Source organism: Miniopterus schreibersii (assembly GCF_964146895.1).
Source record: "Miniopterus schreibersii genome assembly, chromosome: 10".
Classification (NCBI taxonomy): Eukaryota; Metazoa; Chordata; class Mammalia; order Chiroptera; family Miniopteridae; genus Miniopterus; species Miniopterus schreibersii.
In genome coordinates, this window is record NC_138110.1 from 20,152,144 (window position 1) to 20,728,859 (window position 576,716).

Below are 576,716 nucleotides of genomic sequence, written 5' to 3' on the forward strand. Positions count from 1 at the left end.
TGACCTTAGGCAATATATGTAACTTCTCTGAGCCTCTGCTACTAGTTTATGCAATGAGGCTAACACATCCTGGGGTCATCTTGTGGACTAAAGTTGGAACTTGGATGTAAAGCCCTTAGCACAGTGCCCAGCAGGCAGTAAGCACCAATAAATCAAAGGTCACAAGTGAGCAGTTATTACAGCCCATATGTAACCAATGGAAATGTGGATGGTCCACACAGAAATTTTTTTTTAATTACTTAAACTGCCTACATTTAAAAATTGAGAACTTTTAGATAAATATCTGAATCTGAGGCTTCTCTTTAACAACTGGGCCTGCCTTCCCCAAGGGCAACCATGAGCTGGAACTTACTGAAGCCTCCCCCTCACACAGGACAAACTTTTTCCAGTTTTCATGTTGTCCCAGCCCACTTCCCTATGACATCACCCACCTGGTCATTGTGGACATGTGTGTTTGCAACCAACAATAATGATGATAATATGATTCATGTGTTTCTAATTGGCACTTAATAAACAGCCACTGTTCCGTTTTGGGTTGCTCTTATTAAAGTTTTGTGGCCACTAGAGGGCAATATAGATTCAATTTTTTAAAAACTTATTTTTAAAAACATTACACATGTTTAAAAATATGTGAATAGTTTCCATAACTACATATATTATGTGCACACACACACACAGAGAAGCTTTTTTAAAATGAGGACAATGCCAGTATATGACAGGGCATTTCTATTGTTAATGTCAAATATAAAGACTAGATGAGACACTGTCAGTCCTCAGGAGAGACCTGAGACCAGAGTAACTTAGACTCACCACCTACATTTAGAGAAAGAGCACAAAGAAATGGCTCCCTTCCCTATGCTTCCAACCTCCTAGATGTGAATTCGGCATTTACTCCTATACCACAGGGTATGCGTAAGGGTCAGCATTAAAATAAAAAGCAGAAATATGGGGGATACTACCCAAGTTCAAATCCCTACTGTGCAATGGTTGGCTGGTTATTTAGCCTTCCAGTGTGGTGCTTTCCACATCTTGTAAAAGGGGTGTTAAATGAATTAATATATGCAGGGCCAGCGTCATGGACATGTGACCAGTGCAGCCTCACAGACCCCCTTCCCCTTCCTCAGGAAGGCCTCATACTCCATCTCGAAATTCTTAATGAGCAATGAAGCATGTGCCAAGGACTTGGAGCTCCAGCGCACACTGGGTCTTGCCTCCCACTGCGCCCCAGGATGGATCCTCTGCCACCTGCTCCCAGGCACCTGTTCCCCCAGGGCAGTGACTAAGTGGGGTAAGCGGGGTAATCAGCCCAGTCTGGAGGGGATGGGGAGGCAGCCTCCACGCTGAATTCTGAACAGCCCACCGGGAGGTACAACATGATTGGAGACTGGAGAGAGAGAGGAGTCCTGGAAAATTAGGCCAGAGAGGAAAGCAGGGGTTGGCCTGGAACCAATCTAAGCTGGCCGTGGCTGTCCAAACTGTACTACTAACTCTGGGAAGGAAAACTGTGGACCCAGATGGAATTACAACAGGTTCAGCACATCCCTCATGATTTAGCATGTTTGTAGTTCATGGCTTCTTGTTGGATGCTTCCAGATGATCAAGTATCTGTGCTGTAAGAAATTACCTTTGATCTAACTACAAATGATCTCAAGGTAGCATGAACTGTATCAGTTCTTAGAGAAACAGAGATTTAAGAGAAATTCAAAATCAGATAAACATTTACAAGATAATAAAATTTCAGCTTTTTTTCATTAACATTTTAAAGGATTCATGAACTCGTATTGACTCAACTGAGAATTCTCCAACGCTTATAAACTCATGTTATTGTTGGTAGTATTATAATAAAGAAATCAGTAATAAGTTTATATAGTTTTAAAATGTTTTAAATATCTAAGCTGAACTGGGAAGGAAACCACCTTCCTCTGAATTTACATCAAGTATTAGTTTTCTACCAAATTCAATTGTAAATTATGAAAGCAATTTTTAAATTTCTTCCTTTTATGTTTTGTGATGGTAAATATTGTGAGATAACATTATGATTTTAGTTGTGTAGCTAAATCTAATATCCATGGCTTTTCATTTTATTTCTCAAAGTTCTATAGAACTTGAGCAAATAAATATCATCAAATGATAAAGTTATCGTGGAAGCATAAATTGAAAACCTTACCTAGAATTACAAAAAAGAAATTCAAAATGCTTCTTCCTACTCTTGCTGCTTTCACAGCCAAGTCTTTCTCGAACAACTATTTAAAAACTCCTTTTTTTTGGTATTACCTAACCAATGGCTGAGAAGTAAATCTCAAATTTAACTTAAAGAAAAGAAGAACTGTGCATATAGAAGTTCCAAAGCTAGAAAGAGATAACTGTTTTACAGACTTTTTGACATATAGTGGTGTTTATAAACTTTGGAAGCACCCCAAATGCCTAACAATAAACAACTAATTAAATAAATCATTATATTAGAAAGTATGCAGTTATTTAAATGATGTTGTGGAATAGTACTTAATGGCAGGAGAAAATGTGTGTGATTTATTAACTAAAAAGAACCAGTTATACATACATTGCACAAGACTATTGTTATAAATTTAACACTATATAGCTGGGAAGACAGAAGACTGGAAGAACGTGTCCCCACTCTTAACCGTGGTTACTTTTGGGGAGGGGGTGCATTTTCTAATGATTTTTCTTGTTTTGTTTTGTTTTTGTTTTTTTAATTGCTATGTGTAAGACTCTCCATGTGGTACATTAAACCATTTTATTTATTTATTTATTTATTTATTTATTTATTTATTTATTTATTTATTTATTTTAAATATATCTTTATTGATTTCAGAGAGAGGAAAGGAGAGGGGGAGAGAGAGAGACAGAAACATCAATGATGAGAGAGTCATTGATCTGCTGCCTCCTGCACTCCCCTGACCGGGGACTGGGCCGCAACCCGGGCATGTGCCCTGACCAGGAATCCAACCTCAATCGCCTGGATCCTAGGTTGACGCTCAACCACTGAGCCACGCCTGGCAGGGCCATTTTATTTATTTATTTATTTATTTATTTATTTATTTATTTATTTATTTTTAAATTTATCTTTATTGTTGAGAGTATTACAGGTGTCCCATTTTTCCCCCCAATTGACCCCCTCCACTTCCCTCCCACCCCCTCCTCAGGCCTTCACTCCATTATTAACTGTGTTCATGGGTTATGCATATACGCATATAACTTCTTTGGTTAATCTCTTCCCACCCTCCACCCCCCTTCCCTCTTTCCTCTGAAATATGATCGTCTGTTGCATGTGTTAATGCCTCTGGATCTATTTAGTTCGTCAGATTCTTTTGTTCATTAACTTCTTCTAAAAGAAGACCCTTCAACATTTCCTGTAGTGCTGGTCTGGTGGTGATGAACTCCTGTAGCTTTTTCTTATCTGAGAAGCTCTTTATCTGACCTTCAGTTCTAAATGATAGCTTTGCTGGGTAGAGTAATCTTGGTTGTAGTTCCAGGTTTTTCATCACTTTGAATATTTCTTGCCACTCCCTTATGGCCTGCAAAGTTTCTGTTGAGAAATCAGCCGACAGTCGTATGGGTGCCCCCTTGTAGGTAACTGATTGCTTTTCTCTTGCTGCTTTTAAGATTCTCTCTTTCTCTTTAACCTTTGGCATTTTAATTATGATGTGTCTTGCTGTGGGCCTCTTTGGGCTCCTCTTGTTTGGGACCCTCTGTGCTTCCTGGACTTGTAAGTCTATTTCTTTTCCCAGGTTGGGGAACTTTTCTGTAATTATTTTTTCAAATAGGTTTTCAATTTCTTGGTCTCTTTCTTCCCCTTCTGGCACCCCAATAATACGAATGGTGGGCCTCTTGAAGTTGTCCCAGAGGCTCCTTATGCTATCTTCATATTTCTGGATTCTTTTTTTCTTTTTGCTCTTCTGGTTGGGTGTTTTTTGTTTCCTCATGTTCCAAATTGCTGATTTGATTATCAGCGTCCTCTACTCTACTGTTGATTCCATGTAAATTATTCTTCATTTCAGTTTGTGTAGCCTTCATTTCAAATTGGTACTTTATTATGTTATCGATTTTCTCAGTTATTTCCCTAATAGTCTGCTTAAACATCCTTATAAACAAAATTCTGAACTCTCTATCTGTTAGCTTGCTTGGATCTATTTCATTTAGTTCCTCTTCTAGAGATTGCTTCTGTCCTTTCCTTTGTGACATGTTTCTTTGCCTCCACATTTTGGCTGCTTCCAGGTGTTTGTTTCTATGTATTAGGTAGAGCTGCTATGTCGCCTGGAATTGGTAGAGGGCTTTGTGTAGTAGGTGTCCTGTAGGGCCCAGCGGCTCAGCCTCCCCAGTCACCTGAGCTGGGCCTTCTAGGTGCTCCCCTGTGTGGGCTGTGTGCACTGTCCTATTATAGTTGAGCCTTGATTGCTGTTGGTGTCCCTGGGAGGAACTGACCCCCAGACCAATCAGCTGTGAGGACCAGCTACAGCTACAGCCAAAGAGCTACTGTGCTGGAGACACCCCTATGGAGCAGGATTTACTTCAGTGGGACTTTGGTGTTCACCAAGTGCTCCCCTTGGGTGTGTCACTCGTGGATGTGGTAGGGTTGTAATCCAGCATGGTCGAGTCTGACCACCAGGTGCAGTGTCTCTGGGGCCTCCTTGGAGGTGCAAAGTCAGCCTCTGCCAGTGCCTTGCCCAGGGCCACCCAGCATGAGCTACACAGCAAACTGTAGTTGGCTGCTACTTGTGCTGGCCTTGGAGGTGTCCAGGAGAGGCCCAGCTATGAGCCAGGCTGCCGCTAGTGCCAGGCCTGGGGCCATTTGTCAAGCTGTATGGGGCCTGCTGCTGCTTGTTTGAGAGATTTTAGGAAAGTCCTAAGCATGAGGCTCGAGAGGCCACTTGCATAGAAAAGCCCCTGGAAATGGCCTGGACGAGCTGCAGGTGGGGAGGGGCGGGGCCTCCGGGAATCACGGGGCGGGGCCAAAGGTGGGAGTCAGGTGCTGGCGACTCAAATACAGCGCCTGGCTGTGTGCGGGGAGGACTCGCCAAAGGAGCAGTGGCCTCTGCCAGCCCTTCTGCCTGGGAGGAAGCCGCCCTCCACCTCTCGCCCAGATTTCAGGCAGGTTAGTTCCTCCCCGAGGGTCCCGGGTCCTTTCAGGCTGCTGCCCGGCGCTGGGCTCAGGGGGAGCGTCCGAGTGAGTCCGTGCACGGGCCCTTAAGAGGAAAGCCTGGGGCTCCCGCAGCCTCCGCGACCCTCAGGTACAGTCCCCGCTGGTTTCACAGCCCAGAGTTCTGGGGGCGTCTCTTCCCAGCCCTGGAGCCCTGGGCTGGGGGCCTGCTGTGGGGCTGGAACCCCTCGCTCCTCCGGGAAACCTCCGCCGCTGAGATTCCCTCCCGGGTTTATCCGCGGCACCGGGTGTGGGCCCGCGGCCGCGTCTCTGGGATTCAGCCCCGATCCGCCCGCGTCTCCGCCCCTCCTACCGGTCTCGGTGCTTCTTCAGTTTCCTGGTTGTAGGGCTTCTGTTCAGGCAGATTTCAGGAGGTTCTGAGTGATGGTTGTTCTGTGTTTTAGTTGTAATTATGATGTGGTTGTGGGAGGTGGGGGGTGCAGCTGTTACCTACGTTGCCCTCTTGTTTCAATATGTGTCTTAAACCATTTTAGAAGTTGCATTTCTCAACTATAGATCATACCTGGACTCTTGGTTAACAATTTTCAAATAATTTATGATTTATCTTCTTAAAACATTAAAGCAGATTCATATTTATCCCTACAATGACTTTACTGTTCATTTTGCATTCTATATATTCTCTTAGGCAGGGGAGAAAAGAGCAGGTGTAGGATAGAGTTGAGGTTAGACATAACCCTGGATTTTTTCTGGGCATGTGCATACATGGGGATTTAGAGACTGCCCCTTCTGCTTGGATCCCCTCTACTCCTAATCACCCAGGCCCAGGCCTCGATCTCTCTTCCCCCAGGAAGCCTTCCTTGATCCCTTTACATTTATGTTAGGTGCTTCTGTGTGTCCCTACACACACATCAAAGCATACATTGCACAAGTATTTTTTATTTACTTAGCTGTAATCCCTCCTAGAATATAAACTTCATGGAAGCAAAAACTCATTTCTTTTTTTATATCACTAATCTCCAGCCCTTTACACAGTGTCTGCATCAAAGTAGATGCTCAATAAATACCTGTCAAGTGGATAAACAGATCTGTCTTGTCCATCAGAGTGGGAAAAAGATGGAGGTGTCTTCCACAGAAGCCACACCAGCCAAAAGGGACATGAGGGAGAATCTCTCAGGAGGCTAAAGGTTCAGACCACATGCAGCCAAGACAGGCTGAAAACAGGGTCAGGTTACAGGATGACACAAAGGATAGAGAGAATAAGTGATTCAGAGATGGCCTAACTAGGAGGTCCAATCAGGTAAGGAAGAAAAATTAGTAGCTAAGAACACTGGGGCAGTCACTTTCCATCCTTATAACCCACGTGATCCCTTATGGCTGGGGACAGACATTTCGCCATCTAAGATTATAGCCACCTAGAGGAGGTTCTGTCAACAACATATCATGAGATTTAACCCCTTATATCCAACCAAGGTTCCTGGGCCCAATCTCTTAATGTTGCAAACAAATATTTTAAAAACAAGAGGATTGCTTCTATCATTGTCTCTCTGCCCAGTGGCATACACAAGCCGAAGATCACATCTGACATGAATTCCCAGCCTGTGGGCTTAGAATACTGTTGTTGACTAAACTCCAAGGGGAGCTCTGGGCTCCAGAACCAGGAAATAGAGCAGGGAAAGTGGCCCGTAGTCTCTCCTGACTCAGAGCAGGTCAAGGAGGCAGAAAAAGCAAATGCCCTTCTCACTCCTTCCCCAAGACAGAAGTCAGCTCACACTCATAAATGGCAAAGGTGTTTGCGAGTACGAATCTCCAGATCCAACCCCACCTCTGAGGACAAACTCAGAATGGAAGAGAACCGCCCGCCTCCATGCCCTGGCCAGGCCGAAGCGCAGAGGCTTGGGCAGTCCAGCTTAGGGAACAAATGATTGTGGGACTTTTCATCGTCTCCAACTTGGAAAGGATTCTAGCTTATTAATACCAAAAGCTGCTTCTGATACACAAAGGAGCAGAGAAGAAAAAGCTGGCAGAGGTATTTTTCTCCATGGCTAGCTTTGACAATAAAAGTATAAACAGAAGCACCATTCCCTCAATATTCTTTCAACATGTGGAAACAGAATTAAGTCCATATATATCTCCTGCTGAAGAAAATCCTAAATTCAAAATACAAATGCCTAAAACAAATATATTAATGGACCCTCTAGAACACAGCAGGCACATGACATTTTTGATTACCAGTGATCCAGGGAGTTAAGGAGTAAATATCTATATTCTAAAAGAATACTTTGTTATTCTCATCAGAAAGGTCAAGAGATAGCTTCCTGCGTTCTGATCCCAGTAATGGAGGAGTAGCTTAAAATGGACTCCCCCACAGGTAACCATTATAAATAATATTAAAAATATTTTAATAACCAGCTATTTGAAGGTTTTGAAAAATGGCCAAAAACAGGGAGAACTGGAGGGAATATGCCTATGGAAAGAAGGAAATTGCACTGGGCAAGATCCACATTTAGACAGGTTTTTCTCTGAGGCATTCCTCAGCTATATGCAGGTAAACTAAAATTGCTTTTTTTAATGATTAAAACCAGAAAAGTAAAAAAAAGAGATTTTTTAAAATAAGAAACGAAGAACAAATGCAGCAAATAGGAAACAGTAACAACTATGGCAGATATTAATCCAAAGATATCAATAAACACTTCAATTATGAATTATCTAAATATGGACACCAATTAAAAGACTAACAGAGTGGATTAAAAAAAAAAAAGACCCAGCTATATCATGTCTACAAGAAAACCATTTTAAATATAAAGACACAGATATTAAAAGTAAAGGATGGAGAAAGATGTACCTTGCTAATATCAACCAAAACAAATCTGGGGTAGCTATATTAATTTCAGACAAAGCCAACTTCAGAACAAGGAAAAATGTCAGGGATAATGAAGGGTGTTAATGATTAAAAGGTCAGTTCTCCAAGAAGACATAACAATCCTTAACGAGTATGCACCTAATAACAGAGCATCAAAATGCGTGAGGCAAAAACTGATGGAACTGCGAGCAGAAATAGGCAAAGAGGCTATTATAGTTGGATACCTCAACCTCTTTATCAGTAATGGACAGATGCAGCAGGCAGAAAATCAGTAAGGACATCATTGAGCTGAACAGCACATCAGTCACCTGGATTTAATTGATACTTGTAGAATACTTCATCCAACAACAGCAGAATATATCCTTTGCAAGCTCACAAAGAATATTCACCAAGATAGACCACCTCCTGGGTTATAAATCACACCTTAGCAAATATGAAATAGAAATCATACAAAGTATGCTCTCCAACATGAACTTAAACTAAAAATTAATAATAGAAAGATAGCTGGAAAATCCCAAAATATTTGGAGGTTAAACAAAATAGGAGTTTCAAGAGAAATTTTTAATTTTTTTTTTTTAAATCTTCACCCTAGGATATTTTTTCTATTGCTTTTCAGAAAGTGGATGTGGGGAAAAGAGAGAGAGAGTGGGAGAGAGAGAAACATCGATGTGAGGGAGGCACATTGATTGGTTGCCTCCTGTACTTGCCCTGACCAGGGCCCAAGAATCCATCCTGCAACCAAGGTACGTGCTCTTGACCCAAATCAAACCCCGGACCCTTCAGTCCAGGAGCTGAAGCTTTAACCACTGAGCCAAAACGGCTAGGGCTAAAATGTTTTTAAGGAAGAAAAATGGAAATACAACCTATCAAAATGTGTGGGATGCAGTGAAAGCAGTGCTCAGAGGGAAATGTAAAATGGTACAGCCACTCTGGGAAGGAATTTGGCCATTTAAAGCAAACAACTAAACATGCAACTACCATAGGATCCAGCCATTGCACTCCTGGGAATTGCATTCCCAAATAAATGAAGATTTATATCCACACAAAAACCTGTATTCCATTGTTTAACTTATGACAGCCACAAACTGAAAAGGACATGGAAGTGCTTCAACAGGTGGAATAATTAATGTACTGATTGTACAGCCGTCCCATCCACACCACAGAATACTGCTCGACAATAAAAAGAGACCAACTGCTGATGTGTGCAACAACCTGGATGAATCTCCGAGAATTATGCTGAGTGAAAAATGCCCATCTCGAAAGATCACATACTGTATCATTCCATTTATAAAACATTCTCAAAATGATAACATTATAGAAATGGAGGACAGATGAGTGGCTGTCAGGGGCTGAGGAGGGGTGGGGGTGGGAGGGAAGTGGGTGTGACTATAAAAGGGCGAGATGAGGGATCTTTGCTGTGATGGAAATGCTTTGTATCTTGACTGTATCCTGGTTGTGATATTGAGGCAAAGGGTAAAGTATACAAGGGCTCTCTCTGCACTATTTCTTATAACTGCAGGTGGACCTATAATTATTTCAAAATTGAAAGTTTAAGAAAAAAATCAAAAAATGATAGGGGCGTGGGTCACATGGGTGTACACATTGATTTGTATCCTTAAGATCTGTGCATTTTGCTGCATGTAAATTTAACCTCAATATTTAAAAGATGACGTACCCTCTTACACACTCATTACTGCTTTTCTCTTTTTTAAATGTATTTTTATTGATTTCGGAGAGGGAGAGAGAGATAGAAACATCAATGATGAGAGTCATTGATTGGCTGCCTCCTACGCACCCCTCACTGGGGATTGAGCCCGCAACCTGGGCATGTGCCCTGACTGGGAACCAAACCATGATCTCCTGGATCACAGATCAATGCTCAACCACTTAGCCATGCCAGCCGGGCATCATTTACTGCTTTTCAATAAACCAGGGCAAAAGAGTGATCATAATTTGAGGTAAAATTTGCATATTACACCATAATTTCTCATTTTTGTGTGTGTGCTCCACAAGAGAGTATCTTGAGTCAGCCTAACTTTAACAGAGTTCAATTGATATTAAATTATTTCTTTCTAATCATATGTAGTCTTGGCTCCAATTTGAATAACATTGTTTGAAATATATCCAGGAAGATTCTTTAATATATTGCATAATCCTCTTTTTTAGTCACTTGTATTAGTATATATATTAGTAGATATGGAACAATGGTAATGGCTTACTAGGAGATGGGATGTTTCATAATCACTTAATATGAAACAAAACTGCAAGCTATCACACAAAGTTCTATTCAATGCACCACAGTAATTCATTTGATTAGGTATAACACTTATAAATTGTGAAACTTAAAACTGTATCTAATAAGCAAAATAAATTAGAAGACTAAAGATGTTGGCTGAAAAAAATTTTTTATAAATGGTTTAGTCCATGAAAGCTTCATTTTATTACTTAACTAGTAACAAATTTTAGTATTTCTTAAAACTTAATACTTTACAGATTCTTTGCTTAAAAGATGAGATTTCCACATAATTATCATTTTTTTTATATTTTTTTTATAATCCAGCAAGATAAAATATTCTTTCATTTCAACATGTTTCCTAGAATTAACTGGGAATATTAGAAGCACAGAATATTAAAACTAGAAGGTCCTGAGAGGAATTTTTGTTTAACCATCTCAATATATACAGGAGGAAAACCAGGCATGAAAAGGTGAAGTCACTCAAGGGCAAAAACTGTTTCAGTTAATGTGCATTTAATACTTAGCGCCCTCTACTGGAAAGCCCTGTTAGATAGGCCGAGGACACACCAGTGAATGAAAGCGGGAAGAAAAACTCCTAACCTTGGTAGTTTATGTTCTAGTGGGGGGAGAAAGACAAATAAATAGGTAAAATACATAAATCATCAGGTAGACAAATGTCCTGTGAAGGAAAATGAAGCAGAAAAGGGGATGTGCTGCAGAAGGGAATGGTAATTTTAAACATACAGTGGTCGGAGAAGGCATCTATGATCAAATGACATTTGAGCAGCTATACAGGAGGTAAGGGGAGGGTCACATGGGTAACAATGAGGAGCTCTCTCTGGGCAGAGACAATCACCAGCACTAAGGTCTGACCTAGACTCAGACCTGGCCTGTTTCAAAGCAGCATGGAGGCTGGAGTGGCTGAAGTAGAGGTGGGAAATGGTGTACGAGATAATATCAGAGTTGAGAAGGGACTCATGAAGGTCCTTGCAGGCCTTTGTAAGGACTCAGCTTTTGCTGTGTAAGAAATGGGGAGCTGTGGAAGGTTTTTGATTAGCAGAGTGACCTACCGTAACTTTGGTTCATGTGGAGAATAGACAGTAGGGCAAGAACAAAGAGACCACTTAAGAACCTATGAATTAATCCAGGGGAGAGAGGATAGTTTGGGAGCAGGGTGGTGGATATGGAGCTTGCGAGAAAGGATTAAATTTTTGAAGAACCAAGAGGGAGTAAATGACAGAGGTAAGTCTAGGACCCAGGTTTCTGATGCTTAAGTTTTCTTTTTCATACACCATGTTGCTGAATTATTTCTTAAAGTTCAAGAGTATTCCCAAGAAATAATTTGATTTCTGAGTTGCAACTAAGGACTAGAGTTGCAGTTTTTAGTATGCAGTTAAGCATAGCTCACATGCTTGGTGAGGCACTTCTTTCTCTGCTACGAGGATCAGCCTGCCCAGCAGATACACAGACATAGGTGATGGTTAACTTTACCTGTCAACCTGACGGGCCACAGCGTGCCCAGGTTAAACATTATTGCTGGATGTGTCCCTGAGGGTGTTTCCAGATGAGATTAGTATTTGAATCAGCAGACTCAGTAAACTGATTGCCCTCCCCAATGTAGAGGGGCCTCATCCAACACCCATCTAGGACCAGAGTAGAACAAAAGGTAGAGGAAGGAGAAATTTGCTTTTTTCCCTGCCTCAAAGTTTGAGCTACACCTCATCTCATCTCTGGCCTGGCTCCCCTGATTCTCAGGCCTTCAGACTCAGAGTGAATTACACCACCAGTTTTCCTGTTAGTTCTGTTTCTCTGGGGAACACTGACTAAAACATAGACAAAAGTCACCCAAGTGCAGAAGAAAAACACAGCTAAATTTTTACAACCAACCACCCATTTTTCATGACCACTATCAATCTGCTTACACATGTTTTATCATCTTTTTCATCTCAGTACTTTTATTACATGTTGATGTCTACAAACTGGTTTATGCTGAATGCACTTTAGGTAAGCTGTTTCCCAGTGACATAGGGGAAAGCAGAATAATCACATGGACAGGCTGTCTCCAAATCCAACTTTTGCCTATAGACTGAAATGCCATTAATGGAATTTAGACATTAATGGCCTTCAATTCCAAAGAACCTGAGTATCCTTGACCAATCTCCTTGACCTTTTTCTTCCATTATCACATCTGTACCTATCTGCAACATTGTTGCTAAACACAAAAAACAGACATGAACATTTTTTACATTTTTAGTTCCATTATATGCTTAGCACAGAGGCTCACAGGGTAGGTGGTTAAATATTTATTGAAAAGAAGTTTATTTTAAAATATATATGCTTTTTAAAAATATATGTTTTTATTAATTTTTTTTAGAGAGGTAGGGAGAGGGGGACAGAGAGAGAGAAAAACATTGATGTGAGAAAGAAACCTCAATCAGCTGCCTCCCAAATGTACCCCGACCCGGGATCAAGGCCAAAATCTGGGCATGTGCTCTGACTGGGAATCGAACCATGGAACCTTTGGTGCACAGGACGACGCTACAACCAAACGAGCCACACTGAACAGGGCTATATGCTTTATTTTAAGAAGTTCTATTTTTACAAGAAACAAGATAGATGATAAAAAAGCTTAATTATATATTTAAAAATTACATTTAAGGAAACTATAGGAATAGCCTCTATACCCTACTGTTGGCTGGTTCAAAAGCTCACAAGGGCCTCAGGTTATAACATATCGGGTGAGTCCTCCCCCTCGAACCTCTGACAGCCTCCGGCAGTGTCGTAAGATATTCAGTATAACATGAAACCTCTTGTCAAGTTTCAAAGCTGTGAATTCCTTTATGTCAGCTTCCACTACAAAATAATGACCTGAAAATAAAGATATCAGTGCTAATTTTCATAAAGACAACTTTCAAGGTGAGTCTTCAATGCATTACACTGTGACTATGAATGGCATTAATCATTTTTACTATGATTGTACAACCAAAGTGAGAAATGGTATTCTTGCTAAAATAATTATTCTTTCAACTGAACTTGCATAACGTTTACTATAGCATTTCAGTAATGTAGCCTTGCTTATTATATCACTAGCTGCCTGTTAATATCTTCTGAACAATTCACTTTTCAAGAAATAATATAGGATAGTGGAGAAGAGAATAAGATCCTCATAGCTCTATCACTTAACTGGCTGAACTTGGACAAGTAACTTAAGCTCTCTTTGCCTAGTCTGCAAAATGGGGTTAGTGATAGTCCGCACCTAAGGATGTTATGAAGACTAAAGCTCTCTCAGTACACCATATGGCACACAGAAAGTGCTATATAAGCATGAACAACTGTTATCGCTACTATTCTAATTCTGGAAACACTGGTTATAGTTCCATAATAAACTCTAAAGTAGTATTTTCCCAGCCTCAGAACTACAGACATTTGGGGTTAGATAATTCTTTTTTTGTGGGAGCGCTCTTGTGCATTGCAGGGTACTTTAGCAGCATCCCTGGTCTCTACCCACTAGATGCCAACCCAACCCCAGTTGTGACACCCAAAAATGTCTCCGGAGATGGCCAAATGTCCCGAGGTGGGAAAATTGCCCCTGGTGGAGAACTGCCTCTCTAAATTTAGAATTTTCTAAGATTACTTTTGTTTCTCATGATTTATTTACACACTCCACACAGCTAACATGTACACATATATGTATATGCTATCATTTTACCTTTGGTATCCTTTGTTTCTTCATCAATGAATCTGTGATAGAGATTTCTGGCCATAGAATTCAGAGTAGACTTTTTTGGTTGATGAAGGATCTTATATTTACTAACTACTGCCTTGTTGATTTCTTTGATAACATCATTAATTTGACAATAGGTTAAGCGGGATTTCATGTACCTGTAAATAAGTACATGATTAATGTTTTTAAAGACTCATTATACAAAATATTTTCTTTGAAAAATGTTTATGTTATACAGTAATCTTCTAATTTCCCTTATTCACTAAATAACCCCTTCGTTTAAAAATTAATGCTCTCCCATAACTATTTAATTTCCTTGTTTGATCTCTTCATGAAAGCACTTTCTAAAGACCCTTCTACTCCACAGTTCCTTAGACATTTGCTCTTCCCTGTAGTTCAGCCAATGAGCAACAATAACAACAATTTTAAAAACTGAAGAGCATCAAACAGAATTTTCATGAAAATAAAATTGTCAGTAGAGGAAAAGACTGAGTGACATCCCCACAAAGGTTAAAGGCACATCAGCCTCCTTACTCATCCCAGAATTATCAAACAGCCAGTATTTTTCAAGTGGCCAATAGGCACATAAAAAGATGTTCAACATCGCATGTCATTAGGAAACTGAAAATTAAAACCATCTGATAACACTACACACATATTAGAATTGCTAAAATAGAAAAAGCTGACAAAATTAAATGCAGATTAGGATATGAAGCAATGGGAACTCATTCATTGCTGGTGGGAATGTACAATGGCATAGCCACTCTGGAAGACAGTTTGGCAGTTTCTTATAAAGCTAAACATACTCCTACCATAGATCTAGCAACCTCACTCTTAGAAATAATGGTACAGCGAAATTTCTTTTAAGCAAGTCTATTTTGTAATTCCTCATTTCCTTGAGATAGACGCCTGGGAGGAAAATATCTGGGAAAAGGGGCATGATTATGTTACTTTCCTGAGAATTGTCTATACCAGTTGTTTTTCTGTAATAATCAGAAACAACCAATTATATATATGAAATGAGATAAAATCTATAAGGAAATACTCTATTTTATCTGAGTGGTAGAATTACAGAGGAGTTATTTTCTGTAAAGCACAAAGGGAACCTGCCTTTAGAGGGCATCCTGTGTTATTCACCCCTGAATTCTCCTCAGTGACCCAGGCCTGGAATAGAGCACAGACTCAAGCAAGTATGTGGCATAAGTTAAGGGACAAATGGGAAAAAACACAACACTCTCCATTCTAATCTCAAATCTATACAACACTCTTGCTTTAAAATTACAGCAAAACTGAGGATACTTCTAAAATGTAACTGGACAAATCTATATCACAAAATGGTCCTGGAGAGGACTCTGCAATAAGCTGATCTCTCTCTAGATCTCTCTCTAGATCTCTCTATGAAAAGAGATTTTACTTTTGAATAAAAAACATGATTTTAAGCATTTTCAACAAAATATTTCCTGCATTTCCACAGTACAATGTAAAGCTGTTTTAGAAAAGATCAGCATTTGAACACAGCATATTATGATGAATATAATCAAGCTTTATGATTTAACCAATCATGTATGTTGACTATTAAAGAACTGACCGTTAAAATTTATCTTAGATACTTACGCAGGAATGCCATTAAACTCCTCAGAAGTTATAAATGGCATTTCTTTAATATGTCTTTGCTCTTTAGGGGGCTTCTTTGTGGCTCCAGGTTCCTCAACTTTGACAGGTTCTTCAGGGTCAAGATCTGATACATTAACACTACAGAAAAGAGAGGCACAGACATATAGAATTGTGCCGCATATTAGAAAGTTTTCCCAACTGAAAATAATCAGTATCAAACACTTGATTTTTCTTGTTATAATTTTATAGCCAATATTTTTTTCTATCTCTTCCCCTATTGTTCATGAAGATCTGACTAGTGAGAACACTGAAAAATTAAGTCCCCTAAACTTCAGTAATATAATTGTATTTATACATCCCAAAACAGTCTATGTAGTACATATGCTAAACATCTTTGTCAGTTATCCCACTGGCTCCTCAAAGTTACTATGTGTAGTCAATTGTCCTATACTTCTATTTTCCTAATTTATCCCATTGGTTGCTAGCATCACTCCCTCCCTGTTAGTCATTTGAGCTGCCAGCAGCAAACATGGGTCACTTGTGGACTCAGTCCTGCCCAATTTTTGGAGTCAATGAGAAACCTAATTTATCCTACCCCACTAGCAGAGAAGTCTAGAAATAGACTAGCTTCTAGGTTAACTGCCAGGGAAGAAACAGACCCCTGTTGCCAGCAGCAAGTCAAACCATACTGACTTGACTGTTCCAAAAAAGAAATGGGATCTAACCCAGGAGCAAGTGAAGGGAACCCCAAAGAAGACAGGGAGGCAAGATCCCCAGAGGACAGCTGAGGGCAACTGGGCCTGACTCAGGAGATGGCCATGTTATAGGCTGTCAAGATGAAGATGCCCAATGCTATGGGACCAACATCCTTGAATGAATCCTAACACGAGACTCCATGGTGAGCCTGATTCCTACTTGCTTGTCTAGACCATGTGCTAAGGACACTCCTGATTTCTCCTTCATGCCCTACTGTGTGTCTCCTGAAAATAATCACTTCACCCTACAGAAAGGTTCAGCTTTGGCCTAGCCCTGAAAGCTAAAGCCAGGCCATAGAGAGTTTAGAAGAAGAAAATTCCTCCTATTCCTCAGGCCACATTCCTGCCGCACGTGTAATGTCAAGCCCACACTATAACCTTGGCAGACATGCTATGATGACCTGTTTCTAGCATTCATTCATGACTTTGCCCACTAATATTCTCTTCTTATAGGGAAATTACAAGGTACCCTAACATGCCAGGGACTCTGCTGAGCTTTTTTCCTTCTGGAGGCTCTCTACTATCAGCAGTAAGAAGGCTCTTTTCTTACATAGCAAGATTTGTGCCTTCCCCTCAGTTTTTAAAATTTAAGCAGTATTTTATTTATGGAAACACATGCAAAAGTGTGATTACCATAAATGCCAGGATGATTACGTTTGAAAGAGGGAGGGTCTACAACAAAAGTGCTTAAACTAAGGTAATGTCCTATTTCTTAATCTGTCTGGTAGATACACTGACATTTATTATTATACTTTAATTTGCACAAATAATACTTTGATCACTTTTCCGTATATATATTTTAAAAGTTAAAAAAAATAAAATTAGCCATGGAATGTTTTTACATACTCAAAGCACCCCCCTCTTTTTTTAAAATAAGTTTTTATTGATTTCAGAGAGAGGAAGGGGGAGGGAGAGAAAGATAGAAACATCAGTGACAAGAGTCACTCATCAGCTGCCTCTGCTGGGGATCGAGCCCAAGACCTGGGCATGTGCCCTGACCAGGAATCGAACCAGGGACCTCCTGGTTCATAGGTTGATGCTCAACCACTGAGCCACATCAGTCAGGCCTCAGAACCCCTTTTAGAAATATTTTGGTAGCAAAGGACTGAGAGATGAGAGTAGAGAAATACTGGAAAGACAAATCACAGGAGCTCCCAAATCATAAAGACAAAAGATGATGGAAGATCTTTCAGAAACAGGTGATAAAACTAGAAGGTAGGGCACCGCCGACAAAACCCCACCGAGGCAGAACGGACGGCTGAGGGCAATGAGAGGGCCATTTGGGTTGAAGATGCCAATTTCCCGACCAGGTGACAGGAGGATAATAGTGATAAGCAAAGATGGGTGGGCAACAAGGAAGCAGCGAGTTCAGCCTTAGGCGTGGGAAGCTGGAGAGAACAGCTCATTCATCAGACTGCCAGCAAGCAATTGAAACGGCAGAAGTAGATGTCATGTCAAGGCTGAAGCTGGACCTCTGAGGGCATTAACGGTGGTGTTAGGTTAGGGTGAGTAAAACAGAACTTTAGGGGGTACTTGTAATTTAAATGAGGTCTGAGGGAAAGGAGGCAGCTAAGTCAGAGATGTGAGATGACAACTAAGAAACCACAGTAGTGGCGCAGGTAACAGAATTTCAAAAACTAGAAAATGGACAACAAAATAAAACCTGACAATGCAGGGTGAAGAGGGATCCTGACCTCTTTACAATCTTCAACAATCAGTTTCATAAGGGTGGTAGTAATAACAACCAGAAGCCAGGTTCTAGATGCTCTGGGGAGAGGAGGTACAAACATATATCGGCAGTAAACAGGAGGCAGTAGTTTGAGGGGGAAGCAGAGCTGAGGTTTTGGGGTTTTTTTTTGTTCCTTTGGCTGTTTTTAAAATGGGAAGCTCATTATGGTTATTTTTACCCTAAGGCAGTGGTTCTCAAGGGTCAGGGGAGATTCTGCCCCCTACAGTACATATGGCAATGTCTGGAGACACTTTTCATGGTCACCACTGGGTGGGGATGGAGGTGTGAAGGGGATTTGAGGTGCTGACATCTAGTTGGTAGAGGGGATGCAACTAAACACCCTATTCTCACAACAAAGAATCGCCTGGCCTAAAATGACAAACTCTGCTCTAAAGGAAAGAAATGAGAAAAGGTGGAAAAAAAGATCCTAGGGAAGACTCACCCCTGGGAAAGAGGGGCGACATTTTCCTCAGAGAGAGCAGGATAAGAAAACTGGTCAAGACAGGGTGAATGTTATTTGTGGTGTAAGTGACAAACAAAATTAGACAATCACTTAACTGCAAGCACATAAAAAAGCAAAAAGATTTGAGGTGTTTGTTAGAATAGTTTTATAAATGCAGATGGCAAGAATAATTATAAATACACTTACGAGTTCTGGGTTACTGTTACTTGAGGCAAATGGGGAGGGATGTTCTCTTTGAGATGTTCCACATCTTTATAATCTTCTTCAAGAGATTTACAGAGTTCCTAAAATTTAAAAAATACTCACAAATAAGCATCTGCCCCGCCTGTGTGTGTATTAAGATGTTATAAAGAGCATGGAAGACTGTGATACACAATCACAATTATTGTGCGTGTTCAGAAAGCAGAAGGGGTGGAAAAGCACTGAATGCAGCAATATTTTTAAAAAAGAGCTGCCCTGACCAGTGTGGCTCAGTTGGTTGGGCATTGTCCTATGTACCAGGAGGTCCACAGTTCAATTCTGGGTTAAGGGCACATGCCTGGGTTGTGGGCTTGATCCCTAGTAGCGGGTGTGAAGGAGGCAGGCAAGCAATGTTTCCCTCTCACATCGATGTCTGTCTCTGTCTCTCCCTCCCTCCCTCCCTCTAAAAATCAATAAACAGTATTCTAAATAATTTTTTTTAATCTTCATCCAAGGATTGCTCCATTGCTTTTCATGGAGGAGGAAAGAGAGAAACTGATATGAAATCAACTGGTTGCCTCCCGTAGGTGCCCTGACTGGGGCCAGGGATCAAATCTGCAACCGAGGTACGTGCCTTTGGCCGGAATCAAACCTGGGACCCTTCAGTCAGCAGGCCGACGCACTAACCACTGAGCCAAACCGGCGAGGGCAATAAACTATTACTAAAAAAAACAACAACGAGCCCTTTGGTTTCTAGAGCTGCTTTTAAATGGAGATATAGTTCTCTCTACAGATTTTTTCAAAGAACAATTGTTATAATCACATTACAACAGGCAGGATGACCTTTAAGTCCTTCTAACATACTTTTTAACCTTCGGAAGCAACCAAATAGAAAATATACAAAAGATTTATGTTTGCCATTCTGGTAAATTGCTTTTGTTGACCTAACAAACGTTCCCGTGTCACCTGCACAACAGCACCACAGTAGCACTGCCTGCCTGGAATGCAAGTATGAGAGGCTGCTGACATGCGTATCTTCCAGCTTAATGAAAATTTCTACTTGATCATAACGGCTTGTTTTTGTTTTCAGTTGTTTTTATTTAACTGTCACCAGAACTTGAGGCAATGAACTCATGCAAATTTAATAGGAAAAATACTCTGCACCTTTGGATCCCTAACTTCTGAATCTCAATCATAATGTAAGCAAAAATTCCAAATAGCCTTCAGTTCTGAGTTGAACATTCTCTGGGCCCACACCTAACCCTGGGCATTCTTTGGCAGGTTAGAATTGAAAGCAATATTGGTTTCTGTTTTAAATTTATATGACACCTTTCTTTTAAAATGTTGAATGATGTTCACAGATACTAATTTCATTTCAACTAATAGTAGGATAGGCAAAATCAAGTCCATCCCTATAACTGAAAAATCTTTACAGACCTTAAGGATCATGAGGTTGAAAGAGATCTTAGAGGCCACCTTGTTCAGTCCCATTGAACATGTCAATGGCCCTAAGAGCAAGAGGCAATTATGGTACAGATGGAGTACTTTACCATCAGGAAGTACACAAACACTTTTTTAGCTGAAGTCAATTAGAAGGCTCATTTAGAACAAGACATGCATGTGAATAAAGTTTCTCTTTATTTAAGAATCCTTATATTACACTTTACAATTACACTTTACAATTACATATTACAATTTTTTAGAAATTGAGAAATGCAGACTAGAAGGGACTTAAGAAATAGTTCATGCCCTGGCCGGTGTGGCTCAGTTGGTTGGGTGTCTTCCCGTGCACTGAAAGGTTGCCAGTTTGATTCCCAGTCAGGGCAATCAAACCCGGGTTGTGGGCTTGATCCGTAGTAGAGGTTGTGCAGAAGGCAGCCAGTCAAAGTTTCTCTCTCTCTCCCTCTCCCTTCATCTCTCTAAAATCAATAAAAACATATAAATATATATATATAAATATATATATGTATATATTTTTAATTCATCATGACCCATTATTTTCCAAATGAGGACCCAGAGATCCCAAGAGGTAAAATGGCTTTCTTAGGGTGGCAGAGGATGCTAAGGGCAGCCATGGTAAGAATGACATCTCCTCTTCCCAGGGCAGGTATTCCTTTCAAAGCAGCCTACCAGGATATCATTTGTTTAAATTAAACCTACCAAGAATTATTTAGGAAACCTTCCTTTTTAGTCAAGTTCAGTTTCATTGGCTATGAACATGAAAAAAGAAATACCTGTGGAGCTCTGGAGTCCTTTATACGGGGAAAGTAAAATGCAAATAACAGTCTATACCATTGACAATAATTTACAAAGCTAAGAATATTATAAATTTACAAAACCCTTATGAATTCCTGGTGATTAGAAAATTTGTTCTTCTTGCTTTTTTATTTTGTTGCTCTGTTAGAAAAACATTACCTTGAGTGAATTGGTAGTTTGTTCTTGAAATTCAATTTCCAATTCCAATTTATTTAGAAGTTCATTTACTACCATGATCTCATCTCCTATTTTATTTAATACAATCTTCAAGTTAGGTTCTTGACCTATTAATAAACAAAGATAAAATGGAAAGTAAAGTGTATAGAAAAGCAATAATGTACATGTACCCAACCCAACTTCTGGAACAGAGCTTTAGAGACACTTGGGGGTGGAGAAAGAGTTAATTGTTTCAGGTCCTAGGACCTATCTCCATGGATAATCTTTAGATCTCATTTCTAAGTACTAGTATGGAAGGAAGGGAGAGGTAAGCACAAAGTGTCTCCTGAGTCTTTTGTTTCTGGCAAATTCTTCCACTATAAAAAGACAACTAGAAATGCTAGATAAAATAAACACCCTCTACATGCATAAATGAGCTTTTCTGAGAATAAGGTAAATGCCCAAGGGTCCCAACAGGAAGAGAGAACCATAAGCCAGGAAACCGCTGCTGCAGCAGTCCTAATCTGGGGGTGCAGAGGGGAGCTGGAGAGAGTTTGTCAGTCGCAGCAAGCTAATATATTTGGTTTTCATAGGGATCAAGCCAAAATTTTGGCATTTCAAAGCACAGAGTATTGGAAGTAAGAATCCCAAAGGAAGCCAGGACCCCTCTTCATGGGATATATTGTAAGTGAATGTATAAACCTAAAAATTTTAATCACTGGCCAGGGAGATACAAGCCTATGTTTTGGCCTGGCTTTCAGGTGTGTGGGGGAGGTTAGGGAGAGTTCTGCTTCAGAATTTGTAGTAAAAATTTGGGATTCATATTTACACTATCCACATGATTAATAATCCCTAAGTGGAGAACGTAATATAAAGAGTCACATGCTGGTGGTAGCCTGGGACGCCAGAGAGAAGCAACACCTGAGGTTATAAAGTAGCATGCTTTCTTACTCCTAACCCCACCTCTCTAGCTTCATAGATCTGAGAATGGGAAAATCAGTCTCCTCTTCTCTGGGAATGAAAGAAATAACAAAAACAGTTTTTTTCTCAAAATCAAATCTTTCCATCTTCACTTCTAAGAACCAAACAACATAAGTAAAAGCACAATTTGACTATATCTGTAAATTATGGAGGCAGTAGAGTGAAATGGCTAGAGCCCAGGCCTGAAGTCAGAGACATCGATACCTACCTCAAGATTTTTGCAAAGATAAGTGAAAAAGTACATATAACATGGGCTTAGCATTGTGTCTGGAACCTAGTAAAGAACTCAGTAAAAGCTAACTACTAGCCCTAGACAGACTGGCTCGGTGGTTAGAGCGTAGGCCCGCAGACGGAAGGGTCTCACATTCTATTCCTGGTCAAGGGCACTACCTTGCTTGGTTGCAGGCTTGATCCCATGGAGGCAACCAACTGAGACACACTGATGTTTTTCTCTCTCTCTCCCTGAAAAGCAATGGAAAAAATATCGAGTGAAGATTAAAAAAAACACAACTAACTATTATTCCTCATCATTATGAGAATCTCTATATTATTCTATCTAATAGAGCAATGCTACCTGCATTTGACACTAGGTTAATTACAACTAAGTCAAATTACTATAGTAAGTAAATGAGAGTATTAATGTCTTTACTGAGACTGATTTCAGCGGGTTAAATAACTAGCTGGATACACTGGTATTTCAAATAACTTTTAGTCACCTCAATTTCAGGGCCTTGTTTACTGATTTGTAGTAATGTTAACAGTTGAGCAAATTCACTACTTTTGATAGTAGTGATCTAGTAAATTACAGCAGCCAGAGTGCTTTTAAATCACCATTTGAAACCTGAAATCACCTTTGTAAGTTACATTCACTTAGGCTGGCATAAGATATCATTCAAAGTGGAATAATCAAAATGCACTGTGTATGGACAAAGTCAGTGGAATCTATTCTACTTACCACAGTTCCTTAATGACAGAGACTTTTTAATATTGCCAATCTTTTCATTAATATGAGAGCATATTTGGTCCAGATCTGAAGAGGCCATCCTTTAAGCCTCTGAAGAAAATACAAAACACAATTTCAAAAAACAAAAGCCAGACAAATTTCTGTTCACTTTCAAAATCCAAGAATGGTTACTATCCAGTAGATCACATCCCTCGAAAAGAAAGTATGAAAAGTCAACAGCAATTTCTTTCAATCCTACAAAATTCAGTTTCTAACCAAAGTCCAGTCCTGACTTGTCTTGGAGCCTTCCGTAGTCTATGCACCCCAAACCATGGTACAGAGAATAAGCCTGCACCATCTCTTTAAGGATTTAGGGGGACAAATACCCTATATTTAAAGACAACGTTGGTGTGGGGTTTTTTTTTCTTTAAAAACCCAAAATATGCACGAATTTTAAGAAAAACCACAACAAGTGCACAGAAACGGATGCACGAAAGCATTTCTCCCATACAGCGGGCTTTACAGCGCGGGGTAGGTAAGGAGAAAGGGGGAGGGGGAGGGGAGAGAGGGGGAGGGGAGGGGGGAGGGGAGGGGCCAGTTACTGTGCCTCCGAGGGCAGGTGAGAGCGTCTCAAGCACCCACCCAGGTAACCCAGCGCGCGGAGGATGTCCAGCCCGCCTCCTCCGCTCCAACCCGGCGCGATCCCGCACCCCACACCCCGCCCACGCAACGCCTTCTGCCTGCTTCGGATACCAGGATCCCCACCGTCGCACGGGTCGGGGAGCAAAGGCTCCCTCCACTCGCGAGCGAGCGGCGAGCAGCTCCAACGCCCGCCTCGGCCGGAAGCCAGGGGTCGCCAGGCGCAGCTCCCGGAGAGAAGTTCGAACTGCCCGCCTGGACCCGGCGCCGCGCAGGCGCACGTCGGCGCCGCCGGACCCCGCCCCTCCCCGGGACGCCCGGCGTCTCTGCGTCATCCAGGCCCGGAGCTGGGCGTCGGGAGGGCGCAGGGTTGGGGCGGGGGAAAGGGCGGGACCCTGTCGGCTTTGTCGCTAAAGGCTGCCAGGACCGTCGCTCCTCCTACGCCGTTTCGTCACCAGTGATAACGGTCGGTCAACTGATCCTGGTCGCGGTCCAGCCGGGAGCCGAGCGCTCCGGGGATCCAGGGGCGAGCTGGAACGGTAGGTCTCCAGTTAGAATCACCAGGGGCAGCTTTTGCAAATTCCAATGCCTAGGCCGCACCCCAAGTCAATGAAATCAGGCATTCTGGAGCCTTAATAGTTTTTAAAACACCCCAGATAATTCTAGAAAGCATCCAGGTTTGTGAGCCGAAAGACCTGTCTTGGTGGGAGTTCACAGCCTCTGTAGGGGCAAATGCACATTTACAATAAGAAAAGTTTAATTCTCGCGGTTGACAAAAGGGGAAAGCGTCCCAGAGCGGGTGTGGCACCTCCACGGGAAGTATCCAGGTTCCTTTCCTCTTTGGGCGCCACCGTTCAAAGCATCAGTGCCTTCCGGCCTTCAGGTTGCCGCTGGTGCAGATGACCGTGCCGGTCCTCAGGCGTTTGTCCCAGGCAGCAGAAAAGAGGGAGGCAAAGGTAAGAAGCTCTCCTGCCAGCTGAGCCAGTACTTTTAAAGAGTTTTCTTGGAAGCCACACCTAATGGCTTCTATCGGCTGCTCACTGGTCACTCACATCACTCACATCTACAGGGGAGACTGGAAAAAAAATCATTAAAAAAAAATTAATCTGAGCAGTTATATTGCATCCTCAACAGTATAGGGGTTCCGCTTGTAAAGGAAAATGAGGGCATAGATTCTGGGTAGGAAATGGCAGCCTGGGCCATTTCTACTTGTTACTTTTAAAAAATCTTTTATTATGGAAATCAAACATATGAAGTAGAATCGTATAATGAACCCCTCCATGCCCAACCCATCAGCCAGTTTCAACCATTATTAATTATTGCAAATCTTTCTTCATCTGTACTTCCTTTTCTTCCATTCCTTGCCTTCTGGAATATTTTGAAGCAAATCTCAAGTGTTGTATCTTTTTATCCAAAAATATTTACATACTTATCTCCTAGACATAGGCACTCTTTAAAATTACCATATTAGTATTTTTACAGGCAAATACTTCAACAGTTATTCCTGAATAACAAATATTCAGTGTTCAATTTCCCCTGATTGTATCAAAAAAGTGTTTCTTTTACTTTTTGTTATATATATATTGTTAATCTTCACCTGAGGATATTTTTTTCCATTGCTTTTCAGAGAGAGTGGGAGGGAGGGGAAGAGAGAGAGAGAGACATCGATGTGAGAGAGAGACAGCCTGCAGGTGCCCCAACCCAGAATCAAACCTGTAACCCTTTGGTGCACAGGCCAATGCTCTAACCATTGTGCACACCAGCCAGAGCAAAGAGCGTTTCTTTTAAAAACCACTGGTTTCCCCAGGCCAGTTTGGCTCAGGGGTTAGAACAGCAGCCTGAGAACTGAAGGGCCTCTGGTTTGGTTCCCAGTCAAGGGCCTTGCCTAAGTTGCAGGTTCCCCATCCCAGTTTGGAGCATGTACCCACCCCTTCCTCCCTCCCTTCCACTTGCTCTAGAAATCAGTGGGGAAAAATATCCTAGGGTGAGGGTTTTAAATAATTTTTTAGAAAACCATTGGATTGTTTGAATTAGAATCTAAACAAGATTTAAATTTTGTTATTTGGTTGATATATTTTTAAAATCTCTTAATCTCATCACATGTACTTATTTAAAGCTAAATTCAAGCCTTTATTGTAGGACTAAATGTAAGGCTTATAATGTCAATATTCTAGGAAAAATAATACAGTAACAGAAATTCACCATGCAGCATCAAGGACAAGCATTATAAGATTATTTCCCATGAGAAAACAAACAGGAAGAAGCATAAAGACACTAAGTACAATGTCACCCCAGTAAATTCAATAAAAAGTGTGAGGCAAAAACCGATACAAATGAAAGAAAAATAAATAAATCCAATATAACAGCTTGAGACTACAACCAAATCAAAGCTATGCCTAGAACACTTACTGTCTTCAAACTTGATAGATTTTTACTTTATTGAAATGCAGGTTGGAGGACTCCCTTGCTACCTGGCCACTAGATGGCAGGGCAGCACCATTCTTGAGAGCACCAGCAAAACAAATTGCAAATTCAGGGATATGTGGCCACAGGTAGGAAGTCCACCTATAAAAGTTTATGAAGCAAAATTTCACTATCTTCTTTTATAGCACTCGCTTTTTTATTATTATTAAAGGAGAACATATTTTTAATTGAAAACGTGAACAGCACAGACAAGTATAAAGAATAAAATGCAAACTCTCATTATTCCATCTGTCAAAAAGAAACACAGGGTCCAGGTCCTGCTTCTGAGAATAAAAATGGCTAAGTGTGGGCCATTCCCAAGCTTCTCTGTAAACACCCCCTGCTCAGGATTTTCTCTCCTCTCACTGAGTTTCACCCAAAGCCAACCTTAATCCCAACTCCAATCCTAACCCCAACTGAGAGCCCCCCCCTTTTAAATGTATAATAGCTGTATTTTGAAATTGGTTGTCACTGTGGGTGAAATGGTAAGTTTACCATACATCACTCACCATGAATACCAAATCTGTGACAAATGAAACAGCAGGTACTACCAATCTAAGTAAAATTATAAGCTCTGTCATTTTAAAATATAGGTACAACACTGACACCTGAGAGACATCACAGAGAAATTAGATTGTTTAAAGAAACAAAGCATGCCACCTTTGGTGGTCAGACATAGAAAGTTTACTTGTTTGGGGTTAAATTGTTAATTTATATATATTTTTCAATTAAAATACAGTAAAATTAACTTTTTACAGGTTGAACAAATGTATTGATTGTGTAAATACCATCATAAGTCAGGACCCAGAAGAGTTCCGTCATCTCAAAATTACTCCTCTGTCCCTTTATCATCACACATGAATGGCTAGTGATGTTGAGTATCTTTCATGAACTTACTGGTGAAATGTCTGTTCAAATCTATTCAAATCTATTGTCTATTTTTAAGATTGGGTTGTTTCACTTTCTTACTGTCGAGTTTTGAGAGTTCTGAATATAGTATACTAGATAGATGTCCTTTGCTGGGCATGTGGTTTTCAAACATGGGGTGGGCAAAAGTAGGTTTCAGTTGTTCATATGGAAAAAACATGCAGGTTATGATTATTACATTAACTTTACTAACTCAAAAGAATGTCAGTGCAACTATAAACCTTCTTTTGCCCACCCTGTATATTCTCCCAGCCTTTATCTTGTCTTTTCAGCCTCTGAACAGTGTCAGTCATAGAGCAAAAGTTTTTAATTTTAATGAAGTCTAGTTTATCAGTTTTTTCTTTAATGTATCATATTTCTGATGTGATGTCTAAAACTCATTGCTTGCCTCCAAATCATGAAGATTTTCTTCTATGTTTCTCCTATGTTTCCTTATAAAAGTTTTATAATTTTATCTTTTACATTTAAATGTATGGTCCATTTTTAGTAACTTTTTATGTATGTTATAAGGTTTGGGTTGAGGTTCACTTTTGTTTTTTGCATTTGGATGTCCAACTGTTCCAACATCATTTGTTGAAAAATACTGTCTTTTCTCCACTGAATTGCCTTTTTTATCTTTGCAAAAAATCAATTGGCCATATGTGAGTGAGTCTATTTCTGGACTTTCTATTCTTTTGCATTGATGGATATATCTATCCCTTCACTAATACCATACTGTCTTGCTTACTGTAGTTTTATGTCTTAAAATAAAGGCATGTAAATCCACCAGATTTCTCCTTTTAAAATTTATTTTTGCTATTCTAGTTTCTTTGTTTCCCTAAAATTTAAAAATCAACTGGAATATACATAGACGGACAATCCTGCTTTTATTTTGACTGGAACTGTGCTAAATCTGCAGCTTAACATGTGGATGATTGACATCTTAAATATATTGCATTGCCCAGTCCACGTACCTGACATGTCTCTCCATTTCATTAGATCTTCTTTGATTTTTCTCATTCGTATTTTGTAGATTTAAGCATGTAGATACAGCCCATATTTTGTAAGGTTTATGCCTACATATTTCAGTATTTTGGAGTTATTGTAAATGGTATTACTTAAACTTTTATTTCAAGTTGATATGATGTCCTTATGGACATATGATTAATTTTGTGTGTTGGCCCTTTATCCTGTGACATTACTAAACTGCTTGTAAGTTCTAGGATCTTTAAAAATATATATTCCTTTGGATTTTTCTCTGCAGAAAATCATGTTGTTTGAGAATAAAGGAAGTTTTATTTCATTCTTTCCAATTGGTATACCTTTTTTTTTCTTGGTCTCGTTTTACTGAATAGGACATAAGTATTATGTTGAACAGGAATGGTGAGAACAGATGTCAGATCAAGTGACACCTGTTGCCTAGGAACAACATTTCCAGGATGTCAAACCAATATATTGTTTGCAGATGTTGGGGCAGCCAAGAAAGACATGACTCACAGAGGCACTGGGTGGAACAATGTTTTGCTTATGTAGGGAAGAGACAGAGCAAGATCAGCTTTAGTAGTGAGTATCTGTCCCCCTGGCCAGTAGGGCCTGACCCAAAACCAACACAAGGAGATAGTCGACACACACCCTTCTTGGCTACAAGCAAAGGAACTCATTACCTCCCCTCCAGGAACAGATATAGCAGTGGGGCTGGCCAGGTGCCATATGACACACAGAGAACAAAGAAGTAAAAAGAAGTACACATTAAGCCTGGAACAGGAAAAGATATTCCCAAACAAAGAGATATGCCTAGCACAGGTGGTAAGGGCTCTTTATCTCTTTGCAAGGGAATGTTTCAGGTCCAAGGCCACTCTTCTGCAACTGTTCAAGGGACCAGAAGTTGCACATCACTACCTTTCCCAACATCAGACGTCTAGTCTTAAGGGGAAAGCATTTAGTCTTTCACTATCTAAGTGTGATGTTAGCTATAGATTTTTTTACAGATGATTTTTATCAGGTTAAAAAGTTGATCTTGTATCTTACAACTTTACTGAATTTGTTTAACTCTAGTAGTGTTTTTTTTTAATTCTTTGGAATTTTCTATATATAGTATCTTATCTTAGAGATAGTTTTACTTTTTTTTACATCAATTAAATTTTTTTTGGATTGACTTTAGAGAAGGAGAGAGAAAGAGAGAGAGAAACTTACTGAATGCTTATTTATGCATTCATTGGTTGTTTCTTGTATGTGCCCTGACTGGGAACCGGCAACACTACCGAGTGCTGGGATCAGGGTGATGCAGTACAGCAGCCACTACACCTGTGCCTTCCGTGACAGGTTGTTTATGCCCCATAATGAAGTGTGTGGACTGTCTGGTCCACTGCCTATTGTGCTCTTGTAGTTTTGCCCAGCTCCAAGTCCTGCACTCCCACCTGGGGTGAGCAAGGTGATTGTGGCAGGACTCAAGCCTTCCCTGACAAAAGTGCACTCATGGTTCCCAGCACTTTTCAAGTGCTCCTTGGCATGATGTCATAGTCCACCGTTGTCCTGGCTCCCACCCACCTCACCAGCCTAAGCAACCACCCCTCTTACCTGGCAAGTTAATTCCACAGCAGCAGAGCTGTTTGTGGCGGCTGCCGCGTCTGTGCGCCTGTCAGCCCCACCTGCCAGTGGGTGTGTGCTGTTCAGCACCTCTACTTCTTTGTTCCTGATGTTCTGTCTAGAATATCCTTCAGCTCACAAGCCCTTTTTGTCCTCTCTGAATAATTCCAAGTCAACGTTCAAAATGTAGCTCAGTAATTTCCTCTGCAGACAACTTTCCTTGATCCCTTCAGACAGTGTCAGATTTACGTGAAATTTGCATTCCTCTGTTATTTAACGGCACTTTTAAAATTACTGAGATTGTTTGATTTTATGTCTTCAACTACATCATGAGTTTCCCCAAAGGATGTAGTATTCACCAAAATCAATTTTCTGAGCGTCTCCACCTTTCTGTCCAAAGCTGAGAGTAGCTGGCAGTGGAGACTGGGGGCATGACCAAAGGTAAGAGGAAGACTGCACAGACTCAGCAATTCATCCCCAATAGGAAGTCGTGAGTCCTGGTGTCCTCAGTTCCCATGGTGACAGAGCCCACTTGATGTTCTCTTATCGGAAGGTATTCCTTGTGAGTGGGGTGGAAAAAATGTAAGGCCAACCTTTTGAGATCATGTAGTAGGAAGTGAAGGGCCCCACTCCCAATGTGGCAATCATGGGAAAACTTGGGAACTGGGAATGTGCAAGACGCTGAGATTTCTCAGTCAGTCCCCTCCCCAGGCCCAACCCAGGCCAACTGGACCACAGTCAGGGCTCCAGTTAAGAGCGGCGTGTGCTCCGGTATATCATAAGGAGATTTGACATGATTTCACCACCTGCCCTACCTCCAAGAAATTTCATCCACAAGTCAGCTTTAATGTATAAATTATGTCTCTGGAAAATCAGAACTGGGGTCTTGAAGACCCTTCGGTCTTCAAGACAGACACTGAAGAGGGCTGTCCCCTTACAGTAGAGTGTGTATGTCACAGGAGAGATACAGGGCTGGGAAGCAGGAGATCTGGGCTCTGAGCTGGCCATTAACCAGCTTGAGATATGGAACTAGTACTGCATCTCTTGGAGCACAGTCTGTGGACTGCGATGAAGCTGTGGGTGTCATGCCTGTCTCTCAGCCTTCTCCCAGGCTTCTATGACTGCTTTATGTGATCAGTTCAAACCTGAGAGCTACTTGGTCAAACTGACCCTGAAGACCTGGAAATTGGAGGGAGGATGGATGGCTGGGAAGATTGTTGTTATGAAGGAGACCAAGGGAATGCTGCTTGCCATAGAATGTTGACAGCTTCTGCATAATGCCACAGACTGTTGGCATAAGCACCCAAATTCCTTTGTTTCTGCCTCGCCAGTACAGCATGCCAGAAAACTCTCCATTTGCACTTAAGCAATTACAGAGATATTTTCCCCCCACAGGGGAAAGCGTGAACACAGTCCCCCACTACCACAAATTATGCAGTCGAGTTCCCCACATTTGCAGGAGTCAGCACACCTGGAGTGCAATGGGTAAGCCTTGCCCTGGGAAAACCGCCTTCACGATCATGGCACCCCTCCCCAGCCAGGTAAGTACACAATTACAGAGAGAGTGATTTAGCCCCGCAGTGTGTACAGCACGATGAAGCACCACATGGTCACAGTTATCCTGTGCAGTACTTGTGTGAATGTAAAGTGATGTAGCCACTTTGGAAAACAGGCTTCCAGTTGATCAAATAATTATACATAGAGTTGTTATTTGATCCAGCAATTCTATTCCTAGGTATGTAACCAAGAGCGATGAAAACATATATCCATGCAAAAACTTGCATACAAATGTTGGTATCAGCATTTTTCATAATTGCCATAAAAGTGGAAACAACGCAATGTCCATCAAGGAATGAGTGGATAAATAAAATGTGGTATATCTAAGCAATGGTTTGGCCATATAAAGGAGTGAAGTGTTGTTGTTTTTAAATCCTCACCCAAGGATATTTTTTCCATTGATTTTTTTTAGAGAGAGTGGAGGGAAGGGGGTGGGTGGAGAGAGAGAAACATTGATGTGAGAGACACATCAATTGGTTGCCTCCGGCACGCACCCAACTGGGATTGAGCCTGCAACCGAGGTGCATGCCCTTGACTGAGAAACCTGGGACCCTTTGGTCTGTGCTCTAACCACTGAGTCAAACTGGCCAGGGCAAGGAGTGAAGTATTAATATATGCTACCACATGGATGAGCCTTGAAATTATGCTAACAAATCCGTCACCAAAGAGTCTATGTTGTATGATTCCACTAATATGAAATGTCCAGTCTAAGCAAATCCATAGAAACAAAAAGATTTGTGATTACCCTGGGCTGGAAAGGTTGAGGGGAAATAAGGAATGATTGCTCATGGGTACAGTTTCTTTCTGGAGGTGATGAAAATGGTCTAAAATTGATTGTGGTAGTCTTTGCACAGCTCTGTGAAATCATTGAACTATGCACTTTAAATGGGTGAATTTTATGATGTGAATTATATTTCAATAAAGTTGCATTTTAAAAAATGAAATAAAATACATTGCTAGTAAAACAGATACTGGAAAAGTTTGGGAGTTTTAAAAAGTTAAACATACTCTTACCATATCACCCTGCAATTCCATTTAGGCACTTACTCAAGAAAAATGAAAAAACTTTTATAATATTCTTTTATTTGTTTTATCAATTGATTGATTTTAGAGAGAGAAAAACATCTATTTGTTGTTCAACTCATGCACTCATTGGTGGATTCTTGTATGTGCCCTGACCAGGAATTGAACCTACAACCTTGGCGTATAGGGACAAGAAAAATGAAAAAATACTTTTAAACAATTATTTATAGCAGCTTTATCCATAACCAACCCAAACAAGAAGCAACCAATAAATGCATATATAAGTAGAACAACAAATCTCTCCCCCACACCCCCTAGAATCAATTTAAAAAATAAGTTACTTTATAAGGTAGTAATCTTGAAATACTATAGTGGTAGAAGAAAATCAGGGGCTTCCCTCTTCTCACATTTTTGTTAGATTAAAGGAAAACATTTATTCAAATGAAAATAGTAACACTTATATTTGCCATACTTCTCTGTAGTATTACAAATGATTTCTCAAAAAATCCTTTATATGAGAACCAGGTGACATCTATCCCTGATAGGCCACACACTCCATCCTGCCAATGAGGCAGGTTTTCTCAGCCTCCTGCTCCCCGTGTGTCACCAATCCACTGAAGCCCACAATGCCCTCATGAGTTCTGTGAGGTCAGCCTCCTTCCCATCTGGGGACACTTCTCCTTCCACCTGTCACTGGACCTGAGCCAGCTGGGCCCAGCTGTAATCTGCCTCTTTCCACCTGGGGACAGAAGGTTGAGTCCTTGAGGGGAATGAGAGTGGTTTGGTTCTAGGTTCCTTATGCCACTATCTTATGACTTTGTTAAAATAACATTTGTTAAGTGGAGCCTAGGGTGCTGGATAGTGAGCAACCCTACTACCCCGCACTCCCCCCCCTTAATGACAGGCCACAAGAAAAACTGAATTAGAGAAGTTTGTCACTTATAGGGCCTGGAAGAAGGACCCTGCATTCCTCCAGGGGCCACACGGAGAGGTCAAGGCAGAGTGCAGACACACAGATGCAGGACTTGAGCCACCTGCCTTTATTAGGGACCCTGAGTGGAGTGCTTTGGGGTTACCTGGCTAGGGCTGGATGGGTCAATTCAAACCAAAAGAGTGGGGTTTTGGTAAGCCCCAAAAAGGTCTTCTCTAAGAGGTGTATAAGGCATACAGGCGCTGGGAGGCAGGGGAGACTGTTGATTACACGGGCTGGTGAAATCATATCAGGAATTTACATTTGCGTGTGACTGTGCCTATCTTGGGCATGCACTTGCATGAGGGGGCGAGTGTCAGTTTTAAGGCCCCTGCAAGCCACTTGGCCAAACAAACTTGGTGCGCAGTCAGCAAGACAAAGGAGCTGCGTAGCTAAACCCTCCATAGGCTGACGGGGTTCCGCGGCGAAGGTGAAGGGCTGCAGATCCCCCGCAGGGAAGGGCTCAGCCCAGCGGGATCCCGGGTGTTCGCTGAGAGCCACCCTCGCTGTGGGGTGCGCCTGAGTCGAGGCAGCTCCTGCTCCGGGCGCGGGCTGACCCCCAGGGTTGCGGCGTTTCTGTTATGGAAACCCATCCTCCGAGAAGCCGGTTCAGAGGCTGGACACAGCTCGGTGGGGCGGAGGAACCCACGCGGGACCTGGCTGTTGAGGGCTCTCCTGTGGGACGCCGAGCTCTCGGAGCGCCCAGGGTCTCCGGTTGGGCCTCCTCCTACCGACGCCGTAGGGAGGCGCGGGCCGCGCGGAGGGGACCCGGCGGGGCGGGGCTGCGCCTGCTGCGGGACCCGGGAGGGGGCTGGGGCAGCGTGGCCGCCGCCCAGGCTTCGGCCCTCTCTGGCCTGCTCCGACAGGGGCGCTCCTGCCCGCCCACCCTTATTTAAGCCAGCACAATAAACAGCGAAATAAGAAAAATCTTCCAGACGGGCTAAGAAAGCCCCAGTACGCACCCTTGGAACCCGAGACCTAACCAGACCTTTATGCCTATTACGAGGTTCAATTCGCTGTATAAACTGGGGTTGTATTTAGACCTCGCCTTTTCCAAGAGGAAAAACGTACTGGACTTGGAGCGCGCTCTGGGCAGACCCTGGAAAGCAGCCAGAGAGGGGGGCCTGGACGGAGGAGAGGACCCCGCGGGCTCAGCTGCTCCGCGCCCAGGAGAGTAGCTGGTTTCCGCGCGGCCCGTCCCCCGACGCCGCCGCCAGCTTCCCGCCCGGCGCGCGCAGCCCCGCGGCCCGCGGAGCGCGGGGCCCACGGCAACCGGACGCCGCCCGCGGCCGCCCTCGCGGGTCGCTGCCGTTAGTGGGAGGCTGGGCGACGCGGCCGCGGGTACCAGGAAATGTCAGGACTGCTTTCTGGCCTTGCGAGGCCGGAGTGAGAGGAAGGCTCCGCACTCCTCCCTTGGCCATCTTGGTAACAGTGGAGGGCTGGCGGGAGGGGGGCAGGGGGAAGACGGCGGTGACGCCCGGCCGGGACCCTCCACTTGGCCAGCCGCCCCGTCCCTCGGCCCAGCCTAGGACCCGCAGTCACGGCTCACGTTAAGAGGAAAGGGTGGCATCCCATGTCTGTGGATTGGAAAACAATATTGTCACCATGGTAGTACTCCCCGAAATCGATCTACAGATTCGACACAGCGCCTATCAAAGTCTCGGCAGATTTCTTTGCAAAATTAGACAGGTTGATCATAAAATGTGTATGGAAATCTAAGGAACAACTGAGAGTAGCCAAGACAATATTCAAAAAGAGTAACACAGTTGGAGGATTCACAATTCCTGACTTGAAAACTTACAGCAAAGCTACAGTGACTGCCCGGCTGGTGCGGCTCAGTGGTTGAGCGTTGACCTATGAACCAGGAGGTCACAGCTTCAATTCCCAGTCAGGGCACATGCTGGGGTTTCGCTCAATCCCCATTAGTGGGTGTGCCGGAGGCAACTGATCAATGACTCTCATCATTGATGTTTCTCTTTCCTTCTCCCTTCCTCTCTCTGAAATCAATAAAAACATTTTTTTTAAAAAAGCTACAGTGATCAAGAAATAGATATTTAGTACTGGCATAGGATAGACACGTCGATCAATGGACTAGAATTGAAAGTCCAGAAATGAACGCTCATATTTGTTGACAACTGATTTTTGACAAGAGTGCCATAACTATTCATAGTTGACAAATAGTGCTGGGAAAACTGAATGCATATATGCATAAAAATGAAGTTGGACCCCTGTTTCACTCCATATAGAAAACTCAGAATGGATCTTTTAACTTAGAATGAACCAAAGACCTAAATGTAAGAGCTTAAGCTATAAAACTCTTAGAAGAAAACATAGTTGTGCATCTGTGTCCTTGAATTTGGCAGTGGTTTCTTAGATATAACACTAAAAGCACAAGTGATAAAAGGAAAAGATAAACTGGACATCATCAAAATTAACGACTTTCATGTGTCTAAGAACACCATCAAGAAAATGAAGAGAAGATCCACAGAATGGGAGAAAATGTTTGCAAATCACATATCTGATAAGGGACGTATATCCAGAATATTTTTAGAAATATTACAAGTAAATAATAAGAACAAATAACACGTGAAAAGAATAGGCAAAGGATCTGATTGGATATTTCTTCAAAGAAGATATGAAAATGTCCAATAAACACATGGAAAGATGTGTGACATCATTACCCATCACGGAAATGCAAATCAAAACTACAATGAGCCCTGGCCAGTGTGGATCAGTGGTTGGAGCATCAGCCCAAGCACCGAAGGGTCGCAGGTTTGATTCCCCATCAAGGGCACATACCTGGGTTGCAGGTTTGATCCCAGGCCTCAGTTGGGGTGCTTGCGGGAAGCAACCAATCAATGCGTCTCACATGGATGTTTCTCTCTCTCTCTCGCACCCCTTCTTCCCTCCCTTTCACTCTCCCTAAAAAATCAATGGAAAAAAATATCCTCAGGTGAGGATAACAAAAAAGAAAAAAAAAACACCACAGTGAGATGCTGCTTCACAGCTAGCATGGCTGTAACACAAAAGACGGGTAATAAATGTTGGTGAGGATGTGGGAAAATTAGAACCCTCATACACTGCTGGTGGGAATGTAGAATGACAAACTCACTTTGAAAAACAGTCTGGAGATTTCTTCAAACATTAGGGGATACCATATAACCCAGTATTTCCGCTCTTAGTCACATACTCATCAGAAATGAAATGTGTCTATGCTTATGTGCCTTCTGAGCTATATGCACCCCTCTTGTGCTACAGGTGAAGGGCTCCATTCTTGGCAAGATATAGTTGGGCAGGTGCCTTATGATGCACATGCTTTAAGCAGAAAAAAGGAGCACTCATTGAGTCAGAAACAAGGAAATATAAGCATGGGTGACCAATGACCATTATTGAAGCTGATCTTGCATTGTCCCTTTTCTATGTAGGTAAAAGGTTGTTCCATCCAGGGCCTCTGTGAATCATATCTTTCTTGGTGACTCCAACACCTACAAACTAAAGAGTGTGTTGACATCCTGAGACTGCTACTCCTGGTGACAGGCATTGTTCAAATTGTGGGATTCAATGTGATACTTACAGGCTAGTTTTATGAGGGTTAGAAACTGACCAACTCAGGGGATGGACCAAAGGTTGGTTTTTAGGGCTTGTGTGGCAATCAACAGTAAGAGGAAAGGTCTACCACAAAAACAGAGGAGCAGGCCTTTGTGCTTTTATTTTATTTTTTCAATCCTCACCTGAGGCTATTTCTTCCATTGCTTTTCAGAGAAAGTGGAAGGGGGAGAGAGAGAGAGGGAGAGAAACATCAATGTGAGAGAGATACACTGATTCATTGCCTCCCGCAGGCACCCTGACTGGGGCCAGGGATTGAGCCTGCACCCGAAGTATGTGTCCTTGGCCAGAATCGAACCCAGGACCCTTCAGTCCAAGGGCTGACGCTCTAACCACTGAGCCAAACTGGCCAGGGCCAGGCCTTTGTGCCTTTAAAGGAAGTAAGTGGGAACTATCATGATCTGAGTTTTTCTGTATTTTGCATCTAGTATAACATTTATATAAGCTGTAAAAAGAGTATTAACAGTTCTCTGATCTACCTTCAACAATCATATACAAAGAAAAACCCAAAGAACAAGTATAACTATTATTATTACTAATATCATTAACAGACAGGTAAAGATTCTTAATCACCAAATACCAGAGCAAATGCCAGTGATTGCTTAACAGACATCGTAGGAATGGTGGCTCTTTCCAAGGCACAGACCTCTCTCTAGGGTCCCTCTCTCAGGGTGCACCCATTCCAGGGCATTCTGCCCTTCTCTGCGCTCCCACTGGCTTCTCTGGGATCCGCTGCTTTACCACACTGGATGCCCTGGGGTGCCTATCTCTGCCACTCCATATTCAGTGATCTGAAACAGTTATCGTCACCACATTGGCTATTTGGGTGGAGGGAGCCAATGTCCTTTCTTTTTTGGAGCTACAGAGAGTTCAGTCTCTTGGGCGCTTGCTGTGAAAGGAAGCAGATACCAACTTGGCATCTCTCATTTAACCAGCAAAGATTTTGTTCAGCCTCTCAGTCGGTGATCCAATTAGAAAGCCAACATTAAAAGCAGCCACACATTTTTTTCTTCTTTTCCTGTGCTCTTTCAACCGTTATCCACTTAGAGGACTTTCTAAGACCATCTCAAATAAAGTCAGGACCCACCACCTACAGCAGACAGGCTCAGAATCCTAAGACAAAACGCCCCCAAGTTCACCCAATGCGAAGCCGGGAGCTGGAGGGACACAATGGACCTTGCATCTATCACCAGGTCCAGGGCCACAGGGCTGTCCTGGGTGGGCTTCTTCGGAATCCTGCCAATTATGCCAAGTATATGTGAATGTAGGAAACATCCAAACTTGTTTTTTATGAGTTTATTTGAACCAACGTGATGATAATTGCCAGGAAGCAAGATCTCAAATGCTTTGGAGAATGACAATTTTGAAGTTTCTTTTATGCATTTAAAATTAAGAAGGGAATGTAAGGAAGACTACGTGAAAGCGGGAGAAAGCAAGGCGGGAATTATATTACAGGATAGTTAAGATTATGTTCACTCTTGAGAGTGGTCAAGCTTATTTCAGAGGTGTGTTAACCTAGATGCACAACAATGGACAGGGTTTGCTTAAGGCAAAGATAAATTTATATATATGTGTATATATAAATATTTTACATTTAAATATTTATATATATATTTTATTGATTTCAGAGAGAGGAAGGGAGAGGGAGAGAGAGAGATAGAAGCATCAAGGATGAGAGTCATTGATCGGCTGCCTCCTACATGCCCCCATACTGGAGACGGAGCCCAAAACCCGGGCATGTGCCCTGACCAGGAATCGAACTCTGATCGCCTGGATCCTAGGTCGACGCTCAACCGCTGAGCCACGCCCGGCCAGGCAAGACAAATTTTTTACTAAAGAAGTTATGTGGCCTGGCCAGAGTGGCTCAGTTGGTTGAGCAGCATCCCATGAACCGAATGGTTACCAGTTTGATTCCTGATCAGGGCACATGCCAAGGTTGCTGGCTCAATCCCCAGAATGGGGCATGAAGGAGGAGGCCGATTTATGTTTCTTTCTCTTTTTTTCCCTTTCTCTCTCTCAAATCAATAAAATAAACATATTTTTTTCAAAACAGAAGTTATATGCCTGAGGCCTGACTACCCACCATGACCTGACCTGTTAGTAATTTATGATCAAATCACCCTGTGAGGTTACTTTCTGTAGAACCCCCTTTCCATCCACAATGTCAATCAATTCCGACAATATTCAACAGTATTTAATTAACACTAATCTTTGTGTTATGGAAAATAAGTTCTCAAAGTGTTGTCTGTGGATACCTGAGATACTTTCAGGTGGGTTGCAGGATCAAACCTTTTCATAATAATATTAGGACTTTTTTTCTTTCTTACCACATTAATATTTGTACCAAAGGGGGTAAAAATAATGGTTGTTAAAACTGCAAGCACATTATCACAAATCTAGGCAGTTGCTCTAAAATACTAGTATTGATCATATTGCTCACCACAACATTCACATACATACACAAAAAAAATCAAGTCACACTTAAGAATATCTTTGATGAAGCAATAAAAATTACGAATTTTATTAAATCTCAACCCTTGAAAAGTCATCAATCATTTTAACATTATGTGTTATGAAATGGGAAGCATGAAACACTACTGCATATCACAGTGCAAGGATTGTCTTGAGGAAAAGCACTTGTATGACAGTTTGAGTTGTGAGGTAAAGTAGCCACTTTTTTCATAGAACACCATTTTTATCTGAAAGAACAACTATCGTTACATTTGTTACTTGGAAGACATTTTTTTGAAATTGAACCAAGTGAGACCATCACTTCGAATAAAACAATTGATATTTATTGCTAATGATAAAATTAGAGTTTTCACACGCACAATCATTGTCAACAATATCCGCAACTGCCCAGACTCAGCATGCGCAGTCAAGTGGTAAAAGCAGCGCCACGTTTGAGTCTCCCACCCACCCTGTGCTCTTATTTGCCACTGATAGCAAATAAGACAGTAGCCCAGTTTCCCAGAGGTATGTATGGGAAGGTAAAAGAGGACCTAGAGGGGCTAATAATATCCTTTGGGATCTTAGAGCCAGTTGGGGTCTTTTATTCCTCCAACCATGAGGATAAGCATTCTATCAAATTGGAGGTACGCTTCCTGGAACTGCCATATTACTACCTATCTTATTGTTACCGGACAGGATCCCAGCCTGGAGTGGGTATGTCTCAGGCCAGCCTATATAGTGTGTGGATTCTTGACTTTATGCAGGAAAGATTCCATAAGAGTTCAGGTGATTTTGAGAGTATGTTTATTAAAGCTGAGGACCGTGAAACTAGGAAGGGCTTAGGATAGAAGAAGCAACAGCAGAGCGCCTAGGCAGAGCTGCTTTGGCGCCCTAGAAAGTCAGAGAAAAGGGGCCTGTTGACAGGTTAAGGGAGTTAGCCTGGGACGTGCTACTGCTGCTCATTGTTGCCCTGGTTGCACGTCTTGTGGGGACCCTTAGAGTTTGAGAAGCACGCGTGAGAGGGAAGAACGGCATGGGCGTGCTCCCGAGAGCGTGCCGTGTCCTTCGTTTTAAGGGTCTGTTCCCTGCACCTGCTCAGGGTTTTAGAGGCTGGGAGTTTAGGGGAGGTCTTAGGGAACCATCTCAATAGAATATTCATTAACGTTATGCTGATGCGCCAAAATGAGATTTTTTTCCCCCCCTTAACTTCGTCTGTCCTTGGGTGTTTGGCACAAATGGCACTAATTGAATTTCTGCTATCTATCTCCCTGAGTAGGGTGATTTACTCTATCTACCCTCTGGTTGGGGAGGATAAGTGTAAACCATTTACTCTTTTTTTTAAAAAAAAAAATGTTTCTATTGATTTTAGAGAAACAGGAAGGGAGAGGGATAAAGAGACAGAAACATCGATGAGAGAAAAGCATTGATTCACTGCGCCCACAATCCAGGCATGTGCCCTGACAGGAATTGAACTGGTGACCTCTTGGTTCATAGGTGATGCTCAACCACTGAGCAACACCAGCCAGGCTAACCATTTACTCTTACGTGTCCTTGATTAGGGAAGATACAAGTTTGTGATTTACTAGACGGCTGCAAACTGCTTGGCCATTTACCTCTCTGTCTCAGTTTTCTATTCCGCTTGTCCTGGCTTATCTCGGTATTGTGTGCCTTATTGGAAGCTGAGTTTTGATTGTTCATGTATCTAGTTTGTCTTTTAAGAGTTAACTCCCCTCAAATCTCAATAACCTAGCTTTTCAACTAAAAATAAATAAAAGAAAAGCAAATTAAACCCAAAGCAGAAGGAACGTTATCCCATGCACCAAGAGGTCACTAGTTCCATTCCCCGTCTGGGCACAGGCCCCGGTTGCAGTTCTGTCCCCAGTAGGAGGCGTGCAGGAGGCAGCCAGTTGATGTGTTGCTCTCACATCGATGTTTCTCTCTCCCTTCCTGCCTCTAAAACATAAATTAAAATGCTGAGGAAAGGTGGGGCAGCAGAATCCTCGGTAGTAAATAAGTTGCTATGTCCAGAGCCAAGAAATCCAGGAAAACTGTCCCCCAAGGGTGAAAAATCCCATTTTTCCCAGACCCTTCTCCTGAACCCCAAATAAAGTCCGACTCTGAATGTGGACATTTACCATTTACTAGGACCAGGACTTCCGCATCTACTGTTTTTTTTGGGGGGGGGGGAGGTTAGGGCGGAGTGAGGAGTGGGGTGATAAGCCTTGCATGTAAAGTAACGCTGACATGTACCTCATTTAACCTCCATGGTAGCCCAGGTTAGAGCATTACCCTGAGGGGATGTCTAGCTCCCTGACCTGAACAGATTTTCTTTATTGTACATAATTTACATTTAAAAAGTTGCTCTTATTGTAGAGATTGTTGGATATGTATGAAATGAGAACCAAAGCGGGCATCACCGGGAACCAGGCAAATCTCCATTCCGGAGGGGCGGGGGTCCGGGGAGGGCTCGGTGAAGCCAGTTGTCAAAGTAGATTTCAGGTCTGCTTTGGTCCAGCCACTTTTCACCAGAGGTGGGGAGGCCACCATTGTTTACAGCCTTCCTGGCTGCTCTGGGCTAATTCTCGCAAAGGCCCGGAGGCTGAACCGTGCCAGGCCCGGCCGAGCAACTGCAAGGCATGAGAGCGGGAAAGAGTGGCGGGAAGCGAAGCGGGACAATCTGCCGAAACACCGTTAATATATGCGGAACGTAAAAGTGAAAAGTGATTAGAGAAATGAGTGCGATTTCACCCGGGTAGTGTTTCAGAAGCGGCCGCTTTCCCTGTGAACTTCTCTGCAGCACAAGCGACGGGCGTACGGAATCCACCACCAAGGCAGCCTCGTCCTTCTGGAAGCCGCGAACAGGACGCGGCCACGTGCAGTCTGTGAGCTTACCCATTTCGGCCATCCTACGGAATCAGATTCCAAGATGAGGGCATCTGGATCAAAGTCGCGCAGAAGGCGCGGCCATATTGCCTCTAACTTCGAGTCCGTACAAACGGTCACAGTACGGATTCCGCCGACAAGATGGCGGCGCCCACAGGAAGCAGCGGTCAGGCGCGGCCATGTTTCCTGCGAACTGTGGACTCGGCCGCCGTACGGCCCCGGTAGCCAAGATGGCGGCGCCTGAGAGAGAGTCGGGGATTTAGAAGGGCGACCACTTGCTTGTCGCGGAGTTGACGCGCTGGGCTTGCGCAATAGGAGTACGGTGCCCTGGAGGCGCGACAAGAAGCGGAAGTAGTTGTGAGTACCTTTGCAACCGCCGCGGACGCCGGGGGAGTTGTCTGCAGGTTCGCGGGTCGCTGGCGGGGGTTGCGAAGGGGTACTCCAGGAGTTGAGAGATGGTGAGTACCAGGTCCACGGAGAGCGTCGGCGGTAGGGGCTGGTGGGGGTTACTCATGGTGGGGTTGGTCGGCATGGGGGTCTGTGGTAAACCCGAACGGGAGTCTGTGGGCAAAATTGTGGGGGCCTGTGGGGAGCCTTAATAGGGCTCTGTGGGCAGAACGATGAGGGTTTGATGGTCCGGTTTTTTGCGATGTATGAACCATTTGGGAGTTCTGTGATGAGCCATTGTGGGAGTCTGTAACAGAAGTTTAGTGGGGAGCCCTGATAGTAGTTCCTTGGGGTCTGGATGAGGGATTCTTCGACCAGAGTAATGGGTTTGCGATGAGTCGCGTCGGGTAGCCTGTAGTGCCCGCGGTGACTTTCTATGGAGGGATCCGTGGGGGACCACGGTGGGACAGGGTATCTGTGGGGTTAGTAAGGGAGGTTCTGTGAGGAACTGTGATAGGAAGCCTGTGGATAAATTACGGGGTGTTTGTGAGAGCCTGTGATGGGGGTCTGTGAGGAGCCAGGACGGGGGCAACGTGGGGTGAGTGGTAGGTGTTTGTAATGAGCCTTTATGAATGTGTGGACAGACTGATGGGGTGTCAGCGGGGTAAGTATGGGAGGTCTGGGGCAGAGTGGTGGGGGAGTATAAGCAGAGTAATGTGGTGTCAGGGGTGAGTGATGGGGACCATACTGGAAATATTTATGAGGAGCCGTGATGGGAAGTCTTATTGGCAGAGTGTTAGGGTCTGTGGTGAGCCATGATGGGGGTTCTTGAAGGAGCCATAATGTGGGGGATCCCACAGGACGGGGATGGTTCAGACCCCGAGCCTCCAGATGCTGGGGAGGACAGCAAGTCGGAGAATGGGGAGAATGCACCCATCTACTGCATCTGCCGCAAACCAGACATCAATTGCTTCATGATGTGAGCCAGGGGAAAGGTGGGCGGGGCTGACACCTGTCAAGGTTGGGTGAGGCTGATGGGTCTGGCCCCTCACATCTCCACCACTCACCCCATCCTCTGCAGCGGGTGTGACAACTGCAATGAGTGGTTCCATGGGGACTGCATCCGGATCACTGAGAAGATGGCCAAGGCCATCCGGGAGTGGTACTGTCGGGAGTGCCGAGGTGAGGGGTGGAATGGACAGGGTAGGCAGGTGGGGCTTAGAGGGAGGGGGAGGAACCATAATGGGGGGCTGGGTCATGGGGAGTACTGGTATATTTCTGTGGGCAGAGTGGTTATTCTGTGGTGAGCCATAATAGAGGGTCCCACTAGAGGGGCCAGCTCTGTCCTGGAGTACTGGGGAGAGAGCAATTGGGTAGGACAGAAAAGGAGAGAAGAGCAAGAAAGAGTTCTGAAACAACCCAAATCCCCTGATGCCAACCCACCCTGGCCCCACCCTCTGCCCCACAGAGAAAGACCCCAAGCTGGAGATCCGCTATCGGCACAAGAAGTCACGGGAACGGGACAGCAATGAGCGAGACGGCAGTGAGCCCCGGGATGAGGGTGGAGGGCGCAAGAGGCCTGCCCCGGATCCAGACCTGCAGCGCCGGGCGGGGTCAGGGACAGGGGTTGGGGCCATGCTTGCTCGGGGCTCTGCTTCGCCCCACAAATCCTCTCCACAGCCCTTGGTGGCCACACCCAGCCAGGTGAGTGGCTGCAGTGGCTGGGATAGGTAAGGTGATTCTACCTCAGGCCCTACTTGGGTTGTTGATTTGTGTTCTGGGCTCCTTCCCTCAGCATCACCAGCAGCAGCAGCAGCAGCAGCAGCAGATCAAACGGTCAGCCCGAATGTGTGGCGAGTGTGAGGCCTGCCGGCGCACTGAGGACTGTGGCCACTGTGATTTCTGCCGGGACATGAAGAAGTTTGGGGGCCCCAACAAGATCCGGCAGAAATGCCGGCTGCGTCAGTGCCAGCTGCGGGCCCGGGTGAGCATGGGCAGAGCTGGGCAAGGTCAGGTTAATGGGCCATTGTTTTCAAGAAGAGGTGATTAAGGCTAAAATTGGTGGGCTAGGTAGAGTGGGGACTAATTGCATATAGCTAGTTGAAAGGAGCCTGGCCTATCCAGATGGATGGGGCATGACCAGGTGTGCTGGGCTAGCAGGGGAGCCCCTAACCCCAGGTGGGCACGGTAGGGCTAGGTGTTTCTAGGTAGTTAGGCATAGCAGGCAGGTAGGGCAGGGCTGAGCAGGTCCTGGCTATCAAAGATGGGGGTGCATGTGTGCCTGGGGAGGCAAGGTAGGGCTAGTTGGTGGGTCGAGCACTTGGAGGGGCTAGGGCCAAGCCAACCTCCATCCACCTGGGGCTGACCTGGGCCTTCCTCCTGCCGGCACAGGAATCGTACAAGTACTTCCCTTCCTCGGTGAGTCCAGCCTCCCAGGGCAGGGCGGGACATGCGGGCAGATTGTTCAGGGCCAGTCCTGAGATTCTGCCCTGCAGCTCTCGCCAGTGACATCCTCTGAGTCCCTGCCAAGGCCTCGTCGGCCGCTGCCCACCCAGCAGCAGTCACAGCCACAGAAGCTGGGACGCATCCGTGAGGACGAGGGGGCAATGGCATCATCAGTAGTCAAGGAGCCACCTGAGGCTACAGCCACACCTGAGCCACTGTCAGATGAGGACCTACCACTGGACCCTGACCTGTATCAGGATTTATGTGCAGGGGCCTTTGATGACCACGGCCTGGTGAGCAGGCAGAGCATCCCATGGTGGAAGGGTGGTTACAGAAGCAGAGTATCCATAATGAAAAGAGAGGAGGCAGAGGGTATGGAAGGCTGATTTGGGAACTGAGTAGGTGGTGGGGTAGTCATGAATGGGGCAAGGGGGTCAATGTATGCCTCACTTGCAGCCCTGGATGAGCGACACAGAGGAGTCCCCATTCCTGGACCCTGCGCTGCGGAAGAGGGCCGTGAAAGTGAAGCATGTTAAGCGTCGGGAAAAGAAGTCTGAGAAGAAGGTGATGGAGAGGGTGAAATGCATGTGGGAAGGCAGATGGCAGGGGCTGAACGGGGCGAGAGCCAGAAAGGGATGGGATGCAGGGGAGACAGGAGTATGGGGCTGACTTCAACTCTACCCTGTCCGGACCTGCCTGGTCCAATAGAAGGAGGAGAGATACAAGCGGCATCGACAGAAGCAGAAGCACAAGGACAAATGGAAACACCCAGAGCGCACCGATGTCAAGGATCCTGCATCACTACCGCAGTGCCTGGGGCCTGGCTGTGTGCGCGCTGCCCAGCCCAACTCCAAGTATTGCTCAGATGACTGTGGCATGAAGCTGGCAGCCAAGTGAGTTATTCTTGGAGGGTTCAAGGGAGTCAGGGAATATAGGATAGGGCTTGACAAGATCCCTCTGTATGTTTGCCAGTTACCTGTCTACCATTCAGTCAATCAAGCATGCACCTATCTGTCCACCCATCCATCCAAAATTCAGTCACTCACCTGCCAGTTCATGTACCATCCAGTCACCTGTTTACTTATCTTTCAACATTTAGTCACTCATCTATTCTGTCATCTTTGGCTCACCCCACTTATTCATCTTGTTGCTTGCCACCTTTCTACCTGCACTCCTCCCACTGCTCCCTGCAGCCGCATCTATGAGATCCTTCCCCAACGCATCCAGCAGTGGCAGCAGAGCCCCTGCATTGCTGAAGAACATGGCAAGAAGCTCCTTGAACGCATTCGCCGTGAGCAGCAGAGCGCCCGCACCCGCCTTCAGGAAATGGAGCGTCGATTCCATGAGCTTGAGGCCATCATAGCACGAGCCAAGCAGCAGGCTGTGCGGGAGGATGAGGAGGTGAGCGAGCATGGGCATAGCAGTCCAGGGTCCAGTACCTGGTCCTGCCCGGCCTCATCGTTCCTTCCATCCCATGCAGAGCAATGAGGGTGACAGTGACGACACAGACTTGCAGATCTTCTGCGTCTCCTGCGGGCACCCCATCAATCCACGTGTTGCCTTGCGCCACATGGAGCGCTGCTATGCCAAGGTCAGGGTGTCAGCCTGAGAGGCCAGTTGGTGTGGGAACAATAGCGGGTCTTTGGGGGACAGATGTGTTGTCTGAGTGCTGTACTGGGAGGGCATGCAGCACACATCCACAGTTCTTTCCATTTTTGCTCATCATTCCAGTATGAGAGCCAGACGTCCTTTGGGTCCATGTATCCCACACGCATTGAAGGGTGAGTGTGGGTGCTACGTGGAGTTAAAGCAAGGTTAATGCTGGGGTCAAAAGTAAAATGTTGGGCCAGGATGTCGTGATGGGCAATAGGTGGTTCCCCCTTCCTTCTCTCCTTTCACTACCCTCTTTCTACTCCAAACCCCCAGGGCCACACGACTCTTCTGTGATGTCTACAATCCTCAGAGCAAGACATACTGTAAGCGGCTCCAGGTGTTGTGCCCGGAGCACTCACGGGACCCCAAAGTAAGGTTTTCCCTCAATTTCTCACATTCTGTCACTCCTCCCTTCTTCACTGCCCTACATTCATCCCTTTCTTCCCCCCCTCCTCCTTCCTTTCCTACCTGACCACTTTCATGGCTCCCACATTCCCTGCTTTGTCACCCTTCATTTATCTCGTTTTTCCTGTCTCATCACCTCCTATCCCCCCCTTTCCCTGCGTCTTTACCCTCTGTTCCTCCCCTTTCCCACTCCTTTCCATTCTCCCCTAAACACCATTCTTTTCATCCTCCCTGCTTTCCTGACCCCTTCCCAGTCTACCCTCCTTTCTGCCTTACACCCCATTCACCCCATGCCATCTTCCTGCAGGTGCCAGCTGACGAGGTATGCGGGTGCCCCCTTGTACGTGATGTCTTTGAGCTCACAGGTGAATTCTGCCGCCTACCCAAGCGCCAGTGTAACCGCCATTACTGCTGGGAGAAGTTGCGGCGTGCTGAAGTGGACCTGGAGCGTGTGCGCGTGGTAGGTTTTGATGCTGGATGTGGTCAGGGTGAGGTGGGTCTTCCAGAGCTCCATGTCATGGCTCCTTCTGCTCCTCTGGCAGTGGTACAAGCTGGATGAGCTGTTTGAGCAGGAGCGCAATGTACGCACAGCCATGACAAACCGGGCAGGATTACTGGCCCTGATGCTACACCAAACCATCCAGCATGACCCACTCACTACCGACCTGCGCTCCAGTGCTGACCGTTGAGCCTCACTGGCTCATACATCCTCACAGCCTGCATTCCAGGCTGGGGAGCTGCCTGGAATCCCCCGTTTGTCTTTCCAGTGGTCCCTCAGTTTCTCCTTGTGCCCATCCACCATTTGACTGCCCATCTGCCCTTACCAGAGGGTCTTACAATTTCTTCCTGCCTTTGTCTATCTATCCTTCTGTTTCTTCATTCTTTGTGCCTGGGTGGAACCGTGCAGTCTGCTCACCCTTGCTTCGTTTCTCCCAGGTTTTGTTAATAAAATTTTGAAGAACCAAACTTTGGTCTCCAAACTTCACTCAGTTGCATCTGAATTCTCAAACTGTTGAAGTAGATGGGCCAGTACATGTGTATAGCCTGGGAGTATACACAGGTGGTACCCAGTAGGTACAGGTTCCCCCCTTGGGCTGTGGGCATATGACCTGCTGAGGGAGAGCCCAATGACCTACATTCACAGTCCCTCATTTTGAGATAGTGGGTATACAATCAGCACTCATTCAGTGTGTAGCTGATTTACCACTCCTGTGTGAGCATTAATATTCTCCAGACCAGCACTGGTCAGGTAGCTCAGTTGGTTAGAGTTGTACAAATACACCAAGGTTGTGGATTCAGTCCCCGATCAGGGCACATGCAAGAATCAACCAATGAGCCCTGGCCCATAGGCCTGTGCACCAAAGGGTCGCAGGTTCATTTGCAGGTTCAATTCCTGGTCAAGAGCATGTACCTAAGGATCCCGCCTGTGGGAGGCAACCAATCCGATGTTTTTTTTCTCCCTCCCTCCCTGCCTCCCACTCTCTAAAAATAAAAGGAAAAATATCTTCAGGTGAGGGTTAACAAAAAAAAAAAAAATCAACCACTGAATGCATAAATAAGTAGAACAACGAACAGATGTTTCTCTCTGTGTTACTCAAATCAATTTTAAAAAAAAGTTCTCCAGACCAGAAGTGTATTCAGCGATGGACACAAGGGCCTCTCTTTTCTCATAAACCCCTCTTTTGGAATATGCATGCAGCAGGATCCCACTAACTTTGTGCCAGGAACCCCATCTGGCCTCCCCTGGTGGTCCGGTCCAGTCGGCCCCACAGCTTGCCCTTTTAGGGATGGACGCGGTCTCACCGGTTGGCTGCACGACCTGGCCTGTTTACTTCTAGCGCGGCACCGCCCCCTTCTCCAGTTCCCGCGAAAGGAGCTGGGGCGGGCGCGACTGAACTGTCTGCGCGCGCTCCTGCAGCAGTTCCGCGGGGAGGAGGCAGCGGGACGCAATAGTGCCGGGGGCATTTTCGCGGGGACGGCAGAGCACAACACAGGCGTGACCTAGGCTAGTGGAGGGCTCAGGCACAGCCCCAGCCCTCGCCACCCCTCCCTCCCGGTTACTCCTTGTGGAGACCGCCTGGGCAACGGAGAGCGCAGGTCCAACCCCAACCCTCCACGCCCCCTTTGGTTGGGTCTGGAGGGCGCAGGCGCAAATGAGGTAGGCGGAGTAGGGAGAAGGCGCGGGTTGATGAAGCGAGAAGCTTTGGGACTGCTGGTTTCCCGAAGGGAAGCGAGCTTAATTGGACTTGGGTGCGCAAGCGCAGCAGGCCTGACAAGGGGCGCGCGCGGCTGTGGGACACAGCACGCAGGCGCGCGATCCTCCCTACTAAGGGCAAGTGCCAGCCGGGCAGTAGCGCGCAGGCGTCTCTCTGGTAGCGGAACCCTGGGGGCGGGCCCCGGATTTCCGGTTTCGAGCGCAACGAACGGCCGCGGCGGCGACAGCTACCGCTGAAGCGGCTGCACAGGAGGAAGAAGAGGAGCTGGGCAAGGCGGGAGTCACAGGCGGGAACCCTCGTCATGGGTCCGCGGACCTAGACCTGCGAAAGCTACCGGGCCGGTGCCGAGCTGGTGAGACAGTCGTAGGGGTGGAAGTGGAGAGCGATCAGGCGGAGGATGGGGCTCGGAACGCTGAGGGAGAGGGCCCTTGGGCCGACGAGTGGGAGGAATGGCGGCGTCGGAATATTGAAGGAACGGAATAGGGAGATTTAGGCTGAGGACGGAGAGGAATGGGGCTCAGAACACTGACAGTGGAGGTGTCGGGATTCTGGACGAGGACTTAAAGAATTGAAGGAGGACCCGAAAGCTGAGAGGAGATAGTGGGGCCTCTCAAGAAGAGAGAAATAGGTGTTCAGAACCCTGAGGGGGATTAGTGAGGACCTCTCAGGCAGATGACGGAGAGAAATGGGGGCGTTGGGATGCTTAAAGGGCGGGACGAGATCTCTTTTGTAGGATGAGGAGAAATAGGGTGTCAAAACGCTGACAGTTAGAGGTGGCATGTTCCTGGGACAAGAACAGAGAGGAATGGGGGTTCAGAATGCTGAGGGGAGAAATCAGGGCCTTTCGGGCGGATGAGAGGAATGGAGGATGGGGACGCTGAAGGGAAGGAGTGAGAGAGCTTTTTAGCTGCAGAAGAGGAATAGGGAGGTTCCAGGGCTGAGATTGGGGAGGAGTTGTGGTTCAGAACACTGACAGAGAGGGGAAAATAGGGGGAGGATTTCAGGCTGAGGAACAGGAGAAATGAGGGGCAGTTCAGGTTAGGGTTATGGAGGAGTTGGACTCTGGTAAAGAACACAGGGGAAATTGAGGCAGCACTGAGGTAGCAGGATAAGAGGACATCAGACAGGGAAGGAATGGGAGGATAAAGAGACTGAAAGAGAGAAATTGGGGACTTCTGGGTCAAGAGGGGAACAAATGGGAATCAGAACACTGGCATATAGTGCTGGGACCACAGTCTGAGGACAAGAGGAATGGGGGCCTCTGGAGCTGAGGATAGGGAGTATGGAGGTCTCAGGTGACAAAGGGGAGGAATAGGGGGGCAGTAGATTAAAGACAGAGAATAGCTCCTGGGCCAAGGACAGGGAGAAATGAGGAGGAAGAATGAAAGATCCCTAGGTTGGCAGTAGCCTGATGGGCTTTCAGGCTAAGGATGGGGGAAACAGGTGATCAGGACACTGAAAGTGAGGAATGAGTATCCCTGAGTTGGGAATGGGGCTACCAGATGAAGAGGATGAGGAATGTGAAGCTCCTGGGCCCAGGACGGGGAAGAAGTGGTGGGAATGGGGGTTTTCTCTTCCTTATATTGGCCAGTTGCCTGTGGCAAGTCCCAGGTTTTGGATAAATATTAGTAGATATCAGTGGTTTGTGTGGCCTGGGGCACAACATGTCCCCTTTTACAGCCTATTTCTCCCATTGCCCCCTCCATGTTGCAGGCCCCTGCTCCTTCCTGTAGCGCTCATGGCTGAGGAGTGGCTGGACTGCCCAGCCCTGGGCCCTGGCTGGAAGCGTCGTGAGGTTTTTCGCAAATCTGGTGCCACCTGTGGACGTTCAGACACCTATTACCAGAGGTACTGGTTGGGTTGTGAGCAGAGCCAGGGTAGGGCTTTGCCTGGTTAGGCAGAGTGAAATTGGGATGTGATTAAATTTATGGGTGGAGCTAAAATTATGCATATACATGTGATCATTATTTGCAGATTCCATATTTGCAAATTCGCCTGCTCACTAAAATTTGCACTTTCAGAGTCATTACTCAGCTGTGCTTTCATGGTCATTTGTGGACATGCACAGAGCAGCAAAAAATTTAAGTCACTTGATGCACATATTCCCAGGTTGAACAAAACCTTATTTCAGTACTTGTACTATAAACAAGTCCTTTTCATGGTCTACTTAGTACCATGTTTTTCAAATTTTTGTGCTGTTTGTAATGGTCCCCAAGCGTAGTGCTGAAGTGCTATCATCTAGTGTTCTAAGTGCAAAAAGTCTGTGATGTACCCTAGGAGAAAATACATGTTAAATAAACTTCGTTTAGGTGTGAGTTGCAGTGCTGTTGGCTGTGAGTCCTGTATCAGTGAATCAAAAGTGTATATCTAAGAAAAGAGGAGGAAGTTTGCCAATTTGTACGTGAGGCTGCTCCAGAAAGTGCTCAAGTAATATCTATAGTACATGATGGAGCTAAGGAAAAGGCAAAAAAGTTGTACATAAATTGGTAGATCCATGAGATGCTGACCAATAAAATAAAGTGTAGTGGACAGCATTATGAAGCTGAAAGCCAAGGACAATGACAGTCATGTTTCCCAGATTTAGGAAAATGTTAAACCTATTGCAGCTAGTGCTCGCTATCTCAGACGTTTTAAGAGGTTGATACATTGTGAAAAATGTTAAATTTGCATGCAAGGCAAGTTCTTAAGATTAGAAGTCTGTGGAAGATTTTTAAAAATACCTGCAAAGTGTTATGTGGGAAAACAGGTATGTAGGAGAGTAGATTTTCAATGCTGGTGAGACTGGCTTGTTTTACATGGACATTGGCAGAGAAACCTACATAATGCAGATGGACTCCGAAGCTCCTGGCTTTACATCGTTCAAAGACCAAAGACCACACAGTTAATTACTTGTAAGAAGAGTATATTAACTAGAGTGTCTTTAAACAGAAACACATGTAAAACAAGGTTACATAGAATCAGTTTACAAAAATACTATGACCAGAGGCTCGTAGGAACCTAACTTGTAGTTCCACTAGGAGCAGTGGTTCTATATTCACTAATTCAGTGTTCAAGGTGACTTGAACACAACTACCATGAATAATGAAATTAGACTGTAATACATAAACATACATGTTTATAAACAATTTACACTTAAGGATTTAAGATATATTAGTGATATACTAGTTACTATATTTTCTACCCTTTTCCTGAACTTTGTCTAAGTTGCTGTTTTCCTGGAGGAATATAATAAAATTACATTTATTTCTATTTAGTTGTGTATTCACATATTTATAACGTATAAAACTTTCAACATTTATAAATATAAGTGCAGTTATCAAGCATTATAAAGGATCAGAGATTTTACCCTAATTAGGTCAAGATAACAAGTGAGTATGTCACAGTTTTATGGATGCTGGTAGGAGATAAGAGATTCCTGGGTTGGAGATGAAAGAGTTTATTACTCATAGCAATAGCAGTATCCAGAATGACATAATTTTTGCGTGATTCCCTGAATGCCAGTTCCCACATGGTGAAATGAAGAGGGCTAACTGGCACGTGCACATGCACTGAGTTGTAGGAAAGGAACCCTGAGCTTAAGAAATCCAATTTTTTATAATGTTTAGGACAGTAAGAATGTTTTCCTTTTGCTCTAGAAGGAGACCCTTTGTCTTATCTTCCAAGGTTGGTTGTTGTACAAACATCCTTGAAAAGATAGTTAATAAGGACAGTTTGTGCCTTTCTTTCAAGACATGCAGAAATGCAAGAGACCTGTGGAGTATTGTGATCTAACATTAATTACTTTCACTTTATTTTTATGTAGTTGCATTTATTTGTTTACACATCTATTTGTATGTGTATTTGTATGTACATTTTTATATGTATATATATGTTTTATTAACTGATTGATTTTAGAGAGAGACATCAGTTTGTTGTTCCACTTATTTATGCATTCACTCATTGGTTGCTTCTCGTATATGCCCTCACCAGAGATTGAACCTGCAACCTTGGTACAATGCTCTAACCAACTGAGCTACCTGGCCAGCCCTATATATGTAGGTTTTAAAATGTTTGTTTCTTTTTTTTTTTTGATATGTTTTTATTAATTTCAGAGAGGAAGGGAGAGGGGGAGAGAGATAGAAACGTCAGTGATGAGAGAGAATCATCAATCAGCTGCCTCCGACATGCCTCCTACTGGGGATCAAGCCTGCAGTCCAGGCGTGTGCCCTGACTGGAAATCGAACCTTGACTTTTCTGGTTCATGGGTTAGTGCTCAACCACTGAGCCACACTGGCCAGACTAAACATTTGTTTCTTACATAAATTTGCTTGTTTATGTATTTAGTATGGAATGCTAACACATTTACATTATTTAATGTATTTGTGTTCCTATTTGTGTCTATATTCACTTACGTAGAATACTACTAGTAGTATATATTATAAATACATGTACATTCATTTGCATTTATGTTATTTGTTAATGTTTGTATACTTGCTGGTATTTATACACCTTTAATATTCTCGCTATTTAGAGTAAGTTGGGGTAGGGCCTGGTCAGGCAGATCCCAGGCTACCTACTGTATTCCACCAACCCTGCAGGCCTGTTCACTGCCCAGTGGGAGGGTTGTGTGGGTGGAGTGGCAATGGCTCCACCTGGGTACCAACCCTTCCTGGCCCACCTCCAGCCCTACAGGAGACAGGATCCGAAGCAAAGTTGAGCTGACCCGATACCTGGGCCCTTCGTGCGACCTCACCCTCTTCGACTTCAAACAAGGCATCCTTTGCTATCCAGCCCCCAAGGTACTACACAATGTGGGGTATCCAGACACAGGGGTGGCTGAGCCACCTAGCACCCACTCACTAACCTACATTCTTCCTGCCCTTGCTCTTATCTCTAGGCCCAATCCTTGGCTCTCCCCAGCAGGAAGCGGAAGAAGCCTTCGAAGCCAGTTAAAGCTCGGAAATGTCAGGTTGGATCCCAGAGGGTTGAGGTCAGAAAGGAGGCCCCAGGGGGTGAAACCAAGGCTGATGCTGACACAGCCCCTGCTTCTCTCCCTGGGCCTGGGTGAGTGTTAACCTAAAGTGAAATGAGTGGGTGAGGGTTGTGGTTGGGGGTGCACTAAGGGCTCCACACTCATGTTTCCTGTCTCAGGTACTGTGAGAACTGTGGGATCAGCTTCTCAGGGGATGGTACCGGAAGGCAGCGGCTCAAGACATTGTGCAAAGACTGCCGAGGTGAGTGGCTCCCTAGGACACTGGGAGATAGGGGCTAGAATAGGTCTGGTGTCAGGCTAGGACACCAGTGTCAGGCTAGAAGTTGAATGGTGAATGTCAGGGCAAAGGCATTGGATGAGGTCAGATATCTGATGCTCTCTTTCCACTTCTCTTAAATCGCCTTCCCCCCAGCGCAGAGAATTGCTTTCAACCGGGAGCAGAGGAAGTTTAAGGTAAGCACAACCTGTCTCATCACAAGTGTGTGGTGGGAGCAAGATGTGATAGGTGCTAGTGGAAGGTCTGAAGGAATGGTGATGGTTCCACAGGATGTCAGGGTTATTTTTTGGGAGCTAGCCATAGTCACCAGACTGTAATGGGAGTTAAAGGAGTGTTAGTAGACACAATGGTGGAGGTAGACATTGTGATGGCCTCGATGATGTTGGCTAATCAGTAATTATCAGTTATAGTAATGAAGCAAATGGGGGACCAGCAGACATGGTAATAGGAGCTAATATAGGGTCAGCAGACACTTGAGGGGCAGTTCTTCTGGAGTCACTCTGCTTGGGCCTGTGACCTTGCCCCACCCTTTCCTGGCAGCGTGTGGGCTGCGGAGAGTGTGCAGCCTGCCGGGTAACCGAAGACTGCGGGGCTTGTTCTACCTGCCTTCTGCAGCTGCCCCATGATGTGGCCTCGGGGCTGTTCTGCAAGTGTGAACAGAGACGGTGCCTCCGGATTGTGGAAAAGGTGAGTTGGGCAGGTGGGGTGGGCCCAAGGCTAACCCTAGCCCCTGGCCCTCATAGCCCTGGCCCCGTGCATCATGCCTCTGGCCCCCCAACAGAGCCGAGGGTGTGGAGTTTGCCGGGGCTGTCAGACCCGAGAGGACTGTGGCCGTTGCCGAGTCTGCCTTCGCCCTCCCCGCCCTGGTCTCAGGCGCCAGTGGAGGTGCGTCCAGCGGCGCTGCCTACGAGTGAGTCAGGCTGGAGGGGCCGGTGCTGGTGGGGCCAGGGCTGGGGCAGAGCTCATTCTGCTATTAAACTTGCTGCTGCTGCTGCTTTCTCCCAACCTGGCCTTGCCCACCTCATGTCTTCTTTTCTCCTTCACGCTACTGTCACCTCCCTGGCCCCACCTACCTGTCCCTGTCTGCCAGCATCTTGCCCACCGCCTGCGTCGCCACCATCAGCGATGTCAACGACGCCCTCCCCTAGCTGTGGCTCCCCCTGCTGTGAGTGCCCCATTCCACACACTACCTATCTGTCCCGTGCATGCTTTCTGCACTCCTTGGTGGGGAGGGTCCTGTGTCTGCCTGGTGCCACCAACCCTAAACTAAACTACTTTTTCGGCTTTCTCCTAGGGTAAGCGTAGCCGCCGCAGAGGAGGCTGCGACTCCAAGAAGGCTGCCAGGCGGCGCCCCCGAACCCAGCCACTGCCTCCGCTTCCCCCATCACGGCCTCCAGAGTCCCCAGAGCTGGTGAGGCCCTACAGGGCGGGGGAAGGCACAACCCTAATCTTACCCAGTATCTACCTTGACCCCACCCCATTTGCCTCTGCAGCACCCCAGAGCCCTGGGCCCCTCATCACCTGCCGAGTTCATCTATTACTGTATAGACGAGGACGAGCTAGTGAGTGGCCCCATCTTACCTGGACAAGCGTAGACTCTTCCAGGGCACTTGGTTAAGCCCAAAGAAGCACATGCTGCAGTGGGCTTAATAGGGGAATAGCAAGGCACAGTAATGGGTACTATTATGGGATGAGCAGACAATGGGGGAGGGACTAATATGAGATCAACAGCTGCAGTGCTAGTACCTAATGTCATATGAAGCAACATTCTGGTTGGGCTGAAAGAAGAAAAGCTGACATGGTGACCAGAGTTTACACTGTGAGTAGATGTAGCAGCTGTGGTGATAGGTGCTAATAGAGGGTCAGCAAAATCCTGTTGGAGGTGGGGAGGTCAAAGATGTTGTCTTGGTAGCTAGTAGGGGACTAGCAGATAGAGTAATGGATACTGTGTTGGAGCAGCCACAATGCTAATAGTATCGAGAGGTATTTGGTACAGTGATAGTGCCTGATGTCGGACCAGCAAATACTGACATGTGACTAGTGGGAGTCAGGCTAAGACTACTGTGCATCCAGTTCCCTCCCATGGGGCTAGTGGAGGAGCAACAGGAACAGTACTGTAATAGTCCTAGTGACAGCTCCCCTATTCCCTCTGTCTCCCAGCAACCTTACACAAACCGCCGGCAGAACCGAAAGTGTGGGGCCTGTGCAGCCTGCCTGCGGCGGATGGACTGTGGCCACTGTGACTTCTGCTGTGACAAGCCCAAATTCGGGGGCAGCAACCAGAAGCGCCAGAAGTGTCGTTGGCGCCAATGCCTGCAATTTGCCATGGTGGGTGGGGCAGGAAGGGTTAGGTGGACAGGATAGGTTGGGCCAGGTCCCCCAGTGCCTGGGAGTGGTGGACAGACCTGGTATGTGGGTGGGGCAGGCCAGATGGGTCTTGCAGCTTCAGAGGGGTGGGTGGGGCAGTGGGTTTGGTCAAGGAATAGCAGATACCATGCCAGGGTAAATGAGGAATCCAGGTGGCATTGGCAACGAGAGTAGCAGGCTCAGTGATAAGGGGCCTATATGAAAGCAGATTCTCTGCTGGTACTAATGGGATCAGCAGGCATGTTGTTGAGGGCAGGGTGGTATGGTCAGGTCACTGCATCAGGTGGCCATAACATCCTACCTTTCCTCACAGAAGCGCCTGCTGCCAAGTGTCTGGGCAGGTTCCGAGGATGGGGCAGGGTCGCCCCCACCTTACCCTCGTCGAAAGAGGCCTGGATCGACTCGACGGCCCCGTCTGGGCCATACCTTGAAGCCCCCCTTGGGCACACCCACAGCCCGACCAGACCATACCCAGACTCCAATGAAGCAGGAAACAGGCAGTGGCTTTGTGTTGCCCCCGCCTGGCACTGACCTTGTGTTCTTACGGGAGGGTGCAAGCAGTCCTGTGCAGGTGCCTGGCCCTTCACCAGCTTCTACAGAACCCCGGTTGCAGGTGAGGGCCCCACCTTACTGTGCCCTTCCCAACCCTATCCAGCCCCGTTCCAGGAAGCTGGGACCAAGTCTGCTGCAATCCTCCTTCACACAGGAGGCCCAGTGCCCTGGCCTGAGTTGGGTTGTGGTCTTACCCCAGGTGAAGCAAGAGAAGGCGGATGCCCAGGAAGACTGGACACCGGGTACAGCCATCCTGACTTCTGTATCGCCGCCTGGCTGCCCCAGCAAGGTGGGGGTCAGTGATGGGTGATCTGTGAGCAGAGTGATGGTGAGCCATGATGGTGGTTCTTTGAGCAGAGCAATAGGTGTGCTGATTGCAGCTTTTCCACAGAATTACCCTGCCTTCCCCAGGCAACTAGCTTTGCCTGCTTTGCTGCCCAGCTAACAAAAATGGAAATCTTTGAGGAATGGGAAAGGTTTGTAGACAGATGGTTTTTCTGTGCTGAAGTGTGATAGAAGTGGAATTTGTCAGCACAGTGACAGGTTGGCTGATAGAGACTCTTTCCTCAGGCCAACTGTGCCTTTCTGACTGTCGCCCGTTTCCCACCTCTCCCAGGCAGTAGACTCAGGCCTGCCACTTGTGAAGCAAGAACCACCTGACCCTGAGGAGGACAAGGAGAAGAGCAAGGATGACTCAGCCTCTGATTCGGCCCCAGAGGAGGAGGCAGGAGGGGCTGGCACGCCAGTGGTCAGTGCTGGGGAACACCACACCCTGCCCTGACCCAGCTTAAACCCCACCAGCTATGTTGACCCATGATATTAATTCTTCCCCAGATCACGGAGATTTTCAGCCTGGGTGGAACCCGCCTTCGGGACACAGCAGTCTGGTTGCCAAGGTGTGCCCCGTATAGTGAGGGGTGGGGATGGGTTGGGTTCTGGTCAGATGTGGGCCTTGAGTTTTGAAAGTGCAGCCAATATTTTGGCATGATGCAGTGGGAGGTAAAGGCCCCACACCACTGCATTGATCATGATCAATGAGGAGGTATATGTAGGCCCTTAGAGATTTCCAGAGGTGCAGGTCAGGTCTCATTGATGGGGTGGGTCAAGGGAGATGACTTGGTGCTCTATGATGACATTAGAAAGAAAAAGGAAAGGAAAGCGTGGTCCCTAAGAAAAACCAGCAGGAGTCAGACTTTAAATTTTACTCAGAGAATCATCATTTGGGGTCTTCAATGCCTTTAGAGTCTCCAAGAGATGACCAGGTGGGCAGGGTAGTGGTGGGTGGGCAGGAGATCAGGGTCCACACGCAACTGTGATCTTGGACTAGTCTTGCACCTCCTGGGGCATCCTCTGGAGGGGGTTAGGCTATGTTTCTTGAGCCTTTCCTGGGTCTGTTGAGGTTAACAGTTTCATCTGCTGTGCAGAACTGTCCTTGCAGGCCTGGCAACAGGATGAAGGATAGGTGCCTCTAAGGACTGGGATAGTGGGAACACAGGAAATGCTACTTCCTGCAGAATGTTGACAGGCTCCACACACAGCCCTAGACACAGGCAACATAAACTATTGGCCTCAGCACCTGGATACCTTTGTTCTTACAAACTAGTTCTGCAGGCCAAAAACCCTTCCATCTGCCCTTGGGCAATTACAGAACTACTGATTGAGTCCCTGCTGGATACACTTCAGTGCGAGAGATACAGCAGTAAGATACAATGACCGTGGAAGGCTTATCCTTCAGGAGACAGGATTCTAACCTTCAGGGAGCTTAAAATCTAACTGGGGAAACAGTTTCCCAGTGCATGAAATCATTACATAAAACAGAGAAGGTAATGATGTGTTATGTTTGTAATGGAAGATTTTAGAAGAGAGCAGAGAGAAAGACTAATTAAGGGGAAGTGGATGGCCAACACAGAATAGTAGGAAATGGTTTTGTGATGCTCCATTTTGTACATAGCAAACCTCATTCAACATACAGACCTGCTCCCTCTTCTCTAGGTCCAAGGACCTTAAAAAACCTGGAACTAGAAAGCAGTAGACTGGAGGCTTCTGCAGACTGTAGGATTCAAGGTGAAATTTACGGACCGGCTTTATGAGAGACAACACCATAAAGGTCCAGAGGCTGGACCATAAAGCGATTGCCAGGGCTTGTGTAGGAAAATCAGTGGGAACTGGAAAAACCTACCACCAAACCAGAGGAGCAGGCCTGTTCAGTCCTTTGTTATAGAGGAAGTAAGGAAGAAAGGAAGAGAAAGAGTAGAAAGTTGGTGCATCTGCTCCAAATGGTGCAAATCCCAGAAGGCTGAGCATGATAAGAAGTTTGAATATTAGGGGTGGAGGAGCTGGGTTTGGGGCTGGGGGGTAGAATTAGAGCCACCATAAAACAAGCTAAACAAGCCATCTTCATAAGTAATATTAAATGGCTTCTGGGTGAGACCTGGCAGTGTCTCTAAACATTTCCTCAGGGAGACAGCAATCGAAAATGTAATGTGAATAAATAAGGAAAGGAACTGCAATTTGGTGAGTTCTTCCTTATGGATCCAGTTCGTTTCTCAGAACAGTCTTTTTAGGAAGACATTGATTTTGCCCATTTTAACAGATGGAAAAACAGACTCAGAAATTAAATAACTTGTCAAACAGCTAGTATTGTTAGAACCTAGAATCAAACTAGGTTGTAAAATTTTGTTCTTTAAGCCACTAACCTGTAAACTGTAATCCTGAGTTCAATAATGTGTAATAATATAGTAACAAGTTTCCAGTGACTCTGAAAACAAGATAGATTAAGCATTGTAACAAATCCCTTACACTGCTGTCTCTGGCATGGTTTAGGGAGTGGCAAGGCAGTGTGGATGGGGTCACCTTGTTAGAGCATCTGTGCATCCAGAGACTGGATTCTTTCCAGATCACTGGTGTTGCATGGGATTCCTCAAACCCTAAAGGGTATCCTTCCCCACTGGCTCCTGTCCGTTTTGCTTATTTCCTTCACTCCTCCTCAGCCAAAGCAGTCTTTGGAAGTAGAGCTGCCAGCCTGGCTCATCTTTCTTAACAACTTGTGTCCCCTGCCCCTTGACATTTTTGCGTGGTTTCTGCTCTCAGCCCGTGTCTTCTAGTAATATGAGTTCCTGCTTTGAGTCCTGTCAAAGGGCCAGTCTTGGCTCAGCCCTGCCTCACTTTCCAATACTTTGCATAGTGCTAAAAGTGATTAGACATGAAGTTCATTACTCAGCCAGCTTTACAAGGCCAAGACTGAGTGTGCCCCCTTAAATTTTGTAGCTTATGTGCTTCCCTCGCCTTATTCTAGTCCTAGCCTGGCAACTTTAGATAATTCATATGTAGATTAGCTATTTCCTTGCTGTAATTCATGATACAGCCCTATGCCACCCTCCTATGCCCCTTTCTTTGCCTCATCCTACCTACTTCAGCCAGAGTCAACTGGATAATTTTCTGCTATTGTTTTGCTCCCCCCAGGATCTAACCACCCAACCGTAGTCTGATAGTTTTGACAATGATATCCTATGTGAAATTTATTTGATTGGTATTCTGACTGATGAAATAAGAATTTGGTTACCATGTGTATCAGGGTACAATCAGAAAAGCAGCACCACTAGTATAAAGATTTTATATATATGTATGTATGTATATTTATATATATGTATATATGTATATATATGTTTACTACTTTAAGGGATTTATTATAGGGATTTGACCATATGCAATTGTGGGAGCTGGTTAAACAGTCTCTGTAAGGCTGTTATCTTTGCATCTAATGCTGGAGCTTGAAGTCTGCAGGGCAGGCAATCGGGAAGGGAAGATGGATATAAAGTGTGGGAGACCGAGGACACATTGGCGCCCACAAGCACAAGCTGGACCCCCCGCAGATGGCCTGGAACCTATGTCATTCTCTCACCACCTCCAACTTCGATGATGTGGGTGTCCTGCAGAAGAAGCTGGTGCCCTTCATCACAGAGTTAAATATGCATCGGGCCTAGCAATTTGAGAAGCTGAAGGAAGATCCTGGGGAAGGTGGAGCAGCTGCAGACCTGGCTCCACACCTTGGAGGCCAGCCAGCAAATAAATGACAACATCTGAACTGCAACAGTGCCTGGTGCCCCTGCACCAACCTTCAAAGTGTAAAAACAATATGCTGCTGTTTCACTTCTGCCCTCCAGTTAGCACATAAAATGTTTCTTGTGGCCCATTCTAACCGGAAGCATATGGGGAAGGGAGTTCTGGGAAACCTAGACTAGTCAAGGTGACATATCACAAAGCCACCCTGTCATGAATCAGCTCCAAAGGGTCTCACTACTCACCTGAGGATAAGTTGATAAAGCTACATTGCTGGAAATGCAAAGCGGAGGAAGACCATGGGTTTCATGGTGACCCCAGCAATACAGAAATTGCGTCAAACCCACCCAGTAGAAATGTGGGTCTCGGCTCTTTGCTACAAGTATTGAGAACCTGGCCCGTGGTAGGCACTGAACTTAATACTGGGGTACAGGAATGAAAAAGACATGGTCCATGCAATTTTATTAAATACATCAATATGTATTGCAAATGGTGAATGGATTTCCAACTTTCATGGAATTTAATGGTGAAAATATAGAATTCAGAAAACTATCAAGAGGATAGCCCTTGTATGAACCTTGTTGGGGCACAATAGGAATTGGTAATAATATAGTTTCTGTCTCTAAACTGTTCTATTTTAAAATTATTTTTAAATATTTTTATTGTCCCATTTACTGATTCATATATTTAGTGTATCTCCTGGGAATGTCTTGATGATGGTAACAGTGTTGACTGTGGGACAGTGGGTGGCAAATCACTTCTCTTAGGCCTCCGTGGGGGTTTGGCTTTGGTTGGCTGAATGCCCAAGCTCACCGCGCCAGGCGCCAAGCCCAGCGCTTCCACTTGGAATAGACCCGCCAGGGGGCGCCGGGACCTCGGTCATCCCACCTGGGCTAGAGGAACTCAGCCCCTCACCACTGGTCTGGTCTGGGCGGGCCAGGGGCGTGGCATCTGCTTGCTGAAGGGAAATCGATTCCCCTGCCTCACATAGTGGTGAAACAGGCAAAACCCAACCGGAGTTAAATTACAGGGCTGCCTACGGTGAGCATGCAGCACGAACTCAGGATCAACGCTGGGGACATTCGAGGGCAGCCTGGTGTCGCCCAGGGGCAGCTTCCCCCAGTCGCCGAAACTCATTTAGATGGGGCCCTCCGGGCTTTACGACCTCGGGGGTGTCCTACAGGCGCCCCTGAATCTTCGCAGATTTTCCCAAATGCCTGCGCCTGGCCGAGAATGTTTTCATTCCCTCCCTCTCCAAGGGCATGGTTTCCGGAGATCAGCCGGTGGGCTAGGCACCTATGGGACTAGCTCGCGCCCTCAGGACTCGGTCCAGGGAACCGAGATGACCATCTAATTTATTTCTTTCTTTGTTTGTTTCAGGCTACATAAACTTAGCAGTAAATGAAAATGAGTATTTTACTGAACTGCAATTGAAAGAAGAAGCATTATAGGAGAGAAAAGACAAAATTATTTTAAAAGATTAATTTAAAAAGAAGAAACATTATTTTGTGGCTGAAAAGCTGAACCAGCAATTCAGGAAATGGAATCCAAATCTAGAAACATACCATATACAAAATCCGAAGTGGGTGGATTACAAATGATTAAGGAATGTTAATTTACAGTAAATTGTGGCCTTAAGATGGTATGCACAATAGTTGTGCTTTCGTTATTGTTACATGACAGTGACTGACTAGGCACTGATTTTTTTCTGTGCTCTATGTATTCTAGTGTTCTATGTTCGCCCCCACTTTAGAATGAGAGTAGCAAAGTGTAATTCTTAACTGGCTTTAAGATATTAACTACCACCTTGCTTTTGGCTGGAAATACAGTAGTGGTCTCCACCTGTGCAGAGGGCCCCTCCCAGCTTCCCTGGGATCCGGATTCTCAGGGCCTGATTACCTGCACTTCTGATCCACACATCCTGACTTTGGTCCAATGTGACCCTTGACTCAGACTCTTGGTTTTTATTGTGCCCAGCCATTCATATCATTGCACTGCCAGCCCAACTGGTCTGCACCCCCCCACCCCAGAGTACCCTAAGTCTAAAGCCTGGTTTCTGCCCAGTGCAATAAGATTTTATTAATAGGTTTATCATCACTGGTTGGGTAGGCTGACAAGGCAGGCTCTCTCAGCCTTGTCTTTACTGTAAAATGAGGACAATACCTGCTGTTCCATTAACCTATGAGATATTTGTGAGGCTCAAACATTTTACGTGTGAAAATACCTTGCAAATTACTGTAAAGAACTACAAAAATACAAAAGGTGGACTTGTGATGATTTACATTACCAAGATTAACCTAGGGGTGGCCACAAAATTTAATAACCTTCCCACAAAATGCCCACTAACCTTTCTCGTGCTTTTAGACTGATTACAGGATATAAATAGCCAAGGCCAAATGGAATGTTATTATATCTTCGACTTCACTTCGGGTAAAGGATGCTTTTTTCTGCTGTTCTGATGAACCCTAGAGGAAGAGGGCGAGGTCCGCAGGAGACCTGACCAGGGCGTGGTGAGGTCCGCGCAGACTCAGCTCCTCCGCTCCCAGAGGAAGTGTCGGGTGCCGGCGTCTTCGGTCACCATGGTGACGAGACCAACTTCCGTCCTACCCACCTGCCTGTTGCCCCGCGAGGCTCACCATGGCAACCAGACATCCGGGTCTGGGAAGCTGGTTCTGCAGGTCTCCACCGTTAGGGAAACGGGGCGGACGCCGCCCCCATCCTGAGGGGACTCGAAAATGTACAGCCAGAGGTTTGGCATCGTACAGCGGGAGGTTAAGGGCCCCACTCCCAAAGTGGTGATTGTGGTAAGCACGGGATGTGTGCGGGTCTCTACCGCTTTCTGCATCCTCGCGCACTCTAGCCTAGCTGAGCCCAACCTGGCCTCTAGCTGGGGCTCCCTCAAGGGGAACAGGTGCCGGATACGACGGGGTTGAATTTTGAAAGGAAGGATAATTTCTCTTCCGTATGCCGTCCCTTCCAACTCCCATACTCCCCCACCCCCACCCCCACCCCGCGTCAGTTACGATATTTAGATTCTGTATTTGGCGAATCACTAGTTGGGATCTTGAGGGTTTCCAGCCTCCAAGACACCAGAAGGAGGTTGTCCCTTGAAATGTGTGGAGTGTGTGTCACGGGAAGGGCGGTGGGCCAGGCAGCAGGAAATCAGGTCTAGGCTGGCGGTGATTTGGCTGTGTGATCTTGGTCTGGTCCTACACCCCTAGGAGAATTGTCTGTGGAAGGGGTGTTGGGCTGTGAGGGTTTGTGAGTGGTTATAGAGCCCTTCCTGTGTGAACTCAACTGTAACAGAAGTGTCCCTGCAGGCCCAAATGGAAATAGGACAGTTTGTTGCCTGGAAGGCTGGGGTGGTCATAGGAAGCTGGGGGAATGCTGCCTGCTGCAGAATTTGATGGCTGCTTCTCAGAACCCCAGGCACTTGGTGCATGCACTGGTATTTTAACAGGCTTGAAAACTTCCATGTGTAATTAGGCAGTTATAAGGATCCTGCTGCATGCACAGCACTGTGGGAGATACAGGTGTGAATACAATGACCCTGGGAGGTTTACCCTTCAATAGAAGTCTGATCCTTGCCTTCAAGTTGCTTATTACCTAATAGCAGAAACAACTTGCTCATTCATAAAATCATTAAAGGTTAACAGTAGATAATGATATGCTATAGTCTGTGATGACACTTTATGAAAGAAAGATCAGGGATAATGAATGATACAGTTTTATGTTCCATGGTGCACATAGCAATTATCAGTCAATTTATAGACCTGTTCCCTTTTTTCTAAGTCCAAGGACTATAGGATTTGGTCTGGAAGTCAGTACACTGAGTTTTTGCAGACTATAGGGTTCAAGGTAAATAATTACAGATACTTCATGAGGGACGGAAACTTACCTACTTTGGGTTTGATATCAGAACACGGAACTCAGGGCCTGGTGCCCATTGGTCATGTGCCATTACTTTTTCTGGGAACCAGTAAGGATTTCTGTTCCACCAAATTACCACCAAACCAAAGAAGCAAACATATTTAATGCTTTGAGCTTATAGAAAAATAAAAAGGAAATGATGAGAGTCGGTGCATCTCAGATGTCAGAGTGTGATAAGAAATGTGGATGTTAGAGGTTGCAGAGTTGTGGAGGGAGAAGAGTAAAAGCCATCAGAGCTGAGACTTGGATGCTAAACAACTCCACCAGAAAAAAGCAATAAGAGATGTAATGTCTGAAGTAATGGAAAAGCGAAATGAGCCACTATTTGGTGAGTGCCTCCTAGGAATCCAGTTATTTACTTCTCAAAATAGTTTTTTAGGAGGACATTTATTTTGATCACGGGTAGAGAGGTAGAGGCCAGAATCAAACCTAGGATATAAGACATTGTTCTTTAAGCTGTAAACTGTAATGCTAGAAACTATAATGTGAGATGTTACAGTAACAAAAGCCTTCAGTGACCTTGAAAATACAAGGTAGTTACAAAATTCTGTGTTCTCCTGCCTTTAGCATGGTTTAGAACCCAATGTGCACACATGGCTTTTGAACACTTGAAATATGCCTATAGTCACATGTTGAGATGATAATATTTTGGATATATTGGTTAAATAAAAATATACTATTAAAATTAATTTCCCTTGTTTCTTTTTACTTTTTACTTTTAATTTTATTTTTTCAATTATAGTTTACATTCAATATTATTTTGTATTAGTTTCAAGTGTCTTTTTACTTTTATAAAAAATCTTTTTTAAAAAAATATTTATTATTTATTTATTTGTTTTTATTTTTTTATTGATTTCAGAGAGAGGAAGGGAGAGGGAGAGAGATAGAAACATCAATGATGAGAGAGTCATTGATCGGCTGCTTCCTGCACGCCCCCTACTGGGGATTGAACCCTGATCTCCTGGTTCATGGGTTGACACCATTGAGCCACACTGGCTGGGCCTCTTTCTACTTTTTTAAATGCAGCTTGTATTTCTGTTAAACAGTGCCAGTTTTAACTAATGACAAGACTGTGCATGGATTGGCATCATCTTGTTAGAGAACTCCAGGTCATACCTTATTCACCCAGACAATAGGTCCTTCCTGACTCCAGAGTCCTGCATAGGATGCCCCAAGCCTTAAAGGACTTCCTGACCCCCTGGCTACTGCTCAGGCTTCTTCTCACCACCCTCTAACCCCATTCCCCTCTTCAGTCAAAATGTACCTCAGAGCCTGATTCTTGCCCGGATAACTCAAGACAATTGATTCCTGATGACCTTGGTGCTTGGTTCCTGTTCTTAGCCCGTATGTATGTCTTCTGGGAACTTGACTTCCTATGTGTATCCTGTCCAAGGTGCAGTCTTGACCCTGCTCTGTTTTGTTGTCACTGAATCTGCTTTTGCAAAATGCCTTATATATTAGGGAACAGTAATTTGTTAACTGGCTCCAGACTCTAAATAATTCTGATATGGATTAGCTACTTCCCGTGTTATAACCCCCCAGTATCATGTTCTGTCTCCAACTCATCTCAGCCCTGCCTTATCTTGTTCAGCTAAATCTAGGTAGCACCTTATGTGTACCCTGAACCCTTAATCTTTTCATCAAGCTGTCTCCAGATGTTGATTTTCTTCCTCCAGGAGACTCTTTTACCAAGACTCAACCCTATATTTTGGTAATTCTGACAATGATGTTCTAAGTGTAAATGATCAGGTTGACTCTGCCATATGAGTTAAGAGTTTTGTTACTGTGAATCAGCACCCCAGATTCTCATGATTCACATAAGGTTGATTTGATAAAACTGGCTGGAAATACAAAGCTCAAGACCATGGATTTAATGGTGGCCCTAGAAGGAGCGGAAATTGTTATCAAGCCTACCCAGAAACATTGTCTTTTCTTTCTGTCTTTCCTTCATATTGAGAACCTGAAAGCGGTAGGCATTATGTTCAATACTAGGAATACAGAATTGAAAAATATATAGTCCATGTGATTTTATTAAATGTATTAATATGTATTCAAAATGGTGCATGCATTTCCAGCTTTTTAGTGGATGTTTGTAAAGTGAACATATTTACAGAAATTCAAGTTACCCAAAATGTCAGGAGCACAGCCCTTGCATTAAACTTCTGGGCACAATAGAAATAGAAATAAAGTTCTACCACCAGTTTTGCTTTCCTGTTTTACTTTTCCTTCCTTTCCTCCTCTCTCCCTCCCTTTCTTCTTTTCTTCTTTTCTTCTTTCTCACAACTCATTTTATATACATCCTATATACAGTTGACCCTTGAACAACATGGATTTGAACTGTAGGTCCACTCATACATGGATTTTTTTTCAATAAATACCTGTACTATTTTTGATTCATATTGGGAGTCCAGAGATGCAAAGAGCTGACTGTATGCATTGATCTACCTTATTTTATATATATATATATTTTTAAATATATCTTTATTGATTTCAGAGAGAGGGAAGGAGAGGGAGAGAGAGAGCTAGAAACATCAATGATGAGAGAGTCATTGATTGGCTGCAGCCCGCAACCCGGGCATGTACCCTGACTGGGAATCGAACCCTGATCGCTTGGATCCTAGGTCAACGCTTAACTGCTGAGCCACGCCCGGCCGGGCTATTTTTTATATTTTTTATAGGGGACTAGCATTTAAAGATTTTGGTATGGGAGGGGTGGGTCCTGGAACCAATCCTCTGTGGATACCAAGGAACAATTTAAGTTTTGGGGGAGTCAAAAGTTATATGTGGATTTTTGACTGGGGGTGGGTGCCCCTAACTTGTTTTATTGAAGGGCCCACTGTACTTAGATAGTAGCCAGTACCCTCTTTTAATAAAATTTTAAAAATTGATTTTTGAGAGAGAGGAAGGGAGAGAGGGAAGGAGGGAAAGAGAATTGTTTCATTTATTTTTGCATTCTTTGGTTGCTATAGCTCCTGACTGGAGATCAAACCTGCAACCTCAGCATATTGGGATGTTGCTCTAACCATGAGGTACCTGGCCAGGGCTAGATAGTAGTCTCTTTTAATTGAAAGTATTTTGATGGTGGTAACTATATTGTCTGCTCCTGAAAAACAGTGGGATACTGAGTAGCAAGATCAAGGTCAGGAGTTGGAAGACTTCTAATTCTTGTTCTATCCAGGTCTGCTGTAACTATTTGAAGCACCTTGGGCAAATCACTTAATATCTCTGATGTGACTAGATAATCTCTAGAGTCCCATTCAAGTATTTTACTTTATAATTCCATGAACTTTTACTTAAACAGCACTTGAGAAATATTTGAGACTAATTTGATGACATCTTAGGTATAGGTTTAAAGAATCAAACAAATTACACCTTAGCCACTTAAACTTATATAGTACCAAGTTTTATTTAGTATGAGTATTGTTGGAGGTCATGATAACTGAAAATATGCTATTGATTTTGGATCTATCAAAAGTGATAGTTGTTATTTGTTTTCAGAGACCCAAGCCTCCCAAAGGCCAAAGGGCTGAGCAAAAACTGGAAAGAATCTTACGTGAACATCAGAAACATCATGCTATTTTGGATTCCATTAAGTCAATAGAGAGGGATCGCTTGAAAGCTGACTGGTACCAGCATAATGACCGCAAATTTGTGGATAGCCTTGTGAAAGCAAGAACCAAGGATGCCATGCAAGGGTTTATCACCAACACTGAAGAAAGACGAAATAAGTAAGGCTCACAAACCTGATGACCCAGACTGTGAAATAGTCCTAAAACGACAACCTGAGACTGACCAGTCAAAAAAATCAAGTGGATTTTATACTAAAAATCATGGTCAAGATATTCATATTCTTGCCAAATCAGTAACTATTGCTTATTTATATTTTTACTTGTAATTACCTACATTATCATGATTGCAAAAAAATAATTGTTTTGTATTTTACTTTAATTAAAATCTCATTTTTTCTTTTTTAAAAAAATGTCTTTATTGATTTCAGAGAGAGAAAGGGAGAAGGAAAGAGAGAGATAGAAACATCAATATCAATGAAAGTCATTGATCAGCTGCCTCCTTCAGCTGTGCCCTACTGGGTATCCAGACCGCAACCCAGGCATGTGCTCTGACTGGGAATCGAACCGAAATCTCCTGGATCATAGGTCGATGTTTGACCACTGAGCAACAGCGGTTGGGCTGCTCATTTGTTCTTTTGTGGAAGATATGCATTGCATATCTCATCTGTATGTGATCAAATAAAATATGGCACAGATCAGTCTCTTTATTGCTTTAAATGACAACTAGTTTTATTTTATGGAAGACTGCAATGATCTTTTCCTTTTTACCGTATTTATGGTTAAATATTTACTTCTGAAATAAAATTAAACAGAAATCAGTAAAATGGTGTGTGGGTTATCACAGTTTTAATTATTATTATTATTATTTTTTGTCATTTTGTTTCAGGCTCCGTGAACTTTTAGCATCAGAAGAAAATGAGTATTTTACTGAAATGCAATTGAAAGAAGAAACAGTTGAGGAAAAAAAAGATAGAATGAAAGATAAAACCCGATTATTAAAGGAGAAGAAAGAAAAAGAGAGACAGGATTTTGTGGCTGAAAAGCTAGACCAGCAATTCAGGTAATGATGTCAGAAAAACACACATGCAGAATCTGTGTATTAGAAAAGATTTAGGAAGGCTAATTTCCAGTGAAGTGTAGCCTTAGGGGAGTGTATAGACAGTAGTTTTGGTAACTGTATACACATCGTCGTATTATGCAGGCACTGACGGTTTTTTGTTTTGTTTTGTGTTAACATGGTTTATTCCCAACCAATTTCCAGTATACAATACAGTATTACTACCTGTAGTCACCATATGGTGCAGCAGATCCCAGAACTTACTCATTCATCTTATAACTGAAAGTTTGTGTTCTTTATCTCTCTCCATTTCCCTTACCCCCATCCCTGGGAACCAGCATTCTAATCTCTGTTTCTATATGATCAACTTAAAAAAAATTTTTTTTTAGATTCCACAGCTCAGTGAGATCATACAGTATTTGTTTTTCTCTGTCTGGTTTATTTCACTTAATATAATGTCCTCCAGGTTTATTCATGTTGTCTCAAATGGCAGGATTTCTTTCTTTTTTATGCTGATTAATAATCCATCATATAGCCCTTGCCAAGTAGCTCAGTTGTTTAGAGCATTGTCCCAATATGCTAAGGTTGCAGATCCAATCTCCAGTCACAACACAATACAAGAAGCAACCAATGAATGCATCAATAAGTGGAACAACAAATCGATGTTTCTCTCTCTTTCTCTCTCTCCCTTTCTCCCTCTCCCTCCCTGTCTTTCTAAAAATCAATCAATAAATTTTTTTTAAAGATTCCATGATACATATATATCCATTCATACATCAGTGGACACTTAGGTTATTTCCATATCTTGGTCATTGTGAATTATATTGCAGTAAACATGGGAGTGGAGATACTAATTTTTTTCCTTTGGATATATACCCAGAAGTGGAATTGCTGGATCATATGGTATTTTTATTTTTATTTTTGATATGTTTTCATTAATTTTTAGAAAGAGGGGAGGGGAGAAGGAGAGAGACAAAAGAAACATTGATGTGAGAGAGAAACATCGATTGGCTGCCTCCTGCATGTCCCCTACTGGGGACAGTGCTCACAACCTGGGCATGTGCCCTGACTGGGAATCAAACCCTCAGCCCTTTGGTGCATGGGACTATGCTCAACCAACTGAGCCACACCAGCCAGGGCTTATTTTTAATTTTTTGAAAAGCCTCCATACTGTTTTTCATAATGGTTGTTCCAAATTACATTCCCACCAACAGTGTATAAGTTTCCTTTTTTCTATTGCCAACATTTGTGATCCCTTGTCATTTTGATAACAGCCATCCTAACCAGTGTGAGGTGATATCTCATTGTGGTTTTGATTGGCATTTTTTAGGTGATTAGTGATGTTGAATACCTTTTCATCACTTGTTGGCTCTTTGTATGTCTTCTTGGAAAAAAAATTTCTATTCAGGACCTTTGTTCAATTTTTAATTGGATTATTTTGGGTTTTTTGCTATTCAGTTGTATAAATTCCTTATATACACGGGTGGGTAGGTTTACAGTTGTGGATACACGACTTTATTCTTGTATTATTTATTCTTATATATATTTTCATAAGAACTGTAAGCCTACTTTTGCCCATCCCTGTATTTTACATATTAACCCCTTATCTAATAGATGGTTTTTAAATATTTTCTCCCATTCTGTAGGTTGCCTTTTCATTTTGTTGATGGCTTCTTATGCTGTCCAGAAGCTTTTAAGTTTGTAGTCCCACTCATTTTTACTTTTGTTGCTTGTGCCTTTGGTGTCATATCCGAAAAAATCATTGTCAAGATCAACGTTAAGGAGCTTTTCTCCTATATTTTCTTCTATGTGTTTCACAGTTTCAGGTCTTATGTTTAAGTCTTTAATCCACTTTGAGTTAATTTTTTTAAATTGATTTTTAGAGAGAGGAAGGGAGAGGGAGAGAGAGAGAAAAAATTGATGTGGCTGCCTCCTGCACACCCCCTATTGGTGACTGAGTGTGAAACCTGGGTATGTACCCTGACTGAGATCAAACCAGTAGCCCTTTGTACAGGATGATGCCCAACCAACTGAGCCATACCAACACGGGCATTTTGAGTTAGTTTTTGTAAATGGTATATATAGGAGTCCAATTTCATTTTTTTGCATGTGGATATCCAGTTTTCCCAAGATTATTTATTGAAGAAACTGTCCTTTTCCCATTGTGTGTTTTTGGCCTTCTTGTAGACCATAAATGTGTGGGTGTATTTCTGGGCTTTCTATTCTGTTCCATTTATCTGTATTTAGTTTAGTACCATACTGTTTTGATTACTATAGCTTTGTTATATAGGGTTTTTTAAATTAAATTTTTAAAATTAAATTTATTGTATTATTAATAGGATCATTATAGGTTTCAGGTGTAGATTTCTATGATACAAGATCTGTATATTGTTCTGTTTGCCTACCACCCAAAGCCAAATCTTCTGTCACCATAAGCCTCCAGATTTCTTCTTTCTTAAGAGTGTTTTGATTATTTGGGGTCCTTTGAGGTTTCATCTGAATTTTAGGATTGTTTTTTTATTTCTTTGAAAAATGCCATTTTGATAAGGATTGCCTTGAATCTATAGATCACTTTGGGTAGTACAGATATTTTAACAATATTAAGTCTTTCAATCCAAGGATAAAGGCATATATTTCCATTTATTTGTATCTTCATTTTTTTCACCAGTGTCTTACAGTTTTCAGCGTACAGATCTTTAACCTTCAGTTAAATTTATTCCTAAGTATGTTATTATTTTAATGCTATTGCGAATGGGATTGTTTTATAAATTTATCTTTCAGATAGTTCGTTTTTAGTGTATAGAAATGCAGCTGATTTTTGTGTGTTGATTTCATATCCTGCAACTTAACTGAATCATTGATTACTTCTAACAGTTTTTGTTGTTGGAGTCTTTAGGATTTTCTATATATAAGATCATATCATCTGCAAACAGAAAATTTCTCTTCTTGCTTTCCATTTTGGATGCCTTTTATTTATTTTCCTTGCCTAATTGCTCTAGACAGAGCTTCCAGTACTACGTTGAAAATGTGGCAAGCATGGACATTCTTGTTCCTGATTTTAGAGGAAAAGCCTTCAACTTTCCACTGTTGAACATAATGTTCACTGTGGACCTGCCATATATGGCCTTGTTGTATTGAGCTACATTCCTTCTATGCCTAATTTGTTGAAAGTTTTTTTTATCATGAATGTGTCAAATGCCTTTTCTACATCTGTTTAGATGATCATATAATTTTATCCTTCAGTCTGTTAATGTGGTGATTCACATTTATTGATTTGCATATGTTGAATCATTCTTGAATCCCAGGGGTGAATCCCACTTGATCATGGTGTATGAGCCTTTTAATGTGCTATCAGTTTGCTAATAGTTTATTGAGAATTTTTGCATCTGTGTTTATCAGAGATACTGGCCTGTGGTTTTCTTTTTTTGTAGCGTCCATGTCTGGCTTTGGTGCCAGGGTAATGCTGGCCTTGTAAAATGAGTTAGGAAGTGTTCTCTCTTATTCAGTTTTTTTGGAAGTGTTTGAGAAGGATTGGTATTATTATTGATTGGCTTAACCAAAAATGAATGTCACTTAGGCTATCAGGCCACCAAGTATGAGTGGGACAGGTTGTATATTGTGTTACTCTAGATAGGAACAGATTGGTACAAGATAAAATAAAATGTAAACTCTGAGTTTAAAGTATGGTAGACTACAGAAGGAATACAAGAGTTCAATTTTCGCAGTGCAAGAAATTTGAATTGGTGAGAAATCCAAAGGTCAACAGATGTGAGAAAGGAGCAAAACCAAGCATGTGGAGGGATCAAGACATGGTTCAAAGACAAAGCTTTTGCCATGTCCTCTCTCTCTGCTATGAAGTTGCTATTAATCATACAGTCTGCCTTACATCTTCCTAGTAGAGGCCCAAAGGAGAAGTAAGCTATTGCAGTGAATAGTGCATACAAATTGCAGATACACCTGCTAACAAAGTAAATTAAACTGCTAAAACTCAAGAGAATGGGAAGTTTCAGGGCTTGGGATGCTGCTAAAGAAGGGTAGTGAAGAAAACCAGAGCAGTAAAGCATGTGACCGGAAGGGACTTGCCATTCCTCTTCTTGAAGGTGGGTAACTTGAGTTCCACAGATAATTTTACTAGGTTTTCAAGCTTGTAGTAACCAAGACAGTATTAGACTTGGATTTTCTGGCCTTTCTGAAGTTTAGCCTTACCACCTGTCCTCGGTAGGACTTGGACACTCCCTATTGGCTGCTGGAGGAGATGCTGTGAGGGACAAAGGGGACACTAGCAAATGAATTTCAATGAGCCATTCATATATTTCCCTAAAGGTTGGTGATGTTGAACAACTGTTCATGTGCTTATTTGGCATCTGTATATCATCCCCTTTGGTGAAATGTCTCTTCATATCTTTTGCCCATTTTCTAATTGGATTAGCTATTACGTTTTGAGAGTTCTTTATGTATTCTGGATGAGTCTTCTGTGTAGGATATGTGGTTTGGAAATACTTTTTCCTAGTCTGTAGCTTGTTTTTTCATTCTCTTAACAGGGTGTTTCATAGAGAAAAAAATTTTAATTTTGATGAAATCCAATTTATCAGTATTTCTTTTATGGAGCATGCTTTTGGTACATTGTGATTTTCTTTTTAAGTGCCCTATATTTATACACAATGAGTGATTGGACCCTAGATTAAGGTAGACAGTTTTGGCTTTGTTTTGTTCTGGGTTTGTTTTTGTTTTTTAAATGTTTTTATTTATTTCAGAGAGAGGAAGGGAGAAAGAGATAGAAACATCAATGATGAAAGAGAGTCATTGATCAGCTCCCTCTACTGGAGATTGAGCCTGAAACCTGGGCCTGGGCCCTGACCAGGAATCGAACCGTGACCTCCTGATTCATAGGTTGACGGTCAACCACTGAGCCACACTGGCCGGGCTTGTTTTGGGGTATTTTTGTTAAACAAATACCCTAGGGTGCATGGTCAGAACACTTGAGGGCAGTCTTGTCTCTGTCGATTACTGTCCAGGCATTGTTCTAAGCACTTTACATGTATGGACTCTTACAATGAGGTACCAAAGAACCTAAACTCCAGGGCCAGCCTGACAGGTTTTCACTCCCAGCAATACCACATATGAAATGTATGAGCTTACCTATGATGCTTAACTGCTCTGTACGTACTCTTTCTTATCTGTAAATTGGAGATAATAATAATGAAAATGAACTTGCAATAATGTTCACTGCAACATTGGTTGTTATGAAGATTATGAGTTCATACATTCAAAGTGCTTAGAACAATGCCTGGCAAATAAAAAGGTCAGTAAGTGTTGCTAATAATATTACTACTACTGGCTCTGTGGCTTGGGGAGACACTTAGGCTCCTGAGCTTCAATTGCTTTAACTCTAAAATGGGGATAATTCTTGCTGCTACATCTAAGTTATAAGATACTTGTCAGGATGAAGTAAGATTTTATGTGTGAAAGTACCATGTAAAGCACTCACAGACAGAAAGTTTTCCTTCTTATCAATGATTATTATCATTAAAATAGAGGCATTGACCACTTTTGCCATGAGAGTTTAGACTTCATTCTTTCTTTCAGTCTTAGCAATTAACATTTCATCCAAAGTTCTGTGTTGAGCCCATTTTCAAACTTCAGCTTCTTGGTGCTGAATTTGATTTAGAAACCAGGGCGATGATGTTTATAAACACTGCCTTCAGTCAGAGGTTCTCGCAACTTGGCTGTAGCCAGAACCTCCTGAGGTGCTCTGGAAAGCTGCAGAGGCCTGTGTCCTACCCGCAGATGTTCTGATGTAACTGGTCTGGTCCTGGAGTAGGGGAGGGAAGAAGGGAGGAATAGGATTTTTAAAATGTCCCTAACTAATTCTAAACTGTAGACATTGTTGAGTGTCACAGGCTCAGTGAAGAGCTTCTAAAGAAATTTGAATGACCAAGGCTGAAAGAAAGGGTGAGGCCTAAACACCTATGGAGAGAGCATCTCCTCTTGAGCGGTAATATCAGTCCAGGTTGCAAAGGCAGCTCTGGCCAGACCCCTTCAGTGGACAGGTGCCCTGCCAGGAGTCCAGGGGCAACAGGGAAGCTTCACCGTGATATGCTGACTCTGCCCTTGGGTCTTTCCTTGGATGTGCATGTGGGGTCTCTCCCTACCAAAGCCTAATCCACTTGTAATACTGCAGGGACCCACCTCTCCTCTATGTCCTCCACAGCAATAATCATAGTTACCATTTATTGAGCCCCTATTATTTGCAAGGCATTCACATCCATTATCTCTGATCCTTACCAAAACTGTAAAAGACATTTATTTTACAGATAAAAACAGGCTCAGAGAGGTCAAGTTTTTTTTTTTTTTTTTAAATACCCTTTTTAAAAAAAATATCTTTATTGATTTCAGAGAGAGGAAAGGAGAGAGAGAGAAATAGAAACATCAATGATGAGAGAGTCATTGATCATCTGCCTAGCCCGCAACCCTGGCATGTGCCCTGACCGGGAATCAAACCCCGATCTCCTGGATCCCAGGTCGACACTCAACCACTGAGCTATGCCCGGTCAGGCAGAGAGGTCAGGTTTTTGAAGGTCACACAGGAAATGTCAAAACTAGGATTCAAGCCTGGTCTGTCTGACCCAGTGCCTATATTTTGTCTGTGACATCATGGTGCCTGCCTCCCTGCTGCTCCCTCACATGTTTTCTCTGCTCATATGGCCTACATCCAGATCTTTTACTTTTTCTACTTTAGGATCTGACTGTACAGATATGTGTCTAAATAGAGCAGTGTTTCATGAAAGACATGGTTTTGTCTTTTTAAAATTCTCCCTTCAGGGAATGCTGTGAGGAGCTCCGTATTGAATTGTTTTCTACCCATCAGAAGAAGGTGTGCGAGGAGCGTAAAGCACAGATTGCATTTAATGAGGAGCTGAAAAGGCAAAAACTGGTAGAAGAGCAGATGTTCTCCAAGCTCTGGGAGGAAGACCGATTAGCCAAGGAAAAGCGAGAAGCAAAAGAGGCGAGCAGACAGAAAGAGCTCATGGAGAACACACGCCTGGGACTGAATGCCCAGATCACTGAAATCAAGGCGCAAAGGCAGGCAGCGCAGCAGCTGAAGGAAGAGGAGGCACGCTTTTTGGTGGGCCTTTTAAAATGCTTGTCATGGGATGATCAACTCAGTGGGTATAGGACACAGTTTGCAGACCTGTTACTGTATAGTTTGCCTAATGACCTGGGCTGGTTCACAGGACAACACGGTCAGAGCCTTGGATTTCAAGTCCCAGCTAATAGTGCCATCCCATTGCGTAGGGCAAGTTCACTACGGTGACTCAATTTCTTTATCTGAAAAATGAGGCAAAAGGCAGTGGTCTTTTTTGGGGGGATGAAATGGGATTATCTTTGGCAGTCCTGTGGAAGGCTAGTGACTATTTGGCAACATCCCCTGTTCTTTGATATGTAAATTGACAGTTTCTAAATCCTCTGAAGAAGTGCTATACAACAGCTACCATGGCCCTCTGGCCACCAACATCAATAATCTTGTTCCAGCAAGATTGCTGCCCCTACTGAAGCAATTTTCAACCAGTGTGCCACAAGAATTTTTAAAACATGCAACACCTGACTGTTTAGTCCGGGGCTGACTTCTTTTCCCTTAGATTGTCAAATAAAACAATGACAACAGCCAACACAATAGCCTCCGTTGTGAATGAATCAAAATTATACCATCATTGTCTAACTTATTTGATATTTAAATCAGAATCCAAATATAGTTGTTATAAGTCTCTTTTAGAAACAATGTATTATTCACTTGAGATTGAAAGGGGTGTGATAAATTCATTACATTGGCACAATAGGTGTAAGATTAGAACAATCCTAGCGAAACCAAAACATGGCAAACTACTTTTAGGTCTCTTAATCTTGAACAGTTTCCCCCCACCCCATCCCTTCCTATTTTATAGTCTGGATTTGGCTGATTACTCCCTTCTGATGTGGTCAAGCTTACTTTAAAAAAGTATGGCTTTCATCCTTGATACCCTTTGCTTTTCCTTAGATACTGCAGAGTATTTTCACTTATCAAATTTGACCCTTACAATTCATCTGGATTTACTGCTCATGGCATTAGTGGAAAAGTCTAATATATATAACTCCCCTCTTACAAACCAGTAATCACGGCTGTTATGAATCTCAGTTAAGTCAAATTGGGATTTGTATCCCATCCTCACTATTGCTGTGTCATCTTCTGTCACAGCTGGGCAAGTGCTTGTTTCTCCAGGAGAGTTCAGCTGCCTCTGGCAGGAGGACTAATGCCTCAGTTATACCGCACCCAAATTTTCTACCAAACCCGCAATGCCCAACTGCAGTGGTGCCCCAGTTAAAACAGCTTGATTGGCCAGGCAATCAAGCCAGCCTGATAGCTAAGAAAATGAGAGGAATGGGAGAATTTAAAGAACAAAATGCTTAAAATTTAGTTTTGTGCCCTAACTGGTTTGGCTCAGTGGTTAGAACTTCGGCCCTCTGACTAAAGGGTCCTGGGTTCGATTCTGGCCAAGGGCACGTACTTCTGTTGTGGGCTCGATCCCTGGCCCTGGTCAGGATTTGCATGTGGGAGGCAACCAATCAATGTGTCTCCCTCACATCGAGGTTTCTCTCCCCCTCTCTCTCTTTCTCCCTTCCACTCTCTCTGAAAAGCTGTGGCAAAAATATCCTTGGGTGAGGATTAAAAAAAAAAATTTAGTTTTGTGTATTAGCTGATGTGCACATTTCCATTTTTGGATTCCTATTGCTGTTTAATAATGTACCCAAATCTAGATGTGTAGATGTGCATAGAGGAGTAAAGTCTAGAAGGCCAGTACACTGAAATGTTGAGAGTGGTGCTGAGTGATGGGTACTAGGTTTAAAGATGATTGCTCTTTATATGTTTCTGCATTTTGAACTTGACAACTATTTATAAATACACGTAGAGCAATTTCACAAAACCTTACTGCTGACTCAGCAATAAAAAGGCGAGTTTTATTTCTTATAGTTCCTCTGAATCCAGGTGTATGTATGAAATGCATTAATTTGTTTTGTCCAACTGTACTGAGGCATTATCTTCATTATTCTTCTACCTTAGGAAGATGACAAAGCTCAGGTGAAACTTGAGAATGAGCGGGACAAGCTAAAGAAACAGAAGACAAAACAGGAAATGAGGACCACTTTGCAAAAAGCCCTCCAAGAGAAGATAGAACGCATTCAGCAGGAATACAGAGAAGAGCAGGACTTGAACATGAAGCTCGTGCAAAGGGCCCTGCAAGACTTAAAGGAAGAGGCTGATAAAAAGAAGCAAAGAAAAGTAAGACATGTATTCAGCGTCTAACATGCTAGATGAGATTCCATGTCGAGCTCTCAATCGTGCAGGAGTCAGCCACATGCAGAATGAATCATAACAGTGCTACTCTAAGTGTGGCAAAAGCATCAGCTGGGAGAATGTTAGAAATAAAAATTCACAGGCTCCAGAATCAGAATCTATAAATCCAGATCCTGGCAGGGGCAAGAAATCTGTGTTTTAACAAGTTCCCCCAGGTTATTCAGTTGGTCACTGAATTTTGAGAACTCCTAGTCTATCACATGGTGTTAGCAGTGTGATAGCAGGATGGGATCTCAGGAAGAGGAGGGATTAAGTATGCCTGGAAGTTGTTGGGGAGGACATCACTGCTAAAGTTTGAGTTGGACTTTGAAGAATATGTAAAGTTTTGTCAGGCAAGGGGAGTAGAGAAAAGCATTCCCAGTATTCATTTAGCTGTCTATTCCTTTGAAATCTGTATTGAACTCTTAAAGGTTTCATACTTTTCCTATAGTACTATTTTTTTGTAGACTATTTCTAAGAGCAGTTTAGGTTCACTACAAAATTGAGCAGAAGATACAGAAATTTTTCATAGCCTCCTTCCCCCACAAATACAAAGCCTCCCCCATTATCAGCATCCCTCCCCACCCCACAGGGTGGTACATTTGTTACAATTAACTAACCTACATTGATATCATTATCACCCAAAGTCCATAGTTTACATAAGTCCTCTCTTGGTGTTATACATTCTATGTGTTTGGACAAATGTATAATGACATGTATCCACCATGACAGTATCATACAGAGTAGTTTCACTGGGCTAAAACTATCTCCACAGTTTTGCCTTTTCCAGAATGTCATATAGTTGGAATCATAAAGAAGGTAGCCTTTTTATTGACTTTTTTCTTTTTTTTTTTTTTTTTTTAGAGAGAGAGAGAAAAACATCAATTTGTTGTTCCACTTATTTATGCATTCATTGGTTGTTTCTTTATGTGCCCTGACCGGGGATCAAACCTGCAACCTTGGTGTATTGGGACAATGCTCTAACCAACTGAGCTACCTGACCATGGCCACATAGCCTTCTTAGATTGGCTTAGTTCACTAACTAATATGCATTTAAATTTCCTCCATATCTTTCACCTGTGTCAAAAATCAATTGACAGTAAATGTGAGGGTTTATTTCTGGACTTTCAGTTCTATGCCATTAATCTATATGTCCATCCTTATGCTATGTCACATGTTTATATGTTGTCTTCACTGTAGCTTTGTAGTAAGTTTGAAATCAGGAAATGTGAATCCTATAACTGTTCTTTTTCAAATTGTTTTGACTATTCTGGCTCCCTTCCATTTCCATATGAATTTAGGATCAGTTTATTGATTTCTGCAAAGAAGACAATGGGATTTTGATGGAGATTGTTTAGAATCTCTAGCCCAATTTGAGGACAGTTGCCATTTTAACAATATTGTCTACTGATCCATGAACATAGGATGTCTTTTCATTATTTTAGGTCTTCTTTAATTTATTTCAATAACATTTCTTAGTTTTAAGAGTATAAGTTTTGCTCTTCTCTTGTTCAATTATTCCTAAGTAAGAATGAAACTATGTATACAAGCCCTTGTGATAGTGCAGCTACACCCTCACACTTTGCTAGTCCTACCTCAGATTATGATTTTCTCAAAAGAGATCAGATCAGAGATTGGATGGAACAGCACAAATATAAAACCATGAAATATGGAGAAGTAAACTGAAATGTCTTTGTTATAAAGCCCAGTACACAACCTTAGCTGTACATTAAAATCACCTAGAGAACTTAAAAACTATCCATTAGCCCAGCCAGTGTGGTTCAGTGGTTGAGTGTTGACCCATAAGCCAAGAGGTCACTGGATTGATTCCAGTCAGGGCACATGCCTGGGTTGTGGACTCTATACCCAGTAGGGGAACCGCAGGAGGCAACTGATCCATGTTTCTCTCTTGTCAATATTTCTATTTGTCTATCCCTCACCCTTCCTCTCTCTCTAAAATCAGTAAAAACACATTTAAAAACAAAATAAAACAAAACTATCCATTAGATAGAAATCTCTGGAGGTGAGAAACAGTCCTTAGTACTTTTTAAAGCTCCCCAGGTGGGCATGGCTTGGCAGCATGAGTGCCCTCTCTCTTCTCCCTTCTCCCTTCTCTCTTCCTTCTCCCCCCTCACCTGTGCTTTTCTCATCCCCTTTCCCCTCTGGCACATTTTCCTGGTCTCTCTCTTTCTCATAAGCTCCAAAACTCCAAGGGCCCTTCTTTTGCCTCTGTAACATGCTTCCTGTGCCCATTTCTTCTACGGCTAGCTTCTATCTCTGTGATTTTTCTTAGCCAGAACTCAAGTAAAGAAGGGAAGAAAAAAAAGAAAAGAAAGAAAAGAAAAAAGAAAAGAAAAGAAAAGGGGAGGGGAGGGGAGGGGAGGGGAGGGGAGGGGAGGGGAGGGGAGGGGAGGGGAGGGGAGGGGAGGGGAGGGGAGGGGAGGGGAGGGGAGGGGAGGGGAGAAGAAAAGCTCCTTAGGTTATTTCAAAGGGTAGCTAAGATTGAGAATTGCTGTTATAAAGTATCAGATGACTGACGCATCTTCTAGGCAGAGACAATGCTTAATATTAGTGACTTATTTTATTTACCAGGCTAAGATTTCATCTACCTAAATTAAAATAAGTGAAAATAAAGCTGTATAACAAATTATTTGGAAACTGCTTTAAGAAACACTTTTTGGTATAGTGTTGAATTAACTTATTCAACAATGTATTTTAAAACATTTCAAAGAGGTACAAAGAATAGCACAGAGAACCCCATGTGTCCCTTACCTAGCTTCAACAACCATCAGCTAGTGGCCAATCCTGTTTCATCTATGCCCCTACCCAATTCCCCCACACCCCTAAACATTTTGAAGTAAACCTTCAATATAACATTTCATCTATAAAATTTCAGTAGTAGTTCTAAAACATTGAAACTGTAGCTCTAAAAGATTGTTTTTAAATATCCTCAGTATCATCACACCTAATGTTTTAACAACATGCGGTAATTTTTATATTGTGTAGGAAGATATGGTAAGAGAACAGAAGATGTATTATCAGTATTTGGCACAGCGGCGTGAGGAGGAAAATGCTCAGGAGAAAGAACTGGACCGGCTATTAGAGGAAGAGAAGGCAAAGAAGATGGTGGAGAAGGAGAAGCAGCTGAGGCTTGAGAAGGAGGCAAGGAAACGCCTCGTGGACGAGGTCATGTGTACAAGAAAGCTTCAAGTTCAAGAAAAGCGTAAGGAAATGAATTTTAACTATATTTCAGTTGGGCCTTAATTCAGTGTAAGTAACAACCAGAATATTTAGTAAGTAGGTGTTATGTGTAAACTACGATGAGGAATATAGAAAGGATTAAGGCGAGATCCCTGCTTTGCAGACCTTAACTAATTGTGACCACATACAATATGAAGAGATGAAGAGCTTCATGTCCCACAGACTCTGAGCAGTCATAGGGGAGATATTCTCAAGGCTAAAGGAACAGCATGTCCTTTGAATGGCCTGTGTGCCTTAGTGATTATCAAGGAGAGTGAGAAGGCAGGGCAAAGACATGCACCCCCCCTTTACCTGTCCCTCTCTCTCCTTCAGGCGCCTTGGTGCCTCCCTACCTGCAAACCTTCGCTTGGGTAGTTTTCTCTGCCTATGATGCTTTTGATCTTGAGAAATTCTGGACATCCTTTAAGGCAGCTCAAATGTCTCACTCCTCGAGAGGCCCCCTGTGTCACCCTACCTACAGTAAACCCTCTTTCCGGGGCTCTCACTGCATCTCGCTCATGTCTTAGCCCACCATTGTGTTCCCTGAGCTTCAAACAGTGCTTGGTTACAACAGAAAGTATTTGTAGAGGGGTAGAACTGACACCTTCAGATTCACACCATTCCATGTCCAGCCCAGTGGACCGGAGAGGCAGTAGGTGGACAGACTCACTGTTAGGGTGCTGTTGGGCTTCACACTAGTTGTCTTTGCAAGAGAAAGCTCATTTTGGTTCCATCGATTAATTCTCTACTCCACATATTACAACAGCAGTTGAAAATTGTTGAGTTAGTATTAGATGGAGTTTTAGGAAAATGAGAAGAAAGCTTATAAACTAAAAATATTTCTGTATTCACCAATGATAAATGTTTCAGAATATATTGACAAAACATACAAAGTTTAAGTATTTGGGACCACTTATAGACAAGGGCGCAAAATCAGCCATAATTCCACCAACTCAGGAATAGCTACTAATCACAACTTCATGTCTTTCCCTCCAATATTTTTACTATGTATATAATTAACCCTCACAAGTAAGGGTCATGTTGTATGTATTGTATTATAGCCTGGATTTTCCACTTATTATAAACATTTTCCAGGTTATTTTTTCTTCAATTATAAGATTTGTAATGCTGCCTAGAAATCCATTATTAAAATGAACCATAATTTATTTGACCTTCAGATTGTTTTGAATCTTTTTACCACTACGTTAGCATTGCAGGTTACCATGATTAAGTGACAGATGATTGTATTACATTTGTCCTAAAAGCTCTGTAAATAGTTTTTTTTGGCTTATATATGATTGTTTAAGATAATTTCCTATAAGTGGATCTGGGAAGATATGTACATTTCAGGTATATATTGCCTGGTTGTATTTATTCTTATGTGAACTCTGTTTGTTTTCTTTGTCATTTTTTTTCTACAGGGATGCTTCAATTTATCTTATTTAATTTATAAAAGCTTTTAATTTATACTAAGACTTTTTTCAATATTTATTTTGTAATAAATAAAATCTCTCATTAACATAAAGGGTAATAGAACTATTTGTCCTCAAGAAGAGAACAGTGAGAACTGTTCTATGGTAATCTGGTTTGAAAAAGGCTGACCGTAGACTCTCAAAAAAAAATTTTAAGAGAAAACCTGTGTAGATCACAGCACTTATGAACCTAAACTCTGTTCTTTCCTTAGCAGAGATGACTTCTACCTTATTGATCTAAGATCTAGCCTAGTGATTCTGAGCTCTGCCTTTCTAAAAATAATATGGCATTGATTCCCAGAAAGATGTTAGCAAGTCTTGTCTGAGAAAAGTCAGCAAAAATTACTTTCATCTTTCATAGTGCAACGAAAAGCGAAAGAACAGGAAGAGCGGGCTCTGGAACAGGAACACATACACGAAGGCCTCAATGAGCTTAACCGACAGGAGAAGGAGAATTTTGCAAGGTATGATTTTGTTTTCTTTATTATTATTTACTACCTAAACAAAACAGCAACAAAAAAAGGAGATTTGGAACATAGAGGACCATGTGCCGTAATTCTTGCATTACTGACATTGACATCCATACAGTCATGTGCTATGTAGTGTTTCTGCCAACAACAGACTGCGTATGTGATGGTAGTCCCATGAGACTATAACAGCTGGAAGACTCCTATCACCTAGTGTTGTCAGAGCTCTCTTAATGGAGTAGCATAGCTCACTCAAATATTTGTGTGATGCAGGTGTAAATGGACTACTGAGCTGCCAATAGGAGAAACGTACTGTATTCCGTGTTTTTACTGTAACTTTTCTCTTTAGATATGTTTGGATACACAAACTCCAGGCTTATAGCCTAGGTGTATAATAGACTACACCACCACCTAGGTTTGTATAAATGCACTCTGTGATGTTCGCACAACAACTTCCAGGCATACTTAATCCCATATTAAAAATGTGGCTTATAGATTGTAAAACGGTGCAACCGCTATGGATAACAGTATGAAATTTCCTCAAAAAATTAATAATAGAACTGTCATATTATTGACATAAGAAATGTCCAAATCTGTAGAGAATTTAAGAGTTTATTTGAGCCCAAACTGAGACAGTTGCCGGAAGCAATATCTCAAATGCTCCAGAGAATGATAGTTTCACAGTTTCTTTCATGCATTTGGAATAAAGGAGAGAAGATAAGGAAGGTTACCTGAGGGTGAGAGACAGCAAGGATTACAGGATATTTAACAAGATTATGAGGGTGGTTACACTTACTTTCAAAAGTGTGTTTGACCTGTGTGCCTAGGCCTTGACTACCCACCATGACCTGCTCATTGAGGAATTTATGATCAGATCACTCCGTGTGGTTACTTTCCATAGAACTCCTTTTTTGTCCACATATGACCCAGCAATCTCACTTCTGGGTATATGTCCAAAACAATAAAAGCAAGGCCTTGAAGTGATATTTGCACGGCCATGTTCATAGCAGCACCATTCACAATAGCCAAGAGGTGGATACAATCCAAATGTCTGTTAGCAGATGAATAGATGAACAAAATGTGACATATGTATACAATGGAATATTATTATGCCTTAAAAAGGAAGGACATTCTGACACATGCTACTATAACATGGATGAACCTTGAGGACATTATGCTAAGTGAAATAAGCCAGTGACTAAAATATAAGCATGGTGTGATTCTACTTATATGAGATACCTAGAATAGTTAAATTCATAGAGACAGCAAATAGGATGGTGGTCACCAGGGGCTGGGGGGGAGGGAAAAAGGTGAGTTTTAGTTGTTTGATGGGTATAGAGTTTCAGATCTGCGAGATGAAAAAGTCCTGGAGATCTATTTCATAACAATGTGAATATACTTAACACTACTAAACTGTACACTGAAAAATGGTTAAGATGGTAAATTTTACGTTATGTGTTTTTTACCACAATAAAAAAATCACAGTATAAATTTAAAAAATTTTAAATCTCACCTGAGGATATGTTCTCACTGATTTTTAGAGAGAGAGAAAGGGAGGGAGAAACATCGATCAGTTGCCTCTTGTATGCACCCCGACCGGGGACCAGGTACTGAACCTGCAACTTGGGCATGCGCCCTGACCGGGAATTGAACCCGAGACCTTTTGGTATATGGGACAATGCTCCTACCAACTTAGCCACATTGGCCAGGGCTCACAGTATAAATTTTAAAATGTGGCTTATATATTTAAAATGTTGCTTGTCTATGGAAGAAATTGTCTAGTTAATACTGAACAGAATGAAGCAAACTTACCCACCTAGTCACCAGCAATATGATACCACTTCAGGCTTTCCCTGTAGGGACTTGGCCCTTTGATAGACAGCAGAGTGGGAAACTGGCAGACCAGCCTGTTTCCAGTTTTACCAGGCCTTGGAGAGGAGTGAGAGAGGATGGAAAGAGGCCAAGACTCTCTCCACTTGGCAGTAAATATTTTGATATTTTTCCTCCCTAAAATAAATATTTGTTCTAAAATTATCTTAATTATTATGTATTGAACACATTATTGAATTTGACATGTTTCTTCCCCACTCACCCCAATTTTAATGCAAATTTTAATTTGACTTCATCAATTACATTTTAATTGTAATGCCCTAAATAAATCCAAACGCTTACTTTTATAATTTTATACTTTGACATTTCTAATACTATAGATGCTCCAGTTTAGCCCAGGAACACCAGAAGCAACTTCAGATGCAAATATCCTACCAACAGCGGGCCCGGGAAGCACAGAAGGAAGAGGAACGCCAAGAGCTGGAAGCAGGGATAGCAGCAAACAAGATTCACCAGGACAAGATCCAGGAGCTCCTGTCCGCCCATCGAGTGCAGCTGCAAAATGTCCATCCCATGCGGAGAGCATGCCCTATTAAGCTTCCACCATAGTTCCATAAACATCAGTTTCTTTTTCAGTCTTTTAATATTTTTAACTACAATATGCTTATATGTTCCTTTGAATTCACAGATAAACTTCCTTTTTCTCTGAGTTTGCATAATGATACATAATTGTGTTCCTTTTTTAAATTTCACAGACTTACAAATCTGAATGATCTACTTCATATCAGTTATTTTCCTCACCTTGCTGACTTTATCCCATCTGCTGCCTAAAATGCTAACCCTGTTTTGTGGGGGATTTAGGCCTGGGAATCTTGGGCGTGCTGTAAAATATGTACATTTACTGGTTTTAAAAAAGGTAGAAGTGAACATGCTCATATTCCTAACATTCAACATTTTAATTATTTCCACTTTGAGTTTCCTTCCAGGGAACTCTCTCAGGGATGTTCATATGAAAACTCATTTTTGCATTGTAAACACTGCCATATTGCTTCACATATATTTCCAAAGTATAATAGCTACATAGCACTCTACTGAAGTGTAGTGTACTATAATTTATTAAACATTGGCCTTTGTTTCAAATTTGTTACTACTATAAATTACACTGTAACAACACTATTCATTTGAATTATTTCCTTAGGATCAATTAATTCCCTCGAGTGGGATTTCTGAGTCAAAAGGGATGAACATTTTTATACTTTGCTTTCAAGTGCCAATTTGCAAAAGCAGTTTTTAGAGATGTAGACTTTTTAGAGAAATGTTTTTGGGGTCAATTGGTATTCTCCCTGCAGATTTAAAATTTATTTAAGCAAATTGTCTGCTAGGCTCTCTGAGAGTTTTGGGTTTTAGTTTTTATTCTAATAATATGGTGTATTACATTAATTTATTTGCAGGTTCTAAACTAACTTTGCATATGTAGGATAAATGCCATTTGGTCATGCTTTATATTTTTTTATATGTTGCTGTATTTCATATATATATGTGTGTGTGTGTGTGTATATATGTGTGTGTATATATTATATATTATATATACACACATATATATATCTCCACTATGTTGATCTTGGTCTATTATATATCTTGGAACTAGGCCTATTGTGATGACTTTGTCTGGGTTTGATATCGGTATACTATTGGCCATATAAAGGTATTTCCTCCCCTTTTATTTTATAAGAGAGTTTGGGAAGGATTGATATTATTTCTTGCTTAAATGTTTGATAGAACTGATCAGGTATGCTACCTAGACTTTCTTTGTAGGAAGATTATTTTTTATTCCTAATTTAATATTTTTACCAATATAGGTCTATTCTGTTATAGTTCTTGAGTCAATTTTGGCAATTTGTGTTTTTCTAGAAATTTGTTCACTTCATCTAAGTTATCTAATTTAAACACATAAAGTAGTTCATAAAATTTTCTTATAATTATTTTAACTTCTAAGAGGTATAGCGTAATGTACCTCTTTCATTCTTTTTGTAAACTTGGGTTATTTTGGTGACTAGAAAATAACTGAAAAGTATGCCTGTCCAACCAATGTCCTTCCCTACCCCCAATTTAGTATAACTATACCAAAGAATGTGGTACTTGGAAGATTAAAGCAATTTTTAAAAAAGTAACAATAACAGTATTGTCAAATTATGCTGTTCATCTTTTTAAAAAATTTTTAAGTTTGTATTTATTCATTTTTTTAAAAAATATATCTTTATTGATTTCAGAGAGAGGAAAGGAAAGGGAGAGAGAGAGAGAGAGAAACATCAATGATGAGAGAATCATTGATCGGCTGCCTCCTGCATGCCCCCAACTGGGGATCGAGCCTGCAACCCGGGCATGTGCCCTGACCGGGAATCGAACCCCGATTGCCTGGATCCTAGGTCAGTGCTCAACCACTGAGCCACACCTGGCCAGGCTGTATTTATTTATTTTAGAGAGAGGAAGGAAGGAAGATTCTCTAACCAACTGAGCTACCCAACTTGGGCCTTTTTCTTTCTTTCTTTTTTTTTAAAAAATATGTTTTTATTGATTTCACAGAGAGGAATGGAGAGGGAGAGAGAGAGAGAGAGAAACATCAATGATGAGAGAGAAACATTGATTGGCTGCTTCCTGCACGCCTCCCACTGGAGATTGAGCCTGAAACCCAGGCATGTGTCCTGACCGGGAATCGAATCGTGATCTCTAGGTTCGTGGATCGATGCTCAATCACTGAGCCACACTGCTTGGGCCCAGGCCTTTTTCTTATTTTTGTATAAAGGAAAGTAGCCTTTCATCATATGATGCAAACATTTTTCCTTATTTTTCTGCCCTACTGATGGCAGAGCAGAAAGCTGTAAAGGGCTGGACTCCTCACATTTTATTTTCTGATAGGGCTGATTTTACTTCTTTGTTCTTTATAAAAATTTTTTCGTAGGTATCATATCATTTTTTTCCAGATCAATATTAGTATCATTTGGTATTAGTATCACTAGTATTTTTATTCATATTGCACTAGTTTTATTGATTAGTTCAGGGATGCGGTCATATTTATAATCTTTATTTTTCCTATCTATAAATCACAGTGTGGCACTATTCGTTGCCTACCCATTCTCCATTTCCTCTCCTCTCTCAAATTAACAAGACTTAGTCTTTGTTTTGCTTAATATGTGTGTGCATGCATACATGTGTGTATGAATGTGTGTGAGTTTCGCTGGGCATGCTGCTATGCAAATAAAGACTACTTTTCTGTTTTCCATTGACTGTTCCTTCCCAATACCTTGGAATTAACTTAAGCCCCTAAACTTTGGCACAACTTTAGGAGAAGGGGAACGAATCCCAAATTGACTGGGTTTTGTTCATGCTGGTGCTAGAAATAGAAAATAAATTAAACTCTAGAAAAATCCAGTTCTATTTCTTGTATGTGAGTCTTCCTGGGATGGTGGTGGACTGAGATTCCCACTTACATGCTTGCTTAGTGTTGGCAGTTCTTAAAAATTTTATTTTTCAATTATAGTTTACATTCAATATTACTTTGTATTAGTTTCAGGTGTACAGCATAGTGGTTAGACAATTATATGCTTTACAAAGTGTTCCACACCCTGGTATTTCCAGTACCCACCTGGCACCATACATAGTTATTACAATATTATTGACTATATTCCTTATGCTGTACTTTACATCTCTGGGACTGGTTTTGATTACCAATTTGTAGTTCTTAATCCCTTCACCTTTTCCACTCAGTCCCCCAATCCGGCTCCTCTCTGGCCAACAATCAGTCTGTTCTCTGTATCTATGAGTCTGTCTCAATTTTGTTTGTTCATTTATTTTGTTGTTTAGATTCCACATATAAGTGAAATCATATGGTATTTTCTCTGAGTTATTTCAGTAATACCCTCTAGGTCCACTCATACTGTTGCAAATGGTGAGATTTCATTCTTTCTTATGGTTGAGTATATTCCATTGTATATATGTCCACAACTTTTTTTTAAAGATTTAATGATATTTTTTAATAGGTTTTTATTGATTTTAGAGAGAGGAAGGGAGAGGGATAGAGAAAAACATTGATGAGAAAGGAGCATTGATTGGCTGCCTCCTGCACCCCCCCCCCACTGGGAATCAAGCCCACAACCTGGGCATGTGCCCTGACTGGGAATCAAAATGGTGACCTCTTGATTCTGGGTTGATGCTCAACCACTGAGCAACACCAGCCAGGCTGTCTATAACTTTTTTATCCACTTGTCTATTGATGGGCATTTGAGTTGCTTCCATATCTTGGCTATTATAAGTAATGCTGCAATGAAGACTACATTTCTTATGCTCCCTTGCAGACAGTGTTTGTCCAGGTGCCTAAATTCTGGCCGAAGAGATGTAAGTAAAAATGTTTTCTGGGTCTTCCAGGAAGCCTCCTTCAAGGAAGGGGAGGGAACTTTTGGAATGTCTGAGTAGGAGCTCTGCAAATCCTCTCCTCAAAATGCAATGGGCAATGATAATAACCCTAATAAATTCAATTAAAAAAAAAAAGGCAATGATAAAATGGGAAACATTGTCCAAAATAGCCATTTTGAGATTCTGGAAATTGACCAAAAGCCTGCAACAAATTGAGAAGCATTTATTCAAGAAAATCTACTAAGCCTTGGTGCCCGGTCGGGCGTGGCTCAGCGGTTGAGCGTCGACCTGGGATCCAAGCGATCAGGGTTCGATTCCCGGCCAGAGCACATGCCCGGGTTGCGGGCTCGATCAGTGACTCATCATTGATGTTTCTGTCTCTCTCTCTCCCTCTCCTTTCCTCTCCCTGAAATCAATAAAGATATATTTAAAAAAAAAAATCTACTAATCCTTGGTAAGAATGGTGGGTATCAATGGTATTTTGCTCCATATCTCCCTGAGCTGCATGGAGTAGTAGCTCTACCAAGGCAGGGCAGGTTGTGAGGAACTGCAGCCCCACTGCCAGAGGGGGCTGACTTGATTGGGAGCAGAAGTTGGAGAAAAACGATGGTTGGGGCATTGTCAAAATAATAGCGATCTTGGTGGCATTCAGGGAAGGCCAACATCACAGCTGTCCTGAGGTTGTGATACTGGTTGGGCCAAGCAACAGGCAGGTAAGCCCAAAAATTAACAGGAAGATTTGGGGAATATGACAACCATACTGGGCTTTGATAAGCTCCCACATATTCTTGGTGGTCTAAAGGATGCATAGGCATAAAGCTACATGCACGCTCTTGAGAGGCCTGCACTGGTCCTATCAATCTGCTGATCCTCGGCCCAATGCGAGGTCTTGCATGTGCAGAAAGTGAAAGCTGGGGCAGATTTGCAAATGGCCTAAACTTTGAATGTGTTCCCCAACCCTCACATAGCTCCATCGACAAAAGGTGGAAGCCTTACTAGATCAATCGCTGACTGACTTCTAAGCTACAGTAACTCCGGGAAACCCCTAGGAAGCCAAGCTTAAAAACAAAACATTTTAAAAATGAGCAGAGACATCAGTGATATTTTGCCAGGTTACATAAAGGGTCAAATGGAAGTTAAGTAATGATTTGTGTAAATGACTTAATCAACTATAAAATGTTCTCTTTTTTTTTACTGAATTTATTGGGGTGACATTGGTTAATAAAATTATATAGGTTTCAAGTGTACAATTCTATAGTACATCATCTGTATATTGTATTGTGTGTTCATCACCCAAAGCCAAGTCTCCTTCCATCCCCTTCACCCTCTCCTACCCCCCCCCCGCCCCCCTTTCCCTCTGGAAATCGCCATACTGTTGTCTGTGTCTATGAGGTGCTTTTTACCCTGTCCCCCAAGCCTCTCCCCTCTGACAGCTGTCAGTCTGTTCTCTATCTATTAGTCTGTTTCTATTTTGTTAGTTTATTTTGTTCGTTAGATTTCACATACAAGTGAAATCATATGGTATTTGTCTTTCTCTGGCTGGCTTAATTCATGTGGCATAATACTCTCCAGATCCATGGGTGCTGTCTCAAAAGGTAAGATTTCCTTCTATATTACAGCCAAGTACTATTCCATGGTGTAAATGTGCCACAGCTTTTTTATCCACTCATCTACTGAAGGGCACTTGGGCTGCTTCCAAATCTTGGCTATTGTATATATTTCTGCAACGAACATAGAGGTACAGACATTCTTTCAAGTCAGTGTTTCGGGTTTCTTCAGCTATATCCCCAGAAGTGGAATTGCTGGGTCATAAGGCAGCTCCATTGTTAACTTTTTGAGGAAACTCCATACTATTTTCCACAGTGGGTGCACCAATCTGCATCCCCACCAGCAGTGCATGAGGGTTCCCTTTTCTCCACACCCTCGCCAACACTGTTGTTTGTTGACTTGTTGATGGAGCCATTCTGACAGGTGTGAGGTGATATCTCATCGTGGTTTTAATTTGCATCTCTCTGATGATTAGTGATGTTGAGCATCTTTTCATATGTCTATTGGCCGTCATCCATATGTCCTCTCTGGAGAAGTGTCTATCCTGGTCCTTTGCCCATTTTTTAATTGGATTGTTTGTTTTTGTGTTGAGTTATATAAGTTCTTTATAAATTTTGGATATTAAACCCTTATCAGATATATCATTAGAGAATATGTTCTCCTATTGAGTGAGTTGTCTTTTTATTTTAAAGTGTTATAATATATGGGCATTATTACCTAGTCCACCCACCCAATGCAGGATTCTCTCCTCAGTATCCCTAATTTGTGTCCACCTATTCTTTCCTCGAACTCTTCCAGGGATGGGGAGATTTTTTGTGTCAGACGGCTATCTCCTTGAGAAGATGTTTGCAAAGCATATTCAACAAAGGAGTCATTTCTAGAATATGTGAACAACTGCTACAATCAGTAAGAAAAGGCAACCCAGTAGAAAAATGAACAAAAGACTTGTGTTGACACTTGACAAAAGAGAATAAGAAAATGGCCTATAAACAGACAAAGAGATGCTCAACATTGTTACTCATAGTGGAAATGAAATTAAAACTACTGTGCAGTAACTACATACTCAGTGAAGGTGTTAAATGAAAAAGACAGGCAAATACTGATGAGAATGTAGAGCAATTGAACTCTCATACACTCATGGTAAGAACATAAACGTAAACAATCACTATTAAGCAGTATCTTCTAAACCTGAAAACACATGTACCCTGTGATCCAAAAATTCTACTCTTAGGTTGGTTTTTTAAAATTTTGGTGAACATTTATTAAAGCTGGGGACAGTGAAACAAGGAAGGGCTGGAGAAATGAGCTGAGGCTAGTCTGCTTTGGCTCACTAAGAAGTCTAGAGAGCCCTAGCCGGGTTTTCTCAGTGGTTAGAGCGTCAGCCCTCAGACTGAATGCTCCCAGGTTCAATTCTGGCCAAAGGCACATACCTCGGTTGCCAGTTCGATCCCTGGCCCCAGTTGGGCACATGCAGGAGGCAACCAATCAATGTGTCTCTCTCACATCGATGTTGCTCTCTCTCTCCCCCCTTTCCACTCTATCTGAAAAGCAATGGAAAAAATATCCTCAGGTGAGGATTAAAATAAATAAAGTTGTCAGAGGAAAGGGGGCCTTGGGGACAGGCTCAGGGTGGTTAGCCCAGGATGAACTGCCACTGTCCATTGTTGCCCTGGTTGCAAGCCTCACGGGGCCCCTAGGAGATGCATGGCTGTGGGGAAAGAAGGGGGCATGGAGAGGCACGGGCCTGCTCTTGGGAAGGAGAGCACGCCCGCTCTTACTTAGGTATTTACCCAAGAAAAATGCGTCAAGTATAAGACTGTTTATAGTGGTCCAGTTCGTAATAGCCCCAAACTAGAAACAGTCCAAATGCCTGTCCAGAATAGAATGGAAAACAGTGTACACGACGAGAATGAATGAACTTTGCTGTGTGCAGCAGCCCAGATAATCCTCATAGGCATACGATGAGCAAAACAAGTCAGACGTAGAACATCAGGCCTTATGAGGCTCCGTTTATGAAAAACTTGAACACAGCAAAGCTAACTTTCGGTGTTAGAAATCAGGTGCCTACCCTTTTGGGGAGAGTGACTAGAAGGGGACTTCTGGGTATTAATGTTCTGTTTCTTGATTTGGGTGGTGTGTTCACCTTGAGAAAATTCTTCAAGCTGTACATTTAAGATTTATGCACTTTCCTGAATGTGTGCTGCACTTCCACTAAGAGATTTTTTTTTTTTTTTAAATCAACCTTCCTGAAATAGCTACCATTGGTCATGGTGCTGGTTTCTGGAGCTTTATAGACTAAATGTAATATTAGGAGGCTCTTATCACGTCTCTGCATTTATTCTTTAGGTACACTTCTAATTTGTCCCTCTACTCCAGACCATTCTTCATCACCTAGCCCTCTAGTGGTCACATCTCATTTTTCCAGGTTTGTATTAAAATAGGATGCTCAGAACTATACAAAAGCAGTCCAGAAGAGATCCACAGAGCAGAATCCAGTGTGACCATCACCTCCTTTAATTGGTGCATTATACTTCATTTAATGCAACCCACAGCTGAAAGCCTACCTTCCAGGCAAAATTGAAAAAATAAATGTAGGTACAATAGTCTTGTTCTTGGTGGGCCCTACCTGTCTGTTATAAATGAGACAATGAGAAGCTATGTTTAATATTCAACAGGACAAAGGATTTTCATTAACTTTATCACCTATTTGCTTATAAGTTACCAGTATGCTAATAACTGGTGACTGTACCTAGTTATCAATGAAAACCTGGCAAGGCCTCCATGTGGCAACACTTTGTTAACCGTTTATTTGAAACAGCACTATTTCCTGACTCACTGTGACTTTCCTCTATTTCAGATTGACCTTCCCCTCTAGCTTTCAGTTCTAATGAAAAAGATCAGTAATGACAACTATATTTGATATAGAGCTTACTAGGTAGTAGCTACCACCCTACCGCTTTTTACATGTGTTTACTCATTTAATCATAATTGAATCTTCTCTTTGAGGGAAGTGCTATTATTATCATACTCATTTCACAGCTGAGGACACTGAGGCATGGCAGGTTAATAAACTTTCCAAGGCCACAGTTAGTGTAGTACAATAAATATTTGGTCTTTGTTCTCAGTTCCTGACCCAAAGCCCCTGAAATCCATGGAATTTCCCAAGTGATAGGAGTGCCTTTTGCTCTTCATAAGAAGCCGCCTTTGACCACACCTAATTTTATGCTAACGAGGGGACTTAGGATGGGGCCCTTAGATAGCCTCAGGATAGAGCTGGTTCCCCCAAAGACCAAATGATTAGAGGATTAGGGAGAAGCTCCAGGAAGGGGTGATGCTAGAGACCGAGCTGTATAAAAACGCTTGAATAATGATGTTTGATGTTTGGAGAGCTCCAGTTGGTGAACAAGTGGGGGAGCTTGGAGGGTAATGTACCCAGAGACCCAAGTAAGCCGTTCTAGCAAATTACTGAACCTAATGTGGGTCATAGGAACTCCTGATTTATAGCCAGTTGGTCAGAAGTGCAGGTGGCCCAGGACTTGTGGCTGGCCCCTGAAGTGGGGGGTAGTCTTATGGAACCGAACCTTTAATCTGTGGGGTCTTTGCTAACTTTGAGTATCAGTATCAGAGCTGAATTAGCTGTTGAATGTTGGTGTCTGGAGAATCAGAGAATTGGTTCTTGGTGTTGGGAGACATCTCAGTAAGTGGCGGTGCTGGCATTCGAACCCAGTGTGACTATAGAGGCTTTGCTTTTAGTCTCTGCCTACTGCCTCTCACTACTGCCTCCCATAACACACAGGACAGGAAACATCAGTGAATTATAGAATTTTAGAGCTTAAAAACCCATCACGAATATTTTACTTAGTTTTCTTTATTTTGCAAATCAAGAAATAGAAGCCCAAAGAAATCTCCTGTGTCTTGGTTCAGCACTTTTTCCATCACATAACGTCATGATTTCTTACTCGAGTCCAATTTGTTATTGAAGCACTCTTAATCAACACTGTGCCCTTTAAGGCTTGCCGTTCAGGCACTAATAGCAAAAGGCCATTTCATTCTGTTTCCATCACTTTGTGGTCTCTAGCCAAACCTTCATGTTTGCTCACATAGCATTTTGGCACAAATCCATCAAACACACTTATGCATACACATTCCATAAATTACGCATGGGCATGAATATTTTTCCTTCTATAAACCACCCTTCTGATATTTTGATTACCTAAATAAACTGGACAAACAGCTTCTCAGAATACCAATGAGTGTTTCAGCTAATAAAAAGAATATCTTCCTATATAGAGAAGCCCCTGAGATAAGTGAAAAGGGTATTTTATCACACCCAGTGCAGGCCGCAATACAAGAATGTGATTCTGTTTATGTCTCCTGTGAAGCTGCTGCTGGACAGGGTCTCTGGGAGCCTAAATTGCCTCCAAATGTTCATTCTTTTCTATAAGGCTATGAGACATGTGTTTTGGACAGAGGCTGAGGATTATTAGCTTAGTGCTTCCAAGCATTGTGATATGGGACTTTTATTTGAAATGACTTTGTAGATATAGTTCTGGGAAAACTGACATAAGGTTCTTTCCCCATGTGCCATTAATCAGCTGAGTGAACTTGGGCAGGACTTTCTGGGATTCACTTTTCTTGTCTAGATGAGAAAGTGTTTTGGTTTGGTTACCCACAGGTATGTATTTCCTAAGGCAGAGGCTGGGGCATTTATCACCCCACTCCTGGCACCTTTGGTTGAGGGGTGGCCCCAGGGGCACTGACTCTCCACCAGGTAGGAGGCTGTGAGAAAGCCCCAGAGCCATACAGCAGAGTGACACATCCATGTGCCTGAGGTGGACCCTGGCTCCTTCAGGACTTTTTTTTTTGTTAACCCTCACCTGAGGATATTTTTTCCATTGCTTTTTCAGAGAGAGTGGAAGGGAGAGGAAGAGAGAGAGAGAAACATCGATGTGAGGGAGACACATTGATTGGTTGCCTCCTGCAAGTGCAACCATGGCATGTGCCCTTGACCAGAATCGAACCCAGGACCCTTCAGTCTGCAGGACAGTGCTCTAACCACTGAGCCAAATCGGCCAGGGCTCCCTCAGGACTTTTGAACCATTGCTGGAATCTGGTGGGCAGAGGGGAGTGGTGTGATATAGGACACTGCAAGGCCAAAGAAGTTATGAGGACTTATGATTTCACCTGCACACAACTAAAACTATGCACTTTTTTGGGGGGGGGGGCATATTTCAGTGTGTGTGCTTTCTCTCCAATTAGACACTGAGTTGTTTAAAGCAGAAACCAAGCCTTAGGCCACTCTGATGATCCCAAGCTTTTAGCACAAGGCTTTGCCCAGATCAAGTCCTTAGAAAATATTTCTTTTGTTCTGGGGGGAAAAAAGAAGGCTCAGTGGCCAGAGTGAAAGGTGACTGTAGAGCCTTTTTTTCCTGATTATCACCCAGATGTAAGAGGCTCAAGCACAGCTGCAGTGCGATAAGGCCAGGGCTGAGGGATGCAGGCCCCAGAGAACACCTGCAATGGCCAGCAGCAGCTGGAGCCTGGGGCAGAGAACCCTGACGATAGCGAGGCCATCACGATCCGAAGCAGGCAGGCAGGAGGGCCAGATGAGTCATTAGAGGTAATAACGGATATTTCTAAAGCTCCCAGCTCCAGTCAGCCACAGACAGTGTCCTAGAGCAGGTAAAGGGCTCCTGAAGGCAGCCTAGCATGTTTGCACTCTCTCCCCCTACTGGGGGAGCTAGAATTTTCAAAGACTCACATCTTGACTACACGCCCAAGGCTGGTGGCCATGGCACACATCTTTTGCTGTGCCTCTTGGTGCAGAGACCAAGTCTAGGGCTTTCGGGTGAGTGACTGACCACCCAGACCAGGAGCAGTTTGGCCAGGTGGACACAGAGAGGGGTTGAAGTGAAAGGCATTTTGACCCTTCATGTCTTCTAGTCACTGAGTTAAGGTCTCTGTGTTTTTTTTTCTTGTTTTTTTTAAAAGGTCCCTCTTTTGATGGCAGGTTTCCTTCTGCCTCTCTGCAGGCCTTTGGGGGATTTGGGGCTGATCAAGGAAAAAGTTATGACCACAAAGTGGCAGTAATGCACACAAGCTTCAGTTGGGCAATGCTTGGACAGTTTAGTCCCTCACAGCAAGACACTGTCCAGAAGGGCCACCATCCAGAAAGGGAGGAGCACAGGGAACTCCCAGGGGGGCGAGGGGATTAGGAGGGGGCTTGCATGTCTGGATGACATTGCTCAATACTGGTGGAAAGTCTCCGGGTCAGTCTCTGGGCCAGAACAGCCTTTCCTTCACAAAGGGGCCCTGACAGTTTGGGGCCTTATCAATTGGTAACAGCTGTTGGGTGACCTGTCATGGTATACAAAGCAGGCAGTCTCTACATGGCTAAAAGTTTGCATGTTTGGGCCATTTTAAAAATAATTAGGTGTGTACAATTTTGAGATTGGTGGGCTTTTGAATTAATAGGTCTCGGCTTGCAGTGACAGAATAAACAACCTAGGGGCCATGCACAGAGGCCACCATTGTCTCTTTCATGTAACACTCTCTGTGCACCACGAATCCAGCTACACTGAACTGACGGTCACTGTTTCCCAGACAGACACCCTCCCTCCTCCACACACCCACATTCCCCCACTCCCCCTGCTGTGCCTTTACTCAGAGAGTGGCTTTGGGATGTCAGCCTTCCCTCCCCCATGCCCTGGGAAACCCAGCCTTTCCTCCACTGACAGCTCAACTCCAATGCCATCTATTCTGCCAGCCTCCCTGGTGGCGCCCTGCCTCCCTGCTCACTTCCAGCCCTTTGCTTCTCTCTTCAATCACAGATGGCAGTTTAGCTGTGATCCGGCTTATGCCCACTACTAGACTGTGAGCTATCTGAGGGAAAGAGCCTGCTATGGACTGAGTTGTGGCCCCCCGTCCTTCACATGTTGAATGAAGCCTTAACCCCAAGGTGACTATATTTGGAGATAGGGCCTTTAGGGGGCTGACAAGGTTTAATGAGGTCTTAAGGGTGGGGTCCTAATCAGGGCTGGTGTCCTTATAAGAAGAGGAAAAGATGCCAGAGACCTCTCTCTCTGCATGCACAGAGGATAAGACAGGTGAGGCTGCAATGAGAAGGGGACCATCTCCAAGACGGAAAGGGAGTGAGTCCTCACCAGAAACCAACCTGTTGGCACCTTGATCTTCCAGCCTCCAGGACTGTAAGAAAATAAATGTCTGTTGTTTAAGCTCCCCAGCCGGTGGTTTGTTACGGCAGCCTGAGCCCACTAACACAGAGTCCTATCTTACTCCCCTTAAAGTTCCTCACAGTGCCTGGCACATAGACACGACCTCAGCAAACGTTTGGTGAACTGAACTGTAATCCCCAAATGAATTACTTGATGCTGGTGGTGCCCAGGGTCTGGAACCTCTGACGAGCCCAGTGGCCAGCCCTCCTCCAGCATACCTTAGAAGACAGACAGACCACCAGCCCTTATGTATAACTAGAAAACCCAGGAAGCCCTGAAGCCAGAAAGTTTAAACCTCATTTATCAGCAAAACCTGACCTGAACAAGTGTGACACTACTTAAAATGATCTATGTTTTACTATAGAATTATTAATGTTTTTTATTACTGGGCACGGCCCTAGCTCTGGCTGAGACTGTTACAAAACCAATGCCTTAGGCATCTACTCCCTTTTTTAAATCCCCAAAATTCAGACCTCCAAACACATCTGCCCTAAGGGTTTTGGGGAAAGGCTTGTGGACCTGTGGTACATAGGGGTTAATACCAACCCCACAGCTGCCGACTGGATGAAGATGATGGGACACTAATTATCCAGTGTGTACACAAACCGCAGTTGCTATTTGAACAGAATGAGCAATAACTTAATCCTAAATGGGGAGACGCGTGATTGGAATGAAAGCATGTTTATTGATATGCATGCCACAGATGTCAGTGTTGTTTTGAGCAGTTCATTTCATTGGCCTACCAAATGTGCTGAGTACACGTTTTAAGGATGTCATGAAAAAGTACAATATTACTTTGGGAAACAGCAGCACTGCAGTTTAAATTCCAATGGGTTTTTTATAAATTGTACTTAACAACTGGAGAAATCAATAAAAGTGCAATTATAACACCAACAATGATTCATTATGACTGTCAACACTAATACTATAAATAATATGAATAAAAATAGTTCTCTGAATTTGCCAAGCATAGTATGTTTTTAGCAGAGCATCTCAAAATCTTTAGTAACTAGTGCTCTCTTGTTTATGACCCTGTGGAGTGCACAAAATAAGACTGAGTAGTTTACAGCCTTGTTGAAGATCAAGACCTAGAAACAAGAAATAACTAAGAACAGTACTAGGCAACATATAATCAAGTGCTCTTTAAAATATAATCAAGTGCATAGAACAGACACCGTAGTGCCTTCTTTTTAAAGGCTCCAGAATATCTATGTAGCTCGATGTGAAGAGAGACACCTGGTTGGAACACAGGTACAGAGAGCATGTCTTGAAGCTGCCTTTGAAAAGCACTAAATGGTTTTTGTTTAGATTTTATGTTTATTTGGAGTAGCTTTGAGGAGGAGCTCTTGGTGACTTGGAGGAGGGTGGTACTATCCAAGCCACACCTTGGAGCCACACCACTGCTGCTCTGGAGTTCTGGAAAAGAGAGAGGTTTACTATAGGTGGGGCTATCAAGGAAGGCTTCTGGGGAAAGGTGCCACTTGAACTGGACTTTATAGGTCATGTGGACTGTAAATGGCCTAGACAAGGAAATTTGGAGGTCAGTCAGCTGGGGGGGGGGACGGCTGGTCCATAGAAGTGGACTCAATTGGAGAATCTATCTTGGGGCAGGAAGTCAGACCATTCTGGGGCAGACCAAAAAGTCCCATAATACAAATGAGAAAAGGGAAAATTTCCTAAATCCCACTAGATTTCAATACAAAGTAATTGCTTATAGAATTTCAGTCACTGCACACTCCATCTCAGGCATGCTGCATGACCAACCACCTTACCTCCTTTCTCACTAAGGGCATGGTCTTGATTGTGTGATGAACACTATTGGACATAATCATATGGATTATTAACACCAGCTGGAAGAAGGTGCACTGTTAGGTGACGGGCAACAGGGTGTCCGCAGAGCCTTAGTAGCTTTGAGAGTTGGGGCCTGGGCACTCGACTGACTTCCAAGGCCAACTGAGAGGTCAAAGAACTGAGGGCAACAGGGACACGCCCTCCCTTGGCTGTTAGGAAATTGAATGAGATGATACAAGCACAGGATGAGCTCTCAACAAATGCTAGGTGCTATAACTCAGCATCAGAAACAGGTCATAATATGTATCCTGCCCTTCCAGTGAAATCATGTAACTTCTCAGAAGTGCTCAGTTTCTATTCCTAGTCAGGTTACTTCTGGCCCAGAATAACAGTACAGCTTTTTTCCTAGGCTCTAACACCTTTCTAATACATTATTATTACTTAACAATAACCATTCAGAAGTGTGTGGTGTTTTACTAGCATGTCTAGTTTGACTTGGTCCTTGCTATGGCCATGGGCACTTGACAGGGATATTTTTTTTTCCTTTTTGTAATTGAGGTATAACACTCATACAGTAAAATGTGCACAGCATTGGGAACTTTTACATGTTTGCCCCTGTGTAATCCACCCGATCAACATGCAGATCATTTCCAGCATCCTGGGGGGTCTCTTGTGGCCCTTCTCTCAATGCCTCACAGAAATAACCACTATTCTGACTTCTACCACCATTCATTAGGTTTTCCTGATCCAGAACTTCATATAAATGGCATCGTACATAATGAAGTCTTCTGTGTCTGGTTTCTTTCACTCGACACATCCATATGATCATCCATGTTGATGTTCATTCTTTGTTATTGCTGGGTAGCACTTCATCGTATGAATATAGCAGAATTTATTTACCCGTTCTCTTTTACACAGGTATTATTAAACAAAGTTTACAGATGAAGAAACCCAGGGCCAGACTGACTTAGTCCCTTAGATCCCCAGGTCAGGCAGCTGAGAAAGTCAGCATCTGAACGAGTTATCTGGCTCCAAATCCAGTGCTTTCCCTCACTTTGAAGCAGTGCTTTCGGAAGTGTTTTCTTTTGAGTTACAGAATGTTGAACTACATAGTATCTTAAATCACTTGAAGAGAATAAGCAGTCTGATCAAAAACCAAAAGCATAGTATATTGGAAAAGTAGCAATAAATATGAATATATTTTATTCAAAACAGTGCACGAAAAAGCAGTTTATAAATATATAACTATTGATTAAAAATATGACTTAAGGAAAAAAAGCAAAAATAAAACCCTGTTTCGTTGGGAATCCTCATGTGAAAACATAGGTATGTACTCACCAGGCCCATGGTAGCCTTTGAATAAATGCCAGATAGTCCTGATTCATATGGAAGAGGTCTTAGAGTCATGGATTCGGTTCTTCAACTCTCTATGTAGAGGAATTGCTAGTCTGAGCAATTCTGGGGGAGAAGTACCATTGTGTCCCTACAGAGTGGTCTGCGGTTGGCTGGCTGGCCTGGTGTGTGTGTGTGTGTGTGTGAACTTAGCATGTTACTAATCATGTTGAAACTCCAAAGCCTTGCTGTGCATAGGGGTGTATGCCTCTCCCTGCATTGGAAACAGGCACATTGCTCCCCTCTGCAGGCCCCGTCTTTCAGGAACCAGCCGTGGCCACTCAAGCTCTTTTTCCAAAGGGCTGACTGCAGAGTTTCGCTGCAGCCCAGGAGGCAGCCAGGTCTGGCACCTGACAGGGGAGAAAAGCTGGAGGCAGCTCCGTGATTTGTAGAAAACTGGGGTGGGGAAAATAGAGCCAGATCAGGATTTAGGGTAATTACACCAAACAACAAATCATTTCATCGTAAATGCTGCAAATCAAAGTCCAAGAACCGGAGAAACTGATGTGCAGCAAAAACGCTCGGGAGGAAATCACTCAGATTGAATGTGCTTTCCCAACAATGCGCTAAAGGCAGGCACCCACTGTCAGGAAGCTGGGAGATTCTTCCATTACTTAGCAGGGAAGTTACGTTTCCTGCAAGAGGAGTCACCCAAGCCACCCGGATTACAAAGTAAAAAATAAAAAATGCAAGTTTTCTCTCTGGCAGTTCCCACGTCTGCCTTCAGATCCCCCCGCCCCCCGATGACATTCAGCTCTTGTCTCAGCTCAGCACCCCATGGGCAGGCCCCCCACTTTATAACCCTACTCCTGGGACACATCGCGCATGCCTTTTTCTTCCACAAGGACACATAGCTGTCCACCGTCCCCACATCTATAAGCCAGTACAGTATTGTCTTTTCTGACCCCAAACTCACCTGTCCTCAGTCCCATGTGCACAATGCCCTACCTTCACCTGAAAGTGTTCTGGCAAACTAATTTCGGAGACTGCTGTCCCTCAGGTTTGGAGGGCTGGCTCCAGGGACAAACCTCCTCAGGGCTTCGTGCCACCAAGAGACTCCTGTGGATGGACATTCAGATGGATTCCAGTCTTCTGTTATTTCAAATCACGCTGCAATGAATAAACTCATGAGTACATCAGGAAAGTCAGTCCCTACAGGGGAGTCCCTGGATCAAAGGGAGTGTGCATTTCGATTTCTGCTCCTAATTGCCAAGCAGCCAGCAATATCCCCCTCCATGCTCCAGGCTCAGTTACGAGAGGATGAACCTGACCTCTGCTGGTTTCTTCAACTTTTTTGTTATAAAGAAAGAGTGTATGTTTCAAGCCACACTGGAAATAGTAGAATATTTGCTGGCACATCTGAAAGTATCAAAAGACACAAAACTAGACAAGCCTGTGATGGTCACATCAAGGTCATTACTGCAGCAGCACAGTGTCTCCCGGGGTCTGTAAAAGCACGCAGGCCAGCACTCCGCACTTGATGTCCTGTCCATGGTAGAGGTCTCGATTGCACTGTCCACACTCCCAGCCTGGAACGTGCCAGCAACACTCTACCTCGTTTCTTACCTCTCAATCAGAGCAAACGGCATAGTGTTCATAGAAGTGTGTATCTTCAGTGGGAACAAAAATAATTTTATGTTGTTATCAGAATTTGGTGGCCCAATAGTGACGGTTCACAGTGCTGCCTCAGTGTGCCATGGGACACTGATTAAGAATCACTGACCCAAAAGCCAAGCAGATCCCCCAGGGGGCAACAGGAAGTCTGGGAGGATCCCAACAGTGGGTCACAGGAATCCTGACAGGTGAGTAATTAGAGCATCGGGAATGTGGAAGCAAGGTAGAGAGAGGCAGGCCCAAGCATCTGGGAGGGAATGCTGCAAAGAATGGGACAAAGTTATGAGATGTGGGCTTAAAACTGGTTGCAGCTCCGAGGCTGAGCCTGCCTATGGGTGGCGCAGAAGTATGAGGAGCGGGGAGCCAGGAACTGGACAGTTACTACTCTGACCGCTGGTGGACTAAACTTTAAGACCAGCTTGAGCAGGAAGGACAAGATGCTTGAGTCAAAAGATGACTTACATATGTGAGAATTTCACAGCCCAATTTATGGAGTAACATATGTTGAAATAGAAGGAGATCATGAACTTTAAGTAAAATCCTAAATGATATGCCTCCCCACACTCCAAAGCTGTTGAGGCTGAAGATGCAAATATTATCGGAGGTGCCAGCAGGCAGTTACTAATGGATGGCCCTGGAGAAGAGCCAGCTGACAGCGTGGACTTGCATAGGACTAGCCATGCTGCAGCATTGTCATAGATCCACGTAGTGAGAGAAGGCTTCATGGAGAAGGTGGAACATGGGGTTGGCCTAAAGCAGAGGTTCTGGATCTTGGCTCTGCTTTAGGATTACTGGGAAGTGTTTAAAGACCACACCCCAGAACAATTAAATTGGAGCTTCTAGGAGGAGACACATGGATCAGTCTTTTTGGAGTGATTCCCAGGTGATTCCAATGTGTAGCCAAGACTGAGAATCGTGTTTTTAAAGGATGGGTAGGATTTGGAAACGGAAAGCATGTCCCAGGCAGGTTTTATTAATTTACAGGGTTATTTAATTAATGCAACTCTGAGATCCATCCTTACGCCAACCTCTGGCTCTGATTCTCTCTCACTTTATCTCAGGACACAAGGAAGTCTCACCTGGAATCAGGTAGAAACTTGGGCCCCACAGCAAGACCTTGGTTCAATGGTTCAATTTTTGTTTATTAACGGGTGGTATGGGGTGAAGGGTACACTTTTTGAGCAAGCTGGGTGGGGAGAGATTGTGAGTGAAATTCTCTGCTACTCAAGCAGAGCCTGTGAACCGTAATCAACGACCTAGTTCTTCCCGGAAATGTTCAGGCCAAGTGCAGCTTGGCCACCAAGCAGCTCCGAGGCTTTGGGCAGGTCCTGCCCCCTCTCTGAGCCTCAGTTTTCTCATTTGTAAAATGAGATAGTTGGACATTGACCTCTTTGAAAGATCAGGGAATGATGAAATATTGAAAATGATAGAAATGGCAAAAATAAAACTAGCAGTTGGGAAAAGTGGCCAGAAGAGGGCACAAGATGCTTCGGATAAACTAGACTGTGGCTCCAGCCATCCTCTGGAAAGGGATCCTGCAGCCGATTACCTGAGAGCAAATGAGAATGAGGAGCCCGGTTATGGGAGGACTGGAGGCTGAGAGTTAATGTAGTGGGCATGTGCGGGCTGTGGGCATGCAGACTGTTACGGCTGCATTTACGCCGACCCATGCCATCTAATTTTTCTCCTCCCCAATAGACTTGTCATTGCAGTTACTTACACAACAGCCCTTGGCCTTGTGAACAGCTTCTGTGGACAGAGATTTTGGAGGCTCTGGGAAAGCATATAAACTCCACCCCTCTTCTTCTCCTCCCAGGAAAGAATCCAGTCCTTTTGCAGCAGAGTCGGAAGGCCCAGTAGGAACCAAAGCCTTTCATTCCATTTAGGATTAAAGTCAAGCTTTCAATGAAACCCTTTTAAAGTAAAGGGAACACAGGACTTACAGTCGCACTGAGTTGTAAAGAACTAAGAGCAAACCTTTCCAGGGAGCAAGCTTTGAGATGGGGGTTTTGTTCTCTGAGGTTACCATACAACATTGGTTACAACAGCTCTAAATTTGCTTTGGTGTCATGAGCCAGGGGTATGGAGGGCAGCCACCAGGGCACAACCCCTGACACCCTGCGGGGGTACATCCTACCCTCCCACCCAGGGGTAGAATCTGCACCATCCTTGATAGTGATGATCCAGCCTCTGTTTGACTCCTCCAGGAACAACAAGCTCCCTTCTCATGGGATGCCTGCTCCTCCCTTGACCAGTTTTTCTTATTAGAATTTGTATTTTCTCTCATGGTTGTCCAATGTCTATCACCCTGAAACTTCCTCCCCGTGGTCTGGGTCTGGCTTCCATTCAGCAGAACCAGCCTAATCTCTCTTTCACATGACAGATTTTCAAATACTTTAAAAAACAGTTATGACATTCCTGTCTCCCTTGTTGGGTACCTCAGCCCTCACCATTCCTCAGTCCGAACGTCCTGAGTAGGGCTGCTCTGAGGCTCAGACAAGATCACAGGAATAAAACACTTGGCAAGTTTCCTTGGCACCAAGTAAGTTTTTTTAAAAAAAAATATCTTTATTGATTTCAGAGAGAGGAAAGGAGAAAGAGAGAGAGAGAGAGAGAGAGAGAGACAGAAACATCAATGATGAGAGAGTCATTGATCGGTTGCCTCCTGCACGCCCCTGACTGGGGATAGCGCCCGCAACCCCAGGCATGTGCCCTGACCGGGAATCGAACCCCATCGCCTGGATCCTAGGTCGATGCTCAACTGTTGAGCCACGCGCAGCCGGGCCCAAGTAAGTTTTAAAATGTTTTTTATTATTATTCAAAGGAGGAAAACAGCGTATTTGATTGTGGGATTAGAAATTCACAAAGTTCTGGCCAGGACTAGTATTCTCCGTAGGGATGAGGTTCAGTTTAACCAGCATGAATTCAGCTTTTCATTGGCACCAGGTCCGATGGAAGCCAGAAAGTTGGAACTGAGTTGGGGGTGGGGAGAAAGGATGGGAGTGAATGAGTTTCAGGTTGGCCAGAGGCCCCAGTGGGATTGCTAGCACTGACCGTCTGGCAGGTGCAAAGGTGGGTCCGAATTAAGGTTAGAATTGGATTTGTGGTAAGCGGTGAAAGAGGGGGTGTGTATGAGGAGAAAGACGAGGTCTGGGAAATGGGCCACCGTTTTATTCAGGAACCGGGAGCAGAAAGCAGAGCTGGAAAGGGACTTGGACAAGGTGTGGTTAGAGAGGCTTAGAAAAAGGGAGAAAAGCAGAGGAAGTGGTTTAATGTCGGGGGAGAGGGCAATTTCAATAGGGTGGGGTTGAGAGAAACCGCCAAGGAAGGAATTAAAGCAGGGGCTCTTAACCTTGGCTGTCATCAGAACCACTTCACAGCTCTTAAGAATCCCTTTGCCCAGGCAGCATCCCAGACAGACTTTCTGGGAGTGGGAGCCAGGCATCTGTTTTAGTAAAAGTGATTCCCACATGTAGAAAGTGTTGAGAGCCAGCGAATTATGGAGGGCCTGGGCGTGAGTGAGACCAACCAGCTGGTGCAAGCTATTACTTCAAAAAGTTTAGCAGGAACGGAGAACTGCATTTGGTCACTGCATTTGTCCACCCTAGAAATACAATCCTTTAAAATTATAGGGGAGCTTAAAAAATTCAGATGCTCAGGTCCACTCTTGGCCAGTATATCAGAATTCCTGAAGGTGGAGGGCTTCCTTAGGGCCGTTAAAGCTCCCCAGGTGAATGAAATGGGGATCCTGCGCTCCAGGTGGGAAAGTCTTAAATAGGGTGAGTATAAAAATCCTTCCAGGGTGCGGGGCTCCAGAACAACTGCTCCTGCTGGTGCAGATGGGTCCTCTGGCTGAGAACCACCTTCGGAGGCTGTCCCTCATTCAGGTACAAATGCCACCTTCAGAGAGCCAGGGCCACCTCTCCTACATCTCCTGCTCTTTCTCCACGGACTCCTGCCAATTATCTTCCCTTCTGGCTGAAATGTCTGCTTTTTGCTGAAGTAGAAGAGGGAGTGAAGCTGCCATAGGCAGCCAGGTGCCACTGGCAGAGGAGACAAACTAAATGAGGTAGGGAGCGGGAGAGAGACTGAGAGCTGTTTGGGGAGAGGAGAGAAAATGTGCGACTTTCCAGAAAAGCAAACACTCCTCTGAGCGGGGTTGGGGGCCTAGTTGAAAGCTGCGGGGGGGGGGGGGGCAGGACGACGGCGAACAAAGTGGAAGGGGTACACAGTCCCCACCTTTCTGATCAGGATTTCAGCGCAGGGAGTTCAGCTTGGCGGAGACCACCTCTGGCATAGTGAAGCCACCTTAACAACAATCTAGTTAACTGAATCTTAATAATGCAAACACTGGCCGCAGCTCCGTCAAGGCCAGAGGGGGGTGCATGGCGCCTTTCAGCTGTACACACCTCCCTTTCTATTCCTCTTTGCCCCTCTCCGGTTACTTCTCTCCCTTTTCGCGTCTGCACCGCGTCCCCGCCCAGCCCCCCAGGCACAGCCGGCGCGCACCCGGAGAGGGGGCTGCAGGTGCGGCACCGGCGCGCACCTGTCCCGCGTACGCCCCGCTTCCAGCAGGGGGCGGCCGGCGCCCGCCCTCCCCTCCCCGCCCCGCCCCGGGCCCGGAGGACCCCGCGGAGACCCCGCGCGGGAGGGCGCGTCCAGCGCGGCCCCGCAGGGCGCCCCGGCGGCGGCAGCGCTCCGGCCCCGGCCGCGGCCCGGACGCGCGCCCGCCTCCGCCCTCCCGCGCTCGCACCGCCTCCAATACCTGAGCGGGGCGCGGCGCGGCGCGGCGCTGCCTCCTCCCCCGCGCGAGCAACTCCGGCCCGGCCGCCGCGACGCTGTCGCCCGGGAGTAAAGGTCGCGCGGGCCGGGAGAGAGCGGCGGCAGGTGGAGGAGAGGCGCGGGGAGCTCCAAACTCTCGGCAGCCCGGGAAGATGGCGCCAGGCGGGCGGGCCGCGGACTGAGCGCCGCGGGGCAGCGAGTGGCGCGGACCCGCCTCCGCCGGGGCACGGACGAGGGCCGTCCGCGGGGCACGGCGCCCCGCGCTCGGCCCGGCCCGCGGGGTCATGTCGGTCAGCGAGCTCTACAGCCAGGTGAGTGCGGGCCGCGCGCCCCGGCCGGGCGGGCACAGGTGCGGGCGGCGCGCCCCTGCCCACCGCTGCCCTCGGGAGCCTTCTCCCGCCGCAACGGGGGTCGGGGGGTGGCCGGAGACCTCTCTCAGCCGCCGCCTCGCCGTCTCCTCGGCGCCCTTAACTTCGGGTGGCGGAGAAAGTTTGCTGCTCCGTGAGCGCCCCGCACTGACCGGCCGCGGCTCTGTCCCTGGCCGGGACTGTCGCCCCCTCCCCGACGCCAGGCCGTCGCTTGCCGCGCCCGGGCTCCGCTCCGGCGGAGTTCCCCGAACCGTGGGGGCGCCCCCGCCAGCTCCGAGCTGGGAGCGGGGCAGCCCCCCTCGGTGTCGTCGGTCTCGGTCAGGACCCCACCCCAGGTGCTCTGCAGTGGGAGCTCCCAAGGGCGACCTCTTAGGTTTTCTAAGGCTCCCTTTCTTCCCACATACCAATGAGGGGGATCTCTGAACTTGGAGGGGTGCCTCCAGTTCGGGGTGGAGAGAGAAGGGGTCCCAAGCTGGTGTCAGAGGCCGGCGGCTGGGGGCGGGGTGTTGCTGAGCCCTGGGGAGAGCTCGGGGCGCTCCAAGGATCTGGAGCTGTGGGGAGCGCGTCCCTAATTCTCCAGGGAGCGCACCCTGGGGCGGCGCCTCGGGGTGGGCATCTGGAGGGCTTCAGCCAGGGCGGGGAGGGGGTCAGAGTAACGCTGAGCCGGAGCTGGAGGGGGGGTTCCAGGAGGCCTGGATGCCTGCAGGGTGGGGGGACGTGCCGGGCTCCATCCGTGGTGGGGAGCAGGTGTGGCGGGGCGGACACGCCCCTCTCCCCAGCAGTGCCTGGGGTTGAAGTTAGGGACCAGCCGCAGCCTCCCCGAGAGCCCGCCGCGCAGCAGCCGGGGCCCCTCGGGCCCCATTGGACTTCACCTTGGCGCTGGGGGCATGCACTGAAAGGCTCCTGCCCCCACTCTTAAATAAGTTTCGGATGTCCGGGCGCCTCGCCTGCTCAGTGGCGGGACACGTCTGACTGTGTCTTACGCGCACGTCTCGGTGCAGAGAGAGGGTGGGGGTGGGGTGGGGCGGGGGCGATTCCCAGGATCCCGGCCTGGCCGCCAGGTCTAGGCGCCGAGGACGAGCCATTTCCGCGCCTCCACCTGGCGGGTTCTTGCAGCTGCGCTGCGCGGGGGCGAGACCTCCTGCTGGGTGGGCTGGCTTCTCTCTCGGCGCACTTTCTAATTCCTCCTTCCTGGAGGTGGACAAGGCCGGACTGGGATGGCACGAGGTGACCACAGAGCGTGTAACCTGTGTGGGGTGGGGTCGCAGCAGCCTCGGACACCCGCCCCCCCCAACAGTGACCACTATGGGAGGGAGCTTCTGGGGGAGGGGGGCGTGTGGGGTTCCAGCCAGGGGCTGAAATCTCTGGCACTTCTGGCCGTGGAAAAGCACCCACCCCCTTGCCTGTGGGAGGAGCTCTCAGAGCTCAGGCTTTCAGTTCTTTCCTTGAGGCCCGATATCAGGAACTTGGACTGGAAGCTGGAAACTCGGGATGCAGGGGGAGATCTGCCCTGGAGTGTAAAGCGCTGAGCTTTGTTACCCCGAAGTGCACGAAAGTACCACCTGTACTCTCAAGTAATATGAGGGACACAAGGGAATTTACTTGCAGGGTATCATGAAGTCCTTTTATCAGGGAGTAATAAAATAATAATTGCTGCATTATAGGAAGCTAACGAACAGTTGAATAAGCCCTTAGCTTTTGGAGCCTTGATCTTGAAAAATAAGAATATTGGATTGCTTCCTGAGGAAAACACTCAATTTAAGTTTTAGTTAGAAATGAGTATATTGCATGCTGACTTAGGAGTGATGAATTAGTGGGCGTCTGAGCTGAACTTCTGGTGTACTATCGTGGGCTTAAGGAGATGGACAGAACTGTTTCACCAGGAAACGGTCCTGGGAGGACACACCAGACACTTAAAAAAAAAAAAAAAAAAAGTGGCTTCATTTTGTGTGAGGGTTTGACATAACCCAAAAATCGTTATTAGATAATTTCTCCCTAGGGCTCTCAGGGACTGTGCCTTGCTCTGTTAATGGGTTTCTAGTTCTTTCTCAATTTCAGATTTGTAAATCTAAAAATGATTTTGTCCTACGGCCAATGCATTAGCGTCCAGATTGTCTTTTGGGCAGTTGCTTTTCTTCCTGGTAGAGTGAAACACTTAGGCTTTACTGTGGGAAGCAGATGCATTGTTTTCTAACCACTATCATCTCACTTGCTAGGCTGGATTCTCAGGATGCGTATGAATCATAGAGCATACAGAGAAACTGTGCCTGCTGCTCTGATTCACTTTGTTTCTGGGGAGATGGTTTGCTCATTTTAGTGTATTACCAAAATAGCCAGTGTTTCCTTTTATTTTTAACCTGCTTGTAGGCTTTTCTAACATGGTGAACGCTGGATCCAGGCACGTACTTCAGTGTATTATGCATGATGGAAATAATTATCCGTTATATCTACAGCATTTATAAGTGGGATGGAAATTTTAAGGCCCTTTATTGATTATACCTGTTGCGTTAGTGACACAGTTGGAAGATATTATTGGAATGAGACAGATGTTGTTATTGGAATGAAACACTTATTTCAGTGTATAAATTAGCTGTAAGTATAAATAGTTCCAGGTAAAGACTTAATATATTAGCCTATTTCTACTTATCCAAGAAAAGACATTTTCCTTTTCCCTCCCTCCAAGTTGCTATTTTCTTGCTCTTGGCTAATCAGCTGTCTTCAACTGGCAGCTCATGTGTGTTATGAATATATCTTTTGGAGTTGATTTTAGTCATTGGCAAAGGGTACTTCCCATTAACAAAGGCACTCCTGTTTTGGAAGACCCAACACCTTGCCCTTTAGAAATAGCTTTCTTTGTATTGCGTTTTTTTCTGGGTGGGAAAAGAAAATCAGAGTGCATGCCACACACCTTGAGGGTGATGTCCAAGTGAGTCAGCCTCATCCACTCTTGCAGAAAGGTGGAGTTGGCGATGGGGCTTTCAATGCAAGCAGCATGTATGTTGCAAGTGTTAGTACTTTGTTTCCAACCCACAGGAAAAGATAGTATGGGCTAATTTGATTTGTTCAGGTCCCGGGAAGACGCTCAAACATGTGTAAGCATGGTGAGTATGATTTAATTATGATAATTGCAGAAAATAGTCTAATTTTTAAAGTATAAAATACATAACCTCTCCCTCAGGCTGAGTAATACAAATCTTCTCTATAGAAAGGTTATTCTGGATGAAATTGTAAATATTGCTTTTTCAAGTAATATGATTTTCAGCATGACTCTAACCAGCAGAGTGACTGGAAATCACCAGACTCAAACCACTACCTTTAAATAATCCTTTCCTGCTTGGATTTTAATTGATAGGTGCTGTCCGAGCAGTGGATTTTTGGGTGCTGCTGGGAGGTTACTTTACTGGTGGACACTCCCTGTGTATGTCAGGGGTGGCTTTGAGCACAAGGGCCTTTACTAAGGGCTCTGGTTTGGGGTCAGTCCTTTGGAAAGTAGAACTCTTGTGCTTTTGGGCTGGTGGCCTCTAACTGTCCCTTATGTATCAGGTAATGCCAGTCTCTCCTGAGTATCAGTCCTTTCCTATCCCCCTTTCTCAGGTGAGCCTACAAACCCAGTGGGCCCTTCTTGGGCCTGCTGATAACCATCAGAATTTCAAAGTTTGTGTACAAATTGTTACTCAGTTCACAGGGCCTGTTCTCTGCCTGCTTGTTACCTGTATGCACTGAACAAGATTACCTTGCCCCCTTGTTGATAGTTTTTGTTGTGTTACATCTCCCCAGTTAGGCTGAGGGTCTGGAGAGCAGAGGCTGTATTGAACACTTTGGGGAGCCTCCAGTGTGTATAGTGCTCTGCCTTAGTAGGTGCTTATTTGGGAGATTTTCCCCTAGGTGCCCTGAACCCTCCTTCCCCCAAGTCCTGCTGGAACTTCTTATAGCCATTTGCTGACACTAGGTCTCCCTACTTGGGCCTCTTGGAAAAACTTGCTTTTTAGCTGTAAGTTTCTTCTCATTTTCTTTTGTGTTAATGTGTTCCTAATATTGCATTTCATTAGCTGCAGGATAGTCACCCATCAGAAGGCTTTTTGACAGCTCCAGGTCAGGTTGAAATCTAAGTATATTATTGCACTTAATTTTGTTCAACAGAGATGGCATTCTCTTTCTGTCAGAGGACCAAGGCACCTCAGAGTGGTAACTAACTAGACATTCTAAATTCTGGCAAGATTAAAAAAATACTATCATTTTCTGTGGTAAGGTTCAGCTGTAAACTGTATTGTTTATAGAAGTCCAAATACTGCCTTTCCCATGTGATAGTGTATTTATCACCATACATACAGAATTGTCAAGGTAAACCTGTTTGGGTTTGAAGTAGTAGTTGTCCTGTTTTGTAATTCAGCAGGTTCCCAGAAAACACATTAAAAAGCAGCTCATGCCCGGCTGGTGTGGCTCAGTTGGTTGAGTGTTGTCCCATGTACCAGGTCACCAGTTCAAATCCTGGTCAGGGCACATGCCCAGGTTTCAGGCCCGATCCCAGTATGGGGCATGCAGGAGGCAGGTGATCAATGTTTCTTTCTCTCTCCCTCCCCCTTCTTCTCTGTCTCTAAAATCAATAAAAATATATTTTAAAAATAAAACTTTAAAATGGGCTACATTTAAGAAATTTTAAGTGCATGGAACGTGTGCTCTGATACCCTTGTCTCCACAAACACATTTTGCGTTGTCATTGGGCAACAAAACCTAAATATACAAGGTTAACTAACAATATAGCATCACCCATGTGAGAGGAGGGCCACACACTCAGAGTTACAGGCATTGTGGAGCATCGTCGGTCAGGTGGACTGCAGTAGTGGGGCAAGACTTCCTCTAGCGGCAGTGGGATGTGACTGGGCCTTGAAGAATGAATAGGATTTGAATACATGTGGACACTGGGAAGAAGTCACAATCAGGAGACAATAGGAAAGAGGTTAAGTATGGTGACAGGGATGAACTAGACCTTTTGGGGGGGACAGATAGTAACCATAATAATATTTTAAAACTATTTTGAAATAATTTTAGACTTACAGAAAAGTGGCAAAAATAGTACAGAGTTCTCATTGTTTTTTTCCAGACTCCCTTAATTTTAGTACCTCATATAAGCATAATACAATTATTGAAACCAGGAAATTATATTCATGAAATCCTATTAACTTATCTACAAGTCTTACTGGAATTTCACCAGTTTTTCCACTCATGACCTTTTCCTGTGCCAGGGTCCCATCTAGGGTTCCACATTGTGTTTGGCATCATCACGCCCTAGTCTCCTCCAAATGGTGACAGTTCCTCAGGTTTTATCTTTCTTGTCTTGGCCATGGCCCTGTAAGAGGATTGGTAAGTTGTGGCCCTTAATTTGGGTTTGCCTGATGTTTTCTCATGCTTCGACGGAGGTTATAAATTTTTGGTAAGAACACATCAGAAGTAATGTCTTTCTCAGTGCACCATCTCAGGAGACACACGATGTCAATGTTTCATTACTGATGGAGTCACTTGGATGCCTTGGTGAAGGTGATGCCTGTCATTTTTTTATATTGAAGAATGGTATTTAGAAATTAAGATCTGGGTGCTAGGTATGCATATTCTTTTTAGAATCAACAAATGTTTTGTTATATGGGAAAGGCAAGGGGAAGAGTCAGACATGACCTTGAAGTTTCCAACTTGAGGGTGGACAGAAAAAAGTTGGGATGGGGCAAGGATAGTGCTTGATTTTGACATGTTAAGTTTGGGGTGGAAATATCTCATTTACATTTGAAGCTATGAGAATGAGCTTGAAGGAGAAATGTTGGGATCCAGGTTTCTTACAAATAAAATGGCATTTGCTTTTCTCTGATGAGGAAATGCAACTGTCTTAAAGCACAATTTTAATAAAGATCAGATCAGGACCTTGGTATGGGCAGTCCTGGCCTCTGCAGTCATGATCTTGGTTGGACTGTCCTGGGTGTTGTGGTTAAACGCTCTCAGTGCTGACACCTTGGAGCAGATACTTTCTGAGCCTTGCCTTGTTTATCTGAAAAATTGGGATGGGATGGTACCTGCATCATAGAGTTATTGGAGGACTGTGATCTGAGATGCATAAAGTTTTGCCTGGCACAGTGTCTGGCACACTCTATGTGCTTAGCAGTTGCTCATCAGCTAGTTTCCACTTCAGTCCTGGTGCTCGGTGCTGTTCTTTTCTCCTGACCCTCCCCTGCCGTCTTGCAGGGGTATTTGCCGTTGGGGACTTGGTGAGAGAGGGAAGAATTGCTGCAAGTACTTAACTACCCAAACAGTAGACAACTAAGGCATGGGGGAAAAAGGTTCCCACTCCCCCCACCCCCTGGGGAAGGAACAAGAGCAGTTTAAAAGAAGTTTTAAATTTAAGCTGTGCTTTCTGTCTCCTATTATAGCTTTAAAGGAAATTAAAAACCATTTTTCACGATGTGCCCCCTTTTTCTGTTAATACAACTGATTATTGAAACAATTCATATAATGCAGGGAAGGCAAAGGCTCTGTAATCCCCCTCCCAGAAACAGCTACTGTTAACCACTTATGTGTGGTCTCTAGACCTGCTCTGTCCAGTAGGTGGTCACATGTGGCTGTCAAGCACTTGAGATGAGGCTGGCCCCAACAGGCATGAGCTGGACATGTGAAATACCAGACTTCCAAGACAGAATGCAAACATGAATGTAAAGTACCTCATTCATACTTTTTAAATATTGATTAACTGTTGCAGTGATGCCGTCCTGGCTATTTTGGGCTAAAATCTTTCCTTTGATTCACCTGTTTTTAACCTGGCTACTAGAAAATTTAAAATTTCATGTGGTTTGCCTTATTTCTGTTGGTCAGTTCTGCTTTAGACTTATGCAGGATACAACATGTACTTAAAAAATAAATGGAATCATGTTGTAATATTACTCTAGACTTAATCTACTTTGGTTTGTTTTTTCTGTAGCATATAAAGGTAATTTTACCATTTTAATAGCTGTATGATATGGCATTACATGGATGTACCATAATGTTTTTTAACTGTTCCCATTTTGATGGACATTTAATTGGTTCCAAATTAAATTAAGTATCAAAAATACTGTGAAAAATGCTGCAAAGAGTCTGGGAACCTCTTTTCATTATTTCATTAGGAAAAGCCCCTAGAGGTAGAATTGCTGGTATATGCATTTACAGTCTTTGTCAGCGTGACCAGTAGCCTCTAGAAAAGAACCCATCTGTCTCCTCACCCCTCTCACAGACTGGTCATTGTTCCTGTTTTTACACTTATGCTAAACGTTTTATTTTTTATTTAAAATTGATTTTCATTGGATGGTTGAACACCTTTGCATGTGTTTGATGTTTTCATTCGTAGTGTTTTTTTTGTATTTCCTGTATTAAAAAACATTCGTAGCCATTTTTTTGTTTCATTTTTCATTAAATGATTATATTTTTAGAGATAGTCATGGAAACCAGAATGTCCAGGAAAAATATACAAATATATTTTAAATAAGGCACCTTATCATGTATTTCTCCTTCCTTAGTTTGGAGCTTGTACCTCTCTGAGCTCTACAATTGGAAAAACACTGGTCACTATGATGGTGCTGCAATCCTCACAGGTAGTGAGGTAGGATCTCACCCCCAGGTGTCTGGCCAAGGGCCTGGTTGACTTCTCTGCTCTACTACCTTCACGAGGTCCTGTCCCCTGGCATTCCAGTGCTGCTTTAAATGTGCCCTGCCCTAGCTGGGTGGCTCAGTTGGTTGGAGCATCGTCCTGTACACCGAAAACATTGTGGCTTCTATTCCCGGTCAGGGCACATACCTAGGTTGTAGGTTTGATGGGAAGCAACCGATTGATGCTTCTCTCTCACATCAGTGTTTCTATCTTCTCTCTCTCTCTCTTTCTCTCTCTCTCTCTCTCTCTCTCTTTCTCTCTCTCTCTCTCTCTCTCTCTCTCTCTCTCTCTCTCTCCCCCCCTCTCCCTCTCCCCTCCTTCCCCCTCCCTCCTCCTCCTCCCTCCCCCTCACTCCCCACTCTCCCCCTTCCTTTTTCTCTCTTAAAAAAAAAAGTGTCCCAAATGTAGGTAAAACCTGTTTTTGGCTTTCCTGAGGCCATGTAGGACCCCAGAGAGGTTCACATCTTCAAAAAGGGCTAAATGTAATACGAGATGTACATGGAACTCAAGCAGTATACAAATATTTGATTGTAAGTTTATCTATCCTTTCACCCTAGGGCACTGCCTGCTTTCCAGGCTCTTGGCACACTCCATCTGCCCCTGAAAATCCCACAGTGAGGGCATTCTCTTTCCTACCATGCTTGCTGTCGAGTGGACATCTTGTTCCTTTCTAAGCTATGAGCAGAGAACCAGGTATGATATTCCTGGAAGCCCTCGCCCATCGGCCCATTTAGTCAGAGAGGTCTTCACCTTTATGGGTGTGCCCTGCTCACTGCCTGTTGGCCTGGCATGTGTCTGATGGAAAATGAGCTCACCATCCTTGCTCAGGTTGTCAGCATGGCTACCGTCCAAGTAGGGGGCATCTTAGATTGGGCATAAGGAGGAGCTCTTTGAGTTGTCTGGATCCTGGCATAGATGAGCACTGGTAATATCTTGCTAATTTGCTGTGGCAGTGATCAAGTTTATTTATCCGAGCACCAAGTAAATGGCCCATAATGTTCCTCTTAACATTTATTCACTGGCTTATAAATCATTACCCTTCTTGGAGCAATTCAAGTAGTGACATGGACCCAGTAGGCTTTTCTCTCCTTTTCTGAAGAGGCTCATCATGAAAAGTTACTGATTTTCCCCAGAGAGCTCTTGCCATTATAAAATTCAAATGCATTGTGACATGAAGTCCTAAAATTAATGAGAAAATCTAGATGCCTCTGTATGGAATTCAAAGACTCAGTTTATAATCTCTTCTGCACTAAGAAATTCGGGTCCCCTGGCTTAGAGACCAGCCTTTGTAAGAAAAAGGCTCTGGACACTGGAATGCCAGTTTCACTCGTACTGTGACCTGGATATTGTGCATCTCTGGGGAAGGATGAAAAGGTAAAATATTTGAACTGGAAAATTGTACTATATCCAACTATCAACTTTGTGTGCCCTGGTCATTCACTTTAGACTCTGGTTTAACTTATTTTTGCTGGCTGCCTGTCCAGACCCCAGTGCAGTCCCACCAATGATATGATGCATGCTCAGAACCTACTGCCTGACTATATGATGCCAGTGTCATTTAAGGTGCTTTGGAGGACGGTACATACAGAATGATACTATTTTTATGAATTTCCAAAATCAGCAAAATAAACAGTATTGCCTAAGGCTTTATACGTGAGAAAAGTATGAAGGAAAAACCAGGGAATAGCGAAAAGGAAACTAGAATAGTAGCTCCTGGAGGGGGTGAGAGGGGCAGGAGTGGAAACGGTGCTGTTGGCAGTCTGCTAGCGCCCATGGTGTGTGCACAGGCATTCATTTTATTACTGTGCTTCATCAGTTACTTAAATTTCCAAAAAAGGTGCTGCTGCTGAAAATAGGATGAGCTACAAGGCCAAATTTTAAAAAGCTTTTGAGACTTTCTGATTCTCCGTTTTCCTTTTTATGCGTGTGCAATCGATGGTTGAGCGTCTGTATTTGCAAAACTGCTCTTAGGAATCTTATGCTCCTACCCTTCCCAGTTCCCAAGGCAGTTTTGCATACTGTAGAAACTCAGTGAATGCCACTCAATTGGTTGAAAGTGCACCTGTGCTCTTCTGTTTCCGGGCCGTGGCACTTCAAGGAAAGGCGTTTTTTCCATCAAGGAGCTACCTTTACTATAATGTTACCTTTGCCTGTCCTTTTGGCTTAGAGTACCCGGTGGAAGGCCCATCTGTTCCCTCTGGCACTAGCCTAAATCTGTGGGATGTGGAGCCCCTGTCAGGAGATAATTAAATGTTTTTCTTTCTTATTTCTGTACCCAAAGGGTTAGCACAAGGTTTGAATGTGGGATAACAGCAAGGTATCATTTGTGGATGTGAAAGCTACTGTAACTACCTTCTCTTTGAATATCCTAAATTTACACATAATTTTGAGTACACATATGTATATTCTGCACTTACCTTCCTAAGGTTATCATTTATGTTAGAAGCGTAAGCTCCTGCCCTAACCAGTTTGGTTCAGTCGTTAGAGTGTCAGCCTGCGGACTGAAGGGTCCCAGGTTCGATTCTGGCCAAGGGCACGCACCTCGGTGGCACGCTCGCCCCAGTTGGGGCATGTGCGGGAGGCAGCCAGTCGATGTGTCTCTTTCACATCGATCTCTCTCTCTCTCTCTCTCTCTCCCTCTCTCTCTTTCTCCTTCCCCCTTCCACACTCTCTGAAAAAGCAATGGAAAAAATATCTTCTGGTGAGGATTATAAAAAAAAAAAGAAAAAAAGCATAAGCTCATTTAATTTTTCCCCAGTTAACTCACAAGATGTTATCATTATCAGCCATCTCATCAGGGCTCATGGATATTCGAGTGATTAGGTGGCAGCAAATGTGGATCTGTATCTTTCCCGTGAGATCAAACAAAGCAGGTGGGTTTCAAAAGAGACAACAATGAATCTGGGAAGAGAAAATAGATTTGTCCTCTCTCCCGCAGGGATGATAGTAATACTCCTCATCGTTTTCATCTTCAGATTCAGACCCTCTTTTATATTAATGACTCAGCCAACGAATGTGCAGGCACCTTCTCCCTGCACAGCCCATACCCGAGGCAGGGAGGAAGGGCCCATCTCTGCGGGGCAGTCTCTTGACCTTGAGGTCTTCCAGTTCAGTGGTCCATTTGTTGTATGAAAGAGCATTAAGGAGGTATTAGTACCTTAAAAGGAGATAAATGGCTTCATCTCATCTCATCAGATTTAATCATATTCTCAATTTGCCCCGTACTCACTAATGAGTGCTAATGTTCATTTGTAGAATAAGGAAAATGAATGTCTCTTCAGCCGGAAACTGTGTTTTTCTATCAAAGTGCTTGCTCTTTTTAATTGTCATGTTACTGGGCATGTGTGTGTGTAACTGTGTAACAAGCTGTGTGCACCAAAATGATGGGAATGCCCTTAAAATGTGATTAATTTTATAATGAGCATAACAGATCCTGTCCATCTGAATGTATGCTTTTCCCTTCAGGACGGCCTCTTTGGCGCTGGGTGAGGATATTGGAGTCTATCAGTACCTCTTCTGAAACTAGCTTCAAATCTGATGGTGTGTTCCTTGTTTCCTTTGTACAGTGGCAGGAACTATGCCTGGAATGTAGGTTCTTTCCTGGAAATAGCCAAAAGTTATTCAAAGAACTAAGCCGGCTGAGGATGGTAGGGATTCATGGACACATTTCTATTACAGACTAAGTGTTACTTCCAGGTACTGATCCCAGTTTTGTGGATCCTCCGTCTGTCATCCTCGGGGCGTTATCGCCAGGCTCCGAGTGCTCTCCGTGATCAATTAGTGTAGCCCTTTCGGGCTGTTGGGAACATACTCATCTGAATGTAGCAGTTCTGGTCTGTTTGCTTAAAGGCTCACAGAATTTTATAGTTAACACTGATTTACAGTCCCACTTAATTATATTAATACACACATATATTTGTCTCACTATATATGGGTATATAATTAAATTGCCTCAATGTTGTGACTAGTATAGAGCATTAATAAGTACCTATTGGTGGAGTAATCAGATGGAGAGCTTATTCCACCTGACTTCCTGAAGTGCTCTTTTGAAAGCAGGTGGAAGGATGCTCTTTGTATGTTCTTTCCTCCTGTAATGTTAGCCATTGAATAGAAGATGAGACAAGGTGAAATAACTTTATTCACGGTAGTCAAAAGTTGTAGAAGCTACCCAGTATCCTTCATGCATGAATGGGTAGCAAGATGTGGGCTATCCTTGCATTGGGCTGTTATTTAGCCTTAAAAAGAAAGAAATTCTGACACATGCTACATCACGGATGAACCTTGAGGACATTATGCTCAGTGAAAATAAACCAAAGGACAAATATTGTGTGATTTCACTTACGTGAGGTCTCTAGAGGAGTCAAATTCATAGAAACAGAAAGGAGAAGGGTGGTTGTGGGGACTGTCGTTTAATGGGTAGAGTTTTAGATTTGCAGGATGAAAAGTTCTGGAGATGAATGGTGGTGGTTGCACAACACTGTGAATGTGCTTAATGTCCCTGAACTCTGACCCTTAAAAATGGTTAAGATGGTAAATTTTATATTGTGCGTTGATAACACAGTTAAAAACCAACTCAATTCTGGGGGAAATGGGCCAAGGAGAATACAGAGGTTAAAAGCATAACCGTTAGACTGGATAGACCTGGGTTGTGAGTGCTGGTTTCCCCTTTGGTCAGCCATGTGACCTTAGGTAACCGCTTAACCTGTAGGCTTCGGTTATCTGCAGAATAGGGATAAGAAGCTTAGTATAACCCTTGGGCTTGCTGATGAGATAAAAGGAGAACTTGTGAGCTGTACTGTTGCTGCTAATCTTGTTGCTGGGAGAAGGTCTTGTCCTTGGGGAAGCCACTGGCCAGTCTAGGGCAGCGTGGGGGTGAGAGCCTGAAGGGCTGGGAAAAGTGCTCCGGGTGCTGATTCAGCGGCTGCAGCTTCTGTATGTGGGCGGCAGCCTTGGATTGGCTCTTCTACCTAGCAAAGCACCAGCATTCACGGAGAAGCTCCAGGGATATGCATGTGCTTTTCCTTTTTGAGGGGAGGAAAGGAACAAAAACCATATTCACCTATCATCCCAAATCGTCATCCTTAGAGCTTCAGACCTAACTGTCCTGTAGCTTACAATTGTGGGGCTACCCCCACTTTGTAATGAGAAGAGCATCCCACCTTGACACTACTAATGGCTGCCCATGTCTATCTTTAGCCCCTCCTGGCACTTGGTGTACTTGGCTATTTTGGTTGCAAGGGCATTTCAACATGTGGGCTCTATTCTAAGGATGCTCTCTCAGGAACCAGGCTTGGCTGGTCTGAACAATCTTTCTTAGCGGGCCAGCACAGTACTAGGGGACCAGAAAGATGCTCACAGCCTCTGAGACTTTAGGGACCAGGTTATCCTTTCAACAGCAGAGATGCATTTCTTCCCATGCTGATGGCCACCAACGTGATGCAGTTACTCTTGGCTCTGCTGTTTCCTGCCTTCTCACCAAGCCTTTCTATATCTCCAGTTCCAGTTTAGATAGACTGCATTCTCCATTGTTCCTGTGATTTCTCCATTGTTCCAGGAACAATGAGAAAAGCTCTAAAGCTTTGGTAGAGGGGCAGCCTCTTGATTGGCTGCTCCTGGGCATATACACCTGGTCCAGGTGGCTTTGCCACCTGGCCTCAAGGAACTTCCCAAGATGACTCCTTCCCTGAGAACTGTGCGTTTTCCTCAACAGAGGCTGTGGATGTTGCAGGCACGAGAGCCATGGTTTTCCCACATTGGGGTACATCAGAATGATCCAAGAGCTAGTGAAAATGTAGATGCTGCATTTCACCTGTTGAGTGGGATTTGGGAGGCTTTTGCTGGACCTGGTTTCACTTCTTTGCTAGATCCTGGTTATTTATGGTACTTGCATCCCTCTGCCTGAGTTTCTAATCTGTTTTTTAACTATTATCAATTCCTGCCTTGGATTCTGGTGATGGTTTGTTACCATGTCTAACTTGCTCTCACACCCTAAAAACGATGCTGGGATATGGGCCTTAATATCTCCTATTACACCTAACCCAATAATAACCTTTTTCTCCTTGGCTTTGTCCATCTGCTCTGCTGAAAGTGTTCTAGGTCCTCTTGTTTTTCTCTAGTTGCTTCTTCCACTTCCTCCCTCCCCCCACATTCCTTAACCTTCTGTAATCCAGCCTTAGTAAAGGCTCTAGGGATCGCCCACTGTTTAATATCCCTGCATCTGGCTGGCAGTGTGAAACCAAACCCCACTCAGCGAGCCGCAGGGGTTACACAACACTCAGCCACGTAGAGTTCTTATTGAATGGGACAGATGCTGAAGGTATCAGTCTGAACTGTGCTCACTTCGCAATGTGAACCATCTCAGAAATCAGAAACTGCCTAAGTGCTGGCCAAAGAGTAATGACGTGTCAGGAGCTGTAAATAACACCGGCAGCCCTGGAACAGTAGCCTATATCTAAAGCAGAGTAGCCAAGTGCAGCCAAATAGTTTAGGCTACAGCTGTTTTGCACTTGATCCTATTCAAATAAGTCAGCTCTTGCCTTAACACTGGGATTGAAAACCTCGCCTTAGGCTTCTGGTGCTTTGCCAGGGGGTCAGTGGTCGCACTTCCCTGCTGAGTTGTGCTTATGCATCTCAGGTTTTTTCTGTTAAGTTACTGTGCAAGGTGGACACCTTAAGAAGTCATCATTTAAAAAATAGATATATTTTTCTTTTTTTCACACTCCTTTTTTTTAATCCTTACTCGATATTTTTTTCCATTGATTTTTTTTTTTAGAGAGCGTGGAAGGAAGGAAGGAAGGGAGGCAGAGTGAGAGAGAGAAACACTGATGTGAAAGAGACACATTGATTGGTTGCCTTCTGCATGGGATTGAAGCCCCAACCCAGGTGGATGCCCTTGACCGGGAATTGAACCCACGACCCTTCTTCCTGAGCGCCGACACTCTAACTACTGAGCCACACCGGCCAGGGCAAGAATCATAATTTTTCACATACTTACTCACTGTGGCTAACAGTGGCTAGCCTAGGAGCTAATTCACGGCACTGAGGTGGGAGAGTTTGCTAGCTTTTAGTGGTACACTTTAGCAGGGTTACCCAGGTGGGAAGTAGCACCGATTCTACTTCGTGCCAGTTTGGGCTGTGAACTCTGCGGTGAGTCTGAAGCTGTCTTTTTGCTGAGAATTCCATCTTCAGCTGATGTGTGAGCCAGGACCGCCCTCACCCACAGTGGAGGTGACTTCCACTCCTGGTCTCGATGGGTTGTGTAACAGACGCAAATAGGTGACAATCTTCTTGATGGAGGCTAAGTGCTGGGCATGAAAGGTGCGTAAGAGTGGTGCTTGCTGAGGAGCTCACAGTTAATAGCCAGGGTGGTGCGTGCCATCCAGGGGAAGCGTGTCAGGGAGCTATTTGACCAAGGGGATGATAAGTGGTGCGCTGTGGCCCCGTCGAGTTGGTGAGGTCCTTTGGCTGTCCCGGCAGCTCTCAAGACAGTAGTTTGGGAGGAAGTCTCATCTTTCCCTCCTGTCAGTCCCTCGACATGCCCTTCTGTCTCCTGCTTGAGCGCGGAGGAGGGCAGTCTCCTGTCCAGTACCGCACTTCAGTGGGTGGTGACGAAGGTCAGAGTTTCATCACCAGGGGCCTCCAGCCTCCAGAGCTGTTTCCCGCTCCGAGCTCCCCACAAGAGCTCACTAGAATGGGAGCCCCATTGGTTCACCTGGGAAACTGCCTTTCCTCCTCCGGCCTCAGGGGCTGGAGACTGCCTGTGGGAGAGCGGGCGCGGGGGCAACAGGCTGATTGGATGGGGCAGGGTGGGGCCGAAGCTTTGCTTGCACAGCCCTTCAAGATGGAGAAAACATTACATAGTGATATCAAGGGATGATTCCCAGAAAACCCCATGCCATTTGGACAGGAGGGCAAAGATGGGAGCACATACAAATCCAAATAAAATGTTTACAAGCGGTTATAAGAGTTTATTGACCTTTCCTGTTTAAAGACGAGTTCATCTTAGAGCCTAAAAATACAATAATACCCAAGATGTGAAGAGTGTTTGCATGGATCTTTGCGGGGCTGCCGCATACACTGAGCCATGCCTTTCATCCTACTGTGGAGTCTTTTGTTGTAGCTTATTCTTGAGAACAAAGTTAATTTAGCAGCAACTGTTTTTTTGTTGTTTTTGTAAAATGGTCTTGTTTCCATAAAATGAGGATGATCTTGATTTATGTCATTGTTTTAGGTTTACTGTTTTGACATTGTTTTAAACGGTTTCATATCAGGTCCTTTCAAAGTCCGATGTTCATAATCTTGCTTATAAAATAGCATTTATTATTTTTTATTTTTTATTTTTGTTTAAAATATTACAGATGTCCCTTTTTCTCCCCAATGACCCATTCCACCCTGTCCCACCTCCCTCCCCAGTCCCTCTCCACATCATTGTCTGTGTCCTTGGGTTGTACACATATGCGTATAAATTCTTTGGTTAATCTTTCTCCCTCCACCCACCCGCCCTCCTCCGTCCCTCTGACATTCATCAGTCTGATCTATGCTTCCATGTCATTGAATCCATTCTGTTCATCAGTTTATTAAGTTCTTTAGATTCCACATATAAGTGAGATCATGTGATGTTTGCCTTTCTCTGCCTAGCTTATTTCGCTTAGCATAATATTCTCCAGGTCCTTCCATACTGTCCCAAATGGTATGAGATTCTTCTTCTTTACAGCTAAAATAGCATTTTTTAAAATCCTAAATGAATATGCCAACTATGGTTTGTCTGGTGCTGGTGCGCTAAGGTGACTTAAGGGGACTTCAAATGTAACCAGAAATACACAGGCAAGAAACCTGTGCCAGTAATTTTTTCACCTGGGATAATAAATGATGATCATAAGAGTGTGCAGTTGTCTTCTGGACAAAAAAAATTGTAGTTGCTTAAATTGTTTCCGGCTTTAGAAAAGGACAGTGATATCGATTTTATGTACTGTAGTAAGATTGCTATCACATTAACCTCCTTATGACCTCTTTTTTATCAAGACAACGATTTGCAAAAGTGAGACTTCAAAATGTAAGTTTTACAAAGTTCTTCAAGTGAACTGTGCTCAGTGATGGCTTTTTGTTTGGCCATAATAAAGTATTGGCCTGGATCGAGGACCAGCTGTGGAGGGGATGTTGAACTTGACCCAAAGAATACAGATGGCCTTCGAAGAGACCTAAGTAACAGTGGTGCTTCCTGCTGGCTCATGGATGCATTTAAATATCAGGAATGCAGCTATGTGTAGTAGGCAAAAGCAAACAATCCCCAAGAAACAAACCAACCAAAAAACAAGAAAATCATTTACCTTGCTTTAGAGACTGTGCCCTGGGGCGAAGGTGAGATGGAAGGAGGGAACCCATTCCTTAGGCAGTTCAGAGCCTCTCGAAGTGAGAGCATCACTGTGATGGACAACAGAAAGGATTTTCAAGGAGAATTTTGGTGCTACATGACTTCTGTGTTATTACTGGTGTTAGAATAGAACCCCCACCCCTCCCAAGATGTGACTCAACTCAACTATGTTCTGATGTTGACATTTAAGGGGATACTCGCATATGAGGAACAGCTGGGGGACCCAGGACGTAAAGTCTGGAGAAAAGGAGATATGATCCTGAAATTTCTGCAGGATGGTCACTTGGAATTCCTGTCTCTGAGTTCTTCCAAAGCTCAGAGTCATCCACGATGGGTACATATTGCAGGAGGTAGATTTACCTTGGGGTGCAGGAGCACCTGGCCAGTCAGACCCCCAGGTGGTGGACTGGGCTGCCTTGTGCAGAAGTGAGGGCTTCATCTTTGCAGGTGTCTGAGCAGGTGGGCACCATCCAGCAAGGATGCTGTAGGGAAGTGCCTTAGCATGGGAGTTTGACCCCTATGACCTTGAAACTTCTTTCCCACCTCAAAGGTGGCAACAAATGACTGTTGGGAAAGAAAAATATAAAATTAAGGTGGAAAGGAATTATTTCAAATAAACAGTAAAAGAAGGAAGAGCAAACCATTTTTTTCTTGAGCTTCTACTTATCTATAAAAGTAAACCTAAAGAAAGTGGTGCATAGTTTTTGGCTTTTGTTTCTTTAATCCTCAACAGAAAATTTTTTTTCCATTGCTTTTTAGAGAGTGTGGAATAGAGAGAGAGAGGGAGGGAGGGAGACGCATTGATTGGTTGCCCCCTGCATGCACCCTGACCAGGGCCCGGGATGAGCCTACAACCAAGGTAAGTGCCCTTGGCTCGAATCGAACCCAGGACCCTTCAGTCCATGGGTCGACGCTCTAACCATTGAGCCAAAGCAGCCAGGGCTGTGGTTCATAGTTTTTGTTTCTCTTGGAGAAACAGCCTTCCAACTCACTTGAATTTATTCTAAGAATGGGAATTACAAAGCTTTATTGTTTCAGTACAAAATAGTTTAAAACTCTCTAGTCCCATGTTTTGGCGGTGGTTATTTCATGGTGAAAGGACCATCGGTTACCTTTCTTATGGGATGAAGCCATAGATAGGTTGCAAGTTTGGGTGCAGACAGGAGAGGAATTGGAATGAAGGAGATTAGAGAGGAAGGGCACTCAAGGTGGAGGAGGGGCATGAAGTAAAAAGGTAGGCCCGCTCTGCCACCTGGCTGGGCTGGCACTCAGTGGGCTCCCCTGCACAGAGCTGCTCTGCTCAGAAGAAAGGCCGCTGTCATGAGGTGGGATCAGATCCCCTGAGGGGCTGGCTAGGACCTGATTTGCCTTCTTTTAGATTTCAGTTCCCTCTAACACCCTGGGAGCTGATGATTTAGCTTCAGCTTAAGCATCAATCAGTGATAGATCCAAGAGGTGCAATGTCCTGTCATGCTGGCTGTCCTCTAACTCCCCTGCCTCGCCATCTCTCTGCTTGTCACTTGATAGGAGTCCTGGCACGAGTGTGTCCTTCGAGGTGCAGGGCCTGGCCACTGAGGTCAGACCCTGTCTGAAGTTGCAGCCTGTCTGCGTCAGGCAAATCACTAGCACCCTCTGTGTGGCATTTGTACAATCAGATGAGAGAAATAAGTTGTTTTCATCTCCATGCCTGTTCATAGATGTCTAAGAGTGAGTTATTGCCCTGCCCCAGTCCCTAATTTTGGCCAGTTTGGAAGGGAGAAGTAGCCTTGAAGAAACCCACAGTGGGTTAGCTTCTTTTTTTTCCCCCCGTCAGAAAATATCAGCTCTTTTTTAAAATTAATCCTCACCTGAGAAGTGAGCATATTTTTCCTGTTGCTTTCTAGAGCTTGGAAGGGAGGGGGTAAGGGGTAGTGGGGGAGAGGAGAGTGGGGTGGAGGTGGGGGCAGGGATCAAACCTGCAACCCAGGTATGTGCCCTTGACTGGGAATCAAACCCTCGACCCTCTGGTGTGCAGGCTGGTGCTCTAATCACTGAGCCATGCTGGACAGGGCAGAAAGTATCAGCTCTTCATTCTTAAAGCAGTATCTTCTGTTTTTATATACGTACACTGTATGCTTTACAAGTTGTGCTTCCGTTTAGTTGTCATTTTTCATGTTCACAAGAGCCCTCTGGGGCAGGGAAGATAAAGCAGGAGCTGACATGAACTGTTAAGTGACATATTCGCACTTACTCTGAGGCAGCTTGGTGGTGTGCCCAATGAGGAACATGGGCTGACCGGAGTGGGGGGACGTCTCCTGAGTACTTGCTGCGGGTGTGTTTTCCTGGGTACTCAATAGCTAGTGTGTATCTAAAGGGTTTAAGTCCTATGCCACTAGTTGCATTATTGTTCATTTTTCCAGCTTCTAGCCTATTGGTCTGTTCAGGCTGTGCACCAGAAAGGAACGTTGATTTGCCACGTGTATCAACGTATAAGCAGCATAGAAATAGGATGGTGTAATGGAAAGGACACTGACCTCTCTGCTTGGGGGTTTGATTGTAATGTCATGTATGACACTAACTAATTTGACATTAACACAGTGATGCTTATGTGACGCTAACTGGGGCAAGTCATTGTATTGCTCTGGGCCTCAGTTTCCTCACTTGCCCAATACAGGAGTAGGACAGGATCTCCTAAGATTATGTGCAGTTGTCACTTAATGAGTCAGAATCAGTACATTTAAAAAATAACAGTACAGCTTCTTTTACATATTTTCCCGACTCGCTGTGGAGAGTAAAATGGTTCAATCTGAAAGTGGGTCCATTTCCAAAAGTCGCTGCCCCACAATGAAAGATGCTCAGAACCAAACTTGCCTGTTGCCATTCCTGTTTCTCCGCAGGTTTCCCCATTGCAATAAGTGGCATGATCCAGTTAATCTTCCACGCCTCAGATCCGGACATCTGCCCGCGATACCCAGTCTATCCTGCTGGCCTTCTAACCAGAGAACCTGCGTCCTCACTTCTCGCCCACTCACCACTCTGACCCATCCAACCTACCAATCTCCTAACTCGCTTTCCTACTTCTTCCCTTGTCCCTTCCAGTCTGTTCTCCACACAGTAGCCAGATCAGCCTGTCAAGTGTCAGTCAGATTCTGCCAGAGTTCACTATGAGAGGACCTCACTGTGTCAGGAATATATTGGGAATCACAGTTCCCTAGGCCAGGCCGTGAGTGTATTTTCTCTTCTGGGCCGTCCTCTCAGTGACGAAATGGTCTGGCCGATCTCTTTCCATCCGTTCATTCCCTCACGCCCTTACCTGTGAAGGACTGTCCCAGCACAGTTTTGCTTCAATGAAGACAGGCCACCGGTGGTCACTAAAATGAAAGCCTTTGTTGATTCTACACGCTGGTTAGATTCCATTTAAGAGCCCATTGGCATTTTCAATAGGCACAGGGAGGAGGTTCTGTCGCTGTATTTCCAAATCTGGTTCTGGATTTGGCTGTTAGATGGGGAGCCTCTGGCATTCCCCCTGTAATCTCCTGTCTCAGGTTTGTTCCAAGGGGTGAGATCTATGGACAGTGCTCAGCTCTTGCCAAGTGGAAATCATCTGGGGTGGGGCGCCCCATCCAGGCTCAGCCACACCCCCATTTTGACTTCATGACAGAAGTCTGATCTTGACAAAACCTTTCCCCTGTGCAGCTGTGTGTCTCAGGCTGACATAACACCAGAACTCACCAGAGCTCTGGACTTTGTGTCACATGACAGAGAAGTGTCCTTCTGGGGAAGGCAGTTTGAAGCTTTTCTTATAGCCAGGGCATCACGACTGATGACTGTCAGTCGATAACCACCTCGAAGGCTGGACCTTCCCCGTTGGCAGAATCAGTCCACTCATCTTCTGAATGTATTTTCAGCCCTTCCGCGCACATGCCATAGCTGCCTGGAATACTCTTTCCCTCCTCGTTTCTACGTTCATTCTCTCTCTCAAGACCAAGGTCAAACTTTAGCGTGTCCATAGACCCTTCCCGACTGAGCCTAAGGAAATCTATTCTCTGTACTCTGAAGCTGTTACTGTAAATAATGTCCGTCCATTCCTTGGTCTTGGCGTTTGCTCATATCCTCCGCTTACCGCCTCTGCTCTGTTGTTGGTCTGCACTGTTATTTATTTCTTGGGCGATTAACTTTTTGCATATTTGTCTTATCTCCTCAACTTATCCACGAGGGCAGAGACCAAGGCGTGGGCTGAGCACTGTACCTTATGTAACAGGCACTTGGTACTTGCTGATTTGAAGAGCAGGGCTGCACGAGGACAGTGGGCCAAGCATTTGAGATTCTGATATTTCTGAGGTTTTTTTGTGTTGTTTTTTTCCCCTCAAGAGTCTGGAAAATCCTAGCTGGGGGATGCTAGCTGAAGGAGAGAGTCTCGGAGGCAGGTGTGCTCACCCCGGGGAACAGTGGTGAGCAACTCTTTGCAACCGTGCTGAGCGGTTTTGCAGCGTTTCCCTTCTGGAGCAAATGCGAACAAGTAGAGAACGGTGGAGGAATGCTGCATTTTCTGCACATTCCATCTCCTAAGGATAGGTACAATGCGTGCATTTCCTCCCGCTTGCTATTTTCTGACCTTGTGTTCTAGCCATTTATAATAGTAGAATCTTCCAATCTTAAGAAAGCAAGGAAGAAAGTGTTATAAACTGACAGTGCTGTTTGTGGTATGCCATGGGATTGGGGCAAAGGAACACTGGAGTGGGCGTCAGGGCTCAGAGTTCTTCCATTCGTGCCATTTCCTTGCTGTGAAAACTTGGGCAAGGGGCTTAATCTCTCTTGACTTTGCTTTGTTAGGTATTACATAGAAGCAATCGGATTTACCTAAGTACTGTTGAGAATGAGAATGAAATGAAAATAATGATATGAAGGAAACTTCTAAGATTAAGGAAGGGTTACTTGCCCACTGTGAAGTTTTTATTTTTGTTTTTTGTATGCATTTCATTCATTGCTGATACTTGGACCAGCAATCAGAGTATAAAGTTGAAATTTATGTGTTATATAACCTTGAGTCATTAAAGTATTCATGAGTCATAGAAATGGAGGTTTAGTTAGAAGGTCATATAATTCACCTTGTTCCAGATACTGTGTCTATTAGGCTGCTTAGACGTATTAGCTTTTTGTAACCACTCTGAGTTCTGCTCATGAGGGTGGAGTATGTTGAAAGGGAGATACACTGTACATGGCATCCACGAAGCAGGGGTCCCAGGCCCTGGTTGAGCTAGGATGAAACTTACCCAGAGGATCGTCCGAGAACATCCTGAGCTTGGGAGATTAACAAGAAGCGGGTCAGGGTCAGGGAGAGAGCTGGAAGTTGAAGACCAGATCAGAGCTTCCTAATTGCGATACCTTTTCACCCAACATGAGATATTATAATAAGTTGGTCATGATTAGTATAATAAAATATAAATTGATGCCTAAGAAATAGAGTTGAATTATGAATGAAATAGCTGTTCACAGAAGTCCCCAGTTTATTGACAGGTTATATTCTAAAAGTTACTTTAAGGATAGTATCTTAGTCCATTTGGGCTGTGGTAATAAACTGCCGGAGACTGGGTGATTTCTCAACAGCAGTGATTTCTCACAGTTCTAGAGGTTGGAAGTCTGAGATCAGGGTGTGGCATGGCAAGGTTCTGGCAAGGACCCTCTTCCAGGTTGTAGATGGCTCTCTTCTGTTTGTAGCCTCACATGGCAGAAAGGGGGTGAGGAAACTCTGGGGTTTTGTTTATAAGGCACGTCATCCTCATGCCTTAACTACCTCCCAAGGGCCCACTCCCTGATGCCATCACTTTGGAGGTTAGAATTTCAACATATAAATTTGGAGGAGACGCAACCGTTCAGCCCATATCCTCTAGCATTTAGCACCTTTCTCCTAGAGACAGTGCTATAAGTGGTGATCCCACTGAAAGCAAGCATCTGAAAGCCAGTTGAACTCCTACTGTGTCCGCAGCAGGTGCTGCTGTGCACAGAGCAGTGTCTCTGGGGAAATGCCTCTGAAGGTGTCTCCTGTCCCTCTGTCATAACCTGGCCGTCAGAGTCCTACCTCTAACCCCATTCCCCCTCCCCCTCCTCAGCGTGGAGCTCATTGGATTTTTGGTGCAGATGGGCCTGCTATTGGTGTTTCTGGCCAGGCCGTGTTTTCTTTACTGCCCATTGCTGCCCAAACACATGTATCCCCTGCCTTGTCTCTGGAGCAGGTCATAGCTTTTCTGTCACTTTTTGATAGGTTTTCCAATTAGCAACAGTGGGAAATAGGAATGGCAGAGTCTTCTACCTATTTAATGTTAGTTATGGTTGCTTTGGTTGTATGAGTGGCAGAAAACCCTGCTGCATTGACTGGAACCATCGAGGGTTCATTTTCCTCCACGTCACAAGTGTTGAGGTGGGCAGTTCCACGGCCCTTATTACACTGCTCTGCTCTCCTTTCTCATCTCGGGGCTCCGACCTCATGCCAGCAGGCCTGTGTGCCAGGCAGAAAGAAGGTGGAAGGGTGTGGAGCAAAAGCTGTCTGTTTCTTTTTTTGATAAATTTTGTTGTGATTATTGTTTCATACTTACGGAAAAGTTGCAAGAATAATTCGGAATTCCCATATGCCTTAAATTGGGTTTCAGGTTTGATCAGTTGACCTAGTAACATGTTTCATAGTGAAGGATCGAGTCCAGGATTACACGTTACACCTGCTTGTCCTGTCTCGCTGCCTTCCTTCCATCTGGAACATTTCCTCGGTCTGGCCTTGACATCTTTTAAGAGTAAAGCCAAGGCACTGCTAGAAAGACTGTCCATTTGGGGTAGGTCTTTGGTCCCAGTGCTGTGATGGTCACTGCAGCCTCATGGGTGGGACACGCTGTCTGATTTGTCCTGTTACTGGTGGTGGTAACTTCGATCATGTGCTTCAGACAGTGCCTGTCAGGCTTCTCCTTAGTGAAGTTGCTTTTTTCTCCCCTTTGTAATAAATATTTTGTGGGGAGATACTTTGAGGTAATAGATGATATAAATTCATCTTCTCACCCTACTTTCATCTAATGTTAGCCTCCTTGATGTTTTTACCTGGATTTATTTTAATGTGGTGTTTGCCAAATGGTGATTTATTACCATCATTCCTTCCCTATCTGTTGGGTTCTAGTGTATACAGGTGATTTCTCTTTTTCCCCTGCATAGCCATTTATTCACTTAAATGTTTGGGCCCATGAGTTTGTATTTTGTTCAATGGATTATATATAATACGTGACTGTCACTTATTTTGATGTTCAGGGTGTCCCAGATCAGGTCAGTGGGCAGACCTTCAAACTGACTTCTGTGCCTTCTTGACATGATCTCATCATTTTCACCACAACACAGTATTCCAGGCTTATCTTGTGTTTCTCTGACTCATCCCAGAATTAGCTGCTTCTCTAAGGAGCCCTGGTTCTTTTTAGTGGAGAGTGGAACTTAGAAACCAATATCTGGGCATTAAGGTGGTAGTTGCATCTAGAGTGTTGCTGCCACCAGGCCCTTTGAGTGGACAGAGCTAGGGGATGATTGTGTATACACACATAATCCTCTGTGCACATATACACATATGGTTTTTAATATAAAGAAATATACATTCACCCCAATACCTTCAAATTCAGGCCAACCTCACTTTTCCATAATTGTGTTCCCCCTTCTCTGAGGGCCTGGCATTCATAGTCTCAACCCTCTGTGTGGGGCCAATCTCCCAACTTGGCTGGGTGGACTCCTACCCCACTTGTGTTTGGGCCCTGATTCCAGATCTCTTCTTGGGCCTCACCACACCTTCCCCCAGGCCACCTGCTTGTTTAGGCCTAGTGGCTAAGAAGAAATTAACTCTTTATTTTGAGATAATTGTAGATTCACATGCAATTGTAACAAATAATATGGAGTAATCCAAATCCAGTTACCTTTACTTAATTTTCCCCAGTGGCAACATCTTGTAAAACTAAGAGTAATGTCACACCCTAGCCAGCTTTGCTCAGTGGTTAGAGCGTCAGCCCATGGACCGAAGGGTCCCTGCCAACGGCAAATACCTTGGTTGCAGGCTCAATCCCCGGCCCTGGGAGGCAACCAATTGATGTGTTTTTCTCATATCTGTGTTTCTATCTATATCTTTCTCTCTCTCTCCCCCTTCCACTCTCTCTCTATTCCACTCTCTCTGATAAGCAATGGAAAAAATATCCTCAGGTGAGGATTTAAAAAAATGTCACAAGTAATGTATTGACATTCATACAGTCAAGGTTCAGAACGTTTCCATCACCACAAGGAACCCTCCTATTTCTTTTATGACCACACCCACCTCTATCTCCTCCTTAACCTCTGACAACCACTGATCAGCTTAACATTTCTGTAATTTTGTCAGAATATTATATATATGGAGTCATATAGTATGCAAACTTTTGGAATTGGCTTTTTTTCACTCAACAAAATTCTGTGGAGATTTATTTAGGTTGTGTGTATTAATAATTCATTCTTTTTTATTGCTGATTATTATATGGTATAAAATGATGTACCATAGTGTGTTCACCCACTGAAAGACATCTGGGTTGTTTCCAGTTTATGACTGTTATGAATAAAGCTGCTATAAACATTTATGTACAGGTTTTTGTGTGAATGTTAAGTTTTAATTTCTGAGATAAATCCCAGAAGTGCAGATGCTGGGTTTTATGGTTGCTCATGTTTAGTTTTTTTTTAAAGAAACTGCCACATGTCTGAGTGATCCAATTTTTCCACATCCTCATCAGCATTTTGTGTTCTCATTATTTTTTAAAATAAACTCTTAATTTTAGAAGTCTTATGTTTGCAGTTTTTCTGTAAATCTATTAGAGTTCCCACATACCCCATGCCCAGTCTTCCCTGTTAACATCTTACATTAGTATGGTACATTTATTACAATTAATAAACAAATATCAATACATTATTACTAAGGTCTATACTTTATTCATATTTCTTTAGTTTTTAGCTAGTTTCCCAGATGGCAGTGGTGTGGCTGAGGAGCCGGGAGTGGGGAAGCCCCAGGTTGTCTCGGGACTGCAGGGGACGGAGAATCAGATAAGGCCCCCAAGGGGGGCAGCTGTTCCCTTCCCACGTGAGAGACAAAGGGAGGTCAAGAGAGTCCAAGGAAGAGGCAGCCCATGTTCCAAAATGCCAGGTGTTAGAACTGTCCTTGTTTCCTGAGCCTTCTGTAAGGAACTCAGTAAATCACCTTGTCACCAGGTTTTTCACTTTATTTCCTTAGCTGTTTGACTTGTAAGGGTGAAGGCCCTTCTGCGTGCTTTGGCAGTGTGAGGGGAGGGAGGGGTCTGCCTCTGATGCTGTGAGAGGCAGTAATGGAGCCAAGAGGAGCATTCTGAGCTGGGTCTGTGCCTTAGGGTTAGTATCTTAATTAGCAATACATCAGTGTAGTGCTGAATAATTTAGAATTACCGAAAGGCCAGCCAAGGCCCCATGTGGTGCTTCATTTAAGTGCAATATAAATACCATAGAACCTTGCCCTACGTGAAATTTTACAACTTTCTCTAATGGCGGATTTTATTTCTGGGTTGTTGGTTTAACCTAGGCTGTGAGCCCTCAGGGCAGCAGTGGTCTTTATGCCGAATACATCCGTTTCTACAAATGATAACGGTGTCTTTGCTACACACATGGGGCCAGATGGCAGGTAGGCTGGGCTTTGTTTGTTTTGGAGACTGGAACATTCAAGCTGTATACAGGCAGACCTCGGAGATCCTGCAAGTTTAGTTCCAGACCACCACATAAAGCGAGTCATATGGGTTTTTTTTGGTTTCCCAGTGCATAAAAGTTATGTTTACAATATACTGTAGTCTATTAAGTGTGCAATAGCATGTCTGACAAAAACAATGTATATACATTAATTTAAAAATACTATCGCTAAAAAATGCTAACCATCATCTGAGCTTTTTGGAAAAATGTGCCAATAGACTTGCTCAATTCAGAGTCTGCCATAGACTTTCAATTTGTTAAATAACAACAACCTAATATCTGGGGAGTATAGTAAAGTGAAGCGCAATAAAATAAGGTGGTATTCCTGTATATTGCTTTAAAAAAACTGATGAAAGGAGCCCTAGGCATAGGACATAATGTCTTGACTATGGGTCATTGTCTGTCTCAGCTGGAGAAGCACGTGTGTGTGTCTTCATGGAGGGTGGTGGGGTCTTACACCAGATCTTCAAGAGCCAATAGGATTTGGGCCAGAGGACATTAAGGAGGGAAAGCATTTGCATGACCTTTTCATGGGGTGATCCAATTCTGATTTTCACAGCTATTTGCCTACTATGACTTTTTCTCATCTGCTGCAAATTAAGTCTCTGGAGGTTGGGACATTTGGTAAATAATCTCTAGAATGAAGGGGGAGGTGGAAGGGTTTGTTTTGTGTCAGAATGTGGAACCGAGAGAGGATGAATGAAGCAGATGCCAGAGGTCATTTATACCCATCACTGTGTGGCAAAAGCCTTCTCCTTTCAGGGGTCAGTAATAGAAAGCCTCATACCTTATACTAAAACCATCCTTGGTACCTGGAGGCATTGCACACCAGTGAAAGCACCTAACACATTGTTTCATATTCAAGAGGTGCTTGGCAATCGTCTTTGAAGTTTCAAACTGTAGATTTGCACAAGAAGGCAAAAGTAGAGGGAACCTTGGGCAATACACGGCAAGGGTTTTGTAAGGAAATATGGGAGATTCTTTGTTCAAAAGGCCCCCGCTGGGGTGTGCTTGCCAGGTTGCAGTCACCAAGAAGATCCTTAGGGGATTCAGTTAGCTTTGTAGGTCTTTAATATCATTTCCAGGGAGTTCGTCCTATAAAACATTCTTGGCATCTTTTACATTCACTTAAAAGATTGAAACCATTGATTCCATATATGGATTCAAGACTACAGTTCTTTCCAAATGAAATAAAAATTGATACCCAAGATTGTGACCTTCATAAAGTACAGTGTTGTGTACTTATACTTGCTTTCACTAAAGATGAAATGTAGCAGGTCTTAGCTGGGGGAAAAAGCCCTAGTTTCTCCCTTTCTCCCCACAAAGTCATGCACTGAGTTCCTACCAGTGGTGTTTTTATATGAGACATTTCACTAAGCCTAATTGCTGATAAGGAACCTTATGAAATCAAAGCTCTGAGCTCAGCCCTGGCTGGGTGGGTCAGCTGATTGGAGTGTCATTCTGTACACCAAAAGGTTGCAGGTTTGATTCCCAGTCAGGGCACATACCTAGGTTGTAGGTTCGATCCCCGGCGGCAATGGATCGTTGTTTCTCTCTCCCTCTTTCCTTCCCTCTCTCTAAATCAATAAAAAAGAGCAAAACAAAACATATCCTCAGGTGAGGATTAAAAAAGAAAAAGGCAAAACTTTGAGCTTATAAATGGTTTCTCTTGGTAGGTGGGGTGGGAAGTGAGAGTAAGGAGGGAAATTTTACTATTTTGTGTACAAAATATAAAATTATTTTTTTCAGTGAGCTTGTAACTATTGAAGCACTAATAAATTACAGAAAATGTTTTAAGGATTATTATAATAGCCTACAATCAAGATGCATCAGGTTAGTGTGTTTATAATTTGGGCTTCTGTTCTAATATTCAGGGTCTACAATGCTTAAGGTTTCAGATGGATTTTGGGGACAAGGTCAGGCAGAACAAAGTAACCTCAGTACGTGTGTAATGGCTGCGATCACTCATTGGCCAGGTGAACCCACCCTCAGGGGTCACTCAAAAGATGTGGCCAGTATGTCCTAAGGACAGTGTGTGTTCTCAGGAAGATAGCAGTGGCATGCTACCTGATACCTGGCCTAAGGTATAATAATTCCTCGGGAACAGATAAAAAGAGAGCAGGGACAAATTGAGTCTAACCATCACTTTGGGAGAGAATGTTTGATTGCTGATGAGCCATCAAACCTTGGGTGTGGGAGAGCCATCCACCAGCCTTGTGGCTTGAGGGAACCATCTATCTAACATCTTCCATTAGGTTGTCTTGTGATGAATGAACAGACCCCTGGGAAGGAGAATCTGATGTGCCTGGTTTCCCAAACAGGTTATTTTAAACATCAGTCAGTAAATGCATCTCTCTCCTGAGCTGGTCACCAGTTAGCTTTCCAGCATTTCTTGGTGACTGCAATCCTTGGAAGCCCACAACCAAGTCCTCGTTCTCTGGTGATTCCCCCTGCACGGCAGAGACACTGGAAAGACCTGCCAGATACTTGATGAGTCGAACACCCTCCTGATAGAAAGGGCTGGGGAGCCTCCACAAAGCAATTTATAGCTTATGATTATAAGTCCACACTGAATTGACTCCCAGTCTTAACATTTCTTAACCCAGCTTTAGCTCCAACAGGAAGGAACATTTTCCACTTGCCTCTTGATGGAGACTCAAATTAAAAAAAAAAATCATCTCAGTTTGAAAACCTTGTTGATTCTTATTAAACAGATCTCATTCCTTGGGAGGAGGCATTATGTATAATGTATGTGAATACCTCGCTAAAGGGCATTCAATGGAAGGACTGTTAAATGGGGGAGGGGAGCTCACAGTGGCAGTGTCCTGGTCTTCTCAGTGGACTCACTGATAGCAGGTGGGATGTGTTAGTAGCCACGGCAGTCGAGTTGCTGGCCAAGTTGGGATGTTATACTTCATTTGAAGAGAATGCCATCCATAGTTAGGTGTAACTTTAGGAGACACATTTAAGGCCTGAAATGGAGAAATCGTGAATTGAGACCTAAGTAACCAGTATATAAAGATCACTAAAGTACAAATAACAATGCAAAAGCTGCCCAGGGTCCAGTGGTGAGTCACCTGACAGCCTAAACTCAAGGTGGGTGTGGCTAGCTTCTGTGGTCAGGTCCTACATGAGGATCTACCTTGTCTAAAACCTAAAACCATCACTAAGAACCTCCTGTGGTTCAGGCAGAACAGAGACACTCATTTCCTCAAATTTTCCTTTGGAATGTTACATCTCCAATAGCTTGAACTAGTTTTCGATGCTATTTTTGTTAAAAATAGTAAGATTCTGTTCCTGCCTACATGGCTACAATATGAAATTCGTAGAATTTAGACATGGAAGGGATGTTGGAAGTCATCTAACTTGTCTTTTGGGACCTCAGAGCAAGTTAGAATGTGCATCATGATTTGTTGCTGAACCAAGCAAAGTGGTCACTTAGGGTCAAGGCTGGTGTGGGAGGACCAGCTCCATGGTTTCCTTGGTCCTGCGGCAGCTTGAACACTTCTGGTTTGTGAGAGGTACCTGGTCTCTGCTGTATGAAGCTGTTTTCTTGCCCAACTAGCTTTTATGGGATGCTGACTAGATCGGTGGCTCTGTTTTTTGTTAGGAAAGGTGCTCACAGTCCTATCAGAAATGCAATGTGGAAAGTTTCCCACAGTATCAGGCACCTGGGCTGCTGGCGATGCCTGAAGGTAATGAAATAAGAGGAGGAGAAACGAAGATTATGTGCCCCAGGAGAGCTGTGCTCTGTTTCTGCCCAGAGCTGCTGCCAGGGGTTCCCCTTCTCCCTTTAAAGTGACAGGTTGAAAATGTATAAGTCCCCAGGGCTGGGCTGACATTGCAGTGGAGGGGAAAACCAGAACATGAATGGGGCCCCTGTTTGCCAGCCTCCTGGGGGAGTGGAAGGCACCCAGAGGGAGCCACCACCCTGAAAGGAGTGGAGCCAGGCCCTCTTTCCACCCGCATCCAGGTGGATCAATTCCTATCCATGACTTTTCCTCTTCGGGAGAGTCATGAGGTGGGAGAGGGGAAAAAAGGAATAAGTGGGTGGGTTGGACTTCTCATTCCCTGGAGGTCTGTGTACACGAGGCCTTTAATCATCTTGTGTCTTGGAAAGCTGACAACCTTGGTAGCAGTTCATTTCAGAAGATCTGCTGATTGCACTGTGTTCCATGAAGTCATTTTTGTTATTAGCTGCAGTTGCATGAACACCAAACAAAACGTTGTTGAAATGTAAAACGGTTGCTTCAATTGGTTTGTAAAAGGAGGTCGCCACCGAGCGCACTTTGCTTTGCCCAAGGATGTTGCTCTTAGTACCTGGGCAGGTGAGAGGGAGATGCTGCCTTGACAGGGATAGAATGGATGGGTGGGGTCAGCTATGAGATGCTGTACAACCGAAAGGTGTCTTCCAATTACTTGGGCACTGCTAGTCTGACCTCTGGGTTGCAGGTGATGCCCCAGAAAGGTTGGCACAGTGCAGGACTTAGGAGACTGTGGACACTTCATAATCTGATCTGATGTCTTAGAATGTCAGCCCATGAGGGGGATGTGCTTAAGGAGCTAGTGTGATGTGGTCACAGACTCCGGGGTCCCAGGTTGGCTTCTAGAATATGTCACAGATTTCCTGGTCATCTCACATTCTGGTGTCTGCCTCCTCTCCTCAGTCTCACACGGCTGTGGCTGAGCAGTGTTGGCAGTTGTATAGAAAATACGCTCTTTAGTGGCAAAGTGTCCTTTGTGGGAAGGCTGATCTCCCTGATATAGTAGATCAGCACAGTCTTTCCAGATTGCCCAACCACGCAGTAGTCATTTTCTTGCTATCCTTAACTTGCGGTGTCAAAAACTGGGCACAGGGATTCCTATCTTGAGCCATAATGACATTTCAACCATATGCTAGCTTTTCGCAGGAGCTTGCTTGGGGCTGGGGAGGTAAGAGTGTTCTGAAGATTATTTTCCTCACTCTATTGCTGTTAGAGAATGTTAACACGCAGAAATAAATTTCAGAACCTAATTTCAAAGGAAGAGCTTGGGCCGAGCAGGACAGTTTTAGAAATGGCCCTTTTCCTGCAAGATCCAAGCTCAGAGGCGGCTGAGAATGCAGGGAAGCCTCTTGGCCAGCGGGGTCACTTCTCTGCCTCCTGCTGGGAAATCCTACCACTGAGAGGATGGCCACCAGCCATCTGCATTGCATGCAGGCTACATTCATGCATCATTTCCATAAACCAAAGGAAAAAAAAAAGATGCCAAACCAGTTTAGCAAAAAGCTGGCGGCCCTACCTTTGGCTGAGTTCCTCAGCCTTCCCAGCTTCCTGAATTGGGGCATCTTTGAATTCTAAAAACAAACAAACACCTCACACTATTTTTCCTCTAGAAACTTTCTCCGTCTGCCTTTGGGTGGCAGCAGGGAGGGGCTCCTTTCCTTGAGCTGTGTTTGACAGTGTCAGAACCCTGGAACGCTTGGCCTTTGCCTCCTGGTTGTCCCGTAATTGGGAATTCCATCTAGAACTTGATTCTCTCTAAGCACGCTTTCTAGGGGTTACTGATGTCCCTACTTCAAGGGCTGAGGGAAACTGAGGCACCTGGGCTATCACGGGTAGGGTCAGGGCTGTTTGCCCTGCAGTCTGATTTTTTTGAGGGGAGGTGGAATATTGTAAGAACAGTGAGAACAGTGACTCTTCTGCTCCTGGAAACACCAGTCCCTATTAACATCCCCTTCCTCTCAATCCCTTCGGTATCTATGGTCTAGTCATACAACTTAGTGTGTAGGTGTGTGCTTTTTGGGAGGAAAGGTTAGAGTGGGGTTCTTCTTTGTTCAATGTTTTGGGGATGTGCATTGGATCTGAACACTCTCCATGGAGTTCTCAGCTTTACCTGGAATCGAGAGTGGGGTGGATGGGACAGGGAGAGTTAGTGTTATTGAGGCTTTACACTTTGTTCTAGGTTCATAAGATTTGTTATTTCTCTCCCTATTACTCACAGCTATGATTCGTAGGTGAACATCTCAGGCAGAGAGATTCTAGCCCAGTTTAAGGACACAGCTTTCAGATGACTGGAATGGTCCACCCGGCTGCCCCATGACCTCCTGCTGCCGCTGGAGGTTTTCAGTTGGGCCCCCCTACGCTTGTCCCCAGGAATGCATTCAGTTAGGACCGTCCTTTTCTGAGGCAGTCCTTCCTTTTGGGGGTTTAAAATGTCTATTCTTTTGGAGAATGTTGGGGACGGTCTCTGAAATTAAGTAAATATTGACTGGTCCATAGAATCCACAAGTCCGGGAACCTGATTTCCGTCATCCTCATAGAGAACAGAGTGGTAATCCAAGCCGGTAACACCCCTTTCAACACTGAGGTCCTGTGGATGTGGCCTCTGAACAGGTAACTCTTGCCCTGTTTAGGTGACTGATAAACAGTTTAAAAAACCAAATAAACAGCAAAAAAATGCTACTCGTATGAAGTGGAATTACTAGGGAGCAGTTACCCTGGCTTAATCCTAAATTAGGGATGTGGCTTTACCCTCACAGACCACTTTACTGCCTCTGTTTCCTGCATATATTAGATATTCTTGCCTGGCATTCCACTTTAACTAGGAGGTGTTGACCTTGGCATATTGTGCTTGTTAGCATGTGGTCCCATGAACGTGAGGGGAGCCCTTCTCACCCCTGTCCTGCATCTGTGGCTGAGTGAATCCCGTTCACTTTGTGGCTCTCCAGAATCTAGCTTTATTACATTCATTTAGGTGTGTCTTGTGTGCTTGTCTTAGTTCAGCAAGGGCTGGTGAGGGTTGAGCAGAGTTCCTGCCATCTGAAGCTCCGTCTTGAGTAGCAGCAGCAGCAGCAGCAGCAGCAGCACAAACTGTACCAGAGAGCATGTGCAGCGGAAGGTGAGTGAGTGCTAAGGAGAGTGCAGGGCCTTGTGGCCACTATGGCTTGGAGTATTTTACACAGCGGGCTCGGAGACCTTGGAACACAGGCAGGGGGAGAAGGGAGATGGTTTAGGAGTGTAGAGCAACAAAAGCCATGGAGGGGGACAGCGAGGGGACTTCCCTTCTTGGAGTTGAAGATTCCTGTTGGAACAATTGGGAGATTCATCCGTGTAGGGAAGCTGGAGGGAGCCACTGAGCGTGAGAAGCCGGGTGATGTGATGGCGTGCGGGCTGAGAGAGCATCCAGCAGGTGGCTTTGGAAGCCACGTAACCTCTTTCAGCTTGAGTTTCCTGGGCTGTCAGTTTTTGCCAGGGTTGAAATGATTAGGCATCCGAGTCAGAATGAGGAGGAAAGCATCTTCTGTTCCACAGCATGGGGAAGGGGAGCATGTGTTGCACCGAACCCTTTGCCTGATTTCTTTCCCAAGCCGGTGAGGTCTGCCTGGGTTAGCTGTGGGTTCAGTTCACCTGACTTTGAGGCTGTTTATTTTCACAGGTGACTGACAGCTGTAGACAAACCTGTCTGACTTCTTTGGGAGTGTGCCTGGGTAACGAGTTTAAATCCATCTCCCACAGTTGTTAGTCTTCATGCATGAGAGGAGCTGTAGAGCCTACAGTGCTTTGTGCAGCCAGCTCTCCTTTGGAAACGTCCATGAGTAAACAGCAGATGCCATGTGGCAGCACTAGGACAGGTGCAGGTTGATGTTTAATCTGGAGACTTCACAGTGATTCTTCCACGTTATCATTGTTACCCAGGCTGCACATAGTCAACAAGCTTCTACATGTGCCAAGAGGTTGATAACCACAGCTCCTTCCTCAGAACACCCACTCCTTGGGGAGACAGTGGCCAGGCAGGCTTCAGAGTGGGAGCCGGGCAGCTGGCATTCCCATTCTAGTGCTCTCAGATGGACTCTGACTTTGGACAGATCATGTCACTTCTTTGTGCCTTGGGATTTTCCCTTGAAAATTGGGACTTTGGGTCAGATGATCTTGAGGGGTCTTCCCAGGTACTTTCCGTATTACAAATTCTAGGATTGTCTATGTACAAAGGCATTACATGATTAAGTTGTTAATACATGAACAGTACAGATAGTAAGAGTTAGGAATTCACAAAAGGAAAGATGTAATGGTGGGTCCTGATCGTCAGAAATGGCTTTGCCAAGGAGTTAGAAAGGGAGGTGAAAAGTCTAAATATCTGTATAAAAATAGGGACTGGAGGGAGGCTCACTGGCTTGCCTACCCACCTGAAGTGTTGGGTGTAGGAAAGGGCAGAATTGGTTTAGGATCCAGGAGTTCTTGGCAATATCCATGTTATGAGACCCAGGGATCTTTTCCCCTATCCTTTTTTTATGCCATAAATATTTGAGTACCTCTGATATGCCAGACACTATTTCTGCTTTAGACACGTGGCCCCAACAAGACCTTGTATCAAAACTAATACAACTTGCCTATTGATGACTTTGACCTCATGTCTTGCTGGTCCCTGTTACCAACTCATGTTCTCAGGGAAATGGCTTTGTGTTCTCCTTTCCACATTAGATATGTTCCTGCTATCTTTTTCCACCTATGAAAATATGAGCATTTAATTGTGGGAAGCTCTTTCATTATAAGCCTTCAAAGTTTTACTATAGAGTTCTAGTGAATTCAGATTGAGAGTTGGAAAAAAAACCCAAGTTCCATAATTGTTCAATCAGTTCTTTAATTCCACCATTATTTGTTTATACCAGGCACTGGATATACATTTGTAAACAAAACAGACACGGTTTCTGCCCTCAAATAGCTTCTGGTCTAATGGGAGGGACAAACACTAAGTACCTACACCGGTAAATGTAGCATCAATTGGATGGGCGCTGTAGTGACATTGAACAGATTGGCACAGGAATAATAGGGGCACCTATTGTAGATTTGTGGTCAGGGGTGACATCTTTGAGAAAGTGGAAGTTGAGAAGAAGCTAGTGAGGGGAAAGGGTTTAGTTGGAGTTGGGGAAGAAAAGTCTGTTTCAAGCACAGAGAAAACTCAGTGCAAAGGCCCAGAGGCAGGAAAGAGCTTGTAGTGTTGGCAGAACTGTAAGAAAGGTCAGAGGGGCAGGAGTGTTGTAAATGGTAGGGAAGGGGGCTTGAGATGAGGTTAGGGCCAGGGTCACAGAGGGACTTCTGGTGAGAACTTTGGTATATTCAAAGGAAATCAATAGTTGGATTTTAAAGAGAGGAGTGACACAGTTCAACGTACATAGATTTAATTAATTAATCATTCTGGCTACATTGTGGAGAATGGTTTGGAGGACAGAAATTGAGATGGAGGGATTACTGATCATTGTGGCTTAGGTGAAGATGACACAGGCTTGGACTTGGGTAGAAGTGACAGACTTGGTAGTGGCTGGGGTGGGGGAGGTGTCAAGCTTGATTCCTAGCTTTTTTTTTGGTTTTTATTGATTTCAGAGAGAGGAAGGGGGAGAGAGAGAGAGAGAGAGAGAGAGAGAGAGAGAAACATCAATGACAAGAGAGAATCGTCTATTGGCTGCCTGCCTCCTGCACACCTCCTACTAGGGATTGAGCCTGAAACCTGGTCTTGTGCCCCAACCAGGAATCGAATCATGATCTCCAGGTTCATGGGCTGATGCCCAACCACTGAACTGCACAGGCTGGGCAACTCCTACCTTTTGGCTCTCATCAAAATGGAAATGCTGTTTAGTGAGATGCACTGTTGAAACTCTTTCCTAGACTGTAGTGGGCTATTTTGATACTTTTCTATATCCAAGTATGTAGAGCTAGAGACAACTTTTTCTTTGAATGTGGGCCCTAGCCTTGTGAAACAGCAAATTTTACTCTTTCTCTTTCTCTTTCTCTTTCTTTTCCTTCCTTCCTTCCTTCCTTCCTTCCTTCCTTCCTTCCTTCCTTCCTTCCTTCCTTCCTTCCTTCCTTCCTTCCTTCCTCCCCTCCCCTCCCCTCCCCTCCCCTCCCCTCCCCTCCCCTCCCCTCCCCTCCCCTCCCCAATATACTCTTACCATAGTATCTAGCAATCGTACTGCTTAGTTGAAAACGTATGTCCATTACAAGCCTGCATGTGCATGTTTTATAGCAGCTTTATTTACAATTGCCCAAAGTTGGGAGCAGCCAAGTTGTCCTTCAGTAGGTGGATGGATAAACTGTGGAATATTATTCAGCACTAAAAAGAAATGAGCTATCAAGCCTTGAAAAGATATGGAGGAAACTTAAGTGCATATTACTAAGTGAAAGAAGGTGTTCTGAAAGGCTACATACTGTGTGATTATAACCATATGACATTCTGGAAATGCAAAACTATGGAGACAGTAAAAAGATCAGTGGCTGTTGGGGTTAGGAGGGAGGGAGGGATATATAGGAGGGGCATGAGATTTTTAGGGCAGTGACCTCTTCTGTATGACACCATGGTGGATACATGTCATCATACATTTTTCAAAGCCCATGAAATGTGAAACACCAAGAGGAAACTGTAACGTAAACTATGGACTTTGAGCAATGCTGTAATTGAGGAACCTACACTGACACATTATCAAATGTACCATTCTTGAATAGGATGTTGTTACTGGGGAAAGCTGTGCATATGTGGGGGCAGGGGGCACATGGGAACTCTGTATTATCTACTCAATTTATTTTTAATTTAATGTTTAATTTTATTATTTTTTCCAATTACAGTTGACATTCAATATTACATTAGTTTCAAGTGTGCAGCATAGCGGTTAGACACCTATATAATATACAGAGTGATACTCATTAAATCTAGTATCTATCTGGCTCTGCTTAATTTTGCTGTGAACCTAAAACTGCTCCAAAAATAAAGCATTTAAAAGGGAAGAAAAAGGCACTGGAGACTGTGCTGAGTGCATGCTGATACTAAATGTCCCCAGAAGTTGATTTTAAATACGAATGTGTTTTCTTTTTAATCTATATTTCTTCTGGAAGCCCAATCGACTGGTTCTGGGCAGTGGGTTCTGGTTAATTGATATTTTTTACTTTAAATTAGAACAATCTGAAGCCTCTGTCATACGCTGTGGCCCCAGAAAAGGCATGGGGACCTCACTGGAGCCTCACTATGCATGACCACAGCACATTTTTCCCCTGGTCCTAAAACGGGAAGAAGTTGAGAGCCCTTCTAGTTCACCCTCTTGACCTTTTTAAGGACTTGAACTTACCTTTGAAAAGACATTAAACTTAGTCGAAGTCCGCTTTGATTGCACTGCAGTCTTTCCTATTTCATAAAATGTTTTTGGATCTTAGTTTGTAGTAGTTTCTGACATTCTCTTTAGTGCTCAGACATTCCTAGTTCTCATAAACTCAGAGATTACTTTTGTGATTGGTGAGAAAAAAATTACCAACTCTTAGGCAAACACAATTAGCTTTTTCTTCTTCCCTTTTGCATCTGGTGTGGTACTGGAAGTGGAATGAAACAACTCATTGTGCTTATTAGGAGAACTGAGCAGAGCAACTTAATGACTGACGCTCCTGTGATTAATCTGGGAGCAGTCAGGTCCCTCATTAGCATGCGGAGAAATTGCTGGAAGGTGGTTAGAAGCAGTGATGGGTGTAGGAAGATCTTAAAGATCTCAAAACACGGAGCACGGTGAGATAAAAGGAATCTTCTACTCGGGGATTACCAAGGTATGTAGCTGGTTGAATATAAGCACTTGCAGTTCTTTTAAATCTTACCTAATATGGGTCGTATTTTAAAAGACAATGGTAAGAATACTGGTTAAAGTTGCATTAAGCTCTACAAACGAAAAGCTGTATTTTAGTTAAAGGCCCAATATAATGGAAAAGATAACTCTTAATTTACCCCACTTACATGAAATAAGGACTCGTTGTTTGTGCCACATGATTACTTCCTACCTGGAGTGATTGCAGCTACTATCTATGGAGCATCTCTCAGAAACTTGATATAGATTAATTCATGTACATTTGGAAAACACGTTTTTGGTTTTTTTTAAAACTTTTCAGGTTAGTCTGTGAGTTAAAACCGCTAGAAGAGTGGCAGTTGGGGTTAGGGTCTGTCTGCTCCACAGCAGAGCTTTTCTGTCTGTTCTGATACCTCCCTGTTATATTACAGGCAAAGCATCCAGAAGGCACGTAGACTTTTGAATGCTGGCCTTGTAAACCTAAGTCTGTAACATAGCAGCCAAAGTCAGGTGGGACTCTAGTAGAACTGCCTTGGACAGGTGAAGACCTACCTGGCTTTAAAGGGAGCTTCAGCACCCTCCCCTGACCACTCATTCCAGGCCTTAAACAGCTCTTGGTGTTGGTAAAGCCTTCTGACTAATTCCACTCTGCCTCAGCGTGGCCTGTCCCAATTAGAAGTACTTGTTGAGCAAGCTAGTGGATTATTACTCTGCATTTTTACTTGTTAAGCATATTGTATTAAATACCCTCATGGAGCTTCCAGATAATAGGTAACAAGTGTAAACTCAAGCTCATGTTTCTATAAACTAGAAACAAGGAACTGAGATGACTGAGGACTCTCCCAAGCTCTTTGGGCTCCAAGGGGACATTACCACTTAAACTCTACCTGCCCCTCCCCAGTATGCTGGTGGTCTTAGAATGACCTTCACCAGTCAGGGAGGTCATGGTGGAGTGTTAACTGTTTGAATTTTTAAAAATAAAGGAGCCACATTTAGTGTACTAAGAGGAGACTCTTGACCTCTGTGTTGTGTGGTCATGGGTTGCCAGATATTTCTTCTGGCTGACTTTGTTGGTAAGCTTTAAACAATTTCAGAGACTCAATATGATCTTGTAAAAATTCAAACAATGTAGAAATCTCTAGAATAAGAAGTGAAGGTCTCCATTCCCTTATCCCTCCTTTCTTTTATTTAAGTATAGTTGGCATACAATATTATATTAGTTTCAGGTGTACAATATAGTGATTGGATGCTTATATACCTTATGTGATCACTACACTGAGTTTAGTAACCACCTGTCACTGTGCAAAGTTATCCCTCCTTTCTTAACCTCTTTTCTTTCCTCGGATGTAGGTAGGTATAAACATACAAGTGTGGAGTTTTTTACATAAATAGGGAAGGCTTTGTGAGGCCACCACACACCTGTGGAGCCCCTGCCGTGACTCAGAGGGTCCTGTGTATCCAAAGAGCCGATGAGGTCTAACTGCCCATGTTGGGGTTCAGGCAGGGTCCTGGGCCTCATTGATGTCTCACTTTACCAGCTGATCAAGTGCATCCTGATGACGGGAAGTTATAGATGGTGGTGATGTGCTCCGAGGCCCCAGGGATTGGTGGGCAAGGACACTGCAGTCTTGGACACAGGCTTTACTCAAGTCTCCACTCACAGGCTGACCTGGTGCTATTTTTATAAAGAAAATGAAGTATTTCTTTCAGGTCATATGCTGCTGGGTTCATATACTCCATTTATTAGGAGTGTCATATTCTAAGTCCTGCATTACTGTGAAAATGACATCTCATTGTACACAGGATTCCTTCTACCTCGAGAATCACTATTTTGAAGTGAGTCCTTAGAACACTGTGTTCATGTTCCTTACACAAGACATCTTAATTTTAATCTTGCAAACATTCAGTGTGAGCATAACTCTTACTAAAATGAGTGTATAAAATGAGTGTGCTATCCTTTTGGGTAAGCTGAAATTTAGTCAGGTGACTAATTTGTGCCACAAGAAATTGATATTCTTGTGAAAGACCTAGCCAGGAACTCAAGTGACTTGCTTTGCAGCAACGACAATGAGAAAACCACTTTGAATCTGCATTAATATGCCACTAGTAGTAACTTTAGTTTGGTTTCCTGCATTTTTCATAAGGAAAATCAGCTCTCGTTGCTACTTGTCCATGGGTGGAGCCCAGAGTTTACCAGCGTGTAAAGAAGGGGCATGAGTTACTTTCCAGTGTTGTGTCTGATTCTGTTTCTTAGTTTCGCACAATACTTTTGATGAACACTAACTAGTATACAGTAGTAGTTTTATCACTCACTCTTGGTAGGTTTTTAAGAACCCCAATATCAGAACTTAGGAAATAGTTTAGCTTTTCAGAGTTTTAAAATCAAAATATAAATCAATCTCAAAAAAACATCATAGGTAGGTTTTTCTCAGTTATATGGGCCTGTGGGTGGTTTTGTGAACAGAACACCTGCGCTCTGTTGCAGTTCTCACCTGGGGAAGCTTGTGATGTTAAGACCCATGGGCTGTCAGTCTTGTAGAGTACGCTTTTTAAGCTCCCTTATGGCCTCAGTGCTTAGACGTTTTAGTAAATTCTGAACTAAAAATCACCAAGAAGTCCTTTGGAATCACCTCACTTACTAGAAAATCTGTCATCTTTCATCTGTCTTAATATAGGAGGGATGCTTTTAGTCTCTTATCCAAATTCACCCTCCCAGAATATTCTGCCCAGATTCCATCAGGGAGTGGCCTTGCTGTGGGTCAAGCCCTGAGACACCCAGGGAAGCCTCTGACATTCTGTAGAGCAGCTCATGCTGTCTGACTGGGCAGGTGGCTTCAATGAACTACCTGTACTGCACCCCCCCCCCCCCCCAAGCAGGAACTCTGGGGAGTTCAACAAGGATTGGGGATTGGCAGGCTGTGCTTTCCTTGAAGGCCTGAAAATCGAACTGCTGTATAAGGTATTGGTTTTCAGCTGAGGAATTGTCTGGAGAGGATTTCCTCCCTGTGATGACTCAGCACTCTTGCTTGCATAATGCTCCATTCCGATTTCCACTCTCACCAGGCCCCCAGCTGTCCTAGATCAGAGGCAAGGCAGGCTCTGAACTGGAGGGTTGGGGGTGTTCCCCTGGGCTGCAGGCGCTCGGGGTTGCTGGTTTTGTGCATCCCTGGAGCTGGAAGGTAGGTTGAAGAAGCTGGAACCTGAGGGTTGCTAGGATTTAGGGTAGACCCTTCCTTAAAGAAACTGGGCAGCCCTAGCTGGTTTGGCTCAGTGGTTAGGATGTCGGCCTGAGGACTAAGGGTCCTGGGTTCGATTCTGGCCAAGGGCACGTACCTTAGGTGCAGGCTCTATCCCCGGCTCCAGTTGTGGCATTCGGGAGGCAACCAATTGATGTGTCTCTCACATCGGTGTTTCTCTCTCTCTTTCCCCTCTCCCCTTATTCCCCCCTCTCTCCCCCACTCTCTCTAAAAAGCAATGGAAAAAAAATATCCTCAGGTGAGGATTTAAAAAAAAAAAAAAAAAGAAACTGGGCAGGTCACCGAGATGCCAAGCAACCAGGTCAGAGAGCTGATGATTTCCCTCCTATCCCTTGAAAATTACATACTCCAGATGCTTAAAACAGAGTTCTCTGATACAATGCAGTCCTAGATCTGCTCAGGCTTTTAACAAATCAAGGTTTTACATACATATATTGAATTTTTATGAGAACCAAGCATTTTTCCTGCATAGTCTTATTTAATTGGCATCACAATGTGTTGGAGGTTCTGAGTGTGGCTTGTGTCAATATCCAGGGAGGCTTGATAATAGGATTTTTAGGGTCGTATTCTTTGAATCATGATCCTTGGAATTTAAACCCTTTCACGAGAGGGCTGAGACCCAGAACAACTCAGTGGCTGCTTCACTGTGATACCTTCTCCTGGTTGGCCACAGAGCTGGGGAAGAAACCACTATCCCCAGGAGGAATTCATAGTGGTTCACAGTGTGATTAACGTTCTTTCTCCCTGGAATACCAGACTCACACGCTGTGTGAGGACGTTCTGGACTAAGACGCCTTGGCACGTTTATTTTTCGGAGCTGTTTGTCCCGGGTGTGGAGGTGCGGCGGGTGGGAGATGAGAGGGTTAGAAACAGCGATAAGGCAAAACCTAACTGAACCCTGGAGTGAAGAGGAAGCCAAGGTCTCTTTGAACCACATCCAGGGAAAGACCAGAGCTTGTTTCTAAGAGACAGCATAGCATCTAAGACAGGCATCCAGGGAGACAGAGGCAGGAGTCAAGAAAGCGGGACTTGAAAATGTCACCATAAAATCCAGTGCACGTGATTGCTAATGACAGTGAGCTTTTTACAAGCATAGGCCGGGCCTTGTGTGTTCAGCGTATCAGAAAGTGCCTGAAGGAGAGCGGTGTGGGGGCCAGTGGGTGTAGAGTTGTCAGTCTTTATCTTTGGTTCTGCCCCTTATTTCACACCTGTCAGTGCTGGTAACCGTTTCTGCCTCTTGTCAACCTCACAGGATCCTGGGACTTGGGACTTGGCAGCCTAGTTACTGAGCCCCTTAGGAAGCAGATTCCTTAATATTTTGTGTTTATGGATCAGTGACAGTCCAGGCACAGGAGAGATGTGGGAGGTAGAATAGAACCTTTTTACAAAGAAGTTTCTGATCCTGTGGGGGAAATGAAATCCAGAAATACAGACTGTGTGCAAAGTGCTGTGACAGAGGCGTGCGTAGAGATGCTGATGAAAGATATCTCGATGAAATCATGTGAGGGAGGGCTTCCTGGGGGAGGTGACACTTAAACAGAGACTTAGAGGATGAGGTAACTAGGCAGAACAGGGAAGGGCGTTCTGGGCACTGAGAGCAGTGTACGCAGAGCATAAGAGAGGAGTGTGCGTTCAGGGAACTGGCAACAATCCAAAATGTCAGGGGAGACGGGTGGGGGTGCAACATGTGGTAACAGTAGAGTGGGTGAGGTTGTTGGGATGGGCCAGGAAAGGCCTTGTGTGCTATTTTAAATGTCTGGATTCTACCTGAAGCAATTGGGAGCCGTGAATGAAACGTATTCTAGTGATGAAATAGAAATTGTGAGGTCTATGAGCATGGGGACAATGTCTGTTTGGCTGATAGCCGTATCCTCAGCACCAGAACAGCACCTGGCACATAGTAATTTCTCAGTGAAGACTGAGTGAACAGCCCTTGCTGCTTTGGCTCAGTGGTTAGAGCATTGTCTAGCAGACTGAAGGGTCCTGGGTTCGATTCCAGCTGACAGCACATACCCCAGTTGCAGGCTCAATCCCCCACCCCAGGGCTTGTGCAGGAGGCAACCAATCAATGTCTGTCTGTCTGTCTCTCTCTCTCTCATTCTCTCTCTCTCACCCTCTCTCACCTTCCACTGTCTCTGAAAAGCAATGGAAGAAAAAGTCCTCAGGTGAGGATTAACCCCCCCCCCAAAAAAAAGACTGAGGGAACAAATGAATGAACCGCATCCGCTTGGTGTATTAAATGGGCCCATGAGCCGTGTGGTGGGTGGATAGGAGGCTGGGGTACTAAGAAGCAGGGCTGCTAATCGGGAAGTCACCGTGGTCATGCAAGTGACTCAGGAGAGGGCAATAGTGGTGATTAGGGGAGAAACCTGCTTTGAGAGAGATTCTGGGAAGAGCTCCAGATGCACAGGGCGTGGTAGGTGAAGGGAAGGCACTGAGGATGACTCCCAGGATTCTGACTTGGACACTTTGCAGGGGGAACGCAGTGTCGGGAAGGAGAGGGAGGATCGTGAGTTGTGTTCGGGGCATGTTGGGTTGAAAGGTCTGGAGCAGCCTGTGATATCAACCTGTGAACCTTGGGACATAGAGTTCTAGAGCTGAAGAAGGCATTTCTGGCTGGAAATAGGGATTTAGGAGTTCATTAGGGTCAGGTAGAAATGGAAACTGTGTCTGTAAGCTGTCACTCCCCTCCTAGGGTGTAGGAGATACATGGTGGTCCCCAGCAGACCCTGTGAAATGATGCTCAAGGGACAGGGAGAGGAGTTGTGCAGGGGATTGAGGGAGGTAGTCAGACATGCTCTTGTTGGGGAAAAAAGACAGACTTGAATGAAGTAAAAAGTCTTCCCCTTCCCTTTCCCGCTGTTTTCTGGGCCTAAACAAGCCTAAATATGTATGCTCTGTATTTTCACCCAGATGGTTTGACTTTTATAACATCCCCTTCAATTCTGAGAGTCTATGATTCACACAGGAAAACATTTAAAGAGATCCCATAAAAATACAGGTTGAGTCTAATGGCTGAGTTAATTCAGATTTAACAGCCCTTGATGAAAGTACAGAATTTAAAAATGTTTATCCAAAACAGTCAGGGCTAGATGATTTATTGGTGTCTGTGCTTTTTCACTGAATGTGTGGGCGCAGGGTGGAGAGCGTAGCCCTGCGCCCTGCTCCCTCCCTGGTTCCTTCCTTCCTGCTGTTTGTGTTGCGATGCACGTTTCTTCACTGGCCCAATAAGACTCTGCCATGCCCTGGCTGTGTGACCTTGCACTGGTGTCTTCACCTCTCTGGGCTTCAGTTTTTCTGTCTCTAAAGTGAGGGGCTTGGACTAAGATCTCCAGGATCATGTCTGGCACAAATATTTCATGATACCTGGTTCATCTACCTGCTACGAGTTAGACTGAGTGAAGGTAGAACATGAACGTGAATTGAAAAAAAGAGTACATGCTATATAATTTGCCCTTAATAAATCATAAACTGAACTACTGTCTTATGCCACCTTTTCTACCTTCTAGGGATGTGGTATAGTAATTTGTGCATTGGAAGGGCTGTTTCTTTAATTTACAAAACAAAAAAGTTTTTTTAGAAATGAAGAGAACCCCTCCAAGTGTTTTGAAGTATATCAGTTTTTGGTAAATGGTTTCTTCCATCAATGTCACAGGCACCAGTGGAGGCCAATGTTGTGACAAGTTTGCAGATTTAATTAGAATGGCTTTCCAGTTTCCACTAGAACACCACCCTAGTGGAAAATCATCCATTTTTTTCCTGATTTGCCTCAAATGACATTTTCCCCTCATTTGCAGAAGTATTTTCTGGGACTGCCAGTGAGTGGTAAGTTGAATTCCAACCTCTCATGATTTTGGGTGAAGCTGGTTGGATAATCTTTTTAGAGATTATGCTGTCGTTAGAATACATTTTTTTAAGCTAATGGAAAAATACACTTCTGATGATGAATGAAATACATTTTTAAAGTTCTCATCAGCATTTTTTAAACACCTTACTTCGTGGGATGATCCTGAGGAGATTGCTGCTCTTATAACTTTTACAGACACCTGAAAGTAGGTTGCTTTGTCACCACCCTATTTTTTACAACCTGGCAGAAGCTTCAACTCCCCTCTGTGCTGAGAAAGACATGGAAATTCCAGGCAGAAACCTCCTCCTGAAGGGAGGTGCTGAATTGCTGCCCATGCTGGAGTTCCCTGTTTTTAGAGTGAATAACAGATCAGTTGAAAGTATGTATTGAGCCCTGATGTTTCCCCGTCTCCTCGGATTTGAAGGAGTGTGGGCATGAGTCCTGCCCAGAACTGTGCCTAGAACTTAGCCTAGCGCGGCCTGGGTATGTGCAGGAGAAAGGAGGTGGTCTTTACCGTCTGACGGGCCTGGTGGTGTGCGTGGGGTATGTTTAGATAACTGTGTGCATCTATTAGATACTATCTTCATTGAGGCAAAGGGCCTTAGGAATTTATAATCCCCATACTTCTTCCTGTAGACTCACTTAACGTTTCACTCGGTTAGGATGCCAGCACCTCCCTTCGTCCCAAGCAGTGCTTTATATCACCGAAGAGTGAATGTCGGTCTTCTGAGGTCTCTTGAGGGTTGTTTCTAGGTTTATTTGCCACTGTCCTGCACATATATAGCTCATGGAGAGCATTTTCTAGAAGCTTCTCTTCTATTTTCCACTTAGGTCGTATTTCTGGATAGGAAAGTGGAAGTGAATGTCACAAAGGCTTGAGTTCTCATTACAGCTGTGCTTTTCGCCAGCCTCCCCATTAGAAACCAAAGCCCTTGGAGAAGGTGATAATACTGTGTGGCCGGAGGGTGGTTTGAGTGCCTGCTGTGTGCTCAGCCCTAATTGAGACCCTCGTGGGAGCAGGAAAGGGAAGAATGTCCCATGTGAGTCAACAGAGGGATTGGTCGTACGTAGGAAATGGGGGGCGGGCAGGTCTGTACACAGAGTCCGAGTGGCACACTAAGTTCTGACCACACCTGTATCCTTCCCAGGGTTCCGATCAGAAGAGAGTCTTCCTGTCTGTGCTTACAGAAGACTTTCAGGGGTTTTCTGGATCTGGTGCTAAGGTTATAGAACTTTTTTTTATTCTACCTTATTCCCAAACTTCATGTATCCAGATAAATACTGATGCAATTAAAGTCAGCTAGAATCCTTAGCTCCACACAGGTCAGCCGCGCCAGGGCTGGTGTGGGCCAGGTCTCACTGGACACCTCCCGATGGCAGAAGGCAATGGAGCGCTTACATTGTTAGAAGGTGGTCCTGCTCTCAACCGGGGGCTTCCTCCTGGATCCCACCTGTTGACTCTACTTGACCCTCCAGAGTTCAGGAGAATGCCTACTGTGTTCTACCCGACAGCTTGTCTGATGTTTTAGGCAGATGACCCAACCTTCCTAAGGACCCCCTTTTTTTAAATCCTCACCTGAGGATATGCTTCCATTGATTTTTAGAGAGAGAGAGAGAGGGAGAGAAAGAACATCGATGCCAGAGAAACATCAGTTGGTTTCCCCCCTGTACATGCCTCAACCCGGGATCAAACCTGCAACCTAGGTATGTGCCCTGATTGGGAATCGAACCTGCAACATTTTAATATACTGGATGAAACTCCAACCAGCTGAGCCACCTGGCCAGGGTGGTCTGTAGACTTCTTTATCTTTTTTTTTTAAGCTTCCAGCTCATTATCACTGCCTTGCTCTTTCCCCTTTTTAAAGAGAGGTATTGTAGGGAAGGAGAGTGGGCTGGCCTCAACTCCAGGAGACGCACCTGATTTCTTGGCTCTGTGTTAACAGGTTAATGCTATATCTGAATTTATCCCTGGCACAGCCATTTACCTCCTGCATGTTAAAAAAAATTTAACCTTGTCCACAAAAAGGTCTGGCCTTTGTCATGAGCTAACAGTATGATTTAGGGTGGGGACTGGCCATTCCAGAAAGACCAACAATATGATTTTGGGTGGGAGCTGGCCACACCTTAGGGTGTGGTATAGCCATACCAGAAAGATTAACAATATGAGTTGGGGTGGGGACTCTGGGCCATGCGCAGAGGGTCTGGAGACTAAGATCAGCCATGTAGGCAGTTGTCTAGGAAACAGTTTTCCTTTATTTTCTCACTGCCACTACACTCATACTTTTGTAGCCTCCACCTCCCCCCACCCCACCCCCCCATGACCAATTCTCAGACACCAGCTGGGTGTCCTACAATTAAATCCAATTCTGACATTACCTGGAGTTAGCATCAGATCCCACAAGTTAGGGGCTCAGTCTCACAAGATCTACGCCCCCCCCCCCCCAATCACTTCAGACTCTAATCACAAGGGCAAGGTTGTGACCTGTACTTCTGACCACTAGCTATAAATTGGAGTTCCTGTGATCCCTCTCCTTGGGTTTGATAATCTGCGAGGACTCACAGAACTCAGGGAAAAGATTATGTTTATTGGTTTATTATACAGGATAACAGTCAACAGCCAGATGTGGAGATACATAGAGTGAGATCTGGAAGGGTCCTGAGTGCTGGAACTTCTGTCCTCAGAATTGGAGTGTGCTATACCCCCCCCCCCCACCTCCCAGGACATGGATGTGTTCATCGACCTGGGAACTCTTTGAAGCCTATGCTTTAGGGATTTTTAGGGAGGCTTCATCATGTTTGCATAACTCCGTTCCAGCCCCTCTCCCTTCTCCAGAGAATGGGGGATGGGGCTGAAATTTCTAAGTTTCTAATTATTATGGCTTGGTCTTTCTGTTTACCAGCTCCCACCCATCCAGGAGTCCACCAAGAGTTACCTCATTAGAACAAAGATGTTCCTATCACCCAGGAAATTCCCAGAGATTTAGGAGCTCTGTGTCAGACACTCCAATGGAAATTACAAGGGTTTTAGGAGCTCTGCGCCAGGAACCAGGGTCAAGGACCAAATATTAGGAACTGGTGGCAGAAACCAATATTTATCTTTATTTCACAGCAGTCAATCATGCCTACATAATGAGCCCCAATAAAAGCTCTGAACACCGAGGCTTGGGTGAACTTCCCTGGTTCTGTGTGATGGCAGGAATGCAATGCAGTTGGCACTTCTCTGAACTCACATGGATCTTCCTTCGCTGATTCCATCTGTGTCTTTTCTATGTAATAAACCGTAACAGTGAGGATAACAGCTTACAGTAAGTCCTTCTAGTGAATTATTGAACCTGGGGACTTCTGAACTGGCAATTGGCTTCAGAAGTGGGTGATTATTTGGACTGTGCCCTCTAACTGGACATTTGGCCCCAGTTCTCAGCTCCACACCCTCTGCTTCATGATTCTTCAGGAGTTCATTGGATCCTATTTTTACTTCTCTGCTGAATGGAAAGAATGGACTTTTATTCCTTTGGAGGCTGTCTGCTGCTTTGATTGTAAATCATAAAAAGGGAGGACTGGGCTTTTTTCTGTGGGTGTGGAGGAGTTCCATCTATAGTGGGCGTGAGAATGGACACATTGCTCTGGTTCTTGGGACTGTAGAACCACCAGCCCCAGATAGGAAAGAGTTTATCTCCATGTTGCCCAGCAGCCCCAATAACTGGAGCCGTCTCCCTTGTTCACTCACCCTGTGTGTACTGGGCATCGCTTCAGTTTTCTCCTCTGTTCACCCACTTAGCTTGTGTTTGGGAAGAGTTGCTACTTTTTTAGCTTTAAAAAGAAGATAACGTGTTGCTTTCCTTGTGCATTTTGCGCATAGCAAGCAAAAAGTCGCTCATTTTCCCAAATGGTCACCAATAAAGATAGCCTAGAGCAAGCAGCATAAAGTCATTTTAAATGCTATATCTAGGACCACACATGAAATTTTGGGGTCTCTGCCAATTATAGTGAGTTTTAAAGAGTGACCTAAATGTCACATAGCAAACGAAAGAAGGGTAAAATCAGACACCCAATACTCTTTGTTGATGCTTCTTTCTTAATACTTAAGCTGATTAGTATTTTAAGTGTTTGTTTTTTTTCTCCCTCGGGTGGTTACTATAGCTTTAAAAAATGGAACTTTGTCCTGGCTGGTGTGGTTTAGTGGTTGAACGTTGACCCGTGAACCAGGAGGTCACTGGTTCGATTCCCTGTCAGGGAGGTGCCCAAGTAGTGGGCTCACTCCCCAGAGGGGGGCATGCAGGAGGCAGCTCGTCAATGCAGTGTTTCTTTCTCATCGATGTTTCTATCTATCTCTCTCCCTTCCTCTCTCTCTAAAATAAAAAAATAAATAAAAAGGAACTTTGTAAATTATGCTTTTCTGATGAGAAGCTGAAGAATTCACTCCCATCAACTATGGTGTTTGTTTAATAAATTTATTAGATTGATTTTTATTAAGTTTGTATGATTTTTGTTGTTTTTTAAATGGTAAGTAGTTTAAGGAGCCATGAAGAGAATGGGCCAAGTTGCACATGGGGGTGAGTGGTGGAGGTAAGAGGAGCAGTGTTCATCTTACTTGGATCACCTACCGCTTGCCCTGGAGCTGCTGGGCTTCACCTCCTCAGGGAACAGTGAGGACACATGCGTGATGGGACTAGCATGGATCCTCACAGAAATCCAGGCCCTCTTTATTGATAGGACCTGTAGAATCACTTGCCAGCAGTGTCATTTTGGGAATGCTGGCACCACTGTCCTTTAAGGAGCTTCCTTCACTCACTTGCACCTTTTGCACTGACAGCTTACGACTCGATTCTACCTAGTTTATGAGCATAAAGAAAGCCAATTCTAAGAATGCCAGCATGTGAAAAGCCAGGACTTTTGATTAAGGATTTATTTAGAATTTCTTAGTTGTTGGAACAAAAGTAAAGTTGGAAATTATACAGTTTGATATTTATGGGTTACTTTTGGGGAATCCAGGGAAAGAGCCTGTGATCTGGTAGGGCTCAGACCAAGGGAATTTGTTGACCCCAAATGAGCATCCCTTTCTAGTGTGGTTGGATCACCTTAATGCACCACGCAAAGCTGGGTGAGGGTCCTGGCTGTAGCCCTATGGATCCCTCTACACTCTGCCCACCTTTACAGTGGGCTGTGTAAAGAATTAGAGGTCAGGAACACAGGGATTTTGAGAATAGACTTTCCAAAGGCCCATGGACCTAAATATCTCCTGTACTCTGTCCTGTCAAAAGTATTGCTGAGAATTCCTCAAAGGAATGAAACATTTTTATATTATTATAGGTAAGTTATTTGGGTAAGGTAACTCAGGGATTTATTAGCATGTGTTAACTTAGCTCGTTTACTGGTTGAGCATGGGATCCTGGGAAAATGGAAGTAAGAGGTATTTCTGAGGATGAGAGAAGTGTGGATCTGTCCGGGGCTGTCCCATTGACATGGGGTGGTGGCCCAGGGTCCCCTGCTCATGAGACCCTGGACCTTATTCCTCAGAACTGATATCCAGGCCTTTGAATGTCCCTCTCCCTGTGGGAGAATGGCTGGGCTCTGATGCTCAATAAATCAAGACAAATACAGGGAAACTTTTCCTCTGAACCACCGGGAAATAAGGTAATAGGTTCTTCTTTTTGCGATAGCTGAGGGTTTAACTACTTAGGCAGCAAAGTGCTCCATGAGTTTATTTGGGAGGATATATGGAATAGAGGCTACTGAGCAAAATTTCACTTTATTTTCTTGATGACTTAGGAGTCGCCAAAAATAGAACCACCAGTATTTCAGTGTGGTTAGCTATGAGATTCCTTCATAGGGTCTAATGAGGAGGGCTGAGCCTTTTATCCCTGTTCTAAGTGGAACCAGAGAGATTGAATCCTCTATTCATGTGCCTTCTTTGAATTTTGTCTTCTCAACTGTCCATTTCTTCCTACAGTCTCTGTTCCTGCTCCAAGCAGCATGACTCCCATTTCCTGCCTCCCCTCCCCACACTCAACATACTTCCTATGTTCCCTTTCTTTCTTAACTTTTTGCCATAAATAATTTGTTTCCTGGGTGGGAAAGATGGCAGAAAGGAATGCTGAATACTGACATTTTTTGTTCTAGGGATTGGAGTGACAGTTATTCAGCTTCATTACAGAAAACGTTTCTTTTAACATGTACAACTAAGTTACATTTAGAGATACACATTAATATTTTTAACACGTGTCTCCAGAGGCAATTTATTAATAGACTAATTGACAGAGCTACAATAGACCTTGGAGATAATCTGTCTAATTTTCTCATCTCCTGCTGAGAAAACTGAGGCCCGGATGGAGCTGGGCAGAACAGGACCTTATCTGTGCCTCTTGCTGTTTGTGCAAGTTTTAGCTGATGCAGCTCTATCATGCCGGGGCCTCTCTGCTGCTGGGTTCTATGTCTTACTCACCTTTGGGTCTCCCGGGGCCTTGCACAGTGCAGGCAGCCAGCAGGCCTTGAGATAATGTTTGTTGAAAATGTAACTGGAGTGTGGACTTTCCCTTGTGGTAGATAGGACTATGAATGCCCTGAAAGAATCAGGAGTGCATCAGGGGTATGTACACTTGCAAAACCTTTTGATTGTTAAATAAACTGCCCTGTGGCCTCCATTTTTCTTGCAATTGCTTGAAATTCATTTATCCTGAAAAAGCTCATTCCAACATATTAGAACCCCTCTGGTAAACAACATTTTACAAGAGGCTAAGAAAGGTAAGAATTAATTCGCCTTTCTCCCAGTGCTCCACCCCAACGTTTTTTAAAAAAAATCATTATTTGGGCATATAAACTTGACACTGGTTGCTATAACACACAAGTGCCTACAACGGGGCTTATAAATGTTTTGGCAATTGAAGATGGAGGGATTGCAGCAGAGTTGGGTAGTTAGGGGATACTTCATGAAGCTTAAGAGTAATTTACTGAACGCCTGCCTGTATGCCAGGCACTGTACTAGGGCCTTAAACCAGGATCTCCTTTGATCTTTGCTGTAATCTTCCAAGGTAGGAGATTGTCTTCTTGTTTGCATTTGAGAGACTTGAGACAAGAGGATATTACTTTTCCAAAGAGCAACAAAGTGGCAGGGTTAGAATTTGAACCCAGATGTCTGAGACTCCAAGGCCTGTGTTCTTTCCATCCAGTATCCTACCTACTTTGGTTAAACTCAGAACTGCACTGCGTGCACGCACGCACGCACACACGCACTGGCCTTGTGGAAGCCAGTTTTGAGCTCAACCTTGCAGTACGATTTTTGTTTGAATAGGTTATAAAGAATGGGTAAGGGCCTTCTGCATGAGGGGGATTCCAGCACAGGCTTTCTGTTTGTCAGCTATGTTTGTGTCTCACTTGCTAATATTACACTCACAACCTCATTTGATTCTTTCTTACTAATTTGCAAAGATATACCCTCCTCCCAAATATAAACTAGTTTATGTAGTCCTTTTGGAGTCTGAAGGCAGATAGATAGGAATATGGGTGTAAAACTTTCTTAGCCCCTAAATGGGGGTATTCTAGTTGAAATGGTTAGTCTAGTTAAATGGCAAGAACACAGGAAGTCTTCTCCACAGACATGCCGTGTGACCTTGAGAACATCCCTTGAGTTGTCAGTTTCATCTTCTGTGAAGCCCCTGACTTGGCTGATCTTGTAAGGTCACAGCTCTAAAGCTCTGTCCATGAGACGGTGTGTGGTGCCATGGAAAATTAATTTCCCCTGTGAGCTTTGAGGATCTACTGCATTGAAGCTATGCGACTCTGGGCAAGCTGCTTCACTTCTTGATTCCTCACCTGTCAAATGGGGTAATAATGAACACTACCCATCTCAGGGGGTTTTGTACAGGTGGTAAGAGATGACATGGAAAGCACTTTGTAAATTCTAGCATACTAAAAAACTGTTAGACCATTTACAAATAAAGGCGTGTGTTCTTAGCACTGTGCAGGATTTTCTCCCACATCCATGGACAAGGAATCCAAATGATATCATAGTTTCTAACAGTCGGACATGCTCTAGACATTTAATTTTGTTAATCTTCATCTGATGATATTTTTTCCACTGATTTTTAGAGAGTGGAAGGGAGGAAGGGAAGGTGCGGGGGAGAGAAAGAGAAACATCTGTGTGAAAGAGACACATGAATTGGTTTCCTCCTGCACATGCCCCAACTGGGGACGGACCAAACCTGCAACCCAGGTATGTGCCCTTGACCGGGAACTGAACCCGAGACCCTTTGGTGAGCAGGCCGCTGCTCTAACTACTGAGCCACACTGGCCCAGGGCCAGGCTTTAGACATTTAAAAGCCCACTTCTACAATAGTAGGACTAATAGTGTGCAAGGAATCTCAATTATTTTTAACATCCCCACTATGTTTAAGAAGTAAACAAAATTATCCAACTCAGCAATTCAATATATACACTTTCTACTCTCTGGAAATGATCAATCCAAATTGAGTTTTTAACACTGTCAGATGCAGAGAGGTGGCTTTGGGGTAGCATGGAATCCCTTTACATACTGGGTTCCCGTCTGTCCAGAGAAAGGTGTGTATGTATATACCAGTGGGAGTGAAGTAAGCTTTAAAGAGGATTTTTGACTCTGGAAAAGATAGATATGATCAACTCTTGGTTTATTGGATTATCCATTCTCCTTTCATCATTACACAATCGATCTCTTTGAGCATCTCCTATACTTTGTAGGTTGTCTTCTGGACCCTCCTATCAACTAGCATGCCTGAAAATCTCAGCAGGCTTCCTTGAAGGGACAAGAGAAATTGGAAGGAAATGTGGCCATTTTGAGCTCTCCGTGGAGTGGAGGGAATGAGAATCAGGAGATGGTTTCAGAACTATGAAGCGTAACGCAACCATATGAGGGCAGAGTTTTGCTGGAAACTTGGTCAGGAGGAATAAAGACTTGTTCTCTGAATTTTCCAGCTTGGCATGTGGATTTAAAGAGGAAAAGGGGGGAGGGTATTGTTGTCTTAGAGGAAGGTATATTTTATAATTCAAAGCAGCTTTTATAGCAGGGGCTGGGAACTTAGTCCCAAAGCTCAGGGTCTGTCTTCCAATGACTTATCTCAATGAAAGAGAGATCTGAGTCACTTGCTGTAGGCATAGATCGACTCCAGGCATCAAGGGAGATAATTAAGGTGGTTGAGGAGTAGTTTTTTCTTGCAAAGTTTATAGTTGACTTTGGAGACAAAATTCAGGAAGAGGACAGGGCGCTATTTCCCTTAGCAGGAGGTTGGACCGTCTCCACCTAGACTGCTGGAGCCCCTGCGGCAGCCCCAGGCATGGAAGAGGAAGGCCCTTGCCAAAACTGGTGGTGCCCGTGTGCGGGAAAGCCTGAACACCCTGGAACCAGCCCTCAAGACTGCTACTTTTTTTTAATTTTATCCCAAATCACTTATTTTACTTATTTTTGCTACTATTCTTGTCTCTTTAGCTCAAATCTTCTTTAAAGTTTAAATAACAAAATTTTATTAGATAATGTATTGACATAGTTCAAAATTCAAAAGCGATGAAAAGGAATGTGGTGATGTTTCCTTTTTACCTTTGTCCCTACATCTTCTTTCTCTGGAGGCAACCAGTGTGACCCATTTCTTGTGATTCTTTTTAGAGGTTGTATATATAGATAATATATATTGTATGTATATGTTATATATAATGTCTATTTATATATATTATACATAGGTAAAATGTGTATTATGTATCTAGATATCTATATGCATACAGTTGCATGTATATATCTCCCTTTCTCTGCCCTTTAAATTTTTTGTCTCCCTTTTTTGTGTTTTCCTCTTGCTTTGAGATATCATTGACACATAACATTGTTAGTTTAAGGTGTAAAAGTGGTGATTTGATACACTTAACGTATTGTGAAGTGATTTCCACAATGGAGCTAGTGGTAATCACCTCACACAATTGCCATTTCTTGTTTGTAGTGAGAATGTTTAAGATCTACTCTCTTAGCAACTTTCAAGGATGTAATAAAGTATTGTTTACTGTAGTCACCATGCTGTACATCAGCTCCCCAGAATTTACTCATCTTATAACTGGAAGCTTGTTCCCTTTCATCAGCATCTCCCTATCTACCCCAGCCCCTGGCAACCACCCACTCTGCTCTGTTTCTATGAGTTTGGCATTTTTAGATTCCACATATAAGTGACATAGTACTTGTCTTTCTTTGTCTGACCTATTTCACTTAGCATAATGCCATCAGGGTCCATCCATGTTATCACAAACGGCAGGATTTCTTTCTAATGGCTGAATAGTATTCCTGTGTGTGTGTGTGTGTGTGTGTGTGTGTGTGTGTGTATTTTACATCTTTAAAAATTTTTTTTAAAAATATGTCTTTATTGATTTTAGAAAGAGGAAGGAAAGTAGAGGGGGAGAGAGAAAAAAACATCAATGATGAAAAGTCATTGATCAGCTGCCTCCTGCTCGCCCCCTACTGGGGATTGAGCCAGCAACCTGGGCATGTGCTCAGACTGGGAATCAAGCGGCGATCCCTTGGATCATAGGTTGGCGCTCGGCTGCTGAGCCACGCCGGCCAGGCTTACATCTTTATCCATTCATTTCTCGGTGGACACTTAAGTTTGTTTGCATATCTTGGCAGTTGTGAATAATGCTGCAGTGAACATGGGAGTGGTGTCAGGCATTTACCGGCACCGAGCACTTTGCCCATCATTTTGGGGAACTAACTATTCTGTGTATATCGCAGTAGGCGGTGTTCCTCACACTGTTCCCTCCTGGCCTCCTGGCCTCCTGGCGGCCCTGGGGACACCTCTGTGTGCAGTGGGGCACAACCTGGTGTGGGGCGTGATGGAAGGCTGGTGCTTTTTGGTCATCATTGAGTGTTAGAGTTAGACAGGATCTCAGAAGTCATCTTGTTCTTCGAAGTTTCATTTTTCATTAAAGGAGTCTCCTCTCTAATATCTGATAGGCACGTGTTTAGATTTCTAAAGAGGCACACGATGAAAATCACAGACCATGGACAGGACTGTCTCTTCAGAATTTCACTTCCATAAACCTCCATAGGTTTCTGACACATTCTTTTCAGTGGCTCCTCAAAGCTACCTAATGGTGATGACTGTGATTCTGTGGCAGATTCTTTCAATATTGTGGACTAGAACACTGGTCTCACTTACGACAGTAAGCATTCTTGTGAACTCTCATCTTGGCCTGTAGTGTCTCCTTTGTGCCATTTTTACCTTTTCCAATTGAGGAGAGCCCCAAATAGAGAAGAAGGAAGGAAGACAGGGCTTCTGTCTGGCATGATGAACCTTTTTGCCAGGCTTATGGAGGTTCCTGTTGAAGTGCTTTTAAGGGGACATGAACAAAAGAATGACTGGAGACTCTCTCCTCCTTGCTGATATTTTTGCTCTTACAGGAAGGACACCATCAGCTCTTGAATTGGGCAACATAGGCTGGTCTTGGAGAGACATCTTCAAGGCTTATCAGAAAATAACTTTGAACAGTGCATCTCTAGAAATTAGTAGGAAACATTCCTCCTCCCCCAATTGATTTAGGTTAAGACTTTTAAATTTCATCATTTGCCTTTTTAGAAATGTAAATACTTGTCTATCAGATATTAGAGAGGAGATTCCTTTAATGAAAAATGAATCTTCAGGTGTATTTAAAAGTATTAACCTAAATCAGTTGGGGGAAGGGGAATGTTTTCTAAGTGGTACTGTGAGAAAGAGGTGCAAGAAAGAAATGTGAGTGATTTAAAGGGATAAAACAGTGTTTATGTATAGAATTTGCTTGCCTTTTATGTTTCAGTTGAGGTACTTAAAGTTCTTCTAGTTTTACATCCCTACTTACCTGTTTTTAAACATTGGAGCTTCAACCAGTGCCTGTTTCCCCTTGTCATTTGCGCAGTGACAACCACATCACCTGTTATTGGATAAATTCTGAGCAGGCAGCCCTAGTTTTAAGGAGAGAGATGGTAGAGAAGAAGAGGGGAACTTAGCAGAATTAAACATCTTACTGGGCATAGTGAAATGAGCATTTAATGCTCATTTTCTTCCCCAGCGTTTCGAAGACTGCTATTGCTCAGGCTCGTTAGCCCTAGAAAGATTTACTATTGTTAATTAGCATTATTAATTGACATTAAACCACAATGATGTAAATCATATCACAGTACCTGACATAAATTAATGTCATATTCAATCCTTACAACTGTGGAAGGAGGGACATTTCGACGATCTCTGTTTTACATCAGAGAAAACTGTGGCCAGAGAGGTTTAGTAACTTTGACAAGGTCACACATCTAGGAAGCAGCAGAACCAGCATTGGATCCTCTGATACATAACCACTACACTCAGCTCCCCCAAGCATGTCCTGAGGTTCACTGTCCTTAAGTTTCTGGAGGCTCCTCAAAGCACCACAGTGACACTGTTTCAAAGTGGAGAGAACATGGTGGTTTTCTGTCTTTGATTTTGTGGAAAAAATTTCAGTTTTTGATTTTCTTCTTAATGTGGAGAGAAGAGGTATTGGCATGTTGGGAAGGGGAGAAAACAAGAAATGTGGTATGTTTTGCCAGGGCCCACTGTCGAAGCAGGAGCCCCTTTCAATAAAGAATTCTACAAATTATTATTTGTTGGGGAAATGGTGTTGGTGGGGAAAACTGTGTGTACAGAAGCTAAAAATGTCCTCATCACAAAACGTTCAGGCACAGATCTGATTGTGGACCGTGGTTGGTTTGGTCTTCAGCCTGATGAATAATTAGAGTGATTCATAGTGCATGCAGAGAGTGTGTTTGGAGTTGGAAGTCCAGCATTGCTGCAAATAATAGAGAGTAGGTGGTTTCCCCTGCTGTTTTGAAACTTGTGAAAAGTCACATTATCACCTCCTGTCACGGTGACAAGCAGGCTTTTGCACTAATCTCAGTATCCAGCTAAATGCTTTCAAATTGCCTGTTGCCCCATAGGTTTTTGAGCTACAAATGCTTTTAAAGCACCACTTGGCTTACCTTGCTATCAAAGAATAGTAACAAGTATGATAATAATTTAGCTCCAGGGAGTGCAGAGCACTGTGCTAAGTGCCGCAGCAGTATTTAAGGGCTTGGGGCCAGTGTCAGGAAGGAGACTTGTTTAGTGGGCATTTATAGGAGGTGGCAGGCGGGCAGGGGGCTTACACCTACCACTTTTCTGTTAACTCTGATTTTGGATGTGGTTGGAGACCATTTCTGATAGGAGTTTGGCTGACTGTCTTATAGTCCTAATATGTTCTAAGGTTCATGGTACAAACTGCTTGAATGGAGAGAAATGTTTCTTTTTGGTAGCTAAAGTCTGGGAAGGATAGGGAGGAAGTTGGAGCTTGAAAATACTGATTTTTTAAAATGTGAATCTTTTGTGATTAGTTATGAGTAATCTTTCAGCTTTCAGGTAATTTCTTTCCAGTTATAGTTAATAGAGCAAAAAAAGTTTTTTTTTTTTTCTGTATGTGTGTAGGTGTATCTCAGATTTAGTGTGATCCCTTTCATATGTTCTTCATGTGCATTTCGTATGCTCTCTTGACAGAGAGTGGATGGAATAGTGTTAGAACCAGTAGCTGGGAATGGCCCCACCTCTGCCCATGGAGAGTGAACCTCACCTGGTGTTGACATGTCCCTGGAGGAAATCAGTCCAAGCATTGCTCCAAAGAAGCTGTTCAATCTTGTCTCTGACTCTGGGATGTAGTCAGTGGTAAATAGTCACATATGAGACTTTATTTTTGTCAGTAGACTGCAGTGGGAAGCAGAATGTGAGGGTAAAAGGACACTGGGGCTCTACCTTAAATTGATACCAAGGAAGAAAGCCAAGAGTCTTTCCCTTTCTCTTTAAAAAAAAAAAAATTTTTATTGATTTCAAAGAGAGGAAGGGGGAGGGGGAGAAGGAGAGGGAACGAGAGAGAGATAGAAACATCAGTGATGAGAGAGTCGTCATTGATCGGCTGCCTCCTGCATGCCCCCTGCTCGGGATCGAGCCCTCAACCCGAGCGTGTGCCCTGTCTTGGAATCAAATGGAGATCTCCCAGATCATAGATTGATGCTCAACTGCTGAGTCACGCTGGCCAGGGGTCTTTTCCCTTTTTCCATTAGGGCTGTCCGAGGCTACAGGGTGGGGAGTAGATGGGAGGAATCACTGGGGTTGAGACTCACTTAGGCCTCCTGACTAGAGTACCAGTCCTTGCCCAGCATTGCATGGAGGCTTTTAAAGAAAAAGGTCTTGGCTGTCAAGCTTACGTTTAGATGGGTAGATCAGGTGAACATGCCAGGCAGCTAGATGTAAGTAAATGCTGTTATTATTGAGCAGTGACTCAAAGTTGACCTGAAGGCACAGGGTAAGGGCCTGCTCTGTCAACAGGTTGGGGTTTCGGGGGTTTAGGCTTGTGGATTATTGAGTATGGGGTTTGGGATTATGTGTAGTGGGGAGTATGAGAGTAGTTTCACCTGCTGCTGCGAATGGGGGCAGTGCCTCCTGGAAATAGCTGTGGAGTTCGTTTGCCCTGAAGTCCAATAGCCAAGTGACTGAGAGTATCCATTGTCCTACTTGAGTTTTCAGAACAGAGTTACCCTTGACAGTTCAGGCTTTCTCAGCCAAGAGTAAAGTAGGAATTTGTGATGGAGACGAAGACAGGATGGAAATGAGGACCCAGTAGTACTGATTTGGGGGCTCTCATGGGGTGCTATGTGTCCATGGCATCTGTGTACATATCCCCACCACAGGGCCTGGAAATTTAGGGACCATAGAGGAGCCTGTCTGAGGGGGATTCAGTGAGATTTCCTGAGCTGGCAGCCAGCGATCCTCACCAAGGGACAACCTGCTACTGATTCTTAGAAGCACTTTCTTGTGAGAATTTACGAAAAAACAGTATGTGGCATAAACATATTGCTGACTGGAAAATTATTTGTAATTGGGCATATTAAGAGGAATCTAGAAAGAAACTTAAAAGATGAGAGTGGAAAACTTAAATTATAAATCTTTAAGCTGGAGCTAGAAAGAACCTTAACAGTTATCCCCCCCCCTCCCCCAAATACGGACACTGTAACTGGAGGAGAAGTGACTTGCCCAAAGTCACAGAGCTGGCTAAAGGCAGAGCTGAGACTGGAATCCAGGTTGACTCATGAGCTAGAGCTGTCTTTCATCTCTGTTGGGTCCTGAGCTCTTGTTCTGAATTCTTGTTCTCCTATCACTGGGAGTTGGGGAGCAATGAGGACCCAAGGGCATGCTCAGGCTCCTCTGGGGGCATGGAGGGAGGAGGCCATCCGCGCATCACAGGCTAGAGGAGCAGGTCAGCCACATCAGCATGACTGGAGCGGGGCCGGGGCCAGTGGCAGGCTGGGAGGGGATGACTCTGGGAATAATTCTCTTCATTCGAGCTGCTCTTTAATCCTGGTCTGGTGATTTCCTGTGGGGCAGTGTGGGAGGCAGGGCACCATTTCCCAGGCTGATAGTGGGTGTCATTTAGAAGAGAACCTAATCAGTTAGTTAATATTGACATTTAAATGGTTCGAGTATACTTTCGTATAATAATGATTTAAGGGAATATTTGTTATCTTATTGGGTGTCATTAAAAGGTAATGTTTTATTTCTTATAATTTTAAGTCAGCTTTTTATAGAAATACAACGTTGTATGCTTGTTCTGTCTGCCTTCTTATTGTGTGTCCCGGGCAACTACAGAGGGCCCAGTTTTTGCCTTTGATCCTTGGCATTGGTGACAATACACTCCTAGCATGCCTGTTACCCAGAGGGTACAGGGTCGGTTCTTTTTTTAAAAAAAAAACATTTATTATGTGATAATTAGTATGCACTATGTTAAATCTCTTTTTTTAATGTTCTTTATTGATTTTTAGAGAGAGAAGAAGGGAGAGGGATAGCTAGAACCCTCAATGTGAGTGAGACATCGTGACCACCTGTTAGGTCCTCCTGAGTTTTACTTATTAAGAGACTTTAACATTAGGACTCCCTTTCAGGTCTGCATTTTGATGGGTTCTGTTTTATGACTCAGTGCAAGTAATGACTAATTTGGGCCAGCATGGGGCTTTGATGTTTTTAAAGTGCCATGGCATATATCCTCTCATTCTATTCTCACACACAAAGCCCTGCAACCTGAGCAGAAGAACATGGTTCTCGTCCAGTATCTGTAAGAATTTGAGGTTGGAGGGGGAGCGGGCCCCACAGTATAGCTGGAACACAATAGGCCTGGGGTCAGGGCCCCATGCTCCTGATCACCAGGCCAGAGTTCTTCCTGTCCATGTAACTGCTCAGCTTGGGATAAATGATGCCTAGAGTTCAAAGGCACCAGAGAGGGCAGGCTGCAGAGGGCACTGGAAGTAGATGGGCTGGGGCCAAGGAGCCCAGTTAGGGTGCTAGAGCCCTAGGGTAGGGCAGATAAAAAAATGTCTGGGGAAGGGTTGGTGGCGTCCTATATAGAGGATCTTGTTGGGTCATCTGTACCACTCTTCTAGCTGGTTCACAGAGTACTTTCACCAGTGGGATGGGAGGGATGATATATTCTATGTGCTTCCCTAGGACAGGTAAGTCCTCCAGGGTGTTCATGATTAAAAAACAATGCACTGAGGGTGCCTTTGACTTCCTGATTTCTGGGTCAGTGCCTGTTAGTTGGGTGGACACTGCTCTTTTTCATTCTTGTCTCCTTTTGAAGGAGCTTTCCCAATGCCCAGTGAGACCTTCTCTGGCCACCACAAAAGTGAACTGTGTATGTGCCCTTATCAGGGTGACTTCCGGAAGCTATGGAGGTTGTCCAGACTGTCCTCTGGAAACACGAAGGGTGTTCTCAGGCATGAGCCATCTCTGTTGACGCTCATCCATCAAATTCTACAGGGCAGTGGGGGAGTTTTTCAAAAAGACTTAATTACAAGTCCAAGTTCCTTCTGCTGGCTAATCGTTAACCATCAAGGCTTTTTGCATTGTTGAATAAGTCTTGGAAAGAGTCACAGTAAGGCTTTTTGTTTTTGTTTTTTAGATGGGGCTGATGTGTTTTTAATTGTACTCCTAGCATTAACCAGTGTTTCTTAATCTGATCACTAGGTAGCTGACAGCTAATTCCAGCCCAGTCTCTCCGCAGCCTGCCTGGCTCTGTGCCTTGCTGGGGCTGCATGGGCGGTCCTGTTGTTGATGAACTAGTTCTGTGCAGGTGGCCCTGGACATGCTGAGTGTTCAGGTGTGCTGCTCTGTCTCCCGGGGGCCATGTGGGAGGGGTTTGACCGAGGGTAGGGGGCCACTGGAAAAAATCATTTAGGTTTGGTTCTTGTGCTGAAGGAAGCATATCACGTTTATGTTAGAATAGTCAGGAAAGTCAGACAAAACAAAGCCACTCCTCTGACCTTTCTTATTGGACAGAAGCTCCTGCACGTGGGGCTCCATTACTTGCCCTTTAGAGATGGAAGGTAGAGACTTTAGGCTGTACTTTGGCACTCTAACGGGCACAGATTTGGGAGCTAGACTCCTGCCTGGGTTTGAATCCCAGCTCCATTACTTACTAGTGACCCTGGGCAACTTAAGTCACCTCTCCATGCTTCAGTTTCCTCATCTGTGAAATGGAGATACTATCTCACAGGGCTGTGAGAATGAAAGGAGTTAACATGTGAAAGGCACTAGGAAACAGGACCTCACACATGGAAAGATCTAAGTGTAGCTGTTACGATCACGTCTCCAACGTTAACCTGCTCATGGCTCATTTGTCTGCTTCTCCTGTAGTTGAATGGAGAATAACTCCAGTTATTTGAGTTTTCTGCTTTATCGGAGTTGGACATTTCCTGTTTCCGGTCATGATCAGGAGTGGAGCTTTTATGGTGTCTTTGTGGCAGTGGTTGTGCACGACATAGTTCACACAGGGCAGAATCTTGCTCGTGATTGTTCCCTGGAGGGGTCGGGGATGCCCTGGGTTTGCAGTGAGTGTGCTGTTACCCACGGTGCTTGCCCCAGTCCATGGGTTTGTAACCAATGGGTGTGAAGCACCAGTCGCAGGAACTGTTTTACTTGCAGGTCCCTCCCTTCTCCAGGCTCCTGCTCTGGCTACACCTCCCATCTACCCATCCCAGCAGCCTCGACCTCCACCACCATAGGGCAGGACCTGGGGGTTTCCTTAAGCTTCACTCAGTGTTCCCTGCCACCTAACCATAGCTGAGCTGGCATCAGTGTGGAAGGCAAGGGTGTTTAGTAGTGATTCATCGCTGAGAGTTAGCAAGTTATTTTCTATGACTTTAATTACGCCCCACGGGTGTTTTATGGAAGTGCACTTCTGCAGGTTTTGTCAATAAACAGCCTGCTTTTCCAGTGGACTGAAGGCTGATTCAGGACAGAAATCACGCCAAGGCAGTTTCCACTGGCGCCTGCCTTCGCCCTGGGCCACTTCCTGCTTGAATGTTCTTTTACATTTCACATTTCATCCTCACAGCCTTCTCTGAGGTGAACAGCATGGTTGTTCTCCATTTCATGGATAGGGAAACTGAGGCCAGAGGGGTTAAGTGAGGGACTTAGGAAGTGTTAAATGATCTCAGATTCTTAGGCCCTGGCAGGTAGCCTTTTCTGTGGGCTGTTTGGCCTTTGTACCTGGGCAGGGTGTTGAACTTCTCCCTGAGCTATTAAGTCAAAGGGAATGTGAGATTCTTTTCTCAAAGGAGCAAGAGATTTCCCATCAGTGTGCCCCTGCACTGCAACCAACCAGCCTCCCTCCTTCCCTCCACCTCCCCAACACACGCCACTTGTCCCCTACCTGCACAAATACAGTGACCACCTTGCTCCAGCCATTTTTATTCTTATCTATGTAAGATTCCCTTTCCTAAAATTCTGCTTTTGTGTGATTTGCAAGATTACAGGCATCCTGTCTGTCTGTCTGCATGGAGGGTCACATTCAAAACCCACCAACTGTACTCAGGTTACCCCATTTACCTCCCACAATCCTCATTCCTTGGTTTGCCTTCTTTCCCCTTCAGAGCCTTCCTTATTCATTCATTGGCTCCTACCCTCTTGCCTCTTTTCATTTTGATTCTTAGACTTCTGGGAACTTTCTCTCCTTTCTTCTTTGCCAAGCTAATGGTAGTGTAGTAGTTTGGGTTCTCCAGAGAAACAGAGCCAATATGGAGTGTGTGTGTACAGATATGGAATTGCCTCATGTGATTACAGAGGCTGAGCAGGCCCATGATCTGCTGTGTGCAAGCTGAAGACCTAGGAGAGCTGATGGTCTGTTCCAGTCTGAGAACTGGGAGAGCTGGTGGTGTGAGTTCCAGTCCAAAAGCAGACTCAAGACCTGGGAAGAGATGATGTGATGTTTCAGTTTGAATCTGAAAACAGGTAAAAACAGAAGTCCTAGCCCAAAGGCAGTCAAGCAGATGACATTTTTATTTGGCCTTTTTGTTCAACTCAGGCTTTCAACTGATTGGATGAGGCCCACCCACATTAGGGAGAGCAATCTGTTTTACTCAGTCTACCAATTCAAATGTTCATCTCATCCAGAAGCAGCCTCACAGACATACCAGAATAATGTTTGACCAAATATCTGGTGACCCTGTGGCCTAGTCAGGTTAACTAACATTCTCACAGGTCGCAATCCCTAAAGTCCCATTTAAATCCCGCTTGCTCCACAATGTTTGTCCTGACTACATCAACTGATATGTGACTGGACCCAGCTGGATTCCTCTTACCTTGTTGGTTCCACCAGAGCTCAGCATTTAGTGGCACTCACCCCTGCATTGTTCTCTAATTATTTTTGCTAAGGTTTGAAGGACAGATACCATCATTTGTACCATTTTTATCTCCCTCATGGGGAAGCGTGTTAGATCCTGTGGGAGGTGCTCAATAAAGTCTTGTTATGTTAGCTTAGTTTCCCATTGAATGAAATGAAAGATACTGAATTTGGCCCCTCGGATTACAGACCAAGGTCTGGACAACCTGGGATCTTGCTTCCTACAGGCAGCCAGAGAAGGGGTAGCCAGTATTTGGTATATAGTAGGTGCTCAAATGTTCTTGAGATGCTTGGAATTTTCATCAAGTGCTTTTGGATTGTGCTGGTCTTATGGCATGATAGGGGGGAGCAGTGGACTCCAATCAGCTACATAATCTCAAGCAACTTGCTTTCTTTCTTCACCCCATTTCCTGTCTGTTCAGTAGACATGGTTGGTTCTGCCCCACTTGCCTTTGAGTCTTGTGAGGATGGGATAAGATAATGATGATAATAGCTAACGTTATTGCTATATATAGTAAACACTGTTCTTAACACACTTTTCGCATGGCAACTCATTTAATTTCATAACTCTGTGAAGATTTTCCCCCCATTTCGCAGCCAAGGAACTGAGGTCCAAAGAGATTTAATAACCTGCTTAAGGTTGCAAAACCAGAGAGCAGCTGTGTTGGGATTCCATCCCAGGAAGTCTGGTTCCGCAGTGCACAGTCTTAACCACCATAGCTGCTATAGGAGTGCGTGGAAGGCATTGGAGGCTTGGAGAGACCCATTTGAGCAGGTCCTGGAGATGATTAGTGCATAACTGCTGTCCACCTGGGAGTTGGCTAGGACCACGAATGAGCTGAGAGCAGGAATGTGTGCAGATGCTCTTGACTTGTTAAAGCCTTTGCTCACCAGAGTGACATGTTGGATTCACTAGAGACATTTCAGACAAGTCAGGATTCTTCTGCTTCCCAGACAGTCTCCCTTTCAATTGCCCTCTGATTTAACCTCTTAGCTCTGGTCTTCACCTTGTGGCTTGTGCCTCAGTTGTAATTAAATGATCATTGCTGTCTGTCTTCCTATTGGAGTATAGGTTCTGTCAGAACAGGGGCAGAGGCTGTTGTGTTTACTGCCGTGTTCCTAGTGCCCAGTGTGGTGTCTGGCCAGGGGATTCACATCTGGAAAATGAGCATTATAATAATGGACTTACTAGAGTTGTGTGTTTGGTGTTTTTTTTTTTAATTGTGGTAAAATACACATAAAATTCACCATCTTAACCATTTTTCAGTGTATAGATCTGTGGCATTAAGTACTTCACATTGTTGTGAAACCATCACCCACCACCATCCATCTCCAGAACTTTTTCATCTTCCCAAACTGAAACCCTGTGCCCATTAAACAGTAATTCCCCATTTCCCTTCCCCCCTCACACCTGGCAATCACCATTCTGCTTTTTCTCTATGAATTTTCCTATTCTAGCTAGGTCTCTCGTGTAAGTGGAATATATGACATTTGTCCTTTTGTGTCTGGTTTATTTCTCTTAGCATACTGTCTTCAAGGTTCATCCATGTTGTAGCAGGTGTCAGAATTTCTTTCCTTTTTAAGTTCGAATAATTTTCCATTGTATGTATAGACCAGTTGCTGTTTATCCATTTATCTGCCAATGGGCATTTGGATTGCTTCCACCTTTTGGCTATTGTGAATAGTGCTGGTATGAACATTGGTGTGCAAGTAAGTATCTGTTTGAAATGTGGCTTTCAGTTCTTTGAGTATATACTTAGATGCTGAAAAATCATGGGGTTGCTTACAAGATGAAATGACCCAGTAGTTGTAAAGCTCTTAAAACAGTTCCTGGCACATAGCACCACATATAAATATTTGCTGTATAAAAATAAAACTCTCAATGTCTTCACTTATCCAGCTGAATCCCTTGATTCAGAGTTTCTTTTCAGTGTTGATATTTAGAAGGGTGTACAGCATAGGACCCTTTGAGATACGAGAGCAGTAAAGATGGTTTTGTGCCCCCCACCTAGCCCCACCCAAATGGCTGGGCATCCCCGGTAACTGTCCCTACTGGGAAGAGCTCAGAAGGAACAGGTCTTTGGCAGGGCTCTGGGAGCAGCCAGCTGGGTGGTGGGAGGCTGGGGGATGGGGCGCTTGGTTTCTGATGGCTCCTGTTCCAGTTATTCATATCCGGTCCTTGATTTGAGCCTGGTTTCCAGGGCTACAGTTGCTTTGTTAATCTTTGTAGCGTTACCTCTGTCTTCTCTCAGTCTGAGGAAATTAAGGCATGCCTTCCTTATTCTTATTTGGATGTCTGCAGTTTATCAAGAAAGGTAGTACAACATTCTTGATGGAAGTTTACCTTAAAAAAAAAATACTATATATTCAAAATTATCAAGCAGCAGGAGAGATGTGCCAAAAGCAAATGATGATGTGGAGTTAGTGATTCGGGGGCATGAGAGTAAAGGTTTGACACTGCTCGTAGGTCTGTACACCTCATAGGCTGGAGATTTGCACAGGGATTCTCCACAGTTCATACATATAGTATCTTTCCTTCTGGTTCCAAAGCATTTTTTTGGTTCTGTAGTATTCCTATTTTGGAAAGAATTTTTTTCCTATTTAGTGTTCACTTGGAAACAGTTGTGAGGTAGAACAGTCACTTTTTCTAAGCCTTTTAAATAAAACAAAAGACAAAGCATGGTGATAGCTTCCATTGTGGAAATGCTACTATCCCATGACTTGAGGATGAAGGATGAGACCATGGGGCTTGGGACAAGGTGTGCCAGTCTCCCCTTTGGGAGTGAGTGTCTTCAACTAAAGAAGCCACGTTTTGATTAAAATGTTTTAGCATTGCGTGTCAGAAAACTTTTAAAAGGAGTCTCATGGTTTTTCAGAGCAGCTTGAGAAGAAAATTGGCAGTTGCTAGAACCTCTACAATCAAAACCCAGTTTAAATAAATAGTGTTATCAGAGGGTATGTCTGGTATTTGCACACAGAATACATGGAAATTTTGGGCTAATCCTTGTTCTAGTGTGGGTTTGCTGAATTTTTAGATGGCAGTTCAATAAAATTTACTAAGTAGGGGAAAAATCACAAGTAACACTCAATGGGAAGTGGTGTTATTTTTGCATATACATCATTTATGGGCCTATTAGCAGTCACTCAAATGACTGAGCTTTGAATGTAGAGGTATCATTCGTTCTTGTATTCTAACAGTGTTTAAGCTACTTTGGTAATTGATATGGGGGATGAAGAAATAATTGAGGCGTCAAGACGATTATAAATCTTAGAAGGGGGACAGATATGCAAACTATAAAATAAAGACCATGTAAGTACACTAGGGGTGCACACTGGGGGCTCACAGTGCTGCTGGGGGAGATCAGAGAAGGCTTCATGAAGGCTCCCAGAGGGAAGAAAAGGGAAAACTCTCAGGACAGATAGGCTTTGCAGAGGCATCTGAAAATATTTCAGGTATGGGGAGTGGTGTCTGCAGAGGCCCCCAAGGAGAGAAAGTGCAACAAAAATGCCAGTAAGTTGCTGGACTGGCTGGTTTGGAGCCACAGGGCAGGTTGGAGGTGGACAGAAGAGATCCTCAGTTGCTGAGTCTGGCCTGGAAGCTCCTGGAATATATGAAGGCTTTTAAACAGGACACGGGTAAGTTTTCTCCACCTGCCAGCTACCCAGGAAGTAGCAGTGCTCATCAATTACTCTGCTGAAGGTGGACCAGCCTTGAGGTATAAACTAGCAGGGTGGACTCCTCCAAGAGCAGAGGCAATCCCTTCTCCCTGCACAGATCATCTTCCAAACTCAGGCCAAGCAGGATTTGTCATCTGCTTTTCACATGAGAAGAAATGGAGGCTCAGCTGTGAAGTGACCTGCTCACGGTTGGCGGCTTACTTAGAGGAGGGGAGCTGGACTGGGAGTGCTGCCGGACCACACTGGGCAGATAGAACAGTGCTCCTGGCAGCTTGGACCCTCCACTTTCCAGGAGTGCTTCCTCAGGACGTGACCCGTGGGGACCTCACACGGGTTCTCTGGGTCCAAGCAACAGACTAGCACTCCCCTGAGAAGTGAGGTGTCTCCCTCATGACACCCCAACTTCTTTCATTTCACACCTTATGGAGTCAGGGAGGGATTTCAGGAAACAAACTCTAGAAACCTGGACAGGATCTTGCTTCTTGGTGGAGGGCAGAATGTTTCTGGGTTGGAGGCCGTGTGCCCTGGGGGCAGGGGCTCTGTAGAAGACCTGTCTCAAGGGGACCCAGTCCCACTTGAATCTCTCCCACATTTAGATTCAGTGTTCCCTGCAGAAGGAGAATGCTAACTGTAAAGGTTGGGAAGCTGACCAGTTTCAGACACTGTGCTGTGTCCCTCAAAGAAATAAAAATGAAAAGCACTGCTCCATGACCTTGTCTGTAGATCATACAAGTTGAAGTGGATTGCCGAAATTAAAGAAATTTGGCAAATGCATGCACATACAAAATGTTCTGTCTGTGGAGTCTGCAGTGGTGTGTTTCTTGTTTAATACCTTTCTGAATGCCCCACAAGGTAGATGCCAGATATTTTAAGAATTATGTTCTTGGCAAACCCAATATTCAACTTCAAAGCCATGAGAAGAAGGCTGTACCTCCCAACTTTGTACCTATTGGAAGAACCCAAAGCAAACTACAGTTTTCCTTTGTTGGGACGATCCCCCTCTACCTAATCCTATTTTCTTTTAGAATTTTCTAAGCAGCTTTGGGAGAAGTACTTGACTAAGAGCAGGAGTGGAACTCAGTGATAGGTTGCCTGATTTGAACAGCTTGGTTGATTGAACTTAGCAGGGCTTTCCCCCCTTTAATACCCCCTCCCTTGGGGTGAAAAGGGAGCCACATATAAATAGTTTCGCTGGAGATCAAGAGACCGATTCTTCCTACTCCCTGACTGGAACTTTGTGCAAGTCACTGCCTTTCTGAACCTTGCTCATTTTCAGAGTGAAGACTGTCCTTTCCACCTGAGTTTCTCTACGACCCTGTCATGGGAACTGGGCAGACCAGTGAGGAGAAAACATCTCCAGTCCTTGACATGACTCTGTCTGCAGTGACAGCAATCTCTGAATCCACAGACAGAAGGGAGATGGAATGCAGCTGTTGGTGTAATGAGTGAGGAGAGAAAATAGAATTTGTTGAAGATTTAAAAAAATATTAAGCTGAAAAATGTGAAAAGCCTGCAGCGTAACTGCTGCTCGGCTCTGTTCACAACTGATATAAACACTGTCCGAGGGCCCCTCATGGATTGGAGAACAGTGTCCCCTGAGCTGCAGAATCAGCATCACCCCAGGTAGGAGCCTGTTAGAATCCAGCTTCCTGGGTCCACTTCACATCTGTTGAATCAGAATAAGTGGGAGGAGCCCAAGAATCTGCCCTAACAGTGGTTCTTCTGCATGCTAGAGAAGCACTTTTCTGGAAGCCCGGCTTTTGAGGAGCGCTTAGGGGTCATTTACATGTTACAGGTAAAGAAGCAAGCCCGGAGAGGTCAGGGGCTTCCCAGGATGGTCCATAGGTGACTCCAGCTTTGTCAGTAACCTAATAGATGAGCGGTAGCCTAGGCCATTATATTACTGTACCTAGTGTGGTCTGTGACCAGCAACCTCAGTGGTACCTGGGAGTTTGTGAGAAATGCCGAGTGCATGGGTCCCCAGCCAGACGTATGGATCAGAGTCTCAGGGGGTCAGCAGACCCCCCAGGAGATTCTCAAATCCTGGGTTTCTGTGAACCACTAGCCTAGGCTCCCAGCTCTGAGTTGAGTGCCCCTCACACCAAGAGAGAGACTTATTTTAAGTTACTAAAGGCTGTGGTGACCCTTTCCTGAGACTGTTTTATTGGGATCCAAATTGGAAACATGTGGTCCTGTCTATAGATTTGTTTTCCTATAGCAGCAGACTAGCATCTGTTGTCCCAGGCAAACTGGGATAGTTGGTCACCCTAGCTGGCCTTAGGGTTAAAGAAAAAAAAAAAGAATAGTTGATCGTATCCTCCTGAGTTGGAATCATTTGACAAACATTTTCTTCATTGCACTGAGCGTGGGAGGCTGAGGCGGTAATAACAAGGCCGTTTTCCTTAAGCCTGGGGTAATGTATGGCTGTCATCTGCTGAGTCCATTATCTTTCTTCCGTTCACGTCCTCGTGAAACCTGGTGGTGCGGGAGCACGGTGGCGGGGAGGAGCCGGGACAGCCCCACACTAAGTTTTGCTCCTTTTGTACAGTAAGTGGTCACTGTACAGTGATGGATTTCGAGCCCCGTGGATGGGAGGCATGGTGTGCCACGTGGTGGGGACATTATATAAGCCAAGAGACCTGTTCTATGGGCTCACGCCTAAGGCAGGGAGGGGTCCAAAGGAGGAAAGGATGTTTTTAGTAACAATCATTTCCATTTAGGAGCTGAAGCTGGGAAGCCCTTTGAGCATTTGCCGAGTGTAGCTTTCCTTTCCCTCTTGCTCTGCTTGGTGGTGCCGGCGCCCACGGGCAGAATAATGGCCCTGTTTTCTTCATGCTCGTATTCTTTTCTGGGCTTTTCAGAGCATTTAAGGAGCAAGTAGGTATTGCTAGTTCTCCGGTTTTATAGATTATAGGCTGTGGTTCTAGAGAGGAAGAAAACCACACTCCCAGGGAGGAAGGGGCAGTGGTATGGTGTGTGGAACTATATAATCCAAAGTTATTTTTCACATTGCGCCACTGATGTCTTGTGGAGCTGTGTCTTAGACTGTGCTTAGGGATCATGGAAAGCTGCCCCTGATCTGTGAGTGGGCTGGAGGTACTGTCCCAGGCCTTTGGAGACTGGCTTTAGGCAAAGGTGTGGATGTTCGTTCTTCCTAGACGAGCTTTGAAGAAAAAGCCCAGACAGCTTACTATTCATGGGCAGGACTTTTTTTTTTTTTTTTTTTAATGGGAGTTTGAGATTTCCTCCTTAGACTTATTTGTAGAAATTTACTGCTCTTCCCTGCTTTTTATAGGAACTTAGTCATAATCATCCTCACCTAAGTTCCTTTTTTTTTCACTCCCAAATTGGGACCAAAGAATATATTCAGCCCGGCCAGGTGTGGCTCAGCGGTTGAGCATCGACCTAGGATCCAGGAGATTGGGGTTCAATTTCTGGTCAGGGCACATGCCTGGGTTTCGGGCTTGATCCCCAGTAGGAGCCGTGCAGGAGGCTGCTGATCAATGATGACTCATCATTGATGTTTCTATCTCTCTCTCCTCTCTCTCCTTTCCTTTTTCTGAAATCAATAAAGATATGTTTTAAATATATATATATTCAATCATATCTTGACAAAGGACATTTTTGAAATGAGTTACCAAATACAAATGAATATTCAGAGATGGTTTATTATTAAAGAGGACAGCCCTGATGTTAGCTTACTTCATAACAAAATGGCAATTGCTGAACTTACTTAATAGCACTTAATAAATGCTTATAGCAGTCAGATGTGTTGCCAAAAAGGTTGGGTAAGAGTGGCTTACAATGAAGCATGTTCGTATCTAAAGAATGTCATTGACGCTGAGGCTCTCCATTGTTGGCTTCTTGTGCTCTGTTTTTTGTACGTCAGTGGTTCTTAGATTTTGGTGGTTATCAGAATCTGCCAGAAAGCTTGTTAAACAGATTCCCAAGTCCCACCCATGGAGCTCCTGATTCAGCTCGTCTAGGATGGGGCCTGAAAATGTGCATTTCTAACAAGCTCCCAGGTGAAGTAGATGCTGCAGACCCAGGGACTGCACTTTGAGAACTGCTGTTCTAACCAGAGCAAGGGTTAAGCCCTTTGAGGTCAGGGACTCTTTTGCTTGCCTTTCTGTCTCCCCGCATATTAATTGAGCACTTTACACATTAGTGAACTCAGTAAATGCTGCAGGTCTTTTTTTGGAGTTAGAGCTGAAGCTGTCTCTTTCTACAGATTCCAGTTTGGATCAGTGAAATCAAACCTATGTCCTTGATTGGAAAAGCTGCTTCTTAACTCATGTTTGAGCTTTTCTCTTTTGGATTTGGGAAATAGCATTCTGTTCTCCATTTATTCATTGAGTGACAGCGTACTTCTAAAGACTGATTGTAGAGCATCTAGATGATGGCTGTTGACTAGAAAATAAATGACAAAGGCCACTCTGCTCCTGAAGTACTCCATTCGAAAGTGGAGAGAAGGCTTTAAAGGGGATGAATCTCTCCATATGTCATTGGGGGATTGAGAGTGATAGGAATCGTATGTCCAATAGCTGAGAACTTAAGTCTCTCAGGACCACAGGATGTGTGACATAATTATTCTTATGATTCTGTCCTGGACTTTCAATTTTTCTTAAATTCATTTGATTTATTTTGAATGTTCTAGGAAAACATTAGTCCACTTATTAGGAAAATCATTATATTTTAGTTCAATGTCTAAGTCCTGGAGAGATGAGGAAGCTGGGTAGGGACTGGGTAGGTGATGGAAGGAGTAATGATGTTGCATCATTTGTGTCTTTCTCTTGTCATCTGTTATTAGTTGAAGCTGGAAATATTCTAAGCCTGCTTTTTCAAAATGGAGGGGAAGCAGCTAACCACTATTTTTAAAAAGTAAACCCTCCCCAAGCCTCAGACAATGCCACCCCTTTATATATACACACAGAATCCTCACCAGAAAGTCTATTCACTGCTCCTAAAAATCCTTCAACACATTAAGAGCAGATAATCTGATAACAGGTATTTAAACATTGGAGTAGTCTATTTAGCGGTTCAAGAATGTTGTTCTGTAAGATTTGGAAGCCATGCTAATGATTAGACTCCCATCCTAAGTGGACTTAATGAGCTTCAGTAGTCCCCCCTCAGTTCTGTGAGGACAGGGACAATGCTTTCTCACCCCTGTCTTTCGGGAGCAGCGATTGTCAACTCTTTTAATCTCATGGCACACATAAACTAATTACTAAAATTCTGTGGCACAACAAAAAATATATTTTTTGCTGATCTGACCAAAAAATAGGAATAGTTTTGATTGACTCACACCAGACAGCTATTGTTGTGTTGGCTGTTGTCATTTTTTAATTTGACAACCTAAGGGAAACGAGGTCAGTGCCCCTGACTAAAGAGTCAGGTATTGCAGGTTTGGTCAGTGCCCCTGACTAAAGAGTCAGGTATTGTAGGTTTTAAAAGTTCTTGCAGAACACTGGTTGAAAATCACTGTTCTAGAGCCTGGCACAGGGCCTGGCCATGGTAGGTGCTCAATACATATTTGATGAATGGGGAGTGAACGATCTCTTTGAGGGGAATGGTTACATAACTATCAACCTCCCTTACATAAGGCTGAGTCTATCCTTTAGACTCAATTCCACAGACATTTTTTTGAAGATCAGCCAAGGGCCTGCCCCTGAGTATCTTGAGGAGTGTGGGGAAGAGGCCTGAGGGAGAGAGAGGATCCTGCAGTGCATGTGGGGAGCTGAGATGCAGTGAGAGAGAAAGCAGCTCAGGCTTGAATCAGGATCAGTGGAGAGCTATTGTCACTAATAGGATGGAGCAAAGGACAGAGGCAGATGTAAATGACAAGCCAGTGCAAACTGAGGGGCAGCCCCAATCGGGCCAGCAGATCATGGAGTCAGAAGGAGTCCTGACAGCTGTTTCAGCTTTGTTTCTCTTCTTTACTGGTGAGGAATCTGAAGCCCAGAGTAGGAAAGTAACTTGTCCAAGCTCAAACCCTATGTTAGTGGTAGGGTCCAGAGTAGAACTCTGGTCTTCTGGCTTCCCAGTACTTTCTCTGTTCTATCTGTGATTTGCAAAATGCTCTGTGGAGGGACCAGGAGCCTCTGGGGTGAGGAAAGGGGTCAGGCAGGTAACCATTTGTATCTTCTCCGAAGATAAGGCTCCTTTGAGGAGTTAGCCCAACCACGTGCTCCGCCTGTTGACTTAACGCCAGCATGGCTGGTCTTCCCAGCATCCTGTGGCCATTGCATGTTTGCTTCCAGGTGCAGTGGCACTGAACCCTCAGGTAGAGGGCTGAGCTCTCGTTTCCGCTCTGGTCCTTCAGCTCTTTGCCAAGTTCCCTCTAAGGTAGTGTGAGTTGAGGCTTCTGAAGGAGTCAGATGACACTTGAACATGGTTGCCCAGCTTGACAAATGTCTGAATTGGGCGTGGGTTATGTAACTTTATTACATAAACCTGATTCTCCCCGAGGCCCCAGTTACCCCTTAATTAGAAGCCAGCTGCTCTCGGAAGCTGGGCTGCCCCTCTGGGCTCTTTGAGGATTGTTTGGGTACCTTTGACATGACGAGCCTTCCTAAGCAGTGTCTCGTGAGGTAGTGCAGCTTGGAAGGTGCCTAGAAGTGAGGTAGGCAATTTCATGTCACTGACATTCAAGCACATGATTTTTTTTGTGATTCATTTTTATTGTATTATCCAAAAGCATCAGTCAGTGGTAGTTTGGAAATTTCATAAACGGTACTTCACCATAGATAGTTTGAGAAGGTCTTAGTCACCCAAAGCCTCACCCTGAATTTAGTAATAATAATAGTTAACGCATGTAAAGCACATGCTCTGTGCTAGGCTTTATGCGAATTGCTTCAAACATATTAATCTTCATGATCACCCTGTGAGGCCATACTCCAGTGTCCTAGGATCCCTGTTTACAAATGAGAATCTGGACCCAAAACCCACCCAGAGTCAAATGGGAAGGAAATAGCAGGGCAGGGGGCTGACATTAGGTCTGCTGTTCTCACAGTGGCGCCTGCACTGAACCCCTGTGCGGTTGGGTCTGGGAGGACAACGGACTGGTGAGCAGGTGCGTTCCTAGTGCTGAGTTGTATGTAGCCCTACAGTGCACTGGACTTTATGGAGGGGGAGTTTCTGCCTAATGCTCCTCTTTTGTCTTCCTCCCACCTCCCCTTCCTCCCCCTGCCTCCCCCTGCCTCCCTGGTTTGTACTGCAAGCAGAAGACTGTATCTTGGTCTAAATGACAGCAGTTGCCATTCATTCTAACGGAACACAGTTTTCCGTCACAATGCCATGCCTTCTGCCGAGCACTAAGGTTTTGGGGAAGTATCCCCTGTGGATATAGATTCTGTGATTGCAAGTGCCCTTCTATAAAATATAAAAGATAGCGATTGGCACCTTGCCCTTCCTCTCTTCTGTCGGTATGTGGGACAGCTGGCCTGCCTTGGTGAGAATGATCGGAGAATGGGCAGAAGGCCTCCTTGAAGTCTGTTAGCTGAAGCCTTGGGCCATAATTGAGACATGGGCTTCCTTTCTCTTTGGCCAGCTGTAACCTGACTTTTTGTGCATTCTCCAAATTTTACATAACATAAATTCAGTCTTATACTAACAATATGATGTTTTTAAACAAGAAAATGAAATTCTACCACCCTTTTCTTCTTATACCCGCGCCTCAGTTTACTACTCTGCAAAATGGTGATAATAACACCTGCCCATTGCCACAGCTTACTGTATGGAGCCAGCATCAAGCCAACTGCAGTAAGAACCTGGTGTGCTGGGTGCAGTGAAGAGAGGAGGCAAAGGACCATGAGATCAAGCTCAGGTGGTGGATAGATTTTAATGTTATAAATGGGGCTGTGAGATGGAAGTTTAATCTTTTGCAATCTGATCCTATTTGTTCAGTCTTAGGACTTAACTTGGGGAATCGATGAAATAAATTAATTGTGTGTGCTTTTTTCAATTGGTGTAGCAGCTCTTTAAGCTTTGGACAAAAGCTCAACTCCCATGTACTTTAAGCTAAAATAGCATTTGAGATGCCTGGGGGATAAGAGCAGTAGCCTGAGCTGCTCCCATGAAGGATAACAATAAGCCGGGCTGGGGGGGAGTGGGAAAGAGGCTTTTAGGAGGCGCGCCCGATGGAGGCTGCTGTGACCAAACCCCTGCTCTGACTTCAGTCCTCCTGAGCTCCGCAGTTTCTGTCTCTGGGTAGTTATGTCTTTTTGGACATTCTTTAATATACAGGAACGAATTGCAATTCCCTGTCTGAACCTGATAATTACAAGGCCACACTGGATGTTCAGATATAAAGAAAAGGAAATAGCAGCTCTGACTTGAATAATTAAACCATATTAGAGCCGTGTTTCATGGCCCAGTGATGAGCTGCTTCTCTGATGTTCACTTGTCCCTGATTTTTAATACAAATGTAAAATGTAGTTATCTGCCTCCAGATCATGGTAAGCCTTGCAGTAAAGTGAGAAAAAAATCTGTCAGAGCAGCAGGGGGAGGCATCGGTGACTCTTGGGAGAGCAGGCCAGGCTTCTGGTTTTATGTCAAAGCACCGCTCGAAGTTGCTTTAGAGGGGTAAACTTCCCGAGGGCAGGGGTTTGTCTGTTTTGTTCACTGTCCTGTGCCCAGGACGGAATGCAATGCCGGCCACAGGTGCTGAGCAGGCATTTTTTGGAGAGCATAGCTGGGAGCTTTAGAGAATGCCACTTACATTCAGCAGCATGGATGGTGGGGGCAGGGCAGGGGGGAGAGGCACAGTGGCAATGGTTTCTTCGGGAAACAGCTATTAAATCCTGGTGATGGGAAAGGGCTCTAATGGTACATTATTCATAAGCAGTCACTAAGCTTTCATATAACCTTAATTAAATGAGACGATTTGAAAGTTTAATGTTGGTGATAGGCTTGGGTGTTTGGGATTTGATGGGTGTGCTGCATTAACAAATATCTTATTGAAATAAGTGGCCCAGTTTGTTTCAATACAGTGTTGTAGTGAAAGTAGAAAGCCACTATGTTGGGTGTTGTGCTGCTAGAAACTGGTTCATTTTCATACACGTCTTGCCAATAGGGGTTTTATTATTGCCATTAGTCATTGTTAGTTATCATTGATCAAGCAGTTATTGAGCTTCTACTGCGTGCCAGCTTAGAAACCTTCAGTGAGAGTCATTTTCTACAATGGAAGTATGTATTTGAGGTAGTTGGGACTAGAAGGGTCTGAGTCTACTTGGGGCCAACAGAAAAAGGTTCTTCATAGGGAGTGACTGCGTCAAGCATCACATGCAGTGGGTGCTCAAAGGGAGACACTGCTGGTGGTGCTTGGCTGGTTAAGGCTCCATGTTCATGCTGTATGCTCTGTAATAGGTCAGTAATGTCACCGCTGTGTACAAAGGACTCCCTGTTTATCCTATTGCATTGTTTCTCAAACTGAGGCTCTTAGAGCACCTGTGATATAGTTGCTTTGGTTGTGTGTTATAAAAGCGGATCCCTAGACCCACCCCAGATCCTCTGGAGAGGGGCTTCAATTTTCTTTATTAATGCTTTCCCCCACTTAATATTTATGGGTCTTATTTCCTCATGCTCTTTTCCTTTCTCAGTTGTCACTTCCCTGGAGAAGTCTTCTTTCATCACTCTTATCTAAAATAGCATTCTTGTTTCCCCCACTTGGGTTGTTTCTCAGCCTGTGAACTTGCTTTGCTTTTCTTTGTAGCAGGTGTCCGTCTGATTCTGTTTGTCTTCACAACTAGAATGTGAGCTCCATGAGTGCAGCAACCCTTTTCACCCCTCCTCTTGTGCTCCAGTGTGTAGAGCCTGCCTGGAAAGTAGCGGGTGCACCATAAATGCAACACATAAAGGTTTCCAGGCGACTCTTGTATATGCTTAAGTTGCCTAACTTACTGAAGAGGCAGTCCTTCAGTAGATTAAAGAAATGACCCAGCCATGGCCTGTTTGGCTCAATGGTTAGATCGTCAGCCCAAGGACCAAAGTGTCACAGGTTCGATTCCCTGCCAAGGTTCGGGCCCTGGCCCTGGTCTAGGCACATGCAGGAGGCAACCAATCAATGTGTCTCTCTTATGTCGATGTTTCTCTCCCTCCCTGCCTCCCTCCCTCTCCCCCCTTCCTCTCCGCTATCTATAAAAATCAGTGGGAAAAATATCCTCAGATGAGGATTGAGGAAAAAAAGGAAAAAAAAGAAATGACCCAAAAGGCTAAGACTTAGAAGCTCCAGTCCTAATGTTCAGATAGTAACCTTACAATTTTACCTTAATGAGATAACTTAGCAGCATAAACTACTGAGAATTTAAGGACCTTAGTAACTACTGGTGGTAATTGCAAAACATCCTGCAAACATACAGCAGTGGAAGTCACTATAATGGCCATTATAGATCTTAGTTATAACTGACTTCTTAAAGAAGATAGGGTTTTAGCAGAGTCCTGGTTCTTTTGAGTTCTGTCTTAACTAATTTACTCAGAGAACATGTATTTTAGTGATAGGTACAATCTGTCTGGAGACCTCACTCCAGAGCTTGCAAAGAAGACATAACCCAGAAGGGTCTATTCTTCCATCTACTAATTTAAATCAAAATCTTGAAGTTGGGTGCATGTCTATTTCAGTCTGTGACTAATCTAACAAAATAATTTACTCTCCTGTGCCTTTTGCAGGGTATGGATTTGGTGGTTTCATGAATAGAGTTTGCTTCTGTAAGATAAGTCAGTTCAACTTCTTTTATTTCACATCTCTACTGATGATATACTTTGACTGAAATGCGACTGATTATAGGTAGGGATACCCTTAGCACTGGCTTCACTATATACCTTTGACTTGGTAGTGGTTAAACCAAGGCAACAATATTGAGAGTAAAAGGCACAGCATTGGTTCCCAATCTAGTAATCTTGGAGCTAATCTGAGTATTATGTCTTCTCTTTTTTTCCATTTCTTATGTAATATGATCATGTCGAGGAAAGAATGTCCAGCCTGTAGAAAAGTTTTATAAGACTTTATTTGAGCCAAAATTTTGAGGACATGCTCAAATCAAAATTTCAATGGATGGAAAAAATGCTCAGACGAATGGCAGTTGTGCAGCTTATTTTATACATTAGGATCAAAGGAGAAGATGCAAGGAGGGATATGTGAAATGCATTGGTGGTAGATTAAGAAGGCGAGAAAAAACAAAGTGGAGAAATCTCTAGGATTGGATAAAAAGCAAAATGGAGCCCTGGTGGCTGTGGCTTAGTTGGTTGGGCGTCACCCCGTGTCCCAAAAGGTTGCCGGATTGATTCCTGATCAGGGCACATACCTAGGTTGCAGGTTTGATCCCTGGTAGGGGGCATACAGGAGGCAGCCGATCAGTGTTAAGCCTCTTTCCCTCTCCCTTCCTCTCTCGAAAAATCAATTAAAATATCTTAAAAGAAAACAAAACCCCGAAATAGAGCAACACATACTACTTTTACATTGGTTGGTGCCTTCCAAAGCAGAGTTCTGGGTCAGAGCATTGCAGTATCGGGTGGTGGTATTGGCTCCAGCTCCCCCTGAGCCACATCTGTATCTAGGGGGTCTTCCAGTCTTCTGGTTGTCCCCTGCAAAGCAAAGACAGGAGGGAGAGAGCAGAGAGTGGGCCTGACACACAGAAACCTTTAGCTCTGGTTCAGTTTGCTGATCCTTGACCTGGAGGAGGGGAGAAGTTCTATATGTGACCTCTGGACCCCAGTGACCATGACCTAGTCAATGTCCTGGAATCTAACCAATCAGTGTTCTGTGCTTTGGGGAAGAGTAGGGAGTTCGATGGAGAAAGTGGTGGGCAACCTTCATGCCATGCAGGCTGTTTCCTACTTGAGTATCACTAAAGGATAGCTCTGTGCATGGTAGCTGAGGATTTGCATGTTGTCGATGGGCCATTTGCTGCACAATAGTAGTGGGTGCTTCATAGATGCTCAGTGAAGCTGGGATCCCCATGTTGGGAAAGGTAATCCCTGAAGCCTTCGCCTGAGCAGCAGAACCAGTATCGTGCATCACTGTCTTCAGTGTGATAGCTCAGGAAGAAACAAGCTCCTAATTTAGCAGAAGCAGATGTCACATAAAATACTTGCTTTTAAAACCATGACAAAGTGAAACTGTGAATTAGTCATTTAAGAATTTACTCTAGTGACTATCCAAACAGATGTGTTAATGTAGAAAAAAAAAATAGGTTCTTGTCTTGCTATCACTGGACCATGCCTGCATTTGGTTTTATATTCTTCCTCCCTCTTCCAGCCAGGGCTTCGCTAAAGCACCTGGGCTGTGAATCTTGGGTCTGAGCTTGGAAGATGCCCACTGGGTTGCGGCAAGTAAATCCCTGAAGGTAGCCTGAGGACACTGAGGGTCTGTGTGTGGACTAGGGAGCCTTGGTCCTCTGTCTAGTGTCTTCAGCCAGCCTAGTGAGCTCACAGCAGGCACATGGGCCCTATTAAATATTTGTCTGTGTTTAGTTGGCCCTTTTGGTAGAGAATAGAGGTAATGTGTGTAATGCTGGATGCCCACGACCATCAATTAAGCCAGTTGTCTTTTCAGGGGAGAAAGTAACCGCAAGGTATCGTTTATTCCTCAGCTAACCATTCTGCAAATGCACGTAGGACAGTTGCTGCAAGGATGTGTAAGTCCATCCCCACCACTTAAAAGTAGCTCGAAGCTCAACCAAAAATGTCTCATACCTCAACAGATGTCCCCTGGGAGTCAGAATCACCCCAGGTTGAGAACCTCTCATTTAGAGTAAGGTCGTTGTGTTCTGGGGTGAACCCTTGAGGGTGAGAATCTTAAGAACCAACTACATGTTACTTACTTATGAGGCAAGGCCAGTGGCGTTGGATCTAAGCCCAGCCTTTCGGAGTCAAAGGGACTTGTCAAATTTCCATTCTCTGATGTCTCCTGTGGCCTCTACTGTGTGTATCACTCTTGCTGGACAACCTGTCCTGAAGCACAGTTTTCCATGTCACTGACCTGCTCTGGAACCTCCTGTGTGAGAAGCCTTCATAATCTGCCCTGCTCTCCCTGTCCAAAAACAGTTCCCGTTATTGCTTGACATGCATTTTCTGTTAGAGGTGCATTTCCCTTGTCACGTTTTGTTTTAATTCTGAGTAATAGGTACACAAGATAAGGATATAGATGGGTCTTAGGTTGGAAATGTGCACCTGCAGACTTCATCGAGACACCCCAGATTGACATACTGGGGTGTGGATTGTGCCTGTGGTCAGAGAGATGAATTAAATGGAAACAAAATGGGAACCTTATACTTGAAGTCTAATGGTAGTTGCTGAGGGTCACTCTGCTCTTACAGTTGTGCTTGGATCATTCACAGGGAGGCCACCGCCCTCTGTTCTTCAGCTTCATTCGGGGGAGTATAAAGGGGTGCATGTTGACAGTCAGCTGGATGCTGTGGGAGACCCTAAGGAGCTGATGGCCTCAGCATCCTTGGGGTTTTCTTCTTGAATATAGCAGCTGGGCTGCACAGATCTAAGGCTCCATAGTCTGACCTGCTCCCCTCAGGTGAAGGTCTCGTTCCCGAGTCAACCCTCAGTTGCTGCTGGTACCTGAGTTACCTGTGCTCTGAGAGCAGGTAGTTGAATCACTGCATTTATTGTATAGGAGAGCTTATGACATTCGTTTCATTACCATTATCTACATTGGTTCATTCCTATTCCTCAGCCTTTCCCCTTTCTTTTCCTTCTCTGTAAATCCTACCATCTTTGGCAGCCTTTCCCAGTTAATCCAGCCCCCATGTTACTGCCCTTCCAGTCTGTACCACACATTTGACACTCAGCTGTTTTCAAAGCTACTTGAAGTAAGGGCTATGTTTTCCTTTCTCTGTTTTCTTCATGACAACAGCTAGCTTGGCATAGTTGATGGATATTTTAGTATTGATTTTGATGGGGATTTGGGGGACATCTTACATGAATGTTATAATAAGAATCCAGAGAACACAGCAACTATAAGCTCCAGAGCAACAATTGCCAGTTGATACCTTGGCCCTTAAACAATTTGAGCAATAAACTGATGAGATAATCAACTGACTTTAAGCAGCACAGTCTCTCCATGAATCTGTATAACTGTTATGAAAATATACCACTAAGTAAATATAAACATTGACCTGGTGATGGAGAGTGTTAGATTTAAGCATATTGCATTGTGGAGGTACTATTAAAGTAAATATTTTATTATGCAAGGAATCATTTACTCTCATCTTGAGAGGTGGTCTCTTGCTTGGACTTCAGTGAGTCTGGTCAGTCTTGTCCTTTCCTGGCTCACACTACTAGCCTCTTTGGTAAAACTGTGTGTAGTTTCACCTTTGTTTAGGACTGAGTATCGGTTCCCTGGCCAATGACTTTTCTTTGTCAATCCCAAGTCGTGCCATCTCCAGTTTCTCTGCTCTGTCTTGGTTTCACTTGAATGTTGGTTTCACCAGCGTCTGTGATCTGCTGCCCTGGTTTCCTTGTTGGCATCAGGGCCGTTGGCATCAGGGCCTTTGGCACCTGCAACTGCTTCGTGAGCTGTCAGGGCTTTGCCTCTAGGCCTCGCAAGGCTGGGACCTGTATCAGAGGTTTGCTCTCCCTCCCTGACCACTGGCTGTGTCCTTTGGTGGCACCTAATTCAGAACCTAAAGCTTTTTGCCTGATATGTCTACAAAGCCATCACACTATTGCCTGGAAAATGAGCCCTACATTCCATGGCTCTAAAGTGATGAATGATTTTTCCCAAGCATACTGGAACTTCCATGTTTCAGTAAGACCTACTGTTGAGTGAATTCACTTTAGGACTATTCCTTCTGTAAGGAATGACATGGCCAGACCTGTGCTTTAGGACTAGTCTCACCACGTTGCTGTGACTCAAGAAGCTTTGGTCCTTCTCTTATGATTGTGTTTAAGCCATTTTATAAGTTAGACTTGGACCAAATATGTTTTATCAGTACAGTGAAATAGGTCTGTCTTGAGGACTTCTGATGGGCCGGGTTTTATAGTAGATCTGGGAATAAAGGAATGGGTGAGGCACAGTGTCTACTTTTATGGAGCCTGCAGTCTGGTGGAGGTGAGTGTATGAGCCACCATAGAACAAGCCAGGATGTGTGGGCGTGCCACGAGAGGTGGGATTTGAGAGGTTCATCTGTGGGGAAGGGTGTGGGAGGAGAGTGAGACCAAGCTTCAGTCATGAAGAATGGGGAGGATTTCTAGAGGCTAAGAATAGCGGAGGGAGTGGGCATTCCAGGAAGAGGGAACCTTAGCAGCAGCAGTATTTTGAAAACCCGGGACTGGCTCTGGAAATGGCATAATTCCATTTGTCCGGATTACCTCCCACGGCACCTCCACACTGACCCTGTGGGTGGGTGCCAGGTGAGGCCGCAGGGTCTGTGCTGGCTCAGCGGGGGTCTCTCAGAGGAGCAGAGAGGAGATGTTGTCCGGAGGTAGGTATATTGTAGCCACACTGAGGAGCCAGCCTAGAATCCAGGGTTGGGCTGGGGGCTAGTGGGAGTTACAGACTAAGGAGAGGGGTTGGGAACAGGACAGGAAGCAGGAGTGTGAGGCAGGGCAAGGGGGGTTAAAATTGTGTTGTTTTTTTTTTGAGGAGGGGGATATTTAGTGTGAACTAGACCAGTGACAAAGGACTTATACTTAAATAAAGGAGACCAACTGACCCAGGGGCTTGCAGGCGCATAGTCAGGGTTAGGCTGAAGGAGAGCATGCAAACAGTGGGCAGTGGAGGGTCAGAGCTTAGCGGACACTGAGTAACAACCTAGGAAGTTTGGACTTATTTGAAGGGCTCTGGGAGCCACTCATCCTTCTGTAAGGAATGACATGGCCAGACCTGTGCTTTAGGACTAGCTGTTGGTAGGATGGGTTGGAGGAGAGAGAGACTGAAGACAAGGAGGCCATGGTAGTCGGCAGCCTAAATGGAAAGACAAAATAATGCCTGAAGCAAGTTGACTCAGATGGGGAAAGAGGGAGAGTTTGATGTGGGAGGCAGATGGCAAAGGGTTTGGTGATGGCTTATATGTTAGGTGACCATGAGCCCTTGTTTGTCCCAGAAATGCCTAGTCTATGCTTGTGGACTCTGTACAGGTGAATCATATGAAGCTGCCTTTCTGTAGGTCAAAGGTCAAATGTAGTAATTTCATAAGGTTCAACCTAATGTTAAAAGTGCTTTCCTTCACTCTCAGAAGTGTCCCGGTTTGGACAGTGAATTACTTGGTCATCCTAGTTAGATGTGGGGACATGAGGCAGAAAAAACTCTTTACCAGGGTTCTGAGCTTGGTGACCAGGACAATGGACCTGGTGCCATAAGGGAATTAGGATTGGGAGGGAGATACTGGCCTACCTTGTTCACTCAATATGGGACAGATGTACTTTCAAATAATTCCATTCCCTCTCCAAAGATGAAACATTTCCACCCCTGAGGATATTTGAAAGCATAAGGCCTCTGAGGTGGTTCCTGTAGGAGCCATAACAGCTGTCATTCAGGTTGTTGGAAGATTGCTTTGAATGGCATGACTCCCATCTGGATGAGTCAGCTGTGGTAGGTCATTCACACGTGAGGCCCACTGTGCTATGGACATTCCTCATACAGGTGGCTAGAGTAAGTACTGGCGTTCATTCGCTTAACTGTATCTGTTAAAGCATACAGATTATTTCCCCCGAAGCCAGCCAGCCTCACAGATGCTCATCCTTCACAGCAGAGGCTGGGCATGGGGGTGTGTGTCTGTGGCTCAGTGCAGACCCACTGCCCTCACTCCTGGAGCCCAGTGCACATGCCTGGCTCAATGTGTAAGCAAGTTCCAAGTGTCTAGTGGAGAAGCAGAAATGTGGTAAAGCTGGTTTTAGTCTCTTTACTCATAAGATCTTGCTTCAGTCCCTTGACTTCATGGGTGAACTGCAGACCTTGGTGCTCTGAGGAGGGTAATGCAGGTAATTACTTCTGCTTCTATTTCAACGGGTAGAATTTCTGGCCACACCAAGGCATCAGTCCCCACAGGATTAATGGCTCTGTCAGGCAGCCCGTGACAGCAGGAGATGGTTTAGCAGGAGACATTTTGTTGCAGTGGGTGCACTCAAGAACGGCCTGGTGTGGGAAATGTTGTGCAGGAGATGTTTAAAACATACACGTTTTTATCATTGGACAGGTCCACAGACAGTGGGTCCTAGCTTCAGTTTTTAGTGGCCTAATAGTTATAGAAAGAGTCAGTACCATGCCAGGTGTCATCGTGTGTTGCGTACTCAGGTGTACGGATAAGGAATTCTGAGAACACCAGAGAACTCAGGCTGTGTTAAATCTTCGATAAAATCAACACTGAGTTGCATATACTTTTTTCTTTTTTTGGTAAATGTTCTCCTGGGGCAGTTGTGTAGAGTGAGGGTTGTCTCTGCGTGTTTCTCCTGGACGGAATGAACTACCGTTTTCTATATATTTCACGATGAAATCTTTAGTATTTTAATTGAGTCTTTTCTGACTACAGAAGAACTCGTATTTTAGAAAATTGAGGAGACACAGAAAACAATAAAAATAAGTATCATTCATAATCTTAACACTTGTCCGTTAACACATTTCCTCCTCCCTTCTAATTCGACCTGCTCTGCTCAGAGATAAGCTGTTAAGTTTTGGTCTAAACTTTCCAGACTAGCCCTTTGTATCCATAGGTCCATGTTTTCTTTGTTTGTGTCTTAAATGACCGTACTATATATTATGTTTTGTAACTTGTGTTTTCCATTTAACATACTCTGATTATCTTTCCAAATCATCCATAGTAGTCTACTGCTACGTATTAGTGACTACTAACAACATGTTACCACCCCAGTGTTAGTGGAAATTTAGGCCAGTTCTCAATTTTTAACCATGCTGTCGTTCACTCACATCTCTGTATTTATTTCTTCATCAGCCCAGTGCTTTGGAAGGAGACTCCTAGACTTCACCTGACCAGGTCAAGCTGCCCTCCCAGATTTAATCTATTTTACATTTCTGTCAACAGAATGAGTGTGTCTGTTTCCTCATCTCTTGGTATTACCAGTTTTTTAATATTTTGCAAAACAGGTTTAAAAATGGTACCTCATTGTTTATAGGTCATTTCTTGAATCACAAGTGAGGCCAAGCATCTTTTTTATATGTTGATTGGTTCTTTGTATTTCTTTGGTGAATTGTCTATTGACAGGTTGTTCATTTTTTGTTCCTGATTTATAGGTGCTTTGAGAATAAAAGATATTAAACCTTTCTCTGTACATTTGTGAATGTTTCTTCTCTTCTGCTATTCATTTATAAATTTGTTCATGGAGAGTTTTTTAAAAAAATGAGTGCTGTCAAATCTGTCAGTTGTTTTTTATGGATTCTGAATTTTATGTCATGTATAGGCTTTCAAATTCTTGAAATTATTTTTGGAGCCCAACAGTCTTGACATTTATTCAGTGACTCAGTAAGTTAGCTAATGTTAGAGTATCTACTTAATGTGTTCTGTATCTACTTATTACAGTATCATTCCTCCCCCCCCCCAATCCATTTTCAGCTCCAGTATGTGACTTGGCATTCATCCAGGATGGTGGCTTTAGGGAACTTCACCCTTTGGAAAGCCTGCAAGTTACGGTTCAGCTAATCATCTGACCAACCTCTTCCAGGAACCTCTTCCAGGAACTCATGGTTACCATGGCACCTTTATGACCCTTTTATAGCTCCGTCAGTATACTGGGTGCTTTTTCATTAAAAACTGACTCTTCGCCAAAGTCAAACACATCCTGCTTTACTGAGGTGTGTGAGAACAGTGCCCAGAGCAGGAGCTCTGCATTCTAGTCTCCCTTCCACCTGAAGCTGTGTGACCTTGGGCTTGCTGCTTAACCTTTCTAGTCATCTCTGTTCACTTTTTAAATACAAGAGTCAGTCATCCCTTTTAAGTCCTCTCCAATCACTGTTTTTTGGTTCCATGATTCTTCTGAATTTCACCTTAGGGCTGTCGCTGCAACTATAGTTTTTTTGTCTGTCATTTTCCTCTTCTAATCTCATCTTTCCATCTTTGGAAACTCTTATTTGAAATCCCTCCAAGGCAGACAGTGATTTATTTGGATTCTTCTCTTTGTTTCTGCAGGCCCTTAGATGTGTCTGCCTCATTTCCTGGACCCTGTCTCTGCAGCTGAAATTAGAAACTTACAGAAGCCTAACAGATGCTAGAATCTCGTGAAGTAGCAGGCCCGAAATAGGCCACATCTATTTGACTATAATTCCAGTGACCCTCGTGACAGGGCTGCCCTGACTAGGTAATCATATTGGTTCCCTATTTCTCCTAGGCTTATAAGGGTGGCCTCGGTGCCTCACCATCCCCTTGGCCAGACCTTTGCTTTTCTAGTCTCATTTCCCCCTTTTTCCTTTTAGTGTATTAAAAGTTTTGGGACATTTTTAGTACAAACCTATATGTAAATGGCAGTTTAAATCTACAGAAGCAGCAAGCAGACATCAAACAGAAGTCAGAGGGTACTGAGCTGCTTGTAACAGGGTGTGGCAATAAGTCAGGTGGAGCATGTGGCTCATTTGTTAAACAAATGGCTGCCCGTGTCCCCTGAGAGGCTCCCACATGAGAAGAGAAGCAGCCTGGAACCAAGGATAGAAGACTTAATAGTAGCCAGATTTGGGTTGATGTTTGGGGGCTACCATTTGCTTTTTGTTTTAGGTATACCCCTTCACTTCTCTGAGTATACCTGCTTCAGGAGGTGGTTGTGAGAATTAAGGGGTGAGAGTGGTGTTTGTTGAAAATTATGAAGTGCCGTCTGTAGATGGTACTGATAGCTTTAGTATGCATGGTGATGAAGACCGCATTTCTAAGAATACAAGGACAGGTGTGCAAGTAAGTTGAATGTGAGTAAAATTTGTCCACCCCCCAGGAGACTTTTCAGATAGAGTGCTAAGGAACGTGAGAGGAAATAACGTCTGTCAACCTGGGAACCGGTGCGGACTGTACAACACTTATATCCCTAAATACACATCAATGAATCAAAACTGCTCTGAGATGGGCTGCCAGATATTTAATACATCCTTTATAAATCTTCAGTGCATTTGTCCAGTGTCCTTTGACCAGGTGGTGAGTGGCTGCAATGCGTCACATGTATATGCCCAAGTGCTCCCCACACCAACTGTTGGATTTCCCTTAGGCTGGTGGCCCAAGGATACTCAGGCACACACCTGCTGATACATGATTTGAAATGCGCTTCCTCGTAGAAACAAATGTTTACTATATTTCAGGCCTGTAGGCTGTGTGGGCTGTCCTGGGAACCTGTCACTTCTAGGACTGTTTCTATGGAAAAAGTGAATTCTGAGTTCCAGACTCAGAACTTAGAACACAGCTCGTTTGGATATTGATAAAGGAGACCCTCACCTGGTGCTGCAGCAGGATGGGGGACCATGCTGTAGGGGAAGTGTTGGCACAATGAGGCTCTTCCTGAATGGATCCAAGAGGTAGCCGCTCCCCTGTGTTGCATTGTAATGCGCGCCAGGTCAGTTGTAGGAAGACTCTGGGACATAAAATGCTAGGGAGCTACTCTGCTTTGATTTTTAAAATTATATTTTGAAATCTTGGTGATTTTTTTTTTTTTATTTAACCAAGGATAAAAAAGGGAGGGAGACAGTAGCACTAGCAGGAACATTGGCAGAAAACCCACCTGTGGTGGGATGGTGGTAATTTCCCAGTTTAGTATAAATGCTGACTATAGAGCATATAAATGGTGGTTGTTGAATTCAGAGAGATGTGGAGACAGACCCCTGAGGGATATTCGTTAACATCCTATAACTGTTGTTTCCTGGAATCGCTGCGTCTTTGTCCTTTTGAGCTGCTATCACAGAATATCACAGAATTTCACAGACTAAGTGGCTTTTAAATACAACAACTTATTTGTCACAGTTGTGGATGTCCAGGATCAAGGCTGTGGCAGATTCAGTCTCCGACGAGGCCCTGCTTCATAGACAGCTGTCTTCTCACTGTGTCCGCACGTGGTGGAAGCAGGGATCTCTCGTCTCTGCAGCCCCTATAAGGGCGCTAATCCTATTCATGAGGGTTCCACCCTTGTGACCTAATCACATCCCAAAGATGTACTCTCGGGGGACACAAACATTCAGCCCATAGCGCACTGTCAGCAGGTAGTGGTCTCATTCTCACCGGCAGACCTGAAGTTTGTCTTCCATGAACACCCTTTGTTAGTTTCTTTAGAGGAGAAACTTGGTTTACTTTTCATAGTTCTAGTTCTTGAAGGGAAGGGTCTATAACTTGAGTTTCAGAGAAACTTTAAAAAATGATACTTAAAAAGGAAACTGACTTGCGTTCTGGAAGGTTACCTTTGCCAGGTCACTGGCCAAGAATTATGGGCATTTTAGAGACATTTCTCCCCCAATGATATTACCAAGGCTGGGAGCAATAGAAATCACTCAACAAGAATCTGTCAGTCACTGGCATAAGCCTTCTACTGCACTGAGAATTTTTGAAGAACCAAAAATGTATAATATACAACCCTTCTTCCAAAGGATTTTATAATGCAGATGGGTAGATAGATTTGCAAAACAGTGACTGGAAAAGACAGCATAAAATGAATTGCTTTGCTACAAATCTTTTTTGGAAGATTGGGGATATATTTATTTTTTATTTTTATTTGAAGATGGGAGATATAAATTATACATCCCTGAATGCATACATTTTAAATGGCAATGTTCTCAAATGCGTAATCCAGATAGTTTGAAAAACCTGGTAATTTCTGAAATACAGGCTTGAGCTGGTCCTTGAAGAAGAGCAAAACAATGGGTTGTGTGAGAGGAGTCAAAACGTAGATTTAAAAAAACCTGTTTTCACTGCTCTCTGTTTTATTCTTAATGAGCCAACCTGGAATTAAACAGAAAGAAACACAATTTCTGTTTTAAAGATTTTAGTCACCTAAAAAATACTTTGCCTCTGTGGTTTCTCCAGTGTTGCCCCCTGTTATTTAAACTGTGTCTGGAGTGGTGATAAAAGGATTCCACATCACTAATTTTCTTGATGTGTAGAATAGCTGTTCCCACAGGTACCTGCCACATGAAGTTTCCTGAGACTCAGTTCTCATCTCATTTTATCAGGTTCAGGAACTTACAGTAGTTCCCTGTAGCATGAAGTCTTTTGTCCTTAGCTTGGTGTCCACGGTCCTCCGCAATCCACTGTAATCCTGACTTTCCCACTTTATTTCCTTATAGCCTCCTTTGTACAGCAACCCCCCAGCCAGCTTACAGCAGGCCCCCATCACCTACTCAGGCTGCTGTGCATCCCAGGTGTGGGTCTCTTCCAGGCACCCCTCTTGCATCTCCGCATGTCCTTCAAAGCTTTGTTCCAATGTTGCTGCTGCCACAAAACCTTCACTTATCTTTCCGGCTCATGGAATCCCAGCCACCTCTGCATTTCTGTGGCACCCAACCCTCTGCTCCTGTTGCCCTTGCTACTTTCACCTTTGTATTGTTGGTTTATGTGGAAGTTTTTCTCCTCCCTGCTGGAGAGAGGGCAGAGGGCCCAGGCCCTGCTCCTGTAGGTTGTCCTGCACCTAATGTCACCTGTGCTTCCCACACAAGCAGCCTTACCTCATTGATCAGGGCATCTCATAAATTAGAGCTGGCAGCTCCAATTCTTACTTTGTGTTTCACGACTCAGTCCTTCAGCCCTACCTGGTAAACGCCCGGGCCTCTGTCGCTACTCCTCCATGTTCTTTCGGTAGTTTTTGCCGATGTCTGCATTGTTGATGGACACGTGCAGGTAAGCATAACGTAATTCTTTTAGTATTCTGCTCTGTAACAGAGCCTCCAAGATGTTTTAACCACGGAAGTTTCCCACGGCTGGGAGAGGGGGGTTGCAAACATCCAACTCCTACCTGACTGCACCCCAAGGAAGGTGTTCTCAGGATGCTGGGAGAAAGCTGAAATAGGAGGATGTGTCCCCGGCCACATGATGTGATGGTGTAGGGAGCTGTCAGTGCGTGCTCGTTACTTGTTCCCAGCTGTCAGACATGCTAGGAGGGCCAGATGTGCCATCGTGGTGAGTCTCTTACGGGACTTGCTAGAGAGGCCACAACGCGCAGTCAGTCTGATGGGGGTTTGGTCGAGTGACCTGTTTTGGTTATCCGTTGCTGCAAGTGAACCATCCAACATGCAGTGGCACAAAAACAAGTCTATTTTTATTTCTCGTGTTGCTGTAGGTTGATTAGTGAGGCATTCCCTTGTCAGGCTCGTGCCTGCTTTCATGGCTTCAGCTTCCCCCTGTAAGCATAGGACCTCTAGGCTCATTTTTTTAGCCTTTGTTTCCCTCCTGAGCTCTAGACATAAATACCCAACTGACTGCTGGCACAGTCAGCAGGCCTCCCCCAACCTTGGCGTTTCTACAAGGGAGCTCTTAATATCTGGCTTGAATGCAAGAATTATATAGTTTCTTTTTAGGTCTTCGGTGCCTGTGTAGTGTATGGCACACATGGTAGATTCTGAGTAATGTTTGATAAATTAGTAAGTCAGTGAACACTTGTCAAGGCCCGCTGATGGGAGAGTGGATAAACAATGGTACAAGCACACATACACATTCACACGCGTACTCACACACACACTCGCACACTCACTCACACAGTGGAATACTGAAATGAGTAAGCCAGGTCTACTTGTATCACAAGGGTAAATATCAATGGTGAGTGGGAAAATCCAAAATAATGGAATATGTGGTATGTACTACCATTTATCTAAAGTATACAGTCAAACAATATTGTGTATTTACAGATATATATTTGGTCATGGCACGCAAACGTGGTGTGAGGGAATCATTCTATTGTCAAGATCATGGTTATCTTTTGAGGTAGAATGAGGGCAATGGAATGGGAAGGAATCCTCAACAGTAACTATAAATTTGTTTTAAAAATTTATAAAGTAACTAGCAATAGGCTGTAAAATATGTAAAAATGTGTGTTCAGGATATGGATGTCTGCTCTAATGCCTCTGTACTTAAAAATAGTATGCAATTAAAAAAAAAAGACAGTGATATATTATCGGTCAGCCAAAATAAATGTAGTGAGCCTCACTGAGAAGTAAAGCAGGGACTTGATGAGGGTCACACTTCTGTGTCAGATTAGAACCCAGATGACACGGCTCCCACCCCACCTATCTTTCCAGTCCGTCATGTCATCCTATTATACTCAGACCTAGAACGTTTTGTAAAATTAACTTATCACTTTTCAGCCACATTGATACTGACTGCCTATTTCATGTGTGGGTGAAGCTGTGGCCAGATAGTATTTAGGGCTTCTTATGCCAGTGTTCTGACATCTCTTTAAGGAGAATCTCTGTTGGCCCCTGTCATCCCAGAGGGCCTCACAAGATTGTTTGATACCCACAACAAAGGCATATATGATCCCAGAGGGCTGAGGAGAGGTGGCCAAGCTTTGGGGGGTGCAAACTCAGAGGTGCCTCTGAAGACTAGGAACTATGTCTGAATCGTTCATGCATCTGTCCTGGTACCTGCCACACTGGTGCTTAAATATTTATTTGAATTAATGGATCCAAGTATGTTTTATTAATGTGGCATTGTTAATCAAGATGGAGATGGCACCTTCTCTCTGTGTACTGAGAGCCAAGTATCATTTATTAGGTCTAGAAAAGTAATAGAGAGCCTGGAAGGAAACCTTCCACCTGGAAGGAGTTTCCTGAGAGCAGCTGTGGAGGTTCCCTTGTAGGAAAACTTGATTTCTGAGCTGAGACCCACATGATTGCAGTAACTGTCTGGCTGCTTTCCTCAGCTTCCCAAGCACAGGTGGCCATAGCTGCTTTCCTTGCACCATTAGACAGCCAGACTCGACTCACAGGGCTCTCTTCCCCACCTCCGCTGTGATGTGAAGCACTTCCCTGTCAGCTCAGATTGCAGCATCCCAAAGTCTTCTGGCAGTAAAAGGGACCACATTCCCATAGCAAGGTGGCTAAAAGCCTTCCTGGAGACATTGCAGTTTATGGGGATGTGTGGATAAGATAATTATGTCCTCTCTCTAACCCCCTCACATTCTACTGTGTTAACTGTTACAGTGGTCAAAGCTGAAATAAGAAATATAGCTTGTCAGAAATGCAAACAAGGCAAATTTATACTCTATTGTGAGTGGTTGCCCTTCCCCTGGGTGATAATAGCTCTGTCATAAACAGCCTACATGTATTAAATGATCTTTGCACTTTTGTGACCGATTATATCACTATATAATGTAGAGTTTTAACCAGTTGAATTATCTCAATCTTATATTATGTGTAATTTCCAGAAGGTGGTACGTGAATGAATGGCTGGTGTCATTTGAGCAAGTAACTGGATAAAATATTCTTTGTTTAGCCTGGGAGTGGAGACAGGGCTGGTTATTAGCTAATCATTACTCTAGTTATTACAAGTTTATAGATTAGACTTTATGAAGTTCTGAGGAATACGATGCGTGATAACTTTTCCTGTTATACTTTTGGTTTCCTAATTAAGTTAATATGCTAAGCTATGTTGGAAAAACCACCACTGCCCTCTCATAATGAACCATTTAGATGGAATAAAGGAAGGCCTGGGAGAACTGTTGATGTTATTTATCACTGGTGGGGGTAACTTGGGTACGTCATGGTTCTGACCTGCCAGGTGGGCGAAATGGACTGAAAGCCCCGACTCAGCATTAGAAGACGTGGGTTCCAGTCCTGACACTGCAATTCCATAGGAAAAGTGGGCAGAATCACTTAAACTTGCTTAGCTGTTCCCACCCCTTTATTTTGCTAGAGATGGTTATAATACCTGCCCTACTTACTTCTCAGAGAAGTTGTGAGATTCACACTAGATAACGTTTTAAAGTCCTCCAAACTATAAACTGCCTGTTGTCATTACCATCACAACTGGCATTGGGAGTCTGTGGAAGCATAGATGTGGTTACATGTTCCCGGAAGGACTCGGGAAGTCTCCAGCAAGGCAAAGGACTGCTGTGCGAGTGATGAGTTCCCCAGCTCTAAGGGTATTTAAGCCCAAACTGGATCACCATCTTCCTGCCGAAGCTTCAGGAGAAGGGAATTGAACATTGAGGAGGCAGTTCCTTTCCAGGGTCCACCTCACTCACTCAGATGATGTAGCCTATACTCCCTGTGGACGTGTTTTTCTATCAGGCCACTCTGAGGGATGGAAAACATCATGGTCCAGAGAGAACAATAAAAAATGACTAAAACAGTTTTTAAAAAAATGAATATAACCCAGAAAGAGAAAGCTGAGAGAGGACAAATCCCCCACCCTGTCGGAACTGAGACTTGATTCCTCCTGGATAAAGGGCTAAAAGGAGCACAGATCTGAATTTTGTGGCCCTTGTTTTACAGGTGAGAAAATTGAGCTCAAGTGGATATGTGTCGCTAAGTGTTAGCTGACAGGTGCCAGGCACTGTTCTAAAAAGTCTACATCTTATGTCATAGAATCCTCCCGTCTACCCTATGGGAGGGGATCCGATGATAAACTGAGGCCCAGGGAAGTTATATAACTGGCCCAAGTCACACAGCTACTAAGTGGTAGACAGCCTGGCTCCAGAGTCTGTTTTACTTCCATGGCAGTTGTTCAGGGAAATGACAAAGTCATATTTCATAATTCACTTTTAATTGTAAATCTCCCTCAGAATGGACTGGAGCGGTACGCCTGAGGATGAGGAAGTCTGAGATACCTGATGATCTGGGGGGTCAAGATGGTGACTCCCACTAGGGGGTGTACCTCCCTCCATTCCAGTGCTGTGTGGCCTTGGGGACCAACCTTGTAACTGAGCTTATGTATTTGCAGAATGGCTGGCAAGATGTAGGGAGACCCTCAGAGCCATGGATTGAAGTGAAGTTAATGTTCCCAAATAAGGATTGAGTTTTCTGCTTTGTCTCTGCATCTCCAGTGCTCTGATGCCCGCGTCACATGCAGCATGCTGTGCAGGCTGGCGGCTGCTGCCTCAGTTGCGTTGGGGTGATAGCCTCATGTTCTTAGCTAAAGTAAAATGAACCTCAGTGCCTAATGGGCTCAGCTCTTAGGAGGCACAGAAATTGGGGAGCATCTCTGTGAGTGAAATTTAGGTCCTAATTTTACAGTTACTATTAGGCCGGACATTCCCTTGAGATAAAAAGATCAGGACTCAGAATAAGTTCTATGTGATATTAGCATGTTTCACCTGTCCTTTCAGCCTTGCTTTAAGCATAGTAAAGAGCAAGGCTCTTGATCTGAATTGGTTTGTTTTTAAGAATGCATTTTTAAAAATATATATATATATATTGATTTCAGAGAGAGGAGAGGAGAGAGGGAGAGAGAGATAGAAACGTCAATGATGAGAGATTCATTGATCGACTGCCTCTCCTGCACGCCCCCGACGGGATCGAGCTGCAGCCCGGGCATGTGCCCTGACCGGGAATCGAACCCCGATCGCCTGGATCCTAGGTCGATGCTCAACCGCTGAGCTACACCCGGCCGGGCAAGAATGCATTTTAAATGTAGGTAGCCCTTAATAATATCAATGGATTGTTATAAATTTTCTTTGATTGGATATTTGTAGTTTTAGAATGCAGTTTCTCACCAGAAATAATCTTTTTTCTGGAAACTGTTTCTAGGTCAACCTATTTGGTCCATAATACAGTTGAGCTATAATATTTCCAGCGTGAGGCTGGGTGGGACCTGGGGCTGAGAGTTCCCTCAGGTATGTGTGTGCTGTAGGGGTGACTGTGATGTCTGGCATTTTGCCTACATCCTGTTATATTTGAACCTCTTTTCAAGCCTCCTCTAGCCCTTCGTGTCATCATGGGCCCTGAGCCCCCGTGACATTTGAGGTTGCCTTGAATCATGGTAGACAAGTCTGAGCAGCTGCTCTCAATTCTTACTCTAAATGGCACTGAACTGATTTGTTCAAAGGGTGTGAGTCACCAATATACCATGTTCCTATTAGAGATATATTGCATTTTTACAAGAGAATATTATTAAACCAAATGAATCACTTTTTGGTAAAATTTCAAGCTGTAGAACCAGGAATTTGGGGAATGTGAAATAATAGTTAATGGGGCAAAAAGGGCCCCATTAAAACACTAGTTTTAAACCCTTCTCCCTTTCCTTCTGTGTGCTTCTTTGTATAAAGTTGTGAATTCCTGGTTTTATTTTCTAACAAAGCTTACACATCAGAGGGAGGGCAGAGAAGGTTGTGTGTATGAATTAGAATATTAAATATTACTCGCAATGAAAAATTTGCCCGGAAATAGGACTTTTTTGCCCATGTGAGTCTTTATTCTCAGGACACCTGATTTGTGTACTCTAATAAAAGACAAAGCTCCTAAGCCAGCCCCGAGTATGGTAACTCTTTGTTTTGGACAGAGTGTTTTTACTTTATTACAGTACAGCGATTGTGCAGCTTCACAATGAGGATGTTTTTCTTTCGAGGTCTCCCCCCCTTTCCCACCACCTTTACAATAACCGGTGGATGAATCACCTGTGTGTGGCGTATGTGAATCAGCTGGCAGCGTCCTGAGCCATCAGTTAGCTTTTGTTGGCTGTTAGTGAGTTATTTTAAAATAGCAGGTGTTGGTTTTCCTAAGAGTTGAGGATCATCCCGTTTGGGAGAATGGACTGGGAGGTCCCTTAGGCTCTGGGAATAGGCTGCCATCCAGTCCCCTGGTGAGTTTAGGTTAGGATAATTAATCCTGAGGGCTGCTGGCCCCAGTGCAGGGAACCACTGAAGAAGCTGACCTACATGCAGGCTTTGTGGGCCTGTGGAAGATGGGGCAGGAGGGAGGGAGTGCTGGCAAAGCCTCCTGAGAGGACAGAGCCGATGCTTTCTTGGAAGGCATGTTCGAGTCTCGGGTGACTCACAACTTTCTTTCAGGGTTAGCTTGCTACTAGTTGCATGAAAATATTTTTCTTAGCTCCCACCTCCTGGTCATTTTTAGGTTTCATGATCAAATTCAGTGTTTTTTTTTAAATTTATTTTAAAATTTTTTAAATTTTTCCCATCACCATTTATCCCCTCTATACCCTCTTCCACCTCTCCCCTCCCCTCCCCCTCTACATTCACCACACTGTTGTCCATGTCCATGAGTTCTCTCTCTTTTTTCCTTTTTTTGCTCAACACCCCACCCCCATCCCGAGCTATCTGCCTGCTCTCCATCTATGAGCCTGTCTCTATTTTGCTTGGTAGTTCACAGTTTGCTCATTAAATTCCACATGTGAGTGAAATCATATGGTACTTGTCTTTCTGTGACTGGCTTTTTTCGCTTAGCATAATACTCTTCAGGTCCATCCATGCTGTCTCAAAGGGTAAAATTTCCTAACTTTTTACGGCTGAGTAGTATTCTGTTGTGTGAAGGTACCACAGCTTTTTCACCCACTCATCTACTGATGCACACTTGGGCCGCTTCCATTTCCCCATTTTTTTCCTTAGAAGACATTTTGTTTTCATTGCTTATTTTTTAAAATTAAATTTACTGGGGTGAAATTGGTTATTAAGATTATATAGGTTTCAACTATACATTTCTATGATACGTGACCTATATATTTGCATTGTGTGCCCACCACCCAAAGTCAGTAAGGACATATTCTCAGCATAGAGAGTGGTCCTTCACATATAAAAACAGTTGGCACCTTATAAACATTAAAAGGGAATATATTAAAATTACTTCCAATGAATAAAAATGACCAAAATTTTATTTTATAGTGTTATATTGGGTGTTTTCTGTGTTTTTTTTAAAGATTTTTAAATCAATATTTAGAGAGAAAAGAAGGGAAAGGGGGAGAGAGAGAGAAACATCGACATGAGAGTGTAACATGCCTCCTGCATGTCCCCTAAGGGGGATCAAGCATGCACCCTGGGCATGTGCCCTGACCGGGAATCGAACAGGTGACCTTTCAGTACACAGGACGACATGCTCCAACCAACTGAGCCAACACTGTCTGGGGCTGTTTCTTAAACACAAGATTCTTGGTTTAGGCTTTATTTCTCAGTGTAATAGAGTGAGGCATGAATGTCCCTACTGGTTTTATCACAGTCATTGTCAAGTTACTTGCCTAATATTACTTCACTCATTTGCTAATATTCTGGAAGAACTCTGAGAACCGAACATATGTAGCTCCTGACTGCTTATCTGACATTTCTTGAGGGTGTTGGAGGGTGGCAGGGTCAATGGTTCAGATGTCGGGCCATTGAAGGCTGTGAGTAGAGCTCGGCAGTCACTCCTGCTTAGGGCCAGTTTATACCAGAAGGATGCCATGGCCCATTGACAATCATTTCATGACCAACTTTTAGAAATGTCTTACCTAGACCAACTACTAAATCCCCCTTTGCTCATTTCCGGACTCTGACAAGACCGTGGCTGTGTTGTAATAGGGACAAGAAGGGCAGGAGTGTATGCCAGGTGTGTCCAGACAAGTTCAGAGTTCTGAAGAGCTTTGGAGGCACTACTGTGGATGCGTGTGCACCTGGCGCCTTCCTTGACCCCTGGAATGTGTACAGAGTTGGTCACGTGGATGCTGTTAGAACCAGATATGTGCAGGGTTGGGTCACTGGTACCCTTGTTTTTTCATTTTTTTAGTGCTTGTTTCTTTAGTGCTGTGAACGTCCACATAAATGGACCCTTGAACTGGCTCTTTGTAATCTTGACCCATATTTATCAATTCTGAATGGAAGGAAGGAGGTGACTGTTGCTTGGAATTAATATTAGCCCCCCCCCCTTTTTAAATTCCTCTTCTGCCTTTTTGTCCCCTCCTGCCACTTCTTTCCCTTCTTTTTGCCTCCATCCTACTGAGGCAAGTCACACTTCTCTCCATTACCTAGGGCGCCTCACCCTTAGGGTGCTGGGAGAGAACACGGTAGGATGGGCCAATGCCACCTCGAGTGCGTGAGCTCATAACTGGGCTCAATTTCCATTCAGTTCCCACAGCCAGGGGGACGGGTCTTACCATCCCGAGCATTCTCCCTTCGCAGTGCATGAGCTCTGCCTCTGGCTAAAGACTGCTTTTGGCACATCTTTTGCAATTAAAGAAAACATCCTGCCAATCCTGCCTTCTTGCTCTCACAGCTGTGGTTTCATTTGAGACAATTTTTCAAGTAATGAGCTCATCCAGGAGATGTCAGTGGAGGTTAACAGGGGTTATCCTTGAGGCATTCTTGGATTCAGATTGCAATTTGTGATCAGACTTGCTGAACCAAAGTCCAGCCTTCTGATCACTCCGCAGCCTGGCACACCCAGGCCCGAGGTACATTTACTGGTAGAGCTTCACATTGCCATTGATATTTGTCTTTGGAAATGGGCCTGTGGTGGCAGGAAAGAGTGCCCGGAGCTGGAAGTCATTGCCCAGGTTCCTGGCTCCATGCTCATGTTAGGGACAGAAAGCTTGTTCTCCTCGATCCAAATTGAGTGTCACAGCTTGTTTATGGGGTGCTTGGGCTTCCTGTCTGTATTTCCCTCCCTGCTTTGGGGCCTGCTTCCTTGAATCCAAAACCCTAGAGCTCTTGGTCTTTTTTGGGGAATGCAGTATGGCTGGGATGGAGAGGGAAGGACCTCGAACGTACTGGAATCTAGGCTTGCTCTGCCATTGCTGCATGGTCCTGGGCAGAGAGAGACATGCCTGCTATGGGCTGCAGCCCCACCATTTATAGAAATGAGGGTATGATGACTGATTCATAATGATGTTCAGAAAAGTCAGTCCTTTCTTTAACCTGTTGTGAAGGAGGGAAACGATAGACTGATTCATGCTGTGGAATTAGTGATATTGCTCGTGTGTGTGGCAGCCTTCCCCCATTCCCACTCCTTACTATCCAGTAGATACTTAAAACTTGGATTCTTCCATGTCTTGGCATGCACCTGAGATGCCTTCCTTCATTCCCTGTCCTGTGTCTTTTCTGTGAAGTCTCTCAGACCCGTGGAGTCCAGAGATCTCTCTTCCATATGAACCTTAGCCCCCGGGCAAGGACAACTGGAGTGCCCCATTTTCTCCAGAGATGAAACACATAGTACACATGGTTTGTTCTGGCTCAGATTGGGTTCCTCTGCAAATATGTGAGCACCTGTCACATGTCGGGCCCTATTCTTGGAGATGAAGCTGTGAACAAAACTGGTAGGTCTCTAACCTCCCAGAGTTACATTTATGAGCCTGACACAGGCAAGAGATGAACAATGTTTCATGAAAATATAAATGCTATGAAGAATATACAATAGAGGGTATGGTAGAGAGTGATTAACAGGGACTATTTTTAGGTTAGTTGGTCAGGAACTTAAAATTTTTATTTATTGATTGATTTAGAGGGGATGGGAGAAGAGAGGGAGAGAGAAACATCGATTTGTTTTTCCACTTATCTATGCATTTATTGGTTGAGTCGTGTATGTGTCCTGACTGGGGATCAATCCTACAACCTTGGCGTTATCAGAAAGACACTCTAACCAACTGAGCTACCTGGCCAGGGCCTTGGTCAGGAACCTTATAATGTTGATATTTAAGCTGAGATTTATATGACAAGGCAGAGCCATTGGGGATCTGGAGGGTTGCCCGTTCAAAGGCCCTGAGGAAATAAAAAGAGACCAGGGGCTGGAGTGCAGTGTGCTAGGGGATGATAAGGATGGATTAGTGGAGAGGACATGCAAGGTTTGCCAGCTTCTATAAGGAGTTCAGATTTTATTCTTTTTTATTTTATTTATTTATATTTTAAAATATGTCTTTATTGATTTCAGAGAGAGGAAGGGAGAGAGAGATAGAAAGAAACATCAGTGATGAGAGAGTCATTGATTGGCTGCCTCCTGCATGCCCCCTACTGGGGATCGAGCCCCAAACCCGGGCATGTGTCCTGACCGGGAATCGAACCGCAATCTCCTGGATCATAGGTTGATGCTCAACCACTGAGCCATGCCAGTTGGGCCAGGTTTTATTCTTTTTAAAAAAAATATGTTATTGATTTTCAGAGAGAGGGGAAGGGAGAGGGATAGAGAGATAGAAACATTGATAAGAGAGAGACATTGATTGGCTGCCTCCTGCATGTCCCTGACTTGGGATCAAGCCCGAAACCCAGGCATGTGCCCTGACCAGGAATCAAACCGGTGACCTCTTGGTTCATGGGTCAACACTCAACCACTGAGCCACCCCAGCCAGGCCAGATTTTTATTAATGTAGTGGAAGATTTAAGGGAGTGATATAATCTGATGTACTTAAAAAAAATTCTGACTGCTGTTTGGAAGCTGAGAGTAGAGCAGACACCAGGTAAGAGGGTGCGGGTGCAGTCCTGGAGAAAAGGGAAGGGGCAGGGTAAATGAATGGGGAACATTTCAGACCCAAGGTATCTTTTGGAGGCAGAGCTAGCAGACTTGCTCATGGATTGGATGTGGGTATGAAAGGAAGGAAGGCAGGACAACTTCTAGGCTTTTGGCTTGAGTTAACCAAGAGGATTGAGGTATTTTCTGAGATGGGAAACACTAGGAAAGAAACAGGTGTGGAGTACAATAGGATTCAAGAGTTCAGTTTGTCCTTTTAAACATACTGTATTAGATACCAAAATAAGTTGGATATTTGGATCTAGATCTCAGTGGAAAGGTTGGGATTATTACATATATGAAAGCAGCCACAAGATCACATTGGGAATAGGGGTGGTGGTGGTGGTGGAGGAGGTGGAGGGTGTGTGTGTGTGTGTGTGTGTGTGTGTGTGTGTGTGTGTGTGTGTAAGGAAGAGAGAGTTAAGAAGCTGGGGCCCTCCATCCTTTAGAACTGGGTGGAGGAGAGGAAACAGTGATCTAAACAGTGAAGAAGTGGCCAGGGAAGGAGGATGACCAAGAATGTGGTCAGGAAAGCTAAGCTGTTTTGGAAACCAAGCTTCTAAGAGCACATTCATATAGAGAAGGTCCTTTCATTCTAAACTCACGTTGGTTTGAGTTGAGTTGTTTAGCTTCCAGAGGTTCTTGACTTCTCTTATCTTGCCTGCTCCGTCTGGGTACAGAGTATTGTTAGGTGATCAAGTTGATATATTCACTGGCCTATCTTGTCTTTTAATGTTTTTATTCTACCATCTGGGTACCCTTTACATGGTGCCCAGCTGCAGGGGTAGATGCCAAGAATAGCAACGATGCCAATTAACATTTGTGTAATGCTTGATAGCTATAAACATAGTTTATTTATTTATTTTAATCCTCACGAGAGGATATTTTTCCATTGCTTTTCAGAGAGAGTAGGAGGGAGGGAGGGAGGGACGAACATCGATGTGAGAGAGACACATTGATTACTTGCCTCCCACATGCGCTGTGACCAGGGCCAGGGATCAAGCTTGCAACCGAGGTACTTGCCCCTGGCCAGAACTGAACCCGGAACCCTTTAGTCCATGGGCCAGCGCTCTAACCACTGAGCAGAACTTGCCAGGACCTAAACATAGTTTTATACTCACCACCTGACTGGGTAAAGACCAGGTGAGAATCCCTTACTTAGGAATTAAGTCCTTGGCTATGATGTGACTTTGACCTGACTTTTGAACTTAGTCCCAGCATACCTGCCCACAAGTCCCTGGCTTCAACCCAGTTGATGGCCTTGCCCTTTTCTGTCTGGAATATTAGCCCTTGTTGTACATGTGCTTCAGGTCACGTTCCCTTTGGGGACTTCTGGACTTCCAGCAAAGTGAGTTCCCATTTTGGCATCTCTAAGGGCTGCTACCACTCACTAGATTTAATTCTGTGCCGATCTCCATTAACTCTGTGTCCTGTCTGCCACTTAATTTTAATTGATGTTTAATTAATGTTTGCTTTTTAATGCTTTGCTTAGGCTGCTAGCTGTCCAAGGGCAAAACCATGCCTTAGAAGACTTCCCCCCGACCACAGTGCCTGGCAGTGTCATCTCCTGTCCCTGTGAGGGGTTTAACATCTGATTGGAATTTTTCTCCTCTGGTGCCCTTGTGAGGTAGGACAGTCAGTTCCTACAAATGAGGAAACTGAGGAAGGAAGTAGGCCTTGGTCACGCAGCAGTTAGTGACAGGACTGGGACCAACATTCAGATTACCAACTCCCATTTCTAACTTTCGCTCAGCCCGTACTCCCTAAACAAGACTGTTCATTGTTTACTGTAGTCACCTCCATAAATTATGCCGCTTTTCCATCAGTATACAATGTGCCCCAGACTTTGGACTGAATCCCCAAAGGCCATCAGAGCCTCACCTGCACTATGGCCTCTTTCCTTGGCCCTCACAGGTCAGAGGCAAATGCTCAGTATTCTGCCTGGGTGATTGGAGTGGCTCTCCTTCATAGCATCAGTCCCCACAGGACTGAGAGCAGCATTTTCTGGAGCCCGTAGAGAGGATTTGAGGGGAGTCCCTGCAGAACTGACAGGACCTGGTGGTGTCAAGAAGACCTGGACGACTTCTAGTTCCTTCTGCTTCCTTTAGGCCGAGCCTTGTGGGGGTTGCTTGTTCCCTGTGATGGAAGTTGGAGAGCCTGTGTGACACAGTGCATTCTGAATGTCACCTGTTGATTTGTCCCCTGTTAACAGACAGAGCCAGAGCCTGGGACTTTGTGGAATATCTCTTGCATGCTCCCCTATAACTATTAGACCTGTGCTAAGGATCCTGCTCTCGGCTTTTTTCTATTTAGCCCTAGAGAAACACAAAACATTGCACTTATTTAATACACCCATTGCACCAAAGGTATCGGAATCTGTAGCAACCAGAAATTCCCACAGAACCAGGAGTACTAACAGATAAGACCTAAGAAGTTACAGGAGCTATGGCCGTGCTAACTGCAGAGAGAAATGCCAGCATCAGACCTCCGTGCTGGAGTTGAAGATGAAGCCCCTCTTCCTCCTGCCCAGCTGTCCTCAGGCTGGCAACAGCCCTGCGCTGACAGGTTATTTAGATAGTGCTATATTTAACATTTCTGGCTGGAGAGAGCTTTTTTTGCTATGAGAAGCGGGAATCTACAGTGGTCTAGCTCGTTCATTCAACCAACACGTACGGAAACACTTTCCGGGCCCTATCCTATGTGCACAGACATACAGACAAATGACCTTTTATTCTTATAGAAGGAAGGGAAACGTTATGCAAGTGACTGCAGTACAGTTAAAGGCCATTAAAGGGAAAACACAGAGGAGAGAGACCACTCAGGCCAACAGAGACAAAAAGGCTTAACAAAGGCAGTTGCATTTGGACCTGAAGGGTGAATCGGAGCGGGGCAGGTGGAGGAAGGGAGGCAGATGTCCGGGGCCGAGGAAGATGCCTGAGCAGAGGCGCGCAGACAGGAAAGCGCGGGAGGGAGGTGTTTGGAGATGCAAGCTCCGTGCGGCCGGAGTGTGGGAATGCTGGTGGATTCAGTGTCAGGAATGTGGGTGGAAAAGTCATTCGGGCCAGGTTGTGAGTGGTCTTGTGTGAACTTTATCAGGTAAACAACATGGACGTTTTGAAACTGGGGAACGGCTTCACGATGGATGAGGGTTATTTGTTTTGTTTTGTTGTTGTTTTAGGATAACTCTAGAACAAAGTTTCTCAGCCTTGGCACTGTTGGAATTGGGGGCTGTGTAATTCTTTGTTTTGGGGACTGTCCTGTGCATTTAGAGTGTTTAGCGGCACCCCTGGCCTCTGCCTACTAGTAGCCATCAGCACCCACTCCCCTCCCACCCCAGTGTGACAACCAAAAATGTCTCCCCTCGGGACAGTCTTGTCACTCTACCCTCACCCCAGTTGAAAAGTGCTGTTCCAGAAGCAAGCAGTGTAGAGAATCAGTGGAGTAGGGAGAGACTGGAGGCAGGAAGACCAACTGAGAGTAGACGATAGTATTTCCTATAACAGATGAACTGAGGCAGCGGAGCAGGACTCTAGAGTGGATGCTGACTTCGAGGGAGATGCTAACAGCATTCGGCATGTTCTTCGTGCCCGAATCAACAGGTCTTCGTGGCTGATTGGAATTCCTCGTTCAAGCTTGAATATTCTGTGGGGCTTGAGGAGATGGAAGGAGCTCCGGCTGAAAAGTCGGCTCTGTTTCTGGGTCCATTCTTCTTTAGGCGCATGAGTTGGCCAAGTCCCTTGCCCTCCCTGGATCTCTGTGTCTTTCATGTGTAAAATGCTTCCAAGAACACACCCGTGCTTCCTGTCTCGTGGAATTCTAAGGCTTCACGTCTGTGAAAGCCCATTGGGAAGTGCAACACGTTTCCTAAATGCACAGTACTTTTTTAGCGGTACAACACGGTAGGGCAGTGGGGATTCAGATGAGCAGGGACACTGCCTCGTCCAGCTGTGGGTTAGTGGGCGATGAGGCTGGACAGCACCGAGCTCACGTGAAGCCCGTGACTATGGGGATGGGATGTTGTGACTCGGCAGGGTGGAATTTGCTGGCATTTTGGTAATCAGCATCTCAGCTGTGAGGGTGGAATGTGATGCTATTCGTCATCCTCTGTCAGTAGTGAAAACAGACTCTGGAGCTGAGTGTTAACCAAAATATGAAGGTGCTGTGTTAAACACAAGCAGATGGTGGATACAGCAGGAGAGGGAGGACCCATAAGTGGTCTGTTTTAAACATCTAATGATTATTTATTACTAGGGAACTTTTCTCTTTTCGCCTGTTCCCCACTGGTTGTCAGGGCACTTTTTAACTCTGGAGAGCAGTGAGCTCTGGGGCACTGTTTCTCTCACCTGCTAAAGAAGGGTAGACCCTTGTCCACCTAGAAACAAAGCACTTGAACTGGTCGGCTCCTACAGTCTGTGATGAGAGAGAGGCTTTCTGTTGAGTCATAAACCATGATCTGTCCATGGATGTATTGGAGGTCAACATTAATGGTTTTTACTAGAGTTAGCCCTCTTACTTGGAGACAGGGAGATGACTGAAGAATAAACACAGACGTAGTGTTCAGAGCTTCTTTTAGACCGGCTTTCTCACTGGGGAAACCAAGGCCTGGAGAAGTTGAATGATTTGATATGGCCCTTCTCTGATCTAGATGCCAAGGGAGGTCTGTGCCCCTGGGTAACCTGCTTACCAGACCAGCACACCTTGCACACCAAGATGCAGTTGCCCTTGCTGGACTGTTCCAGCTCTATGTTCTCGATCATCTTGGAAAAAGTAAATGTGACTCTGCCTGTGTTCAAAAGTGGGGTGATTGCTTTTCTTTCCTTTCATCTTTTTGTACATTTTTATTTTAAGATGGGCACTGCCTGGGTCGCTTACCTTTGCTGGAGGTTTTGCAGTTATTGCTTTGTGATGTTTCCCAGGCTCTCATCTGTGCTGTGCTGGGTCTCAGCACAGGGACCCTGGGGAAGGATAGAGCTGTCTACCTGGATGCATCCCTGTTTCAACACCTAAATGGCACTGGAAAGGATACAGTGTTACTCAGGCTTTGTCCAGGAACCTGGTGATTGAGCACCTTGCCTGTGTACCTATTATAAGATCTGGGATGCACATCTATTTCCATACCCACCGTTAATCCACTAAAGGGTTTGCCAAAAGCTTATTGGTGATCTAGCAAGTCAGGCATTTGTATGAAAGTGAGAATTTTGTTGGAGAGTGGGTCTTACTCAGGTTGCCTCAGAGTTTTTGAGCTCCTCTGGATTTAAAATGTTTCCAGTTTAAAAGTGTTGTATATATATCTTTCCTAGCATGTGCTTGGTAAGGAAGACAGCACCAGCAAGACCATCCTAGAAAATCTGTGGCTGTTTGACAGCAGATTTGTTTGATATTAACACTGGATAGAAGTCTCCAAAGAATGATTCATTTCCAAACAGGCAGAATGCATTATTGATGACGGCTGCTCAGTAATTCTTCTCAGCACCAGTATGGAAGTCAGGGATATGGCTTTAAGGTCTTTGGTTAATGATGATTTAAGCAGCAGACGCTCATTGAACTTCTTAGCTCTGAAGTCACAGTCAGGTTCAAGGCTGCTACTCAGAGTGTGTGTTGTTTGTGGAACATTTTTTCCCTTTTCCCTGAGGTCCCAGAACCTTAGATGCTATTACCGTGCCTGTTTGTCAGTGTACCCGGACTGAACATTCCCTCTTCGTTCTTCGTGTTAAACGTTTCCTCTCAGCTCTCTAAAACTCCAAATAAGCCCCACATGGCAAAATACAGTGGGGGAAAAATAGGAAGACCTGATTTAGAATGAAATAAAATAATACATGATTCAGAAGCTGTGGAAGCATGTCACTAAGGATATACTGTAGGAATGGCAGTTGAGCTGTCTGGAATGATGAAGTACCCAGCAAATGAAGTCAGAGGAGTATTCAGGGGCAGAATTACAAGAACAGGTTATTTCAGGGTAGGGAGAGTGTTTGCATGAGGACACAAATGAAGGACTGGGAGCATGCACATTGGAAGATTTGACTAAACTGTCTAAGCGAGGCTTCCCTTTCCTTATCTATTAATCTGTAAGTACCCATCTTTTAATTATGTGGTTTGGACCGTGTATCTCCTCATGTTTAAAACCCATGCATACATTTCCATTGGCCATGCAACAATATAAAAAACCTGTCACATGGCTCTGGAAAACCTCTTGCAGGTCTCCCCAGTGGCATTTTGAGCCCTTTCCTCAGCATCCGTCCCACCCATACTGGCCGCCTTTCATCTCTTCAGCGAGCACTTGCCTTCCCACCCAGGCTTGTCACACAGATAACCTCTCAGCCTAGAACACTCTTCTCTCCCTACCGTGCCTTGCCGACCTCTTGTCCATCTAGGGTTCAGCTCGAGTCTTGCTTTTTCAGCAGAGTTCCTTTCCTCATGACCCAGACTAGGTTAGGTCCCTGTTGTAGGCTGTGAACTTCTGTGCTGTTCTTTTCAGTAGATTAATTGCATGATGTGATCTGACACCCTTGAAGATAGGGACTTGTCTTTTCCCCCCACACTGTGTTCCAGCACCTTGCGCAGTGCCTGGCATGTGGCAAGGTGTTCAGTGAGTACCTGGGAATGAATGCATGAATGAACCAGAGGCCGTGCTCCAGTTGGTGGACCTTGGAACCTACAGGGCACATGCAGCAGTTGGAGAATGTTAGTAAATCGGCCTCAAAAATGAAGTGTTTGAATACTGGGGGATGGGGACTGGTGGGCTTTATCCTGTAAAAGGAAGCTTAAGAGCTGGCTTGAGCCCCAAATGCAAGCATGTAAGGCGTCTTAAGTTTGAAGACAGGTGGTCTCTTAAAGACAGAGCAAGAGAAAACTAAGCTTCACTCATGTGTCCAGATGCAAGGGGCAGTTTCTCCAAAATCTTTCCTCAGAAAAGAGTGGGGTCCCTGCGCATTCTCTCAGTTACTTAATTTTGATCAGTTAAGTACTGTTTGCAGAGGATAGCTTTGCCTGAACTGACTCCAGGCAGTGCTGGCTTTGGTTGCTCAGAGAGGTCACATGATGGAACAGGTTTTAAAATTTCAAATTAGAAGCAAACAAACTGACGTGATGAATATTTCTAGGGTTGTGACTTTCTAATAAGTGTTACCGTGATTGTGAACTGTTAAGACTGTTTCTTTGGGGGAAAGCAATATACTAGTTAGTCTTCAGTTGTCGGGACCAGGAGTGTATGTGTATATACCTAACAGGACAAAAGAGAAAACCACTACCCATTGATGGCAGCGTATATAGACTTAAAAAGTTGGGGTATTTCAAAAAGCTTAGGTGGGAATGAAGATGGTATGTTCTGGAAAACTGTATTAAATGACTTAAAGATTTGTAATATGCCTGTGGATTGCTTAATTCATATACTGAATTGCTCTGTACAGAGAGAATTTATAGTCCGGGAGCTGTAGTCATGTTGCTGGAAGTAGGATTTCAGCAAAGCTTCAGCTTCTTGATAGGATCCAGACGTACATTTAGCTGCATGAAATGTATTAGCTTTGAGTAAATCTTCTTTTTTAGCTTCTGTGGCAAGCAGGTTAATGGATTTAACATTGCAGCCTTATAAAACTTACTTGCCGCTCACATACCCCTTTTTATACAGGGACTTTCAGTGATCTTTCTAAAACTTCAGCATCAACACCTTGCTTTGTAGCTATTTCTAAGCCTCGGGTATCCCTGCAGCTCCATCATCAACAAGTACTGCAGGTATAAACAGGCTGGGTAAAGGGACTAAACAGTGCTCACCAAACACCAAGCTCTTCCCATCTTGTCAGTCTGTCACTTGAGGACAATGCTGCCTCCTCTACCAATAACGTCTGCTGCAGGGCAGTAAATAGGTAAATTTTGCCACCAACAGCCACGTGGAGTCTTGGTTCCTCATTAGCTTCAAACAGATATAGAAGAATGTGGGTCAGGACATCATGGTGACTGATGATGTAATCAGACATCACTTAAAAGTCTGGGTTAAGATGATATACAGCTATAAGCATGTAAAATAGCAAATATCAAAAATACAATTGTGCTGGCCAGTGCCAGAAATATGGAGATGGATCTGCCATTGGCGTGTTTCACTTCTGTTTCATTTTAATAGGAAGTATTGGGTTTTAGTACAACTTTGCTATTTAACTGCATTTTTTTTAAAAAAATATCTTTATTGATTTCAGAGAGAGGAAAGGAGAGTGAGCGAGAGAGATAGAAACATTGATGATGAGAGAGTCATTGATCGGCTGCCTCCTGCATGCCCCCAACTGGGGATCGAGCCTACAATCCAGGCATGTGCCCTGACGGGTAATCGAACCCCAATTGTCTGGATCCTAGGTCGACGCTCAACTGCTGAGCCACGCCCAGCCGGGCAGCTGTGCATTTAATATGTATAGCATGCAGCTTGCTTCTCTGCTTTTTTTGCATTCTCCTTGACCCCAAGGATGTGGAGAGGCTTTTTGCTCTCCCAGTCTCTCTCTATTAAGTTTCAGCTCTTCCTCATCAAGAAAAACACAAAGAGCAAATTCTGAAGAGATCTGGATTGGGCCTCAGGAATCTGCCTTATTGGCCCAGAAATTGTGGATTTTCAGTTACTTAGTTGTGGATAAACAGTATATTTACATATATATAATGTAATGTAACATATAATTCCTTCTGGCATTTAGGGAAAAGAGAAGGTATTATGGTCCAGGAAGCCTTTAATGGATGAGTAAACAGGGAAACCAGGAAGCTGGACTTTCTGCTAGGGGAGGAGGCATTAACTCCAGGAATAGATAGGAGGGGAGGAGCGTCTATGTTCCCTTGACACTGTGTGTGCACAGGGTTCTGTTGGGATTATTTGTGTCTGAGCTCTCCAGGAGGCCGCCCTCCAGGTCTCATTCACTCTCAGGACCTGAGTTTCTGCCATAGTGACAGTTGCAACTGAGCACTTACATTGTGCCAGATGCTGTCCTAGATGTTTTATATGCATCATTTTATTTAATTCTAACAGCAGCCCTAATACAGAAGAGATTTCCCGCTTTACAGATGAGGAAGCTGAGCCTGTGATGGGAGTTGAGGCTGGTACCCAGCCTCCTTGCTCTCCTGTCTCTCAGGGTGGGAGCTCGGTTGGTGAGAAGGAAGATGCCTAGCGACATACTGGTGGGGCTGTTCTTGACTTTGGCCCCCCCACCGGGGGTTCAGAATGTAGTTGTTGTCTGAGCCCATGAAGCATAATCTTCAGACCTCCAGTGTAGAGAGGGCTGTGGGAGGTTCTGCTCAGAAGGGGTAAAATGCCTAGTTTTTGTCCTGTAGAGTCACTATTTTGCAAAACAGTGAAATGTGACCCTTCCTACTGCCAGGGCCGTTTTTATAGTTCCTGCTCTGCTAGGCGTCACTCCACTGGGGACACTGCTGTTGTGATGGTGCTGAAATGTGGGCTTGCTTTCGAAGCGTTGTTTTCTTCCCGTAGAACTGTTGCTTTAACAGGGGAAGCTTCCAGATGGATACATTTACATGGAACAGAGGACACCACTTGTTGACATTTTTGAGAAGTGTTTAGTGTGCTTTTCTAACCTCACTAAAGAACCGAGCTATATGTATCTCCATTTTTTATAAGTGGTACAAGTTTGTTTTTTTGCTTAGGGGGTACTTTGGTCTCTTAGTACTGTGTTCTCAGCCGACCTTCCTATCACTTTGTTCCTGGACCTGGGGCTCCAGGCACTGTTGGGGGAGCAGCTTGCTGTCCTTTTGCTGAGTGCAATCCTTTCTGCCTGGGGTTGGTGGGGGCATCTGAGTTCCAGGTCTCATGTCCCGGCCTTGTGAACAACGTTTTCCCTTGAGACCCACAGCCTATCCACTTAGCTCAGCACTGGTGACTTTTGTTTGTTGGTGCTACTCTCTGTGATGGATCTCGGACTCATCTTTAGGGAGACATTTGGTGGCTTCTCTGCTCCTTGAGCAATGGAAGCTGATCAATTCAGTCTTGCGTCTTTCCCAGTGAGTTTGGAACAAAATTCATGTCCTGAACAAATGCTGTTGACTATTGTCTCTGTTTTGTCAAAAAGACTTCCCCCCCTTCCCCACCCAAAGCTCTGATTTTAATTACAGAGCAGAGATGTGCTTCCTAAACCCTGGCCTCGTGTTACTGCGAGGATACAGCCATGAACAAGGCAGTGCACCTGTTCCTTGCCCCTAAACACAGATGGGAATGGACAGGCAGTTTATCCACTCAGCAGCCAGGGTAGGCTGTGGGGTCACCTCTTGTCATTTCCAGGGGACTGTGCCCAGACTGCCTTGCCTCACGTCAAGGGACGTTGCAATCCAAACTTCAGTCTGCCCAATTTTAACTCTGAAGCTACCTGGTGGCTTAACTTGGAGTGTCATTGTAAACGGGCATTTGGACTTTTTTTTATGTGTAATTACAAGACACTTTACTTGTATAAAATATATACTCAGTGGGACCCGGGCTGCTGTAAGAAAGTCAGTATTTCTCCATGAGGGGGAGACAGTGAGAAACTTAGCGTCAGTGTCTGAGATCTTTGCTTCTGCTCTGAACTCACTATTCACTGTGAACTTGGGCAAATAGCCCTTTTTACCCCCAGTTTTTTCTATGAAATATTAGTGATAACCCTGCTTATCTTACCTAGTGTTGAAGTTAATACGAAGTGATTATTTGAAATATATTAGTGTAAGGTTGTGGGGGTGGCACTGTGAATTCCGGGGAGTAAGCGCACCCTGTGCCCTCTCCCCCTTTCCCTGCAGTCGGCTTTGGATCTGAGGCTCACTCTGAAACAGTGGCTTTAACTTGGATGGCACCTTCATCACTTGGGAAGCTTAAAATAAGGCCAAACAAACAAACAAACAAACAAAACCCATGATGCTTGGGCCCTACTCCCAAAGATTTAATCTTAATTATTCAAGTGTGGGATGTAGGTGGTGTGTGTGTGTTTTTTAGATCTGCGGATAATTCTAAAATGCCAGGCTGCACTGAGAATCACTTCTCACAGGGTTTTGGGGTTGAAGGCTACAACCAGGAATCGACTTGGAGGCAAAGCTTGGCTACCCGTGTTCTATCACTTGTAGGACATCCAAAGGACCCCAGCAGTGTGGAACACCTTAGGCTTGTTATTTTCCCATTCCCATCCCTTAATACTATGCAAGATCCCTTCAGGATGCCGCCTTCTAGACTAAACAGTATACAGCATCTTCATCATCATCACTATTACTAACATTACAGTAAATACTCTGATACCGTGGGATCTCATTTCATTCTTGGAATGCCTCGCGAGCATTTAACTCTTACCCCATTGTACAACCGAGGAAACCGAGGTTCAGACCCATTCATCAACCTACCCGAGCTATTAGTGGCGGGTGGAATTCTTACCCAGGCTGTCTGGCTCCGGAGCCCACACACTCAACCACAGCACTGTACTGCATGATAGTATAAATGGGTAAATGCTCTACTCTTCTCGATACTGAAGTTACATTTTAGCAGGAGCTTTCTGGAGAGAGTGCTTTAGCTCAGGAGAAAGAATCCACAGCTGGGATTTCACATTCTACCACAGGCTGGTGGGGAGAAGCCTCTAGGCACGTGAGCGTCTGTGGTGCCCTGGAAATCACAGTTACCACACCAAACTGCATGGACTGGTGGTTCTCAAATTTGCTCACACGTTGAGTGCATCTGGGAAGCTTGAAAAAACACCGCCAGTTCCCTCCCTCAGAGACTGATGTAATGGGCCTGAGAGATTGGCTGGCTTGGGAAGCTGGCACAGCTCCCTGGGGACTATGATATGCCACCAGAGTTGAACACTATTGCTGTAGGTGGCCACTCCCTCCAGCTGTGGGTCTGAGAACTGCCTCTGTGCTGGCCCTGCAGGGGTGGAAGAAGTGAACTGGGAACAGAATACCTCTCTGTTCCAAGGCACTTGTTACTTTGTTTACTTTGATATGATGAAATGAAGCAGCGTTCAAACAAGGTAGGGACAAAAGGCTGGCACTATAATTGAGTTATGTGAGTGAGCTTGTCTTTCCTACAGTCTGCTGCCTCCAGGAAAGATGCTAGAGGTTGGATTTGTTGGAAGGAATTCCTTGAAGGTGAGAAAATTAAGAGGCAACAAAGAACCTTGGTTCTAGAGTGTGTCTTTTTGGCTTATAGAGATGATAGCTTTCTGTTAAAAAGTATGTATTTTGTCCTACTGCTTTCCCAGAGACCAGCAGGGAGAACCCATGCCCAGAGACAGTGTACAGGATGCATGTGCTTCATCTGCAGCCAGAACACTTTATTTTTAAAAAATGAGGTGAAGCCCTACCCAGTTTGGCTCAGTGGTTAGAGCGTTGGCCTTCAGACTGAAGGGTCTCAGGTTCAATACTGGTCAAGGGCACGTATCTCGGTTACAGGCTCAATCCCCGGCCCAGGTCGGGGTGCGTGTGGAAAGCATCCAACCAATGTGTCTCTCTCACATTGATGTTTCCCTCTCTTTTTCCCTCTCTCTCTGTCTCTTCCCCTTGCACTCTCTCTGAAAAAGCAATGGAAAAAATATCCTTGGGTGAAGATTTAAAAAGAAAGGAGATGAATTTCCCATAACATAAAATTAACTATTTACAGTGAACAATTCATTGGCTTTTAAAACTGTGTTGTGTATCTGCTACCTCTCTCTAGTTAAAAACATTTTCATTACCCTGAAGGAACCCCTTCCCCTCCAAATTCTTCCATCTCCACTGCTCAGATCATGTCCGTTTTGCTCCCTCAGGTCTTTCCTGGCTACTGTGGTGCTGACTGTCCCTTCTCTTAACCTGTTCTCTTTGCACTGATCATGTCCCGCCTTGTCCTGGATTACAGAGGCAGTGAATCTTCCTCGGGGGGTGCGGGTAAGGTGGTGGGTCTGTGGAGGAAAGGAGTGTGTGGGGGGGGGTTTGCAAAGGCAGTGCGTAAAGCAAAATTTGATTATGGTTAAAATTGCCCTTGGAAGTCCTATAAATCGCTCATCAAGTGTGGCATGCGTGACGTTGGGTAAACAGCTCTGCTCAGTAATTCACAGGCACATTAAGCTGCGAATCCATGATCAGGATGAAGGTGGGGAGGCAGGAAGCGGAGGGAACCTGCCTGCAGATGCCACCCATTGGCACTCTCACAACACAGGGTTTGCTTTATTCTGGAGTAACAGCGAGCCGCTATCATCTCAACACAGAGCCATGCGTGTCTTTATGGTGACGGCAGCTGGCACAGAGGGGGCACATGTTAGATGCTTGCATGTTGACTGCGTTTGAGCCTAAAGCTCGATCAGATCTGTGATACACACTGTCCTTTAAAAAGTTACAGGAGAATTTGGCCATCTACTCCCCCCTCTCGTCTTGCCCTCCCCCAGCTGAGTAGCTATTACTCTCTCTAGGAAACCGTCACATCACCCCTTAGAGTACATTTTTATGTGAACTATCTACCCGACTGGATTACATGTTCCTTAAGGTCAGGGGATAGATCTCCGTGTTTGTACTTGATTACACAGTGCTTATCACAATATGTTTAATGTATAAAACAGTTGTCCCACAAATGAACATTCTCTCTTTACCGAGTCCCTTGTCAGCGAACATTTCTTGAGCATCTGCTACATGCCAGGGATACAAAGATGCCCAATGGTACACCTGAAAGGTCTTGAAGTTGTGAGATGAAGCTGACATGAAAGCAATGACTGTAAAACCATAAAGTTAATTACATTTGAATTGATTGAAGCAGCTTAGGTTGGAAAGGGCTCACCTTAGGGCACAGGGAAGGAGGAGATCAGTGAGGAGGTGGAGATGGAACTTGGACTCTGCCCACATGGACAGGTGAGGGATGGGCATTCTGGGCTGAGGAAGAAACATGTACAGAGAGAGTGGCAGCAGATCTTCTCTGTAGAAGTCCATTAGTAAATCCTTTAGGCTTTGGGGCCACAGTGTCTATGTCACAGCTGCACAGCTCTGTCACTGAAGTGTGGAGGCAGCCATAGTACATGAATGGGATGTGTGGCTGTGTTCTAATAAAAGTATTTATGGACACCAAGATTTGACTTTTCATATAATTTTCATGTGTTAGGTGAATATCATTTTTTTGAAATTTTTTTAGCCATTTGAAAATTTAAAGACTGTTCTTAAACTCCTGGGGGCTGTACAGAAACTGGTGGTGCACCAGATATGGCCCAGGGCTGTGGTTTGCTGACCTGCGTGCTAAGGCTGGTAAGAGATCCTGTTGCAGGAGCGGGACAGCAGGTTCTTAGGTGCACACCTTCTGACTTAGTGGCTGTGAGTGGAGACTGAGGTGCTGCATTTCCAACAAACCTCTAGGCTGGGGTAAGGCTGAGGTCCTTCCTTGATGTAGCAAAGAACTGAAGTATCATTGGGGTCCCCTTATACCCCGATGCTGTGATGAGTTCTGTGGGTCTGGGAAATACAGGATGATTTTCTGCCTACCAGGTGTTTTCAGTGTATTTAGAGAGAGGAGGTTTATGTATCTAGGAAGATAAACGGGCCTTCCCAGGGTAAAAGTTGAACAGAGGCAGTGAGATTCCCCAGTGCTGGGCACATGGGGTGCAGGGTTAAGGCCAGAGGAGTCCCTGGGTGAGCAGGGACTGGGCTCCTCAGATTCCAGGATGTCTCACAGCTTGACCACACATCACCTCCACTCAGTTTTTGTTGGGACTCCCCCATTCTTTTCTCAGTTGTCACTCAGGTTTGCTCAGGATACACCTCAGAACATTCTTAATGGCTTACTCTAAAGCTCTCAGAGACTGTAAGGCTCTGTAGTATCTTCCTGTAAAAATACAATAATGTCTTGCAGTAAGGCAGGTGGAGAAAAGATTGTGTGAGTGTGATCCTTTATAATGCCAAAAACAAACAACTTTGGCTTTGTATCCTGCGCAGTGGTGGCAGAGAGGCAAAGTGGCGGTTGTTTGCTTTCCTGTTGATCAGTGTTCTGACTTTTGCCTCTTGACTTTCACAGTTTAATATGGAGTCAGAGGCAAGTGTAGCAGGGGCCACGGGCTTGCTTTTAAAAAAAGGCCAGTGACCACCTGGAGGAAAACACTAAAAAAGCAGGACCAAAATAAAGCCTGCAGGTTGCTTGTGTCCAAGCAACAGACGGGCCACAGGGTCTGTGCCTGGAGCTGGATCCTCGCCCTGTGAGGGAGGATCATGCTGACCCCAGTATGTATTCTCGCTGGCCTTTTGGTCAAAAGAGCCATTAGTTTCAGATTTGTTAAGAATATTCTGTGTCCATGAAACCATATGTGTGTGTTTGCATGTGCATATGCACATGGAAGTCTTTTCAACCAAACAGACCCTGTGGAAATCACATAGCCGTGAAACAAATTCAGAAGTACTACCATTAAGAGCAACAGGCCTGTGGTTCTCCCTGGCTGCCCGTTACACTCACCTGGGAGCTTCTATGCCACCTCAGGCCCAGACTGAACCCGTCTGAGGCGGCACCCAGACTTGGATTTTCAAAGCCCCAGGGGATTCTGAAGTGCCTTTGGGGCTGAGGATCCCCAAGTTACATTGAGGTGCATTGCCATGTACCCGGGGCAGATTAATAACCTGGGGGAGGTTGGATGAGATTTTGGGGTATGTTTGTGACTTAAAGGATGCACAAATAAATTGAGGTTGCTGACATTTTAAGTGCATAAATACACACTCAATTTGCTGACTGCTTTCTTTCACTTCTGCAGGAAAATGGCTTTGTCTCTGAATGCAGAATATCAGAGCAGAGATTCCCAAGCTTTGAAGATTTGCTATGCCATCTTGTTGGGTTTTGCACGGGTCATTTTGTTGTTTGCAACACACTGACCGCCCCCTCCCCATCCCTATTTTGTACCACCCTTGGAGACGATGGCATAAAACTCTGGGGAAAACCAAATGCAGGCTTGACAGTCTCCCTGGTAGAATTCTAATTTCATTGACCTGGGATATTCTCTTAGGAACTAGAGGGTGCCCTCTGTCACCTGTGAGTTATTTATCTGTTATCATGGTATTGGATCACCTTGTATGTTGAAATGAGAAGGGAGGAAAATGTGTCCAGATGGTTTCAGTTCTCCTGAGGGCTCCCGTACCCAGCGACACATGCTTAGAAGCCTGAAAGCTTCATTTTGTATCTAAGTTTCTCCTGTTTTAATCTTTCAGTACACAAGGGTCTGGATTCCCGACCCTGATGAAGTGTGGCGCTCGGCTGAATTAACCAAGGACTACAAGGAGGGGGACCAGAGCCTCCAGCTCAGACTGGAAGATGAAACTGTAAGTGTGGGTCTTGGGGATGGGCTTGCCAGGGTCTGCTGAACAGGACTGGGTGGTACCTGGTGGGCTTGAGTTTCTCTTGTGGATTGGAGCTTCTGAACCCCTGGCACCTTTTTCATCGCTGTTGATGATAATGTACATGACAGGGCTAAACCATGAAGCTGCTCCATGGATGTCATGTAACATAAGTGCCCATTGGTGTTAGCAGCTGGGAGATCACTGGTGGCTGAGGCCAGAATCTTCTCAGTGGAGTGGACGGAACAGAGGGGGTGGTTCTTCCTTGGGAAGGCATCCATGGGAAGTAACTGAGTAGCTGCTAGAGGAGACAGTGCACGGTGCCGTAGTGGGAGCACCAGCCCTGGATTTGGGATCCTGGCTCAGCCATCATTTGTGCCCTTGTGCAAATTAGCAGTCTTTCTGTGCCTGTTACTTCATCTGTGATAGTTTGCCTAGGGCACTTTTGAGAATAAAATGAGTTACTGTGTGACTCAGAGTAGAGCCTGGCACACTGGCACTTGATATGTGTTAGCTGCTGCAGTGAGATTTCTTTTTCATCAGTTGACTTTCAGGTGGTTTCGCTGCAAAGGAAGACAAGGCAGTAACTGAAATCCTGTTCTTCCTACGTCTGAGTCAGTTTCTCTTTTCATGAGCCTTCGTGACCAGCCTTCTCTGTGATTTGTGCATTTCACAAATATTCAAATGCTCGTTCTGTGCTGGGTTCTGGGGTGTATGGGTGAATGGCTGTGGCCCTGCCATTTGGGGGAGCAGCTTAGTGCTGGAGGCATCAGTGAGCACGAACACAGAAGTGTGGCAAAGTGGCAGTAGTCACAGAAGCCAGTGGATGAGGTGTGGGAGGGAACCTAAAGGAGAAAACCCGCTGAGGTGAGGAGGTGGAAAGGAACCAGCCATTGAAGATTCAGGGTACGGTACAGGTAGAGGAGAGAGTGCCGAGGCAGGTGTGTGTGCCGAAGTCCTGAGGCCTCTGTGTGTCCCTTTGGTATGTTGAAGAAGGAAAGGCCAGTGCATCTAGTTGGGGAACCATTGGAGAAGGGGACAGATGGTGGGTAGGATGCAGGTTGAGGTCATTCATGCAAGGTTTACAGTGGGCGAGCCTGGGAGGAAACAGGTTTTGACTGAAGTGGCAGAAAGAATCAAGAATCGGCTTTGGGATGAGTTGAGTTTGAGGGGCTACGGAGCAGGCATTGCTTGGAGGGAAGGCTGGAGTGACCACTGCCTCTCTCTGAACTGCAGTAGCACTAAGTTTGTGCCCATCTTTAGCCTTTGGTCATTTACCCTCCTACTGTTTTTTCTTCTTTCAAGCATTTTGGTTTTGTCTTTCTAGATAGTTAATGACCCACTTGAGAAATGGACCGTGTCTTACGCTTTGCTGACATTGTATCTACCGTAGTTGGTGATTAACTCACTGATTAGTGGGGAGAGTGACCATCCTTCCCCTACTCACTTTGGTTTTGCATCAACTTGAGAACATCCCTTGGTAAAACTAGAACAGGGAATTTGTTAGGAGATGTTTACTCCAAGGTGTGCCCCCTCCCCTTCCCCTCCCTGGCAGACTGACTTTGCTAGCCTCCTCTTGGTTTGGAAGTGAGAAACAAAATTCCCAACAGATGGCATCATGTTTACCATGTTGAATAACTTCCCACCCCACGCCCGAAACAGAATGAAATTAGTTCACCCACTCAAATGATTCTTCTCCAACAGATTTCACAGTTGATTTTTTAAATGAGTGGGTATTTTTAAAGAGTTGTACGGAGGTAGCGAGGAATAATCTGTGTTGCCAAAACAGAGCAGATGCGTGCCTCCCCAGCTGAAAATGAATTCTGCCCTGCGTGACTAATCCTGGCAGCCCAGGAGCCCTTCTCCCTCCCTCCCCTGCTACATGGACGGTCAGCGTGTAATCAGAAGGGATGCCTGGGGCTGGAGATGAGCAGCGCTGGAGAAATAATGTTCTCCGAACATCTGACTCTGTCCAGGTTGCTCATGGGCTGTGGTTAGTCCATTGCTGGCTCTGAGCTGTCATTAGGAGTGACTCAGTTGATCTGTGGACCAAAGGCAGGAGCACAAAAATTAGGTGGGGACTGAATGCTTGAAGAGAGGCTCCCCTGCTGCTGAAATCATCCTTGATACACCTGGATGGAAAATCTGCCCCGCTGTCCCTCTCCCCCACTCCCTTGCTCCTCCCTCTGAAGTCCAATCATGTGGGTTTAACTGCAGCAGCAAAGGAAGAAAATAAATTTGTTCTCTTCTAGAACAATATTTCGAACCCCTGGCTTCCACCTAACTGCTAACCTGTGCTCCTTGTTCAAGGTGGTCAGCTCTTCAGTGTTCCTCTAAGAAGTTTCTTTTCCCCTGTTGCTTGCTTATTTATTTTTATTGTGGTAAAACATAAAATTTACCATGTGAACCTTTTAAAAGGAAATGTTTTTAAAGATTTCAGAGAGAGGAGGGGAGAGGGAGAGAGAGAGATAGAAACATCAGTGATGAAAGTCATTGATTGGCTGCCCTGACTGGGGATTGAGCCCGAAACCCAGGCATGTGCCTGACCGGGAATCAAACCCCAACCTCCTGGTTCATGGGCTGACGCTCAACCACTGAGCTACACCAGCGAGGCACCATGTGACCCATTTTTAAGTGCACAGTTCAGTGGCATAAAGTACAGTAGCGCCCCCTTATCCATGGTTTCATATTCAGAGTTTGTTACTTGTGGTCAAATGTGATCCAAAAATATTAAATAGAAAATTCCAGAAATAAACAATTCATAAGTTTTAAATTGCATGCTATTCTGATTAGTGTGATGGAATCTCGCACCATCCCATTCCACCTCACTGGGATGTGAATCATCTCTTTGTCCAGTGTATCCACACTGTATACTCTACCTGCCCATTAATCACTTAGTAGCTATCTCAGTTATCTGATCAGTTATCAGAGAGAGAGAGAGAGAGAGAGAGAGAGAGAGACTATATTCACATAACTTATACTACAATATATTGTTATAATTGTTCTATTTTACTATTAGTAATTTTTAATTTCTTACTGTGCCTAGTTTATAGGCTAAACTTTATGATATGTGTGTATAGGAAAGAGCATAGTATATATAGCGTTCAGTACTATTTTAGGTTTCAGGCATCCACTGGTGGCCTTGGAACGTATCCCCTGAGGATAAGTGGGAACTATTGTACTTCCATGTTGTGCAACCATCACCAACATCTATCTCTAGAACTCTTTGCATTTTTCAAAACTGAAACTCTATCCAGTGAATACTAACTGTCCCTACCCATTCCTCCTTTCCCTGGTAATCTCTACTGTACTTTCTGTCTCTGAGTTTGATTATTCTAGGTATCTCATTGAAATGTAATCATACAATATTTGTCCTTTTGTTTCTGGCTTGTTTCACTTAGCGCAATGTAACATGTTTTATCTCTAAGCCAGTGAGAAGATGGGAAGCTTCTCAGGGGAGAAAGATAGTGTCTTCTCTTTTTCTCCCCACAGCTGTGATGGACGCAAGGAATCTAGGGGTGCCCACCCTGAGCACAGTCCTCTGTTCTCAATCTGGGTCAAGCCTCTGGGTGAATGCACGCCGTGGTGATAAATGTAGCTTCCTCATTCTTTGGGAGTGGGACTCTGTCTGGCAGGCCTTCTCTCTCCTGCCCCCACCCTCTTACAAACTGCTCGACTCCTGCCCTCTAGTGTCAGGGAAAACTCCCCCTTTCCATGGTTTTGCATTTCATTCAGTTCTGTATCCAGTGTCCAGCAGCCACCTTGATGGTGAGTACTCCCTGTAAACAAGAGGCCCTGACTTAGTGAAAGACCGGAGTACGTGAACTTTAAAAAGAGTGACACCCTCTATCTGTGTCTGGGCATATCCCAGCCCTCTAACGTTTACCATCTTCACCATTTTTAAGTGTCCAGGTCAGTGGCACAAAGCGCATTCACACTGTTGTGCGACCATCACCAGCTCCAGATGGATGTCTGTCTCCTTACTATCAATCCGTTTTCCCTGCTGCATTTCTGATCTTTTCCATCAATTAGGATATTTTTCCTGGCTGCTTCTGCTTACAGATTGGCAAAGCAGTGATGCCCCCGCCGCCCAGGACATTCGGCAATGTCGTGATTGAGGAGGGAGGTTTGCTACTGGTATCTAGTGGGTAGAGGGCAAGGATGCTGGCAAGCACCCTATAATGCACAGGGCAGCTTCCATCTCCTCTCCTCCCCCAAGGAAAGAATTATCTAGTCCTAAATGAAAACAGTGCCAAGGTTGAGGAACTCTGATTTAAGCCATAGAGGAAATGGTCTGGGCTGTTTATTGCTGATAAACACCAATTTAAAAGCTAAGCCAGGATTCCTTGATGCTAACAGAATGTGGAAGCTGTGTTCCCTGCAATAAATTAAAATTAAAAGATTAACTTTGACTCCATATTTTGTGCTGCTGTAATGTTTATAATTCGAATTTTTAAATTGTGTTTTCATGGCTTTTTTCTTCCTTTAATTACTTGTATCACCATTCATTACTCATTCATTTAAACAATTATTATTCAGCAATTATTATATGCCAGGGTCTGGTTATACAGCAGTGAAAATGGCACATCTGAACCTTTGTGGAGCTTTCCGTGTAACTTACAGCGAATGTACATTGTATACAAATACAGGGTTTAGAAAATGAAGGCCAAGAACCTTTAGACGTCTACGAAGAAACACAGTGAGACACCTGACTCTTCCTCCTGCCCCTTCTCTCTTTACTCCCCAACCTCACACTTGTTTTGAAACCCTCGTGGGAGCTCCCTTTGAGTTACTCTCTGACTTCCCAAAGCAGGAGCACTTATCGTGACAGAGATGGTATCTAAATACTCCATGGTCCTTAGCCCCCTTGCAGTTAGGTGGGACCCCATGGTGACTTTTGCCCAGAGAGCTCTTGATAGGACTGATGGATACCACTTCAGGCAGAACCCTAGAAGACTGATGGGAGTTCATCTTCATCTGCCTGGTGAATGTGGAGGCAACACGTTGGTGTCAGTGATGTGGGGAGCAGAACTTCATACCACTTTGTTTTCTCTGCGGGACAGCTTTTCTAATTTCACAAAAGAGAACACCCTTCCATCCACTGACCTAAGTTAAATGCTTCAGGCCAGTAAAGTTGGAAGGGCCCTTAGAGGTTGTTGGGACCAGTCCTCTCATCCTACCATTTAGGGAAACCTCAGTCTGAGGAAGTGAAGGGATGGGCTTAAGGCCTCATAGCAATTGAGTTCAGTGGTTCTCACCTTTGGCTGCACATTGGAAATCCCTGGTGAGCTTTGCAGAAAAATCACAAAGCCCAGGTAGCAGCCAGACTACTTAAATCAGAACTTGAGGATGGGACACAGAATACCTGTTTATAAAGCTCCCTGTGGGATTCCAACGTACAGAAAAAGTTGAGAACTATTGCCTTGGTTGATGGCCAGGACTTGAGTATAGAGTTTAACTCCCATTTGGGTGCTGGTTCCACACAAGTATAATATTTGTAGCTCCTTGGGGTCCTCTTGCCAGTTGGTAACCATTATTTTTACTAGCTTATCTTTTCTCTAGATCTTCTGGATCTGTGGGTAGAAAGAATAGGAGAAAGAAGTTGGCTTTCTTTATCTACCACATATGCTATTACTAGTTTTAAGCCTTTGTGTGTGGAGTTGTCATTCAAAGATGTTTCTATGTTTTCTTGCTGTAGTTCCATGTAACATGGACACAAATTGAGGTAAGGGAGAGGTTATGAATTAATTAGACATCCTTTCCACTGATATTTTTAGAGCACCTACTACGTATCCTAGAATCACAGACCACAGTTTAGAGCAATCTAGACCAGTGCTGCCCAGCAGAACACTGCAGCACAGTGGAATGTCCTCTATCTGTATTGGTCTGTGTGGTAGTCACTAGCCACCTCAGCTACTGGGCCCTTGAAATGTGGTTAGTGTGGCTGAGAAACTGAAGCTGTAATTGTATTTAACTTGAATGAATTTAATTTAAATAGCCACGTGTGCTACCCTTTTGGAGAGTGCAAGTATAGACCAGTGCTCTACCCTCTTCCCTCTATGGTCTGTAGCGTCGTCTAGTCCTGTGTGCTGGATGGGCACCAGGTGGAGACCCCCATCTGTTCCTGCTCTCAAGGGGGAGGCTGAGGCTATTTCAAGTGGGTGACTGAGCATTAATTTTGTGATGTGTTAACCTTCAATCTTTTTTTTTCTTCCACCTCCAAAGGCCCAGTTATTATGTAGTGAAGTCTTTTGTGCCAGAAAGTTCATGGTCCCTGATCACATCGTAAACACTTAGATTTCTAATAAAACCATGTTAGCGGTCAATGATAGACACTTGTGGCAGCGTTAGGATCAAATTCCTGTTAAAGAAAAAAATCTGCCAAGTTTCTCGTTCCTGCCTTCCCTCTCAGTGTATGCACACCAGGAAGTCTGTGGCTTTCAATGCTGAGCTTGCAGCTCTGCCTCTTTTCTGCTGCTCTGGGCATTTTTACTTCTTATCAATTTTTCTGTAACCAATACCACTAGCTTATTCGTGGACCATGTTTTTGCAAAATTGCATGTGCATTTCCCTCTGCATGCTTGCTGGACAGTATTTTAAGGGGAGATTCATCTGACAAAAGATGGAATGCCAGCATTTCTGCTTCAGGGTTTAAAGACACTGGGCTCAGGTTCCTGCTTTCTAATCTGAAAACTGGAGTTGGCTGCGTGACCTCTGCAGTTCTGCTATTGGCTGTTCCTTGTGCTTCTTCCCCAGGGGGTGGAGACCCAGTTGGAGCTGCTGAGCAGACATGCTTCTAAGGGGAAAGGACTTCTCCACTGGGAAGTCTTCAGAATGGCTACAGCAGGGAGGTCTGGGTAGAGTTCCAGTGATCCCACTAACTGAGCAGGAGGTGAAGGGGGCCATCCACTCTAGAATTTAATGAGATAAAAATCACTTAACACTCCATTTCCCTTAGTCTCCCACCTTTTGGAAATTTTGTCTGCATCACATTCATGATAGTTGTTTACTAATCTCCTGTATGGAGTAAGTTTGATACAAATAAAAGAGCTTTTCACAGAAAGAAACTATAAAGATGAAAACTTCACTAATATAGATAACCATTGGTATTTTGTAGGGCTGTTACTCCAGACAGAGTTTAGCATGCAGTTTTAAATAAATGCAATCATATATTTCATTCTCTGACATGCCTTTTCTTAGATTTAGCACAATGCTGTGTGTAGCTGCCTGACCAAAAATACAGATCCAAGTCATGTTTTACTTTTCATATTCATAGCTTAGTGAGTCGATATCTTCACTAGTTTGTAAGACTGTCTCCTGAGGCCAAGAAAGAGTATATTCAAGACAATTTCTGACCAGGTGTTGCCAGCTGCCTTCCAGAAAGGGTAAATCATTCTGAACCCACAAGCAGTGAACTCGTTTGCCCATACCCTTCCTAGCTGAGGTCTTGTCAGTTTTTATACCTTAGTTTATCCGATGGATAATATTAGTGCTAATGACCTTTTATTTGCATCATTTTAATTAATGGTCAAGTTGAGTGGTTTTTCATATGTTGTTCATTTGCAGTTCTTATTTTGAGACTTGTATTCTATGCACAGTTTTCTGTTAGGGTGTTAGTTTTCTCTGATTTCTTAAAACTTTTTGGATATTAAGATTATTAATTCAATCATAATGCAGAATTACTGTCCCCTTCTTCCATTTTACTCTGTGTATGGTGTGTTTTGTGATGGTTTTAAAGTTATATATTGTCAAATTAATGAATACTTTCCCACATTGTTCTAGCTTTTGCATGGATCTTTAAAAGTAGTAGTTCCTTCTAAAACTTACAGACATTTGCCCATTTTTTCTTACTGGTTTTGTTTTTCTTTTTGGTTTCTTTATTTTCACATTTGTTCTGTCTAAAACTTATTTTGGTATGAGGGAGTGAGAAAAGAACACTGGCCCAGTATTTTTCCTCGGTGGCTGCTAGTTTACTACTCTTACTTGAAAAATTCCTTTTAATCATTTATTTGCAATTTTGATGTTGTCATGAACAAATTTTCCATGTGTGCTTGCATTTTTTTCTGGATCTGCTATTACATTTCACTTATCTGCCTATTTTAGAACTCTTACCATAGTACTTTAATTGTGGGCTTTATTAATATACATTAGGATCGGGTGGTGCAAGTCCCTCTAAGAGTGGGATGGGAGGGGGCATTGATATTTATATTCTCTCAAAATTTGACTGTTAGCTCAGTAAATTGAGGCCATGTGCCTAGAATGTCATGAAAGGCTTGTTTAGAATAGTGCTTCTTAAAATAATGACCTATCTGTATCAGAACTACTTGGGGATTTAAAAAAAAAAAAATTCAGGTTCCTAGGCCCCATACAGAACTCCTGAACATACGTTGTATTTGGGAAGCTGTGTTTTTATAAGTGCTCAGATGATTCTTAAGAACACTATAAGAAACTTAACACTCAGATAAAACATGGGAAGCAGTGGCCAGGTTCCTCCTGTTTTAAATGTTTAAAAATATCACCATCTTTTTATTAATTATACGTATGTGTTTGTACACATGTAATCAGAGTTATAAATATATCCTGTCAATAAACTTATGTAGTCCAAATGCTGTGCTAAGAGTAAAAGGATACACTTTGCACTTGAGATTTGAACTTAAGAATGTGTAGTCATACTCCCTGATTACACACACACACACACACACACACACACACACATACAAACACCTCAAGCTTATGTTATACTTTAGGTCAAAGTAAAATTATTGCCCTAGAGTAGCTTGCAGTTAGGTAGTGGGAAAATATATGAACATCTTGAGGGCACATAAGGAAGGTAGTTTGTCAGTTGCAGAGTAATCCAAATAAGAAGTGAATGTGTTGGTTAGTGGGAGAGAGAGTAAAGAAACACCAGCATGAAAAGGGGAAAACCAGAGAAAGTTTCCTGGATGGGAGAAGGAGCAGTATTCCTATTGGAACTAGAATTAAAGACTCAGGAAGTGTTTTTTTTATTGAGGAGCAGAACTCTTTATTAAATCTAGCTGTGCTTCCTGAATTCCTCATGCCTTTCAGTCTTTTACCTTGATACACACTGAGATTATGTTATCAGCAAATTTTCCACCTGGGCTGGTGTCTTATCCAACACAGGTATTTTGTTCAGTTTGCCTTTCTTTAAAACATGTTATTTATCTTTGTCACTTATGATCATGTTAGGATAGCTATCCAAGCCAGTAAGACAGGAACTGAATGCAGGCTAAATGCTTCATAACTGGGCCTTTTTGTGTTCTGTTACTTCCATTTAGATTCGAGAATACCCCATTGATGTCCAAAGCAACCAGCTGCCCTTCTTACGGAATCCAGATATCTTGGTGGGCGAAAATGACCTAACTGCTCTCAGCTATCTACACGAGCCTGCAGTTTTGCACAATTTAAAGGTCCGTTTCCTGGAGTCCAACCATATCTACACTTACTGTGGTAAGTGGGGGGCATCTCTTGGCTGCATGTGTCTGAAAGTGCTTACAATCTTTAGATTTTCCGTGTTAAACTCCAGTGGTTAAGAATCCTACTTTCACTGTCATTTACATAATAAGCCCCTCTCATCTGAGACCCTGGGAAGGTTTCCAGTCAGTGAATGTTGCTTAATTACACTGCCCTACATCTCTGTGGGGTGACTGGTGTCAGTCACAGCTCAACCAGGGAAGAAGTGGCCCACACTATGTCACTTGACTGGCTTGGGCACAGTCCTGGAATCTTAGGAGACCGGTGTCCCAGCTCCGGCATCTGCTCTTACCACCGAGTACACTCCCGCATCTATACCTGGTTTATTTTTCAGTTTCTGCTTGTGAAAGGGCTGCCTTTTTCCTCTAACCCTCTCACTTGCACATGTACAAACATGGTGCTTTGATCAACATTTGTCAAGTTCATGAACAGAAGCCATGCATGACAAATGCTTTCAACTAAAAATCCTGGAATTCTCTCGTAATCATCTTTCTTGAAAGTTCTCAATTTCTACATTCTAAATTTTAGTTCCTCTCCTTAGAGTATAATTAAATGTTACGGTGAAAATAAGAACCCTATAGACTGTTGTTGGAGGGACAGATGTTTTAGGATTTGGTTGAGGAGTCAGGCTGAGAGCTTCTTTGTGGGGTTGTCCTGGTTGTGCTTCAGAGCCTGGTCTTGTCTGCGACCACAGGTGAGGCCACAGGGCATGAGGGACCTTTTCACTGTGATATTCCACTTCGGTCTGGAATTGATCAGTTGGCTACTAAGTTAGAGTGAGCTTTCCTGCCAGATTTCAGGAGTGGTGAATGGCATGTTGATCTTGGCACTTGAGAGGTAGTTTTGCAAAAGCTCCTTCACCCCAATTGCTAGTGGGAGTTTTATTTGAAAGAAACCATCAGTTGCCAGAACCTTCAATAAGGTTTTTTTTTTTTAACAAGATTTTTTAAAATCTCCCTTTTTAGGAGAACGTGACAAATGACCATCAGCCTCACTTTTTATTTTTATTATTTATTATTTTTATCACTGATAGTATTACAGATGTCCCCCATTTTACCCTATTTTGCCCCCCTTCGCCCAGCCCCTGCTCCACCGCAGGCTTCACCACACTATTTTCTGTGTCCACGGGCTGTGCATATATGCATATAAATTCTTTGGTCATCTTTACTTTTTAAAAGCATCCCCTCTAAGAGAGGTCCTGGTATCCGTATGTATTTGTCCAAATGCTTCCACTGTTCAGAGTGGCTGATGCAGCACAGAATTCAACTCATTAAGAAGCACTTATTTCTGCCCTGGAGGGAGCTGAAACATTTTAGGAAAATGTGTGACCTCAAAGTATTCAAAATTCATATCAAATTTTGAATTGAATACTACCCGAATTAGGGTTTTATGCAATTCTAATAACCAATAGAATATGTGGGGCTGTTTTTAAGAGAATTCACCAAGTCATTAGCTCTCTTAAGTGAGGTTTATCAGAGTTCTGGGCCTTATTTTTCAGTCCAGGTTGTCTTTTTAGGCAAACTTTCATCTGAAGTGGACTTATGCGTCCTTTTCTTCTCGTTGCCCTTTACTTAGAATAATCTGGTTGCTTTGTTCTCTCTCTCTCCCCCTTTTAAATGGATTTTACCTTTAAAGCAATTTTAGGTTCACAGCAACATTAACTGGAAAGTGTAGAGATTTCCTGTACCCCCTCCCCCCCCACATGCACGGTCTCCCCGCTATCAACATTCCGCTCAAGAGTGAATTTGCTATAATCAGTGAACCTGCAGTGACACGTCATTATCACCCAAAGCCCATGGTTTATATTTGGGTTCACTCTTGGTGTTGTACAGTCTGTGGGTTTGGACGAATGTGAAATGACATATAGCCACCGTTAGGGTACCATGACAGTAGTTTCACTGCCTTAAAGTCCTCTGTGCTCTGCCTGTTCATACTTTTCTCTCTGTTACAACTCCCGCAACGGCTGATCTTTCATACCATCTCCGTAATTTTGCCTTTCACAGAATGTCATGTGGTTGGAATCACAATATGTAGCCTTTTCAGATTGCCTTCCTCCACTTGATAATATGCATTTAAGGTTCCTCCACGTCTTTTTGTATCTCAATAGCTCATTTCTTTTTAGTGCTGAGTAATACTCTGTTATCTGGATGTGCTGCAGTTTATTTATCCACTCACCTATTGAAAGCCGTCTTAGTTGCGTCTAAGTTCTGGTAATCATGAACAAAGCTTCTATAAACATCCATACGCAGGTTTTTGTGTGGATATACATTTTCAACTCCTTTGGATAAACCCCCAAGGAGCGTGAATGCTGGATCGTATGGCATGATTATGTGTAGTTTTGTAAGAAACTGTCAGAGTGGCTGTACCATTTTGCGTTCCCTCTAGCAGTGAATGAGAGTTTCTGTTGCTCCACATCCTTGTCACCTTTTGATGTTGTCAGTGTTACTGGGTTTTGGCCATTCTAATGGGTGTGTAGTGGCATCACATTGTTTTAATTCACATTTCCCTGTGATATATGATATGGAGCATCTTTTCAAATGCTTATTTGCCATCTATATATCTTCTTTGATGAGGTATCTGTTTAAGTTTTTTACCCTTTTTTAATTGGGTGGTTCATGTCCTTATTGTTGAGTTTTGAGTTTTTGGTATATTTTGGATAATTTAATTCTTTATCAGATGTGGTTTTTGCAAATATTTCTCCCTGTCTGTGGTTTGTCCTGACCATGTTTCTCTTCAAACAGTGGAAGGTAACACAGTGAAAGAGGTTTCCTATTTGGCAGTGACCTTTCCATTCTTGTCTTCTGTCCCCCACACAACTGGAAGAGTGTGTGTTTTTTGAAGCCCTGGCAGTGGTTCTCCTGACATTCAGAATGTGCTCTTATGTGAAAGGGAAAGGCATGGCCTGGCCGGGCGTGGCTCAGCAGTTGAGCATCAACCTGGGATCCAGGCAATCGGGGTTTGGTTCCCGGTCAGGGCACATGCCCGGGTTGTGGGCTGCAGCCGATCGATGGCTCTCTCATCATTGATGTTTCTCTCTCTCTCTCTCTCTCCCTCTCCTTTCCTCTCTCTGAAATCAATGAAGATATATTTTTTAAAAAAAGAAAAGAAAGGGAAAGGCATGGATTCTGTCTTGTCTTGAAGATAGAGCTTGTATTTTTTTCTCTCAAATACTAATTTACCTTACCCTTCCATAAAAGATTCAAAAGGTTAGAGGATTTACCATTCTTCAATCAATATGTATTTCTTGAATCCATTATTGCAGTATATCCTTTTAGGGTCACAAGATGAAAAAAACAAGGTGAAATGAAAGATAATACATAATATAATGTGATACAAGATCATCAAAACTAGCCAGCACTCAGTGCTTACTGTGTAAGGTGCTGGTCTAAGTGTTCTCTCTCTCTCTAGTAATTATTTTGTCTTCAGGATAACCCAGGTAAATGCAGTTCTTATCTCCATTTTACAGGCCCATTAACTGAGGCACTCCGGTTAAGTAATTTGCCTAAGTCACCCAGTATACAATTGGCTGAGCCAAGATTTAACCTTAAGGTGTATAAATCATGCTCCGTCTCCACCAGTTGTTTGTATTTTAGTTAATATAACCCATACACAAATGAACAATTAATAGTTCCTTTACTAGATTTTAATTCTGAGGTGGCATTTTAAGCCTCATACCTGTTGGCAGAGTTAAGCATCTTCTTCTCTCTGATGCTACAATACTTCACACATTTATTTTATGAATTCAATTTGTGGAGCATTTGTGTGTGCGTCTGTGCACGTGCTTGTGTGTGCTTATTTCATGCTCTAGAATATTTGGAAGCCTGCCCTGTCATTCTCTTCTCTACCAGGGCCTAGCATGGTGCCTGGTAAATACATAGATATGTCTTCATTTAGTTGAGTGATTCATTAAGACTCATTCTGTTACCCTCTCATTCTTTAGATTTGGTGGATATGAACAGGGGCCTTTATTAGCTAATACTGGGGGCCATTGTGCTATGAGAATCTGACTGCATTGTTTGTTTGCAGGTATTGTGCTCGTTGCCATTAATCCTTATGAACAGCTGCCAATCTATGGACAAGATGTCATCTATGCCTACAGCGGCCAAAACATGGGGGATATGGACCCCCACATCTTTGCTGTGGCAGAAGAAGCCTACAAGCAGATGGCCAGGTAAGAACCACATCAACCCAGAAGTCTTTCTGGGTTGTCGAGGAGTGGGGGTCAGACTTTGCTGCTTTAGCTCAATGGTGGTTCTAGACTTGAGGACATATTTAAAACAAAACCAGCCCAGGTTGCATTTTCTACATTTCATAATGTCTTCATTTTATTCTTGTGAACCTGAACCTAGGCTTGGAGAGCAGTGGCTCTTTAGACTTATTTCATTGTTTGAGCAATGCAATAAACGCCTAGCATTTCATCTCTTTGACTTCCTTTTGGCTCTCCTCTCCTACTGGTATAATGAATCCATTTTATAGCATCATCGTTCATTTTACAGATTTCACTGGAGTCTCCCTTTTGAAGGAACTAGGACTGATAACTTCTTGAAATGCCAAGCATTTGGGGTGGAAATAGAAATTTCCAGTTAATAGTCATGCATAGTGATTTTGTTTTGTTTTTGCCTGGAAGTGGAGTTCTATTTAGCCATTTAAATAGGTCTCATTTTTGCTCTTTGAAGCATAAGTACAGGTTATTTCCTCAGAAGATGGGCTAGGCAATTGTATTAGCATTCTCTAGGGAAACAGAACCAGTATGAAGTGTGTGTGTATGGGGGGGGCGGTGGTGGAGGATTTTTATTCTTAGGAATTGGCTCAAGGCTTGCAGGTTGGAGACCCAGAATAGAGTTGATTTTGCGCCTTAAGACTGAAGACAGCCTACTGGCAGAATCCTCCCTTTTGAAGAGGTCGATTTTTTTCTCCTGTGACCTTCAACTGATTGGATGAGGCTCACCCACATTATGGAGGGAATCTGCTTTACTCAGAGTCTACTGATTTAAATGTTAATCTCATCTAAAAAATTATCTTCACAGCAGTATCTAGATTAGCGCTTGACCCAATGTCTGGGTACCGTGTCCTAGCCAAGTTGACACACAAAATTCACCATCACAGTGTTAGTCTTTGAACTCTTCAGACATAATTTAGGGAAAAACAGTTTTAATGAAGTTTCAGCAGAAATGTATATTCCAGTTAACACTAAAATGCTGTATCCTTTCAGCCAGATCTTTCTTTCTACATCTGGAGAGCATCCGTGGAGCTAGCAGCATACATAGGGAAGTTCTTGGGTGGGGGTGAGGGGGACTGCTTAGGTTAATTTAGGGGGGAGTGATTGGTTTCTATACAGGAGAATTCCATTTAAGGTGATCTGTTTATTCAGTGGCTTTTTAAAATTTTTATTCCTCACCGAAGGCTATGTTTTTATTGATTTTAGATAGAGAGGAAACGGGGGGGGGGGCGGGAGGAGAAAGAGAGAAACATCAATGTGAGAGAGAAACATCAGTCGGTTTCCTCCTGTACACATCCTGACCAGGGATCAAACCTGAAACCAGAGTATGTGCCCTGACCAGGACTCAGACCCACGACTTTTCGACACTCTAACCAACTGAGCCACACAGGCCAAGGCTATTTAGTGGCTTTTTCAAGCATAATTTTCAACCCAATGAAAGTTCCCATGAGGGGAGATTGTCTCATAGGCTTTCTTACTGATTTATAGTGTTTTATTGCTTGCTGTGGAGATCGGTATATAAAAAGTCAGTTTCATTATGGTTATACAGTGACTATATCCAAAATAAGCAGTGATTAGAGAATAAGCAATTTAATAAATGCAATGATCTATAACCATTTTATTTCTCCAAAATGTGGTAAGAGACTGTGCAGCTAAAATGGTTGCAACTTTTGACCTCGAATACCATAAGAAGTTCCACATACTATATTAATGTGCCATCAGGGCCTGACCAGGAGTCCCTTAGCTTGGTGTAACCTGTTGATGCATACCTCCTAATAGAAAGGTTGGTTCAAGGTCAGATCCTGTGGAGAGAATGCGTTTTAGTGTATTGTAGCCCACAGCCCTGCTCATGTATTACTGTTGGAGGTCAAGTGTATGGCACAGTGGAGGGAGACCTGGGGTCTGGACAGGCTTCTGTGCCTTGGGGGAATCACTTAAGCTGAGTTGTTTTCATTTGCTTCTTGCAAAGAGAACTGTCTTTTCTTCTTTATGGGGTGGCTTTTTATAGTTCTGAAACAGAAGGTGAGTGTGGCTTGGTTCTGATGACTTCCTACTGTGCTAAAGGTTCCTGCAGCTCCCTAAGACTTGGTCTTTCATGGATGTCATTGATACTCGATTGGTTTTCATCCCATTCTCCTTGCTGTTCTTTATCAAAGACTCCTTGAGGTCCTATAGCTTTGAGAATCTCCTAACTTCAAGCTTTATTCACATTATAGGTCCTCTTGGCCAGATGGCCCCATTTTCCCTGCCACGCCTGACGCTGGGCCCACGGTTATCCTACACTTGGGTTATTTCTCTTGTTTATGTTCTTATTCACACCCACTGGAAGGAAGGGGCTGTGGGCATCCAGGTGCTGGTGATCCAGTCTTGCTTAGGGCAGTGCATTTGGTGATGACTAAGGGGTTTGAGTGTTAACGTTGAACCAGGATTTGCTCCTTATGGGTTTTCTTTAAGGTTTTAAAGTTTATACTCATTTTATCTGCTGAGTCCCAGGGTATAGCCAGATAATTTTGCTGAAATTCTTACTTACATTTTTGCTCACTAATGTGCCTTAGAAGTATAAGACCAGCCCATGTGGCCACAGGAGAGGGCTATTTTGGAATGTTCTGTTGTCAGCAGCTCAGGGTTTCTGTTATTGATCTGAGAGACACATTAGAAGAATCCTTGCTGTGTAAGAAAGAAGAGACCTACTGGTCAGATTTAGGGAAAGTTTTTGCTGTATTTCCAATATGGGCTTTCTCTGTGAATTTTGAATACTAGAACACATTCATTTAACAATACTTGCCAACTGTGTGTTGTGCTCTTCCTGACTCATCAGTAGTTACTGAAATAATTATGTGATTCAAGTAGCCGTAGCCCAGCACCGTGTGCCTTGACTCTGAGCCTCCGTAACAGCTGGGTGGAAAGGGGTGTGAGACTTCCAGTCTTTGGAGGCTATGACTCAGTTGGTCTTGGACTCAGCAATTCTTTCTCTTGATTCACTGGGTACCAGATTTTCTTTCTTTCTTTCTTTCTTTCTTTCTTTCTTTCTTTCTTTCTTTCTTTCTTTCTTTCTTTCTTTCTTTCTTTCTTTCTTTCCTTCCTTCCTTCCTTCCTTCCTTCCTTCCTTCCTTCCTTCCTTCCTTCCTTCCTTCCTTCCTTCCTTCCTTCCTTCTTTCCTTCCTTCCTTCCCTCTCTCTCTCTCTCTCTCTTTCTTTTTTTCTTCTTTCTTTCTCTCTCTCTCTCTCTCTTTCGTCTGTCTTTCTGTCCTTCTCCCTCCCTCCCTTCTCTCCCTCCCTCCCTCCTTCCTTCTTTCTTTCAATATGTTTTTATTGATTTCAGAGAGAGGAAGGGAGAGGGAAAGGGAGATAGAAACATCAGTGATGAGAATCATTGATTAGCTGCCTCCTGCACGCCCCCTACTGGGGATCGAGCCTGTAACTCAGGCATGAGCCCTCACTGGGAATCTAACCGTGACCTCCAGCTTCATGGGTTGATGCTCAACCACTGAGGAACACCGGCTAGGCCAGATTTTCTTTCTTGATGGGGACTCTCCATCTCTTGATGCTGTATGTAGATCAGTAGGGGGGACTCTGTGGAAGCTCAGGGGGATAAATACAGACCTCCATCCCCATCCTGTGAGTTTACGCAGAGTCTTACTGCCCTGGAGGCAAGAAAGAGGAGATACAATAAGAGGATTTGTTCACTGTCCATTCCCTGTTGAACTTACCAAATCTAGAGAGTAAATCAAGAACCACAGCGAAGAAGAATGTTAAAATAGTATGAAACATCACATTCATGAATTCTGTGCAGTGCATAAGAACCTGTAGTTCCCTGTGAGAAAGGGGACTGACCTCCCCTGCTTGCTTCTTTCTGCTCCTTCCCAGTCTGAGACCCAAAATGCGCTCTCCCTCATTTTCACCTGCCCTAACGCCAGCCTCGGCTCCTATGTTAAATCCTATCATCCTATCAGTGGACATTTGTGAATTATCAGTTATTTATTAGGCACCGTACTGAATGAACACTGAGAAATGTAAGACCTCTCCCCACTTCCTAAGGAGCTCACAGTCTGGTTGGAGAGAGAAAACATAAGTAGGCCAAAAAGCCTATTAACTGCAGGAATTGTAAATAGAAGCCATGCACGGGGTCATTTGAATTGTTTGGAGACGTGACTGTCACAGATGGTCCAAGGAAATTGTAGGATTTAGGATGGATCTTGGTGAATTGGTAGGATACATAGCATGAGAAGAAGGCATCTAGGTGGGTGGAATAGAGTGATCATAACCTTAGCAATGGTATCAAAAGGCATGGTCACAAAACCACAACAACATCCTGTTTTATGTTCAGTAGGATGGCTGTAACTGAAAAGAGGTAAAAATGAGTGTTGGCAAAGATGCGGAGAAATTGGAATCCTCGTACACTGCTAGTGGAAATGGTGCAGCTGCTTTGTAAAATAGTCTGGCAGTTCTTCAAAAGGTCAAACACAGAGTTACCACATGACCCAGCAATTCTACTCTTAAATATATACCTAAGAGAAATGAAAACATACCTTCGTGTAAAAACTTACAAACAAATGTTCTTAGCAGCATTATTCACAACAGCCAAAAGGTGAAAACAATCTAAATATCCATCAGTTGTTGATTGGATAAACAACAGGTGGTATATTCATGCAGTGGAATAATATTTGGCGATAAAAAGGAACAAAGTGCTGATAGATGCTACCACATGGATGAACCTTGTAGACATTATGCTAAGTGAAAGAAGCCAGACACACAAGACCACATATAGTTGTGGGCAAAAGTAGGTTTACAGTTGTGAGTACACGAAACACAGTTTATTCTTGTATTACCTAGTCATTATTGTATTATTTATTTGTATCGCAAAGCTATTATAAACAAAAGGGCATGGTCAGGCAGCAGCCCCCAGGAAAGTTTAACTACGTGGGGAGTGGGTGTGTAGGCGAGTTGTGGACTGTACAGTTAGAGACAGGGTGGGCCAGGCTGTGGGGGCCTGTGAAGGTTCGGGTGAAATGTGGGAGAAAAGTATATTCTACTGACAGAGGGTACAAAGATGCTCAGACGAGTTCGGGAAACCCTGAATTCATCAAATAAAACGTTAAGGCAGGGCTTCTCAGAGCAGGTGTGTTGACTTGCATTGTGCTGGGTTTGCAAATCATAGGCACGAAACTGTTCAGGGATTATCTCAAGGGACTAATGTTCTGTGCAGCAGTCTTTGGGAAATGCTGGCCTAGAGAAATGGAAACGTTTTCGTTTGTTAGATAAAGACACAAGGGATGCTCAAAGAACAATTTTTCTCTGATGGGCCCTATTCCACACGAACTTTTCCTCCTCCACACTCCTGTACCACTTACAAGGATGCGTACGTCTCATGAGAAGCCTAGATTCGTGTGGAAAGCCCTTGTCTGTTGTAAACAAGTTCTGTATAATGAATGAAAGGGAATGATCAAGAGTCCATGTGGCATGTGGGATGTTCTGTTTCCTGTATCACCAGCGCTGTGCCCTCCGGCGTGTGATCGACGTTCAAAGGAAGAGAAACTCGAAGTGCTAATGCATTTAGTTTTTAAAGCCACTAAGTGAGAGTTGTTACCCCGCCCTCTGGATGACGAGAGAGGCTTGAAGCTGTTGAACAGCTCTCCAAGGTCCTGAAGATAGTCCGCGGTGAAGGTGGGATCAGACCCAGTCTGTGTGCTGAGAAGCCCCTGCACTAGCTGAGAAGCGGCCCTGCCTCCCTCAGTGGTACCTGCTGATGGTCCACAGTGTCTTCCCAAGAACGGAGTGGCCCGTGGTCCTCAGGGCACCATGAGGGCCAGCAGATAGACCTTGCTCCTCGATGGTTGAAAAGTGTCTGAGATTGCACAGTGAGGCTAGAGTGTCCTTGCATCTTCTAGCTTTGCTGGTGGGACTGAGCCATCTGATTGGGCTGGCCAGGTCGGATTGTTTGCTTTTCTTGAAAGAGAATGGGGAGGCTGCAAAGCAAATTTATTTGCTCAGGTAGTCAAGGTCTTTGAACACACACATTTCAGTCGGCCTCTCCAGTGTGGCGAAGCTGTGACTAATAGTGAAAGATGGGGCTGTGGTTGCCTGGGAAACCAGGGAGGGGACAGGCAGCTAGGCACACCTGTGGCATGGGGCTGACGGGTGACAGACCCTGGAGTTGGGGAGAAGTTCCTTGAGGGAAAGCCCGTGCTTGCTGAGGAGAGGGGGCCTAGATCATGAACCCTGATTGGGGTCCCCACAAGTGTATAGTTTGGAGAGAATTTGAAGGCCTTCCGGGGGAAGCAGTATGGAAATGCTGTGAAAAAGGGACTCCCCCAAAACTAGAAGCATTTCACTTTTGTAAACAGGAGGAAGTGAGTTTGAGGATGACGGGATGAGTGGAAGGGAGAGGCTGGCCTCTGTTGCCATTGACAACCGAAAGCAAGCACATTGGCTCCTCTCTGGGCAAGGAGAAGATTTCCTGACTGGAAATGTGTTGCAGAAGGAGAGGAAATGACGCGCTGCATTCTCCATCTTTGGAAGTCAAAACAACCCCCCAAACACCAAAAATGGAATTAATAACATCATCTGCCTAGTCATTGGGGTGGGACACTCTGGGATGAGTGGACTTCTTAGGATGTCTTAGGGGGAAGACTCTTGAACTTGAATCTCTGGGAAAATAATTTTTAAAAAGAGTTATACATAGGTGACTGAAGTTCACACTTTGCTTTGAGATCAAGTCCTAGTTAGAGGGATGCTGATTCCTCCTCACTTTTTTTTATTTCATATATATGTGTGTGTGTATACATATACAATATATGTGTATATACACGCATACACGTATGTGTACATACACAAATATATATATTTTTTTATTTCAGAGAGAGGAAGGGAGAGGGAGAGAGAGTTGAAACATAATGATGATAGAGAATCATCGATCGACTGCCTCCTGCAAGCCTCCCACTGGAGATCGAGCCCCGACTGGGAATCGAACTGCAACCTCCAGGTTCATGGGTTGACGCTCAACCACTGAGCAACACTGGTCCGGCCCTCGTCACTTTTTGATGTGAGGTGATTATTTTTCTGGGTTGTTGTACAGTTTGGTGGAAGGTCTGGGTATGGAGTATTTTCTGATTGAGCCTCATGTTTTCAGTGAGAGAACATCCTCGTGCTGATCGGAGCAGAGCCAGGTTTTGTTTTCTGTAGGTTGTTTACTGTACAGGAGTGTCCCAGGATCTGTCCTTAGTAATGTTGCCTTGCTCCCCATTGTGTGTCTGTGGACAAACCCTTTGGCCTCTGTGCTTCTCAGTGTCCTCACCCTTTAAGGGAACATTAACCCTGCCTTGGAGAGGGACTTGGACCCAGTGAGAAGTCACCAGGAGCCTTGGAAAGCCCTTGAACACTGTAGAAATTTGGAGCGCGCACGTTAAAGCTGATTGCTTCATTGGATGTTGTTAAATACTGTGAATGGTGGAACCACTGGCAGGGTTAGGAATTAGGGAGCAATGACTTGCTGAATTTTTACAGTCCATTCTGAAACCATGACTTTAGTCAACCCTGACTTTTGGATGAAGTTTTGTTTTTCTTTCCATTCATTATGATTTCAAGTCAGGACCAGGCTGCTTAGATCAAGGGATAGGAGATGCTTGTGATGTCTGCACATGGGAGCGGCTTTTAATTTCCTCTCTGGCATTATCTCTTATTTCTAGAACATGCCCAGAGTGGTTCCCCTTTGTTCACAGGGTTGCTCTCTTCACTATGTTCTTCACCTGTACCTACTGTTCCCTGCCCACCTCGGTTTCCTCTCCCTGCCCTCTTGCCCGGCCATGCCAGCACTCACCCATCACGCTCCTCAATGGGTGCCATAGTGCTGAGGCCTGTGGCATCATTTCGATCATTTATAACCTCTTAGCTGATATCATTCTCTCTATTTCTACCTATCATGCTTAAAATTCTAGTTTCATCATTTAGATTTCTGAGTGTAGGGGAAAGTTATTTAATTGTGCAGTGAATGTCTCTAATGACATCCCTATATTAAAAGAAATTGATAAGTATATATCATCATCTTTTAAAATCGTGAAGTCAGAAAGGAATAGGACTGGACCATTTTCTTGGTCTAACGTCTGTGACACTGCAGATGTCATGAATGTTGCTAAGAATTGCTTATCTGTAGTGTACCCAGCACACTTTCTGAAGTCCCAAATAAAAAAATCATAGACATGAAAGATCCTTCAGTTTATTAATACTGACTCTCCTTTACCTGGGGAGTCACAGCCCGTTAGGAAAGAGAAGGCCTGCAGTCATCTGGTGGAAATTGGTTGTGCTGTAAGAATATGGGGAGACCATGGCCCAGCAACTGGTCCTGTGGGTGCTGCTTCACCATCCCCAGCACAGGCAACTCTGTCTTGCAAATGTGTTCCCTTCTTTAACAGCTTCCATTGTTGGGAATTTCTCTGTTACGCAGCTCTCTACTTGGTCTCCATTTGCTTTCACCCCTGGGTCTGCGCTCTGTCCCGCTCCGCTGTACAGGACGTAGGCTTTTTCTTACACACAGCAGCCTGTGACCTCTTCTCCCCAGCCATTCATTCTGAACGGGATTTTCAGACCTGTCCCATTGTGGTCATCCTTGGACACCACTTGGCCTTTCTCTCTGATTTTGGTGGTTTCTGAATGTAGATCTGCCAGGTGAGGTAAAGAGTTATTTTCTTACACAGAACTTCTGTTAGAGGAGCCTATAGTTGCATTGATTTCTGGCAGGCATTTCATATTGTTGACTTTTAACAAGTTTGCAAGCTGTTAAATTTCTATTGCTCTTTTTCCCACCCACATATGCACAAGAACTATCTATTACAACTTTAATGAGATTTAATATACCAGCAGTAAACTGTACATGTTTAAACTGCACTTACATGCATTAGATTGCATATACAACTTGACACATTTTGACATATGTACGCACCTGTGAAACCACTACCACAGTGCAAATAATGAACGTTTCCTGAACTCCCAAAGTTTCCTTATGTTTCTTTGAAATCCATCCCTCAGCGCCAGGTAACTAATCTACTGTCTGTCACTATAAATTCCAGCTTCTTTAAGATAGGTTGCCCTCATTCTGCACTTGTGCAATTGATTTTTTATGTGCTGAGCAGGATTAACAGTTATTGGTATTAAATCTCCCTTCTTGTCCCTGTGTTCCATTAGCTCAGCAAGTGTATATTTTTGAATCTTGATTTTTGCATCTGACATATCAGGTCTCCGTGGCTTGATGCATGTGCAAATTTAACAAATCTGTTGCATGTGCAAATTTAACAAATTTGTTACCTCTGTTCTTATCCATTAACAAGTATTAGTCTCGATGGATTTCGTTAACATGTGGGCAGCAATTCTTTCCCTAGGCACTAATAATTTAACCTGATAGATGTAAAAATGTAGTCAGGTACTTGCCTGTATTGTTCAACTTTGTTAAAACCTGTGCACACTGGGCTGTTCAGACATGATTTTTTGGGTGCTCATGTCTAAGGAGGTGGCCTGCGCAGATCCACAGCCTCACCACTTCCTTCCCGTGTTCCACTCTGGTCAAGTTCTTTCACTTAAGGCACCTCCATGCCCTCAAATGAAACAAGAGGATGTGTGTGTGCACGTCCCTTCTCAGGTTATCGTAAGAAATAAAGAGGTTCAAGTATGTGAAGTGCCAAGCAGAGAGCCTCACCTGGGCAGTGCCCAAGGGACCACACACCACTCTCGTTACACAGCCTCGCGCTGATGTCAAAGTCAAGCTTGTCATCCCACATGGGCTTCTTTTGGAATTCATAGTGATGGTGACACGTGAGTAAGACTTAGTTTTTCAAGGTGTCTGAAGTAATTTTCAGTGGAAAAAGCTAATAAAATGTGAAGCCTAGCAGGATAAAGCAGCATTTCTATTTACATTGGAGTAATGCCTTTCACGCCATGTTAGCCAGTCTTTCTTTTTTAGTTTAATGTTTTTATATTTAGATCCTGGAAGACAGACTGGCTTTAAAGGATCTGACACAGTGCCTAAGTTTAGTAGGAAAGGAAGATGCCATGAAATGAGGCAACTTGGTGTCCAGGGACAAGACTGCCTGGGTTCCCAGAACATAGCTGTGTGACCTTGGCAAGTTATTGAAGTTGACCCCACTCTGTACCAGTGTCTGCATCTGTGAAATGGGGATAAATGCAGTGTCTCACTCATAAGATTGTTAGAATTTAAGGAGATGATAAATGAAAAATTACTCAGAATGAGTACTGGGGTAGAGTAACTGTTCAATTAAATTTCTGATATAGCAGTGGTGGTAGTGATAATACTCATGATAAGTAATACGTGATATTTATCATGATTTCATAGTGTCCAAAAGAAAGTCGTGCTGGAAGAAGAATCCAAAACAGATTCTCTTTACAGGCCGCCCTCTGAGAACAGCTGGTCCATTGGGCCAAGCAAATAGTAAGGAAGGCAATTTCATGTGGTTAGCCAAGTTCCTTGGGACTTTTTTATAGGTCTGTGTTTGAAATTAGAATTATAGAAGTTTATAGATAGTTGCCAGTCTATCTAGAGGAAATATAGCATCACTGTATTATGTTTAAAATTACTTATTGTCATATACAGAAGACCAACACTTTCTGTTTTGCGCGGAGAGCGAACAGCCCCTAGAATGGTGTTAGAACATGGACACTGCTGCCAGTTTGGTGATACCATCTGTAAGCTTAATCAAAGGGAAAGTAGCACATTACATTGCAGGAACCAAACAATTATTCATTTGTTTTAGAGCCAATTGCTTGAAAGACAGCCTGCCAGTTACCACTAACTGAGCATGTGGTGGAGGCCAGAAAGTATTTTCTCACAAATGGGCAGAAGTGAGACTTGCTCACATCTGGTGCCTGTGGTCGTGAATCAGTTGCTTAGAGCGGTGGTCTTCAAACTGCTGGGGTACATCAGTTTTTGGAAGATGACTCATTGGAGTGTGGGGAAAAATATTAGGACCATTTTTCCCCACATGCTTTTAAGATTTAAAATAATATTGTGTATCTTTTATAATGTGCACAGTGTATTAGTACATTAGGAGGGAAAGGGATCTATAAATATATATTTTGGGGAACCATGCTCAGTTTTCCTTATTCCTAGGGGTGCATGTTCAAAAGAGATTACTAGGTTAATGTCCAGGGCAGTGTCTAAAGCCACAGATGAAACAGTGTTTGTGGACTAGTACATGACCGGGTCTTGTCTTGCCCATGGATGGAGTAAGCAGAGGTTCCCTTAAATGGTCCTGCATGGGAATCACTGAGGGACACCACCCAGTCCCACCCCAGACTTGACTGAATCAGAATCTCAAGGGTATAATCAAATCACCTGTATTTTTTAAAGCTTTACAAGGGTCAAGTCTTTGGACCAGTGTTTGGGAAATGTTTGGAATGGATGGTAATTCATGATTTCTGGGATTCAGCGCTGGTGCTCACATAAAGAATCTGCATCACAGGTTTCAGTGGTCTCTCCGTTCTTTAAGTACTCTGCTTGGTTGCTCTTGACATTGCAGCGTGAATTGAGGATCAGAGAGTGGTTTTGATCCAGGGAATTTGAAAGCGTGTTGAGAAGGTGGAGGATCCCTCAGTGTCAACAGATGCCTGGCCTCTTCTGCCATGATTCGCAACCCTGGCTGCCCAGGTGAATCACTGGGAAGGTTTTAAACTACCCATGCCCAGGCCTCCCCCCAGAGGTTGAGTTGATCAGATGGGGCTCACGCTTCGATACTTATTTTACACTCCCAGATGCTGTATGAGTGAGGCAGAAAGAGAACTTTGCTGAAACCACCTGTGTAACTCAGGTAATGCACCTGAGTGAGGGAAGTCTTCTGTGCATGAGGCATGTTTCAGAAGCCTGCCTGCAAAGCCGCCTGTCCCGGAGAAAGCCCTGTGTCTATGTCCTTTAGAACCACAGTGGGCACATTTAAAAGCAAATGCTTTTTGAGCCTGCCTGGCTCCTGCCCCCATTTATAGATCGATGATGTTGGAAGCCAGAGGAGGGGCACCTACGGCCAAAAGATGACGGAAATTAATTCAGGCCTCTCTATTCCCAGAACTAGAGAACAGAATGCTTCAGGATCGATGACCTGCTTTAAAAAAGATGTCCTTTTTAGTTAAAAAGGGAATTAACCCTCTTTAGGAAAGCAATACCAAGAGAACTTAAAATTATGGAATGTCTTTTTAGAAAATGCCTTACACCTAGTAGCAGAGAGAGAAAGAGCAGGGGGAAATCCTAGCACCCAGCAACTTCTCTGATTAGTCACCCTTGCTAGCTAAGAATAGATATACCTCTAACTGTGTTTGCTGAGAGGGTATTGAGAACATATTAATATAGGTGTATGAACTATTTATAGTCTAGCTGAATTTAGTTTAAATTTCTAGTACTAATCTTTATTTAGGACATTGAGGATCAATATACAGGGTAGGGCAAAAGTAGCTTTACAGTTCAAATGGAAAATAATACTATAATTAATAAATAATAGAGGAATAAACTCTGTGTTTTGCGTACTCACAACTATAAACCTACTTATGCACCACCCTGTATTCTCACTCCAGTTTGTTCTGCTTTCCCACTAGGTCATTGGGCCCTTAAAATTTTAGTCCCTATGTCATTGCCCGTATTGACCCGTCATAATTGGAGTTTGTGTGTACGAACTCTGGCTCAGCAATCCAAAGCAGAGATTTCTCTTCCCATTTGTGTGAGGTTGTTAGTTCTACAATTCTGTTCATTTCACTTCCTTATATTTATAGAGCCCCTTATTTTATTTTGCAGAGTATGTGTTCACGAAATGCATAGAATGAGGGAGATTTCCTCACGTGAAACTGGAATGCTTTTGAGGTCAAGTCTTTTACCATAGGGATTCCTTTCTCAGTATTTTCAGTGTTGTGGCAGCCAGTCCTCTGGAAACTTCTAGTCCCCTCAGGAGACAGTCGTTCTACTGTGTGAAACTCAGAGGTGAGCAGATTTCTGGTTCCCACCTTGTTTTCTGGAGCAGCTGCCAGAACAGTCTGCTCCGGGCATGCTCATTTAGTCTTTTCTTCTCCGAGCTAAACTCTTCCTGGTCTGGCGAGCGTTCTTCATACGACAAGTCACCATGCTGATATTCAGGTCACTTCCCCTGAATATCTTCCAGTTTTTCAAAACAGCCTATGAAATGTGACATCCATAGTTGAGCCAGGAGTCTGGGTCTAGGCTGACCAGAGGAGGAGACAGTGGCTCTCTCCTGTTGTCCTGGGAAAATATAAGTCTTGAGAGCTGCATTAATAGAAGCTGACTAGTAGTTTCTTGCTGTGATGGTTGATAACGTCAACCAAAATACTCCAGTGCTTCTCATCTGAACTGTGGTCGTAGATAACAAGCTCTGTTTGGTACAATCCCGTTGTGAGGGAGGCAGCCGACAGTGTGGTTGTGGACCCTGCCCAGATCACACAGCTATCGTCAGTGTCCATCTGAAACCCAGGTTTTCCTATTCTACAGTGCTCTCTCCTCTCTGAATTGGGCTGGTGATGCAATGTTCTTAGAAGGAATCAAAGGTGTCTTCCCGCCCCGCCGGGCGTGGCTCAGCGGTTGAGCGTCGACCTAGGATCCAGGCGATCGGGGTTCGATTCCCGGTCAGGGCACATGCCCGGGTTGCGGGCTCGATCAATGACTCTCTCATCATTGATGTTTCTATCTCTCTCTCCCTCTCCTTTCCTCTCTCTGAAATCAATAAAGATATATTTAAAAAAAAGATGTCTTCCCTATCATGGTACTAAATCATCAAAGTGACTTTTTCACAAGACATTGTAGACATTTTAGTCAACGATGGACCTCATATACAATGGTGGTCCCATGGGATTGGAGCTGAGAAATTCCTGTTGCCTCCTGCTATCATCATATAGCCCATCACTCAGGGGTCTGTGGGAGGCCATGTGAGCAAGCCTGCTGCGTTGTCAGTCATATAAAAGTGCAGCACTTACATTATATACAGTGCATAATATTTGATAATGATAATAAAGTATTACTTGTGACTTGTATTATTTTAGAATATACTCTTTCTAATTATTAAAAAAAAACTTGTTATAAAACCGTCTGCCATGATACGCGGGCAGCAGCCTCGTACGTCTCACATTTACCACCTCTCTCGACGGCACCGTTTCCTCCTGGGCTTGATTTAGTCCCGTGGTGTTTGGCGCAGTCCATCTGTACAGGCTCGCAGCCTCGGAGCAGGAGGCCGTTGCACACGTAGCCTGGGTGTGCGTAGGCTGTACCGTCTAGGTTTGTGTGAGTGCACGCTGGGATGTTTGCGTGGTGACGAACTCGCCTGACGACGGGTTTCTCAGAACCTGTCCCATCGGTAAGTGGTGTTTGACTAGTTTGTGAGACCATTTTTCAAAGACGTGGCTGGCTCGAATGCTGGCCTCTGAATAGAGTGGAGCGCAGAACAAGTGAGTTAGGGTGAGCGGGCTAGATCCAGAAGGGAAGACAGTGACTTCTAGAATGACACAGAGTGGCCAACACAGAAAGGGAGGTGTGGGTAGATTCTGTAATGGTCCGAGAGCACGCCGGAGGGCCGTAGAGGCAGACTTGGGCCCTGACTAGTTTGTGCCCTGTCATTTGTAGTTTAATAACAACCCTTTAACTCATCTTTTAGAAGTTATAAAGGAAAATATTAAGAGAAACTGTGACTTCGGCCACTTTATTTTGTGTAATAGGTTAGAGTTCCTCCACTAACTTGGGGGAGGCCTAGGCTAGGGCGGGGAAGATGGGGGACATCTGTAATACTGTCAACAATAAATTTTGAAAAAAAGGTAATCGTATGTTTAAAAAATATGTTTAGGGACTTTTCATTTTTCAAATGTGAGCCAGGTTTGATTTGGGGGTCTGTTGTGTCTGTGATTGATTCGCCGTCTTCTCTCCTAAGTGGAGAATAAATGGCTCGGAGTGTGACATGGCCTCACACTGTTCTTCCTTCAGACAAGTAAAGTGAGTGGCGCAGGCTGGGTGAGCAGAGTCGGGGGTAGCCCTGCACCTGAGCCGGTGGGAGAAAAGTGTGCCCTCTCTTTCTTTCATTGGGGTTATCTGTCTGTCTACTTCCCTCCCTTCTTTCCTTGTGATTCTTTAAAATTGCTTATTAAATCCGCCATTTATTAGCCTGAGAGTGGTCGTTGAAATGGTTACAATCTAACACCATTGTGCTATGATACTGTTACAGTGGCAACCACCTCATCTCAGAAGCAGCAGGCGGTGCAGTGATCAAGGGTCTGAGTCTCACGCAGCCGTGACTACCCGTGTGACCTTCGACAAGTCACATAAGCTCTCTGTGCCTGTTTCCTCATCTGTAATATGGGAATTCCAATAGGACCTTATTCCTAGGAATGCTCTATGAGTCAATTATTTGATCCATGGACAATGCCTGGCACGTGGAAGGTGCCCTGTGAGTTAGCTCTTATAATTTTTGTAAAGCATTCCGTGATGGACTGTATTAATCCAATTCAAACAGTATCTTCACATTAACATTTTAAAGATTTCAAATGTTTCTTCAGACAGATTTTTATGAGTTCTATAGCGTATGAAGAATGAGCAATCGAAGTAGTTGAGATCTTTCTCAACGTATCTTTGTTTTTAAATTAAGACAATATTTTGGAGCGGTTTTAGGTTTACAGCAAGATTGGGGGAAGGTAGAGAGTTCTCACATACTCCTGCCCCCTGCGTATATGGCCCCCCTCATTATCCACGTCCCCTGCCAGAGCAGTACGTTTGCTACAATTGATGAACCTGCATTAACACATCACGATCACCCGAAGTCCATAGTTTACCTTAGGGTTTATGCGTGGTGGTGTACATTCTTTGGGTTTGGATGCATGTAATTATACATTTGTATAACACGTAATGGCACGTGTCCATCATTATGGTATCGGGCCGAGGATTTTCACGGCCCTAAAGGTCCCCTGTGCTCCATGTCTTCATCCCGCCCCACCGCCTCAACCCCTGGCAACCACTGATCTTTTCACTGTCTCCGGACTTCTGCATTTCCCAGATGCCATGTAGTTGGCATCGCACAGGACGTAGCCTTTTCAGATTGCCTCTTTCTCTTAGGAATGTGCATTTAAGGTTCCCCCGTCTTTTTTCATAGCTTGCTAGGTCACTTCTTTTTAGGGCTGAATAATATTCCATTGTCTGGATGTCCCGCCGTTTATCCATTCTCCTACTCAAGGACATCTTGATTGCTTCCAAGTAATTGTGAGTAAAGCTGCTCTAAACACCCATGCGCAGATTGTTGTGTGGACATAAGTTTTCAGTCAACACAGCTTTAAAAAGAAGCAGCAAATGCGAAGGTCTTTACAGCATGAGGAAGGTAGACTAAAGGGGCATATGTATCATCGGGCAAAAGTGTATGGTGGCTGAAGGAAAAAAACCCGCCCTTAAGGCAGCCCATTGGAACTTATGTGTGAGGTCACATGTAAGAGCTGCCTAAATAGTTGTGCTGAAATCCCCCAAATTGATCCCATGTTAAGGGATGCTTGAATTTCTCAAATTTTCTATAGGCAGTTAATTGAAATTTAACGTTAACTGGCATTTCTAGGAGTCAGGAAAATCATATCCATCTAGTGGCAAGAGGTAATACAGTGTTTGAAATGTTTTATTTGATAAACTTTTGAAGTAACAAAGAGTGCTGTTCGATTTGTCAGAGCACCTCAGAGTTCAGGGATTTCTATTCCATCTTAGCTGCTTTTAAAAACATCACCAAACACATGGGGAATGATGCGATTGGAATTGTTCCTGAATAATATCCTATGTCTCATCTTTTCATGTAAGTTAGAATTTGATAGGCTCAAAGTAAAAGGGATTTTCATTGCTTATAACTTCAAGAAAATTTACAAAGCTACTGTTATGACCCAAGAAAAATGAAAACATATCCACACAAAAACCTGTATGTGAATATATATATCAGCATTATTCATAGTGGCTAAAAAGTGGAAAACAACCCGAATGTCCATCCACTGAAAAATGGATAAACAAAATGTGGTGTATCCACATAATGCAATATTATATGTGGTGTTCAGCCGTAAAAAGAATGAAGTACTGCTCTAGCTGGTTTGGCTCAGCAGTTAGAGCGTCGGCCTTCAGACTGAAGGGTCCCGGGTTCGATTTTGGCCAAGGGCACGTACCTGGGTTGCAGGCTCCATCCGGGAGGCAACCATTCGATGTCTAGCTCACATCAATGTTTCTCTCCCCCTCCCTCTCCCCCTCCCTCCCCCCCCCTGCTCCCCCCCCTTCTCCCTCCCTTCCTCCCTCCCCTTCCATCCTCTCTGAAAAGCAATGGAAAAAATATCCTCGGGTGAGGTTCAAAAAAAAAAAAAAAGAAGTAATGAGACATGCTAACAACATGGATAAACCTTAAGTCTAGAGTGATGAAGCCTAGACACACTGTAGATCAGTGAATGCCTAGGGTTGGGGGGACTGGTGGGCAATGAGAAGTGACTGATCATGGACAGGTATTTGGGGGGGATGATGAAATATTCTAAAACTGATCTTGGTAATGGTTAAACACTCCTTGAATATAACAAAGGCCATTGAATTGCACACTTTAAATGGGCGAATCATATGGTACGTGAATTACATCTCAATGAAGCTGTTACCCCTAAAAAAATAATATCTGCAGCAGCTGTAGTATATGGTGTCAAAGTAACAGGTTCTGCTCATTGTGCTGGGGTTTTTTGTTTGTTTTTGCTGTATTTTTACCTGAAGGAATGTTAAAGTGGTTAGAGTTTAGTACAGTAGACCTCCCTTCTCCATGCGGGTATGTTCCCAGGCCCCGGTGAATGCCTGGAACAGAGGATAGTACTGAACCCTATGTATACTGTTTCTTCCTATACAAACATACCTATGATACAGTTTATTTTATAAATTAGGCACAGTAAGAGGTTAACAATAACTAGTGAAATGGAACAGTTATAACAACAGGCTGTAACAAGTTCTGTGAATTCCGTGTCTCTCTCTCTCTCTGTCAGAATACCTTACTGCACTGTGCTCCCCTTTGTGTGATGATGTGAGACCATACAGTGCCTATGTGATGAGATGGTGAGGGAATGAGACATTAAGTAAAACAAGGGGGACTTGAACACAAGCACCGCCGTACCTCAACAGCTGAGCTGATAACCGAGACAGCTGCTAAGCGACTAACATACAGGTAGCTTATATAGCTGGACAGAGGGACGGTTCACATCCTGGGCGGGGCAGGGCGGGATGGCGTGAGATTGCATCACGCTACTCAGAGTGACGTGCAATTCAAAATTTATGAATTCTTTATTTCTGGAATTTTTCATTTAACATTTTCAGACCCAGGAAAGCAAAACTACAGATAATGGGGGACTACTATAAAACTAAAGGTGTGTATGTTATTCCATCTGAGTTTACGGATCCCTCTGAATTCTATCCATAGACCTGTTGGCGATTTGTGGGCCCCAAGTTAAGAACCCTTGAAGTAGGAGATAGCATGCAAGGGTTTATCTTTCCCAACCCTGGACATTAGGGCGTGTGCGTCGCTGTGCTGCTAACATCCAAAGCTGACCAGTCTACCCTGTTATTTCAGCTGTGTGTATATCAAGGTACATCCAGTTAAGGAGGAAACTGCTCTGATTTTTAGGTGATTTATTGTAAGCCATTAGCTAGAGCTTGGAATTAAATGTAGAGGCTGTTACATCTGCAGTCAGGAGGGATGATTAATAAATTCACAAATTCAAGATTCTGTTTAGCCTCTTAAAGCTAATCTTTGTTTTAAGTTCGCTGCTACGTTGTATTAGGCTAACACCGGCCATGCATAAGTTACAAGGTATTTGAAGTGCTGCAAGTACTTGAACATGTTTGTATAGTGAACTACTGAATTAAACTGTTGAATCTATAGTACTGGTGAAAAAAGTATTGTCGAGGCCCCATCCCCAGAGATTGTGATGCAACCGGTCTGGCGTGAGGTCCTGCAGGGGAAGGTTCATACGCTGCACAGGTGTTTCTAACGTGCAGTCATGTTAGTGAACAACTGACGGTTTTTTGAAGTCAGTGTTGCCAGAGACCATGACTTGCCAGTTGGGATCTGAGTGTCCTAAACTTCACCTCCTCCCGAAATACTGACTGTGCTTTCCCACCTTTGCACAGCCTGAGGTCTCGGCGTGGGCTGGTCTCTGGGAACAGATCATGAAGGGCCTGTCCCACAGGCCACAGTGTCTCATGCGAGTGTGCCACAGGGCCTATGAATGTTTTGGAAATATCTTTCCACCAGCAATGAGGAAAATGAACCGAGTAGGAGATAAAACTGGCACAGGAACACAAAGTATGATGCTGTGGTAGGATGCAGGAGAGAGAGAATGTGGGTCAGGACCTGGGACATGGGTTAGAAAAAGCGCCAAGGCAGCACAGTCGACTGCCTGATACGGAGTAAGGGAAAGAGAGGAGTCAGGGCCATTCCAGGCCCCCCCTCACTGCTGTGGAAGGTGGTGAGCCATGCACGCAGGGAGGCAGATGAAGAGTAGTGGGTGGGGAGCTGGAGAGCTCCGTTCTGGACATGCAGGCTCTGGGGGACCTGAGTGACCTCCACATGCAGTTGTCTGGTGGGCAGCTGTGCATGTGTTTGGCTCTCGGGAGAGATCTGGGTTGGGGAGATATATCTGAGTATGGACAACTTTTAAGTGTGTGTTTTCTTAATTTAAAAAAAAATTTTTAATTACAGTTTACGTTCAATATTTCATATTAGTCAGGTATATAGCACAGTGGTTAGACAATCATATACTTTACATGGTGTTCCCCCCGATATCTTCAGTATTGGGTGGTAGATGAGGTCACTGTAGGGGCAACCCCGAGAAGTGTGAGGAGATGCAGAAATTGACCTTCAGGGATGCCCTAAATTTGAAAGATGGTTGGATGAAGCAATAATCTATAAAAGAAATAGTAAAGACCTTGTGTCTTACTGGTAGCTCGGCAGAGAGACAGTGAGGGGGCGGAGGGGGGAGGATGGGTTTTAGACTAAACTACTCAGATGCACTTGGCTTCAAATGCCAGCTGGACTACTGACCACCGAAAAGTCATGTTTCCTGATTTTACTCAAATGTGTTCTGTCACTGAAAAAGTTCCCAGGACCAAATGCAATAGAGTTTGAAAAGCAATGTTTATTTGGGGCTCCAATATTATAGGTGTATATCACAGTCTATCTCCAGCTATTAACATCAAAAGAAGTCTATAAAGTATAAAATTGTAGAAAATATTCGCCTCTTGCTCACCTGAACCTGAACCTACAGGTCCCTGGGTTCCAAGATATATTTTTGACATTAACAGGTAACTGCAGTTGAGGTGGATTGTATCGCACAGCTCAGCTCTAACCTGGATCTGGAATCACAGGGTTCCAGAGGACGAGGAGTCTCAGGGAGCCTTTCCCAGCCCCTTATTTGCAGAGCCAAGAAGCTGGCGCATACCATTCACTCTGAGCAGCCCCCTAACCAGTTTTCAGCCTCACTCTGCCCCCGTTTATCTGCCAGTGAGAGTGGGCTTGGTGCACCCCTGAGGTTCTTCCCATGATGCTATCCCGCATCTGAGAGGAGCAGCCTCTCGGGAACGCAGGTAAATGGAAGGGCTGGATCCATTGTGCACTACTTGTATCACGCTACACCTCAGTGGTTATAAATAGAACTCAGCACTCCAAGGACCCCCATGAAACTGAAGTGGGAAAATGATACTTGGATATTAAATGCGTTAAGTACTTAGCTCCTACTCTGTCAGAGCTTCAATTTCTTTTTTCCGAGTAGATCCTTAGAACTCTGAACACTAAGTTTCAATTAAGTTGTTTCCAATGACTGTGACAGCCTTCTTGATGGTTTGAGTTCTGGGCTGTGCCTAAGCACATAACGCTTCCCAGTGGAGGGGGTAGGGGGTAAGGGGATGTGGGACATCAGTGTCTGATAGCAAAGGGACTCAGGGATGCCTGTTCACCTCTCTCACACCTGGAACCCTGGACCTGCAGGACCCGTCACCCAGGCGCCCTCCCTCCAGGTGCCCAGGATGTATCCCCTCCTTCCTACCTTGAGGCCTGGCTTTCTTGTTGACAGGATTCATAGAATCTCTTGCTTGGAGCTTTCTGGCCCAGGCCCTTCTCACAGCAGAAATGTTCTCTGGTGCCCCCCCTCCCCACCTTGGGAGGAAGGTTTTAACTTTAGATTCATTGTGATTGTGTGGTTCTGTTTCCCCAATGTGCCTCACCATAATTTTGTGCATCCCTCTCACCTAACTCAACCTCCACCCTAACCTATCTCTGTCCCCCTGCCTTACACTTTCCCCCTACAGAACCCAGTTTTGTTCCCCCAATCTTATCTGCCCTCCATCTGACTTGACCTAACTTCCCCCACTCTAATAGGGTTTTGATATCATTTTTTATTAACATAATTCTGTCTTTGTATCTTTTTTCTTATTCGACTTTTTAAAGACAGTGTCAAACCACTATAGTATTTCTTTAGCATTGCATCTAAGATTCATTTTAATGATATTTGCCTAACCTGTCTCCCAATTATTAACTCTGTCCATGGTACTGACACAAATATTTTGGTTGAACAAATTCTTAATTTAAAAATCCTTTGTATCCCCCATTCTCTAGCATAGTTAAAAACACACACACAACCATAGTAGGTGATCTGTGTTGTGATGATGGTGTTGAAAATATAATTAGAGACTAGACAGACATAGACAGGCAAGAAGCAGTAGATTGATGATCCCATTAGTGAACAGAATGTATTCCACTGACACACCCAAATTTTTGGATGATTTCTCACTCTCGGAGGAAACAATGGAGGGACTTACTGGTGTGTTCAGAGACAGGGCATCCTTCCTACTGTGTCTTAGCCAGACTTCCCCTCCTTCTTGCTTGGAGACTGCGGTCTGTTTCAGGGGCTTTAGTGTAAATGGTTCCCCCTCTCTGTCCTCTCTCAGGAATGCCCAATTTAGGGAAATAGATTGTGCCTGTCTGAGGCGTGGGAACCCTGCACTCAGGCCCCTTCTCATGGGTGAGTGCCAGAGACTGGCATGGGACAGAGACCACCAAGTTTGGTTTGTGGACAGTAAATCGCACACGTTTAGGGGGCACCAGACTCTGGGTTCAGCCTGTAATGGGCTGTCCTCTTGACACACTCCAGGCGCTGGCCTGCCCATCCAAGCCCCTGCGTCTGAGATGGACCATCATGGGTTCTAGTGGGGGAAACAAGGGTGTAAGGCATACTAGTAAGTAGACAAGTAAAGCATTAGTTAGTTGCATAGTGAATGCTAGGAAAGTAGAGTGGTCAGGAGAGGGCTTCTGAAGCGACGTTTCAGCTGAGGAGGTGAGGGGGTGAGGGGTAGCCAGCCAGTGCTGAGGACACCCGATTCATATCTTATACCGAGGCTAGATTTGTTAGGGGAGTTCATTAAGGGATGCTTTATTGTATAGGAAAGGGTGTAAGCATAAGAACTGTCACAGCACAGCCCAGAGATGGAAGCCTGTGTTCGAGCGTGGGCTCGGTGTCGCCCCAGCCGAGCACACTGAGCGTATCACCTGGCCTTTCCAAACTGCCGTTTTGGCTTCTTTAAATTGGGAGGACTTACGAATCCTAAGCAAGGGATACATGGCTAAGAATTTTGTACACCATTCGAGCATGATGTAAATAGGTGATTAATTACATTGAAAAGTAGTGATCCATTAGCCTGCCCTAGGGCAGAAGATGATTGAGTACCAGGAATTAAAGAGTTGTGAGATCAAAGAAGACCAGTTTGAGTTGCGCTAACTTCAGGCACCATAAAGTAGGAAGGAATAAAGAATGAAGCCCTGGCCCTGGCCGGGTAGCTCAGTTGGTTAGAGCGTTGTCCCGATACACCAAGGTTGCAGGTTCAATCCCTGGTCAGGGCACATACAAGAATCAACCAGTGGATGCATACATACGCGGAACAACAAATCTCTCTCTCTCTTTCTTCCTTCCCCTCTCTCTAAAATAAATAAGTAAAATTAAAAATAAAAAGAACAAAGCCCTATGTGGCTTGAGCATCGTGACACGGGATAAAGCTGGAAAGAGAGATGCTGGCTCCCACAGGGCCTTGAACACAGCGGAGCATGGTGTTAGAGGGCAGAGGGTGCCGTTGGAAGGGGTGAGGCAGGGGAGAGGTGTGATCCAATATTCACAAACAGAAGGTCACAGAGGGAGGTTGTGTTACAGGAGGGTGAGAGTCAGGGCAGGAAGCTGCTGTTGTAATGTGTGTCAGAGATGACGGTGGCCGGGGCTGAGAGGATACAGAGAAGAGAGCGGACTGTATCAGGAGATGAATTCAATAGGACGTGCTGACGTGGGCTTGAGGAAGGGGAGGAATCCACAGCGCCTCCTAGGTTTCTGGCTGGAGTTGGTGAATGGAGCTGGTGCTACTTACATGGAGAAGGTGTGGATGGGGGTGATGGGAAGGGGTGGAGAAACTTTGGTGCCAGGAGCCCGGGGGATTCAAGGCTAAACCGAGTACCTGCTCTCCCTGAGCTCTTAGTTCGGTGACTAGTGTGTGGATGGACTGTAGCTGTTAGAATGCAGGTGCCAGGTGGTAGGACAGAGGTGCCACAGGTGTCTGAGAGTGGAGCTCCTGGCCTCGCCCAAGTCACAGCCAAGATGGTTGTTCTGAAGCTCTTCCCAGGCTCCCCTTAGTCTTAGGGAGTGGTGTCTCCCTGAGGTTTCTGTATACGTGTCGCCGATTGGGAGCCTGCGGTGACAGATTATTCTCTGCAGGAAACCCAAACAAGATAACACTTCAGTGAGGTTTCTCAAAACAAAAGTCCCAGCAGCACGTGTCTGGCTGATGAGCATGGCTCTCCTTGGGTGGGGTGACCTCAGGTGCCTTGACAGCCGTCTGCTCCACTCCTCTCCCCAGGCCTCCCACCCGGAACGGGGAGGGGAGGTTGGTTGACTTTGCTGAGGGAGCTTAAAATGCTACTGTGGTGTGCTGGGAGATTTTTGCCAGGAGTAGGCTGTCTAGCGCAATTAGATCCTGACTCTCAGGTGTCAAAGATGGGGATGCAATATGGACCAATCCTTAGATTAAAAGACCAATGTTCTTTTCACAGCACCACAGTTTGGCCCCACCTGTTAAGGGCTTTAGTGTTAGGGGTATGCATTGTAGAGTGTTTCAAATGCTCGACTATGGAGTTGGGACTTGATTTAATAAGCAGTGAGTACTTAACATTTTTTGAGCTGTGCTTCAGACATTTAATCTGGGAGGACTGTTAAGATAAATGAGAGACCTGGGTACCTAAGTCAACTTGACCACTTAAAGGAATATGAGCATCGCCCTGGCCAGTGTGGTTCAGTTGGTTGGGTGTCCTCTCGCGCACCAAAAGGTTGCTGGTTTTATTGCTGATTCTGTTCCCAGTCAGGGCACATGCCTGGGTTTTGGGTTTGATCCCTGGTAGGGGGAGTGCAAGAGACAGTCAGTCGATTGTTCTGCTCTCACATTGATGTTTCTCTCTCTCCCCCTCTCCCTTCCTCTCTCTCTAAAAATCAATAAAAAAAATATTTTTTAAAGAAAAGAATATGAGCATAGTTGGGGATCAAAGTCATAAGAGACTGGGCTGAGATAACCTGAAGGTCAGATAAGTTGATGACTTTGTCCAAAGTCAAGATAGCTAATCAGCCGTGCAACTGAGGTTCCAGTTCAAGTTTGTTTTTAATGCCCATATTCTGGTGTCCAGTTTTCTAATGGAGTGGAAAGCAAAGCTGATGTATGCAGACCAAGGTCACAGTGCTATGGCTCATCATCTCTTAAGGCCACTTTATGGGCTGTTAGGAAATAGTGTGTCTGTACCTCACATGCACCTGGCCGCGTGATGGACCAGGAATGGGAGTGGGTAGTAGGTGCAGAAATACAATGGAACTAAGTAAAAATATCAGTTTTTAAAAATATTTTAAATTGGTCTAAGTTATAGAAGTTGTTAAAAGGTACTTGTTGGTCTAAGAAGAGGTGAATTTACCTAACTTCAGCCTGCACGTCAGCATTAATGTTCATCAAATTAGGCAGCAGTTAGTACTAATGGCCGTCGCTCGGCTCCCTCATGCCCAAAGCCTCGAATGTAAAGGTTTGTAAAACTTGAGGATATTTATAAGCCGTGGTAATATCTTGGCCATGTATATGCGTTTTCGTTAGCACAACAGAATTTGCCTCTTCATTCTGCCAGTTTTTTTTCTTTTTCTGCCCTAATCCTGCTTTTGAGTTCCTGACACTTTTTTGGCCACTTACCCCAGAATCGCCTGCTTGCTCCTCTCACTTCTCTGCCTGTCGTGTGAGTCACTCTCTTTTCCTGAGCCAGCGCATGACCTCCCAGTCATTCCCCAGGGATGCACGGGGCACTTTCCCTCTTGACACTGCAAGTGAAAAAGTGACAGGTGTCATCAGTCTATGCCTTCTAATTAGTGCCAAATGTAATATGTTACCTGGGTCTCATCAAAGCCCAGTTTCCTGTGTGTGCTCTTGCCACTGGGCTCTGGCAGCATTCGCTCCCCCACCCCACCCTCATCTGATTCATTCTCTCCTGGCATCACATGTTGTTCCCAAGGATTCTTCTTCAGTTTTTTGGACAATATATACCCCTCCCTTCCATGTGTCTCTCTGCTGAGGACTCAGGCTCAGACACAAGCTGTGCTCATCCATTTATGTTAGGCTAAACATACAGACTTTAAGCAAAACACCAAATTTTGGGGTGTGACTTCTGAGGTCCAGTTCTCCTTATTGCAGATATAGGGAGTCTTAAAGTCAAACACGAGTCTGTTTCAGAGGTCTCACGCTGAGCTTGTAGACCCCTGGTTGCCTGGGATGGTTGTGCTTCTGCTCAGTTCTCTAAGGAATTGATTATGCAGGTATTGAGAGGAGAGATGGCACTTGTCATGGTCCCCAGGGTCCAGTGGATGTCATATAGAATTAAAATAACAAATGAGAATGGGAAATACAAGCTTCCATGGGCTTCTTTAGAGGCCACCTTTCAATGCAAAGATTTCACAGAAACGAGAGAAGAAATAGACACTGATGACAACAGCAATGTCCTTGAACTGCAGGAGCTCTAAGAAAGCTCCTTCTGATTCTCCAAATACTAGGTCTCAGGTTCTATATACATTTTCAAGTGGTTGTATAGCCAATTTGAAAGATCTACTTTTTTTTTCTTCCCATTTTCATCTGTTCAACAGTGCCTACCACTCACCTCTATTCATGCAGTTCCCTCCCCAGTTGATGGTTTGTGTGAGTGCAGAGCACACAGCTCTCTGATGACCTTGAAGGGTAGCTGAAGGTTAAGATTTCTTCAGCCCAGCTGGCACACCTGCGTCGACCTGGTGCTCCCAGCCCCAGCTCAGTTCCTTTCTGTCTTTTTCTTCATCTCTAGTTAACATTAAAGTCATCGCTCCCCTTTCCCAGCTTCTTGGCTATTGGCCCAGCTCAGAAGCGGGAACCAACATTCATTCCCCTGTGCAGATAAACTACACCTTACCTGTGTTGGCAGTTAGCAAGGTGAGGCAGGCAGCCGTGGTGGCCTCTCTGTTCATTCTTCTACAACCTGCTCTGCCCAGGGAGCCTCCAGGGCTGCTTTAAGAGTATCGGGCATATGCCAGGAGACCTGCGTTCTCAGCCTCCCTTCACACTTCTTAGGTTCCTCATCTGGAAAAGGGGGAGTTGGTTGATCCCTAAGTTGCTTCTAGTCCAGCTATATAAATTGAGTATATATTTTGTGCCAAGCACTGGAGATTGAAAACAAAGTGCCCTGCCTCCTAGCAGTGCATATGTGAACTGGAGGTAGATGGCCGAGTATAGCCCTTACAAGCAATTCATCTCCCAAACCCGCAGCCCAAACATTTGTTCTCAACCTGCTTGAACATCCACTTTCCTTGAAGACCTCATAGGCTGCTCTTTCCATTACTCATCTGTCTTCTTACTCTGTTTTAAAAGGATAAATATAGATGCATTTTTATCTGGTATAGAGTATCTTCTTTCTACCTCCCATTTAGTCAGACTGAAATCCCTCTTATTGCAACTGATAGCTGTTTTATCTCATGTCTGGGAAACTTGAAGCAAGACCAGACTGATGGTTAATGGCTGCCCTTTGTGATTCATGTGTATGAACAGAAATGGTCCAAACCGTCTGCTGGCACATGGGGCTCAAATACAAGAGAAGAAAAGTTCTTGAAAAAATTCTAACTTACACAGTGGCACAAGGTGGACATGTTATAGAAACAAGGGTGAGAATTTATATCTGTAATTCCCAGGAGATTTATGTACATAATAATGCTCTAAGGGGTGTTGCATCCAGAGAGAACTTGTCAGAGTGACCAGCCGGCTGCATCTCCTTCCTGGGGGTCAGGAAGGAGGGTGTGTGCCATTTGTAAGCCCTTTTCAGAACTCCTTTCTTTCTCCCATTTTTCAGATCTCGTGCAAGCTTGTGAGGGAGGGAGGAACACTTTTACCCTGTCTGTTACATGTATCCTGAAGGAAAGAGAGATGCTCCTGGTCAGGCTCAGGTCCTTGTCAACAGACTCCCTGGCAGGCAGCAGAGCCTTTCCATGGCCAGCGACTGACCAGAGCTTTTTCTCTTCCAGAGACGAGAAGAACCAGTCCATCATAGTCAGCGGGGAGTCTGGAGCCGGCAAGACCGTGTCAGCCAAATATGCCATGCGCTATTTCGCCACAGTTGGTGGCTCGGCCAGTGACACCAACATCGAAGAGAAGGTCCTGGCGTCCAGTCCCATCATGGAGGTAAAGCCCTTGCCCTTCCTGGTTGGAGTCCCTTCCTTGGAAGCGCCTCACGTGGTCACAGTCACGTCTTTGACCGAGAGCCCATTGTCCGCTGTTGAGGAAAAAATTACAAAGATGCCCCTGGGGCCACAGATTTGGGAATAATCTAACCTGGTAGCATCCTTCAGATACCCAGTATTGAGTAGAATGTCCTCTTCATGTTTTCCTTGTCACTTGACTCTCCTGAATGCTGTAGAGACAGTCCTTCCCCATCTACCACCCCGTCTGCTGCCATCGTAGGTCAGCAAATCAGTGGTCCACCAAAACCATTCAATGCTTAGAGGCCACTGAACCAGGAGAATAGTTCTCATGGGGGTGGGGAAGCCTGGCTAGAAGATGCCTTTTTCCCCCCTAAAAATATCTAGACATTTTATCCTTTGGGGGGAAGGTAAAGCCAAAAGCTATGCAATAACAGAATCTATTGAGGATCCTCAGGAAGCAGTCACCTGTGATGCAATGAACTGGCCAGGACACATCCTGTCTATATCTTCACACCCTCTCCATCACCACCTGGGCCAGGTGGGCTCCAAGCACTCGGTGCCAGGGCAGGGCCAGAGATTTCCTAAAACTTGGACCTTGCTCTATATAACTAATCATGATTTAGGGTCAGAACTCTATTTCTCTTTTTTCCTTTTGCTCTATAAAAACTTAATCCTGATGGAGAAGCACTAAATGGCCACACGGTTCCTGGGCCAGCTTTGATTTCCTGCCTTTGACTCTGAGGCTCTTCGTGAATGTCTGGGTTACAGTCCGGTAGGAGCCCACCCTCTGCCAGCCCTTTGTTTTTGTAAGAAGGAAATCTGTTGAGGCCAAAAGCTGCCAAGATAACATCATATTTCTCTGCAGTGCCTTGAGCCCCATTGATTAGTTCACAAGTCACTAAGGGGCTTGCTCTTTCAGATTATTTTGGAGCTGAGGGAGCAAACACCTGCCTGGACCTTCCCAGGTATCCTCTCTCTCCTTCCTTTACTACATGCAGGAGTAAATTCTGAATCTTAGTTCATAAGAGCTCATAGATTATCCAGGCAAAATCTCCTGCCAACAGAGTAGTATTGTCTGGAGAACTTCATTGTCTACTGAGTAATAAGACACAACGGATTCAGTAAGAATGTGACCACAGCTGCTTTCTATATCTGTTCTTATATGAATTGGGAAATCTTAATTGTTACTTAATACAATTGAAGGCAGTTTTGCAAACAGATAAAAACAAAAAGAAAACTTTTTATTCTATTACAATGGTCCTTATACTTGCCCATGCACCAGAATCGCCTGAAGGGCTTGTTAAAGCAGATTACTGGGCCCCACACCCAGAATTTTTGATTCAGAAGATCTGGGGAGGGGCTCAAGAATCTGCATTTCTCACAAGTTCCTGGGTGATGCTGATGCTGCTGGTCTGGGTACCACACTTTCAGAACCACTGGCCTATTGAAAAGGTAGGAAAGGCTCACTGGAAAATAGGCCAGCATGAAGGAAAATAATCCCCCCCAGTCCTGCAGGTTGCTAATATTCATTCAACATTCTGCTGTGTTTCCTTCCAGCTTTTTCACTGAATATTGTAGTATAAGCCTTGTCCCCATATCATTAAGCTTTTTATGAAATGTCTTACTGGCTGCAAACATGTTACTATTTGGTTTTACCATATTTGTTTAACTCCCTATTATCAGGCATTTAGTTGGTAGCCCATTTGCGTTCAGCATATATTCTAAGCTCTGAGGTGGGGACCTGGCCATGGCCCCAATTCCGAAAGTGATCATAGACATGGCCTGGGCCTCTGCTGGACCATTTACTGTACCTAAGCTGAGGCAGCTAAGACAACACCATTAGCATCATGTTTTAGCTCCAGTGGGAGTGAAACCAGGCTTTCAGCTTCTCCTTTGCCTAGTGTTTCAAAATTCAGTTCATCTTTAGGCAGCAAGAGTTCAAAGACACAGAGTGCCTCCTCTTTTGGAAATAGAGTAAGTGGTTACTCCGCACAAAACAGAGAAGGGAAGAAGCCTGTTTGATCTCTGGTGGCTGAACAAAGTGAATTATCAGTCAAGATGAGAATTTAATGAAGGCAGATCGTTATTAAACATGTGCAAGACTCAGGGTGAATGATTTTTTTTAAAAAAATTATTGTTTTATTGTGATAAAACATATATAAAATTTACCATTTTAAGTATACAGTTGAATGGCAGTAACTACATTCACAGGGTTGTGAACCATCACCATTGTCCATTTCCAGGACTTTTTCATGATCCCAAACAGAAACTTGGTATCCATTGAGCACACACTCCCCACTCTGCCTTCCTTCCACCCTGGACAACCACCATTCTACCTTCCTTCTCTATGAATGTGCTTCTTCTAGGAGCCCCATGTAAGTGGAATCAGAGAATATTTCTCCTTTGGGGCCTGGCTTATTTCACTTAGCATGCTTTCAAAGTTGACTCATGTTGTAGAATATATGCTTTTTATGGCTGGGTAATATTTTATTGTGTGGATATACCATATTTTGTTTGTTCACTCCTCTGCTTATGGACACTTGGGTGGTTTCCACTTTTTTTTGGCTACTGTGGATAATGTTGCTGTGACTGTTGGCATGGAAGTATCTGTTTGATCTTGCTTCAGTGGTCTGAAATTATCTCATGTTTTCACTATCCATTACAGCCTGAGCAGGCTGGTGCACTGCTGGGGAGGCAGGGTGTTTTGGGATGGGGGAAATGTGAGAGCAACATGCACACCCCAAATACACAAGATGTGGTCCAGTTGCTAAGGTCTAAAGGAGGAAGAAGAGTGTGTACATGAACCAGCCTAATCTCATATGATGTCATGTAAATAAATGCTACAATAGTTTGGGCTCAAACATTAAAGTTCCACCTTGTACAGTAGGTACTTGGGAAACTATGTAAGTCCCGAGGGTTCATTCTGTCACATGTAGAATTTTGTCATCCTAGAGACTGTCTCTTGAGCTGTTATTAAGTGTTATATTAGGGAGAAATCTTGGATATGAACATGGGCAGGAAGACTAGTAGCCGGGAAGAACTCTGGGTGCTGTTAGAGTGTTTCCAAGCAGAGAAAGAGAGCCTTTTGTACTTGCAAAACCCAACTTTTCACAAGTCTAGAGTTTAGCTGGGTCCTTGTGTGCAGGAAGCCCAGTTGGCTTTGTGGCTCCCCAGAGGGTCATGGCCAAGCCCGGCCTGTCTTAATCAGAGGACAGCCGACTACTGATTGCTCTACCCCTGTGCTGGGGAAGGAGGGCTCCTCCCCATGAAGCAGTCAGTTATGGTCATATCATCTCATTATTTCCACAGCCCAGCAACTGCAGACGCCTCCTGGGAAGACCAGGAGATGAGGGCGGTCTGAGGAGGCGGAATTCCCAGTGGGCTGCACTAAGTGGCAGTTGTTCGAATTAAAAGTGACTTGAGGATGGATTGGGCTGATTTATTGTCAGTGCCAGAGCTCTCTGACCCCATTCTGTGTAAAAGCTTGTCAGCATCCGGGAGTGACTTGTTCACAAGTCGGCACTGATTAAAAGGACATTGGTAATCAAGAGACTGTTAGCCCTGGCAGTTTTTCTCACTGGTTAGAGCATCAGCCTGAGCACCCAAGGGTAGTGGATTTGATTTTGGTCAAGGGCATGTGCCTGGGTTGCAGGTTCGATACCTGGCCCTGGTCAGGCTGCATGTGGGAGGCAGCCAATCGACGTGTCTCTCTCACATCAAGGTCTCTGTCTCCCTCCCTCCCTCCCTCCCTCTTTCCCTTCCACTCTCTCTAAAAATCTATGGAAAAATATGCTCAGGTGAGGATTAACAACAACAACAACAACAAAGAGACTGTTAGAGCAGGGACAGAACCCAAGTTCAGGCCAAAGGGTCCCGTGGCTTCTTGAGGGGACTGGAGTCTGCTGAGATACAACTGTGGGAGCCACAGAGACCCCCCCATCCTGGAAGAAAGAAAGGAGGCTAGGGTTTCAGTTGGGAAAATGGGTAGAAACTAAGATCAGTTACTATGTAATTTTCAGGACTTGAGTTTTTTGGTTTTTTTAAGATAAAGAAACAAGAAAGCCTACAACTACTAACCTATATAAGAATCTGCCCCCAACATACCCTACTGATCCCATCTCCTCTTGGTTTCTCTCATGTTTCAACAGACTCCGGCTCCTCCACGCTTGTCCATTCTCTCACGTGCCCCTGCCCCTTTGCCCATGCTATGTTCAGAAATAGAATCCCTTCTCCTTCCCTACTGGTAACAGTCTGTCACCCTTTACGATCCACTTCATTTTACACTTAAGGCCATTTTCATTTTGCTGGACATGGCTAATTGCTCCTTCTTTCTGTTTCCACACTCCGTGGTATGTACCTGGTTATTATATAATCTTAATTACATTGAAATTACTTGTTTCGGTCCATTTTTATTTTACTACATATTTGTGCATGCATAACCCACAAAGATGTTTGTTCTCTTATATCATCCATAAATGGCGTCACATTCTAGCAAACATCTTGGAACCTGCTTCCCACTCAACACTTTTTTATTTATCCATGAATCACGCCTAGTTTACTTAGTTGGACGGCTTTATGGTTCCGTTGTATGGATATAGAACATTTATTTTATTTATCTCTCCCCCCTATTGATAGACATTTAGATCATCTTTTTTTTAATTGTCAAATACAATTTGCATTGAACAGTGTTGTACATACTTACTTGTACAAGTATCTGAGTTTCTCTAGGTAATACCTAGAAGTAGAGGTGATGAGTTGTTAGGTCTATGTATGTTCAGTTTTACTAGACATGCCCCATTATTCTTCAGGTAAATTGTTCCAGTTTACCTTTGAACCAGCAGTGTACGAGAGTTTCTTTTTCCTTACAGCCTCAGCATCATTTCACAGTATCAAAGTTCTTGGTTACTGCCACTCTGGATTGTCATTTTAACCTATCATTTAGCCTCTGATGACTGCCAAGCGTTGTGTATCTTTTTTTTTTTTTTTTTTGATGTTTATCAGTCATCTGAGTTTCTTCTGTAAATTTCCTGTGGATATCATTTTCAAGATTTTAACTACTTGCATCATATCTGCCTCTTTTGTTGAACTATGGACTCAAGAATGTCAAAGCTTGGGTTTTTATCAACCGTAACAATTGGACTTGCTTCCTGCATGCTTCAAAATGTTTCCTACGTCAGTAACCAGAAAAATCTAACAAGGGTTTAAAAGCTAAAGAACTACGTGCAAGGTCTTCACTCAGACAGAAATTGGAAGTTCTTCGTACCCAGGGTGGAGTTTATGGGTTTGGTAGTAATAACACAACCCCTTCCCTTTGTGGATACCATTTTATACTTTGGAAGTACTTGTCCATCTATCCTATCACTTCTTAAGGCAACCTCTCAAGTGAGGCAAAGGGGCCGTATCTTTCAGCAGCGATCTTCAGGTGTTGGGGAAAGCTTTCCCTAAGCTGCCAGAGAGAGTGATCTCAGGCATGGTCAAGGCTCTTGTCACCACTTGACAAATTCCAAAACTTGAATTTTTTAAAATTTTGGAATTGAGACATTGATTGAAACTAGATTGTCCTCTAGAATTTTCCACAAACTGGCCTTTGCTGATTGCATCCTCATGATATTGTTAACGTGTTCCTTTGTCCCCTGTATGTCTTGCAAAAGGGTGGTAACATTTAGAGGCTGGATTAGATTCAGGTTTGATATTTAAAAAAGAAAAACAAGAATCCTTTGTTGGCAGTGTTATATGCTCCCATCGAGAGAGACAGAATATCCAGCTGTCCTTTTGTGATGTCAGGTCTCATTGATTATGCCTAAGCCTGTTAGTTAATTGGGAGTTCTCTCTTTCCTCCAGTGCTTATTAGCAGAAATGAGTCTAGGAGGAGAAACGTCTCATCACCTAAGTTACCTTGCTAGAGTTTACACTGGAAAATAGGGTAGATGTTTGATTTCTTACTTAGTAATTGCCAGAGTCATGAGTTGGTCCCCTCCTATCCTCTGAGAGCCTGTTTTCCCCTCTTTTTCCTAAAAAGGGAGAAGTGAGGATTACTGTCTCTTTGCCTTCATCCTTCAGTTTGAACTGGCTATTTGAGATGTGGGAAGTTACCTACGTGTGTGGCAGCTCCTATCTAGTGAGTGGTGTGGAGAGTTGGGGAAGGTCTGTGAGACGAGTGGAATGAACACAGACTTTGGACTCATGTACATCTGAGTTTATGTCTTGGCGTCGCCACTTCCCAGCCACATGCATGTGCTACTTAACCTTTCTGAGTCTGTTTTTCCAAAAGTATGTTGAAAATTAATAGCGCCTCTCTCCTAGGGTTCTCGTCAGGATTAAAGGAGACTAGAAGGAGCTCAGCCCAGGACCTGGCTCATGGTGGAGGCTTGGAGAAAACTCACTTTTACCAGCATTTTAGGGAATACAGCCCTCCTTGCCATTTTCCAAACAGAATTGGCTTACTAAAGCATGGTGGTGGCTTGTGGTGGTGCCTCAAAGGATCAAATCTCTGTGTGGAAGAGATGTGGATACATGGAGGCCTCTGATGGGATGATGAGGTTGGGGGGTGCTGAGATGAGTCCCAGTCTCCCTTGATTGGAGGAAGCTAATGACATTAACTCCTTTGATTAGCCGTTTCCTTGAGAGCCAGTCAGCTTGGCCGGACTGTGGCCTTGCCCTGATCTTGGGCATGTTCGTGCTCAAAGATGCCCTTTAGGACAACTCATTGTAACCAGGTTACACTTTCCACTGCTTCCCTGCGAAGTAAACACTGCATCTATGATGCATAGGAAGCTTTATACACTTTACACCTAAAAAGAAAAAGTATATATTATAGCCCGAACAGAAGATTTTAGGGTCTTAAAGTGGCAAATGACCTTTGAGGGCAAGGACTCCAAAACTCATTTCACAGGAAAGACAACTGAAACCCAATTTCATTTACCCTGCCATTGACTCCAATGTTTTTTAATGCCTCTTGCATGCTGTGCACTGGGATAGATGCTGGAGTTCCCATGCTGAAGCAGACGTGTAGTCCCCCCCCCCCCCATGGAGTGGGAGAGGGTGATGGCTCCTGGAGAATAGGGTGTAGGAGAAAATGAGGGCAAGTGCAGAGGACCCGGGGAGCAGGTGGCAGGAGGAGCCTTCCTGCTGAAACTGGACGAAAGAGAAGGAGCCAGCCAGGGAAAGGGAGCCATGAGAAGGGATTGCTCCCAGAAGAAGGAACATTGCATGTAAAATTGGGGTGGGGACAGAGAGAACACAGGGCTTTTGAGGAAGCAAAAGGAGTTCAGGATTGTCTGAGGATGGAGACCGAAAGCAGGAGTGATGAGAGGCAAGGCTGGGTCAGAGCCTTCAGAGGGCAGTGGAAGCCACTAAAGCATTTTACACGGGGAATGAAATAACCAGCTTTACATTTAGAAGAAAACTCTGGTGGTCAAGTGAGAATTGACTGGGAGACAAGAATGGGAGAAGGGAGGCCTGTGGAGACAGGCCTTTGAACTTGTTCAGAAAAGAGATGGTGGTGACTTAGGCTTAGGCTGTAGCATTAGGCTAGAGAGCGGGGGGGAGATGTGCGACACATTTGGGACGTCACATCGGGTGTTCTTGGAGGGTGAGAGGATGTGTAGAGTGCAGGCCAGCCTGGGCTGAGTAGTGTGAGCGAGTCTTAGGTTTCTGTGAATGAATGGTTGCATGACTCGAGGCCTCACCTGACTCATCTCAAAAATAGGAATAGTGATGGTTTTCCTTGTCAAGACTTAACGGAGAGGACGTTTTCATGAGTATTTATCGTAAGTCAACTTTGTGACCTTTTCAGAGGTAGTGGCTGGCTTTTAGCTCGTCTGTTTGCCTTGTTAATAGCAGATGCTAGCTGAGCCTTATGCAGATTTGGGAAGTCAGGAGGTACTGATAGTTCTGTGGCTTGGATTTGACTAGGAGGGGTGGAGGATGAGTTGGGATTTGGGGTTTTCTTTTAACTCCTTTGTGCCTCAAGTTTCCTAGACAACTGAAAACTTAGAGTGGCTATTTTTCTAGCATTTTAACCACCTAGAAAGTAAACCACGTGAAAGGGATTAAAATATTACTAAATTGTTACCAATCCATTAGCAGTGTGATGTCTTATAGAAAGTAAACTTGCACCCACTCATTTTTTAAGTTCCCGTCGGGTGTTTTGAACTGAGCCTCTGCAGCTGCATGAGAAATGGCACCAAGAGGGCAACGGCTTTCTGATTTGTCCTAGTAATGAGGTGTGGTGGGATGGGTGTCAACCTTTGATCTCTTCCTAGGAAGTACCCTTTATCAGTTGGGAATGACATTTGATTGCTTAGTCACGGAGACCCCATCAAAGTGGATTAAGCCCAGGAAGTTTTATGTTTTCTCACGAAAGTTTCCGAGCTCTGAGTCTCTAGACCTTTCCCTCATGGTCTCAAGATGACTGCTACAGCTGTACTATCATGTGCACATTCCAGGCAGGGGGGAAGGAAGAGAGGAAGAACAATGGAGTACACCTTCCAGCTAGTCAGTCTCTTATAGAGCCCACCAGTCGACTCATCATTGTCGTCGGCCATCCTTAGGAGTAAAGGAGGCAGGAGAATGAATTTCTATTTTGTTTTAGCTTGGCCCATTGTCACCCCAAAAGCAGAGAGGCTCCACAAGGAAGGAAGAGGGAGAGATGGAGATGCTGCCATAAACATACAGTCCTGAAACTGAGAAAGTCCTCCCGGTTTTGTACATCTTTTGTTTGTTGTGAACAGGCCATCGGAAATGCCAAAACCACTCGCAATGACAACAGCAGCCGCTTTGGAAAGTATATTCAGATAGGCTTCGACAAGAGGTACCACATCATTGGAGCCAACATGAGGACCTACCTGCTGGAGAAGTCCAGAGTGGTCTTTCAGGTGAGTGGTGTGACTTGGGCTTTTTTGTATATTTTTGCCATAGATACTGATACTTGCTCCCTTACCCCACTCCATGTGTCCAAAGAGCAACTCATCTTTTGAGCCTGGAATTGGCTTGTTCTTGTGGTCTTCTTTCTCGTTTTCCATCAATAAGTATTTATTCAAATGCTTTAGGCATCATTCCTGAGAAATCTTTTACCAGTACTGTTATTTTTCAGTGAGTGTTGTTTTCAGATTCAATCAACAAATGTATTGAGTGCCTATTATGTGCTAACCTGTGCTAGACACCGAAGACACAGTGAGGATAAGGCAGTCCTGCTTCTTGTGGGTTTCAGAGTCATGACCAGAGAAAGGGCATAAGGTGTCTGGGTTCCAGCTTTCCCAGGAACCTTCTTATATGGTAGGTTATAAAAAAGAGAAAAAAACCTACTTGGTTTCCTTTTCAAATTAATGGAGTTCCCATCCGGCCGGCGTGACTCAGCAGTAGAGCATCGACCTACGATCCAGGAGATCACTGTTCGATTCCCAGTCAGGGCACGTGCCTGGGCTGTGGGCTCAATCCCCAGTAGGGGGTGTGCAGGAGGCAGCCGATCGATGACTTGCTCTCATCAATGATATTTCTGTCTCTCTCTCCCTCTCCCTTTCTCTCAAATCAATAAAGTTACATTAAAAAAAAATAATGGAGTTCTTGCTTCTCGCCAGACTCAGCCCTTCATTTCTCTGTGCTCACCTTCCACTCCCTTTTTCCCAACTGCCCTGAACTGAGACGTTGGTATGTGCCCTGGTGTGAGCCATCTGCACTCTTACCCCCGGTAAAATGGTTTCCTGGCCCAGACATTTCGGCTGCCTTCAGAGGGGACATCAAAAACAGCCTCAGCTGTTTGTTTCTCAGTGACACCTGTCTCCATGCTGATTCTTAGCAATGGATTTAATGAATTTCCTAATCAGCTTTATTGTTTTTAATTTCCTTGTATTGCCTAGGCTTTTTCTTCACCTCCCAGGTTTGGTTTGACAGCCCCACATCCTTTATTTCACTGCAACAAAGCCAGCGGCATGCTGTACTGGGTGTGGGTTGCAGGTGCTGGTCATGGCTCTGTCCAGACTCTTCCCTGAACATCCCTGGAGCTTTCCCTCTTTTTTGCTTCCTTTGCTCAGGCCTCCTGAAGTCCCCAGCAGGTCTGGCCCGAATGTCCACTCTAAGGCCTGTCTCAATCATGGGCCTTTCCTGACTGCCTGGCTTGATCATGGGCAAGAACGTAGCTTTTCCTTAGTTCCAAGCCTCCCAGAGGGACAGGGAGCCTGCAGCAGGGAAACCACAGTCCGTGCAACATGAGCCTGCAGCACGGCTGTCTGATAAGTGTGTGTTGACGGATGGGCCCTCTGTGGAATAGCAATGATGTTCTTCACAGCAGGAAAAACAAAATACATGTTTTCATGTAAGAGAGGAAAATCCTCAGGTTAGATGAAGGCCTGTATTAGTGAATGGAAGATCTGGAGGTGGAGATTAAAGGGGGCACAGGTGTGGAGGGAGAGTCTTGACCTCTGTCATCTGGAGCACCCTGGGATTAGGATGGGTAAGGGGACAGTTTTGGGGGTGACCACCCTAAGACTGCTTAACTTTGTTCTTCCTTCAGGCAGATGACGAGAGGAATTACCACATCTTCTACCAGCTCTGCGCTGCTGCCAATCTCCCGGAATTTAAAGAGCTTGCACTTAGTAAGTAAACGGGTGCCCATCCTCTGGGCGGGCTGTGGCTGCAGCGGATGGTGGGTACACCTGGGGGCTCCGAGAGCAGGAAGGGGCCTCTGCTCAGAGCCCTCTGTCGTGGGTCCTTGTCTTAGCTCTGCCTCTCCTGTGGGCATGTCTGCTAGACCTCTTTGAGCTTCGTTACCTTGTTAGTGAAATAGCGTTAATTGTACCCAGGCTGCCTGCCACAGAAAATGTTGGAGAGGATGAGAGAGGCAAGGGGTGGAACAGTGTTTGCAGAGCAAAGAATTTCCCAGCTTTACGCTTTTGAAAAATGTTTCCACTTTTGACATCATAAGAAATGTGTCCCAACCGGAGCATCTGGAGGTTTGATGATTCCCATCACTTAATTATAGCCAACCCATTTTAAGTCATAATTAAGAATTGAGACAAAAAGAAGGAAGGGAGTGAGAGGGTAAGGCAGGGCTAAGGTGAAGGTGACTCGAGAGGCATGCTGATAAACCAATCGAACATTATACACTTAGAGATACCAAGTACTGGGCAGGGTTGTACCACACAAGGGTACTACGTAGCTTGTAGAAAATGTAAGTGATTGCCTGGCCGGGCGTGGCTCAACGGTTGAGCGTCCACCTAGGATCCAGGTGATCGGGGTTCGATCCCCGGTCAGGGCACATGCCTGGGTTGCGGGCTCCAGCCGATCAATGACTCTCTCATCATTGATGTTTCTATCTCTCTCTCTCCCTCTCCTTTCCTCTCCCTGAAATCAATAAAGATATATTTAAAAAAAGAAAAAAAAGAAAATGTAAGTGATTTTCGGGGGTAATTTTGATCATGTGCATTTGTTGCCTTCAGTGCTAACTTTCAAGCCCCGTAGTGCGAATACTACCCAGGGCTCGTTGCATTTTCTCCCTCTGCTAAGGTTGGCTCTGAATCCTAGGACAGAACCTGGGCCCCTCCTCACCAGCTGTCCCCAGGCTGTCCCCATGGGCCTGACTGAAGAGGAACAAAGCTGGGGGATGAGAACAGGCATATGAGGGTCTCAGCCTTGTTCGTGTGCCTAAATAGCTCAAGGCTGCCCCAACTTGGTAAAAAAAGACAAATAACCAAAAAGCCATGTCACCTTGGGCACATCACCGCCCCTCGTTTGTCAAACAGGGTTGCCAGAATAAGGTCATTGAAGATCATGGAAGTCTGGGATTCCAGGGTGGGTGTACATCTCACCTGTGTGTGTCAGATCCTTTTTAAAACAGGTCTGTGGCGAATCCTACTATACAGTGAACTACCCATGACTTACTCATCTCGTATGTTCACATGATTTTCACAGAACAGTTTTACACAGATAGGCAACTCCTCCTGGCAGTGCGGCATCCTTTTCTGTCTTTTGTTATTCAGTTTTTCTCTCCCATTAGCCATTGTCAATAAAGGTAATTTCTGCAAGGGTTGCACATAGGCAGGGAATACAGTGGGGTCTGGGGTGGCTTACTGAGGGAGCAGAGCTCCTCACGAGTCCCGTCTCCGGGTACACGAGACGAAGCTGCCCTCGGGAGCCTGATGCCTCACCCTCCCTTCCGCAGCGTGCGCGGAGGACTTTTTCTACACGTCCCAGGGAGGAGACACGTCCATCGAGGGCGTGGATGATGCACAGGACTTTGAGAAGACTCGACAAGCCTTCACACTGCTTGGTAAGGAGCTTGGGAATGGAGAGGAAGGCCGGGAGGGTTGATTTCATGGGGAGGAGAAAAGCATGGCCGTGTCCCGCTTGGCTTGTCCACCTTCATCAGCTGATGGGGAAGCCCTGTCGTCCTTGGTGACTCTCTTCTCCCATCCCAGCTCTCGGGCTCCCATGCCTCAGGCTTGGCACTTTGTTGACCTTTCCTAAACATGAGGATTTGAGAGTTGGTCCACTCTGTGGGTTACCTGAATAAAGTTTTTAATCCCAGCATGACACACTTCTACTCCTATTAATATAGGTGTCGCTGACTTTTTTTTTAGCCTGATAAATTATTGCCTTAAAATTAAGTAACCACAGCTGGGGAGGAACATAGGGGAACAATTGTAGTATTTCCTAAACTGAGTGGTAGGTTGACTGGTGTTCATTATATTATTCTGTAACTTTTTTTTTTATATGTCTGAAGTATTTTGCAATTTAAAGAGAAATGATGACGCCTGGAAGTTAAATATAAATTATAAGGGGATTATCCATGTCTTTGGTAACTTAGCTGTGGAAATAAATTTCACAAGAGGTGTTAGCTGCCACAGAGGCTCCGGGGCAGGTATGCATGTCTGTCGCTATGAAGGAGCATATGGCGTGGTGAGCAACAGCTCCCTGGACACCCAGCCCGCCACAGCCCTCCCAGGAGAAGGCTCCCCCACTGGCACTCTGGATGTGTGCCACAGATGTTTGCAGGATATTATGTTGGGAGAAAAATGACTGTAGATAAATGACCAATCTTATTAAACTCATAAAAACATCCATAAAGTGTTCGGTTGAAATTTGAGTCCAAAATGAGTGTGCAGATTGCTGCCTTTCCTTTGCTCCTGGAGAAATTAAAATGGTGCTGTGACCCATCTGGTTTGATCAGGACAATCAGAGTGAAGATACTTCCTTTTAGTCTGGGCAGCCCCTTTGCCCTCTGAGCTGTTGCTGTGAGTAGTAATTACTTGGTGAGGAGTTGGGATCATTTTAGGAGTCACTGGCCCAGAAAGGAAAATCAAACCTTATTTAAAAAAAAAAAAAAAAGCCCTTAAAAAAAGGGTAAAATGTCCTTTCTATCCTGCTGTGGATATTGAGTGTCATTTGTTCTTTTTTTTTCCCCCCCAGGAGTGAGAGAGTCCCATCAGATAAGCATTTTTAAGATAATTGCTTCTATCCTGCACCTTGGAAATGTGGAGATTCGGGCTGAGCGCGATGGTGATTCCTGTAGTATATCAGTAAGTTGCACACTAGCCCCGGAGATAAAATGTACACAACTTATTCTGTTCTCACAGTTTTATACAACTGAAATGTGTCTTTGCATTTAGAGGGCACTTGTAGGTTATTTATTCTTACCAGTGATGGTTTCTGTTCCCTTGCTGATAGTTTTTTAAAAGAACAAATCCTTTTCATATCAGCTGCCATCAAATTTCTGTCACGGAGGGCAGGGAATTTAGTGGCCACTCAAATTATTTTTTTAAATAATTTTTGAGAAAGAGAGAGAGATGGATTAGTTGTTTCACTTATTGATGCATTCATTGGTTGATTCTTTTTTTTTTTAAATCCTCACCCGAGGATATTTTTTCCATTGCTTTTCAGAGAGAGTGGAAGGAAAGAGAGAGGGAGAGGGAGAGAAATTGAGAAAGGGAGAAAGAGAAACATTGCTGTGAGAGAGACACATTGATTGGTTGCCTCCTGAGGCACTCTCCCTGACTGGGGCCTGGGATCAAGCCTGCAACTGAGGTACATGCCCTTGACCAGAATCGAACCCTAGACCCTTCAGTCCTCAGGCCAGTGCTCTAACCACTGAGCCAAACCGGCCAAGACCATTGGTTGATTCTTGTATGTGCACTGACCAGGGATTGAACCTGCAACCTTGGCGTATCAGACAACGCTCTAACCAACTGAGCTGCCCAGTTAGGACTCAATAAATTATTATTTTTTAAAATCATGATTACTTTTTTAATACGTTTTTTATTTTTTATTGCTTTCAGAGAGAGGAAGGGAGAGGGAGAGATAGAAACATCGATGATGAGAAGCATTGATCAGCTGCCTCCTGCACGCCCCCTCCTGGAAATCAAGCCTGCAACCCAGGCATGTGCCCTGGGTTGAATTGAACCATGACCTCCAGGTTCATGGGTTGACGCTCAACCACTTAGCCATACCGGCTGAGCAATAAATTATTTTTGATGGTTTGATTTTCCAAGTATCCTGAGGTCCATGGAATTGTACCAAGTATCATCAGCCCATGGGTCTTTGAGCTCCCTACTGAGGATCATACGGGAAGCCTATGAAGGAGTGTTAGATACTGTATTTGGTGATCCTCTCCAAGGAGTTCACAGTCTGATTGGGTAGATAAGACTGCTGACAACACTTGCCAAGATTTTGACAGCATGAGGCAGAATATTGAAACATTTATGTGAATGTATTGCAAACTGTAAAGTGCTTGATAAATGCTCACAATGACTGTTATTTTCCTGGTACCTGAAGTAGTACCCGATATGTGGTAATAAAAACATGTCTAAGTGGGCGGATGGTGGAGTAGATGTTGGAGCAAAAGAACAGACAGCAGCTCTTTGTCTCACTAGGGTTAGGATGATCAGAACTTAAAACTGGCCCTGCCTTTAGGGAAAGGAAGACCTGAACTGTATGGCATCTGGCGGAGCTCATCCCCCACCTCTCACCCCCACCCGATACATTTTCCCTAAAAGAGAAATGGTCTTGGGTTTGGGAGGTCCTCTGGGCCATTCAGGGCTGCCACCATCCTTAGCATGGAGACTGCGCCTCATGAGAGCATTGAGGCTCACCCACCTGGGCCCCGTGTGAAAGGGGGGAGTGTTGGAGCTGGGCAGTATTGGGTGCCCCTGGACATCAGTGTGGATGTGCCTGTGTGTGTGTGTGTGGCAGGCGGAGAGTTTGACGATGCTATGAGAGAGACTCAGATGTCCAGAGGAGGCCCTGTGTCTTGGTGGGGTGGGGTGTGCGCCTCTAGTGCAGACCAAACAGTCCCCCAGGCTGAGTATTTAGGGCCAATGAAGCATTGCCTCTGATGTCTTTCCCCTCATGAGAAAGGCATAGAGAGTCCGTGCCTTCCCAGCACACCCCAGTAAATGTCCCACGGTTCCTTAGGGCAACCATGCTCTGCCTAGTGTCAAGGACAGGTGAGATTAGGAACATGTGCATTGAAAAATTCCCAGTTTAGCCTGGCAAGTTGCCGGAAAGATGACAAATATTCTCTTGGCCTCCAACCCACCCCTCCCTCAGTCCTCCTCTTACAGAATACATCCCAGTCACGTCCCCTCATCAGTACCTCTGTTCCACGGCATGTCACATGGTTGTAGTTGTACATTTATTGTTGCATGTCTCTCTCCCTCATGAGACTCTGAAGGCTGTGAGGACAGGGACTGTTCTGCTCATGATTGTGTCACCAGGACCCAGCACTTGGTAGACATCTAATAAGTAAATGGGTAATTGAGGCTCTCTAGGCTCAGGGGTGACACGAGAGAGAGTAGAGTGGATGAGCATATATGAGGACATTGGGGGGGCTGCCGGTGAGGAATGAGAAGCAGGGCCAAGGAGTCCCTGGGCACCTACAGGGTTGGGTGGGTGGGGCCAGGGCCTTTTTGAAAAGCCAGGGCTTGGGCTTATAAGTGAAGTGTCTCTCTGATCCTATAGCTGATCTTCCCCACCTAACCTCTGAGGGGACCTTCAGGTGAGAAGGAAAGTGTTTATTGGCGTTATTTCCCCCACTAAACGCTCGGACCCTGTCTGTTGAGCTCACTTTCCAGCCCTTACCCATATTAGCACCCACTGAGCATTAGTGTAAAGACCGTACAGAAGTGGGAATGTCAGGGCACACTTGGGGAAGAGTGGACAGAGGACACAGGTGGTGGAGAAGGGAGGCAGGACCCTGAAAGACAGAGGTTTGGGTACCACATGGCACAGCAGGCTCTTTCCCTTAGACATAACAGCAAGTCAGAGGTTTTTGAGCACAGGTGCATGGTCAAGGCTAGTCTTAGATTTTTCTCCAGTTAGAGGCTATGTAGAGAACTAATTGAGAGTGAGAACTGGGAGTCAGGACTGTCAGGGCTCAAATCCTGGTTCTGCCACTTACTGATAGTTCCTTAACCTTTCTAGGTCTGTTTCCCCATCTGCAGAGCGGGGGTGATGTTACCTACCTCAGCAGAGCGCTCCCATGATTCAGTTCTTAACTCTTACCATCATCTTGGTTAGAGCCAGAGTGGACCTTATGAGCATCTTCTCACTTCACAGCTTTGGAAAAACTAAGGCCTAGAGAGAGGAAACTCCTCTAAGGTCATAATGACAGTTAATGGCAAAGCCAAGTCCAGACACAGACAGTGTTCTTTCCCCTACACCACTGCCAGCCTCGCTTCCTCTGCAAACTGTCAGCGCTGGAACTGGGGCTGCCCTACTCGTGCCTCATATCCCCCATTGGTGCCTAGTACAGTGCTTGGCATGCAGTGTGTGCCCAAGAAATGCATCACTAAGTGGATGCTAGTGAAAATCCCTCTCTCAGATGCATTTTGGTTTATTCCTCGGGACATAGGGTGGGCCTCCTTCTGGAAATGCTGTCTATCCATATGCAGTGTGCCTTCTGCTCACTAGTTTTCATTTTTTAATTAAAGCTGGAAAATGTGTCCCACGATCACCATAGTTGCCTTGGAGATGCAACAGTGTGCAAATACTTGGACACCAGAGGCAATTTCCTGCTTGAATTTGGCCACATGGGCCTGCAAACCTAATCTGCTACCTCTGATGCTGGCTATTTTTAATAGATTTAGCATCATTTAATTAAGCTTAAGTGTAATTGCATGATGTTAAATCATTTTCAGTTAGCACCTTTAATCAACAGCCAGAAGGGGGTCATAGAGGGGTAAGCCACACCCCACCGCAGTGGGTGGAATCAGTCCCAGGGTGATGATCAGACACTTTCTCCACTGTGTTCATCAGGGAGGTGCCGGGGAGGGAAGGGAGCCTCAGGGCATGCTTGGGTGGTCATGACTGCTGCTAGCAGACCGTTTACATGTCCGGGGATCTGGCTGCAATACTATGCCTAGCAATTAAGAATTTCATGGAAATAGGTCAGATGAACAAGCCAGACACTTGCCACCTCTAAACCTGTTGTCTGTCAAACAGTCCCCAGGCATTTGACTTTATCACATATGGCTTTTTGTTTGGGGCAGGGAGGGAGCAGGGGGGCAGTGACTGCAGAGTGGCCATGGCAGCCCCACTTGGCTGAATGAGTGAGAAGACGGGGCCTCTCCACACACACCCAGCCCAGGCTGATTCTTGTGGCTGGTGAGGAGCTCTGGGCCACAGTTGGGAGCCTCACTTCCCCTCATTTTCCTCATCTGAGAAATGAGGATTGGGTTAGAATGATAGTTCCCAAGACATTTTCCTGGGAGCCTTAACCCCTAGGCCATTTCTTAGGAAAATAAGGGTTCCTTGGTCAATTAAGTTCAGGAAATGCTCAGGTTAATATCTCTCACAATGCTTACAGGTTAACGAACCAGTGCAATTGTGTTTAACCTGCTGTCACCTGCCCCTCCCCTTTTGTTAAGTAAAGCCCATTAATGTTCTTTTTAACTATTGCTCCACAGACCATACTTTGGAAAAGTACTGGCCTTAATGATTTTGGGAGGTTCTTTCTTCCTCTGGCATTCTGTTATTTTGTAATTGTGTTCATTTGGGGTAGATTTTAAATGTCTGTAGGAGAAAAAAAAGTAGCCTGGGGATATGGTGTTAAGAGGGAAATGGTACAACTATCTGTTCATTTTCATTGAGCAAGCCCTCATTTAAATCCTGCTAGGCAGCCTCATCAGAAAATGAGTCCCACCAGCAATTTAGGGCCATTAGGAGGTGGCACGTCATGTTCTAAAGGACTCCCTTTCAGCCTCAGAGTTAATAAGCTATCCAGCAGGCTCTTGGCTGGGTGATCCGCTTTCCTGGGTAGATTTAGGTGAGTGGATGAAGAATGGGCGAGAGGCACCTCCTAGGAAAAGTGGATTTTCTGTGGGGTGCCCTGAGTACCCAAGAGATGTACACAGACAAGACAAGTCCCTCTGGGTGATCTGGTTATCAGTGACTCAAAAGTCAGGTGGTATGATTGGTACTTGGGGTAAAGGAGGGCCAAGATGAAATGCTCCTGGCAGAGGCAGCTCGGTTCTTTGGGTGGTGGAGCCCTGGGCACCTGGGTGAGACATTGCACTGCTCTAGGACTGGGCTTCCCCCTGGATGGAGAAGGGACTTAAGCTGGAGGAATTCCTAGTTTGTTTTTTTCCAGCTCTCGGCATGTAATGTTAGCAGTTAGTGTTCCAGGTGATCTTCTCAGGTCAAAATTTGTTCCGTATTTTTGCCATTTGTCCCAGCTTTCCACCTGGATTCATGTTTTTCCCTAAGCATCAAGTGCTTTAAGAATATAAAGTTCAGTTACATGTTATTTAGTATCACCAAGGCTAAGATGAAAGAACGTCTGCTTGGAAGCTGAGGATAGCGAGTGTCCGTGCAGGAAGGGGCGCCGTCTGAGGTTCAGCTCAGGGCTCACTTCTGCACACACGGCTGTGAGACTGGGCGCTCATCAGAGCTGTGCTTGTCAGTGAGGATTTCTTTCTGGGCTGTGGGGTAAGCGCTGCACGGGAACTCTGCAGATGGAAACTACATTCACTGTGGTTCTGCTGCCCTCCGGCTCCTTACTCTTAATGGTTTTATCCGTTCCTAAGCTATCAGTTCTCATTCTGCTCCCTTCAGTCGAGGTGCCCTCTCCTACCAGTTACTCGGCAACCAGTAGAGGAAGGGACAGGAAAAGTGGAGCAAGTTTTTGTTTGCTAAAGTCCTGATAATTTGGTCAGTGGCAAGTATAACGATCAGTTTGAACAACACTTTTCAGGCCCTAATTGTCATGTCCACTTAACAGAATGAGTGTCAGTGAGATGTCTATCGAAGAAGTGGGGGGTACGGGGGCTCATTCTCTCCCCAGGCAGGAGGGAAGAGGGCATTTGGTGGGCTTCCCCACCACACTCCTCCTGAACCATCTCCCTGTGTCTCTTCTAGCCCCAGGATGAACATCTCAACAACTTCTGCCAATTGCTGGGGGTGGAGCACAGTCAGATGGAGCACTGGCTGTGCCATCGCAAGCTGATCACCACCTCGGAGACCTACGTCAAGACCATGTCCCTGCAGCAGGTGGTCAATGCACGCAATGCCCTGGCCAAGCACATCTACGCACAGCTGTTCTGCTGGATCGTAGAGCACGTCAACAAGGCCCTGCACACCTCCCTCAAGCAGCACTCCTTCATCGGCGTCCTGGACATCTATGGGTGGGTAGGCCCCACCCTTCCCCCTGCCTCCTCTCCACCGGGTAATCATTAGTGTCTTCTTGCTGGCATTTTTGAGCCAGCGGGGGCCTGGGGGACCTCCCCAGCAGTTCTCAACCAGGGAAATGGAAACATGAACAGCATTTTTGGTTGTCACAGTGCCTAGGGTGGACTGTCCCACAATATGGAGGACAGTCCTGAGGAATAGTGGACCCTGTCCAAACACAAGTAGCTTCCCCATTGAGAAACGCTGTAGTTATCTGTTTTTATAACCAGGAAACAGGCCCAGAGAGAAAAGTGTCTTGCCCAACATCAGACTGAAAGTTGCTGTGAACTTAAATTCAGGTGTATCTCAGTTATATTTTATTTAAATCTGCATTTGACTTTATTCACTGGATCGCCAATCAAGGTGGTCATTTTAATGACAGAATCTTGCCCAGCACTATGCGGATCTGTGTTGTGTGTTCTTTCTTGAGGTTTCTCTTCCTTTCAGAATTCTAACCTGACAGGAAGGACCGTTGTTACTTATCACAGCCTATTCTGCAGGGAGAGGCAACACAGCACAGTCAGACATCTGCTTGACTAGGCATCAGGAGACTGCCGTTTTGATTCCTTGCTGTCACCAGCTTGCTGAATGACTCCCTACAGATCACAGCCCCTTTCTGAGCTTTAGTTCTCATCGTATGAAGTGAAGTTTTGAGCCACAGCCTTTCTGAGGTTCTTTCTAATCCTTGTAGAATTGTTTGAAATGATAGGTACTGGGTTGCAGCCTCCCTTGCACTTCTATGATCAGTGCCCTCCTCTCTTTAAGCTAATAATAGATGTCCTCCTGGATTTTTATATCATAGGAATTGTGGCTTTTGTCTAAAAATAGAAATTCAGACCCATAGAAGCACAGAGTTGTAAGAACAGTGATGCTCTAGTGGAAACAACTGCTCAGGAGGCTGATGAGCTGGAATAACCTTATGTTGAGGCCATAGTTAAGGAGACTGTCTTCTAAAAGTGGCCGCTTCCCCTCGCAGCCGGCCCTCATGGCATCTCCTCTGCTCCTGTTCATCATTGGGCCTCAAATCGAGCCACAGTGCCGGCTGTGGAGATAACTGCAGAAGAAGGAAGCTGATTTCTTGCATCACAAAAGCCTCCAGAACATGCTGAAGAGTTATGTCACATGCACAGGCTATGTCACCCAGGAGGCAACAGGAGAAATTGGAGCAGGGTCAGGGGAGGGCTCAGACACTTAGCGCTGAACGAGTTTTAAGGTGGAAGAGAACACGCTTGTTGGACAGTCAGGGAAAGCTTTATGCAGTGAGGTTTGAACTGGATCTTTTAAAAGCAGGGAGAAGCATATAGGGGAGGGGGAGCATCTTTAGGAATAGGAGCACAGTCAGGTCAGTAGGAAAGAGCAAAGTGTGAAAGAAAACCTCCTAGGTGCTGGGGAACAAACAATGGAGGGTCACCCCAGCATGGGAAGCAGGAGAATGCATCCTCTCTGGGAGCTTCAGGCGTTTAGCTGAGTGACCGTGGGCAGGTCCCTGCTCCTTCTGGTCAGTCAAGAGCCTGCTTTTGTGTTCAGCACTTCTAGTTGCTCTGGGACAGCACAGAACAGTCTGTGCACCTGGGGACATACTGCTCAACCATCCGTAATTAATTCTGCATTGTTCCCTCTGCCAGGAGCATTTTCTGGTAATTGGATTTCCAAAAAAACTGACCTTTAGTGTTACCTTCTGAAGTAAGACCCAAAGAAACTTAGGCTGCAGCATCCGACCCGATTACCTTCATCTACCTGGGCAAGAATAGAATTTTACTGAGCTTTCAACTCGGGAAGGTTAACATGCAGACTCTTTGTTAATAGCATGTAAAAATATAACTTCGGTGCTACTGATATGTAAAATCTCAAAGGTCAGTTCTATTCTAGTTACACACTGTCTCAGCAGTGCCTTGAGTCTGAATGGAGAGCTTCCTCCCTTCCCCAGGATCCCCAGGAAAAGGCTTTGCTCATTGTTGAGGGGCCTCTGTAAGTTGGGCTCCTGGTGCTGCTGAGTCGGGGATCATCTCATGCAAGCTGGGATTTTGTGCTTATATTTAATTTTTATAACTGAAATAATTTTCTCTAACGTCTTGTGACTGCCCAGAGGGAGAAACAGATTGCGGGGAATGCTTATCTGTGGTTTGACAGGTAGACTTGTCCATGGATGGGTGGGGATCCCGAGGATTCCGGCTCCTATTTCTGGTTCCGACTCCTGACCTGTGCATCTCCCTCACCTCAGAGTGGCCATGGGTTCCTTTGAGAACATCTGACAGCTGTCCCATGAGAGCATGGTCCCATCACCCGGCCAAGCAGCATGGGGCCACCTACAAGCCCTCTTGGGAATTCTCCTATCCTTTGGGCTTTCTTTCAGACATGCTATGCTATTTTCTTTTCTTTTTAAGTCCTTGTTCTTTCTCAGAAGCTAATTTACTTTTGCAAACCGTGTCATAAAGGGGTCATGTTTAAAAAGTGATTCACTTTCCCGGAGAGAGAACTGCCACGCAGGGTTACTCCTCCCGTATGCTCAGTGTGGTGCTGAGCACACACCCTACGGGCAGAGTTCGAGACAGCAAGTTAGACACAAGGCGGGCTCAGCGTTAACAAGGTGGCTGCATTCAGGGCCATGTGTTGCCAGAAAGCGCTCACAGAGAGTCCCCGAAGGCGCACACGAGTGCTCCTTCTGGTCTGCCGAGAAAAATCATTGCATAACTTTGCACTGGCCTAGGCTCTCTTTTCTGGTCAGAGTGTATGTAGTGAACTCCTAGTTTAAAACCAAGCACTTCACCACAGGAAAGCAGGTGACTTGAATTTGGAAGGTACTGTTTCTGATCCATCAGGTCAGTGGCATCATTTCTTAGCCTGGGACAAAAGGATAGGCATCTCGGGTGACGTGTGTTGAGCTGATTTTTGTCACCTCCCTTTCCCAGTCATGGTGTCTTTCCGCTTATTTCTTTTGGACTTCAGACACCTTCCAGAAACCCACTGAATCTTTTTTTTTTTTAATGTGGTCATCCCTCAGTTATCCAGAAGTGGTCATCACATGTGACACTCCACCTCTCTAACCAGCTTCCTCCCATTTCAAGTTAATTCCTCTCTTCAGGTTTTATTTATGATATAACTATGGGAAGTGATTCTCTCTAAGGAGACTGTCATCCTCCATGGCATCAGAAAATGCCAGCATTCTTTATTTTTTGAGTTTTCTACCCAAATCCCTGACCACCTGGAGAGGGAGAAGACCATCTATCCATTGTCTCACTCCTTGTTTCTCAGCCCTACTGTGGGGATACTTGGTACACATAGGAGATTCCCTTGGGATGACATAATGTCTTTGATCTTACCCCTCTCTGTCATCTGTGAGCAGAATCACGGTGAGAAGCTGGAGAGGATGGGAAGGGTGGTGCAAGGTGTTTCTGAATACATTAAAGCCCGTTCATTAAGAGGGAAGGAATAAGGAGTTGTCTCCCTCTCTCAGGCTAGAAATGTGCAAAGCTAGCAAATAAAGAGTGGAATCGCCCCACAGGTAGGCCCTGAGTACTTCCACTGGGATCACTGTCCCCAGATGAACTTTGGCTCCGGTCTGTATCATTGTTGGCTCTCCAGTCAAGCTCATGCTACAGACAACTGAAAAGAGTTTGCAGTGTTGATGAGCCACTCCAGATTTTTCTATAAATGTTTAACGTGTTACTATAGAATCAGCAGTCAGAATGAACAAACACTCCTCTATATATGTAAGCAAACAGTGCACGAGCCAGCATCGTAACTCACTCCCTTTTATGCTGTGGTAGCTGGTAGGTAGTTCAGACAGTAGAAAAGGCTCTGAACACCTTAATAAATTGCATGGGCCACAGCTGCCTCCACCACACACCTCTGATGAGTCCCTAGCTAGAGGCCCTTCCCTGAGACTCTCCCAACATCTATTTCGACACCCAGTGCCCCAGTAGAAGGGTGGCTTCCCTACACCTTTCTCCCCTGCCCCTGCTCCAAAACAGTGCAAAGCAAGCAACACCCAGAGCAATTTAGCCAACCCAAGCCAAGGTCCCTTCCTTAACTAAGGATCTGTGAAGCTGCCTGCAGGGTACTTCTTACCAGGCAGGGGATGGAAATTAATAGGAAAGAGCCAGGCAGCTTTTGGCTGGGGTTTCCTTTTCACGTTGCATTAACCAGCGCTTGCCTCTACAGGCTTGATTAATCGCAGCCATAATCCTTTATTGCTCTGCCCTCCTCAAGGCAACGAGAAATAAATGGCTTCAATTTGGGAAAAAATACACATTTATTTGTCTTTGACTTGAGCCTTCAACATGCCAAGGTAGCAGGGAGCTTTGGCTGTGCCCAGCCTGTTCTTGATGAGGGCAGTTGGCTTAGACTTTTGGAGCAAGGCAGGGTTATAGATTCATGCCTAATGCTGAGGAACCCTGGGAGAATGATACAGAGGGGGTTTAGGGGTGTTCGGGCCCCTGGAAGCAGGAAATGGGATTTGCTGGGATTTTATATTCCTCTCATCCCTCACAGATACTTTCTGTGTCTCTTGTGTTATTTCCTAACTTTAAAATTAGCACCCAGCTCTCTTCAGGGCTTTTTAATGATGTGTTTTTAAGATAATTTTTTTAAATGTCGTTTGAAAATAACAAAATTTACCATCGTAACCATTTTCAAGCGTACAGTTCAGTAGGGTTAAGTATATTCACGCTGCTGTGCAACAGATCTTGGTAGCTTTGAACGGCTCCCATTTTCCCTCCTGCCGGCCCCTGGAAACCACCACTGTACTTTCTGTTTCTGTGAGTTTTGCTACTTTATATAATTCGTATAAGTGGAATCGATACTTCATATGTATGGAATCAGACAGTATTTGTCTTTTCACGCGACCTTTGGTGGAATGGTCAATGATCTTGGTAAAATAGAAAGACGAGGCGGACCTAAGAGATTCCCGGTCCTTTGACCCATGCTCCGCAGGAAGGACTGTTTCCCAAACTTCAAAGCATCTCGTTGCCTCTCTGCCCTAGAGTGAGAGGTTCGTGGAGGTTAATAATTAACTCTGACCTGTCTACTTATTTTTTATTGCAGTTTCACTTTCAGACAAAACACTACCTCATTTATAGAGGCATTGGTGACCCTTACCACACTCAGAAATTGGGGTAGAATGAGAAGGAAATGATTTTTCTACTACTTTTTGAAGATAGGAGGAAATTGAAGTAGGGGTGAGATTGGGACCACCACCAGTACAGATCTCAGGTCTCAGCGTCAAGTCTTAGTCTGTGTTCTGACCTTCCTCCCAACCAAGGATTTGGTCTAAATAGTGTCAACATTGATTTTATAGGGGAAATCCAATTCCCTCTAGTATATAAAATCTTTGTGACATGTTAATGTTATGAACTAGAAATTGATTCATTTTGTTTATTTTAAAAAGTCATCTCTTGGTAGGAAGAATTACTACAAATATAATTCCACCGCAGAGGAGAAGTTGCCCTATCTCCCTGCCTATGGTTTTCTGAGATCAGTCATCTTAGACGTTTTCCAAGCCACCCAAACCCCTCATTCATCTCCGGCCCTTCCGCATTACAGTAATTATCCTGGATGGCAGAGGAATTGTTTCCAGATAATATCTTAGAAATAGGGAAATTATGAGCTAATTTCAGTCCATCTCAAATTAATGAGAATGTTCTTTGTGGAGTGCTATCAATGTAAACCTTTAAAAAATGATAAGTGGGAGATATTTAAATCCTTTATCTGTGGAGCTCAGTAGAACCCTGCAAGCGCATGCAATTGCTATTATCTGGCCAGTTGCTAGGGTGACTCTTTTATCTTCCTTCTAGGTTTTATTAATTAAATTTCCTCTGGGGCTTGGCTGGCGTTAGCAACCTTTCTTGGGGTGCGGTGGGGAGGAAATGAGGTCCTAAGTGTCATAATTAGGTCTGTAGGACCACCATCTGGACTGAGAGGGCCGCAAGCCAGGGTAACGCCTGGCAGACACAGGGCCTCCCTCCTACTCGCTCTGCAGTGCAGCCCCAGCTTGGACTTTGCGTCTTTCATCTTGTCTTATTAACCTAGACTGACTTCTCCTCCGTGGGCATGACCAAAGGCTGTTTTTAATGCAGTTGTCGACAAGCAGTTGACTCCTTTGATCCCCAAATGACTTCTTGCCTCTTCATGTCTTATTCTTTGGTGGGGAAGGTGCATACAGAGGAGGAAGGGGAAGCCTGAGGTGTTCTGGGCACTGACCCAGCCCCGCTGGGTGTCTGATGCATTTATTTTTGCTGGTTCCTCTGCATAGAGGACTTCTTCGCCACCACCACCATCTCCTACCCCCACTAGGGCAGCACCAACATTTTTATTTGGGAATGGTCCATATGGAGCCCAGTCTGTTTGGAAGGGCTGACATCAGTTGATGTAAGATTGAGAAAATGCTGTTGTCCACAGTGAAAACTGAGAGAGGTGAAGATTTAAGGTTATGGAGAAGGCTGACGCCTGTGCCCCCAGCCCCGGGTCCCTTGTTGGTATCACCTCTCTCCATGTGCTCAAATACCTCCTCTTCTGGCCTTGTTCACAGCCCTTCCAAGTCACCACTTCCTTCTTTTCTTAGTGAAACATTCACTCTTCTCTAAATTAAGAATGTGGTCTCAGAAATCAGACTCTCTAGGGCCAACTACTGACTCTTGTGCCTTCTGTCTCTCTGATTTGGGGCAGGTTATTTAATCTCCCGTACCTCATTCCTTCAGTTGCAGAATGGGATTACTAACGCACCCTAGCTCTTGGTTGTTGAGGGCCGTAAGTGAGCAAGAGCTCATGAAGCATTGGGCCTAGCGCTCTCTAGGCGCTCATCAGCAGGGCCACTGCCAGCTCATTCAGTCTTCTGTGTGCACGAGAAAAAGGCACCTGTTCCTCCTAGATTTCTTCCCTTTCCACTGCCTCAGTCTGATGACATTGCTCAACATGCAAGATGGTCCCACTCCTTTGTAGCTGAAGCTGCTGATGCTGTTATAATGTTCCCAGCTTGATGAGCTGTGCCACACCCATCTAGTTGTGCAAGTGACCCTCACCTGTACACTCCATTGGTCATTTGAAGTCCTCTCATTTCCACCTTCCTCAGTATCTTTAGAACCTTTCCATTAATTGGCCACCCCCAGCTTTGGTTAAGCCCTGATTGGATCTTGCCTGAAATTATTGCTGCAGTGATAACTGCCTTCTGTCTTACGCACCTTCCCCCAAATCACAGTTTTCTCCACCCTCCTGCCAGTTTCTAAAATGCAAATCTGATTGTCATTTCTCAGTTTAAAAATCCTTCAAATTCTTGCATTGCCCCTGGTAAAATCCCTTAGTATAGCATCCAAGGCCCCCAGATAGGACCCCTGCCCAGCTCTGTAATGCCACATCTCATCTCTTTTTATTTTATTTCTGTTAATCCTCACCTGAGCATATTCTATTAATCTTTAGAGAGAGTGGAAGGAAGGGAAGGTGGAGGAGAGAGAGAGAGAAACATCGATGTGAGAGAGACACATTGATTGGTTGCCTCCTGCATGAGCCTTGACTGGGACAAGAGGTTGAACCTGCAAGCCAGGTACATGCCTTTGGGAGTCAAACCTGCAACCCTTTGGTGCATGGCCGATGCTCTAACCACTGAGTGACACCAGCCAGAGTGCCATGTCTCATCTCTTTACCCATCTCTGCGGGCTTCACCTTCCCCCTCCTCCGCAGTGACTGAGCCGTTTGCAAACATTTGAGTTGATGAGTAAATGACAAAGTTCATAAAAGATAAGTAGTTCAAACACATCCATTTTTTAAAGTTAAAACCCAACAAAGACTTCAGCGGTCACAGATAATTCACGATGTACAGATGTCTGGGACCCACCTACAGAAAAATTCTGTGCTCCACTAATGATCAGAGATTAAAATTCAATCAGAAACATTATTCATGGGCTAAGTCGCCAAAGGCTTTTAAAAGTGAATCCACACTGTGGACCAGAGAGCTGTGGTACGTGAATACTCCCAGTGAGGGGCGACAGTGGAACACGGGAACTTCGTGGAGTGATGAGTTGTGGTGGTTGTCGCACATTGTATGACATTTGTCAAAGCTCATCCAAGTACACCCTTAAGTTTGCTGCATCTGATTGTTTGTAAACTCTAACACAATAACCATGAATTTAAAAAAGAAAAAAAAATCCTTACCCAGTATTAGGAGAACAAGACACTTTCATACATTGGGACACTTTCATACAGGCGGGGCTGGGGGTGGGGTGATAGCATGAATTGGCTACACCTTTCTGGAAGTTACTTTGCTTGTGCCTTTTAAGAAACCACACTCTGATGTGGTATCTCTCCTTCTAGGATAACCTCCTGTGGAAAGAATCATGAAGTCAAAAGATGTACATACAGTATTTGTCATAGCATCACAACCTGAAAACTGGAAATCAAAATGTTCCTCAGTAGGAGATGGTTAAATTACGATTCATCTGTGTGGGGGCACCGCCAGTCCATGACGAGCATTTGTGTCATTTGGCAAAAGGCACCCCCTCTGGGGAGAACAACCACTCCCAGACCTGGGGGGGGGGGGGGCGCCAGCCAAATTTCAATCCCACCTTTCCCCTCACCTGGGCGCCCTGTGCAATCCTCAGGTGAATCCATACAATGGTTGAGGAGGCAGATATTAAAACGGATGCTTTTGAGGAACAATGGCATGAGGAAGTGTTTGCCATGGAGAGTTAAATGATACAAATAGGTCTAATTTTACATATAATTCTGATTTGTTTAAAAATGTAAAGTCAGTGAAAGGAAACCTACCAAAATGTAACTGGTGGTCAGACTTGAGTGGTAGACTCATGGGTGAGCGACTTCCTCTCTTTTGTATCTGCTTTTTTTTCTAAATTGTCCTGTTGCTGGTACATTTTCTAATTATGAAACTAGATCTGCATTCTTACTCTCCGAATTTCACAGGACTCTGCCCTGCTGGTACCTGCAACAGTGGTCTCCTTAGGCACAGGAGCAGAAAACAGGGCCTCTGTGCTGGGAGTGGAGGGGAATGAACAGCCTCGGTGGTCCCGGGGATTCCTTCGGTAACAGGAAACGGCTCTTACTTGGTCCTGTCCTCTTTCTGTTCTGCAGGTTTGAGACATTTGAGGTAAACAGCTTTGAGCAGTTTTGTATCAACTACGCAAATGAGAAACTCCAGCAGCAGTTCAACTCGGTAGGCTCGCTTTCTGGACCTGGGGTTTCAGGGTAGGGGGGACCTTTGTCTTCCTGAGAGCAACAGCCCTGGCCACTTCTCTTCCATCCAGGGTCAGTGGGCTCTGGCTCTTCCCTGATCGTCTGTTGGTTTCCTGGTGGTGCCCCAGCTTTAGGAAGGCGCTCCCCTCTACTTAAGAGGAGGTCTGAATGGGGCAGCTGGGTTATGAGGGTAAAGGATCCTCCTCTTGGCTTTAACTCCCACTCCTCCTGAGCCTGGGCTTCTGGGGTATTTAAGCAATTGCAAGCTTCCTGTGATTGGTTGGGTTATGGCATCACAGGCGATGATTAGAATTTCCTAGAGAAGGGTTCACGTGGGAGTGAGGATCACCTAACTAAGCTTTTCTTTTTTGCAATTATGACTGTGACTCAGTGCCCAAACCTTTTGTGGTGGGTGTGCACCAGCCTCCAGGACTCAGAACTCACATGGTTGCAGCTCAGGGGAGATGAACGTTAAGGTGTGCATGCAGTTCACTAACCTTGACCTTCTACTTCTTATCCTAGCATGTCTTCAAACTGGAGCAAGAAGAATACATGAAGGAGCAGATCCCTTGGACCTTGATTGATTTCTATGATAACCAACCTTGTATCGATCTCATTGAAGCTAAGCTGGGCATCCTAGACCTGCTGGATGAAGAATGTAAGGTAAAACTGATGATGCTGTCATTGAATTAGGCCAGTTCTAGGCTTGGGCTGGGACAGAGGAGAGCTGGATGGTGCAGGGCAACCTGTGGGATCTCAAAGCTGGAATTTCATCTGTAATTAGCTGTCCTCTAGTGTACAGAGAGAAGCACTGGTGTCCATTCTGTATACCAGAAGGTACTAGAAGGTAATGTGACTGGATGTATTGCTCTTACTGTGCTGCCTCTTTTGGCAAAGACCGGGTGGTATGATTGGCACGATGTGAAGGTGGTATGGATTTGATGCCCCAGATATCTTAGGTTCTGAGAGAAGGACCTCCACAACTAGACAGGCATCCCCAGAAAGTGAGGGTCAGGAGCCCAGGGTCACCTTGGCTGTGCCAGATGGCTTGTGAGTGATAGAGCTGCATGGCTTGGTGGCAGGTGAGATCCATGATTGCCCCACCTAGCTTTTGGTGGACTCTACCTGGCCAGACAGGAAGAGTCCTGAATTGCCAGTGTGGAGAGAACCAGGCAGCCTTGGGACAGGAAATCTGGGTGCTGTCAGTTACCTAACATCTTTGGCCTTTGGTTTGCTGCTCTATGACTTGGTGGGGTTGGATCTGATGAGCTTCAAAATTTCTCCTGGTTTATTGGTTGGTGATAAGGAGGTGAATATATACCAGTTCCTCAGGGATAGACACACGGATCAAAAGGTGTAGAAACCACACAATTCTTGTATTGAAAGGGAAGAGCGCAGGTGCGTTTCCTCCTGGTCTCCCACATCTTGCCTGTAAAGGATGGAGGGTGGCTGGATGGTTGGAGAGGAGGAGGTGTTTCCCCTCCAGAGGGCTCTCCTAGTTTCATTGCGCATGAAAAGGAAAAGGAACAGTTAATAGAACAGTAGATAGTGAGTGAAAATATACTGAAGTCCACAGCTTGCACATTTTTATCTCCTAACGTTTTTCAGTTTCTTCAGAGCCATGGGCTTTGTCTTGAGTGCGATCCAGGCAGGGGTAATTCCTCAATGTGGAGGGGTGTGCCTGGGCATGCGCCACCTGTGAGGTTGCAGTACAGCTAATAGGACAGTTGTCCCTGCATGAAGTGGCACTGGCTAAGTGACTGAAGTCACGGCACAGGCTCACTCACTCTCTTGGTTCAGTGTCCACTGCCAACAGCTCCCTTCTCATGCTCTGCAGAAACATGCTCCCCTTCCCACTCTCCCAGTCTCTGTTGAGATTCTGTCTGTAAACATCTCCAGCTCCACACCCCTAACCCAAAGGTGACACCATGTCCTATGTTCTATCCAGTGTAGCTGCCCCCAGGCCCTGGCTCCAGGAGGACTCCACCCATGGGACTTCACTGCCCTCCCCAGGGGTGAAGGTCAAGGTCTACACAATTCTGAGGAGTACATGAGGCAAGCAGTTTGTCTTGCACTGGTCTACCTGGTTCTGTGATAGAGAGCTGGCTGTGACATAAAGCCTAACCCTCAGAAGCATGGCCTCTCTTTTCCTGTGTACACACACCTCTAATAAGAACACCGAAGCACTTCGGATGATTGATTCTGCGAGTTGAACAGCTGCCTGATTAACTTTCAATGATTCAGCCTGCATTTAGGGGGCAGAGGAGGGTTTGCCCACTATGGGTTTGTTTGGGCCTGTGGTTTGAGGATCTGAGAGGTGACTCCACCCAGGGGAACATGTCACAGGAATGTCACATCAGAGTAGTGGGAGCACTGGTCCCAATGCACAGGTGCAGAGACCTCAGGCTGCTCTTCCGAGGGTGGGAGACAGCCACGAGGGGAAGCCCAGAGCAGTGTGGGGCTGAGAGCAGGTGGTCCCGGGAGTGGTGGGGAGCTCCTAGTAGGCGGCAGAAAAGTAGGCAGTGGTCGCAGGGAGACCCAGCATGCAAACCACATTGAGCAGTTATGAAAGTGACGTCCCCAGTCCCTGGACTTTGCAGCTTTGGGTATTCCCAGTGCAAGTGGAATCCCCAGACCCTCCTGCTCTCAGCCTGCCTACTGAGACCCACTGCCTGTGCATCCCTGTTGGAATCTATTTTACTTTGAGAAGCCGAGACAAAGTAAAGTCCAACGAGATGGATGACCTCTGCCTTACGCTCTGTGGAGCCTCTGTTTGGGTCAGATTTGTAAAATCAGGTGATTTCAGTTTAAGACTGTATCCAATTCAAACTCTTGCCACTGCGGTTCATCATATACCCAGAATGTATTATGCATTTACTGTATGTCTGGTCTTGAGGGAAAATCCTCAGGAGACAAGGGAGGGAGGGAGGGAGGGATCTCCCTGCTGGCCAGCAAGGGAGGAGGGACAGGATAGTGCTCCTGGGGAGCTCGCCTGAGTGAGTGGGGGTGGGGCCCGGGGAGGGCGGCAGGCAGGACCCAGGGCCCCAGTGCAGGCTGGAAGAGCAATGGGCCACAGCCCAAGGGCAGCAGGGTGACAGCTAAACAGAATGGACGACAGGTGATGCCAACTCAAGACTTCTGAGTTCCACGCAGCTGCTGTGGTTCCTGTTGGATCTCCTTGCATCTTCCTTCCAAAAGCTCTTTAGAGGGCAGGTCTGAGGATAGCCTGGAGCTCCTGCCAGTCAAGCTGGTGGGGCTCAAAGTGTTGAGATGTGGATAGTGCTGTGAATGTGACATGTTTAAACTCACACTGGTGGCCGAGGTCATGGGTGAAGCAAGAGAGGCAAGAAGAACACCAAATTAAGGAATAACACAGAATCCCAGTGTGGAAATCTTTTTCTGCCAGGCTTAATTGCTCTGGGAATCCATAGTGTCCAGTGTATGACGATGCAGCTTCTAGTAACAGGTGGATTTTAACCCAACAGGTGTTACTACATTTGTCAAAACACATGGAACTGTACACTTAGAAAGGGTGCATTTTACTGCATGGGAATTATACAGCAATAAGTCTGACTTTAAACCCTAGGGCAGCCTGCTGCACGCTTCTGGAAGTGCCCATGGCTCTGAACCAAAGCAGGTTAGGAATTCCCATGGACTTGGTCACAACCAGGCAACTTGGCTTCCTGTTGGACATGGAGCTGCCTCAGACACGTCCCTTCCCTCCTTGTCGCTCAGATACCCTCTGCAGGGTGAGAAAGAGTAATGAGATTGCATTGTGAAGAATTGGGCTCCGTGTCCCCCGTGTGACAGGACACAAAGCCAAATGAAAGATTAGACTTGCGGTGTAAAAGCAGCCACTGGGAAAATCGCTTTTCCTGGATTTGACAGCCAGTGGCAGCAGGGCCAGTGAGCTGGGACTTAAATTAGAAACATGGAGATGGGGTGGCCATGAGTGTAAAGGGGAGCACATAGGGTAGCTGTCTCCAGAGCCTGCGATTGGTGCTGGAAGCTGCACATGAGGCGTGGGGACCGGAATATTAAACTGCTCAAGAAATGTTCATTTCCAGGCTGCTTTTAACAGAACTCCAGCCCCCAGTGCTCTCTAAGGCTGCTTTGGTGGCTGCATGACATGAGCCATATCCAAACCTATTCAGACCGGGCATATCCTGCCCTCCCCGGGCCCCAGTCCTGGGGAACAAATGAACAAGGGCTGATAGGAAATGAGAGGTCAGTGCGTCTTTCCTCGTAAGTGACATAGTTGCATTTTTGCAGGAATTTTCTGAAAATACCTCAACCCCTGGAAGCAATTCTAGTGAATAAAAATACAGACGTTGTCTCAGATTGGAGAGAAGGTGCCAGGGGCCCTCAAAGACAGGCCTGGATAGGGGGGTTGGGGGACAGGCTCTGCCCTATGTGACTAGGGTTCTTTTGTTTAATGGAGCCCTGCCTGGATTGCTAACTGGGGTGGACTTTCCTAATTAATACACTGTTCTGAGGCAGTTTCCAAGGACTGCTGGGCAGAAGCCTAATTCCAGTTACCTGAGGAAAGAATAGGAAGTGAGGCAGTGGAGATGGTAACTTTGAATTCCTTTGTAGGGACTTGGATGTAAAAAGGAGGTGGTGAGACAGAGGAAAGGCAGGGCAGCGAGCAGCTGAGGATTTAGGGAGAGAGCGAAGATGGGGATCCTGGTCCCCAGGAAGCAGGGCGTGGGTGGATAGGATGCCAGCTATAAGGAGGTACACTTCCTGTGATAAGGGTAGGTGGGGTAGCTGCTGTGGATGCAGATGAGTTTCTAGATATAGAGCAGGAATTTGAGATTTGCTTGACTGGGTTTCCCTATGAGGGAGGACATGAGGCATCTGCTTAGAGTTGGCAGTCAGGGTTGGAAGCCTGAGAATGCAGGAAGAGGGGAATGGCTGTGCTATAAATAGGAGAGAGAAATAGCAGAGTACATAGATCTGTTCGCTGGGATCAAAGACCAGAAATTGAGATATAGGCATTGTTGGGGCCAACTCCCAGCTTAGATCTAGGCACAGTGTCTTAATCCACAGAAGTGATTCTCACAGTGGAATTTGATTAGTTTTTGGCAGTAACACTAAATTATATTAAATTATCAGCAGGACTTGATTAACAGAAGAGGAGTTGATGTGTGATCCTAGCCAGCCAGCCAGGTGTGGGAAAGGACAGGATGGGTGCTTGGATCAGTCTAGAATTGTTTTGGTGAGCACGGAGAGGGGTGTTTTGTGAATGTGGAAAAGCAAAGACCTGGACCTGTCCCTGGGAATGGCTGCCAGGTGGAGAGGAGGGAGCCATGGCCAGCTAGAGAGCTATTAGGACAACAGAGTCCTGGGGGCCCAGCCATGCTTCTGCGATGGCAAAAAGGTCCCCATTTCCCCACAGCCCTAGGCCACCAATAATCAATTTCCTGGCTCTACAGATATGCCTATTCTGGACATTTCATATAGAAGGGACCTTCACTTTTGATGCGACCATTGGCCAGCACAGCAGGTCAGAGGGACTAGGCCCCTGAGGGACAGATCCTGCCTTGATTAGGGCAGAGCTGAGATTGAGGCTCCCTCCTGACCCATTGCTCTCTTCATGTGACTTTAAGAGGAGAGTAAAGACGCTTTATGAAGCCAAGTATACCTTTTTTCCCCCTAGACTTTTAAAAATTATTTTTCTTTAAATAATTGGAATCAAAGATAAATAGAAAACACAACAGTTTTGGTGTTCATATAGTGTATGTGTATCGCGGGAGGTCATGTGGTTCTTTTACAAATACAAATTGAACTTCAAAAAGACCCTAACAATTCAAGAAAACCTATCTCACAATTCAAATTTCAATGGTAAGAAACAGTCAGTTGTACACTTTTTTTTAAAGGATTCAATTCCCTGCACATTCTAGAGCTGCTGATAGCTACAATCTAGATTTTATCAGAATAGAAGATAGGTTTTCTTTCTCCTATGCCTGTTTTAAATCTGCTTCTATGGAAAGACTTCTGGAGATAAATGCCTTCCACCTAACTCTCCCTTCTTGGCTGCCTTTAAAACTGTTGTCAGACAGGAGAACATAATAGCAAAGAGCACGTGCTCCAGAGCCAGCTGTCCTGGCTTGAACCCCAGCTCTGCTACTTCCCTGCTGTGTGTCCTTGGGCAAGTTACCTACCCTTTCTGTCTCAGCTTCCTTGCCTATAAAATGTTAATGTAGTGTATAAACATGTTTAAACATATACATTTTATATGTATAAACATAGTACCTAGTTAATAGGATTATTGTGATGATTAAATGAGTTGCTACATCTAAAATATATAGAAAATTGCCTGGCAAATAATAAGCACTGTGGGCATTCGCTTTGTATATTCTCTGAGAATCTTAATTATGAATTCTTGCTGGCCCATATTTTCAGTTGAGGGTGGGGGGTGACTCTCATCAGGAAATGTGTATACACATGATCTTGCTCATTGATTCATGCCAGTCTAAATTAGTGCATATGTAGGATTACGGAGTCTTTGGACAGAAGTCCAGTTTCATTGCCAACACAAGATGATTTTGATACCAGCAAATATATGTGTTGACTTAGGCGGGGCAGTCATCACAGCCCTGCCCTTCGTGTTCTGTCTACACCAGCTCTGCCAGCCAGCCCTGGGTCCCTTGTGTTCCTGTCCTCCATCTGACCCTTTCTTCCCCCATACCTGGTGTTCCTAAATACAGGACGCTCAGAGACAAATATAAAACTATATATAAAAAATGCTGAATTAGATATATTTTATTTTGTCTGCCTAACATGATTAAGAGCCTCCTTCAAGAAAATGTTTTCTTTTCTTGAATTTCCTACGGCTTTCAACACTGAATATTCAATACTAGTTATGCCACATTGAATACTGAGAAAAGTCCATTTGCTTACAAAGTATTTGAGAAATTGGTTCTGAACTGTGTAAGCATTTTCCTATGGCACAGATTTTACTAATTTATTAAACAAAGCTCTTTTTAAATAGCTAGTACCAGGGTCACCTTCAACCCTGCCTGATCCAAATGGACAATCTAAACTAATGAAAGGCAGGTCTGCAGGTGACCCATACCTGAGGCCTGGGTGTGTGCAGGGTTGTTCAAGGGTGACAGAGGAGGAGCGCTTCTCATCGGAACAGTCACTCTGTTGTATTTTCTGCAGAGCAAGATGCTGTTTCACTTTTAATTTTTTAATTTTTTTTTTAATTTTTATTTTTGTTTAAAGTATTACAGATGTCCCTTTTTCTCCCCAATGACCCATTCCCCCCCGTTCCTTCCCCCTCCCCAGTCACTCTCCCCACCATTGTCCGTGTCCTTGGGTTGTGTATATATGCACATAAATTCTTTTTGAAGCCATTTCTAAAGATATGGAAAGGAGCAGAATTCTTAATGTAGTGGAACCTCTACATCTAAATTTAAATTTGGGGGAGGCAGAGATCCTTACCACATAGCTTAATCACTAGGTACTTAGTACCCAATGTGTGGCTGGAACCCAATTTAAGTTCTTTGAGGGGCAGGAAAATAATAGTAAGACCTAGTCCTTGAACCCAACAAGCATACGGTTTGTAGTGACAAGACAATATACAAAAATCAGCGATGAGCAACTTAATTGGGAGGAATTCCAGAGTGAGATCGAGTGTCAGGAAAGGCTTCAGAGAGCAGGACAGGCGAGCTGACCTGGGCAGAGGCCCTGAGATGAGCTTAGAGAGGGAGAGCGGGCTTTCCTGCTGCCCACTGGCCTGAGTGAGCAGGAGTGTGGCGCTGCGGATGGTCACTGCATGTTTGTGACACTGAGGTTACTGGCCTCACTGGAGGGAGGAAACCTCTTCAGGTGTGTTCCATGAGTTGTGACTCTGCTCCGTGAGCTTGGCCTCCACCTTTACCTTCTTCTAGCCCTTCCAGCAGCTACGAACCAGCAGGTTCTTTGTCTCAGCACGCTCCTACAGACAGCAGGGGGCCACCCACACGGCAGGCTGAGAACATACGTGTCCACAGTTGAATGCTATTTTCCACATCCACGTAAGGTCATGAAGTCAACTTCCTGGCAGATTCCATCCGCCTGCCTCAGCTCCTGGCTCCCCCTTTCCCCTTCATGAAGCAGCTGGTTTTGTGTTTCTGCAGGTCCCTAAAGGCACTGACCAGAACTGGGCTCAGAAGCTGTATGACCGGCACTCTGGCAGCCAGCACTTCCAGAAACCCCGCATGTCCAACACGGCCTTCATTGTGGTGCACTTTGCCGACAAGGTGGGTTGCCCCCCGTGGGCTCTGGGCTCTGTGAGCCCCGCCCTCGCTGGACTAGGGGTTTCTGAGCTGTGAGGTTACACACAACCTTAAGTCTCTTAGGTAGGGTCCCTCGCACCCTTTATTCCCTCCCCACGCCATCTCCGTGTGCACCAACCAGTCACTACACGGCAGCACCCCAGGGGGCGGTCGTGGTTTCCGTTATATGCCTGACAAGCATTTGTTGAGGGTCTCTTTCCTGGGACTATAGCGGCTATAACAGAGTCGGAGTCTACACTCCCGGAGCCTGAGAGAGAACCACAAAAAGGGAGACAGAGGGGTGCTCTCTTTGGGTGGCTCCATTCCCAGGAGCTAGTGGATGCTAAGAATTTTTCTCCATAGATTTCTGTTCCATATGCACTAACTCAGTGCTTCTCAAGTTCCATGCGCACCAGAGTCACCTGCGATCTCGTTAAAATGCAAGTGCTAATCCGGTGGGCCTGGAGTGTGGCCGACAGCTGTGTTTACACCCCCCGATGGAACCCTTTTAGTAAAGGGACCTCCTTTTGAAAACCATTTGTTTTTCCACAAAATGAATACCCAGTTCCCTCTGTGTAAATCCCGACCATGTCTTGGGTTTGCATTTTCAACGGGAGCATCCATGGGGTTCCCACTTCCACTGCTTTTTAGAAAACACTGTGTGGATGAGATGAGACCACTCAAGGAAGCTGGTCAGGCCCAAGCACTGACTCCTGTCTGTCTCCCCCTGTGGCCCAGGTGGAGTACCTTTCAGATGGTTTCCTGGAGAAAAACAGAGACACGGTGTATGAGGAGCAGATCAACATCCTGAAGGCCAGCAAGGTAAAGAGCAGGAGAAGCAGGGAAGGAGAGCAAGAGTGTCCACAGCCAGAGCATTTCGTTTCTAATGCACTTATTCAGCCTGTAAGCAGACACTTACATGGGATAGGAGGCAGGATTTAAGGGACACTTAAATCTACTATCTTAAATGTTACTTTCTATTATCTCCAGAATTTCTTTTCTTCTCATGATGGTAACAAGAGATAGCAAATACCATGTCCATTCTACAGGCCGAGGAAACCAGGCACCGATTCATGTGAGCAAATATGTATTAAGCACCTGCCTTGTGAGGCAGTGCGCTAAGAACACCTGGCGTCGTACAGAGACGAGTGAGACAGACCCTCCCTGCAGGTGCTTACGTTCCAGATAAACACACACACAGGAACTGGAAGGAAGCAGCGTGGGGAGAGTCCTGCAGCCAGGCAGGAGTGTGGGTGCCGCCGTCCCGGCCGGTGGTGCCGTGATGTGGCTGCTGTTCTGGCTTGAGCCCTTTGGAGGAAGCCCAGGAGAGGGCTCTCCCAGATTGAGGAGGCTTTCTCTCAGACCACGTGATACTGAACTCACTGAAGGGGCCTGATAACATTAGAAATGGCAGATTAATTTCTCATCGGGGTAAGTCTTAGATGAATGCAATAGGGTGAGACAATAGAATGGAGGAAATGCACCCAGCAAAATGGACCCAAGAACATAAAGGCAAGTAAAACCCCATTAAATCACGTGACTCCGAGGCAAGGGGTCTAGAGAGGATTTGAATTAGTACCAGAGTGTGGGTGGCCAAGGACAGACCCCTGCCCGGTGTCATCTCCGGATATCTGGAAGATCGGGGATTTTGTTTTTACAGAGACAAATTTGCTTTGGGGAAATGTGAATATCGTTTTGGAGTTCAGCACAAGATTAGCCTCACAGCCTGCCAAGCCCTCTGGCCCATGGTGGTTATTATGACTTATTTCATTCTTTACAAGGCTGGTGGTGGTAGTGGTGGGGACAGGAGAGGAGCCACAGGTGTAGAAGCAGACGGTTTGAGCGCTAGCAGCACTTTGCCTCGTTGTGCGTTTCGTAGAAGCTTAGAGGCCTGTGACCTTCCTGTTAGTCTCACAGTGGCCTCAGAGGGCTGACAAACTTGACATCTTATTACAAGGTTCTCCTTTCGGGGAGGAGCACAAATCAGTGGTGGGGAGAGCTGGATACTTTCCATTAAATGTGGAGTTTGGCTTTGTCTTGAGTGTGTCTTAGGGATTCCAGGATCAAAAAAGGAACCTGACAGATCATCTTTTATTAATAACTGAGGTTTTTTCCTTATTTTTAATTCTGTTGGTATTTGTGTGGTATGTAGTGATAACAATACATATGGTTAACCTCATGGAGCTTACAGCCTAGTGAAAAACATGTATAGTTTAGTAATTTTGGTAATGCTGTGAAGGTCAAGAAGTTGCTATGGAAAAGAATAATTGGGGTTTGTTGAGTGTCCCCAAGTCACCCCAGGGCCAGTTGTTTGCTAGGAGGACTCACAGAACTCAGCACATGGTTTACTCCTGGTCGTGATTTGTCACGGTGAAAGGATACAAAGGAAATGAGCAAAGGGAGACCGTGCACAGATACAGTCCAGGGGCGACCATGCGAGCTTCTGGGTCCTCTCCCCGTGGAGTCGCATAGAATGTGCTTAATTCCCACAGCAGTAAGTTGAGACAATACATGTGAAATGTCTACCAGACAGCTCACCTGAGCCTGGGTATTCAGGGTGTTAATGGGGAGTCAGGTATGTAGGTGCCCTCTGCCTGGCATGTGCCAAAATTCCAGATTCCCAGAGGAGAGCAGGTGTTCGGCATAAACCATACCGTTTGCATAAACAATTTAGGCTCAGTGAGCTGTTATCAGGGGCTTGGTGGAAGCCCTCCTGAAATCCACGTTCCCAGACACCAGCCAAGTCAAGGCTGTAAGCAGGCCTTTCTAAGGATAGTCTCAGGCCTGTTCTCTCAACACTTTTTTATATGGGGACATCATTTTAGATTGAGGTTGCTGGATTTTTATTAGAAATGAAATAAAGGCCCACAAATTCCCATTCTGCATATACAAACATATTGGTAAATCTTTTTAAGATTGAAATGAATTGCATTACACATGGTCCTCTCTAATTTTTCACTTACCATGAATCTTGGCCATCTTTCCACATGAGCACATATCTATCTACTTCATTCTTTAAACAGCAGCTGGTATTTTGCGAATTCAAGTAATGCTGCAGTGAATGCCCTTTGCATGTATTTTTGCTTCCTTGTACAATTATATCTGTCAGGTAAATTTTTAGAAGTGGAATTGATGGTTCAAAGCGTATGCACTTCAAAAGTTTATCGATATTACGAAATGGGAAAAGCGGGTCTGTGATCCGCTCTTCAAGGGTAACCCACTCTCTTCTCCCCCTCTGGCCACAACTCTCACTTTCCCCTTCTCCAACTAATATTTCTAAGAACCAGTGACCTTGCTGTCATGCCTCCCTCGGAGGTGCTGTAATAGTGACCAACAGCACTCAGAGGTTAACCAGGAGGGGCTTCTAGGCCTGTTACACCCCAGCAGGGGGAGGCGAACTCTCCTTTCAAACCATTCCAGCTCGTTGCTGACTTCCCAGAAGGCAGAAAGCCAAGATCAACTCTAGGTTACTATAACCCGGCCAGTGGCCCCTCCACAGTCTGCAGCTAAAAAACAGAGAGCGATGTGAAGTGTTTTTAATCATTTGGACAGATGGACGTGTCTGGCAGCATCTGTCATTGTAGCGTTTTTAAAGCTCATTGATTACTGAGCTTCTATTTTCTTTAAAATTTCTCGTTTTTACAGCAGTCCTATGAGGTTTATATTTCTCCATGTTATAGAGAGAAAAATAAAGACCTAGAAAGATATAAGGCCTGATGGCAAAGAATTAACACCTAATTTACTTTTATTTTTTTAAATATATCTTTATTGAGTTCAGAGAGAGGAAGGGAGAGGGAGAGAGAGAGAGAGAAACATCAATGATGAATGACTGCCTCCTGCATGCCCCCTACTGGGGATTGAGCCTGAAACCCAGGCATGTGCCCTGACTGGGAATCGAACCACAATCTTCTGGACCATAGGTCAGTGCTCAACCACTGAGCCACACTGCCTGGGCAATGCCCAATTTTTTATTCATTCTTGTCTCACTAAGCAGAGATAAATCACAAATCCTGTATGTAAATTCATAGTTTTACTTACAGTATTTTTACTTTATGGGATACCTAGTCACTTTTCTCTTTTGTGCAGCACCCCTGATAAGAAATTAACAAATCATTTTGCAGAATTAAGCACTGTGGGTAAAAGACTCTCATGTACCCTACCAGCCAAAGATGTTGGAAGAACTCCCACCAAGAGCAGTGAAATAAAACCATGTTAATGAGAATATAATTAGTAAAGCTTGTTGCCCTGCCTAAGAGGTTATAATGTAGCTAATTGCTTTCTTGGGTATCAGAGAGCCATAAATACTTAACTAAAGAAATGCCTCTTTAAAACATGACTTCTTTAACAAACTGATTTGTTTTAGACATTAGGAAATGGAGGTTTTTCCCTCCCAGTTTTGGTTTATTATAAAAAGCAATATCTTACCAGTCTGAAAAATAAAATCTCAAACATAGAATATTTTTCCTCTGAAGATTTCTGATTCCAGGGCAGCACTGAGTGTAGGTCAGAGGGATGAGCAGCTGGTCAAGTATATGCCAGTAAGTGCCAGGTAACAAGGGCTGTCCTGGGCAGTGCTCCTGGGCACATAGTCCTGATGCCATCTCTTACTTCCATCTCTGCAGAAGAGATCTTGAGACCAATATGATCCAGAGGCCAGGTAAACCATATTGGCCGTGACAATCCCTGTGGTCCAAGAGTCACAGTGATGTAGCTCAGACAAGGCCCAGATGTGCTTGACTTCAGTTCATCAAGGGATGAAAATCTGTTTCTTTCTATACTGGTAGGTTCCTTACAGGTGCCACACACATTCCATTTTGAGCAAATATGCTTGCTTTTTTAAAAAAAATTATTTTTTATTATTTTCTATTTTTTTAACTTATTTTTTATATAATGGCTTTATGGAGATATAATCAACATACTATAAAACACTTGCTTTTAAAGGGTTATAAAATTTTTTTAAATTTGGTTTAATTTGCTTCCTCTTTAAAATCAGTTTGTGCGTGGTGGAGTAGCTCAGTTGGTTAGAGTGTCATCCCTGAACACCAAGGTTTCGTGTTCAGTACCCAGTCAGGGGACAGACAAGAAGCAACCAATGAATGCATAAATAAGTGAAACAAATTGATATTTCTCTCTCTCTCTAAAAAATAATTATTTTAAAAAGTAAAATAAAATCAGTTTGTGCTGGTAGTTGAAAAGCTTCTACCAATATTTAGAATAAACAGGTCATTATGTAGAGAAAACATATTCGTACATAAAATAATATCATTCCCTTTCCAGTGTAGGAAGATGAAATACCAAGACTTTTTCTCCAAAGCCCATTCAAAACTCTTTTACACAAAAATATTTCTTTCTTAAAAGTTGTAGGTTTTTTTTCCCAAAGGGGTACCATGTAAAAGAACTGATTGAAAAGAAAATTTATTTACTATGCATATTGAGTTTTTAAAGATGAGATTCTAGGTGAGAGATCGCAATCAAAGGGTTATTATAGTGTCTTATTTTAGTTTCATATGTCTGTTTATATGAATATGTTTTGTGCCCGGCCGGGCGTGGCCCAGCAGTTGAGCGTAGACCTAGGATCCGGGAGACTGGTCAGGTCACATGCCCGGGTTGTGGGCTCCATCCCCAGTTGGAGGCAGCTGATCAGTTAAGACTCTCTCATCATTGATGTTTCTATCTCCCTCTCCTTTCCTCTCTCTGAGATCAATAAAGATATATTGAAAAAAAAAAAAAAGAATCAACTCTGAAAAAAAAAAAAAAAGTATGTTTTATGTTCTTATGAACAGAAGTGAATAGGCGTGATTTCCAAGGTAACAGTTATGTAAATAGCTGTAATTGACAATTTTCTTAAACTGTCAAATGGTCTTTAGAAAGTGTTTTCATACTTTTAATCCCTTTCAAATAGATGTGCCTCAGGCTTTTAAAGTCTATATATAAACTTGAATAGCAGAGAACACCAAAGCTAGTACCTGTGAACACGAAAATAAGTGACAAACAGTATTAGGGAAGTGCTGGGTTTGTTTGAAGGTATTTTCTGAGTGTTTCCAAGGTTGAAGGGAGGAAATTTTTTAAAAGGCCCAGGTGGATGCTGTTTTTTATGGCCTGCATGAATTATAACAATTCCATTCCTGGTTAGTCAGCTTATAAACAGGCTTTGCTGTAGCTCTCCAAAAGCTTAAGTACAGTTAGTCAATTAAAGAAAAAACAACTCCTCTTCCTTACTCACAAGTGTGTTCTTTTGCATGAATCCTTAGTCAAGCAAGAGCTTTGGTGACTACTTTTCATTGAGGCTGGAGGCTTATTTATGGTTGGAACCCTCAGGGGCCTGTCTGGCCCAGCCCCTTTTCCAGGTGGGTGGATGGGGTGGATGGTGCAGTAATTGCTGTTTCTTGCTGGGCCTTTTACTATTGCCTACAGCCTAAGGTCAAACTAGATGTCTTTGTATATTCGCTGAGTTTATAAAACAAATTCTGAGTAGAATGTGTATCCTGCCCCTCCTTCCCAGTGTTAATGTCCCAACAAACTTCTCTCCCTCCCAGAGATCCTGCCATTTCAAATGCAGTCTCAGTAGCAGGGACCTGCAACAAGCATAGCTTTTAAACTACTAAACTACAAATTCTCCAGAATGTCCCAGCTCATGGACAAATCTCAAGAGGTTTTCTCCCTTCAGTCAGGCCAATAACGTCATTGTCACAAACATGCCACTACCATCTGCAGTTCCATGCTCCTGTTCACTCAGGCCAACAGGCAGCAAGAAAGCCCTCTCTCCCTCTCTGAGGTCATCTCAGTGGCACTGTCCCCTCGGACCCAGTCTGTCCCTCTCTCTCAAGCCTTTATGCTGATGACTAAATTAGGGCTCAGGGAAATTAAATAACTTTACAAGATCCAATAATATTGTAGCATGTATCAGAATTTCACTCCTTTATACTGATGAGTAATAGTTCACTGTATGGACATACCAAATTCTGTTTATCCATTTCTCGGTTGATGTGCATGTGACTCGTTTCCACTTTGTGGCTGGCTGCTGTGAACATTGGTGTAGAAGTTTTGACATGTTTTCACTCCTCTAGGGTATATATTGGAAAGCTACTTTGAAAGAGTTTAAGCAAAGTTCAAGTTAAAGTCCAAGAGATCTTGTTTTCAATATTCTTCCTGTGTTTGTTTCTAGTTCCCGCTAGTGGCTGACTTGTTTCATGATGACAAGGACTCTGTTCCTGCCTCCACCACATCTGCAAAGGGCTCATCATCAAAGATCAATGTTCGCTCTGCCAGACCCCAACTGAAAGCCTGCAACAAGGAGCACAAGAAAACCGTGGGCCACCAGGTCAGCCCCACAGCTTGTGGAAGGAAGCTGTGGGCAGTGGCACATGTGCTGAGCTGGCCTCCGTAGATGAAGGATGGCTGCGGAGTCAGAGGGAGGCTAAGGTGGCCTCGGCATCCCAGCCCTGGCCACCCAGCTCAGCTCAGTCTTTCTGTGCTGTTTGAAGAAGGAAACTGGGGACCTTCTCTAGAGGGAACAAGCAGGAGAGGGAAAGGGGTGACTGTAGCCCCAGACAGTGAATTTATTCCCTGTGGTGGGGCCACGTTATAGCACCTAAGATGTAAGATGCGTAGTGGGAGAGGCAGTTGTGGAGAGGATTAAAGAAGCCTGGGGACCAGAAAACTGAAAACAACCTCTCCCGCTTTGGGGTCTTCATGGGATGTTATGTCCAGTGTGTCTCCCAAGAGAAGAGGTAAGTGTTCCTGCCAAGGTTAGTGTAGCACTAACCTTCCTCTTTCACTAGATTTGCCTGTTCTGCACATTTCATATAACTGCAGTAATTCCCAGGATACCTGGGCACCAAATGTGCAGGCCCCAGGATGCAGGTTTAGAGGTAAGAGGCCTCCAGGCACAGTGATCATCTCTCATAGCAGGTGGTCACCTTTCATCTCCTTTGATCCATGACAGAGTTAGTCATATTAGGGGGTGGCCTCTCCCCATTTGTTCTTTTCAGGAGCCCTGAGACCAGAATACAGAAGGGACTTGATTTTAGTCAACCCCAGGTAGGATTGTCAGAGCTAGAATCAGACCTCAGGTCTCTGAATTTCTTCCTGTCCTTCTGAGTTAGCAGTAATAATCAAAATAGTAGTAGTCACAACTACTAGTGTGGGCTTTCCTTATGTTAAAGATAAATAACCAGGCACTGACTTTTGTCTCCCCAGTTCCGCACCTCCCTACACCTGCTCATGGAGACCCTGAATGCCACCACGCCACACTATGTCCGATGTATCAAGCCCAACGACGAGAAACTCCCCTTCCAGTAAGTGTGTACCAGGCGTCAGCCCAGCTCCTCGCTTTCGGAGTTGGGCCAGTCAAGCCCATCCAGCCCAGCCTCTTCATGCTCCCTTAGGCATTCAGGGAGTGGGCAGGCACAGCCTCACAGGGGGCTGCAGTCTTCAGTGGGGTGAATGGTTGATCTGACACTCCCCAAAGGGCTTATATGCTGAATACAGGCCCACAGACATTTACCAGGGTCACCTGTCTGCTGCGCTGGAGGATTCAAGAGAATGAGAAGATATAGTTCCCCATCCCATGTCATTTACGGTGGTGTTGAGGAGGGTGTGTACTTGAATCCAGTAGGTACCCACGTAAAAGTGTGCCACTAAGTGCCAACCAGAGTGTGTCTCACAGCAGATGTTCATTTCAGACACTGGAGGTTCACTGGAGTAGTCAGGGAAGGCTTCTTGCATTGAGGCAACCTCAGATGACGTGTCGAGTGATGATGTTATTGGAGAATTGCATGGACTGCCTTTCTCCGTTGCTGGTGGGAGTGGTGTTTTTGTGGCATCGCTGGAATAAGAATTTCCGGAGGCCCCCACAGGAGGATGTGATGTGGTAGAAGGCTTTATTTGTGTGGAATTATATCCCTTGGTTTCCAAAGTCCCATTTCCCTTAAACCAGTCCTGGAAATGGTATAGCTGGGGCTTCAGTACAACTAGAAGCAAAGCCAGCGTCTAGAGTTTCCGTTCCATGGTGGAGTTGAGTCTGGCACAGCATCAGCTAATTCCAGTCCATCAGTCCATTGTTTGTGGGGTCCACGTGACTGTGAGCCATGTGGGTGAGAGCCTCGCAAGCCAGGAGTTAGGTGCAGCAGCAAGGGGGCGAGCAAGAGCAAGAGAGCCCCTTTGTTTAGGAACTTAGATATCAAATCTTCCCGTGCTTGTAGTGGCCACGCCTACATGCCTATTCTGACCAATGCCCTGTTCCCAGGTATGAGTGACAGGCAAGCCCATGTCATTTAGACTTTACTGGGCATGCGTCTATTCTTTCTTTGTCCAGTCCCTTCCCCCAGGATCTGTGGGGAACAGACCTGAAGAGTTTTAAGCTGCAGTTTCCTGGCACAAATGGCATGCCTATATTATCTGGCCTTCCCTTTGCCCCTTTCCTGTTAACAAATTAGTAACTAGGTTAATTGCAGTGGTATCAATACACACTCAGGTGGTCCTGTTCCTCACATCTGCTCTACCTCTGAGCTTCCAGAGTCATCCACGCCTGCTCTCCTTCCCTCACTCCTCAGCCTACTCCCATCCAAATCCTGCCTCTATGCCTACCTTGAAAATTTTCTTCCAGTTCTGTCCATTATCACATGGTTGATTCTACCCAAATCTGTAGAGCCAGGATACTTAAATATTTTTGTCTATCTCTGGCTTCTACCAAATTCCTGACCATTGTTTCTCCAGGCCTACCCTCCATTCAACCTGTCTGATACCAGACTCCTCTTTTTCCCCACCAGGTTCCTCTTTATATGGTCTCTGTTGGAGTGAATGGCATAACCATTTTCTGACATCTCACCTACCCACCAAAGAGCCTTCCAAACTAGAAACCCGAGAATCACTCTGGACCAGTGCCGTCCAGTAGAACTTTCTATGATGATGGGACTATCCTATAATCTGCATTGTCCAGCGTGATAGCCACTGGTCACATGTGGCTATTGAGTGCTTAGCATGTGGCTAGTGTGATTGAGAAACTGAATTCTCAGTTTCATTTCAACAACGCTCACACACTCATAGGCAGCTGGTGGCTACCATATCGGACAGCGTAGTCCCGAGTCTAATCATTGTCAGAATCCCATGGAGTCAAAAATTCCTCACACTGGTCTCCCTTTTGTCTTCCTTCCATTATCACCTTGTTTCAGACTCTCCTCATTTCTCGCCTGGACTACTTCCCGAAGCCTTTAGAATGGTCTACAGCCTCTTCTTCCACTACCCGGAGCCTCCACACATGCTATTTCCTCGGGCCAGAAAGAGATCTATTTAAAGCTTTTTAAGCATTTTCTTCCCATCTTTCTGATTTCCTTTTTGGTCCTAGTATAATTTTGCTCTGTGAAATAATTTATTTTGGCAACTCTGACTCTCAGAATGAATAACTGAGCTGCCTTTGCCGTTCCTGTCATTTGATGAAGCTTGACTTGCGCTCGGATGGGTCTTGTGCTGGAAAAGGCTAAGAGGACAATATTGAATCAGCCTTCTGTGAAGCGTGCCGACTGTTTACTCTTTTCCCTTCCTCCAAATTTCTGAGACACGCTCAGGATCCCTCCACCCCCATCCCTGGTGGCATCTGTTTACCAGCTGACTGTGGAAGAAAAGAGGCGGTTAGAAGAGCAGCTTGTGTAAAAGACTTAGATTATGTGTGAAGGGCAGGAGCAGGAGGGAGGAGAGGAGGCTGGGCACCAGCTTGGGCCCCAACCAGCTGTGACCTTGGGCGGTTCATTCCTCAGAACCTGGCGCCTGCCAGGAGCTTTTCTCTTGCTGGACCCCCCCTTCCAAATGAGAGAAGATGTTGGGGACTTTGAAAGCGACTTTTCAGTCCTAATATCCCATTTTTTAAGACCTTCCTTTGCCTTTAGCACCAAAAAAGTCTTCCTCCCAGTAAAGAAAGAGGGAAGAATGCTGAACCAACTCAGAAAACCTGGATTCTAGTCCGGGCTCTGCCACCAATTGTTTGGCTAACCTCAAGCTAGTCCTTTACTCCGTCTCATTTCTTCATCTGTTACTTGTGGTTATAAAATCATTATGAATAAATTCAAGGAGAGAATTTATATGATTAAAATATAATGTTATTGACATTATCCTAGAAGGAAAATGCGGTGTCCCTCCTCCCATCCCATACACCCGGACTTTCTCAGCCTTGGCACTGTTTACATTTGGGGCCAGGTAATTCTTTGTTGTGGGGTTGTCTTGTGTGCTATAGGAAGCTTAGCATCCCTGGCCTCTATCCATTCAATGCTAGTAACACCCCCACCATTGTGACAAATAACATTTTAAGACTTTGCCAAATGTTGGAGGACATGATCATCTCCAGTGGAGGAACTGTGTCCTACACTAAATGCTTTGATAGCATCTCTTTTATACAGGTCTTTTTCCCTCTGCTTCTTCCTTTATTTAAAAATAAGCAAACATCTATCCATCTATCATACCTACTGCTCACTGGGTACTGGGCCAGGACAGGTGGAATGACAATGAATAAGAGATGTCCCTTATCCTTAAGGAGTTGCCAGTCACAAATAACTGGCGATGACATAGAAGTGACTGTCTCTAAAAGTGCAGGAGCGGAGAGGTGAGAGAACAGGATAAGTGTCCAGGGAGGAGGTGGCCTGGAGCAAGCGTGGCGATCTGGGATGGCTCGTCAGGGGAGCTGGCCAGGTTTCCCGAAGGCCATCCCCCTGCTCTCAGGCAAGCAGTCCTGAGAGCCTCAGGGTCCTGCAGTGTGACTGCGGAATGCCGCAGAGCCCCGTGAGGTGGGTGGGGAGCTTGCAGCTTGTGCAAAAATCAATTAAGTGGCGCATGACTGCCGAGGCAGAGCCCAATCTAACACTGGGAGTCTCTGCATCCAGCAAGCTTTTGGCCCTGCTGAACCTGCACATTTTATTGGGAGGACAGAGTGTAACCCTGCGCTTCAACAGTTTGACCCTCTATATCTTAGGTAGCTTTTCAGTCCAGACTTAGGTGTTGCTTGAGCACACCCTAGTCCTCCAAAATTTACTAGGTGGAGGGGCTGGTTTTCACTCCATTACCCGGTGACAGATTGCCAGATGCATTTGACAGTGAGTTTACCTTAGTGTTGGGAAGATTAAATTAAAATGCAGAAGCCTGGCTGTCTTTACACGGTCCCTGGGGGTGCGTGAACAGGAAGAGATGATGACAGCATCTTTGTATAGTGTCTCCATTTTTCTAACGGCATTCCTCTCATTTACATCACTTGATCATTACAGCAAACCATTGAATTATACTTGGGCAAATCTTCTCAGCTCCCATTGAATAAATGAGGAAACCTAGTTACAGAGAGTGTGTTTTGCCCAGAGTGACACTAGCAGAGCTAAGGCCAGTTCTCTCCTTTACCCTTGCTCATTTCCCTCCCCACGGGGGCAAGGAAGTGACGTTGAGGTCATCGAGAAGTGGGGAAGAAGTTCAAGCGGAGTTCAAAAATCCTTTTGCCAGATGCCTTCCACGGGACCAGCTTGGTGTGTGGGGCTCCAAGAGGACACTGATCAGGTCACACAGAGACGGGAGGGCGAGAGGGAGTCTTGGTGGAGAGATGTGACTTCTGCAGAGTTCCAGAATCCTGAGCGGGCACCGCTCCCAGGAAGAGAACACCTGGGGTTGTCAGGGAGCATGGCCGACGGGTGTGATGAGGGGCTGCCCGCTGGGATTCTAGAGGTAAAGCAGCCTCCACCTGCATTTACCCAGCAGAGCAAGGAGGCGGCCCGACTGCACGGCCAAGGTGTGTGCTGAAGCCAGTAGGACCTGTGATACGCGGGTCTGAGTCTGGAGGGCCTGGCCTGGGGCTGTAGCTGAACTGTGGAAGAGCCAGGAACAAAGGGAGCATTTATTTCGCATCCTATCTGATTGAGACCATAGTCTTATCAAATTATATATCATAATTAATTCTAGTTCAGCTTAATTCTTTCTCCACAAACTCCCTGATTACCCCAGCCAGCCACAACGTCTTTCCTCTGGTTCCTTTTAGCAATTTAACCACACTTACCGCATGCAACCCTGTAGGTTACGCCTCTGTACACCCATTCTGGTCCAGGTGTGCCTGAAACTCGCCCTTTGAACTCCTCAGCCACATAATGCCTGTGGTGCCAAGGGTAAATGTTCTGGCCATTGGATAATACAGGTACCCTTGTGGATGAAAATAATAAAGGAAGGCTCTGGAGAGGAAGCAAGAATGAGTCTTGGAGGGTAGACAGAATTCAAATTGGCAAAGAAGAAGAGGGGTATCCTGAGTGAGACTAACAGTGCACCGAGCTGAGATGCTGAAATGGCTCGTGTGCCTGCCGATCAGTGTCTTTTACTCTGTGTTTTTCACCTGACCTATGCTCAGTGGTGCGGGATGACCAGTAACTCAGACAGGAAGAGGTGGTCTTTCCTTCTCCTGTTCTGGTTCCTCTCTGCCAGATGGCCACTCATTGCTTGTCTTTTGGTTTTGCAGCTTTGACCCGAAGAGAGCAGTGCAGCAGCTCCGAGCGTGCGGGGTGTTGGAGACGATCCGAATCAGCGCAGCCGGCTACCCTTCCAGGTACATGCCCACCAGCCATGCCCTGGGTGCAGCTCAGGAACCCTCTTATGGACTGTCAGCCAGACAGAGATCCTCAAAGACGTTCCCAAGCACTGAGGGCCTAGCAGGATGGTGCCGGAAATAAGTATTTCAGTTTGGTCTGAAAAGTACGGGAGTCACCAGTGACCTCCTCTGGGGCAACTTTTCCAGTTTCAAATTGGCATTGGTCTGGGGGGTGAGCCAGCCAGAGTTGCAAAGGGGATTTCTACTTTACTCAGCTCCCACCTTCTCCCCTCTATCCTCCCCCCCCTTTTTTTTATTGTGCTCGTACACATAATATGTACCATCTTAGCCATTTTTAAGTGTACAGTTCAGTGGCATTAGTACATTTGTATTGTCGTGGAACCGTCACCTCCATCCGATATTTGCAGAACTCTTTTCACCTTGCAAAACAGAAACTCTGTACCCATCAAACAATAACTTGCCATCCTCCCTCCCCTAATGCCTGACAACTTCCATGACACTTTCTGTCTCTGTGATGACTCTGACTACTTCATATGAGTGGAGTCATGCAGTACCTGTGACTGGTTTATTTCACTTAACCTGTGTCTTCAAGGTTCACCCATGTTGTAACATGTGAAAGAATGTTCTTCCTTTTTAAGGCTGAATAACAGTTCACTGTATGTATGGACCATATTTTGTTTATCCGTTCATCTGTCAGTGAACTCCTTCACCTTTTAATACAGAATCAAATCTATGCTGGAAAATACAGTTTGAGTTAAAGAACAGCTGTTGTGATCCGACTTGCATTTAGATAAGCCATTAAGCCATTCAGTGTCTGTTGACACTATGCCAAGACTGTGGACATGTGCCTGGAATAGGGGTGGGGGGTGGATGGTGACCAACTAGCTCTAGTGAAATCACACTGCGTATCAGTGACACACAGGCCACACATCTGCTGTGAAGTGGAGCTGAGCAGAGCGGTGTCACAGGCCAGAGCCTGTGGTGGTTTCCTGTGTCCTGAGAAGTACTATGCGTGTCAGGAGGTGGAGGGAGTCAGAAGTGGGGGGGAGGAGATGCAGTCCAGCCTCCCCTCCTCCCTGCCATCTCCACCTGGCGCTTTCCCACTGCCATTGAGGAACCATTTCGTATGTGGTGGTGAATTACCCAGAAACAACTTCACCACCAGTAGTTCCTCAACAGTGGGCCTGGGAAGGAAGCTGCTGATGGAATTAGGAGTTTGCATGTGACCTGGAAAGCACAAGAACTGTTACTAATGTGCAACATCCAGGCAGCTTTTCAGAACCCAGCAGGTTTAAGCATTGTTCAGAACAGTCTGCTCTATCTAGAGCTGAAGACTGTTGTTACTTTCTCTTCAACCACATTCCTCCCTGCTTAGAAAAGAGACAGGCAGTGTCCCGGGGCTCCATCTCCTGTTTTGAACTTGGGGTTTGAACACAAGTCGCTGACAGCTGCACGATTAATGGGGTGAGCCGTGCCTGTCCTTGGATGGAGGCTCTGCATTCCTTCCCTGGCTGCCCTGCAGTATCGGGCATCAGCCTTTCGATGGAGGGACTAGGGCTCAGGCCACGGGTGCAGTAGTTCAGTTTTGAGTACAAAGTACTGTATTCTGACCAATTAGATTACCTTTCAGTGACTGCTCCACACACACAGTTTAGATCAGGCATAGTTCATTCAACTCAAGAATGAGACAAGGACTTTAGGGAGCTGCTGAGCCACCCGGTTTTCAAACTGTGCACTACAGGCAGCTGGGCTCCACTCCTGCTCCTGGCTCTTCTCTCTGTTGGGCTGTCAAAAAGGTTTCTTTAGTTCACCATCTTCAGTCCAGTGTTTCTCAAAACTTCATCACAACCCATGAGTGGATCAGGAAATCAATTTAATGGGTTGTGACTAACATCTTGTTTTTTTAATGAAATGACTTGGGGTGAAAATATAAGATGGCAATTTGTGGTAGAAAGGGCACTGTGGCCTGACCTTGCACCAGCTTTGTCTAGAGATATGGGCACATCATGATTTAAATGTATTATCCCAAATGAGATGCAGAGAAGGAATGAGCTGCTCAAGGTCACCAGCCAGTTGGTGGTTGAGTCAGGGCTAGAACTACTCTTCCTCTGCCCCGCTGGGTGTTTGTTGCCACACATCTGACTGCCCACATCAGTGAGGCATTGACATCCAAGCAGAGGCTTATCAGAGGAGTGAGGGGCAGGGCAGGGTCCTTTGGTCTGCCTCCCAGGGCTGAGCCCAAACCTGAGGCCTGGTGTAAAGCTCCTCCCTGCTCTCTACAACTCGTAAGTAAAAGCCCAGATTGTAGAACTGTGACCTGGGCTACAGCTAAAGGAAGCAGGTGACTCAACCCCTGGGCTTTGGTGTCAGGCTTGGATTCCAGGTGTCAACTTTATACTTTTAGTCTGGGTGGCCTCAGGAGAGCACATTAACCTCTCTGAGTCTAGGTTCTCATCATGAAGTAGGATGGGCATATTTCCTTCATAGGTGGTTGTGATGAGTGAGATAATACATTTACAGTTCTCAGCAGTGCCAGGTGTTTAAGCATTTAATAAAATGTTTATTACTCATTCAAATATGAGCAAGAAGCTGCATCCTTACGGGTATAATTATGTGGGTAGAACATGTCTATACCAGAAATTTCTAGCTTCGTTTTTGTGAAATCCTGCTGTGTCTTAAACTGTTGAGGGTCCTTGTGTAGGAAACTTAGGGATGACAGGTCCTCCCAGCCATACCTGTGCTGCACAGGGCAGAGGCCTGGAGGTGAGCAGAGACACCCAGGTCATCTTTGTCTGTGGCATCTCAGTGGTGCTGATGGTGGGCCTGGCAGGTGGGAGGCACACACATTGGGACTGTATCAAGCCAGGGTAAAAGCAGCAAGGGAAGCATGTGACCAATGATATTCTAAGGCGGTGGAACCTTGGGGACCTGTGTCATTACACAAAGAGCCACCCGCTTCTCTAAGCACTTTCTAATAGGATGAAGTGTTTCATAGTGGGACCAGTGACCTGCCGAGGGTGTGGAGCGCTCTTCTTGGAGAAGTCGGGAAAAGGCTACCTGTCCGTGGGTGACACGGTTAACGATAGACCAACTCAGGCAGAGGCCACCTAGAGTCACTCACGGAGCTTGCTCGCAGCCTCTCTGTGAAGTCAGAGTGAGAGTGTGTGTCACCCTTATTCCTGCTGGCTCTTCTGTCGCAGTGCAGAATGACCTGATTTGGGGGTGGAGGAGAACAGGGAGAGGGTTTCAGTTCTGTGCTCCTACATGAGCTTTATGTAGAATTGAGCAGATTTTCTTGCCTACTCCATGTCTCATCCTGAATCAAGCATTAACCCTGTGCCGGTGGATGTAAGTCACGGCCCCACCCACCAGGACCTCACAGTCTGGGAGAAGCGATACAAGCCTGAAACAGTTAGAAAACAACATCTAATGAATCAGGTGCAAGTTTGGGAGGAGCTGTGGCTTCATGGCGGAGGTGAGGTTTGAGCTGGGCCTTGACGGGTGTGGAGGATTTGGACAGCAGGGAGACAGGACAGTGGGAGGATACTGCAGCCAGGGGCAGTGTGATGTCCAGGGATGGAAGGAGCGAACGCTTGCTTTTCCTGTCCAGTGATTCGGGCGGAGGCCTGCTCTGCCATCTCAGGCCGAGTCCTGCTGTCCAGCCCTCCGGTCATAGCATCCTGGAGACCAGGTGTGCTTTTCGCCTCATCGGACGGCCTCTTGCTTGGCAGCCGAGAGAATACATTCCATCCAGGTCTTTAGGCCCATGTAGATAATGGCTCCTCTGACTGTTCATTCCATCTGGCTGCGGTCAGAGTTGCCAGCAAAGTCGAGGTGCCCACAAACTTGCTGGCTTCATGTAGGGACGCTGATGGATGTCTTTCCCTGCCTCCCTAATTATTTCCGGCTTCTTCCTAGCAGATAATTACAAGGGCATCTGTACCTTTTGTTTTTATAATTGCAGGTATTGTGGAAACTGTAGGTAGGGAAGGAAGGAAAGACTATTTCTGGTGTCACAGAAAATGTTACTCAAGGCTGTGGTTTAATTGTTTCGGCTCAGATCCAGAACACTGCATCTCCTCCTCACATTCACTTTCTTAGCAGATTTTGCGAAAGGGTCAAAGAGAAGACTTCCTTCCCAAACTGCCATTTGAAATGTTAACTTTTGGAAAGAGGCGCCATAGTTTTGTGGCACTTCTGTCAATACTGACACGGAGTTGAATCGCCCATATTATTTCATTTGGGCCCTAATCCCCTTTCACCCCCTCCTCACTGCCAAGCCACAGCACCTGGGTGGCATTTATCTGTGAAGATGAATGGTGAGGGGACAGGCTGTGAGCAGCTACCACACCTGTAATTGTCTGACTCCGCACATTGCCTGCCCTTCTGCACCCGCCAACCGTGGTAACCACACTGGTTTCTGCAGTGACCTCACTGGTTTTTTAAAAAAATGCTACCTAACTGCTTCATCCAGGAAACTGGTGTGTCTGCTGTCTGGAGATAAAGCCAAAGAGGTTCAAGGTGGTAGCTGTTGGAGGAAATACACATGCCATGTGTACTCCCTTAGAGCAGAGACTTGAGCATTTGTTGCTCTGACTTGGAGAGAACTTCCTGGGACCAGAGGGGGCTGAAGCGGTTGGGGGTTACCTCCATGGCAGCTAAGACCCAGCACGGCAGTGATGTCATTTGCATTCGCTTGTCAAGTGACGACACAGTTCTGCACAGCTGTTCCCAAAGGAAACTTCAGTGACTTCTTCGATTAGGTGAATTGTAATTTCCACCATTTTCCTACGTTTCTCCCACGTAAGTGGCCAAAGAACAAATATCACTTTGCAGAGAGAAAAATGGCAAAGGAAAGAAACACATAGTCATGGATCACAGGATGGGAGATGGAAGGGTCCACAGGGCTCTTCCCAGGAGCCCAGGCGGAGGGCAGCCCTTTCCAGCCGGGATGTCAGGCAGAGTTCCTGCACGCAGCCTGCTGATGGCTGGGCACAGAACTCTTAGCCCTGTTCTTAAATTAATGCATGTTCAGTGCCCCCCAAAGTCTACCAAGCCGGAGAGCACGAACGCAGAGCTGCAGCCCGCAGCGGCGCTGGTCTCCCTCCCTCGCCCTCGGACTTCAGTGCACCTGTCTATTGTTACCCTCTAGGAATATGCCTCTCTGAGAATCTGATTTAAAATGAAAGTGAATCATTCAATGTGGAAGGTGCAGCAGCCACTAAGAAATATGTTCATTACCATGTACATAAAGCACCATGATAAATGCTCTGTCCGGGAGAGACGCTCATCCGCCCATCGCCGGCTCCCGGCTCCCCCTCTGTCTTGTGCCTGCGCAGTCATCTGTCTCCTCTTTGGGGGTTCAGAGCAGCTTTGTGTCCTGGATGAATTGTGAAGCAACCGAAAACAGTGTTCATGTGGGACTGCTTGAATATGCAATGTTTATATATTTTTTAAAAGCACCTTTTTCTAAGTCTTCAGTTCTTCACTTCCTTTGTCTCATCCTGTTTACATTAAAAAGCAAACTCAGCGGTGCTTTCTGAAGAGATTTCCACTCCTTCCCCACCTTCTGCCCCCAGCCCCATGTGGAATAAGTAGCACAGGATTGTAGCACTGGAGAGAGGCCTGAGAGGCTGCCTGATTGGCTTTCCTGTTGAATCACGATTACATTTGCCCATGGTTCCTAGCCTGGTTATTAAAAATCCCATAGTGCAAGAATAATGTTAAACTTATCTCAGAGTGCAGTAATTCTTCATCTCAGGATCTTATGGCCTTTAGTTCTTGCTCCTTTGCCTGCTAGCTGGGCTCATATCCTTGGACTTGAGTCTGGCACAGGGTTCTCATCACAGTCACCTGGAAGGGGTTAACAATTTCAGAAGCCAGGACCCCACCTCAGGCTTGACCCATATCCCTCAAATCTTTGCACAGCTCACAGGCTCCTGAAGCATCTCGAACCAAAAGAAAAGCATGCGCCTTACGTCCCATGTGGATGTGACCTAAGGAAATCTTTGAGCATCTTTGGCCCAAGTTGAATGTGACTGGGCAGTGGGGTGCCTGAAAGTGTAGGCTGCCCCGCCTAATCCTGGCCTGAAAAGCCCTGAAGGATTCTTTACCATTTTCTAAGGGGCCCTGTGAGCACCCGACTTGCCATCTTCAGGGATTTTTCTTTGTGGCCTGATGTCACACACACTGTCTGAGAGATTGCCTGAATCTGCAGGGACTCTTGGAGTTTGTCTAATCCAAGCAGTAGCCTCATGAGACCTACCCAAGAGCAGAGGGGCAGCAAGTGCTAACACACTGCCAGATCCCTCCACCTGCCCACACTCGGGCACTGGGACGTCTCAGGCAGAATGTTCCCACAGGTAGAGGGTTACATCCAATGTTGGGCTCTGGATGGGAACTCAGGCAACCTAAACACCACCCCACTGGGTCTGTCCACCATCACAGCAGCCGTATGTACCTCTTGCTGTCCTGGGGCCTGCGGAGTCCTTTGGAGGAAGCATCCCTCCAGGCTTTCGGGCTCAGCTGAACACTTGCCCTGGCTCACCCCATATCAGCCTTGCTGCTGCCTCTCATCTCCCCTTTTCCTGCCAGGACCAGTCCCAGGTCCCGGGCTTTTCCCACACATGCAGCCGGGATAATTTACCTGGTTGGGACTCTTCCCAAACAGGACTTTATTCCAGAGGGAACATGAAACTGAAGTCCGGGACATTCAGCCAGGCCCTGGCACGAGAGTCTGAATCCAGGGAGAGCAGAGCTGTGGTAAAGGCAGTGCTCAGTGTGCGCTACACCCCTGAGGCTGCTACGACTCTGTATAGCCCTGGGTGGCGGCTGGGGCTGGGGCTATGGTTGGAGCTTAGGAATAGACCTGGGATTGGAGCTCTTCTGCCATTAATATGGGATGGGATGGAAATGGGAATGGGAAGGAAATGGGAATGGGAAGGAAAGGGAAGGGAAGGGAAGGGAAGGGAAGGGAAGGGGAGGGGAGGGGAGGGGAGGGGAGGGGAGGGGGAGGGGAGGGGAGGGGAGGGGAGGAGGGGAGGGGAGGGGAGGGAAGGGGAGGAAATGGCATGGCAGCCAGGCCCAGGATTGGCTTGAAAGACTCCTCCAGGCCAGCGAGCTGCAGAGCCACACTGTGAGTGTGAGAGGATGTCTCCAGGGCCACTGATGGAGGGGGACAGTGGGGAAGGAAGCAATGGGTTCACACTGTAGGGGCAGGTGGCTCCCCTGATTGGTTGATCTCAAGAGAAGCTTTCTTGGACTAGAACTATATTCTGTAGTAAACAATTTTACAAATGTTTGGGAGCATTTTTGGATATCTCAGTGATTGGGGTGGTGTGTAATGGTCCCAAGATGCTCTTGTGTCCTGTGCTGTGGGACCATGCCACGCACTGAAGAATTGTCCTGCCCCAAAGCCAATAGCGTCCTCCTTGAGAGACAGTGGAGGGAGAAAAGAGTTAACCCTGAGGTTCCAACGTATCACTGGTCAGGAAAATACCAACTTTTAGAATGCAGTAAGTGACTTGTGTAAAAATACAATGATGAAAGGTGCTGGGAGGTTTTAAAATGTATCAAAGAGAGACCCTGGCTAAAGGAGGCTGCACTCTAATATGTGTACAAAAATAACTCTCTACAAGGCAGAAGGCTCTGCGTCCCACGTGGAAGCGGCAATAGCTAAAGTGCTGTCGGAGGGGAGGGATTCCGTTGTGGCGGACAAGCTCAGGGATCCTGGACACCCCTGTAGCCTTAGTGAGGGTCTTTCTCAACTTCCACGTGGCCACAAAACACCTCCATCCAGAGGTCCCTGTCGAGCCAGGAAGTCCTGTTAAGAAGTTCTGGTTTGGAAAAAGAATCATGGGCTCTGTTTAGCTTCACTCGGAAGGTTTACCTTTTAGAGGTCGTGGAGCCTCTCCTGTGCAGATTTTGTCTCGGAAAGCACAGAGGTCCACAGAAAGGGACCCACATTTGATTCTGGGTCCTTTGGTGAAGGACACTTGGACGTGCCCAACCCCACAGTGGGCAGGTTACCCTTCTGGTACCTCCTTAGGGAGCACCCACTGATGCCCTTCAGTGGATGGCTTGGTTTCTGAAGGCAGCATCCTCCCCATTGGTTTTACCTTTGCAGCTTTCTGAGGAATCCTTTACAAGAAAAGCGGAGGGGGCTTGGATTTGGTGCAGGTGTCTGAGGAAGCCTTTGTAAGAAAAGTGGAGGGGTCTTGGATTTGGTGCAGGTAGAAAAGCAGAGGGGGCTTGGAAAGGAAGGGGGAGTAATTTAGGTCTACAGGAAGCTTTGTTTCTTTCCAAACACTGCATATCCATGAGCTCATTGGCTACTAATGTGTTGGGTGATACTGTGTGAGGTGGGTGACGTTCTCTGGATTTTGCAGATAGTGGAGGTGAGGTGTCCAGGCTGTGACTTGCCTAAGGTCACACTGCTGGCCATTGTCAGTGGCAAGCTCCTCTACTTCTGTACCCCCAGCTTCTTCTATCCTGGTCTTACTGTCTTTGCGGTCACAGCACTCTACTCTTATAATTTCCTTAACCTGTAACCGCCCCTGAGTTATGGGACTCTCAGCAGTAAGAAATTTTCAAATTAAAAGCATTGAACGTTTTTGGCCCAGTGAAATGCTGCTCTAATGATTTTCCCAGAGAAATTACAAACTCCTAAGGAAAAATAAGACAAGTGAGGACACAAATAAACATAATGCAGAATGTGGGGAGTGCCCTCAGAAAGTCACACCGAGCCCTGGCTGAGTGGCTCAGTTGGCTGGAGCATCTTCCCGTGCACCAAAAGGTTGCTGGTTCAATCCCCATTCTGGCGCATGTGGGAGGCAACTGATCCATGTTTCTCTCTCACATCGATGTTTCTCTCCCTCTCTCCCTTCCTCTCTCTTGAAAAATCAATTTTAAAACAAAGCAAAAAACATATCCTTGGGTGAAGATGAAAAAAAAGGAAGTCACACCAAAAATGCTGAACCACTGTCAAGGGACCTCATGGGGTGAGCAGGAAAGACTGCAAGAAGAGAGGCAGATATTGCTGGGTGCACATGTGGAGTAAGGACACAGACTTTATGAAGCCCCTTTTCTGGTGCGTCGTTCCATTTGATTCTTGCCCAAATCCATCTTACCCTATGTGGAAGTGTCCGTAAACAGAATGGTCTGTGTTTAAGACTTAGGGGCTGGGGCAGAAAGAGCCTGGGGAAAATGCAGTAGCCTTTGCATGTATTAAAAACAAAATGCACCTCCGATTTGCAGCGTATCACCTGCAGCTCCTCCTCTTCCTAGGCCTCTGGTGTCACGATCAGTCAGGGCTTAGGAGTTCTCTTGACATGTATTGTACGTGAATGAAATAATTAAAGCAGCATTTAGCTGGACAAATACCCTTAAATGTTTCCATGTTTAAGGCTTGCTGTTAGAGATGGGCAATAATTAGGTGGGTTTGGTTCACAGTCCCTCTGCCAGCTGGAAGAAGGGGAACAATTTCTGCTCAGTTAGTGAAGGGAAAGTGCACAAGTACCCTTTCCCTCCCTCCTGAAGGGGATCCGCACATAGCGTGAGCCTGTTGAGGGGAGCTGTGGACATCCCCAGCCAGCTCTGAGTGGAAGAGATGCCGTCATTCCCCCTTTGCCACCACATTTGTGACAGGCAGAACCAATGAAAAAGGCAAGGGGCATGGAAACAAAGCCTAGTGGTGTTTGCCAGGCTGGGAGGAGGGGAGCATGGTGAATGACTGGTAACGGGTACGGGGTTTCTTTTTAGGGTGATGGAAACATTCTGGGACTCGCTATTGAGGACGGTTGCAAAGCTTTGTAAATGTACAAAAAACTATTGAATGGTACACTTTAAAGGGGTAAATTTTTACAGTGTATGAGTTATATCTCAATAAAGCTGTTATTCAGAAAAAGAAGGTGAGACATTACCTCTAACTGGCCACTTTGTTATTTGCTCTGTTCTTACCCCTGCTCTGAGGCCCATAGCTATGTTAGAAACCTTCCCCCAAACCAAGATAAGTGTTTACAAAGGCAGGGGAGGGGCAGTGAGCTCAGATTCCGTTTTCCTCTTATCCCAGGGAGCTGAGATGAATGGCCTGGGAGGGAAAGGGGAAACTGAGGCCCACGGGAGCATAAAGTTGTAGTGTTTGGGGGGAGTAGTGCTAAGAGAACCTACTTCCCAGGCTCATTGTGTGTCTGCCACCCACCCATGGTCCTGAGATTCCACAGGACTCATTTCTTTGGATAAAATTCCTAAAGGCCCCCTTTAAATGGCAAAGGTGCTTGAGGAGAAGGGATATAATCCATTTCCTCCCCGTTAATCCTTCAGCATCACATTAATTACTAGCATGCTGATACTAGAATGAGGGAGATTATCTGAGGGACTGCAGTCACTGGGCAAGGCCAAGGGTGAGGGGAAGGCACCATCTCAAGGCAGCAGTGATTTCTAGATGACCTGGCTGTACACCTCCTCTGAGGATGCAGAGTTATGGAGCCCCACGGGCTGAATTCACCCTCAGAGGCAATTAGACTGGAAATTCAGAGTCTCCGTGGAGGAGAATTATGCTGCATCAGAATATCGGACATGAGGTGTGGGCATCCCCCAGAAACAGATAAGGAGTGAGGAGCATCACAGGGGGTCTCTGAAGTGAGGCAGCTTTCCGGAAAAAGGGCCGGCCCCCCTAAATAATAGTGACTGTGCTCAGTGAAAAGCCTGCCTTTGTTTAAGTGGAGATCCCGGAGGCCAAGGGGTAAACAGAAGGCCCTCAAAGATTTCCCTCCAGAACACACCAAACCAGCCCTAACGCAAGAATAGTGACATTATAAATATTCTTTGTTTTACTGGCATTGCCGGACCTTTTCTTTACTGAGGGCCTTCGATACTCTAATGATCAGAGGGGAAAAGTCAAAATCTGCTTCAAAGAGAAATATGGTTCCTTCTAAACTAGACCGAAATGTGTGAACAGTGTTATCTCTAGGGTTAGGGTGTGGCCTCTTTTTATTTGCTAATGTATACTTTTCTGCATTAAAAGAATAGCTTTCAGTGAGCTGTATTAGTTTTAGTTTTAGAAGAAGAAAACCGACATTTAAAGACCAAGCTGCCCTCCAGGTAAGGCTCCCTCTCAGCAGCAGCTACCTGGAGCGGCAGGTACTCGGGCAGAAGCCCCTATGAGTGGTTTTGCCTCTGGCCAGTCCTCCCAAGGGGCCTTCAATCCCTCCTTTACCCTCAGTCTTCCAGCCGTGATTCTATAATTCACCCAAACACTGAAATTCTCAGTGGGCATCAAGAGAGGACAACATGCCCCAGAACGGTTTTGCTGCTCTGAGAAGGGCTTTATTCGAGAAATATTGACCCCATGGGGCACTGAGATCACCCATGGCCCTCTCATGGCCAAGAGGCAGGACCTGTCACCTGATACACCTCTTTTCCCTGCAGGTGGGCCTACCATGATTTCTTCAACCGGTATCGGATGCTGATGAAGAATAGAGAGCTCACCAGCGGAGACAAAAAGGCCATCTGCAGGTCTGTCCTGGAGAACCTCATCAAGGTGAGTTAGGCACCCCCTGGGCGGCCCAGACTCTGTGAAAAGCTTCACTGGGACTCCATGAGAATTGCGGAGGGCGGGGTGGTGGGTCTTCACCCATCTCATTGCAACTGTTTCCAAGATGTTAATCCATTTTCATACACCAGTGACTAAAGGAAAAGCCCTATCACCTACCTAGAGTGCATCCTAGCTTTTTTCATCTCAGCACAGAGTGAAATTATTTGTACAGCCCACCGGGGTCCATGATGAGGCTGCTCCTGGCTAAAAGGTGCTGGCCCCAGATCTCTGGCTTCTCCAGTGCTCGAGCTCCATGGCTCAGCCCACCTGCCGGCACCTGTACACATGCCTGGGGCATAGCCTGGCGCCAGCAGGGGGAAAAGTAGCTGCGCTTCTCCTACCTTCCTCGTTGCATAGTCAGCCTCAGGCCCAACCCCAGATGCCGTCTTAAATAAAGCAATGGATTTCGTTTCAGTGGAAACAACCTGATCTCACACCTGACACTTGAAACTGGAGAACTATAATAGCAGAGCTATTGGGAGCCTTTTGTGATAAACATTTCATTATTTCTAGAGTTTAATGATTACAGTAAAGTATGATACTTAATGGTCTCAATAAAGGGTTAAATATATTTTTAAAATCTTCCCTTTAAGAAAGTAATAGAACTACATCAAAAAACTAATTTTCAAGTATTATTCTGCAAGGAAAATCTATTCATCTGCAGTAGCTCATTGCCAGATGACCAGGACTTAATGTCATGTGTTATTTTGTGAAAGTGGCTCAGTCACTCTCTGAGCATTGTCTCAGCTACTTAAGAATAGCTGTAGATAGTACAGAATATTGTGCTAAAGAGTCAGTAGAGAGGGAGAGCGTGACAATCTTGTTGATTAAAGGTTGCAGTTGGTTATTTGGACTCTGGCTAATTGAGGGTTTTGCCATGGTGCATCCATCTGTGTTCACATTTTATCTCATTTTTATGGATGAGAAAAATCTGTGTTCAAGGTCAACTGATTCTGGTTGACATGGAGCATCAGGAGCCTCTTCGTGTGTGGCCAGATCGCCACTTTCCTGGTGGCTTTTTCCAGACTAGAAAATGAAGTATGTGTACTATGGGTCCTAAGATACAAAAGGCCACCCCCCTACTCCCCCATCCCTCACCCTGGCTTTGCTAAAGCCTGAGCACCCAGGCTTGACCCTCCACTGTGAGGGCTGAACCACCTACCTTTGTTCCCTGCCCCCTCCTCACTGAGGGAGCCTCCCCAGCAGGGCAGTGAGGAGCAGGTGCAGGGAGAGAAACAGGCCCCTGCCCCTCCCTTCAGCCTGGCCATGGGGGAGACAGTCAGCAGCAGTCTAGCTGGACTCTGTGGCCCAGCTCAGCACAGCCGAGGCAGCACCGTCTTCTCTGTGTGGAGCTGGGTTTCTGCTAGCTGTGTAGGCTCTAGCTATTAAGAGTGGTGATTCTGCGTTATTTCACAGCCATGTGTCAACATGAAACATTCCTGTGTGTGTGCAGTTTCCCAAGACCTTCGCCCATTACTTCCTGCTCCTTATGGTCTTCATGGCCATGAGCAAAAGCAGATGGAAGCTTGTTTACAGAGAGTGCTCCGTTATTGTGGGTTAACCATCAAGTATTCTATCCCAGGCTTGTCTACAAGCACACTGCTGGGTCATCTTTCTTCATCCACCTGGGTGAGCTCAGGGAAGGGCAACTAAATTTAATGTAAATAGATGTAATTAAGACAATAATTATATGTCACCCCCCCCAAAAAAAATCTCATAGCATAGTTTGAGACCAAGTAAAATTTACTTGGGGAGTTATTTGCAATCTGAAATTATTCAATCAACTATGTGGCCATTTGAGGATAATCTTTTAAAAATGTCAGCCAGATCAGGTTCTTCCCTTACTCAGAGCCCCCAGTGGCTTCCCCTCCAATTCTTTGGCCTTTGGTGATTAGTTCCTCCCACCACCCACCCTCACTTCTCCACGCAGCCATCCTGGCTCTCCTGTTCCTCAAACAGACACAGCTTGTTGCCACCACAGGACATTTGCATCTGCTCTGCTCTTCTTCTAAACTCTCCTCCTCTAGGCTATCTTATGGCTGCCTTCTTCAGTCCATTCAGGTCTTTGCTCAAATGTTACCTCTGTAGAAATGGCTGCTTGATTATCCTATAAACAGCCCCATCCCACCCTCCAGCCTGCGGTTCTCTTTCTAGTCTTTACCTGAAAACATACTGTGTCTTTGTTTGCTAATAAAAAAACATACTTTGTCTTTGTCTTCTGTCCTCACCATGTCAGTTGCTCTAGGGGAAGGCATCTTGTTCACTGCTCCATCCCAGACACACAGCCCAGGGCCTGTGCCATAGGTGGAGATGGACTCAGTGACTGTTACATGAATGCTGAGAGATTGTGTATCTGAGGAGCAGGGCGTGTGATCTCTGACAAAGGAATTCTGCACTGGAGGGGCTGGGGTGGTGAGCATGTTACCTAGTGGCTCATTGATGGTGAACTGCTCCCCTCCCTGCCTTGTAAAGGACCCTGACAAGTTCCAGTTTGGCCGCACCAAGATCTTCTTCCGGGCAGGCCAGGTAGCCTACCTGGAGAAGCTTCGGGCTGACAAGTTCCGGGCAGCCACCATCATGATCCAGAAAACTGTCCGGGGCTGGCTGCAGAAGGTTAAATACCGCAGGTTGAAGGGGGCTACCTTAACCCTGCAGAGGTACTGCCGAGGACACCTGGCCCGCAGGTGAGCCAAGCTGGGGCACATCTGGGCAGCAGATAGGGGTTGGGAGGCAGGGGCTAGGGACTGGCTGTCTTAGTTGGTTGGCTTCCCTCAGCCTCTGTACTTAGGGTGTTCATGTTGGGCCCTGTCTGCACCCTGACTTCTACCCAGCAGCTGGACACACCTCGCTTATGCTTCTCTCACCTGAGGGAGTAGTTCTAGTTCCCAGGTCTCCTGGTTCCCCCAGTCTGTCCCTACCCACAGGTGCTAGCCAAGAACTGGCTGGTTTTGCCATAAAACTACCATTTTTCCTTTTGCTTAAACTCCAAAGTAAAATGATCTTTTAGAAAAAGTGATAAATTCAACCTTTCTTTCACAGTTAACTTATACTCAGCTTCAGATTTACACTACAAATTTCAAAGTCCCTTGGGAGTTTAAAATTAGGGCTGGAAAAGTCCTGGGAAGTCCCTTTTTGAGTTGCTGCACTGAGTCAGCACAGGGTGTGACTTGTCTAACCACAGGCAGCCACCTGGGGCCAGAGCCCAGATACTGGTCAGGCTCCCTGCCCAGCTTAACACCGTGCAGAAGAAACCTTGCTTTTAAACGGCCCCCTCCTAGTAACTGATGTCATTGGGTTGATGTGCTAAAGCCGTCTGGGTGTCTCCATTGAGATGGGCTCAGGGGATACGGCCTCCTGTAAGACCCAGCCTTGGTTCAAAATCAGTGACCTCTCCCATAGGGATTTCCTTGGAGAAGTGACAGTAATTGCCATAAGGTCTTGCATTTGGAAGCCAATGCAATGTAGTCACCTCTGCTTGAATATGAAAAAACAAGTGAGCCCCTGAGTTATAAGCCCAGAGCGGACGTCCTTTGTGTGGTAAACTTAGAAGCTTCCTCCTGCCCACCCTCACATCCTGGCAGTAAGCTCTTTATTCGAGCATAACCAGAGATGAGGAGCGCCTTTAATTCTCTGGAACAAAAGCTATAGAAATGAGAGGATTGTCAATAGTAGCAACACTACGTAATCGACAGCCTGTATCAGTGAAGTCATCACTGACAACTCTGTCCGTGAATCTGCCCTAGGCCTGTGTTCTCCCTGCAGGGAGTTTGTATTCTAGTGGCTACACAGGGCCCAGCTATGGAGAGAACCTAGGGGGAGCTGGAAATCAGACTCATTTTGGTGGGCTGGGTGGGTTTCCTCCCCTGGGGCTGCACTAGATAAGTTCCAAGTCCTTCTAGCTTTTAATAGTCTGAGTCTCCAAGTTGAGTACTTGCTATGAGTACTTTGCCAGCACCAAACCAAGCCCATAAGGGGATAGGAAGCATTAGACTGATGTTCTGTTTTACTGGGGGCTGTGATGGGGAAGGTGGAAATGAAACAGAGGAAAGTCAGTGCCCACGTGCAGCATGACCCAGGCAGAAAGGGCTGGGAGACAGGAAACGGCGAGGTCGGGCCAGCCCAAGTGCCTACTAGGCCAGGCCCTGTACTAGAGGTGGGGGGGGGGCAAGGATGATTGGGATACGGCCCCTGATAGAATATCTCCAAGCCTAGTGAGGTCCAGGGGACAGAAGTGTGAGCACATGATATGCCCAGGTTGCAGTGAGGGGCTTGCAGGTGAGGGAGTGGGCAGATGAGGTCACAGAGTTGGTCAGACTCAGACTGAGTTTTAAACTTGTAGAAAGACTTTGGATAACAAGAAAGAAGCTAACTCTGTGAATCTGAGCCTGAGCTTCCAGTGCCCAAGGCATTCCTATGCTCAGTCTGGATGGGAGACTTGGCTTGACCTGGGGTGTCCAGATGGGGTCCCGGGGGAGGGGCTTCATTTGTGGCCAGCTCAGAGGCCGTCAGCATGGCCCATCCTCTCCCTCCCAGGCTGGCCGAGCATCTGCGGAGGACCCGAGCGGCCGTGGTGTTCCAGAAGCAGTACCGCATGCGGAGGGCCCGCCTGACCTACCAGAGGGTCCGCAGGGCTGCCATTGTCCTCCAGGCCTTCGCTCGGGGCATGTTTGTGCGGAGAAACTACCACCAGGTGTGTAGCCACCCCGGGGGGACCTGGGCTGCAAACTCAGAACTCAGCAGCAGCAAATGAATTGTCACCAACGTGAACATTTGTTGGGTGCTCCTAAATTTTTTCTAAGCAATTTTATAACTTTGTTCTCACCAAAACCTATCCAGAGTCCCATGAGGAGGTGCATTGGTCAGGGTTCTCCAGAGAAATAGAACCAATAGGAGACATGCCTATCAGTGTGTGTGTGTGTGTGTGTGTGAGAGAGAGAGAGAGAGAGAGAGAATTTATTAGGAGGATTGGTTCAGTGGTTATGGAGCCTGCCAGGTTGCACTGCAGTTGGAGACCCAGGAAAGCCGGTGGCAATATTCGGCTCAAGTCTGAAGGCCTGAGAACCAGGAGCTCCCAATCACCAGTGCAGAATCCAAATCTGTTGAATGGAGACGTGTCAGCTAGATAATCTTCAGGCCCCTTCAACTTTGAGGTTTTAGACTGGTTTCCTAACCAATAAACCAAAAGTTTAAAAAACAAAACATTAAACAACAACCAAAAAAACCTGAAAACAAGGGTTTGACAGCTGCTTCCCTGCAGGCACGCAGGCTGCAGAACCTAGTGAAGACCTGTCCATAAACCAAATGGCCCTAAGTCTTAGGGAATCATATGTGTTCTGTATCTCCTAAAACTGAGGCCGGCCATGGTTCTCACCTCCCCCGGGCAGTACGTGAGCCTGTCCTGCTTCTGTCCTGCGGCGGGAACCCACCAGGTGTGTGCTTATCCCCGGCCAGGTCCTGCGGGAGCACAAGGCCACCATCATCCAGAAGCACGTGCGGGGCTGGACAGCACGCAGGCACTTCCAGCAGCTGCGGGGCGCAGCCATCGTCATCCAGTGCTCCTTCCGGAGGCTCAAGGCCAAGCAGGAGCTGAAGGCGCTCAGGATCGAGGCCCGCTCAGCACAGCACCTGAAACGCCTGAACGTGGGCATGGAGAACAAGGTGGTCCAGCTGCAGCGGAAGATCGACGACCAGGTGGGTGTCACCCAGGGCTTGGGGGCTGTGGGTGCTCTGGGGGTATGTTTGAGGGAGACCCACGGCTTCCTTGGGGAACTTCACACACCAGAGATCCGAGGGTGTGGCATGTCCTCAGGGTGTCACCCGCTCGGCAGGAACGGCTACTGACTACAGTAGGTAGAATAACAGCCCCAGAGATGTCCACGTCCTACTCCCTGGAGCCTCAGAACATGTTACCTTACACAGCAGAAGGGACTCTGCAGATGCGCTTAGGTTGAGGACCTGGAGTTGGAGATGTTATACGGGATTATTGGAGTGGACCCAGTATATTCACGTGTCCTCTTAAGAGAGAGGCAGGAAGGTCCGACTCAGAGAAGATGTGACGACAGACTCAGGGCTGCAGTGAAGTGGGGCCATGAGCGAGGTATGCAGACCAGCTCTAGAACTGGAAAAGGGAACACAATGGGCTCGCCCAGGGAGCCTCCAGGAGGAGCACGGCCCTGCTGACCCCTTTTAGACGCCTGACTCCAGAACTAAGATAATAGATTTGTATTGTTTCAGGCCACTCACCCCATGGCTGATTCATTAGCCTGAGTCACATGTTTCTGCCCTCATGGGGTGTGGCGTGGCGTGGCGTGGCAAGGCGTGGTGTGGTGTGTTGAGGGCTCACTGTGAGCCTCACGCTGGCCCAGGCTTTGTCTGTTTAAGTCTTTAGTTCTCACAACAGGAAGGTAAACAGTACCATCCTTCGTGTGTTTTTTTACTAGTGAGAAAACAAAGGACAAGTGACTTCCTCCAGTCACACAGGTGACAACGGCGGGGCCACGATTTCAACCCCAGCTATCTGACTCCAGAGCCTGTTCTTTCCACCACTTTGCTCACCCATCTCTATTGCGTTGCGTGGTGGGAAAAACACGTGCTTTGGAATTAGAAAGAATCTAATTCGATTTTAACTCTTCTGCTCAAACGTTGAGTGACCAATATAACCACTGAGCCTCAGTTTCCTGATCCGTATAATGGGGCTGATAGAGCTGTAAGAAGCTAAGTTGATCCGACACGTCTGCAGGGCCTGGTATGCAGTAGAGAACTCAGGAAATGGTCACCATTGATACATTTAAGGTTTTTTTCTTCTGTCTTCCTACCCTGGCCACCTTCCCCTGTCAGTGAGTCACACGAGTGAGAAGTTGTTGATCAAGTCCCTGTGAGTGTGGGCACTGTGCAGGGTGCAGTGAGGGACAGACGCTGGGCACCCGGTGCCCTCCATCAGGTTGGAAAGATGAGGCGTGAACGTGTGTGCACACACACCCATACACCCACTTTTTGGTGCCCCAAGTGGCCAATCTTCCTTCCTCTCTTCAGAACAGTTTTATTGACTGTTTCTGGTGCTTTGTTGGGCTTGGTGAACAGAGGATGACTTCGACACACATTGGATGCTGTGTCACGAGGGAGCAGTCCTGTGCCGCTGGGGCCAGCCGCCCCCACTGCCCTCACAATTCTCTGATCGCCTACCACGTGCCAGGCCCTGTGATAGGTGTTTTATGTTCCCTCTCGTTTGATCCTCACACAACTTTGTGAGGTCATTTTACAGATGATGAAATTGTGGATTATTAGGGATATCCCGTACCTTGCCAGGGTCACAGAATTAGTAAATTCTAGAACCAGCATTCCAAGCCAGGTCTGTCTGATCCCACAGCAGTAATAATGTTTTAACCCCACAATTACTAAGTATCCGTCCTTTCCTGTGTTATTGCTAAATGGGGTTCCTAGAGTTGGAAGTAGGCTCACTGTTACTTTGTTCGTGCAGGGTATTAAGATGACCACAGGACCAGGCGCCTGCAGTTCCCGGAGGGTTGTAGCTGCCTCCTGACAAAGGAAAGGGAGAGGGAGGAGAGGGAGGGCGAGAACCAACGGGTGCGCATGGTGCGGGGTGTGGAGAAAGAGGGAGAGTTAGAGTTGGGGCCGCCAGGCATTGCTTTGGGGGTCACTTGGTTTTATTGTGCCTATTCTACACTAAGTATTTTTAAGCTTCTCATGACCTCAATAAGGCAAGAAAATAAATGAGCCATATTATACCATAGCCAGCTGCCCAGAATAAGAGCCCCAAAGCAGTGCAAAGACAGCAGGAAAAATGTTTCTGCTTTTCTGCTCTTGAAAAAAAAAAATCCTGACAAGAGACTGTCCCCCTGGATGTTTCTGCGCTCTGTGTGAGTTTCACTGGGTGTCTGAGTTATCTTGGCTCCTTACTGGGCAAGGAAGACAGAAAGCTCCGTGCGGCTACGTAGAGGACACTCAGCACCTGCCTGCAGAGATGTGCAAGGTCAGGGGAGAAGGCACATCCACCTAGAGGGACGGGAGTGGACGGGAAGAGGTCTGCTCTCTGGGACTGGCCATTTGAAAAATGCCAGCATAGGGATGACCAAGTTGTTCATTATTGCTATTGGGGCTGTTGGTACCTGACTAGAAAAGATATTTGGGTCAAATTTTGCCAGTGAACCTTCTGAGCAAAGTCTAGTCAAAGGAACAAGTAGGCTTTGTTGACACAGCCGCACCCAGCCAGGAGCCCTGTGCACCACCCACCACCTCAGCCCTGGGTTTCCGGTCGTCAGCCCTGCATTGGCTTTGCTGATTTCCAAAGTTGACTTGGGAGTTTAAAAATAGATCTAGTATTTTACAATCCACGTGCTTGAACATCAAAGAGAAGCAGATTTAAGAGGCCTATTTTTAAAAAGAGCTTTTGCCTTAAGCTTCCTGCTTGGCAAGCATCTGTGAGTGGAGGCAGGTGTTCCCAACCTGGGCAGAGTGCCTATGTACAGAGGGTGGTCAGAAGAGGCCGGAAGGGTAGATGAGATCTTGCTTTCTTGCACCCGTGTCACCCTACTATGTACCAGGCATTATTCAATCCTCCTCATAACCCTATAAGATAATATTATTCACAGTTTAAACTGAGGCACAGAGAGGTTAAATAGCCTGCCCAAGGTCACACAGCAAGTAGCATGACTGGGACTAAAATTTGGCAATCTAGTTGCAGTGCGTGTCTTGCTACCTCCAACCAATGTAGACAGGATTGTCCTTGGCCTGGCTGCCTCTGCCAGTCAGGTCTCTGACCTGGTGTCACAGAACACGCTTGACCCTCTGTTGTGGAAGGAGACATCTGCATAATCTGCAGCACCAGCTCTTCAGAGATTCTTGAATTACTGCAGTCTCTTAGCAGAGGGGCCAGCCATTTGGAAGTGGATGGGTTTCTGTTCTTTCTGTACTGCCTGGAACAACTCAGGCTGCTCCCCTGACACATAAGGATCCTTTGTCAGAAGGAGAGGATACAAGTGTGTCAGGGATGACATAGACAAAGGTGTCTCAAAGTATTTTTCAGAGCAGGACAAGGTAGTGGACAAGCTCCTAGCTGGACGGAGGCCTGAGTTCTGTCTCAGTTATACTTGCAACCAGAGCTGACAGTTTGGGGTCATGGCCAATCTCCAGCTGAGCCCTGAGTTCTTCGGAGGGGGGAGGGGTTTGGCCTAAGATCTCTAAGGTAACTCTTAGCTCAACAATGCACTGATAGCATGATGTGGCTAAAGGAGTGGTTCCCAACTCTGGCGGGGGCGGGGGGGGTGCCTTTTAAAATGTATCCCCACCGCCAAGAAGTCAGCAAGGAAGGAAACTGAAAAATAAAACCAGGATAAGGCTAGCACCCAAAAAGTTCATGTCTCAGGTTTTGTGCATCCAACTAGAGAAACACAAAATTGACACCTAGTCCCAAGGAAACAACAGAAAGAAGGAAATAGGGTGACTTGAGAGTTGTTGAAAGAGAAATAGGAAGATTAGGGCTGTCCTCGGTGCTGATATTTTCCTGTGGGCTTTTGTAACATGTGATGTGATAAGCCACATCCTTCACAATATCCTTCAGCAGTAAATACAGTGATAGTTCCTGCAACCATTTTTTACAGTGTCCCTGGTTGAGGCCTGTGGTGTGACATTTTCAGCCAAAATGTAATCCCTGAACTCAGCTCTCCACCAGTCTGGCTTTGCTTTAAGCACAGCTTGTAGAGTGACTAGGCCAGTTGCACCTATAATTTTTTTTCTAGTGAAGGTCAAGTTTCTTAGACCTTTATGAATATTAGGCTATATTTAAATACTTTTTATCTGAAAAAAGTTGACACAAACATATGGATTCAGTCAGTAGCCTTTTAAATCAATTTGATTCAGTTTGGTTAGTATGCCTTCAGTAAATATGTTAAATTAGTTAATGTTTATGACTCACAAAAGCATCTACGTACATTTGAAAAATAGTATGTTACAAGTCACAGCTTTTGGCCTTCTGTGCCTCAGTTTTCTCAACTGTGAAATGGGACTATGAATCAGCCTTACTGCATAGGGTTTTCCTGAGGAGTGAATGAGTTAATATGCAGGCTCATGGAGTGCAATGCCTGCCCCATAGCAAGTACCCCATGAAGTGCTAGTACTACGTGTGGGATGTGTCATTTCTCATGTTGCAGACTGTCTTGTGATGATTTTCCCCCCTCTCTGCCAGGGGTTTGTAGACTTTTGGTTGGGAACCACTCAGAGGCTCTTGTGTACAGCTCTTCAGGTTGTGCCCTGCACAGGGTAACTGGCTGTGAGGACGAGCAGGACTGAAATCCAGCCCACATGCTGCTCACCTGACCAGGAGCCCTGGTGCAGTGCAGAAGAGGTGCCCCAGCCTTGTGGTCCCACAAGGGGGCATTGTACGGATCCAACGCTGTTCTTTTGCTACTGCTTTCCATGGAGCTGAATTTCTGATACAAATTAACAATTGACTCCTGATGCCCCAGCTTACTGGTATTTTAGCCAGTAGCTCTGTTCTCCTTGGCGCTCCCACAGACACTAGCAGTAAACAATCACCAGTGACTATTTGGAGAGCCCTACTTTTCTCTCCACTCTACCTGCTGACCACTTTTAAGCTGACACTGTCAGCTCCGGCAGGACCAGTTCTGCCCGTGTTTATACAAGTCCTCAGCGCTTCACCCATGCGAGCTTATCTGCCGTCCACTTCCCAGGCCCCCTCCATACCTGTGCCAGGCCCAAGGGGGTGTGCTTCTCACATACCTATCGCTTGAGTGGGCACGTGATCGGGTACCCCATCTGTGGGGTGAGGCTTGGATGTGCTCTGCCAGAGCCTCAGTCTCCGGAGTCATAATCCTAAGGGGTGAGCTGACAGGTGGTGAGAGGGATCCTGAGGCCCCGTGGAGGCCTCCTTGGAAGAGGGATGCTGAAGGGGTCTTTTGTCTCAGAGCCAGAGATTAGGTTGCAGCTCTTTGTGCCAGCGAGTCCAGGGGTGAGAGGGCCATTGTCATGGAGCAGGGAATCCTGAAAGGCAAAAGCAGCAGACCCCGGCTATGCTCTTCCCACAACTTCAAAACCAGGCCTAAGATCTGTCCAGCCCGACGTGGAACACTAACTGCTGTTAGCCAGCCGCCAGCTCTCAGCTCTGCCGCTGCTCGTGAACGCTCCTTGAGCGTCAGCGTCGGTGATTTTTGCTTTCCTGTATTCCTCCCAGGCCCACGATAGAGTTTTGTCAGGGAGAGGCCAGGAAAGCACACAAGCATGCAGTCACTATGAGGTTGCATTCCACATCGAACGTTCCCTTTTTTGAATTGCCTTCGTGTTTCTTCCTGGCCAGATAATGTTGCCCTCCGCCTCTCCTCCCCTCTCCCTGTGTGCTCTCCTCAGAACAAAGAGTTCAGGACACTGTCGGAGCAGTTGTCTGCGGTCACCTCCGCACACGCCATGGAGGTGGAGAAGCTGAAGAAGGAGCTGGCCCACTACCAGCAGAGCCAAGGTGAGGACAGTGGCCTGAAGCTGCAGGAGGAAGTTGAGAGCCTGCGGACCGAGCTGCAAAAGGCCCACTCAGAGCGCAAGATCCTGGAGGACGCCCACAGCAGGGAGAACGATGAGCTGAGAAAGGTAAGGCGGGCAGAGGGCGGCCGGCGGGGGGGGCTTCCAGCTGTGGAAGCTTCTCAGGGACTCGCGTCCACATGCCGACCATCCCTTCGCGTTTAGGTGTAAAGTGCCCTAGCAAGTATTGATTGAGTTTCTACCATGAGCTGAGGGGGGTACACATGGCCGGCGTTGGTGTCTTACGGCCTAGAATTGTCCACCGGGTCAGCTCTGTGGCCCGAGCCCTTGTTGGCAGGAGAGATGGAGCAGAGGTAGTGGCTTTCTTCTCGACTTTGCCTGCAGGGTTACAGGCAGCCTCTAGACACCCCTGTTCGTCATAAATCCTCGTGATTTGGGGACTTTGCCCTGCTTAAGTGTTGATAGGTTCAGCCTGACTCTCTCACTCTGGTCGGTGTGCTCCGTAGGTTTACTCTCTGCCCATAAAATAGATCTTTCTGGGATTGGCCCCAACACCCCATCTTGAAAGCCAGGATACAAACCTTCCATCCTCACTCCCAAGACAGCTGTTCGAACCAGGATGTCCCATGTGCCACTGGAGAGCCTTCCACAGACTCAGGACACTGCAGCTCTCTCCCACCTCTGTGCAGAGGCCCACGGGCCACATGACGCATTGCCCGCTTGCTTTGCACCCAGCTGTCGCTGGAGAGTTGCAGTGGGTTGAGCATCTAAGGAGGGAGGAATTCAGTGTTTCTAATCTTGGAATAACAACTTCTCACGTGTAAACACTTGGGCAGGCCGAATGCTCCCAGACAGGTGCCGGGGTAGCACCCATGTTTCCAGATTCTCATTCCTGCTCTGCCATCAGCAAGTGCACGTGGCAAGTCTCACTGGCCTGACTTCCCTCACCTGTGTTTTTTTGTTTTGTTCTGTTTTTTAGAGTTGGTCTAGATAATTTCTAAGGTCCCTTCTGGACTTGCAACTGGCCAACTCCATGGGATTATATTCGATGGCTCCTGGAATGACAAAGGACCCCAGCCCGCTCTGTAGCCCCCCCTCTTCCCCCGCCAGTTGCCTTCTCCCGTGCTGAGCCCTCAGACTTGACTGGGAAACATGCGGACTGCAGACTGTGGCCGTGTGAGATGAGAGCCCACAGAGCCAGCTCACGCTGGGCTTACATATATCTTTTTTCTGTCCCTGGCAGAACTTCAGCACCGTCAGCCACTGATTTCCCCAGATCTTAGGGACTTCCCAGGAGTCCGGGGTGGGGACTGCATGGAGATTAGGTGACAAAGAAAGTGAGACATGGGACTTCCTGGTGCAGGCAGCCTGGCACAGAAAACTCCTCCTACCCCCAGCGTGTTGCCCAAATACACCTGCTGGCTCACCCACCACGAGGCCTGAAGTAAACTTTATTTTCTGGGGTGAGGCATGTTGTGCTGGGAAAAGGGAGCTACAGCTGTAACCTGCAAACCATGGAGCTTGGCACTTCTTGTCTGTCGACCCTTGGGAGCAGGTGGTTGGTAACCCGTCCATGTGGATAAAAATAAGAAGGTGGCATCTAAGGCAGAGAGAAGAGGCCAAGGTTAGAACTGGAGACCCTTGAGATTGGTGACCCCAGGAGAAATAGAGAAGCGAGTTCCCTCCAGGCGGGGCACGTGGGACGTCTGTTTACCCAGCAGATCCACAAAGTTGTATCTCCTCTCTCCACCCCACAGAGTCCCTTGACTCATCAACTCCCCGGCCTCCTTCCCTGCTGCCCCCTGGGCACTGTGACTGGAGTCTCAGAGCACTTTTAAAATATCCACGTCTCCATCCCAGGGAGTCTACAGTTTATTGTATGAAAATCTTCTTTGGCAGAGCAAAATAGGGAAATGGACACCCTCCCCCTCTCCTTTAAAAAAAGTGTTACTGTTTCCTAGGAGTGTGCTGACCTAGGAATTAAATACATTGAGAACTGGCAAGAAGAAACAATCCAAGGATGCTGCAAGAATGGGAGCAATAGATGCAGAGGCAGAACCAGAAAGTCACCTTCCTGACCCCAAATATATGCAAATCCCAAGCTGGCAACAGGAGAACAAACGGGCATAAGATGATTCATTAAGCGCAATGTCCGCCTCTTTCCAGGAAGAGAGAAAAGTCGAGGCAGAATTAATTCCTTCTCTAGGGTCTCCTGAATCTTTTTATTCGGGGAACTGGGGGTGAGCGGGGAGGGGTCACTGACTATTTTTGCCCCTTTCATCTTCGGTGCCTAGTCAGGGTTTAATGTTTATAAAAGGCACCGCGTCCAGTCTTAACAAATGCTGAATAATCAGACAGCTGGCTTCCTCCCGGGCTTGTCCAGGGCCTGATCTGCGTTGAGCGAGATTGATGAGACAAAAAGAACCCAGTGAGGGAGCTGACTGCTGGTAGATGTTTAATTAATGGATTTGAGATTTCTGTCGGCAAATGTTGTACTGGAACTGGCATCAGGGAAACTTTGGGCTCCCCACCCGTGACCATATCCGTTGGCAGGCCACGTGGCGACACTGCCTTGGGCTGCGGGAGGCCAGGTCTCCCTGGGGGCGGGAGCTCACCTGTGTCCATGGAGCTCCATAAGTTAGTTGACACCCTTTCTACTAAAGGTATGCATTGTGACCCCTCCCCAGAGCAGCGCACACTCCAGCCTTCAGCCTCCCGACTATTTTAGCCTGTGCACTGTGTGTTTTGTTCTTCTATAAAGTTATCAGTGATCGAGGCCTCTGCTGACCGACTCACGCAGCTGCGCTGTGGTGTGTCCCTAAAGAGAGACATGGGTCCCAGGGCTGCCCGTGGCACAGATAATGGTTCTGGCTCATTACCCAGGATGAGCACTGCACATCGCCTGGTGGTGCCAGTGAGGCCTGGCGTGGTGCAGGGGTGCGGGCGGGTGAACAAGAGCAGCCCACAGCCAGGTGCCTGGCTCTTGTGAGGGGGTGAAGAGCTGCCCCCAGGCTGAGCACCCAGACTGGTGAGGCAGATGTTGTGCATTGCGTCATGTTGTTGGTCATGAGTTGGCTCCCTTGGGTAGTTCCGATATAAAGGTTTGGGGTTTTCCCAGCAGACGCGGAGCAATCTGACTGGGGGGAGCGGGCTTCTCACAGCAGAATGGCCTGAGTCCTCTCCCCGAAGGTGCAGAGCAGGAGTCCTTGGTCCCACTGGGACTCTGAGGAGTCACTGTTCCTGAAAAGGCCTGTGGCTGTTAGAAAGAAGACTGCCCCCCATTTCTGTAGAAGGACAGTGTCTGATTGCAGGAATCATGGGAGGCCATGGCCCTTCACTCAACAGGTACTTATTTTGGGGGGTCTGTGTTTGTGGGCTCTGTTCTACGCACTGGGGCAAAAGTAAGCGGTTTTAAAAAATTATGATTCTCATGGAGCTTAAATATTTGGGGTTATGGGAGGGTGTCCCGACAGGAATTAAGTACAAGTTGTCCTTCATGTGCTATAAAGAAAAATAAAGCAGAGTGAAGGGTCTGGACTTGCAGGCCTGTCCTGTAGGGCTCCCTCTGAAGCGTGGGGCGGACGCTCCCTTAAGCAGGGAGTGCGCCTGCCCCGTTTCGCTGCTCTCACCGGGTTTGTGCCTCCGCAGCCAGGTGTCCCCGGTGAGCTCAGACTTCGCTTCTGCACAGCCCTCTGCGCACTTCTGTCAGCTCTTCCCTCTCCCCTGCTTAGGCCCGTTTCCCATGGACTGAATGCCCTCCCATGGTAAAGAGTATTCCTGTGTATTCACCTTACTCTCAGAGAACAGGCAGGTGACCCTCCACAGGACGTTGCAGAATTAGAAGTGTTGTCCCTGGCTAGGGCCACGCTTGTAACTCCCTGCTAGGTGGTAGGTGCGCAGCACAGAGGACCCAGGACACGGGACAGGACAGTGGGCTGATGAGCCTTTTCTGAGTGTCATCGTCCCGTCGTTTGTTTCGTGGGTCTACTAGACCGGTTGCACCTGGCTCGCTCTCCAGTGCAGACACCGAACTTGCATTAGTCAAGGCAAAAGAAAACCAAAGCCCAGAGCTACATTTGTGTCCCCGAAGGTTGCCTGGTAAAGGCAGTTCTTGAGCATGGAGCTGTTTCATTTCACTTACCAGGCAGGGACTTGGGAACACTCCCAGTAATACTTCTTGCAAGAGTTAAAGGACACCCCCCTCCCCCACCCCCCACGCCGCAAAAAAAAAAAAGGGGGCTTCAGAATGAGGGTTAATGAGTCCCAAAACCCAGCAGAGGTGTTATTTATCATGCTGAGGGGAACACACCTGGTTCTTGTTAAGTGTCTTTGTCACCGGCATCCCTGACAGCTCGCAAAGTTTGTCACCTGCCATGTCTGCCAAGAAACTCTCCACGCGCTAGCTGGCTGGGAAGGCTGCGGGTGGCCAGTACCTGGGGAGATGTGATTGGGAAGCATTCTCTGCCTCCCTGAGACGTGGAGCTGAGTGTGGGACGTCCCTCCTCCCTCCTGCTGCCCACTAGAGAGCAGGCGCTGGGCCCACATCCAGAATTGTCCAGGCAAGGAAGAAAAGCAAAGCTCCCAATGCCACTTTGATGTATGGCTCAGAATTACAAAGCCGAGTTCTTGGCGGCCAGCCCCAGTGAATCAAAGCCTTGGTGGAGATGGAGGGGAGAAGTGAGGCTCGAACACAGCGGAAGACTCCAGTGGGAACGTGCTGCTGACCGCGGTTCTCCCAGACGGTCGTCTCGGCTGAGAGTTTGGATCTCAGGCGGTTGCAGTGAAGTTAGGTGATGTCTGGCTGCATTCTTAGGAGTGGAGATTTCAGGTCCAACTCAGTGGTAATGGCATTGGGTCTGGATTGGTCAGAGGACTGGTTCCATTTCTGAGGAGTGTGACTATCTGCAGGATGCTCAGAGGAAGATGGTGAGGAAGGTGAGGAGTCTTGGAAGCCTTCTCAGGTGACGACCTGCTTTGTGAGCAGGGTGGTTAGGGGAGGCAGAGTCCTAGTTCCCTGGTAACATGTTACTTCGCAGCCTGCTATGAAATCACCCCTCTACCCCCGCAGTCAGCTAAGTCAGGGTTATGGCCTTGTTCCTGGCCAGGGTGTCTGGAGTCCTGTCCTCCTGATCTTCAGGTTCACTTCAGGCCCACTCTAGGCTTTATGTGTAAGGTACACACTGTGTGGATGCTTCTGTGAGCTGTTTTTAGTCTGTTGACTTGTGCATCTAGAAAAGTGCAAGCAAGCTATTTTAATGATCTGCCAAACTAATTTGAAGGTGCTCATGAAGTCATTGGGTGGTAAATGGCCTCCAATAATAGCACAGCGCCTTTCCTCCTACCCCCCTCTCCCCACCAAGCCAGGTTTTAGTCTCTAGACACACAACTTCCGTCGCATTCATTATAATAGACAATAAATTGCCAATGAAAGTAACAACTTGGTATAATTAGTTATCTATGTATAGCTTTGGACCCACCTTATCTTGTTGGATATCCTGTGGGGAGGCAGAATGTGCCCCCTTGCCTGACCCTCCATAAAGAGTCTCCGGCCATGAAGGGGCTTATAATCCACTTGGCAGGAGGGCCGTCTTCTGAATATAAAGTCATAAAGCCAGTGATTCCTAACTGAGTAGCGTCAGAATTATGCACACTTAGCTGCGTGCACAGTTAAGCTGGGAGAGAAACCACGTCCGCCTGAACTGAGAAGAGTAGGAGCAGCCATGGCAGAGAAGGGAGGGTTTCCTGGAAGACAGTTTGGAGCGCTGCTTTGGAGATTGAAAACTCCTTGAAATCTGATGCAGATGGAAAGTGTCTGGAGCTTTGCAAGCCTCCGACAGTGGTGCGTATCTGCATTTCCCTCTGTGGAGCCGCGGAGATCGGGCCCCCTGCAGCCCACCGCAGGAGCCGAGGCCCTGTGAGTGGGAGTCTGCCTCCTGAGTTGTAAGGAGGGGAGGGCCAGTGACCTCGCTCCTGGACTCCAGCCCGTTGAAATTCTCTCCTGACCCTTTCTACATGTTGTTGAAGGTGGGGGGAAACTGTTCTCTTGACTCACATTTATAGACACAGAAAGTCTCTATAAAAGTGAGTTAACTTGACAGCCGGGGAAGGAAAGGTGATGGCATTTAAACATAACCAGTTGACATTCAACCTCACGAAGGCTTCTGCCCTTCAGCCAGCATGTCTGGGGCCTCCTTTCTTGCTTTTACTGACAAAGGGGTCTAGCAGAGTTTGAAGGTGTTTCTCTGATGGGAGTGCAGGTGAGTCCCCAGGGATCAGTGTGACCATCTCTCCTCGACTCCATGCAGTAACTGCCTAGGTAGGAATCCCAGTAGGTCCCCATCTGGTCTCAGCCACCGGGCACATGCGAGTCAGTATATGTTGTGTTACTGTACCGATAACATTATCTTTGAGGCTCTTCCTGCACAAGTTGGGGAGAGTCCTCCCTCCCCCATCGAGTAGATTATGAAATGTACCACAAATGACTTAAACCAGAGAGAGGTCATTCATTGTGTCAGCAATCTGTGGGGAAGCTTGTCACTCAGAACAGAAGCTGGGAGGCTGTCTTACTACTCATCTGTTTATCTTTGCCACACCCAGCACAGTGCTTAGTAGATTGTTTTATTCATGGAGTGATTTTTTTTTTTAACAGCTTTACTGATTATAATTCACAAACCATACCATCACCCTTTTAAAGTGTACAATGAAAGGTTTTTTAAAAAATATATTCACAGAGCTTTGTAACCATCACCACTGTCAAATTTTAGAATATTTTTATCACCCTCCCCAAAAGAACTCTGTACCCATTAGCAGTCACTTTCCATTTTCCCCCAATTCCCTGCCCCTGCCCTAGGCAACCACCAATCTACTTTTTGCCTCTATAAATCTGCCTATTCAGGATATTTCATGAAATTGGAATTATATGTCTTTGGTGGCTGGTCTCTTTCACTTGTCAAAATTCATCCATGTTATAGCATGTATCAGAATTTCATTTTTTTATTGCTAAATAGCATTTTATTATGTGGATATATTATATTGTATTTATCAGTTCATTAGCTGATGGACATTTGGGTTGTTTCCACTTTGGGGGTATTTTGAACAACGCTGATATAAACACATACGTGTTTTGTAGGGATATACATTTTCATTTCTCTTGGGTATGGACCTAGGTATGACCTTGCTGGGTCCTGTGGAAACTATGTTTAACCTTAACCTTTTGAGGAGCCACCAGACTACTTTCCACAGCTGCTGCACCAGTTTACATTTGCACCAGCAGTGAATGAGGGTCCTGATTTCCCCACATCCCACCAGCGCCTATTATCTGCCTTTTTTTAGCCTAGCCATCCTAATGTGGGTGAAGTGGTATCTCACTGTGGTTTGATTTGCATTCCCCTGATGTCTAATGGTGTTGAGCACCTTGACATGTGCTTAGTCATTTGAAGAAATGTCTACTCAGCTCCTTCCCCATTTTTTGATTGGGTTATTTGCCTTTCTATCATTGAGTTATAAGTGTTCTTTTTATATTCAGGATACAAGTCCTGTATCAGATACGTGATTTGAAAATATTTACTCCCATTCTGTGGGCTGCCTTTCCATTTTCTTGATAATGTCCCTTGTAGCACAGACGTTTTTCATTTTAACTATTTTTTCTTTGGTTGCTTGTGTTTTGGTGTTGTATCTAAGAAACCACTGCCTAATCCAAGGTACGAAGATTTGCTTCTATGTTTCCTTCCAAGAGTTTTATAGTTTTAATTTTTACTCTACGTCTTTGAAACATTTTAAGTTCATTTTTGTATATGGTGTGAGGTAGGGGTTCGATTTCATTCTTTTGTATGTGGAAATCCAGTTGTCCCAGCCACATTTGTCAAAAGATTATTCTTTCCCTATTGAATTATGTTAGCTTTATTCCTGGATTCCAATTCTTGCCCTTGATCCATGTGTCTGGCCTTACACTAGTATCACTCTGTTATTACTATAGTTTTGTAGTAAGTTTTAAAATTAAGAAGTATAAATTATCTAGTTTGTTCGTTTTCAAGATTATTTTGCCTATCCTGGATCCCTAGATATTCCTATTCCATATGATTATTAGGATCAGCTTTTTAATTTCTGCAGCAAAGGCAGCTGGGATCTTTTTTTTTTTTTTTAATATATCTTTATTGATTTCAGCGAGAGGAAGGGAGAGAAAGAGAGAGAGAGATAGAAACATCAGTGATGAGAGAGTCATTGGTCAGCTGCCCTCTGCACACCCCTGACTGGGGATCGAGTCCGCAACCTGGGCATGTGCCCTGACCAGGAATCGAACCCCGTTCTCCTAGATCATATGTCATTGCTCAACTGCTGTGCCACACCGGCCAGGCCAGCTGGGATCTTGATAAGGATACATTGAATCTATAGATGAATTTGAGGAGTGTTATGTCTTAACAATATTAAGTCTTCTGACCCATTGACTCAGAATGTCTTTCCATTTATTTAGAGCTTCTTTAATTTCTTTCAACAATATTTTGTAGTTTTCAGAGTACACTTCCTACACTTCTTTTGTTAAATTTATTCCTAAATATTTTCCTCTTTTGGATGCTGTTATAAATGGAATTGTTTTCTTCATTTCTTTTTCAGATTGTTCATTGCAATGTCTGTGATACAACTGAGTTTCATATATTGTTTTTGTCCCCTGCAGCTTGAACTCATTTATTAGTTCTAATAGTTTTTAAGTGGGTTTCTTAGGATTTTCTACATACAAGATCATGTCAGCTGCAGGTTTACAGCTGGATACCTTTCCAATCTGGACACTTTCTGTCTCTTTTCCTGGCTAGAGCCCCCAGTACAGTGTTGAACAGTTTGTTGAGAGCAGACATTCTTGGCTTCTTCCTGCTCTTGAGGGGGAGGCTTCAGTCTTTTACCATAAATATGATAGTAACGGGGGGGGTTGTAAATGCCTTTTATCAGGTTGAGGAAGTTCCCCTTTTGTCCTGGTATGTTGGGTGTTTTTATCATGAGCATTTGGTAGTATTTTGTTGAGGATTTTTTCTTTTTTTTATCTACATTCATAAGAGAGCATGGTGTGTAGTTTTCTTGTTTTCAAATAACCTAGATAGCTTTGTCTGGTTTGGGCATCAGGACCTTACTGGCCTCATAGAAGGAATTGGGAAGTGGTCCCTCCTCTTCTGTTTTTGGGAAGAACTTTTAAAGAATAGAAATTGAATTTTCTTTAAAGCTTTTGCTAAGCGGTGGAATGATTTTAAGTGTACGTTTCCGTTTGGTGCCCGGTGACAGCGGTGCAGAACCATCTACATGTATTCATCAGCTGCTCTGGGCCGCGCCTGCTTCCTGGTGCTCCGCACACATCCTCTCGTCCCTGCTGAAGGCGCCCGGGAGGCGGGTGTCAGCTGTACGGAGGCGACGGAGCAGAGCTGGGACCTGCGGCTGGGAGCTCTCTCGTGGTCTTTGCTCAAGGCCACACTCACGCTGTGGCCATAGAGTTCTCTGTGTGGCGAGCTGTGATGGTTCAGGCGGCCTCTAGAAAGCGGGGCTCAAGTCTGGAGGCTTGAATCGAGGGGCCCTGGGCACGTGTTCCTCGTCTTTCCCCTGCACAGTTATTTCCTTACCTGTGTCCTGAAGGTGGGGACGTGACGTTGGTGGGGAAGATCCCTTGATGGCCTCCTGTCGAATGAGTGTCCAGGGGCTCTGCAGAGGAGGTGCAAAGGTGACCCGTGGCACGTGAGCCCCCGTGTTATTAAAAAATAGACCCATTCCCCGCCTCCTTTATAACAACTAGCAATTTCTAATTCTCTCAGAACATGTCTGAACTGTTACATTTTTTAATCTGTGCAAATATTTGCTACAATACTGAATAGCAAAAAAAATATTTTTAAAAAAGCTTGCCTCACAGTGCCCTGGCCAGTGTGGCCCAGCGGTTAGTGTCGCACCAAAGGGTCACGGGTTTCCTTCACAGCCAAGGGCACGTACCTGTTTGATCCCCGGCCCGGGTGGGGGTGCGTGTGGGAGGCAACCGATCGATGTGTCTCTCTCGTATCCATGGGTGTTTTTTTTCTCTCTCTCTCCCCCTCTTTCCCTTCCACTCTCTCTATAAATCGATTGCTGTTTCCTTCTTTATTCCCTTCTTTTTGGCCAGTGCTGCCGTCACATTCGCCCCCTGTTCCTCTGGCAGCATTGCCGGAAGCAGACACTAGACGGGACAGTTGAACGTCAGGGGCAGGTCTCCCCCCCTCTCCCGGCACCCGGTCCGTGCTGGTCCCGTAGGACAGGCCAAGGCAAGCTCACGAGGCCAGGGCAATTCTTCGCTGTGAGCGTCGGGCTTTCCCCGAGACTCAGAGTTGAGAGCTCAGAATTTCCCCAGATAAGCAACCAAATGCGAGAACTCCTGTTATTTATTGTTGTAAGTTCCTGAGCAAGGCAGGGGAGTGTGGCGCGGACTTCGCAAGAGGTTTCTCTGAGCACTGGAGGACCACAGACAGTGGCGAGTCGTCTGTCTTGTTTTAATGGAATCTGTCTTTCAGTGTACGCGCCCCCCCCCCCCCCCCCCCCCGAAACGAAAGCAGCTTTGGCTGATTCAGTTTTCTTATGTAAAAAGAGCATTTAAACATAACCAGCTGAACGTCAAACCCCGCAAAAGGAGCTGTCCCTTCGCCAGCTTCACAGGGGAAACATTTTCTCTGTGATTCTCTCTTTCAGCGAGTCGCAGACCTGGAGCAAGAAAATGCTCTCTTGAAAGATGAGAAAGAACAGCTTAACCACCAAATCCTGTGCCAGTCGAAAGGTAAATACCAACGTGCTTCAGTTTTCATTTCTTCCCCGCAGCGATGTCCCCCAAAGGCTCCCAGCAAGCCCGTGGTTGGTCGGGATGCTGCAGGGGGGAACGGGCCTTCGTGGGAGAGAGATGACAGGGAAGAAGGGTGATCTTTGCGCTCCCGCCTTAACGTTTTCTTTAACGTGGTGAGACAAGGGGGTAACGGACAATATAGTGCAGGGGACTTGGCGTCAGGGAGACCTGCGCTCGGAGAATGAGTCTGCCCTATGCTACTGCGTGGCCTTGAGCAAGCCCTTAGCAGTGGGACTCCTCAGTCTCCTCATCTGCAAAATGGGCGACATGGTACAGAGCCCAGTGGGCTCGTGTGAGGATTGAGACTGCGTGGGAATCGCTCACACTGGTGCCTGACACACACTGAGCACTCGGGAACCGTGTTCCTGCTTGGTTTTAAATTTGTCTTTCGCATCCATGGTTCCCGCCACGGTTTCTTCTCCCCAGTGGCCACCTGTTTCTGTTTGCTGAGGACGGGATCGTGGGTCACATCCAGGTCACCTGGCTCAAGCACCCACCGGCCCCTGGGCCGCTGTCGACCCCCATGTGCTGCTGGACCACAGGAGCAGCGGGCGTCCCCAGCCCCCGGTTCGCACCTGAGTCGGCGTGGCCTTCAGCAGACCACGCCCTCTCCCTGTCCCAGGTTCCTCCCCTGGATGACAAGAGAACTGAACCGCTGGGTTGCACACACTGTTTTTCATTTCCCTTTAAAGTTGTTTCTTTCCACTGATTCAAGTTTTGGTGGGAGAAACGCCGGCCTGTGCTGCCCTTGTGCCTTCCCTCCTTCCTAACCTTCGGTCTTCAGCCTCACATCTCCTTTAATCTCCCCAAACTCCAAGAACCAGGACGATCAGGAATAGGGGAGAAACTCTGGAACAAAGCCTGGGCTCTTGAGGGAATGCTGCCTGCAGTTGCTGTCACAGTTGTCGCAAGAGAGAAGCTGGGGCGTTAAGGAGGGAGCCGTCAGGCAAGCTTCCTGCATCCGTCCCCCGCTCCCCGAGGGCAGGGTCATCTGTCCTTCCTCCCCCACCCCCCAGCAGACTTGAGCCGTGGTAACGAGCTTTCCCTTGCTCGACAGTAGGTCAGAGAGCTGGATGAACTCACCTGTGCCTGGGCCAGGAGCTGCGAGAGCAGCCTTTTGACGGGAGATGAGTCAGTACGCGCAAGGGGAGCCATTCGGAAGGAAACGGGGCTGCGTGTGCTTGCTTTCCAGATGACTTTGCCCAGAGCTCCGTCAAAGAGAACCTCCTGATGAAGAAAGAGCTGGAGGAGGAGCGCTCCCGCTACCAGAACCTCGTGAAGGAGTATTCACGGTTGGAGCAGAGATACGACAACCTCCGGGATGAGATGACCATCATAAAGGCAAGGAGGGCGACCCTGGTGCCCAGCAGCCCACGGCGCGGGCCCCGCCTCCGGCTTCCCTGGACTGGTCTTGCGCAGCTCCAGTCCCGGGCAGCTGACACAAGGCCCAGTACCTCTGTGCGAGGTGTCGCGCGTCCCTGCCTCTCCTTCGGGGAGTCAGTACAGAGGAGAAGCCGGGCAAGCAGTCACGCCCAAGGACGGCTCCAGCTTTGGGGTCTTACGTGGATTTCAGTTAGGAGTGTACGTGGATGAGTTCTCTTTTTTTTTTTTTTTTAAATACATCTTTATTGATTTCAGAGAGAGAAAAGGAGAGGGAGAGATGGAAACATCAATGATGAGAGAGTCATTGATCGGCTGCCTCCTGCACGCCCCCCACTGGGGATCGAGCCTGCAACCCGGGCGTGTGCCCCGACCGGGAATCGAACCCCGACCGCCTGGATCCTAGGTCGATGCTCAACCTCTGAGCCATCCCCAGCCGGGCTGGATGAGTTTTCTTGTTTCCTGTTCCGGGAACATCCCTGTGGCAACAGTGTGACTGCATTAATGCGAGTGCAGGGAGGTCCCTGGGTCTGGTCATGTTTCATGACCTACCATGCTTTTTTATGTAAACATTCCCCCAGAAATGCATATTCAAACAAGATTGAATAGTTAATTGTGTAGACACCAGGAAGCGAAGCTGAAGAGAAACATAAAAATCTAAAACTTTCTTACCAAGATCAGTTTTTACTCTCAAAGCCAAATCAGACGCAAGGGAAAAAGGGTATTTTTAAAGGAGCAGTATGAATGGCAACCCCTCCTTCCATTTTCACAACCCAGTTGGTGGAGTGCAGGTTGAAGTGGGGCCATTAGGGCAGGTTTTCAAGAGGGAGCCCAGTGGCAGGACAGTTGGCACTTTCAGGGCAGGACTGGGAGGTAAGGTGATTTCCTGGACTTTCCAGAGAGATTGGCCTCAGTGTCAGGGGTTTGTATTTCATTAAGAGACGAGGGGCCCAGCCGGTGCGGCTCAGCGGCTGAGCGTGGACCTATGCACCAGGAGGTCCTGGTTCAGTTCCCGGCACGTGCCTGGTTGCTGGCTCGATCCCCAGCCGGGGGCGTGCAGGAGTCAACCGATAGCTGTTGATGTTGGTGTTTCTCTCTCTTCCTCTCCCCTCCTCTCTAGGAAAATCAATAAAAAACATTTTTTAAATAATAATTTTTAAAAAGAGAGAGAGACAAGAGAACCAATCCTTACAAACAAGTCAAAAGTCCAACTCTAGGGCCTACTGTTCTTTGAAAAGTAATAGTTCTTATTACTTTAGTTCATTATGATTTTTCTCCTTAAACAGCAAACCCCAGGCCACAGACGGAACCCGTCAAACCAAAGTAGCTTAGAATCTGACTCCAATTACCCCTCCATCTCCACATCTGAGGTCGGGGACACAGAGGACGCCCTCCAGCAGGTGGAGGTGAGTGAGGCAGGCCCTGGGCTGGCTCCTCCACAGAGAGGGTGCTTATTGTCTGTGGGGAGCCCCACAGAGGTTTACTGTTCTGTTGGTGGTGATCAGCATGCCCAGGGGGCTCATTCTCGACATAAGGGCCACTGGACTAATCTGAAGTTAACGTTCACTGTGCAAAACAATGCATTATTTTTTGCCCTACCCACTGTCCAGAAAACAAGGAAGGAGGTAGGTCCTGGGTTCCTCTTGCAAAGCTGAGAAGCAATTGCAGAGACGTGCAATGGCCGACTTAAGAAGGAACAGCTAAGCCATTAGAATAGATACAATTTATTGTCCCCATTTAGTATCCCAGTGCATACAGTAATATCAATACTTAAGAACATTTTCCTCCATGACTTGGAAGCTGGATAAAACTCAGGACAACAAATATTTGCAGAGCGACTGTATTTTTGTCAGTAATAGCCTCTTAGAATTGCTACATAATGTACCACACAGTGGACTTTATAGTCTGTGTGTGATTTTATCAAAGGTACATAGACACGCAGTCTTTCCTCTGGCATTTGAAAAGAAGAAAATCACAAGCATATAAAATCTTATGAAGCACGTGAAGATAGACTTGGAGGAGAGACGGTCATAAAAACGCACGTGTTTGGAGCATGTCTGTGCTGGGCATGGCTGGGAGGTGCCCGAGAAACAGCAGTGACCAAGCTGGAGAAGGTCCCCACCCTCGCAGAGCCTGTCTGATGGGGAGTTAGACAATAATCAGTTGATGGAAGAAGTTTGTATAATTGCAGGCACTGTTCAGTGCGATCACAAAAAGTAAAGGATGGTAGAGTGAGTGACGGAGTAAAGAGTGGGAGGGTAGGAAAGGGGGCCTTGGGATAAAAGGTCTGCGTTGGACAGTTCATGTGGTTTGCTGTTTGCCGTGAGCACTTAGTAGGCGCTTTATAAACGCTGGCATAAGGCCTTGGTTTTGCCACTACACTCTCAGTCAGCTGGACTCCAAGACGCACCACCCATGCGTGTGTGTGCATGGCATCTACGTGCAGACATGAATTCCCATCCGTGGGCTTGTGTTCTTCAGGGAAGCTGAGACTGGTTCTTGGTATCGGCCAGAGCTGCAGGCACAGTCCTGGCTATGCACACAGCACGCATTGAATGCTGGTCGAACCAAATTATAGTCTCATATGTCCACACACGTACTTTAAAAATCCACGTGGATATGCGCACCCAGATGCACACCCACATGTGACAGAACTCGGGAGGGCAACCCCAGGCATGAACCTACAGGGAAATGTGGGCAGTGGAGCTGCGAGGTCTGTGGGAGCAACGGGCCCGTGACAGGCCGCCTGGTTCCGTCTCAGGTGCCACCGTGGTGGTGGCAGCACACTTACAGTGATCGGTAACCACACCGACTCTTCGCCAGGAAGCGTATTTCCTGAGTTTTACGGTTCCTGTGGGATGAGACTGTTTTCCAGAGGGGAGCTCTTTTAACTTCCAAATAAAATGGCTGTGTCTTCATCCATTTGTTCTTGGAATATATGATCGGTCACCTTACACGGCTCACACAGGAGGAGTCTAAATGGCTGAGGCTCAGATGTTATCTAGACAGGAAATAAGCCTGAAGCACCAGCTTTCATATGAGAGGGGATGGTTGGTTGGCGCTGGCTTTGTACCTGAGACATGGATTGATGTTTGGGAGGAGAGGAAAGACTGGCAGCTGCTACAGTGGGAGGCGAGGAGGTGCTCCGTGTCCCCTAAGGCATTTATTCTATTAAAATCTCCTCTTCCCTGCTCCCTGCCTTTCGTTGAAGGAAATCGGCCTGGAGAAGGCAGCCATGGACATGACAGTCTTCCTGAAGCTGCAGAAGAGAGTGCGGGAGCTTGAGCAGGAGAGGAAGAAGCTGCAGGTGCAGCTGGACAAGAGAGAGCAGCAGGACAGCAAGAAAGCCCAGGTGCGGGGAGGGCTGCAGGCCCGCAGAGCCGCGCACTGTGGTGCTGGCGTCAGGACAATCCGCTCGCTCCTCCCGGGGTGTGCACGTGGCAGGACGTCACTGCGGGGGTGGTTCTGCTGCTGGGTTTCAGAGAGTAACCCTGTCTTGTGTTGATGTCATAACTGAGTCTTCTCTGCAAATGTCCCACCCGGAGCATCCCAGTCGAATGGAAGTAAGCGTTGCGGTGCCCCCAGGGCACAGGGTTTCCGCTGGTGAGGCTAGAAGGGAGCCGGTGGCATCGTCACCCACTTGAGCAGAGGACCAGGATGTGCGATTGAAGTCTAAATCCAAGCAGAAGTCAAATTAGAGCAGAGAAAATCGATTGCCCTTCCCAGCTGGAATCTGGGAGGGGTCGCGTTTAGCCCCACTGGGTTGGGGGCAGACCGAGTTTGCAGTCACTCACCCTTCTTTCCCCGGTCTGCACCCTCACCTCAGTCCAGCTCATCATCAGTGTGTGGAGTACTGAAAACATAGTTTGGTTCCTTAGTGTCCCCGGACATGCCACTCCTTCTCAAGGGCCTGTTGGCACCTGTGCTACTCTGCTGGTGCCAGGCTTGTATTCAAAATGTTCGTTAAACGAGAGGAGGTAAAAATGTAAGAGAAAGCCCCAGCCATCGATGAGTCTGCAGGCCAGTTTGGGAGGACCAGATATAACAGGTGAAAAGTAGAAAATGACATTGGTGGTGCTCAAGTAAACGCAAGGGTGGGTGCAGACAGACGTGCTGCTGGACGAGAGGGCCCACCGCCGTCAGCACTGACGCGAGGAGGGCCGTCTGGTTTTCTTGGGCAGGATAAGGGTCACTTCTAATGCGATACGAGGCCGATTCCAACACGGGTCATATCATTAGCTCACCTCACAGTGGGTTTGCCAAAGGCCTTTGGTCTGTTCTCAGGCCTGAATTGCCAGTTGTGGGGTTCAACCCGCTCCCCGTATCCTCAGCCCTGCCTCCCCCTGCTCCCACCTCTGCAGAGTCTCCTTCTGCAACACCCGCCTTCCTTTCCAATCAGATGTGTTACAGACGCTAGTTAATTGCTGGGGGGTTTTCTTGAGTAGTAAGTGGGGAGGTAAATCTTGCTGATGGATTTAAATCTCTCAGGTGGATTGGATTCAGAATAGCAAGTGGAAAGATTAGGTTTATAAATGACTCATTCAGTCAGAAGAGAAGCTGCCCTGACAGATGAGTGCAAATGAAATATGTGCAGAACTGCACCAACAGCATCAGACAGTGCCTGACCTAAAAGTTTCCGGCCCACCCAGCTGCCCCTGAAGATTCACTCTCTCGGTTCCCTGCCATAGAAATGCCTAATAATTTTGAAATCCTAGCTTTAGATCTTTTGTTTGTCTTGATACTAAATAAGAAAGGATATATCTTTGCTTAAAAGCTAATCACTCAACAAGACTTAGGACTGTAGGCTTGGCCCGTAGCCCTGTAACATGCACTGAGGATCTCTCTTTAAGGAGAATGACCTTGTCTCTGACAGGGCTAGTAAGAAGGGCATGGTGGGGCAGGGGAGGTGATGGACTCCCTCTGCAGCTCCCGGAAACCAAGCTTTCAGAGGTGGTGGTCTTGGATCTGCCCTTGGTCCCAAGAAGAATGCTGAGACATCTGGTTCTTTATTCTGGAGAGATACAGCCCAGGGTCTCAGCTAGAGAGAGAGGCCAGCCTTTGCAGAAGGAGTGGCAGGGAAGTCTATAGGATGTACCATCGGTGTGGGAGTGACTGAGCCTGCCCTCAGGATGGGGCCTCGATGACAGCCAGCCAGGCTGTCCCCATACTTGACTTCTCATCTATCCGGCTCCCTTTCCCCAGGCCTGGCAAAGTCATCTTGGCCACCAGGGTGATTCTAATGGGCCGCCCACTTAGAGACATGACAAACGGCACATACTGATGTTCACAGCGATTCAAATTTGAGCAAATAATCTCTTTTCCAAGAGCCTAATGTGCTCAGCAAATGTCTGTGGTCATAACAAATCCATGCTACACAAACCGCAAGCACAGGCCTCTCCCACGGGAGCAGCAGGTTAGCAACTGGCCCTGAACAGTCACATCCCTACTGCTGATGACGGTGAGAGGCGAAGTGGAGGCTGGTACCTTGGAGAGGTGTTTTCCCAGGTGGCAGGGCTAGAAACAGTGCAGTCAGTGTAGCCGTCCTTGATGTGGGAGGAGCTGCGGGAGGTGCTCAGACCCATGCCCAGTCTCCAAGCCTGACGCACACCTAATCCAGCCACCTCCAACTCAATATTGCTGCACTGTAGATAACCTAATTAAGCACTGTCGGACTTTAGTTCCAGAAACCCATCTTATTCAGAGACTATCACCCATTACTTGAAATCACCCCAAGCAGCAAGCCATTTATGGTGTTTCTGTCCCTTCTCATTGGACAGGTGAATAGCTCCCAAATAATTGTAGGAATCGCTGGCCCTGCTGAGTCCTAATGGACTAGCGTTCCAGTTGTTGCCGTCCACACCCCCTAGGTTCAGAGTTCTAATGCCAGATAGCACTAGCTGAGCAGCAGAGGGGTCACCTGTCACACTGTCAGCTGCAGGGTGACATGAGGAAGCCAGCTTCTCCACAAGGTGCTCAGAGTGATTTAATTGGGAAAACAGAATACACATGTGCACACACATGTACCAAAAAATCCGAGTAGCTCATTAATCTCATTAATAAACATATATTTATTATATATTAATTAACCTCTTAAGTACATGAGTCTTACAGTGCTAGTGTCCTAGGGCTGCAGAAACAAAGTACCAGAAACTGGATAGCTTAAAACAACAGAAACTTATTGTCTCATAGTCTGCAGGCCAGAGGTCAAGAGTTAAGGTGTTAGCAGGGCCATGATCTCTGAAGGCTTTTCGGGAGAACCTGTTCCAGGCTCTGTCTGAGCTTCGGTGTTGCTGCAATCCTTGGTGCTCCTGGCTTGCAGCTGCATAACTTCAGCCTCTGCCTCCATCTGCACGTGGCCACCTCCCTATGTGTTTGTCTTCTCCTTTTTTATTTTATCTTTATTTTCTGTTTTTATAGATGTATTTTTAAATATGTTTTTATTGATTTCAGAGAGAGGAAAAGAGAGAGAGAGAGAGAGAGAGAGAGAGAAACATCAATGATGAGTCATTGATCGGCTGCCTCCTGCCCGCCCCCTACTGGGGATCAAGCCCGAAACCCTGGCATGTGCCCTGACCCAGAATCAGACTGTGACTTCCTGGTTCGTAGGTCGATGCTGAACCATTGAGCCACACTATCTGGGCTGTCTTCTCTTCTTTTAATGACAGTCATAACAGACTAGTAATGACCACATCTCAACTTGATAACGTCCGCAAAGACCTGATTTCTGGATTAGGTTAGAACTTCACCCTATCTTTTGGGGGGGACTTTACCCCTTACACAGTGACACACATTCAACCAGTAGGTGCCTGTGAGGATCATGTGAATATAGTTAAGGAGGGGGTGAGGGTGGGCAGGAGGGAGATGTTTTTGGAGAGCTTCATGGCGTGGCGGCCTGACGTCATGAACTGCATTTTGAAGGTGGGAAAGAAGCACACTTGTGAAAGGGCAAAACAAGCATGTTTTGACCATAGCTGGAAATACTCCTGTGGAATATCTGCTGTGTAGTCGGTGCTCACCTTTCTGCCTCTTTATCCAAGCAGATGGAACCAGCAAAGAATGACATTGATTTGGACCAGGATGCAGATCTAGCCTACAATACACTGAAGGTAAGGCTCTCGAACTCCCACCCTGTGGAGGATGCCGGCAAAGCCCCGGCCTGCTGATGAGGAGAGCTGTGAGCTCACCATCCCCCTTCCCACTTTGAAATGAAGGGAATTTTGTTTTTACTATAAGGAACTATAATATAGGTTAATAGGAAACTGTTTCCTCTATTCACAATACTTCTGACACAAAATGTGGGGCTTCCACACTAAGCAATTCTCCAGTGGTTGAGCATCGACCTAGGATCCAGGAGATCCGATTCGATTCCCGGTCAGGGCGCATGCCCGGGTTGCAGGCTCGATCCCTAGTAGGGGGCGTGCAGGAGGCAGCCGGTCAGTGACTCTCATCATGGATGTTTCTCTCTCTCTCCCTCTCCCTTTCTCTCTCTGAAATCAATAAAGATATGTTTTTTTAAAAAAAGGGAAGGTTGCTCTTAGTTTCTCAGGAGGATGGGAGAGGACAGTGGAGGAGACCCTCATGGGAGAGGGCTCCGGACTCAGGGACTAATAGAGCGGGTCGCTTGCACTGTCTTCCAGAGGCAAGAGCTGGAGTCAGAAAATAAGAAGCTGAAGAATGACCTGAATGAGCTGAGGAAGGCCGTGGCCGACCAGGCCACCCAGAACAACTCCACCCACAGCTCCCCGGACAGCTACAGCCTCCTGCTAAACCAGCTCAAGCTGGCCAACGAGGAGCTCGAGGTTCGCAAGGAGGAGGTGCTCATCCTGAGGACCCAGATCGTCAGCACTGACCAGCGCCGACTCGCTGGCAAGAGCATGGTAACAAGAGGGAAGCCACGGCCGGGCTTGTTGGGGGTCACGCTGGGTAGTAGTAGCTTTGGTGTTTTTCTAACATATCTTTACCCATGCGGGTCTTAAACCTACAAGAGTAAATTCTGCACTAGGGTCTCCTCTAAAGGCAGAGCAAGGGACATGCTGTCCTCCCAGCGTGACCTTTCGTGGGAGACTTTGCTGGAAGTTTCTGGAATCTCCTAACGTTTCTCAATATGAGCATGTTCAGAAGGAACAAGGCACAGAATTAGGGACAAGGGTCACGGCCTGAGTAGCCATCCTGGCTGCTTTTTCACCTCATGCCTTGCCCCTTGCTGTGTGTACCTGGATTTTGAGGTGGAGACGGTCTTTCCTCTCTCAGTCCTCCCAGGGTGGCAGGTCCAGCTTGGCGTTTGTTCCTAATGTTTTCACCTTCTGGGACGGACTGGGGGGGAGGGGCGCGGAGGCCACCCGGGTCACTTCTGAACGTGGAGCTTGGGCAGCATGAGGGTGGAGTGGGGGGGACTTAAGATAGATTTGGTCCGTCCTCTGGACTTGGGGTGCTTTCTCCTCCAGGGACACTGTCCATGCCATCTTATCCCCACCTCCCACACTCTGCCTGTCACAGCCAGGCCTTGTGACTCTTCCAACATGACCTTTTAAAGTCACATCCTGGGCCTTTGTCTTTTCCCAAAAGCTCGTTTTTATACTTGTGTCTGGATATAAAATCATTATTTTTCAATTAGAGGTGACATTCAATATTATTTTATATTAGTTTCAGGTGTACAGCATAGGGGTTAGACAATTATATAATTTACGAAGTGTTCCCCCCGATAATTCTAGTACCCACCTGGCACCACACACAGTTATTATTATTGACTGTATTCCCTAAGCTGTACTTTACATCCCTGTTACTATTTTGTAACTGCCAATTTGTACTTCTTAATCCCTTCACATTTTTCACCCAGTCCCCCAACCACCCTCCCATCTGGCTACCCTCAATTTGCTCTGCGTCTAAAGTCTATTTCTATTTAGTTTGTTCGTTTATTTTGTTCCATATATAAATGAAACCATATGGAATTCGTCTCTCTGTCTGACTTATTTCATTGAGGATAATACCTCCAGGTCTATCCACGATGTGACAAATGGTAAAATTCCCTTTGTGTGGCCAGCATGCCATTGTATGTGCCACATCATCTTTATCCACTCATCTGTTGATGGCATTTGGGTTGCTTCCGTATCTTGGCTATTGTAAGTAACACTGTAGTGAGCATAGGGGTGCATATATCTTTTCAAATTAGTGTTTTGAATTTCTCCGGAGATATAAAATCATTTCATGATATTGTTTGTATAACCAGGGTTATTTCTCTGTTTAACCTGGGACCTCTAGGAGCCGAATATTAATGCCAGAACAAGTTGGCCTAACAGTGAAAAGCATGTAGATCAGGAAGACGCCATTGAGGCCTATCATGGGGTCTGCCAGACAAACAGGTAAGTCCCACCTCACCTGTACCTGGAGGAGGCACTGGCAAAGGCAGTCCTGCCCAACCTAATCTGTGAAGGCCACTCCTTGGGCACTGACTATGTGCTCAGCCTGAGGGTCTTATCTGTTTTAGGAGATAAACTAGAAGGAGTGGGCGCAGTGAGCCCCATGACCTTAGGAATCCTGCTGTTAGCTTCAGCAAGACTCCAGTGGCACTTGGGTTGCTTCCATATCTTGGCTATTGTAAGTAACGCTGTAGTGAGCATAGGGGTGCATATATCTTTCAGATCCTCTGAAAGCATTTGGAAAGGGGGTGTCCCCGGGAGGTGTGACTATAGGCAGAGGAAAGGGAAGAGTGGCTTTTCTCATTGAGTGGGAAGATGGCACAAAGTGGCCTACCTATAAATAGGAGGCGAGGCCTGCCCCAGCTGCTTGCTGCAATACCACCTTTACTCAGCCTAGCTGGCGGGCACTCCCCAGTGGTGGCCTCATCGCCCATCACTTAAGAAAGGAAACCCAACCAGGCACTACAGAGGTTGGGTAGGAGAACCTGACCACTACCATATTGGCTAGAGTGAGACTGCCCTGGATTTTAGTTACGAGCGCCTCTGGTCCCTCCTCAAGGATGAGCCACCCAGGGTTAAGGCAAAAGAGTGACTGTCTGTGGGAGGCAGCAGGTTCCGGGATGTGGGACAGAGCAGGGCCCCGGGGTCACGTGGCAGTGCTTGAGAACAGCACTCCACAGTCCAGTCGCTTACTACCGAATAGCTACTTCATGACTGCTCAGTGCCTCAGTGTCCTCACCTGTAAATTGGGGGCAATCATAGCCAAATACTTCATACGGCGATTGAGAAGTTTAGGTGAGTTAATCTGCATAAAGCACTTACAACAGTGCTGCAGGTGTTAAGCATGCAAAAAAAAAAAAAAGCTCATGTTGTTACCACCATTATTGCAACCTTTGCCTCCTGTGTCTCTCTGGGCACTTGTAAAAATAGAGCTGGCCTTTGCCCTGGTTACCTTTCTCTCTCAACCTCAACTTGCTGAATGTTGAGCAACCACTAAGCATCTGTTCAGGATTGTTGAAAACAGCACACACTTCCATAACATGTCAGTAGGTGGCGCTCGAGTACAACTTGCCGTCTGCAGGAATGTCACAGAATAGCTGACTCCTTAGTGGTCTGATTTCCAGATCTTTTCATCTAGCCCCTTTCTGCACATGGGGAAACTGAGGCCCAGAAGGGTTGATCTGGCCTGTAACTGAGTTAAGGTAGAATCCAGAAGGCCTGACTTCCAGGCTGGGCTGCTTCCAGCCCAGTCGTCGGCAATCAGAAGGCTCCCCAAGAGGAAACTAAATTTATTTCAACAGAGATGCAATTCTTTCCCTGTAAGGAGGGAGAGAAGAAATGAAGGTGCTAAAACTAGTCGAGATTTAGTCTAAATTACCTTAGGTGAAGATTCAAAATGAGGTGAATAAGAAAAATGAGCCTGGGGATGTTTATAAAAGAAGGAAGGAAGCCGGCAGGCCTGGTCCTGACTAGCAGCCGTGTTTATCTTATCTTCAGAACCATCTCTGTTATCAGCTCCCTTTTTCTTCATCCAAATGGCTGTCAGGGATCCAGTCCAAAGTATAGGTTTTCCAGGGGCTGCTTAATACCCTGGATTTGTCTTCCTTTGCAGCAATAATGATGGTGATAAAATAAAAATAGCTTTTCTGATATCTTAAAATAATTCCATTCCCAGCAAGCCCAGGGTACAACAGGGAACTAATAGCCTGTGAAACGTTAAGTACAGAAAAGAGCTGCTGCCCCTGGAAGTGACACTCACGGGTTTGCCTCTCTCCCAATTTGGTGACTCCCAGCAGTGAGGGAGGCCTGCCAGGCAGTCTGGCAGGGCAGGAGGATTCGGACTGTGACTCCTGGAGCCCAGCTGCCCTGAACCCAGTTACTTTTCCTCCTGTTTTCCTGTAACGGAGAGTGTTCTGGTTTAAATATAAACTGTATTATGCATGGGTGATGGGTCAAGAAGAATTTATGTACACTGTGTTTTGCTTACATTTGCAGAGGGATTCTACATGCCCCCGTGCCCAGTCACAGACTATCTAAAGAGAGTCCATTGTCCCCAAGTTCAAAACCTTTTTCATTTGGTAACTTTCATAGTGTGTCTGTGGCCTCTTTGGGAATGGGGCTCAGCTTAGTGGCGTATACACAGGAGGTTCTCCATGAATATTTCTCGATTGATTGATAGCACATTTTACATTCCTGTGAGGCGAGTTGTTTGGGGTTTTCCTTCTTCCACCACCAGGTGGCGCTCCCCGCCCCGCCTTTGCCCCTAATGGTGTGAGTTGGGGGCGGGAGAAGCTCCTGTGGGGATTTGGTTCTGTCTCATCTGGGAACAAAGGATGGACGCGGAGCTGGCTGACTAGTTTTTCATTTACTCGTGTGCCTGACTTCCTGAGCACTGTGGGGTGACTGGCGGCACATTCTCTGCTTTTATCTCCGTGCATAATACCTGGCACGTTACAGAATGCAGAGCTCTTGGGTGTCTCCCCCTGAGGCTGGCGGTGGGGGATTAATGACAGCTCCTCACTGGGTAGCCCAGCAACACACATGCCCCTCCTGGGAGAGTGTTAGGACTGGAGCATCTGCCGTGGGGAATTTCAGGGTTGCGTGATGCTGTAAGAGAGGCCTGGCAGCCCCTCCTGGGTCTGGAGGGCCAGCCAGCGTGAGGCTGGGGAAGGGCTTGAGACCAGGGCCAGGACACCAGCTGGGTTCTAGCTCCGGTGTCCATGTCAGGCAAGTAATCTGCGTCCTGCTGTCTCCCCCTGTGCAGGGGGGTGGAGTGAAGGCTCCCCGCTGTGTGCCCTTCGGCGACTATGTAGTCACCTTCTGGGCCCTGCCCAAGAATGACTGCAGCTGAGCTCGGATTTCCTCCCAGCAAGCTGCCCCTTTGGGCTAAAGCACTAGCTACTCAAAGGCCCTACCTAGTTAGATGTAAGTGGTAACACCTGAGAAGGGAAAGGTGCTATCAGCTCCTCTGAACATAGCCCAGGTCGCTTCTGGGTTGGCTGGGATCAGTGGAGCAGAGGAGGGCACGGCAGAAAGCCTGCAAGCAAGGCGGTGTCTGGGGAGGCCTGGCCTTGGTGAGGGCTCTGGACACTTGCGGGGCGGGTGTCCTGGATAAGAGAGGTGCCTAGGATAAGCCTGTTGGCAATAATCCCCCCACTGCCCGGCTGGAGAGAACAAGCTGTGACAGTGAGCCATGGACCTGGGAACAGACGCCATGGAGTAGCCCCAGAGGTACGCTCACTGCCGTCTCCCCCTCCCCCTCTCTGGCAGACTTTCCAGAGTAGGGCCTGGTGTTGATGTGAGCAGCCTGTGTGAGCCCCGCAGGGGCTGGGGCCCTTCTTCATGAGGCTGAGCTGGGGGAGATGTGATGGTAGCTATACCCCCTGGATCTCACACAACCTGAGGGCCACCACAGTGGCTGACCATGGCCAAAACACTCCTGGGGATGGTGGTTTTCCCCCTGGGAGTTAGGAAGGGGTTACTGATCCTTATAGCGGCAGTGTGGCTGCAGCTCCTGCCAGGAAAGCTGGGCTCCAACCAGCAGGAGGCTCCCCAGGAGCGGAGGCCCATAGGAATGGGGGCAGAGGGGTGGAATCCAGACCTCTGACCGTCTCCTGTGTGCCCAGGGCTGTTCCTGGTGGAGGTGCATGTGACATGCGCCTGACCGCCAGAAGCTGCCTGCTGGCATCAGGCCAACACTGGGCAACTGGAGAGGGCAAAAGAATTTGCAAGTGGAGTAACAGGACTAACACCCTCCAGTCCCAAGGTCGAGGGAGAAAGTTCAGTTCTCATCACAAAGTCTTGATTAGCTGTTTCTTTTTGCAAGACTGCAGTGAGAGCTGGAGTTGAGATGAGTTAATATTCTTTTGCCCTTAAGTATTGAACAAAGAGATGCCCATTGGAAATCAGGCAAAATATGCAGTCTCCGCCCTTACCCTTGCTGAGCCAGCATCCCCAGGTGCTGCCCTGCCACTCTGCTCATGTCCCATGGCGCCCTCACGGGTCCTCTCCTCCCTGTTTGCATCTCCAGGTTCTCCCTTTCTGCTTCCGAAGACTCACTCTGGTAAGAGGAAAGGACACTGAGTGAGAACTTGTACAGGCCTAACCCAGCCTGAGCCCCTGCTGGTCACAGAATTACTCCCACCAGTGCCCCCCTTTGCTCCCTCCTCTGTGGTTTCTGCTCTGTGAGGATTCGTGGGTCCCACAGGAGAGCACGTGGCAGTGACTGGAACCTGGGCAGCAGGGGAGAGATGGTGTTTGCGGGCACCATGTGCTGCAGATGGAGAGGAAGGAGGGAAGCCCGGACTTCTGGAGCCTCCCCTGTTCTGGTTTCCAGACCTTGGCTGGAGTTGCCGCGCTTTCCTGGCCTCTCTACCTGCCTCTCTCCTCTACACTGGACGCCCTGTGTTTTTTTTGTCCTTTATTTCTAGCAAGACTGAGGATTGGGGCTATTTGAATGAAGATGGAGAGCTCGGCTTGGCCTACCAAGGCCTAAAGCAAGTTGCCAGGTCGAATACTTGCCTTTCTTCCTGCGTCTTCTCTGTCTGTCCTGCCTGCTGTGTCTATGCTTGTGTTTCAGCTGGACTGGATGCAAGGGCATGGGGCACAATTCACGGGGCACGGGGGGTGGCCCCTCTGGCTGTCGTCAGGCACTTTTGTCCAGGCTGTGTGGATGAGGTCGGGGAAGCTGCTTGTGGGGTCAAGGTGATAGCACTTGATGGCTCAGTGGAGCCTTAGAAACCACTTGGTCCAACTCCCTGGCTCTGTGTGTGAAGGAACAGACCTGGGGAGTTTCACATGGCAGCAGGCACAGCTATTTTTAAAACAAGGCTGAGAGGGAAATTTAATTCTGGGGCCTCTTGAGTCTGTGCTGCTTCTGTGCTGTGCGTTGACCATCCTAACTCTGCAGGACCAGCTGAGACCATTGGCCGGATTTGTGCTGTTGGCTGTGCTCCAAGCACAGGGCTCCTGGGAGCCTGCCCTGCCTCCAGCATGCTGGTCGCTATCCCAGTGACTGCCTGGAGCTGACAACGGCTGACAGGCCCTGTGCTGCGCATGCTGCATGTATCAGGTCTGACCCTAGCCACACGCGCATGGGGCGAGGACACTGTAACTTGCAGGGTTTAGGGAACTTGCTGCTTAAGCAGAAGATCCAGAATTTGAACCTGGTTTCCTTTGACACTGGAGTCTGAATCCATAACCCACTGGCCGTCAGCCTTGGGTGAGCTAGCAAGGGAGGCTAGACATGCAGCAGTAACAGCACGGTGGCCACGTCACACACTTATTACCAGCATGCGGCTTTTGGGGGCCATGGCATAGTTTTGTGCACTTAAGACCCCCAACCGTAGGCGGGGCGGTGGTCTCGGGCTTGTTTCCCAGAAGAGGAAACAGGCTCAGTGAGGTGGGAAGTTAGAACTGGAGCCAGGAGCCCTCACGCACCTTCATCAGAGTTCTGCCTGCCGGTGACAGTGGAGGCTCCATTAGAGCAACGAGAGCATCTCTTCTGGGGGAAACAAAGTCCAGGTCAGCTGGTTCTTGAGATGGTGTGTCTCCTGGCTCTGGGGTTCAAACGTGACACCACCACCTGTAAGCAAGGTAACATCTGTCTGCATTTCCTCGCTGCTGGAATGTGGAGAACAGAACCTGCTTCACTGGGCTAACACAGTGAAGCGCTTTGCACATAGCTGGCATGCCGTAAGCACAGAATAAATATTAGCTGCTATTTCTGTTATTATAATGGCTATTATTCAATAAGGTGATATTCCTGCCCCATCAAGAAGTTTGTTTTATTGGAAGGGGGACCCCGCTGCAAAACCAGGAAATTCCTCCTGGCTGTCCGTCAGCAGATTAGATGTGGCTGATACATGAGTAAATGAATACATTCACAGAGCAAAGCAAGCACAGGCCTCAGCATCAGGTCTGGCTTCCAGAACAACTGTGTCACTGGCTGTGGTCTCTCTCTCTCTCGTCCTTAGTATTCTCACCTGCAGGATGAGGTCGCTTGACACTGGGGAGGGATTCTCCAACCTTGCACAGAACCCTGGGCTAAGTCACCCAGTCTGCATGGAGAGTAAGAAAGATGTGAGTGTAAACTCACAAATCAGGAGCTGGTCCCCCGGGCAGAGTCCCTAAATCCCAACTGTTTCCATTCTGCCTCCCTCGTTACATTTATAATTTACTGGTGAGTACTTTAGTGTATTGCAGCCAAGACTGGATGTTATCCAAATATTATATGTCCTCTAAAATGCTGATATAATTCCCAGTTATTCTCCACAATCTTCACAGTATTGCTTTGGTGGTGCTGCCTGGGGTGAGTGGGTGATTCAGTCATTCCTCCACCATTTCTTCATTCATCTTTGTGGAGAAGGCCCTGGGAGCCAAGCTGCTTTGGAGCTGACTGCAGAGGAAAATGTGGTTGCTCCATCTGGGAGCTGACAGTGGAGACTTTCCCCTCTCTTGCTCCCTCCTATCTTGTGGCAGTTATCACCTCCCAGAATGATAGCAGAACTACACAAACATGGTGCCTCTTCACCTTCCTGCCTCCAGAGCAGCTGGGGGCTCTGAAAGCTGTTTCCTAGGCATTTCCAGGTTCCCAACTCTGTGCCTAGCTATGGACAGTTGTTTTTTTAATATATCTTTATTGATTTCAGAGAGAGGAAAGGAGAGGGAGAGAGAGAGAGAGAGAAACATCAATGATGAGTCATTGATTGCCCGCCTCCTACACGCCCCCAACTGGGGATTGAGCCCGCAACCCGGGCATGTGCCCTGACTGGGAATGGAACCCCGATCGCCTGGATCCTAGGTCAACACTCAACCGCTGAGCCACGCCCGGCCGGGCTGGACACAGTCTTTATCTGCATCTGAAGGAGCGACTGGGTGAACTTCCCCAGGTGGACCGTGGCAGGAAGCTTTGGTGGCACCTTTCACCCAGGGCCTCCTACCTTTCTTTCATGTGAAGTTTACCGGATCAGGAAGCTTGCTCAGATAATTAAGGCCATGAAGATGGCACCACCATCATATTAGTACTTAACTTCCTGAAGTGGGGGCTGCTTAGGAACCTTCATTAAGTTCTTGCCTTCTGTTGTGATGGAATGGGTGGTCTCCCAGAATTGGCACCCCCTGGTCTTGGGCCTTTTAGACAGTCTCCTGAGACTTCTCCCCAACCCTCTACAGATCTTCTCTAGGTCTCTGCTTCTTCCATCACACCAATTGATCTTAAACCTTCCCGCAGATCATCTGCAAATAGTCTTAGTTTCTGTTTTGATTGGGGGGCGTATATAAATCTGGAGATAAAGTGGGGGTCATAGTGGTGAAGATAAAAAGGGGCTAATTCTTTCTAAAACTTGCAGAGAACCTACTCTAGGGAGATGATTAGTTCAGTCTACCAGAGTTTTGTCTTAAGGAGTTTATCCTGGGCTTTGGGGCAGATGTGGATGCTTTTATTTAGAAGATGATGATTTATTTCTGCTGACGACATTTTGGCGTGGAGACACTCTCTCATTCCCAATCCAACCAGACTGGCCCACATGGCGCAGTTGGTTGGGCTTCGTCCCATGCACCTCAGGGCTGCCGGTTTAATTCCAGTCATGGCATATGCCCGGGTTGCAGGCTCAATCTATGGTACAGCGTGTGCAGGAGGCAGCCGATCAATGTTTTGCTCTCACATTGATGTTTCTCTCCCTCTCCTTTCTTCTCTTTAAAAATCAATTTAAAATACTTAAAAAAAAAAAAAAAAATGAACATGGGAGTGAGGGGGGATCAAGAAAAAGGCCCATGACCAGGGCCGTGTGTTTGGCCATGGTCTCCCCACCCTCCAGGGGGACAGGCTGGCCTGCTTGCCCGATGAGCCGCGCAGATCTTTTCCCCTCACCATCCATCCCATCAGGTTCATGCAGTTGCTGCCTCGTGCTTGGCTGCTCCCCTGTTGCATGTCCGTCTGGGGCCCCTCGGGGGCACTGACCCAAGCCCCACAGTCACCTGCCCTCTTCTTCCTGGTACAGGTTGCTGGAGGCCCAGCTCCAGGCCCAGAGCCGGGCCCATGAGGAGGAGGCAGAGTGTCTCAGGGCCCAGGTGGAGGCCCTGAAGGAGGAGATGGACAGACAGCAGCAGACCTTCTCCCAGACGCTGCTGCTCTCCCCAGAGGCCCAGGTGGAACTCGGTGTCCAGCAGGAGATGTCCCGGCTGACCAATGAGAACCTGGTGAGTAGACATGCCCAGTAGGTCCCAGCTCTGGGAAGTCATATTCTAGAAGAAGATGGGACAGGGGATGGCCTTTAGCCAAATGGACAAGGTTCGTGTCCTCGGCTCAGTAGCAGGAACACAGAATCTAGAAACCTCCAGGCAGCAGGGTTTGTGGAGATATTCAGTCATCTATTACGGTGTCACCAACCTCCCCAAAACTTGACAGCTTAAAATAGCAAGTGCATTGAGGTCAGGAATTCTGGTTGGGCACAGTGGGCTGGCTTATCTCTGCTGGTGTTGGCTGGGGCCAGAGGATCTGAGACAGCCTCATCTGTGTCGGGGACCTTGGTGCTGGCTGCTCTCCTCTGTCTGTCTGTCTCTCTCTAGATGCGCTCTCTCATTCACTGGTTTGCCCTGAGCCGCTTTGCATGGCAGCTGACTTCCAAGAGGACAAAAGCAGCAGCAGGGGGGACTCTTAAAACCTGGCCCCAGAACTGGCACAAGGTCCCTTCTGCCACTTTCTACTGATCAAAACAAATCCCATGGCTAGGCCAGATAGAGTGCATGTTGCGGGAGGGGGGGCACTACTCCTCTTGCTAGGAGGAGTCAAGGAGGAATTGTTGGTGGCCCTCCTTGCTGGCGGTTACCAAAGAAGCCCTGGCAGATGCCAGAGAAATGGAAGACAGTCTGTCCTCAGAGAGCTTACAGGTTAGTAGGGGAAACAAGACATGTAAAAAAGAAGAGAAAGAGAATCATGTTTCTGAAAACATGGTTCTACATGGGATTAACAAGTGTTACAGAAAAAGACCGACTTGGAAGAGGCTGAAGCTAAGGCAGAAGGCACGAAGGGATGTCAGCCATGTAGATGGGTGGAGAGGAGGAGGGAAGGGCATGGACACACAGGCTTGGGGCAGGAGTGAGGGGGAGGGCGGGGTGGCACAGGAGGGCCAGCAGCCTCCTGGAGCTGAGTGTGCCTGTGGGGGAGCAGCAGGAAGTGCCCAAACCACCCCCTGCAGGCTCACACACCAGCAGAGCTGCCAGTCCAGGAGCATTTCCCCTTAAAACCAGGTGGCCCCATGATGGGTGACCAGTTCACTGAATCCCGAGAGGGACAGTAGGGCACTGGACCACAGGTCCCTAAATAGGACTTTATACAAATGATCTGCCTTCCACCTTCCCACCATTTGTCTCCCTGTCTCCATCTGCATGCCACTATCTGTCACACACAGGTGTGTAAATAGGTAGCTTTATGGAAAGGAATATACATATTAAACTGTTGGACTGGCTTCTGCCAGGTAAAGGAGGCCATGTGGGAAATGCCTTTGCGGGCCCATTCCTGAGGGGCCATTGGCCAACTGGCATGGTGGGCGACCACCTCACAAGGAGGCTATGCTCTGTGGAGGAACTGGGCCTGCTCAGGACAGCTTAGGAGTCAGCACGGGGCCCCTCTAGGCCCCACTGTGGGCCCTTGGGCCTAAGCAGGAGGAGCCTGGGTTGTAGGCAGGTGAGGATGGAGATTACGAGCAGGACTCCAGCTTTGGGCTGATGGGCGACTTCTTCTGGAGCATGGTCCACGCCATTTACCCAGGCAGAGGCACCGCCACCAGGGCAAGGGTTTCCCAGGTGAGCAAACATTAGTGCTTTCCTTTGCCAGCTGGCCGAGCACTGCCATCTGCAGGGTGGACAAGGCCACGCACAAGGACCACACCTGGGTGCTGGCTTCCAGCCCAGTGATCACAGGGACACACAGGGCCCTGAGGGAGGAAGGATGTCTTTCTGGATAGCAACTTGAAAAGTTTAGAGATGTCACAGGCATGCTCCTCTGTTTGCAAGATTCCTTATGGGTTGAAATATTTCTTTCATAAGCCATCCGTAATTTTAGCCTCTAGGACTCAGAGCCTCAGTAGCTCCTGACTTTACCACCCACTGTGGCCAGTTCCATGTTCCCTTTCGTTTGTCCTAAATTTTCTGAGAACAAGCTTTTTTAAGTTTTCTATTAACACCTTGCTGACTATTTTGAGCCAGAACTTGCCTATGCGGCCAGCTGCTTTTCCATTGTGACTGTTGAGCAAGGTGTTTAAAATTACTTAACTTGTGTCTGCACTTTAATTTATCCCGTGACCGGTCAGCATTAAGATAAATAACTGAAGTCCTCAACAATATGTATAACTAGGTTTGTGGTTCACCATCATCACAGCACTGCGATTGAGAATTTGGCTGATTTTCATCTGTAGACCAGCCTTAAAAATTTGTCACCCAGATGTTTCTGAGGTTCCATGGTGGCATGTTTGCTTCTGTCTTCCGTTGCATTCCTAGTCACAGTGGCTGTAATGGTGATTGAGCGCCCTGCCTCCTGGGCCAGAGGACTTCACCCAGCCAGAATAGGGGTGATATTAATGCTATTCCAGGCCCCAGTGGGCTGATTGCTTCCAACGGCCATGGGTGATAGGAATTGGCAGCCACAGAGGGGCATGGGCCAGGGTCCTGGTTTGCTTCTGGGCCCCAGGTAATCTCACTGGCCTGCTGGCTCTTCCAGCTGAGTGCCTCCCCCAACTGTCATACTGTCATTTCCTTCCTAGGGCACTGCCCACACATCTGGGAACCCTCAGGCTAAGTATCTCTGGGAGGTTGGCCTGGCAACCTGAGATGCTGGGCCTAGATAACCATGGAGTTCAGGGGGCACCAGGCAGCCAGAGCCAGGAGTTGGTCCATCTTGATTGTGAGAATGAACTCTGACCCACCTCCTGCTTCCTGGGTGCAGACCAGGGAGAGGTGAGCTTCGTGGGCGGGCCTCCTGACCTGTCCCAGAGCTTTGTCATTGTCCTCTGGCCACGCTACACGAAAGGAGTCTACCCCTTGCCCTCCAGGGCAGGGCAGGAATGTTCTCACACCGCACCCTTCTGCTTTTAGGACCTTAAAGAACTGGTAGAAAAGCTGGAAAAGAATGAGAAGAAACTCAAAAAACAACTGAAGATTCACATGAAGAAAGTCCAGGACCTAGAAGGTAAGGTACTGGCGAGCGTGCTCTGTGAGGCACAGGTGCGCTCGGCCACGCCCGCCCCCGCTGCACTCCCCACTCCCTGGCTGCCTGGGGCCTGTGCCAGCTCACGCAGGGGACCCAATCATTCGGGCGCCATGAGCTCAGCCTGGCTCAGCTCGCCAGGATCTGGACTGAAGACACAGGAATACAGCAGGTGTTGGGTGCTTACTGAGCTCTCCTGGGCTGGAGAAAGGGGCAGCCAAGACAGTGGCCCTGTGGTCCTGCCCTCAGGGCTTAAAGCTGGAAGGCCAGACTTTATGTTGTGAAAGAAAGCTACATAACACGAAGACAACCCCCCCCCCCCCCCCCCCGGGCCTCACTCCATGCTATGGTGTCAGGAAGGAGAGAGGGCAGTTCTGTGATGAAACTTCCAAACTGGAACCTGGCCCACAGAGGTCAGACATATTTAAATTGCTCTTTTAGAAACATCCAGAACGTTCTCTCCCTTTGACGCTCTACTGCAAATCTAATCATGCCACCTTGCTCAGAACCCTCTCAGTCACCTCACCACCTGGATACCTCCCCCCTCCTTTCATCTTCAGTTCAGGAGCTGCATCCCAGGGAGGGCTGAGTCGCAGCTTTCACTGTCCTAATACCATGTACCTGTGGGGCATAGCTCCCATCATAGGTGTTTAATCACCTGCGTCTGTCCCCCTGCTGCTCTAGACAAGGCTCTATGAGGGCAGGGCTGTCGGTCCTTTTCAGCCTCGGGCCATCCATTTCTGCCCGTTTGCCCCTCTATTTTTGGGTTTCTGTTCTCTATTCCTGAGTTTCATTCTCCTAGTCACTCAGGTGGTGGCAGCAGCAGTTGCTGGTGCTTTTTTGATAAATGAATGTGTACCATGTTGAAACTGCTCAGCCTTGAAGATTGGGACTCCCTCTCCTTGAGTGCTTCTGTGTCCACCCCTCCTCCCCCACCGTGACCAGCTGTCTTTCTGCTCAGCTGCCCAGACACTAGCCCAGAACGGGCAGAGGCGCCATGAGCTCAACAGGCAGGTCACCGTGCAGCGGAAAGAGAAGGACTTCCAGGGCATGCTGGAGTACCACAAGGAAGACGAGGCCCTTCTCATTCGGAATCTGGTGACAGGTCAGAACCCTCAGTGGCACCCACCCATTCCTCTGCCCCCCCACCCTCTTCATCCCCCCGTACAACCCCTATTCACACTCCCCTTCACGCCCGTCACCTCAAGCTGCTGCATTTCGGGCGAGTTCCTGGGTGATGCTGCTGCTGTGGCTTGTGTGGGGGCCGACATGCAGGGGTCTTGGGAACCGCTGTCCTCGTTAGCCCTGGGCCTGGTTTGTCAGCTGTACAGGTTCCCTCTCCTCTGGTCTCATTCCCCATCTGGCTTGAGCACGCCCATCTTCCCCCATCTAACTGGGCACCCAGCCCAGTGCAGCAGCTACCTGCACAGCCAGAGGGAGCCTCTTAGAGGAGAGTGTCTTGGCCTCTGGGCCCTGAGCCATTAAGCTCCCTTCTCTGTGGTGCTAGTTCTCCGGTCTGTAAAGTGGGGATGAGGCTACTGACCCCGCCCACCCCAGCACAGGGAATATAACACAGGTGACTGTGCTACATTGAAGCCACAGAACCCTTCTCAAATATGAGGAATCTGAAGTGGTAACTTTGGCAGGGGCATTTGAAGCTCAAGGAAGAGGTAAGCATTGTTCTAGAGGAATTTAAGTTTATTGAGGTCCCACTCTGCTGAGCACTGTGCAGGGGGCTGAGGGCTACAGGAAGAAGGGAGCGTGACTTCAGTCTAGCGCAGATTTTTTTCAGCTCTTTGCCTTGGGAATGTTTAGTAGCAGAGTATTTTGCTCTTTTTATAAAGGATAAATTCCCCCACAGTTGTCCAATTAAACGTGACATAAGTTCATCTTAAACTTCCTTACATAGGCTGCATGTTGTCCAAATGCTGCTAAGAATGAACCTTTGATCTCTCATGAATGAAACTCAAAGTTCACAGCATCAGAATAAAACATAATCACAGTGGAGACTGCGTGTGCCAGTAGATGGGTGGCCCCTTCCCACGGTCATTGCTCAGGTGGATCAAGGCAAGGTCATCTCCTGCTAAGCCGCCGCAGCACAGCACCCAGTCACCTCCCCTCCAAAAGCCCCCATCCAAGTGAATGCCAAGACTTTACTGTCCACCCCTTAGGTCCCCAGCACTGGCTAGTTGCTGTGTAGGACTAAGAGAAGTGAGCAATGGCCCTCACTCCCAAGATGCTACAGTTCAGCTGGGTAGACCAAGGAAGCTCTGGGAAATGGGCCTCAAATCATATGCCCTCAAGTAGAACATTCCTAGACAGGTCAGGCTGTTTGCAATCTTGGCATGGGTCAGGCTCGATGCAAGAAGTTATAGGTTGGAAATATGGGCTTTAAAATATATTTTTCTGAATGAATGTTACTGGCATTATACTTAAAGCCAAGGGCCAAGCCACAGCTATCTGTTGAGCCTATAAGCTGCCCAAATGTTAACCATGTACCCAGAGTATTAAGGCCTATAGTTAGCATTTACCTTGAAGGGTAGGATGTATTTGAGGGCACAAACTGGAGATGCTGGTAGAAGATTCCCCAGCCCTGTCCCAGGATCACCCTGGCAGAAGACTTGAGGGTGTTGCCCCTGCTCCTCCCCCTAGCCCACCTGCAGGCGGAGAGGTGGCTGCCCCTCAGTGTCATTCCAAGCCTGGAGGTAACTCACGAGGCCTAGGCTGGGTGGAGATTGGGAGTGGGTGTAATGAGAGTGAAGGGTGAGGGCTGGGGACAGAGCACTGGGCCCAGAGCGCTGGGCCAGTGAGCACACCTGGGGTCTGATGCCCCAGGCCTATGCCCAGGCCTCGCTGTCACCTGCATCTTCCCTTCACACTGGGCCTGTTCCTCCTCTTCCGAGTTCCTGCCACCACTCATGGCTCTGAGTCTGGCTTACTCTGGCAGGAAAGCAATCTGACAGCTTCTCCCTGGCCCTCCCGGGGCTTTGGCAGGGAGGGCCAAGAGGCGAGTGGGTGCCTGGGGTTCATGGGGAGTCCCAGCCCCCTCCAGTGCTGTCAGAGCACACCTGATAGAGGCATGGGGTGCAGGAGAGAGCATTTGAGGGACAGAGGGGATTGCAGTAGTAGCTGTCCCCGACAGTAGCCAAGTTAGCACTGACCAGGAGAGGCTGGTGGGACCCATTTCAAGGGGTGGCACTGGGGAGGGGAGAGACTGGCCGGCCAGTCTGTCTCAGAGCCTCTTGATCTGTCGGCTCTGAGAATGTCTGGGCAGGCGCTAGCCAGGAAGACCGTGGGCTGTAGGCTCCCAGGCCCCCGCCCACTGGCTGTCTTCAGGAATGTACAGTTTGCCCATGTTTCCTGGGACAGCCCTCTCATTCCTGCTGCTGAAGAGCCCCTGGTGCCCACAGCAGCAAGGGCTAGTGGGACTTCTCGCCCAGTGGGGGAGCCAGTTTCTGTCTTCACTTGCCTCTGGCGCGGGCCCCTTCATGAGGACCAAGGCCTCTGTGTAAATTCGGGTGGGGAGCTAACTATGGGCTCTTTTCCTCAGTGTTGTAAGGACAAGGCCTGGAGCCTGTTTTAATATTACAGACCAGATGCTTAACCCCCCCCCCCCCCCCACATACACACATCCCTAGTTTCTGGAACTACTGGCAGTCAGGGTCAGAGGAGCCTATGGATCCCTGGGTACGGCTTCTCCCCTACTCCTCTCCAACCCCCATGCGCAGTCATTCTCAGGTGAGCTACAGTAAGACATGGAAAACGTTTGCGCTTCAGACCAGGATTCTCTCAGCCTCAAGCGTCCACTATAACTCTAACCCTTGCTGTTTGTCGCCATTAGAGCTGAAGCCTCAGGCACTGGTGGGCACAGTGCCATGTCTTCCTGCTTACATCCTCTACATGTGCATCAGGCACGCTGATTATGTCAACGACGACCTCAAGGTGCACTCCTTGCTGACCTCCTCCATCAACGGCATTAAGAAGGTCCTCAAGGTACGTGTCCCACACTGAAGGGGTGGTTTGCAGTGGACTGAGTGAAGCCCGCACCATATGGTTGTTTCTCCATCTGGGTTTTGCAGTAGCGAGGTCTCCAGGCTCCAACTCTGACAATAAATGACAGAAGTCAGCAGCAGCTCACCCATGTAACTGGGATACCTGGGCAGTTCCCAGAGAAGGATGCTCAGGCTCAGAAATGTCAGGAAGCGAAGCACAGAAATCCAGTGCAGCCCTCCAGGGGCTCCCTGCCGAGCCTCCAGGGAACTCCAGTGACCAGGGCTGTTAGGAAGACATCCATCCTCAGCAGAGTGGGCTGGCCCCACCGTGAAGTGACGTTCAGGGAACCAACCTGAACACAGACCCTCTCCCAGACTTTTCCAAGGGGCTGGGTGCCTGCTGCTCAGGGCAGTGGCACAGGGAGGGGTGCTCCCATTCATCAACCCCCAAGGTGACGCAGCCTGAGCCAGGACAGGGCTGCTCACAGGGCACTGACGTGGTTCAGGAATGCCACTAAAGGCACAAGGCTCTTCCCAAATGTACTGGCAGCCACTGCAGGACCAGGCCAGCCTGTAGGGAGGTGAGACCTGGCCATATAGAGGGCCAAGAGGGTGGGAGGTGAGATTTTTATACCTCCCAGAAGGCCCAGGCCCCAGGTGGTACTGCCTTGAGAGCATGTCTTATTCAGTTCTATTTTTTTAAATGTTTTTATTAATGTTTAGAGAGAAAGGAAGGAAGGCGAGAGAGACATCGATCAGCTGCCTCCTGCACGCCCCCTACTGGTGATTGAGCCTGAAACCTGGGCATGGGCCCTGACCAGAAATCAAACCAGCAGCCCCTCCGGTCATGGGCTGAAGCTCAACTGAGCCACACCAGCCAGGGCACGGCTTCTTTAGTTCTTATGTAAGCAGCCATTTATGGATGCAAGCCATCCCCAAAAAGCACTGAGTCCAGACCAACCCTCCACCCCACTGGGCCATGCTGCCTCCACCTTTCTCCTCTGAGCATGCTACAGCTAGCCTTTAACTCTTAGTTTCATGCCAGTTTTGCCTCAGTAACTGCACCCCCTTCCCTGCCATGGGCTCCACAGGCACTTTTATCCACTCCCAGTTCTAAACATGTATCTACATGCAGGCAAATCTCAGATTTGTGTCTCCTGCCTCTACCTTTTTCATGAGCTCCAGCTGGGGGCCTGGGCGAGTCTAGGGGAGTCTACTGACTTCAAATGTCACTTCCTAATCACCAGGCTCAATTAGCATGCCCAGCCCTGCCCATCGCCTGTCAACTTCCTTCTTTTATTGTCTTCATAGCTCATACCTCTGATACTTAAATAATGAAATGTTACCTGGCAGAATGAGTTCCATGAAGTCATCAGTTTTAGTGCAGAAACCGGTGCAGCTGTTTGGATTGTTGAACAGCCTTTGTCATTTAGTTATGGTTTGTAGCCATTTTTCAGAGAGTGAACCCATGAGCCATCCAACCTCTAGATAAATGAGATTCCAGAACATCTCACGGGCATGTTCCTTCATCTGTTTTGGTTCACGGACAGTTCAGACCTGCCAGGACCGCCAGCCTAGGGCCACTGAGGTCAAGCTTCGTCTGTCATTTGGCTTTGTTTTCTTCAGCTGTAGAAGCAGCCTGTCCGTGGTGTGTGCACACCACTGGTCACAGGACCAGGAAGAGGGGTCTGTATACCATCCCCAGTAGTGGAGGAATGGTAACACTGCCTTTTGGCAATGGGTCTCATCTCTGTGAATGGCAAGTACCTGCCTGTTGTCAGGTCTGCTTGGGACATGCTGGGTAAGAGTGGGAAACATGGAAACAGAAGTAGCAGGTAAGCATTTAACCAAACGGGAACCGCTACTCATAAGGAGAGATGTCTCTTTGTTTTCATAGAAGCACAATGACGACTTTGAGATGACATCATTCTGGCTATCCAATACCTGCCGCCTGCTTCATTGTTTGAAGCAGTACAGTGGGGATGAGGTGAGTGCTAAGATGACAGGCCCAATCCCCCAAAGGACACTTAGAAACTATTCAAGTGCCCCAAATCCTCCACAGTTAGGTCTTCGTTTCCTTGGGCATAGCAACATGTATTCCACCTCAGATCCAGGACAGCCTGCTTTGTCCCCATATGCGTCTCTCCTAAGGAAAGGAGTAAGGTTGGGGAGCCTCCACTGAGACCCCAGGCTATGGGCATGCCTCACTATACCTGGTAGCTAGAAGCAGGGATAAGGCAGGCCCCAATGATCCTGAAAGTCCCCAGAGAGCTCCCTGCATCAAGTAAGGAGAATTTGAAAGTGAGTTTGCATAATGCACCCCTTGTCTGAGAGTACCTGGGACTCTCTAGGCAAACCCTTGTAACTCTAAATTTCTGAGGCAGCCCTAGAAGGGCCCCATTTCAGTGACTGCTGGGAGAAAGCCCAGTAGTCTGGTGTGTCAGACTGTTTCCTAAGCCAACTGATGAGTTTGTCCATTTTAAAGCACACAAAGATGGCCACAAGAAAAGAGGTACAACATAAACAACACATCTGTACAGACTGACCTTGAGGCCCAGCTTCTAGCCAAACCTGATTCCTTGGCCTGAGACCCATCCGACCTCATTAGGTCATGTTCTCCTCTGGGCCCAGCTTTATCTGGAAGTCACCATGCCCAGCAGTGGTCCCTGAAGGAACTTTTCCCATGCTCTGTATTCAGCCCAATGGCCTAGTAACATATGGCATGTTTTCACTCGTTTCACCAGTAAGAGCCCAACTTGTGCCAGACACTGCCCACTCCCAGGTCCCTACAGGCCTCCTCGACTTTCCTGTCTCCCTTTCACACATCTCTTTCTCCACTCTCCCCAAGGGCAAGATGTATGTAAACCAGATGTATGTAAACATAGTACAGCAATTTTTAAAGTTTACCTGTATTCCATTTTTTGTGCCAGAATGAGTTTGACAGATTCTCCTGCCTGGCATAATAAAATTATATCCTGTCCTCATCAGTCTTAACCTTTTTGTAATGTGACACAGAGTCTTACAGAATAGCATATAAATACAGAGAGCAAGTAGGATATGGTGAAAGTGACTGGAGGCAGGCCAGGAATTTCTGCTAAGCTGGGCAGACTACAGAATGTCAGTAAAGCCAGCCTCTCCTCTGCAGGGCTTCATGACTCAGAACACCGCCAAGCAGAATGAGCACTGTCTTAAGAACTTTGACCTCACTGAATACCGTCAGGTGCTGAGTGACCTTTCCATTCAGATCTACCAGCAGCTCATTAAAATCGCCGAGGGAGTGTTGCAGCCCATGATAGGTAAGCTGGCAATGGGAGATCTCCAGCCCTCATCACGGGTCTGAAGTGAGGGGATGATGTGGTGAGTCTTCCCTTTAGGGAACTGGGTATACTGGGCACAGCTCCAGAAAGCCAGGACCTCCCCAGTGAAGGCAGCTGCAAGGTGTGTGCTGCGTGCTTAAGAAGAGCTACGAAATTTTCAACAGCGTCCCATTCAAATACATAGTACTCAGGTGGAGAATATAGATCATTTTCCTTTATCTCTTCTGTAGTATATTGTATTATTTTTCCCAAAACTAATTTCCATAGGTAATACAAACTCAGAAAGGTATAAATTCATATACAGTGAAAAATATATAATCCTCTTGCCCATATTATAGATGCTTAATTCATGAAAAAAGGAAAGCATTATGTTCATGTGAAAGAAAACAGTAGGAAGCACTCTCTGTCCAGAGCGGTACACTTGGGCATTTAACATGAAACCAGAATTGAAAAGGAAGCAGTTGTTTTTGTTTTTCTAAACAGCATTTGGGAACAAATGTTTCCAATGCTGATTCTTTTTTAGTATGTTTTTATTTATTTTAGAGAATGGGGAGGGAGGGGGAGCAAGAGAGAGAGACATCGATTTGCTGCCTCTTGCACACCCCCTTCTGGGGATCGAGCCCACAAGCCAGGCATGTGCCCTGACGGGGAATCAAATGTGACCTCTTAGTTCATGAGTTGACACTGAACAGCAGAGCCACACTGGCCGGGCAGCAGTTCTTTTTTAAGGTAAAAGAAGAATGACACTCGCTGTTCCATACAGGCTGGGGTGGAAATGATTCCGTGGACCTACATGTAATGCTTTCCCCAGGTTCTTACAACATAAATAGTTTCGAAGCGAATTCCAAGTAGGACAGAGTCCTTCATCCGGTCCAGAAGTATATCCTTGGGACAAGGTTCATTCTAAATTCTGTCTGAAAACCTTGAAGCACCAGTTTGTTCTCACCAGACACAGGGAGAACTGGGATACCTCATGACTCAGAAAAATGTGACAGCTAATAGTACCAGTTCTGGAGTTGGACAAATCCTGGCCCTGCCACCTCATAGCAATGTGACCTTGGACAAATTATTTAGCCTCTGTATGCCTCAGTTTCCTCATCAGCAAATAAGTTAGAAGATTAAAAAATACTGAACCTGAAGTACCTGACATGTAGTCAAGTGTTGCACAATAAATATAACAGACCTAACATAACCTAATATTTGCACAGTCAGTGGCTCACGTGGAAGAGCTGTTCAAACACCGGTAGGATGATCTCTAGTGGCAGGGCCAGGACAACACCCCCATTTCCCAATTCTCAAACTGGGGACTCAGCACAGAATCGAGTTGCTACGTGCCCATTTTCTTTGTCCATCCCCAATAAATTTAAGTGAAAATTTGGTCAACAGCTACCTTCTTCCATATAGAGATCAACACATTAGGAATTTCTGTGCTGAATGCTGTAAGTTGTGAACATGTCGACACTGTGTACCTCTGATGGCGGGCCTTTGGGGACATGCCAGCTTCTATAACAGTGCTTTCCTTCCAGTCTCAGCCATGTTGGAAAATGAGAGCATTCAGGGTCTATCTGGTGTGAAGCCGACGGGCTACCGGAAGCGCTCCTCCAGCATGGCAGATGGGGACAACTCATACTGCCTGGAAGCCATCATCCGCCAGATGAATTCCTTTCACACAGTCCTGTGCGACCAGGGTCTGGACCCCGAGATCATCCAGCAGGTGTTCAAACAGCTCTTCTACATGATCACTGCGGTGACGCTCAACAACCTGCTCCTGCGGAAGGACGTCTGCTCCTGGAGCACAGGCATGCAGCTCAGGTAGGAGGCGTCGCCTCAGCCACGGGTGGAGTCGCCTCAGCCACGGGTGGAGGGGGTGCACCCCAGCCAGAGTCAGAGCATGAGACATGTGCTTCTGAAAGTGAAATGCAAATCTGACATGATAGTCCTTGTCACACTCAGTGTGCAGCTCAAACCCATCACCTTATATGTGGATGAAATTCATCAAACACTGAGATGGTGACTTGGTAAACAAATTAGTTCAAAGCTTAAAGATATTTACATACTCTGACATAAAAACTTATTACAATGTGGGTAGGTCAGAGAGAAAAATCAATGAGTTAAGTGCCAGGAAGGTGCACATAGAAATATAAACACAGCATGGGGCAAAAGTAGGTTTACAGTTGCTTGTATGGCAAATACAATAATTAATAGATAATAATACAAGAATAAACTGTTTCATATACTCACAACTGTAAAACTTTTCACCCCACCCTGTATGTTCGTGAATCTTAAATATTAGTTGTTTTAATTCAATCTATTTAATTCCTCTTTTCCTCATTAACTTATACAGACCCTTCAGGTACTTTCTTTTGATTTTAGGCACCTAGTCATTCAACAAAAGTTACTTAGTGCCAGGCACTTCTCAAGCTGTGGCCCATGTGGGATAAGTGAGAATAAGAACAGTAGTGGCAGCGAGGCTGCAAATTAAACACAACAGGTGTGCTCATCCCAGTGAATTAGGAGGACCGGCCTAACACAGCTCACGTTTACTTCTAAGGTACAATATAAGTCAACTTGAGGAGTGGCTTCGAGGAAGAAACCTTCACCAGAGTGGAGCAGTTCAAACCATGGAACCTCTGATCCAGGCAGCCCAACTCCTGCAGTTAAAGAAGAAAACCACTGAGGACGCCGAGGCCATCTGCTCCCTGTGCACCTCCCTCAGCACCCAGCAGGTACAGTCACCACATACCCCATGAGCAAGGCACTCAGAGCAAGTCCAGCTTCAGTCCAAGTCTGTTCTTGCCAGTGGGTTTTGTTATTTTTAGTATTGCACTTCCAGCCTTTTCCCTAAGGATACAATTCTGAAGTTGCAGCTGATGGAATGTTCCAAAATGAGTCAAACACTACTTTGGTCTATGAAATGAGATGCCACTGTTTTCCACTAACTTTCTGCTGTTTCTTGCTCACTTAGATAAGGTACTAAACCCACAAAACATCAACCTTAAGTACAAGCATTTTTTAAACAATGAATCTGGGATGTTTCTCACCTAGAAATTTAAATTTTTTTCAGAAGTTGACAGCATCAGGCATTTGGCATTATATATTTTTAAAAGCCGAGGGAGAGAGAGATAGAAACATCAGTGATGAGAGAGTCATTGATCGTCTGCCTTCTGCACCCACCCCCCCACTGGGGATCAAGCCCACAACCAGGGCTTGTGCCCTAAGCAAGAATTGAACCACTATCTCCTGGATATCTAGGTCAATGCTCAACCGCTGAGCCATGCCTGGCCAAGCATTAAACAGCTTTCTTTACAATTATAATTTCATTAAGGTCATGTCTTCACTTAGAATCCATTTATATAGTTTTAAATAAAATCATTAAGAACCCAGAGTTGTTTAAGTGTTCCTCCCCCCGCCCCCCCCCCCGCCCCCACCAAATTGTATTTATACTAGGACTTGGTTGCAGAGAGATTACTAGTATATGAAAAATAAGTCCTGTCCACACACAGAATTACCTTGCCCTCCATCATGGGAGTGCCTATCTAGAAATGGGCCACCACAAGGTGGTCAAAATGAGACCAAGGAAATTAGACTTTCTAAATTAATTCATGTACCTTCTCCCTGTGCAGCTCCTAGAGAACAATAAAGTCCAAACTCAGTATTGCAGAGTCAATCGTTTCTTTACCTCTTCCACTAACTACTAAAAGATGAAATACCAAGCTCTTCAGAAAAGTGCTTCCCTTCTATAAATGTACTCAAATTTTTCAAACTTTTTCTCCCTTTTAAAATTATTTAAAATGGAACTGGCATTGATCTGCAATTGGGCAGGCTACTTCCACCAAACAATTGACAGGCAGACAATTATCCTCCATTCAAATAACAAAAAAAATCTATTCCTTTATAAGTGATTTTGGGGGGTGGTAGGAGGTGGGGAGGTGTGGTTAAACAGGTACTCTTTTGAAGAAACCTTTAAATTACTAGATTTCAGGTTTCCTAAAATCCTTATTTTATAAGCCATGGAGCACAGGGGGAGGGATGGGGTGGGGTGGGAGACAGGAATGTGGTGAGAAGGCTCATCTACCAGGCAAGGCTTATGAACTCGTTTACTAAACACAGACTCCTACATTTCAGTCTAGCTCTGTGTTGTGGGTGCTGTCTAAATAGAATTTTAAAGACTGTGACATTGACACAAGAGTCCAATCCTCAAGTGTTCTTATGCTCATTTAGCTCTGTGCTAAACTTTTTTTTTTTATTCTAACAGATTGTCAAGATTTTAAACCTTTATACTCCCTTGAATGAGTTTGAAGAACGTGTAACAGTGAGCTTTATACGAACAATCCAGGTGAGCTTTAAAATCAACTTTATAAATTCGTAGTCGAAAGTATTATTTCATTTGCCACTAGCATGTTACAGAACTATAGCACCAAAGGAAATTAACAAAGCAAGCAGCATGTCAGCCCCAGGCTGAGTGCCGACCCTTTAGTGTGACTGTAGCTGACAGCATCTGAAGGGTGAATCACATCGAGATTACTACAGTGAACATTTCTCCGCCATATGTGGGAAACTCCTCCTCAGCCAGTGGATTGACAGCAGTTCACAACAAGGACAAAGAGAAATGGGGGAAAGAATGAAGGTCAAGGGAGGAACGCCAATTCAGACCAAAGGTGGTTCTCTTAAGTGCAGTGGGGAACAGGCAATGGGTTATTAGAGATCCAGGTCACAGAGGGAGGCGGGCAGAGGCTCACCAACGTGGCTGTCTCAGCAGGCAGGGGGCACTGATGGAAAGTCCAGTTACTAGGACACGTGTACAGTCAGCTGCTGAAAGGCGAGGAGGAGTTGGATGACAGAAAAGCCGCCACTGAAATATTTGATTTTTTTTTTTATCTGACCCAGTACTGATTTTTATACTTTACACAAACCAAAGTGCAAGTTTAGAAAGTATTAACTGTTTTTAATGTAGCTGCTTCTAAATCGACAGAGACACTGTTTACTGGAACAGAATCCAGACCAAAGGTGAAAGAATATATGCCAAGTCAGACTTGAGGTTTCAATTCAGGACAGGGGAGAGAGGAAATTGGAGGTTGGTCGGGCATTCTCTGAATATATACACAATCAGATTCTAAGTCTTCCTCGGCAGTCAATTTCAGTATTTGGCAAGTCTTTAAAAGAAAATTTTGTGCCCTGACCGGGTGGCTCAGTTAGTTTAGAGCATCGTCCCATACACCAAAAGGTTGTGGGTTCAATTCCCTGTCCCAGTGAGTGCAGGAGGCAACTGATTGACGTTTCTCTCTCTCTCATCAATAAAAACATATCCTCAGGGAAGGATTAAAAAAACTTTTGTTTTTCCAGCTCTAGTTTTATGTTTTATTGCTCCCTAGACAGTGCTCAGAGGAAATGGTGGAACCACCCATGCCATCCTTCTATATTTGTACATACCTTGTATTTATCCTATAAAAGTTGTCATTAAAGCAAACCATTTGCTTGGGCAGTATAGGCAGGATATACTGACCTTTAAAAATGTTAATTTGAGGGGTTGTTAAACTCAAAGGATTCACAAGAGGGTTCCTGTGAAATGACTATAGGTACTTGGTGAATTTTAAATAATTAAATGTATATACACCTTTTGCTGCTGAATTGTAATAACGTACATACGTTTGTTAACTTTTGTCCCATTTTTATACCGTCCTCTAAATCCTTTACAATTTCTTCAAGCCCTTCAATAGTAGAGCCTTCAGATAAATCTGATTGATGTAGAGAAATAAAAGGACTGTCATATGAAAAAAATTTAAGAGCTTCCTGCCGTTTCACATTTTATGTGCATTCTCATATGCTGTGTGAGAGGTTTGTAATAACAAATGCAATAAAGCTCACAGCGAGCCGAGTGTGAGCTAGCAGTGAGCCTAGGGAGACCATTCTGGCAGAGTCGTGTCAGGGCCATCATTTGGTATCTTAAATTACTAAAGCTGGTTGCTTATGTATCCCTAAGTGTCTTTGCCTCTTTTAAACTTCTTTTCCTATTATTTCAAACTATGTGTTTCAAACTGTTAAAATTACTTTAAAATTTTGGCCCATCTTTCAAGATGCTAATAAACATACTGGTGTTTTTCAATTGAGAATTAGCAATTTAATTTTTGGACCCCAGATGACCATGGATAACTGAAACCACTGAAAGCAAAACTGTGGATAACGGGGTACAACTGTAATTCTGTTTAAATGTTTGAGGAATCACCGTAGCAGTTGTCACCACTTTACATTCCCACAGCAATGCATGGGGGATATACATACAAGAGAATCTTGTTCTTGTGTTACGTCAGACCTGCCTTACATTCTGGGAGTAACTCTAGCTTGGTCATTTGTATATGTTTAGGTCTAATTGGTTTATAGTGTTGTTCATGCCTCTGTTTGCTATTGACCTTCCATCTTGCTGTTCTATCCATTATTGAAAATGGGGTATTGAAGTGTCCAACTATTATTAAAGAACTATTTCTCCCATCAATTTTGCTTCATATATTTTGAATTCTGTTGCTAGGTGCATATATATTTATATCGTTATATGTTCTTGATGGATTGAACCTTTACTCAACATATAATGTCCTCCATCTTTTGTAACTTTTTTTTTTTTTTTTACTTAAAATGTACTTTGTATGAGAGTAATACATCCCTTTTTTGGTTACTTTGAGTATCTTTTTCATCCTTTTTGTGTCTCTAAAGTGAGTCTCTTGTGGGTAGCATATAGATGGATCAGGTTTTTTGCTTTTTGTTTTGTTTTATTTTTTAAATATATCTTTATTGATTTCAGAGAGGAAGGGAGAGGGAGAGAGAGAGAGAAACATCAATGATGAGTCATTGATCGGCTGCTTCCTGTGCACCCCTGACTGGGGATCGAGCCCGCAACCCAGGCATGTGCCCTGACCTGGAATCGAACTGCGATCTCCTGGATCATAGGTCAGCGCTCAACTGCTGAGCCATGCCTGGCTGGGTGGATCACGTTTTTTAATCCAATCTGTTTTAATTGACTTTAAATTTACATTTAAAGGAGGATTTACTTTAGCTACTTGTTTTCTATGTCTTGTGTTCAATTCTTCCATTACTGCCTTGCGTTATTTTTTGCAGAATACCATTTTGATTCCCTATTTTACTGTTCTATATATCTTTTAGTTATTGTCTTAGTGGTTACCTTGGTGATCACAATTAACATCTTAAACTTTTAACAACATAGTTTAAATAATACCAACTTCGTTTCAATAGACTAAGAATACTCTGCTATACATCTCCATCCCTCTGCCTGTGTATTTTCACAGGTCACAGCTGTTGTACGGGTGTGGCCATTAATGGAGATTCAAAGTTATTGTTTTCTACATTTGTATAAATTGTATAGGAGAAAAAGAGGAGTTACAAACCAAAAGTATGATGCTAGCTTTTAGTTTTTCCTATGCAGCTACCTTTAATGGCTTTGGATTCCTCTCTACCATCCTTTCATTTCAGCCTGAAGGACGTTCTTTAGTATCTCTGGTAGGGCAGGCCTACTGGTAACCAACTCCCTCTGTTTTTCTTTAACTGGAAATAATATCTCCTTCATCCTTGAAGGATAGTTTTGCCAGGTTTTTCTTTCAGGACTTTAAATGTCATCCCACTGCCTTCTGGTTTCCATGGTTTCTGATGAAAATCAGCTCTTAATCTTATTGAGCTCTGAAACGTGACGGGACACATACAACAAACCAGGAGAATGCTTGATGAAGGGAGAGGCTCTATCTTTTGTAAGAGAGCAGAGTGTGTGAACCAGCTACCCATTCTTCAGCCCACTGAAGCTGTGAGGAAAGCGACCCACACTCCTGGAGCAGTGGGCTGGTGCCAGGGCTGGCAGTTGGGCCTTGTCCTCTGACAATTTGGGTTGTGCACTTTGGTTGGTCTGGCAGTTCCAGAGCTCCGAGATAGTTGATACCAGTTGCTTTTTCCAACTCAATGGTTGCCTCAGTGGACGGACTGACCTCTAGTGGTGCCTATTTTGTCATTTTATGTGATATCAACTCTCTACATTCCATTTTACAGATGAGGAAACTGAGGAATAGAAAAGTTCAGGAACTTGCCCGGAGTGATGCTAGGATTTAGAGCTCAGGCTCTATGCCTTCAGTGCCATAGCCTTAACCACTTCAACACACTGCCTCACCACATTATTTGCACCTGAAATGTATTTTTCTATTCTCCCTTAGACAGAAAAATTTTAAAAGAACACTAAAATTAGGAGCGAGTTAGTCATCTGATCTCCAAGAAGCCTAACTCAGGGCTTTTCTCCCTGCTAAATACCTCAGGGACAGGGAAGACCACATTCTCCTGAAATCCTGAATTAACATAACTCTTTCCATGATATGTGCCAATTTACTTTTCTAGATTTACCTAAACTGGCTATCTGTAGGTGTAGTAAGTATTTTACATGGTCTTGTCCTTCCCCACAGGCACAACTACAAGAGCGAAATGACCCTCAGCAACTGCTGTTAGACTACAAGCACATGTTTCCTGTTTTGTTCCCATTTAATCCATCTGCTCTGACTATGGACTCAATCCACATCCCAGCGTGTCTCAATCTGGAGTTTCTCAATGAAGTCTGAAAATGCACATTTCCAACTTTGGCTCGATTGCCAGTGAGAACAAGAAAGTAGTATACAGTAAAGTGTTCTAAGGATCTGTTCAATCTGTAAAAGTGGATCAAATCAGAGAGAGGATGTGAAGAGTGCTGAACTATACAGAATAAGAACATATCTGTCATTATTTTTTGTACCTACTGCTCAGAATAAAAACACTTGAAATATGGAAGGTTTTTTTAAAGTATGATTTTAGTATAAACAAGTACATATTATAATCTACATCACCAAGTAGTCCTCATGGCCATATAAAAGGTGCCAAGCTAGAAAATGGAAACTGACTAGTTTTGATCGTTGCATATAACTGGAGAATGTCCAAAATAAAATATTAAAAATATGTGTAAGTCACATAAATTGCCTTCAGAGACCCTTAAATAATGGTACTAAAAACCATAACACTATCATACAGTGTGACATTTTCCCAGGTCGACAAACTATAGGTATGAATGAGTTTGTGAGGAAGTGTTTTGAGAGAAGAATACAAGCCTGGGCCTTCTGAGAAGTTCCCCAAAGATATTTTTTAATGCCTGGTGATGCAGAGACAATGGTGTAATTGACCTCCAGACCAATTTTGAGTTTTGGTTTCTGAAGCAAAATTAATGACACAGTTCTTATGTGCTCACTTTTGTGCAGCCTTGAGTTGATGGAAGTTATGCTAAAAAGGTGGCTGTCCCAAACTAAAAATGTGAGCAAGACATTTCCAATGCTAGTCCATGCACTTACTGAGTCAACAAAAAATCTATATAAGCTAAAAGTTAGAGAAGAGTAACGACTTGTTTTATTCACAGATTAAGAACTAAGTAAATCAGTACAAAAGCCTTTAATCCCTTAATGCCATTAAACCTCCAGTAAGAATATCACATAATGCACTGGTTATTCCAGAAACAAACCCTTCTAAAAGACAGTTTCAGGGATTAAGTTACTATCCAGAAGATTTTGTGGTGTGGTGTGTGTGTGTGCGCTTTTAAAAGAAAGAAAAACTTATGTCCTTTCTTCATGTTATTTTCAACATTTTTCAAATTTATCACATAAAAATCGTAAATATCTCTGCTTTGAAATAAAGATTAAAAGTATTTGGTGATAATATTACAACAGATTTTTTCTGTTTGCTGCTTTCACAAATTTTTCTTCATATCTTCAAAAGCAGGCATTCAGTTAGAAAACCCTACATATTCTTTACACCCTTGCTTTACTATTTTTTCCATACTTCTGGTAGATAACAGTATCCTGTTTCCATGACAAGAACCGATGGTGTTTGCAAATCTTAGAGCCTCTATATCAAGATTTCTCCATGAAATACACACAGAACACCCTGCCACACATCCCCCCCACCCACACACCTTCTCTTATGTAGCTGCTCAACTTGAAAGGCTCTTGGAAACACACACCAAGCCCTAAACAATCTGTGTACTATGCCCTTACGGCTCAGCTTCCTGGATCATTCTCCTTGCCCACCAGGCAGAACAAGACAGCACCTGGGAGAAGACTGCTGACCACCGTGTCCAAATCTGTCATTGGCATTATCCCTCCACCTCCACCTGAAACATCCTGGCTGCTCTTGGGTGTCTATACAGAGCTGTGCCTTCTTTCCCAGTTACAGTGACATAATCTGACATCCATGACACACACCCTTCAACCCATACACTGCACATGTTTGGAAGGCCAGTCAAAACAATTGGGTCCTTGGCTCCCTCTTTTTAAAATTGTTTATTAAGTATAATTACTTTTTATTGCACTGCTGTAGTTTAAAACAGTCTCTCATATACTGTCCTTAATCTTCAAGATAACCAAAAATGCCTTGTCAGTGTTAAGGAGTTGGAAAGCAGTGACTCCATATGTGTGACAGTTTACTGTCCTTGCATCCTGTCTGATACCCTCCTTCTCTCCATCTCTTTGGGTCACTACCTCTCTGCTGTCACTGGTTAATCACCAGGTCCCAAGGACTCACTGAATAAAAGCTTGGCAATTACAAGTGGGAAACTTATAGTCCTAAGAAATTGCAAATTTAGTTCTTTTCTTCCAAAATATAAAGGTATTTCACTGGAACTATACTTAATTTATATATACTTAAAAACAAATAGTCTTTTATAGACCACTAACAAGAAACATAGTAATTGGTTACTTAAGGTTTAGATCTGTCCTACTTAACATAACACTTAGAGACTGAAAGAAGCATCTTTAGGGAAACTTTAATAATCTTTTGTTAGCATTTATATTTTGCATTTTTTAAAGTCAGTTCAACTCAAACTTTTTCCAACTTCATGAAATCAATTTTTAATTTAAATAACTTAGTTCAACATAAAGGTTTGAACTCTGCTCTAGAGATCTATCTATTTTTTAATATTTATAATTCCGTTGACACTTTCACTATGTGCCTTTAGCAGTTACTAAGATAACCGACTTAACACTTAGTTCTCTGAAATCAGTGTTGCTGTGGGAAGAATTTTAATGCTCGACATAAATAACATCATGGTGGAGTTTTGTCTTTGAAACAGAAGCATTTTAAAGATTACTTAAGAATCAAGGACATATAAACAATTTGTGTTTTAAGTATTATGTGGGACCTACCTGTTTACTATTGCAATGTGTGTTATGTACGTAATAATTGAAGCTGACAGGCATATTCCTGGCATGCATTCTCCCTGGGCCATCAGACCCGGGTTACATTTATGGGCTTGGCAAGCAGATTAGACCCAAAGGAAAAGACTTTTCCCCCTTTTCATTGAGCATGTCAATAGGAGTTTCTTCTCGATTTTCCTATACTAAATTTTAAGGCTTTTGTAAACAAAAGACAAAACTAGGAACTTGGAAAACAGAAAAATAACAGTGCTACCATCAATTCATCAAATATTTACTTAGAGCATTCAATAATGCATTTAGATTATAGTAACAAATAAATTAGAATCAATTTCTTTGGCATACAGTAAATCTATTGTTTTCATACAGTTGACCTAATTCTAAGGCAGCAAGGGTGTCCTAAATCCAAGCCCTTTTTTAATGCCTGTATGATTGAACAGTTATTAAAATGTGACAGCATGGGAGGGACCCTGTGTTTTTCCTCATAGAATATTTCTCTGCAGTTTCTCAAGTTAATTTGCTGCATGAGCCAAATAGCCATATTTACTTTTTCTACACACGTGTGCCATAATTAGAGTTAGGGGGTAATTAGAAAAACAGAGGTTGATGCCAATGACAACAAGACATAAGACAATTTTCTCTCATTATAAGGTCATTAGATACTAAAGACTGTTTTTCCTAAAAAACAAATTTCTAATTCTGATCAAGGGGATCAATCAGAAATGAATTCAGCTACTTTCTTAAGTGATACTGTATCAGAATAATCCAGATCTGGATACAACACTTTGCTACCAGGTGATGTTTAGATGAAGGACTGCCTGTCTGACAGGGTTCACATATTCAGGGGTGAATCTAACATTGCAGGAGAAATACTAATAAAAAATATTTTTCCATTTTGAACAAATCTGTAAACTACACCTTTGTTTATGGAAAAATGCTTGTACTAGTCACTGTAATATTCAGCTATGGATAAAAAATTTGTGGAAATAAATACTTTTGAATAAAGTGCTGTGATAGATGTAAATGAAATTTAAAACTGTAGCTACACATTGGCTGAAAAGGGTTTTTTTAATGCTTTCTTGAGAAACATCATTCTGGGGCCTATATTCACACATGCATCATGACCGTTTAAACCAGAGGCTGGTGAATGACAGCCTGCAAAAGTTGGGGTGGGGGACATTTTCCCTATAAAATGACAAGACTTACTGAGACATTAATTTCTAAAGAATTCAAACAAGGCAGTATGGTGTAGGAAAATTCAAGTCATATGTAAAACTTTGCTCATGGTAAAGATGGCATTAAAAATCAGTGGGAAAATATAAGATCTGTATAGAAGAATTTATAAAATATAAATGAAAACCACTGACAAACAATACTGGAGACATATTTCAGGGATAAAATGTCAACTGTCCCAAAGTCGATCTATAGATTAAAACTCAAAATCTTACCAGTTTTTTGGTGAAAGCTGGCAAGATAATTCTAAAATTTACATCAAAGAGCAATGGCCCAAGGATAAGGAAGACCCTCCTGAAGAAGAGGGAAAACTTTCCCTAACAGGTATCTAAAACTTTAGTAATTAAGATGGATGGAATTAGCACAGAGAAAGAAAAAATAACCAATGGAACAAAAGAGAGCGCCTAGAATCTGAACGCCTATATGGAAACAGGTAAGCTGTTTATTCTCAAATCACCTGGAAATCTTATTTAAAATGTACATAACCAGCCCTGCCCAAATGTATACAATAAGACATTTCTAGAGACAGTGCCCTTAAACACCTACCATTAGGAACCACTAGTGAAATATTTCATGATACAGAAAAAAATGTTCATGACATATTGGTCAGCGAAAAGTTACCTCTAATCTAACTACCAACCTAAAGATGGACTCACCTCTTTTCACGGTGGCTGGTGGAAGATAGCTCTCTTCAGGAAAGCCTTTGCCTCATATCTAGAGAGGTCTAGGCTTCTTCAAGACCTCACCAGGAGCTTCCAGTCAAGATGGTGGTGTAGGTAAACACAGTACTCATACCCTCTCACAACCACATCAAAATTACAACTAATCTAGAGAGCAACCATCATTCAGAACCACCTGAAATCTAGCTAGACAGAAGTCCTACAACTAAGAATATAAAGAAGAAGCCACCTTGACACTGGTAGGAGGGGCAAAGACAATGAACAGGCTGGTCCCACACCCAAGTGTGGTGGTTAAACACCGGAAGGGGTATCTCAGCCTCAGAAGTCTGCCCTGAGGAGCGAGGGGTCCCAGCCCCACACCAGGCCCCCCTGCTCAGGGTTCCAGTGCCAGGAAGAGAAGCCCCCATAACTTCTGGCTGTGCAAACCAGCGGTGATTGAGGCCGGGGTGGACAAACTGCTGGAGTCCCAGGTGTTCCCCTTAAAGGGCCTGGGCATGGACTCACTAGGACTCACTCCCTCTGAGCTTGGTAAGGACATAGACACCACAAATAACTTTCAGACAGAAAGGAGACAAACACAAATATATATCCTTCATCTAAGTTTGTGATAATGTCTTAAGGCTATTGGAAATACACCAAGACTTAAGATAAATTTAAAATGAGGAAGTTCAGCAAATCAGTGTATTACTTTCTGTTTACATTTCATTTCTGATGTGCTTGTTTGGCAACTTGAACTTTCTAAAGAGTAGGAATTTGTTGTAAAGACAAAACCATACCTAACCTAATAATTGCCTTTTAATTAACAAAACTTGAAGTTACCACCGAAGTGGTCAGATTAACAGTGAGCACATACATAACTTTCCAAAGTTCTCAAGATCAGCAAATTCTTCTGTCTCATTCATTCAAATTCATATACTCATTTTAAAAAATTGTCCTAGCACTCCTACCTACTTTACCACCATTCCTGTTTCAATTCCTGAAACTTTTAAAGCCACTGCTGCTTAACCTACCATCAATTTTGAGTGTTATGGGAAGTTTAAGCATAGGAAAATTATCCAAAAAATGTGGGGGAAAAGGCTAAACCTACATATTTATGAAATCTTAATACTAGAATTTACAGATTTACAATAGTGTCACTGATTTCCAGTCTTATGCTAATGCTACTACTCTCTCTCCCCCAAAAAAATAAGTGCAAAAAGAAATGATAACAAGGCATTTCTACATATACTCAAAGCTAAATGCCTAGGAATAGAACAACTTTAGATATCATGAGAGGGTCTACATCTAGTCCAAAAAAATTATAAAGTAAGTAATTTTGATATATATTTAGTGTTGTATAAGATATACCTGGTTATATATGGTTAAATATGAAAAGGACTATATATTTTAGAAAATAATTTATTTCAGGTAATTTTGTTGCCTACTTGAAAGACACTTTTTCTACCAATTTTTATCCTGAAAAGCTAAAACTCTACAGAAAAGTTGTAAAAATAGAACAAGGCACAACCACATGCTCTTCTTTTAGGTTCCCTAATTGGTCTTATTTTGCCATACTTGCTTCCTCTCTTTCTCTGCCAGTTTATTTGTATGCATTTCTTTTCTGAGACATTTGAGAATTAGTTGCAGACATCAGACTTTTCAGCTCTAAACATTTCAGTGTCTGCCTCCTAAGAACAAGTGACAATCTCCCTTATAACTACAATATAATTAACATAATCAGGAAAAGTAATGTCAATACTACTATCTCATAGAATTTATATTAAAGTTGCCCCAATTATCCCAATTCTGTTCTTTAGAGTTATTTTTTAAATACAGGTTCCAATTAAAGATCCTACACTACAAATAACTGTCATGTCTCTAGTCTCCTTTAATCTGTACCACTCCCAGCCTATATTGTTTTTCAGAACATTGACATTTCTGGAAAAGTTCAGGTCAGCTGCTTTGCAGAATGTCCCTCAGTTTGCATTTGTCAATTGTTTTGTAATGATTAGATTTAAGACAGACATTTTTTGGAGAAATACTACATAGGTAAGGTTGTGTCCTTCTCAGTGCATCAAGGGGGCGCATGATGTCATTTGTCCCATAATTGGTGATGTTGGCGCTGGATCATTTGGTTTAGGTAATACCCATAAGATTTCTATTGTAAAGATACTTTTCCCTCTTCATGATACTTTCTTTGAGACTATGTAAATATCCTTACATGTCTTCGTATATGTAAGTCTTTTACCCAATGGTTTCAAGACTCATCCACTTTAGTGACATTTCTAATTACAGAAAACTTAGTAAATTTGGAAGGACTTGCTGCTAGTGATTTGCAGGGTACTGAGTGGGAAATGGTGACACTTAATGATGGTAACTCAAAAAATATGTAGAGGGCAAATTGAATAAAACACGCCTTCGCCCGGCCGGGTGTGGCTTAGCGGTTGAGCGTCAACTTAGGATCCAGGCGATCGGGGTTCGATTTCTGGTCAGGGCACATGCCCGGGTTGTGGGCTTGATCCCCAGTTGGGGGCGTGTAGGAGGCGGGCAATCAATGACTCTCTCATCATTGATGCTTCTATCTCTCTCCTTCTCCTTTCCTTTCTCTGAAATCAATAAAGATTATATTTTTTTAAAAAACACACAAAAAAACACAAAACATGCCTTCTCTTATTATAGGAAGCTACATCCCATATCAACAGTTCTATAGACTGAGAATTTTCTCTGCATTTGGATTATTACAAACTTTAAAAAACCAGAACTTTTGTTGTTGTTAATCCTCGCTTGAGGATATTTTTTCCACTGATTTTCAGAGAGGGAGGGAGGGAGGGAGGGAGGGAGGGAGGGAGGGAGGGAGGGAGGGAGGGAGGGAGGGAGGGAGGGAGGGAGGGAAACATAGATGTGAGAGAGACACAGATTGTGTGCTTCCCACATGCATCCTGACTGGGGCTAAAGATCACACCTGCCACCAGGTACATGCTCTTGACTGGGAATCAAACCCTCAACCCTTTCGTGCAAGGGCCAACATTCTAGCCGCTGAGCCACACCAGCCAGGGCAAAAAAACAAGAACTTTTAAAGATGTTTATTAGAAGTACAAATTGGTAGTCACAAAATAGTCATGGGATGTATAGTACAGCATAGGGAATGCTGTAGATAATACTGTGATAACTATGTACAGTGGTGCTAGGTGGATACTTGAAATACCAGGGAGACCACTTTGTAAAGTATATGACTTTACACCTGAAACTAACAAAAAATAATACTGAATGCAAGCTGTTATTAAATTTTTAAAAAAATAAGAGTTTCTAATAAAAAATAAAGAAAAACAGTAACAATGACAACAACAGCTCACCATAGTAGCACCATCTCTATATATTTACAGAGATTTCTGGTTAACTAAAGTTAACTAAACTTGGACTGCTCATAGCAGTGGGAACAGACCACATTGTCTTGGCTGTAACTGTAGTTATCACTAGGAGGCTGTTGTGCTTACTGTTGCCCAGTGGTCAAGATTAGAAAGTGAATCCAACTTGGGGGAAGAAAAAAACAGATGTTTAATCCCTCCATTATTGTATCTCACATTTAGGCATAATTTACTTTACATGAAAATAAAAATTGGAGAACATATGCTTCATTACAAAATACACAGTTGACTAGCTTAAGTTCACTGAGTGTCAGCTTGAGAAAAAAAATGTGTTGATTTTGGCTCACCTAATGACTTCCTTTTTGGCTTCGATTTTATTATAAGTAGCTATAATTCAATGATACAAATATTATTCAGCATCTCCCTGTGGACCAGGCACTATACCCACCTAGCAGCATTTCTAATTTTTCTATTTTACATTCATTTTTAATAAATATTTACACTGAATTCAGTAACAAATCTGAGCAAAAGCACAAACAGTACTATGCATCCAGTGAGAAGACACTGCTAAACCAGAACTCGACAGGTTTTACCAAAAGGCCAGAGCTTCGTATTCTCAATCATGAGCTAAATATCAAAGTCCAAATACATCATAGCAATTTAGAGATGTCAATATGCAACACAAAAGGAAGCAGGTTGTATGAAACCCTACTGTGTAATTGCTCATAAAGGCCTTTCTGGCTGACACTGATGGTCACCTACACAATAGTCTTTTCCAGCTTCTATACTTGGCAGAGCCCACTTTCTCAGACAGAAGCTGAAAAAGCCAGATACCTGTTTTCCCAGCTACTTTTGCAGCTATGGCATGGGCATACAACTCAATTCTGACCAATGAAACAGGAAAGATTGCCCTTCTTGATAAAGTGACACGTAAGGAGGTTCAAGATGGTGGCAGCGTAGAGGACACACTAAAATATACAACTATATATAGAGCATTTCCTCCTGAGAGACAACTAAAGGCTGAACAGCTACTGCGCCACAAACAAAGGAAAGAGACTGAATAGAGAAGGCCAGGAAATCATTAAGAGTTCTCTGGGGTCTGTGGGAACCTCCAGGATTGGAGGTGCCAGTGAGCACTAATGTTTACCTTCTACCTCAATAGGGTGGGAATGGACTCTATCCAGATGCCCTGGCTGGCCACCTGCAATACTGCAGCAGTGCTTGCCCAGACAAACTGCCTGGAGCCCATGTTGGCCCAAACAAAGGGAGCAAGGAGAGCCAACAGGGTGTCACAACCTATAAGTAATCTCCCTGCTAGAGCCACTCCAGCCTGGCAAAGCCAGCACCCCAGGCACAGCCAGTGCTAGCCTGGCTCAAACAGCCCTGCCAAGACTACCTGGCACACACAGTTTACACAGAGGTCACATCTACACAAACCATTATTTTCAAGACAGTTATTTTGTCTAATTCATATAAACAAATGTAGAAAGTCAAACAAAATGAAAGACAGAAGAATCTCTCTCAATGAAGGAACAATAAAAATCCCTAGAAAATAACCCCATTGGAACAGAGATAAGTAATTTGCCAGAAAAAGAATTTAAAGAAATAGTCATAAGGATGCTCACCAACCTTGACAGTAGAATCAAGTAATTTAGGGAGAACTTCAACAAAGAGTTAGAAAGTATAAGGAAGAATCAAGCATCAAATTAATAAGGAAATAATGGCCTTAAATGTCACATTAGACCAGATCAATATAACAGGCATTTTTAGAATACTTCATCCAAGAACTGGAGAATACTCTTTTCTTTAATCCTCACCTGAGGATATTTTTCCATTGATGTTTTTCCAGAGAGAGAGGAAGGGAGGGAGGCAGAGAGAGAAACCTTGATGTGAGAGAGACACATCAATTGGTTGCCTCCCACATGCACCCCAACCAAGGCCAGGGATTGAACCTGCAACTGAGGTACGTGCCTTGACCAGGAATCGAACCTGAAACCCCTTGGGTCCATGGGCCGATGCTCTAACAACTAAGCCAAAACAGCCAGGGCAAGAATACCCATTTTTTCAAGAGCACATGGAACATTCTTCAGGATAGACTACATATTATAGGCCACAGAACAAGCCTCAATGAATTCAAGATTTAAATCATACCAAGTATGTTTTCTGACCACAGTGGGATGAAACTAGGAATCAATTATAGGAAGAAAACTGGAATAAACACAAACATGGAGACTAAACAACATGCTACTAAACAACCAATGGATCAAAAACTATCTTGAAACAAATGAAAATGAAAACACATCTCTTCAAAATTTGGGGGATGCAGCAAAAGCAGTTCTAAGAGGGAAGTTCCTAGCTGTACAGGCCTATCTGAAGAAAGAAGAAAAATTCCAAATAAAAAAATCTAACTCTATACCTAAAGGAACTGGAAAGAGAAGAACAAACAAAACCCAAAGTAAACAGATGGAAGGAAGTAAACATTAGAGAGGAAATAAAGTAGAAATTAAAAAAAGATAGAAAAGATCACTAAAACTAAGAGCTGGTTATTTGAAAAGATAAATAAAATTGACAAACCTTTAGCCAAACTCATCAAGAAAAAAAAGGAAGAACCCAAATAAAATCATAAGTAAAAGAAGTTACAACCAACAGATAGTATTCTTTAATGATTCTTTGTCTATTTACAAATATATGCCAACAAATTATACAATCTAGAAGAAATTGATAAATTTCTAGAATTACATAATTTTTCAAGACTGATCCAGGAATACAAAATCCAAACAGACCAATTACTAGCAATGAAATTGAAGCAGTAATCAAAACACTCTCAACAAACAGAAGTCCAGAACCAGATGGCTTCACAGGTGAATTCTACCAAACATTCAAAGAATTAATACCTACCCTTCTTAAACTATTCCAAAGATATGAAGAGGAGGGAAAGTTCCCAAACTTATTTTATGAGGCCAGCATTACCCTGATACCAGAAAAAGACACTACATAAACAAAGAAAAGTACAGCCAATATCCATGATAAGCATAGATGCAAAAATCCACAACAAAATATTAGCAGACCAAGTTCAGCCATATATCAAAAGGATCATATACCATGATCAAATGGGATTTATTCCAGGGATGAGAGGTTGGTTCAATATCTGTAAACCAATTCACATGATATACCACATAAAATGAAGTATAAAGGTCATATAATATCAATAGATACAGAGAAAGCATGACAAAATCCAATATCTATTTGTGATAAAAACTTTCAGCAAAGTGGGGATAGAGGAAATATACCTCAATCTGATAAAAGCCATATATGACAAGCCCACAGCTAACATCACTCAATGAACAGCTGGAAGCGTTTTCTTTAAGATTAGAAACAAGCCAAGGATGTACATTTTCACTACTATAATCAACATAATAATGGAAGTCCTAATGATATCAGATAAGAAAAGTAAAAGGCATCCAAATTGGAAAGGAAGAAGTAGAACTGTTATTATTTGCAGATGACATGATGTTATAGAGAGAGAACCCTAAAGATTCCACCAAAAAACTATTAGAATAAATGAATTCAGTGAAGTAGCAGGATACAAAATTAGTATTCAGAAATCAGTTGCATTTGTATATACCAATAACAAACAATCAAAAAGAAATTAAGAAAACAGTCCCACTTACAACTGTATCAAAAGCATAAAATACCTAGGAATAAAATTGAAGATGACACAAATAAGTGGAAGGATATACTGTATTCAAGGACTGGAAGAAAACATCATTAAAATGTCCACACTACCCAAAGAAATCTAGTTTCAGTGTAATCCCTATTAAATACCAATGTCATTTTTCACAGAACTAGAATAACCCTAAAAGTTACATGGAATCACAAGAGACCCCAAATAGCCAAAGCAATCTTGAGAAAGAACAAAGTTGGAGGTACCATGCTATCTGATATCCATCTATACTAAAAGGCTATAGTAATCAAAACAGGATGGTACTGGCATAAAAACAGACACATAAATCAATGGTACACAACAGAGATCCCAGAAATAAACCCATGCCTATACTGTCAATTAATCTATGACAAAGGAGGCAAGGTTAGACAATGGGATAAAGAAAGTCTCTTCAATAAATGATGTTGGGAAAACTGGACAGATATATTTAAAAAAAAAAAAAAAAAAGAATCTAGACCTCTTTCTTATACCATATATAAAGATAAATTGAAAACGCATTAAAGACCAGAAAACATAGGCAATAAACTCTTTTACAGTGGTGACATTGGTATTTTCTTCCACTCTGGGCATTTATCCAAAGAAATTCAAAACACTAGTTCAAAAAGATACATGCACCCCTATGTTCAATGCAGCATTATTTACAATAGCCAAGGTATGAAAGCAGCCAAGGTGTTCATTGATAGATGAGTGGATAAAGGAGATGTGGTAGAGCCCTGGCTGGTGTGGCTGTTGGTTGGAGCATCTTCCCATCCAATGAAAAGGTAGCCAGTTCTATTCCATCAGGACACATACCCTGGTTGTGGGTTTGATCCTCAGTCAGGGTGTGTGCAGGAGGCAACCGATCGATGTTTCTCTCTCTCCCTCTCCCTTCCTCTGTCTCCAAAATCAATAAAAGAATATTTTTTAAAAAGAAGATGTGGTATATGTATACAATGGAGTATTTTACTCAGCGCTAAAAAATAATGAAATAGTCCCATTTGCAACAGCATGGATGGACCTAGAGGGTATTAAGCTAAGTGAAATAAGTCAGAGAAAGACAAATACTGTATGATTTCTCTTATATATGAAATCTGAAACAAACGAAAAAACATGAGCAAAACAGAAACAGACCCATAGATATAGAGAGCAAGCTGACGATTGCCAAAAAGAACAGGTGACGGGACAGGTGAAAATTATGTGTCTGTATTTTATATAGAGAGTGCTGTGGGATTAAGTTGATTCTTTACAAAAGAAAAGATGGTAAATTTTATGTGTATTTTACTACAATTAAAAAGAAATCCTACAGACCAGTTTTCAAACTTTATAAGGCATTGGAATCACCAGCAGGGTTTGTTAAAACACAAATTACTGGGCTCCATCTCCAGAGTTTCAGATTTGGTAAATCTGTGATGGGGCCTGAAAATTTACATTTCTAACATGTTCCTTGGTGATGCCAATGCTGCAGGTCCAGGGATGACACTTTGAGAAGCACAGCTATCGGCCCAAATTGGCCCTTTTAACATAAAATCAACCAATGATTTGCTACAAACAGCCACCACAATTATTCTTCAGCAAAATGAGAACTTTAGGAATGAAAACACTGACATAGGGTAAAAGCATTGGTCCTGGAGTCAGAAGTCCAAGATTTACCATTTACCAAATGTTTTTTTTTTTTTTTGAGCGAGAGTGAGAGAAACATCAATCGAGAGAACATCAATTGGTTGCCTTCTGTACATGTCCGGACCAGGGATTGAATCTACAACCTAGGTATGTGCCCTAACAAGGATCGAACCCACCACCCTTTGGTGTGTAGGATGACACTCCAACCAACTGAGCCACACTGGCCAGGGCCCAAATGTTAATATATACCCTTGAATAAATCCTTCTACTTTTTGAGACTAACGTTCCTTGCCTCTATTTTGGTGCTAGTATCTTTAGCTCTCAGACTAAATTAATAATAAAACTTAGTTTGGGGGTTCTAGGCAGTTTATACTTAGTCATAAAATTTTTGAATGATGTTTCATGTCCTGGGGCTTACAGTTGTAAGTTTTTTGATAACAAACACTTTCCCATAAGTCTTCTTATCTAAGGAGTTCAGGAAAAAACTAAAGTGTACTTTATACAGTAAAAGTGATACATTTGAGAATATTTGCATGAAATCATTTAGAGGTATACCATGAAGAGTTCATCCTTCATAAAAGTCACTTCAAATTTGTAAGTTCTTATTAAAGATTATTTTTTTCAGTAGCTTCTGCAAAAAATTCAAGACTTACCCATTTCATAACTGGAGCCCAGAAAAAAACTGTTCTGAGATCTGAAAGAAAAAAAATTTAGGAATAAAGCAACTATTTTATGTCTTTTAACAGATATCACCTTTCAAAAACCCAAAGATTTATCAATCTAGTATTTCTAATCATTTTTACTATGCATACTTCATACTTAACATTTAGAAAGTCACAATATTAATCTTTCATACAGGCTGTTTTGATTTCCTGGTCAATTATTTGTATTCTTGTGACGTATTAAAAGTTAGCTAAAATATAATGGAGATGGTTTTAAAGACCATTCCCAATGCTTTGTCTTGAACATGAAACTTAATGTTAGTTTACTCATGGATAACATCAAATTGGGGGAATTATAAATTATGGAATATTTGTGATACTATGCCAGCAGATATTTACATATTCCTAATTCTGTTAATATTTGTTATTATAAATGACACATTGCCATAGTAATCTGGTAAGAGTCCTTGTAAAAATTATATATATTATAGTAAAAAAATTAAGAAACTTAATTTTAAAATTCACATGAGAAAAGAGAAAGACTAGATTTGTAAGCTCCTTAATAGTCCTTACTTTAGTTATCTAGTGCCCACAAGCCTTTGGCAAAATATTAAATAAATGTTCATAGAATTGAAAACAATTCTGGTTTCTTAGACAACCTAGAATTTGAGAAGCATGTTTCAGAGCTGAAAGGAAACTCACAAATCATCTCATCTAAATCCTTCATTTCACCAGTGAGGCTCAGAGAGGTTCTGTTACCTAATCAATCAGCCAGTAAGCTGCAGAATTGTGTCTGAAACTTCAGTTTTCTCTTAAACAAGTGCTCTTTAACTACATAACTGCCCACTTTTAACTCTTCCAAATAATACATCTCTTTCAACCTTCAAGGGGACACAGTGACAGGAAAGAAACAGACTTTGTCCATGGTAATTTAAAATGTAATTAAGCAGGATAAAACCAATACATATCAGCACTTTAAATATGGTGTGTGTACTCTCATACCCACTGGATCAACAAAGTGCATTTCTTTTTTCTTTTGTTAATCCTAACCCGAAGATATTTTTTCCATTGCTTTTCAGAGTGGAAGGGGAAGAAAGGGGGGGGGAGGGAGGGAGGGAGGGGAAAAGGGAGGGGAAAAGAGAGAGGGGAGGGGAGGGGAGGGGGAGGGGGAGAGGGGAGAGGGAGAGGGGAGGGGGAAGGAGGAGAAACATCAATGTGAAAGAGACACACTGATTGGTTGCCTCCTGCATGCATCCCAACTGGGGCCAGGGATCAAGCCTGCAACCCAGGTACCTGCCCTTGACCAGAAGAGAACCCCAGACCCTTCAGTCCAAGGGCCAACTGAGCCAAACTGACTAGGGCCATTTATTTCTTAACACACAAAACAACTTTACATAGCACAACAGGGATTTACCAGCAAATTCAAAATTTGAAAAATCCTATTATATTCATGACTGTTAAAATTTTGAAAATCTGCCCTGGCCAGTGAGGCTCAGTTGGTTGGAACATCATCCTATGCACTCAAGGGTCACAGATTGAATTCCTGGTCAGGGCACATACCTAGGTTGTGGGTTCAATCCCTAGTCAGGGTGCAGACAGAAGGCAACTGATCGATGTTTCTCTCTCTAGCTCTCCTTTCCTCTCTCCCTAAAAATAATTTAAGTAAAAATTAAAAACTTTGAAAATTCTATTATAGTCATGACTATTACACCACTTTACTTTGCAAGAATAAGTTGTTTTTATGGATCATAAAAATCACATCTCAAATGGCCTCTTTACCCAAGCATGATACATTTTACTTCTCTTCATCTACTTCCAATTAACATTTCTCAACAGCACCAGCAGGTAAAGATGCATTTATCTATTTTTCTTCCTAGTAGGTGGGCATTCACTGTCATTCATAATAAGGAGTATTTCTGTTACATGTGCATAAATGACATTTAAAAGATGAAATTGACTTAACCCTTTTATTTAGAAACAAAAGAAAGATAGTGAAGTTGAAAAGGCACTAGCTAAGTTAAAACCCAGTTGTAGTTCTGGGCTAATTTGTTGCAGACAAGACCATTCATTCACCCTTAATATTTACTACCTGCTTTACATTGTACCAGACACTGAGATACGTTGGTAAACAAAACACAGTGCTGACTTTTAATGACCTATGCACAGGAAGGCTGCGTCAGTAAAATCCTACCTGGAAGCTGTAAAAAAAACATTTTAGGGAATCTTAATTCTAAAATACACTCATCAAAGCCACACGAATTTCACACTGAGGGAATATCAGCCTCGCAAAATGAAAATGAACCTAGTGATAGCACTCCTTTTTTGGGTGCATTTTGGCCGAATTGCTATCAAAAGCTGACCAGGTAGTGCCGGTAAACTAATCTTGGACTAGCTACCTACAGACTTCTTGTTATGTGAAACAATAAACATTTAAGCCATTTTAAATCAAATCTTCTGTTACTTGTAGCCAAAAGCCCACACACCCTGATAATTAGCCCTACAGGAAAAAAATAAGCCTTTCACAACAGCAATACAATGGCTAACTACTGGAACTGAGTTACTAGGTTCCGAACACAAGTTCTAATGCCCTAAGGTATCCCTTATATGTAAGGAAATAACTCCTATGCATCTAGAATGGTACTGGCTCTAGGATGGTGCCATCCTTGGGAGGTTTGAGAAAACAGTCACTCAGAATCATTTTCAGTAGGAACCCTGGTTGAGAAAGGCTGAACATCCAGTAGAGCAACATTGCCTCACTCCTCCGCCTACCTGAAACCACACTTCCTCTCTCCCCATCCAGTCACCACCCCTCAGCCCCGCAAAAAACAAACAAACCTCCTGATACTAAACTACCATATATTGGCAAGCATAGAAAGTTATCCTTACTCATATTTCTTCCCAAATACTTTATTTTCTTCCTCCAAGGACAATTCACTTCATTCACCTCCTTCCTGTTTTCTATCAGGAAACATCTAATGAAACCAGTCTTTTTCTAACCCATGCCTATATTCCACAGCCTGTAAGCCCTGGACACAACATGGGCCTTGGGCTTGTGAGAATCGAGGGCTCAAAATTCTAATTTAGCAATTTTCTAGATTTGAAGCCATGGAAGTTCTTCAGTTTCTCTGGGCCTAAGCTTTCTGACTTATAAAATGAGAAAGGAAAACACCTTATTCTCATGGGGCTGCAGAATGTCCCTCAATTTGGATTTATGTTATTCTATTTTATACAGTAATTATTATATCACTGGGTATACAAATTACAGTGTCTGTAAGTGCCTGGCACAGTGTTGGGCAGTGTGCAAAAAATGGTAGCTTTTTATTATTCCCTGTTCGTCATCCAGAAGACGCAGGTGAAAAGAAGATTGCCATCAAGCACGTGGTAAGCTTTGATCAACTCAAAGTCCAAATTTCACACACACTTGTGAAAAAGGAGCATACATATTTTTTGAAGTATGTACCAAATCGACTGCCAGAGTTCAGGGCTCACTTGTCTTAAAGCCAACACAAAGGAAAAAGGAGTAACCCAGAGGGTCATATTATAATGGGTGGTGAAAAAAACAGAACAATAGTTCACTGGGAGGTGGAGGCCGGGCAGGGACATGAAGGAATTTTCTGTATGGACATGTTCTAATTCTATTTTGATAGCTGATAGTGGTTTGGGTTACAAGAGTGTATATATTTGTGAAATTCATCCCAATTTAAGATTTGTACATTTGATTGCATGGGAACTTTGCCTTAAAAAAGAACTGTAAATAAATATTGACCTCTAACACATGGGGCGAATCGTACTAAGGTCTGCATTAAAAAAAAATAAGGTGGTTTGATAGAACAGATGGATTCGTGTGATATAGCAAATATGGCAAAATGTTAACTGCAGAATATACAGGGTGTGCCCCCCCCAAAAAACATATACACACTTGAACAGCTGATAGTTTAATTTTGAAAATGAAATGTATTTGTAATAAACACTGCCTTTATAATTATTCTAAGTGTGTGTATACATTTGCTGGGGGTGGGGAGGACACCCTAGATGGTAGATATGTGGGTGTATCCTTGTAAAAGTCTGCCTAATAAAAAAAATTGGAATCAGAAAGCAAACGCAATATGAGGGCCACCAAGGCTTTTGAAAGCAGGGTTCTGGGGCGGGCATGCCCTGACGGCTCACGGAAAACCTCAGGGCCTCCCCGCCCTCCCCACCCACACCAACCGGGCTGGGGCAGCCGGGGCCCCCAGCCCGGCGCCGCGGCCGCCCGCTCGCCCGGTCTCAGTCCGTTTTCAGAACACACTCCATCACCTGGTTTCCAGAACTCAGATTGCGCAGTGGTCTCGTCATCATTGACCAGGGCGAACAGTTACGGCGGAGCGGCCTCCCTAACCCTCCCTCATCTCTGGCCTAGCCCTCCCTCATCGCCCCGCCCGGTCCCCTCGGTCCCCGGCCCCACGTCGCCTGTAGCATTGCTGTAATCCTCTTAGGCTCCCAGCGAGCAGCGCCGCCAGCCATGGGGCCCAATCATATAAGGAAAATACTGCGGGCTCATCTGGGGGCTGCACTGAGGACCCGGGGACACCCCCGTCAGCTACGACCCTCGCCGCATCCCCACCGCCCGCCCCAAAGACGAACCTCCCCGAACCCACTCCGCTGGGGCTCCGGCCGCCCACCGACCCCAGGCGCCTGGGCCTGGGCCTGGGCCTGGGCTCCGAGTCTACGCAAACGCCCGCCCCCGCCGAGCCCGGCTCAGCCAATCCCCGAACGCTCACCGAACGTCCGGTCCCGCCCACCGGCGCTTTCCCCAGTATGGTGTCCGGGCGGCTAGTCCAAGGGTTAAGGAAGTTCACCGGCGGAAAGAAGGGAAACGTTCATTACCTGTTGGGGAGAGGGGCGGGGAGACTTCCAGGGATAGGATGGATAGGGTAAAGGCATTCTCTAGATTTGGAAACACGTAAAGTCTTTAAGAACAGTGATGTGAGGGGGAAACTCCCACTCGCCAGGGACGCTCCTTTCTCCAAGGCCCATCCCCCGGGGCTGGGGAGGAGCGGGTTTGTCCCCGGTCCCCGCGGGATGGGGCGAAGAGAGCGGCGTCTGGACGAGGACATGAGCTCCGCCAGCCCAGAGCCAGCCCGGGGCTGCGCGCCCAGAAGTAGGTGAAGGTGCAGGGCGTGGCCTCGCGGGCTCCGCCCCCTGCTCTTAAGGGTGGGAGTTGACAGCCTCTCCCTGAATAGCTGAAGGGGAAGCTGCGCCGCCGGTCCCAAGCCGCCGCCATGGCCCTTCTCCGAGGTGAGCCACCCCGCCTCTCCCCGCGGTCTTGCCCTCCTCAGGCCAGATTTCACGTCGAGGGGCCTTGGTTTACAGCTTAGTCTCATCAGCAATAAAGGGGACTTAAAAAAAAAAAAAAAAAAAGCCACCACCCATCCCAAAAGGATTGTTTGGGGTAAGGAGGAACCCCTTGTGAGGCACTGGCCGCCGAGACTGAAACGCAGTTTGCCTTTGAGAGTTGAGGCCACGGTTTGCTCGCTTCTGACCTTGGAGGTCGTTCGCCTTCTCGTGCACGAGTGCCCCGCGTAGGTGGAACTCGCTGCTGGGAAGCGAGCTGCGCCCTACGCCCGGGCCTCCTGGGACGCAGGGTGCCGCTCGGGCCAGGCCGCCCGGGGCTCGGGCCGGCGGGGGCGGGCTTGCGGGGAGATCTTAGAGTCGCCGGGGAATGTCTGCCCGAGGGACCTGCTCCTCCCAGACGCTTGGTGGCGTTCGGTTGGAAACCTTCGTCCCTTTTTCCTTTCATTCCATTGAGCGACTCCGAGAAAGCGCAGTCACTAAGTACATACGTTCTAGGGTCATCAGCTTTAAAAGAATTCTGTAAACTCCCTTTCATAACAAATGGCCACAACCAATGGAATGTTAGTTTTAAGGATATGAAAGTTTATCCTTATTTTACGAGTCCTTTAAAGAACATTCAGGTAGAACGCTTCATACCAAGGTCTCGAGGCGGGACCGCGCTGGTGGGCAGAGCCCCGGGGCTCCGCGGAGCCTGGGGGCCTGGGGGGCTTATTGTAGAGCCAGAGGCAGGCGATGGAAAACGTTCAAGCAGGAGAATGACAGGACCCGATTTCCACTCTGCCCAGGTTTCGTCAGGGTTATAAACTGCCTCTGTTTTATAGACAGAAGAACTGAAGACCATTTAAGGATCTATTGCAGAGATCCAAGCCACAGCTAATGGTGGTTTGGGCCCGAGTTGGGAGCAAAGGAGCTGGGGGAAAAGAGGGAGGGATGACTTTAGATTGGGAGATGGATTTGGTAGAACTTGGTGATAGACGGCAGGTCAACGAGAAGGAAATGTCAAGAGTGACTTTAGGTGTCTGGTTTGAAGAATTGTGTTCATACTGGTAGAACTTAAAAGTGAGAAAAGCTGGAGAAAGAGTAGATTTGGAAAAGACTTAGGCACTCAAGTGGAAACGTCAGGTAGGCAGCTGGACGCGGGGATCTGGAGCTCAGAAGAACAGAAATGGCATGTGAGTAGTTCAAGGGAAAAATAGATATTCCAAGACAAAATGTAGTGTGTCCTATTTCCTACAGTTGGATTTAAATGGTCAGTGCTCTTTTCAACTCTGAATTTACTACATTTAAAAAAACAGCACATTTTTTTAAGGCAAGGTGTTTTAAAGAAAAAAATCAGTTCCATCTCCAAATCTATCTCAAGTCATCCCTCTCTCTCTTCCCCCAGCTAGGGTCCAAAAACCATCATTTGTTGTGGCTTGGACCTTTGCAATAGATTCTTAAGTGGTCTTAAATTCTTTTGTCTATAAAACATAGTTTTACAACCCTGACAAAATCTGGGCAGAGTGGAAATCAGATCCTGTCATTCACCTACGTGAACGTTTTCAATTGCCTTCCACATATAAAAGCTGCATTGTAATGAGCATCATTTATAAACAAAATATTTTTATGATTTCTCTATTTAACATTTTATCAGTGGTTTCTTACCCTTTTCTTATAATACAGACCCCTCTGAAAATTTGATGAAAACTATGAACCCAGTTAAGGGAATGTACATCAGCACTTGTATTAAGGAAGTATATAGTATATGAATTTGTGGTATAGAGTACCGTGGTATTAGAGCTAGTGAGCATATTTTTACCCATTTCCCTGTTTTACGGATGAGGACACTGATGTCCAGAAAGGTAAAATAGCTTGTTTATATGACACAGGTAATTAGTGGCTATGACTACAACCCAGGCTTTAAGCTTCAAATAGCAATTCTTATTGGCTGGTTAGAATACATGAGAGACGCACTTCTCTCAAGTAGCATACCAGGTGCTTGCTGGGTTAGTGGATGAGAGAGAACACGTGACTGATTATTGTAGGGAAAAGATCACATCTGAATGTGAGCATGGACTTTGGTAAAGATTGTCATTAATATATCAGATTTCTGTCAACAAGAACCAAATCCCCGAGGTGTGTTTTTTTACTAACACCCATCCCAGTGTTTGGTAGGAGAGTTGCACCCAACAAACCTGAGTTCTCTTACTGCTCATTAGCTTTGTCAGGAATGTTTGTGTAGTCCTCCAAGGCAGCTAGGTGGGGCTGCCAAATTACTTTAATCCTGAAACTGAAATGAAGTAGCAGTTTTCCTTCAATTGTCTTTGTTGCTGTCTGTAGTTGCTTTAATGATGAGTCAGTGTGTACCTAACAATGTGATGTAAAAAGCACATAGAACAAATCTCAGAGGGAAGATAGGGGTGGGTGGGGAGAGATTAACCAAAGAATTTATATGCAAGTGTACATAACCCATGGACACAGTGTGGTGAAGGCCTGGGGCGGGGAGTGGGTGGTAGGTAAAAGGGGTTAATGGAGGAAAAAGGGGACATCTGTAATATTTTCAATAATAAAGGTAAATTTTTAAAAAACAGGCAGAATTCCTGTTTCTCTTTTAGTGTTTTTTCTCTCCAGTCACATTAGCCACCTTGTCGGGCCCTTCCTTGGCGTTTCTGATTCACTGAACTCTAGATTAATGTCTTTATACTATCTTTCAGTTTTTGGAAATCTGAATTTCTGAGTTTTCAGGTCCTTTTAAAATAAACAAGATTTTAGTTTGGTGTTAAAGATTGTTACATTTTAGACCTTTTAACAGCCACATAAAATTGGCATCAGATCAAATAATTATTGACACAATATCCAGTTTATGAAGTTACAAGAAAAAAATCCTTTAAATTGTTTAGTCTTTATACCGCCACATCCAAGATTTTAAAAATGTATTTAATACCATTTTCCCATTCAGAATAATTGTATTTCAGTGTTAGCCTTACTCAAGATAACCTTTGCAGTCTGAAAACACAAGTAAGCAGAAGTGATGTAACTAAAGGGAAAGTTATTGCTTTGTTTTTATTTTCCCACACTTGTAAATATCTCCTTTCACCATTAATAGTACTTCCCCACACAAAAATGCCCTCTTAGATTATGAAGTACAGGGAGCAACGTGGAATTACCCTTTGTTGTTTCGGGTAAGTCAGTGGTCATATACCCCCTCATTCTACCCTGGTATCCCCTATTATTAACATCTTGCATTAGTTTTGGGAAAATTTTCCAAGGCCAAGAGACCTCTGAAAGAGGTTTACAACTCCAAAATTACACCGAGTTTAAGGGAACTTACCGACAGAAGCCGCGTCTTAGCAGCGAAATGGTAGATCTTCACACTCAAGAGAGGAATGGGGCTTGTTATATATAGCCCAGTGGCAGGGATTTACACAGGTGGTTTGAGCCAAAGCCATGGGCTAACACAGGTGGCTTGTAGCCACATGGCATGGGCTTAGTAAGAGCTCTATACTTCAAAGCAGTAAACAACTTAATAGGCCCACCCTTCAGGTGATACAGGTTCACCTCAGTCACTTTAAGTACCAGAATCATTTCACCTAACAATTAGTGGGGTATATTGATGAGCCAATTGATGAGCCAATACTGATATTATTAACTGAAGTCCATAGTTTACATTAAGGCTCACTTTTTGTGTTATACAATTCTTTGGGTTTTGACAAATGTATGTAATGACATGTATCTACCATTACGGTATCATAAAGAGTAGTTTCACTGCCCTAAAATTCCCTTGTGCTCCACCTGTTCATCCTTCCTTCCCACCTTCCACCGTCTGGTAATCACTGGTCTTTTTACTGTCTCCATAATGCACCAAACTAATATTTATGGCCTTTTATAAATATCTGAACATTATATCTATAAAGAGCTGTATCTCTTCTAAATTATAGTTATATATGTTGTTCCTCTTTTAGACTAAATTTCTCAACTGGAATGAAAGAAGCAGCTGAGATTTTTTTTTCCTTTTAGTTTAGGTTTAGTTTGTTCCATGGAAAGAGATCACTAGCATAAATGGGGCACTATATTTAGATACCAATAGTGGTATAATGTTTGAATGGTCTCAGTTATAGGTCAATATTTGGGCACAAATCCATTATTAAAAGTTTAATGGTTTCTTTTTTTATATCCTCACCTGAGGATATGTTTTTATTGATTTTTATTTTTTAGAGAGAGAGAAAACACCAATCGGTTGCCTCCTCTACTGGCCCCAACTGGGAATCAAACCCCTAATCAAGGTGTGTGCCTTGACTGGGAATCAAGCCCGAAGACTTTTAGTGCCTGGGACAATGCTCCCACCATCTGAGCCACCTGGCCAGGGCAGGCCCATGGTTTCTTGACAAGACGTGGAAATGAATGCTCAGATAGTTTTGGGGAGACTTAGTGTATGCAAAGATTTTCAGTTATCTAATTGAAAGTTGTACTTTACAATAATGTTTCACAGTGGGATTACAGTATTTAAAGCATGTTAAAGGACAATGACTAATCTATGATTGCTTACAAATCTCTCCTTACTGCAACAGGTGTGTTCATCGTTGCTGCTAAGCGAACACCCTTTGGAGCTTATGGAGGTCTTCTGAAAGACTTCACAGCTACAGACTTGACTGAATTTGCTGCCAGGGCTGCCTTGTCTGCAGGCAAAGTACCACCTGAGACTATTGACAGTGTTATTGTAGGCAATGTCATGCAGGTTAGTCGGGCAGAGGATGGTATTCATTCCTGTGGCTTTATTTTGTCAATTTCTAAAAGTAGTTCCTTTAACATGACATAATGGTGAATCAGTTAATAGTTAAAGGTATTTATAATTTGAGTAATCCTCTGACTCCAGAAGCAATGACATGCATAATTCAACAGAACATATATTCTGGAAACTATATATCTACCTAATTTGGGATACATTTTATTGCTTCTTAGTTTTTCGGGTTTGTTTTTTCCAATTGTATTACGATATAATTGACTATTTATTGCTTCTAAATATATTAATTTCCTTGACTTATTTGAAGTTAATTGGTTCTCTCTCTCTACCCACCTAAGGAATGTAGCATACCCAAGCAAAAAAGTTAAAAAAAGTAGGACAGCCTGGCCCATGTGGCTCAGTTGGGTGGAGCATTGTCACATGCACCAAAGATTCACAGGTTCGATTCCTGGTCAGGGCATATACCCAGGTTGTGGGTTCAGTCCCCAGTTTGGGTGCATTAGGGAGGCAACTGATTGGTGTTTCTCTCTCTCCTGCTCCCTTCCTCTGTCTCTGAAGTCAGTAAAAACATATCCACTGGTGAGGATTAAAAAAAAAAAAAAAAATAGGACAGTGCACACAAGTAAAGCCTTTTTACCTGGATGGGCCAGTTCTTCACATTTTATCAAATTTGTTTTAGCTCCCTCTACAGTAAATGCTGCTGTTATTTTTTTTTAAGTGATTTCTTTTTCCTTCTTACTCAAAGAGTAGTGCTTGGACCAGCACTTTGCTTCACTAGGGAAATGTTTAGAAATGCAGAATTTCATGTAGTCCTAGACCTATTGGTTGAGAACCCACATTTTAACAAAATGCCCCAGGGTGCATTTTTAAGTTGGGAAGCACCTCTTAACTGTCCTGACCAGTTGTTCATCTCTCCCCTCCCTAGATCTGCAGATCTCAGCCTCAGTTTCACTTATATGTGGAATCTAATAAGCAAAATAAACTAACAAAATAGAAACAGACTCATTGATACAGAGAACAGACTGACAGCTGTCAGAGGGGAGGGGGAAGGGGGGCTGAGTGAAAAAGGTAAAGAGATTAAGAAAAAAAAACCCTCATAGACAACAGTATGTTCATTACCAGAGGGAAAAGGGGGCAGGGAGAGGTAGCAGGGATAAAGGGGGATAAGTGGTGATAGGAGACAGGACTTGGGGTGGTGAACACACAATACAATATACAGATGATATATTATAGAATTGCACACCTGAAACCTATATAACTTTATTAACCAATGTTACCCCAATAAATTCAATAAAAATAAAAAAGTACAGTGGCCCCCTGTTATTCCCTGGGGATACATTCCAAGACCCTCAGTGGATGCCTGAAACTGCTTGTTGAGAATTAAAAACATTTATTGAAAACCACCTGGGTGCAGGTGGGGTGAGCCTCAGTGGACAGTCACCACCCCCAAGAAGGTAGAGACTTTTTTATAGGGCTTAGTCGTGGCAGGGGGAGTGGGGATTTGGGTAAGGAATCAATCTTGTCCTATCCGTGTTCTTTCTGTCAGTCATGGAGTCAGGTACAGGTGCTCTCACTGCTCGTTTGTGGTTTGTAGGTTGCCAAGTTTCTGTGTTCCTACGTCCACGTAGGTTACCAAGTTCCTGCTTCTGTGACTGCTTGTACCAAGAAGGGAGTTTTGGACTCGGGATGCCAGGGACTTGGGTTGCCAGGAAACTTATACTATGTATTTTTCCTATATATGCATACCTATGATAAAGTTTAATTTATAAATTACGCAGTTTCATGGATAGAAGATTTGTTCTTACTATAGGTCCTACCAACTTCAGTATACGGGGTTTTTTTCTTTCCTTATTAAGTCAAAAACTTTCCATTTTTTTACTTAAAGGAAGCCCTTTATGGCTTCTGTTTGCATATCTGAATTGCTAGCATTGTTACTCTTGTGCTTAGTTTTTATTTAAATCATAAACACATATTATATGAAATATGCTGTACCTGCATGCATTGTCTCCTACCTTAGAGCCAGGTAGTTTATAATTTTTGATAGATTGCCAACATTTCCATATATTTTGTCCTTAATTCCTAGATTCATAGAGGAAGTGCCTTTTCTTTTTCCTCTGTTCCAGAGTTCTTCAGATGCTGCGTACTTAGCAAGGCATGTTGGTTTGCGTGTGGGTGTCCCAAAGGAGACTCCAGCTCTCACTCTTAATAGGCTCTGTGGCTCTGGTTTCCAGTCCATTGTGAGTGGATGTCAGGTATGAGCAATATTTAATTCTCTGAAATATGTTAAAAACTATTAGAGAAAATACCCCACTTTTATATAACACTAGGCTTTTATTTATAATGCTTATTAAAAGAGGTCAGTATTTGATATTTGGAAAAATATTCACAGGAAGAAAATCATTTCTTAAAAGCTAATAATCAACTTTGAAGATATAATGTTAAATGGAATAAACCAGTCACAAAAGGACAAACACTGTATGATTGCACTTAAAAGAGTTAGTTAGGGCAGTCAAATTCATAGAGACAGAAAGCAGAATGGTGGTTCCCAGGGCTGGAGAGAGGAGAGCATGGGGAGTTACTGTTTCAACTTCGGAAGATAAGAATACTTCTGGAGATGGATGGTAGTTACACAGTGATGTAATGTACTTAATGAACTGTACACTTAAAATTGGTTAAAGTGGTGAATTTTATGGTATGTATATTAATCACAATTTTTAAAGCTAATCATGACTATCATTTTTATTAAGGGCTTCCTATGTGCTAGACACTGTCTAGATATACATTCAGTATCCCACTTAATCTTCACAACCATACTATGATGCAAGAACTATTTTTATTCCCATTTTATAGGCAAGGAAACTGAATATTAAAGGCATTAGGGTTACTGAGTTTTAGAGGCGGAATTTAAACCCACGTCTGTGGGACAGTTTGAAACACTGAATAAAACCCTAGCCAGTCTGGCTCAGTGGTTAGAGCGCTCGCTCTCGAACTGAAGGGTCTCAGATTCAGTTCCAGCCAAGGGCACGTACCTTGGTTGCAGGCTCGATCCCCAGCCCCCGTGGGGGCTTGTGCAGGAGGCAACCAATTGATGTGTCTCACATCCATGTTTCTCTCTCTCTCCCTCTCCCTTCCACTCTCTCTGAAAAGCAATGGAAAAAATATCCTCAGCTGAGGATTTAAAAAAAAAAGAACGAACCACTAAATAAAGACTATAAGACTACGAAGAGAGTCAGAGAATTGAGAGGGTGATAAGGCATATATTTTATAAAGAGGAACTACGTGATACTGTTGGTAGAAGTACAAACTACTATGATCTTTTTAAGGGATAATTGAGCAAATAGATTTGTTCCCCTGAGCACCAGGAAAAGGCATGCAGTGAAATCCTATTTAGTCTTCATTTTATTACAAAAGAAAATAAAAAACATATTTTGTAATGAATAAATTATTTCTATAACAACATATATTAGTGATCCTGATTTTCCTAGCAGTCATTTCAAACACTGGGCTTTTGGAGGCTTGTGATTTGCTTCTTTTCTGAGGAATGTAAATAGTGGAAGAGTTGAAAGAATGAAATGGGTCCTTTTTATGAGTCCCCTAGGTTAACTTGGCTCTTGTGAATCTGTGGTCTCCTTCAGATTCATCCATAAATAGGATAAATTTTACTTTTGCCATTTTAAAGAGTTTGTTCTTACCCACACCTGAAACCTATATGTGATCATATTAACCAGTCACCCCAGTAAATTTAATTTAAAAAAAAGAATTTAAAAAAATTTAAAAATAAAGGGTTTGTTCTTTATTATCTGCTGGCAATCTGTACATTTAAGCCAGACAATAGCTCTGCTAATTTTTAAGATTTGTATTGAATTAAGAATTACCACGTGTTACTTGTTCACAAATGATTGAAAACTTGGTTTTTCCCCCTCCTTGTATTTTGGGAATGGATACGTTAGCATTTGCTTTTAAGTTACTTTAAAAGTATTTCGTTTAGAAACACCGTAAGCTAGGCTAGTTACTAATTAGACTTAATATTAGTTTACTGCTTAACACATACTTTTTAATATGCACTTCCGTCAGGATAAAAGGGTTTTGTTGTTGTTGTTAATGTTTTTAAATAGGAAATTGCTGTAAAAGATGCTGAAGTTGTCTTGTGTGGAGGAACTGAAAGCATGAGCCAGGCTCCCTACTGTGCCAGAAACGTGCGTTTTGGAACCAAGTTTGGAGCAGATCTCAAGGTTAAAATTTTTTAAATTATTTCTCAAGCTAGTATACTAATAATTTTAATAACACCATTTTGGGGGAGAGAAAACTAATTTTGAAAACAATTTTGTTAATAGGAGATTGGCAAGATATGAATCATTTGAATTTTGTAAACTATTTTAAAACCTTTTTTGGTTGTTAGTTTTGACATTTTAATCCACATAAAATTAGATTTTATCGTAGCATCTTGGCACACCTCTGGTAGTGGAATTAACATTTGGGGAAATGGAAGAGAAAAGCAGATGAAAAAGATAGGTGAAGGTTGAGTTAATGTCTACTGGACAATTAGTAACCCAAGTAATTAAATCTTTCTCATGATTTATGGAAGTTTTATTTCTGGAGCAAACTCCATTGAATAGATTTCTTCTTCATCACAGAAAACATCTCTCTAAATAGAGAGTATATTGTCCCATATCAGTCAGACAACACTGATCCTCACCTTTGAAAGCTACAACACTGGAATGATAGCCCTGGTGAAGAGTGATAGGCAGCGTGCTGTCCCTCCCATATGAAAGGGCTAATGACATTTTATACTCTTAGCACTTTTCAGTTGTAATGATTGATTTACACTGTTCATCCCATTTCTCACCTGGCTGTTTTGAAAGTTGAAAAGAATAAGACTTAGAAAAGATGAGATAGTTTTAGACACCAAATATATTTGAGAAAACCTTTGGAGACATAGGTCAGACTCAAAAGGTGAGGCAATGTAGAGGAAACAGGTGGGGCACACTTACCAGACTAACACATTGGATAATAAGGAACAACTTCTGTTGCTCAAGAGGCCTTTCCCAGGTTCTGTTCAACTTCATAGTAACTGATAGCATCAGCTATACCTATCACTTGAAGGCACAGGATGAAAAAGGAGCACAGAATATTGTTTCCTACAGAGCTCCTAACTGTGGCTCACAAAGGCGGCTGCAGGGGAACATCACATAAGGACTCAGTGTCAGGTTTCTTACAAAATGTAACCTTGAGGGGTTTTGATTGTGGAATAACTTCCTGTACTCTCACCCTGAACATTTAGCACTGTTGACTCTTCCGAGCGCCACATTTAGAGAGAGAGGAGAACGTATCATTTTATTATGTCACTGGATGTTTTTATTAAATGTCCCAAAAATGAATATGAATAGTAGTAATAGTAATGCTATCAGAAAATCTAATTTTACTTTTATTTATTGGAACTGTTAATTATTTAAATTTAAAGAAATTATAGCATATTACTTTCAAAAGATCTGCTTTAACAAACCACTTTATTATTAATGTCTTTTAATAGCTAGAAGATACTCTGTGGGCAGGACTAACAGATCAGCATGTCCAGCTCCCCATGGGAATTACTGCAGAGAATCTTGCTTCAAAACATCAAATAAGCAGAGAAGACTGTGACAAATACGCCCTGCAGTCACAGCAAAGGTGGAAAGCTGGTCAGTGAAACTGGATATTATAAATATTCATAGAAAAAAAACTATAGTGGGGTGGAGGGGGGTAGGTGAAATGGATGAAGAAGTCAGAAGTACACACTTCCAGTTATAAAGTAAATGAGTCCTGGGTACATAATGTACCACATGACGGCTATAAATAATAATTCTGTATTGCATATTTGACAGCTGATAAGAAGGATCTTAAAAGTTCTCATCACAAGAAAAACAATTTGTAACTTCCTCCTGGTGACAGATGTTAACTAGACTTATTGTGGTGATCATTTTGCTATATATACAAATATCGAATTATGCTGTATACCTGAAACTATTATGTTAATTATACCTCAGTTTAAAAAAGAAATATATAGAAAAGATTTTTATCATTTCAGATAATGATCATTTAATAATATTAGTTTAAAATTATATCTTTTGAAAGTCACATTTTTTATCATTCCTTTGTTTTTAGATGATTAGATATTTGATTAATGATTGCAAAATTAACTGGGAACTTCTCTTTGGAAATAAGTTAATACTGCTTAAAAAGTGGTATCGTGAATTGGCCCTACCCATACTGGTATTGTTGCCAGTAGAACACTCTGAGAGCTGATATACTGGGGCTACTGGGACAGAGAGGATGTCCTCTGTAAAGCATATTATACTCACAAGGAGGGGATGATATGTATGGAAAAGGCCCATTGGGTATCCTTTTATGGGACCCCCTCCCATTCCTAACTGGGAATCATTGCACCTGACTCAGAGACTGAGCACAAGTCCAAGTCCCTAGCTCTGGGGTCCTGTGTAACACTGCACACTGCTCCTCAACTAGTTCAGAACAAGTGACAGAAGTTCTTTTATCAGTATAATGAGTTGAAGAAATCTACTAGTCTTCTGAAAAAGATTTTTAAAATTAAACTCTTATAAACAAATGGAAACTCTTGTTTGGGGTATTAAATATTTACTTAGAATAGTGAAGATAAAGTCCATTTTCACATTTCAGAGGGATAAGTGGGATGGACCTGAGGCTATCCAACTCATCTTCTGAGTTTTTTAGTTACACATTTAAAATGGAAGGGTATTGGTCTAAAGGTCAAGAATTATTAGTTCTATTTCTAATTTTGCCACATACATGTTATCTATTTATTCACTGAGCATCTGTAAAAGAGATAAATATGTATCTCTAATAATAAAAAATATTTGTGTTTCCTATTTCCCTAATACAGTTGTGAAAACCAACTAAGATAAGTGTTTAGCCTGCTGTAAAACATTATTAAAATTAAGGTGTCATTATTTCTGACATATCCTAGTTTTAAAGCTTTGGATTACTGTAGTCCACTCTAGTGAGTGGAGATGGAAGTAGGTAAGCTGTTTTATGTAGAACTGTGTCAGTAATCACTCATATAATTTCTTCAGGTTGCTTGTCAGTAAATTGCAAGCATAGATTACTTGGTGACATAGGCAACTTGGTAACTTTTTTTCTTATTGTGCTAAGAACACCTAACATGAGATCTGCCCTTTAAACTTTTAAGTGTATGCTACATTATTTTTTAATCCACTTTTTAAATATTTTTTATTGATTTTGGAGAGAGGAAGAGAGAGGGAGAGAGAGATAGAAACATCAATGATGACAGAGAGAATCATTGATCAGCCGCCTCCTGCACACCCCCTCCTAGGGATTGAGCCTGTAGCTGAGTATGTGCCCTGACTTGGATTCAAACCATGACCTCCTGGTTCATAGGTCAATACTCAACCACTGAGCCACGCCCGCCCGGCTATGATACATTATTGTTGTACAACTTGATGGCTTTTTTTGTTTGGTTGGTTGGTTGGTTGGTTAATCCTCACCTGAGGATACTTTTTTCCCCATTGCTTTTTCAGAGAGAGTGGAGGTACGGGGGGAAGAGAGAGGAAAAAACATGTGTGAGAGAGCCACATCAACTGGTAGCCTCCAGCACTCGCCCCGACCAGGGGTGGGAAGCAAAACCAAAGCCCAGTTATGTGCCCTTGACCGGGAATTGAACCCGAGGCCCTTTGGCATGCGGGCTGACGCTCTAACTATTGAGCAGGGCAAACTTGGTAACTTTTTAATTACTTCTCTTCTCTCTCCCAGAGAAGTTTTTAAAAGGGCATTAAATCCATTTAGTGTCATTACCCATGTAGTTAACAGACAAATACTGCTAAGATTCTAACAGTACCTTGTAAAAAAATTGTAGTTAGAAAAAGAGAAAATCTAAATTATAATTTTAAAAAGATGCAGAATTTATCTGCATAGAAGCATGACAGTATATTAAGTTCTCCAATAGACAAGGTAAGGTATATAAATAATAAAGGCTCATATTAAAGTAGGCTGTGAGGAAAGGGTAGACCAGAAATCAAGTTGAAGGATATGTTTGATTTAGTTTCTTTTCTGGTTTCTCTTCTTTTTCCCCCATTCTTATGATATTCCTTCAACTATTTTAGCTAACGATGCTGGCTACTTTAATAGTGAGATGGTGCCAATTGAGGTGAAGACAAAGAAAGGAAAACAGACAATGCAGGTAGATGAGCATGCTCGGCCCCAGACAACCCTGGAACAGTTAAATAAACTCCCTCCGGTATTCAAGAAAGAAGGAACTGTTACTGCAGGAAATGCATCGGTAGGTAGCATCACAGATTATCCTGAACGCTTCCTGATGTGTTCGATGCAGAATCATCATGCAGTACCTTTTAGATACTTTTCATGCTAGTCTTTAGTTATTTAGCTTAAACTAATAGAATTCACATTATATTAATCTGGGTTTTCGTAGTTTAAAATATTTTAGGTAGGGGCCCTTATATAATACTTTCCATTTCGTAGTTTTTCAGAATGTTAGAAAGAAATCTACCTGGTTTATTATTTCTGTTTTCATACTTTTTTCCCTTTCTCATGTATATAATTCATCAGATTTCTCCTTATATCTACCCACATCTGGATATAAGCTTTTCCTTGGCATTCTTTCCTATTTTCCCTTAGTGAGGTGGTATTCTGTGCTTAAAACTATCTCTTTAATCCACAGAGTACCTTTAGTACAAATTATGGCACTGCTTCCTACATATCCTAAAGTACTACTCCATTAGTTCAAACTGATTAACTGTATTCTTTACCCTCTAGTTAATCTTCTGATTTTGTTTCCAAGGGTGTATCCGATGGTGCTGGAGCTGTTATCATAGCCAGTGAAGATGCTGTTAAAAAACATAACTTCACACCACTGGCAAGGGTCGTGGGCTACTTTGTGTCTGGATGTGATCCCTCTATCATGGGTATTGGTAAGTTTGTAGTTATATAAACTAGTTCAGTTATATATTTCTGGAAATAAGTCTTCTTTGGCTTTGTGATTCCAGAAACAGTGGCCAAATCAAGGTCACTTGTGGAGAAAAGATTGGTAATCGGTCTTTTAAACAACCAATCTTTATGAAAAATTGTGTCAGTCTCAGTAAGAAAACCAAGACCGTGTAAACTCCTTGTGGGCAGTAATCATGTCTTATTATCCATTTGAGATCTTTAAAATTAACAGACAGAAAATAATAAAGAAGAATTACAAGGTACTGACAAGATAAAAAGAAATGGGAGATGGGAGACATCATGGGTAAAATAATGGCTGTATGAGCAGATTAACATCCTGTCAGGTGTTTTATGCATGGTCATCAATGTAATTCATTTAATCTTCCTAGCTCTAGTAAGTGAAATTTCTTTGTGAATGAAAAAGCTGAGGCTTAGTGAAGTTGTCTTAACAGTTCCAAACCAGTGTATCACAGAGCCAAGATGTGAATCCAGGTCTAAGTCAAGTGCTCTTTCACTGTGTTGCCTCAGGAAGTCAGAGTAATACTCACCTGTCTCAGCTGAGGCTTAATAGGAAAATGAAGAATTATAAACCATGTATCTCAACTGGCAAAGTACTGGCAGGAGAAGATTTGTAACTCCTTACAAATCTTAGCTGGATTTATATAGTGTTAGCTGGAAAAATATAAATTAGAAGTAGAACAAAAAGCTTTTCCCTGACTGCACTCCTGGGAACCGCAGATGATGCTGAATTTTATTTTTTAATTTAAAAAATTTATTTTTATTTTCATTTTTTTAAGAAAGGCAAACTGCCATATGCAGCCCCTCATTTGGATGTGGCTGGAGTCTTAGAAGCTTGAATCCTGTACATTCTCCTACAAATGGGCCTTGAGTGCTTGTTTGAAGGTTTTAGCAGGGAAGCGCAGCTACTCCTATACCTTGACCAAAGAATAGTCCTTTCCTCTATCAGGGAAGGTTGTCATCTTCGGCCGAGCATGCAGCTTTGGGAGGGATGCACATGGAGTGGTGGTGGGGTAGGAAGGGGACCCCTGGCTAGCCAGCCAGATCAGCCTAATCAGCCCTGGTGATCAGTGGGGTGGCAAAGGTCGCAGCCAGGTTACCCTCACATCTGTTGCTGAATTTTAGTTCCTGTCATCGTTCTCAGAACTAACTAGGTACCTCACAAAAATAAAATTGGTGTCCAAAGGTTCTGATCTGTTCCATTTATACTCTCATACCCCAAGGAAAAGCCTGCCCTAGGATATAGGTTCAGATTCTTGATAGGTCCAAAGATTTTTTCTGTGAGCTTAGTTAGACCATTTTTGACTAACTAAAACGTAGGTCCCAAGATAGAAGGGGGATGACTTGTTGCTGACCCGCCTTCTCAAAGATCCTTCAGTGTGTAAACCTCCAGGTCTGACTCAGATAACACCACTTATGCTGATTTGGGACTAAGTTAAAACCCAACACATTTGCTGCCATGTCCTGTACCGAATTTCTAAGAAAGAAAGCTAGCATATCCATACCTTGTCATCTTTCACTCTGTTATAAACTATGTCACCAAAAACTGCAGACTATGTAAACATCTGTTAAAAGTCAACTTTTTCCCTAATAGTCTGAAAGTTTATTAGCATTCAGCAATAACATAGCTTTTGTCGTAGAGATGGAAGGTAGCTTAAAAAATTAAATATCTGTATATTGGTATGGCATTTATCACTTCAGTATCTAGAGCAGTGGGTCCCAAGCCCAAATGATCATCAAAATTCACCTGTAACCCTCACCCCACATGATTTTGTTTTAGTAGCTCTAGGGTGGAGCATAGGAATATGGGTTTTTTCAGTGTACCTAGATGGTTTTGAGGATCAAATTTATCTGATGTGGGTAAGTAGTTATTTTATAGTTCTTTTTCAGTTTAACCTCATTTAATATGTTCTGATACATTAACATAGTGAGTAAGCAAAGAAAATGTAGTTTGCCTTCCTTCTATTCCAGGGCCTGGATATTTCCCCCTTAGTACAGTGAATGCATTGTGGATTATTTTTTTCCCTCTGGGCTTGACCAGAGCTATATATGCCAAATGCCCCACAGTGTCAGATGTCCCCTTCATCTATACAGTTCGTCTCTCAGTTGTAGTATGGGATTAAACAAGGTACGTACATGGAGAACACTGGATACACAAGCAGGGAGAAGAGAGAATTGAGTATCTGGTGGGGATGGATTCATCAATCTAATTTCTAAGAACAGTTATTCCTCAGTTACACAGTTACTCAGCATACAGCAATCCTTAGCCCTGCAGGGTAGCTGCAGACCCAGACAAAGGGGGAAAGCAGGACCTGAAGAGAACAGTAATGGCTCTGATGAAGGACACAGTTATGGAAGGTGGGCTCCCTGGAACTCTCCCAGGGTGGTAGTGGTGGGGGTTGGTTGGTAGAACTTTGAGCCTCTTCAGCTGGAGCAGCTCTAGCTTTATCTATTTGGATTTTATTTGTAGAAAGAATTTGAATGCTTAAAAAGGTTAAAAATCAATTCAGAGCACTTCTGATGAGAAGCTTATAGCCCAAAAAGGTGCCCAAGGTCACACGGCTATTAGTGGTTGGAGCCAGGACTAGAAATAAAGTCTCCTTTTCCCAACAAGAATGCTCTACCTTCCTGAGTCCCAGTAAACAGCAGAGTGGTATGGGAACAGTCCTTTAAAAATCAGGTTGTGGCTTAGCATATTGTTACAATTGCCTGTAACAATTCTGAGTTCACATGAACACACTGAGGCATGCTTACTATGGTTATGAAGGCAGGGAAGTATGTGCAATGGTTTTACTCCTCAGCTTTTAGTTCTCTATATCTTTCACCCCTGTAGGATACTTCATCCCCTGACCGTGCTGAATAGCTGATGCTCTGCTACTGATTATCCGTCCCATTTTCATGCCTTAGAGATACAAAGAGAATGTGGATTTAGATTTTTTTAAATATGTGCTTTTAAATTGATTTGAGAGAGAGAAAGGGAGAGGGAGAAAGAGAAACATGGATGAGAGAGATACATTGATCAGCTGCCTCCTGCACGCCCCCCACTGGGGTCAAGCCCAAAACCCAGGCCAGTGACCTCTCCATGCATGGGACATCACTCAACCAACTGAGCCACATCAGCCAGAGCTGGATTTAGATTCTGTATTAAATCAGTAGCCAGCACAGAACTGGTGCTTTATGTTAAAAAGCATGGCCCTGCCAATCAGCAGACTGTTGTCTAAACATTTTAAGTAGGTGACAAAATAAATTACATTGTATTTAGATTGCATTATGCTTTTCTCATAAAGACTGATTTCCTATTTTACCTTGGCAATATCTGTGAAGCTTGTTATAGAATATTTGACTACTTGAATTCAACAGGACATACCACATAATTTTCTTTTTTAGACATTTGTGACAATTTTTGTTCTTTTGGAACAGATAGAGAAGTAGATATTCATCCATAGCCAGATTTTTTGCCTTTTGTCAGGGGGGAAATCACTTTAAGATTATGAAGGCCCAGCCAGGCGTGGCTCAGCGGTTGAGCGTCGGCCTAGGATCCAGGCGATCAGGGTTCAATTCCCGGGCTGGGCACATGCCTGGGTTGCGGGCTAGGCAACTGATCAATGACTCTCTCATCATTGATGTTTCTCTCTCTCTCCCTCTCCTGTCTTCTCTGAAATCAATACAGATATATTTTTAGAAAAAAAATTATGAGGAATATTAAACTGTCATTGATCATCACAAATCTGGGAGCTAAAGCTTTATTATGTGGATTTATATTTCTTCAGTGGGGGTTATTTTTTATTTAAATTCTCTGCCTACTGTTGGAGTTATGTCTACATGCTTCTTGGAGTTATAAGTGCCTCGGCTTCCTCTCTTGCTATGCCTGTATGGGGAAGCTGCTGCTACTTCTTCTGTATGGCCCAAATGGGCCTGAAAATTCAGAGTGCAGGCATGATCACTTCTATACTGAGAATGCATGTGATTTGTATCCTAAGAGAGCACTCAGGCTGCCTTGCCAGTTGGTATTAAGTATGATCTATAAATGACTGCAAAACCCCACATATGACTCCTTTGGCTGTTAGAACTCTTAAAGCCATTTATGGTAGAACTTTTCATGCAAGTCTCTCATCTACAATTTGACTGCATAAACAGCTCTTCACCTTTGGCTCATTTCCCTCCCCTTTTTATTTATTGGGGTGACACTAGTTAATAAAATCATGCAGGTTTCAGGAGCCTGTTTCCACAACACATCATCAGTGCACTGTATTGTGTGTTCACCACCCCAAGTCCATCCCCTCCCGTCGTCATTTACCCTCCCTATGCCCTTCTCCAGCAGCCCCCCGGCAGTCCTCACACTTGTCTGTATCCATCTTTCTTCCTCTCTTTTTCTCTTTTTCTCAACCCCTCCACCCCTCCTCACCCAGCTCCCCAATCCCCCGACCCCTAGCCGCTCTCAGCCTGCTCTCTGTCTATGGGTCTGTCTCTATTTTGCTTGATAGTTTATTTTCTTCATCGGATTCCACATATGAGTGAAATCATGTGGTACTTGTCCTTCTTCACCTAGTATATTTCACTTAGCATAATGCTCTCCAGGTCCATCGATGCTGTCACAAAAGGTAAGATTTCCTTCTTTTTTACACCTGAGTAGTATTCCATTGTGTAAATGAACCACAGCTTTTTTATCTACTCATCAACTGCTTCCAAATCTTGGGCATTGTAAATAACACTGCAATGAATATAGGTCTCATTTTTTGTTTCTTTATTGTTACATCATTTAATAGTGTGCTTTCAAGGTGGAAAGATTTGTAGCTACTACCAGCTGTCACATTATTGACCTGTTTAGTAAAGATGGAAAATCTGATGCATAAATAAGTATAAGATGAAATTGATTCTTGTTCTAATATAGGTCCTGTCCCTGCTATCAATGGGGCACTGAAGAAAACAGGACTGAGTCTTAAGGACATGGATTTGGTAGAGGTAAGTGTTCTACTTTTTCACAGCATGAATAAACCACCAGCTTCTATAGCATGAATGACTTCAGTTTGGTATTTTATAGCTCTTTTTATTTTAGTACTGTTAGCCTTTTCATATGATGCACATCTAAATAAGTGTTACTTTCATTACACAATTTATGTTGGTACTTTTCCTGACCTGGTTAAAATGTTTTATTTATATTTGAATAATTAAAACAGCCTGATTTCTCCTACTAAAATATAAATTCCTGGAAAAATATTAGGACCTTATAAGACTCTATTAGACTTTAGACTATTAATGTGCTTGTTGAATTGAGAGGTTTAAAAAAAAAAGTTTTTATTGATTTTTTTTTTTTAGAGAGAGAGGAAGGGAGAGGGAGATAGAAACATCATCTGTCGGCTGCCTCCCACACACTCCTTAGTGGGGACTGAGCCTGAAACCTGGGCATGTTCCCTGACGGGGGATCAAACCAGCGAACTCTTGGTTCATAGGTCGATACTCAACCAGGGTGCCACACTGACCGGGCTGAATTGAGATGATTTTTATATAAAGTAGAGGAGAAATAAGTAACTTTAACCCTACTTTATGGATTAAAGTGAAAAAATACAAGTAAAGAATTGACCTAATAGAAAAACAATACCTGATGCCAAATCTAGAAGTTTCTTATCCTCCCACCAAGTTAAGACATCCTTCCCACCCCCCAAAATTTACCTTGGCTTTTAGTTGTGGCTTGGTTTGGGATGCACCTATCATACTTTTTAGGAAAACTTTAATAATTTGGAACCTTAAATTTATTGATAGAGTGATTTTTTTTTAAATGTTGGTTTAGAACAAAGGCATCTTAAGTACTTAGCACAATTAAAAGAAGAAAATACTTAAAGCTGGATTATGTACATTCTCCATTTTGGGAGTATTTGGAAATTTTAAATAATTAAGCATATGCTGCCTGGCCAGAGTAGCTTGGTTGAGCATCATCCTATGCACTGAAAGGTTGCAGGTTCGATTCCCAGTCAGGGCACATACCTGGGCTGCGGGTTCAATCCCCTGGTCAGAGCATGTGCGGAAGGCAACAGATCGATGTTTCCCTCTCACATCGATGTTTCTCTCTCTCTCCCTCTCCCTTCCTCTCTCTAAACATGTCCTCAGGTGAGAATTTTTAAAAAATTAATCTTAAAAAAATATAATTAAGCCTGGCTGGGCGTGGCTCAGTGGTTAAGCGTCGACCTGGGATCCAGGCGATCAGGGTTCGATTCCCGGTCAGGGCACATGCCCGGGTTGCGGGCTGCAGCCTATCAATGACTCTCATCACTAATGTTTCTAGCTTGCTCTCTCCCTCTCCTTTCCTCTCTCTGAAATCAATAAAGATATAGTTAAAATATATACATATATATATAATTAAGCATATGCTGCTTAACACTGGTAAATAATTAATATAACAAAGAAGCTATCTGTATTTAAATTGATAGCGAATGGGGCCTTTTCACTCTGTGAAAATTACCACATTTGTATTAGCAAATAGGCACCACTAAATTTCTGGCTTTAGATTTCATACTTAAAACTCTATTGAAATATATCAGCTATGCAAAGCTATTCATACTCATTTATAGAGGTACAGGTACTCAAGGACATAGCCCTGTTATGATTGTCTTTAGAACATTTGATGATCATGTAGTAGTTCTTCCAAGGCTCAAAAGCCTAGTTTCACAGCATATTCTAAGCCTCTTAGTACCCCCTTGAGCATGACTGTATAAAATGGAAAAATAATGTTGAATCTAAGGACAAATAGAGCACCATCTTGGGAGAGCACAAAATAGAGTAGGAAAGAACACAAGATTCAATTTTGGTCCCAACTCTATAAAAGTTACCTTTCTTAAAATCACTTTTCTTATCTATAAAATTCCCTGAGATCCTATGAAAATAGAGTGCTATAAACTTGAAGGAAGGTCATTCTCATAGCCAGCCTCATTAATTGTGACACAACAATATGATACTTTTACATTCTGTCACATTTTAACATAGTAACCACCCCTCTTATGTATCTGGCTCTAGCTCTGAAGGTTTGTTCTTTATTGTTTCTATCAGTCTCTTCTTGGAAGTATGGGTAATAGTACCAGGGCGTAATAACAATAATAGCAAGCATTTTTTTAGTACTTGCCATGTATCATGTAATATACTAGACATTTAATACCCATGATGTAACTTAATCTTGACAATATCCTTAGGATGATACTACAGTCACATTTTACTATTGAGGAAACTTGATTGCCAAGAGAACTCGAAGAACATGCATATAGCTAAGATTTGGACCATCCATCTAGGTCCAGAACCTGTGGGCTCTACAGTATCACACTGCCTCTAGTGGTCATGTATAAAAGTACTGAGGTCTTCTTTTCTCTAAGGGATGCATGTGACTTAAAGTACCATTTTCGAAGCTGATATTTTTACAAAGAACAACTAAAGATAAAATAACCTTGCAAGGTAATTTAAATAGAAAAACAAACAGCAAAATTAGTTATCAATGGGACTGAACAATTCTCAGTTAAAAATCAGCTTGTGAATAAGGATTTTTATCAGTGTTTCCATTGTTTTGAAGGTGAATGAAGCTTTTGCTCCCCAGTACTTGGCTGTTGAGAAGAGTTTGGGTCTTGACCCAAGTAAAACCAATGTGAATGGAGGAGCCATTGCTTTGGGTCACCCATTGGGAGGATCTGGATCAAGAATTATCGCACACCTGGTTCATGAATTAAGGTATTTGCTAAAAATTGTATTTCAGTTTTGCCTTTTTTATAGACATGCATGGATTTAGGTTTCTCCAGAACAAGCCAATATTTCATTCTTCCTCCAATCCCCCTTGCACTGCCTCTCATGAGGAACGAATTACTTGGGTACCCATTTTCAGCTGACTTTAGAGATGACTCCATTGACTTGTTAGCGGCTCTGCTCTTGGCATGCACGCTGCACTGTTCCTCGTTTTTGCAGTGTTCACTGAGGGGCCAGCATGCATATGGCCCCATCCCTGTGCTGGTGCACAGCAGTGAACAAATAATGAGGCCCTGGTTCTCATAGCACTTTCAGTCTAGTGCCAGTTACAGGAATAAGATAAAATTATTTAAGAAAACAAAGAAAATGCTGAGGGGGTTCCTACCTGGATGCTGTCTTTTAAAGAAACCTCAGCAAATTGACGATTAGAACCTGAGCCAAGTTTTTCCTTCACTGCTTGCAGAGTTCCAAGAGGAGCCTTCTGTTTGATAGTTTTCTGTTTTCATAGAAGAGGTTCTACTGGTACTGTGTATTTTGGACCATTTTTCTCTGTTAGTAGAAAAATTGCAAACAAAACCAAGTATGTCAGGCCAAAAAGTCATGCTGGCTCCATTAGGTTAATGTAAATAGGACTTTGCCCGGCCGGGCGTAGCTCAGCGGTTGAGCGTCGACCTAGGATCCAGGCGATCGGGGTTCGATTCCCGGTCAGGGCACATGCCCGGGTTGTGGGCTTGATCAATGACTGTCTCATCATTGATGTTTCTATCTCTCTCTCTCCCTCTCCTTTCCTCTCTCTGAAATCAATAAATATATATATATTTTTTTTTTAATTAAAAAAAAGGTAAATAGGACTCTTATTTCACTTAGTGAGTCATTGAGTTGAAATGCACAAAAATAATTCCTGATTGTTTTCTCAAGGTCATTGTCTCAAGACTGAGGAGTGAAAACAAATGGTACTTTAAAGGAGTCTAATTTTTATGAAAGGGAGATGAAATGTTTCTTAATTATTTGCCTTTCACCTGGACAAACTTCACTAGTTACACTTACTCTAAGGTGCCATAAAAATGGAAAACCATATAAATCAAAGGGGCTGTTTACTCCCCCTTTTTCAACTTCCCAGTTATCTCAGTTACTTCCTACCCCCGCTCCTTTCTTACAGCGTACGTACCTAAGCTTGTAGGTATGCTTCAGCCTCCTTCTGTGTTACTACCTTCACAACCCCACCCCCCACCCCCCACCCCCGCTTGGCCAATAAGTTGATTACTGTCTTTATCTGAAAAACCTTCACAGAAAATTGTGGTTTGGTTTACTAGCTCTCAGCAGCCTGTTCCTGAGCACTGAGGACACTTGCCTTCTTCTGAGCTACCTGATCTTCTGGGCAAGAGACATTTTGGAACATTCCACCTCTTTTTAACGTCTTTCTTATCCTCATAGACTGGATTCTCTCATATTGCAGCATGAGCTTTCTTGGGCATCTCCTCCATCATGTCTGGAGTTACATTGTTCTTTATGTATTAAGAGAATTGTTTCTGCCCTGGCCCAGTAGCTGAGTTGGTTGGAACATTGTTTCATGCACCAAAAAGGTTGCAGGTTCAATCCCTGGTCAGCGCACATACGGGAGGCAACCGATGAATGTTTCTCACATCAATCACCCTCTTTCTGTCTCTTTCTCCCTCTCCCTCACTTCATCTCTAAAAATCTATTAAAAACATTTTTTTTAAAGAGAATTGTCTCTTGTAAGCATCTCCTTCTTCTATTAGATAATGCATATAATCTGCAACATTCTCACCCATGATGTGCTTCTGATATACTTCTGTGATGAATTCCTTGTTTTCTGAATCATAACCAGTGAATTGCTTGGCACTGTGAGGAATACTCAAGCCTCCATCCACGGCTCCCCTCAGGGCCCCAAAAACTTTATTTCTAGTAGTAGTTTTGGCAAGCCCTTCACCCAGATTTTAGCAGACGAAGTCACCAGATTGACCATCAATGCTTTCCATTGTATTCACCTCTAGTCACCTCCACGTGGCCTTCATACATTCTATCCAGGCCAAACCTGATGAGTAGCCTGTGGGCCAGCAGCAGGCCCATACGATGTGCTACAGCATAATTTGTCAGACCAACCTGCACACCATACTTTGGGAGTTCATGAGCATAAGCTGCACTCGCTATCTTATCTCCTCCTATATGGACGTAGGCAATCTGACAGATGATTTCTCTGTTGGGTACACAACTATTATCCTGTATTTGGGTGTGTTGTATTTATTTTTGTCCTGGATTACCAGTGTTTCTGGGCATAGTAATCAATTTCACCCTCTCGTAGACTTCTAGATTTCACTTGGTCCCTTGAAGTAGGCCTTATTCTTAACAACTTGAACAAACCCTATCCTGTGGATGAGAGACCTGCATCCCCAGCTTGCAACCATTACTGTTTTTTTTAAATAAAAATATTCAGCTTTCCTAATTATTTCTCCTGTTGTGACTATAAACTAATATTGTGGATTAGGAAAGTATTGAGATGATGAACTGAATACGAATGAATAATACAGATGTGACCATTAGTAATTCTGTTTACTTAATTATCTAATCAATTCAGTTTATTCTTTATCTGAGTAGATTTCAGCCACTGCTTTCTTCCTTAGGCGTCGAGGTGGAAAATACGCTGTTGGATCGGCTTGCATTGGAGGTGGCCAAGGCATCGCAGTCATCATTGAGAGAACAGCCTGAGAGCATGGAGCCTGCCGTGGCCCACTCTTACTTCCCTTGGCCAGGCCACAGTGAACCAGTGACCTTGAGAGCAGCTGCAAAACTGGCCCTGCCCTGCCACTAAAAGTGATTGAGTTTCACCAGGGGATGGTGAGGCAAAGATGCATTTCTCGTGATTAAGAGCCCATGCCAGAATATGTTCTTTCAAATTTATACCAAATGTGATGTATTTCCGAACTAAAATCCAACTATGCAAGGCCTTAAAAGGAACTGCATCCTTGCCAAATAGTCACCACTTATGCCTTAGATAATACGACAGCAAGGAAATTGAATAAATACTGCCTTAAACTCAGCTAATCCTTTCCTGTCATTTCTTGTATTTTTAAAATTTTTAATTGTGGTAAAATACACATAACAAAGGTTACCATCTTCACCATTTTTAAGTGTACAGTTCAGTGGCATTAAGTGCACTCACACTGTCTGTCGTGCAGCCATCATCACCACATCTGCAGAACTTTCCTCATCTCGTAAAACAGAAACCATATGACTGTCAAAGGATAACTCCCCATTCCTCCCCCCGCAGCCCCAGGCAACCACCAGTCTACCTTATCTCTGTGAATATGACTAATACCTCGTGCAAGTGGAATCATACAGTATTTGCCTTCTTGTGACTGGCTTATTTCACTCAATATAATGTCCTCAAGGTTCATCCATGTTGTAGCATGTGTCAGAATTTCCTCTTTTTAAGGCCAAATAATATTCCGCCATATGTATATTCCACGCTTTGTTTATCCTTCCATCAGCAACGGACAGTTAGGTCGCTGCCACTTGGCTCCTGTGGATAATGCTGCTGCAAACGTGGGTGTGCAAGGATCTGTCCATGGCCTCACTTCCAGTCCTTTTAGGTATATATCCAGAAGTGGAGTGGCCAGATAATATGGTTATGCTACTTTTAATATTTCTAGGAATTGTCATGCTGGTTTCCATAGCAACTGTACCATGTTACACCCCCATCAGCAGCGCACAAGGGTTTCAGTCTTGCCACAGCCTCATCAGTACTCGCTGCTTTCCGTTTGTTTTTATAGTGGCCATTCTGATGGGTGCGGGGTGATATCTCACTGCAGTTTTGAGTTGCATTTCCCTAATTATGGTGATTTGAGCATCTTTTTCTGTGCTTATTGGACAAGCCATTCATCTTTTCTGGAGAAACAGCTATTCTGACTCCTCCCATTTTTTAAATTGAGTTATTTTGTTGTTGTTGTCTTATATGATTTTTGTAAATATTTTGAATGCCAGTTTGTGTGTTGTGTGATTGATGTTCATAATTCATCCTGAGATAAGTGTCCAAGGAGCAAAATTACTGAACTTAGTCTTGATGTTAATAAATGATATGTTAGATTGTTCTTCCCTTGAGTAAATACAGCACTGATTATGTACTTTAGCTCTTCAAACACGTTTGAGTGGAAACACAGCTTCCTTAAGGAAGACCTATGTTCGTTTTAAGGACCATATTTTTAAATGGAAAATATGGGGCTGAGAAAAGACTAGAAGTCTCAGAGGAAGGCAGGTGACACCCCTCTTCTCCCACCATCAGCACTTCCCAGCAGTCAAGGAGGAACATTGCCATTAAAGTCTGTTGCATGGCCAACTCGGGGAAGTGAGAGTAGAAACCGGAGACTATAAATCACTGAGCTTGTGCTAAAGTTTAGAGAAGCCTAATTGAATGCCACTGGGGCCACGAACTGAGACAGCCAGAGTTTTGCCAGTTTATTTGAATTGTGTCCTGTTCTTATTCTTTTTTCACACACGCCCTTAACCTAGTGATTCTCAACAGGGGACAGTTTTAGATATGTTTGGTTGCCATGACGGAGGAGGGAATGCTACTGGCATCTAGTGGCAGAGGCCAAGGATGTTTCCAACATCCTGCAATGCACAGGACAGCTCCTACAATGAAGAATTATCTGGCCCGAAATGTCAAAGAGTGCTGCCATTGAGAAATACGGCTTTAATTCTAAATCTACCCATCCCTTCTCATGTCACCTCCTCATTCTGTTTGTTCATATACCTACATAGATAGATAGATGATAGATGATAGATAGATGATAGATAGATAGATAGATAGATAGATAGATAGATAGATAGATAGATAGATAGATAGATGATAGATAGATAAGCAGGTAGATAGATAAGAGACACACATACTTTTTTTTTTGAGAGAGAGACATCGATTTGTTGTTCCACTTATCGATGCATTCACTGGTTGATTCTTGTATGTGTCCTGACCAGGGATCGAACCTGCAACCTTGGCGTATCAGGACAACACTCCAACCAACTGAGCTACCTGGGAACGGTGTGCACACACATATTTTAATATAAAAATGTTCCGTTTTCCAAATTCTGTTGTGATTATATATAAACCAATATGGTGGATCATGGGAAAGGTCCGGAAAGTGAGATGAAGGGAACAAGTAATACAAATAATTGTTATTAATTCTTTAAAGTATAAACTCCTTGTAAACAGGGATGTCATCAATATACCTCACAGGTAAGCCTTGTCACTCTCTTGTCCCATGGTCTCAGGTCTGGATGTGGTCATCGGCCTTTTGCAGAACACTGTGCTGTTTTGAGGTTAATGCTAATCACTGATACCACCGTGCCACTATTTTTTTTTTTTTAATATCTTTATTGATTTAAGGGAAAGGAAGAGGGAGAGAGAGAGAAACATCAATGATGAGAGAGTTGTCATCGATTGGCTGCCTCCTGTGCGCCCCCGACTGGGGATCGAGCCAGCAACCCAGGCATGTGCCCTGAGAATCTAACCGTAATCTGGTTCCTAGGTAGATGCTCAACCACCGAGCCATGCCCGCCATGCCCTGCCACTATCTATCTATCCACAGGCTTTCAGTTTGGCTCATTTCCTCTGCTACCTCCGACACCTTTTATTTTTTCAATCATTAAGTCATGTCTTCTCAGAAACTTGAGTATCCAATTGGTCAAGGACCTCTTAGTTCCATGATCAAAATACCAACGACTTTTTCATCATTCTGTGTCAGATGCCTGCTCCTTTATCAGCAGGGATTGTCGCTGAGCAAATAACTGAAAGGAGCCCCCTCCCAGGGAATCTCCTGGCACAGTCCTTGATAAAGGTTTATCACTTTTTCCCATAAAGGTCATGTTTAGTTTTATTCGATGAGATCTTTTTTCTATTTTATTTTCTATTTAGTTATTTCTAATGAATAGCTTTTGGATATTGTGTATCTAGCCAGCTTGCTGAACCTTTGTATTAGTTCTAATCATGTAAACAATTATCTCACTTATTTTTATTGCCTTAAAGAAAAAAATCAAATGACAGAAGAATATATAAAACCAGGTATATCTGTATTGCCCTTTTGGAGAGTGATCCAATTCTTTTATAGTTTTTCTCACTTTACAGAGTAAGTTCCATCTTTTCCACCTTCATGGGGGAAAAAAGTTTTATAAATTCCTAACTAAATCAAATGATTTCAGATGTAGGATGAGAGCACACATTTGTAAAGGTACCCCAAAAGGAATGCCTTTGTGAATGAAATAATTTAAGTACATTTTATAAAGTAAATTATAAGTCTCCTAGACCTTTCCATCTCATTTTTTATTTTTAAAGTGCATCCTGGATTTTCACTAATTGGGTTGACCTGCCATAGGAGTCCACTTGCTCCAGCAGCGAGCCCAGGGACACGTCTGCCCCTAGGTGGCACCACAGGCCTGTGCTGCCTCAGTCTCTTTTTCAACAGCACCTCGAAGAGGCTTGTCTTTAGCAAAGCTGGACAAACTCCTGGTCTTCCTCTCTTCCCAGGATTGAGGAAGAGAGAGGAGGAGCCCACAGTAGGGAGCCCACTAGGGTGTCAGGAGAGGGGCAAAAATCTGTCCTACCTACCGGCTGGCGCTCCAATCCCTCTGGCCAAGGAAGCTGCGTGTTCTTTCTCCTCAGCAGATGCAAAGCCCCAGAGCTAGGGAGCCCAGCATCACACAGCCTCTGAGCTGCTAGGAGGAGACCACAGGCCCCGCTGAGGTGCTGAGGACAGTCTGGAGCAGCAGAGAAGATGGGACAACAATCCTGCTACTCCCCACACTGTGCCCTCGTGGACATTTGGAGCCCACAGGCTCCTCTTCTGCACTCTGGACCTTGTATTTATTTTAGTGTCCCCAGCTGCCTGAACCCTTCACCTGATGACAGAGTAAGGGCTATAGGGAACTGCTTGTATTCTCCCTCCTCACTTTTCATGGACATCTACTGATAGGTCCATCACCAGCGAGGTTCAAGGCTGCAGGGAGCAACTAGTACACACAGATGGATCAAAGACGGGTATAGAGTTCTGTGTCCTGTGCCCTAACCTTACTTCCCCGGGAAGGAACCCTGCCATGGACTCCACGTACACCCCAGTGCCTCTGGTATGAGCCTCAGTAAAGAAACCAGCACTGATGTCCTGGCCAGGTGGCTCAGTTGGTTGGAGCGCTGTCTCATACACCAAAAAGTTGCGGTTGAGATTCCTGGTCAGGGCGCATAGGGAGGGAGGCCACCGATCCAGGTTTCTCTCTTTCTCTCTCTCTCTTTCTCCATCTGTGTCTAAAAAAAAAAAAAATCCAATAAAAATATCCTTGGTGAGGATTTAAAAAAGAAAGAAACAAGCGCTGATGGATGTAGTCTTTCAGAAGCCCAGCTAGTGTGAGAAGCAAGGCCCCTTCTGCCAGGCTCTTGCAACATCCACTCTCCCCACAGTTCCACCACATTCCAGTAAGTCAGAGCAAAGGGTAGTAACAAGATGAGGTCCTCCAAAGTCAACCTTCAGTCCTATCTTGGCACAGCCTACATGCGGGCACATTCAAGAGGCCTGAAGCTGTAGAAACAAGGAGCTCGGGCAGGACAAGTCAAGGCCAGACTTGTGCTTTAAACATTCAGTTTCTTGGGGGCCTTTCAGGAACACCAGACAAGATAAAACCAGAAACTATAGAATGGAGAAACATGCTGGTACCAAGAGCAAAGAGCAAGCCATGCTGGCTATTTACACACATACACACACATGCATGCACATGCACACACAGCTGTTCCTCACATGGCATTTCTAGGTTGCAGAGAGAAGCAGGTGCCCAGGAGCTAAGGCCCACAGTGCAGGTGAACTAGGACTCACAGCCCGGCCAGCCTTTAGATTCATGCCTCGTCTGACCACGTGCCTAATGCTGGGAAACAATGGGATGTGGGAGGCAGTCCCTAGTCCAACCATCTCCAGGGCTCTGGGCCTGCATCTTCAAGGAGAACCAGAAGCATCCAGCAACTAGCAGCACCCCAGCCTTGCTGTGGACCAACCGTCCTCATTGATCCCGTATGCAGCTCAGAGTCTGAGACCATTCAGATTTGCCCATCCCTGAGAAGAGACAATCTGCCAGGTGGGGAAATTCTCTTCCACATGCTTCTGTGTGTCCCTCATGGATGTGAGGTCCCAGGTATGGGCCTTGGCCCACTGGTCTGTCTGTACTGCACACGGTAACTTCAGAAAGCAAGACCTCTATCTGGAAAGACAATGGCTAAGGACAGGCCAACTTATGAAGGATGTGATCATGTTTAGCTGCTTCGAGTACTTTACATGTCAGTTTTAGAGCAAATAGGAGAAAGTCTTCTTTATATGGGTGCCAAGTAACTCCAGCAACTTTTCTCCAAGACATAGTACAGTGCAAAAATAGAAATGTTCTTAAGACCAGAAATGTTAAGTATAAAGAGACAAAAACCACTGTAAGCTGTAGTACACTGCTTTATAGCTGTTTAAAAATGTGTAGAGAGGAAAAATAAGTGATTACATCAAAACACTAATGGTGCCCTAGCCAGTTTGGTTCAGTGGTTAGAGTGCTGGCCAGTGGACTGAAGTGTCCCGGGTTCGATTCTGGCCAAGGGCACGTGCCTCAGTTTCAGGCTCAGTCAGGATGTGTGCAGGAGGCAACCAATCGATGTGTCACTCTCACATTGATGTCTCTCTCTCCCTCTCTTTCCTTTCCACTCTCTGAAAAGCAATGGAAAAAAATATCCTCAGGTGAGGATTTAAAAAAAAACAACCCATTATAGTGTTCATATTAAGATGATGGGATAATGAAATACATGCAGTGGAGTACTATGCAGCCATGAAAACAAACTATGGATAGACATATGGATGTATCATGTTTTTGAAAACAGACATCAAACTGTGCATACTATATGGTTCCATGTATAGGATGTTCAAAAAATACACAAAATCAATCCATTATGATAGAGGTCAGAATAGTAGTTACCTTTGCAGGGAGCATCGTCTGAGAGGGACACAACAGAGTGTACTAGGGTGCTAGAAATGCTCCACATTTTTATCTGGGTGGTGATAACATAGACATGCATGTATGTAAAAATTCTTAGAGCTCTACACTTACAGTTTGTGTATATTATATCTGTTATATGTTAATCTTAAAAATACTGTCAATGGTTATAGTAAAGTGGTAAGGTAGGTGATTTTTCTGTTTTCCCTCTATTTTTCAAATGTTTATAACATGCCTCTGTTTCTTGTATGATTAAAGTTTTTTCATATTTTTAAAAGAAATATAGTCAAGAAAGATATATATAAGTATACATCTGACATTATCATAGCAGGTTATTAATGTAAACCAAGGGTATGTGAAATAACACTTGAGGAGACTGTAGTAGTTAACACCCAAGGCCAGCCAGGCCTTTCCACAGCACGAGCGTCAGGGCCCTCATTTGAGGAGAACTGTTGCTGGATGGATCGCGAACCTGATACAGTAGCTCCACGGCAGTGCCTTCTGTGCCATTTTTCATAATCTCAAAAAAGATACCCATGGAAGTGGGCACCATGGAAGTTACAGAAGTGTCTGTTCACACCTGAGGGGCCTTCAGAAATCAAAGAAAAGGAAAGCTGAACAAGACTAGTTAGCACATTTGCAACAAATATGTACAAATATCGAATCATTATGTTGTATACCTAAAACTAATATCCCGTTACATGTCAATTACACCTTAAAAAAAGGGGGGGGGTAGTCAGATGGTGAACTCCACACCTCTAGTTAAAATTCAGAGCACCCAGGGAGGGTGACCCATGAAGCCTTGGGACTCTTTCATTTATACCTTTGGGTGAATACATTGCCTGAGGAGTAATATTGCCCCTTCCTGCGAAAACAGGTGGTTCCACATGTGTCATAGTATGGAACCTAGGCCACATCTGATTAACCAGAAATTGGTGCCAAAGAGAAAACAGCCACTTGTAGGCTAGCCAGTGACACTTAAGGTGCAGGACATGGGAACCCTGCCCATTTGGGACACTCTGCATTTAGAGTGGCTAAGGGACATGAATGTTAGCTTCCTGCTCCTGGGAAGCTGGGTCGTAGCCATTCCTAGAAGCAGGTCATGGGAGTAGAAGCCAAGGGGGAGAAGTGAAAGCAGGAGGAGCTGGGTCACCACTGGGACAGTGACTGCATGGCTCCTGAGGCCACTTCCAGAGCTTTCTCACCACCCTGCTTAAACCCCATCACCTGAGGTGAGCTGTTTCTGTGCCCTGAGAGAAAACAACCAAAACTCAGGAATTTCCCCTTCCCACCTACCATGTTCACCTCTTCCTGAGCCACTCTGAGTGGAGCTGGGGCCACATGGATTCCAGGCTCACATCCCCAGCCTAGCTCTGTGGCCAGTCCCCATTTGTCTTGTCTAGTGGGGCTCTCTCTCTTAAAAACCAAGCCCAAGTGTGCTGGAAAGACTAGAACATCTGGGTAGCCTGGCACTGCCCTCTGGAATTTGTGGACTTGTGTTCTAGGTCCACAGAAGAATGTTCAGTGACCACAGCCACACTGTAGTTGACTAAAAGAATAACTGTTCTGCTTCCAGGAATGGCCAGAGGATGGGGAATTCTGGTCAGCAGAGAATCATAAGCCATCAGGAACTGTAAGATACAACTTTATTTTATGTATCCCTTAGAAGGAAAATAAACCCTGATTGGAGAGTTTTTTCAGAAACTTCTATGTAACGCTAGGACACCAAAGGCCCAGTGTACTGGTGACAAGTAATGAAGCAGTGAGTGACGGCAAGAGACTCCATGTCGAAAATCGGAACCATATGCTCCTCCTCACACAGGTTTGCAGTCTCAGTTCACATCACCAATGTGGTCGCCCCCCCCCCGCCCCCGTCGTCCCTCCAAAAAACAAACAAACAGAAAGCGCTCAAGCTCAGAATTTCAAATGGTACCTGGGTGCCCAAGAGAAGTGACTACAACCCTCTTTGGAAGGCGAGACACATCCCACCTTCAGAGATGCTAACAGAATGAGCCTCAGAGAATCAATGAACTAGGGTGGCTCTTGTTTTATAAAATGTCAGAAAGCCAAAAAAAAAAAACTGAAATTTTAAATTGCTTGAGTGCCTCTGAATATGACTGACCACTGAGAAGCCCTTCAGGTCTCCCAGGGCTATCAGTGTCCTTATGACAAATAGGGGGAAGCTCTGCAGGCAGGAGGCCAAGAGTTTCTTCCTTGGAACAGAAACAAGGAAGGAAATTCCTCTATGTGTTTCATTTCCATGAAGGGTGGGGGCGCAGGGCGTGGGGAGTGCACACGAGTAACCATCAGATCCACAGGCACACCTCCCAGTCCTTCTGGAATGGGCTCCTTCACTTCTCAGACAGGTAGGGGGCATGCAGGTCCCTGGAGGGACCATATGGAAAAAGACCTGAAATGATTAAATGCAAGATGGTGGAGAGTCATACACTCCCTTGTCTGGACTACAGGAGTCAGCGAAAAGAGAAGTCAGGTCAAGCTGAGACCTGAGGAAGGATTTTTGTTGGTTTTGCTTTATTTTGCTTTCAAAGAAGTTTGCATAGAGAAGATAAACTCTGAGATGGGCCCCAAAGGATTAGAGTGGTGCCTGGTGGTAATTAAATGATCTCCTGCTTAGGATGCTGTGCCCAATGCTGCAGCTACAGGCTTCTCAGCTGGACCTTCCACCACACCCACACCCTGGGTGGGTGAGGACTTCCCGGCTGCCCGTGGGCAGCTTTGGGCTGATGCCCCCAGGCTGCCCCATCTGCAGAAGGTGTGGATGGTGCAAGTTTCAGCAGCCAATCCTTCTCAGTTCTGGCCCAGCAGAAATGCCCATGACTTGACTACCTGCCCCAGGAAGACCCAGGGGAAAAGGCAGAACACTCCCAAACCCACAGGTCTTGAGATGGAAGGCCCAGAACCCACAGCAGCACCCAGGCCCCGCCAGGAGCCAGCTCTATGCTCAGTCCAGGGCTCTTTCTCCAACACTAAATCTGACCTTCCCTGTCTTAAACATCTGTCAGGCCTCATTCCCCAAATACTTAGTGAGCTTCTTCCAGTAACTATAAAAACAAGGAGAAGGATAGTGATCAGTAACATTCCTTTGAGTTTAGTTAATTCTAAAGAAAGAAAAAAACAGTGCACACAGATGCAGAAGCTGTGCCTGGCCAGGAGCAGCGTGTTAGAGACCCCCTTTGCCATCCACATGAAATCCCACCATTTGAAGCCTGGAAGGCCTAACCCCCCATCTTACCTGAAGACCCTAGACCCAGAGGGGAAATGGTTTGCCCAGGATGATGGCTCCCTTAACAGCTGAGCTGGTGGAAAGCAGGGGCCCTGCCTTGCCAGCTGGAGGCAGGGCGGGCTCCCCAGCATGGAATGCCATTATGGCGTCAAGCCCCAGGCAGGGTGATGTTTTATCTTTTACACTGTTGTTTTGTAAATTCTCAAAGCTCATCCATGACCTTCCAGGATGCCTTTTACAGCTGAGCAAAATACACTAAAATATAGTTCCAGATGTTCCTAAAAGGAATCTACAGAGACCTCCCTCCTAAAACTTCCCAAGACTCTCCTCCTAAAGCCTTCCAACTTTGGGCCCTCCTCCCCCAGAATGCCCTGGCCCCAGACTTCTGGCATTAAAAACCTCAACAAGGGCCCTGGCCAGGTAACTCAGTTGGTTAGAGCATCGTCCCTATATGCCAAGGTTGAAGGTTCGATCCCTGGTCAGGGCACATACAAGAATCAACCAATGAATGCATAAAGAAGTGGAACAACAAACAGATGTTTCTCTCCCTCTCCCTCTCTCTAAAATCAATAAACAAATTAAAAAATAGGAGGGGAAAAAGAACTTCAACAAGGTCTACTTCCACACGAGCCTGATCCTGCTCTTCCCAGAAAAGTCAACCTGACAGAAAAGTCAACCTGATTTCCATTAAGGCTAGAAAACCTAAGCTCCTGTGGGTTTCTCTCTGTGGTTGCTCTTGAATAGCTGTGTCAAGAGCCACTCAGAAGGAGCCCCACCCTGACCTGCTCCAGAGCCCCAGACAGAATAGAGTGTTTGCTGTTATCACAAGGCCATCCCTTTGGGGGCTTGGGGAGAGTGTGGGAGGGATGTGATGTGGGAAGTCTGTCCTCGGTGAGAACAGAACAAGGAAAGGAAACAGGCCTTAGGTTTCCTTGTTGGAGGTGGGGGGATGAAGAGAGATAAGAGGAGAAGGGGGTGAGGTAATGGCTGAACAGGGCAGGAAGTCAGAAAGAGAAGGAGGGTCCAGGCCAGGCAGGACTGTATCAGGCATGGGGACTGCGCTGCGTGGGCAGCCAGGGCCTCCAGGGCCAAAGAGCCTCCCACATCTGCCTCCCCGCCTGCCTGGGCTGCTTCACCAGGACTTGAATTTCACTCACTACCACTGTCCCCTCCATCACCTCCCAGTGGCAGCTTCTTCTCACTTCACCCTTAGTCCCCACCTGGCACCCACATGCTTCAGTGTCAGTGCTTCGGCCAGTGAAGAACCGGTAAAAGTGGGAGTTAACTAAGTGAGTCCTCCCTTAGGCCTAATATCACCAGGGAAATTTAGCAATGGTCTGAACTGCTGCCTCAGTTTACCCATGAGGGGCTCCCATCTTTGACCCACAAGGTCAAGTTTTCACCCTCAAAATAATGGCACAGCTGGAATTGGAATGCTGGCCTCCTAGCCCCTTTCCTGGTTGCGGGGTGCCACCTGTTCCCCACAGGGCTGTTCCACCAGCTCTGACTTTTGTGTGCCATTTATCCACCCAGGGTCCCAGTGTTCCAGGCCCCAGAGCTGTAGTGGTAATAGGCTGGCCCTGCTGCTCTACCCCAGGTATGCATGTGCACACTGAGGACCTTCTGGGAGGCCCCGTGGTCTTAATCCAAAGATTCTTTCTAACAGCAGAACTCTGGGCACTCAGATGAAAATGTTTCAGTCAGCAGAGACTTCGGGCCTCTTCAGATCCTGCTGCCTGAGCTCAGGGCTACCCCAGCAGCCAGATGCCACTGGAGGAGCCTCCCTTCTCTTTCCTTGCCATGGGTCACTGGTCAACAAGATAGCGAAGGACCCCATGGTATGAGCACCCATGTGTACGTGTGTGTGTGTGTGGGTGTGTGTGTGTGTGTGTGTGTGTGTGGTGGGGGTGTGTGTGTGTGGGGGGGGGGTGGGTGGGGTGTGTGTGTGTGTGTGGTGGGGGGTGTGTGTGTGTGTGTGGGGTGGGTGGGGTGTGTGTGTGTGTGTGTGGTGGGGTGTGTGTGGGGGGGGTGGGTGTGTGGGTGTGTGTGTGTGTGGTGGGGGGTGTGTGTGGGGGGGGGGTGTGTGGGTGTGTGTGTGTGGTGGGGGGTGTGTGTGGTGGGGTGTGTGTGGGGGGGGGTGGGGGTGTGTGTGTGTGTGTGTGGGGTGGGTGGGGTGTGTGTGGGGTGGGTGGGGTGTGTGTGGGGGGTGTGTGTGTGTGTGTGTGTGTGTGGGGTGGGTGGGGTGTGTGTGTGGTGGGTGGGGGTGTGTGTGTGTGTGTGGTGGGTGGGTGTGTGTGTGTGTGTTTTAGGGAGCCCACCTGCCAGGGGATAATATCTCTGCTAGCCTGTTCTGGGGAGGTTGCTCCACCTCCACCTCCACTTTGGACCATAAAGCCTGTGAGAAGCTTTTTCAACAACAAAGCACTTTCTTAGCCAGCAACACAGGTGGCCAGACTAGACCAACTTGAGGCCTCATGAGGAGGCAGCTGGAGCAGTTTGAGGAGAGCCCCAAGCCTGCTTCCTGACCACGTCGCACCCTGATTTCTGAAGTGGAGCCTCCCCAAGCTGCCCCAAATTGGCTGACTCCAGTATCCCAGGCAGGCTCCTAAAGAGGAAGCAGCTTTAAAGGTGAGAGAGAAAGAAGGATTTGCATAAAACACAGCAGCTGACAGTGACTGAAGCTTTGCTCTGGCAGACTTCCAAAGCTCCCACCAAATGGGCAGGTACCATTATGATCATCCTGCCTGGTTAGGTAAACACTAACCAAATCTAAATTGAAATGATCTCCATTTTACAGATATTGAGCAAGAGATACTGAGAGTAGCAGGGACTTGCCCAACATCACAGAGTTCATTGGTGGTGGAGGCAGGATTTGAACAAGCAACCAGGCTGGCCACCAAGCTACCATTGCCACCACATCTTGCACCCAGAACAGTGACCTCCCCTCACCCTTTAGCCCCTGCCTTCATCCCAGACAGCCTGTCTTCTGTTGTACTCCGAACCCTCCATGCCCAGGAGCCTCCCTGCCCCCAGCCCGAGTCCCACACAGTTGATGTGAAGGTCATTTCTGTCTCTGGTCAGGTCTCAGGTAGTAAACTCCTGACAGCTGGAGGCCGTCACGGGCTCCATTGAGACCTGAAGGCCTGCATTCCCCAGATAAGCCTGATCCCAAGTCAGTCCTCACACACAGGTGGCCCACTCTGCCTCAGCAGATGCTTCCCCCACCCTGCAACAGCTCCTGGGCTGAAATAAAGGCTGGGGTTTCCTGGCAAACTAAGTTTGAGAAATACCAAGTTAAAGTTATAGGTTTCTTAATTGTGGGGTTTCTCAGAGCCCTTAAAAGTCTAAAGGCTCACTGGTCATCTATAAGAGGAGGAGGTAGTATGCAGACATGGAGGCTTCCCAAAGGGATGTGACCAGTGGTCAGATTATAGGCCTTGGGGGCCATGGTCAAAGGGTTTCAGGCTCTCAGCTAAACTAACACATGACCGAGGCCTTGCGCAATGCTGGCACACAATTCACAATCAGAGAGGCAGCCAGGATGACAATGATGACACTGGCAATGAAGAGCACATCTGTTTGGCAAACATTTTTCTCTCTTCTTAGTTACGTGGTTTTCTGGGAAGTGGCAGGGTTTGGTGGGCATGATTCAACTTACCAGGGCAGCACTTTTCAATAGTTGTGCAAACCTGTGAGATAAAATGGGAAAGGAAGGCACAGGTAAACAGTAACCAAATCAAAATTGAAATTATCCCTGTTTTACAGGTGATAAAACTGAGGCTTGAGTTCAAGTACCCACAGAGAAGAGAGAGCACGGGCTACTGAATCAAATATGTTTTGTGACTGGACATATCTACCCACAAGAGTGTTCATTTGCCCATCAACACTCTTTTGATTAAAATATCTGAGTCAGTGGCTACAGGTAGATAAGCGTAATATTGGGATGAAAATACCAGATTTCTATCTTCTTCTAAAATATTAATGGAGAGGTAGTGGATTGAGTTTACCAATATATAAGTCACTAATTTTCTAAGTATCATAAATCTAGGGGGAACCTTCATGGGCCTTTGCCAGGCTAGTGAGGTTAGTTCCCCACCACAGATCCAGTATCGGCAAAGCCTTCTCTGTCCACGCACCTTCTGACGGATACTCTCCGGAAACGGCCTGACACTCACATGAGATACCAGTAACATATATAAGCATGTGTGCTGGGGAAAATGTGTACTTTCAAAGAAATGGAAGAGTAGAGTTAAGGACTCTATAAAAACATGTATTGAACAACCACAGTTAAAAACTAATTTAAAAAGATATCTTTTGATAGAAATCAGAACAGTGGTTGTCAGGGGGAAATGGACTCAAAAAGAGCATGAGGGAAAATTTTGGAGTGAATAAAAGTGTTCTACATTTTGTTGGGGGGGGGTGGTTATTCCAACAGGTATGTACAATTGTTGAAGCTCATCAAACTGTACACCTAAAATCTGTATGTGGTATTATATGTAATTATAACTCAATAAAAAAGAATATTGGTAAAAAGCATATGTTTTACAATAGCAATAAAAATATAAAGAATGAATGAACCTAACTAAAACTGTGTGACATTTTAATGGAGAAAAGTGTAAAACAATATTAAGAGAGATGGAAGAACTTAAATAGATACATGCCAAGCTCATGGATAGGATGATCCAATACTATAAAGTTGTCAATTTTGCCTAACTTATGAATTTATTATAATGCTAATCAAAATCCTGACTTGATACACTATTGTTAAAATTTATATGTAAAGTTGCCCTGGCCGGCGTGGTTCAGTGGTAGAGCCTCGGCCTACACATCCAAGGGTCTTGGGTTCAATTACCCAAGGGCACATGCCTGGGTTGCAGGTTCATTCCCTGGCTATGGTCAGGGCACATGCAGGAGGCAACCAATTGATGTGTCTCTCTCATATAGAGGCTTCTCTCTCTCTCTCTCTCACCCTTACGCTCTCTCTATAAATGAATGGAAAAAATATCCTTGGGTGAGGATTGAAAAAAAATTTTTTTTAATTTATATGTAAAGCAAAGAGCCAAGATAAGTCAAGACAATTTTGAAGAACAACAAAATAGGAGAGACTTGCACTGTTGTATCTCAAGAATTACTTAAAAGCTATGGTGACTGGGACAGTGTGGCATCCACTCAGTGTCAGTCATTAGGAAAGAGACAGCCCAGTAACACTAAGGAAGCCTGGCGTGTGACACAGTGACACTGCAGATCAGCAGGGAAGGGATGGTGCCAGCCAAGTCATTCATCCTTATGGGGGAAAATGGTGTTGCCAACTCATACCAGTCACAAAAACCAATCCCAGGTGGATTGGAGACCTAAATGTCAAACATAAACAATATCTTCCTAAACTTGCAGGAGAAAGGATTCCTCCAGATAAATAACAAGGGCAGGCCCTTCCCCGGGCATACAGGATTGACGACCCAGGGACTAGTGCAGGCATTACAGTTTCTTAGACTTAGGGAAGTGGGAGGTCCCCTCTGGCTGAGCTGTCCATGCTGTTTTTAGGCATGGCGGGGAGCCTGTCTCTGGGCTTGAAACAATTCTGTTTCTCTCTGAATTCCCAACTCTGCTGAATGTCCCTGAGCAGTCGAGCACTTCAGACCAAACTGATATTGATTCCTCTAAGGCAGCTGATGATGGGAAACAGCCCAAGGCAGAACTCCAACGTCAGCAAAATCAGCTTTGGAGTCTTCACCTTCTCTCCCTGTATTTTTGGCTCCCTGGGGGGGCATTTGTTCAGAGACCAGACATCCAATGAGGCACCCACTCTGCTGGCTACTGCTTTCCCCAGCTCTGCCAAATGTCCTTTGTCTGACCCTGAATAGGTCATTTAACCCCTCTCTATCTCCAGCTGTATCTCTGTATATCACAGAGCTATCAGGGGCATAATGTGTCAGTGGGTGGAGAAGCACCCTCCATGGTGTAAAGCACTCTTCAGGCATGGGAGAGCATTGCCAATAATCAAAGTCTTGACTTAAGAATGTAGCTTTTGAAGAATAATTTGGGCATCTGCTATTAGGCAGGAGAATTCTTTGGGGACAGAGTGAACGGGAGGCTCTGCAAGGGCCTCTTGGAATTACACCATAGGGATCCACCCATCAAAACGCTAGTCACGCTCAAGGCATGACTGCTCTGGATTGAAACTCAGTGTTGCCATTACTGGTAGGGAATTATTTAGCAGGGCTGGGCACAGCCAGATAATGTTAGCTTCTTATCACCCCAGACAAATCCTGTCATTTTCCTGTTCTCTTTACAGTCACTCATTTACATTTATTTGCTTTCTCTCACTCACACGTGCATGTGCATGCATCTGTCACTTAGACGTGTTTGATTATGATGTAATCAAATTATGAGACTTCACACTTTGTTTTTGTCTTACTTGTGTGTTCATGTGTGTATGTCTTTTTGTAGAAGGATTTCCTTTCCCCAAGATCATCAATATATTTTATATTTTCTTCTAATGTATTTATAGCCCTCTAAAATGATTTCAGTCTTCACCCATTTCCCACTTATTTTTGTGACTGCTACAAGGCAGGGTTACAACTTTTTTTCCTAATGAATAACTGACTATCCCAACACCAAATTGGATTTCATGACATAGTAACTTGAAATGATATTTTTTATCAAATATTAAATTTCCGTATGTACACAACTTTATTTCTGGACTTTCTATTCTGTTCCATTGAGCCATGTGTCTATTCCTGCACCAATAAAAGTATTTGTTTCTTATATATGTCAATGTCTTTGTACCTCACTGTTCTTTCTTTAAATTGACTTGGCTATTACTATGTAATTATCTTTTCACAAAACTCAGAATAAACTTATCATACCCTATCATGATATTAAATTTTGAAACAAGCATCCCATAATTTACTAACCCAAGTATGTGTTTTCCCCTAAACAAAAATTGAAACATTTATTTTTCTCCAGATTTAAGAAATTTTTATCAAATATTCTTATTTTTATGACAATATATGTATTTACATAAGTTCAATAAGAATCTGTTCCCCTTGTGACAAGATACAACTGGACAAGTCCTTAGCTTGGCTTCTTAGCCTAAAGAGACTTTTAAAGGTCTAATCTGATATTCCTTATTACCAGGTGATTTTAAAGAACTAAGGTTGATTTTATGAAACCACGAAAGCCCCTTGGATATTACCAAAACTTTGTTGGCATGTCATATCTGAGATTATGCATAAAATCACTATTCTTGCTGCAATTGTGTAATCAAGCCAAATTTAGTAACACTAGACTTATTTTACAAACAAATTAGTTTCACTGTAACTATCTTTGATAGAAATGGAATGACTATAAAAAATTGTGTTTCAATAGAAAACTATAGCGTAGCTATTATCAGATTCTAGTCCTGTTCACTGTCTTTGAGTGTTTGTCATCTGATTATAAACTCCAGAGAAACTACCATAATCAATCATGTATGAAGAATCTTTATGCCTGTTGTTTTATGGGCCACTCCAGAGAGTTCACCAAATACCTGATGACATCATCAAAGACAGTCAAACTTCAAACCAGAACAACCCATCGGATTGAAACAACCATCCTCATTCCATCATTTAAATATGCTTCTAACTCAAATCTAGACATTTTCTCAACTGGCTGCCCTCCAAACTCAGAAACTGTGTTTATAATTTGCTCCAACTACCAACCTTTGTTTTTCTTTTGTTTCCACAGAAATACCTCTAATTAAATTACCTGATTGTTCACACCATACAGAGACCTAATTTAGGTAGAAGCTCACCTGCAACACCGCCTCCTGAAATAAAACATTCTCATGTTCGTCCTGCCTAAGTAATCATGAGGATATGTGCTTGTTATTGCATCACGCTGTGCCTATGTAAATAACTCATAAAAATTGAAAACCAATTAATTACACATTACCCAAAGAAATGTAGACTGACTCAGAAAAGTAAAGCCTGAATCTGATTATAACTCATTTGATTTATTCTGTTGATTAAATCTTGGCTCCTGGGAATCTCTGATTTGGGGAATTTTTTAATCCTTGGTTATTATTACTGTCATCATATTAACCACTTTAATGCATTGTATTCTCTCAAGAGTTTTAAATGCCTTTCAGCAGACACTCACACATTATATAATATCCATCAGGATTTGACAACTTGAGGAAATCAATGATTTGACCTCCCATGTCCATGACGACAATGCAACTGTTGGTAACAGCGACTACATGACCATCCGTTCTGACAATTCAACCAGCAGCAACAGAAAACACGTGATTCTTTGGCCAAACTACACCAACAGTGGTAACAGAGGGTAATGCTATACTAATTGGTCATATGGAAAGAATGATCAGAAGGGGAGAATTATTAAAATTAAATAGAAAATGGAGACCAGACTTGAAAATTTCCTGAGCAAACAAACCCACTAAAGACATACAAGTAAGCCCAGCCAGGTGTTGCACAGTGGTTGAGCATCGACCTAGGATCCAGGAGATTGTGGTTCGATTCCCGGTCAGGGCACATGCCTGGATTTTGGGCTCAATCCCCAGCAGGGGACGTGCAGGAGGCAGCCGATCAATGACTCTCTCATCACTGATGTTTCTATCTCTCTCTCTCTCTCTCCCCCTCTCCCTTCCTCTCTCTGAAATAAAGATATATTTTTTTAAAAAGAAGAAAAAGATGTACAAGTGAAACTTAATTTAGCTTATTTTGCAAAACAAGCGAAACTTAACTGGGGATACTTCCTGCAAATGCCTAATAATTATAAAAGAAATTTAAGTGACCTTCCCCAAAATGATATGAGACAATCACTTTTAACCAATTTCCTGCCATCTGGAAACTCTCATTATAATAACCAATCATTGTGAAGGTTAAGCAACCTCACTTTCACTTTATTATCCATCCTATAACATCACGCCCCTGAGCTCCAAATACTACTTACAGATTTGGTGGGTTTCATTTAGCTATTTCTGGATTTTTGACACATGTTAAGCCTAGTCGCCGACTTATTTAGACGTCCCCACTAGGACCCTGAAATCAGTACCTCTGTCCCTGACCCCTCTCCAGCCCTAATTTCACATTGGCCCAGCAGACTACTTCACCTGAAGGCTCTGTAAGCCCCTCAATTTCAAAATACCCCAAACAACAGCTGGATAGTCATTAGGAAAAAGATAACATTGGACCCATCCCTCATACTACACACCAGAATAAATTCCAAATAGATGAAAGAACTGTATTTAAAGAGTAAAGTCATGTAAGTATTCAAATAAAGACTAAATCTGCAAAATTGAAAATACATACAATTTAGTAGGAGAGACCTATAATAGTAAACCTTCAGGCACATTCTGGCTAAACTATATGTATTTTCACTTTCAGGACAAAAAAGAAATTCACTTACAAGGGGGAAAATAAAGTAGGTTTCTTCAGATGTCTTTCCAGCAGAAATCTGTAAAGTGCCAGGACAAAGGAGAAATGTCTACAAGGAAAAGAGAGTGTGATCCAAGTGGATTCTACCAAGTTGAACCTTACGTATAAAGGCACGAGCTCAGATTTTCAGACATGAAAGGACTAAAAATATACAGCATCCATGAGCCCTTTTGAAAAATCTGCTTGATGGTGAAATCTTGCTCACTAAAGGATGAATCAAAATAAAGAGCCCTGTTACTCTGAAGCCATAGAAATGGACCCGGAGGGGAGCATCAAGTCCGCTTAGATACAGGAATGCTATTAAACATCCTAGAGAATTTTGGTTAAAGAATACAAATGAAAACTCTAACAAAGTTAAATAATACAAACATCAAATTTGGGAAGAAGGAGAGGGGAAAATGGAGGATACATCTAAGTATTCATCCCTAAACTTTCCTAGCAAGTAATCAATCAATTCTGTCTATATGGAAACTCACATTTTTAAAAAACTCACAATGATTCCAACTTCTTAAATTCCCCTAAATTTATTGGCATCTTCTAGGAACATATTTCCCTCTTAGGGAAGAAATAATTACCTGAAGTAGTTTGATCTAAGCATTTATTTCTGTTAAATTCACTTAAAATTAAATGCAGCATTTATTTTTAAAAATATGTCACATATACAGTGGAATCTTGGTTCTCGAACTTAATTCATTCCAGAAGGCTGTTCAAGAAGCGACTTTTTGAAAACGGAATCATTTTTCCCATTAGAAATAATGTAAATTGAATTAATCTGTTCCAGGCCCCCAAATGATTCCCTGTTCTAACCTTTCTCAATTGCCTGTGATCATTGTTTCATTAGCACCTTCACACCCTTAGCAATATCAGCACTCTTGATGTTGATGTTTTAAAATAGTGCTAATTGTCGATTTCACCATGCCATACTCGGTGGCCAAATCAAGCACGCAAACATCTCTATCATATTTTGCAGTTATTTCTTTTTAGGCTCTGTCGTTCTCACAACTTTCCTTTTCACTTTGCTATCACTAACCTTCTTAGTATCCATGGTGACTTACTGTACATATTTAATAGCAATAAGCAGCAACAAAAGACAAAAAAACACAAAAATATTCACAGCACAATTTCCTGAGATGTTAACAGCTCGAGGCTTAGCAGTAAACTGACTCATACTTGAGCATTCTCTCCTTTGTCTCCTGAGAGACATGTGAGTAACCATACAGGTATCAGCATGAAAGGGTTGTCAGGTCAAGAACCAACATTTTGTTCGGCAACCAAGACATTTTCCTGTGAACAACTGGGTGGAGAACCAAATTGTTTGATATGGGAGATGTCTCCCATCTCGAACTTTCTCAAATGTCTCCCATCTTTTAAAAACCAGAGGATTAAGTGACACTCCTGAATCTGTGTCAAGACCACCCCTTAGAAGGGGGTACACTCTCCAGTTATCAGAGTCCCCATCCACCAGCTTCACTGTCACCTGCCTGGTCCTATCTCTTTGGGGTTTCCAGCCCCCAAGCAGAAGAAGGGCTGTAGGATATCAGTTGTCACTCTCTCCAGAGAAAACCCAAGACTGACATTTTTTCATTTTTTAAGTCTTCCCCTTATAGTGAATATTGGTCTCAGGAAGAATAGACCCTAAGCTTGATTTTCTAAAGCAACTTCTCATTTTTGTCCTTCATAAAAATTTCCATCCAGACAGTATTTACATAAGCCCAACTGTGTCCAAGGAAACAGGATGAAAAGCTGAAGGAAACCTCCCAGCCCACAGACATGCAAGTGCTGGATACAGGCACCAGACCCCTCCTTGTCAACCTCGACCCCCAGCTGCTCAGGGTGGGCTGGGCTGGGGCACACCATCTGGTAGAGGGCTTACTGTGGTTTGGCTGAGTTGCATATATAAAACTGTCATTCTCAAAAAAAACCAAAAAAAATGTTTTGCAATGTAAGGGAGTAGGAGGGAGATATGGAAAAATGCCCAGAAAGATTAAATATATATATATATATATATATATATATATATATTGAAAATCCATATAAATGACTACCTTTGGTCTTTGTAGGGCAGCCTAGTCCAGGAAGCTTCTCCTAATTTCTAAGGTGGTTCTTTAGTATTAAAATAAATGACTTCTTTTCTCCTCTCAATAGGCCAACATTTTCTTTGCATCCCTTTAAATGGCCTAACTAACTACCCTGGCCTCCTTTCCCACCATGGCTATGCCCAGAGAATCCAGTTCAGCCAGGCACAGAAGGGGAGAGGAGAACTGGGGACAGGCAGGTCTCCCAGACTTGGTGAGAACAAGATCCAGAAAGAACTACTGTGACCATCTTTCTAAATCTTTCTCTCAGTTCTTACATTGTGCAGGCATAACTATACACTGTATGTAATCTTATATATATCGTATGTAGTTTGATATCACCCAGCAATATATGCTGAATATGTCTCAATATGAAGAAATAAAGATCTGCATGAATGGTGTCAGTGAACACAGGCAACATTTAAATCACTGGCTTCCTAATTAGTTGTATTAATTTACAATCCTAACAGGGTATGAAATTGCCCAACTTTTCTAGACCTTGACTATACTAGGTTTTATCATTCTGTTTATTATTTGTCAATCTAAAACTGACAAAATAAAATTTAAAATTGAAATAAGACTTGCCTTTCTCTGATTAACATTAATAGATAACTACAATTATCCTTTCATGGTTATTGGTCAATTGTATATCTTCTTCCATGAATTACATGGTCCTGTCCTCTGACAATTTTTCTAATGGGGTGCTATGATATTGTGATTTAAACAATATCACAATATCACATGCCCTGGAGTGCATGGAAGCTCTGTGCCCCTTCCCCACACCTTGCCTTATGCATCTCTTCCATCTGGCTGTTCCTGAGTTATATGTTGCCTTTTATAATAAACCAGTGATCTATTAAGTAAAATGTTTTCCTGAGTTCTGTGAGCTGCTCTAGCAAATTGATCGAGCCCAAGGAAGGGGTTTTTGTAACCTCCAATTTATAGCCAGTAGATCAGAAACACAGGTGACAACCTGTGCCTGGCCCCTAAAGTGGGGTAGGTGGGGTGACTTGTAGGACTGAGCACTTAACCTGTGGGATCTGATGCTATCTCCAGGTAGTGTCGGAATTGTGTTAAATTGTAGGACACCCAGCTAATGTCAGAGGATTGCTTTTTCGTGTGGATCAAAAGGCAAAACTTATAAATAGCTCTCTTTTATTAAAAAACAAACAAACGTTTGGAATACCACTGGGATAAAGGGCCCAACAAAGTCTAATTTGCTCCTCTCACCCATCTATTCTTTTGGAAATTTCATAGGAAGGCATGTAATTTGAATGTCAAACGAGGACAAGGAAGGATGATAAAAATAACCCAAATACCAGGAAACCGGCTTCTCCATTTTGAAGGGCAAAATAGTCTGAGAAGAACAGCATCTGTCCCTACTGAGGACAGCCAATTTCTCTCCAAGTGGATGGAACATGGAATGAACTCTCCATATGAAGCAATCTGGTATTTCTAAAGACTCAAAGACCAACAAGAGGTGATGAAACTCATGCCAGAACAGCATGTGTTTGGAGCCATTTCATGTAAAAGAGTTTACTAGATTAGGCCATCTTTACTGAATAGTGTCCTAGAAGAAAAGTAGGTGTGCCACATGGGAAAGCCTTAATCCCATTAGCCCCAGACGCCATATACCAGAACCACCTACAAGTTGAAGCCCTGTCCAGGGAGCTGGCACTTTCCCAGGTGCATTAGTTATCTATTGCTGTGTAACAAGGACCACAACGTAAGAGATACAATTGACCAATGACCACAACTTAAAATGACACACACAATTATTATCTCACAGCTCCCCTGAGTCAGAAATCAGTACAGCTTAGCTCTTCTGCTCAAGGTCTCACATGACTGCAATAAAGTTGTCAGGTGGGGCTGCTGTACTCTCACCTAAGGCTTGGGGGTCTTCTTCCAAGGCCCTGTGGTTGCTGGCAGAATTCAGTTCCTTGTGGTTGTAGGACTGAAGCCATGTGACTATCTCCATAGGTGGTTTAAAATATGGAAGCTTACTTCTTCAAATCGGCAGGAGAATCTATCTATCTGTCTATCTATCTATCTATCTATCTATCTATCTATCTATCTATCTATCTATCTATCTATCTATCTACCTACCTACCTACCTACCTACCTACCTACCTACCTATCTAGCCTAATCATGGAATCAACACCCCATCACCCTTGTCATATTCTACTGGTTAGAAGCAAGCCACAGGTCCTTCCTGCACTCAAAGGGAGAAAATTAAACAGGGCATGAACATGGGAGCCACCTTAGGGTCTGTCTATCATAGCAGGTTTGTGAGCCCAGAGTTTCCCAAAGGGTACGCCTAAAACACTAGTCTCACAAAAATGATTTTTAAAAATAAAATCGTACCTCAGTTATACAAGTTTGGAATTGCTACATATTCTCTCCTCCTTGTGGAGGTTCAAAATATACATAAGTATATTAAATGTACTAAGAAATCCTGGGTGTCACTTATGATTACATTCAGCTACAAAAGCAAAAAACTCAACTATAGGCCACGGTTTTTTTCCTTGTAACTTTTATTTATTGATTTGAGAGAAACATCGATTTGTTGTTCCACTTATTTATGTAGTCATTGGTTGATTCTTGTATGTGCCCTTAATGAGAATTGAACCTGCAACCTTGGCATATTGGGGAGATACTCTAACCAACTGAGCTACTCAGCCAGGGCATTTTGGTTTTGTTTTAAGGTAAGAAACCCAGAGAGAGGCAGTTGTGGCCTTGGTTCAATGGATTAGTCATGCCACAGACAGAATACATCATTGCAATTTTCTTGGTCTTCCTTCCCAATCACATTACAGCTGCTGCAGTTCTGGCCATCACATTTGTATTTACGGCAGATAGGAGGGGGAAATCCCCAGCTGGCACTCTGTTTCATTTATCATGAAGGCATAAACTTTCTCGGAACCTCCCAACTTCTACCCTCTTAGGCTTCTGTTTACATCTTGTGGCTTAGAATGGGGTCATATACTCACCCCTATCTGCAAGAAAGACTATAGAAATGAATGTTTAACAACTGTAGCATTTAATGTGAAAAATGGCAAGGTATAGGGGGTGGGGAGAACCTTTGGGGGTATCCAATTAACACGCTCAGCCACATGTAGCCTTAAAGAAATGTGCCTAACTTTTCCATTTGGAGTACTAACATCTAACCATAGAAACACACCTTCAAAAATACTGCTGTAGCCAAAATGTCCTGGGGTAACAGAACCAGCAAAAAGTTCTAATTTTTGGCATAGACATCTGACACTACAGTCTTCTCTGGTTCTCCTATTCCTGAGAATAGCTTCTGGTCTTAACCGTGGGGTAAAGAATAGGCTTCCTGGATGCTAAAACATCATGCATCAGCTGCCCATTACCTTACCGTATTTTAAAATCTTTTCTCTCCAGGTAGCCAATTTCCTTTTCCACTAGTTCTTCAACAGGGACAGGTGAAATTAGGAGTTCACATCTTAAGAAGCACAGCCTCTGCCCTCTTAACTTTGAAACACAAATGACCCCAAACCATACAAGCCAAGCATCTCTACCCTGTTGCTAGGAATGACACAAAGCTACTGAGCGGGAAACTGGCCCCAAGTCCAACTGACTAATTTCTAATAATAACCTTTTTTCAAACTCTTCCATTCCTTCATTTCCATTTCCCAGTTTCTCTCACTTCCTCCAACCCAAAATGGGTGCCAAGAAGTATCACCCATCTCTTTCTTGGTTTTAGATCTCCAATGAGATCAACTTCCCTTTATCCCCCCAGCCATGGCCCCACATTTTGGTTGGCAACTGCACGAATTTCTGTGGAGTACACTTTGCATATATATGTATTTAAATATATTTTTATTGATTTCAGAAAGAGGAAGGGAGAGGAAGAGAGAGAGCAATAGAAACATCGATGATGAGAGTCATTGATTGGCTGCCTCCCGCACGTCCCCAGCAGGGGATGAAGCCCAGCTCAGGCATGTGCCCTGACTGGGAATTGAACCGGTATGTCCTAGATCATAGGTTGATGCTGAACCGCTGAGCTATGCCGGCCAGGCCTCTTTGCATATTTTAAAAGTCTGCTACCCTCCAGGTATCGTCAGTGTGATGGGGCAATGTGATCTTGTAGAAAGAGAATTGATGGGGTATCCAGCTGTGCCCTAGTCTGCATGGGACCCTGGGAGGGTTAGCACAAGGAAGGATCCTTTGCATTAAGAAGGGGGTTGGGGAAGGCGAGCACCAGCCTGTGCAGATTCCAACAGGAATCACCGCACTAAAAGAGCATTTCAAGAAGGAGCAGATTTCACTCGGGGAAATTTGTTGTTGTAAGAAAGTTCAGTGCTCTCAGGATCAATTATATTTTCAAGCCTGAACACAGGCACCCACTGTACTCATACTTCAGATGAGAAAGGTAAGGTGTCTAAAGCCCATAGTTAGACTGATCAGAACCCACTGCTCATTTTTTAATCACCAGTGCCCATCCATGGGATCTTTCCTCCAACCTCACTCTCATTTCAGCATTCAGAATCCTGTTCTATCATCATCTGCTCTTGGGAGCTTCCCTCACTTCCCCACACTGAATTCCTTCTTCCTAGGTACTGGGCTTTGTGTGGACTCGCCTAAGTGTACATATCACTGCGTGTTGTGGTTTATTTAATAACAAGTTCTGAGTCTATAAATTCCTTGAAAGTAGGACTGTGTCCTAATAATCTTTGTTTCTCTCCCAAAGCATAACACAAGGCCTGGAATACAGTAGAAGTCCCATAAATGTTTGCCAAACTAAGCTGAACTTTGGGAGTGTCACAGGAGGGCACTGGCAGGAAGCGCATCAGCATGAGCATGATGTCAAAAGAACAGCCAAATAATAATGGTAGAAAACAACAGTAGGGAGATGGCTGATGTGGCACCCCAGTGGATGCGTCGAGTGATAGAAAATCCGACTCAAATGTATCTCCAAAAGAATCCGGGTCTTTCATGACCGGAAAGCCCCAGTAGAACTTCAGGTGAGGCTTGATCCAGGAGCTCAAACAATATTACTAGCATTCAACCTCTATCTCCCAGCTTTGTTTGCTGGGCTGTCTTCATTCTCAGTCTCTACGTGAGCCAAGGGATCCATGGCAGGTCTAGGCCCACACAGTCCAGGTTTGTGTTTGGTTAGAGGGAATGCATACCTCTCTCCCAACTATTCCAGCTAAAGTGGTATTGATTATCACCAGCTCTACTGACATAGTTCTCACCCTGAACCAGTCCCTGTGGCTGTGGAAATGAGATGTTCTGATTTTACAGCTATAAGAAAGATAATGGCAGGTACTGTTCTCATGGCAGGTCACGTAAATAGCTCTCTGGTACAAATTGGCCCTGTGCAAGTTTAAACAGGGCACTGTGGTTGAAAAAGAATGGATTAGGCACTCCAGCTCTGCCAGTAATTAGTACATAAACTAGGCAAGTCACTTTACAGGCTTAAATTTCCTTTCCTGTAAAATGAAGCTGCACTTGATTTCCATGGGCCCCTCCAGCTTCAATGCTCACTCTTCAATGATCTCTTTTGTATAAATTACCTGCCAAGTTCCAACTTTATGGTGACAGCACCCGGGAAATCTGTCTGCCCTGATCCCTACCCCAGCCAAATCCCTGGTACACCCTTAAGCCATTCCCACCTCCAGGTTTGTGGGGCTGACCACAAGTGTCGTTACAAACCTGAAGCACTGGGGTTGGGTTTGGAGCTTTGCCCCTCTGGTGTCCCAGGAGCTTCTGCCAGTCCTGAGGGCCCTGAGCACTGGGAGCAGAGTTCTAGTGGAGAAGTTACAGACTAAGAAAGTTTGCTGACACTTGTACAAGCACCTAAGCTGAGCCACTGGGAAAATATATGAGGTTTTCTGACTCAGGAGTGGGCAGAGTGAATGTGGTAAGTTTGAGGATTTCAGGGTTGATCCAGGAAGAGATGGGACTATGGGAGGCAATAACACCCAAACACTTTTATTGGGTGGCACTTAGACAATGCTGAAAGAGAGGGGAAGGCCATCCCAGAGACAGTGGCACAAAGCCACCACCTAGAAGGAGAATAGGGCACGAGGACCCCTGAAGGCTGAGAGGGTGCTTACATGTACTCAGGCAACATCACTCAGAAGCAAGGTGGAGGGTCACTGGGTCAGACGGCTCCAAAAGGCAGCAGCAAGGTGGGGTCTTTCATAGCCACAGGGTTTGTCTTATTGATGGTTAGCAAATGTTGGGTGCAGTTTCATGGGGCTTGCACAGCAGTTAGGCTCTAAATAGCTAAAAAATGTTTATGTGGATTATATTTAAAGCCATTGGATGTGTAACAATTTGAGTTTGGCACTGGCAGGCTTTGAGCTAACAGTCCTAACCTGCCACGAATAAATATACATGGGAACTTTTAGGCCAATACACTAAGTCCACATTTGGGCTATTTACATCACAGTGTGACCCAGCTCAAAATGTTTCCAGGACAAGGGTTTACCAGCTAGGCCAGGTATAAAAGTCCCACTGCACAGTGCTGGAAGTATTCCCCAGAAAACTCGGACCAAGAAAGTTCTCACTGTGATTTTCTTTCAAGGAATTAAGTCAATAATAATCCTTCAGTTTGAAAGGGTAAAATGGAACTTTATTCATTTTAAAGCCTTTTCAGATTTGATTCTTACAACATCATTGGAAAGAACCAGAATAGGAATGGTCCCCTTGACCACCACCACCCCGCCCCCAACAGTTAACAGGTGAGGACATAGGCTCAGGCAGACTTGGGGACAAGGGACAGTAACAGCTAGGACTGAGATCAGGTCTCCTAAACTCCGGCCTTTCTACTTTGACGGCCAGCTAGGGCAGCAGTTGGAAGTCATGTTCATTGAGGCTAAAAGAGGGAAATCCAAGACACTGTTCTTTTCTGCCTGGGGTTCCTGCCTTGCACAGACTGACAAAGATTCACTCAGGACATTGGAACATTTTGCTCTTTTTTTTTTTAATGGAATGGGGCGGTTCTTGTAGAGGTTGCAGAGAAAGTAGTATTGTTGTCTTTGTTTTGTTTCAGCGCATTTCTCAGCTGAATGGGTTCTTAAGAGTCAGTTACGCATTTCACAGATGGAGGAACTCTAAGAAAAAGAAGTGTCCTGCCCAAGGCTGCACAGCACAGGGCCCTACGTTGCCTTTTCCACAACGGGTGACACTCCAGCCTTTGAGCCCTAGGGAGCACCAGTGAGCCTCACCTTTCCCAGAATTTAATGCTGAGAATGAAGCCTCAAGGAGGATATTACCCACCAAAAATCCATTGGCATTAAGAAGCCAGTCATTCCCCTATTTCAAGACATTGTTCCCTCAACTGTCAGTATTCCCTCCATCCTGGCCCACAGAACATAGAACTCAGAGCACAGTGCCCTCGGGGCCTACAAGAGGCCTGACTTCCTTGCCCCACGGAAGTTTGGATTCACAGCTACTTTCCTCAAGGATGTCTTCATTGATCTAAATCTGTTCACCGGCACCAGGAAGTAACTCCCCAAGGGTGTCCCCAGGCTCTGAGGCTGGATATACCCTTGGATAGCCACTGCCTTGAGCCAGGGGTGGATCCAGGTTCTGAGGGACCCTGAAGCTTATGCCCTTTGGGGGGCCTTCTTTAAGAAAAATAATACAAAATTATGCAAACAAGATGCCCCCAAGCCTCTAGGAGGGGCCCTGGCAATGAAGAGCCTGCACCCATAGTTTGGACAGGTGGGGGTTCTCCTGTAGCCGCCTCGCTCTGGTATGGCTGGTTGGGCAGAGCAGCTCAGGGGCACTCAGCAGCCTAGTCCTTCGTGTCCTGTCCTTCATTTCTTCTACAACGTTTCAGTTAAGTCGCCTGGTTTGAAGCCTCATTCAAAAGCGTAAGGAGAACTTTGCTTTACCCTTGGCCAGAATGAGAAGACCTCTACCAAGCAGGCTGGGCAAATTTCCAGCTGTCTTCACTCTTGGTACTCCTGCGAGTTCAACAGGTCAGGGTCCCCCCCAAAATGCCCAGAATTACCCAAGGAACTCAACCTGCCTAGAAATGCTGCCATCTTGGGTGGCCAACCATTTCCAGGACTGTCCTGGTTTTAGGACTGTACGTTCCACATCCCAGGATACCCCTCAGTCCTGAGCAAATGGGTATACTGGTCACTGCACTGCCAGCCTCTCACTCACAGTGGTCAGCTCTGGGCCGGGTCTCAGCCCAGTTCTCTTGGGTTCTAACAACAGGCCAGGTAAGAATAAGCATCCACAAGGTTCTGCCTGTGTCCAGCTCTGTCCCTCTCTGGCCAGGGAAACAGGATTACTTACTATTTCAGCAAACAAGGAGAAACTCTGTGAGTGAAACAGGATGGTACCATTGCCAGAACAGGTAACAATAATAGTAGCAGTATTAACTCCCTAAAGAGTACCAAGTTCAACACTAGGAGCTTTGTATCCATTGTTGCATTTACTCCTCACTACAGACTATGGGGTAGGGTCCACGCTGATTCTACAGAGAGGGGTTAGGCAGTTCGGAGATATTAATCAGCTTGCCTAAGGTTGCCTAGTCAGCACAAGCTCTTTCAACCACATCCCCCTGCCTAAGAGACAGGACATCCGGCATCTCATCCCAGCTTTTTCATTAACTAATTGCTTGACCTTGAGCAAGCCCCTAAGAACCCAGAGCCTCAGCCTCACTGAATAGAGAGAGCTCTAGCAGGCACTCTCAAGACCTTTCAGCGGAGATGGAGGGAAGAAGAGTTGGCTCAGAACTGGCCCAGAAGATGTGAACCTGTGGCTGGCCCCTGCCTCTACAGTTGCCATGGGAGAACCAGCAAACCCTACCTCCTAGCATTTCAGACACTGAGGCCCCAGGGGTTGATCTCACCCTCGTTAAACTGCACTAGGACCGGCCTGCCAGGCCCATGTTTTAAGATCCAACCCAGGAATGAGCTGCTACTATGAAAAGTGAGATTTTTTACTGCAGGATTAAGAAGCCATCACACAGTTTCAATCACATCAGTACTGACATCCCGGGGCTGACTAGTGAGCTAATTTAAACCAGGTTCAGTCCTCCTAGCCAGTCCTTTAAGGGGCAGACGCTCACGCACAGATTTTGTTGGCTCTCCTGTGACTGTCTCTCATTTTCCTAGCCTCTTCCAAACTTCACAGACAGTTTTGGGAAGCCATGCACACTGCCAGGGGAGGAGGAGACACTGGGAGGCCACGGTGCTAGCAATGTGTTCCAGGATCTCCTGAGCCAAGCGATTGCTGGGGGCTCTGAGTCTGCTCCCTTCCAATAGGAGAAAGGCCAGTTTTTCCTCCAGCATCAGGAGATCCTCGCAGCCAATGCGAGGCCGGACCCCAGTGACTCACCCCACAGTGTGTGGTTTCTCAAGCAGATGTTCCCAGACTACATGAAAGGCTGGCAGAGTATTACTATCTGGTTTAATGTTCCTTCTTTTGTTAACATTCCTAATATAAGGAAGTGGGGGCTGGGGATTGAAGGGAGCCCTGATTTACAGCCCAGCCCCCTCACCCTGGTAGCCTCAGCTCTTGCTGGCCCTCTGGAGAAGGCAGAGGACAGAAGTGCTCACCAGGAACCAGTCTGGGGACTCCCCCCTCCTCTTCTTCCTGCTTCTCCATTCAGGATGTTAATTTTACTAGAATTCATTTCAGTGCAGCGCATGGGGCTGGGTGGAGAGTTGGGGGAATGACTCCAGGCCTCCCTGGGAGGCCGGCCGGGAACACCACTGCCAGGAAGGACCCAGAGATATGAACCAAGTCTTAAATTTCCAACCCCTGGGATGGAGACCGAGCCGGGAAGGGTGGGTTAAGTCAGGAAGTAGAGCGAATCCTCTTGCTCCACTTCAAGATACACTTTTTAATTTTTTCAAATTATTTTTAATTTTGTTATTAAAGTTTCAAACATCAAAAAAAGAGAGAATTGTATAATGACTCTCTCTGCATACCTGTCACCCAGCTTTGATAATTACCCACCCTGAGCATTTCTGAAGCTGGGATGCATTTATGGTTAGTGGGTATATTTAACGCGGTGTTCCTTTCCCCACAGACCAGCGCGGTGCCCGACAGTGGGCTAAGAACAAACAGGGTGACGCACAGCAACAAGGAAGAAAATCAACCAAGAAACAACCTTGTCCTTGAGCAAAGGTTCCCTTCGCTTTCATCACCCAAGATCCCTGTTGCCATTTTCTCATTAGCCTTGGGTTTTGAAGTTTTTATCTACCAAATTCCATTTATTCTCAAGGTTCCTCAATTTTTTAAATAACTAAAAACCAATAGCAACTGTACCCCAATGTTCCTAGCAGAGTGTTTCACAATAGTCAAAGGGTGGAAGCAACCTAAATGCCTGACAGATGAATGGAGAAACTCAACATGGCACAGCCACACGATGGAAAACTATTCGGTCTTATAGAGAAAGGAAATTCCAACACATGCGACAACACAGATAAACCTTGACCACATTATGCTCCGTGAAATGAGCCAGACACATAAGGATGATTCTACTTATATGAGGTTCCCAGCATAGTCAAGTTCACAGAGACAGAATATGAAACGGAGATCACCGGGGGCTCAGGGCAAGGGAGAACTGGGAGTTATCGGACACAGAGTTTCTGTTTGGGGTAAGGAAAAGGTTCTGGAAATAGATAGGGATGGTAATTGTACAACAGTGTGAATGTGCTTAATGCTACTGAACTGGACACTGAAAAACTGTTAAAATGGTAAATTTTATGTTATGTATATTTTACCATAATAAATTTTTTTAAGGTAAAAATTATTAAGGGTTTGAAGATGTTGACAGCGGAGCATTAAACCAAGCATGGGCCATTCTGAGTATGGGGTCAAATGCCCAGGAACCAGCCTGACTGTGCCAGCACTGGAGACACAGCACAGAGGAGACCAGGATGGGTGGGCAGCCCTAGAGCCTGGGACCCTTCACCCAGACACTCACTGGGATGGGAAGAGATCCTGACTGGGGGTTTCCTGACTGGGGTTCTAGGCCTGGTTCCATCTCCTGCTCTAGGTCTTGATTTCCTCCAATGAAAGTAATATCTTTCACCTGTCTTACCTTCTGCTCTGTTAATGCAAGAATCAAATGAGAATCAGGTGATACAAAAAGGAGCTATTCAGATTAAAGTGAACCAAAACAGGGAGGTGGCCCCTGTGCGTCCCCACCCTTTACAGGGTGACAGCTACTCTGGACTGAGAGTGTGAAAGTGGATGAGTCAGAAGCGGAAATACTGATAAGTGGCCAACACTTGAAGGCATCAACCAACGTCTCACTGCTGGGAAGGGTCCAGAATTTCTCCTTTGCAAATTATCACAAGAAGATAGGAGCCTCTCAACTTCCGGATTTTTTCTCCCAATCTCTGCTTATACAGGGTGGGGCAAAAGTAGTTTTACAGTTGTGAGTACTCAAAACACAGAATTTATTCCTGTATTATTATTTATTAATTATTGTATTATTTTCCATACAGTAAGCCTACTGTGAACAGAGATGTAGGCACTGTCAGCTGTCATAGTTCTTCTGCCCGGCCTGCTATTCGACCAGCAGGCCTCGAGGTACCTGGTGTGGGCCACAAGACAGGACAGACTTACCTGCATTCCATCTAGCAATGGCTGTGAGGAGGTTTGGAATCACATTTGTGGCTCCCAGGTTGCAGGGATTTCGACATCTCGGCTTTCCTCTTTCATTTTGTGTATTCAGAATTGCTTCTGTGTATTTAGACTTCCCTTGAAACCGTCAGGAAAATTCACTATATAAATAAAAACAAAGGTCAAGAGCAAGTCAATGATAGCTCTTGTCTTGAATAACCAAATGCAGAAATACATAAATTCCTAACAGAACATAGCTATTGTGTTTCAGAATAAAATGACCGATCTGGGAGTTACTCTAGTCTAGGCAAATCACTTTAATCCAATCGTGTGGCCTTGGAGCCCTAGTGTCTTCCTGTGTCAAACAAGTAAATATTTACTACCTAGAAGAGGTATTGTGGAGACAAAATAAAATTTGCTTTAGGAAGTCTCCAAACCCCATACAGATGAAACTCGCAAGGGCCCGAGCCCACCATCCTGGTGAGCACAGAGAGCTCCCTGATTAGTGCTCATTCCACCCCCAGAACTGACAGCCTGCAGTTGGTTGTATGCAGTGAGTCAGGAGGGCTCTCAGCAAAGCTTCATTCTACTTTGGAATATGCCAGTGTCTGTCTTCCTTCCAGATCTTCCACCAAAATGCGTGTCCTGTGGTTTTGTGTGTCTGCCCCTGGTTCAAGCAGCACTGCTTAAAAGTGATGCCAGGACTGAGGTCCACTGTCATATTGCCTGCGTTAGAACTTATTTTCAAACACTTTGGTATAAAGTGTGTATAAAGTATGTTGTATGTATGTGAAAATTAACATATATTTGTTTAGAATAGGCAATACATTCACATGGCTAAAAACTCAAAACAGTATAAACTGTATTATAGGGAAAAGTCTTGCTTCCCCCTCTAACACTCATTGGCCCTATTTCCAATCCCCTTTCTCAGCCCCACCCCCGGGGATAACATATTAGTTTCTTGAGTATCCTTCCAGAGACTCTTTTTGCAATTATAAACAAATACAAATATAAACTCTCCTTCCCCTCCACCTCCACATAAACAAAATGTAGCATATAATTCACTCACACATCTGCACCTCGCTCTCTCCACAGAACCCTACGTTCCATGGTGCACCTCCCTCACTAGTTCCCAGAGAGCTTCTGTATTCTTTCATTTGATCAGCAGACTGTCTCATTATACAATTGTGCTGAGTTTTGTTTAAGAAACATTTTGGTTGTTTCCAGTTACGCTAACTTCAATCCACATCCTAGGAATGGCGAGTTAGTGTTTGAAGCAGTCTAATTAGTAATCCATATTCCAGAAGTGGTGAAAGCAAGATTCAAATCATCTTTGGCAATCTAAAGGGTTTCACAATTACCATATGAGATGTTAAAAATGCTTTTTATTTTTTATTGGGGAAGTGGGTGTTGTTCAATGTGGTTAACTGGAAAGATTTTGCAGTACCCACCACCCTTGCAAGAACAGGCCCAACCCTTCTGGATTACAGCGGGGGTCCTGAGCTCATTTGGTTCTGGGTTCTCCTACTTCATGGAGGGCTCTATCACTGTACATTGACTGATCCTACCATGAGCATATTATTTCACCCACCTCTTAGTGAGCATCTCATATAAAGTGCCTGTGTGTGGGGAAATCCCAGCTTTACAAGAACAGATCATGTGGTTGTTTTTAAGTAGGCAGAATTTGGTCTAAGACTTGCTTTTGTTTTACATGCCACCATGGGAGAAATTGGGGGAAGGGAACAAATTGCCTCTACTTCCTATTCCTGGAGTTTACTGAGAAACATGACACGTGCTGGAAGACCCACCAAAGTAGCTTAGGTTATTCCCAATGATCATCTTGTCCTAAAGTCAGAGTGAAAGTAGAAAATTAAATAAAAATTACCTTTGAAAATCCCTTAAATTTTCCAAAACTTATACTCCATATGGTTTTGTGTATACAGCCTTTTATGGGTTCCTGTAATTGTTAGTCAAGGCTTCTCTAGAAACCTTAATTTATTCTTTCATTTCTTCATCAAGGACCTTGGCAAAACCATCACCCATCTGCCTAACCCCTTGCAGATGAGCTGCACTTTCTCTGCCACTGGTCAGGAACCACTTAACATGACCCACACATTGACTCCCCAGGTTTGCCAGCACTTTTCCAGGCTTCTCTGCCTCTGTTGTTCCACCACCTCGACACAAGGGGAGTCGACACAAGTGGATGCCTAGAGGTTAGGATTCAACTCCCACAGTTAAGTGCACTTAGGAACAACTTCTGTGCCAAGGAAGAGCCCAGAAGAGGCAGGGATTCTCCAGGGACCTAGATACCAAAGTCAGGATGAAGATGGCTAACAGGATGGTCACCATTAGGCCTGGGGAGAGAAAGCCAATACATTTATTTTTTTTTAAAGAATAGCTCTGCTGGGGGTAAAAATTTAAAACACAGCAAGTAAGAGATAGTTTTAATGAAATTCCACTCTTTAATATTCTAAAGACACTAAAGTGATTTATGGTGACTGTAGAGTTCCTAAGAATAACTGCTTACGGCACAATGTTAAATGCGGAATAATGGGTCACACAGTGTTTTACGTTCCCTCTGACTTTCCCGGGAGAGAACGCATCCAGCAGCTGTGTTCCAGTGACGGGATTATGAGTGAACAATTGCTTTTCCTCATTTCTCTGCTCTCCAACTTTCTGCCATATGGTTGCATTGTTTTGATAATTTTTTTTAAATCATAAATACAGGAAAGGTATACAAAGAAGTTAGACAAAAGATTTAAGGAATGGCAATGGTTAAATCAAAACTACTTAAAGCTACCACTGGATTTTGTTAAAATTTTTGCTGAATCTCTGATCCAAATGCAGAGAGAGAGAGGAAGAGAATGAGAGAGAGGAATTTAGTCTTTTAAACTGAAGCAAATTCACTAGAAGACAACCGAACAAGGCCCCAGGCTGCTGCATCTTGACATTCAAAGCACATTAAGGGGGGGGGGGGGGAGGCAGGCACCCAGCAGGATTCCAAACAGCTGTTCTCCCCACCCCCACCCCCATAACCTGAACAGAGAAGAAGGCACTTCAGCCCCTTGGCGATCCCCAGCCCATTTCTGGCCCTGGCACCAGGGAGTACATGTTTTCCCAGAGCCAGGAAGCCCCCAGGAAGTGCAAAACCTGGCCCTGGCCCAGTGGAGCTTGGTAGGGTGCTATCCTGCAGTCAGGTTCAAGTTTCTGGGAAAGTGCCTAGACATCTAGGCACTTCCCCTCTGAGAACAAACTAAAAGCAGCATCCTCATCAGGACCAGGGGCAGGAATGCCATGGATCTCATCTGTGGTGTTGCTAGTGGCTTTTCTCCAGTCCTCTGTGCTCAAAAGAAACCAAGATTAAAAACTGTGGCACCTGGTCCAGCCTGGTTTTTGCCTAATTAGAAGCCACAGTATGAAGCGAGAACTCTTCATGGGTTCCTGAAGGCCTATTATGTGCCAGGCACTTTGCAAGGTTCTAAGCTAATTGGAGAGAGGAAATGTCTACACTGACCCCACCTGGATGCACTAAGTGCCTCAAGGTGCTGAGTGAGCCCAGAGAGGAAGTTCCTCCCTGTCTAGGGGAGACCAGAAAGGCTTTACAAAGGAGATGATGCCTGACCTGGTCTTGAAGGGCAGATTTGCCAGATAGAAAAGATAACAGTCCCCGCAGAAGGAATTGTCGGGGAAAGGCCCTCAAAGGTGGGCTTTCCCAGCTTCTCTAATAGAATTGCAATTATATCAATATTTTAAGTAAGTCACTCTTGAGATCACTTCCCCAACTGGAAATCTCCCAGTACAGTGGCACACTCTTTCTGGGAACTTAAAAGGGATTTATTTTATTTTTAAACTAATAAACAATGTACAGCCTAACAGACTGAATTAGGCTTGAAGACAGTCAGACAGGAAACAATGTGGGTGAGAGATATCCAGCTCAACTTCCAGTTTGAGCAAAACTTGTAACAATATGTTATACAAGAGCTAGTCATGTTACTGAAATGGCTTGAGTATTTGATCTTAAGAGATAGCAGGTCTCAGCCAAGGAATTTTGATGCTGACTTTAAATTTGGCTACATCCTACATATAGCTCTTCCCTGGATCAGAAACCTACTTACCTGAGCTGACTGGAGATGGAAATAGGTGGGCAGGAGAAAAAACTGAGCTCACTCTGCAAATGGGAAGCTCAATAAAGTAAAGACTGCCAGACTGCCATATCCTTTTAATTTATCAACAGCCCTTTGGGGGCATTTCCAGAAACTTCCCCAAGGTCAAGCTAGTCTAGACCCAGACAGAATCGTGTCTTCACCACTGCTTAGAAACAAACAGGTGCAAACTACCTTTAACTTGTGCAGGGGCTGCCTTCCAGCCACGACCAGCCCTAGCTAGGGGTCATTTTCCAACCCATCTAGAAGCAAAATAGCTGAGAATTGTTCGGCTATTCTGGGGGTTGTAACTTTCCTAATATGTTAATCGATATAACTTTTCTTCTCTATCTTCTCAAGTCCCTGATCCCTATACCTCCCATCTAGCCATCAAAATAGGAGAGCAGTGCAGCCTCAAAGTGGCTCCAGCGGCCACAGCCTTTTCAGAAAGGTCACATCTCAGAAGTGAATGAGGCAGTGTTGATTTTGCCACCATCCAGAACCCCTCTACGTGGTGAAAGGTAAAAATGCAACATCATGTTTGTTGGAAATTGGGAACATTTAAAGAGATAAGACACATAAGACATAAGTGAGGTTTTCCAGGTATTCCTTTATATTTTTACTTTTTTATTGCTGAAATATTTTAAATACCTTATTACTTAAAAATTCTCAGATCCACATGAAATGATGCTATCACTGATCATTAAGAAAATATAAATCAAAACCACACCGAGATACTACTTCATACGCATTAAGATGGCTCCTATTAAAAACACACACACACAAAATAATAAGTGTTGGTGAGAAAATAGAAAAATTGGAATCCTTGTGCACTGCTGGTAGGAATGTAAAATGCTCAGCCACCTGTTTTGCAGGAAAATAGTATGGCAGCCTCAAAAGTGAAACATGGATTGCCATATGATCTGGTAATCTCACTTCTGGGTATATACCCAAAAGAATTAAAAGCAGAGTCTTAAAGAGGTATTTGCACACCCATGTTCATAGCAGCACTATTCACAATAGCCAAAAGGTGGAAACAACTCATGTGTCCGTGGATGGATGAATGGATAAGCAAAATCTAGCATATAGGTACAATTTGAATGAAATCCTGATACATGCTACACCATGGATGAACCTTGAACACATTATACTAAGTAAAATAAGCCAGACATCAAAGGACAAATATTGTATGATTCCACTTATACGAGGTACCTAGGGCAAATTCGTAGAGACAGAAAATGGAATGGTGGTTACCAGGGGTTGGGAGATATTATTGCTTGATGGGAGTAGAGTTTCTGTTTGGGGTGATGAAAAATCTCTGGAGAGAGATGATAGTGATGATTGCACAACAGTGCGAATGTGCTGCCACTGAACTGTACACATAGAAATGGTTAAGCTTTACGTTGTATATAATTTACCACAATAAAAAAAGTTGACAAATAATAAAAGAAAAATTCACAGATCTCTTGGGTGTAGTTGATTATAAAATATTTAAACAATATAGATAAAAGCAAAATCCCTGCTTGGTTACTCGCTGCTCTCATTAGACATCACCATTGTTCAAGGTCTGAGGCGAGTCTCTGCAGACAGCTACATGCGCTGTCAGAGGTGTGCGCATCCATCTGGAATTAACACTGGTGTTTTCATTCGCTTCTTTTTTTACATAATTATTGTCATATTCAGGATTGTATCCAGTCAAATTAAAGCCCATTCTATTTCTCTTACTACATTAATTTCTGGCTTTATCATGGGACTTTCCTATCATTTCTTCCTCTCCCTCCGAGTTTTCTAAGGCTTAACTTAAACCTTATTTCCTCCTTGCCTGATGACTCTGGGCCAAAAGGATCTCCCCTGTCTTTAATTCCTAACAGTTCAGAGGTGTAAGGGAACTTAGAAAGTCTTAGGTGTGGCCGGAAGTAGAACATGACCTGCCTCACCTCTACATTGTACTTCATTACACCTTTTTAAAATCTCTGGTGGGGTCATCTACCCATTCCATTATGAGCTTCCTGTGCATTTCCCAGCACTTAGCCCAGCACTTGGCATTAACAGGCACCTGGAAAAAATTCAAAAGCAAAATATAAAATAATCAAATTAAAAAAAATGTGCCCTGGCCGGAATGGCTTAGTGGTTAGAGCATCAGCCTGTGCACAGGAGGGTCGAGGGTTCAATTCCTGGTCAAGGGCACGACCTGGGTTCCAGGCTCATTCCCATGCCCCAGTTGGGGTACATGTGGGAAGCAACCAATCAATATGTGTCTCTCACATCGATGTTTCTCTCTCTCTCCCCCACTCTTCCTCTCCTTTCCTCTCTCTAAAAAATCAATGGAAAACATATCTTCAGGGTGAGTATTAAGAAAAAACAAAAAAACTTGTCTCATGATTAGTACTTTCCTGGTGCATCCATGTCCTGCCAGGCAGGTAGAAGCTCTCGGCAGTGAAGGAAGTAAATGTCTGCCTTTTCTGTTTTACACCCGGCAGCACAAGTGTGGCTTGTTTGTGGGGTTGTATTTCTTTCGTGTTTTTTTCTTTTCATGTCAATCTTTGGAAAATCTGTGAGCCAGCACCTAGCTCTGTCTACTGACCGCATGGTGACCCCTTTCCTGGAAAAGTGGCTTCCAGGGGACAGGTCCTCATAAAGCTGATGCTTGTCCTCAGCAAGCCCCAGATGGGAACACACCTTCCAAGAAAGGCTGGGTGTGTTTTTTTTACAAAGGCTCTTTAATAGGAGTGCGGCCAGGCCTACAGGTGAGGACATAGCAAGTCAGACTGTGGGACTCGCACTTGCATTCACTCAAAAATAGAGAAGTGCAGGTTCTGATGTTATTTGCCAGCAAAAGGGCAAAGAGGGTTTGTCGTGTACCCTCCTAGAAAAGTCTCGAGCCTCTTACCTGCTAGCTTACTGAGCACTGGCCAGATGGGGGCTCGGTTCCACCTTGGTCAGGGGGCTCTGGAGAGAACAGGATCCTGTGAGAAGCTGGTGAGAATTTTTGTGCTTTCTAAGCTAACTCTCCAAGATAGAACAATCAAGTGGCCTTCTTTTTTTCCTTTTACAACTTTATTGAGGTATAATTAACATACAATAAACTGCTCATATTTAAGATGGACATGTTTTGATATATGTATACTCCAATAAATCATTATTTTAATCAAGATAGGGAATGTTTCCATCACCTAAAAGTTTCCTAATGCCCTTTGGAACCCTTCCCCCACACCCCCATCCTCAGGCAACCACTGGTCTGCTTTTTATCACTAAAGATTAGTTTGCATTTTCTAGAGTTTCACATAAATGGAGTTGTGTAAAATATACTTTTATTGGTCTGGCTTTTTTCACTTTAGCATTATTACTTTGAGATTCATTAATCTCCTTGCACATATCAATAGTTTGTTCATTTTTGTTGTTGTTGCCTAGTAGTATTCCATTGCACAAATACATAAGTTGTTTATCCACTCACCTGTTGATGGACATCGAGGTTGTTTCCAGTTTGGGGCTACTACCAAAAAGACTGTAATAAACATTTGTGTACAAGTATTCGTGTGGACCTCTTTGCATTTCTCTTGGGTAAATACCTAAGAGTAGAATGGCTGAGTCATATTAATGGGTTTTTAATCAGAGCCCAAAGAAGCCCTGGGGTTTCTACTTTTGACTGGGAAAGGGGTATGGGGAGCAGGGACCCAGTTCCCATTTCAAACACAGCAGCAACTTCAAGGGTATCCTCACATAGTTGGCTTCCTCTGCCAGCCTTTCTTTGAAGAAAGATTTCTATAGCCAAGACAAAAAAGAGTTTGAAAACCCAACTGTCCTTCTAACTACCCAGCCCCATCTTTTTATGGATAAAGAGATCTGAGTTTGCAAGACTGGTGGACTAGACGCTAAGTATCTGCACTTTCCCAGCCTGGCACTCTAAGGCCAGTGACCATGGCCTCTTCTAATTTATGACTTTCACCTCCCTGGAGAGTTAGGAAGCTGCTGATAGTAACAGGTTGGCAGCAGATAAAATCATGCCCCAAATATGTGGGCATTTCCTTTAGAAGCCCATGAAGCCAGACACAGCAGACAATTCAGGTCAAGGGATCAAGGGGACTTTCCACAGCTACAAATCCAGAGAATTATACTTAGCGGCCCTCTAGTGAGTCCCAGCCAGACAATGCCAGAGGGGAAGGGCTTATCAGACCTGTGTGTCCTTAGCCTCCAGGAAGGGGAGAGGGGAGAGGCTTCTCTGGGGGTCCATTGTCACTCACCACTCCTGCAAGGAAAATGAAAGGCCTTTCCTCCAGGCCACTGCAGCCTGGCAGACTCCGTAGGCACAAAGTGCTGAAGACAGGAGCTAAGCTAGTTCATCTCTGTTTGCCCAGCTGTTTGAGATGAGTTACCCATGTTTTGGCCTCCTCTGGTTCCTGCTCTCAAAATGTTTACACGTGAGGTGGGAGAGGGAGGCTGGATCACGTGGACCCTCACAGGTTCAGACTTGATCTCGAGAGCAGTAAGAGGTCACAAAGGAAAGGCCTGATCACATTTCAAATTGTTGAGCACACCTGGGAGTCAAGAAGAACAGTAATAGCCCAGCTCCCCAGGAGCCACCTCTGATGAAACAAGACCAGACGAGGTTACGTATGGAACAGAGGTATAAACAATTTGATGTGAGACCCAAGAGGTAGCATGATTAATTCCAACTGCAAGATTCAGAGAAGGCTTCCTCTAGGAGGTAGCAGGTAAACTGGGCCTTGAAGGGCATGCTGGTTTGCATGAGCAGAGGAAAGGAAGGGAAGCTTGGAGGCCTGGAAGTGAAAGGCCAGCCTCAGGAACAGGTGGTCCAGCACAGTAACCCACCGAGAGGAGGCGGGAGAAGCAGGTTGCAACAGAACTTCACAGTGCATTAAATAGCACACTGAGGATCTGTGGCTTTTTGTGTGGGGAGAGGTGTACTGATAGGTGAAAGTTGCTCATGCCTCCAGCAGGTATCTGGTACAAGGGAATTACCTATCTGTGAGGATTCCAGAAAACTGAGCCTCACTAATTTTTCACACGCACGTCCTTACTTGGGGTCACTTCTTGGAGGAGCAAGGAACTAAGGGCCACTCAGCTGCATGCTTTCCCCATGACACAGGCATGGGGGAGTGGTATCATCCTCCATGAGGGACACAAAACCCCACCCAGATATTTATTGCCCATCTCCCCACGGAACAAAAGCCTTCATCTGTAGGGGAAAGGGCAACAGCACCATAGCTACTAGAGCACTGGTAAAAACCCTTTGGAACTAAGGTAAGGGAAGAGAAAGAACCCTCTACCCCTTGGGGAGGGACTGGAATACATTCCAGGTCCAGAACTACTTGCTAGAGCCAGACTCAGATACGACAGAGATGTTGGCATTATCTTGTGGGGAATTTCAAATAACTACAATTAATATGGAAAAGATGGGCAATACGCAAGATCCTTTCAGCAGAAATATGGAAACTATAAGAATCTGATAGAAATGCTAGAAATGAAAACAAACAGAAACAAAGAACAATTTCAATGGGCTCATTAGTAGACTTGGCACAACTGAGGAAAGAATTGGTGAAGGAAGATAGGCCTATAGGAGAAGCAGAACCTATAGATTCCCAGCAGCCGAGTGATGAAAGGGAATGGAAAGATTTACATAACTATTCATCCCAACACACAGCATAGATGGGGGGAAGAAAAAATGTAGTAATCAGAAAGAAAACAAAAATAAAACACTTCACAATAAATGTAATGGATTTGTCACCTATTTAAAGACAAAATTATCAGATTTAATAAAAGAAAACAAAATCCAGCTACATGCTGTAGCCAAGACACTTGGCTAAAATAAATCCATTCAGAAGAATTGAAAAGAAAAGAATGGAAAAAGCATATCATGCAAATGCTAACCAAAAGACAGTTAGTGTAACTATATTAATATCAAAACAAAATGAAATTTACAGCAATAGTGATTTTTAAAAATAGGTCCTTTCATTATAAAGAAGCAGCATACTACTTTTTCCATAGAAATTAATATTTTTAGCAAGACATGTGGGCACGCTAAAGAATAGGGATATGAGTATGAGGGCAATCTGGCTGTGACATCTGTCACCCCATTGATTGCCAGGGTTGATTCAGCTGATCTGGCTGGTTAGGCAGGTGTCCCCTTCCTACCTCACTGCTCCATGTGTGTCCTTCCCAAAGCTGCGCAAAGAGAACAACTTTCCCCCATAGAGGAGAAGACCGTTCTCCTGTCAAGGGTATATGAGTAGCTGCACTCCCCTGCTAGAACCTCCAAACAATCTCTGGAGACATGTGGCCACTCAGAATAAAGACTATTTCCCAGCCTCTCATACCTCCAGGTGTGGTTTAAGTTCTGGAGGTCACCATTATTAATATCAATATGGCCATGAAATGCATCGCTTACTTGCTCAGCTGTTACCAATGTGCTTAAAACTTCGCTTGTTTACAATCTAAATGCATGCCTCACATGGTAATCAGGGCGCTGTGCTAATTTAGGTATTATGTCTTAGGGGAAACAAAAGGTATGTTAATATTTTATTCAAATTCACAAACTGTGCATCCTTGTATCTTCCTCAGGCAAATAAGGAACTCCCAATTGTTAAAATTAATGTATGAAAATTTTTTTCCTGGCACCCTGCTTGATGACAGAGAATTAAAACCAATAAGAAAATTGCCCCTGCATGCAAGTTTTCATTTCCTTCTACTGGGTGGGTCAGAACCTAAGTGAAAGTTCACTTTCATGCCTTCAAAACTTCCCCCTTCCCTTTCTCTTGCGGTCTCTCCCTCTCATTCTTGTGCCTGTGCAAACACGTGAGTATTCCTAAGCACTTTCATTTCTGCTGGGGAAATTACAACACAGTTAGAAGGTCAAGAAAAGGAGAAACTTAGGTTGTCTGATACCAAACCCTTGGACTTGGGAGCGTCAGAAATCTTTCAAGCCCAGCAGGACCATAAAATGCCCCTATGTCTGAGAGGCACCAGGGCATGAATGGGGAAGGAAGAGAGTTAGAAGGAGAACAGAGGAGGAAAGAGAAAGAGGTGAAGACAGAAAAAAATGGTTTTAATATGAATATTCATGCATTCCTCTATTCTGCAAATCCTTGTTAAGCATGTGAGCTGAACCAGGACATTCACCAAAATTAAGAGAGTCACAGTATTAGTCGGGTTCACTCCGAAAAAAGTTACACCCGAGAGGAAGAATCCTCTGATCTTAATATTTCTCCTTCTGTGAGATTCTCTGCTTCGTGCTCAAAGCAAAGAACACACCAGCGATAGCTAGTTGTCCGTTAAATATTGTATAGTTGGCTTCTGGAAAAAGGAATTTGTATCACATTTAAGTTAGATATTGTTCTTCTGTTGCTCTCAGAGCATCAGTCCAGCTTCCGTGAGGACTGCTGCAGACACAGGTGCAGCTCATGGCTCACAGATACTTTTACTACGTGCCCATTATCCTTGCTAAAATTTAATTTTTTATGAGGCCAGGTCTATGTCTATTTTGTTCATTACTGAACCATCACCACCCTGCATAGTAGAAGCTCAATAAATATTTCTTGAATATACAAATTAATACTGTTTGCAAATCCAACATAAAGCCGTAGCAAAGACAGAAAATGAAGAACTAAACTAATCTGTAATCACCATTATAATGTACCCAGAGAGCCCTGTATAGGAAAGTTAGGCAGCCCATAATGTGTTTGTGTGCAAGCTATACGCCTTACACTTTCACCACCGTCTGAAAAAGGATGTTGAATTAAATGAGCAAGAGTGACATTAATAAAGGAATAACCTGAATTCTCTGTAATTTTGTAAAGGAAAACATTCAAAATAATTAGTTCCATATTCTTAGTTATAAGTAACATACAACTCATCTCATAATATTATGTCTGAGGACCAACAAAGCAGGCTATAAATGTTATGAAGTAGTTTGCAAACTAAATACAAATTTTTTCCAAAAGATTCAATGAAAATTATTTCAGACTCTTTTTTTGGGGGTCAGATATCCTGTTTTGTTTTTCACAAACATTGTGTTATGAGCAAATTTTAATGCAATTAAATATTATTAGGCAACATAATTTTTTATTGAGATATAATAGATAACATTATATTAGTTTCAGGACTTTTTAAAAGGTAGTATTACTTTTTTATTGGGATATAATTGACATACAACATTATATTAGTTTCAGGTGTATAACATAATGATTCAATATATGCATATGCTGCAAAATGACCACCACAATAAGTGTAGTTAACATCCATCACTACACATAGTTACAGATTTTATTCTTGTGATGAGAACTTTAAGATCTACTCTCGTAGCAACCTTCAAACATACAATATAGTATTATTAACTATAGTCACCATGCTGTACATTGCATCCCCAGGACTTATCTTATAACTGGAAGTTTCTACCTTTCGACCACCTACAACCATTTAGCTTATCCCCTAACCTCAGCCCACTCCCCCAAACCCCACTGCCTCTGGCAACCAACAATCTGTTCTCTGTGTCTATGAGTTATTTGTTGTTTAGATTCCACATATAAGTGAAATCATATGGTATTTGTCTTTCTATTTTCAACTTATTTCATTTAGCATAATGCCCTCATAGTCTATCCATACTGCTGCAAATGCAGATTTCCTTCCTTTTTATAGCTAAATAATATTCATTCATATATATATATATAATCACATATTCTTTATCCATTTTTCCAGTGATGGACACTTAGGTTTGTTTTCATGTTTTGGCTATTGAAAATAATGCTGCAATGAACACAGGGGTGCAGATATCTTTTTGTGTTAGTGTTTTATTTCCTTCAGATACATACCCAGAAGTGGAACTACTAGAACATATGGTAGTTCTATTTTTAACTTGTGTTAAATATTTTTATTGATTTTTAGAGAGAAGGGAAGGGAGAGGGGGAGAGAGAAACATTGATGTGAGAGTGGAACATCAATTGGCTGCCTCTTGCACGCCCCCCACCTGGGATCTAGCCTGAAACCTGGGCATGTACCCCAACTGGGAATCCAATGGGCAACCTTTTGGTGCATGGGACAATGCCCAACCAATTGAACCACAATGACTAGGGCTCTATTTTTAATTTTTTGAGGAACCTCCTTACTGTTTTCCATAATGACTTCACTAGTTTACATTCCCAACCACAGTGTACATGTTTCCTTTTCTCCACATCCTCACCAACACTTATTATTTCTTGTCTTTTTAATAATATCCTTTCCTAGTTTCTTCTCTTTCTTGCTGTCTAAAATGCAGCTGTGTCTTGGATCAAGAGGATGAAGGCCACACCCTAGAGATGATGGAGGGCTAAGCGCTTCATGAAACAGAGCTGCCCCACCAACCCTAGAATACATACCTGTGGACTTTCTGTCATGTCTGGAGATTTTAGTTAAAGCTGAATCTAACCTCGATTACATACACCAATGCTGTGTTATTTTTTTATGCACATATGTCTCTTTTCATAGCTAGATTTTATGTCCCTTGAGGGAGAAAGTGGTGTCTTAGAACTTTTGGCATCCTACTTAATATCTAGGTTTATGATTGGCTTTCATAATGGTCTAATCTAGTACCAAGGTCTGGGGAGGGTATCTTATATGTTGGCTTTGTAAAAATTGTTAAGACTAAGTATCGTTATTCTAAGTCCCTGATGGCTATCATAGGGCTGGAATAATTCACCTTTGTCAATCAAAAACTCCAGGTCTAAATTTAGAAAGAGCTTGCAAAGTCTGGAAGCCTAAATCCTTTTGAAGACTATTATACAGCTCAGCCCTAACAGAGACTTTTTACAAGTCTGCTGTTCTCCACCCTCATACCTTCCCTTCCAAAACCTTCTGTCTCCTGCCTGGGATCCTGGGCGTCCCCAGAAATAAACAAATTAACTTGTACCAAGGATCTGTCTGGAGCGTGTTAGTGTTGTTAGCAAAAGTTGTCACTTTGGAAGGAAAAGACATTTCTTTCAAGATTGAAAACAGTACACATCTGGCAGTTTCAGAGAATTCTCACCATTAAACTCAATTCCTCTTATTCCTAGCTCATCTCTCCTCTTGGTCCCTCATCCCCCAAAGTGCCCTGAGGCTCTATTTCTGACCCCTACATGAAGGAATCAGTGATCACAGAAATGAAGTGCCTCCCTTTGGTACTGGAGGAAACTGTGGAATATTGGCCACTAGGATGTTTGGTAGATAGTGAAAGCAGAATTCAGGGAACCTCATAAAGGAGCATTTTCTTTTGAAAGGGAGTGTATCTTTTTAGAAAGCATAGGCTCCAATATGCCCTAGACCAGGGGTCAGCAAACATTTCCTATGAAGGGGCAGATAATAAACATTGTAGCTTCTACAGGCCATTCGGTCTCTATCACAACTACTCGACTCTGTCATTGATGATGAAAGCAGCTATAGGCAATACCTAAAAGAATGAGTGTGGCTGTGTGCCAATAAAACTTTATTTATAAAAACAGGCAGTGAGCCATCATCCACCAAGTTCCAGAAACTCAAGGTCTCCTCCTTGGTGGAGCAGCATTTTCTCCTTCCCTTTGCCCAAGCTGGCATTCTGGCTCAGCTGGGCCACTCCACAGACGCCATGGGGGCCTCCCAGCGGGAAGAGGCTGCCAAAGTCTGACGTGCCTCAGCCCTGGGCTAAGTCTGTCCTTGCCCGTCAGCATCCTCCCTTCCTGTCCAGGGATGCCCAGCTCCTTCTTAAAGCCCTCTTGCCTGCAGGCTACCAGGTACCCCCTTCAGGGCCCACCCAGGATGCCTCTCCAGACAGTACCTGTGCTGCTCTAACCTCCTTGCCCCCTCTCCCATTGAAGCTGACCTCTTATGAGGAACAGTAACTCAGCCAGCCACCTAGTACCCTAAGGCAGCGATTTCCAACATTTTTCATCTCATGGCCTACATAAGCTTATTACTAAAATTCTGGGGCACACCAAAAAATATATATATATTGCCAATCTGACAAAAAACAGGTATAATTTTGATTCATTCACAGCTATTATGTTGGCTGTTGTCATGTTTAAATTTGATAATCTAAGGGAAAAGAGGTCAGTGCCTTTGACTAAATAGTCAAGTATTCTTGTGACACACCGGTTGGAAATTGTTGATCTAAGAGTGTCCATCATCCATCCATGCACTACTGATCCAATGGACAAAGCCATATGTGGAACGTCAGGCCTTCTGAAAAGCAAGAGTACAATGTGCTCACCAGCACATGTGCTCACCTGCAACACCTACACATAAGGCTGGAGGACCTAACTTATACTAGGAGATGGACTTGGGGCTGGGCTGCCATGACCTGCCTTCAGGAGCAGGACAGAAGCTCTCCTCAGGCTGGAGTTTATTTAATGGTCCGGCAAGTGGTGATTTGTCCCAATAGGGACCCTGGTCAGTTTCCTGTCAGGTTTTTCCCCAGACTTACCTGGCACCCTCTGTTTATCTGGTTATGGGGCCACTAGTAGAGGTAGGTATATGAAATACTGGACTCTCTAATTTTTGTTTGCCTCAAAGAAACCCTTGGCCAGCTGGTTGCAGCTGTCCATCTCACACCCTTCAGCCATCCCTTCATTATATGAAACTTCTGCAGAAAGGATCTGAAACCTGTCAGATTCCTGTGAAGAGTCTATAAGTGCCACTAGCTCTCAGCCAAAGTCCTTCTGGTTCTCTGTTCTGAAACACTCCTCCCTTCCCCTGGCCTTTCCCTCTCTTTATGCCCCTCCCCCACAAGCTATGGCCAACCAAACATGCTTTCTGTTTGATATGGGTAAATTTACTAGGGGGTGAGGGTAGGAATTTAGCTAGAACATCAGGAAGCAGGGGTTAGTTATGAAAAAGACTTTGGGAAACCAAACTGATTCAGATGACTCAGACAGAATTCATTTCTTCTCATTCCAGTTCTTTTGGTTTTCTGGCCCTGAAATGCAGTAGCAATTTCTCTTTTTATTTTGACCTTTAAATAGTGGTCACTTTTATTTTCACTTCCAAGTATTTTATTCTGCTTTTCTTTAGAGGGTTTTTTTTTTATTGCTGGTAGGTGAAAACTTTTAATGCATAATCATATTTTAACTTTTATCTTCTAGGATTAAGTCCATAAAGGGTACAAGCTGGACATATAACAAATAACGTATCACTCTGGCTGGGTGGCTCAGATGATTGGAGCATCACCTGTACACCAAAAGGTTGTGGGTTCAATTCCTAGTCAGGGCACATACCTAGGTTTCTGGTTTGATCCCCAGTCAGGGCACATATGAGAGGCAACTGATGGATGTTTCTCTCTCACATCGATGTTTTTCTCTCTCTCTCCCTTCCTCTCTCTAAAAATCAATTTTAAAAAATCAATAAAAGTAAGAATTATTTAAATATATATATATATATATACATATATATATCTTAGAAATTAAATTGTTAGTTTATCCATAGCAAAATATCAAAATAAATTCAATCAACTCAAAATTATTGGATCCAAAGGAGAAAGAAGAGCTTGACCATTCTCAAGTCATAGGCAATCCCCAAGTTTTATTTTCGCCAGAAACATACAATCCTAATCGTCGTCTGAATTTCCTACTCTCTTCTCTCCCCTCTCCTTTCCCTGCTCTTCCTTCCTCCCCTCTCTCCTCCCCCACAATCAAGCTCTTGGTCCAGAAGGGAGCTGACAAACTCACTAACTTTGGAATGTATGTGACTCATATCTGGGATTACTGCCTTAAACTTCAATGGGAGTCAAGAACCACATTTCTAAGTGAACATTTTCAATGTCTCTTAAGCCAGACAGGAGACCCATATTGGGGGTATATTTTCCCCTGTGTCCCAGAAATCACTCCTACCCAACCCACAATCATCTCGGTGGTCACCAGCCTTCCAACAGGAATAGCCCCTGCCAGTCCTGAGACATAGCTGCCCCAGTGTCCTGCCCTGGAGACTAACAGGCCCTGGTCAGAATCTTTAACCTACTTCCCCCAGTGCCCAGGAATCCAGACTCCAATGGGACATCCTCCTCCGTGTTGTTAAGTTTTCAAGAATGACAGCAAACCTTTGATTTTTAAAATGGCTCTTGGTGGGAGGTCATAGGCCTTATCTCTGCCCACAGCTGTTATCTCAGGGTAGGCAGAACAGTGAAATGAACAGAGGGCTGCCAGCCCAGCCAGCTTGCTGGGACTCAATCTTTTCCAAGCATTTCTCCATCAGTTCCTCACTTGTTCCTCCCAAGAGCCATAAGATAAGTATGTAAGCCCCAGTGTTCAGGGAAGAACACTGTGGCCTAGAGAGGTCATGTAACTAACGGTAGAGCACACAGCCCAGCTGTTGTGGACTCTAGCAGGGATTCTGGGTCAGCCTCAGACCATCTGCCCCATGCCTACCTGCTCTGTGGAACAATTCCAAACAAGAGAGGCACATACAACTGGAAAATTTCGAGCAGATCAACAGCCCCCAAGTTTGCCCAGCTGGTTCATGAAGGTTGCCCCATCTCAGAAGTGGAGTTAACAAGACTAATCCAGGCACAAGCCAGCACATGGCACTACTATCTTGTGTGTGATTTTGAATTTCAAGTGGTTATTGTTCTTTGGCCCCATAGAAATCAATGTTGTTAGTAGCATGAGGTCTGAGGATGATTCTAGGACAGCTCAGCTAGAGTTTGGTCTAGTAGTGCATTCCCAGGCTGGCTCTTCTCTCTCTTTCCACCCAAGGCTCCTGATGATCATGTTTTACCTCATCAAAGTTTAAGCAAACAAGCAGGGATATAGAGATGGTGGAACCCACTGTGGGTAAACTACATGGGCCCTGACCTTAGGATGATCTGAATCCAACTCCAACCCTAACCCTGCCTCGAAACCACCAGTGAGACTTTGGGAAAGTCCTTCCTCTCTCTGGGCTTCAGTCTCCCCGGCAATGAAATAATAAAACTGGAGTTGATAACCCCTGAATTTCCTTCTGTCACAGACATTTTGTGGTTTTACAATCTGATAAGCAGGTGCTCTATAACCCAACACCCTGGGGCATGCCCAATCACAGGGACATGCCCCGGAGTCCAGGGGAGAGAAGAGCCATGAGTTCACCCACTGACCTGCCATCATCTTAGGCATGTCCCTTCCCCTCTATTAATGTCACTCTCTGATCCAAATACAAATGCCATCAGAGGAAAAACCTCACCCCAAAGACCCTCTGGAATTCCCTAAGAGCTCTGAGAAGCAGGACAAAATAGGTATTTTCTAGACTAAACAAATTACAGAGTTGAGGAAACTTTCTAGTGCATTTCCCTTGAAGAAAGCCTCAGAGTTAACACATCTCTGCAGGTCAGTCAGCTGTGTTCAGTGCTGGAAAGAATATAACAGAACTAGAAGACATGCCTCTGTTCTAATGAAGGCTACTGCTTGATTAGAGAGAGAAATGACTTCCTCCTGCCTTCCAGTGAGACTTATCAATAAATATGCATTAGCCATAACTGTTGAGAACAGTAAGGGGAATGGCATTCAGGATAACTGGGTCTTCCATGCAGCTAAGGATCAACCCAGCACCCGCGACAGTGCCTGACTCATAGTGGGCCCTCAGTGATATCTGTGGGTGAATGAATGAATAAGAGAAGTTTAGGAAATATGATTTCATAAATAAATTTAACAAAGTTTAACTCAAACTTTTCTAAAGTGTAGTGATACTTCTCTGCAGATAGGGTTTTTATGAAAAGATATGCGATCCTCCCAGCCGGCGTGACTCAGTGGTTGAACGTGGACCTATGAACCAGTAGGTCAGGGTTCGATTCCTGGTCAGGGCACATGCCCGGGTTGCGGGCTCAATCCCCAGTAGGGGGTGTGTAGGAGGCAGCTGATTAATGATTCTCTCTCATCATTGATGTTTCTATCCCCTCCCCTCTCTGAAATCAATAAAAACTTTTTTTTTTTTTTTTAAAGAAAAGATATGAGATCTGGCTTCAGGAAACACAGTACCTGTTGGCTCTATGACCTTGTGCAAGGTGCATGACTTTCTCTGCAAAACAATGATATAATAGTCTCTACCTTACAGGATTGTGATGAGAAGGACATATGCAGAAGCTCTTTGCAAACTGTAAAGTACCACATACAGGTTGTCATCTTATCCTTCCTGGACAGAATCACACAGAAAACAATCTTTTCCTGATAATACATGACCACTGTTGCAAGTATCAGCCATTACAATGTCCTTTAGCTACATCCACAGGTGCACATGTGTACACTGTCCTATGTAGCAGGAATGCCCTGACTCCAAACCCACTTACTCTACAGAGATTCAGTGGGTCAGTGTGTTGGGACACAACCCAAGGGTCGTCTCTGTAAACTACCCCTGGGTGATGCTGATGCTTCATAGAGGTTACAGTTATGCATCAAACCTATTTCTCCTCTCCCCCAGGTGAGGGGCGGCATGGGTCACTCTTCAGCCCCTTCTCTTCAAATCAGTGGAGATGTTATGTTTTTTGTCTTGTTATTACCATCTTACTTCACCTTGGGACTATTTGCTGCTAGCCAACTGAGAACTTGTCTCGTTGCAGCTTCTGCTGATGACTACAGCTACTCAAATCCCTCAGTGTCCCAACTTTTGCCCCACCCTCTTCTTCTCTGGGTCCTGTGGCCTCTCCCACACTCTATGGCCATGTAAGCAAAGATTGGCCTTTGGTAGGTCTTGCCATCCTCTCCCATGCCCTTCTGCTTCTGTCTGCTGAGTAACCCCATCTCAGCCTGGGCTAGTCTGGCTCGATGGCACCTCCTTCCAGTGCCCACAGGCACTTGTTTATTTTAGGGATTAAATGTTTGTGCCTCACCCTCACAAAATTCATATATTGAAACCCTAACCCCCAATGGGATGGTATTAGGAGGCGATCAAGTTGGGAGAGTGGAACCCTCATGGATGGGATTAGTGGCATTAAAAAGGGACCTCAGAGAACTTTCTCACCCCTTCTATTATGTGAGGCCACAGCAAGAAGTCAGCAGTCTGCCACCCAGAAACAAGTTCTCACCAAAACTCGACCATACTGGCACCCTGATCTCAAGCGTCAAGCCTCCAGAACTGTGAGAAACAAACTTCTATTTATAAGCCACCTAGTCTATGGTATTCTGCAATAGCAACCCTAACTGATTGACACTATCTGGTTGATTGCTTTTTTTCTGGAAGGTTTTGACACAAACAGTACATGTGAATGAAAGCCCAAGGGACTCAGAGAAAAGAGCTGATTAACAGCTGTAGGGGTTCATCGAGGGAGACTTCTTGGAGAAGGGAGACTCAAAATAGGGTTTCCACAAACAGTGCTGAGTGGTTGGCCTCACAAATTTGGGCCCCACTTCCTCTATTAAAAAAATAATAAAACTAGGAGTCACGTTTACAAACTCAAATTTTCACTTCTTTCAAAACTGATCTACCTTCTTTCTTCCCAGTTTTTGCCAGAGACACAGATAGCCTAAAATGGACAAAGGCTGTTGTTAAAGGTAGAGCAGGTCCCAGAGAGCAAAGGGAGCTAAATATGCAGAAGCGAGCCAGAAGGCTCCCTCAGCTGTGCCCACCCTGTTACCTGCTCCTGGTTTCCTGAAGGAGCAGCTGCCAAGGGCCCAGCACTGTCACCTCTCAGTGCTGCAGTCCAAATCGCTGGTGGTTTCACTGAGACTTTCTCACAGCAGGACTAGCTTGGGATACTTTGGTCCTGAGGATTAGCTTAGTTACTAGTTCATGTAATATGTGGAAAATGCAGTCTCTGTGTCACACACACACACACACACACACACACACACATATTAGTTTGCTAGGGCTGCCATTTCAAAGCACCATAAACTGGGGGTAGCGTGGAGGGCTTAAACAATAGAAATGTATTATCTCATGGTTCTGGAGGCTTCAAGTTCAGATCAAGGTGTGGGCAGGGTTGGCTCTTCTGAGGGCTGTGAGGGAGAATCTGCTCCATGCCTCTCCCTGAGCTTCTGGTGGTTTGTTGGCCAGCTTTGGCATTCCTTGGCTTATAGATCTCTGCCTTCATCTTCACATGGCATTCTCGCCATGTGCATGTCTGTCTCCAAACTTCCCATTTCTATAAGGACACCAGTCATATTGGACAAGGGGCCCACCCTACTCCAATATGACCTCATTTTAACAAATTATATCTGTAATGATCTTATTCCCAAATAAGGCCACATTTTGAGGTACTGGAGGTTAGGACTACAATATAGGAATTTGGAGGGACACAATTCAACCCATGTCACTGTATAACTGATCTGGTCCTCCTCATGAACATGAATTTGCTGCACAGTGTGTGGTATGGAGGGAGCAGGAGGGTATTGCATATATAACCCACTCCAATAAAATAATTTGAACAAGATCTCCAGAAAATGTGTGCCTCTGTAAGAAAAAGAAAGTGACCATGCCTCAGACTTCACCCCCACACACTTCCTCAGGGCACATAAGATATGTTGGAGCCAGGAACTGCACTTGGGCAGTCATCTCCGGAGCTCACTTTCTCTTTCACCAAGTCATAATACCAGGAAAGAGGGAAAGGAGTTTAGGTCTTTGAGGCAGACTTTGAAGACAAGTTGCTAGGGGTGGAGGTGGTAGAATGTTTCCACATGTGCAAGGCTGAGCTTTTAAAAAGAGGTTCTTGGTGCATCTTGTTTTGTTTTGTGGTGGGATGAAAGAGATGAATCCTGTGGCTGTGTCCTCCCTTCTGGTAAAAAAAAAGTCTTCATCCTGGAGCCCTGGTCTTCCTCTCCCTGAAAATACTTAGGCCTCTATGTGCCAAGTGCGGAATTGGTGCTTTGGAGGCCGCTATAGGCAAATACCAATGTCATCCTCCTCTCCACTGAGACCTTTGCTCTCTGAAGTCCTAGCTTATCTGACACCTGACCTAGAATGTCAGGATCCCTTGCCTGGGGTGGGTACTCCCTAACTCCCACAATGTCACCATGCTGTTGTGGTGTGAGGGGAAGATACACTGCAAAGAACCTGAAAATGCATATGCAGACCTGGTTCTACCCTTGCATGTAGCAATCCTTGAACCATATTTCTTACAGACTGAATAAATAATATGTCTCACATATATGTAGCTTTTTGCTAGTCTGCATTTGCAAACCAACTTTACCAAAACCGTACCTCTATGGTAAATGCCCTTTCTTAATAAACTTTTTTTACAGTTTTATTGAGATAGCATTCGCACACCATAGAATCCATCCATTTAAAGTGTATAATTTAGTGGGTTTTAGTATATTCACAAAGTTGCGTACAGACTTTGGTTTCTTGTCTGTCTTAATGAACTTTTGATTTTGAAATTGTATCAGATTTACAGCGGAGCTGACAAGATAGTACAGAGAGTTCCTGCGCACTCCTTGCCCGGCTTTATATTTCCCTACTATTATCTTCCACTGATACACTGGTCAAAACTAAGATACCAGCATTGGTACATTACTATGAACTAAACTCTAGATTTTTTTTTTAATCCACCACTTTTTCCATTAATTTTCTTTTTTCTGTGTTCCAGGACCCAGTTCAGGACTTCACATTGCATCATGTCCCCTTAGTCTTCTCTGGGCTGTGACAGTTTCTCAGGTTTTTCTTGTTTTCAATGACTGACAGTCTTGAGGAATGCTGGTCAGGTATTTTGTAGAAATGTCCCTCAGTTTGGGATTGTCTGATGTTTTTTCATGATTAGACTGGAGTTACAAGCATTTTGCAAAGAACCCCGCAGAAGTGACGTATCCTTCTCATCATATCATATCATATCAGGTATGATGATTACTTTTATGTGTCTATTTCCCTGGGCTAAGAGATGCCAGATAGATGGCAAAACATTACTTCTGGGTGTGTCTGTGAAGATGTTTCCAGAAGAGATTAGCATTTGAGTCAGTGGACTCAGTGAAGCAGATGGCCCTTACTCGTGAGTGGGCACCGCCAATGCGCTGAGGCCTGAATAGAATGAAAAGGAGAGGAGGGTGAATTTGCTTTTTGATTGAGCTGGGACATCCATCTTCTTCTGCTCTTGGACATCAGAGCTCCTGGTTCTAGAGCTTTTAGATTCAGACTGGGACTTAAACCACCTGCTTCCAGATTCTTAGGCCTTCAGACTTGGACTGAATTATTCCACTGGCTTTCCTGGTTCTCCAGCTTGCAAATGGTAGTTCCTGGGACTTCTCAGCCTCCATAATTGTGTGAGCCAATCCCATAATCAATCTATCTGTCTGATCTATCTGTCTATCTTGCTCTTTCTCTCTAGATAGATAGATGGATAGATAGATATAGGTAGATAGATATCCTTTTTTTTTTTTTCCCCATATTGAAATGAACTTTATTTTATTTTATGTTTTTATTTTTAAATTTTATTTTTGTTTAAAATATTACAGATGTCCCTTTTTCTCCCCAATGACCTATTTCACCCAGTCCCATCCCCCTCCCCAGTCCCTCTCCCCACCATTGTCCGCGTCCTTGGGTTGTGCATATATGCATATAAATTCTTTGGTTACTCTTTCCCCCTCCACCCACACACCCTCCTCCATCCTTCTGACATTCATCAGTCTTATCTATGCTTCCATGTCACTGAATCTATTCTGTTCATCAGTTTATTAAGTTCTTTAGATTCCACATATAAGCGAGATCATGTGATATTTGTCTTTCACTGCCTGGCTTATTTCACCTAGCATAATTTTCTCCAGGTCGATCCATACTATCCCAAAGGGTACGAGATCCTTCTTCTTTACAGCTGCGTAGTATTCCATGGTGTAAATGTCCCACAGCTTTTTTATCCACTCAGCTACTGATGGGCACTTGGGCTGTTTCCAGATCTTAGCTATTGTAAACTGTGCTGCTATGAACATCGGGGTACATATATTCTTTCTGCTTAGTGTTTCAGGATTCTTAGGACACATTCCTAGGAGTGGAATCACTGGGTCAAAAGGCAGTTCCTTTTTTAATTTTTTGAGGAACCTCCATACTGTTTTCCACAGTGGCTGCACCAGTCTGCATTCCCACCAGCAGTGTACTAGGGTTCCCCTTTCTCCACACCCTCACCAGCACATGTCGTTTGTTGATTTGTTGATGGCAGCCATTCTGACAGGTGTGAAGTGATACCTCATTGTGGTTTTAATTTGCATCTCTCTGATGATTAGCGAAGCTGAGCATTTTCTCATATGTCTCTTGGCCATCCGTATGTCCTCTTTGGAGAAGTGTCTATTCAAGTCCTTTGCCCATTTCTTAATTGAGTTGTTTGTCTTCCTCTTGCTGAGTGCTATGAATTCTTTGTACACTTTGGAAATTAGCCCCTTATCAGATTCATCTTGGCAAATATGTTTTCCCAGACCGTGGGGTTCCTTTGTATTTTGAGGCTGTTTTCTTTTGCTGTGCAGAAGCTTCTTAGTTTGATGTAGTCCCATATGTTTATTTTTTCTTTTTTTCTCTTGCCCTAGGAGATGTATCAGTGAAAATTCCACTACATGGGGTGTCTGTGACTTTACTGCCTATGTTTTCTTGCAGGATTTTTATGGTTTTGTGACTTACATTTAAGTCTTTTATCGATTTTGAGTTTATTTTTGTGTATGGTGAAAGTTTGGTGGTCTAATTTCATTTTTTTGCATGTATCTGTCCAATTTTCCCAGCACCAAAAATAGATATCCTTTTGATATAAATATCCTATTGATATCCTATTGGTTTTGTTTCTCTGCAGAACCCTAACTAATATAAGAGGTACATGGCATCCATATCACCAGTGATGTCAACCTTGACCACCTGCTTAACAGGGTGTTTACCAGATTCCCCCTGTATGAACCTACTATTTTTCCCTTTCCATGCTCTGTCCTCTGGAAGCCAGTCACTAAGTCTGGCCCACACATGGAGTAGGGACAGGAGTAGGTTAAGGTCCCACTCCTAGAGGTGACAGTATCACCATACATCATTTGGACTTTTTCTGTAGGGAACACTTGTCTCTTCTCCTGCATTTATTCAACCATTTGTTTAAATCAATATGGATTCTTGTGTAAATGCAACTTTTAACACAGTTTTGCTGCCTCTCCCGAAAGTCCTTGGTGCAACTCTGGATAAGATCATTTCCTCATTGTTGCCCACCCAGGCCTGGTTCATCTCCCTCTCCACACTGTGCTTATACTATTTGCTAAGCCCAGAGTGTCTTATACATGCCTTTCCTCCAACCAAGTCCTGCCTGTTTTCAATGACCAGCTTAAGACTCATCTTCAGTGAAGTATTCCCCCGCTCCAAATTCCTCTCTCTCTCTCTCTCTCTCTGATAACTTCTATAACCCCAAGGGAGTGCATTACCCAAACCAGCACTTGTGTCCCTCATCCTCTTAAAGAAAGAGGACACTCTTTCTTTTCTTTTTGTCGTCTGTAAATAGCAAGTGCCCAACAATTCAATACATTAAACTGAACAGAATCACAGAATCAGAGGATCAAATTCAAACAGGACAGAACAAATCCAGATTGACCTGGATGAATTCTTTAACCCAGGCTGCACCCCAAGGAACAAAGGAGCAATTTTATTTTATGACAAATATATAATTTTCTTGTAGCAGAGCACACCAACCTGAAGGCCTATGTCCTTCTCTGGGCCAAATATCAAGTCTGTTTTTATTCACGACCAAAAATATCTAATCTCTTATCTTTTGTAGATTTTGTGAGTCAGTTTGATCAGCATTTGTAATCAAGGGATCAGTTTGCTAATTGCAAAACGTGCTAATATTTACACAGTATGCACGGGTTCTTTGTCCTGGTAGGATGTGTGTAGGGAGCAGAGTTGTTTCCCTGGTTCTTTATATGAAAAAGCAGCCCTTGGGGTATAACAATACAGGACTATAAATGCTGGTTTATAGAGGAAAGCAACAGGAGATGAGCATGAGAGGGGTGCAATACACCTTCTGAGTCTACACGGCATGTTGTTACAACGATCCCTTGGTCCTCGGGTCACCCTGTCACTCTCGCCCTATAAATGCTTGAGCCAGTGGAATTGCTCATCAATGCAGAGGACAGGCCTGCCCCCTCACACAAACCTTGAAGGAGGGATTCCCAGTGGCTAGACCAAGCCTGTTTGGTGTGTTTTGGTGGAGGGGTTGGTGGGAAAAGGGTTGTTCCTCTCATTGCCTGGCAAACTTCAGACTGAAGGACTTAGCTCAAAGCTGTCCCTGTATTCACTGAAATGACCATTTGCTGAAACCATCAGCTTGCTGCTATTCTCCCAACTACATGACCAGCTCTTAAAGTAATAGGATGTTCATGACTTCAGTGTCTCTCACCTGCAGGTTTTACCCTTCCTGGGGGACTTATCATTAGCTAGGAACCTGCCCATTGTGAAATTGCCTGCCTGGCTTTCCGGGCTCTCAGGTGATACTGGGAGGTCATTTCAAGCTCAGTTTCAGGAGTGATAAGGTGGTGAGAACCTCCTGAGAAGTTCATATTATGTTGCCATCTATTGACAATGTTTCCATCCTCAGCCCTGTGCGTAGAATTATCAAGAATGTTCCCCTATGTCTGCCCCAAAGCAGGGCTCTTTTTCCCATGCTTGAAAGCTGGGCAGTGGGCATATATAGTGCCAGGGTTTTGATTCATGAGTTCATAACACTGGCTACATTGTTCACAAGTGGGTCAGACATAAGCATAAAATTATTGTACAATGGTTGCCAAAAACTACATTGGCAGAGAAAATCTGTTCCAAATACCTTGATGCCAAGTGGCCAACTTACCTCATCAGGACTATACCTTTCAATTCGGGAAACAGGTGGAAACTTTACAGGCAACTTACTGAGCAAATTCAGGTTTCTTTTTGTATCCTAAGTCAAAAGGAAAGAACATGAACTAGTGTCCATGCAAGAGGCAGGACACTAAAGTCTGACCCGGGAAATGTGCTCCTACCTTCCCCCTAGTGAGGGGCTACACATGAGGTCCCCTGGAAGTCCATCAGAGACCAATAGAGTCCTTCCATGGACCAACAATCTCAACCTTGCATCTTTAAGTTTGTGATAATTAATTTATGTGCCTACTTTGGCTGGGCCCTAATGCTCAGATAGTAGGTCAAGTATTATTCTAGATATTTTTATAAAGGTGTTTTTTGAATTACATTAATATTTAAATTGGTAAATTTTGAGTAAAGTAGATTACCCTCCATAATGTGGGTGGGCCTCATCCAATCAGTTGAAGGCCCAAATAGAACAAGGACTGACCTTCCCCAAGCAAGAAGGAATTCTGCCAGAAGATTGCTTTTGGACTTGGAGAGCAACTCTTCCCTGGGTCTCTGGCTGCTGGCCTGCTCTGCAGATTTTGAATTCAAACAGCCTCCACAATTGCATAAGCTAATTCCTTAAAATAAATCTCTCTCTTAATATATAGATGGATAAATAGGTGGATGGATGGATGGACAGACAGGGATAGAGTTATAGGCATACTACTGGTCCTATTTCTCTGGAGAACCGTGACTAATTCACAGTTAACTCCTGCTTTCATGGAGGGCTCCCATCATTTTGTTGTGGTGGTTTTCCTAAAATGTCAGCTGAGTTCCTAAGCCCCCAAAGCCTCTGATTCATCACTTTCATTCAAAAGCACTGCTCTTGTCCCATACAAAGTCTTACTCACCCCAAATGCTGGTATCCCATGTAATTTTTTGGTTAGTCTTCAGACCTCTGCTGGTTACATTAAGTAAGATCTCCTTCATTCTTGGATCTCAGGTCAAGTCCAGGCTAGTTGTGGACAAGACAAGAGGGGACACATATTCTACAAATCTCCTCTTGGATTCCCAGACACTCCAGTTCCCACTTCAAGAAGTGAGATGGCATCATACTGATTCCAGATTAGGAGGATAGGGCTGATTAATTCAAGTATATGGCATTAATCTTGGGAGTAGCATAAGCGTGAGAACATAAGCTTTGGTTTCTAGTCATAGGCATGAAATGATGCCACCCCCAGCTTCTCTAAGTATGATTTCAGAATATACTCATCTTATTATCACAGTCTCTCCTAGTTATTCAATTTCTTTACCTCTACAACAGGCACAATCACATTAGCTATGTCTGCTCAGTATGGTCTGAAATGCTAGTCTTTAGCCCAGTGGTAAAATAATAATTCATTTTAGTGGGTACTTACTACATGGCAGACATTGTGCTAAAAATTTTGCATATATTACCTCATTTAGTTCTCACAAGTATCCAACTATTAGTCCCGTAAGTCACACAGTTCACAAATAATGGGGCTGGCCTGGCCCTGGGGATTTCCTGGGACATGAAACTCAATTGGGCAGTGCTACAGGAAGGAGGGAGCACAACTTGGGGTCCCATACCTGAACCAAGGAAGCCCAAAGTATTGACTATTGGAGTGTCCTTCACTGGAGGACATCATGGCCCAAGGTCCCACAGCTCAAAGTCATCCAGGAGACAGAAAAGAAGGCAGCAAGGTAAGGCAAGTGGGAGGTTAAGTAGTCAAGGAAGACCCTTGGCAAAACTTGGAGATTCATCTCAAGTGCCTCCCCTACCCTCATGGCTTCACCTTTTCTCCTGCTGGTACTCTCATCCCTCCCAGGCTCCCAAGCCCTCATTTTTTTCTCCATCCTCTGTGTTCAAACCAGCTTTCAGGAAACACTTCTCAATGAATGTACATATGTTCTTATCTTTTTAAATAAAATATGTTCAGCACAAGTTAGCCTATCCTTGATGAGTAAAGACCATCCTGTTGAATATACGTTCTTACACAGGGCTGTGCTCAGTGTTGATGACATGAATGTGATAGTGCTCTTCCCCTATGCTAACTGGCCCAACCCACTCTGCTTCTTTGGTTATTAAGCCTGTTTTCCTAGACCTGCTGCTACTGCCCCACTGTTGGGTTGTCCACCATCTCTTCTCCTTACCAGGCAACCTGCCTACTCAGCTCTCACCCACCATCTGGTTTGCTGCAGGCTGGAGACCCTGATACCTAACTTCTAAGAACCATAGAAGCAGGTCCTGAGTAGGCCAGACTGGGGTGTGGGGGCTTCCCTGTCACTATATGCATTGCTCACTTGGCCTCTGGAAGGCCCATTTGTAACCTGAATTCAAGCCTTCATTTCCTCCCCTTTAAAAGGTAATGATAATTACTAGCTCACAGATGAGAATTAAGGGAAATAATATATGTGAAGAGCTTATCCTATCTAAATATGCATTTACATATCTATGTATTATATGTATAGCACCTTATACATAAAAAGCATTCAGTAAATGGTACCTTTAATATTCTTATTCTGACTGCCCTAGAATTAATTTTTCTTTCCCTTTATCTCTCTTCTGTACTGTTGAAGATGTCAAAAAAGTTAACACAACATAAGATCTGATCTCTGTATTATTCTAGCCACACTTCTAGCACCACCACAAAAAAACACACAACCCCCCCCCCCCAAAAAAAAAAAAACCAAACAACTCATCTTTTTACATCTAGGGTCTCTTTTGACCCTGACAACCCTTCTGAGGGTGCTCAGTCAGATGGCCCTAATTTTCAGGGGTGGAAAGGGAGCCTGACAAGCATCCTGCAGCTCCCTTCCTTCTCCTGTTAAGGTGCTATACAGATATTGCATGGATCCAGAAGAGCCAGATTCCAAAATCCCCTGGGCAGCTGCTAAGTATTGGTTGAGGATAGTGATGCAATTGGAACTCTCCAAAAGAATGTGGTGAATTGAAAAAGTTAGGTGAAAATTAAATCCTTCTAAATGTTCACTTAGGAAATTTGCCTTTGAAAACATTTTAGTGCTTGGCAGGCATGGCTCAGCAGTTAAGCATCAACCTATGATTCGGGAGATCGCTGTTCAATTCCAGGTCAGGGCACATGCCCAGGTTGCGGGCTCGATCCCCAGTGGGGAACGTGCAGGAGGCAACCAATCAATGACTCCCATCATTGATGTTTCTATCTCTCTCTCTCCCTCTCCCTTCCTCTCTCTAAAATCAATAAAGATACATTTTTTAAAAATTAAAAAATTTTAAAAATAAAATAAAAATGTTTTAGTGACTCCTTTCTTACTAGTAAAGTGAACGATCACCCCTTTATTCATCAGTTCTGAAAATCCAGATAGCCCCATACCCACAGAAAAGCCTGGATTGTTGAAACAGAAACACCAGCTGACTTGGACAAATACTCAAGCTAGTTTTCCAGTCAGTCTGCATCCATCTGTCTTCAGTCTTGGTGCCTCACAAATCAGAGGCTTAGACTCACACTGGAGAGGGATCAGTCTTTCTAATCTATCCTTTAAGACAGGAATGGGAGGAGTGAGAAGGAAAGGGCTTGGCAGTGGTAGGTGCTTTCCATCCATGCTCTTATTTTGGGAGCAGAGAGTGGAAACATCCCAACAATGTGCTTTCAGATGTCTTGTTCCTCAGAGGGCCACCTTCCCCAGCTGATAATAGTGTTTGATCAGTACTCTTCGCATCCAGCTCCCTCCCATTCTTTTTTTTTTCTTCAGTATGTATAAATTTACTTTTCTAGAAGTATTTATAACCTCAAATAAGGCAAACTTTTCTCTTTTATTATAATGAGAAATGACTAATTATCACTATAAGTTATTTTTTCAATCAAAAATATAGCCTGGCCTGTGTGGCTCAGTGGTTGAGCATTGACCTATGAACCAGTAGGTCACAGTTTGATTCCCAGTCAGGGCACATGCCCAGGTTTCGGGCTTCATCCCCAGTAGGGGGCGTGCAGGAGGCAGCCGATTGATGACTCTCATGACATGGAAGCATTGAACAGACCAACAGATCCCTCCCATTCTTTTATTTAAACTGTGACATGGTTAGGAGATTTTCAAGTGTCTTGGCCTCCTTTCCCTCTTCTCCACTCTGGATTCAGCCTAAATGAAGGTTCAGAGTTGATTTGAAAGGGGGGCAGATTTCCTATTAAAAGCCAAATTCTTAATGGGAGGCTCTAAGTATTCAGTCTGATCTCGTGAGCAAGAAGAGATCCTGAGCCCTGCTGCCACCACAGGACACAATAGGTTCATCCCCAGCAGCTCTTCAGTAGAGTGACCTTGGGCAAGAAGCTGCTGGCATCTCTGGCTCTGCCCAAGATGACAAAAATTGGGACACCAGCAAGGAAGAGGCATGAACAGGGCCAGCATGCCTCTGGAAGGAGGCTACCCAGAAAAAGGGGCACTATGACCCCCACCATGTCTCCCCAACCATATTCTTCCTACCTCCCTTCCACCCACCCACTACCATTTGTACCCAGCTCAAAAGGTGTACAGGGAGAGAGGGCACAGAGCAGCTGGCTATTTGGAGAGCATATTCAGGCTTCCCAAGAAAAGAGGCAAAGCTCCTGAAATCACTGATATGGGCGAGAAGGGAGAGGTTTTGTGAGGAGGAAGGGGGGTTGGAGAGAAGGGTTATCAGAAAGGCTCAGAAAGAAAGTCCAAGGAGCTTCCTTTGTGACTGGAGGAAATTGGTGCTCATCCAAAACACATCTGTCCTTCCAGAGCAAAGACTAGCATTATGTTAGAGCTAGAAAGTGCTCAGGACTAGTGGTTTTGACTTCTTTTGGGTCACACACTGCCTTGAGATGCTAGTAAATGTTGGTGACCTCTCCTAGGAAAAATGAACATGAGCTTCTTCATGTGTACATCTCACACACAAACACACACACACATACACACTTTACATAGAATTTCACGAGGTTCATAGACTTCTCAGAACTCATTTTGGAGGCCCCCAAGATCTATAGAGCTCTAGCCCAGTGTTAACCAAGAGCAATTTTGCACCTGGCTCTAGTGGGTAGAGGCCAGGGGTGCTGCCAAACATCCTGTAAGTACAGGTAATGTACAGGTAATGTACAATATCTGGCCCAAATTATCAATATTGTCAACATTGAGAACCCTGCTGGACTAGAAATGCAACACATTGTCTTATCAGAGAAAAGTAAAAGAATTTACCTAAGATTGCACAAGTTCTTAGCAAGGCCAGTATTACTAACACCGGATAATAATGACAGCCCAATTATTGAGCACTTATTATGTACCAGACATTGGTCTATGGACTTTACATGAATTAATTCACTTACTTCTCACAACTATCCTCTACAATGGGTATAGTTATGCCCATTTCACATACAAGGGAATTGAGGCAAAGAGAGGCTGTGTCCCACCCAGGGTCACAAGCCTGGTAAAGCTGGGGTGTGAACCCAGGCATTCTAGCTTTATAAAGTCCAGGCCATTAACCCCTGCAGCACAGTACCTGGATCCTAATAACAACCCATATTCCTACTGTTCAGCACAGAGCAGTATATACTCCCAGGGGTACAATATTGGTCCTCTAAAGTCCTCTCTCATCCAGACTCCGGCTTTAGTTTCTTATTATTTTAGGCTTTGTAGTTTCCACTTTTCTTCTTAAGGCCAATTTCCCCTATTCCTAACTAGATCTTACATTTTTATAGTTATTTACACTTTTCAAGATATATCAACATCCACTACTTCATCTAATCAGTAGAACAACTTCATAAAGCAAACAGGACACTTTGCAGATGACAACAGTGGAGAGCAAGGTCCCTGGGCAGGCAAGTGATCAGAGCCGTAACTGGCAGCCTTAGAGTGCCGCAGGTTCCAAAGCTGTCTCCTGCTCAGTCAGCTCTCATCAAACCAAGAGCGAGCTAGGAAGCCCAAGGCCTCGTCCTGCAAGCAGATGGGCCTCTGTGACACGGGAATCCTTATTCACATACCTATTGTATTAAACATTTTATCAACCTTCAACAGAAGCATACATTTAGGTTAATAATGCCGGGCTTTAATTGAAATATATTTATTAAATCTTTGCTAATAGGGTGAAGCAATCTAAAATTCCCAAGTGTCATCCTAGCTTCTAAATTGCTTCATCTGTCTCCCTTCCTGCTGCCTGCTACCCTTTCTTGCTGAAGACCACGTTATGTTGTTGGTGGTATTGTTTTGTTTTGATTTTTCTGAAAATGAGCAGTGCTGGGCTGCCTGCCAATTGGTGTCCCCACCCCCACCTAGAAACCACACCCCTCTGCCTATCTTCTTTGTGTCCTTAGAATCCACATTCCACTCAACAGGTCTAATCACAGTTCATATCTTGTCTTGGCAGAAATCTCTCTGGCAAAAAAGAAAAAAGGCTGCTAGTATCTAGATAAGACCCAGTCCCTTTAAGCAACATTCAAAACAAGATCCTGGAACAGAAAAAGAAGTTTCAATTTTGCTTACCTCTTCCCCACGGCAGACAGGCCTTGCCTCTTGAGTCTGTGCCATGAGCAGCCTCAAGTTAGAGATGAAACTGAACCAACACTTCATTTTCCTTAATTTAATTATAAATGTATTCATTGGCTCATCCAACTGCATATACTTAGTGTCTGTTATGTTTTACTTTTTATACTTCCACATGTTTTGAAAGGGATGGAAGGCAGATGCAGGCTTTATTGGTAAAGATCACTAATTCAGCAGTTTAATTAGATATCATGTCTTTATTATTTGCTGATTACCCTGAGTCAAGCCTGAATCTCCTGCCTGTGAGACATTTCAAGTCTCTATAGAGAGAAGATATTCACATAGGAAGGAATTGGAGACTCATAAATAGTCACCTTGAACTCACAAATGGTTACTGTTCTGTTCTTCAGGATTCTTTCGGATACAAGAGACAAAAAGTCTACTGTGGCAGAAGGAAAAAAGTGGATGCATTGTGCAGGAGACAGGAAAGTACAGGGACAGCGGCTGTCTCAAGGACAGAGACCAAGGACTTCTATGGTGGACCAGAAGCCTGTCTCCAATCTTGACTCTGCTGCCCAGGGTCAACCCCTAGATCAGCTGTACTCCTTCCTACTGTGGAAGGCTTCCCCTGTCCACGGAGGCAAGACAGGAAGAGACAAGGCTGTCAACAGCTCCTATTACCCCTGCTCAGCAATCCCCAGAGGAAGGAAAGGGCCTTTCTCAATGCTTCAGTATGTCCATATGTCAAGGTACAATGGTGACTGGCCAGACTTTGGTCATGGATTCCATGGACCAATCACTGGAAGTGGAGGCACTTCTCTGATTGGCCAAGCTTGGGTCACAAGTCCATCCCTGGCCTAGCAGTGGACTAATGTAGCAGCGGCTCCACCCATATCACAAGTTTGGAGTTGATGGGGTACACTTCCCCAGAGGAAGAGGGGTGGATGGTACTGTTACCAGAAGATGGGAAAAGGGCCACTGGGCAGACCAACAACAACAGATGTCCACTATAATTATATTCCAAGAGTTCATTTGAAAGTGGTTGTTTGGAACTCAGGTTACATTTCGCAATAAAAACCATCTAGTAGCCAGACCTTATATTTGGGTGGTGCTTTGTGGGGGGGGGGCACTTTCTTATCCATTATGTCACTGGACCTCGCAATAGCCCTGTGAGGTAAAGAGGAGAGGTATCTCCCCTTCTGCCACATCACCCTTGATCTCAAACCAGCCCAGAAACATCCTTCATTGAGACAGTGCCTTGGTGCCAGCTCCTGTGAGCCCTGGATTCCAGACAGGGAGACAGCTTCTGTGGAAGGACTACCATGAGCAGAGTGGGGTGACATGCTGAGCTGACTGCTCCTTCTAGGCCTGAATGTTTCCTCTCCCTTCTCCCCTGACTTTGTCCTGGGCCCCTCAGAGGCCACGTAAGTAGACAGAGTCCCAAGACTGTGTCCAGCATTGTGTGGGATAGAGGGGAGAGGGGAGAGGAAAAATGTTACCACCTGGCACCAAACTTCCTCTCAGAAAAATATCTGTAATAGCCTGATGCTCTAGGGTGGACTGTTACCCGATAAATTTAATTTTAAAATTTAAAATAAAAAATTACATTTTAAGAGATGTTTCATGGAGAAATGCTCATAATATATTAATTACATTTAAAAAACAAGTTATAAAGCACCATGCACATGACAGCAAGTAAAAATTACTGGAGGGCAATGCATCGTAATGTTAACAACTGCTTTCTCTGGGTGATGTGCTGGCTTGTGTTTTTTGTCTTTATACTTTTCTATATTTTTCCAATATTTCTATAATTTGCATTTATTAGTTTATCATAAAAAATAAGGATATATTTATTAGTTAATTATCTGTTTTAGAAGAGGTCTCTGTAGGAAAAACTTCACTCCTCACTGTGACATTAAAGGCCCTTTGTAATTGGGCCTCAAGACATGTCCCCACCGTGCTCCCCACTCCACTCCTCATGCCACTCTTCTTCCTGATCCCTGCCCAGGCTTTGCTCTACTCTCCCTACAGTCCCCCTCACCCTCTTCTCCACCTGTGCAAATCCCAGCAGTGTTCACAGTCTCACCTCCTCAAAGTCCCAGCCAGGCCTCCCATGTGCCAGGTGAGCCAGAAGGAGCACCTGAGGCTTGACTGGTTGTCTGGCCTAATCAGGCACTCTCAGTACCTCAAGCACAGAGAACCTCTCTTTCCCAAGAAGGACCCCACCGCCCGAGCAAGAGTTGAAGGAAGCCTTCTCACATGTGCTTCATGCCCTCTTTCCTCCCCACTGGATAAGGGGAACTGATGCTCACCAATACATGAAGAGCACCCCTGTTCCCAGCGGACTGCTAACCAGTGTTCAAAATTCAGTTCAGTTCAATTCAGTGTTCAAAATGTCAACATTTGGAAACCATTTCTGACCCTGAGGGCAAATGAGGAAGATACAACCAATTCATCCATTCATTCATTGACCGAGCCTTATGTTTTTTCATTTTATTGTGTAGTTATTCATTCTGTTAAAAATTTAAGCAGTGCCCAGCCAGCGTGGCCCAGCGGTTGATCGTCAACCTATGATCCAGGAGATCGCCATTTGATTCCCAGTCAGGGCACATGTTGGGGTTGCCAGCTCAATCCCCAGTAGGGGGGGCGCAGGAGGCAGCCAATCAATAACTCTCTCATCATTGATGCTTCTGTGTGTGTCTCTCTCTCCCTCTCCCTTTTTCTTTCCGAAATCAATAGACATTTTTTTTAAAAGTAAAAATAAAAATTTAAGCAACAAATACTTGAGCTTCTACTGTGTTGCAAGCGTATGCCCAGGTACTAAGACGACAAAGATGTACAAGTGTTGCCTTCATGTGATACACAGTCTACCTGGGGAGCAGGTAAACACAGCTATAGGTCAGTAAAATGCAAGACCAGCTCAGCCCCATCCCTACCACATACATGCTCACGCACACACACATTCACATAGGTGCACACACACATTCACATATGTACACACATATGCACATGCACACGTATACACACACATATTTCTAGAGGATAGCATGAAGTTTGGCCCACAGCAAGCTAGATTAGCAGAAGAGGGGTGAACTGTTTTTACTCTCAACTCTTCTGACACCAAATATGTGGAAGTTTTCCCACACCAACCAACTCTCCAACTCTAGACAGCAACTGGGTGTCCTACAATTCAGTTCTGACACTAACTGCCAGAGTTAGTACAGACTCCACAGGTTAAGGGCTCGGTCCCACAGACTGCCCTTGGGACTTCAGATGCCAGTCCTGAGGCCCAAGTTGCACCTGTACTTCTGAGTGACCAGCTATCAATCAGGAGTTCCCATGACCCTCTCTTCAGTTTTAATAATTTGCTAGAACAGATCACAGAACTCAGGAGAACGCTTTGCTTACATTTATCAGTTTATCAAAGGATATAGCTTGGGAACAGCTGAATGGAAGAGGTGAACAGGTACGGGGGCAGCACCAGGCACATCACCCTCCTTGATGTGTTCACCAACCCAGAAGCCCTTCGAACCCCACTGTTTAGGGGTATTTATGGGGGCTTCATTACACAGACACGATTGATTAAATCGTTGGCTATTGGTCATTAACTCCATCTCCAGCCCCTCTTCCCTCCCTGGAGGTTATGAAGCAGGGCTTAAAATTTGAACCCCTTGGTCTTTCTGAAGCTACCTGGGGGCCCACCAAAAGCGGCCTCGTTAGAGCAGAAGACAATCCTATCACCCAGGAAATTCCAAGGGATTTAGCAACTGTGTTCCAGGAACCAGGAGGGGAAAGCCAAATATATACTTTTCATATCACGGGGGGCCTTTTATATTTCAACTCCAAACAAAAAGAGGAAAGGGACATTTTAACATAGTAACAATCATTGGGCTAAGAGTTCCACTCTCCACGGTGTGAAAGTCCTGGGTGAACGTATGTAAAGACAGGGAATAAAGGGGAAAAGTACAGCATGGCTATAGAGCAGCCTCTAAGTTGGGGCATGAGAAAATATCTGGCTGGAAGGGAGGGCAGGGGCCAGGACAAAAACGGTGCAAAGGAGTTTGAACTGTAAGGATCAGATTGATGACCTAGAGCGATGCCTCCGCCAGCAGCAGGTGAATGGGTGGGGAGGGAGGAAAGCGCAAGGCAGAGGCAGTGCACATGGGTGGCTGTCGGGCGGGGGCGGGGCGGGCGGGGGCCAGGTTAGGATAGTGCCTGAGGAAAGGGAGAAGTGGCGGTATTTGTAATACAGCAGTCACCCCACATATCCACAGGGGTGTACGTTCCAAGGCTCCCAGTAAATGCCTGAAGTCGCAGGTAGTACCAAACCCTACGTACACTATGTTTCTTCCTGCACATACATACCTATGATAAAGCCTAACTTATAAATTAGGCACAGTAAGAGATTAACAATAATAACTACTAATAAACCAGAATTATAACAATATACTGTAATAAAAGTTACGCGAACATGTTCTCAGAATAGCTTATTTTACCATACTCACCTTTTCACTGAAAGGAAGCACTTGACGGCTCCTCTGTGACATACCCGAATTGCTAGGATCACTAGCTTGCGCTTCAGGGCCATTGTTAGTAAAATAGGGGTCCTTGAACCCAAGCGCCCCGATATTGCTGCAGTTGAGCGGACGCCCAAGATGGCTGCTAAGTGACTGACGGGAGGGAGGGCGTGCAGCGCCCGGCGCCAGACTCCAGACAAAGGGATGATTGACGGGTGTCCTGGGCGGGAGCAAGGAAATCACGCGAGATTTCATCATGATACTCAGAACGCGTGCAATTTAAAACTTATGACTGTTTATTTCTGAAATTTTCCATTTAATATTTTTGGACAGGGGTTGACCGTTGGGTAACTGAAACCTCAGAAAGCAAAACCACAGATAAGGGGAGCTGCTGTATATTTACAGACCTTGGTTTCTAATACCGTTCTCCAGTGAAAGGAACCAGGGCCCTTTCGAGACATTAAGAATGGGGTAAGAAGTATACAACATGAGCCTGGAGCATCTTCTAGCTCCGGAGAATTAGGACATGCTAAGAAGAAAAAACACCCACATGCATTGATGAGAATATGTCCACGGGGCACAGAGCCTCCCAAAGGCCAAAACTGTAATATAAGCTACAACAAAAAGTAGGGCTGCATTATAATCAGAAGTATAAAATACACATCCACAAGCCATGCTGATATTTTTAAATGTTCAAATTAGTTAATAAGTGAGGGAGAAGAGACAAATCTCTGAAGAGGAATTCCAAATAAATTATGCAGATACTCCTGAGGAAGATGGAGCCTAACTCCCCAACCCTCAAGTGTGAGCTGCACAAAGTGACTTTCTTCCAGCTAGAATAAAATGGAAAAGGGGGGGAAACCCAGTAACTTTGCAGTGGAGAGACCTGACAAGCCCGCCTCAGGCAGGTGATCAAGGTCAATAGTGCTAAGTCATATTGATAGTATGTGCCCTTAATATCATGTGATGAAGTATTTTTAAAGAGGTAAGATTTTATTCGTTCAACAGATATTTAATGCATATAGCTTATCCATTGATTTGAAAAATATTGAGCACCTTCTATGTATCAGACACCGGTCTAAATGCTGGGGATTCATTCTACTGGAGGGAGACAAACAATAAACAAAGAAATATACAGCATTTCAGGTATGATAAGCACTATAAAGAAAAGTGCAGCGGGATAAGAATGTCATGAGGATTGGGGTGTATTTTATGAGGTGTGGTCTGTAAAGGCCTCTCTGAGAAGGGAGATTTGAGAATAAGGAAATATAAAAAAGTTAGCCCTGCAGTTACTGAAGAAAGAGCACTCAGGCAGAGACAATGGTGCGGTGCAGCCTCCAAGGTAGCCCCTAGTGATCCCTGCCTCCTGGATTTGCACCCTTGTGTAGCTCCACGGTACCAATCAAATACATCAGAGGTGATGGGGTGTAGTTCTGAAGCTAAGACATAAAAGGCATTGCAGTTTCCACCTTGCTCTCTTGGCTCTTTCGCTGTGAGGGAATCTAATATTCTACTGCAAACCCATGGAGAGGTCCATGCTGTAAGGAACTGAGGCCTCCTGCCAACTAACTCACTAGCCATGTGATCAAGTCCCCTTGGAAGTAGACTCTCCATCCCAGTCAAGCCTCAGATGACTTGGCCCTGCCAATGTTTGACTGTAATCTTATGAAGTACCATGAGCCAGAAACACCCAGCTAAGCTGCTCCTGGTCTCCCATCCTGCAGAAACCATAGAGATGAGAGATAATCATTATTGTTCTAAACCACTAAGTTTTAGGGTGATCTGTTATGCAGCCTTAGATAACTGAAATCATCAGCAAGAACAAATACCCCAAGTAGTAATATACTGTTGTATTAAAAGATCAGTGGAGCCCTGGCTGGTGTAGTTCAATGATTAGAGCATTGGCCCATGCACCAAAGGGTAGAGTGTTCAATTCCCAGTCAAGAGTACGTACCTGAGTTGCAGGTTCAATCCCTGGCCCCAACAGGCAACCAATCGATGTGTCTCTCTCACATTGATGTTTCTCTTTCTCTCTCTCCCTTTCTCTCTAAATTCAATAAAAGCATATCCTCGAGTAAGGATTTAAAATAATAATACTAACAATATGATTGGCCGTTTTAGCCAACTGTTATTTTCTCAAGTGTAAATAAATCTCAATGGCATCTATCCCAGAGATAAGAATCTATGTAGTAGATTCAACCGAACAGCAAATCCGCATGGAGGTCATGAATAATAAAGTAAAGCTTCTAGCAGATTGGAAAATGCAAACTGTGGAACACAGGTGAAGATTTAGGTGATGGAACTCTGGCACCACTCAGAACCATTTCTGGGCTCCGGGATCTGAGTTCCCTCACTAGGAAACCCAGTTAAACCCAGTATGGCTCCAAGCAGAGAACAGGCTGGAATCTGCAGCCCAGCACCTGTGGTCCCTGTCATGAACATTGTTGTCAGTAACTTTGAAAAGCCACAGCTTCTCCTCCTCAGCCTTCTAGGGACAGAAATGTACACTGCAATACACAGGAGAAGCCCAGAACCATCTTCAGCTGGAGGCCAAGGTCAAGGGCAGGTCTCTCTGCCGCCTCCTCCATCCCCCAAAGAGAGAGCCAGGAAATAGAAGCTTGTCTTTTTCTCTTATGAACATCTACTTTACTCAAGCCCAACTCAGAATGGAGTCTAGAAATTGTCTCTCTCTTCACACAGGCACGACACTTAAAAATCAGCTAATGTGATACTAACAGGAACCTGCCAGAATTCCAAGAAATTCAAGACCCAACAGGTTCGTTGCACAGAAGGCAGCTCATCACTTCTTTCCCTGGTCTGAGAAACATTTTCAGACAGTGTTCCTATTTTATCTAGCTTTTCTTTCAAAAACATGGGCCCCCTCCCTTGAACTTGGGGGGAGTGGGGGAGACCAGTGGAGTCAGGGCCAGGGCAGCACGGTTGAAAGGGAATGAATGTGGAGGAGGGAGGTAAGATGAGGGTGGAGAGTAGCCAGGGGCCCCCCTGAGGATAATGGATTTGCTCTGAGGGTTCTGAGCAGAGGAACATGACCTCACTTACCTCTGAACAGGGCCCCTCTGTGACCGCTCTTAAGAATAGATAGCAGGGCGGTGGTGAAAGAAGGAAGGACAACAACGAGGAGGCAACTACAGGTTGTCGTCCCTGCTTCTGCCCCACTGGCCAAATGTCGGAGGTTCTCACAACCCCTGCTTTGGGTTCAACTAATCTGCTAGAGCAACTCACGGAACTCAGGAAACACGTTTACTCACTAGACTGCCAGTTTGTTACAAAGGATGTTAAAGGGCGCCAATCAACATCCAGATGAGCAGATGCAGAGAGTGGGATCCCAAACAAAAGAGCTTCTATCCTCGTGGAGTTTGGGGCCTGGCACAATGGCATGTGGAAACATTCTGGTTCACCAACCCCTCCTTTTGGGGTTTTTGTGTCGGCTTCATTACATAGACGTGATTGATTAAATTATTGGTCATGTGGGGGCAGGACTGAAAGTTTTAACCCTCTATTCATAGTTGGTTCCCCTGGCAACCAAGCACCCAACTTTCCCCCACTCAACCCTCACCCCCACACATCCACACCCCACCTCACCCCCTATTCCCACCATCCCACAAACAGCCCTTCCCATCTTTAGGAGGTTTCCAAAGGCCACCCCATTAACATGAATTCAGTTGTGATGGAAAGGGGCTGGTTATTAATAACAAGATACTACCCGTTTACCTTTATGGCTCTGAAGCCATAAAGGTAATTTTTCACAAAGTGAGGACAAGAGACAAAATATTATGACAAAAGATGCTCCCATTGCTTTTATCGTTTAGGAAATTCCAATGTTTTGGGGACCTGTAAGCCAGGAACCTTGGACACAGACCAAAATATGTATTTATTATAAATCACAATATCACACCTTCCTGCTATAAAAACACCTAGAAATGCCGGATGAAAGATCATGAATATCCTTTCGAATACGTTAACTGAGACTTTACTAAAGAAAGAAAGTTCCTGAGCCAAAAAGAAAAAGAAGAAAACTGAAACCAAAGAAGCAGGAGCTGATGCTGTGGCTGCTCGGGATGGAGTGACGCTCGGAGGGGAGGGCTGCCAATCTTGATACCCAGAGCTTCAGATTTAATGACCACCAATAGAGATAGGAGTGGGGTCCGAGGCAGCATGCATTGCAACTATAGTTTCCATACGGGGCCAAGACTTTCTAAGGTGTATGCCCTCCATTAAAGGGTAAAAGGTGTGTGCGCACGAGGGAAGACCCTGCCCACGTGCATGTGCTGTAAAAACATTTACAGCACATAGAGTTGGCATTGGGGAAACAAGGTAACAATGAGGGGTTCTGTAGTCTCGTAGCTGATATGGCAGGTGTGCCTTGAAAAAGAAGATTACTCTGACATTTCAAAGGTATGTTATCTTAGGTGCAAAAAACAAACGAAGAAACAAAAACAGATAGGCTCACTTAAGGGAATGACTGACCTTTGTCAAGGAAGCTACTGGCCTAGAATGTGACTATCCACCATGACTTGCTGTTAGTTAGTAATTTTTATGTTCAGACCATCCTATGTGGTCACTTTCAAACTCTGAGTTTGTAAGGCCACCAGAATTCCAAGTTCTTGACTCGTGATCCATTAAATGGAAGAATATCTACACTGTAAGGAATGTCTACAGTGAGCAGGGCCTGCTCTGCATCTTTGGAGAACACAAGGATGTGCCACTGGCCCATTTACAATCCATGGCACATGGTCCCTCGGGATAGCCTGTCTCATTGCTGAACTGTACCTCAGGGGGAAGGATACCAAAACAGCACACAACTCACCGTAGAGCTAGGCTCACCATGCTCCATTCAGCACACCATTTTCTAGACCCTATTGCCATTTCCTCATTCTGAATTTGATCTTTAATTAAAATCAGGCCACTAGTTTCAACTTTGAAACTCTGACTCATGGCATTCAGGGCTTTAAGTGTTTGTACCATAAATCAAGGGTTCTCAATCAGGGCCAGTTTTGTCCCCTAGGGGACATTTGGCAATGTCTGGAGACATTTGTAGTTATCACAACTCAGGAGGTAGGACGCTGTTCAACATCCTACAACGCACAGACAGCCCACACAACAGAGAATTAACCAACCCATCATGTCAATAGTGTTAAGGCTCTCAATTCTAGAGTATGCTGGGGAAGTGAGGGAGAAGAGGGAGTTATTCCAGATTAATCCAAGAAGGAGGTAAGCCCAAAGTACTGCCTGGGGTTCAGGCCAGTAGAACAATTAGAAGCCCTAGGTTTGGTTTGCTTGAGTATTTGTGTAAAGGGGGAATTGTTTATATTTTTAACAAGCCCTATGTAATTGACTCTTTGCCTGCCATTCTTGGGGGGCCTGTCAGCCCAGAGCAGGCACATTCCTCAGGAGGGAAGGGAGCCTTGGCTGCATTCTTCCCCAACCCCACCTGGACCAATGAGTCCTCCAAATGAAAGTGCCTGTGTACCTAGGTTCCCATGAGACCACACACCAAGCCCCCCACCCCCTACCCCTCTTCTTTAATGCAGCTCTCCCCAGGGACAAAGGTGCCATCTCAGACTCCATGAAGCCTGGCCCAGCATATTTAGCCCCTTCTGTGGAGGAAGAGGAACAGCCTAATGTAGTAACTCCTGCTGGTGAAAATCTCCTGCAGAAAACACACCCTTCTTACATTCTCCTGCTATCTAGCCAACACCTCACACCCCTGGTTTCTGACCTAATTCCCCTACTTTGACCCGCTTCCTAAAGCTGGGAGAGATGCTAAGGTCAAAGAGAGGTGTCACATGGTAGGGGGGGAAGTTTGCTACAAGTCCATAGCAAAGAAAATAATTACAAAACATATATTAGGACCATACTTCACATTAGAGTCAACTCTATTCTTTATAGCATATGAATAAAGTTTTTATACTTTTTATAGGCATTGGTTCCTGCCAATATGGGCAAAATAGTTCTATTTCCATAGATACGTTTAATTTTGACATCCTTCATAACTCAGGGCAGATCAGATATGAGGTCTAACTGGATGATTATGCTTCACACTAGAATTCTCCCTTGCTAAAGCTCTTGCTCAAGGGCTTTTTTCTGCAATGAATCCACTCGGCAAACATTAGTGGAGCTCAGGTGAGGTGGAGGCCAGAGTGACAAAGCATGGGTACTGCTCCATGCAGATCACAGGCCAGCAGGGTGACATGCCATTAATGAACTATAACGCAATCTCAGCGCTCCCAGCTTCATTAAGATAGGATTCTGTACGCGGTGCTCTCACCTGATTTTGCCTTCTCTGCGGCACCAAAATCTGGCCTGCAATGTTTGGATCGGTGTTTCAACCAATAGCAACAATAACCAATACTAGTCTCTGAAGGGAATTTTAACTCAGGTGTGTTGAGAATGATCTGACTCATGCTCCATACTGAGAAGTAGGCTCAGTGAATAATAAATGTTGTTTATGAAGAGGGTTCTTTTCTTCTCACTAAGAAACGATGAGAACACCTATCCAGTGTAGCTAATAGAACCTCTGTGGTCCAGTCTGGGCATGCTTTTGTGTGTTCATGTCGCCTTGTCCAGTATGGATGAATCTGGAATACTAGGTCTTGGCCTTTGATACCAGATGGACTTTCTCCTCTCATGTCCCCCTTCCCAATGAGTGCCACCCTCAATGGGACACCTAAGTAAGGAATCAGTTATTTTCCACTATTCTCTCAGCCCACCCACCCTCCATATAAGTAACTTCTATCTTCTTAATACAATCTCATATCTCTTCCATCCCACCCCTCCATCCCCTTTTTTAGGCACCAGTCATCTTTTGGCTAGAAAACTGTAAGCCAAGGACTGCAAGCTAACTGGACTGTCACCAAACTCCACCTCACCCATCATTGCATCAGCCAGGCTCCACTCTGCAGCCAGAATGAGCTTTCAAATGCACAGGACTGATGGTGTCACTCTCCTACTCAAAATGCCAATGGCTCTCATTTCCTTAGGAAAACTCTACACTTCATCCTCTGGCATAAAGGGCCGGTTCACTTTTGACATCTGCTTCCTTTCAGGCCTCGTCAGCTGCACTCCCCTCTCTGGCCTTCATTCCCAGTCACACACGACTTCTTTTCCTTGAACAACCCACGCTCTCTTGGCTCCAGACCTTTTCATAGGTTGCTCCCTCGCTTAAAATAACTTTCTCCATTTTGTTGCCTGACTGTCATCTCACCGTTTAGGATTCTGAGTAGATGTCCCTTCATCCAAGGAGTCTTCCATGTCCCCTTGCTGATCAGGAACCTGTCCCCCCAACTCCCGCACTTCACTGTGCACTGCAGTGATGTCTCATATAACTCAGGGTAACTGTTTGCATCTCAGTGTCCCTGTGGTAGGCACACTTGGAAGATGGGCCAAGGGATCCCCCTCCTGGTACCAATGCCCCTTGGTAATCTCTTCCTCTTGAGTGTGGGCTGAACCTAGTGACTTACTTCTAATGAAGAGAATGCAGCAAAAGTGAGGGAGAGCAATTCCACAATTAGGTTACAAAAGACTGTGACTTTCGCCTTGCTAGCACTCTCTCTACTGCTGGCATACTCTTACTTGCCCATTTGCTTGCTTGCTCTGGTGAAGCCAGGAAAGGCCAATGTGACAAGGAACTGGAGGTGGCATCCAGCGAATAGACAGCCTTATTTGAACAACCTGTGAGCAACTGAGTCCTGCCAACAACCATGAAAGTGAGCCTGAAAGCAGATCCTTGCCAGCTGAGTCTTGAGATTCCTGCAGGCCAGGATGTGAAAGACCCAAAGCCAGGGAACTCAGCTGATCCATGCCTGATTCCTGACCTAGGGAAACCACAAATAGTACAGTTGTATTTTTAAGTCACATTTTGAGGTAATTTGTTATGCAACAATGGGTCACAAATACACCCGACCACTATACTATAAGTTACAGGAGAGCAAAAGTTCCATCCCCGGAACTAGAGTTTATTGGTTGAATAAATGTATAAATTAATATTTTAATAGACTGGAAATAATCCAAATTTCTACTGTCAGGAAACTAGTTAAACTAATTAAACACATGTAGTTGTAGTAAGAATGAGAAAGCATGCTACACATGAATATGAAAAGGCCTCCAGGATGTTTCATTAAATGCAAAACAGTAAATCACATACTACCTTTTGTTTAAGACAGGATGAAATATAATGTTATAGTCATATATACTGGTATTTGGTTAAAGGATAGACAAGAAACTAATAAAAACTAGTCACCTATGGGGGTACAAGGAAATAGGGTGGTAAGGAAAAGGTAATAATGTTTTGATTTTTGAATCAAAAATATTCCAAAATGATTCTTTTTGTCTGTCTTATTGGGTCTGTTTTTTTAAATGAATACACTTTATTTTTAGAGTAGTTTTAGGTTCCAAAATAATTTTTAAAGGACATAATCAACAATGTCAAATGCTATGAAGAGTCAGGTAAAAATGATGATTGAAGTGGTTGAGCATCAACCTATGATCTAGATCATGGTTCAATTCCCAGTCAGGGCACATGCCCGGGTTGCGGGCTTGATCCCCAGTCGGGGGCATGGACGAGGCAGCCAATCAATGACTCTCTCTCATCATTGATGTTTCTCTCTCTCTCTCCCTCTCCCTTCCTCTCTCTGAAATCAATAAAGACATATTTTTCAAAAGAAAAAAGAAAGAAAAAAAGAAAAATTAGAATTGAAGGTTGTCCACCAGATTCACCAACACAGGTGTCACTGACAACATTTTCCAGGGAATTTTTAGTGCAGCAATGGAAGTAAAAACTGGAGTAGTGAGTCAAGGAAGCAAAGACAAAACGCATGCAAGCATCTCTGAAGAAATGTGGCTGTGAAAGGGAAACGGGTGTCTTACAGAAACAACTAAGGGCAAGGCTAGACTAGAATGGAGATTTATTTTATTTTATTTATTTTAATATTTTTATTATTTTATATTTTATTTTATTATTATTTTATTTATGGAAAGAGCCAGCAGACATGAGGGTTTTTATTTATTGACGTATTACCTGATTTGGTAGGTAGTATAATGACTCTCTAAAGAAGTCCATGTCCTAATCCCCTGAACCTGTTAGGGATACGTAATTTTATGTGACAAAGGGACTTTTCAAATGTGATTAAGGTTATAGACCTTGAGATGGGGAGCTTACCCAGGATAATCCAGGTGGCCCAGTATAATCACAAGGGCTCTTTAAAGTGGAAGAGGGAAGCAGGAGAGTCAGAGTCAAATAACCTGAACTATATGTGGAAACATGAGAACGTGGCCCAAGTTGCTGGCTGGAGGAAGGGGCCATGAGCCAAGAAAAGTGGGTGTCTTGAGGAGCAGGGCTCCTTGCAGGTGAACCCCATCCTAGCTTATTCATAGACCTGGACTTGAGCATTGGGAAGGTGCCCTCTTACTGCTACATTTTATGAGCTTCAGGCCTCTGCCCCCATTCCCAGCATATTCAGTGACACTTGTCGTCCCCTTTTACCCTAGCTGATCCCACAAAGGACCCTCCCAGAGGCCTCCCAAATACACAAACTCCTTCATTTTCCCCTCCAATCAAAAAATGTAATGCACATTTCTGTACTCCATCTCATGATAACCAGCTTTCCTCTCACTTCAAACAGTAGTTGCTTGTGTAGGCAGCTATATGGTCACCTGCCATGCGTCCAAGTTTCTGCTGACCATTTTGAACCCAAGTAATGAGAGATTTGAGGCTGGGCCTTACTCGGTGCGTATGTCTGTGCAGCGGACCTCGGATAGAAATTAAATCACCAGATCAAACTGCTCTCCTTTCTTTCTTTCCCCCCACTTTCCACTCCATGCTTCCCATTCAAATAGCCCAGCAGCTTTGGGCCTCACCAGCTTCTCTTTGGCCCTGGAGACTGAGAGGCTGAGCTGGTTGCAGGGGAGCCCCAGGCACACAAGGCCTCCTGGGCAATGCTGGCTCAGCTGGGAAGGGGAGGGCAGAGGACAGGAAGCAAACTCTCTGACTTCCTAGGACCCAAACTCAACAACCTGGGCAGGGGTGGGCAACAAAACCTGGAGGGGCCCTTGCGGACATTTCTGGATCCCATCTCACTCCCTTCAGCCGGCTCAGTCCTATCAACTCTTCCTCAAGCCCAGGGTTGGCTGCATTCCCCTCTTCCTTAGCTTCCAGCATCCATAGCTTCTAGCCCAGGTGTCTCCCCCAAAGACGGATGCTCTCTCCTGAGACAGAGAGGCTGGCAGCACAGAGAGGGGCCCTGGAACCCAGAGAGCTTCCCTCTGCACACCTGGGCTGGACTGAGAGCTGCGTGAGTTGAGCTTTTGGGAGACTCCACACACACACCCGGAGCTGGGGCATTTCCTTTCCACCAGACACCCTACACCAAGTGACGCAGCCAGGGCATGGGGAGAAAAAAGAGCTCTGTGACACTGGTGGGGCTGTGAAGGTAAAAGAGTCTTTTACCTTCTGAATAAAATTTGAAGGACAAAACAACAACAACAACAAAAAAAACAACCACGTGAGATCATTTCTGCAGCCATGACCCAAACCCAGGAGCCAGTTCATGAATGCTGGAAATGTGTCCGAATTCCTCAGCCCTCTGCCCTTGACCCAGGGAGCCAGGCCCTGCCTGGACCCGGCAGCTTGGCAGCCCCACAAACTTCTTGCCAGGGCCTGCGAAGGGAGGCTGAGAGCCCAGCTCCAGCCCTGTCTCCTGCCCCCAGGTCCCACGGTGACCTTTCTAAGTTCTGCTGACTCTGAGTTGGATCTTGCAGGAGGTCTCCCATTCATGTGGCCTCCTGCCAGCACGAGCAGATCCTGCCTCCTAGTATCTTTCCAGAAAGGTTCCAACACCATCCCTTCCCCTGTCCTCTCTCCTGCAGCCTCCCCGCCTCAGCTGCAGCCCTGCCCTCGGACAACACGCAAAGCTACAGCCCTGCGGGCAGTCCTGGTGTCGGGCACCGGATGGAGCAAGAGGACAAAGGAGGCAGAGCGTGTACCTGCCCCACGGCTCCCCCTTGACATGAACGGGAGCGCCGCACATGCAGTGACACAGAACATGTCAAAACATGGCACAGCCCAGCACCTTTGCAAAGGACCAGAGCCTGGAGCCCATCATGACAGACCCTTTGGCTGGAAGAACCAGCCAAGCTTGCCACGCTTGAGTTCTGCCAAAAAGGCCCCTGTTGGGAGAGACGACAAGATGGCGGCGGAGGTAACAGCTGCGCCCGCGCCTCCCGCAACCACATCAAAATTACAACTAAAACACAGAACCACCATCACTCAGAGCCTCCTGAGATCTGGCTGCACAGGAGCCCCACAACCAGGGAACTGAAGGAGCATCGAGTCGGGGAGGAGGGGCGGAGACGCGGGCAGATCGGGGCTGAATCCTGGAGACGCAGCCCCGGGCCCACAGCCGGTGCCACGATTTAAAACCAGGAGGGACATCTCGGCAGGGGAGGTTTCCCGGAGGAGCGAGGGGTCCCATCCCACATCAGGGCCCCAGCCCAGGATTCCAATGCTGGGAAGAGAAGCCCCCACAACTCCGGGCTGTGAAACCAGCGGGGACTGTGGCTGAGGGACGCGGAGGCTGCGGGAGCCCCAGCAGCTCCTCTTAAAGGCCCGCGCACGGACTCACTCGGACGCTCCCTCTGAGCCCAGCGCCGGGCAGCAGCCTGAAAGGAGCCTGGGACATTCAGGGAAGAACTAACTTGCCTGGAGTCAGGGCCAGAGCTGGAGGGGCAGCTTTCTCCCAGACAGAAGAGCTGGCAGAGGCCACTGCTCCTTTGACAAGCCCTCCCCTCACAGTGCTGGCAGGCTGGCACCATATCTGAATCTCTATCAACCTCACTCACACCTTTTGCTCAGCCCTCGTAATTCCTGAAAACCCAACCTCTCCCTACTTGCAAGGTCATCCATCTAAGTCATTTCCAGTGGCTTTTCTATGCAAGTGGCCTCTCGAGCCTCATGCTTAGGACTTGCCTAAAATCTCTCAAACAAGCAGCAGCTGGCCTCAGCATGTCCCATACCTCTCGATAAATGACCCCAGGCTCACACTAGCAGCAGCCTGCATTGGCTCATAGCTGGACACCTCCAAGCCCAGCACAAGTAGCAGCCAGCTACAGCTTGCTGTGTAGCTCATGCTGGGTGGCCCTGGGCAGGGCACAGGCAGAGGCTGACTTTGCAGCTCCCAGGAGGCCCCAGGAACAGTATATCCAGTGATCAGCTTTGACCACGTTGGATTACAACCCTACCACATCCATGAGTGACACACTCAAGGCACAGACTCAGTGAACACCAAAGCTCCACTAAAGTAAATCCTATTCCATAGGGTGTCTCCAGTACAGCAGCTCTCTGGCTGTAGTTGCAGCTGGTCCTCACAGCCGACTGGCCTGGGGGTCAATTCCTCCCAATGATGCCAACAGCAACCAAGGCTCAACTACAACAGGACAGTGCACACAGCCCACACAGGAGAGACCTAGAAGGTCTCTCCCAGCTCATGTGACTGGGGAGGCTGAGCCCCTGGACCCTACAGGACACCTACTACACAAAGCCACTCTACAAGTTCCAGGAGACATAGCAGCTCTACCTAATACATAGAAACAAACACCAGAAAGCAGCCAAAATGTGGAGGCAAAGAAACATGTCACAAAGGAAAGGACAGAAGAAATCTCCAAAAAAGGAACTAAGTGAAATGGAGCCAAGAAAGCTACTAGATACAGATTCATAACAATGGTTATAAGAATGCTCAAGGATCTTAGTAAGATTATTAAGGAAACCAATGAGATCATCAATGACATAATAAAGAACCAGTCAAAAATGAAGGCTACACTAACTGAAAGGAATAATAATTTACAGGGAATCAACAGTAAGCAGAGGACACTAAGAATCAAATCAGCAATTTGGAACATGAGGAAACAAAAAACACCCAACCAGAAGAGCAAAAAGAAAGAAGAATCCAGAAATATGAAGATAACATAAGGAGCCTCTGGAACAACTTCAAGAGGCCCAACATTTGCTTTACGAGGATACCAGAAGGAGATGAAAGCAAGGAATTGAAAACCTATTTGAAAAAGTAATTACAGAAAACTTCCCCTACCTGGAGAAAGAAATAGACTTACAAGTCCAGGAAGCATAGAGAGTCCCAAACAAGAGGAACCCAAAGAGGCCCACAGCAAGACACATCATAATTAAATGCCAAAGGTTAAAGACAAAGAGAGAACCTTAAAAGCAGCAAGAGAAAAGCAATTAGTTACTTACAAGGGAGCACCCATATGGCTGTCAACTGATTTCTCAACAGAAACTTAGCAGACCAGCGGGAGTGGCAAGAAACATTCAAAGTGATGAAAAACATGGAACTACAACCAAGATTACTCTGCCCAGCAAAGTTATCATTTAGAATTGAAGGTCAAATAAAGAGCTTCACAGATAAGAAAAAGCTAAAGGAGTTCATCACCACCAAATCAGTACTATATGAAATGTTGAAGGGTCTTCTTTAAGAAGAAGCTAATGAACAAAATAAACTGACAAACAAAATAGACCCAGAGAGACTGAAGCATGTAACAGACTGTAGTATCTCAGAGGGAAGAGGGAAGGCGGGTGCGGAGTGGGGGATGCAAAGAGATTAACCAAAGAAGTTATATGCATATATGCATAACCCATGGACACAGACAATAATGGGGTGAAGGCCTGGGGAGGGAGTGGGAGTGAGATGGAGGGAGTCAATGGGGGGGAAAATGGGACACCTGTAATACTTTCAACAATAAAGATAAATTTTAAAAAAAATAATAAAAAGACCCCTGTTAAAATCAAACACAAATGGAGACCAGACTTGAAAATTCCCTGCATAGACAGAACCAGTTAAGTCATACAGCAAAACTTAATTTAGCTTATTTTGCAGGGCAAGCGAAACTAACTTGACCTGGATCACTTCTTGCTCATGCCTTTGAAAATCACAAACGAAAGTTAAATGGGAAGTTCCCCTTAAGTGGTTACCAGTTATGAGGTAACCATTAACCAATTCCCTTTTGTTTAAGAAGTCTAATATTGCCACCAATCCCCGTGATGAATATACAGTCACTGCCCTAACCCTACATAAGCTGCTTTATAACAATGTACCTCTGAGCCTCTTTGGCTTATGCTTTGGTTTGAGTGCTCCCGGTTTGCAAACTGTCATTTTGGTGTGTGTGCAATAAAGTTTTACTAGTTACTTCTTCAGTGATTTATTTGTTTTCTGGGTTTTTTCTGAACTTTTGACCCCCTGTGGGGAGCCTGTGGAACCAGGACTGTGAGCTCAGCCCTGGAGCTACATAGCTGTCATATCCTCCCAGGGAACAGTGGAGAAGAAAAGCACAGGGTCTGAGGTAAGAAGCCCTGAGGGCAACCGATGTTCCTCTTAGGAGTATCGCGCCTTAAGTGCTTGATCACTTGTCTGAACCTCATTTTCCATATCTGCAAAATGAAGCCAATAAAACCCCACAGGATGATGGTATTCAAAAGAGAAAGTAAGAAAGTGCTCCCTGGTCTTAGTTATAATTACAGTAATAATTATCCAGTTCCTTGGCTAAACAACATAAATTTATCAATCACCTCCTGTAGGCCAAGGGCATTCTACACATGGCCTCATGTTATCTTCACAACAACTCTAAGAGGAAGGTAATATTATTCCCATTTTATGGACAAGGAAACAGAGGCTGGGCCACAAAGTTAATCATTTTCTCAAAGTTACACTGCTGATAAGTGAGAATTCACTCACAGGTGTGCTGTTTCCAAAGCTCGTGCTGTTTGCGCCTCAGGACTCTGCCCCAGCTCTCTAGCCAGGAGACAAGCATGAGAGTCAAAATACTTGCAGGTGGAAAGATTAGAATGAGGGTGGGATTGAAGGTAAGGTGTTGACACATGCTGAAAGAATTCAGCCTCCAGGGTGGTCCAGGCTTGATGTGCAGGACGAAGGAGCTCCCCAGGCCTCACCTGGCAGGCAGGAGAGATAGGTGAGAAAGTAACAGAAACCAGGGCCCAGTGGCCAGCAAGGGGCCACTGGGGTCAAGGTGAGGGCTTGGTGCAGTTAGGGAATGGCATTGATGGGGGCAGGGGTGCGAAACAAGCTTCTGCATGGGGAGGTTTACAGAGGCCCAGGAGGCAGTCCCTGGGAATCCCCACCCCCACCCAGAGCACAATCACAACTCAGCCAAGTTTGCCTTTATCTTCTGCAGCTTCCCCATCCTCACCCTCTATCCCCTCGGGGGTTCCCAATACCTCCAGGTTCCCCCATTCTTCCATTGGTTCTAACTTTTCTGAGCACTAGAATCTCCTAGATGTTTAAAAACGCAGATATGGACCACCCCTAGAAATTCAGTTTCAATTGGCCCAGAGGCAGTAAGGAAGGCTGGACAACTGCCTGAGAGATAAGAGGACTTGCCCCAGGTCACAAAGCTGCCTAGTAGGGAAGACCAGGCTGCCATAAGGCTTTTTAACTTCAAACTCAGTTTTTCCCCTGTGTCAATTGCTAGCATAGTGGTGACTGGTGCTAAGCACTATCCTACACCTGCTTCCTAGTACTTGGACTTCTGGGTTAGAGCTCCTTCCTAGGCATCACTCTGCCCCCCAGTGATGACCACCACTGTTTCCCACTTGATGTCATAAGCAAAGTCTGACTTTTGGACTTCGGACAGTGAAAAATACAGCTTTGACAGCCAGGCTGTGCAGAGCCCTAGGTAAGTTTCCGAACTCCTGTAGACTACAAGGCCTGTAAACAGACCTAACTTTATGCCCCTCAAATCAACCCCTAGAGGCCCTTAGCCTTGGTTGCCATGTCTTGAATTATAAAGGAAGGAAGGAAGGAAGGAAGGAAGGAAGGAGGGAGGGAGGGAGGGAGGGAGGGAGGGAGGGAGGGAGGGAGGGAAGGAAGGAAGGAAGGAAGGAAGGAAGGAAGGAAGGAAGGAAGGAAGGAAGGAAGGAAGGAAGGAAGGAAGGAAGGAAGGAAGAGGAAGGAAGGAAGGAAGGAAGGAAGGAAGGAAGGAAGGAAGGAAGGAAGGAAGGAAGGAAGGAAGGAAGGAAGGAAGGAAGGAAGGAAGGGAGAAAGAACGAACTTACAAGGCTTTTGCAAGGATAACTAGAAATAATACCCACAAAGAAAAATGCCTGGGAGAGGATCTAGCATTTGGTTATTGCTTGCTCAGGATCTGCTGTGGCCCAGGAGTTGTCTGAGCATGAGGGATAACGGTTGTGTCCTCAGGGGGCTCCCAGTCCAAAGGGGGATTCAAGCAAGTAGAGAGGCAATTGGTACGCAGAGAGCCAGATGCTCTGGGGACACAGAAGAGATGCACTTAACCCAGCAGGGAACACACATCAAGAGCTTCCTTGAGTCAGGCTGAAGGGAAAGGGAGGCAGGGCAGTGGGGAAATATTAAAGGAACAGTGAGTATAAAAGAAATGCAAGTAGCTCATTCCAGCTGAAACAGTGAGCATGTTGGGGTCCTAGGGCTACCACAACACATTACCACAGACTTGGTGAATTAAAACAACAGAAGCTTATCCTCTCATAGTTCTGCCAGCTGCAAGTCCAAAATTAAGGTGTCATCAGGGCCACACTCCCTTCTGAAGACTCCAGGAAAGAATTCTCTTTTGCTTCTTCCTGGCTTCTGGTGACACCCAGCAATCCTTGGGGTTTGCAACTACATCACTCCAATCTCTGCCTGTCTTTACATGGTCATCTTCTCTATGTGTCCCTGTGTCTTCTCTTCTCATAGGACAGTTGTCTGGCCAGGTGGCTCAGTTGGTTGGAGCGTCGCCCCCATACACCAAAAAGGTTGCGGGTTCATTTCCCGGTCAGAGCACATACCTATGTTGCTGGTATTGATCCCTGATTGGGGCAAATACCAGAAGTAAGCAATTGCTGTTTCTTCTCACATCCACGTTTCTCTCTCTCTCTCTCTCCCTTCCTCTCTCTCTAAAAATCAATAAAAACATATCTTGGGGTGAGGATTTAAAAAATAATAAATAAAATAAAAATAAATAAATAAAATTAATTTATTAAATTTTTAAAAAGGACAATTGTCATTGGACTTCGGGTCCACCTAACCCAGAATGAATTCATGTCGATCTTCAACTAATCGTATCTGCAAAGACTCTATCTCCAAGTAAAGTCACATTCTGAGATTCCAGGTAGACAGAATTTGGGGGTCACTATTCAATCCACTACAGAGGGCAAGGGTGGAAGTGAAGAGAGAAGAGATCTCAGACATAGGCTGGGGACACACACAGACTCTGGACTTCATCCAGAGACATTGGTGAGAAGTGGAGTGTTTTAGGCAAAAAAAAAAAAAAAAAATTCTTTTTTAAGTTACAGAATATGATTTAAGCTTTAGAAAGATATGCTGACTGCAGGATGAAGAACAGATTGGGTATGGGCAGAACTAGATGAGAAGGAGAAATGGAAATACTGTTGCAACAATTCAGTGAGAAATGTCTCTTGATAGTCAATAGCTATTTGGGAAGCAGAGCTGCCAAGGTTTGGTGGTGATTTGGAATTTAGAGGAAGAAAAGGAGTCACATTTTGTTCCCAGGTTTCTGACTCGGGCAACTGAACAAGGACACATGGGAGAAGCAGCAAGTGTGGGGAGGAAGAAGATGGGGGACCCAAGTGGAGATGTCGAGAAGACTGTGGACTCAGTGCAGTGGACTCGGGCTCAGGGCAGCTCTCGGAACTGGAGAGTGAGCCCGTGGAAGGGCCTGGTGCCCGGAGAAGAGATCAGTGTCCAGTGGGGAGAGAAGAAGGCTCAGAACAGACCAGAGGAGCACTGACATGCGGGGGTGAAGCACATGAAGGGAAGAGGGACAGGAAAGTGAGCAACCGGAAGTCACGCAGAGACCGTGCCCAGTCCTCTGCCTGTCTCCCGTGCTCGCCTCCTGTCCAGTTTCCTTTTCCACTTCACCACAGCAGGGAAAGCACTTGACCTTTCTCTGCAGATGGGAGGAGAGCCCCTATTTGTTTACTCAAGAATGTTCTGTGCTTTGGTGACCTAACGAAAGCCTGGACTAAGCAAACCTGCTTTTACTTCCATCACCCCCTTCCTTTAAGCTGCAGCCCCAGGCCCCTGGGTGATCTAGAACCTTCCACTGACTCATCCTGGCTCTCTCTAATATGGCAGCTGTTAGCCCAGGTAGCTATTGACCATCTGACGTAAATGTGGTCTGAACTGAGGTGTGCTATAAGTGTAAATAAACTACACACCAGATTTCAAAGACTCGGTGTGAAAACAAATGTAAAATTATAGTACAGCATAGGGAATACAGTCAATAATATTGTATTAACTATGTACGGTGCCAGGTGGGACTAGACTTATTGGGAGGTTCACTTTGTAACGTATGTAAATGTCCAACCACTGTGCTGTACACCTGAAACTAAAATAAACTAATACTGCATGTCAACTGTAATTTACAAATAAAAAGAGAAAAAGGAAAAAATGTAAAATTTCCCAGAAATAATTTTATATTGATTATATGCTAAAATTGAGTTTATTTAAATATATAATTAAAATTAATGTCATCCGTTTCTTTGTGTTTTTCTAATGTGGCCACTAGAAAACCTAAAATTATATATGTGGCTTCCATTGTACTTCTAGTGGATAGTGCTGCCCTAGAGACCTTCTTCACTATCAAAGCTTACTTGAAACACAGAACAGTTTTCCATTTTCCTGGAAATCTGGTGTTTCATGGTTTCCTTTTATTTCTCACCACTCATAATAGCTGTTATTCCCTTCCTCTTCCCCCAATTTTCAGATGAGAAAACAGACACCAAGTTTTACTCATGTCTATTCCATTTCTAAGCCCATAATTTTCCCAGTGCACAATGTTGTCAAGTTTAATGGTTGATAATTGTCTTTAAGAGACCCTCTGCACATAAAGAGTCTCATTTACAACATCTCATGTCATTTACAACATCCCTTCTGCTCCAAAAGTAAACCCTAACACCTCCAATATAAAATAGTTTTATTTTTAAATTTCATTTATACATGGTGGAAAATTAAAAGTTAGAAAGGAACATAGAGAAGTCAACTGCCTCCCTCCTGCCATCCTCCAGCCCCATCTCCTCCCCACCCCTGCGGACGACACGCTCTGTATATTCTCCCAGTGATGATGATGCACAAATTCAATCAGACATATGTGTGGAGATAGAGCCACTTTTTTAAAACTCAAGCAGTAGCACAGTCTACATGTTACTGTTAGCATCTTATCTTGGAGACACTTCCATATCAGTAATAAAGGTCTGCCTTCAGCTGATATGTCATATTTAAATGACAAGAATTTTACAAATTACAAAATATATTCAAATCAGGAAACTAAGGAATCAGAGAAATTGTTTGTTCCCTTCCACAGCAATAGCAACAGAATAAGGATGGGACCAAGGCCACCTGAGCCCCAGCCAGAGCCTGCTTCCTCCTCTTGACCCTCCCAGTGTCCCCGTCTATGAAACAGCAGAGATCATTCCTGGCCTATCGACGTGAAGCTGACCGGGAAATTGAACAAGCTAATGAGACCTGGAAAGCACAATTCAAACAAGAAATGTCATCATCATTATTATTATTTTAATTTTATTTTTTATACCTGAGTCCCACCTTGTAAAATTTTGAACCACACAGGGGAGGGCAGAAGTATTTGGGCAGGGGGACTTTTCCTCCCCTCGAATCACACCACGAGGGCATTATCCACTGAGCACATAGTATTTGGCCCTCACCCGGCCCTGCTCTAGCCCAGGGGGACAGATCCTGGCTGCCTCTCTCAAAGGGTTGGAATGTTCTGAAGCGCTCAGGTGGGACTGCCCAGCCCCTCATGGGAATAGCGGGGAAGAAGGTGGCCACAGGTCCTGGTCCCCAAGGACAGGCCTCCCCAGGAAGGAGACTCCACACACAGGGCCGAGACATAAACACAGACAGATCTAGGCCCTGGAAATCGGGAGCAAGGTGAGTGGAAAGCTGTCCCCGGCCAGCAGGGGCTGGTTGTTTATGTATGGTCGGCCGCTGCCTGACATTTTCCAGGCCCAGGCCCAGCTCAGGGAGCTGACTGCTCCCACAGCCACGGCTCCAGCCCAGACGCAGGGAGCAACGTAAATGATGGGAACCGCAGCAAAATTAAGCTGGCCGAGGGGTCAGGCTTGTACCATCCTTGTGAGCCACGGACCGCTTTGAGCGCTGCCTCGTTTCACATGGTGGTCATGTCCACAGCCTTGGTTCTGGGACCTGCTCTCCTTGCTCTTTCCTGAGTCCCCCTTTCCTTAGGGCCTTGGGCAAAACAAATCTCTAGGGGAGAAAAAGCAAACCTCGGCTTCCCCAAGCTAAATCCAGACCACTGGCCACCTCGCCTGGACGGAGCCCACACGTCTTCCCATCTTCTCCAAGGAAAAGCATGCTTAAGCTGTGTGGGCACAAAGATCGAGCTTCCTCGGGAGTTTCTAGAACCCATTAGAAGGCCCGTGAAGCACAGGGCCTCTAGAAATTGTTCCTTTCTTTACCTTGGCTCCCTGCTGGGCAAAGTGTCACATTGCCTCCACCCAGGGATATGGAAGGCGAATCCGCCCATCCTGTTTATGGAGGCGCCAGGAGAGCTGGAAGACACCTCCTCTCATCCGACCAGGCTTCCCAGCCGCTTGCCTGTGTATGAGCCGCTGCACTCTGCTCTCGGCTGACCGCCCCCTTGAGTCAGGCAGCCGGCCCAGAGGCACGGTTTATACAGAGTCCCCTCTTATCCGCCGTTTTGCTTTCTGAGGTTTCAGTTACCCTCAGTCAACCAAAATCTGAAAATATGAAATGGAAAACTCTAAAGAAAGCAATGCATAAGTTTCCACTTGCAAGCCATTGGGAGTAGCTGTGATGACATCTCGCGCCGTCCCGCTGTATCCTGCCATGTCCCGCCTGGGAAGCGAGCCATTCCCTCGTCCTGTGTTCCTTCGTCCCCTGTCTCCCTGATATAGACACTCCCTGCCTGTTAGTCACTTAGTTGCCATCTCGGTTACTGGATCAACTGTCAAAGTATCTCATTGCATGAGTTCAAGTAACCCTTATTTTACTTAATAATGGCCCCAAAGCCATTCACATAACTTTTATTATAGTATATTATTACATTTGTTCTATTTTATTATTGTTGTTGTTAACCTCTTACTGTGCCTAATTTATAAATTAAACTTTATCATAGGTATGTAGGTATGGAAAAACACATAGTATACATAGAGTTCAGTACAATTCACAGTTTCAGGCATCCCCTGGGGGTCTTGGAACATATCCTCCATGGATAAGGGGGGAATGCTGTATTGAACAAAACAGAAAGTAATCTGATAACTCATCAATAGAAATATGTTGACTAAATGGTGGTTTAGCCATTTCAAATGTAAAAATGTAAATGCCTTATATTTATGCCCGTTAACCTGAAGGAATTTTCATACTAAATAATTAAGAATAACATGATACAGAAAAGTATATATAGAATGGTCTTATTTAAAAGAACCACACAAGTTAACCTATAGATCAGTTTGTATGCTTGTCTGCACATAAAGAAAGTTGTGGAAGGATGGACACTAGTCTGTGAACATTGATTATCCAAGTTGGGATGGGTTAGAGATGAGGAAAGTTGAGGTGAGTTGAAAGAAATAAAGAAATGAAAAGAAAGAAGGGAGGGAGGGAGGGAGGGAGGGAGGGAGGGAGGGAGGGAGGGAGGGAGGGAGGGAGGGAGGGAGGGAGGGAAGAAGAGAGAGAGAGAGAGGAAGGAAGGAAGAAAGGAAGGAAGGAAGGAAGGAAGGAAGGAAGGAAGGAAGGAAGGAAGGAAGGAAGGAAGGAAGGAAGGAAGGAAGGAAGGAAGGAAGGAAAGAGAGAGAGAGAGAGAGAAAGAAATTGATTCAGGGAAAGAGTGAGATAGAGAGGAAGGGAGGAAAGAGGAAAGGAATCCACTTTTAATACCTCTCGTCCCCATTTTTATAACACATCTGTCACTGACAACCTTCATGCACATCTGTCACTGACCATCTTCATGCAAATGTTCTGGGCTGTGTGCTGTGATGTAAAGAGAAGTGACGTGCAGGGTCTGTGCCTTCTGTGAGCTCACAAATTAGTTAAAGAGAGAACACATGTACACGAAAAAAAACACACTCAAGGCAGAATGCTAAATTAATAATGCATCATCAATGTGTATTTGTTCATTCAACTACATGAACAAATCTCAGCGAGTTGGTTCTTCATATCATGCTAAGCACTTGGGCTGGGAGAGGATAGTACTGGTGCGATCCCTGAGAAATGCAGAGAAGCCACTTCTGCTGAGGAAGGTCTCCCAGAACTGGACCTAGTTGGGGTGGTAGAATTTGATAGGTATATAGGAAGGAAGCAGGTATTCCACACATGTAGTGCAGTTGACATCTGTGGGACATCTCAGGTGAGCTGGGAGTGAGGTGGGCAGAGAGTGGGTCAGTCTGAGAAGATCTCAGTAAGAGTAAAGAAGCAGATGACGCTGGAACGACATTTGGAAGTGAATGACAAAGTGTCCTGGATGGCACCCAAAGACCTTTGGGCTTTAGGCTGTGGGAATCTGGAGCTACTGAAGCTTTCTGATGTGCAGTAGGGCCCTAAATATGCCCCACAAAAGCTCTGGCCACTTCCAAAGTTAGTGGAAAATGGTGCTGGGTGGAGCTGGGTTTTGCTTAGTGTGGGGAATGTGTCCCAGAAAAAATAATTTATAGCCCACTCAAAATGCACTCCTGAGTTCCATCAATTTGCCTGTCCACATTGTAGGATGCACAGAATGCACCTTCAGGTGCTTCAGGCAGCTGCATGCATGCGTGTGTGCATGTGTGTATGTGAATGCATGTGTACATGAGCAGCTCCTGGGTACAGGGTGTTAAGTAACCCACATCTAATGTCTCAGCCCAACAAGCAGCCAATGACTTTTGATAGGTTTTGCCTTTGAAGGTGCCCACAAGCAAAAAGAAGGTCATTGTCCCCATGAACCCTGATGTCATGAACACTTTGTACCATATGCTCCCTCTCCTCACAGTTCTGAACAGCTGAAATCAAACACCAAAGCAGCCTAGACGTTAAGCTGTGTGGCCAAGTTTTCACCAACACCTAGGTACCCAATAAATGTGTGTTGACTTAACGGTAAAGGGTTCACAAAGAGTCCAATTCAAAGAGGTTCGTAGTACATGAACAGGAGGAGCTTGTCCACCCCTTTCCCTAGGATGGTGGGCATGGCAGCAGAAGTGGTGGGATTGATGGGGAAGAAGAGAAGTTGTGGATTTGCTACAGCAGAATCTCTGGGGTGTTAGTAATCAGGCATCAATATTTCCTAAGGCACCCCAGGTGAAGTCAAAGATTGAGAAATAACTACCCCAAGGAGAGAGGCACAAAGAGGAGCCTTCTTTCAAACTGAATTCCGTGACTAGAACAAATCAATCCACCACTTCTATAGAATCTACCTGCTGGATCCTCATCATAACCCAGATTCTTGCCTCATTGTATGGACCACATTGTATGGACCACATTGCACATGACTCCCCTTCTCATATTCCACTTTGGCCCTTTAATATTTCTGCTCCCCATTGACTACCAATGCCTTATGACTTTCTTGCAGCCCCAGTTAAGAAAAACATATGATCACACTTCCAGACCCCACCACCTCCCACTGCACACTCCAGGATCTTACCCCAGATTTGAAAAAGTAAGAAGAGTGCCTTTCCCCCACAAGCAAGCAGGGAGAAATAGGACTATATTTGGGGTGAGACTTCTGGGCAATGGGATGAACACACAGGCTAGACTGAAGCCCTGCCAGGGTGCCAGGCACTTGGAGTCTTTAAAAGCGAATTTCTCCTTTGGCAGCCCTGGCCTCTCCTGCAGGGGTGGTAGCCGCCCTGGAAGGAGGGAGGACGTTTAAATTGGCAATAAAGCACTGTACGAAATTGGACTTTGACCTTGCTCAGAATTCCACTGGCCCATGTTCCCTGACCTTCCACCCCCCTCTCTGCCCAGTTGTTCCCTTGAGTAGCTGCCTACTCTCTAAGGCCGTCAGGCAGGCTGTCACTAGCTGCTGCCTCCCTGGCTGCCTTCCACCTGGCTAGCTTGGAAAGCCTTGGAAATCAAACAGCTTCGCCTTTCCAGCCTTTCTTGCTACCTCTGAGCCCAGAGCAAGACAAGAGTGGTTTGGATGAGGCATCCAGCCTGGCTGGGCCTGCCTGTAGGGCATGGGAAGAGGTGAGTGCAGCCCCAGCTAGCCACTCTTTCTCAGTCTTGGTTACCACAGCGATTCCCAGACAACGCCTGGAATGGCCAGTGTGGGCTCATGTGCCTGCTACACCCATGGAATCAGCACAGGCCCAACATTTATTTTCTCCAACTCCCTCCACTGCCCTAGAACACCCTCTGCTTGCTGCAAAACACCAAGTTTTTGCTCATTTCTTCTGCCTGGAAGGTCTTCCATTCTCATCTACGTGTCTAAACTATGCCTTTCCTTCCGGGGCCTGGGAAACCACTCCTCACCACACAGCGCCTACCACGCTTCTTCTCTGCATTCTTCAGAGCCCCGTCATCAGTGAGCAGTTTGTCAGTTCTGATCCTTTATTACCCATGCCTTTCCCAGAGAAAAGAGCAGACCCAAAGGAGAGGGCAATTGTCATGGGCTGGCACTTGCTGACACACCTCTCAGCTAACTCAGCTCCTTCCTTTCAAGAGGAAGTTTGGGCAGCCCATTGTATGGGCACCTACTGACATCAAAACTGTTAGTGCACAGGGCAAGTGTCCAGGTCAGAGAAAGCCCTACCACCGGGGTGCGTCTCCTCCTTCTGCTCCCCAATGTCCCCCAGGATCATGGGAGGAAGAATAGTCAAAGGACAAAGTTTAAATGCCCTGCTGAACTCATGACTCCCACAAGGTCAGACCCACATGGGGTAGGGAAGTGTGTGTGTGTGTGTGTGTGTGTGTGTGTGTGTGTGTTCAGCAAGCTCCCCTGGGATTCTAGAGCCACATCTTTCTCCCCTGAGTTTGGAGTTACCAGGTTCCAGTGTGGTTCCATGCAAATCAGTGATGCTCTTGTTTAAGGCCACGCTTCATTCAGTCTAAGACAGACCCTGGGCCCAGAACATGAAATGGGTGAGCCAGCTCCACTCCCAGAGAGAAACCAAACAACCTGAGCAACTTGCTGGCTCACTCGACCACAGCAGGTGTGATCACCTTAGATTGGTTGACTTCCATTATTCCATAGCAGCTCTTTCCCAGCACTTTATTGTTTATTTTCACAAAATGAACTGTTACAGATACTTGATGTGGAAACTTGAATGCTGTTCTCCTCTCGTTTAACATTTGCCAACCATCCTCACCTGCCAGAGGTGATGTGAAAACCCATCACCCAGGGGCTCATTGAAGACAATCCAGGGTTATGAAGCCATTGTCTTATTTTCCTTGGAGCCTCAGTTTGCCTGAACTATTCTATCTTTCACTGCAGAGTGATTTGGAAAATCAGGTGTAGACTAGTACTCCTGGGCGCACCGGCTGCGCGGATGAGACGGTGCCTCTGTTGCTTTCAGTTTTACTTTGTTCTACCTAAGACTAGTCTACAGTCACAGAAAAAAGAGCATTGCATCCATGTGGCTTGTGCTGAACCCTTGCAAATTTACTGATGACATTGTACTCACTCAGGAGTTATGCTGGGTCTGAATCACACACAGTGGGGCCTTTAGAAGGAGAAAAAATAATTCTGGAAATAAATAAGTTACCATTCATTTTGGCAGGGAAGCAATACAACAGAAGCATTTGCTCTCACTTACACAACCAGGCCTGATATCTGATGGACATTAATGGGAAAGGCTATGAAATTAGGGAACATGGAAGCAAAGTCTAAGGCTGCCCCAAGGTGGGTAGTTGGATAGGACACTTCCCTGCATCTCCAAAGGGCTATATTCAAGTGGAAACATAGAACAAGAAAAATATCTGCCCTACAAAGCAAGGAAGATTGCTTGTCTCAACCTTGGCACTGAATCAAAGGAAAATCATCTCCCATGAGAAACGGTAGAAGGGGGAGGGAAGGAGTGGGAAACAGGAAAACTGGCACCTGTCAGTTTATACATCTATTATATAATACGCAGTCACACCCTATCACCTTGTTTAACCCCACAGATTATCCCCTTTTTAATGGAAGAGAAAACTAAGATGCAGGGACTGAGACTTGTGATGTGACATTACAGGTCCTGTGGTCACTAGTTTTGTCTACGATGCTTTGCTCAGATCCTGACTGCTGTTGTCAGCCATTGCCCTGGAATGGATTTTCCGTGTGACCCAGCTCATGCCTTTCTCTATGTCTCTCTCTCTCTCCCTCCCCACCTCCTCTGCTTCCTCACCTCCTCTTTCTCTCTCTCTTTTCAAAACCTACTCTCCCAGGGTGGTGGGAGAAAATGTGGGCTCGAGGGAAATTTTCATGCACTCACCAGTCATTGCACACTTTGACTCACAACATCAAGTTTCTCACTTGGGGACTCAAGCTTAGGAGGAGAGGGAGGGGAGGAGCCAGCCTTCCATGTTCACTTAGGTGTCTAGACACATCTAAGTGGAGCTCAGGAAAGCTGTCTAGGCTGGAATCAGAGATAGGTGGCAGTTTTATGTCATGGAACTGGATGAAATTGCTGAGGGTGAGAGTAAAAAAAAACAAAAAAAAAAACAGAGAGAGAAAGCTTTGCTCAGGGCACAGGAACAGAAGCTGCTAAGAGGAGAGGTTGGAGACAGGAAAACCAGGAACATGTGTGATGTCGGAGACTTTAAGAGAAGTGTCGTGTGTTTTTCACCAGGAAGAAAAGGTCCAGTCAACAGAATCGATTCTGCCTAGAAAATGTACATTGGCTCTACATGCGGGCGTTCTGGTCTCACGGTGAGAGCGGTTAGGGTCCAGTTGTGGATGGACAAACCGGAGAGCAGTGAGCCCTGGCATGACGGGAGGTGGGGGGAGTGGCGTAGAGTTCTTAGCCTTGCCTGGGAACTTGTTAGAGACGCGCATTCTCAGGCTCCACGTCAGACTTACAGAAAACCCTGGAGTGGGTCCCAGTGATGTGTTTTAACAAGGACTCCCGGTGGTTCTGATGCACACGGGGTTTGAGAATTACTGCCCCATGCACAGCAAGGCTCTCCCCGCAACAAATGCTTCCCCAGCAAGGTCAGCTGCGTGCAACAGGGTGGCTGAGGGCTGTTAACTCCCAGAGGGACCTGTGGCCTCAGGGGGTCACTGGTTGTGGGGGAAAGCTCTGGGGAAGGAAATGTGGGAGTGGGATGGTGGGTGCTCCCAAGTCTTCAGCCCAGGATGGTTACAGAAGGAAGGGCAGACTCAGAAGTGGGCTGCTGGGCAAGAGCCAGGGGCGAGGCTGGGGATACATTTGTGACAAGAGTAGATTTGAGACCCAGCCTTCTGTCTTCTCTGTGTTCATTCCACAGCCCAGGGCACCTGCTTTGTGGGCTCCCAGGCCCCTTGGGAAAGCTGTACATTCCCCATTTATACTAAGGTGTTAGGAACTTAACGTGTTACTTCTTCCAGGGTCATTTGCATTTGAAGAGTAACTCCCAGGAGAAAGCACTATTTCTACAGTGGATTTTGAAGCTTTGGGTTCCTGGGTAGGAAGCTGCCTGGTCTTCAAACCGCACTTCCCCCAGCGACAGCCTAGGAGAGCACATGAAATCAGCTGGGCCTCCAGCTTTCCCAGTGAAGCCTGGCAGGGCCCCCTCCCTGGGTGTGGGCCTGGATGACAGAGTAGAGGAACTCCCCATCTGCTCCTCAGCCTCCTGCCTCCTGGCATCTCTCACAGCCCCTTCCACTGTGGGAGAGAGGCAGCAATTAGCATAACTGGAACAGATCCTCTTTGTCTGCATTCCAGACTGAGATTCGGCCTCCCCCAGAGACATGCTAATTATGTGGAAGGGATCCTGGGTGCTCCTTGGCACCAATCCTTGCTCAAATGTTGCTGCTGCGGGAAAACAAACCTGGTGTAGGTGAGGTCACAGCCAGGCTTGTGCATGGATTTACCCTTCTCACCCAGGAAACCTCCTGCTGCCGCAGCCCCTCCAGGTCTCTCAATAGATTCCTCCTCCAAACGTCTATAGCCCTTTGTGGTCAGAAAAACACACTTGCTCTTGGCATGAGTATCTTCCATCACCTCACCCATGACTGGACTTCCTCTCCATCTGGATGGCAGTTCCTTCACAGGGAATCTTGTTTTATACTTAATTAATTAATCAATCATCCCATCAATCAATGTTTATTAAAGAAACTATTGCCAAGCACTGTGCAAAGATCAATAGGTTCCATCTGGAACAAATGCAGCCTAGTTGGGGGGCCGGGGCATAGAGCCAAGTGAACAGTTAGCTACTAGTAATGAACAGAGGGATGTGTCGAAAGACTGAGGAGGGCATACCAAAATATTCCTGGGAAGGAGTTGGGAGAGGAGTGTGGGAAGGCATCCTGGTGGAGGTGACAGTTGACCATTCTACATTAAGGATGAGTAGGGGTTTATCACATAGGTATTATAGACAGAGGGAAAGCGTGTACAAAGCCACGTGGTAGGAAAGAGTTTGGGGCTTTCCTGTGACAAAGAGAAAATTCTGAGGAGATCTAAATTAAATCACATCAATGGAGAGAGAAAGAGACAACTGTTAGTCTGTTAATGGCTGTGGCCAACTAACAGAAGACTGCTCACATGCATTCTACGTCTGTTGGAACTTCGGATTAATTTCTAGGTGGCTATTTCCGAGATTATCCTAGCCAGGCACCATTGAACCCCAGGAGCCTTCGCTTTCCAGACTGCTGCCCGCAGCCACTCCATAGGGTGGACGTTTCTTTGTGTGGACTCTGCACCTACCCCAGAGCTGGCCCCCCTCATTTTCTCCCACCCGTTTGCCTATAGCTAATGTGAATTATTTCCATCAGTTTGCATGTCCCTTCTCCCTGCCCTTCTTGATGTACAGAAATGCTTGCAAACTCCAGGACAGTGAACATGGAATCTTTCCTACCTAACCATGCCGCTGGTGGTGTAGGCTCCATGCCCCAAGACCGGTCTTCTTTTTAGTTTGTTTCTTTTTTTCTTTTCTGCTAGCATTGGCCTAATAAACCCTTTCTTGTAAAAAGACTTTCAGCCATAGAAGTTAAAAAGTTTTGTTTAACACCTGGGACCATGGGTAGCTGAGGTGGCTGAGCTGAGCTGAGAACCACCTCAGAGGGGCAGAGGGAAAAACGGAGAGGTGGGTGGCTGAGTCTTCACAGGTTTTATCTTTCAAACTAAAGAGTTTGGAGGTTGACTTGAGGTCGCTGGGCAACCAGGGAGGGATTTCAATGAGAGGGAAATGTGGTCAGAGTTGCATTTCAGAAGGAGAGGGTCACAGGGTGGAGGACGGCCTGGAAGGCTGAATGAAGGGGGAGACCAGGAAGGGTCCGAACTGCTGAGGAATGAGGTGCAGGCAGGGAGGTGGACGAGAAAGGAGACAGTGAGGGAGAGAAGCGTCTGGGATGACACAGCCCAGGGCTGGGGTAGGAGCCTGGGTACATGGTGGTATCATGGGAACAGAGACAGGGACCATATTGAGGACAATAGTCTCAGGGGTCTGAGAACAAGTTTTGTTCTGGACATAGGAAGTTTGAGGTGCCCATGAGCAGACCTGACTTATTAGAAGTTGGTCATACGGGTCTGGACCGAGGGAGGGGATTAGCAGGAGAGACCCCAATGTGAGACGTGGTGTAACGTGGTGGCTTAGGGAAGGTGCTTAAGAATCCAGTTGAATTTGAATCCTGGCTTTGCCTCTCCCTGGTTGTGCAAACTCAGGGAAGACCTGACCTTCAGGCTGTCTGCATGCTGCTTTCCTCATTTGTAAGAAAGGAGTCGAAGCCCCATCTTACAAGATTGCAGAACTAAACAAGATGATATATGTAAGGTGCTGCACACAGTGCCTGGGGTGTTGGAGGCACTCGGCAAATGGTTTTAAGTCATCAGGGAGGTGGAAGTTAAAGCTGAATGTGGGGAAGATGGCCCTGGGGTGAATCAGCAGCGTCAGAAAGAGGAGACCAAGAGCAGACTCCCCAAGGAGCCGGCGCCCAGCGAGGCAGAGGGGGTCAGGGAGACCTCGAAAGCAGGCCAGGGTGGCCAAGCGGCCAGACACCACGGAGGGTTGGGAGATGAAGGGAGGACTGTTGGATGATCAGTCATGAGGTTACTAGTGATTGTAGAGAAGTTTCAGTGGAGTTGGAAATGAGTGTGGATAGTAGTTGCTGAAAACTTTGCTATAAAGGGTAGGAAATAATAGAATGAAGCAAAAGGGGAATAGGTATAGGGAAGACTTAAGACAGATTTTGTACATATCTTATCCTTTCACTCTCCGTGTGTTACTGAAATTATCCGTGTAGGTAGACATCTGCTTCTCTGACCTTCTCTTAACATCCCTTCTGAGACACTTAGGTGTCTCCCCTATTAGACTGCAAGGAGCACAGTCACCTGTGTGACTTGGGCTCCCCAACACCTCTCCCAGTGCCTGGCATAAAATAGGTGCTTGATAAATGTGTCTTGAACCAGCTTGTGTGAACAAGATGCTGGATGGATGCTCCTGCTTCCAGACACTGGGGAACCCAAATGAATTAAACTGTGATTGTCCTGTGTTGGAGCCGCAAACATCCAGTGACTCTAGCATGACTGAGGAAAAAGGTGACAAAGCAAAGGTCTCTCAGGTTGCTCTGCTCACCAACCCAGGGCCAATGCCTTGTGAAGAAATGTTCAAGTGCAAGCTCAAGCATGTCTACATCAGGTATGTAGACCCAGGGTGGCTCACTCATTTGTTCCCAGCACTGGTGTTCGTGGGTGCCAAGGGTGTCTAAGTCTTGTCCCTACTGGGTCATGAAATGTCTTAAAAGGAAGTGGAGTCATCAATGTCAATTACATAAATGGATGCTGTAAGTGAAAGAATCTGACCACTCACAAATTATCTGTCCCTCCTCACTGATGCCTAGAATGGTTCTGGCCTCTCTGAGTGTGAGCTGCAGGAGCAGAAGGATACACCTTAGGTACTGTAGGAGCCTCACTTTTCTCACCTGGAAAGTCAAGGAGTCATTCCAGCTCCAGGTGGCTTGGATCCAGCTTAATTTCTAGATCCTTTTTTGAGACTGGGTTTTGATAGAAAGAGCCTGGAAGGATGTTAATCGTAGGGTGAAGGACTGAGAAATGGGAGGTTATGGCTCTGGGAAGCCAACTGCCTACCTCCCTGTCCTCACATCACTTCCCATCAAATTGAGGAGTCAGATAACCAGAGCCATGAGATGCCCTAATAATCAAAGCAAGTTCTTGGTGATTGCAAGTTCATGTGGGCTCCAATGGGAAGTGGTAGTTTGGACCAGACCTGCCCTAAAAATAATCCAGAGGCCCATAAGGTGGTCTTAGGACTTCCTGAGACCATTCTTTCAAGGACCTTCTCAATGAATCTGCTCTGGCCTGGACAGCCTCTAGTTCTACTCTGTGCTATAACCAACCTCTCAAGGTAATCCAGGGCAGACTCAACCTACAGGGAGGAAAGGCAGTCTCCTGGATGTCCATCCCAGTGCCTACTTCTCCCTGATCTATAGCAAAAGCACTGAAGGAACCTCTGTCTGCCCTTGGGAACATGAATATGCTACCCCATGAAGGCCTGGTTTTGAGTCTCAGTTGGTGAACAGAGCAGAGATTCTGAGAGAGCTTTGTTTGTCTTCTTAATCTTGAAGTCCCAGGAAGGGAAGCTGAGAGGAAGATGCATCACAGGGCTCTGCTCTCCTTAGCTTTGCATAGGGCCCATGTTTCTTATGCATTTGCCACTCTCACTGTGCCTAGCATTGGGCTAGACAAACAGGTGTTGTCCCTAAAACACTTATTGATTGACTAAATTGTACACTGCAATAACAAAGTGGTTTCGCATTTTCTAAGTTACATGCATTGAAATTTGCCGTTTCAACCTAATCCTAAAGAAAGGAAGTTCAGCTTATCTGTTTGAACAGTAGGGGCTTTCACGCCCGGGGTCATTCTTTTGCAGTGGAATGTACGCCCAGACCACCTCTTTCCACCACCCCACAGAGCCAGGCATCCAAGCCTTGTTCACCTTCTGGTTCTGACCAGGCAGTGAAAGCACGCTTTGTAACTTGGTCAGAGCTTGCTCTAGGAAGTGGTTCTTAGATCTTGAAGCTGAAAAGCCCCTTTCTGATGTGTTGCTGCCAAGTGGACTTGAGAGGGTGAAGAAATTACAGCATCTTCAGAGTCTGTTTTTAACTTTTAATGCGATAACCACTTTCTTAAAAGAGAGCCAATGCGCTTTCACAGGAAAAAGCTGTGAACTAGGAGTCAGAAGACCTGAGTGGTTTTGCCGCTTAAGATCCACAGACAATTCACTACCTGGGTCTGAGTTTTATCATCTATAAAATGTGGGTAAGAGCCCCGGCTGGGTGGCTTAGTTGGTTGGCGCATCATCCTGTACACAAAAAAGGTTGCTGGTTCTATTCCCAGCCAGAGCACATATCTAGATTGGAGGTTTGATCCGACAACATGGTGGGCTGTGATGATCACTATTTAGAGAGGTACCAATGCAGTGTGATAGGGGTTCATGGTATTGCTATGGTCTAAATATGTGTGTCCCCCAAAATTTATATGCCAGAACCTAATCCCCAGTGTGATAGTCTTAGTAAATTGAGCTTTTGGGAGGTAATTAAGTCATGAGGGTGGAGCTCTCCTGAATGGGATTAGTGCCCTTATAGAAGAGACACCACAGAGCTCCCTAGCTCCTTCCACCATGTGAGAATACAATAAGAAGTCTTCGACCCAGAAGAAGGTCTTCATCCAACCATGCTGGCACCCAGGTGTTTAATTTCCAGCCTCCAGAACTGTGAGAAATAAATTTCTGCTGCTTATAAGCTATTCGGTCTTGGCATTTTGTTATAGCAGCCCAAATGGATTAAGACAAGTATTGTTGGGAGAGTCCTAGAAGTGTGATGGATGATGGGTGGCTACACTGGCCCAGGGCTACAGAGCCACACCTGTAGTCATGTGTCTCCACATTTTGGCCACCATAATCTGGTAGCCTGAGAGCATCATTTTATCAGTCTGGGCTTGAGGCCAGCCTCGTTTGAGATAAACAGCAGCTATTGCGTGGGCCACATCAGAAGCATGTCAGGGTGACTATCTGCCCTGGGAGGCAGCTGTCCAGAGACTCCAACCCTGTCATCCTACAGTATCTCCTCTGATTTGAATTAGCCCATCCAAAGACGAGGTCCCCTCATATTTTAGAAGCATTAGAAGCAGCCCCTTCCCCTTCCTAGTCACTGAACCTTCCTATATTTGTTTGTATCCTTTGTTCCTTCTCTGTGTCACAGTGGAAGTTATCTCTCTCATCTCCTCATGTCCAACTGACTCCCAACACCTGCGCCCTTGATTTCACAACCTACTGACAAATCAAATGTTCCTTTCCTCCCATGTCTTTAGCCCTGCCATCTGGACTAGTTTTGTTTGTTTTGTGTGTGTGTGTGTGTGTGTGTGTGTGTGTGTGTGTGTTTTTCTATGTGCATTTAAAACATTTAAGTCTCATTTATTAAAAACATAAAAGGCTCCCTCCTTGCTTTCTCATGCCCATCTAGCTACCATCCTGTTCCTCACACCTTCCAGAAGGTTTAAGAACCCTATCCCTAACCCACTTTCAGAACCATAGCCTTGCAAATCAAACTGAGGTCCAAGGACCAGTATCCTGGCATCATCAAAGCTGGTTAGAAATGCAGAACCAGAACTTATTTTAACAAGGTCCCAGGTGATGTGTATGCACATTAAATTTCGAAAAGCCTCCTCCAAAGTACTTCTCTAAGTGTAGGCCAGACCATCTGCATCACCAGGGAGTTTGTTAATAATAGAGAGACCTCGCCAACCAGAATGGGTGGGGGCGGAGTTTCAGTTCAGAAAAGGGCATTTAACAAATCTCATGGGGATCTTTGTGACCCTAATGTTTAGGAACTGGTGCTTCTCAGTAACATTGTCTCCACTTTGGCTGCTCATTAAAATTTCTTAGGGAGCTTTGTCAGGCTGCACCCCAAAACAATCAAATCAGACTCTTTGGGGGCGACTCAGAAGTCAGCATTTTTAAAGTTCCCCAGGTCATTCCAAGGTGCATTTGAAGCTGAGGACTTCTGAACAACAGCGTCATCTTCTCAATAGGAAATGTTGGAGCACATACCCCAGGTTACCTTATACCAGGCGTTCTTGAACCTGGCTGCAAACCAGAATCCCTTGGAAAGCCTTTCACTTTTTTTTTTTTTTTTGAGATGAAATTCACATAACATAAAATACATCATTTGACCATTTAATTTTTATTTAATGTTCAATGATCTCTGAACTTTTTATTGGCCTCCTGCCCCACCCCAAGAGGTGCCCCACTTCTGCTGCCTTTAATTCCTCAGAACTTTGGTGTCATTGACCTAAGACACCACTTTACCATCCACAATCCTGTGGGTGGTGGTCTTTTGGATGCATCGTATGGAGTGGCCGTTGTCCAGGGCAGCACCAAGACTGAAGTCTTCCCCTTCTTCCAGCAGGCGGTGGTAGGCGGTGATCTCAGCCTCCAGCTTGACCTTGATGGTTCTTTGGTTAATCTCTTCCCATCCCACCCCCATCCCCTTCCCTCTTATCACGTACAAGTTTTCGAGGGAACATATGTCTTCAGTTCTCTTGGGTATATATATACCTAGGAGTGAAATTTTTGGGTCATATTGTAACTCCATATTTAACTTTTTGAGGAACTGCCAAACTGTTTTCCAAAGCAGCTGCATCATTTTACATTCCCACCAGCAGTGTATGAGCGTTCTGAATTCTCTACATCCTTGCCAATACTTCTTTTCTTCTTTAAAAAAATTTTTAGTCATCCTATTAGGTATGAGGTAGTATCTCATTGTGGCTTTGATTCACCTTTCCTGAATGACTAATGATTTTGCATATTTCTTCATGTATATATTGGCCATTTGTATGTCTTATTTAGAGAATTAATTGTTCAAATCTTTTGCCCATTTTTTAATTGGGTTGTTTTTTGTTGTTATAAAAAGCTTTTAAAAATCAACCATATTTAGACCCCAGAACAGTTCATTTAAATCAGAACCTGGACTGTACCTGGGCATCAGTATTTTTTAAATTCCTCTAAGCAGCTATCGGGGTGGAAAAGCACTGTGTTACACCCTGTGGTCATGCAGGAACAGAGGGGCCTTGTAAGAGCTCTCAGAGTTTATTGCCTCACCTGACCACCTTCACGGCTGACTGTCTGCTCATCCTTCAACATTAAGTGCCTTCTTTGTGCCAAGCACAGTGCTAAAGTGAGGAGAGGTGGAAACCAAGATGAACATGGAGCTGAATAAGACACAGTTGCTGCTCTTGGTGTAGTAGAGAAGCTGGCTTCTAAATAGGTAATTACAATACAGTGTCTTAAGTGCTCTAATGGAGGGATGTAGCCTGTATCCTGGGGACTCCAAGAAAGAGTAGCTCAGCTCTTTCCTGAGTGCATTAGCATCACTGAAAGTGGATTGGTGGTCACCCAGGCCCTCTACTCAAAGAGTGGTTCTTCAGTAGCAGTGTTAGTACCCTATGGAAGCTTGTTAGAAATTCAGAATCTCAGGCCCCACCCAGATCTACTGAGTCAGAGTCAAGTTTAACAAGATCCCCAGGTGACTCATATGTATTTATTGGCAAAGCACTGATCTGATGTCAATTAAGAAGCATCAACGTCCATCCACCTAAAACAAAATTAAAAATGCTACTGCAATGAGGTATGGGGTCATTAAATTATTCCTTAAGGTAACTGACTTCCTCTTTTAAAATGCAAGATGTTAACTCTTAGTCATATATGTCATAGCATGAATCTGTTTAACAGAAGATTTCTCTGCCAGCAATGTTACTAAGGAACAGGATTTGGGACTAGACTGGGATAACACTGGCACTTGCACCTCAATTGAACTGAAGTACAGCTTTAGTTTCCACATCTGTGATAAAGGAAGGGACAATTCATCTCACAGCAGTGCAACGAGGGTTAAATGAAATGGGACTGGAAATAGCCTGGTTTCACACTGAGTCCTCTATTTCTTCCAGAACCCTCTGGGCCTGCCTTACTGAGTAAAGCTGGAGAGTGTCCAGGCCTCACCTCACCTCATCCCACTCCTCCAAAGCACCTCCTATTCTGTAGCTACTCCTCTCCCCAGATAGCGTCCCTCCCACCAGGAGAGTTGGTTCTGCAGGGACAAAACCTCTAGGCCATTCTTCACTAACACGTGTAATTCTGGTATCCAACTGCAAGCTAGTTGGGCAAGTTTGGAAATTTTGGTGACTGCCAATTTCCCATTATCTGAGCACCAGAAGGATTATTTCTCCATTGCCCAATTTTCTCATGAGAAAGCCTTGACATGAGTGTCCCTTCAAAGAGAGCAGGTGGCCCCCACCTCATAATAGAATATCCAGATTTATGCAGAGGACAAACAGACTCACTACAGTAGTCTTCTGAAAGGTCATTTCTTTTAATGCTTTTTTTTTTAAAAAACCTCATTCCAAGGATATTTTTCCCATTGCTTTTCAGGGAAAGTGGAAGGGAGAGAGAGAGAGAGAGAGAGGGAGGGAGGGAGGGAGAGAGAAACATCGATGTGAGACACATCGATTGCTTGCTTCCCAAATGTGCCCCAACAGAGGCTGGGGATCAAACCTGCAGCCGAGGTGTGTGCCCTTGACTGGTATTGAATCCGAGACCCTTCAGTCCATGAGCCTATGCTCTAACTATTGAGCAAAAGCAGCTAGGGCTCTTTTAATGCTTTTAAGGGAAGGAATGAACGCAGGCTTTAGTGTCTGTAGACCCAAGTTTAAGTCCAAGTTCATCCACTTACTGAGGGGCCCTGTACCAACCTCCGACCTCTTGGAACTTGAGTTTTCTCCTCTGCATATGCCCACAACACTTACTGCATAGCCCAGGGTAAGATCAATGAGGGAACATGGTGAAAGGACTTCATACTACAGTTCATTTATTAGTCATTATTATATAATTAAATTTACAAAAATATGTCTGTTGTATAAAATAAACTGGCTTGTATGAGCTAGCCCAAGGTCAAAGGCCCTGTTCTAACCTTCTGAGGTGGGGTGATTCTGTAAGGCACATGTTACTGGGACAGATAGGACAAGATTTATGTCAAGGTGGAAGACTGAATGTCCCGGTTGACCACCTGTCAGTCTCACTACTCTGGGTTTCAATTACATCAACAGAAGAATAAAAATATGTTCTAGTATCACAACGTTTAATTTTATAGTAGTTTTTAGTACTACTTCCTTCTACTTCCCATCTCACACTCCGCCCGCCCTTCCCCACACCCCTGCCCCAGGGCACGGGAGTTGAGAAAGTTATAAAGTGAGTGAGTCTTCTCCACCTTCCATTGGTGCTCCCCTGGGCACTCCCAGCCCTGTGACCCCCTGTTCCCAGCAGGTGAGCCTCTCTGTTCAGTTTCACTCGGCCTGCACAGAAAGTCTTCCTCTTCTGCTCTCTCTCTCCGACTGTGTCATCCATGTCCCTGCCACACTGACGAGGCAGTAGCCTGCCACGTGCCTTCGCCTCCTCCCATGGTCAAGGTGATTTCAAACGGTGATGGGGTGTTGGTGACATGAAAGGGAAAGCACCTGTGAGTGAGGCAAGTGCCTTTAGCCATAAGCAAAATCATAGCAAGCCAATGATAACCGGCTTCCTGTTTTCCCATCTCATCTACAGTCCTTTAAGCCCTGGAATAAACTATGAGCTCACTGGGAAATAATCACCAGTGTTCAACTGGATTCCCTGGGGACCAGCCTCTGCCTGAGATGGAGATTTGTGTGCAGGGCTTCTACTGGGGAGCGCTGTCTAGATTGACATCCCTGGTGAGTGAAGGCAGAAGGTCTGGGCAGGGAAAGAGTTGAGCTATGATGCAACAAAGGTCTCCGCTGATCCCACCATCTCCTATGGCCCTTCAGAGTTGTCCTTTCTTGGGGCCTGATCACTAGTCATTGCATGTGTACTGCCCCTGGGGAGGTGCTGTAACCTTGAACTCCTTGGTTGGCTGAGAGAAATTCCTGGAGAGAGGCTCAGATGAGAGCCCTCAACTGCCAGCACTCTCAGCAGCTGGGGAATGAGGGCCTGTCCTGAAGGAGGCACCTGGGTGGCCCTCCATACATCTACTATACATCCAAAACTTATTCTTTCCAAAAATATTTTTCATGTATTCAGAGAGAGTGAGCTACATAGCTCCCTGTAGAAATCATTTCGTCAGTAGAAAGCCAAGAGGTAAAATAACAAATTTGGTGTAAAAAGTGTTCTAATTCAAATTAAAAACTGATGGAGATGGGTTGGAAAACTCAGTATTAAGATATCAATTTTCCTCAAACAGATCTGCACATTCAATACCATCCCTACCCAAATCTCAGCAGACTCTATAGAAACTGACAAGCTGATTCTAAAATTCATATGAAAGTGCGAATGGCCTAGAACTAAAACAACTGTAGAAAAAAATCAAGGTTGAAACTATTGGTGCCCAGTGTCAAGGCTTTTAAAGCTACAGTAATCAAGAGACTGTGGTATTGACATCAAAATAGACAAATAGACCAGTGAAACAGAGAGTCTAGAAATAAAGCCACATATATAAAGAAAACTTGAAGCACCTACATAAATAAATGGGGATGTATCCATACAATGAGTACCACTCAGCAATAGAAAGGAATGAACTACTAATACATGCAAAAACATGGATCAATTTCAAAATAATTTTGCAGTGTGAAAGAAGGCGAACAAAAAAGAGAACATGCTGTACATACATTCTACTTACATACATTTCTAGAAAACACAGACTGATCTATAGCGTCAGCGAGCAGATCAGTGATTGCCTGAAGAGAGGGCAGTGGGTAGGATTACACAGGGGCACCAGGACACTTCCAGAAGTGAGTGATATGTTCTTGGCTGTGGTGATTATTTCAGTTTCATGATGACTTCACCCATCAAAACATTGAATTATATGATTTACATATGTGTGTATTGTGTCCATTAAATCTCAGTAAAACTGCTTCATGAAGAGGAGGAGGAGGGGCAGAAGGAGGGAAGGAGGAGGGGTGGAGGGTGGCAGAGAGAAGAGGGAGATCTAAGAAAGAAGCCTTGAAGGAGGGAGAGACCTCAGCGGTGGGGTCACCAGGGAAATGAACTGCAGGGCTTGTGAAGCCACATTTCTGAGACTCTCTTTTTGGCCAGCCCCAAAGAAGCCTGTATAGAGAGTTTGGAGTAGCCTAGTCAGAAAGAAGAAAGTAGGACTGGCATCTCTGACAGAAGAAAGAGAATGCGTTGAGGCAGTGATAGAATGCTCTCCCTCCCAATAAATCATTGAGGCATTGGCTTCACAACAGTTCCACTGAAGCTGTCTTGCATAATGACCCGGGCAGAAGTCAAGATATCTTTCCTTTTTTTTTTTTTTTTTTTAATATATCTTTATTGATTTCAGAGAGAGGAAGGGAGAGGAAGAGAGAGATAGAAACATCAATGATGAGAGAGTCATTGATCAGCTGCAGCCCGCAACCCGGGCAGGTGCCCAGCCCAGGAATCGAACCCTGATCTCCTGGATCCTAGGTCAACACTCAACCGCCGAGCCACTCCCGGCAGGGCGAGATATCTTTCCTTTTAAGGGGTACTCTTGCTTCTCCACTCCAGTGAGATAATCCCAGCCTCTGTTTCTGGCCTCAGCACTTTCAAGGTTCATATGTGGCATCTGACCATTATCACCCACCTTCTATGAAAGAATGGAAGAGGTGGAGCGAGGATTCCTTTAGGCTGCGATGATTAGCTCTGGTCCAGATAACTCTGCTCCTTGCTGCCCCAGATGACGTCTGCCGCTGAGTCCTTGCTTGCTTAGGCCTGTCCCCACTCCGACATTTCCAGCAGCCCTTTTGCACCACAACACATACGTGATATAAAGTCAAGGTTAAATGATATTGCAAACCACAGACGTTTAGGAAAACACATGACTTGAACCCTGATTTATTTTTGTTTTACTCTTATTTCTTTTATTTACTTATTAACCTTTTATTTTTTTTAGGAGAGACCATCCCAAATTTGTAGGTAAACCCAGTTATAAAAGGCAGCCTACACCCCTCTTGGCTTAATGGAGCAGAATATCAATACCAGCTGGGAGTTAAAACAGTAGAGAAATCAACTTCTATCTGGTTAAAGTCACTATTATCTAAGTCCCGGGTAACCAAACCTATATCCTCACTAATATTCCCCAATGTCCACCCACCTTCCCTCTTCTTCCTAACACCCACCTTCAGTCATCTCCACTGTGACCCAAATAATCTTTCTTCTTTTCTTGCTCTTTAGTGAAAGGAATTGTTGTCTACTTCCTACCAATAATTAATATCAAACAGAGACTATACCCTATATTAAAGTAACTTTTTGTCAAACCTCGAACCTCTTGACTTTAAAGAACTGAGTTGACACACCACTAAGAACTTTATAGATTTTTATTATTTTACTATTAAAAAATTTTAGCCTTGAAATTGGTTAAGCTTAAAGTAAAAATGAACCATATATTTGTTTTATACATTACAAACACTTGAGAAATAAATAATGTTCTGCGTAGCATTAAAAAAGCATCATATACAAATAAGTCTTCAAGCCAAATGTATAAATACAGGACCCACTGAGGATTCAGTTCCCAAGGCTTCCACTACTAAAATCAGGTCAGAAGTCACCAGGAGGCACAGTCAGTAATTTAAGCTCCACTTTGGCTAGAAAGCAATCACGGAAGCAACAGCAGAAACACACAATTGGATTGAGAAAACACATTGACTTAATACTTGACTGGTATGTCTTCTGAAGTTTGGCTTTGAACAAAGATACAACTTTGGCACAGGACAGATTAAAACAGTGGAAAACCTAAGTACAAAAAAAAGCACTCTTCCCCCCACCCGACATCATATCTCCTTCCAAATATATCTCATCCATAAAAAGCCCAACCCCTTGGCACAGTTGTTTTCCAAGTTATATATTAATAAAGGGGCTTAGGGTTTTATGGATGGCTCTGAGAAATATTCCTTGTTTGTCACATCTCAGGCAGATTGGTGAGAAATGGCAATAGAAGTCTTAATGAGGTTGCAGAGATTAATTTACCATGGACTTTGCCTCCAGGAAATCTGGGCCCTCACCTGGCCCCACCACCAACATGGCATATAATTCTAGACATGAGACTGAACCTCGCTGAACCTGGGTTTTATATAGAGGTAATAATAGCTTCCCTAGTCACCTCCTGTTATTGATCTCTAATTAGGTGACCCACATGAAAATCTTTTGGAAAGTAAAAATGGGTTTCTCAGGTATCATGTATATTCATTCAAATAAGAATTAGAGGCTTTTCAAGAAGTTCAACACAGAAAAGGGGCTGGTATTAGAGCAAGGTATTCCAAGGAAGAAAAAACACTGTGTTAAATCTTAGCACCAGCTGCTTGACAGGTGATGGTCGTGGATAAACAGATATGTATAACATATGTAAAACCTTCTACCTTCCTGAACAGAAGAGATTTTGCTCCAAAGCAATCATATCTGGCAGTTGGCCACCATTCTGGTCCCCAGCACATATGGTACCCTGCTTGCTACTCTGCTTGTGACCAGACATGTCACTCTTAAAGGGAATGCACATGCTAACTAGGAAGAAATAGGTAGAAACCACTGAAAACCTCAGGGTCCCCAACTCTTCCATCCTCAAGCCCTCCCCTAATGCCCCTTACGCCTTCATCACATGTTTATTCATAGATCATCTAAACTTGGAGTCTAGAAATCCCAACCCCTTTAAGGTTAAGTGCTTAAAAGGCAATCAAAAAAATGAGGAATGGAAAAGTAAGAAAGCCAATGATGTGTGCTTTAGAGAGTGAGTTAAGGAGCGGGAGAGAATGTCGAAAAAGTAACCGACATTGATTAAAGCAGCTCATTGAAGCCCAACAGCGAGGGCCTCAGAGTCACCCCAGATTGACCCTCTCTGGGTGAACAAGGACACAGGTCTGCCATCCTGACAGTCAGCTCCCAGTGGGAAGGCCTCTCACTACTATTCAAGCTGGTCCAGGCAGCTGATGGCCTTCCATGCAGAGCCACTTCAGAGCCGGTGTTCCTTGTCCAGTAAAGCACAGGCTCATCCAGTCACTTAGAAGCCAGTAGGGTGTGCACAAGAGGCCCAGGCATTAGGCCGTTTGCACACAGATGTGGCCTTAGAGCTAGTCTAGGGCAATAGCAGGAACAGCAAGAACAGCAGAACAGCAGTGCACGGTCCCCTCTGGTGAGAAGTCCCAGTTGTCATAGGAGGCAAGGTCCTGGGCCCAGGAGGCAAGTTCTTCCCTGTGCTCCAGGGTCAAGACCGAGAGGGATCCTTCCATCAGGTGGGTCCTCAGCAGTAACTTTCCTCCATGTGCTTGGTAGATGGGGCAGGGGCCTTGCTGACACCCTCAGGGGAGCTCCACAGTTTGTCTGAAAGGAACCAGGTAAGAGTGGTGTTCATTAGCTCACTTAGCAAAACCCCCAGACTATGCTGAGGGTATGCTCTGTTCACATCACAACCAAGCTTTCTTACAAACCTTCTGGACTCTTCCTTGCTTCCCTTCCAGAATAAATAGAAAAGGTCCTGAATGCTTCTTTCTCCCCCTTCCCCACCAAGCCACAGATTCACTTTCAGAAACACCACACTGGAGCCCCCTCTGGGCTCCTAGCTCCATACATCTCAGTGTTGGTATTTACATACTTAAAACAATACTCACCTGCAACACACACACATGCACAAAAGACACATGTACACAAGTATACACACACACACACACACGATTGTGGGGAGAACTATCAACAAAGATCTAGAAACACAAGGGATCCTAGTCGGTGTGGCTCAGCGGTTGAGCATCGACCTAGGATCCAAGAGATAGTGGTTTGATTCCTGGTCAGGGCACATGCCTGGGTTGCAGGCTCGATCCCCATCAAGGGGATGTGCAGGAGGCAGCCGATCAATGACTCTCTCATCATTGATGTTTCTCTCTCTCTCTCCCTCTCCCTTCCTCTCTCTGAAATCAATAAAGACATTAGAAAGAAAGAAAGAAAGAAAGAAAGAAAGAAAGAAAGAAAGAAAGAAAGAAAGAAAGAAAGAAAGAAAGAAAGAAAGAAAGAAAGAAAGAAAGAAAGGAAGGAAGAGAGAAAGAAAGAAAGGAAGAGAGAAAGAAAGAAAGGAAGAAAGACAAGAGAGACTATAGCAGGGAGCAGACAAAAATCAAGAGACCTCAATCCTACGCTCTGGCGGGTGCTGTTCAGTGCTCAGAGTGCCAGCCTGCGGACTGAGGAGTCTCAGGTCCAATTCCCCATCAAGGACACGTACCTGGGTTGCAGGTTAGATCCCCAGCCCTGGTCAGGGCAAGTGCAGGAGGCAACCAATTGATGTGTCTCCCTCATATTGATGTTTCCCTCTCTCTCTCTCTCTCTCCCCACCTCTCTCTTTCTCCCCTCCCCCCTTCCACTCTCTCTAAAAATCACTGGAAAAAATATCCTCGGGTGAGAATTAACAAAAAGAAAAAAGAGAGATCTTGATTCTATTCTCAGCTACACTAGCTCGCTATTGAACCTCTGGGAACCTCGTTCGCCTTATCGGCGACGAGGTGAACGGTCTCCAGGTGAGCGGAGAATACTGGCGGTGTTACACAGGCCTAGGGATGCCAAGACTCCCTAGTGTTAGCTCATTACTCGGGCTCCTGTTGTTTTCTGCTCCTTTGAGGGTGAAGGAAAGGATGGCTCGCTTTCTCAAAGAGGGAGTATGAGAAGGGTTATAGTGTTCTCAACTTTTGCCAAAGTCTGAAGTGAAAAAGGAAATACCTTCTCGTAGATATTTTTATCTAAGAACTGCAATCCTTCCTGGGAATCTCCAATCTATGTGGCTGTTCTGAGGATCAGTGAAGTTAATATATGAGGGAGTGCTAGGAAAGGAATACATTTAAATACCAACATAAAAGCACAGAATCAGGTGAGCCCGGACCGAGTTGCTTAATTAGATGGGCAGCTTCAGAATCCCACAAGCCCTGTGATCCCCGAGCCTGCGGTCACACTGATGCTCCTGAACAGACGACAGAGCAGCTGGCAGGTAGCCCGGCCCTCGGGGCTGGCAGACAGTTAATCACAGGGGGCCCCGCGTGAGTGCAGCTGCTTGATAATTGATACCCAGATCAAGGTGAGGTGATTTATCTGAGCAAGTGGAGCCTCCATGCTCAAGAAAGAGCACAGGCTTCAGAGTAAACGGGTCTGCCTCAGTCCTTGCTCTGGGGTCACCAGCTGGGGGACGCTGAAAGTGACCTAAACTCCCTGAGCCTCAGGTTCCCCAACTGTGTGCAGGGTTAACAGCACCAGCGTCCTGGGGCTGAAGATGAAAGTAAGTGACATAATGCATGGAAGGCACTGAACGCAGGGTGGGCACGTCTATGTGCTCGGCGTGTAGCAGTACACTATTGTCTAGGACCTTGGTTGGGGCGGGAGGTGGTCTCCCTCCTCTTTTCGGCAAGCATTTAGGCTCAGAGGACGTGTGGCAAATTCCCCTTGTGTTTTGTTTTGGTTTTGGGGGTTTTTTAAATCCTTACCTGAGGATATTTTTTTCCCATTGATATTTTTTTCCCATTGATATTTTTTCCCCATTGATTTTTTTAGAGAGTGGAAGGGAGAGACAAAGAGAGAGAAACATCAGTGTGAGAGAGACACATTGACTGGTTGCCTCCCCCGATGGAGGCTGGGGATTGAGGCTGCAAGCCAGGTACATGCCCTTGACCAGAACTGAACCCAAGACCCTTCCGTCCATGGGCCAATGTTCTAACCACTGAGCCAAACCAGCGAGGGCACAAATTCCCCTTTTGGATGTGCCCACTGCCTCATGTCTTAAGATATCAGCTTTCCTCAATTCTGAAATACAGGGACTCCAGCATGGGGCAATGGGACACTGAAGCAAGGTGACCCTTTTGTCTGATTCAGCTTTTTACAGATGAGAATTTCTGCTTCTCAAAAAGGGGGAGAACTGCCCACTCATATCCACTCACACCAATCTGGGTTCCTGAAAACGTAAAAAGGGGGATTATACTCTGTGGTTCTCCTTTACCTCCCCCACAACTCCCCACTCCAACCTGTGCCCACAAGGAAGCTGGGAACCCTGGAACTTCCCACAGCCCCCAGCACTGCAGAGAAGTTCAGTCTAAAATGAGCACAGGCACCAACCGCAGGGACTTAGTTACTGAAAGACATTCCACCAGGACCGTGGGCTGTGACCCTTATGGGGTGAGCAGAACAAGAGGGCCAAGGCACGTTAACACCCTCCGTCATCTGTATGTCCCATTTATCTGTGTCTCTCCTTGCAGCAGAGGTCAGCTTCTTAAAGGAAGGGATTTCTGTTTGGTTCACTGCTATGTCCCAAGTGCCCAGCCCCATGTCCACACGTGCTGGGTAGGCAGTCAACACGTGCTGCATGAACATAGGAGAAAGTCCAGGTTACCTGGTTTCATTTTTTATTCTCCAGTTATCCAGACACTTGTGAAACCAGAGCTCTTGGCCAGCGGATATGCGTGTGTTCTCCGGGTCTTCTGCACAAAAAGTATATCTAGGAGGAAAAAGAAATACCGAGGTAACCAAAACTCTAGAGGGGAAGGTACGTGGCTGTGCATTAGCCAGACAGTGCTTTCTGGATCCAAGGAGACAAGAGAAGTTTCCATCATGCCACACCCTGACTCAAGACCCTTCAGAACTCCCCGCTGCAACTACAAGCACTCTAAACCGTGTCTCATTTTGACATCTTCCTCGATTCGGCTTGTGCAGCCTTCATCACACCCTTTCCACGTTCTTCCCTCCGTCTGTCCGAAAGACTGCCTGCCTCTCCGATGCCTCCCTGGCTGCCTGAGACCCTGATCTCTCGGTTTAATAGGAAAGCATGACCTTATAGAAATGTTGCCTTTGTTATTGCCATTACTTCTTATGGCATGGTGTTAATAATGAATGTGTTCTCTTATTTAACACTTTATGCGCTGCTTTGAATTGCTATGGGTTCCTACATCCACGGTGGACTGTAAACTCGAATGGAGGAATTCAAGATGCCTCCAGGACAGTGCTGATAAATATCCACTGACAAGCGTAGCTGGACTCAGCTGTGAGTTAAAATGAAAGATTCAGGAAATGGGCAGCCAAGATCACAGATAGAATCAGTGGTTTAATAACCATTTCAATTATAACTCACAGCCAAATCATGTGGCCTACCCCACCCCCAACCTCAGAGGTGTGTACTGAGTAGCATGACTACATGACCAATAGATGTGCGGGACGCTTGACCCTGACGTTCACCCAAAAGACAAAAGCTATAATCAGAACAGCTTTAAGATCTGTTTCTAGGAAGCCCAAACAGCACATAAACATATAAAAAGGTGACTTGTCTTATCACAATTAGAAAAAATTAAAACGACAGTAGGGGACCAACTCATACCTAACCAGATAGCTAGAATGTCCCGCCAAATATAGGTGAGGAGGAGGGGAAAGGGGAACTCTTTTTCTGTGGTTAAGATTGAAAATTGGTCCAGCCACTTCAGAGAGGTAATTAATAACATCTAGTCAAGTTGGAGAAGACATACACTATAACTTAGCAATTCTACTTTTTAGTATGCACACCCCAAGGATGTTCATCTCGGGACTCTTTGTAACTGAATGAAAGTAGCAACCACTGAAATATTCAGCAGAGCAGTGGTGAAACTATTGCTTGCACAATGACAGTTTACAAACAGGAGTTAAATGTGAATAGACTAGATCTATATGCACTGGATAAATGTCAAAACCAATGTTGAATGAAAAAAGCAATTCGTTAAGGGGTATATGCACTAGTGTAAACTTCAGAAGCATCCAAAACAATTCTATATGTTGGTATGGATACAAGCAGAAATATGAAAGGTATAAAAATCATGATGGGGGAAAGATACTAACATTATTTAATTTTGGGAGATTAGTACTTTTGGTCTAAAAGGAGAGGAATTGAACAGGGGAAGGACACAAAGGGACTTCAACTCTATCTGTAATGTGCTACTTTTTAAAAACCAGTATGGAAAAACATTTACATTAGTTAAATCTTAGTAGTTTATTATATTTGGAACATTGTATAAAATGGTCATCTTTCTGCTACCAGACCCCTAGGCACAGGTTGCACTTAACAAGCACCAGGAGAAGGAAAATTATTTAGACCCCAGCCTTGGTGCTAAAAGCTTCTCCCAGCGAGCACCCTCCTCCAGTTCACAGGTTTTTGGGGGCAAAATCACTCAGACGGGGAACCCAAGCCTCCACTCCTCTCACAGCCAACCTGTGCTGGAGGTGATGGATGAAAACAGGACCTATGAAGAACTGTAACGGAGAAAGTGCCAGATGAGGTACAAAGAGGGAGGAGGCTGTTTCTAACCACCCCAAGGCAGGCTGTGGCCTCCCAGAGGTCTGCTGAAGGATTTGGCCAAGGTCCACCCCACGCCGCCCCTTGGCAAAGGTCCCAGGCTTCCCTGGCTTCTACTTAGAAAGAAGCCTGCTCGGAGAGTCAAGGAACAGGTTAAGGCACTGACAGATAAAGGTCTGGATTTTTCATGCTAGTCTTGGGGTTAACAGACATGAGGAAGCTGCCGGCTGGCATGGCATAGAGGATTCTCTTCTTGACATCAGGACCCGCCCCGTGTCCTTGACTCACAGTCTCTGAAGGGGAGATCTAATGCTCTGAAAATAAGATGCTAGGGAAACCAGATCCTCCCACAGACCTCATTCTGGGGACTTCCTGAACTTGATACTCTGGTTCGCTCTGCACAGGAGCAAGGAAAGACTTGTGGTTGCATAGACCTCAGAGCAAACAGGTTAGCAAGGCAGCACTCCTAAAGAGCCCTGTCCAGGAGCAGCCCCCTTCCTATGGGCCAACACAGGGCTTGGCAAACAGAACAAGGGCTGGAATTCAGCCCCCACTTGGGCACCCCTCTCAGCCACGGGCCTATGATCAGGGCACAAAAGTTGACAAAGGACTCGATCTGGAATTCACTTTCCCTTACAAAGGTGTTTGAGGTTTTGCCCACGTGCTCTGGGTATGAAAGGACTGCAGGTGCTTGCTTAGCAAAGGAAAGGACACAGCCCAGGCGCACACCTTGTGCTTACCACTGACGTGGGTCTAGAAAGGGTCATGAGGCACTTACTTCCGCTGGGTTTCCCCAGACTTGACTCGGATGCGCCTAACATTCACTTCTTGCTTGGGCTTTGGGGTTTGAGACAGGTAGCTGCGAATCTCTTTCCACAGGCTGTACCAGGACTGAGATACCCCCTGCCAGGTGAGTCTGATCTTCAAGAGGTCTCCCAAGTCCTCCTCTGTGTAGACCAGGAAGGTGTTGGTGGCGTTCAGCCCGATCTGCTCCACCCTACAAGGAGAAAGAAAAGCTGCTCTCACTCCCCAGCCACCTGGGAAACTGCTGCACCATGTGGGGTGACGCAGTGGCAGCACCTGCCCCCCACAGACTGGAGAGAAATGAGGACAGGTCTCTTCCCCCCCCTTCCCCCATTGGACCAAGGTGGAAGCTCACTGTCTCCACGCTGACATAGAGATAACTGCCTACAGCACCCCAGCTTCTTATCAAAACCATTCCCGATCACCTCCCTATTTATGCTACTTCCTGGGGGCACAGGTCCAAGAAAGAACAGAAATGAGAAAGCACAGAGAAGTCACATCCCCACTCAACAGTACCCTCTTCCTCTGGGCCCACCGGCATCTGTCTCCTTCAGAGCTCCTGGCCCTCTCCCGCCCATCCCTCCCATTTGGCACTTGGGGAACCTGCCTCGCCCCATTTGTGTGTGTGAGTGTGTGCATACAAGCCTGGTCTCCCAACAAGACCCTGAGCCCTTAGAGCCAGTACTTTGATGACGTTGCTTTGCAATTCCAGCACTACTCAGCCTGAAGTCTTGTACCTTAGGGGTGCTCAACAAATATGCACAGATGGCTGTGTGCCCCTCCCGCAGATCATTAGAAACGGACCCTTATGACGTTCCAAATTTCCTAAAGCCTAAGATATCGGGCGTTGTCTGAAATGAAACAGCACTTTCTGCCTGGCTGACACAGCTGTTTCTCACGCTGCTGATTCATCCAGGGAGCCTCCCTCCCAGAAATTTGGTGTGTCAGGGGCTTGGCGGTGGAGAGTGCAAGGAGAGACAGGGGCTGCCGAGGCCCTGGAGCCACCCAGCCCCTCCCCGGCACTCAGACTACACGCTTCCACGCCGTTCACACGCTCCTGAGCTCTCTCACTCTCATACCAACTTGTCCTCAGCCCAGCAAAGGGAACTTGGGACTTACATTTCCAACTGCAGCATCTCCGAGTCTGCACTGGTGCCATAAAGGGTGACATAAAAGGCGGGCTCGATTTCTGTCGTGTTCTCGTAGCTGAAGACATGGATTTTCATCTGATAATGATAAACTGCAGGGACAGCAGAACAGAGACATTTGTGAGCCTTCATTGTCATCCCAGGGCAACCTGACCCAAACTGAGTCACCCAGCACACTGAGTCTTATAGGGACAGCCATCCTTTTGGTCCAGCCCGGCCTTCAGCTTCTCTCTGATCGAGTTCAATGGCATAAGAGGTGCAGAAGGAGCTCTAAACTGAGGGTTCAGGAGACCTTTTGGGGATTCTGGCCCAGCTACTTTCCTGTTGCATAGCCTTGAATTAAGGACCAATGCTCTTTGAGCCTCAATTTCATCATTTGTAACACCCACAATACCCACAAAATCTCATGGTTTTATAACATGTTATAAAAAGGCAAGATATCATTTTGATCCCTTATTGGTCCTACCTCAGATTCGTTGAGATAATCAAACGAGAAAACAAATATGAAACAGCTTTAAAAAGTAAAATGCAAGAGAGATTTAAGATATTAATACTGTGATCATGGAATGATGATTCACAGCACGAAAGGAGTCCCCACCTTTTGTTTTTAAAGATTAACCTCCCTACGGCATGCACAGCATAAGCCGATTTGCAATGGTTTGATTTAACTGCGCCGGCCACATCTCCCAAGCCGGAATGTGACCTGTTCCACAAGGTATTTAGAAGGAGGACAAGACAGTCCTCGGGGCACTGCGGGGACCGAGGGTTACCTCTGAAAGGCATGCCTGCCCGGGTTTTCAGGTACATCTTGCTGTTCCTCTTACTCCTAGTTTTCTTGGTGTTGTAGCCGATGCTGTTACAACGGTTCTTCCGGCAGCTGAGACAGATCCCCTTCTTGAAGCGGTTCGAGTCTGTGCACTGGAAAGCAAAGCTCGGCTGGTCTTGATTCATCAGGGAGTCAACGAAGAGGTGCACGGCCCGCTCGTGCTCACATCTCAGCTTCTCTGCGATCGCTGAGGAGGGAGGGAGAGACGGGGAACATGCAGGATGAGCCGCCGCTGGGTGATCTGCCCGCTCAGGCAATAAGTACCATGCAAAATCGGTAGTCACAAAATCGCCTCAGGGGTGCAGAGTACAGCACAGGGGATACAGTCAGTAATATCGTAATATCTATGTAAGGTGCCAGGTGGGTACCTGAAGTAGCAGGGGCACCACATTGTAAAGTATATGACTGTCTAACCCCTATGCTGTAAACCTGATACTAATACAAAATAATACTGAATGTAAATTGTAATTAAAAATATTAAAAAATGTACTGTGCACCTCATCAAGCATAACTACTTCTATTGTTGCTGCTAGTACTCTTTTTTTTTTTAAAATATATCTTTATTGATTTCAGAGAGAGGGAAGGAGAAGGAGAGAGAGAGATAGAAACGTCAATGATGAGAGAGAGTCATTGGTCGGCTGCCTCCTGCACGCCCCCAACTGGGGATCGAGCCCGCAGCCCGGGCATGTGTCCTGACTGGGAATCGAACCCCGATCGCCTGGATCCTAGGTCGATGCTCAACCGCTAAGCCACGCCCGGCCGGGCACTGTTAGTACTCTTGTTTGCATAATTCTTAATACATGCCCAGTGATGTGTTAAGCTCCCATTAAGATGTAGAAGAACTGAAGACCATTCCTGCAACCTAGCTGCTTACTCTCCAGGTGGGAAGACAGCACTAATACACACAGAGCAATGAAGAGCAACAGAGCACATACAACAGGCACTAAATAGGGTGATGAAGATCAGCAGTGCAGAAGGAGTCATCAAGTCCTGATAAGGTTATACAGTCACAAATGCTGGAAATGGGTCAGATGCTAAACATCACCTAGTCCAGGGCTCAGCAAACTACAGCTTGCAGGCTGGCCACCTGTTTTTGTAAATAAAGTTTTATTGGAAAACAGCCAGGCTCAATTTGTTTATGCACTGTCTATGGCTGTTTTGTGCTACAACAGCAGAGAGGAGTGGTTGGAACAGAGACTCTGGCCTGCAAAGCCTAAACTATTTACTAGCTGACACTTTAGGAAAATGTTTGCCAATGACATTCTAGTCCAGTCCTTTCCATTATAGATTATAACCCAAAGGCCCATAAACGTGAGGCAATTTGGTCAGATTTACACAGACATTTGGTTTCAAAGTTAGAAGTATAATTTGGATTTTCTGGCCCATAATACATCATTATTGCTTGTAACCAGAGGCTAAAGTCAATAGTTCAAGTAAATCCTGGGACCTTAAGAAAAACTTGGCAAAGCCACCCCATCCCTTTCTCACTAACACCACCAGCCTTAAGAATCGTCATCCTCCCATTCCCTGAGGCAGGGCTGAACTTCCCCTGCATGGACCTCCAAGTCCATGGGTATATTATCACATTGGTAGAGGGCAACAGTCTTAAGACTGAGTGACAGCATCATTGCAGAGAGAGCCAACTGAGGCCAAGACTTAGAAATGCTGCCAGGATCCAAGGCAGTGAGTGAATGAAAAACCCAGAAAGAGATCGGTCACTGGGGCCACACACCCGTTTCAGCAGCAAATTCAGTTCAGCCTGCTGGGAACAGACTCAGGCATGCAGAGGATAAATGATAAGTGAATGGAGAAAGCAGCTTGGGTTTACTTCTTTAAACTATTACAAAAAAATACATTATAGTACATTCATGCTATAGAATATTATATAGCCTTTAAAAGTGATAAGGTGTCCTAGCCTGCGTGGCTCAGTGGTTAGAGCGTTGGACTGCGCACCGGAGGGTCTCGGGTTCGATTCCCCATCAAGGGCATGTACCTGGGCTGTAGGTCCGATCCCCAGCCCAGTTGGGTGCATGTGGGAGACAACCAATCGATGCATCTCTGTCACATCAATGCTCCTCTCTCTCTCTTTCTCCCCCTCCCTTCCACTCTCTCTGGAAACAAATAGAAAAAATATTTTCACTCCTCAGGTGAGGGTTAAAAGAAAAGTGATAAAGTAAGCCCTGGTCAGTGTGGCTCAGTTGGTTGGAGAGTCATCCCATGCACCAAAGGGTCTTCTCAGGTTTGATTCCCAGTCAGGGCACATACCCAGATTTCAGGTTTGATCCTCAGTTGGGGAGATAGGGAGGCAACTGATCGATGTTTCTTTCTCACATTGATGTTTCTCTCTCTCTCTCTCTCTCTCTCTCTCTCTCTCTCCCTCCCTCTCTCTCAAATCAATAACAACGTATCCTTGGGTGAAAATTTTAAAAATACAATTTAAAATTTTTTAAAAATGATAAGGTAAGATCTATGTGCTCTGATGTTTAAGAATGTCCATAATATATTATGATTGAAAAAGGAAAGTTGCAAAGGAATGTAATTTTGAAAAATATAATTATACACACACACAAATAAATTTGCAAAGAAAAAAGACTGGAAGGACACACACAAACTGTTCATTCATATTGGCTACTTCTGAAAAGTGACAGCAGGAACAGGAGTGAGAGGTGAGGGGGCAGTTTTGTTTTTTGCTTTATGCAATTCTATATTGCCTGATTTTCTTCAACAAACATATATTCCTTTGGTTATAAAAAGAAATTAATCAATAATAACTGGACCTCAAAGCATGAGAAGGCAGAGCAGAAACCACAGGGAGGCTGTTCATAGGCTTGTAGGATGAGGAATGTCAGACAGTTGGAGGGCCAGCGTGGGGGGTGTAGGAGGAAGGAAATAAATGCGGTTGGGATCTCTAGCAGCTCTGGTGATTTAGGAGGAGATGCAATAACTGAGTCAAACCTCCCCATGAGACAGAAAATAAGGAACTCACTTCCATATGCAAATGACCCCAAAACATCGTTGAGGCCACAGCCCGGCTGGAAGTCACCCCCGTTGGGGTAGATGTCAATGTGGCCCACAGGCATCTGAATCCCGATGCTCAAGCCGAAGGAACGCGTATAGGTGTGGAGGACATCCACGAAGTCTGCGTCGTCAGGGGACAGCCTGCTGTGGATGTCCACCCCTTCAAACATGGGCCCGGCAGGATCCAAACCTACAGCAGAAGGGGGAGCCAAGAACGACCATGTCAGGTGCAACGAGTCAAGTCTGAGTGTGCAGAACGGAACCCTCCTCGGGGCCCAGCCAGTCTGGACCGCAGGTTACCCGCAGTCCAGGAACTTCGCTTCCTTCTGCCGCCTCACCTGTCCTGACGCCTCAGCCGATTCAGTAAATTGGCCACAAGTTTCACCCTGGCACACAGCTCCGAGGAACCACAGGCTGCCAGAGCTGGAGCAGCTCTAGAAAGAACTCGGGCTGGCTGAAACTAAGTCATTTATTCCATTTATTCTGCCACTGAGAGCCTTCCACAGCCTCAGATCAGCAGGCTATTTACAGAACCATTAAGCTACCTACATTTCTGGAGGGAAGACTCAGTCCCCCAAACTGAGCTATTTATATTTGGACTTAACTTGTCCCCTTCCTTTAGTGATGAATGGAGAGGGTGGGTGGGGACACCAGATACACTAAGAGTCTATATCCCATGCCTCCAGAATTCCTCTATTTTTCAGCTACAAAGAGAAAACACTTCTGTCTGCAAACTTTCTGGATTGAACGGGTAAACAGCACTATAGAAAGCACTGGCTCTCACATTTGAAAACCACAAGCATGGCTGAGGCACTTGTTACAAATTCAGATTCTACTTTGTAGCTACAAAAAACTCTAGAAGGGCAGACCAGCCACCAGTTACCTGTGTGTATGTGTGTTGGGGAAGAGGGCAGGGAAGGGAACTGGGCAGGGAGTGGCAACCATAAGAGAGACTTCCACCATCTTTTAATTGTGAACTATATGAATGCAAAATCATTCAAATATATATATATGTGTGTGTATATATATATATATATATATATACACACACACACACATATATGTATATATATATATATATGCAAACTATGAAATGCAGATTCCTGACCAGCTAGAGATTCTAATTAGTAGGTCTGGTGTGGAGCCCAGAAATATATATTTATTTTCCAGGTGATTAAAAGTAGGTAGTCTGTGGACTAGATTTTGGAAAACTTCTTCATGCTTCAATACCATCTATAAAATGGAACCTAATTTTTTGGAATGGAAGGTCTTAATTCATACAATTCGTGTGAGATAATATGAGATTAAGTGCTTTTCAGTATAAGTACTAGCTATTATTACCAAACTTAACTAATTATGGGAGCCAGATTCATCCTATCTTAGAAGGCTCTTGCCCTACAGACAAAGAGAGAAAAAGTTAAGAAAAGAATATTTACAGCCCTAGCCAGTTTAGTTCATTGGATAAAGCATCAGCCTGCGGACTAGAGGGTCCCGGGTTCGATTCTGGCCAAGGGCATGTACCTTGGTTGCAGGCTCAATCCTGCAGGCTCAGTCCTTGGCCCTGGTTGGGGCATATGCAGGAGGCAACCAATTGATCTGTCTCTCTCACATTGATGTTTCTCTCTCTCTCTCTCCCTTCCACTCTCTCTGAAAAGTAACGGAAAAAATATCCTCGGGTGAGAATTAAAGAAAAAAAAAGACTATTTACAGCAGAGGAAGGGAGTCTGTTTAGTCTAGAACAGTGGCTCACAACTGGGAGTGATTTTGCTTCCAAGGGGACATTTGGCAATGTCTGGAGTCATTTTTTGTTGTCAAAATTGGGGGAGGCGGAGGGAAGCTACTAAGTATCTAGAGGGTAGAGGCCAGAGGAGCTGATAAATATCCAACAATGTACAGGGCAGCTCCCACAACAAAGCATGAACTGGCCCAAAATGTGAATAGAGCCAAGGTTGAGAAACCCTGATCTAGAAAGAGCAAGGTAGGGAGGAGACAGGACCAAAAACAGTTATAAAAAAAAAAAGATGTGCCCAGCTGGTGTGGCTCAGCAGTTGAGCATCAGCCTAGGATCCAGGAGATCGTGGTTCGATTCCCAGTCAGGGCACATGCCTGGTTTGCAGGCTCCATCCCCAGTAGGAGGCGTGCAGGAGGCAGCCAATCAATGACTCATCATTGATGTTTCTATCTCTCTCTCTCTCTCTTCCTTCCCCTCTCTGAAATCAATAAAGATATTAAAAAAAAAAAAAGATGTGATGCTACCTAATGTCAAGAACCGTGTCCTCCAGACCCCAGTGCCATAGAACCAAGAAGCACATTGTAAGGCTTAAGAGAGGAATTTTAGGATAAACAAAAGGCAAAGCTACTGTCCAGAGTGGAAAGTAAACCTGTGGAACTCATTACCCATGAGAACTGGTAGAGGTTGAAACTTTAAATAGTTTCCAGAAGTTTAGATAAACGTATGTAAGATGGAGGCAGAAAGGGAGCCCAGGCTGCATCCCCAGGCCAGGACCCAAAAGGAAGGTGTCACAAAAGCAGTGTCTTCCCAGAACAGTCCACGATGACTCGTTTTAGAGGCTGCAAGAACCACTGAACTGATACAAGCAGCCTCTCCCTGTCTGTTGCCATGTCTCCTGGAGGGAGGGGGAAAAGAAACATTCTGTTTTGCAACCAATACAAGAGAAGGGCTCTTCGCTTGGTGTGAACAAAAGCCTCCACCAGACGGTCAGTGCCATGGAAACCAAGCTGCACTGGAGGAATGCAGGCAGCTGAGGGGCTTCTCTACAGGCCTGCTGGCAGCCAGGCTGAGCCTTCACCTACCCAGACTGACCCAGCCTGACACATAGCCAGGGCTCACAGACTCTGGGGAAAAGTTGCACAACTTACTTTTTAAACTAGGAGTGGGAGGGAGAATTTATCCCCTCCGAAAAGAGAAAGATGGAGAACCAACCCTTCTTCCATTCAGCCTGACTCCTCCAAAAGTGCTCTGTCCAACAAATGGAATACACACACGTGCATACACACACAGGAAAACCTCTGTATTACAACAGCTACTTTATCTCTATTGACAGAGGAGAGGCAGTGTAGCTCAGTCAGTAGGTGCAGGCTCTGGAATCTGACAGCCTGGGTTTGAGTCCCAGCCCTGCTCTTTAGAGTACAAGATATTGGACCCATTATTTAAGCACTGAGTCATAGTTTCCCCATCCATAAAGTGGAGCCGAAAGGACCCCCTTTGCCAGGTGCTATGTGACTTAGATATGGCATGAAGTCCCTGTCACACATTAGGTGCTTGACATTAGGTACCATCTTTCCCACAGCCTACAGAATGGTCGCTTAACTCATATTTCTGAATGAATGAATGAATGAATGAATGAATGAATGAATGAATGAATGGTTTGCTTATTTATTTATAACTAACTAGACAAAGTTCAATTAGAAATATATTACCTCTTCCCTAGTATATTACAGAATTCCCTCAGAGCCTAAGAGGGTAAAACCCAAGCAAACCCCAATACACAGCTCTCTGATCCAAGTAAGACTAGGATTCAGATATCCCCCTACAGGCCCTAGGCCTCTGCACAGCAGCAGCAGTGGCCTCAGGACCCTATTCTAGCTACAGTCTCTGGTCCTTTTACCAGTCTGGATCACCTGGCTTCCAGGCCCATGAGAAGTCTGAGGGAGAGGAAAGTGCATAAGCCTCCCCCATGAGACATGCACAACAGCATATGTCAGGTCAGCCAAATACCCTCTGAGGTGCTGCTTGGCAGCTGGACAGAGGTCACCCCTTCCTGTTGTGTTCACCCAAGGCCCCTGCTCCAGAGAAAGGCCAGAAAGAAGAGGCTGAGCTCAGGACATGCGGTCCCCATGCCGCAGGCAGACAGCATGGAGAACTGATTAGCATTCTGCTAGCGAAGCTCAGATCTCAGCAGCCGCCATCCAGACAGGGGAAAGAACTGGACCACTCCCCACTAGCCCCATCTCATTTAGGATTTAGAAATAAGGAAAGGGAGGCTCTGCAGCTCATCCTTGCTGCCAAGGACTCTCTGGTGGGGGCCTAGTGTGTGCTGACCCCCACCAGAATGGCTGGCCTGGCTCTGAACATCATGTTTCGCATGGGGGCTAAAAGGAGGTGCTCAGACAATAGGCCCCAGAGGGGCTTAAGGTCAAACAGCTTTGCACCAGCAGTGGGTTAATGAGCAGTCATGTGTGGCCACACAATCACTGCCCACTTAGACAGCCCAGGCCCCGCAATCTTGGTAATCAAAAATAAAGCTCTCAAAGTATGTTGAATCAAATAATTGGATCTAAAGGAGTGTGGGAGTGTGTGTGTATGTGTGTATTTGTGCAGACACAAGCACATTAGACTTAAACCCAGGACAACGATATAAAGAGGGCCACTAAAACCTCGCAAATAGTGCTCACTTCGGCAGCACATATACTAAAATTGGAACGATACAGAGAAGATTAGTATGGCCCCTGCACAAGGATGGCACACAAATTCGTGAAGTGCTCCATATTTTTATAAAAGAAAAAACACCTCACAAGTACTTTTTTAAAAATCGACCCCACCAGCTTACTGCTGAAACCTGAAATTCTGCCTTTACTAAATCTTTCTTTAGCTAAGAACACCCTTCTACCTGAGTCCTATTTCAAAATGAAAACACTGTTGGGAAAGAAATTGATCCACTCCTTCCTTCTATGTTGGAGGCAAGGGGAAAGCTGGAAGTGAAGACAAATAAAAGAATGTTGGAAGGAGGTTAAAAGTTCAGGGCAACAGATCTGCCATTCATTTTAGCCTAGAGGAAGCCCTGAGTATGTATTTAGGGAAACTCCAACATGGGAAAGAGAACCTTCCCCACTTTCCATAATCATTAAAGGATCTAACCCAAACTCTCACATCAAAGGCTAACTAAAAAGGAAAGCCCAATTTTCTATTGACAATCTGGGTTTGGATATCAGAAAGGTCTCTTTAAGACAAAGTTTAATCATCCGTTCTAAACAGGTCATTATCACTAATAAATATGCCAGCTAAACATTGGCAAGAGGCTGTTCATAGATGAAATAGAAATCAGAGGCAAAATTCAAACTGCAATCCACCACTCACTCTTTCCCTTGATGTCCTAGCGTATCACAGGCAGGGGTGAGAAGTGAGTCCCAGAAGCTTGGAGGCCAGGGTTCCACCCCACTTCTGCCCTTTAAGTATTAGCTGTTTGCCTCTCAGTGTTTCCTTACCTGTTGGGTCAGACCAGTGGTTTTCAAACTGTGTTCCCTGGGGCTCTGGGACCCTACGATTCCTCCAGGGAAGGCCCGAACAGCAAAACTAACACTGCCCACTGTACACCTGGCCTTGACCAGAACATCCCTTCTATGTTTCCTATATTGGGGTGCCATACAAGTTCAATTTGAAAAAGGGTCCCGTGACTAAATAGAACATTTGAAAAGCTCTGGATTAGATGTTCTCTGGTTTCTTCCAAAGCTAACCCTCTGTGGCTCACTCATGCTGCCTCATTTAGGGGCACTCAGGTTCAGAAAGGCCAACCTGACAGAGGAGCTGAGGGAGCTTGGGATCAGCTGTTTGTGGAGGAAGCAGAGCTTACCTGTGATTCTGCCCACGGTGCCTTTCACGAAGTTGCCAGTGTACCCAGCCACGTGAGCTCCAAGGCTGTAGCCAATCAAGTGAACATTCGCAAGAGAAAAACCATCCTTCTCCTGCAGGAAGGCATGAAAGTGTGTGAGTGGAGAGTGTAATCCTGAGCCCACAGAGTCACCAACAACTAAACGGTTCAATCATGACAAGGAGGAGACACAGGAGCCAGGGACAGAGACATCCAGGGGCAGGCTTTGCTGGCAACACAACACAGATGGAATATAGCCAGGTAAGGGGAGGTCCAAAGGACTTTAAATGCCAAGCACTGAGGACAGGTGGTGACTAGAGGCTGTATACCTGACCCTTTCCCTACATGTTTTCCATTCTTTCTGGCAGCATCTAAGGGGGGAGGGTGGCAGTGTGGAGGTCAAAGCCACCAGACCTACTGGAGACTAAGTGCCAGCCACAACCTGCAGCGCAGACTCCTTGCCCACCCTCTCAGGCCTTAGGAGCTGCGCCCTCACTGCAAACCCACCTGGGACCCCAGAGTTGGAGCACTGCACCCTGATAGGGTACTCCGATGGCGGGGGGTGAGGAGGTGGGGATTTGATCCCAAAGCTCGGGAACCAAGCTCTACAAAACAACCTAGGCAGAAGTCTGAGGGAATGTTTGAGAACCCAGAATTTTAAGACTTTTATATCTGTTTTCCACACTTAATATTTTAAGCAAGGCAGTAGGCTGCATTTGTTTGAACCAACTCCCTCCCCACTCTCAGGACAGGCACCCTTAAGAGACAAAAGAAGATTTCAGTAGGTTTATAAGATTACAAGCCAGTCCTGGCCCCTGGCCATTCTCAACCAACCTGAAGGCATCAGTTTCTAAGATCAGAAAGTAACGATTCACAAAGCAAACTTACGACCAGCAGATAAAATAACAGGAAAAAAATCCAGAGATATATCAATAATTAAAAGCCTCTCTAAAAGTCCCAGCTTTCAAGTATGTCGAGCAATACTTAATTCAGTAACAATCTGAATCCCAAAGGTTTTGATCAGACATCTGAAATTCACTGTAACACTGTCTAACCTGTATTTCTTAAGGTCTGAGTTCAAGATGCTGCTCATGAAAGATGACTCCCTTTCATCTCGTTACCTGTAGCCAGTCGAGCATCCCTGCGATGTTGTGTCCCACCACCCTAATGTTATTGACTGCATCTGTGTAAAGTTGGTGAGCCAGGGGGAGCCAGTCAACCACCACGACATTGGCTTCTTTCTCTCTTGTCTGCAGGGCTGACACAAGGTTGTACAGCCATTCCCCAAATATGCCACTCACCTGCAGAGAAAACAGGACATTTTTTTTTTAATCTTCTCTGGGTTTCAGAAATCCTAATAAATATAGAATTCAGTTCCATGATCCTCTCCCGAGCTGATTCCAGAACCTTAACATCGACGGCTCAGGGACCGAATATTTGCACGTGAGCAGGGCAAACCACAGGTAGGATTTCTACATGGGTGTTTTTGTCTTCAATGCTCTTTACATCCCCAGTTTTTTCTATCAAAATTTTCATAGCCTCTGCCCCACTGTCCTATAAGGCCACTATGAGATATGTATTGGTGGCAATACTGGCCTTAGGTTAGCCTGAGTCCCTATCACAGTCAGGCAGGTGGCCTATTCCATCATTCAAAGGCAGAAGGGTTACCCTGGAGAATTAGCTTCTCTCTTGAGGATGCAGGGAGATGGTGTCTCCTAGGCAAACGCAGAGCTAACAAATGACCCAGTCCCACAGCCCATCCCTCTTGACCCCAGAGAAGGAAAGATCTGTCCCAGGAATCCCAAATTAGAACTCAGAACACATTTTCCCACAGAAACAAAGTATAAATGGTGACAAGGTCCAGTTGTAAACCTATCTGCAAGCACATTATTAGATAAAAAGATTTTCTGTGCCTGGCCTGGGAACCCAAAAGCCATTTACAATCTTGCTTCTATGGGAAACTGCTATTCCAAGTTCCAAACAGATTACAAAAGAACTTTCTGGAATGCAACCCATTTGTAAGTTGCAGGCAGTTTGTATTTATACTTTGACAGGGGGGCTTAAAAAGGTTCAAATTCGTGATTCTAATCGTGGACGGACTATGGGTTGAAGATAGATGAACAAGCCTTGAATCATCTCTTCAATCACATTAGGTAGGTAGGCACCTACTCCCAAACCCCCTCCCCCAGGCCTAACCCCAACAGTTGGTGATAGACCTAAAGACCCAGAAAGCATGTAATGGATATGAATTTCTCATCATTAAGAAAAGGAATGTCCCCTCCCAATTAGCCCAGGCAGAAACCTGCTCACTTAATAGTGCCATTTTCCTACAGACTGTCATTATATGAATGAATAAATCCCTCAGTGGTCAAAAGCTTCTGAAGCTGAGTGTTAAAGCCCTTTTTTGTTGAAGTTTGTCATGGACCTTTCAATGTGAGTTGCTCAGCTGGGGCACATAAAGAGCCCCAATGCCTTTAAAGGGAGCCATCTCTATGCAAACAGGAAGGCACCATGCCAATAGCGGCCAGCAAGCCAGGCCAGCTGGCAACTCATGGACTCTCTGAGCCAGTCAGGTTGCTTCAGCTCAGCTCAGTTCCTAGGGAGGGATGGCCCCCGTGAGGCACTGGTTGACCAAAGTAATTAAGTGTAATTAGAGGGATCCTTAGGAGCCAATGGAGCTGGGCTGCTGCCCTCAAGAGAGCCACTTTCTGAAAGCCCGCTGTGTGCCAGCATTAAATGCCACCCTGCTGGAGTCCAGATTGCCCCTCAGCACAGTGCCCATTACAGTCTTCAGAGCTGTCTGAAATACAAGCAGCCCACAAGAAAAGGGGTGGGGAGAGAGTGGAATCTGGAAGCACCAGTATTCTTTTTAATTGACCCAAACAAAAGAAACCAAATCCGGTGTAAAGCTGCAGCGCTCCCTCCCCTGGGCTCACCGTCCACCCATGAATGATGAAAAAGGTTTTGGCTGTCATGTTGAAGCCACAGTCTTCTAGGGGCTGGTTGTCACCGAGGGAGAGGTAACATCCTTCAAGCTCTGGGTCCTCGGAGGTGCGGAGGTTAAACCTCACGGAGGGTTTGGAAGCAGCCTGTACATCCTTGGATTCGTGGAGCTCATCTGGGGAGAAAGAACAGAGCCTGGGTGCATCTAGGGGCTTGAGGAACAACAGATCTGGGGTGTAGCTCTCGTACAACCTTGAGCCAATTCCTTAACCCCTCTGGGTCTTAGTTTTTACATCTGTTGAATGTTCCCTCCTCACTTCCCAGAAGAGTTGCAAAGATATTATAAAAGGGACATCTAGTCTACACTTAAGAGTATTTAATTAGTCACTAGTGTTAATTACTGTGACTCTGAAATAAACAGGTCTCTCTTGCTCACCTTTCTTCTTCCCCATCAAAACGATTTCTCCTCCCTCCCCTCCAGGTACTACCTTTAGAGTATGGGCCTTCAATCCCTTTCCTGAAAGGCTTGGGACCAGTGGGGTGGCAGAACCCAGAAACGTTCAGATTTTAGAAAGGCATTATGGTACGTACACCAGGCATTATATAACACCCCAGCAGGGCCTGGGGCATTCCCCTTTAATCAAACACACTAATAGTTCTGCAGGGAAATATGTGACTATCCACACTTACAGGCAAAAAGAAAATTACAAAATAGCCTCCTGTTGATTCAGGTCAGCTTTGCTGCCAAATGAGTTCAAATCAGGTAAGACCAGGTCTTATTGCCAAACAAGTTACCAAATTTTCCAGTTCTGAGAGACTTTGGAGTTTGACATTGGAGGTAAGAAGCTGTCAACCTATTATTATACAATGGGCTTCTCCCAGCTTGATTCTAGCACTTACTCCCAAAACCTCATGCATCCCCAATGTCCTTTGCAGAGCCAGGGATGTGCCAGGCATTCTTCTAATTTGTTAAATAAATGACTGAAGCCATGGAGAAACTTATAAGAGCAGCAAAACCACTCTCTCCAGCTCCACTGCTCATGCACAGTGCCATGGAGGAGATAACCTTGCTCCCAAAACACAGTGGATGTCACTGATGGTCCCTATGGCCTTTAAACACTAGGTGCTATCATCACTGCACTATTTCAGATGGGCAAAAGTGAACCCCATCACTCTTCCAGCCATCCAGGAAAACATCTCTTGATAACCGGCTAAGAATTTAGATAATCAAACTATCCTGTCAGCTAGAAATCAGGGGGAAAGATACCAAAGGACCATCCCAGGAGCTTCATTTATCTCAGAGTTAGGAAGTAAATGAAATCATGGAAAGAAGGGCCAGAATGGTGGAGAGGGGAATGGAGAATGCACCAGATGTAAAAAGGGTAGGGTTCCAGAAAATGCAACTAAATACACATGAGCAGAACTTTGTGATTAAAGAAATGAACAAAAGCCCCAACCAGCAAAAATTTGAGCCATGGAGTAACTAGTTTGACACCTCCCAGGTTCCACCCAGATAACTACTCCCACAAAGCCCAGATGGAGAATTCTAGGAAAAAAGGCAAAGGCATCTGCTGGCTTCTTGGGACAGACTGGTAAATAAACCCATGAATCAACATAAAGGGTGTGCCTTAGCAGCTGCTTCTCTGATCCCAGAGTCCTCTAGCTTCATTCCTACTACAGTGGTCCCTCAATTTTCGAATGTACTCCGTTCCAGAAGACTGGTGGAGTTCTGAAACGCTGGAAAACTGAGGGATCCACAGCCGACAGCTAGGCCTTAGGATCTTGCCCTCAGTGGAAGCCGTGTGGCACATTCGACTTCCGAGGCCCATTGGAAAACTGAAGCGTTTCCTTCCAAGTTTACAGCGTTTGTAAGCAAAATGCTCGTCAATGGAGACGTTCAAAAACCGAAGTACCACTGTACTTTTGGCCTGAGTCACTTCAACCTCTGGGGCTTTATGATTGTTCTTCACCTGGATGTCTTCATGGCTCATTCTCTCACCTCCTTCAGTTCCTTGCTCTCAAATCTCAAAGAGGGAAGCCTGACCACAGATTAAAACTGCACCACCTTCTCCCACCAGCGCTCCATACCTCCCATAACACTGAGCACAATTTATGTATTTTAATTAGATGCCTGTCTGTCTTCTCAGCACTCAAACGTAAGCTCTATGAGGGAGAGGTTTTCACCTGCTCCTAGAAGAATGCCTGGCACTAAGCAAACAAGCAGTAAATACTTTTTTGAATTAATTAAATGGCCCACAAATACTCAGAATCGCAGAACATGGGAGTGGGAAGGAACATTAGCATTCTACGGGAGAGGAGCTAGAGAGGCAACCTCCTCCAGGTCACACTTTTACTTAGCACATGCTAAGTAAAGCAAGGCTTTCCCATTCATCATTCAAATTAACCCTCCCGCCAGTACATAAGCTGACACGGACCAGCATCATTTGGCCAACCTCAGCAGAATAACAGAAGATGAACTAACAGGGTACAGTTTGAGAGTTCCGCTGGCATTCCCTCTGGGTGACCCTACCCTCATTCCACCACGGCCAGCTTCTTCCAGTGCAAGAGACTGCCATGCAGGACTCAGAAGGAAGAAAAGCTAGCAGCTAGGAAGACAAAGAGAGTGGGTTGGAAGGAGTGCTGTGGGGGGAGGGGGGCCCAGCAGCTTCTGGGCACAAGTCACTCACCAGAGGCTCCTTGCCACCTTAACTTTCAAAACACCTACATGGTTGAATTAAAAGGAGGAGTGGAGCCACGTGAGGGAGCTCCTTCTAACCTCGTTGACTGCAAACCTCCAGGTTCAAAGATGAAGACAAGGTTGAAGAGCTGCCGGCAGCCAATTGGGTTGACAGGACAGCACCCACCCATCTCATGCAGAGGGTGGGGCTCGCGCGCGCCGGCCAGCCAGCTAGCGAAGCGCCAAGAAACTAGTGAAGAGCAAAGCTAGTTAGGAGCAAGCGGACAGCGCCTCGGAAAGGAAGGTGTCCCAGGAACCAGGAGGGGCTGAAGAAGGGTCTGCAGGACAGAGGGAGCCCGGCGCAGGAAAGAAGCTGGGGGCTAATAAAAAGTCAGAGCACGTTACCTTGCAGCGGTCCCTCTGGACCAAGGGGTGCGGGGCCTCCCGCGGCAAAGCAACAATAGACGCTCCAAAGGCAGAGCAGGAGAACGGAGTTTCTCATCCTTCCCCGCCACACACCCGTCCGCGAAACAACAACAATGAAAACTTTTTTGAGGTTTCCAGCAGTCAGGACCAATAGGACCTGAAGTGGGCACCTTCTCTCCACCAGGGAGTGGTGTGGCCTTAGACGGCTGAAGGTGGAGAAGGTGGAAAATGGAAACCTGCCTAAACTGAGCGGCGAGGCGCGGTGGTGAGAGTGTGAAGGGGCTTCAACCAGACCAGAGGCGCCCGCGCCCGCGCCTCCCGCCGGGGAAGTACGGGCTCGCCACCGTCGCTCAGCGAGCTCCCAGCGAGGTAGGTTTTTAAAACTACGGGAGTCAGCTGACCCATCGCCAGATGGTGATTTGCATAATTTATTACCGTCTTCCGACTCTGATTGGTCACACCTCCGCTGACGCCGGGACCGAGACTCTCAAAGTTTGAATGAAGGAGCCACACACCCTCCACGTGGGCGCTCCGCGCGCGCGGCCTTGCGTCTCCCTACCTGCGGCTCTCCCGCCGCCCCACTTCCTCCTAGCGCCCGTTTCCCGACTCCAGATTTTTCACCCTCCCCTGTCGCACCAGGGGGGGGGGGGGGGGACATTGCCCCGAACCCCTGCGCCTGCTGGGAACGCGATCCCTGCGCTAGGAAGGTTCTCCCTTCCGAGGCGCAAAGCTACCCCGGCGCACGGAATGGTCTCTCCGCGCCCCAGGCTAAGAGTCCAAATGGGGAAGAGGCACCTGGTCACCTCTTTGGTCCTTCCCTTCTTTCTTCACTCCCACCCAGAGAGGCCCGCGACAGGTGCAGACAGCGTGAGAGGACAATGGTCGGGCAGAGCCGAGGGGCCAGAGGCTTTGACCGCGGCGTCAGGATCGCACAGACCCTTCTCCGAGTCCTCCTTTGGCCACCAGCTGCAAAACTCGGCGCAACCCACTGAACTTCTCCAAGGCCGTCCCCTGGTCCCCGATACTCGTGGAAAGTTTCTGCCGCTTAGGGATGTTGGGGGAAACTAAAAGAGATAATGTACAGCGCTTAGCGCAGAGCCTGCCACGTGGTAGGTGCTCCCTTACCTTGGGGGTGAGTCCTGGAGGGATACCAGGCGGAGGGAAGGATACGCCCCGAAGGGAACAGAGAGCTGAGCTTGGGAGGTCTCGGACGAGCGACCGGCACCGAGTCTCCGCAGATGCGCGCAACTCCCTGTTGAGTGCCATTAAGCAGCTTCTTCCTCCCATCATTTTTCCTTCCTCTTTCCCTTTATTGTTCCGCGTCCCTGCTCCTCCCCTGGGTCTCGGCTCCGGGCTCCCGGCTCCCGCTCAGCCCGCGGGACTCCGGGACCGAGTGTGGCCAGCGCCAGAGAACTTGGCGCAGAGTCCGCGTCTGCCGCCGAGGAACCGGAGCTGAGCCTGGGGGCCTCGAAAGGCGGAGACCAGCACAACTGGGGGGCGGCTGCGCCCCAGCAGCCCTTGGAAAGGCGGGGGCCGCGGCACAGGTAGCAAGCTCCGCCGCAAAGCTGCGCCCCGCCACCCGCCGCGCCCCTGCCGAGCCCGAGCGCGCCCTGCGAGAGCGCGCAGCAACCGCGCCGCGAGCAACCGGGTCGCCGGGAACGCGTCCCGCTCCGGCCACGCGAGGAAGACCGCCCCAGCAGCCCCGCTCCCCGTCTTCCCTGACGTCTGGGCCCCCGCCAGGAAGACCCTGTGGGGAAACCAGTCCGGAGGAGCAGGTCCTGTGCAGACCTATAGCCTCGTTACTCTTGTCACTCCAGCTGCCAGACGAGTACGCTTGTCCCTCCCGTGCGCTATAATTCATCCACGAGCGGCAGGCTGGCTTGATGTCTTTTTTTTTTTTTTAATATAAAATTCAATGCCGTTTATGGGATGGTAAATGTCGCCGCCAGATACGTTGCTTCCGTCCGTGTCTCCCCCCACCCCCTTCTCGATCGGCAAACTGCACAGGTGTAAGCCAGGTAATTACCCACATTTTACAAAGCGGAAAACAGGGTCGTGAAGACAGGCTGCAGGTTTGAAGGAATTCTTGACAACCAGGTCACTCTCCTCTGCTCCAGGTTTTATATGGCCAGTGGGCCTCTAAATAGGAGCCCTTGGGCACAATGTCTCCAACTTAGCAGTAGCTGAGGCAGTGGGTAAACCTATGAGTCAAAAATTTCCTTCTCTGTTAAGAGTTGCTCAAAGCCACGGTATAGTCCCTAGAACCTTAACTGGAAAATGTGGTGCGTGTTGGGGGCTTTTGTCACAGGTTAGTGAGATCCCCTAGAGGAGCTGGGTATTGACCGGTGGGAGAAACTGGCAACCTGAGGGACTCAAACCCAGGGACCTTCCGGCGCAGGGGAGGACATTCAACCAACTGAGTCACACTGGCCAGGGCTCAACATCCATTTTTTAACGACCAAGGTTATGAAACCTTTAAGTTTTATTGCTGGTTAGTTGGAGTGCCCTCCGGTGTCTCTATATTAAAATATCAAAATATAAAATATCAGTATGACCTTTCAAAGGACATACTGAAATGACAATCACAGCATTAGAGTACCGTATAACATCAACTGCTTGTTATGCACCATACTTTCCAGATCTGGGAAGCCTCCTGTGTGGAGGAAGTCCCTGCCTGGGGAGTTTCAGCAGAAACTTCTGTTTGGGTTGCAGTCAAAATTTCAGGGTCTCAGGCTACTCTAGCAAAGGACTCTGGTCATTCTTTCTGGCTGCCCAGCATCTGAAGACACCTTCCTATGTTAGAGCAATGAATTCTCTTGTGAGAGGAGCCGGGTTTCCACTACAGAAGCCGAAAAGCAAACCCACACCTTTCCAGCCTCCCTTGCAACTAGAATTCCCCATTTAAACTCAGCCAGCCAGACTCTGTGCTGGAAACTAGTGAGACTGGACGCACTCCACTTTGCCAGTGGGGCAGCTCAGGGGCAGCCAGCCTGGGCTTTCTGCAGCTGCAGTGGAGTCACAACCAGATCAGAATGCCTGAGTGTACCTGCCACGCCTAGTTCTTCTGCCCTGCAGGGGTTTGTGGTTGCTACTGTCATTTTAATGAGTTCCTCTTCTGCATAGATGAGCCAGAGACTGTATTGCTCTCAACTAAGATGCTAATTGAGCAACTACTTTGGGTAAAACAACTGGGTTGAGTACCCCTAGGGGTGTGGACCCACCCTATCTCACACCACCCTCCTCTTCTCTCTCTGACTTCCTGCTGCATTGGCCTTCTCTTCAGTTTCCCTATCTGCACTGTGTAATAAGTCCCACAAGCTAGTTGTGGCTATCAAGAACTTGAAATTTGGCTAGTCTGAAATGAGATGTGCTCTAAGTGTAAAAGATACACCAGCCTTGGCTGGCATGGCTCAATGATTAGAGTGTCAGCCCACACACCAGAGGGTCGAGGGCTCGATTCTGTTCAAGGGCACATACCTGGGTTGCAGGTTCCATTCTGGCGCTGGTTGGGGCACATGCAGTAGGCAACTAGTCAATGTGTCTCTCTAACATCAATGTTTCTCCCTCTCTCTCCTCCCCACTCCCTTCCACTCTCTGAAAATCAATGGAGAAAATATCCTTTGGCGAGGATTTAAAAAAAAAAAAAGCCTAGCCAGTGTGGCTCAGTGGTTGAGCATTGACCCAGGAGATTGAGGTTCGATTTTGGGTCAAAGCACATGCCCAGTTGCAGGTTCTATCCCCAGTGGGGGGCGGGGGTACAGGAGGCAGCTAGTCAGTTACTCTCAACATTGACGTTTCTCTCTCCTTCATCCTTCCTCTCTCTGAAATCAATAAAGACATATTTTTTTAAAAAGACACATCAGATTGCAAAGACTTAGAACAAAAAAATATGTAAAATACTGCATTTATAATTTTTATGATGAGCAAATGTTAAATGACAATATTTTGGAGAGTTAAGTAAAATATAATGCTAAAATTAATTTCATCTTTCTCTTTTTACTTTTTATAATGTGGTTGCTGGAGAAATTGTAATTACATATATGGCTCCTATTATATTTCTATTGAACATTCTAGAGCATCAAGATTTGGCCTTTGATCTAGTTAATGCTAACTTTTAACCAGCTTCAGACATCTGCTGTGTCTCATTTCAGGAAACTTTCCCTGACCCTTGGCCTGGGTTTCCTATGTTGACATAAGAAACATCCAAACCTGCTGTAGAGAATTTTTAAAAGAGTTTATTCGAGGACAACATATCTGGGGAGCAAGGTTTCAAATGCTCCCAACGATAACAATTTGCAGTTTCTTTTATGCATTTGAATTAAGGAGGGAATGTAAGGAAGATTACATGGGTGGGAGAAGGCTAGGCAGGGATCAGATTACAGAATAATTAAGATTATGAGTTCTCTTGAGGGTGGTCACAGATTAGAATGAAGGATCGGGTAGGGGGTATTTCAAGGGTGTGTTAACACAGAATCAGCGGACCGGGCTTGCTTAAGGCAAAGATAACAAACTTGACTAAGAAGTTATATGCCTGGGGCAAGACTACTCACCATCACCAGCCCAGTTAGGAATTTATGATCAGCTCACCCTGTGAGGTTACATTCCATAGAACTCCTTCTTTGTCCACACCTATAAGCATGTTTCTTTGTTTTACAGAATTTACCTGGGTCTGTAATTAGACATTATTTGTTTGGCTATTTGATTAATGTTTTTCTCCCTGTTAGAGTATAAGCCCCATGAAAGCAGCAACTGGGCTTCTTTTTGCTCATTAAATCTCCCAGAACCTTGCATAGAGCCTGGCACATAGAAAGAGCTCATTAAATATTTGTTGAATGTTTACATAAAAGTGTGTCATGAATCTCCAAAAATAGGACAAAGTAGTCAGCTTGTGCTAAATTGATTTGACCACAGAAAGGGCTTAGAGAAGAATTAGAATCTCCAAGAACACAGTTTGGGAAGCACTAGATTAGGGGCTGTAACTACAAAGTTAATTGAGCCTAGGTTTAAATCGCCATTTGCAGTATGACCTCAGTTCTCCTATATGCTAAAGGTATAGGTAGACTTGTTTGGAGGGAGGAGGTTGTTGTTTGTTTCCCTTCCTCTGCAAATCACAAACTGCAATTCCTTGAATTCTTTCACTTAGAAGACATCGGAAAAAAACTGAATAATTCTCCTTAACAGAGATTTTCATGCAAATTCATACAGGCAGTTTATGCATGGTAATGGTTTTTTTCTCCTGCATATATGCAGGCAAGAAGCAGATGAAATAGTGGGTTTAGCCAGGGATTGGGGTGGTCAAAAGGAATTTACCTGAGAGACCAGCTAGGCCTGGCACATTTCCTTTAGGAGAGATAGTATATGGTTATCAATTACACAGAGCGTGAGACCCAGTGAAAGGCTGTTGAGTCCCGCTCACACACCCAAAAAAACCAGTGGCTCAGCTGAAATGTCATTTTAATTTGCTATGTTAATAACCTTTTCCACCTAGCCCTACACACAAAAGCTAATGATCACTGTAAGATCAGCCTAGAACTTCAGGATTCTGAGCAGGCACCACCCAGGGAGAGGACGAGAGGAGGGCGGCCAGCACCGTGAGGAGGAAACAGCTGAGCAAACCAGGCAGCTGGACCTGCTGGGGCCCTTTCTCTCGCCATCATGTCTACACAAAGGAACAGAGAAAAGAAAGGGTGAAGCAAAGGGGCTCATTGCCACACTGAGAAGCATTTAAAATGTTTCAAATGACAGACTGGAAGACTAGATTGCCAAAATAAGTCCATTATTAAATACTCTGGGTATTCCCAAAGCTCTGTGGGGGGGGGGGGGGGGGAATGACATTTAAACCTAATTGTAAAAGGTCTATTTTCTAGCAAAATATGTTACGAAGAGCTGACCCCACAATATCTAAATAGACCAATAACTACAAGAAAAGATTGATAGTGACCAACTATTCTATCCACACAGACCCTCTACCTGCCAGATGTATATTGTCCACCAGGTAAATTCCCTAAACTACCAAACCCTTGTTTAAATCTAATTTTCACCTATTACTATAACTATACCTATATAGCAGATTATAGATGAAACACACACCTACACAAGCTTGCTAAATTAAATTAATGACCAGCAACCTCAAGTTGTCTTTTAATTCCATCTAGCAGTCAG

At 44.9% G+C, this 576,716-nt stretch overlaps 7 protein-coding genes, 1 long non-coding RNA gene and 1 pseudogene across 59 annotated transcripts; 5 read left to right on the forward strand and 4 right to left on the reverse strand.

The window, feature by feature from the left end:
- Positions 1-12,774: 12,774 nt before the first annotated feature.
- Positions 12,775-23,970, reverse strand: SKA1 (spindle and kinetochore associated complex subunit 1). 2 transcript variants are annotated; one of them, XM_081149220.1, is made up of 7 exons: positions 23,782-23,970; positions 23,029-23,127; positions 21,096-21,220; positions 18,687-18,784; positions 15,554-15,691; positions 13,925-14,097; positions 12,775-13,083 (listed from the first exon to the last, which is right to left on the reverse strand). In XM_081149220.1, the coding sequence occupies exons 2-7, from the start codon at positions 23,114-23,116 to the stop codon at positions 12,935-12,937; spliced, it is 771 nt and encodes a 256-aa protein (XP_081005346.1). In that variant the 5' UTR covers positions 23,117-23,127; positions 23,782-23,970; the 3' UTR covers positions 12,775-12,934. The 2 variants fall into 2 exon arrangements, with proteins under 2 accessions (XP_081005346.1, XP_081005347.1); XM_081149221.1 differs by having other exon boundaries at positions 23,770-23,939.
- An 18,337-nt stretch (positions 23,971-42,307) lies between these two features.
- On the forward strand, positions 42,308-47,973 carry CXXC1 (CXXC finger protein 1). 2 transcript variants are annotated; one of them, XM_081150180.1, is made up of 15 exons: positions 42,308-42,558; positions 43,348-43,466; positions 43,569-43,669; positions 43,956-44,191; positions 44,283-44,471; positions 44,879-44,905; positions 44,983-45,225; positions 45,389-45,496; positions 45,641-45,825; positions 46,126-46,333; positions 46,413-46,523; positions 46,664-46,713; positions 46,859-46,955; positions 47,298-47,450; positions 47,533-47,973. In XM_081150180.1, exons 1-15 carry the CDS (start codon positions 42,556-42,558, stop codon positions 47,677-47,679), a joined length of 1,977 nt encoding a protein of 658 aa, XP_081006306.1. In that variant the 5' UTR covers positions 42,308-42,555; the 3' UTR covers positions 47,680-47,973. The 2 variants fall into 2 exon arrangements, with proteins under 2 accessions (XP_081006306.1, XP_081006307.1); XM_081150181.1 differs by lacking the exon at positions 44,879-44,905 and having other exon boundaries at positions 47,533-47,968.
- A 1,380-nt stretch (positions 47,974-49,353) lies between these two features.
- On the forward strand, positions 49,354-68,885 carry LOC308562864 (methyl-CpG-binding domain protein 1). 46 transcript variants are annotated; one of them, XM_081149305.1, is made up of 18 exons: positions 49,389-49,558; positions 50,920-51,054; positions 53,870-53,984; positions 54,083-54,249; positions 54,337-54,419; positions 54,591-54,631; positions 54,996-55,142; positions 55,237-55,365; positions 55,546-55,620; positions 55,750-55,866; positions 55,949-56,017; positions 56,616-56,783; positions 57,136-57,435; positions 57,529-57,663; positions 57,991-58,122; positions 58,209-58,270; positions 59,367-59,438; positions 68,862-68,885. In XM_081149305.1, the coding sequence occupies exons 2-17, from the start codon at positions 50,945-50,947 to the stop codon at positions 59,404-59,406; spliced, it is 1,890 nt and encodes a 629-aa protein (XP_081005431.1). In that variant the 5' UTR covers positions 49,389-49,558; positions 50,920-50,944; the 3' UTR covers positions 59,407-59,438; positions 68,862-68,885. The 46 variants fall into 46 exon arrangements, with proteins under 46 accessions (XP_081005459.1, XP_081005431.1, XP_081005432.1 ...); XM_081149306.1 differs by lacking the exon at positions 68,862-68,885 and adding an exon at positions 62,814-62,832; XM_081149314.1 differs by lacking the exon at positions 68,862-68,885 and adding an exon at positions 61,151-62,091 and having other exon boundaries at positions 57,574-57,663.
- CFAP53 (cilia and flagella associated protein 53) lies at positions 64,018-88,529 on the forward strand. Its single transcript, XM_081149348.1, has 8 exons — positions 64,018-64,237; positions 68,862-69,091; positions 69,819-69,992; positions 76,812-77,115; positions 79,087-79,305; positions 82,366-82,582; positions 84,433-84,535; positions 86,749-88,529. Exons 1-8 carry the CDS (start codon positions 64,169-64,171, stop codon positions 86,975-86,977), a joined length of 1,545 nt encoding a protein of 514 aa, XP_081005474.1. The 5' UTR covers positions 64,018-64,168; the 3' UTR covers positions 86,978-88,529.
- A 20,797-nt stretch (positions 88,530-109,326) lies between these two features.
- Positions 109,327-395,456, forward strand: MYO5B (myosin VB). Of its 3 annotated transcripts, XM_081149484.1 has the most exons (40): positions 109,338-109,451; positions 227,725-227,835; positions 237,147-237,318; positions 241,369-241,513; positions 269,170-269,326; positions 278,079-278,222; positions 279,857-279,938; positions 281,504-281,611; positions 282,751-282,860; positions 288,694-288,959; positions 298,078-298,159; positions 298,702-298,842; positions 306,309-306,431; positions 307,185-307,268; positions 313,612-313,767; positions 314,646-314,743; positions 319,918-320,004; positions 331,435-331,546; positions 334,073-334,284; positions 336,134-336,290; positions 337,052-337,291; positions 342,980-343,213; positions 353,792-353,876; positions 355,132-355,280; positions 356,606-356,725; positions 358,531-358,671; positions 362,360-362,425; positions 362,957-363,196; positions 364,578-364,678; positions 369,166-369,243; positions 372,736-372,934; positions 375,827-375,920; positions 376,900-377,043; positions 379,780-379,931; positions 381,828-381,917; positions 383,076-383,226; positions 384,774-385,059; positions 385,799-385,973; positions 387,503-387,583; positions 391,695-392,968. In XM_081149484.1, the coding sequence occupies exons 1-40, from the start codon at positions 109,425-109,427 to the stop codon at positions 391,845-391,847; spliced, it is 5,553 nt and encodes a 1,850-aa protein (XP_081005610.1). In that variant the 5' UTR covers positions 109,338-109,424; the 3' UTR covers positions 391,848-392,968. The 3 variants fall into 3 exon arrangements, with proteins under 3 accessions (XP_081005609.1, XP_081005610.1, XP_081005608.1); XM_081149483.1 differs by lacking the exon at positions 369,166-369,243 and having other exon boundaries at positions 109,327-109,451; positions 362,357-362,425; positions 391,695-395,456; XM_081149482.1 differs by lacking the exon at positions 369,166-369,243 and having other exon boundaries at positions 391,695-395,456.
- On the reverse strand, positions 357,030-410,433 carry LOC308562958. Of its 2 annotated transcripts, none has more exons than XR_013999706.1 (3): positions 410,323-410,433; positions 405,691-405,731; positions 357,030-358,991 (listed from the first exon to the last, which is right to left on the reverse strand). It is a non-coding gene; the product is annotated as an uncharacterized lncRNA (long non-coding RNA). The 2 variants fall into 2 exon arrangements; XR_013999707.1 differs by lacking the exon at positions 357,030-358,991 and adding an exon at positions 377,621-380,041.
- An 87-nt stretch (positions 410,434-410,520) lies between these two features.
- Positions 410,521-435,521, forward strand: ACAA2 (acetyl-CoA acyltransferase 2). The gene is made up of 10 exons (XM_081149485.1): positions 410,521-410,976; positions 415,581-415,747; positions 417,877-418,005; positions 419,869-419,985; positions 421,284-421,431; positions 423,886-424,061; positions 424,581-424,710; positions 429,636-429,706; positions 432,297-432,451; positions 435,106-435,521. Exons 1-10 carry the CDS (start codon positions 410,961-410,963, stop codon positions 435,188-435,190), a joined length of 1,194 nt encoding a protein of 397 aa, XP_081005611.1. The 5' UTR covers positions 410,521-410,960; the 3' UTR covers positions 435,191-435,521.
- LOC308562777 (large ribosomal subunit protein uL18 pseudogene) lies at positions 434,155-434,889 on the reverse strand (annotated as a pseudogene). The gene has a single exon. The product of its transcript is annotated as a large ribosomal subunit protein uL18 pseudogene (transcript).
- A 110,615-nt stretch (positions 435,522-546,136) lies between the features above and the next one.
- Positions 546,137-570,655, reverse strand: LIPG (lipase G, endothelial type). Its single transcript, XM_081149405.1, has 10 exons — positions 570,534-570,655; positions 567,445-567,626; positions 565,630-565,809; positions 564,491-564,602; positions 558,868-559,089; positions 555,826-556,068; positions 555,027-555,147; positions 553,882-554,100; positions 551,181-551,285; positions 546,137-548,146 (listed from the first exon to the last, which is right to left on the reverse strand). The coding sequence occupies exons 1-10, from the start codon at positions 570,628-570,630 to the stop codon at positions 548,125-548,127; spliced, it is 1,503 nt and encodes a 500-aa protein (XP_081005531.1). The 5' UTR covers positions 570,631-570,655; the 3' UTR covers positions 546,137-548,124.
- Positions 570,656-576,716: the final 6,061 nt, after the last annotated feature.

Coding starts and splice junctions, on each gene's coding strand:
- LIPG (XM_081149405.1), bottom strand. CDS start 570,630: ATGAGAAACTCCGTTCTCCTGCTCTGCCTTTGGAGCGTCTATTGTTGC. Junction 564,603..565,629: donor GGATGCTCGACTGGCTACAG/GTAACGAGATGA, acceptor GCCTTCCTGCAG/GAGAAGGATGGTTTTTCTCT. Junction 554,101..555,026: donor GAGATGCTGCAGTTGGAAAT/GTAAGTCCCAAG, acceptor TTCTCCTTGTAG/GGTGGAGCAGATCGGGCTGA.
- SKA1 (XM_081149220.1), bottom strand. CDS start 23,116: ATGGCCTCTTCAGATCTGGACCAAATATGCTCTCATATTAATGAAAAG. Junction 14,098..15,553: donor GAGTTTAATGGCATTCCTGC/GTAAGTATCTAA, acceptor ACTTATTTACAG/GTACATGAAATCCCGCTTAA. Junction 13,084..13,924: donor AGAAACAAAGGATACCAAAG/GTAAAATGATAG, acceptor CTTTATTTTCAG/GTCATTATTTTGTAGTGGAA.
- ACAA2 (XM_081149485.1), top strand. Junction 421,432..423,885: donor ACAGCAAAGGTGGAAAGCTG/GTCAGTGAAACT, acceptor CAACTATTTTAG/CTAACGATGCTGGCTACTTT. Junction 432,452..435,105: donor CACCTGGTTCATGAATTAAG/GTATTTGCTAAA, acceptor TTTCTTCCTTAG/GCGTCGAGGTGGAAAATACG.
- MYO5B (XM_081149484.1), top strand. CDS start 109,425: ATGTCGGTCAGCGAGCTCTACAGCCAG. Junction 237,319..241,368: donor CCATATCTACACTTACTGTG/GTAAGTGGGGGG, acceptor GTTTGTTTGCAG/GTATTGTGCTCGTTGCCATT. Junction 307,269..313,611: donor ACATCCTGAAGGCCAGCAAG/GTAAAGAGCAGG, acceptor GTTTGTTTCTAG/TTCCCGCTAGTGGCTGACTT.
- CXXC1 (XM_081150180.1), top strand. Junction 46,334..46,412: donor CTGTGCGGGAGGATGAGGAG/GTGAGCGAGCAT, acceptor CATCCCATGCAG/AGCAATGAGGGTGACAGTGA. Junction 46,714..46,858: donor TATCCCACACGCATTGAAGG/GTGAGTGTGGGT, acceptor CCAAACCCCCAG/GGCCACACGACTCTTCTGTG.
- CFAP53 (XM_081149348.1), top strand. CDS start 64,169: ATGTACAGCCAGAGGTTTGGCATCGTACAGCGGGAGGTTAAGGGCCCC. Junction 79,306..82,365: donor ATAAAAAGAAGCAAAGAAAA/GTAAGACATGTA, acceptor TATATTGTGTAG/GAAGATATGGTAAGAGAACA. Junction 84,536..86,748: donor GAGAAGGAGAATTTTGCAAG/GTATGATTTTGT, acceptor CTAATACTATAG/ATGCTCCAGTTTAGCCCAGG.
- LOC308562864 (XM_081149300.1), top strand. CDS start 50,945: ATGGCTGAGGAGTGGCTGGACTGCCCAGCCCTGGGCCCTGGCTGGAAG. Junction 54,632..54,995: donor GGGAGCAGAGGAAGTTTAAG/GTAAGCACAACC, acceptor CTTTCCTGGCAG/CGTGTGGGCTGCGGAGAGTG. Junction 55,867..55,948: donor CTCCAGAGTCCCCAGAGCTG/GTGAGGCCCTAC, acceptor TTGCCTCTGCAG/CACCCCAGAGCCCTGGGCCC.